Source organism: Chlorocebus sabaeus, chromosome 25 (genome assembly GCF_047675955.1).
Source record: "Chlorocebus sabaeus isolate Y175 chromosome 25, mChlSab1.0.hap1, whole genome shotgun sequence".
In the NCBI taxonomy this organism is placed as follows: Eukaryota; Metazoa; Chordata; class Mammalia; order Primates; family Cercopithecidae; genus Chlorocebus; species Chlorocebus sabaeus.
Window position 1 is genome coordinate 60,162,092 of NC_132928.1, and position 576,716 is coordinate 60,738,807.

At 38.4% G+C, this 576,716-nt stretch overlaps 5 protein-coding genes, 1 long non-coding RNA gene and 2 pseudogenes across 16 annotated transcripts; 3 read left to right on the forward strand and 5 right to left on the reverse strand.

Annotated features, from left to right (window-relative positions):
• The first annotated feature begins 23,743 nt into the window (after positions 1-23,743).
• SLC19A2 (solute carrier family 19 member 2) lies at positions 23,744-41,902 on the forward strand. 3 transcript variants are annotated; one of them, XM_007989580.3, is made up of 6 exons: positions 23,744-24,182; positions 28,136-28,738; positions 35,603-35,825; positions 36,959-37,151; positions 37,552-37,693; positions 39,838-41,902. In XM_007989580.3, exons 1-6 carry the CDS (start codon positions 23,982-23,984, stop codon positions 39,964-39,966), a joined length of 1,491 nt encoding a protein of 496 aa, XP_007987771.1. In that variant the 5' UTR covers positions 23,744-23,981; the 3' UTR covers positions 39,967-41,902. The 3 variants fall into 3 exon arrangements, with proteins under 3 accessions (XP_007987771.1, XP_037841910.1, XP_037841911.1); XM_037985982.2 differs by having other exon boundaries at positions 28,136-28,156; XM_037985983.2 differs by lacking the exon at positions 28,136-28,738.
• A 37,355-nt stretch (positions 41,903-79,257) lies between these two features.
• On the forward strand, positions 79,258-113,483 carry CCDC181 (coiled-coil domain containing 181). 5 transcript variants are annotated; one of them, XM_007989587.3, is made up of 6 exons: positions 79,258-79,440; positions 81,786-81,905; positions 84,481-85,431; positions 87,637-87,783; positions 110,595-110,749; positions 113,148-113,483. In XM_007989587.3, exons 2-6 carry the CDS (start codon positions 81,789-81,791, stop codon positions 113,305-113,307), a joined length of 1,530 nt encoding a protein of 509 aa, XP_007987778.2. In that variant the 5' UTR covers positions 79,258-79,440; positions 81,786-81,788; the 3' UTR covers positions 113,308-113,483. The 5 variants fall into 5 exon arrangements, with proteins under 5 accessions (XP_007987778.2, XP_072867911.1, XP_007987776.2 ...); XM_073011810.1 differs by having other exon boundaries at positions 110,598-110,749; XM_007989585.3 differs by lacking the exon at positions 79,258-79,440 and adding an exon at positions 80,557-81,006.
• On the reverse strand, positions 95,323-96,560 carry LOC103230622 (ornithine decarboxylase antizyme 1 pseudogene; annotated as a pseudogene).
• A 6,442-nt stretch (positions 113,484-119,925) lies between the features above and the next one.
• Positions 119,926-140,719, reverse strand: BLZF1 (basic leucine zipper nuclear factor 1). Of its 2 annotated transcripts, none has more exons than XM_037985991.2 (7): positions 140,326-140,719; positions 139,112-139,189; positions 131,232-131,671; positions 129,673-129,872; positions 127,585-127,713; positions 125,916-126,135; positions 119,926-121,222 (listed from the first exon to the last, which is right to left on the reverse strand). In XM_037985991.2, the coding sequence occupies exons 2-7, from the start codon at positions 139,137-139,139 to the stop codon at positions 121,037-121,039; spliced, it is 1,203 nt and encodes a 400-aa protein (XP_037841919.1). In that variant the 5' UTR covers positions 139,140-139,189; positions 140,326-140,719; the 3' UTR covers positions 119,926-121,036. The 2 variants fall into 2 exon arrangements, with proteins under 2 accessions (XP_037841919.1, XP_007987792.1); XM_007989601.3 differs by having other exon boundaries at positions 140,330-140,437.
• A 152-nt stretch (positions 140,720-140,871) lies between these two features.
• Positions 140,872-355,444, forward strand: NME7 (NME/NM23 family member 7). Of its 4 annotated transcripts, XM_073011811.1 has the most exons (13): positions 140,872-140,980; positions 176,386-176,493; positions 177,591-177,757; positions 189,786-189,896; positions 196,554-196,604; positions 201,003-201,210; positions 212,362-212,467; positions 240,638-240,702; positions 243,118-243,186; positions 247,788-247,889; positions 318,118-318,225; positions 349,272-349,369; positions 355,156-355,444. In XM_073011811.1, exons 1-12 carry the CDS (start codon positions 140,978-140,980, stop codon positions 349,329-349,331), a joined length of 1,158 nt encoding a protein of 385 aa, XP_072867912.1. In that variant the 5' UTR covers positions 140,872-140,977; the 3' UTR covers positions 349,332-349,369; positions 355,156-355,444. The 4 variants fall into 4 exon arrangements, with proteins under 4 accessions (XP_072867912.1, XP_007987787.3, XP_007987783.3 ...); XM_007989596.3 differs by lacking the exon at positions 349,272-349,369; XM_007989592.3 differs by lacking the exons at positions 349,272-349,369; positions 355,156-355,444 and adding an exon at positions 336,055-336,379.
• On the reverse strand, positions 355,253-382,022 carry ATP1B1 (ATPase Na+/K+ transporting subunit beta 1). The gene is made up of 6 exons (XM_007989591.3): positions 381,427-382,022; positions 376,864-376,992; positions 363,141-363,296; positions 360,224-360,408; positions 357,949-358,029; positions 355,253-356,697 (listed from the first exon to the last, which is right to left on the reverse strand). The coding sequence occupies exons 1-6, from the start codon at positions 381,521-381,523 to the stop codon at positions 356,434-356,436; spliced, it is 912 nt and encodes a 303-aa protein (XP_007987782.1). The 5' UTR covers positions 381,524-382,022; the 3' UTR covers positions 355,253-356,433.
• A 1,419-nt stretch (positions 382,023-383,441) lies between these two features.
• On the reverse strand, positions 383,442-384,258 carry LOC140710289 (uncharacterized). The gene is made up of 2 exons (XR_012091297.1): positions 383,858-384,258; positions 383,442-383,636 (listed from the first exon to the last, which is right to left on the reverse strand). It is a non-coding gene; the product is annotated as an uncharacterized lncRNA (long non-coding RNA).
• Positions 384,259-565,163: 180,905 nt separating this feature from the next.
• LOC119619780 (large ribosomal subunit protein eL29 pseudogene) lies at positions 565,164-565,706 on the reverse strand (annotated as a pseudogene).
• Positions 565,707-576,716: the final 11,010 nt, after the last annotated feature.

A 576,716-nucleotide genomic window follows, 5' to 3' on the forward strand; every position in this document is an offset into this window, starting at 1 on the left:
CTTGTTTACAGATACGACAAGTAAAAATGTTTAAAAAGCTTTTCTTTTATGAATAGTCTGGGAGAAATAGTGATAAAGTCTATAATTCTATGATTAGAATAGTATTGGCATATAGTAAGCATTGTATCAGTATTTATTAGCATTATAATGAAAATATGATATACTATGAATATAATGGTATTAATTACTAATATTAATTTCTACTATTCTCTAACACTTTTTAATACTGCTCATTACTTTTATAGAAATTGTGGTAAAATACACATAAAAGTTACTCTTTAAGCGTACAATTCAGCGGCATTAAGTACAATCTCATTGTTGTGCAGCCATCACCACCATCTACTTCTCATTATGTCTTTTTTTTTTTTTTTTTTTTTTTTTTTTTGAGACGGACTCCCACTCTATTGCCCAGGCTGGAGTGCGGTGGTGCGATCTCGGCTCACTGCAAGCTCCGGCTCCCAGGTTGATGCCATTCTCCTGCCACAGCCTCCCGAGTAGCTGGGACTACAGGTGCCCGCCACCACGCCCGGCTAATTTTTTTTTTTTTTTTTTGTATTTTTAGTGGAGACGGGGTTTCACTGTGTTAGCCAGAATGGTCTCGATCTCCTGACCTCGTGAACCACCTGCCTTGGCTTCCCTAAGTGCTGGGATTACAGGTGTGAGCCACCACTCCCGGCCTGCTCATTACTTTTTATTGCAGCTCTATTTTCTACCCATACTTGATGCTCTTCCCAGTAGGTGGCATGTCTGGTTCAACTGTACTTAGCCAGAGTTCTGAAGACATTCACATAGAGGTCAAGCTTTAATTATTCAGGTTAAACAAAAAATTGAACAGCTTGCATGGACTTTTTTCAGTGGGTTTAACTGACCTAATTATGTTTTTCTCAGGGGTCGGGACTATTGACATTAGTTTACATCCTGAACCCACAGGCCTAGTATAGGATTCAGAAATTATCAAACTATCCACAGACATACTGGAAGATTTAAATAAAATCAAGTAAAAATTTTCTTTAAAAAAAAAATCAATTAGTTGCCAATGAAGGAGTTTAAATGGGAGAGGTAAATAAATTGTGCTAGAAAATAAACTAGAAAGAACAGTCAGCAGGCTAGGTTATAGGAGACATTGTGAAAACTGTACTTTTCTGCAACACACAAAGTAGGTCATTAAAAATTATTGGCTGGTGATGATAGTGTGGTTTGATATTTGCCAGCATTATGAAGAATCTTCTCTGTACTCCTAGCAGCTATAATTTTAAATAAAAAGTTATCATATTTCTTCAGGTGGCAAAATAATTGTGAAACACAATGTTCTTAGCAGAAAATAAAACCCAAATGACTAAATACAACATATTTTTATATATGTATGAATGAATATATTTCTCTCTCATCTTGTTCCCCCAGGACTTAAAGTTGCTTAAAAAAAAATATAAACTACTACTAGATGACATATGTTAGAAGTAGGGAAGAAAGCAAAACGAGAGGTAGAAACATAAACAGGAAGCAGAAGAAAACTAACAAGAAAATGCGTATCATAAAGCTATTGACCTTGCTATGGGTGAACTTGGGTTTAAATGAAGTTTTTGAACAGCTAATGCACAATAAAACCTTATCAGTTATACAATATAGTGTCCCCAAAAAATGTTGAAAAGGAGCACACTTTTATTGAGACTGAAGTTAAAAATAAATTTCTCCCGAAGGTCCACAAAAAGAGGTCACTATGTAATGTGCAGAATGCCTTCAACAAGAGCACATTATATAGGCTGCTTTCTGTGTAGAGGGTGCTGAGGACTTCCCACCAAAGCACAGTTCAGTAAAAACAAGTCTTCAGGGGCCACCGCTGTGTGGTCCATGTGCAGGGGCTCTATGCTGGTCTGGCTTCAGCCAAAGGTAGATTTTACAGTCTCTAAAAATCATTTTCCTTCAGGCAAAGGCTCATATCATAAATACTGTTTCTCTAAGGTATCATTTTGTTAGCTACTCTGTGACAATGAACTCAAGATTGTGTACTCTGCAAGGTGTAACAACTGCATTTTTACAAAATTGTTATGTTCTTGCACCAGATTCTATCATAAGCAAATGGCAATAGAAGCCAAATGTTTCAGAACAATTAATGGAAAAAAATGTAAATAGAGAAAATTATTTTTATTAATCTAATTTCTTTCCTGCTATTTTGGAAAAAAGCACCTTTCTGTTTTGGGGGTAGAACAACTTAATCCAGTTCACAGAATAGATGACGAAGATATCAACATTCAAACATATGTATAATCTAATTCTTATTTATACTTCATTTAACATAAATTAACTATTTCTAACAATCATCTTTCTTAAAAATGAACATAGCATGCTTGGAGTTTTTCAAGTCAATTAAACAAATATTTCTTGTTAATCATTTATAGAAAAGGAAGCTTTAGTTACTGCAAAGAATAGTCCCTGGCAGAGCCCTCAAAGATCTAACAACTTATTTAGACATTTTCAGTTATTAAAGCTTGGTTTGAGTAATTACCTATTATTTTCTTCATAATTACTAGCTTCTTAATATTTTCTGGTTTGTTGTCATATTAACACAAAGTACAATGGACTCTAAAAAAAGTTTCTCTCAGATTTGAAATAATTTGGACTATAACCTAGATTTTGAAACACAAATATGAGCTCCCTATACAATATATTTGCTTTAAGAAGGTCCCATTTATCAAGATCAAAGCTTTGCAAATAAAACCAGGTTTATATTTAACTACCTTCCCCCATCCTCCTCCTCAAGGCACTCATTTCCCTAATACTCTTCTCATTTAGCTTTTTCAACACTCACAAAAAACCAAAACCTTTTCTCCTCCTTTTTTATACTAAGATAACTTCTTTTTTATTTTATTATACTTTAAGTTCTGGGATACATGTGCAGGTTTGTTACAAAGGTATAAATGTGCCATAGTGGTTTGCTGTGCCTACCAACCCGTCATCAAGGTTTTAGGCCCCATATGCATTAGGTATTTGTCCTAATGCTCACCCTCCCCTTGCCCCCCCAACCTCTGACAGGCCTTGGTGTGTGATGTTCCCCTCCCTGTGTCCATGTGTTCTCATTATTCAACTCCCACTTACAAATGAGAACATGTAGTGCTTGGTCTTCTGTTCCTGTGTTAGTTTGCTGAGAATTATGGCTTCCAGCTTCATCCATGTCCCTGCAAAGGACATGAACTCATTATTTTTTATGGCTGCATAGTAGTCTATGGTGTATATGTGCCACATTTTCTTTATCCAGTCTATCATTGATGGGCCTTTGGGTTGGTTCCAAGTCTTTGCTATTGTAAACAGTGATGCAATAAACATACATGTGCATGTGTCTTTATAGTAGAATGATTTGTATTTCTTTGGGTATATACCCAGTAATGGGATTGCTGAGTCCAATGGTATTTCTTGTTCTATATCCTTGAGGAATCACCACACTGTTTTCCACAATGGTGGAACTAATTTATACCCCTACCCACAGTGTAAAAGCGTTCCTATTTCTCCATGGCCTTGCCAGCATCTATTGTTTCCTGACTTTTTAATAATCGCCATTCTAACTGGTATGAGATGGTATCTCATTGTGGTTTTGATTTGCATTTCTGTAATAACCAGTGATGATGAGCTTTTTTTCCATATGTTTGTTGGCTGTATAAATGTCTTCTTTTGAGAAGTATCTGTTCATATCTTTCACCCATGTTTTGATGGAGTTGTTTTATTCTTGTAAATTTAAGTTCCTTGTAGATTCTGGATATTAGACCTTTGTGAGATGGATAGGTTGCAAAAATTTTCTCCCATTCTGTAGGTTGCCTGTTTACCCTGATAATTTCTTTTGCTGTGCAGAAGCTGTTTAATTTAATTAGATCCCATTTGTTAATTTTGCCTTTTGTTGCAGTTGCTTTTGTTGTTTTAGTCATTAAGTCTTTGCTCATGCCTTTTTCCTGAATAGTATTGCCTAGGTTTTCTTCTAGGATTTTTATGGTTTTGGGTTTAACATTTAAGCACTTAATCCATCTTGAGTTAATTTTTGTATAAGATGCAAGGAAGGGTTCCAGTTTCAGTTTTCTGCATATGGCTAGCCAGTTTTCCCAGTGCCATTTATTAAATAGGGAATCCTTTCCCCATTTCTTGTTTTTGGCAGGTTTGTCGAAGATCAGATGGTTGTAGATGTGTGGTGTTATTCTTAGGTCACTATTCTGTTCCATTAGTCTATATATCTGTTTTGGTATCGGTAGCATGCTGTTTTGGTTACTGTAGGCTTGTGGTATAGTTTGGAGTCAGGTAGCATGATGCCTCCAGTTTTGTTCTTTTTGCTTAGGATTGTCTTGGCTATACAGGCTTTTTGTTCCATATGAAATTTAAAGTAGCTTTTTCTAATTCTGAGAAGAAAGTCAATGGTAGCTTGATAGGAATAGCATTGAATCTATACATTACCTTGGGTAGTATGGCCATTTTCATGATATTGAATCTTCCTATCCATGAACATGGAATGTTTTTCCATTTGTTTGTGTCCTTTCTTATTTCCTTGAGCAGTGGTTTGTAGTCCTCCTTGAAGAGGTCCTTTTACGTCCCTTCTAAGTTGTATTCCGAGGTATTTTATTCTCTTCGTAGCAATTGTGAATGGGAGTTCACTCATGATTTGGCTCTCTGTTTGTCTATTAATGTTGTATAGGAATGCTTGTGATTTTTGCACATTGATTTTGTAACCTGAGACTTTCCTGAAGTTGCTTATAAGCTTAAGGAGATTTTGGGCTGAGACTATGGGGTTTTCTAAATATTCAATCATGTCATCTGCAAACAGAGACAATTTGACTTCCTCTCTTCCTATTTAAATGCCCTTTATTTTTTTCTCTTGCTTGATCGGCCTGGCCAGAACTTCCAATACTATGTTGAATAGGAGTGGTGAGAGAGGTCATCCTTGTCTTGTGCCAGATTTCAAAAAGAATGCTTCTAGCTTTTGCCCATTCAGTATGATATTGGCTATGGATTTATCATAAGTGGCTCTTATTATTTTGAGATATGTTCCATCAATACCTAGTTTATTGAGAGTTTTTAACATGAAGCGTTCTTGAATTTTATTGAAGGCCTTTTCTGTGTCTATTGAGGTAATCATGTGGTTTTTGTCATTGGTTCTGTTCGTGTGATGGATTACATTTATCGATTTGTGCATGTTGAACCCAGCCTTCCATTCCAGAGATGAAGTCAACTTGATTGTGGTAGATAAGCTTTTTGATGTGCTGCTGGACTCGGTTTGCCAGCATTTTATTGAGGATTTTGGATACTGGCCTGAAATTTTCTTTTTCTGTTGTGTCTCTGCCAGGTTTTGGTATCAGGTTGATGCTGGCCTCATAAATTGAGTTAGGGAGGAGTTCCTCTTTTTTTATTGTTTGGAATAGTTTCAGAAGGAATGGTACTAGCTCCTCTTTGTATCTCTAGTAGAATTCTGCTGTAAATCTGTCTGGTCCTGGGCTTTTTTTTCGTTGGTAGGCTATTAATTACTGCCTCAATTTCAGAACTTGTTATTGGCCTACTCAGGGATTCGACTTCTTCCTGGTTTCGTTTTGGGAGGATGTATGTGTCCAGGAATTTATCCATTTCTTCTAGATTTTCTGCTTTATTTGCATACTGGTGTTTGTAGTATAAGAAAACTTCTTTTGAAGTAATCATTTTCATGAACTATTTTGCTATAACACATCTTGTCATCCTGTTTAGCTCCCTTTAACACACGGGCCTACTTAAATGTAATGCCATACTTTTTAAACACCCTTTCTAATGATGTTCTGCGGTTCCTTACAATCTAAATTTTCATGGATGTGGAGGGATGTTAAATTAGATTACAGACTTTTCCTAGAATATGTGCTTAGAATACAAGGCATCCCAACTGATTTCTTAAATCCTTATGCTCCTTCTTTGTTTTCTTTCTCTGACCTTTGATCTGTCTCAGTTTTTGAACTATTAAGGAGCTAATAGTTAATTAATAATTAAACAGTAGCAGCTTTAGTTCTTCCTCTCTTCTTTTTTTTTTTTTCATTTTTTTCTTTCCTTTTCCAGAGGAAATTATCTTTTTTAAATCATGGCCTTGTTATTCTTTTTCTTGGTATCTAAGCCTACATTCAATTAAAATTTTGCCTTATAGTAATGACAAATATCTTTATGATTATTATAATTTAAGTTCTAGGGTACATGTGCACAACATGCAGGTTTGATACATATGTACACATGTGCCATGTTGGTTTGCTGCACCCGTCAACTCATCAATTACATTAGGTATTTCTCGTAATGTTATCCCTCCCCCAACCCCCACCCCCTAACAGGCCCTGGTGTGTGATGTTCCCCACCCTGTGTCCAAGTTATCTCATTGTTCAATTTCCACCTATGAGTGAGAATTTGCAATGTTGGTTTTTCTGTCCTTGTGATAGTTTGCTGAGAATGATGGTTTCCATCATCATCCATGTCCCTGCAAAGGAAATGAACTTATCCTTTTTTATGGCACTATAGTATTCCATGGTGTATATGTGCCACATTGTCTTAATCCAGTCTATCATTGATGGCCATCTGGGTTAGTTCCAAGTCTTTGCTATTGTGAATAGTATCACAGTAAACATATGTGTGCAATGTGTCTTTATAGTAGCATGATTTATATTCCTTTGGGTATACACCCAGTAATGGGATCACTGGGTCAAATGGTAATTCTAGTTCTAGATCTTTGAGGAATCGCCACACTGTTTTCCACAATGGTTGAACTAATTTATACTCCCACCAACAGTGTAAAAGACTTCCTATTTCTCCACATCCTCTCTAGCATCTGTTATTTCCTGACTTTTTAATGATTGTCATTCTAACTGGCATGAGATGGTATCTCATCATGGTTTTGATTTGCATTTCTCTGATCACCAATGATGATGAGCATTTTTTCATGTGTCTGTTGGCTGCACAAATGTCTTCTTTTGAGAAGTGTCTGCTCATGTCCTTTGCTCACTTTTTGATGGAGTTTTTTTCTTGTAAATTTGAGTTCTTTGTAGATTCTGGATATTAGCCCTTTGTCAGATAGGTAGATTGAAAAAATTTTCTCCCATTCTGTAGGTTGCCTGGTCACTCTGATGGTAGTTTCTTTTGCTGTGCAGAAGCTCTTTAGTTTAATTAGATCCCCTTTGTCAATTTTGACTTTTGTTGCCATTGCTTTTGGTGTTTTAGTCATGAAGTCCTTGCCCATGCCTATGTCCTGAATGGTATTGCCTAGGTTTTCTTCTAGGGTTTTTATGGTTTTATGTCTAATGTTTAAGTCTTTAATACATCTTGAATTAATTTTTGTATAAGGTGTAAGGAAGGGATCCAGTTTCAGCTTTCTACATATGACTAGTCAGTTGTCCCAGCACTATTTATTAAATAGGGAATCCTTTCCCCATTTCTTGTTTTTGTCAGGTTTGTCAAAGATCAGATGGTTGTAGATGTGTGGTATTATTTCCAAGGGCTCTGTTCTGTTCCATTGGTCTATATCTCTGTTTTGGTACCAGTACCATGCTGTTTTGGTTACTGCAGCCTTGTAGTATAGTTTGAAGTCAGGTAGCGTGATGCCTCCAGCTTTGTTCTTTTTGCTTAGGATTGTCTTTGCAATGCAGGCTGTTTTTTGGTTCCATATGAACTTTAAAGTAGTTTTTTCCAATTCTGTGAAGAAAGTCATTGGTAGCTTGATGGGGATGGCATTGAATCTATAAATTACTTTGGCCAGTATGGCCATTTTCACGATATTGATTTTTCGTATCCACAAGCATGGAATATTCTTCCATTTGTTTGTGCCTTATTTCCTTGAGCAGTGGTTTGTAGTTCCACTTGAAGAGGTCCTTCACATCCCTTGTAAGTTGGATTCCTAGATATGTTATTCTCTTTGAAGCTATTGTGAATGAGCGTTCACTCATGATTTGGCTCTCTGTCTGTTATTGGTGTATAGGAATGATTGCGATTTTTGCACATTGATTTTGTATCCTGAAACTTTGCTGAAGTTGCTTATCAGCTTAAGGAGATTTTGGGCTGAGACAATGGGGTTTTCTAAACATACACTCATGTCATCTGCAAACAGGGACAATTGACTGCCTCTTTTCCTAACTGAATACCCTTTCTTTCTTTCTCTTGTCTGATTGCCCTGGCAAGAACTTCAAACATTATGTTGAATAGGAGTGGTGAAAGAGGGCATCCCTGTTTTGTGCTAGTTTTCAAAGGGAATGCTTCCAGTTTTTGCCCATTCATTATGATATTGGCTGTGACTTTGTCATAAGTAGCTCTTATTATTTTGAGATACGTTCCATCAATACCGAATTTATTGAGAGTTTTTAGCATGAAGGGCTGTTGAATTTTGTCGAAGGCCTTTTCTGCCTCTATTGATATAATCATGTGGTTCTGGTCATTGGTTCTGTTTATGTGATGGATTACATTTATTGATTTGCGAATGTTGAACCAGCTTGCATCCCAGGGATGAAGCCAACTTGATTATGGTGGATAAGCTTTTTGATGTGCTGCTGGATTCGGTTTGCCAATATTTTATTGAGGATTTTTGCATCAATGTTCATCAGGGATATTGGTCTAAAATTCTCTTTTTTATGTGTGTCTCTGCCAGGCTTTGGAATCAGGATGATGTTGGCCTCATAAAATGAGTTAGGGAGGATTCCATCTTTTTCTATTGATTGGAATAGTTTCAGAAGAAATGGTATCGGCTTCTCCTTGTACCTCTAGTGAATTCAGCTGTGAATCTGTCTGGTCCTGGACATTTTTTGGTTGGTAGGCTATTAATTATTGCCTCAATTTCAGAGCCTGTTATTGATCTATTCAGAGATTCAACCTCTTCCTGGTTTAGTCTTGGGAGGGTGTAAGTGTCCAGGAATTTATCCATTTCTTCTAGGTTTTCTAGTTTATTTGCATAGAGGTGTTTATAGTATTTTCTGATGGTAGTTTGTATTTCTGTGGGATCAGTGGTGATATCCCCTTTATCATTTTTTTTATTGCATCTATTTGACTCTTCTCTCTTTTCCTCTTTATTAGTCTTGCTAGCGGCCTATCAATTTTGTTGATCTTTTCAAAAAACCAGCTCCTGGATTCATTGATTTTTTGGAGGGTTTTTTGTGTCTCTATCTCCTTCAGTTCTGCTCTGATCTTAGTTATTTCTTGCCTTCTGCTAGCTTTTGAATTTGTTTGCTCTTCTTCTCTAGTTCTTTTAATTGTGATGTTAGGGTGTCGATTTTAGATCTTTCCTGCTTTCTCTTGTGGGCATTTAGTGCTATAAAGTTCCCTCTACACACTGCTTTAAATGTGTCCTGGAGATTCTGGTATGTTGTGTCTTTGTTCTCATTGGTTTCAAAGAACATCTTTATTTCTGTCTTCATTTCACTATTTACCCAGTAGTCATTCAGGAGCAAGTTGTTCAATTTCCATGTAGTTGTGTGGTTTTGAGTGAGTTTCTTAATCCTGAGTTCTAATTTGATTGTGTTGTGGTCTGAGAGACAGTCTGTTGTGATTTGTGTTCTTTACATTTGCTGAGGAGTGTTTTACTTCCAATTATGCAGTCAATTTTAGAATAAGTGTGATGTGGTGCTGAGAGGAATGCATATTCTGTTGATTTTGGTTGAAGAGTTCTGTAGATGTCTATTAGGTCTGCTTGTTGCAGAGCTGAGTTCAGGTCCTGGATATCCTTGTCAGCCTTCTGAGTCATGACAAATACCTTTACAGTCAATTCATTTATTGATTGCCTATTAAGTGTTTGGTACTGTTCTAGGTACTGAAGAAAAGAAAACAGAGAAATTCCTACTTGAATAGAGTTTATTCACAAGTTGAAAGAAAGAGACAATAAACCATAAGAAAAATAATATATTAGATAATAGTCCTATGGCAAAAATAAATCAATAGTGGGAGCTGAGTGTTTGTAGTGGGGAGGAAATCAACATTGAAAAGGATGGTAAGGAGAGGCCCTAGTTTGATGTTTGAGGAAAGAGCAGAGGAAGTGAGGAGGTAAACACCACAGACATATAGGAAAAAAAAAAAAAAAAAACTTGGAAGGCAGAAAGAACTGTGAGTACATGTTTTGTAGTGAAAACATGCAGGGAGTGGCTGGCAAGGAGAACCAGGTGGCTGAAGCCAAATGAGCAAGAGGGAGAGCAGAAGTTGAGACTAAAAAGTAAAATGGGTGGGGAAATGTAGAGAGGGATGGAGTGTGGGGGATAGAGTGGCTGTTTAGGTCTAGTAGCCTTTTGCTCATTTGCTGAATGAGATGGGAAGCTGCTGGACAGTATTGAGCAGAGAAGAATATCATCTGACTTGTGCTTTAAAAGAATCTTTCTGACAGCTATAACAAGAAGAGACTATAGGGGATCAAGGATGTTAGCAGGAAGTCCAATTTAGCTGCAATTACAGATATTCATATAAATGGTGATAGCAATAAAAATGGTGAGAGTAGTGGAATTCCAGCCATATTTTGAAGGCAAAGTCAATAGGATTTGCTAACGAATTAAGCAGTATACAATGTAATAGTTGTTTCCCAAAGACTATGGGTAAGAACACTACCCGCTGAAACACTGGCAGTGCTTTTTAAAAGCCCAGTGTTGGGCCAGGCATGGTGGCTCATGCCTGTAATCCTAGCACTTTGGGAGGTCGAGGTGGTGGATGACCTGAAGTCAGGAGTTCGAGACCAGCCTGGCCAACATCGTGAAACTCCATCGGTACTAAAAATACAAAAATTAGCCAGGCATGGTGGCAGGTGTCTGTAATCCCAGCTACCCAGGAGGCTGAGGCAGGACAATCACTTGAACCCTGGGGGCGGAGTTTGCAGTGAGCAGAGATTGCACCACTTCACTCCAGCCTCGGCGACAGAGCAAAACTCTGTCTGGAAAAAAAAAAAAGAAAAAAAGAAAACAAAAAAAGCCTAGTGTTGTCAAAATGATCCTTTCTTTTCTATCCATTGTTGGCAGATTAACTTTGCATTCCATTCCACTGTATGTGAAGAGCCAATTTCTGTGAACACAACGTGAACTTTGTCATCTAATATGATTAGGCTTTGTGTACTCACCCAAATCTCATCTTGAATTATATTCCCCTGCTGTTGAGAGAAAGGCCTGGTGGGAGGTGATTGAATCATATGGGTGGTTTTCCCCAGTGCTATTCTCATGATAGTGAGAGAGTTCTCACAAGATCTGATGGTTTTATAAATGGCAGTTTCCCCTGCGATTCTCTCTCTCTCACCTGCTGCCATGTGAGATGTGTCTGCTTCCCCTTCTGCCATGATTGTAAGTTTCCTGAGGCCTCCCCAGCCATGTGCAACTGTGGGTCAATAAAATATCTTTCCTTTAAAAATTACCCAGTCTTCAGTAGTATCTTTATAGCAGTGTGAAAACTGACTAATACATCATCCTTCAGAATACGTCTTCCATGGAATTTTAAGTCCAACTAGCAAGAAACTCCCTGTGCATCTCAGCTTGTGTGAACTCCCACCCCAACCACTCTCAGATTTCATGGAGATATCCAGCTCTCTCAATCCCTTCATTACAAAATACCTCTGGGGCCCCTCATGGCTTCTCTTCCTTCTCTAAGCAGCATACACCCATGGCTCATCAACAATACTTACCAACCCTGTGGAAAACTCTTGTCTCTGGCCTTCAACTCCTCATTCTTACCCCCTGAGAAGCCCCCAACCTTGAATTAGTCCAGCACTTACACTCTCCATGCTACACCCAGGATGTAACAGACAGACCTAGCTGGGCAATTTCTATACACACTCCTTGTCAGTCGCTCCCCAAATATGCTATTTAAACTTTCATATTCTAAGGTAGAACCTGTCTCATCCTTGTTTACTTTTTTCAGCAAGTACCTTGCCTATTACCACATAGGAAAAATAGATAACATTAGGGAATGTTTTCAATGTCATCCCCTACCCCCTTCTAGTGCCTATTTATCTACATTTTCACCCACCTTACCTAGGGAGCCTGAGGCTGTTACAGGAAAGGGGTCCCAATACTGACCCCAAGAAAGGATTCTTGGATCTTGCACAACAAAGAATTCAGGGTGAGTCCTCAGTGCAAAGTGAAAGCAAGTTTATTAAGAAAGCAAAATGGTGAAAGACATTTCTGCTATAGACAGGGCAGGACATGAGGTGGAACGCACTCACCTTAGGTACAATGCTTGTATATATGGGGAGATGTGTTCTGCTACAAGGGTTTGTGATAAAGGATGAATTTTCTTAATTACTATATTTTGCAAGAATTGATAGTACTGTCTTTAAAGCAAAATTAGGAATGCCTTTGTTCTCCAGATACCGGGATACCTGGACACTCCTAAATCCGGTTGTGTTTAGTAAACATTATTAATTTGTTCCCTTAACTGTAAATATCTAAAAGTTAGGATTACCTCACTTTTTTAGATGCAGCCCAGCAAGTCTCAGCCTCATTTTCCTAACCCTTACTCAAAATGGAGTCGCTCTGGTTCGACCACCTCTGACAGGGTGAATTTTCCTTTCTTAGTCAGGTCATTCCTTACATTTCAGTTTCAGACCCCAGCACCTCCACACCTCAGAGACTTGTTTCATGTGTTTGATTACATATGTTTGTCAACACTTATCAAATATATACTTAATATATACTTAAAATGGGTGATATTGGACAAAAATTATACCTCAATAAAGTTGCTTAAAGAAAATTTTTTAAACTCTGGATCTCTTCTTTTTCCTGTGCTCATGAATATGCTCTAGTCTCTAACAAAATAAACAAAAGCTAAATTTGAAAATGTAACTGGCATTTTCTGCCTGCACAAGTATTTAAAGAGCTCCTACTTTGTGCAAGGATTTTTCCTAAGTACTTGGAAGCTGACCCAGTATGGTACTTAGATAATAATAGATCTCCTTTTTTTTAAAGATTAATTTTGTGCTAGGTACTACGCAGAACATTTATCATATATAATCTTATTTAATCCTCCCAACTACCCTAAGAAGTAGATATTATTATCTCCATTTTACATGAGAAAACTGAGCCTTAGAAGGGAATGGTACCTTGTCCTAGATTGCCAAAAGTTATAATGGTGGCTAGGTCCTTAACCTAGGTTAGCCTCATATACCCCACCATTAAGCTCTTTATGTGCTAAGTCAGGTGATGAGGTTTTAGATAGGGTGAGAGTGGAGAGGTAAGAGATCAGAATACTCAGATGCTCACAAGTTTCATTAATTTCTCTTTCTTATATAAAATCCCTGTGCTCACTGATGGGGACATATCAAAGTATCCTTTGAAGAATAAAGAACTGAGACTCAGAGTTCTTGGTGGACCTCCTAGACACAAGGTCTTGAATCTGTAGATCTTCTCTTGTATTTCAAACTAGGAAGAGCTTCTGCTATGGAATGCCAATGGAAAGTTAAAGAAGAGGTTAGAAATTAAAATGATATTAGTTATAAGCAAAAGCATGAATGTAGATGTCTCCTGAAAGGACATCCATACTGTAATACAGAGATAGGTCTTTTTCACCCTGTGGTTCATGACAGACTCTAAAGATGGTTTCACCTAAAGATCTCTACAGCACAACAGAAGAACTTGGCCAACTATAAGCATGGAATGCTTCATTTATAGCTAAATGGAATGTTATAATACCTGTAAATTTGCAAAAAAAGCATTAGTGAAAGTTGAAAGTATAATCCATGAAGACTCAGAAATGTGTCCACCAAACACTTACTGGACAACTCTTATATTTAAAACACCACAGGAGACACCGGGAAAGATAAAGACCACAATTAATTTCTAACCACAAAAATCCCTACAGTTAGTGGGAGAGGAAGTCATGTATACAAAAACCAGAAATTGTTTACCAGGCAGGATGTGACAAGCATGCACACACACGGCTTAAATAGTTATGTTCTGTAATACCTGAATGCCTCACCAAGAACTGAAGATGTCTTCTCACTGTTAGCAAATATTCCAGCCAAGAACCCTCATCTTCAAAATCAGAATTCAGAAGGAGACAAAGGCTGAACAGCATAATAGGAATTTGCAGTTATGAGAACCTGGAGAGGGGGTCCTGAATCAGTACTGTATTCAGACTGAGACTTAGAAAGAATATTTCTTTACTAATCTCTTCTATCTGGGAGAATTTTACATAAAAGTTTTTGAACCTTTAATTATCCATTGAAGAGTATTTTAAAATATCTCACCAAATCACATAGAGAACACATAACTGAAAGGAGATAAAATAAATGTGTGATTGTGTGTTTAAATGCATTTACACATCATTAAGAGGGAAGAAGGCAGGAGAGTGACATATCAGAAACATTCATAGATGTGGCCTGTCTTTGTGGCTTTGAGAATTTCAAAGCACTTAATATCTGTGCTTTGAGTCCATTATGTTGCCATAAATGAATATTTGAAGAGAGAAATCAACACACCCTTATTTCAGATCATTCAACATTTCTTAATTTATGACTCATTTACAAGTGATTATAAATGCTGCTTTGGAGATTACCATAAGAGGTGACATGCTTTTACAAATCAAGACTCATCACACTTTCCCAAAAAAGTTCTGATACATTCTCTAAGAAAGATAAAATATATCAGAAAAGAAATTATTTTACCACCTGTCTTGGCTAAATAGTTCAGCCCCTTCTGGTCTCACACGAACCCCAGTCTTAATGGGAGTCTGTCTGATGTAAGGAAACAAGGAGGCCGCTTTGAGTCACAGACAGGGCTTCCAGAACTGCCACCTCATAGGTAACTGTGACTGTCTGCTCCCAGTGTGCCTCTGGCAATCTCCGGAAGCCCCCTGGGAACTCCCAAAGGACACACCCTGAATGCTGGGCCACATTCATTCTCATTCTCAGAGAAAAATCCAGTCGCAGAGCTTAGCCAATCACTACAATGCTGGCAAGTTTGCAGTCTCCTGCCTAAGACCTCAGCTAAACACATCTCTCAAATCCAACTAGTGCCTCAAACCCTTTCCCCTCTTCCATCCTTTTTTTTTTTTTTTTTTTTTTTTTTTGAGAGGAAGTCTCACTTGTTACCAGACTGGAGTGCAGTGGCGAGATCTTGGCTCACTGCAACCTCTGTCTTCCAGGTTCAAGCCATTCTCCTGTCTCAGCCTCCTGAGTAGCTGGGACTACAGGCACGTGCCACCATGCCCAGCTAATTTTTGTATTTTTAGTAGGGACAGGGTTTCACCATGTTGGCCATGATGGTCTTGATCTCTTGACCTTGTGATCTCCCTGCCTCAGCCTCCCAAAGTGCTGGGATTACAGGTGTGAGCCACCTCGCCCAGCCCCCTCTTCCATCTTAATGGGAGTCCAGTTTCTGCAAGTTTGGGAAAAGCAGTTGTGTCTATAGGAGCAGGAGTACAAACAGGATTTGAGACCTGGGTCCAGGCACTGCTAGGTGTCAAAACTCTGTAATCACCTTCACATTCAAGGTCATTGATGTTGAGAGAGAATACATTCCTTTTCCAGTACTCAAACTGTTCCTATTACTTAGGTACAGTCTCCCAGCTGAATCAACAGAGTCAGTGAGTTTTATAGCTGGAAGGCTTATGGAGATCATCAACTCCTAACACCCATATTAGAGGAACCTCAGAAGCAACACGCAGCCACTTACCCAAAGTCATATAGCCTATTTATAGAAAAACTTGAGTGAGAATTTAGGGTTCTCAATTCCTAATCCAGTGCCATTTTTGGATCACAACAAAATTTCCCCTAGGTTGGCTCCTAGAGTCTGTATGAGGGAGGTCCACAGAACTCATGGCATCCAGGTGGATAATGTGTTAAAATCTTTTTTTTTACGAATATCTATTTCATTTTCTTATTGAATTCCACATATTATCAGTGTTTGTGATATGGCCTTATGACAGAACTGTTACATATTAGCTTGTTTTTGAAGCTTCAGCCACCCAAGTAGTTTATGGGAAAATACCCAAGTATTTTCCTAAGGGAAATTTGGGAACTTATAGACCAGTAAAAGATCGTTTTTGCCTTGAGCACCTCTTGAAATAAATGCCACATTTAGTATCATTGTAGCCTCCTGAAGATGAGATTAACCAGGGCTCAAACGTGCATCCTTGAATCCGCAGAGTGGCTGTATTGCTATTCTTCTTTCATTCACTCTACTCATTTTCACCAAATTTGTGTTAGGAAGGATATGATAAGATACCTGCTTTTAAGGATTTTATAGACTGGTGAGGGAAAAAAGTTACAGTAAAATGTGATAGCCATAGTAGAGGTATATACATAGTTCCAAGGGAAAAGAAAATAGAGCAATTGCACAAGAGGTGTCAGAGAAGTGTGCAGAGAGGAACTGATACTTAACTTCATTCATTCAACAAATATGTGTCAAGTATGAATATGTTGCCAAGCACTGTTCCAGAGCAGTAAATAAAAACAAGTCATTGCTTTCATTGAGCTCTTACTGTAGTGTTCATTCTCAGAAACAGGCAAAATAAATAAATACATAATATAGCAAGTGGGGATGAGTGCTAAGATGAAGAAAGCAACGTAGAAGAATAGAAGGTGGTCAGGATGGGAATGTGTGCTATTTTAAGTAGAATAAGATAATAATTAGGCAGAAACCTGAAAGTAGTGAGGGAGGGCATTATACTAATATCTAGGAAGAGACTGTTCTAGGCAGACAGAATAGCAAGGGCCAAGGTCCTGATGTGCTTAGTACATACAAGAAACAATGGAGAAGCAAGTGTGACTAGCCCAGAGTGGGAAAGTGGAGAGTCACAGGAGATGAGATTAGAGATATACTGAGATGGAGTGAGTATATCAGGTAGGGTCTTACAGACCACAGTAAAAACTTAGGATTTAATTCAAAATTTGATGGGAAGCCATTGGAGGGATCTGAGCAGAAGAGTGGCATAATCCAATTTAGGCTTTAGGGAGATCAATCTGCCTGCTGGGCAAATAGACTAGTAGGGGAAGGCTGTGGTCAGAGAAATGGGTTAGGAGCTAGGGTAGCAGCTCAGAAGACAAATAATGATGGCCTGAACTAGGGTGGTAGGGTTGAAGGAGATAAGACATCTGAATGACAATTTGAGAAACTGGTGAGCATTAATGGAGATTAGTAGAAAATGAGACTGAAGCAGTTAGCAGAAGTCAGAAATATGAAGTTTCTACTTTATTTATTAAGCACCAGAGATTCTTAAACAATCGGAGATCAGGGCAAGGGTAATATCAGGTTTGAGGAAGATTCTTCTTACTGTGGTATGAAGATTGGCCTGGGCTAGGGTGAGACTAGAGGCAAGAAACTGCAATAAAATAAATGCAAGTCTGAGGATGAAGACAGTGGTTTAATAATAACTGAATTATGGTTAATAACCAGTTTGTTCTCCCAGAGTGCACTAACTTTTCACACAGGATGATATTTTTGAGATCAATAGGTGATGACAGCTTTCCACTTCGCACGTCAAAGGATGGCAGAAGACAGAGTCAGGAGGGAGGAATGGTGCCACAGAGTGCTTATGGGACAGGCCCAGAGCACTTTCCCAAAGGGTATGTGGTACCATGCAAGGGTGGCAATGCCTCCCCTGCACGGCACCACATTCCCAGCCCACACAGGCTGAGCAGGCTGATGAGTAGGCAGCCTTTTAGATGGGCTGGCTGCTCCATGACACAGCTCAGCTGTGGGGCGATGTCTTGATGACTACATTCAAAATTCTGGGTCAAGCATTTAAGAAACAAAGAAGAGAGTCACTTGTGAGCTGAACTGGCATTTTACTGGATGGCACAGCAAGTCATTTAGTCTGTGATCATTGTGAGAACAGAACTTGGTTCTGTTTGTGAAATAAGTCATCAGTTTAGGAGCATTTCAGGGGCATAGCCAGGAGTGGTTCTTGGGTGACTGATTCACCACTGATTCACCATATGAGCTCTCTGAGGTTGGGGACTGTCTTATCTTTGCTATGGTACCAAAGCAAGGCCTTGAACAACAGGCTCTCAATATACTCACGTTGAGGAAATAAATGTGACCTAGAAGGACTAAGATCCTTTGTCCCTCAGTGTTCCCACCTATACATTGAGGAAAAAATGTGTATTTGTACCTACCATACTTACAGGAATGAAGTAAGAATCCAAGTTCTAGTAAATATCTTTGAAAGGCCTTTCAATACACCGTTTTCCAGGAGAACTGCTTTGTGGTACCAGTATATTGAAAGCAAAGAAACATTAACTAGGCAAGCGCTTAAGAGGTTACATGGCATGGAGGAATAGTATTGAACTGTAAGTTTGCATGACCAAAGAATATTTAGAATTTGCTGCTAACTCTCTAGGTTATTCTGGCAAACTGATCTACATTTCTTGATCTCAACTTCAATGTTTTATTCCAAAATTAATAGTTTATGGTTACAATTATTTTTATTGAATTCCATCATTTCTAGAACAAAGTTCAAATTGGGCCAACCAGAATGTTTCCAATTTTAGCATATCATATGTGCCTTAACTCCTCTGTAACTTAGTGTCTTCGTCGGAAAAGTAATGCAATGGGCAGACTGATCTTAATGCTTCTTTTTGCTCCAAAATTCTACATGTCACACAACAGGTGTGAATCAATGCTCCTTTCTAGCTTGCACTAGTCCATAGATTAAAAACGTCTGACTTGTACATCCAATTGGAGTTGTGTTAAAGTTACAGATTAGCTTCAGGAAAAGGACATTTTTATGATGCTTTTTTTCTCATCCAAAGACACAGTATGTCTGACTATTTTTTCAGACCTTGTTTTAATGTCTACAATAAAATTTTACCATCTAGCAAAGATACTACAAAAGTCATTAAAAAGTATATTTGAAAAATAAATGTTTCTGAGTAGGAAAAATAAATGATTAAAAAATATAAAAAGCTTTTTAAAAGAAATTAATGAAAGGGATAATCCACCAAAAGAAAAAATGGTCAAATAATGTGGACAGGCTGTTTGCAGAAGGGTAAATCCAAGTAGCTGACAAACATATGGAGAAAAAATGCTCAAACTCATTCATAAAGATTTTCAAATTGAAGATACAATAAGGTATTTATTTATTTATTTATTTATTTTTGAGACGGAGTCCAGTCTAAGGCTGGAGTGCAGTGGCGTCAATCTCTGCTCACTGCAACCTCCGCCTCCCGGGTTCAAGTGATTCTCCTGCCTCAGGCTCCCGAGTAGATGGGACTACAAGCGTGCGCCACCACACCCAGCTAATTTTTGTATTTTTAGTAGAGACAGCATTTCACCACGTTGGCCAGGATGGTCTTGATCTCTTGACCTCGTGATCTGCCCACTTAGGCCTCCCAAAGTGCTGGGATTACAGGCGTGAGCCACCGTGCCAGCTACAATGTGGTATCTTTATACCATGGTTTCTTACCTTTCTCACTACTGGCATTCTGGGATGGACAACTCTTTGTTGTGGGTGATGCCTCGAGTATATTGCAGGATATTTAACAGAATCCCTGGTTCTGCCCATAGAAGCTAGTAGCACCACCTGCCCCTCCCCCCACCCCATTACGACAATCAAAAAAGTCTCCAAACATTGCCAAATATCCCTTGTGGGACAAAATCATTCCAGATTGAGAACCACTGATTTATACCTAGTAGATAGGCGAAAATTATAAAGTTTGATTATAACTGTAATCAAGGATGCAGTGCAGAAAGAATGTTTTCATATATTGCTAGTAAAAATGTAAGTTATTAATGCAAAACAATTGAGCAATATCTATTAAAATTAAAAACACATATACTCTTTAAACCAGAAATACTACTCCTGGGAATAAATCCTTTTAAACTGAAATTTAAAATACACAAACATATATTGTACAAGGATGTTAACTGCAGCATTGTTGGCAGTGGCCAAAAACTAGAAACAGAATGAATAACCATAAGTAAGGGCTGAATAGCACACCCATGCAATAGGATATTATGTAGGCATTAGAAAGAATTAGAGGTATACCTTAACACACGGAATGTTCTTCATGAGTTATTCCTTAGTGAGAAAACCAAGAGCCAGAAGAGTGTATGACACAGTTGTATAATACTGTGTAATCTTACTTTTTGCAAAACACACCCCTCCATGCTTTTTATATTAATATAAAAAAAGTCCCTCAATATTCTATTTACCCCTACTGAATGGAAGAAAATACATTTGCAAATCAGATCTGACAAAGGTCTAGTACCTAGAATTTATAAAGAACTCTTCTAATTCAACAACCAAAAGGCAAACAACTGAATTAACGAGGGGCAAAGGACTTGAATAGGCATTTCTCCAAAGAAGTTATACGATTGGCCAACAAACACATGAGAAGATGCTCAACATCAGTCATTAGAGAAGCACAAATCAAAACCACAGTGAGATACCACTTCATACCCACCAGGATGGCTACTATAAAAAGGAAAATAAGTGTTGGCAAGGATGTGGAGAAATTGGAACCTTTATACATTACTTATGAGAATGTGAAATCATGCAGCCTGTGGAAAACAGTTTGGCAGTTTCTCAAATAAACACAGGATTACCAAATGACCCAACAATTCTACTCCTAGGTATATACCCCAAAGAAATAAAAATAAATATTCAAATACAACATTTGCATACAAATGTTCATAGCAGCACTATCACAATAGACAAAAGTAAAAACAATCCAAATGTTATCAATTGATGGATAAACAAAATGTTGTATATACACATATTACTCAGCCATAAAAAGGAATGAAGTACTGATACATGCTACAATGTGGATGAATCTTTAAAACATTAAGTGAAATAAGCTAGACATAAAAGGTTGCAAATTGTATGTAACCTCCAGAACAGACAAATCCATAGTCAGAAAGCATATTAGTGTCTGCCAGGGACTAAGGGGAGGAGAGAACAGGGAGTGACTGCTTAATGGGTACCAGTCACCTGTAGGGTGGTGAAAATATCTTGGAATTAGACAGAAGTGATGGTTTCACAATATTATGAATGTAGTAATGCCACTAAGTTGTACACTTAAATATAATTAATGGTTAATTTTACGTTATGTGAATATTGCCTCGATTTAAAAAATATATTCTATTTACCTTTGTGTTAGATGCCTATTGATGCACAACAAATGAACAAAAATTTAGCAGCTTTAAAATATTACCACATCAGCTTAGCTCACAGTTCTGTAGATCCAGGTGGGCCGGAGTGGATTCTCTGCTTACGGTTTCGCAGGCCAAAATTAAGACGCTGATCCACCTAGGCTCTTCTCTGGCGAGAGAATCCCACTTCCAAGCTCATTTAGGTTTTTAGCAGAATTCAGTTCCTTATGATTCTGGGACTGATATCCTGATTCCCTTTTGGCTGTCAGCCAGGACCCAGTCTCAGTTGCTACAGGATGCCCACATTTCTTGGCATGTAGCCCCCTCCAACAGCAGCACATCAAATTCTCATCCTTCAAATCTCTCTGACTTCCTCTTCTGCTATTAGCAGAAGGCAAAGCTCTGCTTTTAAAGGGCTCATGTGATTACATTGGGCCCACCTGGAAAATCTCACATTTGTCATAAAATGTAACATCAAATTCATAGGTTCCACCTAACACTCAAATGGGTAGGGGTTATACAAGGGCAAGCGTCACTGGGGGTCATTCTTAGAATTCTGCTTATTGCCATGACCTCTTAGACAAAAATAAGAAGAAAACATCTACCCAATTCAAGGACAGTTACTGTTTATACCCAACCTCATTGCCTATATGATTTATACCAAGGAAAAGTTATAGAAGCAGTGATTTACAGATTAACGTGGTTCAGGTCCCCAAGCCTCAGGGAAGGGATGGAAAGCTGTTTTTGTTGTTGTTGTTTTTTTTTCTGAGACGAGTCTAACGAGTCTCACGAGTCTCGCTCTCTGCTCACTGCAACCTCTGCCTCCTGGGTCAAGCGGTTCTCCCGTCTCTGCCTCCCAAGTAGCTGGGACTACAGGTGTGTATGCCACCATGCCCGGCTAATGTTTTCATTTTTAGTAGAGACGTATTTTCACCATGTTGACCAGGCTGGTCTGAGACTCCTGACCTCAAGTGATCCGCCCGCCTCGGCCTCCCAAGGTGCTGGGATTACAGGAGTGAGCCACCCTGACCACGCAGAAAGCTGTTTTTAATAAGAAGGTTTTTCTTTCCGAGGCCTCTCTGGCTTGCTTTCTCTTTCTTTCTTCTCTTCTACAAAAGCATTGAATGTAAATACAAAGCAATTGTCAAGAGGACCACCTGTTTTCTCTCTGTAATCCTGATAAGGGTTGGAGTTTAGGGAACTAGATAATTGAATAATATCGATTAGAAGTCCTCAAACATTTTGGTCTTAGGACCCTTGTTACTGAGGTGCCCCAAAACTCTGTTGGGTTTTGTGGGTTATATCTATTGATAATTGCCATATTGTAATAAATTAAAAATGGAAAGTCTGACAAACACAAGAATATACAAGCACATATTCTCTCATCCTATAAAGTGATGATGTCATCACACATTATATAGCCTCTGGAGTGGAAAACGAAATAAAGTCTTAGCATGGTTATGAAAATAGTTTTGAACTCATGGAACCTCTGAAAGGGTCCCAAGGACCCCCAGGGCTTCCTCGACCACACTTTAAGACTCACTGAGAGATGTAAATACTACCAATTGTATTTCTTCACAGATTAATCAACTCACATATTTGGGTTCATTCATTTGTGCAGTCTTAGAAACAAATCTTTCCCTTTACTAGTATCTTATTCCATCTGGTAGACTCACTTCTGTTGCTGATGCTTGAAAAAAGTGTCATTTGCTATCACAGAAGGAATATTGTGCTAGATAGATCGTAACATATCGAAAAGCAAGATAGTTCCAAAATGTTTCCATGAGCTTCTGGCAGGATCTATCATTCTACAAATACTGCACAAGAAAAATTGCTTTAAATGCTGCATCTTTGCAGAAGGATTAGGATAGAGCCAGGCTGTGAGTCAGGCAGAAAACGGCACACAGAGGGGGATGAAAGCAAGCACTGGAGAGTCTTGCCATGCTTTGCCGTTGAAAACTATGCCAAGACTTCTTTTTTGTTTTTAAATGAAGAAATCCATCATGTTTCGTGATTACTGTAATGACTCAGGATTTTCCACCTTCCTTTTAACTATAAACCTTAGCGTGGTTAGGTGTTTGTTTTCCTTGTATCATGCTTGCAAAAAATGATGAAATAAAGTTAAAACCCTTTAATTGGGACTCCATTACGGTTCCGCTATTCACTGACCAGCTTGTTCATTATTCTCACAATATTATCCACTTTCTTCATTTCAGTCTCTCGCTTAGATCCTGGGCTTCTGATGTCTTTCCATGGCGGATGAATACAATTTAAAACACGAAAGCTGCTGGAGGAATGATTCAACCTTCCCCCTTCCCAACGTGAAATCTTTGCCTGTGCTCTGTCACTACGTCTCTCAGGAGCAGAACCTGAATGGACATTCGAGGGACGGTGAATAAGAATGACAAACGGTGGTTGGGGAGAACAGAGCCTTTCTTCCATCTGGGGATTAGGCCCACAGGACGCATTCCCGACAGATGAGCAGAGCCGACCGCGGGTGTGACACGAACCCTAGCTGGCCGCCTGACTAGCGCTCGGCCGCAAGCCGCCCCTTTCAGATTGGAGTTCCACATGTCCTCCGCGCCTGAGCCCGGGGACGTCAGAGGCCTGGCTTGCTGCCGCCGCCGCCAGTTCAAGTCGTGTGACCCACAACCAATGGCAGAGAAGCCAAGTATTCCTGGCGTCCGCTGTGATTGGTTCCCAGCCTGGAGGCGGTGGCGGAGGGTGGGCCTTAGGCCGGGTCTCCCTTAGGCCGGCCGCTCAGACCGCGACCGTGGAGGCGTCCGCGGGGTGAGGCTGGGAGTCCGGTAGCCGGAGGCGGCGGCGAGTCCAGAACGGCCGGACCTAACAGGGAGAAGGCGTCACTTGCGGTTACAAGTGCCCGCGCTGGGGCAGTGCCTGACCCTCATTCCAGTTGGCGGAGGAGGAGAAGGAAGGGGCCGGGCCGGGTCCCCTCCCCTCGCGCCCCGGATGGATGTGCCCGGCCCGGTATCTCGGCGCGCCACGGCGGCGGCCGCTGTGCTCTTGCGCACCGCTCGGGTCCCTCGTGAGTGCTGGTTCTTGCCCACCGCGCTGCTCTGCGCCTATGGCTTCTTCGCCAGCCTCAGGCCGTCCGAGCCCTTCCTGACCCCGTACCTTCTGGGGCCGGACAAGAACCTGACCGAGAGAGAGGTACGCGCGGAGGACGCGGGGCGCGCGCAGGAAGGGCGGGCGACCAGCCTGCGGGTGGGCGGCGGAGGCAGAGAGGACTGAGAAAAGCGCTCGAGCCATTCTGGGCAGAGATTTCTGATTTTTCCCAGTTGGAGGTCGACTTCGTGCTCTGCGTTGTGTACATGATTTTCTGTTTTCTTCGCCTATGTAGGGCGAGTCTCCTGCGAGGGTCTCAGAACACGCGTCTAGAGGCCCGTGCCTTGTGCGTCAGGCAGTATGCTGATAGTGTTGTTATGTGGCTTAGCGTGACTGCCCTGACTGGTCCAGCAGTTCCTGCTGGGGGTGAGGGGGCAATATTTTGACAAAGAAGTGAAAACAGCAAGGTGTACTTTGGACATAGCTTAGTAAATACTCATTGACTGAAAGTAGGCAACCACTGCTTTTCTGAAAGGATCTTCCCTCTACCTGCTTCACCTGCTTCCTGTCCATCCCTTACTTTGTTTACATTTGGCAGGATGGATGTGCTTATCCAAGTAAGGACAGGACAGAAGTACAGAACGTCTTAATTTGTCTTGATTTTTAGTTGGGTGAGGTTGTGTCCAAGGATATCCTGCCCCTCTCTCCCTTAAGCCCAACCTCCAGGGATAAAGGCAGATGGTATAACATAATTGACTCTTAATTATGGTTTTCCTTGTATTTGTGAATTGTTGCTTCACAGATGTTAGTTTTGCTTCTCAGATACAAGGTGGTGTCTTTGAAGGCTTCTGTGATGTTCGGGGTAATTGAGAGCACGTAGTCCATCATCAAGAGTTTTTTGCTGATTGATTTTTCCTAGGTAAGGGCTTACAATTAAAGTACTTCAGAAGCGCATAGTGTATTTTAGAAATGTACTGACCTGTTAAAGTGCATGGTCAAAACCAGCACTTGATTTTTGCAGAAAAAAGACAATAAATAAACTGAAAAAGAAATTAAACCCAAAGTACTTCCACAAAACCGAAATAAAGCCGATTCGATGCCCTCTTCCTGGGCCGTTTCTTAGTCTTGTGGATCACTGCATAAGCGACCGTAGCAGTTATTCATAACCTATTTGAATTTTAATACTGATTTAAAGCAATAATAAAGTCAAAACAGCCAACTTTTGTGAACAGAATGATTTTACAAGAAAATTACTGCACTGATATGAGAAAGTATGATTCTGGAGACCCAAAACAACCACTGAATCTGAGGTGTAGCCACTGAGGCAGAATTGATACTGCTGTGAACAGCTGACCATTAAAGTTTCATGTGAACTGCCATGTGATCTGCACAGTTTGTGCACCTTTCCTGATAGTGAAACACAGGGAGAGAAACATGTTCCAAGTGTTGATATTTGAAAGCTGATCTGTTTTGTCATGTGCCCTGGGTAGAAGGTTGCTGTGTGATGTGCTACCAAGATCATGTGCTCTGTCCTATCAGAAAGCTTTTCAAGGTGAGTGAAGTATGTTCAGGGGGCACAGAAATAAAGCATAGTGGCCAGGCGTGGTAACTGTTTGCTGATTGTGTAACAAAAACATAAGCATACTTCTCTTATTGCTAATTAGATGAGGAAAAGGGATTTGGAGAGAAATCTAGTAGTCTGGGGAAGGGGTGTATTCTCAGAGGACCACCAGATCATGGCTGATTCTCCTCTCCTTTACCTTGTGGCAAGCCCTACGTTTTTTGTATAACTAATAATTGAAATAATAGAACAGCTTATTCATTACTTACTGAGTGCTTGCTTTTTGCAACGGACAGTTAAAAAATATTACATGATTTTTAAGCAAAGCTAATGCTAAGTCATATTCAGCGACATTTGTATTAAAGTTTGGGTTTGCTCCTAGAAGACTGCAGAGGGACAAGTTGGTTTGAACAGAGCTATTGTTAACTAAATTTTAAAACAAAAGGAGAGGAGAAAAAGACAGATTTCTTCTCTCTACTCTCAAAGATTTTTTTTTTTAGATTTCAGGAAAAGCATTCACTTTAAAATAGATACCAGTTTATAAGTTTTAAGCAGGCTAAAATTTGACTGTATGTTAATAGTTGAAGGCCAAACTTTCAGTAAAACAGATCTTTATCTGTGGGTAGATATTGCCCCAGATATCCTTGTCAGCTTGTCCTCTAGTCTTCAGACTTTGTGAATAAATCAGGTGGAGTAAGTAATTTACATGTTGTGTCTCATTTAATTTTTGCAACAAACAACTCTCCTTTACTGATAATGGAGGTTAAGGCTAAGGGGAGCTAAAAGAATCTTGTCTACACTCACACAGCAAGTGATGGAACTGAAATTCCTGCTGGGGCCTTTCTGGTTTAAAGTTTATTTTAAAGATCACTTCTACTACATCCCAAGTTTAAAATATGCATTAAAAAGAAAACAGCAAAAACTTCTATTTTTTTTCTATTTACAAACAAGCAAAAAGAAGGACGTAAAAGTTGCCTATAATCCTGCCATCTGGAGAGAGTTAATTTTCTCAAGATTGTAGGACAGATTGACCATCTTTATTTGTTCCTCTGCCCCAAAAGAAACAAAACTTAGAGTCAGAGAAGCTTAATGAAACACTAGGATAAAGGCTATCTATCTTGTGTCTAGAAGTAAGAAATGACAGTAATTCAGTTTTCAAAGCATTTATTGAATCTAGTATCTTCCAAACAGTATGCTGGCTTTTAGACAGGTCATACAGGTGAATGTAGGGGTCTATCCTTAAAAAGCCTATAAGACAATTGTTCTCAACTCTGGCTCATTTAAAAATCTGAGAAGTTTTTAGAAAATATCTATGGCTGGGCATTTTTTTTTTTTTTTTTTTAGAAGAGACAGAGTCTTGCTCTGTCACACAGGCTGGAGTGTAGTGGTGTGATCATAAGTCACTGCAGCCCCAAACTCCTGGGCTCAAGCACTTCTCCCACCTCAGCCTCCTCAGTAGCAGCCATAGGCCTATGCCACCATGCTTGGCTAACAAATTTTTAAAAGCTTCTTAGGAGATGCAGCCATGGTGAAGAGCCAGTATTATGAATTAATTGGGGAAAGAGATGCATATAGATCAGTATCAAGAGAGTTTGAGGTTAGGTGAGATGGCTCACATGTCCGTAATCCCAGCACTTTGGGAGGCTGAGGCTGGTGGATTGCTTTGAGCCCAGGAGTTTGAGACCAGCCCGGGTAATGTGGTGAAGCCCTATCTCTACCAAAAGAAAAAAAAAAAAAATTAGCTGGATGTGGTAGTACAGGCCCGTAGTCCCAGCTACTGGGGAGGCTGAGGTGGGAGGATCACCTGAGCCTCACCTGAGGCGGAGGTTGCAGTGAACCATGATTCTGCCACTGCACTCCAGCCTAAGTGACAGAGGGAGACCCTGTCTCCAAAAAAAAAAAAAAGAGTTTGAATGTTGTAATACAAGTACTGTTGGCTTCCGCAAAGTCTTTCTGAATAAGGAAGTCTTTGAACTAGACCTTGATTAATGGGAAGAATTTATTAGGAAAAAAGATGATGCTATTGGGGGTAGGAAAGGATATTTCGGGCTGGGCGTGGTGGCTCACGCCTATAATCCCAGTGCTTTGGGAGGCTCCTCATTTGAGGTCAGGAGTTTGAGACCAGCCTGGCCAACATGGTGAAACCCCACCTCTACTAAAAATACAAAAATTAGCCAGGTGTGATGGCAGGTGCCTGTAATCTCAGCTATTTGGGAGGCTGAGGCAGGAGAATCACTTGAACCTGGGAGGCGGAGGTTACAGTGAGCCAAGATCGTACCATTGCACTCCAACCTGGGTGCGGAGCGAGACTCCATCTCAAACAAAAAAAAGAGAAGAGATATTTTCAAACAATTACCTGAACTGTTGTTGTCAAAGTTTCTTTGATAAGGACGAGATCTTTGAGGTATTTGTAGGTTGTTTTGTAAGAATAAATTCCTTTTGAGTATTGCAGGTCCTTTGATCACTAATAGTTTTTTTTTTTTTGTCTTTCTACCAGGTCTTCAATGAAATTTATCCAGTATGGACTTACTCTTACCTGGTGCTACTGTTTCCTGTGTTCCTTGCTACTGACTACCTCCGTTATAAACCTGTTGTTCTACTGCAGGGGCTTAGCCTTATTGTTACATGGTTTATGCTGCTCTATGCCCAGGGACTGTTGGCCATTCAATTTCTAGAATTTTTTTATGGCATAGCCACAGCCACTGAAATTGCCTATTACTCTTATATCTACAGTGTGGTAGACCTGGGCATGTACCAGAAAGTCACAAGTTACTGTCGAAGTGCCACTTTGGTGGGCTTTACAGTGGGCTCTGTCCTAGGGCAAATCCTTGTCTCAGTGGCAGGCTGGTCGCTGTTCAGCCTGAATGTCATCTCTCTTACCTGTGTTTCAGTGGCTTTTGCTGTGGCCTGGTTTTTACCTATGCCACAGAAGAGCCTCTTCTTTCACCACATTCCTTCTACCTGCCAGAGAGTGAATGGTATCAAGGTACAAAATGGTGGCATTGTTACTGACACCCCAGCTTCTAACCACCTTCCTGGCTGGGAGGACATTGAGTCAAAAATCCCTCTAAATATGGAGGAGCCTCCCATGGAGGAACCGGTAAGCTCAGCCTTAAATATCTTGTAATTGCTACTATGGAGGCTAGACCAGTGGTGAAAAAACCAGCAGACTCCCTCTTGATAGATCTTGTATTCATTTGGATTCATGTTTTATCCTGAGTTGATTCGTTGCTTTATTCGTTCATTCCATTCATTCAAGCTGTGGTTTATTTATATTAGAGGTGACACATGTATTTTTCTCTGGAGTGCATGACCTCCAAAGTCAGATTGATACAGCATTATATTGTTCATGTCAGAGATGTCTTGGATTGCAAGGGCTGAGTCTTCATCTTTTGAGTGTTTGGCACATAAATAAAGCACTCAGAAAATTTTTGCTAAATGGGTAAATGAAATGATTCTAATAAATGATTAAATATCTACTTCTAGTTTCTGAATTGAAGCCCAAATTATTATTATTATTATTATTTATTTATTTATTTATTTTTGAGATGAAGTCTTGCTCTGTTGCTGAGGCTGGAGAACAGTGGTGCGATCTCGATTCACTGCGACCTCTGCCTCCAGAGTTCAAGCAGTTCTGCCTCAGCCTCTCCCTAGTAGCTGGGATTACAGGCACTTGCCACCACGCCCAGCTAATTTTTGTATTTTAGTAGAGATGGGGTTTCACCATGTTGGCCAGGCTGGTCTCGAACTCCTGACCTCAAGCAGTCCACCCGCCTCAGCCTCCCAAAGTGCTGGGATTACAGGCATGAGCCACTGCACCCAGCCGTGAAGCCCACGGTATTTAAGGGTAAGAAGTTATTTTCCTCTTCTGTGCTAGAAGGTATATCTGTTATTTATTGTTCAAATGACAATTTGCTGAAGTAAAATAGTAATGAATAATGCAGGCAAAGAGATCACAAGAGGACAGTTTGAGGTGATAATGGAATAAATATTAAACGTGTGTTATGAAGCTATCTCTTGGAAAGGAGAGGTATGGCATTAAAATAATTTATCCATCTGTTCTGTCTAGCCAGGAAGATGAATTCCTTTCCCTAGACACCCACCCCCCTTTTTTTTTTAATATACAAATTTTTTTTTGTTTCTATTAGGTTATAAGCTGTGAGCTGTGAGGAGCAAAGTTAATTCCAGCCACACTGTAGTCTTAGTTTTCCTGGGACATGTTTGGAAATAAGCCTATTAACATTCCAGCTTTGTAGGTGGCCTCTGTTGGACTGAGCTCCATAAGCTTTGTAGGCTGGCTGATAATAAAGAACCATTATGAATAAAGTCTTTCATTCTGTACTGAGAGTTAACTGAATTGTTTCAATGTGGTATCTAATGTCCTCATTGAAAATTACTCTTTTCTCTATCCCCATTCTTGAGCTCTCAAATTACTACTTGAAATTTAGGTTATCAGCCCAAAGAGCCTGGGTAGACTTCTAGAGCCTGGGCAACCCTCATCATGAAACTCACCTTGATTGCCAAGGCACCTGTGAGCAGTTTTTGTCAGAATGATCAAGGATTAAGTGGCAACGAAATGCTGATTTTTTCATAATTTGTTAGGTGATGTTGGAGAGTCAACAGAGGGTTGATGGGAGAGGGAAGGAGATATAATCATTTCATAGATGTCATGAAGTGGAAAAAAATAAAGACCCTTCTTTATCTGTTTTGAATGTGTTACAGTGGCTGTAGCTAAAATTAACATATATATAATGTGCATATAAATGTATATTTTAGATATTAACATATTGACCATAGTTCTAAAGATATTTATAGTGAGTTTCAAACTTTTTTGAATATAATTAAGAAACATAGAAAACACATTTTACATAGAAAACCTGTACATACATAGGTATGTATATATTTTATATATAACAGAAACAAGTTTTACAACAATACTTTATTCTGATACATTCTTTTACTTTTTAAAAATTCAGTTCACTGTTCTCTAAATCAATTTTATTGCCAATTTATGGGTGGTGACCTATAGTTTAAAAAACTCTGTTCTAGATCAACTTGAAATACTTGTTTATAGATACACAGTGTGTCAGTATTTTATATACCGAAGAATTGTAGAATTTTAGAGTTAGAAATTATTCTAATCACAAGTCAGAAAAATCAGAGCATTTTAAGAAGAGATTAGATTTCATCAAGACTGTCCTTTTAGAGATAAGGATTAGGATCAGAGATTAGCAACTTGCGCGGAATTGCACAAATATACTCTTGGGCATAATTTTAAAGTGTATATGAGATCCAGTTCTTTCTAAACCTTTCTCCATGAAGTCTTTTAACTAGGGTAACAATGTCAGAACCATCATGTCAGTTACACTGTTTTCAAAATTAGGATTCAGGTTAGTTCCCTGATATCCTAGGCTGTGCTACTGATACCATAGCAGATGGGCAGTGCTGCTTGGTATTGGCACCGATTGGCCCTGAAATGCTGCTGTTTTTCTTTGGCAAGCTTGAAGGAAATTCAGAATATGGATATTAGGGATCACAGAGGTATTTTAAGTTGACAAGACCTATAATTAAACCATAAATTATAATCGTGGTAATTATTGAAGAGTAGGTAGATAGGTGGTTTTATCTTGATTTTTATAGAAAGAGAAAATGAAGTAGGAGGAGTCTAAGTGATAGCTCACTTTACAAGTTACCTTAGAGTATTTGTGAGTTCTTTTTAAAGACGGCCTATGGCATTGGGGCAAAGGGTGCTGATCTCGCAGAAAGAAGAACCAAAGCTGGTGACTTTCTTTCACAAGCAGAGCTGGATTCATTATGTAGTTGGCTGATAAGTGAACCTGATTTATTTTGAGTTCTTCATCTATTAGAAATGACACAAATTAAACCACTTCTTTAGCATAGGTTCTGACATGTAATTAATACCTAGTAAATGATTCTCTTAATATAGCCATGCTTTTATTTGTAGTTTGATATCTTTTACTATTAGTAAGTGTTCTTTCTGTGTCTGCATGTCTAAGGTCTATAGGAACAATGACAACAGTGAAATTAATGCTTCCACTTTGGTATTAAATAACGTCATTTCTAGCAGCAGGGTGTAGTGAGTTTTGAAGAAAGTGAAGTCCAAACCCTAGTTCTAGTACTGGGGCAAGTTACTTAATTCTGTGAGATTTAGTTTCCTTATGTACATATCTATCTTATAGGGTTATTTTGAGTATTTAAAGCTTTCAAATGAGTTTACATAGTTGGTTTCCAATAAATGGTAATTGCTGTTACTATTATCATTATCATTAGACATGAATAATCTGGAACAGCTTTGTACTTTTATGGTAGATAGTCATGTATTTGTGAGGTTGTAAATAGAGTAATATTTGCTTTTCTCTTTGAATTAATCTTACCCAGTCATCTTCATTATCATCATCATTATCGCACCTCCCATTTATTTTGACTTGGGTATCAGATACTATGCTAAGAACTTTAGGGTCAGTATATTATTTGATTCTTATTAAAACTCGATGATGTAGATATTTGCTCATTTTAGAGAAGAAGAAACTAAATTTAGTTAACTGACTTGCTCTAAGGCACATAGGAAGTGGCACTTCAAAAATTTCAAACTCAGGCCGGGCATGGTAGCTCACACCTGTAATCCCCGTACTTTGGGTGGGCAAGGCAGGCAGATCACTTGAGGTCAGGAGTGCGAGACCAACCTTGCCAAGGTAGTGAAACACCATGTCTGCTAAAAAAAAAACAAGTAACTGGGCATGGTGGCGCATGCCTGTAATCCCAGCTACTTGGGAGGCTGAGGCAGGAGAGTTGCTTTAACCCGGGAGGCGGAGGTTGCAGTGAGCTGAGATGGTGCCACTGCACTCCAGCTTGGGCAACAGAGACTCTGTCTCAAAAAAAAATTAAAAAAAAAAAAATTTCCACCCGCATCTGGTTGACTCCAAAAACCACCACTTCAGTAGAGATTTCCATTCCCTGACAGAGGGAAGTAATTGTTAAAGATTTTTAAATGTATAAAACAGCGTCAAAACCTTATATTCAAACGAAATCTGAAACTAGATCCCCATTGTGATAAGTAAATAAAAATTGAGCCTTTCTGATTGAAACAGGAATGCAGGTCTGATAATTTTACCCACCTTGAGCCTGTTATTCATCCCACATGAAACTCTCAAAGCTCCATGGAACACAGTGAAGCCACTTATTAAATTAGAACTTGCATGATTAACTATGAGCAGCTCAGAGTTTTGATGTAATAGAAATAAACCTTTGTAGATGTAATTTAACAAGAAACATAAAAGGTAATATGTCAAATGCTCTTTTAGAAAGTGCGATTCATATAAGCTTAACATTTGAAGCCTAGAAAACGGCATAGAAGGAAGCCTGCAGATTATAGCAAGAGGTGCCGATTTTATAAACAGGACCTGCCATCTTTTCTTTTTGGCATGGCCAGATAATAGATGGAGTAGTTATTAACTTCTGTGTGCGGAATTCATTATTACATAATAGATCTAAAGTTCTCAAATGTGTTATACTGGCATTATTTTATGTATGCCATGACTTTTTAAACTATGCAATAAAAATAACATTAACTGAGCACCTCTATAATAAATACATGCATTATCTAATTTAGCTCTGTATAATCTTATGTGGATAGATGTTATTGTTATCATTTTCGTTTTCCAGATGAGAAAACTAAGGGTTTCTTATCAGTTTATGGTAGGATTTCTAATAGAAACTTGTGAATCCTTTCAATAGTTCCATTCTTCCAGGAATATACTTTCTTATAATCCTTCCAGCATCCTTGAAAGTTTTAGATATCACAGTTGCTTTCCAGGTTATATTGGTTAAGCAACTGAAGCTAAATAGTAAAATTCTGATATAGTTCAATAAAACTGGTGGATCTTGAATAAAGACTTCAGAAAATATGCTTGGTACCATTCACTCACTCTCAGCAAATTCACATTAGATATGATTAACAGTTATCTGGTGATTTGTTTAAATTCACAAGGTTTGCGCTCATATACAGTGCCAAGAAATCAATCTTGTAACAGCAGTATTTTGTACTTCTAGGTGGTTATCATATGCAAATTCATCAAGTAGAATTTTCAAGTGTCAGTAATTCTTTCTCTGAGTTATCTTAGTTAACCTCAGTACTCCTCCCTGAATTTTGGAAAAGGGCTGTAGTAATGGTGCTTGAAGGATATCCCCCTCTGGGCTAAACAGCACAAAGAAGGAAGCACCACACTGGGGTTGCTTTGCAACGGCATGAGAAGGTAAAAGAATGATGAAACTCGGATTCTCAGTCCAGTGAGGTTTTCTAGCCTCTGAGGGAGAAAATGGCCTTTATTTACCTAATGCTGATGGTCACTGTTACTGTATATAAGAGGAGAAAATATCTATACTAATTTTATAAGAATGATATATGTGGTGTGTGTGTATATATATATGGGGTGTGTGTGTGTGTGTGTGTGTATGTTTTTTTTTTTTTTTTTTTTGAGACAGAGTCTCTCTCTGTTGCCCAGGCTGGAGTGCAGTGGCATGATCACGGCTCACTGCAGCCTTGATCTAGGTTCAAGTGATCCTCCCACCTCAGTCTCCTGAGTAGCAGGGACTATATGTGTACACCACCACACCCAGCTAATTAAATTTTGTGTGTGTGTGTATGTGTATGTGTGGATGGAGACGGGATCTTACTATGTTGCCCAGCTTGATCTTGAACTTCTTGGTTCAAGCAGTTCTCCTGCCACAGCCTCCTGAAGTGTGGAGATTCCAGGCGTGAGCCACTGTGCCTGGCATCTACTTACTTTTTTAAATTAAACATTACAGAAAGCTATATAAAAAAAAATAAAAATCACCTGACCTACTACCACCCAAAGATTAGTGAACTCTCAAACATCTCTTTTCATATATGCATATGTATGTACACATATGTATACATTTTATAGTAAATGAAATTGTGATCTACATGTAGTCTTGTAAGTTGCTGTTGTTTTACTCAGTGGTATATCATACTCATCTTTCCATGGCGCTCATTTTGCCTTTACATGTTAGCCACGAAAGTAAAATTTTCCATGTTCTGTTTTTTTGGGGTTTTTTTTTGGTAGAGATAGGATCTCACTTTCTTGCCCAGGCTGATCTCAAACTCCTGGGCTCAAGCAATTCTGTCTTGACCTCCCAAAGTGCTGAGATTATAGATGTGAGCCACTGCACCCGGCCTTCCCATGTTCTGAGCAAGGCCCAGGGATCACAGTAACATTTGGTAGATTAGTCCTTTCATACAGATGAAATCAGAGATATCTCACAGAGTGTCTGACATCTCATATTCACTTCTTGCGATGGTGCATAGCTCAGTAATGTCTTGCTTCACTCAATTATAAGCCCAGTAACTTATTACTTTATTTTAATACTATTTCTCATTGTTTAAATATTAAGTAATATAAAAAGTTTAAGGAAGAAAATTTAAACCACTAAGAACCCACCACTTAGAAAGAACTGCTAATATTTTGGTCTACTTCTTTCCAATATTTCTATCTTAACTGTTGCGTCAATCTGTCAATTACAAGGGTAGGAGGCCTTAACTGAATAGTGATTTATTAGGGTTGCTAGTCTGTTGCTTATTATTATTCTTGTTATGTTGTTTGCCAGTCTATGGGAGATGTAGATTATAGACTCCTATTGGCTGAAGCCTGCGATCTCTTTTCATCATCTTCATTTTGTGAACAATACATCTTTTGCTGGGTTGATTACATACAGCTGTGTTAATGCTATAGTGCATTTAAAGCAAAAATCCTATGAGAACATATTTTTCACCAGAGGGGATAAATGTGATTGTTACAAGTTTATGAAGTAAGCAGTTGGTTTTCACAAGGAAAAAAGTCTGTTAGGTAAATAATTGGGCCTGTAAATTGCTTTCTATATAATTGCCTTCATCAGAGTTTGAGCATTGTTCCCTTTTGCTATGTAGGAACCCAAGCCAGACCGTCTCCTTGTGTTGAAAGTACTATGGAATGATTTCCTGATGTGCTACTCCTCTCGCCCTCTTCTCTGCTGGTCTGTGTGGTGGGCCCTCTCTACCTGTGGCTATTTTCAAGTTGTGAACTACACACAGGGCCTGTGGGAGAAAGTGATGCCTTCTCGCTATGCTGCTATCTATAATGGTGGTGTGGAGGCTGTTTCAACCTTACTGGGTAAGCAATGCAGGATAATAGAGGGTGGTGGTGGGGAAGGGATTCCTCTGGTAGGTAAGCCAGCCGTAATCAGATTTGCTCCCCCCTCCCAAATTTGAAATAGCCTCAAAAAATGATTTACTTATTTTGAGCTCGATTTTATAATGAGGAAGACAACTTAGAAGTACTCAAGTGGAGCAGGACTATGACTAACAAACTGGAATTTTAAAATAAACTTTGGGGAAACCTAATATAATAATTTTCAAGATTGTTTATCCAAGTTTCCATTATCTCTGTACTTACTGGGTAGTTTTGTCACTTGATGTGAAATTTTGAATAGCAATATACAGTAGTTTATAACAATAGTGTCTAATATTTGTTGAATGTTACTATGTGCTAGGTCCTGTTCTAAGGACATTATATACATTAACTCAATCCTCACAAAATTCCTGAGATAGGTAGAATTTATCCCCATTTTGCAATGGAAACTTGGGACTGGTAGGTTAATAACTTGCTCAAGGTCATATAGATGCTAAGTAGCAAAGTCAAGATTTGAACTCAGGCAGGATGGCTTCAGAGCCTGTGTATTTGACCATCTTACTCTTTTGTTTGTAATTTGTTGACCTACCTCCTGAGGTTGTTGGATGGTGTTATATGATTTCTGTAAACACTTATTATCTGTCTTGGCACTCAGAAAACACTTCATAGATTTTAGCTATCCTTATCATCGTCACTGTTTTACCAAAAGGCAGAGAAGCCCTTTTGCCATGTTCTAGACCGCCCCTCGGTGTGAAGGGGAGATGACTCATCCTGCCATGATGCCAAATTAGAGGCCGTGGTTCTTTTTGACTCTTGCCTCTGCTTCAGCTGCAGCATTTTTTTTTGCTTAGCAAAGTCCCTCTGTCTTTGTCCTGCATTTTCATCTCATTGCCCCCGCTCCTAATTCAGTCTGTCATCTCAGTGGCTCCATTTTATTGATTCCATCAAGTTCAGAAATCTCTGTGTGAGTTTCAAGGCCCTCCATATTCTTGAGCTATCCTATTTGTAAGTTTGCAGATTTGAAAATTTAATAATCTAAGCTGTGTTTTTAATGTATTTCATAGCATTTGCTTAGCAAAATAACTGGATTTTTTGTTGTTGTTGTTATTTTGTAGGTGCTGTTGCTGTGTTTGCAGTTGGTTATATAAAAATATCCTGGTCAACTTGGGGAGAAATGACGTTATCTCTCTTTTCTCTCCTGATTGCTGCTGCAGTGTATATCATGGACACTGTGGGTAACATTTGGGTGTGCTATGCATCCTATGTTGTCTTCAGAATCATCTACATGTTACTCATCACCATAGCAACGTATGTATTTTGGCTCATAGAAGCCTTAGGAAAAATTGTAACAGGATAAACTTTTTGGTTTCTTTACAAACCAAAATATTAAAGTTTCTAGTTAAATTAGGCAAATGGGAGGAAACATTGTATTTTATGTGCATTATCAGTTTTTCTTCTGAGGAAACATTTAGGCAAGTTTTTTTTATTCCCTTGTCTGTATGTTCCTACTGTTTTCAGATGTTTGCATGAGATTTATATCATTTAGTTGCAAAATGTTTTCATTTGTTTGGAAAGGCAATTGACAGTGGAAAGAAGGACTCTTCACATTTCAAGTAAAAATGTTTACTTTTATTTAGAATAACTATTATAAGTACTCAGGAAGTAATTCTTATCTATTCACTCTTCTTTTATTTTTAATTTTTTTAAGTTTTCAAATTGCTGCAAACCTCAGCATGGAACGCTATGCCCTAGTATTTGGTGTAAATACCTTCATTGCCCTGGCACTACAGACGCTGCTCACTCTAATTGTGGTAGATGCCAGTGGCCTTGGATTAGAAATTACCACTCAGGTAAGATCTCTCCTTTGGCATCGAAGGTAGTATGTGTGACTTGATCAGGGTGACAGAAGTATATGTATGCTTAATGAAAACAAATTCAAACAATAGGGAACAGATGTAAAGTAAAAGTGTACCCTCCTTCCTTCATTCAACACCTTCTCCCCTATCCTTAGTTCCTTTCTCCCTGGAGGGTGTTGGGATTGTCGTCTTTTTTATGAGGTCTTAGAACATTCCTGAGTGTAACTCATCAGCCCAGTGGGTCTGTTTCAGCTGAGAGGTAATACTGATTCCTTACAGGCCAAGACCTTCTGCTTCCTCATCCATTATTTCCCTCTATACTTAAATCTATGCTTGGAATACTGTGTCCCATGTTTGAGATTCCCTGTTTCATCTCACAGCTCTTTAAGTCTCCTCCGTTTATTTAAAACACCCCTTACCCAAATACCAAGGTAGTGCCTTGCTGTTGATGAACAGCATTATGATTTGTAACACATGACCTATTGAGAAACTTGCACCAACACCCAAAAACAATGTGAATACTTTTTACATTCAGGAATTGTATAGTTGTATATGCCTTCATGCATTGTGAGTTTTAAGTACATATTGTTTTGTACTTTGGCAAAATGGGCAACTGAATCAAGAAGTACTTACTGCCACCCCGATCCCAACCCAAATGATTTCTTCCCAACATATTAGCTGTAATTAACTTTGTTTTTACTAAAGCAATCTAAGAGAGAAATAGTAATAATAGACAATGTGCATTGAGTGCCCTCTGTGTGTCAAATGCTTTGTATAGGATTTGCAGGGTTGCTGTATTAGACATGAAGAAGATGAGTTTGAGAGATGTTAAGTGACTTGTCCAATACTATCAATAATAGTGTTCCAGAGCTTGGCGTTAAACCAACATCTAACCCCAAAACTTATTTCAGGATGGAAAGTAGGAGAGAAACTTAAGTGCCTGCCATCCTCCCTGTATAAGGGAGAGTTCCCAGGACGATTACAGTTGAGGGAAACATGGCTCTCATTGGAAGTGGAAATTTGTCAGCAGATTCTTATAGAAATGGTAGATTTAAACATGTGGAATAATAGGATTTTGTGGGTGGTGCTGAAACCCATTTAACTGCCATGATTGATTAATGGCTTCCTGCAGAAGTATAGCCAACATCGAAAGAAATTGGCTCAGTGATTTAAGGCCATACTCTCATTGTACCTTTGAACCAGTTCGTAAGTATTTAGTATGTTATTATAAGATGATGATGATGATGATGTTAATAAACCATATAGTCACATTAAAATTTGGCTTAGGGCATCATCCTCCGCAAACTAACACAGGAAACAGAAAACCAAACACTGCATGTTCTCTCTCATAAGTCAGTGTTGAACAATGAGAACACATGGACACAGGGAGGGGAACAACAGACATCAGGGCCTGTCGGAGGGTAGGGGGCAAGGAGAGGGAGAGCATTAGGACAAATACCTAATGTATGTGGGGCTTAAAATCTAGATGATGGGTTGATAGGTGCAGCAAACCAGCATGACACACGTATACCTATATAACAAATTTGCACGTTCTGCACATGCACCCCAGAACTTAAAAAAAAAAAATTGTCTTAGGGAAGAATTTTTATATTAAGTAATCCTATAATGGAATCTAGTTGACCTTCTACTGCCCTCTTCTGGGGAAAAATAGAGTTCTTGATCTTCAGAATTTGGCCTGTTTGTACCCACCTATCAGCTTGAAGGTAGAGACCAGGACTGAATTATAACAATAACAGCAACAACAATAGAAATAATACTAACAGCATTAGCATTGTGCTAATGAGCATTTGTGATCTCACTGATTTGTCCCAACAATGCTGTAAAGTGACAACTATTATGAATTCCAGTTTGTAAGTGAAGAAGTCAGGGCTCAGAGATGAAGTATCTCAATCAAGTTCACGCAGCTTGTAAGGGATGAAGTCAGGATTCACACTTAGGCAGTCAGGCTTTATTTAGTACCACCATGCTGGTGATGCTGCTTTGTAACTTTAGGGTCTGGCACATGGTGTAAGTATGCAATATTTTTTTAGGCTTTATGGACAAATTCTGAATATACTTTATTTTAGAGTAATCATCTTGTAATTGATAATTCAATAAACTACTTTTCCCCCTTCTAGTTTTTGATCTATGCCGGTTATTTTGCACTCATCGCTGTGGTTTTCCTGGCCAGTGGTGCAGTCAGTATTATGAAGAAATGTAGAAAGCTGGAAGATCCAGAATCAAGTTCTCAAGTAACCACTTCATAATACACTGCTGAAGGGCTTCTTCTTACAGCAAGAACTCCGCACAGCAACTGCCTGGATGTATTTGATTTTTTAAAGTATAGACATATATTTATGAATGTGCATTTCTTGGCTTCAAAGCAGCCACTTGAGTAATACCTTGTATTCCGGGAATCACATGATACTATTCAGAGGAGCTAGAAGTAAAGTTTATTTCATGGATTATTTATGAGAGCTAATTTAAGGATGACTTCTGATTCAAAAGTGAACTTGATTTTAAAAACCAGTCAAGAGCAATCAAGCAGCACATGGTGTTGTATACTTTATTAGCAAGTGAGTTTGGTGTTTTATAGGTCGCATATGTCTGTATCTACTTAGCCAGGTGCTTGGCCTGGTGGGAGCAGGGCTTCACAGAGGCCACAAAATGTTACAAGTCATGATGGATGGAAATATGTTCTAACAGCATCTGCCTCTATTCAATTTAATTCTTATTTCTGTGTTACTCATGTGCATTGGTCTTTCTACATAGTTATTTTATCACTGGCAATATTTGTTCCAATTTAGTGTTCTGTATTTTAAGGTGTATATATCATTTCTAATTTTAAGTTATTTTAAAAAAATTCATCGTATGAATGTTCTTGGTTCCCATCGTGACAATTATGTATTTGTGTAAAATTTGTTTAGAAGTACATTTTTGCATTATTCATATGCTTCCCAGAGAAGCTCATTTACTTAGAAAATAAGGCAAGTTTTGAAGCCTGCCTAAATGAAGAGATTTAAGAAAGCTTAAGGTAGGTTTGCTTGTCTTTAAATCTTCAATATGAAGGACTATTAATTCCAAGATCAAAAGTTCATATACGGGCTACAGATATAACTAGCCCATTTGTATTTGCATTCCCTTTTATTTCCAAAATAAAATGAGAAATCTTTTTTGAATAATTTCATCCCTATATATAGTTTTTATATTAATTTGTTTTTCTTATCCAAGTAAAGATGTCAGTAGGAATTGCATTAGTCCAAGGCCTTTTTCATAAACTGAGCCTCTTTTAAATTATTTCAATGGGACAGGAACTAGGATAGATGTGATTCCTGCATTTTTTTTTTTTACCTTAAATCTGTCTTTGTTTCTAAAGGTAGATCATCTTGAATATTTGCTTAAAATTGGTAGTGATTTCATTACCAAGTTACTTGAAAAAAATGTTCTGTATACATTTAATTCTGAAATCAGTCTACCAAGGGGCTGCTAGTATATGTCAGACATGAAAACTATTTTAAAGCTGACTTTGTTGCCTTATCTTGAAAAGAATCTAGATAGGTGCTTTTAACTGGGATATTAACTTTTTTTAGAATGACACAGCTGAACAGTGTTAATTTGGTGTGTCAAGATTGCAAAATTGACATACTTATTTGGTTTAAGCAGGAATCCTAGAAGCAGATGGATGAGGATAAGAATAGGTCATTTTCTATTCACTGTCCTTTACAATTAAGAGAAAGGAAAAGAACACTAGCTAAGGAAGGGAAAGGGAAGTGGTATCGTAAAAGTAGCAACCTTCATTTTATATTTTGTTTTTTGTTTTTGCTTTGTTTTGTTTGTGCTAATTTGGGAATTGTGTACTCCAAAACAAGTAGAAAAGTGCTGTTTGAGGGATTTTATTAAATCTTTTTTTAATGGAATGTGGTACAAATTGTTCACGTTACCAAAGCAATATTTCCCTGGAATTTAATTCCAAGTTTGTGGCATACAACCTGAGCCTTTTCTTATATGAGACAAGAATATGTTCACATCTTGGTATGTGGCCATATTTGTAGAATGCTGAACCCAGTGTGCAAGTTGTACTGTATGCAGTTTTGCAAATAAGTGAAAATAATTTGTTGTACTTTTTATTCAATTCTGTATAGATTATAAAATTATTTTTATTAAATAAATATTTTACAGTATATATTCTCTTTTTAATCAAAATTATTTTAAATTTATCTTCTATTTCAATAGGAGCTTTAGATTATATCTTTAAATATTTTAATAATTTATCCTAGGACAAATTTCATATTAAGTCTTCCCCTCGTCTAACTTGCCTAGTTAACCTTTTGTTATCTTGTTAATTATTCCATTCCTTTGTGATTTTTACCTTTGACTCTTCCGCCTTATTTCAGATGTTTTCCCCCTTTTCTTTTGGCACCACATTGCACTGTTTATTTTTTTGGTCTTCATGTTGGCACCACTCTTACCTCTTTTTAAAGCATTCTTCCTTAAAAAAAAAAAAAAAGACACTCTCTTTGATGTTAACTGAATTTTTAAAATAAAGGAAATTAAAGCAAGAGCAGAAAGTACCACCTTGTTCTGAAACTTTATAGCCTCTTTGTTCCACCTCAGACTATTCTAATACCCAGGGAGGAATCTTCTTGCCATGAGTTGAGAATCATTTGTCCATTATATCCCAGAAACCAAATCAGTATTTTCTTACAGTATCCAAACGAGTACCATTTTTTAATATACCATTTCAAAACCTACTTAAGGCATTGATTTCACTGCTTATCACCAAAGTCCTGGAAAATTTTCATGCAAAATTTTTTTTAAATATAGTTTTATAGCCCTATAGTTTCATTGCCTGTGTCTTACTACCTTTCAGATTGGAAGCCTTCAGAGCAAGGACCATGTCTTATTTTTGTCTTTTGTTGCAAAACAGATTCTTGTGTTATGTGAACATTGAATTATATAAATGGTATGTGATGGACTCATCATAGCCACCTGCCAATACAGTAGTTAAATGCTCATCTTTTAAAATTTTTATTTTAAAGAGTCAGAGTTCCCAGGCTGAAGTGCAGTGGCACAACCACAGTTCACTGCAGCCCTGAACTCCTGGGCTCAAGCAGTCTTCCTGCCTCAGCCTCCCAAGTAGCTGGAAATCACAGGCAGGTACCAACACAGCCAGTGAATTGTTATTTTGTAGAGATGGGGTCTCACTATGTTGCCCAGGCTGGTCTTGAACTCCAGACCTTAAGCGATCCTCCCACCTTCGCCTCCCAAATTATTGGAATTACAGGCATGAGCCACCTTGTCCAGCCTTATTCTTAACTGTATTTTTAAATGCAGCCTACAAAATTGGAGTTGTCATATTTAAAAAGCACATCAAACAGCACTGTGGCTCATGCCTGTAATCCCAGCACTTTGGGAGGCCAAGGCGGGTGGGTCACCTGAGGCCAGGAGCTGGAGACCAGCCTGGCCAACAAGGCGAAACCCCATCTCTAGAAAAAATGCAATAATTAGCCCAGCTACTGGGAGGCTGAGGTTGCAGTGTGCTGATACCACACCGCTGCAGTCCTGCGTGGGATAGAGAGACGGTCTCAACAACAACAACAAAACATCAGTGTAAAATATTAAGATTAAAATGCCTGCTGATCTCTAGTCCACTGGATGCCTTATTCAAGGTACTGTTGTACTTAAATGATAGAAATGGTTTATCTATTTGTTTTACCTATTATGTCATATTCCCCATAATTAATACCTTATCTTTAACATACTTTAAGGAAGGGCATTTATTAATGCCAAACCGCAGGATGAAGGAAATCCTCAGTGAATATCAGGTATTGGGAAGGGCGTTGGCTGCTGTCTGTGATGTTTTAAACGTTGTCAGTAAACGGTACCGCTACAAACCACCCACTGAAATAGTTTGTTATCCAATTGTCTTCCTTTAAGTGAATAAAAGGGGGTAACAACCCTTTGATTCTTGAAAAACACCTTGTAGGAATACTAATTCCTCTACTTTTTTCATTAAGACTTACAGAAGGGAGTTCAAAATGTTAGGCTTGCCGCTCAAAGCTGTGATACGTTAGCAAAGTCAGTCTATTGAGCCTCAGTTTTCTCATCTGTAAATGGTATGATACCTCACAGAATTGTGAAGAAGTGAGCAAACATAAGTGAAAGCACCTGTCACACTGCAGGCACTTAGTAGGCGTTTGAGAAATGAGTTTCCTTCCCCTTGCTCTCCATTTACAATTAATTTGTAGCTACCAATTTCAACATTGCACTCTCAAACTTTTCTTTGAATGTTTCAATCAAAATGAAAATGATCAGAAGCTTTCTAAATCCTCCCCTTATTTTTAGTTCGTATTTTGGAAAGCACTTATGGGGATACAGAGATGGAAAAGTCGTGATTCTTTCCCTCAAGGACCCTAAAATGTATAATTGGAAAAGATAAGTAGAAAGGATAACAGGTACACAACTGCAATACAAGATATGTCAGGTATCATAACAAAAGGCTTAGGTCTGGAAAAGAGAATGAGGACACTGGGAAAATCAGGAGCGGCTTCCTGAAGAAGATGGCATTTAAGTTGGCCATGCAGGATGGGTAGGATTTTAACAGAAATGTGGAAAGGGGAACTGTGTAGTGGAGAAAGGGCCATAAGTGAAGATATGAATGCCAGAAAGTGCAGGAGATGGGTACAGTCAGCAAGGAATATGTGTAGAAGAGTAGGTTGGGAAGACAGCGTGAGTCATTTTATAATGATTATTAATTGGAGATGGGGATAGGAAGTCATGACTAAGCTTATTTTTAAGAAATTTAATCTGGCAGAGGTGAATATGATGAATTGTATGGGAAGATACTACCCGAAATTGATAACTGAATTGCCATTGCAATTGGCTGGGTGTAGGTAAGGAAGCCCTTTTATGATTTACGGCAGTGGAAATAACGAAAACACGACTAATTTGAGGCTGCTAAATTAACATTCTACAATGTGTGTTTACGTTTCAAAAAGTAGCTTAGAAAGTTTAAATAACCTGACAAGATTAGACATCTGTGAAGCGGATAAACCGGGATTCTGATTCCCACCCTACCCGGCAAATTAATGGTCACTTTGGACCCAGTTCCACTATCAAGTTTGTAAGACATTAAACGCAGTGGGGAAGGGTTGGGGGAGTAGGCCTTGCTCAGAAAGCAGAGCTCAGAAAAGAATGCCGGCCGGGCGCGGTGGCTCAAGCCTGTAATCCCAGCACTTTGGGAGACCGAGACGGGCGGATCACGGTCAGGAGATCCAGACCATCCTGGTTAACACGGTGAAACCCGTCTCTACTAAAAAATACGAAAAAACTAGGCGGGCGAGGTGGCGGGCGCCTGTAGCCCCAGCTACTCGGGAGGCTGAGGCATGAGAATGGCGTAAACCCGGGAGGCGGAGCTTGCAGTGAGCTGAGATCCGGCCACTGCACTCCAGCCTGGGAGACAGAGCGAGACTCCGTCTCAAAAAAAAAAAAAAAAAAAAAAAAAAAAGAATGCCAGGCAGGGCAAGAGCAGCCGTCAGATGGGTGTGCTGAGTATGTCCCACAATGGGTGGGTAAGTGGCAAAGGAGTGAGGTGTCTTGGGGTCCAATTTGTGCGCGTGGAGTGAGACAGAAAACCCGGAGTCCAATTTTCCGGCCAACGAGTCCCTCCTTCTGGGCGGGCGGCTACAGACCAGAAGCAGGTTGCCAGCCCGCGGCAAGCCAGGCGTACCTACCCCTTCTCCGCGGCCCCCTCTCTGCGCCTGCGCGTTACCGGCTGGCCGCCCCTAGGTGATTCTGCGTCTCACTCCCCTTGGATGGTGTTTCCACCCAGGTGTTTCCCGGGAAGAGGCTCTCAAGACTAGCCATGCAGGAGGAGGAGTTGAACTCTGGATAGCCTGTTTATAAAGGCCTAACTGTGCTGATGTTGACCGTTTTCTGAAACTCCTCCTCCAAAACCCACGCCAAACCGCAGGATGAGGGAACTCCTCAGTGAATATCAGGTATTGGGAAAGGCGTTGGCTGCTGTCTGTGACGTTTTAAACGTCTTCAGTAAACGGCACTGACCTCTACAAATCACCCACTGAAATAGTTTGTTATCGAATTGTCTTCCTTTAAAATAAGTGAATAAAAGGCGGTAACATCCCTTTCCAAACGAAAATCTTACCCTCCGGAAAAGTCTTTCAGAGGAATCACAGGCCCAAGTGCTGTCCCAAATGCTGAAATGTTAACAAAAAATTTGCTCATCTGTTTGATACAGTTCTATCTGCTCCTGCCTTCCCCCGCCTCTTCCTTTTTTTCCCCCCTAATTTCAAACTGCGTAACTTGACCATTATTCCCCAAAGGATGCCAAAAACCATGGAAGACTTCTGATGTTCTGGGAGGGCTGACAAAGATGGACCTTAAATTCTAGGTCAGTACTAATCTCTAGGATCAAGCACTTGGAGAAAACAGCTACCTGGAAATTCTTGCTTGTGTCTTACGCTTGACTAAGTAAAAGGCCATATCCCAGAGAATAGCCATAGTGGGAAATTATCCAAGTAACCAACAATAGGCCTGAAGGTCTGTTTTTATGTCCAACCCTTGTAATTAACTCCCAGTTACAGTTTTTTCTTTTTTATTCTGTGCTCCTCACCCTGCTATTTTCTCTGCATTTTGGGCTGCTTTCCTTAGGCATAAATGCTATACCTAAATATGCTTACCCATAAGTCATGTCTCTATATACATTTTAATAACAAGACATGGTTATGTCTAATGATGACAGGATTCCAGCATTGAGCCAGGGATTCTGGACCGCGGCTAAGGTGCTCCCAGATGGGTAGAAATTCCTAGCTTCTATCAGAAGCAATATGTTAAAAATCATCTCGAGAAATCATTTCCTCTTAAGCCTCTGCATTGGTAGAGTTATCCACAGTGTGGAATAGGAAAGCACAGAGACGGGGACACCTTAATTTTGAATAACTAGCCTCTTAGGAACTGACCTAAAATCCTATTTCATAATGCAAATAAAATTTTGCTAATTGATTTTGTGTTTGGCAAATATTCCGGTTCCATGATTATTTATTTTATTATTTCATAGTTTTAAAAGCATTATGTGCTTATGGTAGGAAATTTGGAGAAATAAAAAAGCATAATGAATAATTATTGCCCTTTTTATTTTATTTTTTACTCACTGCTATGCAAACGAGGATGAATAATTATTTTAATATTTGCCAACTCCAATCCCATACGCATGATTTTTATCCTCTTACAACCCACAAGAGACCACAGTAGAATGTAAGAAGTTAATAGGACATTTGGTGGACTATTACTCTCAGATCAAATAAATATGTAAAATATTTACTATTAGAAATTAATTATTAAAAATGGAAGACTATTAAAAAATCACCAAAGACATAAATAAGCAACCACAAGTAAGAGTCAACAGAACAACAAACAGATTAAGAGTCTAATGATTTCAGATATTGGAATTATAAGAGATTTACAGTATAAAACAAATCTGTATAAAATTTAGATATAAAAGATGAAATCACAGAAATGAGCAAGTACCAAGAGAGTAACAATATGACAAGACTGACTTGAAAAAGAACCTAAAGAGGTATTTTAGAATTTAAAAATAGAAATGTTGGGAAGCTTCCAAATTGGTGAACACATCTCTGTGCCAGTAGAATGCCTACCCCAACTCCATGGGGACAGAAGCTCCTGCACTCAGGACCCTTCTAGATTTCCTGCTGTGTGCCTTTTTATCAAATTGTTAATTTATATCTTTCATAAGAAACTAGTAAACATTTTAAAAATAGAAATGTTGAAGTTAAAATTCCATGGATAAGATCTCATAAATTGCTGGTGGGAATGTAAATTGGTACAATCCCTTTGAATAACATTTTGGCATTATCCTTTAAAGTCAAATATATGCATTTCCCATGACCCAGTAATTTACCTCCTGCTTATATACATAGATTGGTGCAAAAGTAATTGTGATTTTGGCCATTACTTTTAAATGGCAAAAAAAAAAAAAAAAAAAACCCACAAAAAACAAAACAAAACAATTACTTTTGCCCCAACCTTTGGTTGGAGCAGCACTTTTCAATATGGTAGTCACTAGACAATTGTGACTAGTGAGTACTTAAAATATGACTATGCAGGAATGAAAATGAATAAACCAGAACTACAAGCAATAATTTTAGTCAGTCTTAAATAAAACACAAGGACACAAAAGAATCTATCAATACAATTTGTTCAAACTATTGTTTAAATTCTTATATATAGGTGGCAAAAATATAAAACAATTATCATAAAAGTCTAGCAAATGTTTATTTCTAGAAAGATGAAGAAAGGTATACTTAAGAAGGAGCACACAGATTTCTATGGTACTTGTGTTGTTGACTTGGAATATGGTACGTGTATATTTGCTATATAATTATATATTTATGTTCTTTTTTGTATATTTATTAAATTTAACACTAAAACATTTTAAAAAGCTCAGTGGCTAGGTTAAACAGCAGATTAAATACAGTTAAAGATAAAATTATTGAAGTGGAAAGAAAAACTGAAGAAACTGCCTAGTACAGTAATTCCTCAATGTCATGGATAGGTTCTTAGAAACTGCATCTTTAAGTGAAATGATGTACTGTATGCTATAGGAACTTTTGTTTGTATCAATTAGCCTATGGTAAAATTGGTTTAATTATACAGTACATCATGTTTCTTAAAGTTGCAGTTTCCAAGAACCTGTTAATGATGTTAAGTGAGGACTTACTGCATGCAGCAATGAGACAGGAGATTAAAAAATGTAAGAAGAGGTTAAGATATATGGTGAACAGAATGAGAAGGTCTTATAGCCTCAGAAGGAATGAATAGATAGAATCGAGGAGAAGCAATATTCTACTTTAATAATGAGAATTTAGCAAAACTGATGAAAAGCTTGAATCCACAGATACAGGAATCACAGTGTATCCCAAGCAGGATATCTAAAAACTACTAGATACATAATAGTTAAATTACAATTAACTTAGGACAAGGAGAAGATCATAAAAGCAGCCAGAGAGAAAAGACATCATGTACAAAAGAATCAGTTAGCTAACAGCCATTTCTTAAGAGCAACAGTGGAAGCTAGAAGGCAACAGTAATGAAATTACTGAAGGAAAATAACTTCCTACCTAAAATTGTGTACCCAGAAGAGTGATCTGTTAAAAACTGGAATAAAAACATTCACAGATTTAAAAAATGGAAAAAGTCCATGCCAGCAATGGATTATCTCAGGAGAAAGGAACAAGATCCTAATAGGAAGGTCTCACATACAAGAAGTGAGGATGATTAAAAAAGATAAGCATTTAGATAAATCTAAGTGTCTGAGTCCAGTTTCTTTTGTTTATAACAGAATACCTAAAACTGGGTAATTTATAAAGAAAAGGGATTTATTTCTTACCATTCTGGAGGCTGGGAAGTCCAAGGTTGAGGGGCTGCATGTGGTGAAAGCCTTCTTTCCAGTGAGGACTCTACAGAGTTAAGAGTTCAGAGTTCCAAGGCAGTACAGGGTATCACATGGCAAGAGGACTAAGCATGATAATGTGCTAGCTTAGATCTCTCTTTTATTATAAAGCCACCATATCCCTTCCCATGATAACTCATTAATATGTTAATGGATACATTTTTTCATGAGTGCAGGCCCCATCTCTCAATACTGCCACATTGAGGATTAAGTTTCAACATGAGTTTTGGAGAGACCATTGAAACTACAGCACTAAACAGTCATTAGCTTTATTAATAATGATTATCTATTTTGTGGTTTATATTTTAAAATACTATATATGAAGAGTGTATAAATTGGGCTTATCTGAGGTACTTAGATACAGCAACCCTGCAACCTGGCTTTGTGAAAGGTCACACAGTGCATCTATGCTCCCCACCACAAACCACTGCCAGGAAACTCAAGATGATGATCACTTTAGCTAAGGGAGAGTTAAGGAGGAGCTCTTGAATACTTTGGCAAGGTTCCTAACCACTTCCTACAAAAACTGAAACTAAACCAGAAAGGGAGGAAGAAAGGATAAATCTTCAGCCAAAAAATTGCAAAGGAAAATGGGGAGCAAAAGGCAAATAGGCTGAAATGACCATCTAAGAAACTAAAGCCAACCTTCCTGCAGAAAGTAGAGAAACTAAAACTGAGGAAGGTCTAGTCTCTAATTAAGGAGAGAAAAAAATGAAATCTGATTAATATAGTTACCAAGTCTTATGGTTCCTGTATCTTCTTTATTATAATCTGGATAAATATTTTTATTACCTATGTTGTAAAAAAAAGATTTTAAAAATAGTTCTAAAAACACATATTTTAGAAGAAAGTTGTGTGTGCGCATGCAAGTGTGCGTGTGTGCGCATGCACACCTGCTGTATGTACTTTCTTTAAAAAAAGAAACGATGTGCTTGTAATTTTTCTGTACAATCTAAAATGTGAAGATGTCAATATAAGAGAGGATTTGACTGTCTTGGGTGTTAACTGTATTGGCCGCTAGGGAGGGCAGTTTTTGTATCTTATGAATTTAACAAAATGGCCATTAGGAGTCACAATTATCCACTAATATATCTTAATATTTTAAATTACTTAATGCCTATCTCCATGTTCTTGCTTTAAAAAAATAGAATTGCTCCTAAAGAAAACTGCTGTCTAATTTTGGCTCTCCACATATCAGAATTGTTAAAGTTTTGTTAAAGTTTGGAAATTTTGAAGTATAGCATTATGATACTAAATTATTAATTAGTGGGGCTTTAAACCTAACAGTTTATCAATATTTGAAGTTACTAGTGCCTGATATATTTTCTTGAGGAAACTTTGCCTCTAGCTTTAAGTTGGAAAGTCACTAGAATTACTGTTTAGAAAAGAATGGAATAATACTTTAGAAAACTTACATTAGGACTTGTTTACAAATTATCCATAATGGCTATGTACTGATTGAATAAAATCTCAATTATGAAAGAAAAAAATTAAATGAAAACATACAAGCCTGAAATAACCCAGATATTTTCAAAATGAATAGAAAAATTTTGGTATGTTGTGATAATGGAATATTATACAGTGGCAAAAAACAAATGAATATAATTGCATACAGTAACATTTATACATTTTAGAGAATAATTAAACTGTTGAGAAAAAACAAGTAGCTGTCTATCTATGTTGTAGTCTACCATTTCAAAAATAAAGCTCAAAATCAAGTATGTAAATCAAACAACATATTGGTTAAGAATAACACAACTGATAAAACTTTTTCTTTAAAGGCACGTAATAATATCCTTAAAATTTGTGATAGTGGTTATCTTTTTTGGTAAGACAGGGAGATGGAATAGGTAGATCATGAACATTGGTAATGTTTTTAATTTGATAGGTAAGCTTTATTATTTTATACTTTTAAATTTATATGCCAATATATTCTTTTGTATGTATCACATATAACATTTTTAAAAAAGAAAAAGCAGTGTGAACTTCCTGTGAATTTTGATTAGTATTTCTATTATACTCCTGCTTTCCCTGCCTAGAATTTAGGCATTCATGGTTGAGACCCTGAAGAAAACATTTTCTGCTGAGCAGAAGCAATTTAATAATTGCCTCCCTTCATTGTAAGTTTTTTATTTCTTCCTTATGTCTGATTAGTCCCCCAATATAAGCTTCAATTAATTAAGCAGGTCTGCAAAATATATGAATAAAACACCACACTATTAAGATATTATGTCTTTTGTAAAATCTTTTTCGAGTTGGCAAATAGTTTTGTGTTGAATTATCTATACAGAACTTTATATTATTTAAAGAGGGAAAATGAGTGGGAGTATTTTTATTCCATAGTGTAATAAGGCAAGGAATATCCATTCCACTCATGTTGCCTCTATATATATTCCAATAGTGTTGAAATATAGATTTCATTTTTTCTTATTAAAAACATGAAGTGTTTAAAAATACATCTAAAAAAAGGAGGCTGTGCATTTGTCTGACTGCTGCAAAAATAGCCTTGTTTTATAATGAGTACATTCTAAAAATGGGAAAAAGTCAGTTCTTCATTTAAAATTGTTTCAAGAATACATCTATTAGGTCCTGAAGAAGGAGGGGACATCAAAAGCAACAAGTTTATTAAGACTGTTGAGAATCCACATGTGTCATACAGATGGCAGAATCTGCTGTCCCTTTGAAAAGAAGCCCACCACAAGTAAGGTAGAGATAATTTCAAAATTCGTTTAACTGGGATTTGTCAGCTATGCAAGTGTCTTAATAGTCTTGAAACTACTGTGGCAATTGTGATCCCAGGAACACATTTTCTCTTTGATGCCCACTGGTAGCAGGAGGCATTCACTTTATGCTCTTTTAAATGCCTGTTGTTAATGCCCCCTCAAAAAAAATTATGTGTAGATGTGTAGAGAATGAAAAGTGAGAAGTGTGGAGAATCATTGAGGAAGGATGAGACCTAAGAGCAAAAACAAAAAGAAAAGTGAGCTTGGGGGCAATATTTCCAAGATTAGAGGCTCTGATCCACTTTTGTAGTCAGGGAGCTCCTTGCTGTATTATGAAGCAGAATAAACCAAAAAATATGGCCTCCCCATTAGAGTGGCAGATTCTGTGTCATTCACATTCTTCTAGGAGAGGCTGAATGACCATGTATTTGTATATTGGACTAGGAAAGGGTTGTATGAAAATCTAGCAGCTTGTAAAAAATCATTTAGGGGGTCTTGGGAAATAAAGAGAAGTTTCACATACATTCCTATTTAGTGTGCATCAAAATGTGGTTACATTGTAGTGTCCATACAATACTATATTTTTCAGACATGATGACTTGCTGATGTTTCAGATTAATATTAACCAAATTATGGCTGTCTTGACATTTCAGAAAAATCTAAAGAATTCCAGTGGAAATACAATGTCTTTTTGAATTCTGTTTTACCCTGTGTAACAGGTTTTGTTCTTCGATATAGTAGGTATCTACTATAAAAGAGTGCATATTTTGCTGACTCATCTTCCTATGTCATAGCATTTTTTTGTCATTTCACTTCTTTCTCAAGTCTGTTTTGCTTCACATTGATTATGTATTTCTTCAAAGAATGAAAAAAACAAGTAGACTACAGCCAAAAATAACTACATTAGTTCATAAATTAATGACTAGAAATGTATAATTCTTGGTACTTTTCATAGTGTTTTAGACTTGAATGGGTCATTTTATTTTGTCATTCCAGTTCTTCAGAATTTAAGAGAAAAAGGAAAATAATTTTTAATTCAACTTAATATTACTTTTGTTTTACTTGAAAATAATGTTCAAAATTAAAACAAAACATAAATGCAAATTAAATATATTACTAATTTAACTCTCATTTAGTCAGAATCCAGAAGTGTCTGTAGCCAACCGAAGAGGGAATGTTTGATGGAAAGAAGTTAGAATGGAAGGAGAAAATGGCTTATTTTAGTTAAAATGTTTTACTTTTGGAAATTGTTTAAAAAATCTTATTTTCACATATACATAAATACATTGTTAGGAGCCCTCCCAGGGCCATAGAAGTGGCCTGCACAGGTGAGAAGCCCTGAAACTTAAACTTCACTAGTTCCATGATAAATGCTCCTCTACCTGAATTCCTGTGCCATTTTACCTCCTGCCCCATTTCTTCTTTTCCCTTTGGAGTAAAACTCCTTGAAAAGAAATGTCAGTACTGCTATGTCTACTTTCTCTTCTCCTATTCAGTTTAGAATTCCCATCATTCCACTTAAACTACTGTCAAAACAGTGATGCCTAATCCTGTTTGTATTTCACCTGTCAACAGCAGGTTTGATATAGCTGAGCATTTTTTATTGAAACATGTTCTTCCCGTGGCTTCTGGAACATGCTTCTTTCTGGTTCTTTTTCTTTACCTCACTGGTTACTCCTGGATCTCCTTTGCTGTTTCTTCCTCTTCTTCCTGACAGCTAAACTTAAGTGTAACCTAAGGTATAATCCTGTAGCTAAGTTCTCCAATCTCTCTCTCTTTTTTTCCTTAACTACATTTCCTCTCTGTCTTCACCCTGCCCCATGGCTTTATGAACCATGTCTACACTGATCACTTTCAAATTTATATATATCTAGTCCTTTATTATCTGAATTCCAAACTTACATATTCAACTGCCTATTTCCGTATTTACTTGATTGCTTAATTAATCATAACATAGTCAAAAAACAACTTATCCAGTTCTGGTCGCACACCCTGGTTCTCTTGGATCTCAGTAAACTGCCGTTCTTTCATTTGCACAAGCTAAAAGCTATAAGTCATCTTTGACTCCTCTGTCTTTCAACCCTATTGGCACATTATCTTGACAAAATTTCTCTACAATTTTCATGTCATTTTTTTTTTTTTAAATTGCGTCAGCTTGGGTATTGTGTAATTCTTTGTGACATCATTTATTTATACTTGTTACCTGGGTATTGTTTAGCCTGGAACCAGGGAGAAGGGTAGAGTCTGAAACAGCACTGATTTGTTCTGCTCTGCATTTTCCTGCTTCCTCAAAACAAAAAAAAAAAAGGGTGTGGCAATCATTATAACACTTTGCTGTTACTTTATCAAAACATATTTGGTTTACTGCCATGTTAGACCAGATAAATACAGGCATAAAAGTAGTTGTGATTTTACATGTTCAGCCTTTAGGATTTCTATTTATGTGCCACTCCCTATCAACCCCATTTACAAATTGTGCTACTGTAGTTATCTTTGTGGCTTACAATGGTCCTAAAAGCAAATTTTATGCTAATTATTATCATTAAAAATAATTTTTTTTGGGCAAACATCTGGTTTTAAAGTGGCAGTACAGAAGCAAGCTGGTTTCACTCTCCCCACAGAAAACCAAAAATTTGCAGAGCTGTGATTTTCCCCAGCAACAGTCCAGACCTCAAATATGAGGATGAGACAGATCCTAGGGCCATAAAGAAAAAAAACCTTCTTTGGAAAAAAACTCCAAGCAGGTGGTAAGAGAATTGGACTTCCACATCTGCAATGTTCCCCCACCCATTCTGCCCAGCAACAATTGTATGAAAAGGAAATGCTCATTGGAGCATTTTGGATTTCAGATTTTTGGATTAGGAATATTTATGTGGTATGTATTCTGCAAACACTTAAAAACCTGAGAAAAATAGAAAATTCAAAATACTTTGGGTCCCTAGCATTTTGGATAAGAGATATTCAATCTGAAAATGAAAAGTTCTTAACAGCTATTTGTCATTCAGGAAATGCAAATTAATGCCAATGAGATAACAGTATACATTCACTAGAATGGTTATAACAAAAAAAGCAGAAAATACCAAGTATTAACAGAGCTGTAGAGAAGCTGGAATTCTCATACATTGCTGGTGGGAACATAACACGGTAGAGCTACTTTTGAAAACAGATTGTTAGCTTCTTAAAAATTATGCACAAACCAACAATTCTGTGCATAGAAATCTAACCAATATAAATAAACACATAGGTTGACACAAAGACTTGTATGCATATTTTTATAGCAATAATATTTATAATAGTCAAAGGTAGAAACAACCCAAATGTCTATGAACTACTGAGTAGATAAATAAAATGTGTTATATCCATACAATGAATTCTATTCTGTGATAAAAAGGAATGAAATACTGATACATACCATAACATGGAGGAACCTCAAAAACATTATGGCAAATGTAAAAGACTACATTGTTAGAAGGCAGGATTGTGGTTGCCAGGGGCTGAAGGGATGGGAAAATGGGAAATTTGTGTTTAGTGTGCATAGCTTCAGTTGGGAGACATGAAAAAGTTCTGCAGATAGAGAGGGAAAGTAACCATTATAAAAATAGGCCTAGAACATTCTCATGACAAAGGCCTACTCTCCAGGGAAAAATACATTACCATGGCCTTATCCTATGTAGGGGAAGGACAGTTTCTTCAACTCTAGCTCTCTCTCGAGCCTTTCTGTTTCACCTACTGGGATTGAGGGACAACCTAAAAAACACTTGTAAAAGTCACAGCCCAGGGACACAGGCCAACTGAAAAACTGAAATTTAATCATAAGACTCTAGAATGAATGATTCTCTTCCTTCATACTTCACTCCCATAACAATCAGACTCTATTATAACAGTGAATTATAGCTGAAGGAGCTGAAAAACACAGACTCTCTTGAAGAGGAGTCCTTAGGAAGTGTGATGGTCAATATTGAGTGTCAACTTGATTGGATCGAAGGATGTAAAGTATTGATCCTGGGTGTGTCTGTGAGGGTGCAGCCAAAGGAGATTAATATTGGAATCAGTGGACCTGGAGAGGCAGACCCACGCTCAATCTGGGTGGGCACAATCTAATCAGCTGCCATCACAGCTAGAATAAAAGCAGGCAGAAGAATGTGGAAAGACCAGACTGGATGAGTCTTCTGGCCACCATCTTTCTCCCATGCTGGATGCTTCCTGCCCTCGAACATCAGACTCCAAGTTCTTCAGCTTTTGGATTCTTGGACCTACACCAGTGGTTTGCCAGGGGCTCTTGGGCCTTCGGCCACAGACTGAAGACTGCTGTTGGCTTCCCTACTTTTGAGGTTTGGGGACTTGAACTGGCTTCCTTGCTCCTCAGTTTGCAGATGGCCTATTGTGGGACTTCACCTTGTGATTGTGTGAGCCAATACTCTTTAATAAACTAACTTTCATATATACATTTATCCTATTAGTCCTGTCCCTCTAGAGAACCCTGACGAATACAAGGAAGTCCAAATACTATAGGAAGGAAAACAGGGACACTAGAGAAATTGGAAACTTATGGCATGTGCAAATTCAGCAAACATCAAATACAACCCACCTCCTAGCCATATTAAAACAAAACCTCACACTTAAGGCCTATTTACCTCAGTTCCTATTATCTGATCGTGTCTAGCTTTCAACAAAAATTTACAAGATATTCTAAAAGACAAGCAGAAAGTCTGAAGAGATAAAGCAAGCATAAGAATCAGACTCAGATATGACACAGACATTGGAATGATCAAACCAGGAAGTTGTGGTTAATATTTAAGGGTTCTAATGGAAAAAAATAGACAACATGCATGAACAGAAGGGTAATGTAAGCAGAGAAATGGAAACTCTAAGAAAGAAAGGGAAATGCTAAAAATAAAAAACACTATATTAAAAGTGAAGAATGCCTTTGATGGGATCATCAGTACACATGGCATAACAGAAGAAAAAATCCACTAAGCTAGAAGATAGGTAAGCAGAAAACTCCCTAACTGAAATAAAAGATAAGTGAATTTTAAAAAAGAACAGAACACCCAAGAACTGTGGGACAATTTCAAAAGGTATAATATATACATTGTTGAAATACCAAAAGAGAAGAAGGAGTGAATGGGACAGAAGAAATATTTGAACTACAATGGCACAATAACATTTCAGAATTAATTATAGACAGCAAACCACAGATCCAGAAAGCTCAGAGAACACCAAACAGGATAATTACGAAAAATCTACACCAGGGCATATCATATTCAAATTTCAAAAAACCAAAGGCAAAAATATATTGAAAGCAGCCAGATGGGAGATTAAGGACAAGAATTGCAGCAGATTTATTGTCAGAAACCATACAAAAAAGAATACAATAGAGTGAGATATTTAAAGTATTGTTAAAAAAACCCACAAAACCCTGTAACCTATAATTCTACATCCAGTGAAATTATCCCTCACAAGTGAAGAAAAATTACTTTCTCAGAAAAACAAAAACTGAAGGAATTCATTGCAAGCAGATCCACCCTATAAGAAATATTAAAAGAAATTCTTCAGAGAGAAGGAAAATGACATAGGTCAGAAACTTAGTTTTATATTTAAAAGAGGAATGTTAAAGAAGGAATAAATGAAGATAAAATCTTTTATTTTTCTTATTCTTATCTAAACACTAAACTTTAAACTGTTTAAAGTAATAATAGAAACAATATCTAGCATATGGATAAGTGGAGTGAATGACAATGATGTCATAAGGGTCAGAAAGAAAGAATTGGGAAAACTGTTCTTAGGTACCTTGCACTACATGTGAAACAATATACTGTTATTTGAAGTTAGTTTTAAGTTTGTTAAATATGTATATTGCAAACTCTAGAGCAAGTAACTTTTTTCAAAAAGAGGTATAACTGCTATCTCTAAGAGAGGAGATAAAATGCATAGTATAAAATGTTCAAAAACAAGACAAGGCAGAAAGATGAAAAAAGTAACAATGTATGCAATAAATACAAAACAGTTGCAAACACAGTAGATATTAATCTAACTGCATCAATAGTCACCTTAAATGTAAATGATCTAAAAACATCAACTAAAGGACAGAGATTATCAGAGTAAATAAAAAAAACCAAAAGCCAACTATATGTCATTTACAAAACCCCACTTTAAATATGAAGACATATATAGATTAAAGGGATGGAAAAAGATATACCATGCTAACACTTATTAAAAGAAAGATGAAGTAGCTGTATTGATTTCAGACAATGCAAAATTCAGAACAAGGAAAATGATCAAGATAAAGAGAGGCATTATGTAATAAGGAAATCAATTCTCCAAGAAGATATAAGAATCCTTAGCATGCATCTAACAACAAAGGGTTAAATTACATGAGAAAAATAGGCAAGTCTACTGTAATAGTTGCAAACCTTTCAGTAAGTAATTCATAGGTCAAACAGGCAGAAAGTCAGTAAGGATATAGTTGACCTGAATAATACTATAAATTTGATCTAGATGAACTTGATGTAATTGAAATGTATAGAATACTTCAACAATGGCAGAATACACATTCTTTTCAAGCTTTAATGGATATGTATCAAAATAGATTACATTTGAGCTGCAAAATACAACTTTACAGGCCAGGCACAGTGGCTCATTCCTACATTGTAATCCCAGCACTTTGGGAGGCCGAGGTGGGTGGATCACCTGAGGTCAGGAGTTTGAGATGAATCTGGCCATCATAGTGAAACCTCGTCTCTACTAAAAATTCAGAAATTATCTGGGTGTGATGGCGGGTACCTGTAATCCCAGCTACTCGGGAGGCTAAGAAAAGAGAATTGCCTGAACCTGGGAGGTGGAGGTTGCAGTGAGCCAAGATTGCATCACTGCACTCCAGCCTGGGTGACAGAGCAAGACTCTGTCTCAAAAACAAACAAGCAAACAAAAAAAGACGAAAAACAACTTTTAAGAGTATAGAGATTACACAAGTTATATTCATAGACTATACAGAAATTAAACTAGAAATAAGTAACAGAAAGATTCCTGGAAAGTCTCCAAATATTTGGAGATTAAGCAATATACTTCTAAATAATCTGTATCAAAGAAAAAGTCTCAAGATAGATTAGAAAATATTCAAAATAAATGAAAATGCAACTTATCAAAATTTGTGGGATGCAACAAAAGCAATATTTAGAGGGAAATTTATAACATTAATTACATGTGGTCATTTCTCAGTATCCATGGGGATTGGTTCCAGGACCTCCTGCAGAGACCAAAATCTGCAGATGTTCAAGTTCCTGATATAAAATGGTGTCATATTTGCATATAACCTACATACATTCTTCTGTATACTTTAAATCATCTCTAGATTACTTATGTCTAATACACTGTAAATGCTATGTAAATAGTTGTTGCAGAGTATTGGTTTTTAATTTGTATTATTTTTATTGGTTTTACTTTTTCAAACATTTTCGATCTGCATTTGGCTGAATCTGCAGATGCACAACCCATAGGTATGGAGGGATGACTGTTTATTAGCAAAGAAGAAATACTCAAAGCCAGTAATTTAAGCTGTCATTTTAGGAAACTAAATGAAGAAGGGCAATTTAAACCTAAAGTAAGCAGAAGAAAAGAAACATAAAAATTAGAGGAGAAATCAATGAAATTGATAACAGGAAAATAATAGAGGAAATCAATGACACTAAACAGCTGGTTCTTTGAAAAGATCAATAAAATCAATAAACTTCAAGCCAAACCAACCAAAGACAAAAGAAAGAAAACACAAATTGCCAGTATCAGAAATGAAAGAGGAATCATCACTGTTGATCCCACAAATGTTGTAAGATAATAAAGAAGTAATATGAACAGCTCTATGCACATGGATTTGATAACTTAGATAAAATGCACTGCCGCCTTGAAAAAAAATCTGAATAGACCTATATCTGTTAAAGAAATTAAACTAATTAATAATTAATTAAACTAATTAACAGCCTTCCAAGAAAGACATCACTAAGCCCAGATTGTTTCACTGGTGAAATGTACCAAATATTTAAGCAAGAAATGGTACCAATTCTCCACAATCTCTTCTAGAAAATAGAAGCAAAGGGAACACTTCCTGACTCATTCTATAAGGACATCATTATCCTAATGCCAAAAACAGACATTATAAGAAAGAAAAACTACAGACTCAGATCTTTCATGAACATTGATGCAAAAATCCTCAACAAAATTAGTGAATCAAATCCACCAATGTATAAAAAGGATTATATGGCACTACAAAATGAGATTTATTCCAGGTAGGCAAAGTAGTTCAACATTTAAAAATCAATAAATGTAATCAATGACATCAACAGGCTAAAGAAGAAAACATAATGTGATCATTTTAATAGATGTAGAAAAAGCATTTGACAAAACCCAACACTCATTCATGACAAAATCTCTCAGCAAATGAGGAATAAAGGGGAATTTCCTCAAACTTTCTAAAGCGCATCTACAAAAACACTACACCTAAAATCATAGTGAATGATGAGAAATTGGGCATTTTGTTCCCGTTAAGATCAGGAACAAGATAAAAATATCGACTCTCATCTGAATGATAGGAAGCAGCCAGCAATGAAAATATCTGCAGAAGATCATTCCAGGCAGGAGGAAATATCAAACATGGGAAAGACCTTGTTATACTTGAGGAACACACGTGGCTAGGATGATTAGTGCATAATGAATGAACAGGAAAGTGGTAGGAGGTGAGATCACAGGGTGAGAAGGGGCCTGATTATGTAGGACCTTCGAAGTAAGGTAAGGAGTTTGTATTTTATTCTAACAGCATGGGAAAGTCATGGAGGGATATAATCTGATTTACATTTTTGAGAGTATTGTGGTTGCTGACACGAACCTCTCAATTGTGGGAATCTGTAATCTTGGGAGATAGTCTCTCTTGGCATCTAGATCCGGAAGACAATATGTGCTCATTATTTGCAATGCTGAAGGTACTCTTGCGTATCTAAGTTTTGTAATTAGCTTAAGAAATGTGCCAAGGCCACAGCAGAAAAATATGTAGCCACCACTGTCACTACAAGGCATGAGGCATTCAATAGGCAAAGGTGAAGATAAAATATTTGGAAGAATTCAAATTAAAAAAAATTTCCAATTTTTTTTTTTTTGCTATGAAGATCAAATAGTTTAATACACATGAAAACAATAAACCATTGGTACAATGCAAATATTAAGACTATTACAATAAAAATAAACAGAGTGAGATAATGGGATTACTATATACTTAAGACCTAAACTTTGTACAACTGTACCCGAATGGGAAGCAGGTCCTCATTTTGAGTCCCACTTTTTCTTTTTTTCTTTTTTCTTTTTTTAATTATACTTTAAGTTCTAGGGTACATGTGCACAATGTGCAGTTTTGTTACATTTGTATACATGTGCCTTGTTGGTGTGCTGCACCTAACTCATCCTTTACATTAGGTATATCTCCCAATGCTATCCCTCCCCACTACCCCCATCCCACAACAGGCTCCGGTGTGTGATGTTCCCCTTCCTGTGTCCAAGTGTTCTCATTGTTCAGTTCCCCCCTGTGAGTGAGAACATGCGGTGTTTGGTTTTCTGTACGATAGTTTGCTGAGAATGATGGTTTCCAGCTGCATCCATGTCCCTACAAAAGACATGAACTCATCCTTTTTTATGGATGAGTAAATACTGCATAGTATGCCATGGTGTATATGTGCCACATTTTCTTAATCCAGTCTGTCATCGATGGACATTTGGGTTGGTTCCAAGTCTTTGCTATTGTGAATAGTGCTGCAATAAACATATGTGTGCATGTGTCTTTATAGCAGCATGATTTGGGTATATACCCAGTAATGGGATGGCTGGGTCAAATGGTATGTCTAGTTCTAGATCCTTGAGGAATCACCACACTGTCTTCCACAATGGTTGAACTAGTTTACAGTCCTACCAACAGTGTAAAAGTGTTCCTATTTCTCCACATCCTCTCCAGCACCTGTTGTTTCCTGACTTTTTAATGATCGCCATTCTAACTGGCGTGAGATTGTATCTCATTGTGGTTTTGATTTACATTTCTCTGATGGCCAGTGATGATGAGCATTTTTTCATGTGGCTGTTGGCTGCATAAATGTCTTCTTTTGAGAAGTGTCTGTTCATATCCTTTGCCCACTTTTTGATGGGGTTGTTTGGTTTTTTCCTTGTAAATTTGTTTGAGTTCTTTGTAGGTTCTGGATGTTAGCCCTTTGTCAGATGAGAAGATTGCAAAAATTTTCTCCCATTCTGCAGGTTGCCTGTTCACTCTGATGGTAGTTTCTTTTGCTGTGCAGAAGCTCTTTAGTTTAATTAGATCCTATTTATCAATTTTGGCTTTTGTTGCCATTCCTTTTGATGTTTTAGTCATGAAGTCCTTGCCCATGCCTATGTCCTGAATGGTATTGCCTAGGTTTTCTTCTAGGGTTTTTATGGTTTTAGGTCTAACATTTAAGTCTCAAATCCATCTTGAATTAATTTTTGTATAAGGTGTAAGGAAGGGATCCAGTTTCAGCTTTCTACTTATGGCTAGCCAGTTTTCCCAGCACCATTTATTAAATAGGGAATCCTTCCCCCATTTCTTGTTTTTCTCAGGTTTGTCAAACATCAGGTGGTTGTAGATGTGTCGTATTATTTCCAAGGGCTCTGTTCTGTTCCATTGGTCTGTATCTCTGTTTTGGTACCAGTACCATGCTGTTTTGGTTACTGCAGCCTTGTAGTATAGTTTGAAGTCAGGTAGCATGATGCCTCCAGCTTTGTTCTTTTTGCTTAGGATTGTCTTGGCAATGCAGGCTGTTTTTTATTTCCATATGAACTTTAAAGTAGTTTTTTTCCAATTCTGTGAAGAAAGTCATTGGTAGCTTAATGGGGATGGCATTGAATCTGTATTACCTTGGGCAGTATGGCCATTTTCACGATACTGATTCTTCCTATCCATGAGCATGGAATGTTCTTCCATTTGTTTGTGTCTTTTGTTTGATTGAGCAGTGGTTTGTAGTTCTCCTTGAAGAGGTCCTTTACCTCCCTTGTAAGTTGGATTCCTAGGTATTTTATTCTCTTTGAAGCAATTGTGAATGGGAGTTCATTCATGATTTGGCTCTCTGTTTGTCTGTTATTGGTGTATAAGAATGCTTGTGAATTTTATGCATTGATTTTGTATCCTGAGACGTTGCTGAAGTTGCTTATCAGCTTAAGGAGATTTTGGGCTGAGATGATGGGGTTTTCTAAATATACAATCATATCATCTGCAAACAGGGACAATTTGACTTCCTCTTCTCCTAATTGAATACCCTTTATTTCTTTCTCTTGCCTGATTGCCCTGGCCAGAACTTCCAACACTATGTTGAATAGGAGTGGTGAGAGAGGGCATCCCTATCTTGTGCCAGTTTTCAGTGGGAATGCTTCCAGTTTTTGCCCATTCAGTATGATATTGGCTGTGGGTTTGTCATAAATAGCTCTTATTATTTTTAGATATGTTCCATCAATACCAAATTTATTGAGAGTTGTTAGCATGAAGGGCTGTTGAAAAATTCCGATTATTAAAAGCATGTGGTTTTTGAAGTGTAGTTTGTCAAACTATTGTCAAGAAAATGTGACAATGCAGAATCATCTTTACTGAGATTTATAGTTATGCTTTAAAAAAATTTAAGGTCATTGTAGGAAACAACCATTAGGAACCTGTCTGGACGATGCTGTAAAAATGCTATTGAAGGCCCTGTCACTTACATCACTCACTACCCCTAATAAAAATACCACCTGAGAAATTACTTTAAAAATTAATGCTTGGATAACAAATTTTCCTGAGAAACACCCGTAATTTCTTCTTCTTTACACAAGAGCTAGGTATTGTAGTACTTTATTTTCTTTTTAAAACTGGCTGCTTAAAATTTGAAGCTCTACAGCATCATAGGTGTCCAATAAAAAAGCACTGTGCTGATTTAAAGGTTCAGGAGAGGAAGTTTTCCCAATGAAGGGTGCTGGCACTTTTGCTGGATCTGTTTACTGACCTGGCTTTTTGCCATAAAGGTATCTTCAGAAACTGAGCAAACTTAGGGTTAGCATATTGACTTCCTCTTCGTCTGTATTTACTACTCATTATATCAGTGTTACTGCAAGCAGCCTCAAATCTGTTTGAGAATAAGTTGAGTATAAATTTAACCACAGGCAAATTTTATAACTAATTGTCTATTACTGTTAATAAACCAAAATGTACTTTTAGTCTTTTTGTGAAGTGATATTAACAGTAAAGAATATAAGTCAATATGAATATGAGAGACTTAAAAGCACTTTTATAACAACAGAGCAAATTGAAGATCTTTTTCCTTGTGTATGGGAGTCAGTTATTCTTTGCTCTAGCATAGCACATGAGCAGAAGATGATTATCACTAATGATCAATACTATTTGTATACCTTAAATGGAGCCTTGGTGTTTAGCTTCCTTATTTCATAAGTTTTGCTTTTGATGTTAAATAATTTTGTCTGGATGAAGTACAGCTTCTGCTATTAATCTGCACGGAGAAAAGCTAAAACTATAGGATATCATAGCAAATGGCACTTAGATTCAATGATATGGGTAGATATTTTCAAGGAGTAATTATTAGCCAATGAGGCACCACTTATAAACAGAGGGTTTTCTTATCGATAATTTAAAAAGTGAATTGTTTGTTGACTTCTCAAAAGTTAAATTCTGATTCATTTAGTTTCTTTTCCATAATTTATTCCTATTAAATCCTTCTTCAGTTAAGGTCAATCACAGGACTTCTAATCACACACTGAGAAAGCAAAAGCATCACTGCAGGAAATCCCTTCAAACTTTTGCCTTACGGCAGATGGACATATGCTCAAAGGTGTTGAACACATGAAATAAGTGCTGTAAAAATCTACTAAACAAATAAAATAATTACATTGCAAATGCTTTTTTCCTTAGAGCACTTGTTTTAAGAAATGTATTTCTGGAATATAAGCTAGAAGTGGCTTTGTCCTGCTGCTCAGGGTTAAAGGGAAACTGAAGGTCTCCAGCCTTTGGTATGACACATGAGAGTGAATAACAAAAAGAAGGCCTTGAGTTTTTTGATAGTTAGGCATATTTTCATTATAATGATATCCAGATATGTGATATATCTGATATATAATACGCATATAGACACATATATGTCTCTATATATTTGTATATAGGTAGATTTTATTATATGTCAAATCTGTATATAACTATAATGAAAGTCTCAATTGTTACCTCAATAACCTTTAACCTGACTACAATATTTAAAAGTTCAATCTCACTACCAGAACACATCCTGACACTTCTGATTCTATTTTGCTTTAAGTTTTGTATATTGTTTGTCATCTTTTAACATAGGAGTTATTTATTTATTATGTTTATTATTTATTGTCCTCTTTCTCCATTGAAGAGAAATAATTTCTGATTCCTTAATGAAAATATTTCTCACATTATCAGTTTTTTAATTTACAAAATATCTCAATGTCAATATATTCATTTCAAATATATGTGCGTTAAACATTACAATTATAAAGTCTTTGTGTTCTATAAATGAATGTGCATTAACAATAGCATACACAGGTGTAAAATTCAGAAAAGTAACCTACTTAAAACATCTCATCTCTTTTCTTTCCCTTCCTTTCAAATTATCACATTCTACTTTGTGGACTAGAAATTCTGAGATCTGAGCTTAGTAGAATAAAGTAAATCAAAGGACTGTGAGTGATTTTCACAAACATTGCTCAAACTTAACTCACAAAACTTTTTAATGGCTTCATATTATTGTTTTCAAGACATTTGTAGTTTTTTTTTTTTTTTTTTTTTGCAACTGGGTTCTAGGTGGTTGAAGTAATGGACTTCTAAGGAATATATTACTTTGCTGATATATTCTAAATGTATAAAAACAGCGTTTTACACATATTTGCTGAATAACTATTTTTAAGTGATGTAAAATTTCATGACTCTATGTAGAATCTGAACTTTTTTATAAGGTGTATTACTTTGAACAATTTTATAGGAGATGTGCATGGTCACATGTTCTCAATTCTTGGCATTCAACTTGCTTAAATTTTCTTCTTGGTTACCTACATTAAATAAATACTGGCTTTTCTACGTGAAAGCATTTATTCAAAACATAGAGAGTTGCTCAACTTTATACTGTTCTCTTCCTCATATTGTGTACTTATTTATTTCTCTATATAGTATAGTAAATGGTGACAGATAATGGGGAAGTATTATCTATTTTTGGGATCATATTTCAGACTATGCACATTTAAAATTTATACATGTAACTAGTATTAAACAGTGGAGAGGCAAGACACATGGCACTGTTTACATATATTGATCTTATATTCATAAAATCTCATAGTCCTTGATAAGTCATAAATTCTAAATACATTTTCAGTGCCTATAGTTATCTATTGATATCTAGTATCATCAGAGTTTAAAAAGCATAAAGCCCATCAAAGGGAAAGTCCCTGAATAACAACCAGCTTCCTTTGCTTCACGTACCTACTTCTTGCTAAATCACCCTGTTCTTACATGTTCTTAATTTTCTTCCCTTGTAGAGTTATTGACAGCCAGAGGGTACTCACTTTAGAGGGGAGAAGGAAGAAGACATTAAATGGAATGTGTAGGGAGAGGGAGAGGGTACCTAGAACTGCTGTATTCTATAAAATTGCAAAGTATGTCATTAACATCCCCTCATCATTCCTTCCTCACCTACATGCAAGTTCTGTGTTTTCATGGTGCCTCCGATTTTCCTAATTTACTATCCCCTTTCCAGCTTCCCACCTATCCCTCTAAGAACCACCTCCATCACTCAATAAAATCCCCACATTCACCATCCTTTAAGTCCATGCGACCTGATTCTTCCTGGATGCAGGACAAGGAGCCAGGTACCAAGAGGGCAGGGTGTAAAAGGCTGTCACCCTTACTCCACTGAGCTGGTGTAACACTTAGCTGTCTGCAGATGGCAACTGCTAAAAGAGCATTAATTGTAACACACTCCTAGATGCTACTGTGGGTCCTGAGACCAAACACGCTTGCCCTGGCTCCTGCACCTGCCTGTCTGCATGCTCCCTATCCTGTAAGGTATTTGAGCACAGTGGTGGAGCAAACGAGCTGCACCCCTGTTGCAAGTTCCACGAGGGAGGGGGTCAGGGAACTCTCCCGTTTCATAATATGCATGGATTTAATTGCAATAGAGAAATAGTCCTGGGGAGATGTCTCATAACAGTAGCCCTATTGCAGGGTGTCTGTCTGTAGCCCCACTGTGGGGTGTCTGGGTTGGTGAGTATCCTAGGAGCTGCAAACACTTTCTTCCTTCTCACAACTGGCCTTGTAACTCCATGGTGGGGTGTCTGTCCATAGCCCCATTGCAGGGTGTCTGTAGCTCTACCATGATGTCTGTCTCATTCAGCTCCTTTGGGGGTCTTGTTTTGGATGTAGCCTCATTGTGGGGTGCCTGTCTCAGTTCAGCTCCTAGGGGGGTCTCAGTTGCCTCTCCCTAACTAGTAGGAAGAGTCTTGGTTCAGGAGACTTCTCAATCAGGAAGATTTCAGGGAGATTTATCAGATGGAGAGTAGGAGGATAGTTTGGAAGGGATACTCTCGGAGTTGTTGGTTAGGGATCAGATTTGGAATCCTGTCTGTCTCATCTTTGTGTGTTTTTGTGTATTTGAAGGTGACCTCTGAAGAAATTGCTTGCGGAAGTCTAGAGACTTAACTCAGAAATCTTCCTTATTTGTCTGGTCACATTTGGTGAGCCCTAAAGAAAGCTCGACAGGCCTGTCTCGGGGTGACTATTCGCTCTTCACCTTGACCAGAGACCCCATTGTGAATTACCATCTGGAGGTGATCCCTTCCCATCTGGAGTGGATCAAAGACAACAGGGACCAACAGGAGAAAGTTTGTGCTTTGTCAGGTTGATATTGGGTGCTGAACAAGGTGACTAGTGTCTGTTTTGTTATATGTATTTTGCTGGGATGAAAAATGTTAATTTGGTTCCCCATGCAGGCCGTTGGGCAGCATCTTGCAAAATTGAGACTCTTTTGCCTATGGCTTCATAAAACAGAAAAGGATGATTTTCTTTTGTTAAGTGGCTTGACCCTCACAGCTATAGCATAGCAAGCAGGTCATCAAAAACTGTTCCATTCTTATGGAAGATGCAGAGAAAGGGAACCTGAAAACCTAGTATGCTGGCAGAAAGGGTAAGAAATTCTTACCACACAAATTTCTGGTCTGTGTGAGTCTGTTTGTGTGTGTGTTTGTAAATGGTAAGTGTAACTGGTTGTCTCCTCTGCAAGGGTTTGATTAATAGATTTTTTTTAAAGGATTCATGAGGCTAGTCTTAGGCTGTAGCAAATCTGGTACATTTTGTGCTAAAAATTTGTCTTTCTATAATGGAGAGAGGGATATCACAGGATAGAACATGGGTTTAGGACACCTGTAAGCCTGCTTTTCAAGCCAGCCTGGCAGGATGGTGAGGTACAAACTTTGCTGCAGGTCTGTGAAAGCAATACCAGATGAAATTTCTTTATTTAATTTTGTGTCCTTAAGAGCTTAACCTTGTGACCATGTGGAAATACTTTCTTTTGGTCTCCAGAGGACAGGAATTTTGGGGTTCATGTCATAGTTAGCCCTAAACATTATCTTGCAAATGTTTACACTTAAAACTGCGCATTGCACTACTTACCCTAGTACTCAGCATTTACCTGTTCCCTTAAATGCGGTACTAAAACTATAGATGACAATACTAATGCCTTTGCCATGCAAGCCTTGGAACCACAGCCAGTTCTGCATGAGTATGCTCAGACAGTTGCAAAGTGGTTCCACTCCTCTCACCTTGGGTCAACACCTACCCCCACTATGGCCCTGATCAGCAGGAAGAAGTTAGAATGGTCTTTGCGCCTTTTCCATCTTCATTATCCAACACGTTAAGATTAAGGTTTTATAAAACCCAAAGGGAGGGATTGAAACTGCCATTGCAAAATTGTAACTGAGACAGTGAAAGAGATGTGACCTAACCAACTCTACCTTGTTTCTAACCTCCAAGCTGTCCTTGTTCATTCCCGGGCATAGGCTGAACTAACTTTGGGAGGAACTTAGTGTATAGTTTAGAGTTTATCCCTTTCCCAAAACAAATTTCCTTCTTGCCTGGGCACTGGACTGCCTTTGTAGGACTAACATTAGCCACAGGATTAGAAATTATGGTTTAGGAATCATGCAGCTAGAGGCTACAATATTTAAGGATACACCGCTCCTAAGATCAGTGCCTGAGACATTTTGCAGACCCTGCACTTGATGGATCAGTTGGCACCACCCAGATCAATAAACTGGCTCATCTGATCTTGTGGCCCCCACCTAGGAACTCAGTGCAAGGAGACACCTTCAACTCCCTATGATTTCATCTCTGACCTAACCAATCAGCATTCCTGGCTCACTGGTTTACCCCCACCCACAAAATTGTCCTTAAAAACACTGACCCCTGAATGTCTGAGGAGACTGATTTGAGTAATAATAAAACTCAGGTCTCCCTCCTGTCAAAAAAAAGTCAGCTCTGATGTCAACACTTTGTAGAAACCATTTTATTGTCACTCTCCTCCTAATTAATTCCTCCACTTTTCAAGCTAAATCTGTACCTTGTGTGTCACACTGTGCTCCCTTTGTTTAAGCCTATTTCCTTTTTCAGTCTGTGAGCTCTTTCATGTAGAGGTTATGAATTATTCACCTGCCAGTGGGTCCAGAAGTTAAGGAGCTCAACAGGCAAAATTGGATGAAATTATTGAAAACGAATAGTGCTCTGCCTTATTAAAGAGGTAATAGTGAAATCAACCTTTTTTAGTAGCTCAAGATTGTCACTATAGATTGTGAATTACAGATGGTGAGTGATTGTACAATATTGCAATTTAATGTTTGTCTCTGCTTGCCATTAGAAGAGACAAAAAAAATTTGTTTTAGTCTAGGTCATCTTTGCTTTTCATTCTTTTTATTTTTTGTTTTATGCATGTCAGTCTGTCAACCTTTGAGAATCACTTGAACCCAGAAGGCAGAGGTTTCAGTGAGCCAGGACTGTGCCACAGCACTCCAGCTTGGGTGACAGAGCCAGACTGCTGAAAAAGAAAAGCAAGATGGGGTATGGCATAAGATGAAATCTATTCCTCACTGTTCATGGCAGCCTCTGAAATACCACAAACATACTGTGAAAACTAATACAACCCTGATCTGTGAACAAAAGTTTCCACTGAAACTTATACTATTCTTGGGATAGTTAAGCGTATTTCTGCTAAGCTTTGAGTTCTTTAAAAGGAATTTTTTTTCCTGGTGTCAGAGTCCCTACTTTTGACAACACAACTGTTTTCCTTTTTTGAAATTATCACGTCCTAATTTCTGGGCTGGGAATTCAGAGACCTGAGCTTATGAAACTAAAGTAAGTGAAAGGACTGCGAAAGACTGTCCTAAAAATGGCTCAAGCTTAGTTCACAACTGTATTAGCTTCGTATTATTGCTTTCACATCTTTTACACTTGTTTTCGTTTACAGCTTGGTTGTAGGTGGTTGAGATAACTGGAACTCTGACTTCCATTTAAGTGGGGATGTTATTATGATTTTTACACTATCCATTTCACCTTTAATGCTCAGTTATATCACACAAGGGTTCTATAATTGTAACATTTAACATTTATTTGAAATTGATACATTAATAACTAAACCTTTCATAAGTTAAAAAATGTTTGATAATGTAGCAACCATTTTTCTTATAGAATTCCACACATAATTTTATAAATTTTCTTATTTTCATTTTGGAATATCAATAAAGATATTCTAGAACCTATTTTCATCCTTTTGGAAAACTATGTAATGTAATAGTCACTGTTAAGCACTTTGTATGCATCAGGCACTGGGCTAAGTACATGGAATGGATTACCTCACTATTCTTCACAAAAATAAGGCAAATATTATGATCTATATGTTACTGATGGGGAAATTGACCAGAAATTAAAATCTTCTACAGGCTAAACATGGGAGATATGAGCCATATATCAATCAGTCTTGGGAAACCCATTTTTCTTACATGTTCGACTCCACAGTTATGGTTTGCCCACCATTCCATTAATACTTCTTGTAACATCTTTATTGTTGACATATAATTCATATACTAATACCATACAATTCAACTTTTAGTGGTCACCCACCCATTTCCCCTCAACAACTCCTTTGTTTCAGCCCTAGGCAACCACTAGTTCATGTTCAATCGCTATAGAGTTACCTATTCTGGATATTTCATATTAATGGAATTATACAATATGTGGTCTTTTGTGTCTGGCTTCTTTCATAACATAATATTTACGTTTTCAAGGTTCATCAATGTTGTAGCATCTATCAGTACTTCATTCCTTTTTTTGTCTAAAACTTTTTATTGGGGGAAAAAAATACCTATCATAAAACTTGTTATCTTAACCATTTTTAAGTGTACATTACCATGATATTAAACACATTCACATTGCTATGCAAACATCATTACCATCCATCTCCAGAACTCTTTAGTATTTAAAACTGACACTTACACCCATTATACAATAACCTCTCATTTCCCCTGCGTTAACAGATGCTGGAAAACACGATTCTACTTTCTGTCTCTATGATTTTGACTGTTCTGGGCACCTCATATAAGTGGAATAATACAATATTGTCTTTTTATGACTTTTTCTTGCCTAATTGCTCTGGGTAGGACTTCCAGTATTATGTTGAATGGCAGTAGTGAAAGCAGGCATCCTTGCTTTTGTACCTGATTTTAGATGAAAAGCTTTCAGTCCTTCAGTGTTGAATTTGATGTTTGCTGTGAGTTTTTCATATATGGCTTTTATTATTACTTTACCTAGCATAAGTTCTTTCAAAGGTTAATCCCATTGTAGCATATGTCAGAATTTCCTTCCTTTTAAAGTCCGAATAATATTCCATCGTGCATATATACCACATTTGCTTATCCATTCATCTGTCAATGGTCATTTGGGTTGCTTCAACATTTTAGCTATTGTGAATATGAGTTTACATATATTTCTTCAAGATTCTGCTTGTGATTATTTTGGATATATACTCGAACTAGGATTGCTGGATCATATGGTAATTCAATTTTTAATTTTTTCAGGAATTGTCATACTGTTTTCCATAGCAGTTGTACCATTTTACATTCCCACTAACAGTGCATAAGGGTTTCAATTTCTCCACATCCTTGCCAATATTTATTTTGTCTTAATAGTAGTCTTTCTAGTGAGGGTGGTATCTCATAGTGGTTTTGATTTTCATGTCTCTAATAATTAGTGATATTTAGCATCTTTTCATGTGCTTCTTGGCAATTCATGTATGTTTGGAGAAATGTCTAATCAAGTTCTTTGCCCATTTCTTGAATTGGATTGTTTGTTTTTATAATTGTTGTTGAGTTTAGATGTTCTTTGTTATGCATATTAATACCTTGGAAACCTGTGGATATTAGACATATCATTTGCAAATATTTTCTCCCATTTCATAGGTTGCGTTTTCATTCTGCTAATAATGTCTTTTGAATAAAAGTATTTAAAATGCAATAGTACTTAATATTTGTGCAGTCCAATTTGTTTACTTTTGCATGTGCTTTTGGTATCATATCTAAGAAATTAGTGTCAAATCCAATGTGGCAAAGCTTTTGCTTTGTTTCCTTATAAGAGTTCATAGTTTTAGTTCTTAAATTTATGTCTTTGATCCACTTTATTTTTGAATATGGTGTGAGGTAAGTGTCCAACCTCATTCTTTTGCATGTGGATATCCAGTTTTCCCAGAACTATTTGTTGAAAGATGATATCCTTTCCCCACTGAGTTTCATAAAACCCTTGTGAAAAATCATGTGACCATATATGTGAAAATTTACTTCTGACCTCTAAATTTGATTCCATTGGTTTATAAAGCTGTCTTTATGCAGTACCACATTATTTCAATTATTTTAGCTTTATAGTAAGTTTTGAAATCAGGAAGTATTAGTGCTCCAACTTTGTTCTTTTTCAAGACTATTTTGGCTTTTGGGGTTCCTTGAAATTACATACAAATTTTAGGATGGATTTCTTTATTTCTGCTTTTCTGAGATTTTGATAGGTATTGCATTGTATCTGCATATCTACTATGGGTAATACTGACATCTTAATAATATTGTCCTCCAGTCCATGAACATGGGATAGCTTTCCATTTATTTGTTTTATGGTTTGCATTGTATGCATCTTTCATCTATTTAGTTAATTCCTAAGTATTTTATTTTTTGCTACTATTGTAAATTGAATTGTTTTCCTTTTAGATTGTTCATCATTAGTGTATAGAAATACAAATGACTTTATGTACTGACTTTGTCTCTTGCAATTTTTGCTGAATGTATTCTAATCGTTTTAAAAATGATATCTTTAGGGTTTTCTATGTATAAGACCTGTCATTTGCAAACAGAGATAATTTCACTTCTTCCTTTCTAATCTGGCTGCCTTTTATTTCTTTTTCTTGCCTAATTTCTCTGGCTTGTACTTCCAGTACTATATTTAATAGCAGTAGTGAAAGCCAGCATCCTCACTTTATACCTGATCTTGGATGAAAAGCTTTCAGTCTTTCAGAATTGAGCATGATGTTTGGTGTGGGTTTTTCATATATGGCTTTTATTAAGTTGAGGCAGTCTCCTTCTATTCCAAGTTTTTTTTTTTTTAATCATGAAAGAGTGCTGAATTTGATGCTTTTTCTGCATCAATTAAAATGATCATTCAGTTTTTCTCCTTCCTTCTGTTAATGTGGCATATTGCATTGATTTTTGTAAGTTAAACCATCCTTATATTCTAGGAATAAATCCTTTTTGGCCATGGTGCAGTATCTTTATAATATACTGCTGAAATTGGGTATTCTGTAGAGGATTTTTGCAAATCCCTTGTGTGTGATGAGTTGCTTCTTTCTTGTCTTTTGACAGTTTGATGGATAATATGCTTCATTGGAGGTTTGTTTGAATTAATCCTACTTGGAGTTCATTGAGCTTCTGTGATGGTCATATTCATATCCTTTATTAAACTTGGGAAGTTTTCAGCCATTGTTTCTTCAAATTGTCACACTACTTCTTTCTCTTTTCTCAAGGACTCCCACAATGCATACTGTGGTCCATTTGATGGTGTTCTACAGGTCCCCTAGGCTCTGTTCACTTTTAACTTTTTAATTTTTTGTTTCTCAGATACAACAATTTCAATTGTCTTATCTTTAAGTTCACTTATTCTTTCTTCTGCCTGCCCAAATCTGCTTTTGAATCCCAATAGTAAGATTTTCATTTCAGTTGTATTTTTCAGCTCTAGAATTTCTTTGTTCTTTTTTAGTTTTCTATTTATTGATATTTCCATTTTGTTTGTATATTATTTTCTTCACTTTCTCCACATCTTTCTTTAGTTATTTGAGCATCTTCACGATTTAAGGTCTTCTCAGGTTTTTTTTTTCTGAGTTTACGCCTTTCTCTGGGTGTTCAATTTAACTTTATACTTTTCTCTGTAAATGTAGTTGCTTTTTAATGTCTTAGTCTTTAATGTTTGTCTTCCAAAAGGAAGAAAACAAGGAAAATTTCCTGGAAGTTGCTTCAGCTGGAGGAGTAAAAGCTTACAATAGTGGGGGAAGATGCAACAACAATGGCTGCTACCTCTGTGTTTGCATCTCCTTGATCAGAAGTAGCAATCAATTATCAGAATATAGACCCTCATCAATAGGAGGACAGGGTCCTTACTGCTCACTGATTCTCATAAGCTATGTGCAAGCTGCTCCTGCAAGTAATGCAGACTGCCTGCTAGGGAGCTGGGGTTTTGGGTTGGGTAGATGATACTGAACTAAGAGCTGAAATTCACCAAAATAAACTTCAGTTTTCTGTCCAAGCCTTCCTTTGAACGTTGTAAGCCTTTAATAGACTCCACAGTTCCAACATAGTTACAAGAGATAGGTTTTGACAGTGCAATTGTTTTTCTAGATGGGAAGATAGAATCCTGGTGCTTCCTATTCCACCATCTTTTTAGAATCCTCCAGCAGTACTTCATTTACTTTTATTGCAGAATAATATTCCATTGTATAGGTATATAACATTTATCCATCCATCATTTGATGGACATTTGAGTCACTTCCACTTTTGGCTACCAATCATGCTCCTATATCCCAATCAGGCAAGAGAAAGAAATAAAGGGCATCCACACTGGTAAAGATGAAATCAATCAAGCTGTTGCTGTTTGCTAGTGATATAATCGTATAGTAGAAAACCATCCAAAAAGATTCTAGAACTGATAAATGAATTCAGTAAAGTTTCAGGATATAAAATCAATGTACACAAATCAGTAGTGAGGCAGGAGAATAGGGTCTGGAGGCAGGGAATCTAAGGCCATTTCACACTGACTTCCTAGAATGCAATTGAAAGGAAAACCCTAACTTGCCATGCCTAAGTAAAAAAAGGACCAGACGCCACTCTCTTTGCAAATCCCCATTTCTGCAGATGGGAAATTGAAAGTACCCCTGACTGGTTGCAAAAAGCATAGGAGTGTAACGTTTGCATAGGATTGTAACTTTGCAACTTCACTTCAGCCTCTGATTGGTTGCTTTCCACAACCAATCAGACTGATTGCGGGCCACCACTTCATTTACATGGGGTGAACACCAAGTGGTCAATGGGAAACCTCTAGGGGGTTTTTGAACCTGAGAAGATTCTGTATCTGGGGCTCTTGAGCCACTGCGCATGTCCGCTCCCACACTGTGGAGTGTACTTTCATTTTCAATAAAAATCTCTGCTTTTGTTGCTTCATTCTTTCCTTGCTTTATTTGTGCATTTTGCCCAATTCTTTGTTCAAAATGCCAAGAACATGGACATCTTCCACTGGTAACAGTAGCACTGCTATACACCAAGAGCGACCAAGAAGAGAATCAAATCAAGAACTCAACCCCACTTACAATAGCTGCAAAAAATAAAATACTTAGGAATTTACCTAACCAAGGAGGTGAAAGATCTCTACAAGGAAAACTAAAAAACACTAATGAAAGAAATCACAGATGACACAAACAAATTCCATGCTCATGGATGGGTAGAATCACTATTGTGAAAATGACTGTACTGCCAAAAGCAATCTACAAACTCAATGCAATTCCCACCAAAATGCCATTATTCTTCACAGAACTAGAAAAAACAACCCGAAAATTCATATAAAACCAAAAAGGAGCCTGCAGAGTCAAAGGAAAACCAAGAAGAATAAACCTGGGCATTACATTACCTGACTTCAAACTATACTACAAGGCTATAGTCACTAAAACATCATGGTACTGGCATAAAAATAGGCACATAGACTAATGAAACAGAATAGAGCCCAGAAATGAAGCCAACTGATCTTCAACAAAGCACACAAAAATATAAAGTGAGGAAAGGACACCCTATTCAACAAATGGTGCTGGGATAATTGGCAAGCCACATGTAAAAAAATCAAACTGGATCCTCATCTCTCACCATATACAAAAATCAACTCAAGATGGATCAAAGACTTAAATATAAGACCTGAAACCATAAAAATTATAGAAGATAACATTGGAAAAACCCTTCTAGACATTGGCTTTGGCAAAGACTTCATTACCAAAAATCTGAAAGCAAATGCAGCAAAAACAAAGGTAGGTAGATGAGACTTAATTAAACTAAAAAGCTTGTGCATAGCAAAATAAATAATTAGCAGAGTAAACAGACAACCCACAGAGTGGGAGAAAATCTTCACAAACTGCATCTGACTAAGGACTAATATCTAGTTTTCAAGGAACTCAAACAAATCAGCAAGGAATAAACAAATAATCTCATCAAAAAGTGGGCTAAGGACATGAATAGACAATTCTTAAAAGATATTCAAATGGCCAATTAAGATATGAAAAAATGCTCAACATCACTAATGATCAGGGAAATGCAAATCAAAATCTCAATACTATACCACCTTACTCCTACGAGAATGGTCATAAGCAAAAAACAAAAACAAAAACAAAAACAGATGTTGGCATGGATGTGGTGAACAGGGAACACTTTTATACTGGTAGTGGGAATGTAAACTAGTACAATCACTATGGAAAACAGTGTGGAGATTCTTTTTTGTTGTTGTTGTTGTTGAGACGGAGTCTCGCTCTGTCTCCCAGGCTGGAGTGCGGTGGCCGGATCTCAGCTCACTGCAAGCTTCGCCTCCCGGGTTTACGCCATTCTCCTGCCTCAGCCTCCCGAGTAGCTGGGACTACAGGCGCCTGCCACCTCGCCTGGCTTTTTTTTTTTTTTTTTTTTTTTTGTATTTTTTAGTAGAGATGGTGTTTCACCGGGTTAGCCAGGATGGTCTCGATCTGCTGACCTCGTGATCCGCCCGTCTCGGCCTCCCAAAGTGCTGGGATTACAGGCTTAAGCCACCGCGCCCGGCTGGAGATTCTTTAAAGAACTAAAAGTGGATCTACCATTTGATGCAGCAATCCCACTACTGGGTATCTACCCAGAGGAAAAGAAGTCATTATGTGAAAAAGACACTTGCACACACGTTTATTGCAGTACAATTCGCAATTGCAAAAATAAAGAACCAAACCAAATGTCCATCAATCAACAAGTGGATAAAGAAAATGTGGTACACATACATACCCTGGAATACTACTCAGTCATACAAAGGAATGAAATTATGGCATTGTAGCTACCTGGATGGAAATGGAGGTTAATTCATCACTGTTCTAAGTGAAATAACTCAGGAACGGAAAACCAAACATCGTATGTTCTCACTTATAAGTGGGAGCTAAGCTATGAGGATGCAAAGGCATAAGGATGATACAGTGGACTTTGGGGACTTGGGAGAAAGGGTGGGAGCAGGGTGCGGGATAAAAAAACTACATATTGGTTAGGAGGCTGAGGTGGGCGGACTGCCTGAGCTCAGTTGTTGGAGACCAGCTTGGGCAACATGGTGAAACCGCGTCTCTACTAAAAGTACAAAAAGTTAGCCAGGCGTGGTGGTGTGCCTGTAGTTCCAGCTACTCTGGGGGCTAAGGCACGAGAATCGCTTGGACCCGGGAGATGGAGGTTGAAGTGAGCCAAGATTGTGCCACTTCACTCCAGTGGCGAGACTCTGTCTCAAAACAAAACAAAACAAAAAAAGACTACATATTGGGTACAGTGTACACTGCTCAGGTGATGGGTGCACCAAAATCTCAGAAATCACCACTAAAGGACTTATTCATGTAACCAAACACCACCTGTTCCCCCCAAACCTACTGAAACTTAAAAAAAAAAATGCCGCCAGTACCCATTATTTGAAAAATACAAATTTAGGGGGATGGCCAGAGGAAAAAGCTATTAACCCAGGAGTTCTGAAACTCAGGGTCTACTTCCAGCTTTGGAAAGTAACTCTACAACTCTACATCCGTTAAAGGAGATTTGACTAAAATTCCTTCAACCTTTAACAGTGAATAACCTTTTTTGGGGGTTCTTTTTTCAAGTGCTGAAGCAGTAGAAACATTAGGTCATTACAACTACACCACATCTAGGAAGTGCACTCAATGTTACAGTTCATTTTAACCTTCCATTTTAAAAAACCTTAAGTCTATAACTTGAAGAATATCTAAAAATTTAATTTTACATTGCCTCTCTTGGAGAAAAGGTGCTCTCCATCATATCAAGTGATAGAAATCCTAATAATAAACAATTTAAAAATAATCTGAACACACTGCATTGTACTGAGGAAATATTTTTACTTCTCCCAGTTCTTATTTGTTTCTGGCTGGGAATGGATAGTTGTTAAAATCTTCTCAATTTTCACCACAATCTAAAATTCATCTTGCTTTGCCTTTATACATAAAGATAAGCGGAATTTGAGAAAATTCTAGTTGACCATTTTGACGTGCGTCAAAGTTGGAACAAAAATCCTATTGTCTTTGGCAACTCTCTTGGGTACAGTTTTGGTTTTGATTCGGAAAAAAAGCTGAGGGTCAAAAATATGGTAACTAATTAGCAATTTGCTTATCTACTAATGAAAACTAAAAACTACTTTTTTTACGTGAACTGCGAAGCACATAACATATAGAAATATAGTTTTAGAAGTTGTCCTAAGGAATTCTAAATCTGACGAGAGATAGCTACAAGAGGGAAATTTCACAACCAACACAGCGGCACTTCGCGAGTCTCTAATAACGTTAGTGATGCGTGGATTCCTTGGTCGTCCCCTTAGAAACCTCAGCTTGACCGGACTTTCGCAAGCACCGGGATGGGTGCCGGGAGGGGTAGGTGTTCTGGGGATATCGCGTGCGCCTGCGCGGGTTTTTGTCGCTCTCGTAGAGAGGCCCGGATGGAGGACGCAGAGGCACGCTGTTGCCATGGCAGTGTGGTCCTGGCTGCAGCGGAGGCGGGTGACGGGGTCTCCTTTGCCTCAATGTGAAGAGCTTAGAAAGAGGAGGAGAGGAGAACTCCCCTGGCCATCTCTGTGACCCCAGCCGCCGCGTTTTACACAGGCAGGAGGGATATAGAGGGAGAGAAGGGAAGGACGATGCGGAGATATTAATGGTGGGATAGAGGGTAAAGGTATAAACGTCTGGTAGAGCTGGGAGGGAAGGTAGGTCGTGAGGGAAGCTTTCTGGTGGCGTCTTATCCTCTGGAGTCCGAGGTCCACCAAGTCTGGCATTGGTGGGGAAGTCTGGTAACATCTTGCTTCTCTACGTATGAAGGAAACTCTCACAGGGTAGCTTAGACTAAGTTTTTGTCATATTCTTTCCCCTCTCAAAGTTCTTGAACGTGGAAAGTAATTATTTTGTCCCTGGGAGAAAAAGTCACTACCGAAATTGTAGCTTCCATTAAGAGGCGATGATACTCATTTCGTTGGTGGTACCTTGGGATCCTGAATACAGATTAAAATTATCATAAAATATTTGTCATTATACTTTGTGACAGGTTATGATTTTTAAAAAACTTACAGGATCACAGTCTTGGCAGGATACACAGGAATAATGGGCCAGATGGTTTCATGATGTTATGGATTAGTTTTTGCTTAAGTACTTATTTTATATTAAAAGGCATTCTCTTTGACATGCTTTCAGTTCTTAGATTTTTAAGCAAGCATATGTTTAAAACGCTGTAAGACGGGACTCCATTATTTAGATTAAACTATTTTTGAATATCCTGAATTCTGGAAGAAAGTTATCAAAATTATGTATACATATGGACTTGGTTTAAGACTCCTACTGAAAGATCAGCAGTTCACCTATCCACATGGGATTTACCAGACAGGGAGGAAGGAACTGATTTCCGTCTCTTTCTACGGTTCCCTATTAAGAGGGTAGAGTTGGTTTAAGCCACTTACCTAGATTTTTACTGATGATAAATGTTGAAATTTAAATGTGTGAAACTCACAAGCATAAAGTAGGAAGTGTTAAGTGATTTTGTTTGTGTAAGATGTATTTTTGTTCTAGCTTGTTGACTGTGTACCATATGGCTAGTACCCTGGAGATGAAGATTAGAAGAATTGAAGGGGTTGAATATCCTGTGACGCATTTGAAAAAGGCTTAAGGGATTTGATAACCAGAGTTTGTAATTTATGTTCTTTGTTTACTTGAGAACCAGTCATGAGGGTTTTTTTTTTCTTCTAAAGTTACAGGAAAAGAATCGCACTTCAGATTTGATGCGACTTAATTTACTTCTCAGAGTTACCTTAACTATGACCTTTTTTTTCCTTTGAATTATGGCATAATAGTATGACTTAAAGATCCCTAACCTGTTAAGTTTTTAATTACTGTGTTTTTAATTTATTATACAGATCTTATGTTTTCATTTTAAAATTTAGTTTTCTTGTGGGTGGGATTCTCTGTAAACAATAAAACATATCTACTACAGTCTTCAGGCAACCATTTATTTATGAGTTCAGAACTATGTTTATCATAAAATAAGGGAAAGCACTGAAGAGTTCCAAAGATATATATTTATGTAACTCAAACATCTTAAAATAATAAATTTCAAGATCCCTGCTCTGAAAGGAAAACTAATTATTCCAAGGCATTGTGACTGTGAAAAGTGCTATTTTTACTGTAAGTATTTTGGATTACAGTGAGTTTTAGTTTATTCTGTGTCATTCATAGTGCCCTTGCTTTTAATTGGTGGGTAGTTAGACTTAACAGCTTAAGCAATTTAGCTTGTCTTGCAGTTAGGAAGTGAAACTCACTCTGAAGTGTTGATTTGGTTTCTCCAGATCACTTCAAAATTTGTGTTCAACCTGATTTAGAAATTATTGAAGGGCTTACTTTTGAGTCCTTTAGCAAATCTGCTTTGTATTTTTAGTTTAAAATAAATAAATATCTGGAAGGAATTATAGTTCAATGAATAGTTTAGAAAAAAATAATAATTATACAGTTGAACAGTAACAGTTATTTTTCAATAATAATTAAGTTGAATAATTAACCATTATTATTCAGTAATAACTTAGTCTGGCCAAAGGTTTGGGGAGAACAAAGCGAAGCTAATGACTAAAACAGCTTGTGGATTATTTATTAATTCAGCATACCTAAAGTGTACTGAAAATTAACTTTATCTTGAGAGGGAAAAGGAACCAACATCAATAATTATTTGGGGAATTGGGGGAAGGTGGGAGAGTTTTTAGGAATGTTTACCTATGGAAATGTCTTGCCATTGCAATCTCTCTTTTATGGTGTATTCAAGTGCATGTTCATTTTGAACATTCCATTTTGTGTTTCTCTGTGTTACTTAGCTTACCTATAGCATTAATCTCCATATGCCATTCCTCCTCTAGAGGGGGCATAACATATACCTTATCTTTTGAAATCTCATAGCATATTTCCTTCACAAACAGAAAATGAATGAAATTAAAGATACGGATTCAAAAAAAAGTGAAGACTACGAAGATGACTTTGAAAAGGACTTGGAGTGGTTAATTAATGAAAATGAAAAAAGTGATGCCAGCATAATAGAGGTATATGTTGCCAACAGCATTCATAATAATTATATTACAAAGTGCTTTGCAGTTCTTTAAGGTTTTCACATTATTATCTCATCTAAACATCACAAAATTTCTTTGATCTACATTCGGTAAATTACTATTATCCTCATCTTAAAGATAAGAAAAATGAGGCATAGGTTGCTTAAATGTTGTATCCTAGGGCATAGGCAGATGATTTATTGTTTCATTTTCTAATTCAGCAAGTATTAGTGAGAGAACAGTTATTACACTAGCATTTAATAAAACTAAAATGACCATTATAATATTATAATTTAAATAATATAAATAAATAATAAAATCATGATTTATTGCATTGAAAGTAAAAAATACAGTTAATTCCTACTTTTTGTGAACTTGGGTAAAAGCATGGGGTTATGCTATTAAAATAAATGAAAAATAAAGCAAATCCTCTAAACACATGACCTTTTAGCTAATATTTAAAACTTTAAGACTGAATTAGGTCTTCTTGGCAGTGAATATAGAGAAAAAAGTAAAGGGTCAAAGTCTGAGTCGCAGGAATACTTCTAGGAAAAGTGGATCCATTAAGCATGGTCATATACTATTTATCAGAGATGTAAAAAGGAACTCCAGGAAAATTAACAAGTTCCTGCATCAAGATAGGTTATTTCTTTCTCTTTACATATGTATAATGTGTATATGTATTTCTATGAAACATATATATGTATATATGCATATGTATGTGTTTATATATATGTGTAAATGTAAGTTAGTATCAATAAGTAGGAAAAGGAATAGCACTGGGATATAAATAGGTGACTTCAGAGGGATAATGATCAGAGTTATTATAGCAGAAGCCAGTTTTAAAGGTGTTAAGGAAAAGACTGAGGAAATGCAGATTACAGATTTATATTACAGATTTCTTATATTTCTTATATTACAGATTTCTTAGTTCCATTTTGCTTTGAATATAATAGAAAAGACAAATGGGATACACAATATTTGAAGATGGAAACGGAGTCAAAAGTAAAGATTTTTCTAAGATGGCTTTTAAATGGGAGTTTTATGCATCCTAACAGAAAAATAAGCAGAATGAGTAGAGGCAGATACCCAGAATGGTAAGGTTGAACCAGTTTCTCAAGACTGGAAGGGTGTGAGATCCAAAGCACAGTGTGATAGAATTAGAGAGGTAATAGGAATGATTTATTGTTTCATTTTCTAATTCAGCAAGTATTAATGATCACCTATCATATATCAGAGGCTGTTCTAAGTGCTAGGGATATATATAGCTGGGATAAAATAAAAGTGCTGTTATGAATCTTACACATTCCAGTGGATGATTGTAATAACCTCTTCTTTTGAAGCTTTTGAGAAAATGGTATGACTGAGCTAGAGACATGTAAGAGGGTCGGGGAAGATTTATTTGTAAAAAGTGGGTTTTCAAAGAAAAGAAATAAAAGCCAAAGGAGAGTTTAGAAACAGAGACTATAAGAATGAACCAGAGATCTGCCATCCTCATGATACTGGAAAAATAAAAAAATGAACTAGAGAAGGCTAAAATGAACAATTGTGATACAGAGATCTTAGTTAAATCACAGTTAATTGGCAGTCATTTTAATGAGCTAGGTTTATTTGCTTGTTGGACATCTGACTATCAGACAAGATGACCTTCACTGCCGCACAGGATGACCTATGAGCAAGGGAAGGAGGAAAGTGATTTTAAGGGGTTGAAGAGAGCAGCATGTAGTAACTCCCATAGGACTGCTTTAGGAGGGAGAGAACTTTGACAAAGAGAAAAAAATGTATATATAATATTTATATTATATACCTTTATATATTATATCTATTATATATTTATGTATATTTATATTATATACATTTATATACTATATATTTATATATACATAAGCTTTTAGTTAGATATAGCAGAAGTGGAGTGGAGTTTTTTGCTGCACTGATACTGGTTTATGGTTCATGTGGAATTAATTATTTTTAATGTAATGCCAAGTTATCTGATGGTGGTTAGCATGGATTACTGGAATTTCTGAGTATAGTTGAAGAAGGAAAATCTGATCTAAAGGTAAAAATTGACCTGGGATGTAGATAGGTCCTGCAGATTATAGTGACAATAATAGTCTGAAAAGATTAAAAGAACCTCAAGTGATTAGGACTTGACCAAATAATTTGTCCTTGAAATGGTCTGGGGAGAAAGATGTTTGATTGAAGAATGCAAATATTACAGGGAGGAAACATTTTTGAAAATTGTTTTTCTGAAAATATAAAGAGAGGAAAATTTTATAGGGAAAGGAATGCTAATATTGTTATTTGTAGTTAGATACATTAGCATAAAAACGTTTAAAAATCAACATCAAATTCAAATTTAAAGTTGAATTTTTCCTGCATTGCTGTCACATGTATTTCCCATGAATACTCATAAGTATGAATTAGAATGTTATGAGCAAATTATGAGCAATAAACACTTAAATTTTCCCATTCATAAAATAAATTACATTAACAGGAAAATCCCATTTTGTATGTCTACTGATAAATGAAGAATCTCAATTTTGACTGAAAAATATCTTGTTTTTAGATGGCTTGTGAGAAGGAAGAGAATATTAACCAAGACTTAAAAGAGAATGAAACAGTAATAGAGCACAGCAAACAGCATTCTGATCCTGACGAATCTCTGCAGGATGAGGTCTCACCAAGAAGAAATGACATAATTTCTGTACCAGGTATTCAACCTTTGGATCCCATATCAGATTCAGATAGCGAAAACTCTTTCCAGGAATCCAAACTAGAAAGCCAGAAAGATTTGGAGGAGGAAGAGGATGAGGAAGTAAGGAAATATATTATGGAGAAAATTGTACAAGCTAACAAGCTTCTACAGAATCAAGAACCCGTGAATGATAAAAGGGAGCGAAAACTTAAGTTCAAGGACAAATTAGTTGATTTGGAAGTTCCTCCACTAGAAGACACTAATACTCCGAAAAATTATTTTGAAAACGAAAGGAATATGTTTGGGAAACTGTCACAGTTATGTATTTCCAATGATTTTGGACAAGAAAATGTGCTCCTGTCACTTACTAATGCAAGTTGTGAAGAAAACAAGGATAGGACAATACTGGTAGAAAGAGATAGAAAATTTGAACTTCTGAATTTACAAGACATTGTGAGTCAGGGGTTTTTGCCTCCCATTAATAATGCAAATAGTACAGAAAATGACCCTCAGCACTTGTTACTCAGATCTTCCAACTCCTCTGTCAGTGGCACCAAGAAAGAAGATTCTGCAGCAAAGATTCATGCTGTCACTCACTCATCAACAGGAGAGCCACTGGTTTATATCCCTCAGCCACCACTCAACCGCAAGACTTGTCCAAGCTCTGCTGCCAACTCAGATCGAAGTAAAGGAAATGGGAAATATAATCACAGGACACAGTCTGCACATATCTCACCAGTGACTTCAACATACTGTCTTTCCCCTCGACAGAAAGAACTACAAAAACAACTAGAACAAAAGAGAGAAAAGCTGAAAAGAGAGGTGAGAACCTAAGTGGGCATTATATTAAAAGTAGAGCATGTTTTACTGTTTTATAAATGCAGTGGGAATTAAAACAGTTGTTCAAACCATTGGACACTTCTTTTGATTTCTTTATTTATCTATTGTTAGATTGATTAAGTATTAAGAATGTGTATTTATGGAGTGAACACGGTGATTACTTTGGTGCTTGTAAGGATCACAAAGAATAGTAGACTGATCTGTGTTAGTGGAGAACTCAGTGATGACTTCATCTGATCCTTTCATTTTAAAGGTGAGACTCATGAGATGTTAAGTGACTGCTGAAAGTAATCTTGATATGATAGGTAAAAATAAAATGTCAGATGGAAAAATGAAGGCACAAAGTGTAGAGGTTTAGGAGGCAACAGGAAGACTTGAACTGTAATTCTTTTACTTGCATGTGTTTCATATTATGTTCTATGCCTACAGTTCTTTTACTTCCAGGATTTTAGTTTCAGATTAAGAATATAGCCTAACATTCTTAATGAAAGGTCTCCAAAATGCCTTATAGAAATTAATTTTTTTTGTTTTTCATATTTGTTCTTATGTGAAACTCTATGTATCTTATAATTGAGAATTCCAGGACTTAAACTGGTGAGTTTTCTCGGAATTACTTATATCAGTGCTCCATTCTTTGTTTTACTGGAAACCTAATGGTATTAAGCTGAGCCATACAAAATGTCTAATTCTAAATACAAAGTTCAGCAGATAATATACTAGAAGTGACCTTGCAGATCATTTTGCAGATACGAAAATCTTGGAAAGTTTAAGTAACTTTACCAAGGTATATCTGTATTTGTTAGTAGCAAACTGGAATACAAATTTCCAGTTCTCTGTTACCCTTGAGAAATGGTGTGTTACCTACTTTATATGGGAAATTATCAGGGAAATCTCTGGCATTTAAATCAGGAATTGGCATAAGCAAAAAAAAAAAAAAAAAGTGAAAAATGACTTCGTAAGAACGTGTAACCTCTAGCACACTCAGATAAGAACCTAAAAGGGTGCATGCTTATAGAGCTTCGCTCACTTGGTCACTAATAGCTTTAATAGTCAAACTAAGTTTACTTGATTCAGGTATAAAACAACACTTAAAAGTATAAGAATTTGGTGACAATACAAAATAATTTTTTGAGAATGACATCAATATGTTTGCTGTACACAAATGTGTAGGTATGTGTGTATATTTTTACAAAAGTTATACCGGTGATTTTGTATAGTTGTCACTGCCTTTTTATTAATGAACTGATGTTAGTCTTTAACTAGTGAAGGATGGATAATTCTGTTTTCATTTTGATTCTCTTTTCTGAATGTCATACTCTTTGTTCTGAAATACATTTTGTTGTGTCGATATCCTATAACTAAGTTGGCTCAAGACATGGTCTTCAAGTACTAAGACTTTTAACATGTTTTAGTTGGTTTCAGGGGAAGGCTTTGCTTTTTTATGCCCACATTTTCTGGGTTGGGTTGCTATACTCTGTCTTTCTAACCTAAGTGCATCATTTCAGTGTTCTCTTTGGCAACTCCGTTAACGATCAGTGCTTTGGCTGTTAGCTTCTGTGTAATATACCTGAATGTTCCCCTTGGAAAGATAATCATCTTTTGTCATACTGTATTCATGCAAAGCATCCAAATTCCTTTGTGTGAAATGGAAATGTGTAAATAATGTAAAATTTAATCTTTAATAAATTCATTTATATTTTCTATAATATAGGCTACTTTAGGGCTCAGAAAATAGTATATAGATATTCTCAAATATATTTTACACTGTTTGGTAGAATTTTTCCTTTCCTCTCTTCTTTCTGTTCAATCAAAAGGAATTAGAAAGTCTTGCTATATTGTCAAAATGTAAGGAAAACACTTAGAATTCCATTATTTGAAGACAATTTAACTATAAACTTGTTAAATTAGCCCAGCTAATGTTTGTATTTTGGGTAGAAATGGGGTTTCACCATGTGGGCCAGGCCGGTCTCAAACTCCTGACCTCAAGTGATCTGCCTGCCTCGGCCCTCCAAAGTGCTGGGATTACAGGCAGGAGCCACTGCTCTGGCCTAGAAGGACCAATTTTCTGATGGAAAATTTTAGGATCAGGGAATCCTAATTTCAGATCTCAAAATATATCTCTCTACTCTGATAATTCATACAATTTTATTAATCTTTTAGTAATGTCTTTTCATATTCTTTTACTAGGAAGAGCAACGAAAAATAGAAGAAGAGAAAGAAAAAAAGAGAGAGAATGACATAGTATTTAAAGCATGGTTGCAAAAGAAAAGAGAGCAGGTCTTAGAAATGAGGAGAATTCAGCGAGCAAAGGAAATTGAAGACATGAACAGTAGAGTAAGTAAAACTTCTCTGAAAAATAAGTTTATATAGATATGAAAGCTGAACTTATTTACAGAAGGGAGTCTGTATATCAGACTAACAGTCTATGGAAGAAGTAGAAAAGTTGTTCAAGAACTACCCTTGCAAAAGATGCAACATGCAGATAACTACAATTAGGTTCTAAGAGGCCTTGTGAAAATGAAATGATTCTTATTTCGTTCAGACTTTGATGGAACAGAAAACAGAAAACTATCAATTCATTTTTTCAAGGTGTAACTTTGGTATTCAAACAGGACAAAGATACACCCCCCCCCCCACAAAACCCTACAGACTGATCTCACTTAAGACTAGACATATAGAAATCTTACGTAAATCTTTAGCAAATTAAAGACACCAAATTATTTAAAAGAATTAAAAAAACAGAAAATCCAAGAGAAAATTTAAAAATCATCCATATCCTTACTAAAAAAAGATATATATGTAAAGTAAAAGTTGAAAATTCAACCCTAAGCTCTTCCAGGCTCATCTCCAGTGATAACTACTTTTAACAGCATGGTGCAAATCATTTTAGATCTTACTTATATTTATATATTTACATGACAAAAGTTTTATTCAGTTTTTTTCACTTCATCATGGAACTCTTTCTAGGCCATTATGTTTAAATCTCTGTTTTTCAAATAGCTGCATGGTATTACAGTGTTAATTTATTAAGCCATTCTTCATTTGTAGATATTTAGGTTGGTTCTGATGTTGCACTAGTTAACAGTGCTGTAGTGAAGAGGTACATTCTATGGGAACATCAGTAATCTGTAGGAGAAGTTCTTCAGAGGGGAATTTATAATTTTTGAAGGTTTAGAGTGAAATGTTTGGTTAAAGATGCAAAAATAACCTCCCAAAAGATAATATGAATGTATAGTTCCTCCAACAGTGTGTGAGAGTGAATGCTACACCTGTTTCTCCAACAGTATGTGAGAGTGAATGACTAACACAGTATGTGGGTTATCATCTTATTTTTTCTTCAAATTAATAATATACATGCTTGTGTATGAGTATGTGTGAGAAATAATAAGAGATAGATATAGGTCTCTACCCCTAGTTTTTGGCACACAGCTCCTAAAACCTTTTTAATTTCTTGAGTGATAGGGGTTCTACATGTATTTCTGGTTCTAATAACTGAGCTTTTATTCTGGCTTCTGACAAAGAGCTGCTAATTCCTTGGAACCTCTTAGGTGATAGGACTCTCTTTGTTCTAATAAAATGACTCTTGGTGGGCTCCTGGATAGGGACTGGCTGCCAGAAAGACTAAGCCATGATTAGAAACTTGGAACTTTCGGTTCTAACTCCTTTCTTGTAGGAAGGGGGAAGGGGCTAGAGATTGAGTTAATAATCTCAATGACTGTGTGATGAAGCCTTTATAAAAATCCCAAAGCTGCAGGGTTCAGAGAGCTTCTAGGGCATGGGAAATGTGGTGTTGGGAGGGTGGCCTGCCCGCAAGAGGGCATGGAAGCTTCACACCCCTTCCCAAATACTTTGCCTTGTGTAGCTCTTCATCTGTGTCTTTTATTATATTCTTTATTAATCAACTTGTGTGAGTTGCTCTAGCAAATTAAACCTGAGGAGAGGGTCATGTTCCCACCACTCCCCACCCTGGCAACATATAGCTGGTCAGACAGAAGAACTGGTCACAATCTAGGCTTTTGATTGATATCTGAAGTGGAGGCAATCTTGAGGGATTGAGCCCTTAACACATGGGATTTGATGCTAACTCCAGGGATACATTATCAGGATTGGATTAAACTGTAGGATACCCAGCTGGTGTTAAACTTGTCAGTGTGGGAAGTGGGAACCCTCCCACATTTTGATAACCAGAGGTGAAGTATTCTGTGTTGAGTGTGAATAAGAAGGAAAAACAATTGGTTTTTCTATTTATATAGCATATGTATTCTTCTGTGAATTTCCTGTTTATAATCTTTTTCCTTTTTTAGTTTGGTTTTTATTATCGAAGTGGTATATGAGAGATTTTGATCCTTTGTCTATTGATATGTTATATATTTTCCTAGTCTGAAAATATATTTTTTGTTACAGTGTTTATTATGTCATTTGTGGAAGTTTTTAGCTTTTTAAAATCTTGGGATGGGCAGTACTTTCACAAGCAAGGCAGAAAAGACATAAACTAAAAGAGAAAATATGGAGAAATTTGACTGATACTATATAGTAAAATAATATACTGAGTAAGATTTATTTTAGGAAGGAAATTAAGGATCCATAATAACAGATCTAGTAATATCATTCGTCACATCAGTAAGTAGACAAAAGAATATTATCTTGAAAGATACAGCAAAGGTATACTTTCTTTTTAAAAATTCCTAATAAAATGCAGATTATAAACACTATAATGGGGAAATACTCTAGGCATACCTGTTATAGTCAGAAACATGTAAGGTTCTATATTAAATAACTGTATTCTGATGTTTCAATCCAATTCATTAAGAAAAGGAAAGGACATAAAAATAATAGGAGTGATGCGGCCAAGATGGCTGACTAGATACAGCAGGGCTCAGAGGCTCCCATCCCAAAAAAACATAATAAGCGTGTGAATCCTTCACTGGCAACCAAGGTATCCAGGTTCTCTCATCAAACTTGACTAGAAGGCTGGCGTGACCCATGGACAGAAGGAAGAATAGTGTAGTGCGTGGCCCACCTCAGAGCTACACGGGAAAGGAGAACCCCCTCCCCACAGCAAGGGACGCAGTGAATGAGCACTGCTACCCAGAAGGGGAAACTGCTTTTTCCACAGAACTGTGCAACCCATGGATCATAAGATCCCACTAGAAAATCCAGGCCACTGGGGCCTAGTGTCCCAACCCTAGAACACGCAGATTCTTACAGCTTCTCAGCTGGAATCTGCTTAAGCCTACTGCACTCCTCGTGGGAGGGGTGACCAGTTTAAATTGTTGAGTTTCAGGTAGGCATGAAATATCCTACCTGAAGATACTGAAGATTAGTTGGAGAAATTTATCTAGTTTTCAGGAGAAATGTTGAGACTGGAGATAGGAAATTAGCGATTTCAGAGTAGTTTGTGGATGGAGTAGTTTGTGCAATAAGGATATGGCCATAGAAATAGGTGGCAAGTGTTTTGGAGAAAGACATAGATGAGAGAATCAAAGGTCTGTGGGGGTGGATATTCAATGGCTCTTCTATGTAGTTATAAATATACCTTGGGACTGAGATGGAGAGGAATATTGAGTCAGGAGTGATCAGAGTTGGTTAGATAACTATCTTTAATAGAGCCAAATGATACAAATATCAAAGGAGAATGGGTTTTCTCAGGAAAATGGAGAAATACAATTCTGAAGACATATGGGGAAATGAAGAGAATATTAATTTATTTGTCTAACCACTGAAGTACTTGAAGTATGGCAGAAAATGCAGCTTCTGTTTCAGAGAAGATGTGGCTTGGGGGAGAATCAGAATTTGCATAAGAGGAAATTTAGGGCCAGATCCCTTTCAGTGACTTGGGAGAATGGATGTTATTTGGGAGTTTTTATATCATTGACTAGGAATTACAGAGAACTAACAGGGGTTATGAAGGACAGGAGGAATTTGGGATTGGGTAAAGAAGCAGCACAGCATATTGCTGTAGTGATTAAAGGTATAGAAGACAAGAGGAGTTTATGTTTCAGTCAGTGACCATGGAAAACACAGCTATGGCCGTATTGCTGATAGCTTCTTGGACGATGATGGGCCCTCAGGCCTCATGGCATTCCATGTATTGATTTTTTTAAAGGGAGTATTTGCAAAAATAAGTGTACAGTATGTTCTGTTGTGCAATATTTGTACATAATTGTGCTATATTTGTACATAAATAGTAATCTTGGATTGTATTCTCAGAAAACATGAGTCACATTGAACATAATTTATTTCAAAATATTTATGTAGAAGACATGGTTATATATTTCCCTTTGAATATTTATTTTGTATATGTAGTATTTTTTGCTGCATTTCAAGTCTGTCTCAAAAATAGATTTTAATGAGAAATAGTATCACAAGCTAATAGTATTCCGAAGTACTTTTATGAACTTTGTCTCTACTGAAGCTGAAATATAGCACAATTTGGTAGCTGATTAATTTGGCTTATTAATACATTGCTATAATAAGTGCATTATGTTGATTATTTCTGTGGGACATCCTGTATAATGTGAGTCATAGTTTCCAGAAAATATCTTTAGCATTTATAGATTGTGGAATGACCTTTTTTACATTAGATGAATAAAAGATCTTAGGTGATGTAATTTTTATTGCCATTTTTAGGAAAAATAGCTAAAAATGACTTTCCATCATTGTTTTGAAATTTGCTTCTCTTGATCAGTGCTATATATGTAGATACACACATGAAAATGTATGTATGTATATAGTCTATCTATGTTAACTGTCCATAGATACTTATATACCTTGTGTATTCTGCATTGGATGTAATGTTGTATTAATGTCAATATAGTCTAGTTGGTTGATAGTGTTGTTAAGATCTTCTGCATGCTTATTGTTTTCCCCCATTTTTCTTATGAATTACTGAAAAAATAGTGTTAATAATTTCATCTATCATTTTGTCCCTTGCCTATTTCTCCTTTGGTTCTGTTGAGTTTTGCTTCATGTATTTTCAATGTTGTGGGTATACATTTAGGACTTCATGTCTTCCTGATAATGACCTTTTCCCTTTATGAAATGTCCCTCATATCCTGAAGTCTGTTTTGTCTGAGGTTAATGTAGCCACACCAGTGTTCTTATGCTTACCATTTGCATGGTATAACTTTATTCATATTTTACGTTCAATGTAACCATGGCTTTATATTTAAAGTGGTTTGTGCAGACGTCATATATTTGAATCTTCCAGTCCAGCAGTCCACTCCTTTTACTTAGTATTCACTTGTATTTAATTATTTTTTTAAATTATACTTTAAGTTCTGGGATACATATGCAGAAAGTGCAGGTTTGTTACACAGGTATACACGTGCCATGGTGATTTGCTGTACCCATCAACCTGTCATCTACATTAGGTATTTCTCCTAATGCTGTGCCCTCGCTAACCGCCCACCCCCTGACAGGCCCCAGTGTGTGATGTTCCCCTGCCTGTGTCCATGTGTTCTCATTGTTCAACTTCCACTTATGAGTGATAACATGCAGTGTTTGGTTTTCTGTTCCTGTGTTAGTTTGTTAAGAATGATGGTTTCCAGCTTCATCCATGTCCCTGCAAAGGACATGAACTCATCCTTTTTTATAGCTGCATACTATTACATGACATATAACTGCCACATTTTCTTTCTCCAGTCTATCATTTATGGGCATTTGGGTTGGTTCCAAGTCTTTGTTATTGTGAATAGTGCCTCAGTAAACATACATGTGCATGTGTCTTTATAGTAGAATAATTTATAATTCTTTCGGTATATACCCAGTAATGGGATCGCTGGGTCAAATGGTATTTCTGGTTCTAGAGCCTTGAGGAATTGCCACACTGTCTTCCACAATGGTTGAACTAATTTACACTCCCACCAACAGTGTAAAAGAATTCCTATTTCTCCACATCCTCTCCAGCATCTATTGTTTCCTGACTTTTTAATGATCAGCATTCTAACTGGTGTGAGATGGTATCTCGTTGTGGTTTTGATTTTCATTTCTCTAATACTAGTGATGATGAGCTTTTTTTCATATGTCTATTGTCTGCATAAATGTCTTTTTAGAGAAGTGTCTGTTCATATCCTTTGCCCACTTTTTGATGGGGTTGTTTTTTTCTTGTAAATTTAAGTTCCTTGTAGATTCTGGATATTAGCCCTTTGTCCAGTGGATAGATTGCAAAAATTTTCTCCCATTCTGTAGGTTGCCTGTTCACTCTGATGATAGTTTCTCTTGCTGTGCAGAAGCTCTTTAGTTTAATTAGACCCCATTTGTCAATTTTGGCTTTTGTTGCCATTGCTTTTGGTGTTTTAGTCACGAAGTCTTTGCCCATGCCTGTGTCCTGAATGGTATTGCCTAGGTTTTCTTCTAGGGTTTTTATGGTTTTAGGTCTTATGTTTAAGTCTTTAATCTATCTTGAGTTAATTTTTGTATAAGGTGTAAGGAAGGGGTACAGTTTCAGTTTTCTGCATATGGCTAGCCAGTTTTCCCAACACCATTTATTAAATAGGGAATCCTTTCCCCATTGCTTGTTTTTGTCACGTTTGTCAAAGATAAGGTGGTTGTAGATGTGTGGCATTATTTCTGAGTCCTCTGTTCTGTTCCATTGGTCTATATATCTGTTTTGTTACCAGTACCATGCTATTTGGGTTACTGTATCCTTGTAGTATAGTTTGAAGTCAGGTACCATGATGCCTCCAGCTTTGTTCTTTTTGCTTTGTATTGTCTTGGCTATGTAGGCTCTTTTTTTTTGTTCCATATGAACTTTAAAGAAGTTTTTTCTATTTCTGTGAAGAAAGTCAATGGTAACTTGATGGGGATAGCATTGAATCGGTAAATTACTTTGGGCAGTATGGCTATTTTCATAATACTGATTCTTACTGTCCATGAGCATGTAATGTTTTTCCATTTGTTTGTGTCCTCTCTTATTTCCTTGAGCAGTGGTTTGTAGTTCTCCTTGAAGAGGTCCTTCACATCCCTTGTAAGTTGTATTCCGAGGTATTTTATTCTCTTTGTAGCAATTGTGAATGGGAATTCACTCATGATTTGGCTCTGTTGTACTATTGCTGTATAGTAATGCTTGTGATTTTTGCACGTTGATTTTGTATCCTGAGACTTTGCTGAAGTTGCTTATCAGGTTAAGGAGATTTTGGGCTGAAACGATGGGGTTTTCCAAACATACAATAATGTCATCTGCAAACGGAGACAATTTGACTTCCTGTCTTCCTATTTGAATACCCTGTATTTCTTTCTCTTGCCTGATGGACCTGGCCAGAACTTCCAATACTATGTTGAATAGGAGTGGTGAGAGAGGGCATCCTTGTCTTGTGCCAGTTTTCAAAGGGAATGCTTCCAGCTTTTGCCCATTCAGTATGATATTGGCTATGGATTTGTCATAAATAGCTCTTATTATTTTGAGATATGTCCCATCAATATTTAGTTTATTGAGAGGTTGTAGCATGAAGGGCTGTTGAATTTTATTGAAGGCCTTTTCTGCATCTATTGAGATAATCGTGTAGTTTTCATCATTGTTTCTGTTTATATGATGGATTATGTTTATTGATTTGTATATATTGAACCAGCCTTGCATCCCAGGGATGAAGCTGACTTGATCTTGAACTTTTTCATGTGCTGCTGGATTCAGTTTGCTGGTATTTTATTGTGGATTTTCACATCGATGTTCATCGGGGATATTGGCTTGAAATTTTCTTTTCTTGTTGTGTCTCTGCCAGGCTTTAGTATCAGGATGATGCTGGCCTCATAAAATAAGTTAGGTAGGAATCTCTCTTTTTCTATTACTTAGAATAGTTTCAGAAGTAATGATATCAGCTCCTCTTTGTACTGCTGATAGAATTCAGCTGTGAATCTGTCTGGTCCTCAGCTTTTTTTGGTTGGTAGGCTATTACTGCCTCAATTCAGAACTTGTTATTGGTCTACACAGGGATTTGACTTATTTATGGTTTGGTCTTGGGAGGGTGTATGTGTCTAGGAATTTATCCATTTCTTTTAGATTTTGTAGTTTATTTGCAAAGAGGTGTTTTTAGTATTATATAGTTCATTATATGATGGTAGTTTGCATTTCTGTGTGATCAGTGGTGATGTACACCCTTTATCATTTTTTTTAATTGTGTCTTTGATTCTTCTCTCTTTTCTTCTCTATTAGTCTGGAGAGCAGTCTATCTATTTTGTTTATCTTCAAAAACACAGCTCCTGGATTAATTGATTTTTTTTTTTTAATTTGGAGTGAGCATTTATTTGCACAACTACAACATGCGGACAAACCCAGGTGAGATGAGTGAGTCTACGTTTCCACCTACCAGGCTGACAAGGGGTGGCCCCAGAGGCCGGATGCCCAGTCCCCAGGCGGCCCTACTGCTCCTCCTCTCCGGAAGACTCTCTCTCGAACGTGCAGGCCGTGAAGCAAGCGTCCCGAGTCTTGGGGACAAGGGGATGCCCTGGTCTCACAGTCTCAAAGCTCAAAAAGTCAGAGCAAGGCAGCTCTGTCCTCGTGGTTTCTTGTGGAAGCAAATGAAGAAAGACATGGTTGGCTCGCAGCTGCTCCTCAGCGAATTCCAGGGGAACTACAAAGCTGTCCTTGCTCCCCTCAGGCAGCCGCCGCCCGGGATCTCGATGTAGAGGCTGACTCCACTCAGCACTGTTCAACAGTTAATGCGTTTGGCGTCTGTGAGCCTGGACTGGAGGTTGAGAATCCTCATCTTGTCGTTGGAGGTTACTTCCTCTGTTACATTCAGCCAATCATCGGAGTAGAATAAGTTAGCTGAAAGATTGTGATCCCTCTGACTATTCCCTCCCCACCTGGGATCTTCAGGGGTGGGTGAGGGGCATCAGGAGCACCACCAAGGCCCCGGAGCCCGGTTACTACAGCAGCGGAGGGAGAGCCTGGAACTCTCAGTGCTGCTGCCCACGGGGCTGTGCAGGCTTAGAAGCGGCATGGTGCGACTGGCGTGGATGGTGGCACTGGGTTTATCCCCTTCCTTCTCTCTGGCGAAGCAGTGGCTATTAAGGGTCTGCTGCGGGAGGATTTCACCATCCCGCCAGTGGGGTCTGAAACCAGGAAAACCTCCCCTGCGCCTCTCCCTCCCGCCGCCGCCGCTACTCGCCATTCGTGATTAATTGATTTTTTTTGAAGGGTTCTTCATGTCTCTATCTCCTTCAGTTCTGCTCTGATCTTAGTTATTTCTTGCCTTCTGCTAGCGTTTGAATGTGTTTGCTCTTGCTTCTCTAGTTCTTTTAATTGTGATGTTAAAATGTTGATTTTAGATATTTCCCGCTTTCTCCTGTGGGCATTTAGTGCTATAAATTTCCCTTTAAACATTGCTTTAACTGTGTCCCAGAGATCTGGTACATTGTGTCTTTGTTCTCATTGGTTTCAAAGAACTTATTTATTTCTGCCTTAATTTTGTTATTTATCCAGGTGAAGGTTGTTTTATTCAGGAGAAGGTTGTTCAGTTTCCATGTAGCTGTGCAGTTTTGAGTGAGTTTCTTAATCCTGAGTTCTAATTGGATTGCACTGTGGTGTGACAGACTGTTATGATTTGCATTCTTTTGCATTTCCTGAGGAGTGCTTTACTTCCAACTAGGTGGTCAGTTTTGGAATAAGTGCGATGTGGTGCTGAGAAGAATGTATATTCTGTTGATTTGGGGTGGAGAGTTTTGTAGCTGTCTATTAGGTCTGCTTGGTACAGTGCTGAGTTCAAGTCCTGAATATCCTTGTTAATTTTCTGTCTTGTTGAACTAATATTGACAGCAGGGTGTTAAAGTCTCCCACTACTATTGTGTGGGAGTCTAAGTCTCTTTGTAGGTCTCTAAGGGCTTGCTTCATGAATCTGGGTGCTCATGTATCAGTTACATATATATTTAGGATAGTTAGCCCTTCTTGTTGCATTGATCCCTTTACCATTATGTAATGCCCTTCTTTGTCTTTTTTGATCTTTTCTGGCTTAAAGTCTGTTTTATCAGAGACTAGTATTGCAACCCTTGCTTTTTTTTTTTTTCCCTTTCCATTTGCTTGGTAAATATTCCTCCATCCCTTTATTTTGAGCCTATGTGTGTCTTTACACGTGAGTGGGTCTCCTGAATACAGCACACCTATGGGTCTTAACTCTTATCCGATTTGCCAGTTGTGTCTTTTAATTGGGGCATTTACCCTATTTACAGTAAAGGTTAATATTGTTATGTGTGAATTTGATCCTATCATTATGATGCTAGCTGGTTATTTTGCCTGTTAGTTGATGCAGTTTCTTCATAGTGTCAGTGGTATTTACAATTGGCATGTTTTTGCAGTGGCTGGTACCAGTTTTTCCTTTCCATATTTAGTCCTTCCTTCAGGAGCTCTTTTAAGGCAGGCCTGGTGGTGACAAAATCTCTCAGCATTTGCTTGTCTGTAAAGAATTTTATTTCTCCTTTACTTATTAAGCTTAGTTTGGCTGGATATGAAATTCTGGGTTGAAAATTCTTTTCTTTAAGAATGTTGAATATTGGCCCCCACTCTCTTCTGACTTGTAGGGTTTCTGCAGAGAGATCTGCTGTTAGTCTGATGAGCTTCCCTTTGTGGGTAACCCGACCTTTCTCTCTGGCTGCCCTTAACATTTTTTTTCTTCATTTCAAACTTGGTGAATATGACGATTATGTGTCTTGGTGTTGCTCTTCTCCAGGAGTATCTTTGTAGTGTTCTCTGTATTTCCTGAATTTGAATATTGGCCTACCTTGCTAGGTTTGGGAATTTCTCCTGGGTAATATCCTGAAGAGGGTTTTCCAACTTGGTTCCATTCTCTCTGTCACTTTCAGGTACACCAATCATGTAGGTTTGGTCTTTTCACATAGTTCCATATTTCTTGGAGGCCAAGTTTGTTCCTTTTCATTCTTTTTTCTCTAATCTTGTCTTCACATTTTATTTCATTATGTTGATCTTCAGTCTCTGATATCCTTTCTTCCACTTCATTGATTTGGCTATTGATAGTTGTGTATGTTTCACGAAGTTCTTGTGCTGTGTTTTTCAGCTCCATCAGGTCATTTATGTTCTTCTCTAAACTGGTTATTCTAGTTAGCAATTCATCCAACCTTTTTTCAACATTCTTAGCTTCCTTGCATTGTGTTAGAACATGCTCCTTTAGTCCAGAGGAGGTTGTTATTACCCACCTTCTGAAGCCTACTTCTGTCAATTCGTCAGACTCATTCTCTGTCCAGTTTTGTTCCCTTGCTGGCGAGGAGTTGTAATCCTTTGGAGGAGAAGAGGCATTCTGGTTTTTGGAGTTTTCAGCCTTTTTGCGAGGGGCTTTCCTCGTCTTTATGGATTTATCTTTCTTTGGTATTTGATGTTGGTGATCTTTGGATGGGGTTTTCATGTGTATATCCTTTTTGTTGATGTTGATGCTATTCCTTTCTGTTTGTTAATTTTCCTTCTAACAGTCAGGCCCCTCTGCTTCAGGTCTGCTGGAGTTTGCTGGAGGTCCACTCCAGACCTTGTTTGCTTGGGTGTCACTAGCAGAGGCTGCAAAACAGTAAAGATTGCTTCCTGTTCCTTCCTCCAGAAGCTTTGTCCCAGAGGGGCACCCACCAGAGCTCTCCTATGTGAAGTATCTCTCGACCCCTGCTGGGAGGTGTCTCCCAGTCAGGAGGCACAGGGGTTAGGGACCCACCTGAGGAGGCAGTCTGTCCCTTAGCAGAGCTCAAGCACTGTGCTGGGAAATCTGCTGCTCTCTTCAGAATTGGCAGGCAGGGACATTTAAGTCTGCTGAAGCTGTGCCTGTAGCCACCCTTTCCCCCAGGTGCTCTGTCCCAGGGTGATGGGACTTCTATCTATAAGCCCCTGACTGGGGCTGCTGCCTTTCTTTCATATATGCCCTGCCCAGAGAGGAGTAATCTAGAGAGGCAGTCTGGCTTTGCCAAACTGTGGTGGGCTCTGCCCAGTTCTAACTTCCTGGCTGTGAGTGGAAAACTGCCTACTCAAGCCCTCAGTAATGGTGGATGCCCCTCCCCACACCAAGCTCAAGCATGCCAGGTCGACTTCAGACTGCTGTGCTGGCAGTGAGAATTTCAAGCCAGTGGATCTTAGCTTGCTGGGCTTTGTTGGGATGAGATCCACTGAGCTAGACCACTTGGCTCCCTGGCTTTAGCCCCATTTCCAGGGGAGTGAATGGTTCTCTCTCACTGGCAGTCCAGTATGAAGAATAACTCCTGCAGCTAGCTCGGTGTCTTCCCAAATGGCTGCCCAGTTTTGTGCTTGAAACCCAGGGCCCTGGTGGTATAGGCATTCAAGGGAATCTCCTGGTCTCCTGGTTGTGAAGACCCTGGGAAAAGCGTGGTATTTGGGCCATATTGCACTGTTCCTTATGGCACAGTCCCTCACGGTTTCCCTTGGCTAGGGGAGGGAGTTCCCTGACCCTTAGTACTTCCCAGGTAAGGTGATGCTTCACCCTGCCTTGGCTCACTCTCTGTGGGCTGCACCCACTGTCTAACCAGTCCCAGTGAGATGAGCAGAGTACCTCAGTTAGAAACACAGGAATCACCTGCCTTCTGTGTTGATCTCGCTGGGAGCTGCAGACTGGAGCTGTTCCCATTTGGCTGTCTTGCCAGCCACCCGTGTATTTAATTATAATTATTGATCTGATAGTTTTAAAATCTGTCATTTTGATATTTGTTATCTATTTGTTCAATTACTCTTCCTTTTCTGCTTTCTAATCAAGTGTTTAAAAAACAGTCCTTTTTATTTTCTTATATACTTTTTAGGAATGCCTCTGCATGCTTTTTTAAAAGCATTGCTCTGATTATAATATTTATACTGAATGTGTGGAATATCACCTTTGAAGAATTTTTTTTTCCTTTTGCTGGATATAGAATTTGAGGCTGATAGGTATTTTTCCCCTGCAGCATTTTAAAGATGATGTTCAATTGTTTTACAACATCCATTGTTTCTATTCAGAGGTTGGCTATCATTCTTATTGTTCTTGTGTATATAATAAGTTTTTTTCCTCTTGCTTCTTTAAAATTTTCCTGGCTTTGGTTTTTAGAAGTTTGTGACACGTGTGATTTTCTTTGAATTTACCTCACCTGGGTTTTGCTGAGCTTCTTGGATCTTTATGTTCATGTTTTGTACCAGATTTGGGAAATTCTCAGCCACTCTTTCTTCAAAGGTCTTTATTCTTTATTTTTCTTCTCCTACTTTATCTTTTTCTCTTCTCCTTCTGAAAATCAAATTTTACATATGTTCTAACACGTGCTGTTATATCATGTTACTAAACTTCTGTTTACTGAAAATTTTTTTCCTTTGTTCAGTTTAAATCATTTCTGTTGATCCATCTTGAGGCATCAGTACTTCTGCAGTGTTCATTCCACTGTCAAGCCCATTCAGGGAATTTAGGTTGTGTGTGTGTGTTTTTTTTTTTTTTTTTTTTTTTTTCAAATTTTTTTGTGGTGGGTGTGTTTGATTTCTTTTTTTAAATTATACTTTTAAGTTCTAGGGTACATGTGCACAACGTGCAGGTTTGTTACATATGTATACATGTGCCATGTTGGTGTGCTGCACCTGTTAACTCATCCTTTACATTAGATATATCTCCTAATGCTATGTCTCCACCCCATGACAGGCCCTGGTGTGTGATGTTCCCCAACCTGTGTCCAAGTGTTTTCATTGTTTGGTTCCCACCTATGAGTGAGAACATGCAGTGTTTGGTTTTCTGTCCTTGTGATAGTTTGCTCAGAATGATGGTTTCCAGCTTCATCCATGTCCCTACAAAGGACATGAACTCATCCTTTTTTATGGCTGCATAGTATTCCATGGTATATGGAATATATACATATGTGCCACATTTTCTTAATCCAGTCTCTCACTGATGGACATTTGGGTTGGTTCCAAGTCTTTGCTATTGTGAATAGTGCCACAATAAACATATGTGTGCATGTGTCTTTATGGCAACATGATTTATAATCCTTTCGGTATATACCCAGTAATGGGATGGCTAGGTCACATGGTATTTCTAGTTCTAGATCCTTGAGGAATCGCCACACTGTCTTCCACAATGTTTGAACTAGTTTATAGTCCCACCAACAATGTAAAAGCATTCCTATTTCTCCACATCCTCTCCAGCACCTGTTGTTTCTTGACTTTTTAATGATCAACATTCTAACTGGTGTGAGATGGTATCTCATTGTGGTTTTATTTGCATTTCTCTGATGGCCAGTGATGATGAGCATTTTTTCATGTGTCTGTTGGCTGCATAAATGTCTTCTTTTGAGAAGTGTCTATTCATATCCTTTGCCCACTTTTTGATGGGGTTGTTTGATTTTTTGTTGTAAATTTGTTTAAACTCTGTAGATTCTGGATATTAGCCTTTGTCAGATGAGTAGATTGTAAAAATTTCCTTCCTTGCTGTAGGTTGCCTGTCCACTCTGATGGTAGTTTCTTTTGCTGTGCAGAAGCTCTTTAGTTCAATTAGATCCCATTTGTCGATTTTGGCTTTTGTTGCCATTGCTTTTGGTGTTTTAGTCATGAAGTCCTTGCCCATGCCTACGTCCTGAATGGTATTGCCTAGGTTTTCTTCTAGGGTTTTTATGGTTTTAGGTCTAACATTTAAGTCTCGAATCCATCTTGAATTAATTTTTGTATAAGGTGTAAGGAAGGGATCCAGTTTCAGCTTTCTACTTATGGCTAGCCAGTTTTCCCAGCACCATTTATTAAATAGGGACTCCTTCCCCCATTTCTTGTTTTTCTCAGGTTTGTCAAACATCAGGTGGTTGTAGATGTGTGGTATTATTTCTGAGGGCTCTGTTCTGTTCCATTGGTCTATATCTCTGTTTTGGTACCAGTACCATGCTGTTTTGGTTACTGTATCCTTCCAGTATAGTTTGAAGTCAGGTAGTGTGATGCCTCCAGCATTGTTCTTTTTGCTTAGGATTGTCTTGGCAATGCAGGCTCTTTTTTGCTTCTATATGAACTTTAAAGCAGTTTTTTCCAATTCTGTGAAGAAAGTCATTAGTAGCTTGATGGGGATGGCATTGAATGTATAAATTACCTTGGGCAGTATGGCCATTTTCATGATATTGATTCTTCCTATCCATGAGCATGGAATGTTCTTCCATTTGTTTGTGTCCTCTTTTATTTCGTTGGGCAGTGGTTTGTAGTTCTCCTTGAAGAGGTCCTTCACATCCCTTGTAAGTTGGATTCCTAGGTATTTTATTATCTTGGAAGAAATTGTGAATGAGAGTTCACTCACGATTTGGCTGTTTGTCTGTTATTGTTGTATAGGAATGCTTGTGATTTTTGCACATTGATTTTGTATCCTGAGACTTTGCTGAAGTTGCTTATCAGTTTAAGGAGATTTTGGGCTGAGACAATGGGGTTTTCTAAATATACAATCATGTCATCTGCAAACAGGGACAATTTGACTTCCTCTTCTCCTAATTGAATACCCTTTATTTCTTTCACCTGCCTGATTGCCCTGGCCAGAACTTCCAACACTATGTTGAATAGGAGTGGTGAGAGAGGGCATCCCTGTCTTGTGCCAGTTTTCAGTGGGAATGCTTCCAGTTATGCCCATTCAGTATGATATTGGCTGTGGGTTTGTCATAAATAGCTCTTATTATTTTGAGATACGTCCCATCAATACCTAGTTTATGGAGAGTTTTTAGCATGACGGGCTGTTGAATTTTGTCAAAGGCCTTTTCTGCATCTGTTGAGATAATCTTGTAGTTTTTATCTTTGGTTCTGTTTATATGATGGATTACGTTTATTGATTTGTGTATGTTGAACCAACCTTGCCTTCCAGGGATGAAGCCAACTTGATCATGGTGGATAAGCTTTTTGATGTGCTGCTGGATCCGGTTTGCCAGTATTTTATTGAGGATTTTTACATCGATGTTCATCAGTGATATTGGTCTAAAATTCTCTTTTTTTGTTGTGTCTTTGCCAGGCTTTGGTATCAGGATGATGCTGGCCTCATCAAATGAGTTAGCGAGGATTCCTCTTTTTCTAATAATTTGAATAGTTTCAGAAGGAATGGTATCAGCTCCTCTTTGTACCTCTGGTAGAATTCAGCTGTGAATCCATCTCATCCTGCACTTTTTTTGGTTGGTAGGCTATTAATTATTGCCTCAATTTCAGAGCCTGTTATTGGTCTATTCAGGGATTCAACTTCTTCCTGGTTTAGTCTTGGGAGGGTGTAAGTGTCCAGGAATTTATCTATTTCTTCTAGATTTTCTAGTTTATTTGTGTAGAGGTTTTTGTAGTATTCTCTGATGGTAGTTTGTATTTCTGTGGGATCAGTGGTGATATCCCCTTTATCGTTTTTTCTTGTGTCTATTTGATTCTTCTCTCTTTTCTTCTTTGTTAGTCTTGCTAGTGGTCTATCGATTTTGTTGATCTTTTCAAAAAACCAGCTTCTGGATTCATTAATTTTTTGAAGGGCTTCTTTTATCTCTAACTCCTTCAGTTCTGCTCAGATCTTAATTATGCCTTCTGCTAGCTTTTGAATGTGTTTGCTCTTGCTTCTCTAGTTCTTTTAATTGTGATGTTTAAATGTTGATTTTGATATTTCCTGCTTTCTCCTGTGGGCGTTTAGTGCTGTAAATTTCCCTTTAAACACTGCTTTAGCTGTGTCCCAGAGATCTAGTACACTGTGTCTTTGTTCTCATTGGTTTCAAAGAACTTATTTATTTTTCCCTTAATTTTATTATTTACCCATTCAGGAGAAGATTGTTCAGTTTCCATGTAGTTGAGCTGTTTTGAGTGAGTTTCTTAATCCTAAGTTCTAGTTTGATTGCACTGTAGCCTGAGAGACAGTTTGTTGTGATTTCTGTTCTTTTACATTTGCTGAGAAGTGCTTTACTTCCAACTGTGTGGTCAATTTTGGAATAAGTGCTATGTGGTGCTGAGAAGAATGTATATTCTGTTGATTTGTGGTGCAGTGTTCTGTAGATATCTATTAGGTCCACTTGGTGCTGGACTGAGTTCAATTCCTGGATATCCTTGTTCACTTTCTGTCTCATTGATCTGTCTAATGTTGACAGTGGGGTGTTAAAGTCTCTCATTATTATTGTTTGGGAGTCTAAGTCTCTTTGTAGGTGTCTAAAGTATTGCTTTATGAATCTGGGTTGCAAGGGCCTTTGAAAACAGTATGCTGAGAATAGATAGGGCTCAGGGACAGTATCTCCAATTGAACTTTTAATGAACTCCCGTAGGCGCCAAGAAGGCGGGCAGATAAGGAAGAGCATAGAGACAAGGAACTGAGTAGAAGGTTACATCTGGGAAAAGAAAGTTTGTTTTGCATTGCGTTCTTTCTGCTGACGTGGGGTTTATGGAGTATAAATAAAGTGAGGTGGAGGCTCTGAGTGCGGCCGCCATGTTGTCTGTTTTTCTTTGTCTTTTGTGTCTGTTCGTTCTGCACCACCCCCGGCATGGACCCCAATACTGGGTGCTTGTGTATTGGGTGCATATATATTTAGGATAGTTAGCTCTTGTTGCATTGATCCCTTTACCATTATGTAATGCCCTTCTTTGTCTTTTTTGATTTTTGGTTTAAAGTCTGTTTTATCAGAGACTAGTGTTGCAACCCCTGCTTTTTTTTTGTTTTATTTTCCATTTGCTTGGCAGATCTTCCTCCATGCCTTTATTTTGAGCCTATGTGTGTGTCTGCACATGAGATGGGTTTCCTGAATACAGTACACTGGTGGGTCTTGATTCTTTATCCGATTGCCAGTCTGTGTCTTTTAATTGGAGCATTCAGTCCATTTACATTTAAGGTTAATATTGTTATGTGTGAATTTGATCCTGTCATTATGATGTTAGCTGGTCATTTTGCCTGTTAGTTGATGCAGTTTCTTCCTAGCATTCATGGTCTTTACAATTGGCATGTTTTTGCAGTGGCTGGCACCAGTTGTTCCTTTCCATGTTTAGTGCTTCCTTCAGGAGCTCTTGTAAGGCAGGCCTGGTAGTGACAAAATCTCTCAGTATTTGTTTTTCTGTAAAGGATTTCATTTCTTCTTCACTTATGAAGCTTAGTTTGGCTGGATATGAAATTCTGGGTTGAAAATTCTTTTCTTTAAGAATGTTGAATATTAGCCTCCACTCTCTTCTGGCTTGTAGTGTTTCTCCCGAGAGATCTGCTATTAGTCTGATTGGCTTCCCTTTGTCGGTAACCCGCCCTTTCTCTCTGGCTGCCCTTAACATTTTCTCCTTCATTTCAACTTTGGTGAATCTGACAATTATGTGTCTTGGAGTTGCTCTTCTCGAGGAATATCTTTATGGTATTCTCTGTATTTCCTGAATTTGAATGTTGGCCTGCCTTGCTAGGTTGGGGAAGTTCTCCTGAATAATATCCTGAAGAGTGTTTTCCAACTTGGTTCCATTCTCCCATCACTTTCAGGTATACCAATTAGACGTAGATTTTGTCTTTTCACATAGTCCCATATTTCTTGGAGGCTTTGTTTGTTTCATTTTACTCTTTTTCTCTAAACTTCTCTTCTCACTTCATTTCATTCATTTGATCTTCAATCACTGATACCCTATCTACCACTGGATGAAATTGGCTACTGAAGCTTGTGCATGCGTCACATAGTTCTTGTGCCATGGTTTTCAGCTCCATCAGGTCATTTAAGGTCTTCTTTAACTGTTTATGCTAGTTAGCCATTCTTCTAATCTTTTTTCAGGGTTTTTAGCTTCTTTGCGATGGTTTCGAACATCCTTCTTTAGCTCGCAGAAGTTTGTTTTTACTGATCGTCTGAAGCCTCTTCTCTCAACTCGTCAAAGTCATTCTCCATCCAACTTTGTTCTGTTGCTGGGGAGGAGCCGTGTTCCTTTGGAGGAGAAGAGGCACTCTGATTTTTCGAATTTTCAGCTTTTCTGCTCTGGTTTCTCCCCATCTTTGTGGTTTTATCTACCTTTGGTCTTTGATGATGGTGACATACAGATGGGGTTTTGGTGTGGATGTTCTTTCAGTTTTTTAGTTTTCCTTCTAACAGGACCCTCACCTGCAGGTCTAGTGGAGTTTGCTGGAGGTTCACTCCAGACGCTGTTTGCTTGGGTATCACCAGCGGAGGCTGCAGAACAGCAAATATTGCAGAATGGCAAATGTTGCTGCCTGATCCTTCCTTTGGAAGCTTCATCTCAGAGGGGCATCCAGCTGTATGACATGTCAGTTGGCCCCTACTGGGAGCTGTCTCCAACTTAGGCTACTCGGGGGTCAGCGACCCACTTGAGGAGACAGTCTGTCCATTCTCAGATCTCAAACTCCGTGCTAGGAAAACCACTACTCTCTTCAAAGCTGTCAGACTGGGACATTTAAGTCTGCAGAAGTTTCTGCTGCCTTTTGTTCAGCTATGCCCTGCCCCCAGAGGTGGAGTCTACAGAGGCAGGCAGGCCTCCTTGAGCTGTGGTGGGCTCCTCCCAGTTCGAGCTTCCTGGCTCCTTTGTTTACCTATTCAAGCCTCAGCAATTGCAGACATCCCTCCCCTAGCCTCGCTGCGGCCTTGCAGTTTGATCTCACACTACTGTGTTAGCAGTGAGCGAGGCTTCGTGGGTGTGGGACCCTCCGAGCCAGGTGTGGGATATAATCTCCTGGTGTGCCGTTTGCTAAGACCATTGGAAAAGTGCAGTATTAGGGTGGGAGTGTCCCGATTTTCCAGGTATCGTCTGTCATAGCTTCCCTTGGCTAGGAAAGGGAATTCCCCGACCCCTTGCACTTCTTGGCTGAGGCATTGCCCTGCCCTGCTTTGTGGGCTGCACCCACTATCTGTTAAGCCCCAGTGAGATGAACCCAGTACCTTAGTTAGAAACGCAGAAATCACCCGGTTTCTGCATCACTTATGCTGGGGGCTGTAGACTGGAGCTGTTCCTATTCGGCCATCTTGGATCCTCCTATCAGTTTATTTTTTTAAGTTTCCGTTTCTTTACTGAGATTCTCTGTTTATTCATTATATTCACCTTTTCATTTCTTACATATTAGACCTGTTTTATATTCATCTTTCCATTTCTTAAATATTAGACCTGTTTGTATCTAAATGCCAATATCCATGTCATGTTAAGATTGATCTGTTACTATTGAAGGCCTCTTTCTCTGGATTATGGGTCACGTTTTCTTGTTTCTTTAGATATCCAGTGATTTTTTAAAGTTGGTCAATAGACTGTGGATCTTTACCCAATATAAAAGTTGTAAGGAAATCTAGAATACACTGTTTTCCTTTAAAGGGTATTGAATTTTTTTCTGGTAGGCAGTTAAATTAGTAAGGAATCCTCTTGATCCTGTCAGACTTTGTTTTATGCTTTGTTAGGATGGGTTTAGTTTGTTTTTGTCCTTAGTCCTAGAGCATGGTCCTTACTCTAGCATGTGATCCATACTTCCAAAGCATGGCCTTTTTAGGGTTGTAAGTGGTTGACCAAGGTAAGCAATGAAGTATTCCCACTATAATTGGATTGGAACTCCAATGTCTCCAAAACTATGCAACCTTTGTAATCTTTTTCATTAACAGCAGCCACTGTCTGTTAGACCTTACAGAGCCTCTCTCTACACATGTGCACCCCAGGCCTTGCCAAGGCCCAAGGGAAACCCCTACATAGACTTTTGGACCATCCCTCCACATGACTGCTTCCTTTCTAGTACCCTGCCCTGGAAATTCAGCTGTCTCAGCAGCCCCAGACTCCTATATCTGTTTCATAAGCCCAATGGGACTAATGACTGCTTGATGCTATTGCTCCTCCTTCCTATACTATTGTCTGGAAAGTGTCACCAAGTTCAGAGCCAGGGTGAACATGGGGGTTACAGCATGTTTTTTCTTACTTTCAGTAATCAAGCTGCTGCATACATTTTGTCTAGCTTTATGGCTAATTAGGGCAGAAGGGTAAATCTGATACCAATTACTCCATCATGGATGGATGCAAAAGTCTCCAATTCAGTCATTTATCCTTTTATTATAATCAGATAATTTAATCCATCACTAATTATTTGTATAATTCATATTTTATCTTTATAATTTTTTATTTTCCTCTAATTTTTTATTTTGGTTCCCTCCACTTTTGAGAGTTATTTGCTATGATCTTATGCAGTGACATCTTTGCGTACCAATGCAGCCTATCATTTTGATGATAGTTCTGCTGTAATTTACCTTAAATTTTAAAAATATATTTTCTTGAATTTTTATTACACTAATAAACCTGGAACAATTTTAAAAATAATCATTTAAAGCATGACATAAAACTATCCATTCAATTTTTGAGCAAACTATGTTGGTTCTATCTTCAGTGCGTATACAGAGTCCCACTACCCTAATCTAAACCACTATTTTCTTCTGTTGCTGGATTGTTACAAAAGCCTAAAAACCCAGCCTCCTTCTACCTTGCCTCTCCCTCATTCAGTCTGTTTTCCACATAGCAGCCAGAATGATATTTCTAAAGTGGTGAATAAACTGTGTCACTTATGCTCAGAAACCCCCAATGGCTTCTCATCTCAAAATGAAATCCAAAGTTCCATGGCCAGCAAGGTTATATGTTACCTGATCCCTGCTACTTCCCTGACTTCATCTTCCACTCTTCAGCTACTTTGCTACAGCTTCACTTTGACTTCTTTGCTATTTATTGATCATGCCAAACACAATCCCTTCTTAGCTCCTTTGCTCTTATTGTTACCACTGCTTTTCTCCAGATATCCCATAACTTTCTCCCTCACTTCTATTTAAATACCATCCTTTCTCCTCACTACTGCCTTTATTACTCTCCTTCCCATATTTTCTTTTGAATCAGATCAGTCAGTCAATCAGTCTGTCACTTATTTTTATCCTGTCTGTGCAACACATTGTCCAATAGAACTTTCTGGAATGATGGAAATTTTCTGTATTTGCACTGTCCATTAGAGTAGCTGCTAGCTATGTATGTCTGTTAAGCACTTGAAATGTAGCTAGTATTACTGGGAAACTGAATTTTAAATTTTATTTAAATAGCCACTTATGACTTGTGGTTACTGTATTGTACAGTACAGAATGTGTGAGAGAGGGAATCTTAATTTTATTAATGCAACCCAGTACTTCAGTGCCTATTATGTAGTAAATAGTATGAATATCTGTTGAAAGAACAAAAGAATGGGGATACCTCTGTATCCTGTTGCTCCCTGAATCCTTGACTCTTTAAAAATATTTTAACTTTAAAATTGTATTTAATTGACACATAATTTTACTTATTTATGGAGTACAGTGTGATGTTTTGATACATGTACACATTGTATAATTAGCATATTACCTCAAACACTTGTCATTTCTTTACGATGAGAACATTCAAAAATCTTCTCATTATTTTGAAATATACATTATTGTTAACTGTAGTCACTCTACTCTGTAATAGAACACCAGAACTTATTCCTCCTGTTACTTTGTATCTGGACTCTTTTGATCTATAACTTCTGATTGAACACTTTTCTGTCATTTCTAGCAATTCCCAGACTTCCAGGTGTTTGGCAATGATTCTTTAGATCCAGGGGTCCTCTCCACAAAGTTCAGTTGTGTATCAAAGATCCTGAATAATCTTCTAAATTAGACTAGAGCATATTTGGCAAATAAGGGAAAAATGCAAGATGCAGGAAACAGATGAGGGAAATGCAAGATATAAGCTCGATCACAAAGCTTATATTTGGGGGAAGTATTAAATGAATGTATCTTTTCCTTTTGCATTCTAGCCAGGAATCCACATGAGGTCACACTTTTCCCAAGGGCAAAGAGTACCAAATCTGTCCTCTTTTTCTTCTTTATTCCTCCAAATAAGAGCTCTTTCAACTTTTGAAAATTCCCTGAAGATAATATTCATCATGAACTTTGAGGGAGCACGAAATAAGCCAGTACTACTAGCTTTTTCTTATGTTAAAATTATCATGGCTGTTATCTTTATCAGAAAATTCCTATGACTGAAAATCCTTATGGCTACCCTTTACAGTAGGAACTACAGTTTTGAAAAATGGGCTTAGCAGTTAAGTAACTTCTGAAAGATATTCTTAAAACTTAAGCGTGATGTATTTGGTTTGGATACTAGGAATGCAGGTAATGAGGCTGGCATTATTATGAAAAATTGAAGAGTAGGAAATGTATTCTTGTAGGATCCTATAAGCAGGGCTTGAAAACGTAGTTCTTGTTTATCTAAACTAAGTAAAGCTTATTTTTCTAATCAGCAGGAAAACAGAGATCCACAACAAGCTTTTCGATTATGGCTTAAAAAAAAGCACGAAGAGCAGATGAAAGAAAGAAAGACAGAAGAACTAAGAAAGCAAGAGGAATGCTTATTCTTCCTTAAAGGAACAGAAGGCCGGGAAAGGGCCTTTAAACAGTAAGTTAAAGGCAGGGCATTTCCCTCCTCCTCCTTCCTCATGGTCATTTTAAAAGTTATGTGATAAATTCAGATTGAAAAAAAAAACCCTCAAAATGTTTTCTCTTATAGCACGTACCTATTCAGTTTTAAATTCATGCCTTTAAAAATGTATAATTATTTAACTCCATTATATATATTACATATATGGAGTATTTTATATATATGCATACCAATTTTTCTTCAAGATACTTTTCAATACTTAAATTATTTCTTATGGCACCAGTGTGATAGCCTTTGATACCTTATCATTTATTGTTTGTTTATTTCTGTGAGAAATGGGTCAAAGATTGGTTACGCTTCTCTTACGTAGCCCTCAGAAAAACTGAATTTATCAATAAATGCAACCAATAAATGCACTGTATTTACCAATAAATGCAACCAATAAAAGTTGCATTTACCAGTAAAAGAAAGGTGGACTAAGGAGGAAAATCTGTATAGACCAAAGGAGATTTGGGTACATATTTTGGTAATTTAAGGCAAACCTGATTTTTTTTAGTTATTTGGGTAAGACACTGCATTGCCTAATTCTGACAATACAGATGTGTGGCTTCATATTTTTGCTAGCAAGCGTGGGGAGAGTTGGGGGACAAAATGTGAATATTGAGTCCAATTGTTTGAAGTTCATTTCCTTCTTTTGTCTCTTTTGCTCTTTCCTTCTTCTCTTCCTTCCTTTTTCTTTTTCTTTTTTTTTTTTTTTCTGTCACCCAGGCTGGAGTGCAGTGGCACAATCTCAGCTCAGTGCAACCTCACCCTCTCAGTTTCAAGTGGTTCTCCCACCTCAGCCTCCTGAGTAGCTGGGACCACAGGTGTGGACCACCACACCTGGCTAATTTTTGTATTTTTTTTAGTAGAGATGGGGTCTTACCATGTTGCTCAGGCTGGTCTCAAACTCCAGACCTCAAGTGATCCGCCCACCTTGGTCTCCCAAAGTGCTGGGATTACAGGCGTGAGCCACCATGCCCAGCCTCCTTTTTCTTTTTCTAACATACCCTTTTATTATAACAGAAACAGTAAATGTGCATTGTAAAAATGGAGCAGTTTCAAGTTACTTTTTCATCACCCAGAAATTGTGACTGTTAGTACCAGTGTGCATACTGTCTTAAGTATTTCTCTGTACATATATTTTCAATATCAAAATACTGAGATCATACTGTATATGTTATTCTGCAATCTGCTTTCCATTGACAATATTACCTAATATCCAACCCATATCCATTTATTCCCCAACTGACCCATAAATGAGTTACAGTTTATTTGCTTAAACTAGTAGCCAATTCAGAACCACATATCATCAGATTATGATATTTAGTTTCTTTTTTTTCTAATACACTTATTGTTTAGATTTCTGAAAAAAAAAACCCAGGTATATGTATGTGCATATATATACACACACATATATATACACACACACATACACACACAAACATACCACATATACACTTATATACCAGGTATATGTGTATATGCAGTTATTTTTGCTATTATTTAAACAAGGTTTAAGACTTGAATTTGTTAGAATGTGGACTTTTCCTACTTTTGATGTTTTCATGTTTGGCTTATTTTTCACTTTAAGAACTATTTTGTGGGCCGGGCGCGGTGGCTCAACCCTGTAATCCCAGCACTTTGGGAGGCCGAGACGGGCGGATCACGAGGTCAGGAGATCGAGACCATTCTGGCTAACACGGTGAAACCCCGTCTCTACTAAAAAATACAAAAAAACTAGCCGGGCGAGGTGGCGGGCGCCTGTAGTCCCAGCTACTCGGGAGGCTGAGGCAAGAGAATGGCGTAAACCCGGGAGGTGGAGCTTGCAGTGAGCTGAGATCCGGCCACCTCCAGCCTGGGCGACAGAGTGAGACTCCGTCTCAAAAAAAAAAAAAAAAAAAAAAAAAAAGAACTATTTTGTGGACTTAAAAGCTCTATAATTTACCTATAAGAAGAGTAAGGCAGCATTTCTGCATGACAGTATTCTTAACCTAGCTAAGTAATGTTTTAGAATACAGCTAGTTACAAAGTGTAAGTTATTTGGAATCTACCAAATAGTAAGAAATCCTATTTCTAAAAAAAGAATAGGACCTACCGCACACATAAAATAGTGTTTGTTATTAAAAAACCAATTAAGTTGGCAGTTCATCGTAAGACAGATAATTTCAAACATTTGACCCCAAATCTAACTATCCTTTCTTGTATGAGCCTTGGGTGTAATCTACATTTTTCAATTAATAGTTAAAAATTTGTGTTGTGACAGTATTTCATTGTAAAGAAATGTCTATTTATTTTGTCTATAGTAGTAACTTTATAGCATGAAGAGTGTATTCAGGTTGATACTCACCAAATCTGATCATGCCTCTTTCTACAGATGGCTAAGAAGGAAACGGATAGAAAAAATAGCAGAGCAACAAGCTGTCAGAGAGAGAACTAGACAGCTCCGACTAGAAGCTAAGCGTTCTAAACAGTTACAGCACCACCTATATATGTCAGAAGCCAAACCTTTTCGTTTTACTGATCATTATAACTGAAAGTTTCTATTAAATATTTCAGTGGGCAGCTGTTATCAAAATTTTGGATATGATTTCTTATGGTCTGTGTACTTTGGTTGTACTCTAAATTATGGAAATGGTATTTATCTTTTATTGACAGTGAATTTTTTTTAATACTAGAACAAAATAAATTTTTTTTTCTCACAGTGTTATAATGTGTTGTGCCGTCTCAGTCTGTGCAACCAATTAAACAAATGAACAAATGAATTCTATGTCCTTCTACTTCTAAATTATTAATGTTTCTAGCTGAAAACACAAGAAAGGTACAGATTTCTATTCATGCTTCCTATTATTGTTAAAAAAATTACAATGGAACATTTCTTAAGTTTGAAGGAGTGACTCCTTAAACAAGCCTGGTTCACGGCCTTAAAGTCCTATTTATGTCAACTTTGGATTTGAATAATCATGGCAAGCTAAGCAATAGGGTAGGCCTAATTCTACCTGTTAGTACCTTAAAAAACACACCCTATATGCGAGAGCTAAACATTGTGTACTCATGGATATAAAGATGTTCCCAGTAGACAAAGGGGACTGCTAGGGGGTGAAGGAAGAGAGCAAGGGTTGAAAAACTTAACTATTGGGTACTGTGCTCTCTACATGGGTGATGGGACCAGTCACACCCAGACCCTCAGCAACATGCACCATTCCCATGTAACTAACACACGAATGTATCCCCGAATCTGAAATAAAACTTGAAATGATGAAATAGCAATTATGTGTAATACTCTTTTAGGTATGTTACAAAATTAGCCAACTTTTATTGAGAGCTTAAAACATTTTAAAATGTATTATAAATGCTTTATATAATGTAATCATATATGACAACCCTATTAGTGTCATTCTGCAGAGGAGGAAACTAAAGTATACAGACATGAACATTTTGTTCACATAGACTGATCTGTATGGTTGCAAAATCCTTTCTCTTAGTTATATTATAAAGATTACACTCCTTGGTAGAATATGTGAGATATTTAAGAGTATACAAGAATCCAGTGTGCAGAGGAATAGTACTTCTGATACATGTAAGAGTGTGTAAGGGGTAGAGGACAAAGGTAAGCATACAAGTGTGATGGAGAATGGACAGTCACTGTAAGCATTCTGGCAAAGCTTTAAAAGACAAAGTTCTGGCTGGGCGCGGTGGCTCATGCCTGTAATCCCAACACTTTGGGAGGCTGAGGTGGGAGGATCACTTGAGGCCAGGAGTTTGAGACCGGCCTGGCCAACATGGCGAAAGCCTATCTCTACTAAAAATACAAAAATTAGCTGGACGTGGTGCCATGCACCTGTAGTCCCAGCTACTCAGGAGGCTGAGGCACGAGAATTGCTTGAACCCCAGAAGTGGAGGTTGCAATGAGCCAAGTCGTACCACTACTGCACTCCAGGTGACAGAGTGAGACCCTATCTCAAAAAAAAGAGACAAAGTTTGTTTGTTTGTTTTTCTGAAACAGAGCCTCGCAGTCACCCTGGTTGGAGTGCCGTGGCACATCTCGGCTCATTGCAACCTCCACCTCCTTGGTTCAAGCAATTCTCCTGCCTCAGCCTGCTGAGTAGCTGGGATTACAGGCGCCCGCCACCATGCCCAGCAATTTTTTGTATTTTCAGTAGAGATGAGGTTTCTCTGTGTTGGTCAAGCTGGTCTCAAACTCCAGACCTCAGCTGATCCACCTGCTTCAGCCTCCCAAAGTGCTGGGATTACAGGCGTGAGTTATGAGTTACTGCACCCAGCCAGTTTGATTCATTTTTACTTAATTTTTATATATGGTGTGAGGTAGAGTAAGAAAAAACAAACTGTTTTTCCTTCTATACTCTCAATACTCAGTACATCACTTCTGACACCAGATGTTTAGGTTGTTTTCCCCAAGACCAAACAATTTCCCCATTCTCTGCAGACACCAACTAGGTATTCTACAATTCAATTCTGACACTAGCCAGAGTTAATGCAGACCTTACACCCAGGCTCAGTCCCATGAAACTGCCCCCTACTTTGGACATCAATTGCAAATAACAGGTCCCCCAGTTACAGTTTCCACAGTAATTTGCTAGAATGGCCCACAGAACTCAGAGAAACACGTTTATCTCTTTTTAAAAGGATACAACTCAGGAATAGCCAGATTGAAGAGATTCATGGGGCAAAGTATGGAGGAAGGGTGGTGGAGCTTCTGTGCTCTCAGTACCTGCACATGTTCAACAACCTAGAAAGCTGTCTTAAACCTTTTGGGTTTTTATGGAGTGAGGGGCTTCATTATGAAGGCATGAATGATTAAATCATTGGCTACTGGTCATCAACTTAACCTTCAGGACTTCGCCCTCCCCTGGAGGTCTACTCTCTAATTACTAGGTTGGTTCCTCCTGGCAACTACCCCCCATTCAGGTCCCCCAGACATTAGTCATTTCATTAGCATACAAAGACACTCACAGCTTGGGGACTTGGGATGTTCCAAGGGTTTTTGGAGCTATGTGTCAGGAAGCTGGTACAAGACCAAAATATGTATTTCTTCTTCTATCACAGTATCACAGAGGTTCAACTTTTTTTTTGTATGTGTACATTCAGTTATTGCAGCATCATTTGTTGAAAGTCAGTTGGCCGCAGATATATGGGTTTATTTCTGAAGTCTCAATTCTATTCTATTGATCTGTATGTTAGTATCATCTGTACTTGTGCCAACAGCCCACTGTTCAGATCACTGCAGCTTTAGAGTAAGTTCTGAAACCGGGAAGTGTCAGTCCTCCAACTTTGACCTTTTCTGCATTGTTTTGGCTATTCATGGCGTTTACAATTTCATATGAGTTTGAAGGTCAGCTTTTCCATTTTTGCAAAAAGGCCTTTGGAATTTTGGTAGGGCTTTCAGTGAATCTGTAGACTGCTTTGGGTAGTACTGCCATCTTAATAATATAGTCTTTCAATACATGAACACAGGATTGTGGCAGGCCAGGTCTCACTCATGCAGGCCTCCATAACAACTGTTTCACTACTGACTGAAGGGTTAAGTTAAATATTAAAAGCCAGTCCCCTTATACAAAGGCTGGGATGACATAAAAGCCCATCAAGAGTTTTGCCTAGGCCTTTCCTGGGCCTTAAAGCATGACAAAATAATAAAGGAATTCTTCACAAGGCCCATTTAGGATTAAATAAGTTTTATTGTGGGTCTGAAGAAACTTCCCAGGCCTCCACATACAAGTTTATTGGGGGTCTGAAGGAACTCCCCAAACCTCCGTGATTTAGCAGGAGACAAGGGTAATCCCCCCAGCACCTGGACCCATTTAGATGAAGTAAATTTACTGAGGCTCCAGAGGAAGGTCTTCAGGACTCAGATCTTAGTTATAGATTAAAAGAAGTTAATCACTTACATCCTTAGATGAATGCACACTTACACATGGACATATAGCTTAGAAGGTATATAAGCTCTGGAAAACTTTGTAATTTTGAGTTGGTCTGGCAATAATTTCCAGGCCTGTAACCGGTTGCAGAAATGAAAACTCTCTTCCTCCCCAGTTCATTTGCATCTCGTTATGGGCCACGAGAAACAGCAGCCCGACGACCCTCAGTTTGGTCTGGGAACAAAATTTGGTGGGCCAGCCAGGAGAGACCAGAATGGAGCTGCATTTAGTGGCCAGTGGCTTGCAATGAGACGGTCTTCAGGGGGATCTCAGCAGCTGCAGGTGAGATTTTCCCAGGGACCCTCTTGAAGGCTGTCCTGTGCTCAAAAGTGCACATCTCTTACACTACTGGGTTAGAATGGAGATCAGGAGCGGAGGAACTCAAAGGGTGAGTTAACCAGATGGTATGCCGCTGGGAGTCTACTGATTTCCTATCTAGGCTTGTTAAGCCATTTGTCCGGCACTGGCAAGGGAAGCAATAAGGCTTGGTTATACACCCACTTTGCATTTTTATTGAGATCAGGTTTTGAATCTGTTTTGCCCAAGTGCACTTCCCCTTATGTTGTCCAAAATTTGTCTCCACTTGTTTGTGTATCTGTCTCACTCCTTTTGATACCATGTAAACTTAAAAATGGGAGGTATTGGGTCCATTTCTGCTGAGAGGCCTCTGGGAAGGAAAATATAATTTTTAGGAGCTCAATGGTCAGCTTAATTAAAAGCTAACATCCAAGATATGTAAATGTATGTGTGCACGTGTGCATGCTTGTATTTAAAAGGCCTTCATGTTTTTGTTTATTTCTCTCTTAGGACCTTGTCTTTTTGAGCAAAAGTTTTTTTCTTCTCGGTTGACTGAATTCTGTTTTCTTCATTAATAGCTATTGCAACAGAAGCTACTCTGAGTTTTTAAAGAAAAAGTGTAATTTAGACACTTAGAAATCTCATGTGGAAAAAAAAAATTTTTTTAAGTGCACTGTAAAAGCATCACATGATCTAGCCTCAGAATAATTCTACCTTTTTGAAAACCTCTTTCCTTTATAAATTACTCAGGTTATTTCTTTTTGCAGCATGAGAATGGGCTAATACATGTCTTTCTAGGAATTTGTCTGTAAACTAGTTTACCTAGTTTATTGGTGTACAGTTTTTCTTTATGTAAGGTTACTAATAATGTCCCCACTTTCATTTCTGCTTTTAGTTTTATGTGTTTTATTTTTCTTAGTATATGGCTACAGATTTGTCAATATGGTCTTTCTTTTTAAAGAACTTTTGACTTCTTTCATTATCTCTCTGTTTTTCTATTCTCTATTTTATTTGTCTGCACTCTAATCTTAATTTCCTTCCTTCTGCTCACATTGGGTTTAGTTTGTCCTTTTTTTTTATTTCCTTAAGGTGTTATGTTAGATTGCTCATTTGAGATCTTTTTTATTTTTTAAATTTAGCTCACTAACTCTTATCTTTATTGTTATTGACACCGTTAAACCAACAGTTGCAGAAGTGTGGCACTAGTTTGTGGTTACAAGAGTGTATGTAATTTTTTTAAAATTGTAACATGTGTAAAATTTACCATTTTAAATATTTTTTAAATGTACAATGCAGTAGCATTAAGTGGACTGACATTGTTGTACAATTATCATCACTGTTTATCTCCAGAACTTTTTTGTCATCCCAATCTGTAATTCTATACCACCAAATAAAAACTTCCCATTCTACACTCTCTCCAGGCCCTGACAACCACTATTCTGCTTTCTGTCTCTACAAATTTGTCTCTTTTAGGAATTCATCTAAATGGAATCATTTGATATTTGACTTTTTGTGTCTGACTTATTTTACTTAGTGTAATATTATAAAGGTTCATCTACACAGTAGCATCAAATTTCATTCCTTTTTAAGGCTGAATAGTATTTCTTCACATGTATATACCAGATTTTGTTTATCTAGTCATCCATCAATGGACACTGGGTTATATCCACCTTTTGGCTATTGTGAGTAATGCAGCTGTGAACACTGTTGTACAAATATCTATCCCAGTTTCTGCTTTCTTTTGGGAATCTACCTAGAAGCAGAATTGCTAGGCCGTATGGCAACTGTATGTTTAATATTTTGAGGACCTGCCACACTGTTTTCAACATTTTACATTCCCACACACAGTGCATAAGGGTTCCAATTTCTCCACATATTTGACAACATTTATAATTTGCTCTTTTGATAATTGCCATCCTAATGGATGTGAAGTGGTATTAATTTGCATTTCCTTAATGAGTAGTTATGTTGAGCATCTTCTGATGTGCTTATTGGCCATCTGTATGTCCTCTTTGGAGAAATGTCTATTCAGGTCCTTTGCTAATTTTTTTTGTTTTGTTTTGTTTTTGAGATGAAGTTTCTCTCGTTGCCCAGGCTGGAGAGCAATGCATGATCTCAGCTCACTGCAGCCTCCACCTCCCGGGTTCAAGCAATTTGCCTGCCTCACTCTCTCAAGTAGCTGGGAATACAGGCATCCACCACCATGCACGGCTAATTTTTTGTATTTTTTTTTTTTTTTTTGAGACAGAGTTTCACTCTGTTGCCCAGGCTGAAGTGCAGTGGCGGCGTGATCTCGGCTCATTGCAACCTCCGCCTCCCAGGTTCAAAAAATTCTCTGCCTCAGCCTCCCAAGTAGCTGGGATTGCAGGCGCCCACCACCATGCCAACTAATTTTTTGTATTTTTAGTAGAGATGGGGTTTCACCATGTTGGCTAGGCTTGTCTTGAACTCCTGGCCTCAGGTGATCCGTCCACCTCAGCCTCCCAAAGTGCTGGGATTACAGGCATGAGCCGCCATGCCCGCCCCTTTGCTAATTTTTATTGGGTTGTTTTTTGGTAGTTGAGTTGTAGGAGTGCTTTATATATTCTGGACACTAGATGGTTATCAGATATATGATTTGCAAACATCTTCTCCCATTCTCTGTGTTGCCTTTTCACTGCCTCTTTTGATGCACAAAAATTGGAAATTTTGATGAAATTCAATTTATCTATTTTTTCTTTTGTTGCCTGTGCTTCTGTTGTCATATTCAAAAAAATCATTGCCAAATACAATGTCATGAAGCTTTCCCCTTATGTTTTCTTCTGAGACTTTTATAGTAAGTAAACCTAAAAGAAAAGGCTGAAGAATCAATTGGAAGTAGTTAAGCTAGACAAAGACCTAAACCAAAGCACTAATTCTGGGGGAAAAAAGGAATAGTCACAATAAAGAAGGTAGATAAATTTATTGCCACTTGAAAACTAAATATAACTCAGATGAGTCAGACAAAAAAAAAATCATAGACATTACAATTACTATTATTTGACCAGGTTCGTCTTTTGATGATTTCTCTGACAGGCACTTCTGCAACAAATTTGTATAATTTGATATAAATATTATGTGATTATTCTTAAAGGCCAAGCAATGGGCATTTATGATGGCTAATCATAAATACACAATAATATATATTACATAATATATATTAATTGATAGATTGCATTTTTTTCTTTGAGCTTATACACTGTTTAAGTCTACCTTTTATAAATATCAAGTTGGATATTCTTGTCTGTTGCATTTGCTAAATAAGAGTCAATAGTTATCTGTTTCTTTTATATATGTCAGATTGTGTCCATTCCGAATACAGAATCCCCTGCATAAAATTAGCATGTTTTGCTGAAGTACCTGTTAATTTGGCTCTAAAATTTTTTTTATTATATAGCATTTATTTTTAAAAGATTAATCCCTTCATCCATTTCTGCAAGGCTCTTTTGTAGCTCAAAAAATTACCATAAAGGGAAAGAAAGTCCTCCAGCTTCCTACTACAATTACTTTAGGGTTGGGGTCAGAAAACTTTTTCTGTAAAGGATCTGCTGCATCTATTCAACTCTGCAGTTGTAATGCAAAAGCAACTTAGACAATAGCAAATGAATGGGTGTGGCCATATTTGACCCATGGTTGTAGTTTGCCTACCTTTGCTTTAGTGCATCTAAATAAACACTGTTCATATAAAATATCCAGCAAGATAAACAGTAATTTAGTGCTTAAAAGAGAGTTGCAGAATCTTTTTCTTTTAGAGTCTTTTAGGAAAAGTATCATGTATTGCTTGGAAAGTATTCTCTATTTTAAATATATCTATACAGTTTCTTTCTTTACTTACCCTGAGGTATTTATTAAGAAAGGGTAATCTGGAGTCTAGTACATAAAACATCTTTGGGTGTATACATTTTGTAAATAGGAAGTGATATTACTTCTAGCATTGTAAGAACCCCAGTTCCCAAATAATAATGACTCTTGAGTAATAAGCAAGTACCTTAGCATGCCTCCAACATATTGACTGTTAAAGGGCAATCAGTTCTCCCTGGCAGTGATTGCAGCAATTGAAAGTTATGTTTTCATATCTAGTATAGGGATGAAATCGTCCAATATTTTTCTTTGTAGCAAGTAAGGTGGTTGGTGAAGACTCAAAAAATGGATTATCTGGTGAACTCTCTGTACAGGTAACTGGATCTAAAATTCTTAGAACCTAAGAAAAATAAGATATAATGTCAGAAGTATGCAATATAGATAGTAAAAGCCTATGATTTAATTGATGTATACCTACCTATAAGTTTCTGCTTCATTAATATGTAACTTATAAAAACTGAATGACGAATCTGATTGAAAAGACAACTTCCTTTCTTAAGCTGTAAATTTAATATTGATGTCTAATTACTAGATTAGGTTACATATATTTTTAAATGATGACATTAATGTTTCACAGATATTGGTAGGAAAGCAGGAAAACAGAGAAGAAAATGAGGTTATATCATTAAGTGATGTCAGTTTTTTTATATGTCAATAGTATCATTAAGTGATGTCAATTTTTTTTTCCTTAACCAAAATGGACTTACTACTTCCCCTCTTCAATCTTTCATTCAACTGCTCAGAATCAAGATTTCTATATTTTTCAGGCTAAAATACAGAAACCTTTCTGTTCATATTAGTGTGTCAGTCTCCTGCTCCTGAATTCCCTTAGCATTTTGTCTCTCTCTCTCTCTCTAAAGACCTGTAATGTAATAATATCTTTAGTATTTGAGAACTTATTTTCTCTTCTAAATTTATAAACAATGTTAAAGTAAGCCCTTCATCTTTGCTTATCCTCTAGCACCAAACCAAATTCCATAAAAATAGAAGGATCCATTCTTCTATAGAAATGATATTTCAAAATCCTTGATAACTTTTCATTTATAGTATCAATGGCTTTTCATTTCTCTTTTTCTAATTCATATGCAGTATTTTATGATTACAGCCATGTTTTTGTTTCCTGGATTCCACAACACAATGCTCTCCTAATTCTTCTTCTCCTCTGATTTTTCCTAATCTGTCTCCTTTACTGAGACCCAAAACAGGAACTCTTGAGCTGAAAAAAGTTCTCCAGTTAAGGGCAGGGATAACGTGCCTGGCTCACAGCTCTCGATTCACATGTTCATATTTTCCTAATCATCACCACATGATGTGTTTGGGTTATGGTACAAAGGTAGCAAGCACTGCAATTGGAAAGAATTGTGAAATGAATCGGGAAAAGTGCTTTCTCTCTTTCTTATATAAGGCTTGTTCAAAGCAGCTTTCTGGAATGGCTGGTGATGCCTGTTTCCCTAGCGGTCATGTGGTCCTGCATTTTTTTTTTTTCCCTTCTAAGTTACCACTAAACTCAAAGAGCCATCACTACTCTGAGAATGTCCTGGCATTATTTAAGAGCCATCAACTTACTTTAGCACCTCTATTTTTCAACTAGACTGCTTTTTCAATTTAGTTTTTGAGATCCTTCTATTTTTATGGAATTTGGTTTGGTGCTAGAGGATAAGCAAAGATGAAGGGCTTACCTTAACGTTGTTTATAAATTTAGAAGAGAAAATAAGTTCTCAAATACTATAAAGATGTTATTACATTGCAGGTCTTTAGAGAGAGAGAGTGAAACAAAATGCTAAGGGAATTCAGGAGCAGGAGACTGACACACTAATATGAACAGAAAGGTTTCTGTATTTTAGCCTGTAAGTGATGGGGAAGGATTTTATGCAGGGTGCCTTTCAGAGAGATCATTCTATATACAGTATGGGGGATGGAGGAAGCAGTATGCATAAGCAGACATAAGAAGAACAGAAAAAGGGAGGTTATTGTAATAATCTAGCTAAGAAATGATGGTACCTTGAAGCAATGGGACTGAAAAGTTTAAGAGACACTAAGGAAGAAGGGCTGTCAGTTTTGTTAAATAGGAAAATGTGATGGATAAAAGACTGGGAGAAGAAGGGGATCTAAATCAAGCCCTGAGGATACCTAACATGGTATAGTGAAATAAAATGGATGGATAAAAGAGAAAAGCCTGTACGGTATAAGGTTATATAAACCTAGGAAAGAGTATTTCAAGAAAGAGGGAGTGGTCAACTACACCAAATGCTACTGGCAGCAACTAAGTCGGCAGTGACACAATTTCCCAACAAAGAGAATACAAAAGGAGAAACAAAGTTTTGGATAAAAATGATTAATTTTAGGTACTGACTCATTCAGTAAGTAGCTGAGCACTTACTATGTGCAAAGGATCATGCTAGACCTTGAGGAAACATAAAAACACAAAGTCCCCAGCCCTTTAGGAGTTTACAGTTTGGGAGAGGGATGGAAAATCAAACTATTATAATTTAATACGGTAAACGGCAATTATAGATATAAGTACAAACAAAGTACAATGGAAGGCTGGAGAAGGAACACTTCAGATTGCCAGCAAGATTCAGAGAAGGCAGGTTCTTAAAGGTGGTATAGAGGTTGGGCAACAAAAGAGGTGCGGAGAAGGCAGTCTAGACAAGAAAAAGTATGTACAGAGGCATGAGATACAACGGCCTATGTGCATCATGAAAAGTGGTTAAACCCTGCTGGAATGTGAAATGCAGTGGGTAGTGACACTTGGGAAATGATTCTTGAGAAGGGGAGATGGAAAAAAGATTATAAAAAGCCTTCTATACAGTATGAATGAATTCTGATTCAATAATGAGGGAGACTGGGAGCTGTTTGATGACTGAAATGGCCTTCTGAAATAACTCTCTGGCAGTAGTGGGAGGGCAGGAGCAGCTAAGAAGCAGGGCAGGGTATCAGTGAGGGGGTAACTGCAGTGGGCTAGGCTGGAAGTCAGCTGTTTGAACTTGAGAGGGGATAAATTAGAAAAAAACTGGTAAGATCTGTAAAATCAACAGGACTAGGGGAATGAAGGAAATAGTAAAAATGATAGCTACCATTTATTGAGAAATTACAGTATGTTGGAAACTGCTACAGGCTTTATATGTGTTTTTTATGGAAATCTGAAAACAGCACTATAGAGTAGGTATAATTCATCGAGACAAGGAGTACAGGAAAAGGAGGAGATTTTTAGGGGAGGGGGGGTGTACAAATGCAAAAGCAAGGATTAAAGAGGTTCTATTTTTAGTCATCTGTGAAACAAGTAGATGGAAATCCTGGCTGGATATAAATCTCTCAGACTCAGAAAAAAGTCTGAGATGGAAGAGTCACAAGCATAAAGCTATGGTAACAGAATAACACCAAGAGAATACAGAAAGTATGTTATGTTAAGAAAGCTCAAGAGGGGTCATAGGAAGAGGATGCCCCTCCCCTTCAAAAACTAGAAACAATGGTCACAAAAGTAGTGAATCATTGCAAGAGTACGGTATTCAGGAAATGAAGGGATTTTGAAAAGGGGAAAACAGATTCCTATGAGACATCAACATCTAAAGGAGGAAAAATGTCTATGAAGAAGAGTTCAGAGAGGGCCAAGAAAGAGTGATGTTACAAAGGTCAAGGGAGTTTCAAGGAAGGAATGCTCGATACAGTATAATATGATAGTAAATGTTCATGACCTTTTTAAGAGTACTTACTGAGAATAGTGGGGCAGGAAGTCTACAGATTTAAGTGATGGTAGTAATTGAGGAATGGATGGTGTGTAAGTACAAACATGTATGGACAACTTGTCCAAGATTCTTGGATGTGAAGGGAAGATGATAAAGCCATATCCAGAGATCTTACAATAGAGGGAAGATTTTTTGTTTTTAGATGAATGATGCTTGGACATGTTCTTAAGCCAAAAGGAAAGAACCAACACAGAGAAAGAATAACTGTTGAGGGGGAAGCCAGAGCCTAGAGGGGAGGTATGCTTAGAAGAGGAAGGACACCTTTTCCTCTCAGAGAAATGTATGCTGCCATACAGATAGGCTTCTAGATATCAAATGAGACCTTCAGGCAGTTTTCTGCCTCTGTTCCCTTTTTCTTCTGTGGATTAGGAAGGAAAGTCATCTGCTGAATGTGAGGTAGTATTTGACAGGTACTGAAACAAAAAGGCAAACAGCTGAACTGACACAGGACTGGGGTTTTCAGCATACTCGGAGAGGAAGATAAGGCAGTAAGGCACGAATAGAGTCTAGGCAAGCTAGAGCCGGACGAGAATCTAGAAGAGTGAGCTGATGAGATACAGAAAAAAACACAGGGAGCGAGGGAATAAAAACAATTATGTGATCAAAGATGTGTTCACATCCAGGGAGTCAGAATGAAGAATCAGAGTTGGAAAGAAAAAAAGTTGAGATCACAGATCACAGAGAGAGAGAGAGAGATGTTGAGTTGAAGATTTTAACAGTGCAAAAGTTACGGCGACTGGCAGTGACCCAGGATGGGGACATGGGAGCTGTAATGAAGGTGAACTTGGTTGTTGTCACAGAAATGTGAGATGAGTATTTGACAAGCCAGCTGCATGGACCTTGAATTCATCCAGGACTATACTATCTGTTCTGTAGTACTTGATACATTTCCATCTATATGTGGGAATTAAGTAATTGCTTAGATCAGAAGTAAACTAATCTATTAATATACTGATTTAATCTACTACATTAAAAATTCTACACAGTGGTTTTTGTATCAAAATGAACTCAAGAAAAGGATTATCAGTGACTCAATAGCTAAAACATAGGACCTCTTTCAAAACAATTACTTTTTTTGTCCTTAAAAATAGAATATTAGTGTTAGAAAATATTAAAGTTCAGAAGAGGAAATAATTTCCTCCAAGACAACACACTCAATAGCATGAGTGGTTTAGATCCCACATTTCCTAATTCCTAATGCCAAACACTTTCCATGATAATATGTCACCTTTCAGTAAGAGGACAGTCTTAGAAGTTCCACAGATCACAAAAGAGAAAATATTTTACCGTTTCAGCCATTTTCTCAGCTGGAGTGCTGCAGAATTCAACTGTTGATGGAATCTTTTTTTGATTGTTAATGCCAACATTTCCCAGAAGATGAGAATTGACTGCTTTTGCCAACTTGTGATTTGTTAATGCTAGCTCTGCTGTGCTGTGGGGTTGTACACTAGGGGAGTAAGTTTGCTCTCTTCCCCATTGCAAAGAGACTAAGAGCTCCTCCAATAATCTGCATAGAACACACATGAACACTGGACATTAGTAAGAGAGCAAAATGTAAAAATTAATAATAGTAAATAAGTAATAAAAGTATTTCTGAAATTATATAACATCTTTCCCTGATCCCTTTCTCTCTCAGAGTTCCATAAATTTGGATGTCTTAGTCCAGTAAGTTAGACTACAGAAAGCATATGTTAATCTACTAGGTTGTTGCCTGAAAATCATTTAACAAATAGTACTTCTTTTCGTTCTCACCTTTTAGTATAGGAACTACTTACATAATTTGTGAAACTATGGAGATATTCACACAGTTTTTCTTTTTTGGTGAGTTACATTAATTGATTCTTGAATGCTAAATCAATCTACAATTCCTGGGATTCACTTTACTTGGTCATAATGTATAAAACTTTTTATGTATTGTTGGATTTGATTCACTAAAATTCTGTTAAGGATTTTTGCATTTATGTCAATTAGAGATATTAGTTGGTGGTTTTTGGCTAATGGTTCTGGTATCAAGATAATGCTGGCCTCATGAAATGAGCTGGAAATTGTTTCCTTCTCTTCTATTTTCTAGAATAATTTTTGTAAATTTGGTTTTATGTCTTCCTTAGATGTTTACTAGCATTCATCAGTGAATCCATCTAGACCTGGAATTTCCTTTACTGGAAAATATTTAATTTTTAACTATAAATTATATTTGTTTTAACAGGTTAGGGCTATTCAGGTTAGCTATTTGTTCTTGAGTAACCTTTGGTAGTTTGTTTTTCATGGAGTTTGTCCATTTCATCTAAATTACTGAATTTATTGACATGGATTTGTTCATAACATTTCTGTATTATCTTTTTTATGTGTATAGAGTCTTGTACCCCCCCTTCATTCCTGATACTGGTAATGTATATCTTCTCTTTTTTTCCCGATTAAACTGGCTAGAGGTTTCTTGTGTGTTCTTTCTTCTAGTGTCCCCTATAATTTGCTCTTTGACACTTACTGATTCTATCTGTAATAAATCAACTACATAAAAATGCAAAAGGCTTTTAAGGAAGACCATCAATTTTGATAGTTCTGGAGTATATGGACATGAAAACAAACTCTAATACTGCAGGAAGTCTTCAAAAATATCTCCTTCCACAGGAGAGACAGGTATACTCCTTGGCTTCTACCAAAAACTGTATGACTACAACTATAACCAGCAATTGCTTTTAAATCCAGAGAATCCTTCTAATACAGACATAACTAATTATTTCCCCAATTAAGAATGTGAAAAGCATGCCTTCTATTTTTTTAGTCCTCCTCCCTCCCAGAGCATCTATTTTAAAATGCTACCAAAAGTATATGCTCAGTAAGTTATCAAATGTAGACACACCAAAAACAAAAACAAACAAACAAACACACACAAAAGTACAATAACGTAATTTGCAGGAGAAAGCAGAAGAGTTCAGAATGTAAACAAGTGCCATACTTCTGGGTAGCTATCATTTCTTGACGAAACTGTTCCCGTTCACTTAGGAGATCTTGTATAGCCCCGTGTGCATCACGGTTTTGACGCTGTAAAACTGCTCTTGAGTTGGTTAACTCATCTGCCATTACCCTGAAAAAGATTAAAATCTTACATATAAATTTGCTGACAATAATACAGTGTAAAAAATTGAATATACTACTTTGTGACTGTCACTTTCAGAAGCTAACAAAGATTTAACATAGTATAGTTACTTCACAGTTTTTAAATTTTGACGAAGAACACTAAAAATGTTTAAGAGCTTAGAGTTCATTAAAAGGATTCAGTTAAAATATTCATTGAGACAATGACAAAGGCAAAAGTTATTCAACTTTCCTATATAATGACTTTTAGAGTACATCTCAATCTTACTCTAGATTGACCAAAATTTGAAAGAAAAAATTATTAAATGTTTTTAAACACAGAAAAACTTAAAGAGGCAAACAAAACAAAATTATCTTCTTACACTCAATTACCTCTTTGCCCTCAGAAAAATATTGATATAAAAAGACTTATATGAAGTCTTTCCTCATGCCCAGCATCCCTATCCTTCTTTTATATGCAGCCAACAAGGTTTTTTTACACTTCTCAAAAAAAATAATTTATGTATGTTTCAACATATACATATGTGTTAAAAATAAATTTATCCATTTTATTTACAAAAAGAGATACTGAATACACACTTTTCTAAATCTTAGTTTTTCATTTAATAATTTATCTTAGAGACTTTTCCATATTAGCACATATAGAGCTATCTCATTCCCTTTTTTCAAAAATTAGCTTCATGTTTTCTACTGATTGGATACACAAAATTTTATTTAACCAATTTTCTATTGATGCAATTGAAGCAAATGTTCAAGTATGGTTAATCAGCTGAAAAATTTAAAATTAAAATTTAAGTCTGAGACTGCAGTTACTACCAAATTCCTCAAAATGAAAACAATTTTGACATTAGAAGATTATATCAATTAAAATACCAATAAAATCGTATTTAATTTTTATTTAAAAATTTAATGAAATGTTACTATTGGTGTTGATCAGGATGTTAAAAAGTTGCATATTGCAGTAATTTGTATAATATATGCATGATTTGCCTCTTAAAAAATGTTCAATAAGAATCAACTCAATTAACTTTCATTCTAAGTGAATAAATAGTTCATTTTTCCAAATAGCATAATGAACTAGCACAATTAGGAGATAAATGAAACACTGTTAAGAGAGTGAACAACTACTAAAAAGTGTCAGAGATATTAAGACATGAAAAAAACATTTTCCTAAAAATGTATTCATCACAATCAATGGTTCTTCAAATACACCCTGTAAACCTATGGCTGTTTTGTGAGAAATCTCCAGATGATTCAATTTAAATCAACAGTTATTAAACATACTCTGTAAAGTATTTTGCTAAGTACCAGAAATACACAGATGGATAACATCCAGATCTTGTTATCTGGTAACTGTAAATTGAGGCAGGGAGGGGATAAACAGACAAAGAATCATACTATATAGCAGAGTTTCCCAACCACCAGTGTGTTGAGAGGCCTGGATGAGGACCCCGGCGTTTTCGCCGCCATATGAGAGTAGCCTCATCCAGTATGTCATAAAAATGTTATAATTTTCTATTTGTGCATGGAGAGAAAAAGGTTGAGAAGCTTTATTATATAGTTAAAAGAACTATGAGAAGAGAGCATTTAGAATGAATAATATTATCTTAGGGAGTTCAAATATTTGAATGGAGAAAAATAATTTAGTTTGGCTTTTTGTGATTTTAATGTTTACTAGACGTCTGAATTTACAGTTTTGTTTCAGTCTTAAACACTGTATTTTTACTATAAAATAAACTAGAACTCGGGAATAAGGGATGATCCTTATATCACTTCTCCATTTAGGAAGACTGTGTGACTATCCAGAGGAGAGTCCACATCTTAAATGAAGTACTTTGATGACCTTAGTCAGAAATTTTCACATTACCATCTACTTTCTTGTGTTATAGATCAAAAACCTGATGGAGCAAAACCTAGGAAATGAAATACTATTTGCTGTAGAAAATACCTGCTTGCAAGGAATTTACTTCGCCATACATCACACTGTATTGACATACGTTCTAACTGTTCAGAAAGCTGAGCTGTGTTTCGACCTAGGGCTTCATTTTCTAAAATAAGCTGATTTTTCTCACGGGCTAGACGTTCAAAGTGATACTGAAGATCATCCCCAACAGAAGCCACCAGTAACTTTTTTAACTCACGATTTACCTAGAAGAGAACATAATCAATACAACAAGCTCGAAGTAGTATCACTAACTTTAATGTAACAAAATTAACAAAAAGAGACTGTGTTTCTGTGTAATTTTGGACCTCCGTGACTTAAAGCCTCTATCAAAAAGTAAAATTAAATATTTAAGTTCTGTACGATATACAAACCATATCTCTCTACTACTCTCTATACATCTATATCCACAGTCCATGTGGTAATAAACTGAGCTTCTTGTAATAAGAGTAAAAATCATTATGAAAATAACAAATAGTTCCAGTCAACACTTAAAGGAAAAAAAATTAAAACAAAACCAATACATTCTGATAAAAAACATGACTTAGAATGTCTTATGTTTTTTATTCAATATGTATAAGTTAGTCTATTGCATCCTAAGAAATTACTTTTAAAAAATAAAGCAAAGGAAGTAATCCAGTATATTTCTAAGTATGTTCTTTACATCATTATTGAAAACAGCAAAAAATTAAAACAGATATCCAATAATGGGTATTGGTATATGGTATAGCTATTGAAGAACACTGTTGCTATTAATAATGACATTGTAATAGAATATGTTGTGATATGGCAGAACATTAATAACTGAAGAAAGTGGGTTATAACACTAAGTGAACTCAATGTATATGGTTATGCAGGTATAGCTGGATGAAATGATTCAGGTGGCACTATTTTCATTGTGTTTTTCTGTATTTTCTAAAATTTTTACAACATACATTTGTACTACATTTTGTAATGAGAAACTAGTTATTTAAAAATTATTTGGATAAAAACCACTAACCATGGTCTCACTTATGAAGAAGACTTGTATCTAGCCAAAAGACGTATGGTCTAATAGAGAAACAAGGGAAGGGGCAAGGCAATTTTTACTAAGATGCAAAGATTAAAGCAACACACTTAAGCAATATAGATTTTTTTCATCTACAATGAAGACACAGTAAGTTATACCACCATTCTCTTTATTCCAAGTATCCTGTATACACAGGCAAAAATACTTGAAATTTATGGATCCTTAAAACAAGGACTGCTGGTCAATTACTACGCCTGACTTGGTCAATATTTGGTCTGGCAGTTTATAATTGTAACCTACTTTTATAACTTATTGGTGGTCTTGTCCAAAGCACCTCACACCTCCATCTTCAATGAGGTTTAGAGTATAAGTTCCCAATATAAAGTATCTCTAGAGAACTGAGAGAGAATGAGAAATTTAAGAGGAAGCGTTTTAGAGAAATGACAAGCTAGGATAAATGACATTCCCATAAAGAAATGTAGTTTTCTAACATGCAGATTTAAAAGGTCCAGACGTAAAGAGTAGCACTCATTATATCAATTAAGGCTGTTCTTACCTCTGTCTGTACACGGAGCTGGTTTGAAAGACCTTCTTTGTCCTGTAGTAACCTTCTTTCAGAATTCTTGAGCTTTTCTAATACATTCTTTACTTCTGAGAGTTCCTTATTAGGTTCTATAACTCCCTCTGACTGACCAAGGAATTCTCCTTTATGATGTCCCAGAGACTTAACCTTTGTGTTTTTGTTGGGGATATCATGAGTTATAGCAGCTTTGGGAACTAATATTCTTACAGCTTCAACTTCCATTGCTTTTTCAGTGAGCATTTTCCCTAGCTGAAGAACTCCTGGGCTCTCTGATGGAACTGCTTTCTTCCATGGACTCTGAAGACTATGATGCTTTCTAGATTGGACTCCAGAGGTAGCTTCAACAGATTTAGGTGGCTCCTCAGTTTCCATTCCATCTCCTGCTCCTCGGATTGGGGATGAAGTAAGGGTGACTAACAAAAAGGAAACAAAACAGAAACTTACCAAGAAGAAATGCCAAGAAAATGCTAAGAAATTTTCTAAGCAAGAAATTGCTAAGAAAATGCTAAACCCTATATTCAAAATTACTCGCACTAAAAAGAATGCAAAAAAAAATCAGAGAAAAAGTAATTTTCAAAACAATCATGTATCAGAAAAAGGTACATGTTTAAACTTTCCTTCAGTAGACCAGAGATTTGGAATCAGAGTATTTGGTTCTGACTTTTACTTCCTAGTATAACCCCAGGTAAATAATTTAATCTTCCATGAATCTCTATTTCCTAATTTGCAAACTGGAGATGACAACAACTTTGCTATAGAATTTTGGTAAGAAAAAATGTAATAAGATCAAATGCTTGGCATACTGTAGACACTCAATAATGTTAGTTAAAAATAAATGTTAGCTATATATATGCACATTTGAAACCATCTACATCATAAGAGATTCATCTGTTTTTGTGAACTCTTGTAGTAAGAGGAAGCAACATATATGTTACACTGAAAAATGTATTAAGAAAAGATTCAATCCTATTCTTAGGCCTAACAGTTTATGCCCTGCTTACAGAAGTGAAACTACACTGAATTGTCAGATTAAACATCCTTATACCTCACTTTCACCGTATCATACCCAAATTATTTTATTGTTCTCTCATTCCATCTAGTGGCTTTCAATTTGAGTGCACTGTATTCCCAATAAAGTGCCTTGCATGTAGTATTCATATATATATGTTTTTTTTTATATATATGTTATAAATAAATGAATGATAACAAGGGGAGGGACAAAAGAGGAGCACAAAGATCAGTGACAATGATTAGAATGATGAACTTTGACTGGTCACGGGCAGCAAACATGGTGCTGGGTACCTAATGTTGGCTAGACATTCTATCAGGTAAGACCACTATGCTTAAGAAATTTACTACCTAATTTAGGGGACAGGACATACCTATAAAAAGATAAAATGTATTACAGGATAATATATAAGTGTGCAATAAGTGGTATAAAAATATTTCAATAGAAATTTTATGTCTATAGAAACATTAAGGACAATCATGAACTACTGGTCTTCAGTGAATTCATCACTGTCCAACCAAACCATATATATATATATGTAATAAGATCAAATGCGTGGCATACTGTAGACTCTCTCTCTCTCTATGTGTGTGTATATATGTTTGTGTGTGTATATATATATGTATGTGTGTAATACAATCTCCTAAAACAAAGACTTAAAACAGAATTCCTTTTACACTTGTAATAAATTTTGTAAGCTTAACATATTTTTTATTTTATGGCTAGAATATAAGTTAATATAGCATTTACTTTCTTACTATTTTACTGTGGAATATTTAGACTCTTTCAAATTTGTCACCATAATAGATAAGACTTTATTGAACACTTTTATGCCTACATATTTTTCTTAACTTCTGAATTATTTTTTCAAATAAATTCCCAAGCATAAAATCAATGGGTTTGTTGAAGATCTGTATGGCCGAAATGCCTTCCAAAATCACTCTACCAGTGTAATATGTGGATCTATGCCTAATGTCCTTACTATTTATTTATTTGCATGCTCAATGCCTATATAGTACTTAAAAATAAATAAGAATACATGTAAACTGTTTAGAATGGTATTTGACACAGTAAGCACTCATTAAATGTTAGGTCCTATTGCTTTTATTATTATTTATATAAATTCCTAATAAACTTTGGATGTTGATATGGAGAGAAATAAATTTATTTAATGCCATAAAATATAATTCTGACTTTCATTCTCTTATGTAAATCCTAAAGTTATATTGCTAGACTATAGGACTATTTATTCAATTAACAGATTTACTTTTTTCAAATTTTTCCCATGTAGAGATGTTCTGGGAATCTTGAGTTATGTTAATTAGACAGGAGGTGGAAACATATCTGAGGTATAGTTAATATGTTCTATTTTACAAAACATTTTACATTAGAATAAAATAGTGTCATTTCTATATGAAATGTAAGCTAAGTTTAAACACCCCTTGGGCCTTGGGACTGACTCTACTTTTAAAAAGGTAAACAAAGGAGTACTTCAGAAAGTGAAATAAACGCCTAACATGCTGGGTTTGGTAAATTAGTTAAAACAAAGCATGGTAGCACTGACAAAGAGAATTTCCACTGAATCATTTAAAAACAGCTCACTGCAGCCTTGACTTCCTGGGCTCAGGTGATTCTCCCACCTCAGCCTCCCAAGTAGCTGGGACTACAGGCATGTGCCACCATGACCAAGTAATTTTTATTTTTTTTGTAGGGACGGGGTTTTATCATGTTGTCCAGAATGGTCTTGAACTCCTAGGTTCAAGCAATTCTCTGGCCTCAGCCTCCTAAAGTGCTTGGATTACAGGTGTGAGCCATCACACCTAGCCACCTGTATTCTTAAAATCTGATTTTAAGTTTGTCTAAACTTAACTAACTTGTCTAATTTTGTCAATAAGACATTCTGGCATTTAAGAAGTAACATAGAATCATGTATTAACTATAAATTAATAAAAGCCATCAACAATAAAAATACACACTAGAGCCATTGTTCAGGCCCACTGAGGCTGAGGAAATAAAAAACAGGTGTGATACTTCCATTATGGTCAAATACGATTTCTAGGCAAGCTGTAACATTTTTGGGCTGGAATTTTAAGTAACAGAGATACAAGAACAAAATATAAAATGATTAATGTTAAATTTAAAAGGCAAAGAATCATTAATACGTATTTAACAGAAATCTCTTTTTGAACAAAATACCTTGTTAGGAAATCAAGAAGTTCAATCAACTTGTTTCTATTCCAATTTACTCTTAACTTTATTTAAACTGTTCTACTTACTCAAGCATTTATGAATATCAAAGTTGTATTATATATTACATGACAGTTCCCTCTCAGTAATAACTATGATTCTAGCTAATGTGCATAGGTAAGCAGGCAAAAGAGCCAAGGCTTTACATTTTCTCACCTGGTAACTTTCATAATTCTAGTTTTCCTTGTGACATATGTAGAAACCTTTATTACATATGCAGTAGGCACAATCCAGGACACATTTATGAATAATTACCTTATCTCAAGTGGGAAGACAAGGACCTATGGTAACAGCTCCATAGTTATGAGTAATGCTTAAGTCAAGAAAAACACCAATCATTATTCTTCCCCACTATTCAAAGGGAACCAACAAAACAATCCTTAAATTATTCATCATCAAATGTGGCACATATACACCATGGAATACTATGCAGCCATAAAAAAGGATGAGTTTGTGTCCTTTGTAGGGACATGGATGCAGCTGGAAACCATCATTCTTAGCAAACTATCACAAGAACAGAAAACCAAACACCGCATGTTCTCACTCATAGGTGGGAACTGAACAATGAGATCACTTGGACTCGGGAAGGGGAACATCACACACCGGGGCCTATCATGGGGAGGGGGGAGGGGGGAGGGATTGCATTGGGAGTTATACCTGATGTAAATGATGAGTTGATGGGTGCAGCACACCAACATGGCACAAGTATACGTATGTAACAAACCTGCACGTTATGCACATGTACCCTACAACTTAAAGTATAATAATAATAAAAAAATTAAAAAAAAATTATTCATCATCATTACTTCCACCTGTGATCAATTATCAATGAACTAAAACATGTCTAAGGTTTGCTCATTCGTATTGCCTACCAGGATTGGTGAAATGTACGGAAAGAACAAAGAAGGTCACTAGTTTAACATTCTGGAATGGGAGCTGGCAAACTTTTTCTGTAAAGGACCAGAGAGTAAATATTTTAGGCATTGTGAACCAAAAGGTAAAATTGAGGATACCATGTAAGTATTTAATAAGAGAAAAAAATTTATCGATGAAATTCAAACTATAACAACAATAATTGAATAACAGTTTTTTGATAACATAGGTCTAACAATGGGAAGAACAGAATTTTTTAAATTCAGGATACTGTTTGGCTTAAATAGTGTTAATGTCCACCATTATCAAACTGATTGCAAATATTCTCAGGAGGCTGAGGGCCACAATTTGCCAACCCTTGCTCTAGAATATTGAGGCAAAAAAAATTTCATAGTCTGTCATTGAACAAGTATTTCTCTTTTATTCATAAAACTTCAATCTATGATGAGAGGTACCTAAGTCAGCAGAATGGGGTAGTGAAAAGAACTCTAATTCACTAGAGTCTGAGTTAAAATAACTTAAGTCCCTACTGCCATGTATTGTGTGACCTTAGACAAAGCACTTAACCTCATCCTTCTCCCATCCCTTGGTGCTTTCAGAGTAATGCAAATATGGTAGTATATATTTCAAAAATAATTTGTTTCTCTTGTAGACTAGACTGTTGGGAGCTCTTCAGGGTATGGACTGCCTCCTAATCTTTGTATCATGAGCTAATAAAATGGTGCTTATCACAGAGAAAATGAATAAATGCTTACTGAAGTTTATTAATCTGTTAATAGACTACCTAGAGTGTTTCATTTTTAACATCCAAAAACTAACCCATTTAAAAACTGCTTTATTTTTTTTCCTCTACCCTAAAACATTAATTCCTAACTTGGTTATAGTCTGAAAGACTTTCCAGAACACACACAAATTCAGTTATAAAACAGTTAAAACAAATTAGGGATTCTCATGTGGTAATTTTAAATCAAGAGTCTTTTTAAATGTCACCCATATCACCTAATAAGTTTAGTTAACTATTATTAAATTAGTAAAATAAGTTACATACAATGGACTTAAGAGTTACATTAAGATTTACTGAACTGGAAACTAAGCATTCTTCTTACCAAAGGCTCTATGGATAGAGTTCCCTGGTCAAATAAGTGTGGGCAATGCTGCATACTGCATCTCTACGGAGTTTCAGTGTACATTAGTATTAAAGTTATACTATAGACTCTTAAGAGGTCCTATAGCCTCTCTTTTAATACAGCATTTCTTGAATTTATCTGCTCATGGAATATCTTTTTTACCTAATACCTACAGAACTAGTGTTAGACTATTTTATGGAATCAAAAATATTTACTACAGAACTAGTGTTCTACTATTTTATGGAAATATTTAAATACTACAGAACTAGTGTTAGACTATTTTATGGAATCAAAAATATTTAAATATCTCAGACCTTCCTATTTGGTCTACTATTACTAAACTATTTGACTTCAATAGCTTTATTTTTAATTTTAATCCCACATCCAAGAAAAGCTTTGGATTTTAATTTAAGTTTCTAGTTATTACTATTTACTGTATGTTTCCTTTTCGGAAACAGCCCTAGCAGCCATGATACATCCCTCTTATGATGACAGTACTGCTCAAATGTCTTCTGAGAGGAAGTTCTGTTGCTATTACCAAACTAACTGTACTTATCTCCTGAGGCAGTTACAGGAAGTACAGACAACTGACAAATGTCAACCAAGTACACCTTTTCACAGGCCATGCAATACGAGTAACTTTTGTTCACTAACATCAGATGACAGATTAAACAGAAATAGGGCTAATAGAATTATTTTCCTTACTGGATAATTAAGATCACATAAAATCGTGTTTGTTAAAGTACCTTATAACTCTAATCCTCATTAAAAACAAGTAATAATAAATATTAAAAAGTAATTTAATTTCACTGAGGACTTGCCAGTACTTTTAATGACTAATCATAATATTGTATTTAGTTTTTGCTTTCTGACAAGCACCATGTTGGTTGCTTTCACATTAATTATTTAACTGCTCTTATTTCCCATTAATCCACCGTTTATTACTTTCATTACAGTCTCTGACTTGCTTATCTAATGGTATAAAAGCCTTCTGGTGACTTATGAAATGCTATTGCACAGCTGAATTAAATTCAATTACATATTTAGGGGCATGATCTTTCTTCCTTGTTTCCAAAACTTATTTCAACCTGCTTTTAGAGATGGTGTGCTGCTGGAGGTCAGCTTGCTGAAAAACTGGCATCTAGAAAACAGTTTTCCATCTTTCACTGATGGTTCTAGCATGCAGAATTCACCCCATCCAAAAAATAAGCTGGGTCAGGAGAAGTTCACTATGGGACATGTTAAAATTGTTGCCTATAGCTATGTGAGGATGGCCAGTAAGCAGTAGTCTATAAGGGTATGAATCATAAGGAAAGAGATCAGGGATATAGATAGATTTGGAAGTCATTTATATAGATAATTACTGAAGTCACGATAGTAGAAAAGAAACAGTGGTCAAAAAGCACTGATACTTAAAAGACAAATAAGAAGGAGAGGAGGCTGAAAAAGAAACAGAGGAGATACAGCTTCAGCAGTGCTGTCCAACAGAATTTTCTTCAGTGATGGAAATAACCACCAGCCGTATTTGCCTATTGACTACTTGAAGTTTGGCAAGTGTCACTGAGAAACTGAATTTTTAATTTTTAGAAAATATTAATTTAAAATCAAATAGCCACATATAATTACTGCATTGGACAGTGAAAGGCTACAGAGTAGGCTGAAAATAAAAGTGACATCATGGAAGTCATCAAAAGAAAGTATCTCAAAATGCAGGGAATGGTCAACAGTATTAAATATTAGAGAGGACAAACCAGCTAGGACTAAAAAGTGACTACTGTATTTAGTAATTCAGGGGTTGAATTGTGTCCCCTAAATCTTTATATGTTGAAGTACTAACCCCCACTACCTCAGAATGAGATTTCATTTGGAAACAGGATCACTGCAGATGTAATTAGTTAAGATGAAATCATACAGGAGTAGGCTGGGTTCCTTTTTCAATACGACTGCTGTCTTTATAAAAAGGGTAAATTTAGACACAGAAACATGCACACAGGGAGAACGCCACGTGAATATGAAGGCAGAGATAAGGGTGGTACGTCTATAAGACAAGGAGCACCAAAGACTGCCAGCGAGCCACTGGAAGCTAGGAGAGGGTCTCTAATGCCTTCTGAAGGAGCATAGCCTTGTTGACATTTTCATCTTGGATTTCCAGCCTCCAGAACTGAGACAATATATTTTGTTGTTCAAGCCACACAGTTTATGGTACTTTGTTACAGCAACCCCAGCAAACTAATACAACATGAAAGAGATCTTTGATATATCCTAGTTGCTTTGTCTATCTACTTAAATCTTTAAAAATGTATATTCTTATTTAAATCTTAATCTTCTAGCATATAGGGAATATAGCTGTTAAAAACTTTGTATTAACATTAAATGTTTAAGAGCAGCCACCTAATAAATTCTAATTAATGATGTTAAATTTCACTTGTACATCTGAAGTACTGAAATATAAACACTGCACTACAAAATAAACACAAAGGGATCTGAAATAACACAATTCCCAAGGGGGTCCATGAGATCTAGTTATCTGGCTCAAACATTCCTTCACATCATCATAAATGTCATGTTTTAAAAACAATTATAAAAAAGCCACTTACCTTTGGTTTCTAAATTTTTAGTAGTCATTTTTTCCCCTTAACCACTGAAAATGGACGCCAACACTTCTACTGAACAACCTAGAAATGTATGCATATGAAATAATTTAAACAATATCACATAAACACATTCATTGAGCACCTCTAATTTAAAAGTTATGATATTTTAATTGCTTCTGTATTTAGTACGCATGCATTTAGAAAGGGAAATGTCTCTTATATCCCATTCTCCCAGAAGGCATTGTTACATCTACTAAAAGTTTCAAAAAAAAAAAAAAAAAAAAAATAGGGGTGGTTTACTTCTAAATGTTCCGTTTCACCATCCTCACCAATACACTCTAAATTGTCAGAAGTGTGTCCTGAATTTTAGCCAAGCAATGGCAGTGAAGTTACTGTGGTGGTTTTGTGTCATCCGTATGACAAGAGGAATTTTAAAGTAATTACTTTCTTAGGAGACATACTGACACAATTCGTATGCACACACAGACACACGCACACACATATCAAAAAGGAGCTTCTGTTTAGATGTGTAACAAACGACAAAAAATATTACTCAAGATAACATAATTCATACTTTTTTGGTAATAAAAAGTTAAAATAGTGTAGCTTCAAAAGTAAAAAGAGAAACATATATTGAGCACATGCTTTCAGAAATGTACACACTGCCTACAGTACAGACTCAGATTTACTAGAGGACATATAAAAAGATGATGCTACTGCAATGATATAAATATGACAAACTGTACACTAGATGACAACTGGTTTCACTACAAAAAAAGATCGCTCTCAGTACTAGATACAACTCAGTTCAATTAGTGAACCCGACGACTAACTTTCTTAACAGTCACAAACTTTTCTACACTACAGTCTATTGCTCCGAAAAGAGGTATCCAAAAAACCCTTCCTAAGAGTAACGATCCCTGAAACTGCCCTTGATAGTTGCTCTGCGAAACGTACAGGCACAGCGAATGCCTGCTGGCAAATGCCAAATGAAGGTGAGGGGCTGAAGAAGTAAGTAGGGGGAGTGAGCAGGTATGAGAGCGATAGGCCGGGAAGCGACAAGTCTGTCAACCTTTGCTGTCCCGGGAAGTCGAAACCGAAGTTCCATCCCTGTCTGAAAAAGCCTTCCCGGAACAACAATCGTTCCCTAAATCCAAAGCTACTGGCCAGCAAACTCCAGCCAGACCTCCGTCCCTTTCCAACATCCTTAGTTATACCTGCTTGTCCTCGGATTTAACTGTAGGATTCTTATTCTCCGTATTTCAGGGGGCTTCACTTCATAGGCTCTTCGGATCCGTATCACCAGGTTAACTTCTCACAGACCTCTTCCATTCAGAAGCCGACCCGCCCAGGCCCTCCACATATCCAGGAGCTCTCTCACGCCTAACCACTTCCGATTACTCAGGGTTTCGCTTCCGGAATATGTTTCCAAAAGAGAAGGGTAAATACATTCTGCAGTGCGTTTAAACTCAAGTAACACAGAACACACACTGTAAGGCCTCCGTAAGTGGAAAGCGGACAGATGTCTACTTTAAAATAAAATACCGTACGGCAACTTTTGGAGCCCAAGCCTCAGATTCACTTAAACTTCCGGGCCAGCTGTTAAACAAACGGAAGTAAAACTGCCGGAAACAGAAAAACGGCGTCTCGTAGCCCCAGGCGACAGCGTGGAGGGGCGGGCCTGTCGATTGGGTGAACGCAGCTGAGATTACTCCCAGCCACTAAGGACGAAGAGGTGGGGCGGTGGCGTCCCACGCACCGTGCGACAGTGGGCGGTGCTCTGTTGCCTGAGTAACCGGATGATGGTGTTGGTGGTGGTGTCTTCCTGTCTCAACGATACCTATTTTCTAGTGCTGAGATCCTGAGACAATGGTGAGTGCCAGGGGATGTCAGAAGAACGGCTGTGGGGTCCTAGCTACTTAGCGTTCCAAGTCTTCAGGCGGATGGGCACTTAAAGTTGTCCTGTCCTCCCGACCTTCTCCCCATTATCTCTTTCCGCCTTCCCATGGGCTGTTACTGCAGTTTACTCGCTCTCCGTATTTCTTACAGCACCCTGAATTCCACTGATGCTACTAAGTCTCTAGAGTAATGAAACAGAAAATTCAGGGTAAGGCATCGAGTCTAATAACCTGTTTTGAACAACATTATGTGTTTTCATTGTTCATCGTGGCATTTTTCATGCTCACAGATTCACATTAACGCGCTTTGTTAAGAGTATGGGGTGGTGTGTATGTGACTGTCTCAACACTGATCTGAATCTCCCTAGATCTTGGAGTCCTTTTGCTTTTCTGAGTGGCAGAGCACTGCCCCACGCCCCCACGAGGGCCATTAACAGATGTATGTTGGATCAGCTCTTGTCTGTCCAGTTGCTTACCTTCTAGGTCTGTGCTTGCTTTTCTTTTCTTTCTTCTTCTTTTTTTCTTTCTTTTTTTTTTTAAACAGAAATTTCTCCTGGGATTGCTTGGAGAGCTTCTGCAATTCACTGTTTGGACTTCACCCCTGGAAATTCTGAATGAAAGGAATGGGGCTCGGTATTTGCATTTTAAATAAACCTGTAGGTGATTTTAATTCACCCACATGTCTGAGAGTACCAGGGTTCTAGTTAATTCACTTAACTATCGTATCTTTTAAGCACTTATGGATAACGGACTGGAAGATAGAAAGATCTTTAGATAGTTATAGCTACGAATTTAGAAACAGAGCCCCCACCCATCACCCCTTGTTTCTTCATACTACTCAGCAATCCTTTTGGTTACCCCAGTTTTCCCCTGCCCCATTTTCTGTAAATACATTTTCAAGCCTTCCATTTATAAACCCTGTCTTTTGCCCTCCTCATTTCTCCTTTCTAAACATGATGGAGTATAATAGGCCATTTCTTCAATCTCATGCCCCCAACCTACACACTGATCTATATTTTTGCCAAGCCTTTAGTCTTGTATTTCTAGTGTAGAGAAAGGGATATTAAAGGATAATCCATCCATCTTTGCTCTTGATCTCATTTGCTTCCATCTGTTACATTTCGCTTCCAGTTGTCTTTTTTCTTTCCTGTGCTTTCAGCCTCTTCCTCTCCAGTTCCTTCTACTCAGTGCTCAAGTCACACATCTTATGAAAATTAAATAAAGCAAAACCATGTCATCCATCCTGTGTTTATCCGGTTATTTCCCAGTCCTCCTATCTATCAGTAAACTTATTGAAAGGATATTATTTTTACTTATATCAAACAGACAAAAGTCTTTTGTCTGGCTTCTTTAATGCCTTCAAGAAAGTTGTTCTTGCTTAAGTTTCTAAAGACCTTTTAAATGCCAAATACAGTAATTACTTCTCAAAATATATATTGCTTAGTCTGTTTGTGACAACTGAGGTTCATAGTCCTTAATTCCTTTTACTGGCTGTGCCTGGTTTTTGAATGTCGTTCTTTGGAATTCACTCCTTAATTACTTTCATTTCTTAGTCTAGACATTTTCCTTGGGTGATTTTGTCCACTCACACGGATTCTACTAACACCTTTGATTTTGCTTCTAAATTTCAATTTTCCTCTCAGATCTACTAATGCCTAACTCAGTTGCTTCCCGGACACATCTGTCTCAAAGGTCCCTCAAACTTAATATGACCAAAACTGAACTTGCTCTTTCCTCCTGGTTTCTCCTATTTTCACCAAGTTAAATACTGCTACTACTATATTATAGTATATATTATAACTATATTATAATATATACTATATTATAAACTAGAAATCAGAGTTATCCTACATTCCTCCCTTTCCTATTTCTCTCATATTCAGTTGGTCACTAGATCGAATTTTAGTTTGTCATCTCCTCATTTCTTGATTATTTTAATAGTGACTTTTACAGTCTGGTCTGGAAATTCTCCAATCCATTATTTTCTCTGCCACAAGAAGGAATTTTTAAAAGCCCAGCCTGTTGATTTACTCACCTCCTTAAAACTCTAGAATCCCCATTTCCTACAGTAAAATGTCTAGAGTGGCACACAAATTCCTCCATGAACAAGCACTTTTCTGTCTAGCTTTTGCCTTTCCCTTTCCATACCTTTTTTTATAAAAAAATTATCTTGCCTTTTAGCTACTTGCTTTTCATTGAACATACCAAGCAACTTCAGACTGGTAGTATGCCTCCTCTTTCTACTTTGCACTTGCAATTCCTTCTACACAGAATACCTGCACCCTCTTATTGCTTGCCAAACTCTTATTTATTCTCCTGTTACAGGCCGACGTGTTCTTCTTGCCCGCTTCGCAGAAAGGCCAAACGTTGAGAATGCAGGAGTTGCAGCAGAGAAAGAGTTTAATGGAGGCAAGGCAGCTGAGTGGCAGGATAGGAGATATTTCTAAAATCCACCTCTCTGACAGCTTGGAGGTTGTGGTTTTTAAGGATAATTTTGTGGGCAGGTGGGTAGGGAGTGGGTGCTATTGATTGGTTGGGGATGAATTTATAGGTGTTTCCAAACTGTCTTCTGTGCTGAGTCAGTTGTCTAGGTGAGAGTCATAGGACTAGTAGAGTCAGTTTCTTGGTATGAGTCATGTATCTGGGTGGCATCAGGAGGTTTGCCAGAATGCAGAAGCCTGAAAAATATATCAAGACCAATCTTAGGTTTTATAATAGTGATGTTATCTAAAGGAGCAATTGGTGAAGTTACAAATCTTGTGACCTCTGGCTACATGACTTCTGAATAGTAAGAAATTGTAGAAAAGCAAGGACTAGTAGCTGGTTATTGCTTACCTATGCCTATATCTTAGCAGATTTTAGATCCCTCTCAGAATCCTAACTTTGCGGCCTTCTATTAGTCTTACAAAGGCAGTTTTAGTCCCTAGAGGGGGTCAGTTTTGGAAGGGACTATTACCATCCTTGCTTCAAAGTTAAACTATACATTTCTCCCATAGTTAGCTTGCCTGTGCCCAGGTATGAGCAAGGGCAGTTAGCTTTGTGAGGTTAGAAGCAATATGGAGTCAGTTAGGTTAGATTTCTCTCACTGTTACAATTTTTGCAAAGGTGGATTCACTTCCAGACCCAGTGTAGGTGTCTCTGCTGTGATGCCTTCCTTCCCTGCTCAGAGAGGGTTGAGTCGAGTCAGGTGCAGTGGCACATGTGTATAGTCCCAGCTATTGAAGAGGCTGAGGCCAGAGGATTGCTTGAGGCCAAGAGTTCAAGGCCAGCCTGAGCAACATAGTGAGACCTTGTCTCTAAAAAAGTATAAATAAATACAAATTTAAAATCTATGCAGATAATCAGAGCTTTCCCCTCCACACTGTGAAATCAAGAAAAAAAGAAAACGGTTGATTGTTCATTCTTTTTTGTCACCATTTTATGTAGTATATGTCTCTCCTATTGTACTTGCCTCATTCAGTTGAAATTATTTGTTTATAGATTTGTCACTGTTACTAAAATGTGAACTGTTAGAGGAGTTGATGTTTATTTTGTTCACAGTATTACCTAGATTATATTAGGCACTCAAATGTTTGCGGAATGAATACAAAATAAGAAAGAATGTGGTAAGTGGTCTGAGAGAATACAAAATAATTGGGGGCAAATTGTACAATTGAGTCCCTGCTTCTCAATCAGAGTCAGAAAAGTTGTCATAAAGAAAATGGAATAGAATTTCAGGGAGGTTGGAAAGTAACATTTGCTAAATACTGTTTTTTTGTTTTTTGTTTTTTTTTTTGTTTTGCCTGTCTTACATTATTGTTACCAGACTTCCCAGGAATGCTAAGGGCAATGAATGAACTCCTGTTCCCACTCCTCCTGCCAGGATTGCAGACTGGGGCTCTTTCAAATTAGGTGGTCTATGAAGGCCTCTCTGTGGAAAGAACTTTTATATTGAGACCTGAATAATATAATACAAAGTACAATGATCTGGAGGAAGTGTTCCAGGCCACGCTAACAACAAGATCAAATACCCTGAGGCAGAAAAGAGATTGGTATATTTTAGAAACTTACGGTTCAATGTAATAAAATAATAGAAACTGGGTGGTGGGATGGTGCAGGGGTGGCTGCAGTAGGGAAAGTATGGTACAAAATACCATGAAATGTGGTGAGGGAGGTAGGCAAAGGCCAGACCACATGTATACATACAGCAGTGTTTCTCAAACTGTACCTGGTAACTCATTACTCAAATTTGTGGTATGTAGCCAGCATTAAAAAGAGGACATAAAATACCAACTTAACGTATTCACTACATGTTGTAAGGGTAATTTTCATGAACTTTTGTTTAATTGTATAGGCATTGGATGTGTACTGGATTCTGATGTAAAATGTATTTCTTACTGTGAGTCCTGATCCACAAAGTTCAAAACACAGTGTACTTTGAAGAATATATACTTTATTTGTTTTGTTTTGTTTTATTTATTTATTTATGTATTTATTTTTGAGACAGGACATTGCCCTGTCACCCAGGCAGGAATGCAGTGGTGAGATCATGGCTCAGTGCAGCCTCAACCTCCCAAGTTCAAGCGATCCTCTAGCCTCAGCCTTCTGAGTAGCTAGGATAATAGTTGTGTGCCATGATGCCCAGCTAATTTTTATTTTTTTTGTAGAGACAGGGTCTCACTATGTTGCCCAGCTTGGATTTGGACTCCTGGGATCAAGTGATCCTCCCACCTTGGCCTCCCAAAGTGCTGGAATTATGTTTATGTTGAGATTTCAACTATTTTGCCTTTTAAACTATATATTAGCTACCACGTTCGGCTAATATATAGTTTAAAAGGCAAAATAGTTGAAATCTCAAGGCCTGCAGATATTCTTATTCCTCTTTTGACCTAGTGAAAATGTTCTTGTTGTGTGGCAGATACAGCTTTGAATTAATGACAGCCTAAAATTGGCTAGAGTGAAATTTTCAAGTTTCTTTCTGCATCCAGATAACTCTCCTACATATTTGCTGTCAATTGTTTATGAGAAAGAACAGGCCTAAGAAGCAGATGTCCCTTTTCTGTATTCACTCTAGCCACTGTTGTATGTATTGTAGCAAAGGATTATGGCCTCTCAATAAGCAGCTGAAGATGGAGGTTGTTTGCTCTGTTGGTGAGGCTTCCTGACCACTGCAGTTTATCTAATCAGCTTCTGTCTTCATCTAGTTTGTTACAATTGTAGCTTCCAAATTCTAGAACCACCTTTATATTGTGAAGCAGAGATAGGGAAGTGTAGTTTAGCATGTTTCTCGTACATCTTGTTTAAGATGAAACGTATACTGGACTCATCAATTTCTTTACTTTTATGTATTATAAAGAGGACAGAGAAGGTAATTCTAAGATACATTTGACTAACAGAGATGTTCATGTTTTATATCTTCTAAAATATAGCATTTATTGGAATATCATTACTCCAGATGAACTGTCAGTATAAGGAAGGACTTTAAAGATTATTAGCTATGTTCCATAAGAACTAATCTAAAGCTTTGAAGTAAGATGTCTCAAAGTTGTTTGTTTGTTTATTTATTTTTGAGACAGAGTCTCACACTGTCTCAATGGCTGGAGTGCAGTGGCTTGATCTCGGGTCACTGCAGCCTCTACCTCCTGGGTTCAAGTGATTCTCCTGCCTCCGCCTTGTGAGTAGCTTGGATTACAGGCATGTGCCACCATGCCTGGCTAATTTTTGTGTTTTTAGTGGAGACGGGGTTCACCATGTTGGCCAGGCTGGTCTCGAACTCCTGACGTTGAGTGATCCACCTGCCTCGGCCTCCCCAAGTGCTGAGATTATAGGAATGAGTCAAAGTTGGTTTGAACAGAGCTTTCAAAGACAGTTTCATGATTACTGAAGAACAAACTTTTATTCCAGGAAATGAAATGCTTTTCAGTTTCCAACTTTATAATGTTTCTCCTAATACCTTTTCTGGTTTTATTTTCAGCACCTGCTTTTTTTAAAAAAAAAATTTTTTTTTTTTAAGACAGAGTTTTGCTCTGTCGACCTGGCTATGGAGTGCAGTGGCGCGATTTCAGCTTACTGCAACCTCTGCCTCCTGGGTTCAAACGATTCTTGTGCCCCAGCCTCCCGAGTAGCTGGGACTACTGGCACACACCACCATGCCTGGCTAACTTTTGTATTTTTAGTAGAGACAGGGTTTTGCAATTTTGGCCAGGCTAGTCTCAAACTCCTGACCTCAGGTCATTCGCCCGCCTCGGCCTCCCAAAGTTCTGGGATTATAGGTGTGAAGCACGGCACCCAGCCAGCATCTGCTTTTTATTTATCCAGAATTTCTTTTGTTAGTTGAATTGTTGATTTGAAGGAATTGCAGTTCCAAAGATCCACAGGATTTTATTTACAAAAAATGAATCAGAAAGTATAAGGCATAAATTGCAGATACAAAACTCTTAAAAGTTTATTTTCCTATATATTGTATTAAAATGCACTTGAGAGCCTGGTATATTCTTGTTTAGTAGGAAACAGTGGTATTTGGAGAACTGAATAGTAAGTGGTTAATATAATGCCATAATTTTTTTTACATGTAGCTTTTTATTTATTTTTGCTTTCCTTTTTCTGCCTTTTTATTCCCAATTCTTTCTCATTCACCAGTTATTCTTCTATTCAAGAAAGTATTTATTGAGTACTTTCCATATGCTGGTAAACCGGTGGCTATACATTGATTAATAAGATAGCACACCGTGGCCCCTACCTCATGGAATTTATGGAGCAAAACCAATATTGGAAAACAAATTGCAACTGTAAGTTGGGTTACAAAAGAAAAATGACAAGGTGAGGTGGAAATTAGTAATAAAACAGAGTGATCTGAAGGAGCCTGGGGTGGTGAGGGAAAGCCTCCTTGATGACAAAACTCTTTAATCCTTTTTTTCCTTAGTTTAGGAGAAAAACAATTTACATGAATAAATAGATAATGATCACCTCATATGATGATAAGTACTATGAGGAAAATTAAACTAAGTAATGCAATATTGGTTGGTTCCAAGAGCGAGTAGCCTTGAGTAGGACAATCAGGGAAGGTCCTCGTGAGGATGTGACTTTTAAGCTGAGATCTCAGTGATAAAAAGGAGCTTGCCAGGTGGAAACCTAGGAGAAGAGCATTCCAGGCAGAGTCAATAGTGAGCACAGAGGTGCATTAAAGGAATAGGAGGGAGCTCGTGTGGCTGGGGCCTGGGGAATGAGAGGACAGCTGGATGAGAAGAGATCTGAGAGGCAGGAAGGAGCCAGGAATGCTGAGACTTATGGAACTTGGGAAGGATTTTGGATTTTATTCTAAATGCAGTGGGATTATACATCTTATATATTTTACCTATTCCATTGAAATATTTTATTTTCCTTGGATTTGCCTTAAACTTTTGCCATATTAATTTGGTCTCTTGCTGCTTATTTTTATCTTATCTGTAAAATTTATGATCTTATAAACTTTGGGAAATATTTTTCTGACCTGCTCTTGTCTTCGAACTTCAGAGACTCCTAATTTCATCCCTTATAGTTGCCATTTCATAATGTATTTTCCCATTTCTGGACTTTTTTTTGTTTCTATAATATCCACTCTAAGGTGTGGCGAGCAGAGCTACACATTCCAGGTGGGTATGCATTCTAGTTTCAACATGGGAATTATGTTTGCTGCTGTAATCTTCACCTGCTATCTTTCTTGATGGTGCTGTAGCAAATATCTCCAGCATTCCCAATGAACTTTGTATTCACTTTTTTTTTCAAAAACTGCCTAAATTTCTTCACTTCCAAAGTTGTCAATATTTTAAAACTTTCTGTTAATTAGATGTGAGAAACTGTAGCTATTAAAATATACTGCTTAATTCACATTTATTTTCTGATACTAGACACTTGACCTTAATAAGTTGCTATTGTTCTCTCTCCTGACTCATCTTATGTGCTGTGCCTTCATATTTCTATACTCTTTAAAATGTATCTTCATATGCACACATAATGGCTCTAGAGCTCTCTGATAGATGTAAATTTAACTTTTATCCTTTGTTTTCTGTAGTTTCAATATTTACATGATAAATATATATGCTATATATGTTTTATATATATTTATAAAGGTATTTAACTTATTCTGTTGTAGAAATATAGGAAAACTACTTAGTGATTTTTAGAAATTAGAAAATATAGAAGTAAAAGTCATAAAATTAAATTTTTCTATAATAACACTGCCTGTATACAATCGCTATTAATATTTTTGTATACTATCCTGGTCACATATACTTATATACACATACACACACACATACACACACACACACACACACAGATACATATATATATCCTTTAAAGTATGATTCTATTATATTCATTGTTTAGAAATCTGGTTTTTCCTGCTTAATATATCTTGTGCATTTTTCCAGATCAGTTTTAAGAACTACAGTCAGCCCTCGATATCCATGGGTTCTGCATCCAGATTCAACCAATTGATGATTGAAAATATTTGAAAAGAAAACTAACAATACAATGATAAAAGATACAAACAAAAACAAGGCAGTATAACAACTATTTACATAGCATTTGCGTTGTATTAGGTGTTGTAAGTAATTTAGAGATGCATTAAAATATAATGGAAGATGTGCATAGGTTATTTGCAAATCCTATGCCATTTTATGTAAGGGACTTTAGCCTCTAAGGATTCTGGTATCTGCAGGAGTCCTGGAACCAATCCCCTGCAAATACTGAGGGACAGCTCTACGTCTTATTCTTTCATTTACTCTGTTTTAAAAAATCCATTTATTAATTTGTTCTGTTAACACAATAACATATTTTTGCAAACACATTTTTATAGACATCCATAATTATTCCCTTACAATAAATTAAAAAGGGAATAACTGGGTGTGTGAGGTCATGTGCATTTTCAAGACTTTCAATATACATTGCCAGACTACTCCCAAAATAGTTTTGCCAATGAATACTCTGCTAGCAGTGTACCATGGTGCCTGTTTCTTCTAAACTCTAAACTGGTATTTCTATACATTACACACATATGTCTAACAATAGATTTGAACTTTTAATAAAACTGTCACCTGCTTTGCTCAGAATATTGAGAGACATATAAATTACTGTATGTTCTATAGATGATAGGCACTGTTAATACTTACCTACAATATTTCTTTGTAATTATTGTTTTATATCTCTTATAAATTGTTAAAATTCAAGATTTATCATCTGACTGTAGTGAAGAATATTAAGTTAGCCTTTTTAAAACTATTATTTGTAGACAGATTTTGCAGTCCTCTCTTGTGTACTTATTTTCAAGATGTAGCTTGTTGAAGTACAAATGAACTGATGTAGAACAAGAAATCTAAAATTTCAATCTTTATTCTAGTCCTGGCTTAAGCACTTATGAGCTGTGTGTTATGTAATCTTTCTGGATAGTTATTTTCTTATCCATAAAATCAAAATAATACTTTGTTTAGATTACCTTAAAGCATTTTTTTGTGAAGATCAACTAAGTTGATATGAAAGTAATTTATAAACTGTAATATACATATGAAATGTCTTATTTTCATATTAACCAGATTGCTGCCTAATGAGAAGATAGTTGAGGAAAATGGAAGAGATTAAAATGTCAACCTTCAAAAATAAATATTTGAGGTTAATGGTGTTATGCAATTTTGTGGCTATTAAAAAATTTACTTTTATATATTAAATTCTCTCTTCCTAAATTTGTTTTTAGATTCATTTTCCTAATGGGAACAAGAAAAAGCTGGTAAAAAGGAGGGAAGCATGGGAAATGGCAGAGATGGGTCTTGAGACCAGTTTCAATAATGGTCATATACTTTTGTGGGTAGGGGCAGCTAAACATATGTGATATGTATTTAGCAGGTATTAGATGTGAGATCCCTGAATATCTACTCAACTTAAATAGATTAACTGGGAACGTTTACTTTTATTGCTGGTCATGTGAGATTTTATTATTCAGTAATTTGACTGTGAAAGTACAATGAGACCATTCAGACCCCGTCTCTTTCTTGCCACTTAGACTCAGAAATTTGGCTCTGGAAAAACTGAAAACCCCTTCGTCTAGTGGCAAGTAGTTTTATCATTTATGTTAAACCATATTGCTTTTTAGGTAACTTATTGAATTCTACTGCATGTACTGAAATCTCTGAAAGGTGAATATCTGTCTATCTTTGATATCTGAATGTTTTTCATAATTAAAAATTTTCAAGTTTTTATCCAAAGAAAGAATGGCTTCTCTAATAATATGATCACTTTTTTTTCTAGCTTTTCCAAATGACATTAGTATTGACCTTATGATTTTTATCTTGTCTCCCAATGCCTTTAACACCTAGGTTGTAGCATGCATTATTAGAACACTTTTAGAATCAAACTTGAAGTAATAAGCATTTATATTCAGATACAGAGCAGAGACTCTTGAACTCATCTTTCTGCCCACTTTTGGCTTCTTGCACCATGATATATACCTGAGATACAAAGACGAACAAGACTAGATTTCTTTCTTAAAAAGCTCACAGCTTTGAAGGAAGAGAAAAAAGAGAAGAAGAGAAATGCATGATACACTGTAACACTGTAATACTAACTCAGGGAAATTCAATTTCCTCATTTGTAAAATGAGAAAAATAATAATAATGATGATACTAGTTCCCTTATAGGGATGTTATTATAATTAAATGATAAATTGTTTAGCCCAATGCTTTATACACTGTAAGCATCCGGTAAATGTTAGCTGTTATTACTATTGCTACTGCTGTTGTTATTTCCAAGTGTTAAGATAGAGACCTACTGAATGTGGGGACACAGAAGAGAGACTAATACTGAAGGAATGCTAATTAAAAGAAAGATTAGTTGACTTCACAACTTTTTCTCTGCTATGTTTCATTGACTGAGCTTCAGGTTCTCTTTAACGTGAATATGTATAAATCCAAAATTAAACTTATGCATATTAATGCCATCATTGATTCCCTAAACTGATTGGAAGGCATTTGGAAATGAAGTAAGAAACTCCGTCATTGTGGTTCATTGTTCAGGGTTCAGCCTAGTGTCCTGTACAATTAAATGCTTAACAGATGCTTCCCCCTATCCTATTTGCTTTTAAACATTTTTGTTCATTGACCCAGATGCCCCTTTGGGTGAGCGTTGAGTGGACACAAGATACACAGAGTTAGTGACTATTCAGAAGTATTTGAGGTAGTTTTTATTCATATAATTTTTAAGCAATTCTTTTTGGTTTAGGCTTTTGAGATACACATTTTCAAAGTTTACATCTTTTTTTTTTTCCCCCCAGTTTTACATGCACTTCAACCGCACTTGCTATTCCATTTGCCTGAAATGCTCCTCCACTTTTTTTCAGACCTATGTTCAAATGACGCTTCATCAGAGAGTACTTCCTTGTCCACTTTTCTAAAATAACACCTCCAGTTGCTCTCTGTCCCCCTACCGGCTTTACCTTCTTCTTTTTTCACTTTAACACCTGACAAAAGCTTTGCAAATCTGTTATTTTAATGATAGTGCCTGACACTTAGAAAATGTTTTCTATTTTTTAAGGCATTTAAGATTCTTAACTAATTGACAGTGTCCTTGGAAGTAGGTATTTTATTTACAGAGAAGAGATATCAATATCAGGGAGTAGAAAGGCACAAACATCCAAGGAAGAAAGACAATCCTCTGAAAAGATAGTTGAAAAGAAAGGAAGGTAACTTTCCACTGAATTTCACTGCTAGTTACTTGGTAGAGACCAGGAGTGGACAACCAGTTTTGATCAAGGGCTGTTCACCTCTAGAGAAAAGTCTAGAATTCTGGGTCAAAAACAGTGGACTCTTATTCTGAGAGAGAGCTCTAGCTTCATTCATTCAACAATTATTTTTAAGTTTCTCTTGAGTGCCAGGCACTGTTCTGAGCAATCAGTGACAAAGTCCCACCCTTATGGAGCTAACATTTCTGGGGAGACGCAGAATAAACAAATACGTAGTATAATGTATGGTTTTGATAAGTGTTATGGAAAAACAATCAAACAAGACAGAGAGTGAAGAAGTTGGTATTTAGTTGGCTGGTCAGAGAAGCCTCCTTACATATGAGTGGAGACCTGAATGAAGTGATGATGTGGAGAGCCCTGGGAATCCTAGCCCTAGAGCTGTCTAGGCAGAGGAAATAGTACATCCAAAGACCCTGAAGTGGGAGCCTGCTTGGTTTATTTAGTAACCAGCAAGAAGGCCAGTGTAACTGGAGCAGAGAAGGTGAGGGAGAGGGTAGCAGAGGCAGGTGAGGCAGATGAGATAAAGAGGTAGCCTGAGGCCAGATCATAAAAGGCTTATGTGGCATGAAATCAGTCTTTTTTAAACAAAATTAAACAAATTTTTTGTGGGTACATAGCAGGTATGTGTGTGTGTGTGTATAATATATATATATTACATATACACATCCATAGTATGCTAGGTGTATGTATGTGTGTATATAAGGTATATTTAATATACCCACTATATTTAATATTTATAAATATATAAGTATATATTTAATACTTTAATATATAAGTATGTACATGAGATATTTTGGTACAGGCATGCAATGCATAATAAACATATTTTGGAAAATTGGGTATCCATTTCCTCAAGTATTTATCCTTTGTGTTAAAAAACAATCAAGTTATACTCTTCTAGTTATTTTAAATTGTATAGTTAAATTATTATTGACCTATTATGCTCTTGAATACTAGGTCTTACTCACTCTTTCTATTTGTTTTGGTACCCATTAACCATCCTCACTCACCTCCTCACGACACCCTACTACCTTTCCCAGCCTTCTACTTTCTATCTCCATGAGTTCAATGGTTTTGATTTTCACATCTCACAAGTAAGTGAGAACATGCAATGCTTGTGTTTCTGTGCCTGGCTTATTTCACTTAACATAATGACCTTTAATTCCATTATGTTGTTGCAAATGACAGAATCACATTTTTTTTTATGACTGACAAAATTCATATTTTTTAAAATGGTATTTGTACCATATTTTCCTTATCCAGTCTTTTGATGGACACTTTAGTTGCTTCCAAATTTTGGCTGTTGTCAATAGTGCTGCAGTAAACACAGGAGTGCAGATATCTCTTTGATGTACTAATTTCTTTTGGGTATAGACCCGGTAGTGGGATTGTCGGATTGTAAGGTAGCTGTATTTTTAGTTTTCTGAAGAAGCTCTAAACTGTTCTCCATAGTGGTTGTACTAATTTACGTTCCCAACAATAATGTATGAGTGTTCCCTTTTCTCCACATCCTTGCCAGCATTTGTTACTGCCTGTCCTTTGGATAAAACTTTTTTTAAATTGGGGTGAGATGATACCTCATTGTAGTTTTGATTTGCATTTTTCTCATGATCAATGATATTGAGCAACTTTTCATATCCCTGTTTGCCACTGGTTATCTTCTTTTGAGAAATGTCTGTTGAGATCTTTTGCCCATTTTTTAGTCAGATTATTAGATTTTTTCCTGTGGAGTTGTTTGAGCTCTTTGTGTATTCTGATTATTACATCTTGTTAGATGGGTAGTTTGCAAATATTTTCTCCCAGTTTGTTGAGTTGTCTCTTCACTTTGTTGATTGTTTCCTTTGCTATGCAGAAGCTTTTTAACTTGATGTGCCCCAATTTATCCATTATTGCTTTGGTTGCCTGTGCCTGTGTGGTGGTGTTCAAGAAATTTTTGCCCATACCAATATCTTAGGGATTTTGCTTAGTATTTTCTTGTAGTAGTTTCATAGTTTGAGATCTTAAATTTAAGTCTTTAATCCAAATCCATTTTGATTTTATTTTTGTATATGGCCAGAGAAAGGGATCTAGTTCCATTCTTCTGCATATAAATACCTAGTTTTCCCAGTACCATTTATTGAAGAGGCTGTCTTCTCCAATATATGTTCTTGGAACCTTTGTTGAAAATGAGTTCATTGTAGGTGTATGGATCTTAGATGTTAGAAAGCAGTGGAAGAGAATTCACTGAATGTCACTCATATTCCAGAAGAGTGGCTGTTCGAATCTGATAATTTCATCAATAAGTTTAAAAGCTTTAAACTTATTTGGGGCTGATTGGGCAAAGGATACCCCCCCCCCGCCCTTAGAATAGGTCCTCTTTCATGCAAGGAATTAGAGAGAAATGAAATTGTTGACCTGGCACAAGCTATCCTTTCATTAAAATGTTTCCTAAAGTCCTGATGACTGGAGGGGATATATTAAAAACAATAGGAGGCTGCTCTGCCTATGGAGTAGGCATTCTTTTACGCCTTTACTTTCTTAATAAACTTGCTTTCACTTTTCTTTAAAAAAAGAAACTGATTAACTTATAAGTCAGAATGGGAAAGCTCTTTTTCTTAACAGTTAATAGCTATCACTTATTGAATGCCTACTGTATATTAAATTCTTTTCACATAAGGAAAACCTCAGTTTTTAAAAATACTCAAGATTATACTGCTAGAAAGCAGTAGGGCCCAGATTTGAGCCAGTTAAGCCTAGAACCTCATATTCTTTCTAGCCTACTACTTAGGGTCATGATGTTTAAATTTTTTTTTTTTTTTTTGGTAACTGTTTTTTTGCTTTTATGTAGCTATAGAAAGAAATTTAACTTCCTTTTCAAAAACTCAATTTCTAGTGGATATAGGTGATATACATTTTTTTTCAGGGTTTCAGAATTCATATTTTGATACTTGACTAGGGCTCTGCAAAATTACTATGGTTTAATGAATAACTACAGGGCTAAAATTGAGGGTATATGTAAAACGGCTTTGTGAAATGGCTTTTTGGGCAGGATATGTTGAATCCACATTGAAGACTAGGTGGCACTCTTCCATCATTAGACACTTCCAGGAAAAGCTATCCTTTACGGATTTTATTAGTTGCTTATTAATTTTAATCATATTGAAGTGGCATTCGAATGCTATTTATCTAGAAATCACAGATGGATACAGTGTCACAGATTATTTCTCATAAAGTCAAAGACACACATTTTTCTTACCTAAATTAGAAAACTTTAGCATAAATGATGAAACTAATGATCTTCTTTGGGATTAAGCTTGAAAATGTGGGGGTTTTTCTGGGTTTTTTTGGCCTTTGTTTTTGGAATCTGTTACTTTACCAAAATATCCTTTGACATTTTAAAAAACTTAAGCAGGAAACTACAAAATAAAAATAATGTTTGAATTACATGAGATAATATAGGCAAGTGCATTCCAAAGAAAACACTGTCTTAGTATCTTCTTCAGCTAGACTGTCTGATGAGCACTACTTCTAACACTTGTGGATGTATCAAGACTTCGACCACTTTTATAAAGGTACCTTCGTGGTTACAACCACTTAAATCTGTATCACCTTACCGTAAACACAGTATTTTCTTCATTGACTAATATTCAAAAAGACTCATTCTTTTTCTCATGAGGAAAATGCTATCAGAATCAGCAGCCAACTGTAGCTAATGCAGAATAGTAGTAATTTGCAATGCATGTAAATCTATGTTTATATTTAGCATCTGCAGCATTTGGTATATGACATACAGGAAAAGATGGAACCATTTTGGTTTGCATATTTTGCATAGAGCTACTTTTCTCTATCTCTGCAACCAGGGCTGCTACATACTACATATAGGACATTATACAATTATGAGTGAGTTGCTGATATTCTTATTGATTATGTATTTTTCTAATAGGTGTCAGTAAAATATTCTGAGGAAGGTACAACTTTTTCTGTTTGCACAGGAGTACTAGATGGACTAAAGAATAGTCTTTTCAGATTTCTTAGCAATGATACTGCTCGTCTATGCCATTGGCTTTTATTCTTGAAAGAAAAAAGAATATGGGAGGAGGGAGCACAGGAGAGAGAAGGTGATATAAAAGTACTATTCCAGGATGCATCTAATTTACTACAAATGTCAGAGTGGGTTTAGGGCCTCTACAATGGATAGATGCCACAGGATGCCATCCCACTGTATCTTCTCCTCATACTCTACCTTCAAATCATACTGGCTTTGTTGTTTGTTAAACTTGCAAAGGTCCATCTTCCTCCCAAAACTTTAAACTTTTTGTCTACCTGGAATGTTTTTTTACCCCGAGTTTCTGCATGACTGGCTTTTCCTCATCCTGTTTTGACATCTCAGATCAAGTGTAGTTGTTATTCTAGTTGAAGGGGTACTCCCTAGCTCACTACCCCTAATAGTTGGCATGTTTACTTATTTATCCTATTGTTTTTGTAACACTATTTATTTACTTACATTTTTAGAAATGGGGTCTCGCTGTGTCGCCCAGGCTGGAGTGCAGTGGTATAGTCATAACTCCAACTCCTGGGCTCAAGCGATCTTCCTGCCTCAGCCTCCTGAGTAGCTGCAATCATAGGCATGAGCTATGATGCCTGGCTGTAACATATATTATTACAAGAATTATATATATATTTTTATATATATATTTTTACTTTTACATTCTATAAGGAGAGACAGAAAATTAGTAAGTAAGCTGCATGTCAACAGGGCCTTGTCTGTCTTCTGTCTTGAATATCCCCACTGTCTATTGCAGTGCCTGGCAAAGAGAAACCATTCAATATTTGTTGAATGAATGAAGGCATGAATAAACTCAACTTTTAAGGCATAACTAACATTTCAATTGATGATAGCTAGAAGAGTTCTGCTTTTTAAATTTATTCATTCAACAAATACTTAATAGATAACTGATAAATGCAATGCATATACCTAGTCCCTTGGGATGCATCCATAAATAAAACTGACAAAAATCTCTGCCCTAAAAGGGCTTGCATTCTATTAGAGCAGATATGCAATAAGCAATAAACATATGAAGTATAGTATACATTATACTTGAAGGTAAATAAGTGCTAGGGGAAAAAATGAACAGGGTAATGAATGTTGGGGGTACTGATAGTGGTGTTGAATATCATTTAAAGGGAGGTGGCCAGAGTTAGTCTTGTGGAGAAGATGATGATACCTGAGCAAAGTCTTGAGGGTGAGAAAGGATAAGCCATGTAAATATTGGGGAAAAAGTATTCCAGGAAATAAAACAGTGGACAGACTTTTTTAGGTGGGAGCATGCTATGTGTTCAAGAAACAGTGTGGCTAAGGTAAAGTAAGCAAGAGAGAGAGTTGTGGGAGATGAAGTCAGATGGATCACTGGAGGCTAGATCCTGGATGGCTTTGTGTGCTATTGAAAGTGGGTTGACGTTATTCTCATAGGCTGAGTTGCCAAATTTTAAGCAGAGGAATGAGGTGATACAATTTATATTTTTACAGAATCCTCTCTGGCTATATTTTTTTAAGAGTAGATGTAGGGGGGCAAAGATGGAAGTAGAGAGATTAGTTATGAGGATATAATCTACGTGAGGGAGTATGGTGGCTTGGAGTAGGGGGTTCGCAGTGGAGGTAGTAAAGTGGCTAGAATGTGTATATGTTTTGCAGGTAGATCTAATAGGATTTCCTGATGAATTGGATCTATGGTCTGAGAGAAAATGAGTCAAGGATAGAGTTAAAAGATGACCCTAGGATTTTGTTCTGAGCAATGGTAAGGATAGCGTTGCTGTTAACTAAGATGCGGAAGATTGGTGAAGAAGCAAATTTGTGTTAGGGGGCTGGGAGCAGGATTTCAACTTGGGGCCTGTTAAACTAGAGCTGTCTAATATCTAAGATAAAAGGCAGTTGGATAGACATATGCACCTAAAATTTAGAGGGAATGGTCTGGCCTGAGCACTGTCAATATATAGATTATATTTAAAGCCGTAAGACTAGACAAGATGATAACAGAGTGAGTGTAGCTAAAGATCAAGGGTCCAAAGACCAAGTTGTAGAGTATTCTGACACTCGAACATCAAGAAACCAAGGAGAAAGGACTGAACTGGAATAGAAGAGAGGTTTCAAATCAGCAACTTAAGGTTCTACCTTAAAACAAAAAACAAAAAAACAACAACAAAAAAGGTAAAGTGTGATGGTTCACTCATGTAATCCCGGCACTTAGGGAGGCAAAGGGGGAGAATTACTTGAGGCCAGAAGTTTGAGACTAGCCTAGACAATATAGTGAGACTGCCCCCCCATCTCTACTAGAAAATAAAAAGGGAACAGAAAAAGAAAAATAGGAACAAATTAAACCTAAAGGAAATAGAAAAGAAAGGAAATAAGTATTGGAGTAGAAAACAGTAAAATAGAAAATGGAGGAAATCAATGAAACTAAAAATCAGTTATTGGAAACAATTAGCATAGGCAAAACTTTGGTTAGATTGACCAAGAAAAAAGACTGAAGATACAAATTATCAAAATTGGGAATGAAAGAGGAGACATCGCTCCTATCCCTGCAGAAATTAAAAGGATTATAAGGAAATACTAGGAACAACTTTATCCCATTAAATTAGATAACTTAGAGGAAATGGGCAAAATCATTGAAAGACATAACTGCTAAAACTCAAGAAGAAATAGAGAATCTGAATAGAGCTATACTAAATAAAGCAATTGAATTCGTAACTAAAAATCATTCTACAAAGCTCATACCCAGATAACTACTCTCATGAATTCTATTCAACATTTAAACAATAAATAATAGCAATCTCACAAACTTTACTGGAAAACAGAGGAGGAAGTACAATTCACTCAGTGAAGCCAGTATTGTCCTATACCAAAGCCAGATGAAGACATTGCAAGAAAAGAAAACTACAGACCAACATCATGAATAGAGGCAAAAAAATCTTCAATAAAGTATCAGCAATATTAGCAACACGTAGAATGGTTTATATACCATGATCCAGTGGGATTTATGCCAAAAAGATTTAACATCTGAAAATCAATGAATATAACACAGAAAAAAAATAATGAAAGAAAGGATAAAACACATATAATCATAGACACAGAAAAACACTTTACAAAATTCAGTACCATTCATAATAAAAAATTATCAACAAATTAGAAGTGAACCTTAACCTAAGGGGGTTTATGAAAAAGCAACATATTTAAATGGTAAGTGTGAATGCTTTCTTCCTGAGATTGGGAACAAGGCTAGGATGTCTGCTCTCACAATTTTATACAACACTGGAATGGAAGTTCTAGTTGGTATAGTAAGTCAAGAAATAAATGAAAGACATCTAGACTGGAGAGGATAAAACTGCCTTTATTCACAGAGGATGTGACCCTGTGTATAGAAAATCCTAAGGATTCCACAAAGAAATTACTACAACTAATGTGTTCATCAAGGTTGCAGAATACAAGAGCAATTGATTTCACAAAAATTAATTATATTTCCATATACTATAATGAACACTCTGAAAAAGAGATTAAAAAATTAACTCCACTTCAGTGACAACAAAAGAATACTCAGGAATAACTGAAAGAATTGTACACTGAAAACTACAAAACATTACTGAGTAAAATTAAAGACCTAAATAAATGGAAACATTCAACCTTCATGGATTGGAAGACTTAATATGGTTAAGGTGGCAATTCTCTCTAAATCCCAGTGGGCATTTTTGCAGAAATTGACAAGCTGATCCTAAATTTGATATGGAAATGTGAAGGGCCCAGATTAGCCAAGATGTTTTGAACAAGGATAACAAAACTGGAAAACTTAAACTTTCTGGTTTCAAAACTTCCTATAAAGCAACAGTAATCAAGACAATGTGGGCCAGGTGCAGTGGCTCATGCGTGTAATCCCAGTACTTTGGGAGGCCAAGGCAGGAGGATCACTTGAGGTTAGGAGTTCGAGATCAGCCTGGCCAACACGGTGAAACCCTGTCTGTTATAAAAGTACAAAAAAATTAACCAGGCATGGTGGCATGTGCCTGTAGTCCCAGCTACTCGGGAAACTGAGGCAGGAGAAAATTGGCCAAACCAAAGGGGCCACAGGCCCTATGCAAGTCCAAAACCTGGCAGGGCACTTGTTAAAATTTTTTTTAGAACTCGTTAAATCTGAAAGCTCCAGAATGATCTCCTTTGATTCCATGTCTCACATCCAGGGCATGCTGATGGAAGAGGTGAGCTCCCAGGACATTGGCAGCTCCTTCTCTGTGGATCTGTAGGGAACAGCTGACATGGCTGCTTTCAAAGGCTGGCATCAAGTGCCCCTGGCTTTTTCAGGCACATGGTGCAAGCTGTCAGTGGATCTCCTATTCTGGGGTCTGGAGGACATTGACACTCTTTTGTGTGGGGGCCCTGACCCCACATTTTCTCTCTGCATTGCCCTAGTAGAGGCTCTTCATGAGGGCTCTGCCCTAGCAGCAGACTTTTGCCTGGACATCTAGGTATTTTCATACATCCTCTGAAATCTAGGTGGAGGCTCCCAAAGCTCTGCTCTTGTCTTCTGCACATACCTGCAAGCCCAACACCATGTGTCAGCTGCCAAGGCTTGGGGCTTGCACCCTTTAAAGCAATGCCCCAAGCTGTATCTTGGCCCCTTTTAGCCTCAGATGGAGCTGGAGTGGCTGAGACTCAAGGTGTCATGCCCCAGGGCCACACAGAGCAGTGGGGTCCCAGGCCCAGCCCACTAAACCATTTTTCTCTCCTAGGCTTCCAGGTCTGTGATAAGAGGGGCTGCCACGAAGATCTCTGACATGCCCTGGAGACATTTTCCCCATTGTCTTGGCTATTAACATTCTGTTTCTCATTTTTCATGCAAATTTATTCAGCCAGCTTGAATTCCCTCCTGGAAAATGGGTTTTTCTTTTCTACCACTTGGCCAGGCTCCAAGTTTTCCAAACCTTTTTCTCTGCTTCTTTTTTAAACATAAGTTCCAATTTCAAACCATCTCTTTGTGAACACATCTGACTGAAAGCTTTCAGAAAATGCCAGGTCACCTCTTGAATTCTTTTCTGTTTAGAAATTTCTTCTGCCAGATACCCTAAATCATCTCTCGAGTTCAAAGTTCCACAGATCTCTAGGGCAGAGGCAAAATGTTGCCAGTCTCTTTGCTAAAGCATAACATGAGTGACCTTTACTCCAGTTCCCACTAAGTTCTGCATCTTCATCTGAGACCATCTCAGCCTGGACATCATTGTCCATATCACTGTCAGCATTTTGGTCAAAATCCTTCAACACTCTAGGAAGCTCACAACTTTCCCACATCTTCTTTTCTTCTGAGCCTTCCAAACTTTTCCAACCCCTGCCTGTTATCTAGTTCCAAAGATGCTTCCATATATTGTCAGGTTACCTTTATATCAGTACCCCACTCTGCCGGTACCAATTCTCTGAATTAGTCCATTTTCACACTGCTATAAAGAATACCTGAAACTGGGTAATTTATGAAGAAAAGAGGTTTAACTGACTCACAGTTCTGCATGGCTGTGGAGGCCTCAGGAAAGTTGACAATCATGGCAGTGGGCAAAGGGGAAGCAGACACCTTCTTCACAAGGCGGCAGGAGAGAGAGAATGTGCAGGGGAAACTGCCACTTTTAAAACCATCAGCTCTCATGAGAACTCGCTATCACAAGAACAGCATGAGAGAAACTGCCCTGTAATCCAATCACCTTCCACCAGGTCCCTCTCTTGACACATGAGGATTATAATTCAAGATGAGATTTGACTGGGGACCCAGAACCAAACCATGTCAATACTGAAATGGGATAACTGAACAGTTCGCTAAAGGGACTAGTTACAAAGGTATGGGCAGAGTAACAGAAACTAACAAGGGATGGTTCAAGAAGCAGAAGTCGGGGTTAGTGACAACAGGGAGCCTTTACTACTTCTTGACCTATCAGGGAAAACGGAGAGAACTACCAGAGAGCAGCTGTAATGGAAAGGCTGTCTGACACGAGCTGTGGTCTTCATTGCAGAGGAGAAACTTAAGCAATGTGATCTGGCAAGGAGGAGAAAGTAGAATAAATATCTTGGCCACTCGTTCTCCTTTGATTTGTAGCCACTGGCTTCTACTGGCCAAACCTATGTAAAAGTCCAAGGGCAAGGGGGTCCTTTGATGAAGTTCATGGAGCCCAGCTGACCAGGCTTAGAATAGGATGGAGAAGAGCAGAGTGAAGGTCTAGAGGGACAAATGGAAAATGTCTAGCACATCCATTTTCAGGCAGAGTGGTACAATAGCTATGAGATAAAGGAATAACAAGACTTGGCTCATTGTGTTTGTGACCTTGACAACAGTTGCTTTTTTGGAAAAACTCAAAGTTAGCATTTATATTGTTATTTTCTGTGTGATCAGATGATTTCTAGCTCAATAATAAAGTCAATTTTCTAACTGAACATTAAGTGAATAGTTTATAATTGCTAAATATTTTCATGCCACTATAATTAGCCCCAGAATTAATTTATTGATTAAGAGCTATCTCTCTTTTTGGAATATTGAGGTTCAGTTAGTTGTTGGCCAGTGATCTCTGATGGGTAACTCATGTCCCGGAGTTACTTAATACTTTGCCAAGTATATTCTTTTAAGATGATAGTCAGAGAAGCCCATAGTTATCCAGAAAAGTAAGAAAAGATGTCCTCTTTGAGAATCGTTCTGCAAATGTAAGTAAATGGACTTACAAACAAATATTAGAGTTTTGGGGGGAGTTTTTTGAATATGGAAGAGTGGATTTTTGCCATTTTGTCAAGATGTATTGCTGTGCACATTTATTTACTCCTTTAGATCTTTATTTTGGTAAATGTTTTATTTGAGTATTTTAAGGTCCCAGAACTAGGAGAGCCAGCTTGAAGTTTCAATAGAAATAAGTGATATAGCTTCTGTCTTTGAGAATTTCATAATTTAATCAGAGAGATGATTGTGTTGTGTAATACAAAATTAGACAACAACCCAGTGTTCTGCTGTGGGAACATCAGTCTGCCGTGAAGAAACAAGGGTCCTTGTTCAACTAAGCCACTTAACAAGTCAACGTAATTTTTGCCAAGTCACTTAACTTATCTGAGCTTCTGTTTCCTCATTGTTAATGTTCCTTTGATCTCTGAAATTCTGTGAAAATCAAATTCCAATTACAGAAATATCCATTGGCTGGGGTTGGTCTGGGAAGACTTCATAATAACCGTGTTTCCTTTGAGATGTCTAAAGGAAAGTTCAGCCTTGCTTTTCAGAGAGATTTCCCTTGATAGATGGTGTATGGCATTTTTCCCCCCCCCCCACCGGGCAGTGATCTGCAGAAGTCAGCAAAAATTTTCAAGATCATAGGGCCCGAGGTGAAGTTTAAAAAGCTGTTTCTCCCCTGAAACTGGATGTGTACCTTTTTAAACGATTCCATCTTGTTTGACCAGCTTCCTGCTTTATACTCAAACTGTGGAAATGGTTCTTTTCTGGCATTTTTCACTAACAAAATTTAGCAGGAATTAAGGTGAAAGTACATCTTAAACATCACAGTTGGGGAAATACAGGCGTTTGTGTTCTGTTCACTGCATCATTGACTTTTTTCTGTAAAGACAAAAACTAATGCATTCTATTTCTGAGATATTGTCTTGAAGTGACATTAAAAAACACAATCTTGGAAATATGTGAAATTCTGTTGAAAATATTTTTTCAAGAGAAAACATTTGTATTTAAACTGTAATTTTTTAAAAGCAAAAAGTGATTGCAATGGTTATACTTAGTGTTTAAAGAATTTAAGTGAAATAGGATAGCTAACTAAATTTAATAATTCACCTAACGTTTCCTTCTGTTATAATTTGTTTTCCTTTATTAATGAGAAATGCTAAGTTAGAGTTGACAAATTAGATTCTTAACACATGAAGACTCTTTTTACTTGAGCTTGCCTTCTGTCTGTCTTTATGAGATAGATTTATGAAGAAGCAATAGGTCTCTGTGAACAACCTGGACAGGCTCAAAACTGGTTATGGTCACACTAAAGTCAGGTTAATATCTGACACTATTCAATGTAAGAAAATTTCTTGGTCTTTGAAGGAAGTCTTGGAGGAAGACTATGTGATAAAGGATAGGTACAAAACAAGTTAATGCTTAAAATCCAGCCTCTGGCAATGGGATAATATAAACCTTTTCCTTGTGTTTTTATTTCTATTGTACTTATCACTGTGACATCTAAGTACAGCAATGTGAATTACTATGCTTGTTTGCCTACTATGTAGGTAATACATTTTTAATTGTCTGCTATGTTCTCAGAATGTTCAAGGCAAAGTGAAAAGTTCCTTGTTTAGAAGCCACTTTTCACTCACCCTTACTGGAAGCAGCTGGCTTGGGAGGGCAAGTTCTTAGATGGTGTTGATTTCCTTCTATATATATATATTTTTTTCTTCTAAAAAAATCAGGATACATGTGCAGAACGTGTTTGTTACATAGGTACATGTGTGCCGTGGTGATTTGCTGCATCTATTGACTCATCCTTTTAGTTCCCTCCCCTCATCCCCCACCCCCCAACAGGCCCTGGTATGTGTTGTTCCCCTCTGTATGTCTACGTGTTCTCATTGTTCAACTCCCACTTATGAGTGAGAACGTGTAGTATTTGGTTTTCTGTTCCTGTGCTGGTTTGCTGAAGATGATGGCTTCCAGCTTCATCCATGTCCCTGCAAAGGGCATGATCTGACACCTTGTTATGGCTGCATAGTATTCCATGGTGTATATGTACCACATTTTCTTTATCCAGTCTGTCATTGATGGGCATTTGGGTTGGTTCCATGTCTTTGCTATTGTAAATAGTGCTGCAGTAAACATACATGTGCATGTGTCTTTATAGTAGAATGATTTATATTCCTTTGGGTACGTATCCAGTAGTGGAATTGCCGGGTCAAATGCTATTTCTGCTTCTAGATCCTTGAGGAATCACCAGTGCATATCGCCAGTCATCTTCCGCAGTGGCTGAACTAATTTACATTCCCACCAACAATGTAAAAGCGTTCCTGTTTCTCCACAGCCTTGCCAGCCCCTTGTTTCCTGACCTTTTAATCATCATTCTAACTGGTATGAGATGGTATCTCATTGTGGTTTTGATTTGCATTTCTCTGATGATCAGTGATGTTGAGCTTTTTTTCATATGTTTGTTGGCCACATAAATGTCTTCTTTTGATAAGTGTCTGTTCATATCCTTTGCCCACTTTTGGATGGGGTTGTTTATTTTTTCCTTATAAATATGTTTAAGTTCCTTGTAAATTCTGGATATTAGACCTTTTCAGATGGGTAGATTGCAAAAATGTTCTCCCATTCTGTAGGTTTCCTGTTCACTGTGATGATAGTTTCTTTTGCTATGCAGAAACTCTTTAGTTTAATTAGATCCTATTTGTCAGTTTTTGCTTTTGTTGCAATTGCATTTGGCCTTTTTGTCATGAAATCTTTGCCCATGCCTGTGTCCTGAATGGTATTGCCTAGGTTTTCTTCTAGGGTTTTTATGGTATTGGATTTTACATTTAAGTCTTTAATCCATCTTGACTTAATTTTTGTATAAGGTGTAAGTAAGGGGTCCAGTTTCATTTTTCTGTGTATGGCTAGTCAGTTTTCCCAGCACCATTTACTGAATAGGAGATCCTTTCCCCATTGCTTGTTTTTGTCAGGGTTGTCAAAGATGAGATGGTTGTAGATGTGTGATGTTATTTGTGAGGTCTCTATTCTGCCATTGGTCTATGTGTCTGTTTTGCTACCTGTAACATGCTGTTTTGGTTACTGATGCTGTTGATTTCTATTATAATGTCATTCAAGGTGAAATGTGGGTTCATGGAGACTCAGACTAAACTTTAGAAGCCTGTTGAACTGTAAACTTTATCATCTGCATAATTTACTCCAGAATGTCTTTTAAGTCAAACAGAAGCAGATACTTGACTTGAAATAGAGACTAGTTACTGACCCTTCAGCATGCAAATCATGAAAATAAGACTTCTAGTTAGTTTAAGACATTTCTTCATCATGCATTATGTAATCCATTTAGTATGATTTAAAGAAGGGAACACTTTTGTATGAACAAAAATATTTTGCTGCCTATTGTGAAGTAATTTTTCCTAAAATACAGCATTACAAAATGCAATGTACATTTTTTTCAGTGCATTGTTAGAATTACAAGTCTGATAAGTATGGCTTGATTTTTATTGTTATGATTGTATTGGTTTTTAAAACCTGATTTGTCTTAATAGGGGGTTAAATTGAAAGAATATAGTTGCTGTTTCTAGAAATCAAGCTAACAGTGCAGCTTATATAGGCTGCTTAGTCCAGTGTCTCTCAGAAGGGAGTTTCGATCCCTTCTTGCCACGGTGAAGGAGAGTGGCTAAGAGCAGGAGATCTGGAGTCAAGCTGCCTGGGTTCACCTCTGTTTATAAGCTGTGTGATCTCGGCAAATTTCTTTTTTTTTTTAAATTAAATTTTTATGGTTACATAGTAGGTATATATATTTATGGGGTTCATGAGATAATTTTGATACAGGCCATGCAATGTGAAATAAGCACATTATGGTGAATGTACTGTGTCCCATCAAGCATTTATCCTTTTGATACATTTATCCTTTGATATCCTTTTGTTACAAACAATGCAGTTACACTCTTTATTTTAAAATGTGCAATTAAGTTATTATTGGCTACAGTCACCCTACTGTGCTATCAGTAGGTCTTGGTCATTCTTTTTATTTTTATATTTTTGTATTTATTTTATATTTTTGTACCTGTTATTCACCCCTACCTTCCCTACAGCCTCCCACTACTATTCCCAGCTTCTGGTAACCATCTTTCTACTCTCTATGTCCTTGAGTTCAATTTTTTTCCATTTTTTTAGAACCCACAGATAAGTGAGAACATGCGATGTTTGTCTTTCTGTGCCTAGCTTATTTCACTTAACATAATGATCTCCAGTTCCATCTCTGTTGTTGCAAATGACTGGATCTCATTCTTTTTTATGGCTTAATGGTACTTCATTATGTATATGTGCCACATTTTCTTTATCCATTCATCTGTTGATGGATATTTAGGTTGCTTTCAGATCTTAGCTATTGTAAACAATGCTGCAACAGACATAGGAATGCAGATATCTCTTCAATATCCTGATTCCCTTTTATTTGGGTATATACCCTGCAGTGGGATTGCTGGATCATATGGTAGCCCAATTTTTAGTTTTGTGAGAAACTCCAAACTGTGTTCTCCATAATGATTTTGCTAATTTACATTCCTAACAACAGTGTACAAGGGTCCCCTGGTCTCCACATCCTCACCAGCATTTTTTATTGCCTGTCTTTTGGATAAGAGCCATTTTAACTGGGATAAGATGATATCTCATTGTAGTTTTGATTACATTTCTCTGATGATTAGTGATGTTGAACACCTTTTCATATGCCTATTTTCCATTTGTATGTCTTCTTTTAAGAAATATCTATTCAGATCTTTTGCCCATTTTGTAGTCAGATTATTAGATTTCCTCCTGTTGAGTTGTTTGAGCTCCTTAGGTGTTCTGGTTATTAATCCCTTGTCAGATGGGTAGTTTGCAAATATTTTCTCCCACTCTGTGGGTTGTCTCTTCACTTTGTTGATTGTTTTATTTGCTGTGCAGAAGGTTTTTAACTTGATGTGATCCCGTTTGTCCCTTTTTGCTTTGGTTGCCTATATTTGTGGGGCATTGCTCAAGAAATTTTTGCCCATAGATTTTCTCCCATGTTTTCTTGTAGTAATTTCATAGTTTGAGGTCTTAGATTTAACACTTTAATCCATTTTTATTTTATTTTTGTATATGGCTGGAGATAGGGGGGTCTAGTTTCCTTCTTCTGCATATAGATATCCAGTTTTCCCAGCACCATTTATTAAAGAGGCTGTCTTTTCCCTAGTGTATCTTGTTTGCACTTTTGTTGAAAATGGGTTCACTGTAGGTGTGTGGATTTTTTCTGGGTTCTCTATTCTGTTCCATTGGTCTATGTGTCTGTTTTTATGTCAGCACCATGATGTTTGGATTACTATAGCTCTGTAGTATAATTTGAAGTCAGTTAATGTGATTTTTTTAGTTTTGTTATTTTTGCTTAGGATGGTTTTGGCTATTCTGAGTTTTTTGTGGTTCCAAACAAATTCTAGAATTGTTTTTCCTATTTCTATTCTTTGAAGAACGACATTGGTATTTTGATAGGGATTGCCTTGAATCTGTAGATTGCTTTAGGTAGTGTGGACATTTTAACAATATTAATTCTTCCAATTCCATGAACATGGAATAGCTTCCCATTTTTTTGGTGTCTTTTTCAGATTATTTCATCAGTGTTCTATAGTTTTCACTGTAGAGATCTTCACTTCATTTCTTTTGTTAATTCGGTATTTTATTTTATTTGTGGCTATTGTAAATGGGATAACTATTTAAAATTTCTTTTTCGGATTGTTCATTGTTGGCATATAGAAGTACCACTGACATTTGTATGATTTTGTATCTTGCAACTTTACTGAATTTATCAGTTCTAAGAGTCTTTTAGTGGAGTCTTTAGGTTTTTCAAAATATAAAATTATATCATCTGTAAACAAGGATAATTTGACTTCTTCCTCTCCAATTTGGATGCCCTTTATATCTTTCTCTTGTCTGATTGTTCTAGCTAGGACTTCCATTATTATGTTGAATAACAGTAGTGATAATGGGCACCCTCGTCATGTTTCAGATCTCAGAGGAAAGGCTTTTAGTTTTTCCCCATTCAGTATGATACTAGTTGTGGGTCTGTTATATGTGTCAAATATGCTTTTATTATGTTGAGGTATGTTCCTTCGGTATTCCGTTTTTTGAGAGTTTTCATCATGAAGGTATGTTGAGTTTTATCAAATGCTTTTACAACATCAATGGAAATGATCGTATGGTTTTTATCTTTCATTCTTTTGATATGTCATATCACATTGATTTGCTTATGTTGAACCATCCTTGCATCCCAGGGATAAATCCCACTTGGTCATAATGAATGATCTTTCTAATGTATTGCTGAATTCAGTTTGCTAGTATTTTGTTGACGAGTTTTGCATCAATATTTATCAGAGATATTGACCTGTATTTTTATTTGTTTATTTATATATTTGTTTATTTATATGTGTCATTGTCTGGTTTTGGTATCAGGGTAATACTGTCCTCATAGAATGAGTTTGGAAGTAGTCCTTCCTCCTCTATTTTTTGGACTTTTCTTTACTGGGAGACTTTATTATGGCTTTGATATCATTACTTCTTATTGGCCTCTTTAGGTTTTGAATTTCTACCTGGTTCAATCTTGGTAGATTATATGTGTCTAGTTATTTTTCTGTTTTTTTTCTAGAGTTTTCAGTTTATTGGCATATATTTGCTTGTAGTAGCCATAAAGATTTTTTGAATTTCTCCAGTATCATTTGTAATGGATTTTATTTATTTATTTAGAGACAGAGTCTTGCTCTGTCACCAGACTGGAGTGCAGTGGCACGATCTCAGCTCACTGCAATCTCCTCCTCCCTGGTTCAAGCAATTCTCCTGCCTCAGACTCTAAAGTAGCTGAGACTACAGGCACCCGCCACCACGCCCGGCTAATTTTTGTATTTTTAGTAGAGACAGGGTTTCACTATGTTGACCAGGCTAGTCTCGAACTCTTGACCTCATGATTCTTCTGCCTCGACCTCCCAAAGTGCTGGGATTACAGGCGTGAGCCACTGCACCCAGCCATTTTGACTTCTTAATAATAGCCATTCTGACTGGTTTGAGATGGTACTGCATCCTGGTTTTGATTTGCCTTTCTCTATATGCCACAGTTACAGTGTTATAATGTCCTGTGTTTTTCTGTGTACTTACTATTACCAGTGAGTTTTGTATCTTCAGGTGATTATTTGTTGCTCATTAGTGTCTTTTTCTTTCCGATTGAACTACTCCCTTTAACATTTCTCATGGAGCAGGTCTGGTGTTGATGAAGTTTCTCAACTTCTGTTTGTCTGGGAAAGTCTTTATTTCTCCTTCATGTTTGAAGGATGTTTTCACTAAATATACTACTATAGGATAAAAGTCTTTTTTTCCTTCACCACTTTAAATATGTAACGCCACTCTCTCCCAGCCTGTAAGGTTCCTATTGAAAAGTCTGTTCCTAGATGTATTGGAGCTCCATTGTTTATTTGCTTCTTTACTCTTGCTGCTTTTAGAATTCTTTCTTTATCCCTGACCTTTGCAGGTAGATTATTAAATGCCTTGAGGTGGTCTTCTTTGGATTAAATCTGTTTGATGTTTTCTATAACCGTCTTGTATTTGGATATTGGTATCTTTCTGTAGGTGTGGGAAGGTCTCTGTTACCAGCCCTACTTTCTACCAGTAGAAAGTAGAACAAACTTTCTACCCCTATCTCTTTCTCTACTTCTTCTATAAGGCTAATAACTCTTAGATTTGCCCTTTTCAGACTATTTCCTAGATCCTGTAAGTGTGCTTCATTGTTTTTTATTCTTTTTTTGTCTCCTCTGTATATTTTCAAATAGCCTGTCTTCAAGTTCACTAATTCTTTGTTCTGCTTGATCAATTCTGTTATTAAAAGACTCTGATGCCTTCTTCAGTATGCTTTTTGCATTTTTCAGCTCCAGAATTTCTGCTCAATTCTTTTTAATTATTTCAATCTCATTGTTAAGTTTATCTGATGGAATTCTGAATTTCTTCTCTGCTCTGTGTTATCTTGAATTTCTTGGGTTTCCTTAGCAGAGGTTTTTTTTTTTGTTTTTTTTTTCAGGAAATACAAATTTTCATGAAATTTTAAAATTCAAACCACAGCATGACATTAAGAAAACACAAATATTGCTTACCTAGAAGAAAAAGTATTTTGAACTTTTTCATAAAATAGGAACAAAGAAGTTGAAGCTTGGAGCGGTATAGTGAGAACTAAGGAATATGTGGGAGAGAAGGTAGAGTGAAAATAAAGTAGATTAGTTTTTTGTTGTTGTTGTTAGCACTAAACTGGTTTGCTTCAGGCCCCTAGCCAGGGTTGATTTTGAAACATATAGCAGAGCTATTTTGAATACTCTGAAAGGTCAAACATGTCTGTTTCTTCAGGATTGGTCCCTTGTGCCTTATTTGGTTTATTTGGTAAGTTCATATTTTCCTGGATGATCTTGATACTTGTGGATGTTCATCTGTGTCTGGGCATTGAAAATTTAGGTATTTACTGTAGTCTTTGCAATTTTGGCATGTTTGTACCCATCCTTCTTAGGAAGGCTTTCCATGTATTTGAAAAGACTTGAGTATTGTGATCTAAGCTGTATCTGCTTTAAGGGGCACCCTAAGTCCACTATAAAACTAATGATGAATGTGTAACAGATAGTGTTATAAAATTTAAAAAGAAAATTGTTACTAAAATTTTCATTGACAAAAACAGATCTGTAACTGTTTGAACTCCCCAAAAGGTAAGAATTGTACTTTGGCTCTGATTTATTAATATTATATATCCTTTACAAAATTTTACTTAGTATTATATGTTCAGTAGTTTTTATTTTCATTTATAAATATTATTTTGGTCATTTTTCTGTCCATCATAAATCCCTTTTTCCTTCATACTGATTTTTTCTACAAAGACCTTTAAAAAACTATTTACCTAGGATTAGTTGCAGCTGAGGCTGCACCATCACAAATCCAAAGATGCTCTTCTTGTATGTCAGAAAAAGATCAGTGAGGGAGATGAGTGTGTGCAATGCAGCTCTAAAGTCACAGGTGGACCTATAAACCACCATCATTGCTTTGGGAGACATAGGCAACAGAAATCTTAAGTGCTTCATGTAAACTAAGTCATTTAATCCCCATAACTACCTTATGAGGAAAGTACTGTTTCCATTTTTCAGATGGGGAAAATGAGGCTTACAGAGATTAAGTCTTGCCCATGTCTTTTGGACTCTCTCAAATATTCCTCCATAATTTCCCCCCAAAAAACCCTTTATAGTTTCCTGGATCTTCCCTTTAAGCCACACATTTCAGGGCCATGTCACTTGCTGTAGGCTGCCAGCAAATGGTAGCAGCAGTAGCACCAGCAGCAGCAGACTTACCAGATTGGCGTGCTCATTGCACTCAGCATACTAGCAGTACCAGGCCCAGTTGGTATTTGTTGATTGATGGTCAAAGTATCATCAGGAATGGAATGGCTTTCTGATCAGTATTATTGAAATATGTGAGGCCAAGGTACAGTTTTGCTTGGTAACATAAGCTTAAACTCACTCTTCAACTGAGAGATTGGATTTTTTAAAGTATATCTATATGGAAAAGATTGTTAATTTCATATGATCCATTGTAAAGCTGGACCTTCCTTTAAACAGTAGCAGAGAGAGGTGGTGGTGTGATTTATTTCACTAAGGACTTGCTTAGTCTTCAAATACAATTTCACTTGCAATTCCAATATTGGTGAAAATTTCCATAAAATCACCTATTTTATGGTATAAAACATATGAATTTTACATTATACTCAATAACATACATATATACACACATATGCATGTTACAATGTAAAAATTGTTTACATTACTTACCGTTGAGTTCTCTCTGTATAGACAGAGACCTTAAGACTTTAAGATACTAAGGCTTTTGGGTACAATAATACCACATTGTCCAGTTCAAGTCACTTCAAGACTTCTGGGTATAATAATACACATCTTCCTTTAAGACTTTAAGATTTCTGGAACAAAGTGTGATTATGTGTGAGGGATCAACTCTTTTATTATGTATAACTTATATTTAAAATGTTCAAAAGAGGAAAAATGATTTGGCTTCTTTAAGAAAGTCTGTTTTTGATGCAGTGTAATCTTTAAATGCTCCCTATAAATTACTTTTGATAGAAGCTGGAATCTTCAAGGAAGAAGGAACTAATGATTGTCTATGTAATCATTAGGTTGTGACATTCTCATCAGAGCATCTGTGGCAAACAGCTGAAGGTCTATGTGCTACTAAAGTGTTTCTGCCTCTTGAGTTGGCCCTGGAAGGTTAGTGATATGGAAATATCTGAGTCATAGAAAGTGTAGTTTCCAGTTTTGGCTCAGTTGTTAAACAGCTCTGTGACCTTATTCTAGTCATTTACATTCTCTGGAGCTCAGTTTCTTTATCCATAAAGTGAAGAGTTAAAAACAAAATGATAGATAGCTTTAATATCATTTGAGGAAAAAAAGCAAAAGGAAACCGAGTTCCTCTTTTTTTCTAGATTTGGCTCAACAAAGCTGAAAAGTAAATTTTCTTTAAATTTTAAAGGTGGCTTTGGTCTGGATGGTGTGTGTAAGTGTGCATGTGTGTCAGGCAGGTAGTTGAAAGACCAACCTGTGATGTTTTATCCCAAGTCCTGATGTACCACTGTTATATCTCTAGATATATCTTTTGACTCTAGGAAGTAAACACAGTTTTTACTGTAAAGGTAAACCAGAAAGTTAAGTTTAAATCAAGTTTGAATATGATTTGTACTTGGAGTAATAAACCTTTTCTCACAAAGGAAACAGCACTGACTTGGGAGTTCGTTTCCAAAAACTCTACTGAACAAGCACAGGTTTGAGCTCACTTTTGTACCTGTTTCTCTGCCCCTTGGTGGGCTCCCTCTACCAGCTTCTTAGGCTTCTCAGTCACTTGCCTACTTGACTTGAGACTCAGCACATGTCTTACGAGTAAAAACAACACAGTGAATGTTGGTTTCATTTCAGTGGGCTTCCTGTCTTTCTGGATCTTGGATCCTCATATCCTGGCTGCCTTAAAAGCTCTCCAAATCTTTGATATCCTACTTTTCTAGTTGTTCTTGGAAGTAGCATTGGTTTGCTGTGAGCTACTTTGTCATAGCCAGAAGCAATAGTTCTTCCGTTTATTTTCTTTGTATTAAAACTGTTTTCTGGATAGAGTATAGTGCAAAATTCTGCTGCCCAATTCAGATTTAAAGAGTGTGGCTGGCAGGTTTGGTGGATAGGCTACGTGGATAAATGGAAGTACCAGGTTTCATTGATTTTTCATTTGCTTTAGTTAGATGTGTTATTTCTTCTATTTTATATTTATTTCAGTGAAGGCAACATTTCAATTATGTATTTAAGTAAATATTTTATTATGGATAGTAAAAATTTCAATAATTTACTAATATTTAAATTTTTATTTGTAAGTGAGTGCAATACTAGAATGCACAGTGAAACCTAAACTCAAAAAAGCTGTATTGTTATATAGTCAATATGAAAAATATGTATGATGAAAGGCTTTTGCAAATGTCATAGTATGTCTCTTATTTTACATTTATTTTCTCTTGAGTAATCAGCATCGTTTAAATATGTCTTTGGATAATTGTGGGAAAAATAAAAGTGTCTTAAAAACTACTCATCTACATTATAGTTTATGGATATATTATAAACATAATAAGACATACAACTTCTACCATTATAATTTATAAGTCAATTATTAACATAAAAAGAATACCCAAATTTACCCTAACCAGAGCATCAGATGGCAAATCCAGAATTAGCAGTAAAACTCCTAGATTCGCTTCTTCCCTATGCTTTTATTTGCTTATTATAATGAAGGACCTTTGGGGCGAGGGTATTTTTACTAACATATATAATGGGAAATCCTGCTCGATAGTCAAGGGAAAAGAACCCATCTTTGACTTATTTTTTTTTCATTTTTTGCTCTCTGTGGTAGCCCTAAGAATGTACTTCACAGACCTCCAACTACAGGCAACCTAAATGACCAAGGGTCCCAGCTGCTGTTCTCTGAAATCCACTGCTGCTTTTGTGCTGAGCACTTGTTTCCCAAAGGCTGCTCCCAGCCAGTGATTGAGAGGAACAGGGATACTAAAGCTGGCCCCTCCGTGTCCTTGGGAGTCACCTGGCTCTAGCACTTCCTGATGGGCTTACTGAACCTTCCTTAGAGGGTGTAGCAGTCTGGGGTGATTCTACTTAACCTTGCTTGCATCTCTCCACCACTCTGTGTCAAACTTGCATTGTTTTTGTCAGCTTTTCTAGTCTTCCTTGGCTCCCTCCTCATTTTATATTACAGGAATTTTCCTTAATGAAATTCTTGCATGTTCAATCTTATCTTCACATTTATTTTCAGAGGTCCTAGACTAACACATTCTCTATTTCTATAAAAAGATACTATCATATGTAATTACTAAGGACAAAAGATGTTTACTATAATTTTAATGGTAATATTCTGATACTACTAGATTCTCAAATTTAGGGAAGCCAAAACTTCATATAATTGAGAGCTATCCTCAGAAATTTATGCTTATATTAATTTATTGATAGTCTCTATGTAAACTTGCTTTCAGAAGGACTGAATTGCTACCACAGTAAAATCAGGAGCTCATGTTCTCAGAAAATGTTAATTTACTCAGGATAATTAGATGGCTATAAAGTAATAAGCAATCCATAAGTCATCTCTGAGATATGAGAAATTAAAAGGAAATATTTCTGAGGGTGTGTTGATAACTGATATTTTGTTGAAAAGCAGAAAAATTCAATACAATAGGTAGGAGTAAGTTTGTTTTTTGCAAATTGGTAATTCTTGCTTTCATTTTGTGTGACTTACAGGAGAGTGCTTGTTCTTTATATGTTAGTGTTAAAATTCTTCTGTCTTTCTTTGCAGAGTCATAGTGAAAGATTCGTTTTCATTGCAGAGTGGTATGATCCAAATGCTTCACTTCTTCGACGTTATGAGCTTTTATTTTACCCAGGGGATGGATCTGTTGAAATGGTAAATAAGTCTTTCTTTGCTTGAATGTCGGCAAAGGGGGTGAACATGGGAACCATTGCCTTTTATATAATTGCTTTTTAAAAACACATTTATATGTATATGTGTGTGTGTATATATATATATGGAAATTCTTTTTGAAAATATTCATTATAATTTCAATATAAGAAGTTGTGCCTTTACTTTTAATGTCAAAGATAGGAAATTTTTTTTTTGTTGTTAGAAGACTGAAGTGGGGGTCGGACACGGTGACTCATGCCTGTAATCCCAGCACTTTGGGAGGTCGAGGTGAGCGGATTACTTGAGGTCAGGAGTTTGAGACTAGCCTGACCAACATGGTGAAAACCTGTCTTTACTAAAAATACAAAAAATTAGCCGGGCATGGTGGTACATGCCTGTGATCCCACCTACTCGGGAGGCTGAGGCAGGAGAATGGCTTGAACTCAGGAGGTGGAGGTTGCAGTGAGCTGAGATCACGCCACTGCACTCCAGCCTGGGGGACAGAATGAGCCTCTGTCTCAAAAAAAAAAAAAACAAAAAAAGAAAAAAAAAAAGACTGAAATGGGATTATTCATGTTTTGGATAAGAAATAACCAATAAGTGATTATAGATAAGGATTATTATGGTCATAAATATGTCCTCATTATTGAAAGCTGTTATTGCTACAAAAAGTCAAATTGAGGGGATCAAGCTAAGAGGCTTCTGTTTATTTCTTTGTGTTTCTTCATTGGCAACACAATTTTAACAAGTGGATCTTTTTGGTATTGGGATTTTGTGTATACAAAAAAGCAGAAATTTGGGTGTATGACTCTTTCTTTAGCATTTTGTAAGGACTACTGAAATGATTTGGTAATAAACAAGTCTTTCTATTCAGGGTTTTAAGAGTATTAAATTTGTAATAAAAAGCTTTTATGTTATTACCAGATTGGATTCAGAAATATGGAAGTAATTAAAAATTATTATTTATATTTGTAACAAAAAAGAAACAGAATATAACTTACCTTTGATAAGACAGAATTAAGAATTATTTCTACCTTATGATAAGATTAACTTTCCTTATTCGTAAATTTTGTTTGTTATATTCTTGTGTCTGGTTCTAGCATGATGTAAAGAATCATCGCACCTTTTTAAAGCGGACCAAATATGATAGCCTGCACTTGGAAGATTTATTTATAGGCAACAAAGTGAATGTCTTTTCTCGACAATTGGTATTAATTGACTATGGGGATCAATATACAGCTCGCCAGCTGGGCAGTAGGAAAGAAAAGTAAGAAAACAATTATATAATCTTTTTACATTCTCTAACTTTGGGTTCAAAGTCAATCTGAATCAAGACTGGGAGTATTTAACCATATGAGGATGGATAGGACCTGGAAAATGGTGTCTTCATTCTGTCATTTTCTTTTTTTCAATTAAAAAAAATTGATAATATCGTAGTTGTACATGTCTCATCTGACTTAATTCATATTATGTCTCCTATGGCACTTAGCACATCTCAGAGATACAGTCATCTGTAAAAGGGGCTAAGAAAAAAACGGAAGCGAGAAAGAACAACTTGTAGATACAGCTGAAAATTAGACTTATAGAAAACAAGGACTTCTGAAGTTTTCCTTCTGAATATTGATTTTCAGTATTATCAAGATGACTTTTTAACTTTCAATCTCTACATTTATGAATTTCAACTTTCTGAGATTAGAATTAATTATATTTGAAATGAAAATTTAAGTCCTTTGTCATCTCTCTTGGCTCTAATTTCTGTAGCTTATATTTTGTATGGTTTGGGGACTTTTTTTTTTTTACTGTAGAGTGATTGGTGCTATAATTAAAATAGGGATTATTTGTAGAAGTTAAGGCTATATGTATAAAAGGTTCCAAAAATGATTTAATTCAATAGGAAAAACAAATCAGTCACACTATTTTTTGAGATCTGCTACTCAAATGACTAGTTGATTGCCTAACATCTGAGTCACTCTCATAGTAATGAGATATCTCTTTCTGTGACTTCCATAGTCTTTCTGTATAAGCACTTTATGGTTCTTGAGGTGATTGGATTCTCAGTGTGGGTGTTAGTACACAAAGGGTGATGGATCAGAGGGGTGGTGAATGCCTCGTAACAAAGGAAGACCAAACACTTTCTTTGAAATAGGATAAAAATTTCAGGTATTAGATAAATAAACAGGAATCTTTTAATGTTGTGGGATCTTATGTAAAAGTCTATGGAATTAAGGAAATGCCAACCATAATTCCTTGATTTAAAACTAATAAATATGTGTAGCATTCATTTATGGAGCACATACTATATGCCAGACACTCTAATATGCACTTTACATACACCTCAGTTCAAGACTGCTTTATTTTATTTAATTATTTTTTTAGGCAGGGTCTGACTCTGTCATCACCCAGGCTGAAGTGAAGTGGCATGATCATAGCCCACTGCACCCTTGACTTCCCATGCTCAAGTGATCCTCCCATCTCAGCCTCCCAGGTAGCTGGAACTACAACCATGCACCACTATGCCTGGCTAATTTTTTGGTATTTTGCAGGAGATGGGGTTTGGCCATCTTGCCCAGGCTGGAAGACTACTTTAAATTTTTATTTAAACTAGCAAAATAAGTGAGTTAGAGAGTCAGAGTTAACAGTCTGACCTAAGAAAAATAAAATACCAGCCATAAAAATGATAATTTTTATATTTTAACTATGATTTGACTGAAGTGAATGTTGTTAAATCTATTTTATAGAATGGGTAAGTAACTAGTCCACAGTAACACAGCTAGAAAGTAAAGGGAAACCAGAAAACCATGCTTTGTTTTTCTCTAAAATTCATTCTCTTTCTACTAAACCTCTAATTAATATGCTGGCAAATACTGTTGAATGGGACTGATTTTAAAACAGGATGAACAGAAAAATTCTATTTTAATGTAAAAACAAATTTGAAGCATTTGGGCTTTATATAGTTACTGAAAATATATGTAGTATATATTTTACTGGCTCAAATTGATTCACCATTTTCTTTTCTTATTCTTTCTTAATTGCATATGGGTTAGTAAATCCAGCAACCATTTGGGTAATTTAAATAAACTTCCTCCAAACCGAAGAGTTTCAAAAATGTATTGTTTTATTTAAATGGCCAAAAGTAAGCATATGGAAATATATGGGTATGTGTATCAGCGTTCCACAGAAACACCTTCTGTGTAACAACTGATTTAGTCTAGTTCTCAGTTTTGTATAGTGTTGAAAAAAATTTATGAACTAATTACATTTTCAACTCTTTTCTTTCTATAGTAAAGCCTGTAGTGAGGAGGATGAGTGAAATTGATCCCCATAGAGCCTATCAGCTAACTGGGGAGCAGTTATCCAGATAATTTAATATAATTCAGCTTAACTCATGAACTAGCTTCAGCTTTCCGATTCCCTTTGACTGTAGAAATCTGACATTTGATTCTCATTTCTATCCTCTCTTTATAAAGATCCTCTAATCAAATGGATAAAGGTTACAAGTTGTCAATGAGTCAGTCTTTGATATTAATTTTAGCTAGTAATCAATTGATACTTTATGATTCTGTTGTTTAGATGTAGAGAGACAATACAATTTGTGTCTTTCTAAAAATTTATTACCTCAAACTAGAAATAATTAAATAGTTCTCATATGATGAGTCAGTGTGTATATGTATGCATGTGTATGAATGACAGAGGAATTTTATATGAATAGACAGCTATTCCCCATGTGATAAGTGAGGTATTAAATGTTTACTTTGATAGCTTTTATCTTTAGTAAGAAGTTTATAAAAATCAATGAAAAATAATGCTAGTATCCTATTTAAAACTCCATTAATTTTAAGTACTGAGCCACATAGTTACATTCAGGAATCCTCATTCCTTTTGAGTGTCAGCCAGAAAACAAGTCACCTAATCAAATTAAAGGGAGAAAGCATCACTAGGTTGGGTGAACAACATTATAGTAGATGTTAAATACATGAAGTTCTTGAGCCCATCTATTAACTTTCAGTGAAAGGAAGACCCTGCTGTTTTTCAGAAGAAAAATTATGAAGTCAACTTGATCCCAAGGTTTAAGCCCAAGTTATTTGAGGCTCCATCACAGCAAGAACTCAGTCACAGTATGCATTTTCCTGTCCTCTTGGAGATGGACTGAAATGGTATGTGGATAAAAAGCCATAAACTAGGTGAGACCTGTGCTTGGAAGGGGCTTAAGAATACTTCTCCCTGGAGGTAGGGAGATTGACCTAAATAACCTTTTGACCTAAATCAGCTTTTGAGTTTTCAAATACAGCCCCAAAATTCCAAGCATTTGCTTAATTGATAATTTTTCAAAAGCTACTAAAATAATACTTTATATATTTTCTAAACTTATGTAGTTTAACAATTCTTATGGATAAACATACATTCTCTAATATTAGAATTTGACTCATATGAACTATACATTTTTTCTATGTGAAGATTTGTCAGTATCATCAGATACATGTTTGAAGAAATTTCATTGGAAGGAAATGTCATAAAATCTTGGCTATATCAAGTTTGAAACAACTTCCGGGTTCAGGTATTATATAGTTTAACAGGATTACAGTATTGGGATATCATAATTAATGTATAAATGAATTAAAAGACATTTTAACTTTAATTAAAATTAAATTAAATTAAAAATTTTAATTAAATAATTTAATTTTAATAAATGCTAAAAATGTACCTCTTCTGTTCTTCCATCCCAACTGGAATAAATAAATTAAGTTTATAATACTTTAAAAAGTATTATTCTGTCTTCCCCTGGTTGTTATGGCACTTTACCACCCCCACCCCTACCACTGCTTCCATCTCTGTCTCTCTGGCTATTTTTTTCTCAGAGCCATTCCTTCTCAGAGGCAAAAAAGACTCCTGGTATTCCCCCAGGGTTCTGTTCATGGCCCCTTTTTTCTCATTCTATATACCCTCCCAGGGGATTCTATGTACTCCATGACTTCAACAATGTGTTGCTTTCCAAATTTATGCCATCACCCCAGCTGTAAAACCATATGTTTAATCTTTTTCCTGAACTTTTCCATGTAGATTTTTCACAGGAACTTAAAAATCCAAAATTGAATTAATTAACAAATTCAAAATTAAATTAATTCTCTTTCATTGAAAAACCTACTTATGTATGCACTAACACAACATTCACCTAATCACATACATAGAAAATTGGTAGCTGTCCTTGAGTTCCATATGTATTTTATCCCTAAATCCACATGGGGACCTAATCTTACCAATTTACTTGTCTCCTTCATACATCTCTCTTATTTCTCTTCTCTTTTTTATCTTTTACATTCCTCCTTAAAACAGCTGCTTGTCATCTCTTGAGCTCAGTTAGTCTCCATTTTTCCTTCCAGATTACTAACTGATGAAGAACTAACACAGGACACAGATGTAGATCAAAATATTAAGTATTAATTTTATTTAGGCTGTCTTGTGAAAGCTGTGTTTGAGAATGGTTGAGGTTTTCTTTCTAATCCTATTTCCTCTTCCCTTACACTGATCTGGAACTTAGAAGCCCGTCTGAGGAAAAGGTGGATCTACTGAACAAACTGAGGGCACACTTGCTCAGGGTTCTCATCCTGCCTCCCAGCCCATGGAGCACAGGAGAGAGAACACTGGAGAGAAACAGGCTTCCACTGCAGGTGCTGGACTCTGACTCTGACATGCTTAACGTGTGAAAGCAGGAGAACAATACGCTATCCCTTACTTGTACACTATCCCCTACTTGAGGACCTGCAGGTCTGAGAAAAAAGAGATAGGGCCACATATAACCAGAAACCCTTAAATATGTCCAGACGTGGAGGAGGAAATGGAAGAAGTAGAGAGAGCACTTTCTCATGGGAACAGGGATGGAAGTTACTTTACTCATGAAGAGCAAGGGTACACATTCCTAGTTGTTTTCTGGGTTTTATACCTTTAAGCCAACTGGCTGCTATGCTCTAGTAGACTATGGCTACTTCTCGGAGAAGAGACCAGATGAATATTAGTTTAGTCTTGCTGTCACCTTTGGGAAACCATTCCCTCAATACCAATTACTGTTACTTTGTATATTGTCCTAGGACCAGTGGTGAGCAGTTGAGTTTTGGCTGCTGAAAGGCACCCAAAGAGAAACACCTTAGTTCAGTAACAAAGGCCTTGCTAAAAACTCATCCCCAATCTTTTTCTCATCTTTACTTACCTATAGTATCATTGTCCAAGATGGCATGCTATTGATTATACGACAGACCCAACAACAGCACAACTGCCTCCCAAATAATACAATGAAAAATACCTTCTCATTATTAAATTCCCAGGGAGAAATTGGTATTTTTTTCTGTAAAATAAGATAAAATTCTGCCTTTCCATTCTACAATTCTCAGTCATATGGTCCTTGGTCAGTTAACAGATTAGAGTTCAATTTTCTTTTCAGCTCCAGCTTGAGCCATCTTTCCTTAGAAAGAGTTTGACTGATAGTGTATTTGGGTTAATGAATATCTTTTTGCCATCTCTTTTAGACTTGCCCTGTTATGCTTAAGATATGTCTTATATCTCTTGTAAATAGCATATAGTTTTTTTTTTAAATTTAATCTGGAACCCTTATATTTTCATTGGTATAGTTAGTACATGTACATTTAAATATGCTGTGATTATTGATATTTTTGTATATATTTCTAGTTTATTGTTTTGCTCTTTTTCTATTTTTTCTTCTTGCCTTTTCTTTGGATTAGTTGAAGAAATTTTTCTTCCTCTCTTCAGTTTTTTTTTTATTTTTTTTTTATTTTATGGTTTTCTATTGAAGCTATAACAAATTACCACCAAGTTAGTCACTTAAACAATACAAATTTATGATATTACGGTTCTGTCAGAAGTCCAATCAGATCTCATCAGGTAAAGATCAGGTGTTGATAAGGCTGCATTTCTCTTGAGGCTCTAGGAAAGGATCCGTTTCCTTGCGTATTCCAACATCTTGAAGTCATCCACTTTCCTTGGTTTGGGGCCACCTTTCTCCATCTTCAAAGCCACCAATAGCATGCTGAGTCCTCCCCACACTGACATCTCTCTGGTTCTCTAAAGCTAGTAAAGATTCTCTGATTTTAGGGACTCATGTGATGAGATTGGGTCCTTGGGAATTAATCCAGAATAATCTCTACTATCTCAAGGCCTGTAATCTTAATCACCTCTGCAAAGTCCTTTTTGCCAGGTGAGATAACATATTTATAGGTTCTGGAGATTATGATGTGGATATCTTTGAGAGGTAGTATTATTCTGCCTACTATATTCTCTGTTGCTTTAGAGGTTATGTGATTTTTATATTTATTCTCTATTGGTTAGGCTTGAAATTTTTGCATGTATTTAACTTAAAGTTCTATAATAACATGGCTCTCTCCCAAGTCATACAACAAGTTTAGGACACTTTAGCTCTAATCTCTCTTAAACCTTACATAGTTTCGTTATTATTGTTGTTGTCTTTGGACATTCAGTTTTTTTTGCCTGCATGTTAGACATTCTTTTATTTATTTATTTATTTTGATAGAAACAATATTTGCTTGGATTTATCTAAACATTTGTTCACCAATTCTTCTTGCATATCAACCTGTCCTTTTAGAATAACTTCTCTTCTTGTTATCCTTCATTTCTTCCTTGTAAGCTACCTGTTTCTTTTTAATTTGCGCATGTTTTTTATTTTACCCTCTTTCTTTAATGGTACTATTGCTAGACACACAATTCTAAGTTGGTGGTTACTGACCAATTTTCTTTATTCCACTTTTCTGCTATTAGTAGTTTCAGAATTATGTACTCTATCAATTTTTAACATTTTTAATATATGTAATTAAGGGTATAAATTTCTTTCCAAATACTGCTTATAATTATATCCTATTATTTTTGATATGTATTTTTTATTCAGTTAGAAATATTTTTTTTACTTTCTATGTGTTGTCTTCTTTGGTTTATTATTTATTTAGAATTATGTTTATTTCCAAACATATGGAGATTTGTTTATTCTCTTTTTGTATTGGAATCTAGCTGAATTGCATGTGTCTAGAGGACATATTCTTCATGATTTTTGCCTTTCATACTGGTTGAGATTTGCCTCTGGCTTAGAATAGTAAATTATTAATTAGCTATGTGTGTTAGAAAAGAATGTTTAGGCCGGGTGTGGTGGCTCACGCTTGTAATCCCAGCACTTTGGAAGGCTGAGGCAGGTGGATCACTTGAGGTCAGGAGTTGGAGACCAGCTTGGCCAACACGGCCAAGACAAGAGAAACCTTGTCTCTACTAAAAAATTACAAAAGTTAGCCAGGTGTGGTGGCATGCTTCTGTAGTCCCAACTGCTTGGGAGGCTGAGGTGGGAGAATTGCTTGAACCCGGGAGGCAGAGGTTGCAGTGAGCTGAGATGGCACCACTGCACTCCAGCCTGGGCAATACAGCAAGACTCCATCTCTAAAAAAAAGAAAAAAGAAAGAAAGAAAGAAAGAAAAGAATGTTTAGTCTGCAGTTGTTTTGTATAGTTTTATATATTCATCCATTAGGTAAAGTCTGTGAATTGTGATGTTCAAATCTTTCACATATTTACTAATTTTGGGGCAGCTTATTGTATCAATTGCCAAGGTTTTGTTAAACTTTTCTAATGTAATTATCATTTGTCTATTTCTTCTTGTAGTTATGTAGTCTTTATATTATAATTTTAAGGGTATGTTACTAGGTGATTTAAATTGTTATATCTTCTTGGTAAATTGAACCTTTTATTTCTATGAAGAGACCATCTTCATCTCTAGAAATGCGTTTCACCTTAAAGTCTACTTTCTCTGATATTAATATAGCTGCACTGGCTTTCTTTTAGTTAACATTCGCATGGTATGCCTTTTCCATTCTTTTTACTTTAGATTTTCAGTATTCTATTCTAAGTGTGCCTTTCATTAGTTGTTTTTTTTGTTGTTGTTGTTTGTTTGCTTTTTATATCTTCTTTTTCCTTTGAGTTCTGGGATACGTGTGCAGAATGTGCAGGTTTATTACATAGGTATACATGTGCCATGGTGGTTTGCTCCACCTTTCAACCCGTCATCTAGGCTTTAAAATCCAATCAGATTATCTTAAATTTTTTTTTTTATAAATGCAATTTTATAACCTGCATCTACTACAGAGTACTTATTTGTAATGTAACTACTAATATACTTGGCTTTAACTCTGACATCTTATCCTGAGCTTTCTTCTCCTGCCTGTTTTATTATCTTACTTTTGATTGATTGGATTGCTTGAGGATTTTTTCATCTGTTTTTATTTCTGCATACAGTTAGTGTTTACATTATAAACTACAACATATGTACTTAACTTGGTAAAACTTAAATCTAATATTTTCACCTTCATTCTTGAAAATCTAAGAATCTCAGAAGACTTTAGCTCAATTTTTGCTGGGATTTTTGCTGAATTGTATGCTGTTTTTGTTGTGTATTTTTTTGTTTTTGTTTTTGTTTTTCCATGAACCTAATGATTTACTATTATTGTTTTATGTGATCAGTATTCATTTAGGTTTCTTCACTTTTTGCTTTTTATCCTTTCTTTTATCTGAAACATTCTGTTTGTAATGATTTTACCTTTGCTTAAATTACATTTTAAAAAAGTAATTTCCTTTTGAGTATGTTTATTAATAGAAAACTGTTTCAGTTTGCACTCATCTGAAAATGTCTTTATTTCACTTACATTCATGAAACTATTTTCTTATCTCTGTTGTATCTTTTTGTTTTTCTGTGCTTCATTCTGAATTTGCTTTCTTCTGTCAAACCCTTTATCTAGTTCTCATTTTTATTATTGTATTTTCATCACAAGATATTCTAATATTTTCTTTTTCAGATCTACTTATTCAGTTTTGTAGCTTATGGTTTTCTATTGCCTGATAATATTTTGTAACTTGTCTTTTAGTCCTTTAACCATAGTTTGCACAGATATTTTAAAGTTTTTATCTGATTATCCTAGTATCTGAAGTATTTGTGAGTCTCTCTTCTATTGTTTCTCCTGGTTTTCCCTCATGTTGGCCTTGTCCCTGTATGTGTGTATGTGTGTATGTGTGTGTGGTTATCTTTCTGTATGATTGCCATGTGTGTATGTGTGGGTGTATTGCATATACGTATATATTATATGTGTCATATGCATTTTCATATGAATTATTTGAGGTACAGGATGACGTTACTTTCCTACTAGGAGGGAATTAATTGTCTTTGCTTCTGTCTTTTTCCCAGAGGCATTAGCAGTTGGTATGACTGGTAATTCAAAAATTGTAAGTTTTGAGACTGCTTAGATGATGTGAACTTGTATTGCCATTCAAGACTTGGTTGTTTTTGATTCACCCTAAGGGGGATGGTGTAGCCTTTGGGCCCAGATTGGTTTAGGAAGGATCATCTCTTGGGTTCTGTTACCCTTTCCCAATGATGTATTACAAATCAAAGTTCAGATTTTCCAGATAGGCAATGCTGTCAAGTCAAAAACAACTTTTATTCTTACCTTTCATTCTTACTTTTTTTTTTTTCACTTTTGTCCCAGTAATTATTTGTGATCTAGTCAATTTATCTTTAATTTTTAAAAGATTTTTAAAAATATCAACTTTTTTAGTTTTTGGTAGAAGAATTGTTCTGAATGATTTTGCTATTGTTGCCAAGCAAAAGTTTTGACTCACTGAATTTTCCTCCAAATTACAGGTGCCTCATTTGAGACAATCTTCCTTTATCCATGGGGCAGATACACACGTTATGCTTGTAAGGGAAGCATGAGAAAAACCAAAAATTTAGCCTTGATGTTTAGAATAGGTTTTTATATACTTAAGACAAATATGAATACCTTTTAAAATAGTTATATACATTAGCATAGATGAAAGTTTGCATATTTATTCTTTTTGGTCAATGGCATTTGAAGAGTCCGTAGCACTGTGCTATCTAAGACGTTATTACATAGCAATAGCACTATATACTACCTGGGACATTTATTGTATACCAGTCAGTCATCTGTCTCAGAAATATGTTTGCTGCAATTTTTGCTCAGAACCTGATGAAGACATTTATTGCATAGCTCTGTGAGAATTGTTTTTTTTCTGGAAATCCATATTCTGGGTTCGTGAAGGCTGGCCAAACTGTTTTTTCACAAGAAGTAGTTACTGTGTATTGCTAAGAAGTTTTAATCTTAAATAGTGGTTTTTATAATTTTTTGTTTTCTTTTGAGAGTATCTCATGCTGCATCTTACAGTGCTTGCCTCAGCGCAGGCAAGAGGATTACTAAGTGGTAGATTGTTACACTGATGGCTCTCAATGAGTCATACCTCGTGGTTTTCTCTCATAATGACACTGAGCTTGACCACGTGACTTGCGTTGGCCAAAGAGATGTCAGCAAACATGACTCAAGGGGACACTTGACAATTGCTTGTACATTGGTTGCTGTGTGGTGGTATTTGAAGAGCCCTGGTCTAGCTTCCTTAAGGACCACAGGAGAGAAAAGCCTAGTTGTCTCAGCTGAGCACAGCCCCCAGCTGGTCCACTAGCTGAATATAGCTGTGTGAATGATTCTTGGTAATGATTCTGCACAGCCTACCTACAGAACCTTGAGAAATTGTTGTTTTACGCCACTACATATTTGGATGGTTTGTTATGCAGTTACAGATAACAGAGATACTACTGATATATCTTTGTTGCCCTATTGTTTCTTCATGTGCTATCGTTATTTTGAAATTAACACATATGATGCCTGACATTTCTCTTATTTTCCCTCCAAAATACAATTTACCATTACTTACTAAAAAATTAAGCAGCAAAGACATGACAGAGGAATTTCCTTAGAGTCATTTATCACATAATCAATCTTTTGTCTCTCGTAGGCATTTAAGAGAAAATCAAATTACATTTTAAGCTGTTTGTCAATTTTAGACTTTTCACATTGCTTCTTGTTTATAGACATTGATGACTACTGCCATGTTTTATATTTTCTTTAACAGCCATGGTCAGTGAAATGTTCTTCCAGAGTTGAGCATAAACAGTTTATAGGTTAGTTTGGTTTAAAATATTTAAATAATATGAATTAAAAAGTGAAGAGTTTTAAGTGTGTTTTCAATGAAGCTAGACAATATAAAGTAATATAACTGACTCATCTGCTTTAAAACAAAAGCATTATCTGGTATAATTTGTAATAAACACACTGAGATGAACAATTTCTTTTGTTATTACAGTTTTAAACCTCAGCCATAAGCTATATCCAATTTAAGTAAGGATATTTGAGCTAACTTTGTCTTATTGGTGAAAAAAATCCAATAATGAAAAGACCAACCATTCTCCTTTTATGGATTCCTTGAATTAATGCCAGTGTTATAAGAGCAATTGGAAATGCAGAGGGGAAAGTGGCAGCAATTCTTTATCACAAAAGCAGAATTACTCCAGCTAATATCATTTTTATATTGCATTTGCAAATAATATTCTTGAGAATTTGGTGATGATGCCCCTTTTTAATAATATTAATAGTAACATTATTTGTGACATGGAAGGACAGACCTAGGAGTCTGGTGAGCGGGGGGGTGTTTTGTCCTGAGAATGCTGCTGACCAGTTGTGTAACCTCTGGCATGTTACCTTGGTAGGCCTAGTTTCCTCATCAGTAAAATGAGGACCCTCAGGTGATCTTCATCTCCAAATTGCTCTTAATTCTGAATCTTCAGAGGGGAAGAGTGCATTGTTCTGATGTATCCTCTTAGAGAAGAACATGATTTTAAAAGTTAGCATGTTGTTACCTATTCATATACATTGTTGTATAAGAAGACATTTGATTCTTCATGCAATCACCCATGTTATGAATAAAGAATCAATAGAAGAATTTATAATTATTTCCGAATCAGTGGTGAACTGACTATATAGTGTACATATGTTGAAGTCTAAGAGATCAGAAACAAAGCTCATAATATATTTAATGCAATGTTTTAGAGATTAGTCCTTTGTACAAAATGTATTCTAAGAACTGGAGATTCTAAATGCCTGTGTTTTCTCATTTGGATACATTAAAAATAACAATTTTAGTGCTTTTTTTCCTAAACTTCCCCCTTCCTCCAAGTTTAGTATCTAATTTTGATGTTCATGGGAAAAATACTATGCTTACTTTGTATAAGTTTTTAAGGGATATCTTTAATACACTTTTCTATATAATTAATTTCAAATTTTGATGATCTAGGATGATTGTTGAGAAAACTACTGCTGCTTGGGAATTATAAATAAAAACTGTTGATCTAGTTTTATTTTTATTTGCAACCTTATTTTTTGTTTCCTTATAGAACGCTAGCCCTAATTAAACCAGATGCAATATCAAAGGCTGGAGAAATAATTGAAATTATAAACAAAGCTGGATTTACTATAACCAAACTCAAAATGATGATGCTCTCAAGGTAATTTTTTGATCATTTTCAGTTATGTAATGTCTGATTACTTTTTAAAAAATCATTTTCTATCTTTCTTGTCATTGTTTAAAATTTAAAAACCTCCTATTGAATGACCAAGAATAGAATAGTAACCTTACCAAAATGGGAACTGGCAGGAGTTCATCTAGAATGTTACTGATAAAGCTGGCCCCCAAAAGATGGGATCTTTTCCTGTTCAGTGTCATGAAGCCTATACACAAAACCGAAAGTGGGTATCAAGTAGTGCAGGCTTTATTCAGTGTCCATGGAATTGAGAAACAGGAGCATGGCTCACAAATCAACTTCTCAACTAGAGAAGGGTGACGGGGGGTTAAAATAAAAGGATTTCTCTAATAAAGGACATAAAAAGCAAGAGGAGCAGCATGCATTTCTTTTCTGGAAATTGGTGGTGAAATTCCATCGGTTTCACAATTGATGGTGAATCGGAGTGCTGCTTTCCTTTTTGTCTTTTTATGGCCTCTTCCGGTCATTGTCATGGTCATTTTCAGCTGTCATGGTGCTGGTGGGCGTGTCATATAGTATGAAAATGAGATTATAATGAAGCCCGAGGTCTTTTTGATGTCATTCGTTTGCCTATCTCAGTTCTAACCATTCTCAGCTGGTCTGGTTGTAAAGGGAACTTTTTATTGCAGAAGTCCTGTTTCTTAAAGATAAGCAAAGTTAGGACAGGGTAGAAATTCAGCTGTCATGTAGTCATTACACCAGGTAACAAAAAGGAAAAGAAGAAAGAAAGAACAATAAGACAACAAGTAATCAGATGCATAAATAACCACTGAAGTCTCAGTAATTAGGAGTTGTCAAATTATGCATGCCTCATTTAATTATTATTGTCTTTCAAAACCCCATCTGCTTTTATAACACCAATGCTTGATAATTATAATCTTTTCTTAATATATAAGGATAACACACTGTATAAAATTAATAGACGAAATTAATGTCTGATTATTTTTATTTGACAAGAGGATGTTATTGTTGAGATTTCCAAAGATGATGCATTTGGAAATGTTTACATTTAGCTCTTCTTATTATAAATAATAGATAAATATACCTATTTATTTTTTACCTAGATAGGTAAATATACCTATCTAAAAAGCAATCCAACCCATTTAACCAGATATTTTCTAAGTTATTTAGTGAAAATAAGACTTATACATTCTATTTATCCCTTTCTATGATGAAGTAAGTAACTCTAACCCCGTGAGAGTGGCAAGGAGAGTGTTACCAATGTACAAACAAAGGATAGGGAAAACCTTCTCTTCAATTTTTTTAGAGATCCTTTAGAAAAAAATCTAATGATTGTTCCATGATATTGGACACCTGTTTTAAAAAAATTTCTTATCAAGTAGACAAAGCAAAGACTGAAACATTCTGGAAGATGAAGAAGGGAGATGAGTATAGGGCAGAGGCCTTTGTTTCCTGGGATCGCACTCTGGTTGGCTGAGTGTAACACAGAGTGTCTCTAGGGACAGGAATGTAGCAGTTAGGCAGGTCTGGCTCCAATAGTGTTCTTATGTTTCTCCACTAGTTTTTGTTTATTTTTGATCAGCTATCTTCTTAATGCTTCAATAAATCATTTATTTCTGGATTCATTCCATGGGTCAGTTGCATTTTTGTTTCTGTGAGAGTGGGGACAGTGGGGAGCAGTAGACATTCAAGTCAGCTTCAATACATCTGATTCCAAGAAACTTGAACACAATACCCTCCATTTTACCCTGACAATGACATGTTTAATTGGAATATTTTCCTTTTGTATGATCTCCTAGTTTACATATTTTCTAGAGAGAGAGGAGGCTTACATTTCAGAGCACAGTATTTAGACCAGATTGCTTGTAACTGTGCTACTTACTAGGTGTGTGACTGAACAATTTACCACTGTGTTTATTTCTTCGTTTGCAAAATGGGATTTATAATAGTACCTGTCTCATAAACTTGTGGTGAGGGTTACATGAGTTTAACGTCTCTATACTTTCAGTGTCTGATGACTTGGTATCCAACTTCCTGTGGTAAAGATGCTGCTTGTTTATCATAATGGCCCTATAGCACATGAAGAAAGATGCTAAAACCAGTGAACACTTCAAGAGCACCATAGGGTGTACATTTGCTAGTTTCTTTGAAACCTTAAATCTTGTTAATTCCACCCATGCCTTATGAAACACTTCATTCTTTGGAGTACCACAGATGCAAGCGCTTCTAATTACTTGTTAACACACCTATTCATTTGTAGTTATACACTTCCTTTTCTCATAGTCTTCTGAACACAAATCTCTTACTAAATCATTTTCACTGGGCCCTCTGGAAATCAAGTTTCATTGTGAACAAATATCCCATAGTGTCTTAACTGAGTGTATCCTTGCCCACACATTTTTAGTTTAGTTGAAATCTGACCCTTTTCCAGGGACATCCCTTTCCTTTTAGCCCTGTAGGCTGCTCACTCAGGAATGTTTCTTGTGTCACAGGGTCATGATATAGCGTGTTTTAGCTCTCTCCTAAAAATCTGTACTCTTCTTCATCCTTGGAAATTCATGTTATTTAGTTGTTTTACCACCCACTGAGCCTCATTTCCATTCTACAGTTCACAAACTCCACATTTGTTAAAGATTTGGACACTTTGTTTGTTTAAAGTTATAGTCTCCTTCTATTCCAGTGTCTCCTGACAGTTGGGATGACTTCAGCATCTCTGTGAGTGATCATACAGGGCTCTGTTCTATTTGCTTTCCCATCTCCGTGACTGTCACTATGATTTCAATTAGGTATTCCTCCAGAAACGTGGTCTCACTTTGTTGCCCAGACTAGTCTCAAACTGGCCTCAAGTGAGTCTCCCGCCTTGTACTCCCAAAGTGCTAGAATTACAGGCATGAGCCACTGCATCCAGCTTGTTGTATGTTCTTTTCTTTACAATTTTACTTGAGTAGTCCCATCCATGTCCAAATGATCACCTGCCACTTACTTATAGATGAATTCCAAATACATCTTCAGCCTTGACTTCTCTCTACAACTGTCAATCTGAAAGTGATCCTAGATTCATCTTGCTGTTCCCCTATTCCTCAAACCTACCTGATTTATAAATATTTTTACTTCTACTTTCTGTATATCCCTGGGAGCAATACTCTCCTTATAATTCCTATTGCAGCCCCTTAGTTTAGACATTTTATAGACTCACATTCAGGCTTTCAAAGTATCAAAATAGGCTACTGACTGATTTGTCTACTTCTTGACTTATTACCTTCTATTCCTTGATGGCTCATTTCCCACCTAAAGATTGCTCCATGCCATTTTCTTATTGCCACTACAATGAACCTTATAGAATGAAAATTTGAACATGTTACCACTCCCTTCCTTAAATCCATCAGTGGTTTCCCATATGCAGGAAGAAATGGACAAGCAGACAAGCTCTTTGATGGAGTATACAAGACTCTTAGTCATCTGGACTCACCTACTGTAATAGCTCTAAGAGGATACTTAGGTTTCAGTTCCCTGAATATGTTGTGCTTTATCCCATCTCAGTTCTTTTGTACATAATATTGTACTGTCTTGAATGCTCTGCCTTGTCTTCTGTCTAGTCCATTCCTATTCATCATTCAGAACCAACTCAAGTGTCTCATGGAAACTAATTCCCAAGAAAACTTAACTGCTTATATAATCATTCATATCAGTTCATGTATTTTTATTAGTATGCTGAGCTTGGGATTTCATCCAATTTATAAGCTAGGAAGTTACCTGTAACTCTTCCATGGATGTTAGCAGATGACATGAGACTTCTGGGTCAGAGACAAAAGACTATTATGGTAGAGCAAGCAGCATGAGCATCGTGTTTATATTGGTTCTCCTTGCCTCCATATCCTGTAGGAATAAAATGACCTAAGCCCAGGTGTATACTGTGTTTGTAGAGGGTGGCATCACAACTGAGGAGGAGTGAGCTTGGGTTACCAGCTGTTCCATTAGCAAGCAATAGACAAGCCTACTCTTTATACTGAAGAGAGGCTTTACCTTATCCCTCAAGGTTGCTTGTTGCAAACATAATCCTGAGAAATGACACTGATAAAGATCAGTCAGGTCCTTGCATTCTTGGCATACCCAATAAGACAAGTTAGAAGAGAGAAACTCATCTGGAGGAATTTCTCACAATGTATGCATCTTTTCTAAAATTGTTTGTTCAAATGTCAGTTCCCCCATGATGCAATATCCAGAAGATAGCTGCTGAGTTCTGTATGACTTTGTATTTCTAGTTCTTGAATCAGTGCCGCAACGAAGGTAGGCATTAAGTAACTATTTCTTGAAAGGGTTAATGGATAGATCCTTGTGAAAGAACGATTAGTTTCTTTATAAAAACACAACAAAACATAACAAAACAATAACAAAAAACTTCTCTAGATAGTGATTCACTTGTTAATACCTATCTCCTTCTAAACCTTTTAAGCAAAGAATTAGGTAAAAATGATGGGAAAACATTTATGAACTCTCATCCTGGTTTCAGTTTTAGATTTTGAATGGAGATAACTATGGAATCAGGGACATGTTGGATGAAAACAATGAAGCATTTTTAGTAATGGATTGAGGTTTTTCTTTTCAAGGATGTTCAAGATTATGGTTGTTTTTTCCTTTCTTGTAGTTCAGTTTTTTTGTGTTTGAGAAGTTTAGAATAGGTTGTTTTAGTATTCTTCTGCTAACTCTTCTAATTTATTCTCCATGTGAGTTTTTCAGTCATTCAGTTTTACCGCATTTTAGACTGTGATGCAATATATACATATCTCTTTTTTGTGAGTTTTTCTATTTACCCTCTGGAATGTTGTTCTGCAGTTAGTAGTAGCAAGAGCATAAGCAGTCAGAAATTTGCAGAGAGCTTTGGGTTCAAATCTTCTTGTCTTGTCCTTACTAGCTTTGTGAACTGGACAAGTTATGTAACCATGCTGAACTTTATTCTTTTCAAATGTAAAATGAAGGTGATCACACCTATTTCAATATATTTTTGTAAGGAATAAAGAGAATAATTTAATCATGGCTATAATTAACTCTAGAAAAATTAGATTTTTTTCTCCTTTCCATGTCTCAGGATGAATTTTATTCTCTATATTGGCATTACGTATTTCATAATCTCTTCATAGCCAAATGAATGTTTAAGTACATTTGGTTAGAATGAGAGTATGTGTGATATAACTTGTTATATAAATTCATTTTGTAATATGCTGATAAAATCTTAAAAGCATTGTATATCAAATTAATTCTCAAGCCTGAAAGGTTGATTCTTTGCTAGGGAACACTTTCCAGTTTTGTTTTGTTTTTTTTTTTTTTTTTTTGAGACGGAGTCTCGCTCTGTCGCCCAGGCTGGAGTGCAGTGGCCAGATCTCAGCTCACTGCAAGCTCCGCCTCCCGGGTTTACACCATTCTCCTGCCTCAGCCTCCCGAGTAGCTGGGACTACAGGCGCCCGCCACCTTGCCTGGCTAGTTTTTTTGTATTTTTTAGTAGAGATGGGGTTTCACCGTTTTAGCCAGGATGGTCTACTTTCCAGTTTTAAAAGTAGTTAATGTTTACGTATATTTGTCACATACTGTGAACCCAGTTCGAAGCCTTTAAGAAAACTACACAGTTTTAGGAGAGTCACTCAGTTTGCTTTAAAAAAAAACTTTTTTAGAGTTTTTAGCTAATCAGTTTAAAGTGCATTCTTTTATTGCCTGTGTAGATATTCCTTAGTGGTAATATAAGTGTAAAAAGTAAATCCCTGTTACAATTAATAAACTCTGAATTCTAAATGTTTCCATATTCTCCCCTTTTTTGGTGATGTCAAAGCATTAGTAACCAATAAAATAAAAACAAATTAAGATACGGAATTTCTCAGGCAGCTTTTAAAACCACGACTGTATAGTCTTTCCTTTGGAGAGACCTAGCTAAGAAAAAAAGCTGTAAACATTAAGTTAAAATTCTAGCCTAACCTCTTAAGTGTAAAGCCTGTGGGAAAAAAAGTGACAAATTTTTAATTAGAAGATGGCTTTGCATTTTTTGGCCGCAACTTATTTGTACTTTAAAAAACAAATATTCTCATTGGTCAAATATTAACCTTTGTTTCTAGAATGTTCAGGATGCTGTGAAAAAAGATAGATAAGGCCAGGTGTGGTGGCTCACGCCTGTAATCCCAGCACTTTGAGAGGCCGAGGTGGGTGGATCACCTGAGGTCAGGCGTTTGAGACCAGCCTGGCCAGTGTAGTGAAACCGCATCTCTGGTAAAAGTGCAAAAATTAGCCAGGCATTGTGGCACACACCTGTAATTCCAGTGACTTGGGAGGCTGAAACAGGAGAACTGCTTGAACCCAGGAGGTGGAGGTTGCCACTGCATTCTGGCCTGGGTGACTCAATCTGAAAAAAAAAAAAAGGAAGAAGATAGATGATATGTAACATAAGTAGAAAAGTAAATATTGCCTCCTACATTAATTTTTATTTACATCGCTATTACTCATACTTATAAAATATTTTAAAAGGGAGGCTTTGACAGAATATTTGGTGAAAAATTATTAATTAAAATATAAATTAGTATAGATTGAGAGGATTTTATCTTTATTTTATTAATGTAAGCTAAAGTAATGTGTTTTCTTTTATAGTTCTTAACTATTGTCATTTTGATTATTTTATAGGAAAGAAGCATTGGATTTTCACGTAGATCACCAATCAAGGCCCTTTTTCAAGTAGGTCCTTAATTTGGGGATTAGTGGCATATAAAGGAGGATATCCTAGAAAACTATGGATTTACATTTTTAAAATTTATTACATGAGAATAATCTGTCAGAAGGGCCATAGCAACATCTTGCAACTGCACAGAATTCTAAGAATTGCATTCTCTGTCTTTTTATTAAGAATTCCTATATTTTATCATTAAAAATCTTAAACTTTAGTTAGTTGCAAATAGGATGATTTGTTTACGTTACAAGAAGGATAACTTTAAAAATTTTTGGCTGATTAAAAATGGAGTGATAATTATATTTGATGTTCAATATTTTTGTTATGCTTTTGTGTTTGTGGGGCTTTTAATTTTTTTAATTTGTATTTTTTATGTCAACTTTTACTTTAGATTCAGGGGGTACATGTGTGGGTTTGTTACCTGGGAATATTGTGCGATGCTAAGGTTTGGGGTACAATTGATCCCATTACCCAGGTACTGAGCATAATACCCAATACTTAGTTTTTCAATTCTTGCTCCCTTCCCTTTCTCCCACTCTAATAGTCCCCAGTGTCTGTCATTGCCATCAGTAGATATTATTGTCCATGAGTAGCCATTATTTAGTTCCCACTTATAAGTAAGAACATGTGGTATTTGGTTTTCTGTTCTGTGTTAATTTGCTTAGGATAATGGCCTCCATCTCCATTCATGTTGCTGCAGAGGCCATGATTTCATTCTTTTTTATTGCAGCATGGTATTCCATGGTGTATATGTACCACATTTTTTTTATCCAGTTCACCACTGACAGGCGCCTAGGTTGATTCCATGTCTTTGGTATTGTGTATAGTGCTGCAGTGAACAGGCAAGTGCATGTATCTTTTTGGTAGAAATATTTATTTTCTTTTGGATATATACCAGTAATGGGATTTCAGGGTCAAATGGTAGTTCTGTTTCAAGTCCTCTGAAAAAACTTCAAACTATTTTCTACAGTGGTTGAGGTACTAATTTGCATTCCCATCGACAGTATGTAAGTGTTCCCTTTCTCTACAGACTTGCCAGCATCTGTTGTTTTTTGACTTTTTTTAAAAAAGGATTCAGCTTCTATTTTAGATACAGGGGGTACATATGCAGATTTGTTACATGGGAATATTGTATGATGCTGAGGTTTGCAGTATGGATCCCATCATCCAGATAGAGAGTATAATACCCACCAGGTAGTTTTTCACACCACCTGCATTCTCTCCTCTAGTAGTCCACAGTGTCTATTATCCCCATATTTGTGTCCATGTGTGTTTAATGTTTAGCTCCTACTTGTAAGTGAGAACATGCAGTATTTGGTTTTCTGTTTCTGGATTCATTTGCTTAGGATTATGGCCTCCAACTGTGTCCATATTGTTGCCAAGAACATGATTTTATTTTTTTTATGGCTGTGTAGAGTTCTGTGTTATATATATATATACCACATTTTCTTTATCCAGTCTACCACTGATGGGCACTTGAGTTATTTCCATGTATTTGCTATTGTGAATAGCACAGCAATGAGTGTATGAGTGCATGTGTCTTTTCGGTAGAATTTCTTTTCCTTCGCGTATATACCCAGTAATGGAATTGCTAGGTCAAATGGTAGCTCTGTTTTAAGTTGTTTGAGAAATATCCACACTGCTTTCCACAGTGGCTGGAGTAATTAACATTGCCATAACAGTGTATAAGCATTCTCTTTTCTCTGTAGTCTTGCCAGCATGTTTCTTTTTTGACTTTTTAATAATAGCCATTCTGACTGGTATGAGATGGTATCTCATTGTGGTTTTGATTTGCATTTCTCTGATGATTAGTGATATTGAGCATTTTTTCATATGCTTATCAGCTGCTTGTATGTTCTTTTGAGAAGTGTGTATTCATGTCTTTTGCTCATTTTTTTAGTGGGGTTGTTTCATGCTTGTTTGATTGTTTAAGGTCCTTACAGATTCTGCATATTAGTCCTTTGTTGAATGCATAGTTTGCGAATATTTTCTCCCATTCTGTAGGTTGTCTTTTTACTCTGTTGCTGGTGCAGAAGCTTTCTGTGCAGAAGCTCTTTAGTCCCACTTGTCAATTTTTGTTTTTGTTGCCATTACTTTTGAGGACTTAGTCATAAATTCTTTCCCAAGGCCAATGTCCAGAATGGTGTTTCCTAGATTTTCTTCTAGGATTCTTACAGTTTGAGGTCTTACTTTCAAATCTTTAATCCATCTTGAGTGAAGTTTTGTATATGGTTAAAATTAGGGGGCCAGTTTCATTCTTCTGCTTATGGCTAGACGGGTATCCCAGCACCATTTATTGAATAGAAAATCCTTTCCCCATTGCTTATTTTTGTTGACTTTGTCAAAGTTCAGATGGCTGTAGTTGTGTGACTGTATTTCTGGGTTCTCTGTTATGTTCCAGTGATCTATGTGTCTATTTTTGTACCAGTACCATGCTGTTTTGGTTACTGTAGCCTGTTGTACTTTTCAATTATTTTGGTAGTCTTGTATACATAAAGCAATGTTCATGGAACCCTTCTATTTTAACTAAATAGTTTGATATATATTTTGTTCTTTGACATATAACAAATAATATATGTTACACTGAATCTATATATTCTAAATATTTGACATGTAATTAAATTTAAGTGAATATTTTGCATACTCATGTTACTGTTGACAGACAAAGAGTGTTTACACTTCTAATGAGAAAGAATGTTGTATCAGCCAAATGAAATGGCCACAGTAGACATGTTATTTGATATCCTGCACTGAGTAGTGGGTTTTTAAAAAAATTTTATATAAGAAAATTATTATGCTATAGATTATTTCAAATCAAGCATTATAAAATATTCCTGTCTTGTTAGAATAGTCATATACAATTTTCTACAAAATTGGTGGAAATTATCTTTTGGTATAAACTTTGTATATGTTTATAGAATTGAATTACAACTCCTAGTCTAATGATTTATATGTGATTTACATGCAGTAAATTTTATTATAAGAATGGATTAACTAGTTGCCTGTTAATGAGAATGATGTAACAATAGACTAGGTGAAGTAATTGCATGAAACAGTATCTATGATCAGGCACATCATTCCCTGTATTGTTAGATGCCATATTCATAGGCTTATTTGATTGTGTGTTTTGAGAATTCTGTATTAATAGGGCATTAGATTGTAAGTGTCTCGAAGGGGTGATTTTTTTTATGGCACAGAGACTGATATGTTGTAGGTAATTATTAAATGCTTACTGAATGACTAAACATGGTTTGCTCCCTTGAGTTGGGTTTTTTTAATCTAATGGTTGGTCTTGGGGGTTTTGTTTGTTTTGGCATCAAAGGTTTGGCAGAAAGTGTATAAGGAGGTATTATAGACCTCTTAGGGTAGAAGATAAGAATACTTTTTTGTACATATGATTTCTTAGAAATATTCTTCAAAACGAATGGGAGTGTTTTAAAAAGGAAGTACTGAGGGGAGGTGACATATAACATGGTACAGGGTGGAAGGCAGTGTGTCAAAAATAGTCGTAAGTTAGTGGGCACAAAACAGCCTGTCACACCATGCTCCTTTCTCCAGAAGGGTCTCTTCTCTCTACTTCGGATGAGAGAAAAACACGGGCTTACTCTAAAAAGTACTATGTCCCTGCTTAATACAGTCAGAAGGAGGATGTCACTTATTTCATAGTTAAACTTGTCATTGCATCCTGTACACATGTAAAAGTAGAAAATAAAATGAGGTATTGTTTTTTATACCTTGGGGGACTGTGACTCAGTGCTGGATTTTTAATCAAGAACCTATGCATAAGCTTTAATAATTTAATACAGAAATAACCCAGAGTAGTTTTTACACTAATAAAAGGATATTTCTTGAAGCCTGCTGGTTTTTTCTTTTTTTTTTTTTAAATCACCAAACCAACTCAGTGTTTATTGGTTGAGAGAGTTCTTTGTCAGTCTTTGAATTCTAATAGTTTTACACAAAAAATAAATAAATTCTTTCTAAAAATATGTTACAAGGCATCCATCTCTGTCATCAATTTGTATATTGTGAAATTGTACTTGACTGCAGTGGTAAACACATGTAAATAAAAAGGAAAATCCTCTGTACCTGTTAGAGCACTGGGAAAAGCATAGGTCAACACTATGCATTTTAAGTCATGAAAGAGTCTTAATTTAACAGAACAGTGATTTTTCTGCTAACAGTAATTTGACATTACTAGTGATTTGAAGTGAATTGAGCCACTGCAAGACAGTCAATTTATGAACAATTTCTCCTGCCCATGTAAAATTAACTATTCTCAATGGTTCTAAGATTATTAATATTCATGTCTATGTTGAAATAATCCAATTTAAATATATCCTGTTGTTAAGACAGATAACTAGGTCGACAGAAAAAAGAAGCAAACTAATCTTCTATCTGTTTTACAGTGAGCTGATCCAGTTTATTACGAGTGGTCCTGTTATTGCCATGGAGATTTTAAGAGATGATGCTATATGTGAATGGAAAACACTGCTGGGACCTGCAAACTCTGGGGTGGCACGCACAGATGCTTCTGGAAGCATTAGAGCCCTCTTTGGAACAGATGGCATAAGAAATGCAGCGCATGGCCCTGATTCTTTTGCTTCTGCGGCCAGAGTAAGGAGTTTTAAAAATATTTTAATTCTCTTCTAATTCTTTTAAATGTTTTATATGAAAGTAAAGCATTTCTGTCACTGGTGACTGAGGGTGGATTTATGCCACTGATCTAGTAGTAGAGAAAATCTTTGACATTTTGCCTAGTATCAAATAGTGTTTCAGTATATCTCCTTTGTGAACTGGTAACCTGATCATGATCAATGTGTTTTCTCCAATAAAACACTTCTCATCCTGTTTCTTGTTCCAAAGACTTAAATTACTGAGGCTCCTAAATGTTTGAATTATTGAATTCATGTAAGAATACCAGTTTACGGCTAGCAGATATTAAAAGGAAGATATAATTGGAGATATTATAAAGAAGATATAATTGGAGATATTACATTTTGATCCAGACCTAACACTGTACTTTCAAGCTTAACATCTTATTATTTTCCTATATGTACCTAGTGTTTATGAAAGTTTCTCTACTCCTTATTTTTAAATCCATATAAATAAAGCATTATATTGGATTTATGCTGAGGTTGAATTAATGAAGTGTAAGTTTATTTTTAGCATTGTGAGAAGTGTCTCACTTAAAGTAGTTTTTAATCTGGTCGTGTTTGCAATGTAACAATATTAGACAGTTTTAGAATTGATTTCCTTCTTTTTCTTACCATTTCATCAGCAAGTCCCTGCAGCTCTTTCAAAATAAACCCTGAATCTGATCATTGTGGTCTAAATCAGTAATGTATTTTGCCAGAACTGCTACGATAGCCTCCAAATTATTTTTTCCTCTTTTCTTACACTCAATTTATGAAAATTTTACTTTGCCCAAGTACAATTAACTATGCCCAGTGATCTTTTAAAGACAAATCAGATTAACATTCACCTGCTGAAAACCCTTCAGTGAATTTCTGTCTCTTGTAGAATAAAATCTACAGTCTTTATTGTAGCCTCCAATGCTCTATCTAGTCTGGCCCCTATCTATCTCTAACTGTATCTTTGATCAATCTCTATTTTAATCACTGTGTTCCAGGCATACTAACCATCTCACTATTCCTTAAATAGCATATTTCTGTCTAGAATAGTCAACTAACAGCAAAGAGGACAGTGTGGTTGGATAGGAATGAAAGAGGGAGGAAGAGGGTGATGAGGTTACAGAGGTACTTAGGGGAACGATTATATGGTCTTATAGGCCGTAGTAGTACTTTTAGATTTCTCTCTGAAAAAATAGAGCCATTTTAGGGTTTTGAGCAAAGGACTGATATGTTCCACTTGCCATTTAAAAGGATCATTCTGGCTGTTGCATTAAGAATGACTATAGAGGCCAGGAGTGGTGGCTCACGCCTGTAATCCCAGCACTTTGGGAGGCTGAGGCGGGCAGATTACTTGAGGTCAGGAGTTCAAGACCAGCCTGGCCAACATGGTAAAGCCCTGTTTCTACTAAAAATACAAAAATTAGCTAGGTGTGGTGGTGCCCACCTATAATCCCAGCTACTCCAGAGGCTGAGGCAGGAGAATTACTTGAACCAGGGAGGTGGAGGTTGCAGTGAACTGAGATCACGCCACTGTGCTCTAGCCTGGGTGACAGAGTCAGACTCCATCTTGAAAAAAGAAAAAAAGAATGACTATAGAGGGCAAAAACGGCAACAGGGAGCCTAATCAGGAGTTTGTTGGAATAACCCAGCGAGATGATTGCTTGGACCCGGGTGGTAATAATGAAAGAAGTATACAAATATATTTTAAAATATCTATTAATGGTTGAAGGTGAAAGAAACAAGATTTTCTGCTAGACTGAATGTAGAGTATGAGAAAAAGATACCAAGGATTACTCCAAAGTTCTTAGCCTGATTAACAGAAGGATAGAATTTACATAAACTAAAATGAGGCAAACTGTGGCTAGAGTCAGAATGAATAGACAAATCAGGAGTTACGTTTTGGACATTTGTAAACTTAACCTGTTTGTTAGTTATCCAATTAGACTGATGAATGAAAAAAATTAGTATACAGCTTAGAGTTATCAGCACATCAATGGTATTTAATGCTGGGAGACTGGTTGAGATTACCAAGGAGAAGGTGTAGATAGAGAAGGAAAGAGCACCAAAGATGAAGCTGCCTCTTGATAAAAGATCAAGGAAAAGAAGGCAGCAAAGGAGGTTGAGGAGGTGTCACCAGAGAGGTAAGAGGAAAAACTGAGATAATTATGCCCTAGAGGCCAAGTGAATCAAATATTGTACAATGAGAGAATGACCAGTGGTGTCAAATATGGCATATATATCAAGTAAGAAGAGGACTGAGAATGGATTGTTAAATTTTGCAATGTGGATATCATTGGTGAACTTTGTAAGGTCAATGTTGATGGGGAGGTAGAGGCAAAACCCTGTGTGGAGTAGACTTAAAAGAAAATTGTGGGACAGGAATTGGAGTTAGTGAATATAGACAACTTTTTCTTTTGAGGAGTTTTCCTGCAAAGAGATGAGGTGGTAGCTGTCAAGAAAAGCAGGATCAATTTTTTTTTAAGATGAAAGGTTTTAGGTAAAACATTGATGATGTAGGAAAAAGAGGGAGACTTGTTGGAGCAATTTCATTAATTAGGCAAAAGGGAATGGAAATTAGAACCCAGGTGGAGAGATTGGCAGGCGTGCATCTCAGGTACTCGTCTGTAGCAACAGATGGGAAGGGAGAATATGTGAACACAGATGCTGATTCTTAACTAGGAAGCAAGATCAAAACAGCTAAAAGTGAGGATGAGGGATAAGGTATTGATCGGTCTGAAGGGAGAGAAGAATATGTGAAATGGTCATCTGGAAAAGGAATAGATCAGGGAAATGTAGTGTGTGATTGCTATGCTGAATTAATGGCCCATCTCGTATTCATGGCCATGAATTAGGAGTGTGGTTCTCCAGCCGGTTCAACTGCATGGCTGAAGGTAAGGAGTAGGTGGAGAGTTGGCTTTAACCATGGCTGTGGTTTTGTGAAACAAATGTGATGAAAGTGTTAAGGAAGTTAAAGATACCTGCAAGAAAGCAATTATAGTCTTTGACCACATCTTAGTAGTAGACATTTACTATAAATGTGGTATTGTTTGTATAGTTAAATTACCAATCCTATTTTAAAGCATTATAAAAATAATCAACATAACTAATTAATGAAGGAAATAATTGAGGCTGAACTGAAAGTCACTACCGTGTTTACTGATATTTCCTGCCTATTTCACCCTATTACCACCTTATGGCATCCATTTCTTTTTTGTTTCTACTAGATCATTTAATAAATTTGAGCACAAATATACTTGTCAGATTTTAGTTATATCTTGTAGTGGAGCAACTTTTGCTAAGTTAGCTGCTGTCTTAGTCCATTTTGTGTTGCTATGAAGGAATACCTGAGGCTGGGTCGTTTATATAGGAAAAAGGTTTATTTGGCTCATAGTCCCAATGGCCAGGAAGTTCAAGATTGGGTATCTGCATCTCGTGAGGCTCTCAGGCAGCTTCCACTCATGATGGAAGGTAAAAGGGAGCCTGCATTTGCACAGATCACATGGTAAGAGAAGAAGCAAGCCACAGGCAGAGGCGTCAGGTTATTTTCAACAACTAGCTTTCAGTGGAACTAATAGAGGGAAAACTTGCTCACCTCGGAGGGAGGGCATTATTCTATTCACGGAATTTACCCCTACTATCCAAACCTCCCATTAGACCCCACCTCCAACATTGGGGATGAAATTTCAACATGAGATTTGGAAGGAACAAACATCCAATCCAAAGCAGCTACCATTGCCATTTAACCTAAAGAAATGTCTTAAACATATTTGTTTATATTTTGTGCATTTAATTTTTTTAACCTCTTTCTGCTGTTAGTCCCTGAAATATCCATAATATTATTTGTATGAACCCTTTAGGATATATATATATATATATATATATATATTTACCCTTGTCTTGGGAAGAGTGAGTGTTGTTGACATTATGTTAGGTAGCTCTAGGAATTAAGGAAAAATATTGTAGCTGGAAAATAGAGCTTATGTGAAGAAGCAAAGACCATAGGTCTTAAAAAATTGAAAAACATCACAGCCCCAAACTTATGCAGCCCCAAACAGCTTCTTCTTTACCTTGACTTCCTATTAGTTATTGTCTAATTTTTGATTCCATCTTTCCAGATTTTACCAAAACATAGACTGTTTTCATTCCTCAGCTATCTTTGACTAGTCATTTGTGAGCAATTGTTAAAATTTGGCATTATTTTTATCAGTCCTGAAAATATTGTCTTTGGAGACCATGATTTGTGTCTTACTAATTGGTTTTTCTTCCTTCACTTGTCCTTTCAGACGTTGGTATTTTGCAGGCTTCTCTTCTTGGTTTACTCCTTTTCTTGCTCTAATTTTCAGTTTCCTAGTCTGTAAAATAAGATCATGATTGAACCTGCATTGTAGTGGTCTTTGAGGATTAAATGAAATTATTTCAGTGCTTAGTATAGTACCTAGAACATACTATTTAATGAATGGATGTTATCTTTTATTATTAATATTTTACTTTCATGGTGCTCCCCAAACCTGTATCTGTAATTTGTACTGGATCTAATATTAATATACAAAAGTCAATAGTAATCTTGATATACTTGAAATAACCAGTGAGAAAATGTAATTTTAGAAGAGATTTCCATTCACATGGTCAAAAAAAAGTCTATGACACCTAGAAATTGAACAAAAGATGTGGGGGATCTTTATGGAGAAAATTATAAATATTTATTGTAGACAATAACAAAAGATATAAATAAATGAAGATATATGCCATGTTTATGAATGGGAAGAGTCAGTATCCAGAAGATAGCAGTTCTCTCCAAGTTGATCTATAAATTGTGTAATTTCATTCAAAATCTTAGAACAGATTTTCATGATATTTAACAAACTTATGAAACAGCCAAGGGCCCAGAACAGTTAAGACAGTTTTGAAGAGGGAGGAAAAGATGTGGTGATAATAGGGTGAGACTTATTTTAAGGGATATCAAGCCTTTTCATAAATCTTTAGTAGGAAAAACTGTGGTATTAGCATGGGAGTAGGCAAGTATATCAGTGCAACAGTCTAGAGTGCTCAAGAGATGACCCACATATAATGAGAAGTTGGTACCATTATAAATCAGTGGACAAGGGATAGATTGATTCGTCAATAAATTGTGTGTGATAATTTTATATGGAAAAATGTAAATTAACCTAAGTTTCCATCTAGGATTGTCCTTAGAGTTTCAGACTTACATAGAAATAATACATTTAAAACAGAACTGATTACAATTTTTTTTTTTGAGACAGTTTCACTCTGCTGTCCAAGCTGGAATACAGTGGTTGATGTGATAATAGCTCTCTATAACTTTGAACTCATGGGCTCAAGCCATCCACTTGCCTCAGCCTCCCAAGTAGCTAGGACTGCAGGCATGTACCACCACGTCCAGCTAATTTTTTAATTTTTTGTAAAGATAGGGTCTTGTTGTGTTGCCCAGTCTGGTCTCAAACTTGTGGCCTCAAGTGGTCCTCCTTCTTGACCTCCCAAAATGCTGGGATTACAGGCATAAGCCACCATGCTCAGCCTGTGCTGATTATAATTTACCGAAGTATTCCTTGTGTATTCAGTACATCTCTAGGTAGGAAATTTGGGAGCCAGTATTCTTTATTCTGCCCTCTTTATCCCCCTAATAGAATCCGCAAAAGATCTTGTAGGTTTTTCTAACATTTCTAAATATTTTCTTGAATTATTCCCCTTCTCTATTCCTACCATCACTCTTCTAGTTCTGACCTGGGCTGCTGCAAGAGTCCTGGAATATACTTTTCTACCTCAAATGTATCTTCCACGTAGGTTTCAGAATGAGTTATCTAAAAATATTAATCCATCCATCTCATGACTACTAAAGATATTTTAAAGTACTCCATTATTCCCAGAATCAAATTCAAGCTCCTTGACATAGTTTCCAAAGCATTTCAGTGATCTGTCTCCCAGCCCTCCTCCAGCCTTATATCCTGCCTCACCTTCTATTTACTGTGGGATTCTTGCTCTGTTGCTTTTACTCATTCTACCCCTCTGCATTGAAATTCCAATTCTCCCTTTGCCCAGGTAATTTTTATTTGTCTTTTAACACTCAGCTCAGAGTTCTTTATATTATACATACAAATTCTTTATCCAGATATATGATTTGCAAGTATTTTCTCATAGTATGTGGTTTGCATTTTCATTCTCTTTAACAATATCTTTGTATGAGCAATTTTTACTTCTGATGAAGTCCAGTATCAGTTGTTCTTTAATGTATTATGCTTTAGGTGTTAAGTCTAAGGAACTGTTCCCACACCTAAGGTCACAAATATTTCATTCTTTATTTGATTCTAGAAGTTTTATAGTTTTAGTTTTTATACTTAATTCTATGATCCATTTTGAGTTAATTTTTATGTATGGTACAAGGTATGATCACAATTTGTTATTCTTTACATAGATATACTTCCAGCATTATGCTAAAAATACTTTATTTCTTTAATTAATTACCTTTGCACCTTTGTTGAAAATGTATTGAATATATATATATATTGCTGGGTCAATTTCAGCAATTCGTTCCGTTCTATTCATCTACAAGCATACCTCAGAGATAATGTGGATTTGGTTCAGACCACCACAATGGAGTGCATATGGCTATATAGGGAGTCCCATGAATTTTTTGGTTTCCTGGTATATAAATGTTATGTTTATACTGTAGGCTACTAAGTGCAATAGCATTATGTCTAAAAAAAAAACTATGAACATATCAATTAAAAATACTTCATTGCTAAAAAATGCATGCTAACAATCATCTGAGCCTTCAGCAAGTCATAATCTTTTTGCTGATCTTACTTTGATGTTGATGTCTGCTGATTGATCAAGGTTGTGGTTGCCGAAGGTTGAGGTGGCTGTGTCTATTTCTTTTTATTATTATTATTATACTTTAAGTTCTGGGATATATGTGCAGAACGCGCAGGTTTGTTACGTAGGTATACACTTGTCATGGTGGTTTGCTGCACCCATCAACCCATCATCTACATTAGGTATTTCTCCCAATGCTATCCCTCCCTTAGCCCCCACCCCACAACATGCCCTGGTGTGTAACGTTTCCCTCCTTGTGTTCTCATTGTTCAACTCCCACTTATGAGTGAGAACATACAGTGTTTGGTTTTGTGTTCCTGTGTTAGTTTGCTGAGAATGATGGTTTCCAGCTTCATCCGTGTCTATGCAAAGGACATGAACTCATCCATTTTTATGGCTGCATAGTATTCCATGGTATATATGTGCCACATTTTCTTAATTCAGTCTATCATTGATGGGCATTTGGCTTGGTTCCATCCAAGTCTTTGCTATTGTCAATAGTGCTGAAATAAACGTATGTGTGTATGTGTCTTTATAATAGAATGGTTTACAATCCTTTGGGTGTATATCCAGAAATGGAATTGCTGGGTCAAATGCTATTTCTGGTTCTAGATCTTTGAGGAATTACCACACTGTCTTCCACAAAGGTTGAACTAATTTACACTCCCACCAAAAGTGTAAAAGCATTTCTATTTCTTCACATCCTCTCCAGCATCTGTTGTTTCCTGACTTTTTAATGATCGTCATTCTAACTGGGGTGAGATGGTATCTCATTGTGGTTTTGATTTGCATTTCTCTAATGACCAGTGATGAGCTTTTTTCCTCATATGTTTGTTGGCTGCATAAATGTCTTCTTTTGAGAAGTATCTGTTCATATACTTTGCCCACTTTTTGATGGGGCTGTTTGTTTTTTTCATGTAGATTTGTTTCAGTTACTTGTAGATTCTGGATAGTAGCCCTTTGTCAGATGAATAGATAGCAAAACTTTTCTCCCATTCTATAGGTTGCCTGTTCACTCTGATGATAATTTCTCTTTTGCTATGCAGAAACTTTTTAGTTTAATTGGATCCCATTTGTCAATTTTGGCTTTTGTTGCCATTGCTTTTGTTGTTTTAGTCAAGAGGTTTTTGCCTATGCCTATATCCTGAATGGTATTGCTGAGGTTTTCTTCTAGAGTTTTTATGGTTTTAGGTCTTATGTTTACGTCTTTATCCATCTTAAGTTGATTTTTGGGTAAGATGAAAGGAAGGGGTCCAGTTTCTGTTTTCTGCATATGGCTAGCCAGTTTCCCCAACACCATTTATTAAATAGGGAATCCTTTCCCCATTGCTTGTTTTTGTCAGGTTTGTTAAAGATCAGATGGTTGGAGATGTGTGTCGTTACTTCTGAGGCCTCTGTTCTGTTCCATTGATCTATACTGTTTTAATTTGGAACATTTACAGAAATGATATCCATTTTAAATTACTGTTACAAGTAAAAAGTTTTGGAGAAACTTTGAACTGACCACCATTTAGCCATACTTTTATTATCATAATAAAATTATTAGTACAGATTAATTACAAATGTTTTAGTGAAATTACCAGGAAATCCTATCAGGGTGAAACTTTATGAAGAAGTACAACTCTATATTTTATAATTTGCTTAAAAAATTAAAAAATTATATACCTAAAGCTTTCAAATTGAGTCTGAATTTTTAGTTTTTTGTAAAGCTATAAATATTTATTCTTTCCTACTAGGGAATTTAGGAAAATGTAAAGGCACAAGGATAATGGCAAGAATCTTTGGAAGAACAGATTTTATACAAAATATTTTAGCCCCTCAAATCCCAAAGGAACACAGATATTATTTTTGTGACTTTATTTGTTGTATAAAGACTTTGAATTAATTGCCATAACAATGACTTAGTAAAAGCGCTCTTATTCATGTTTCACTAAGAAGATGTATTTATGTAAAATCTTTATGCTTTATAAATAAATATTTATTTAGCATAGGTAAATATGGTACTTGAAAATCTGGGTACTTGGAAAGCTGGCATTTTTATTTTTAGAAATTGAGTGAGAAAAGGAATTAAAGGAAAGTTAAGACAAAAATAATTGGTCAGCTAATTGTTAAATAATTTGTTAAACTAGAGATAGAACAATTTAGCACTGCTTTTCACTTTGGAAAGACAGATAAGAAAAAGTACAGGGTTTTTGGAACTACAGTCACTTGGATTTGAATCCTGGCTTTAACTTGTAAGGGCTTGTTACTTAAGCTTTCTGAGTCTTATTTTTCTCATTTATACACTGGATACATTTATATTGTTTAGCACATGCAGAATTTATTAGCTGCTGAATTTCAGTCATTCCCAAACATTCATTGAGAAACTGCTAGTGAACAAGTAATGAAGATGAACTAAGCCCTGGCACTCTCCAACACATAGAGGTCAGCTAGATAGGAGAAAACCATCGAAGGAGACTGAGAAGGAGTAGCCAGTGAGGTAGGAAGAAAGGCAAGTAATGAAAACATTCCATAGTGTAGGATGTGACAAACTGTGTCAAATACTGTTTGGTAAGGTAAGGTGAGGGCTGAGAGTAATTAACCAGTGGACTTAGCAACATGGAGGCAGTAAGGGATTTTAATGAGCAGCTTTGGTGGAATGAAAACCTAATTGGTTATGGGTTTAAAAGAGACTGTAGGAGAGGAAGCAAAAATGGAAAAGAAAGACATTTCTTTTGAGTTTTGTTGTGAAGGGAACAGACCAATGGGAACTCTCAAAAGGGCATGTCCTTTTCAGTTTGCTACTCTGTCATGTTCTCTTGTCACACCACTTCTTCATTCCTTCATTGATCATCTGCCAGGTCCCTGTAGGTATTTGAATTTTCATCTGTACTATAAAGGTTCTCTCGGACCATGCAATCAAAGCATCTGGTATAGGACTAAAAGGGGTAGTTGCTGTTGTTATTCATTAAAAATAATAATACATAATGGCAGCAATATGATAGAAAGGCACTTGATATCTTAGGAATAGAACACTTTTTATTCTAATGTCTTACCACTGGAAATGCTCAAGTATATACACTACTATTTGAATAATTTCTCATTGTCCTTGTGTTTAAAAAAATGCTCATCAATGTGGCATATTAACACATTCTATAATCTTTTCATTTTAAATTTAATGAAAAATAAATACAGTTAACCCATAAACAACACAGGTTTGAACTGCACGGGTCTACTTATATGTGAATATTTTTCAATGGAAGAATTGAAAATACAGTATTTGCAGGATGTGAAACTCGCATCTACGTAGATTTGACTTTTCCTATAAGCAGGTTCCACAGGGCTGACTGCGGACTTGAGCATGCATAGATTTGAGTACACACAGGGATTTGAGTACCAATCCCTTATATATACCAAGGGCTATTTGCATTGAGCCAGGCATTGTTTTAGGTGCTATGGGTCCTACAGAGCTATGCAACTTAGTTCCCGTTTTTTCAAATTTATAATTTGATGGAAGGCAAGTAACCAAATAACCATAACTTTGGGGGAGTAAAGGTTGCTGACAGGAGGCATCAGGAAATGCCTCCTAGTGGTAAGTGGTATTTGAGGTGGCTCTTTACACATTGGTAAGGTTCTTTGGAACTTGGGTCAGAGGGTTTTATAGGGAATAGTAGAAATAATAGCAGTGAAAGCTTAAGGGCAGAAAAGCATCTAAGTAATTAAAAGAACTGATTAGTGTGACCATCTTTATGGCTAGTTCAAATTGTTGGGTTGTCATTTTAGTGAACCACATCCACCATGAATAACACAGCCTAAATCTGTTTATAAAACATGGATCATTTGATTTTATTTTATACTAGGCCTATAGTTAGTTTTAAGTAGCTGTAGTTCTCAGATTCCTGATATTAATCTCTCTTCCTATAAAATTTCCTAGTTTTAAGTTTTATTTTACATATTTTAATGAAAAATTTAAAATTAAATTTGTGTTTAATTAACTAATGCTTTGGGGAGAATAAGAACTTTATAATGGTATTTCCAATATTCAAAATTTATTAAGTCTTTGTCCACTATATTCCTGGAACAAAATGACGCATATTCTCGTTGCTTTGATTGATAATTCTTTATATGCTCTTCCAGTTATAAGTCTTGAAACAGGGTTAATCTAATCAGTGTGTCTTTGTAAAACTCATTTTTAGAAAATCTGAAACAAAAAATTTGTATGAAACTCTAAAAGTGATTGCATGATCTTCCTCCCCCACAGAAATATCTTGTAAATTCCACCTAAGAGATCACATTTGTCAAAATCATTTCTCTCTGTTTTTAGGAAATGGAGTTGTTTTTTCCTTCAAGTGGAGGTTGTGGGCCGGCAAACACTGCTAAATTTACCAATTGTACCTGTTGCATTGTTAAACCCCATGCTGTCAGTGAAGGTAAGTGCTATGCTGAGTACACTATATTCAATACATTTTTTTAATAGGAGAGCAATGTTTATTTTCTTGATGTACTTTAGGTATAGAAATTTAAGTATACTTTTAGTATTTCCATTTTTTTTCTTTGAAGGCACTTGAATAAAGGTGACAAAATATAAGGGAAAATCTGTCTAAATCTCTATTTGTCTTTTTATTTGTGCATTTTTAGGAGGTGTTCTTTGAGTTGCTGATCATGCTCAGGCTCAGTCATACTGTTGCAGGTCTTGGTTAATTGACTTTTAGTCTGCCTCCTCTCTTTCCAGTCACAAACTGTGATTCACTTAATTTACCTAATTAGCACTCCTTTTTTTTTTTTTTTGAGACAGAGTCTCGTTCTGTTGTCCAAGCTGGAGTGCAGTGGCATGATATTGAGTTACTGCAACCTAAGCCTCCCGAGTCGCTGGGACTACAGGCATACACCACCATAACCATTTAATTTTTGTATTTTTAGTAGAGACAGGGTTTCACCATATTGGTAAGGCTGTTCTTGAACTCCTGACCTCAGATGATTCACACACCTCGGCTCCCAAAATGCTGGGATTACAGGCATGAGCCACTGTGCCCAGCCAATAGCACTCCTGTTGTATAAATTAAAACAACATCTGCTATACCTCCATTATACTCTTCCTGAGAAAGCTAGAGAAATTTCCTTCAGTTCTTTGTATCTGAAACAGTTCTTTGACATATGTATGTAAATACATGTTTGCATATATACATATATAGAGAGAGATAGTTTGCAAGTTCTTTTCTTATTTTTGTCTCAATTTCTTTATTTGATTTATTTTAGTCTGGTGTATATATATTTTTGTTAAGTATCTCAAATCTTTTTGGAAGTAAGATGGTATATGGTTAAAAAGATCACCCTTAAAAAACTAAAATATACTAAATAATGTACAGAAGTGAATGGATTTAAAAATTTTATGTCTTCTAAGTATCAAAGTAATCCATGTATGTAGTAGAAAAATTGGAAAATAAAAAACCATTAAAAGCGGAGTAAAAAATTACTGAATTCCCATCACCTGAAGATAGTCATAGTTAATATTTTGATGCATTTCCTCCAAATCCTTTTTTTCTGCATTTGTATGTGCATGTGTGTACACTGATACACATGAATGTAATGGTTGAGATGTAGGTCTATGGGCTGTTGTTTAAATATAATTTTTGTGAGCATTTCTGGCTGCTGTTGAGTCCTCATTAATATTTTAATAGATTATTTAATATTTAACAGCAATTGTATAAATGTAGTATGGTATTTGGATACTTAGGTTGTTTTCAGTGTTTTCGTACTAAAATTAAAACTTTGAAGAATATCTTTATACATAAATATTTGATGATATCTCTAATCTTTTCCTCTGGCCAGCTTCCTAGAAATAGAATTACTTGTTGGAAGGATATGAGCCTTAGAGATCTTGCTGCATAATTAATACTTCTTTAATTATTTAGGAAGTATTTTAGTATATTGTAAGTCCTTAGGACCATGATTATAAGGAACTAACATGCAGCATGGGTAACACATACTTACGGAGAACTAAGAACTTGTTTTATGAATCTGGGTGCACCTGTATTGGGTGCATATAGATTTAGGATAGTTGAAACCTAAATTTTTAGGATTTAAGAATTGTTGAGGGGGATGGAGCAAGATGGCTGAATAGGAACAGCTCCAGTCTCCAGCTCCCAGCGCGAGCGACACAGAAGACGGGTGATTTCTGCATTTTCAACTGAGGTACCGGGATCATCTCACTACGGAGTGCCGGACAATCGGTGCTGGTCAGCTGCTGCAGCCCGACCAGCAAGAGCTGAAGCAGGGTGAGGCATTGCCTCACCTGGGAAGCACAAGGGGGAAGGGAATCCCTTTTCCTAGGCAGGAGAACTGAGACACACAACACGTGGAAAATCGGGTAACTCCTACCCCAATACTGCACTTCACCAAGGGTCTTAGCAAACGGCACACCAGGATATTATATCCCACACCTGGCCAGGAGGGTCCCATGCCTGTGGAGCCTCCCTCATTGCTAGCACAGCAGTCTGCTACCTAAGGGCAAGGCAGCAGCGAGGCTGGGGGAGGGGCGCCCGCCATTGCTGAGGCTTAAGTAGGTAAACAAAGCCGCTGGGAAGCTCGAATTGGGTGGAGCCCACAGCAGCTCAAGGAGGCCTGCCTGTCTCTGTAGACTCCACCTCTGGGGACAGAGCACAGCTAAACAAACAAAAAAAAGCGGCAGAAACCTCTGCAGACGCAAACGACCCTGTCTGACAGCTTTGAAGAGAGCAGTGGATCTCCCAACACGGAAGTTGAGATCTGAGAATGGACAGACTGCCTGCTCAAGTGGTTCCCTGACCCCTGAGTAGCCTAACTGGGAGACATCCCCCACTAGGGGCGGACCGACACCCCACAGCTCACAGGGCGGGGTACACCCCTGAGATGAAGCTTCCAAAGCAGGAATCAGACAGCTAGACTCGCTGTTCAGCAATATTCTATCTTCTGCAGCTTCTGCTGCTGATACCCAGGCAAACAGGGTCTGGAGTAGACCTCAAGCAATCTCCAACAGACCTACAGCTGAGGGTCCTGGCTGTTAGAAGGAAAACTAACAAACAGGAAGGACACCCACACCAAAACCCCATCAGTACGTCGCCATCATCAAAGACCAAAGGCAGATAAAACGACAAAGATGGGGAAAAAGCAGGGCAGAAAAGCTGGAAATTAAAAAAATACAAGAGACCCTGAAGGAAGCACTAAACATGGAAAGGAACAACCGGTACCAGCCATTACAAAAACATGCCAAAATGTAAAGACCACTGATGCTAGGAAGAAACTGCATCAACTAACGAGGAAAATAACCAGTTAATATCATAATGACAGGATCAAGTTCACACATAACAATATTAACCTAAAATGTAAATGGACTAAATGGTCCAATTAAAAGACACAGACTGGCAAATTGGATAAAGAGTCAAGACCCATCAGTTTGCTGTATTCAGGAGACCCACCTCACATGCAGAGACACACATGGGCTCAAAATAAAGGGATGGAGGAAGATCTACCAAGCAAATGGAGAACAAAACAAAAGCAGGGGTTGCAATCCTAATCTCTGAACAAAGATCAAAAGAGACAAAGAAGGCCATTACATAATGGTAAAGGGATCAATTCAACAGGAAGAGCTAACTATCCTAAATATATATGCACCCAATACAGGAGGACCAAGATTCATAAAGCAAGTCCTTAGAGACTTACAAAGAGACTTAGACTCCCATACAATAATAATGGGAGACTTCAACACCCCACTGTCAATATTAGACAGATCAACGAGACAGAAAGTTAACAAGGATATCCAGGAATTGAACTCATCTCTGCACCAAGTGGATCTAATAGACATCTACAGAACTCTCCACCCCAAATCAACAGAATATACATTCTTCTCAGCACCACATCACACTTATTCCAAAATTGACCACATAATTGGAAGTAATGCACTCCTCAGCAAATGTACAGGATCAGAAATTATAACAAACTGTCTCTCAGACCACAGTGCAATCAAACTAGAACTCAGGACTAAGAAACTCAATCAAAACCGCTCAACTACATGGAAACTGAACAACCTGCTCCTGAATGACTACTGGGTACATAACAAAATGAAGGCAGAAATAAAGATGTTCTTTGAAACCAATGAGAACAAAGATACAACATACCAGAATCTCTGGGACACATTTAAAGGAGTGTGTAGAGGGAAATTTATAGCACTAAATGCCCACAAGAGAAAGCTGGAAAGATCTAAAATTGACACTCTAACATCACAATTAAAAGAACTAGAGAAGCAAGAGCAAACACATTCAAAAGCTAGCAGAAGGCAAGAAATAACTAAGATCAGAGCAGAACTGAAGGAGATAGAGACACAAAAAACCCTCCAAAAAATCAATGAATCCAGGAACTTGTTTTTTGAAAAGATCAACAAAATTGATAGGCCGATAGCAAGACTAATAAAGAAGAAAAGAGAGAAGAATCAAATAGACGTGGTAAAAAAAGATAAAGGGGATATCACCGCCAACCCCACAGAAATACAAACTACCATCAGAGAATACTATAAACACCTCTACGCAAATAAACTAGAAAATCTAGAAGAAATGGATAATTTCCTGGACACTTACACTCTCCCAAGACCAAACCAGGAAGAAGTTGAATCCCCGAATAGACCAATAGCAGGCTCTGAAATTGAGGCAATAATTAATAGCCTACCAACCAAAAAAAGTCCAGGACCAGATGGATTCACAGCCGAATTCTACCAGAGGTACGAGGAGGAGCTGGTACCATTCCTTCTGAAACTATTCCAATCAATAGAAAAAGAGGGAATCCTCCCTAACTCATTTTATGAAACCAACATCATCCTGATACCAAAGCCTGGCAGAGACACAACAAAAAAAGAGAATTTTAGACCAATGTCCCTGATGAACATCGATGCAAAAATCCTCAATAAAATACTGGCAAACCAAATCCATCAGCACATCAAAAAACTTATCCACCATGATCAAGCGGGCTTCATCCCTGGGATGCAAGGCTGGTTCAACATATGTAAATCAATAAACGTAATCCAGCATATAAACAGAAGCAAAGAGAAAAACCACATGATTATCTCAATAGATGCAGAAAAGGCCTTTGACAAAATTCAACAGCCCTTCATGCTAAAAACTCTCAATAAATTTAGTATTAATGGAACATATCTGAAAATAATAAGAGCTATTTATGAGAAACCCACAGCCAGTATCATACTGAATGCACAAAACCTGGAAGCATTCCCTTTGAAAACTGGCACAAGACAGGGATGCCCTCTCTCACCACTCCTATTCACCATAGTGTTGGAAGTTCTGGCTAGGGCAATCAGGCAAGAGAAAGAAATCAAGGGTATTCAGTTAGGAAAAGAAGAAGTCAAATTGTCCCTCTTTGCAGATGACATGATTGTATATTTAGAAAACCCCATCATCTCAGCCCAAAATCTCCTTCAACTGATAAGCAACTTCAGCAAAGTCTCAGGATACAAAATTAATGTGCAAAAATCACAAGCATTCTTATACACCAGTAACAGACAAACAGAGAGCCAAATCATGAATGAACTTCCATTCACAATTGCTTCAAAGAGAATAAAATACCTAAGAATCCAACTTACAAGGGATGTAAAGGATCTCTTCAAGGAGAACTACAAACCACTGCTCAGTGAAACAAAAGAGGACATGAACAAATGGAAGAACATACTATGCTCATGGATAGGAAGAATCAATATAGTGAAAATGGCCATACTGCCCAAGGTAATTTATAGATTCAATGCCTTCCCCATCAAGCTACCAATGAGTTTCTTCACAGAATTGGAAAAAACAGCTTTAAAGTTCATATGGAACCAAAAAAGAGCCTTCATTGCCAAAACAATCCTAAGTCAAAAGAGCAAAGCTGGAGGCATCACGCTACCTGACTTCAAACTATACTACAAGGCTATAGTAACCAAAACAGCATGGTACTGGTACCAAAACAGAGATATAGACCAGTGGAACAGAACAGAGTCCTCAGAAATAATACCACACGTCTACAGCCATCTGATCTTTGACAAACCTGAGAAAAACAAGAAATGGGGAAAGGATTCTCTATTTAATAAATGGTGCTGGGAAAATTGGCTAGCCATAGGTAGAAAGCTGAAACTGGATCCTTTCCTTACTTCCTATACGAAAATTAATTCAAGATGGATTAGAGACTTAAATGTTAGACCTAATACCATAAAAACCCTAGAAGAAAACCTAGGTAATACCATTCAGGACATAGGGATGGGCAAGAACTTCATGTCTAAAACACCAAAAGCAATGGCAACAAAAGCCAAAATTGACAAATGGGATCTAATTAAACTAAAGAGCTTCTGCACAGCAAAAGAAACTACCATCAGAGTGAACAGGCAACTTGCAGAATGGGAGAAAATTTTTGCAATCTACTCATCTGACAAAGGGCTAATATCCAGAACCTACAAAGAACTCAAACAAATTTACAAGAAAAAAACATATAACTCCATCAGAAAGTGGGCAAAGGATATGAACAGACATTTCTCAAAAGAAGACATGCATACAGCCAACAGACACATGAAAAAATGCTCATCATCACTGGCCATCAGAGAAATGTAAATCAAAACCACAATGAGATACCATCTCACACCAGTTAGAATGACGATCATTAAAAAGTCAGGAAACAACAGGTGATGGAGAGGATGTGGAGAAATAGGAACACTTTTACACTGTCTGTGGGATTGTAAACTAGTTCAACCATTATGGAAAACAGTATGGCGATTCCTCAAGGATCTAGAACTAGAAGTTCCATGTGACCCAACCATCCCATTACTGGGTATATCCCCAAAGGATTATAAATCATGCTGCTATAAAGACACATGCACACGTATATTCATTGTGGCACTATTCACAATAGCAAAGACTTGGAATCAACCCAAATGTCCATCAGTGACAGACTGGATTAAGAAAATGTGGCACATATATACCATAGAATACTATGCAGCCATAAAAAAGGATGAGTTTATGTCCTTTGTAGGGACATGGATGCAGCTGGAAACCATCATTCTCAGCAAGCTATCGCAAGAACAGAAAACCAAACACCGCATGTTCTCACTCATAGGTCGGAACTGAACAATGAGATCACTTGGACTCGGGAAGGGGAACGTCACACACCGGGGCCTATTATGGGGAGGGGGAAGAGAGGAGGGATTGCATTGGGAGTTATACCTGATGTAAATGATGAGTTGATGGTTGATGGGTGCAGCACACCAACATGGCACAAGTATACATATGTAACAAACCTGCACGTTATGCACATGTGCCCTAGAATTTAAAGTATAATTAAAAAAAAAAAAAAAAAAGTTTTGTTGAATTGGACCCTTTACCATTATGTAATGCCATTCTCTGGCTTTTAAAAATCTATTTGGCTTAAAGATTGTTTGGTCTGAAATTAGGCTTGCAACTCCTGCTTTTTTCTGTTTTCCGTTTCCTGGGTAGATTTGTCTCTATTTCTGTTTTGAGCCTATGGGTGCCATTGTATGTGAGATGGGTCACCTGAAGACAGCATACCATGTATCTTGCATCTTTATCCAGCCTGCTACTCCATGCCTTTTAATCGGGGCATGTAGCCCATTTATGTTCAAAGTTAGTATTGATATGTGTGAATTTGATCCTGTCATTGTGTTGTTAGCTGGTAATTATGTAGACTTCTTTGTGTGGTTGCTTCATAGCATCACTTTTCTGTGTACTTAAGTGTGTTTTGTAGTGGCTGGTAATGGTCTTCCCTTTCCATATCTAGTGCTCCTCTCAGGAGGTCTTATAAGGCAGGTCTAGTGTTAATGAATTCCCTCAGCATTTTCTTGTCTGAAAGGATCTTATTTTTCCTTTGCTTTTGAAGCTTAGTTTGACTGGATATGAAATTTTTGGTTGGAATTCCTTTTCTTAAAGAATGTTGAATATAGGCCCTCAATCTCTTCTGGCTTGTAGGGTTTCTGCTGATTGGTCCAGTTATTTTGATGGTCTTCCCTTTTCAAGTGTCCTGTCCTTTCTCTCTAGCTGTTTTTAACATTTTTTTCTTTCGTTTTGAACTTGGAAAATCTGATGATTATGTGTCTTGGGGGTGATCTTGAAGTATCTTGTGGTGGTTCTCTGCATTTCCTGAATTTGAGTGTTGGCCTCTCTAGCTAGGTTGAGGAAATTCTCATGGATGATATCCTGAAATATGTTTTTCAACTTGTTTTCTTTCTTACATTTCTTTCGGGTATGCCAGAGAGTCATAGATTTGGTCTTTTACATAATTCCGTATTTCTCAGAGGTTTTGTTCATTCCTTTTTGTTCTGTTTTCTTCCTGTCTGACTGTATTATTTCAGAAGGCCAGTCTTTAATTTCTGAGATTATTTTCTCCACTTGATCTATTCTGCTGTTAATATCTGCGGTTGCATTATGCAATTCTTGTAGTGTGTTTTTCAACTCTGTCAGATTGGTTGCATTATTTGCTATATGAGCTATTTTGACTTTCATCTCCTGTATTGTTTTATTGTGATTCTTAGCTTCCTTGGATTGGGTTTCAACATTTTTCTGAATCTTGATGATCTTCATTCCTATCCACATTCTGAATTCTATTTCTGTCATTTCAGCCATCTCAGCCCAGTTAAGAACTTTTAACTGGAAGAACTAGTGTGGTTGTTTAGAAAAAGAAGGCACTCCAGCTTTTTCCATTGTAAGAGTTCTTGTACTGGTTCTTTCTGATTTGTGTGGGCTGATATTCCTTCAGTTTTTGAAGTTGCTGTCTTCTGGATGGATTGTTTTGCTTTTGTTTTTTATTTGATGCCCTTAGGGGTTTGATTGTGGTATAGGGTGGGTTTGGTTTTCTGGCTTCAATTCTAGTCTGCTCCTGGGTCTTGCAGGAGGCCTCTCTGATTACTGCCTTTGTGTCTGCATTTCTTTTGTTGGTTGTTATGGTCCAAGGGGCTCCCTCAGACTAGGGCTGCAGTTGAGTGACAAGCCCTATCATAGCCAAGGTGCCCTAATCTACTATCTGTGTGCTTCCTGGGGGGACATGGGAGTTTCCTCTGCAAAACATCTGAGTGGCTCTCTGCCTCAATCTGGAAGTATGTTGGGGCATTATGGGGAGGCCAGGTTGATTCTCTCGTTGTCAGTCTTGCATGCGTCCCTGTGGTAAGTGTGAGTCCCCCTGGGGGCTGTCACTCACTCACCCTTTCCCATGTTGAAGAGGTTCTCCTGGCTCTGCACTGAGCCCAGACATACTGGTGCCCAGCTTTGCCCCTTTCTGTTCTGTGTTCCCCTGCTGCCTTGATGTATCTCATCATGGTTTCTCAGATGATCAGCGTGCAGAACCCATGTTCACCAGCACTTTTGTTTTCTCCCCATGGGAGTGGCACACATGAACTACTTCCAGTCTACCATCTTATCCCTGCCCCCAGATATCCAGTCTAAAACTTAGTTTCTTTAAAACAATGATTTGTCTCATCATTAAGACACAGAGGCTAAAAAGAACAAGGGAAAAATTGATGTATTATTTTTCATAATTCTGTGGGTTATCAATTGATGATTCTTCTGTGCTATGCCTTAAGTCATTCATGTGGCTTCATTCATCTGGAAACTGTACAGGAGCTGGAGGGTACAAGACTGAATCTCATTCTCAAAAGACTCTTTCCATGTGGCCTCTCATCATTCAGTGGTATAGCCTGAGCTTCTTTACTGAATGGTTTCTGGCTTCTCAGAGTAACATTCCAAGATAATCCTAAATGAATAAGTGCTCATCGTGTCTCTGTTTGCATCACAGCTAAAGAAAGTCACATGACCAGGTCCAGAGTCAGTATAGGAGGAGACTCTACAAGCGCATGAATACCAGAAATTATGGTTCACTGGGCCACCATTGTATCGTTCTGCCTCAAGTGGTATAAGGCATCTTAAGTCCTTCACATGGTTGGAATGTGAGACTAGAACCTGAACCAGTAGTATTGTGACACTAAGATGCTAGATAGTGCTTCTCAAAATTTAGTGTGCAACAGAACCACTTGGGCAGACTGTTTAAAATTCTTATTCATGGACCCTAATTTTAGAATCTTTTTTCAGTATATCTGGAGAAGAGCCTAAGAATATGCATTTTTAAAAGAATCCCTGGGTCTACCTGATAAACACCCAGTACAAGAGCCACTTATGAGAAATTGTGGGCAGGGAACATCTTGCATTTCCTCTGGTAATCTGCCATCATCAGAGTCAAGCCTTATAAAAGTTGATACGTGATTGAAGATTCCTAGTTTGTTCACTATGGCAGGTCAATAGCAACCAAGGAGGTGGTTAGGAAAGAGTCACCTTTTGATTTTCAGTTGTTCTTATAACTCAGGTCCCTGTGCTGGATTTTAGGTTGGTGAGAATTTTTTGGAGTAACGGAAAATGTTGAGTAATTGGGACACTCTGCTTTACACAAGTAACTTCTCTAATGCACGTTTACTTCTTTACAGCAGTTGTTTAATGAAAATAACAGTAAATCTTGATCTGTTGCTAGAAAGTGCTTAGAATGATCTCTCTCTAGTGAGACTGGAATGAAACCCAGTTTCATGGAAAGAAATAGCACTGGCAAAAATGTAACATGGGGTTTTCTCAAAAGTCATAGCACAGTTTTAAGCTTTAATAACTTCAGAACTATAAATACCACAAACAATAAATATAACTTATAAGCTTAATTATTTAAATTTCTTTATACCTTTTCAGTTTATTTTGAATAATATTTAATTTCAGTGTTTTGTTTCAGTAAACATTTGTAAAAGAAATTTAGATAATTCCTATTTTTCACTATTTTTTTTTTCTATTTTAAGATTTAGAGTCACCATTCAGGGAATGATGTTATTGAGGCAACCTGACACACATGCCTTTGGAATATTCATTTGTTGACCCAGTAGGTTCTATGTATGCACAGAGACTTCTATGAGGAACAGCATTAATGTAAGCTTTATGTAAAATTTTGATGACAGTGCCACTCCTCTTGCCTATTTTTCATTCACTTGTCTGTTAGAGGACCATGTCATTTTAGAACTCATGATAAATAATGCTGAGCATAGCTACACATGATCTAGACCTGAGGAAAACATATCTTAAAGAGTTTGTAGCAAAGATAGAATGTGCCCACTCTTTTGCTTTGGAGGATCTTCTGGTACTGGTTTTCTGTGTCTCCTCCTAACCCTTTCCTCTGAAGATTAAGCATCTGTGTAATTGCACAATGACAAAAGGAAGAGAAGAGTTTCTTCCTCCCATGCTGTGGTTCTGCTCTTCAGGCTTTTTTTTTTTCTCTTCTACCCAGGAGCTGGGCCAGTCTTTATGAATCTGTGATCTGGGATTCAGGACACATGATGTTACTTTATCAGGATATGTTTTAAAACATGAAAACCCAAAGTAGCACGATCTCATTTTATAAGACTTTAAAAGATGATTCAAGTTACATGGCAGATTATAAATGCTGAAATTCTGACAACATAATTATAATTGATTCTTAGGAGGAAGAAAGAGGGAAAATTTCTAAAGAAAAGGTGGTATCTTTCAGAAAGGTCTGTGAAAAGCTTGGGTTTCCAAATAATAAGTTAAAACATGGGAGAAGTTGACATGAAAAATGTTGAAGGGACATGGTCAGTGTAATTGATTTTTGAATGGATTAATAAATGGTACCCTTCTTTGCTTTTCTATATATTCACACATCTTACTTACTCTAGAGAACCTATGGTTCAAAGTTCTAACTTATTTTAGCTATTAGTTCTTTTCTAACCTATCACCAACTTAACATCTACTACGTCTCTTTTGACACTTAGTATACGTACTGTGACTTCTATGTGTGCAAAATAGGAAGTAAGTTACTCATCCCAGTTATTTCACCAGAGCAGTTTCATGGTGGTTACTGAAGAACAGCCTTGTTATCAAAGGGAGGGATAATCTTAGGATAATGTTAAGGATTTCAATTTAAGCGGATTGGAAAGAACTAAAATGACTCTAGTGTGCTTAAAAATTACTCTTGAAATTGTGGTTACAGGTTGTGCCACAGACTTTCTTCTCTGTTTTTAAAAGTTATTCTTCAGAATATCCTGAATTTGAGGTCATAAAATCTTTAAGCCAAATCTTATTTAAGTATTGGGCTCAATCAGAATATGAAGTTTCGTATATGAAATGAAAGTTTCTTAAACGAAACAAGGTTTGGCTTTGCATCATAGATTTTTATTTAATCTGTTAATGTGATTCAAAACATGTGCCTCAAATTATTTGATACAGAGGTGGGAAATGCTAAGTTTTACTCAGGAATTCATCTTAGTAGAAAAATTTAGAAATACAGACAAATGTCTATTTTAAAATCATTTACTCCTACCATCCAGAGATTCTAACTGTTTACAATGTTGCATTTTCTTCCTTCCCTGTCAAACAGAAGGAAACACAACAAAATGAATGAATTTCATGGTAATGAACTTGAGCAAAACAAGAGAGACATGAAGCATATATTCTGTATTACTCTAATCACATGAAGTTCAAATATAGGCAAAAATCAACCATATATTTCAAGAATTCATATGTAGGTGGTAAACTGTAAAGAAAAGGTTATTCTAAACTCAGGTAGTTGTCTCCCCTAAGAGGAGAAAGGGTCATGATTGGGAGGCATATATAGAGGGCTTTAGGGGTGGGCTTTTGATGTGGGTGATGATAACCGCAGATGTTCATTTTAAAATTATTTGATCTGAGCATATCTGTTATATGTTTTACCATAAAAATATAGTTTATATTTTACAATGTAAAATGTATTCAATATTTTATAATTTAAAATATAAAAATTTTCAAACTATATCACCTTTTCCATGGCCAAAGGAGCAGTTATTGTGATGCTTTGTTATCCTCAGAGACCTTACTCACAGTAATGGTTCTGAAACGTTAGTGTGCATCAGGATCACTTGGATTAAATATAGATTCCTGGGCCCTAACTCCAAAGTATCTGATTTGGAATATCTGGTTTACAGCCCAAGAATTTGCATTTGTAACAAGTTCCCAGGTCATACTAAAGATATTTATGCATGGACTACACTTTGAGAACCACTAGATAGCAAAGCTATACCTATCTATAGAACCATGCTGGGAAATAGCAGAAGAAAATGGAAGCCCATATTCGGTGTATATAGTATATGCTTACAACAGAAAAGGAGCAAGAATTATATGCTTTGTGACCCATGTTCTGGCATTAGTCTATTTTTAAGCCTGTCTATGAATGGCAATATAAGCCTTGCCAGTGTTGAGGGAATCAGAGCCATTTAAAACAAAAGAAACAGTGTTCTTGTAATAAGATACCTAAATTTGTGAATTTCCTTAACTGTGACTTTGGAAAGTTAGAATAAGTAAAAATCAATGTCACCGTTTATTAAAAAAATGTTGTGCAAAGACTATCTTTAAAAATGAGAAGATGTGTGTGTGTGTGTGTGTGTGTGTGTGTGTGTATTATTATTATTCTTATTATTTGAGACAAGGTCTTACTCTGTCATCCAGGCTGAGTGCAGTGACCTGATCATAGCTCACTGCAACCTCAACTTCAACCTCCTGCAGTCAAGTGATCCTTCCACCTCAGCCTCCCAAGCAGAGCAGCTGGCACTGCAGACAGGTGCCACAACACCTAGCTGATTTCTTATTTTTTGTAGAGATGGGGTCTCACTATGTTTCCCAGGCTGGCCGCAAACTCCTGGACTCAAAGAGTCCTCCTGACTTGGCCCCTCAAAGTGTTGGAATTACAAGTATGAGCCACTGTGCCAGACCTATATGTCTTTTTAAAATAGAAACAAACAATAGAACTAATTATAGGTAAGGAACAACATTTATTTACTTTGTGTTGTTCATGTTAAAGTTAATGGATCCCTGGTTTTGAATTATCATTTCAGTCTTCTTTCATTGTGTTTGCTTAAAAAACTAAGAGATTTCCTCAGCAGAAACCTTTTAAGCCAGAAGGGATTGGAGTTCTATCTTTAGCCTTCTTAAAGAGAATAACCATCAGTCAAGAATTTTGTATCGAGAACAAAACTAAGTTTCATAAATGAAGGAGAATTAAAGTCATTTTCAGACAAACAAATGCTGAGAGAATTTGTTACTACTAGAGCAGCCCTATTGAAAATGTTAAAAGGAGTTCTAAATCTTAAAACAAAAAGGCCATTATAAACCAGAAAAGAACCTCTTGAAAGCATAAAACTCATGGGGCCTATAAAACAATAACAATAAAGAAAACAAAGTATCTGGGTAACAAGTAACAGTATAACTGGAACAGTGCCTCACATCTGAGTATTAACATTGAATATAAATTGCTTAAATGCTCCACTTAAATCATACAGATTGGCGGAATGGATTTTAAAAATCACAAACCAAATATATACTGTCTTCAAGAGACTCACCTAATATGTAAAGATTCATATAAACTCAAGGTATAGGAGTGGAAAAAGATATTCCATACAAATGGAAACCAAAATTGAGCAGGATTAGGTAGTCCTATATCAGATAAAGCAGATTTTAAAGCAACAACAGTAAAAAAAGACAAAGAAGGTCATTATATGATGATAAAAGGATCAATCCAACAAGAAGATATTATAATCCTAAATTTATATACACTTAACACTGGAGCTCCCACATTCATAAAACAATTACTATTAGACCTAAGACATGAGATAGACATGACATAATAGTAATATGAGACCGCAACAGTCCACTGACAGTGCTAGACAGATCATCAAGACAGAAAGTCAACAAAGAAATAATGGACTTAAATTGCACTCTAGGACAAATGGACCTGACAAATATTTGCCGAACATTCTACCCAATAACTGCAGATTATACATTCTTTTAATCAGCACGTAGAACGTTCTCCACAATAGACCATATGATAGGCCACAAAACAAGTGTCCATAAATTTTTAAAAATTTTTAAAAATTATATCAAGTATCTTCTCAGACCACAGTGGAATAAAACTACAAATCAACTCCAAAAGTAACCCTCAAAACTATACAAATACATGGAGATTAAACAATCTGCTCCTGGATGATTTTTGAGTTAACAATGAAATCAAGATGGAATTTTAAAAATTCTTTGAAATGAATGAGAATATTGACATAAGTTATCAAAATCTCTGGAATATAGTAAAAGCAGTACTAAAAGGAAAATTTATGGTGCTAAATACCCACATTAAAAATTCTGCAAGATGATAAGTTGATAGCCTAACGTCATACCTCAAGGAACTAGAGAAAGAACAAACTAAACCCAAGGCTAGCAGAAGAAAAGAAACAACAAAGATCAGAGTAGATCTAAATGAATTTGAAACAACAGCAACAAAAATACCAAAGACCAGTGACACAAAAAGTTGGTTTTTCAGAAAGATAAACAAAGTTGATAGACCATTAGCTAGATTAACTAGGAGAGGTTAAAGAAGTTCAATTAGAAATGAAACTGGAGACATTACAACCAACCCCACAGAAATACAAAAGATCATCTGAGACCACTGTGAACACCTCTATGCCCACAAACTAAAAAATCTAGAGGAAATGGATAAATTCCAGGAAACATAAACACTCCTAGGTTAAGTCAGGAAGAAATAGAAACCCTGAACAGACCAAGAACAAGCAGTGAGACAGAATCACTAATCAAAACAATTGCCAAGAAAAAAAAAAAAAGGCTCAGGGCTGGATGGATTCACAACTGAATCCTACCAGATATTCAGAGAAGAACTGGGACCAATCCTACTGAAACTATTCCAAAAGATTAAGAAGGAGGGATCCTCCCTAACTCATTCTATGAAGCCAGTATCACTCTGATACCACAACCAGGAAAGGACATAAGAAAAAAAGAAGACTACAGACCAATATCCCTAATGAACATAGATGCAAAAATCCTGAACAAAATACTAGCTAATTCAAGCAGCACATCAAAAAGATAATATACCATGACCAAGTTTCATTTCAGGGATGCAGGGATGGTTTAAAATATGCAAGTCAATAAATAGGATACATCTGATAACAGGAATTAAAAAGAAAAACTATATGATCATCTGAATAGATGAAGAAAAAGCATTTTATAAAATCCAGCATCCCTGTATAAAAAATCTCAACAAACAGGTATAAAAGGGACTTTACCTAAAACTAATAAAAGCTATATATGACAGACCCATAGCTAACATCATAATAAATGGGGAGAAGTTGAAAGTATTCCCCTTGAGAACTGGAACAAGACAAGGATGCCACTTTCACCACTTCTATTCAGCATAGTGCTGGAAGTCCTAACCAAAGCAATCAGGCAAGAATAAGAAACAAAGGGCATCCAAATTGAAAAAGAGGACATTAAGCTATTGCTGTTCATGAGTGATATGATTATATTCCTAGAAAACCCTAAGTACTCCTCCAAAAGACTCCTGGATTTGATAAATGAATTCCGTAGTCTCAGGTCACAAAATCAATATACACAAATCAGTAGCAGTGTTATACACCAACAATGACCACGCTGAGAATCAAATCAAAAACTCAATCCTTTTCACAACAGCTGGAAAAAAATAAATGACCTAGGAATATATTTAACCAAGGAAGTAAAAGACCTCTACAAGGAGAACTAGAAAACACTGCTGATAGAAATCACAGATGACACAAACAAATGGAAACACATCCCATGCTCATGGATTGGAAGAATCAGTATCATGAAAATGACCATACTACCCAAAGCAATCCACTGATTCAGTGCAATTCCTATCAAAATACCAACATCATTTTTCACAGAATTAGAAAAAACAATTCTAAAATTCATATGAAAGCAGAAAAAGAACCTGAATAGCCAAAGCAATCCTATGCAAAAAACAAATAAACAAACAAAAAACAGATGTGGAGGCATCACATTACCAGATGTTAAATTACGCCACAAGGCTGTAGTTACAAAAACATCATAGTGCTGGTATAAAAGTAGGCACATAGACCAGTGGAACAGAATAGAGAACCCAGAAATAAAGCCAAATACTTAAAACCAACTGATCTTCGACAAAACATAGAGAGACGTGTTGAAGAAAGGACACCTTATTTAATAAATAATGCTGGGAAAACTGGATAACCACATGTGGAAGAATGAAACTGGATGCTTATCCCTTACCTTATACAGAAATCATCTCAAGATGGTTCAAAAATGTAAATCTAAGACATGAAACTATAAAAATTCTAGAAGATAACCTAGGAAAAACTATTCTGGACTTTGGCTTAGGCAAATAATTCATGAATAGGACCCCAAAAGCAAATGCAACTAAAATAAAAATAAATAAATGGGACCTAATTAAATAAAAGAAACTTCTGTACATTAAAAGAAATAACCATCAGAATAAATAAACAATCCACAGAGTGGGAGAAAATATTTGCAAACTATGCATCTAACAAAGGACTAATATCTAGACTCTACAATGAACTCAAGCACATCAACAAGAAAAAAAATCCCATCAAAACGTGGGCAAATAACATGAATAGACATTTCTCAAAAGAGGATATAAAAATGGTAAAGAAGCATATGAAAAATGCTAAACATCACTGATCATCAGGAATATGCAAATTAAAAGTACAATGAGATACTGCCTTATTCCTGTAAAAATAGCCATCATTAAAAAGTCAAAAAATAATAGATGTGGTGAAAAGGGAACACCTATACACTGCTGGTAGGAGTGTAAATTAGTACAAACTCTATGAAAATATGGAGATTTCTTAAAGAACTAAAAGTAGATCTATCATTTGATTCAGCAATCCCACTACTCAGTATTTACCCGAAGGAAAATAAGTAATTATATTAAAGACACTTGCATGCATGTGTTTATTGCAACACAATTCACAGTTACAAACATATGCAACCAGCCTAAGTGTCCATCAACCAATGAGTGGATAAAGAAAATGTGATGTATATACACCATGGAATACTACTCAGCCATAAAAATAATGAAATAATGTTTTTTGCAGTAACTTGGATGGAGCTGGAAGCCATTATTCTAAGTTAAGTACTCAGGAATGGAAAAACTAAAAAACATATGTTCTCACTTACAAGTGATAACCAAGATATGGGTATGCAAAGGCATACAGAATTATATGATAGACTTTGGAGACTCAGAAGAGGGAGGGTTGGGGTGGTGGTGAGGGATAAAAAACTACCTGTTGGGTACAATGTACATTACTTGGATGACAGGTGCACTAAAATCTCAGACTTCACCACTATATAACTCATCCATGTGACCAAAATCACTTGTACCCCAAAAACTATTGAAATAAAAAAATTTTAAAAACTGAGATTTTCATATAATGAGAATAGCCCCTACATAATAATGTTCATGAAAATTTCCTAGAAACATGGAGTTGGCTTCTAATGGGACATGTGCTTACTCCAACCACATAGGGACTGGCCTCTTAAGATTAGGAAGCAGCTCACTGTACCTAAAGCTGGCAGTACCCTATGCTGTAGAAACTTAGTTGTACTTTGTGATTGTGTGGTTAACTTGTTTTCTGTATTAACCTGGCTTTGACTTTAGACTTCATATGATCTATTTACCCAATCTTTTTTTTTTTTTTGAGACGGAGTCTCGCTCTGTGATCCAGGCTGGAGTGCAGTGGCGCGAATCTCGGCTCACTGCAAGCTCCGCCTCCTGGGTTCACGCCATTCTCCTGCCTCAGTCTCCTGAGTAGCTGGGACTACAGGCGCCCGCCACCGTGCCCGGCTAATTTTTTGTATTTTTAGTAGAAAGGGGGTTTCACCGTTGTCTCGATCTCCTGACCTCGTCCTCTGCCTGCCTCGGCCTCCCAAAGTGCTGGGATTACAGGCGTGAGCCACTGCACCTGGCCTATTTACCCAATCTTACACAGTTTTCGGTTTTCAGCCTATCTACTCAGTACCCTATTTTATTTTGTTTTTCTTAGACTGTCCTTGTTTTAAACCTGTGATCTTATTTCAACCAAGGTATAGCTGTTCTTAGCTTCCTTTGCATGCTTCACCTGTCTTTGTCTTCACAGCGGGGAGGAACCCTTGACTACCTTTTTCTGGAAATCTTCATTCCCGTAGGTCTTCTCTGCTGTCCCTATGATGGTATGGAGGCTGTTTTTACTATTTTCTATTCACTTAATTGCATCTTGATGAATTTCAGTATACAAAGTCACCATATTGTGGGTATATCTACAAAGCTGTTGTTATACTGGACCAGATGCAGTGGCTCACACCTGTAATCCCAGCACTTTGGGAGACTGAGGTGGCAAGATCACTTCAGGCCAGGAGTTTGATACCAGTCTGGGCAACATAGTGAGACCCTGTCTACACAAATAATTTTTAATAATTAGCTGGGCATGGTGGCACATGCCTGTAGTCCTAGCTGCTTGGGAGGGTGAGGTAGGAGAATAACTTAAGCCCAGGAGTTGAAGTCCAGCTTCAGTAACATAGCAGGACCCCACCTTTTAAAAAAAAAATACAAATAAAATAAATAAAGTTATTCTGTTGGTTACTCTTTTTACTACCTTGTAAGGAATGTACAGCTTGTTCTTGTTAGGAAACTGGCTTTAAGGAAAAATGTGAATTTCAGATTTGGGTATATGGTGTTAGTGGAGGATCAGAAATCTATTGGATGAATTAAATCTGTCTTTTAAAAGCCTACTTTCTACTAATGTGGGTTTTATGATCAACTGATGGATTAAATTTGAGATCCATTAAGACCTAAGTGCCTTACTGGTTCTCAATTTAACAATTCTGTGAAATCCAAACTCTTATTTATTTTGATTTGTTTTTACTTTTTTGAGACACGGTCTCACTCTATCACCCAGGCTGGATTGCAGTTGTGTCATCTCAGCTCACTGCAATCTTGGCCTCCTGAGCCCTAGTGATCCTCCCACCTCAGCCTCCTGAGTATCTGGGACTGCAGGCACCCACCATCATGCCCAGCTAATTTTTTTCTTTCATATTCTTTGTAGACATGAGGTTTTACCATGTTGCCCAGGATGCTCTGGAATCCAGACTCTCGTCTGCAATTGGTTTAATATAATTCTACAATATTTTTCCTTATTGCAAGGCAGAAAACCGTAGACATTGGTAGCTTAAACCATCTGAGTGTTTCCATTAAACATTACAGGAAGATTATCAGTGAAGTGGTATTGCCTAGTAACATATTACTCTCTAGGAGACAGAAAGCTTTTCCACCTGGTTTTTATGCCTAAGGTTATTTGTTATGCATGTTTGCCAAGATTAGTATTAAATTCCTTCTGTTGAATTTAGTAACACTTGTGATTTCTTTTATACATTAGCATTGAACATTAAACTCTCATAATCTCTAGTTTTTTTATTTGGCTTTACACTAATCATATTTTAAAGATACACTAGGTCTATTTTTTAATTAAAATGGCTTTGAGTTTTATTTTACTAGATTTAAATTTTAAAGGAAATCATATCCTTCCAATTTGATTTAAATTGGTTATGGTTATTAATATTAAACGTGTCTATTTTAGGCATCGGTTTTATTAGTTCATGTACTCTTGGCTACATCACAATTAAAATTTTTCTTTCAGTTTCTTTCCAAAATAAATTGCAAGATTTCCTTGTTGACATTTTTTCATTTTTAAAAATCCTTTCGTTTTATTTCCCACCACTCCTATTTGTTATAAGGATTGTGAAGCAAAGCATACAGGTAACAGTGAATTGTCTTGTGTAACAGCCTGGCTGCTTCTTTAAATTTCAGTTTTGTAAGTTGTTTTGCTCACCAAAGTGTCCTTTTAATCGATTGTCATGCTCGTGCATAGGGTTTTGTTGTCATCTGTATCTTGCTGTTACATCCAGTAAGTTTAACATTCATGGTAACGATATTTTTCAAGTGTTTCCACAGTGTAAGGGGCTCATTGGCTGCAAGATTGCTGTGAGGTATACTATAGATAATAGATACTATGATTTTCTGTTTATTTGTTTTATTTTTGTTGTTGTTCTGAGATAGAATCTTGTTCTGTCACCCAGGCTGGAGGACAGTGGCATAATCTTGGCTCACTGTAAGCTCTGTCTCCTGGGTTCAAGCAATTCTTGTGCCTCAGCCTCCCAAGTAGCTGGGATTACAGGCATGCGGCACCACGTCTGGCTAATTTTTGTATTTTTAGTAGAGATAGGGTTTCTCAGTGTTGGCCACGCTGATCTTGAACTCCGAACCTCAAGTGATCCACCCACCTTGTCCTCCAAAGTGCTGGGATTACAGGCATAGCCACCGCACTCAGCTAGTAGATATTGTGGTATCAAGGGAAAATATTGATGCCAGGAAAGACTTTAACGTCAGAATAAGTTATATTCACAAGAAATATTTTTGATATAGATACATGTGGCAAAATAAAACTATTAGATTTTAACTATGAAAACGAATTTTGTTAGAATTTTGAAGAATACTATGCGTCTACTTTTTAACTCAATTTTGTTTTGTTTTGTTTTGTTTTGAAACGGAATCTCACTCTGTGACCCAGGCTGGAGTGCAGTGGTGCAATCTCGGCTCAATGAAAGCTCCGCCTCCCGGGTTCACGCCATCCTCCTGCCTCAGCCTCCCGAGTAGCTGGGGCTACAGGCGCCCGCCAACACTCTCAGCTAATTTTTTGTATTTTGTTTAGTAGAGACGGGGTTTCACCATGTTAGCCAGGATGGTCTCAATCTCCTGATCTCATCATCCTCCCACCTTGGCCTCCCAAAGTGCTGGAATTACAGGCATGAGCCACCGCACCCGACCAACAACTTAAGTTTTAATGATGTTCTCTCTATAAAGCAGTTTCCTACAACTATTAAATAATAAAGTGATCTTTTTTCCTCGTTTTTCTGTCAAATTGATAAGCATCAGAATAGTAAGAAGGAAAGAAATCTTAGTCTGAATAATCAGTAAGTTAAATTAAGTGATTATCCTCTGAATAATTAAGAATTTACTAGATATACATTCTATATCTCTGTTAAAGATTTTATAGTATATATTCAGAAGATCAAAAAAGATGTTTCATAGCTATATATATACACTTTTGTATATTTTTGCATATACATAAATTGTTTAGTTATTTAATTGAGATATATATATGCCAACTAAATATTTTGATTATTTATTTTATTATAGCATAATCTTAGGCCCTGGGGCAAGCAAAACTGGGTTTAAAATTCAGTTATATCACTTACTAGCTATTAAGGGATATTGTTTAATCCTTGAGTATAGATACTCAACGTCTATAAAATGAAGATTATAATATGACTTTACTCATAGGCATTGCCTTAGTTCATTTGAGCTGCTACAATATAAATACTGTAGACTGGATGTCTTTAAACAACAGACATGTATTTCCCACAGTTCTCCATAGTGGGAAGTCCAAGATCAGGTCCCACAGGTTCAGTTTCAGGTCAGGGCCCATGGTTCTCTTCATAGATGGCACCTTCTTACCGTGTCTTTACATGGTGGAAGGGGCAAGAGAACTCTCTGGAGCTTCTTTTATAAGGGCAGTAATCCCATTCACAAGGGCTTTGTTCTTGCTATCTAATCACCTCTTCCCCACAAAGGCCCTACCTTCATCACATTGGGAGTTAGGATCTTAATTTCAGAGGGTCACAAACATTCAGTCCATAGCAGCGTTGTGAGGATTACGTGTAATAATATGTGACTAGCTTACACAATGTATAGATGAGAAAAGACTAGCTGTTTCCCCAAATGTGTGTTATCCTTTCATTGTGTAGACTTCCTTCTGGGAAGTAACTCTTTTTTTCTTAGAGACTTTATTTCCTAACTTTACCGAGTTTGTTGAAAAGTTCTCTCTCTTGAATTGCTTTTGCACCTTTGTAAAAAATCAGTTGGACATATTTGTGTGGTTCCATTTTGGGTTTTTTTTGTTCTGTTCCATTGATCTCTATCACTGACAATACTACACCATCTTTTGGTTATTGTAGTTACATAATAAATCATGAAATTGAGTAGACTGGTTACCCCACATTTTTCTTTTTTGAAATTGTTTTAGTTATTCTAGTTCCTTTATCTTACCATGTAATTTTAGAATAATTTTATCTATTACTACAAAAAACGTGCTGGCATTTTGATAACAATTTTGTTAAACTTATTTATCAATTTAGGGAGAATTGACATCTTTATTGTGTCAAGTATTCCATGAATACTGTTTGCTCTTCATTTATTTAGCTCTTTCATCGAGCATTTTGTAGTTTTCATATGCAAGTTCTATACATTTTGCTTAGATTCACACCCAATTTTATTTCCTTTTTGAGTGATTATAAATGCTATTCTATTTTTAGTTTTAGTGTTAAAGTATTTATTGCTAGTGTGTAGAAATACAACTGATCTAGTATGTTTATCTTGTATCTTTCAACCTTGCTGAAATAAATAATTAGTTCTAGAATTTTTTTAGGCTATTTGGAATTTTCTATATAGACAGTCATATCATATGCAAATAGAAACAGTTATATTTCTGCCTTTCTTGTCTGTATACTTTTTATCTCCTTTTCTTGTCTTGTTGCACTGACTTGAATTTTCCAACACCATATTGAATCAGAGCAATGAGAATGGACATTCTTGCCTTGTTTACTGTCTTGCATTGAAAGCATTCAGTCTTTCACTATTATGTTAGTTGTAGGTTTCTGCAGATGCAGTTTGTGAAGATGGGGAAGTTGTCCTCTATTCTTATTTTTTTCTTACCATTTTATTTATGAGTGTTGTATTTTTTCAAAAGTTTTTTCTGTATCAATATATGCAGTTATATATATATCTATAGATAGATATGTGATCAACATATATTGACATGTTCATGTGATTTTTCTTCCTTAGCCTGTTAATATATTGGTTGATAGTTTGAATAGTGTACCAGGCTTGCATACCTGAAATTAACCTCTCTTGGTCATGATGTATAATTCTTTGTATATATTGCTAAATTTATAAAATTTAAAATGTATTGGAAATTATAAAATTTCTAAAATTTTAACATTTTGGAAATAATTTCTATGTTTAGCCAGATACAGTGGTATGTGCCTGTAATCCCAGATATTTGGGAGGCTGAGGCAGGAATATTGTTTGAACCTAAGAGTTCAAGGCCAGCCTGGTCAACATAGTAAGACCCTTTCTCAAATTAAGTAAATAAATTATTGTTTTAAAATTTTTAAAAAATAATATTTATATTTATATTCGTAAGGGCTATTGGAGTGTAGTTTTATTTTTTTGTACTGTCTTCATATGATTGTAATATCAGGATAATACTAGTTTTATAAAGTGAATTGGGAATTATCCTATGTGTACAATTTTGAGTTGCACTAATATTGTACTTTGAATTTTTTTCTATGCAATTAAATAACACTTGAAAATCTGATTTTTAATGTCTGAATAATAAGTTAGTTGTAGGAACTTACTCTTCTTTATCTAACTTTTTCCTGTTTTTTATTATTTAGAACTTAAAATTTTTTTATTACTAATGATTCTGCGGTGAGCATCTTCCTATATATCGTGTGAACTTGTCCTATTTATTCTTAGAATTTGTAATAGATATAGTTTATAGACTTCATATTGATTAAAACATAGCATTTAATATTTAGATTAGATTAAATTTCATATTTAGATTAGGGTTAATATGTAATCATGTATTTGTTATTATCATAAATGAGACCCTTTTATGGATCTACAAGACCAAAACTGATTTCATACTTAATTGCCTTTTTTAATGTGTTGTCATTTGCACTGATGGTGCAAAAGCAATGGTGAGTAAAACTGCTACTGCCTTAGAATCAAGGCAGTGGCACCAAACTGTCCTAGTAGTTACTGTATTTTGACCATCGTGCATCTGCAGGAAAAAAAAAAAAGAAGCCATACTTAGTTAAGAATATCTTAGATGCAGTAAAAATAAATTTATTACTTTTTGATCCTCAAATATAGGTCTTTTTAATACTCTGTGTGAAGTAAATGAAGTACACATAATGCTCCATATAATGGTTTTAAGGAAGAGCATTTGTGAGTAATCCTGTTCACAATTGTTTGCGCTGTCAGCTCAATTAGATGCTTTTTCTTTTATGGAATACCATTTTTACTTGAAAGAATGACTGACAGACAAATTGTGCTTATTCAGACTTGTGTATTTGGCAGGCATTGTCTTTCAAATTAAGTAAGCCTATCATATCAAAGAAAACAACTGACAACAGCTATTGCCAAAGATAAAATCCAAGTGAAGACAAACTACAAAGGAAAACTAAACTTCACCACTTTCAGTTTGACAACTTCTGAATACATTGTATAACGGAATAGAAAGACTCTTCGATGAAATTGATGATGATATTAACAAATTTTTAATTGATTTTTGATGTATAATGAAATGAATCAGCATTCGGAAAATCTGCATAACTCAGTGAGCTGGTATTTGCCAAATGATTAACGTGTGATGTTGAAAATCATGTCTGAGTCGTATCATAGTTTCATTCAAAGTACATACAAGATAGACCAGTGGATTTTAATGTAACAGGGTAAAGAAAAAGTTTATTGATAAAGGTTTTAGATTATATATTGCAACAAACTTTTAAAAAACTATCACTTATCAAGTAAAGGAGAATATACACAGTTATCGTAAAAAGGTTATTAAAGTATTCCACCATTTTCCAACTAAATATACTCCAACCAAAACAACATATGGCAACAGATTGAAAGCTGAAGTAGATGTGAGAGTCCAGCTGCCTTTTATTAAGTGAGACATTAAAGAGATTTTTTTAAATGTAAAACAATATCTGTCTTTTTGCTAATTAAAAAAATATACTATAATCTCTTCCTGGCCTTTTGGCTTAGATCAAATGAAAATAAAAACTATCATATTTTTCCTCACAAAATGTTATTTATGTTAACATTTAAAGGATTTTTGTTATATTTAAATTAAATATTTTAAAAGTTTTTAAAAATTCATATTGTAGTAAATATGGATAGAGATAACCTATATAAAGGTTAAGAAACTACCAGTTGTCAGGTGGGCACGGTGGCTCACGCCTTGTAATCCCAGCACTTTGGGAGGCCGAGGCGGGTGGATCACGAGGTCAGGAGATCCAGACCCTCCTGCCTAACACAGTGAAACCCCGTCTCTACTAAAAATACAAAAAAATTGACTGGGCGTGGTGGTGGGCGCCTGTAGTCCCAGCTACTCAGGAGGCTGAGGCAGGAGAACAGTGTGAACCCGGGAGGCAGAGCTTGCAGTGAGCCGAGATTGCGCCACTGCACTCCAGTCTGGGCGACTGAGCAAGACTCTGTCTCAAAAAAAAACCAAAAAAACAAAAAAAAACAAAACAAAACAGAAACTACCACTTGTCAAGTAAAGAAGAATAAACACACTTTAACTTATGTTATAGTAAATACTGATAGTGGTAACCTATATAAAGGTCTTCAGTACTATCTAAAAGCTAAAGAGTCTATATGACCAAAACGTTTGAGAACTTCTGGCCTACGGGATACAATCCAAACCTCTGTATAATCCTTCTGTCATGGCTTCTGCCACCTCTCCTCACATCTCTTCTGTCTCATTTCCTTTCCACTCTATTATTCAGTAAGATGAAGATACTTTTATTCCAGAAGAACTATGGTGTTTACATCTCTGGACCTTTGCTTAATGCTCCTTTTGCCTGGAATATGTATTTTTCTCCAAGTCTTTTTATAAAGTACTGTCTCCAAATGCCTCTTGGCATCATTTCAGTTCTAACCTCTCTGTACCTGTTATTCTATCTTTATAATTCTATCTATTGGTATGCTATATAATATGTTTTGGGTTTCTATGTCCAAAATAATTCAGTATCTTTCTCCTTATTAATTTGGTTTCATCATTACTTGTTTTCTTCTTAAAGGTGCTGTCATTCTTCCATTCACTTGGATTCAAAATCTTGAAATCATCTTTTACCCTTCTTTCATCTTCATACTCTGTATCTAGTTTGATCGTATTGCTTCTTGTTTGAAAATATCTTATATTCATTACCTCCTTCTTTCTCTACTGCTACCATCCACGCTTTGAAGTTCAAAATAAGAGAGAAAATATTTAAATATATCTTGGCCTGTTTTTTTCCAACCAGCATTCTGAATGATTTCAAAAGCTTTTGCTATTCTTTCCACTACTTATTCTTCTCTTCAGACCAGCTTGCTCATCACTATTGCATTAGTGACCTTCCTAAAATACTACTTTTATTTTGTATTTTCTCATTCAACATTTTTAGTAACTCTTCATTTCTTTTGGCAGTGTTTCTTTTTGAAGGAAAGCTTTTCTTGTGGACTCTCAGTGTTGACATAAATTATTTTAACTTTAGTAATACAACTTAAATATGTCCAAATTAAAACTAAATACAAATTTTTGCACATAAAACTACATAACTAAAATAATTTGCAAATTCATAGCAAGCAAAACTATAAAACAAAATTTAACTTGATAGCATTAATGTGACAGAGGATGTTATTTGCCATAAAAACAAGCTTAACGTGAATATAGTACAGACTCGGAGTTAGGCATGAGCCTGTTCTACTGCGATGACTCAATTAATCCACCACTTTTCTGTCTTCAAGCTTCTGAGAAACCTTTGTTTCTATAGCATGCTATGATATCATTTGACCTTCATTTGGTACAGATGTATCATTTGAGAAACAGATCCTTCTCTATCTTTTTCTCACCCCTCAGCCTACTACAATTAAAATAGCACTACATGGCTATGGTAGGATAGTAAATACAAGTGCACATTCAGACACTAATAGTACATGGTGATTTAGGGTCACTCGGTAAGATCCAGATGATCCAGAATATGGTGTGTGTGTGTGTATGTGTGTGTGCCTTTGTGCACGTATGTATAAGAGACAGAGTTTTAGTTGACTTGAAAAAAAGAAACTTAGACTTTTATAGGAAACAAATGGAATCTCAAAGTCAGCCCCATTCCCCCAGAGACTATAGACTCCAATATAAAAATCACTCATCTGTAGGATAAAGACTATATTCCTCATGTTGGTATTTAAGGCCTTTATCGATTTGAATTGAATCTCTTTTCCTTTTTAATTTGTTTTTCTTTTCTCTCTTCTTACTGTCGTTTAAATATGCTCACACTTTCCCAGATTTGTGCCTTATCTCCTGTCCCTGTATAAGCTCATCTGTCCACAGCCTTTAAGGACCATTCATGCTTTTCATTTCCCCTTGAAGCTTCTTCCTATTTCTTCAGTTACAATTTGATTTTACTCCTTCTTTGAACTCTTGTTTGAATTCCTTCTGTATCTTGTACTTTGGCATTTCATTTCTTTGTATTAAATAATGCTGTTTATAATTGTTTGATTTTTATGTTCTCTACATCACTAGACTTCAGGGGCTTTAAAGGCAAAATATTATCTTAAAAGTTTTTTGCATAATCCTCAGAACCATTGTTGATATTGTTGAAGCATTTACTAAGGAAATCAAATGATTAAATTTAATGCTCAGTATTTGGGATTTAATTTAGTTTCTCTTGCAAAGTGTGTGTTTTTTAAAATATAGAGTATAAACAAAAAGTACTTTTCTAAGAAACTAAAATGTCTTAAAATTTTGTATTTTTGCACTCATTGTCCTTCATTTTCAGGACTGTTGGGAAAGATCCTGATGGCTATCCGAGATGCAGGTTTTGAAATCTCAGCTATGCAGATGGTAGGTACTTTACAATGAACCATAATATTCATGAGGATTTTTTTCAAAAATAATCATAAAATGCTTTACTTTGAATGTTCCCTGTGTACTCATGAACCACATTAAAAATAAAAGATATACTTACTGAACTCAGTAACCTTCCTATAGTCAAAAAATGGTTTTTGAAATGAATTTTCCCATATACTATTTTACTGAGAGAATTAATATTCAATGATACACCTAATTTAAGCTTATAAGGTAAGTTTATACAGTTCTGGAAACTAAAGTTTCAAAATAAATAGGGACCAAAAACTGTATTTTGTTCTTATAAACAAAATGTAGAATCAAAGTGAGAAACTGTGATGAGTTTTCTGTCTTCTGTATTCTTAACTAAACAGATAATGAAGGAAGAGACTCAGTTTTCAGATTTTTTTCCCTAACCAGTGACTTTTGCTGGTTTTTGAACTTTCTCTCAAGACATTCTTTGGAGTTAGTGTATTCCAGCACCTCTATTGGCACTTGTACCACTGGACCTTCAGAGCCCACGCTTATTCAAAATTGTGCTGCTCATACTTTCCTAAGAAACCTTTCAGCGAGAAACAACAGCCACTTTGGTAGAGGTCATACCTTTGTGCTGTACTCATTGGTACATTTGACTAGAAATTGGGTAACAGATTATTATATGAATCAGACAAACAATTTGGTTTTTACAGTGTTTGAAACCCAGCAAGTTTATGCTTTTTTGATAGTGAAATACCAAAATAGCCATTTTGAAGCTGAGAATTTTCTTACCAGTATCATTTGTATTTTCTTTTTCTGAAAAGAAACAGTTTTCTACAAAGTCTTAAGATTACCCAAAATCAAGGACCAGGACACAAACTGAAGTTCTATTTTGTGCCAATAAGCCAAAAAAAAAGGAAATAGTTTACAAAGTCATTGAGCAAAACTTGAAGACTAATGAGAAAATTGATATTTCAAGAATCTTATCTAGAATTATAAAGTAATTGTCAGCCAAAACTTTCTAAAAGTATTAGCTTGGTGATATATTAACAAGATTGTAGGATGACATGTGAGCCTATTTTAAAAAAATATAGAAATGTTAGTCTTAAACACGGACCTAATTCTAGATCTGCAGCTTAGCATAGTGATTGGTGATTGGGAAGAGTTTGTACTCAGTGAAAAAAATAATTTTAAAAATGGTTAACTGAGCCTATAGGGAAGGCATGGTAGTGTAGTAGCAAGCACAATCATTGACTTTTGGAGTCAGAAAGATCTATTTCTGAATCTTAGTCAGCTGCTTTCTAGGCACGTGGCCTTGGCCAAATGTCAGGCCTTCTTATTCTCAGTTTTCTCATCTAGGCAATGAAAGCATTATTATTTGCCTAAATGGGTTATTCTGCAGATTAAATAAAATAATCATTTCTGGCTCAAAATACTAAGTATTTACTAAATGATATCTTCTGTTAGTATTTTGTTGCATTTAACAAAACATATGTGAATGTAGGATAAAACACTGAAATCCGACAGAATTTCCTCCCTATAGTCGTAATGTTGCCCATAAAAATAAATCCTCACAGCTTAAATTATTGTCCGTATAGGCAGAAATTTCTCAGTAGGTCTTCAATCCTGGCAACAATAAACAAGCAAAATAGAGGGAAAATAAAATTGGGAATTCTGAGGCTATTTTTTAAAAAAATAAGGTCTTAGTTTTTGAGAACCTTAGAATTTAACGAAATTTTATTCCTAACTAAATTTAAATTCAGCCTTGATAAGAATAAGTCCTTCTAGACTTACTTTGTAAGCATATTCTTACTCATAATTATTTTTGAAGAGTAGCAGGAAGTCCACATGACTTGTATAAGTGCTTTATCACGAACCAGACTAACTAGGGATTTTTCCGAATGCTTGGGAGGAAAATAGTATTGTTCTCTGTCTCCTCTAAAAGTCTGAACTATTTTTCTTTAGTAATATTTCTTTCTTGTGCCACTAATCTATCCATAGTGCAATTAATATTGCATATAAATCTTCTTTTGTATCAAGAATGAGATTTTATTCAGAGAGAAGGTGTAGTGTAGTAAGTAAAAGTATGATCAATGGGGTTAGACTGCTTGAGATAGGATGCCAGTTCGAGGAGGTTATATGACCCCTCTGAATCTTAATAGTCTCATCTGTAAGGTGGAGCTATTAATACTACCTATGCAGTAAGGTGATTGTGAGGGCTAAATGAGATGATGCACGTACAGAACCTAGAATGATGCTGTTATCCATTGTTATTCTTGATGAGCTGATCTTTAATAACACTTTTTCTTCAAAGAGTAATCTATGTAAAGTATACATTTTAGAGTAAAGAAGATATTACAAGTGCTAAGTGCGGCTCCTTTATTTTTCTTTTGTTGGTTGGTTTATGGTTTTGTTTTGTTTTATTTTTTAATATAGTTCAATATGGATCGGATTAATGTTGAAGAATTCTATGAAGTTTATAAAGGAGTAGTGACCGAATATCATGTAAGTATAAAAGTAAATGTAAAACATTTGTACTGTTAAGTAAAAAGTATAGGATTCAGTGTTTTGAGCTAAGCTCCTATCTAGGTCCCAAGTGGCCAGACTAAAAATCAATACAGAGTCATTCATACTAAAATTGTCAACAACCTAAGTTCTTATCTGACCTTCTGAGAAATCAGGAGAGAGCAAGCCAAATTTCCCAAACAGGCTAATTTCATTTAATATAATAATGAAGTTTTCTCTGCCTTTCATCCATATGACAAAAAGCAACCTGAGGTAACCTGATGTTAACCAGTCAGTTATTTCCACATTACTTTCTTCAAACTATATACCTTTCATATCTCCCAAAATTCATTGCAACCAGCCTGCAGCTTCCTAAACTCAATTCTCTTCTTTTTTCTTCCTGCTCTGTGGAGTCAGACACTATGTTCATATCCTAAATCCTGTAATTATGTGACCATCGACAATTTATTTACCTTCTTTAAACCTTGATTAACCCCTTTATAAAATGGGAAAATACTATTACCCGCCTTATGAGATTGTTGTGAGAATTAAATGAAATAAATTATGTAAAACAGTCTCATATATTAAAAGTACTCAGTAAATATTACCTGCTATTATTGTTGTTTTTATTATTATTTAGTCTGCATAATTCTTTAGTAGTAGATTCCATGTTGATCATTTACACCTATATTTTCTGCTTTAACATGTACAGTCATAAAAAGGTGATAATTCCTATCTCATACTGTTACTGTTATCCACTTGTATATATTGAGTATCTGCTATATGCCAAATAATCAGTGATGAACAAAAAACATACTGCCTGCATTTATGGAACTTATGCTCTGGGGAGGATAGACATTAAATCTAATGATCCTACACATAGTTACCTAAGGGCAACAGTCAAAAGGCTGTAAAGGAAACAAAAAGGTTATTTTTTTGTTTAAAAAATGTGTGACTTGGCCGGGCGCGGTGGCTCAAGCCTGTAATCTCAGCACTTTGGGAGGCCGAGACGGGCGGATCACGAGGTCAGGAGATCGAGACCATCCTAGTTAACACGGTGAAACCCCGTCTCTACTAAAAAATACAAAAAACTAGCCGGGCGAGGTGGCGGGCGTCTGTAGTCCCAGCTACTCGGGAGGCTGAGGCAGGAGAATGGCGTAAACCCGGGAGGCGGAGCTTGCAGTGAGCTGAGATCCGGCCACTGCACTCCAGCCTGGGCGACACAGCGAGACTCTGTCTCAAAAAAAAAAAAAAAAAAAAAAAAATGTGTGACTTAATTAAAAACTAGGGTGACTTAAAAATTCTGAGTCAATTTTTGAAGGAACATGTTATACTTTTGACGAAGTTCTTTGTTTAACGTGTTTTTTTCTTTCCATTTTATACATTTTGATCAGCCTTGTATGTCTGTTTTCAATGGTATCTGTAATCAACACTGAAAGAGAATGAATGAGAGAGAGAGACATAAAAAGAAAAAAGGAAGGAGGGAGAGAGAGAGAAAAAGAAGAAAGAAAGAAACAAAGGAAAGAAAGGAGGGAGAGGGAAAAAAGGAAACAAGGAAGGGAGGGAGAAAAGCAGACAAAATTTACTTTTCTGTTTTTGGAAAACTTGTTCATGCCTTCTGCTCCTCCTGAAAATTTGGCTCTTGACATTTATGTGTAGGCAGTACTTCAATATCATGAGGCAGAAAATTAGACTCAATATAATTATCCATAAAAAATCAATTACATATGACCTTTGTGAAATAACAAAATGACTTTGGGGGATACACTCAGGAACTCTAATGAGTAGAGTTATGAGTACCATATAAATTATGAAATCCTTTTCCTCTTCTTTTTGCTTCTGTAGTTTATATGAGGTAAGATGACTGCTTTTGGATCACTATTCAAATATATTCTGTAATAAATTATTTTACTTTGGTGTTGTGTATCATAAACCCTCCAAAGTCGTGAAAATGGCTTACATGACCCTACATGGTCTGGCCTCATCTCTTACTGCTTTCCCGTAGTCTCACTCAGCTCCTAGCCTCTAAGCTGATCTTCATATATCCCTACTGTACTTCTGCCTCAAAGTTTTTATATCTATTTTCACTTCTGCCTGAAGTATTCTTTGCTATTCAAGAGGGTGAAAAAAAAATATTTTTTGAGTGTTCTAGACACTGTGAGAGGCATTTTTCTTTGATCATGCTTTTCATTATACCATTTTATATAGAGAGCTAAGAATCTTAAAACAGTATACTTCTATTTTTCCCGTTATTCTGTGTGCTGTTGTTCTTATACATTTTACATCTATATATGCTATAAACCCAACAATACACTCCTAATGTTTTTGCTTTGAACAATTATCTTTGAAAGCAACTAAAAATAGAAAAAATAGCCAGGTGTGGTGGTAGGCACCTGTAGTCCCAGCTACTTTTGAGGCTGAGGCACAAGAATAGCCTGAACCTGGGAGGCTGAGGTTGTGGTGAGCCAAGATTGCGCTGCTGTGCTCCAGCTGGGCAACAGAGCAAAACTCGGTCTCAAAAAAAAAAAAAAAAAAAAAAAAAAAGAAAAGAAAAAGAAAAAGAAACCAACTAAAAAGAGCATTTTATGTTTATACTTGACATGTTTACTGTTGCTTTGTATAGATTTATATTTTTGTCTGGTATTTTTTCCTTCTGCCTAAAGAACTTCCTTTAATATTTCTTACGATGAAATGCTTCTGATGGTGAATTGTCTCAGCCCTTTTTTGCCTTAAAACGTCTTCCTTTTTTCTTCGTTTTTGAAAAATATTTTCTCACCGGGGTATAGAATACAGATTTACATTTTTTGGTCGTCATTGTTGTCATCCTTATCTTTTTCCCACTGTTATATAATATCCTTCTCCCCCGCCCCCCGCCCGACCCCCTGGCTGCTTAAAAGGCTTTTTGTTTTTGTTTTTAGCTAATTTTATTGTGATGCATCCTAGTGTACTTCTCTTTGCATTTATTATCCTTGGGTTCTGTTGGATCTATAGGTTTATAGGTTTCAGCAAATTTGGAAAGTTTTTAGCACTTATTTTTAAAAATATATTTTATGTTTATCACCTTTTCTTCTCTTCTGATATTCTAATTACACATAGACAGCTTGACATGGTTGCACAGCAGGGTTTTTTTCTTCTTCTTCATTTTTCTTTCTCTCTATGCTTATTTTTGAATAGTTTCTATTGAATGTCTTCAAATTTATTGCTCTTCTGAAATGTCTTATCCTGTTCACCCCATTCAGTGTATTTTTAAATTTAGATGTCTTAGATTATATCTCTAGAAGTTCTATTTGGATCTTTTAAATATTTTTTATTTTCTCCTCATCATGTTCATATTTCCTTGTATAATTTGAGAATGTGGAACTTATAATAACTGTTTTAATATCCTTATGTTATTATGTCATTTAATTGCTGGGTCTATTTATTGAGTTTTCTTCTGGTAATTGTTAGTATTTCCCTACATATTTGCCTGCCTGGTATTTTTTTATTGGATGCTGCATATTGTAAAATTTACAGTGTTACATGGTAGATTTGTAAAGAGTGTTCAATTTTGGCCTGGCACTTAGTTAAACACTTGGAATCAATTTGAAACTTTTGAGTCTTGCTTTTTATCTTTGTAAGATGGGTATAGGGCATCTTATAATCTAGGGCTAATTTAGGTCAACTACTATGGTGCAGTACCCTTCTGAGGACTCTCCCTGATGCTCCATGTATCATATAAAAAGGCCTTTCACTCTGACTGGTAGAAACATAAACTCCTCTCAGCCTTGTGCTGTCTCTGAGTTGTTTGGTCTACTTTGTGGCAATTCTTTCCCCAGCCTCAAGTAGTTTCCTCTACACATGTGACAGATTAGTAGCCAAAGACTCATGGGAACTCCTCTGCAGATCCTGTAGCTTATTCTCTGCATACTCCCCTCACCTCTCCAGTATTCTTCCCTGAAAATAAGAGCTACATTGGCCTCCCCGAAGTCCAATCTTTGTCTTTTCAACTCAGAGAACGCTGGGCTCTGTTATGTTTCCTCTGCCTGGTCTACTGGTCTGGAAACTGCCTCTAGACAGTAAGACAGAGCAATTCTACAGCTCACCTCATCTGTTTCCATACTTTCAGGGGTCATAGACCTGTGCTGCCCATCACCCACTGTATGAAAACTATTGTTTCATATATTTTGTCTAGTTTCTAGATGTTTAATATGGTAGAATAAATCTGGTCCTATTATTTTCTTGTTGCTAGAATGCGTTATGATTCTTAAAAGGTTTTTTAGGATAAAACATTTGAAATATATTTAGTAATGTGAATTCAACAACATTGTATTCAAGAAGGCCTTTGCAAGGAAGATATACTAGAAGATCATTCCAAATAATGAAAGTATTGGATAATAAAACATTACATTAAAATGTGATAGGAATGGAGAAGAGAGAGCATATATAAAAAATATTCTTTAAGGAAAAATGGACAGAATTTGGGAACTGCTTGATGTGTGGGATATAAGTGGGGAAGAAGTCACAGATGACTTTAAGGACATTAGTGGAACAGTGTCACAATTAAAACAGGAGAATTAAAAATTGTTAAACTTCTTTTCATTCTTTTATATTAAATTTCATAGGACATGGTGACAGAAATGTATTCTGGCCCTTGTGTAGCAATGGAGATTCAACAGAATAATGCTACAAAGACATTTAGAGAATTTTGTGGACCTGCTGATCCTGTAAGTTATTGTTTAAAATATTAGCCTACTTTGTTTGTTATCTATTCACTATTTTAATAGGTTTATAATTTTTCCTTTCTTCCTTTAAGTAAATAATATAAAAGTGAATATAATATACAAAGTTTTAATTCAAAATGGCACTTTACAAAATTCATTTTTACATAACATTCAGAGAAAGATTATTTTTTGTTAACTTAGTGACAATATAGAATAGGCAGAAGCATTTACTATGGCATTTTCTTTTTTTCTTTCTTCTTACTAAATTGTCCAGGTAAATATGCTTTGCAAGCTTCGTAATAGAAAGTATCTAAGGTATTATATATCCTTTGACATAGAGGGGCCATAAAGAAAGCTCTTATAATACAGTGGCAGCATACCAATACGTAAGTAAATATGGTCAATGGGACTTATATGAAATTTGGTGTTCACTAGTATACCTTTCAATTTGCTTTGGGTTTTCTTCCTAAAGCAAACTACTTTTTCTTGGACATTTGACTGTGTGTGTGTGTGTGTGTGTGTGTGTGTGTGTGTGTGTATAGGTGTGGGGAGGGTGACAAGTAGAAGTAGCATTAGAACACTGTGATAAAGCTCTATGCAAATATTAGAAACTGGATAGGATTGTGGGAAGCATTACTGATTTAAACACTAACCGTAATTTAAATGTACTGTTTCCTATATTTTACTATTATTTATAAGTAGTTTATTGAAGATGGGCAGCCAATTCAATTTAATTTTATTCAGGACATTATTTATTTATTTTTAATTTATTTTTTTTTTTTTTCAGACAGAGTCTCATTCCGTTGCCCAGGCTGGAGTGCAGTGGTGCAATCTCGGCTCACTGCAACCTCCACCTCCCAGGCTCTAGTGGTTCTCCTGCCTCAGCCTTCTGAGTAGCTGGGACTACAGGTGTGTGCCACCACACCTGGCTAAGTTTTTGTATTTTTAGTAGAGACGGGGTTTCATCCTGTTGGCCAGGCTGGTCTTGAACTCCTGACCTCAGGTGATCAGCCCATCTCAGCCTCCCAAAGTGTTGAGATTACTGGCATGAGTTGCCGTGCCCGGCCATTTATTGAACACCCTTAGATGTAAGACAATAAATCCACAACATCTATCAAAAAATCATCTTGTGTGAAAGTGCTACTAGATTAAGCCCAGTAGGGGAGAACAATACTCCTGTTTTCAATGTTCTAAAAGTGTGTGTATATATATTCACTCAGTAAATGTTCTTTGAATAAATACCTAGAAAAAAATGGGAATCAGCATTCTTTTTTCTTTTTGGGACTCTTCTTTCTATGATCATGAACCTGCTCACTCCCCAGCTCCTCCCCAATGACCCCATCCTTTATCATTCCTTGCTCTGTAAGTGATCTAAAAATCTAAAAGGTCTTTTAGAACACTTACAGTGCCACATACAAATAAGGATATTGTTATTTTAGTAAAATTCAAATGTTGGATTGTGTAGCAATGAAGCAGTTAATATGACCTGAAAGTAGTTAAGAAAACTTAAAGGAAGAGAGATATAAACAGTTGTTTGAAAGACAAATTAGGGCACAAAGAGAATGGGAAAAGATCTAAAGCATGTATAAAAACACCAGTGAAGGAATTTGCAAACTTACTATGGTGTACAGCAAGAATATTTTCTTGACTTCGGTGGGAAATACATAGCTGGAAGCACAAAGAAATACATTTTCTTAGATAGAGGAAATATGGTAGAGAATTCTGGTAAAGATGGGTATGATTTTAGCCTTAGAAGGCAGGATAAAAATTATAATTCTATTTAATTTGAATCCCATATCATAGGAAATTGGAATTCCTTGTATGCAGCTTAATTTTGACTATACTGAATTGTTACTTTGATGCAACTAGATCAAACTAAATTGGAAGAGATTAGAGACAGAGGCTCTAGAAATAGAAAGAGACGGACCTGATGACATCAATAGAGAAAGTTGGGAGGACCTCCTTTATATCTTTTTGGGGAGAAGGAATAGATACTTAAATAATACCTGTGGTTGTGATAGAGTAATGATTACAGGGTGACTCTGTTGCAGAGGACATTGAGAGAAATTGGTAATGATGCTGTTTATTGAAAATTAATTATAAGAAATTAGGAAGGGATTGATTTTTGGCTAGATGAGTAAAGGTAACTCAGTTTTTGCCATTTTTGACATTTTAAATTTCTGATTTCTGTTTGATGGGCAAGAGGGTTTTTTGTACTTTTTTTTAAGGTAAGTAAAACTGTGAGTGATCAGCTTGATCTAACAAACAGGAGTAAATTAAAGAGACAAAAACTGAAACAAAAAAGGAAAGAAATAAGATGATTCATTCTTTTGTTCTCTCATTTATTCAATAAATATTTATTGAGCCCATGTCAGTATTTGTGAATACAAAGATAGAAACCCAGGCTGGGCATGGTGGCACACACCTGTAATCCCAGCATTTTGGGAGGGTAAGGCAGGAGGGTTGCTTGAGGCCAGGAGTTGGAGACCAGCCTGGGCAATATAGTGAGACCCTATTGCCATAAAATTGCATATATATGTGTGTGTATGTGTGTGTGTGTATACACACATAATTATATATATATATTTTTTTTTCTATATTTTTGTTGTATATATTATGTAATAAAGTTGTATATAATATAAGCCTCAAAGATCTTAGCCTGTGAGTAAGCAACTGTAAGTGGCTAATTTCCATGCAATATGGCAATTGCATTGTTAGATATTTGCAGGTACTGTGGGAACCCAGAATTATAGCACTTAGCCTGGGAATGTGTGAAACAATAGTTTGAATGTGTCCCCCAAAAGTTCATGTGTTGGAAACTTAATGCCCATATGTATATGTTGATGGTATTTGGAAGTGGGGCCTTTGAGAGGTAATAGGATTAGATAAGGTCATCATGGTGAGGCTCCCATGGTGAGACTAGTGGCTTTATGAGAAGAGGAAGAGAGACCCGAGCTGACATGCACACTCTTGCCCTATCGCCATGTGATATCATTCATCATGTTATGACACAGTAAGGCCTTCACCAAATGCTAGTGCCATGCTCTCAGGCCTTCCAGCCTCCAGAACTTACAGTTATTTCTTACAGAAATAACTTTTAAAAAATATTTTCAAATGCTCTCACTCAGCAGAAATACATTTATTTTCTCCATAAATTGCTAGTCTCAGATATTGTAGCAAAAGAAAATGGACTAAGATATGTGACAAAGGTCAGGGGAACCATGGCTTCTGAGCTGAATTGTAAGGAATTAGAACTTAGCTTAGTGATGAAGGTGGGAAATGATATGGTTAAAGTTTTGAATGCCTAAAACAGCAACACTTTGGGGCTACAGCAAGCTCTTTATTACTGCTGGAACTAATGTTCAGTGCAAGGAATAATAAAGGATGGGGTCATTGGGGAGGAGCTGGGGAGTGAGCAGGTTCATGATCATACAAAGAAGAGTCCTGAAAAGAAAAAAAAATGCTGATTCCCATTTTTTTTCTAGGTTTTTATTCAAGGAACATTTACTGAGTGAATAGTATGTGCAAGGCTCACTCCTAGGTCCTGTTGCTGGGGCATAATAAAGCTGACTAGAACACGTTATATTTCCTTAAGGACCTCGTAACCTCATGGTAGCTCAATCTTGAAACTGTTTCAGGGCCCTGAATCTTGTCTCATTAAGCATGGATGGCATTACTCTATTATGTTTTTTTGGTTCATTTTAGTTATTTATAAGTTCCTCATAGCATTATAGAAAGTTGCACCACAGGGATTTTAAAATTTGGGACTGATTTTACATGTAAAATGTTAACAGTGGTTGTCCTTAGGAGGTGGAAATATGATAATATTTCAGTTCTACTTTCCTATATTTTGCAAAATTTCTTTGAAGTCTTATATGACTTTTATAATAAGAAAAATGCTTTTTATCTTGAAACTTGAAAGTTAATGAACTTTTGAATGAGGAGGCATATACTTATAAGAACTAATTCTCTTGTGTCTCAGACTCCTGAGTTACATTCTGTTTCCAAGTGGAGATCCAGGATGTCAGGCAGGACTATATGCCTTTGATGGGTGTTTTCAAATCAGAAGAAATACTTTAGTAGTTACATTCAAACTATGTTTTGAGGACGAAAAAATGTCTCTTTCCCTTTGGTCTCAGAATTTCAAAATCCATTTGATTCCTTTTCTCCATTCTTGTCTTTCCCCCTTTTCTCTCCACCTCACCAACAAATGGATATTGAATGCTTACTCCATGCCGGTAACTGCTAGGTGCTACTAGGTTTATGTTAATGATCAAGCCAGTACAGGTTTGTTTTTTGAAGAATGTATGATCTAGCTCTAGGAAGAGATAGAATCAATAATTAAATAGTAATCTTACCTTAAACAGCAGATGTTCCAGTCTATTCATGTATTATATTATCTTAAAATAATTTAGAAATTCATTTCTTCATTGCCTAGTCATTCCCATATCTAAAGAAAGACCCTTGGTGACAAGATGTGCAAATATAATTAGTGCTTGGAAGATGGCCAGGTACCTAATGGCCATACAATAAACGTTTGATGAATTCATGAATAAACTGGCTATATTGTATATATACCTAACATCTGGTACTAACTTATTATTTAAATATTTTTTCTATCAAAATGGGTCCTGCTTCTAACAAATTATTTTCTAAGATATAGAGCTATTTTATAAATTGATTCAAAGGAAAGTTCAGCCTAACAGTGACCATTAAATCAGTTTGTAACTATATATGTTGCAGATTGACATCATTTCATCATTGATGTCTGTGCTTTTGGCATGTTCTCCCCCTTCCTGATCTTATAATAGCTGGAAGGAACACTCATTATGTGTTAACAAAATTTCTTTCAGTCCCTCTAGAGGTGGTGGCCAAAGAGGAGAGTGGTGCACAAGACAATTCATTAGGGAGGAGGGAGATGTTAGACTTGTAATTTCTATTTACTATCTACAAAGTAAAATGAGATTAAGTTTTAATAAAATATCATGTGTGGACTGATAAGACTGCATTTCTATAATTTATTTAAAATATCTGCTTAAAGCCCTGCAGTGGCTCCCTATTACCTTCCATAGAAAGGCTTTCAAAGTCCTCCATGAAACAGCCATTCCGACTTCTAGCCTCATTTCTTGCTGCATTTTGTGCCTTTCCTCTGTCCTCTGCATTTGCACTTTACCCTCCACTAATATCAAACTGGGCCGGGCTGGGTGGTAATCCCAGCACTTTGGAAGGCTGAGGCAGGTGATTCACTTGAGGTCAGGAGTTCGAGATTAGCCTGGCCAACATGGCGAAACCCCATCTCTGCTAAAAATATAAAAATTAGCCAGGCATGGTGGCGGGTGCCTGTAATCCTAGCTACTCAGGAGGCAAAAGCAGGAGAATCGCTTGAACCCGGGAAGTGGAGGTTGCAGTGAGCTGAGATTGCACCACTGCACTCCAGCTTGGATGAGAAAGTTATTCTGTCTGTCTAAAAAAATATATATTATACATATGTATATCAAACTGTTTATTCTTTCTTAATAAACCAGTGTCTTTCTTCACTCTTTCCTCTGTTTCTGTATCCTCTTATTATCTTATTGACAGAGATACTTCCCCTCTCTCTCAGCTATTGAAACTTTGCCCAAGCATCTGGGAATTCAATATTGGCCCCACCACCCTCAGATAGAATGGCTACTTCCTCTTTTGTGGCCTCATTTTACCCTATATATACTATGTTTATATCACCTGTTAAATTTTACTGTATTTATTTACTATCTGTCTACTCCCTAAAATTGTGGCCTAAGATAATGTTTTATTCATCTTAGTATTTTTTATTAGTATTTTTTTATTTTTTTATTAATGTTTTATTCATACTTAGCATGTAGCATAGTACCTAGAATGTGGAAAGCACTTGATAAATAGTTTATGGTGGAACAAATGAATGGAAGAATATGTCTAGAGTCATGTACTGGACAAATGAATGGACTTTTGGAAACAGAATGTGGTCCTATTAAAAAACAAAAAAAGAGTCCAGGATTTCCCCCAGACTTTTGAATTTGCCTTGTTTTCACCACTCATATTGTAGTATGGCATGCTATGTAAAATATTACAGTTCTGTTAAATATATGTGTATAAATGTGTATATGTATATATTCATATGTCTGTATTCATATATACAGATATATGAATATCCAAAATCTATTAAACAGGAAATCTAAGAAGAGGAGAGCATCCACACCTGAGAACAGCTTAGCGTAAGATGAGGATGGTTCAGACTTGGGAAGAGAACCTGGTATGGGGTTTTAGAGCCGAGGTGGGGTAAGCATGGTTTCCCTGTAGAATGAATGGCCTGGCATAGGGTGCCTGATCTTATGCACAGAGAGGAATGCCTGTGATCCTGGGGAGCAGCCTGGCATGGGGAGTCAGAACCTGAGTGAGGTGAAGAGAGCATTCACATGTGGAGGCAGCCCAGTGCCAGATGGGCATTGATACAGAAGGGAGATCTGGCCTGGTGTGTCAGAGCCTGATTGGCATGACCAAGGCATCCAGGTGAGAGGCATCGTCTGGGTGCCTGCGTGAGATGAGAAGAGCATCTTCATGGGGAATAGGTGATGACAGATGTGGAAGATTGGTTATATGTGGTAGAATTGATCAAATAACTAAATAAATTAAAGACAATAGGAGCCAGATTTCTCTCAGAGGAGAGATATACAAATACAGAAAATGAGAAAACTGCAATGAACTTTGTGTTCGAATTGGAATTGGAGATATGATATGAAGTCATGGCTTTCAGTATACACAGATTAAATGTAGAAATAAAAGATATAAATGTGTGTATGTGTACACACTCAGAAAAATACATCTATATATATGTATGCATGTGTTCCCATACACATATTCCATAGCAAAGAACATACCTAGTTTCCAGATCTTGACCTCTAAATAGCATTCTTCACTCTAGAAAATGAAGATCCTCAGAGAAATGAAATGGCAAATTCTAGAACTGGGGGAAGGAAAATATAATATGATCTTGGAAAATCTTATTATGCCAAAGTAATGGTGACATGTCAATAGGACACAGAAGCCAACTTGAAGGGGTTCCACTACTTGAATCGAAACCAATTTTAGCATCAAAGTAAATAATGATAGCAACACATTATAATCTATTCACTGTTACTAAAATAGGAAATTGAGAATTTAGACAAATAGTAATTAATTAATTAACTGAAATTTTGTTTAAAATAGGATATACATAGTTTCAAAATCCCTTCCCACAAAAGATTTACTAATTACAATAAAACCCCTTAATATTATAGTTAATAATGTTAACATAGGCTGGCAGACAGTAAGAAATATTAAAAAAATAGTGATCAAAATGAATATTATAGATTGGAGGAAAATCAAATCATGTACCACAAGATAGGATGAAATAAAAAGAATATAACATTATTTCTGTTATATTCCTGCCAAATATTTATAACTGAATTCAATTATACAGAAATATGACATGCCCATGGCCTCTAATCTTTAGAAATGTGAAGGTCACAAAGTTGAAGAAAGACTGAGGAACTGTTCGGGACTGAAAAACACTGAAGAGACATGATAACTAAATGCAGCATGTGATTCCAAGTCAGGATTCCTTGGCTGTAAAGGACATTATTGAGATAATTAGTGAGACCTCACCGGGGTCTAAGTATGAAGACTGTATCGTAGTTATATAGGGGGCTGTACTTATTGGTAAGCAATATAAACTAAAATATTTGGAGATAATGGAGCATCAGGTTAGCAACTTATTTTTGAATGATTCATAGTGAAAACAATTTATCTGTAGTCTATTAGTAACTTTTCTATTAATTTACAATTATTTCCAAATAAAACTTAAAATGTAAAGCTTTTACAACTTAAAAATAAGTAAATAAACAAAATGTCATTGTCTGTGAAGTCAAGACGAGCTCCACTGAAAATGTGAAAGAAATAGATTATATTGCTTGGCTCCTTCCTCTCCTTGCCATAGTCCTGCGATCTCAGCCCTGGGTTCCTCTACTTTCTTAACAGAACGAAGTCTCTAAGCAGGTCTGGTCAATTTGGTCACACTGAGACACAAATTACTATTCAGAATCAATATATTACCATTCCCTTGGGGTTTTCCTTTTCCTTTACTTTTTAAACAGATTATTTTTATTTTAAAAGAAAATTTCAGTTTGAAATTTTAGGTTCCAGGAAGCTAAGAAAAGAGAAGCTGACTTACAGGACTTCATAGTTGCCATTCAATCCCTCATGTATTCATAAATGTTTGAGTGCCTAACTGTGTGCCAGGCAGTATTCTAGGCACCAAGGATATACCAGTGAACAAAACAAATGGGAAAGTGAGAGAGACAGAGAGATAAAAATCTCCTTACAGGGCGCCAAGCTTACATTCTAGTTGGAGACAGATAATAAACAACTAAAAAATAGAATATATAGTATTTCATATGATGAAAAATGAAGAAAGGAAGCGACCTGAGTTAAGGAAGTGTAGATAGGATTTGATTATAAGTTGGAGTCATCAGAGAAGGTCTCGCTAAGAAAGTGATATTTAAGAAAAGATTTAGCCAAGCACAGTGGCTCATGCTTGTAATCCCAGCACTTTGGAAGGCTGAGGCGGGAGTATTGTTTGAGGTCAGGAGTTCAAGACTAGCCTGGTCAATATAGCAAGACCCTATCTCTATTTAAAAATAATAATAATAAAAAACAAACAACAACAACAAACCAGACTGGGCAACAAAGTAAAACCTCATCTCTACAAAAAATACAAAAGTTGCCAGGCATGGTGGCACATGCCTGTAATAGGTCAAGGCTGCAGTGAGCCATGATCACAGCACTGAACTCCAGCCTGACTGACAGAGTGAGACCCTGTCTCAAAAAAATTTTGTGTGTATGCGCATGTGTGTTCAAGTTTGTATGTATATAAATATATGTAAATATATTTATATATTCTACTGGCACATATACTACCTGGTACACAGTATATATGTATACAAATATATTTCCATATATTTGTATACCTATAAAGACTTGAATACATATAAATATATGTAAACATATATACATATATTTATATACATATAAAGCACATGTAAAAGCCAGCCATGCCAATTTCTCACTGAAGAGCATCCTAGGCAGAAGGAACAGCCAGTGCACATGCCTTGGGAGAGGAGCTTGCTTGAGGTAATCTAGGAACACCATGTAATGAGTAAGGTAGAAGATAAGGTCAGAGAGATGAGGGACAGAGCAGACCTCATAGGCTCTCATAATGGCTTTAGTTTTTACTCTAACTGAGGCTATAAGTTATTGAAGAGTTTGGAGAGTAGAGTGACGTAATTTGACTTTAAAAAGAATCATTGTGACTAGTGTATTGAGAATAGTCTAAAGACAAGAGTGGAAGTTATAATCCAGGTACAAGATGATGGTTAGTTGGACCAGGATGGTGGTAGTAGACATGGTGAGAAATAGTCGGGTGTTACTTACCATGTGTTTACCTTTTTTACTTTTTATCTCAAGTGGATGAGTAGATGAAGGTTAAATTGATGAAACAGAAAAAGGGAAATGGAAGAATCCTTAGTTCTACGGGGTAGAAATGGAATAAAACAGAATTCTCTCTACTCTGTTATGATTTTATCTCACTCTATTGATGAGAAAATGGAAGGTGAATTCATATTCCTGCCTGTCAATTTAGTACATAACAATACTTAGAGAAGGCGTTTATACCTAACCAGAGATAACAGGCATATCCACAGATTAACATGTGCCAAGCATTTCTATTACTAGTTTATAGTAAAAGAAACGTTTTTCTTAGATAATCAACTTAATTTATTTTATAAGCATTTTGGTAACTTTAGCAAATGTAAAAATAATTAAAAATACACTTTCAGGAAAGTATTAAGTGGTTTAAATGCACTTTAACATAAGAAAATTGAAAGTAATCCAAGTACAGTGAGTATATATAAAAATGCTATGTGTTAGTAATTTATTTTATTTGAAGTGATTTGCATGCAATAACTGGTAATACCTATTAAGTGTTTCAGTGATTAAAAAATAATCCTGGAGAAAATAATCATGTGTTTAATGAAGAAACATTTGTCTAACAGAGAAAAGGAAAGAAAACCCTCATCACAATGTCATATATTAGTTGGAGTGACCAACACCATTCCCAATTTGGCCAGGACTGTCACAGGTTTCACACTGAAAGACCAGCATCCTAAGAAATCCCCCAATCCCAGGGAAAGTGGGGTGGTTGATCACTCTAAATAATTTACCTTTTAATTGTATACCTCTTAAAATTGAACTGTAATGAAGTTTATTTATATTCACTTAGAATTTTTAAGTAGGTGTTGTATTAAATTATAAAAGCTTAGAAGTACAGTTAAACTACTTCCACCCACATCCACAAAAGGTCAATTAGATTTATTTTTTAATTAACTTTTCATTTGCTTTATAAGTTATCCTTTCATTGGAATTATTTACAGGTAGGGGTATTAAGTACAGTCCCATTTTTCAAAACAAGCTATGGGGTTGAAAGCTAAAGTATAGAGGTTGGGGAAAACATGCGTAACTGAAATGTAAGTCCAGATTTAAACTCGGGATTTGTGAAAATCTTTCATGAAGGAGGTAAACCAAAATGATAAGAAAATGAGGAAAAGCTGTCTCGGAAGGTCTCCTTTGCCTTCCTTCCATCGAGTTTCTGTAGCTTCTTCATCATGTAAGGTATATTGGAACACATTTCAGATTAGGAGATTTAGAGTAAATATTTATTTATTTATTTCAACTGTCATTATCTATGCATATTCAGGCATTTATTAAAGACTTGCTATGAACCTGATATCATGTTTATTTATTGGGGATTCAAAGATGAGTTGAGACCTTTAAGAAGCTCTCAGTATATTGGGAGAATCAGACAAATAAATTGCAATAATGTATTGTAGGCTGGATACAGTGACACATACCTATAGTCCCAGCTACTTCAGATGCTGAGGTGTAAGGATCACGTGAGCTCAGGAGCTCGAGACTAGGCTGTACAACACAGTGAGATCCTATCTCAAATCATAATAATTATAATAAGATATGATAAAGGTTATCTTAGTGAGAAGTACAGGATGCTCAGGAAATACAGCCATCCTCTGGTATCTTGGGGGCTTGGTTCCAGGAGCCCCTCACACACCAAAATCTGAGCATACTTAAATCCCTTATGTAAAATGGTATAGTATTTGCATGTGGCCTATTCACATCTAGATTACTATTACTACCTAACACAATGCCTACACATCACTTAACTTGTGTGGATTCAGTGTAGTACTTAGCACATGGCAAATTCAAGTTTGCTTTTTGGAACTCTGTACAATTTTTTATTGTTCTAAATATTTTTGATCCACGGTTGGTTGACTTTGCAGATGCAGATCTCATGGTTATGGAGGCTGACTGTACTCCAAAAGAACCCAACCCCGTCTGTCTTGGGTGGAGAGGAGATGGGGCAAGGCCTAGGGAATAGGCTATTCAGAAAAGGCTTCCCTGAGGAAATGATGCCTGGAGCTATAATTTAAAGGAGTTAAATTTGGCTTGGCGAAGAAGCAAAATTCCAAAGAAATGAAGAGCTCCTACTAATGGGAAATTACAGCTCCTCCCATCCGTCTTCAAGTTTCCCTAAGGAAAGACTGGATCTTTGGCAAGAAGCTTCACCCTTATAGGAGAAAAAGTTGTATTTAAGGTCCAGGGCACTTAAGAATGGAGTTGCTTTCAAAAGAGATATCTCACATTATCTGAAATCTTAGTCTCTTATTTTTGTTAGTAGAATTAATGATAAATGCTATTATCCCATTAGATTACTTCTAATGGGAAAGGGTGTTCTCTGCAAAGGATTTTTCCTCTTTCCCAGGGCTACTGTATATGAAGACTTTTGGCAGGCTGCATTGATTGGCATTGGGGTATAGTTTAAAAAAAAAAAAAAAAAAATTCAAAATTGGAAAAAATTTTAAAATGCCTTAACAGGAAATACTAGTGTTTTTTCTTTGCTTTGCTTTATTTTCATTGTTGTTGTTGTTATTTTGAGACAGGGTTTTGCTCTATCACCCAGGCTGGAGTGCAGTGGCAGCCTGGATCTCCCCATTTCAAGCAATCCTCCCACCTCAGCATCCCGAGTAGCTGGGACTATAGGCATATGCTACATGCCTGGCTAATTTTTAAAATATTGTGTAGAGAGGAGGTACCACCATGTTGCCCAGGCTGGTCTCAAACTCCTGAGTTCAAGTGATCCTCAGTATCCGGAGTGCTGGGATTACAAGTATGAATCACTACACCTGGTCTAGTAGTTCTTTTCAAGCAGGAAAAGCTTTGTATAGAGAAATGTAGGCATAAGTCATTTAGGGTACAGAGGGAAGTAGGTGAGGCTCTAGGGCAATAAGTTGTGTTAGGATAAGAAACTAAAAGTGTAGCTAAACTGTTCTACATAAGAAATAAAAGGGAAAAGAGCAGTTAAGCCATGAGCAGAGGCTGGAGCCTGGGGAAAGAGAATTTAGCATCTGGGTGGGTGAAGGGATTTTCAGAACATAATTTCTAAAATTTAAGTCTAATATATTTGTGTTTCTGGGGCATAAATCCTCTATATCCCAAAACTTTAGGAAATTTAGTACATATTAAAGCTTTGGGTGGTGGTGGTGTGGGTAGAAAACGAAAGTATAAACCTGTAACATTTACCACTATTGCTGGTGCCTAGAAGAAGGAGTGGCATCATATTGAAAAGCATAGTGCAGCTTATAGTGCTGCTTTAAGCTGTGGTAGATGAGGAAGTAAACAGTGAAGCTGCAACCAGCACAAAAAGGCTACACCATGCAATTGATTCAAATGTACATGACAGTTTTGTTTTCCTAAATATATCAAAGGGGAGAAGGCAATGGGGTAAATACTTTTCCTTTCTTTGACTTTTTTCTTACGTGACTTTTTATCCTACTGTGTTAAGTTCTGAGACTGTAGGAATACAATGGAAGGGGCTGCAAATAGAATAGATTTTACAATTTGGATAGTTTTCAGTCAGCACTGTCCAATACAAATGTAATACAAGATACATATATAATGTAATACATTTGAAATTTTCTAGTAGTCATTTTCTAGTAGCCACATTAAAGAGAAACAGATAGTATTAATTTTAACAATATAGTTAATTTAATATATCCAAAATATTTTAAGGATATAATCAATACAAAAATTATTAATGGAATATTTTATAATCTTTTTCCTTTTTTTGCATTAAATCTTTGAAATCTGTCATGCAGTTTACACTTAAAGTGCATTCCAATTCTAACTAGCCAAATATCAAATGCTTAATAGCCACATGTAGCTACCATATTGGACAGTGAAAGTCGAGACCGTTTCAACAGACATTGCTTAGGAATATAGAAGTCTTCTCCATTGTTTGTTATTATTGGAGTGCTGTACTTGGGTTTGTTGTCAGAATAAACAATAAAGTATATTATTGCTTAGTTTTGATTTATTGCATATATTTCTTTCTGGTTTATAATTATTTTCAAATTTATTGACAAAATTGACAAATATAACTATAAAAATTTAAGGTGTACAAATGATGATTTAATATGCATATATTGTGAAAGGATTATCACAGTCAAGTCATTTGGTACATCCATCACCTCACATAGTTACACTTTTGTGTATGTGGAGAGGACATTGAAGAGCCACTCTCTATAAAAACAAAAACAAAAAAAACTGTTATTTTTTTGCTTTTATATCACAACAATCAACACCAAAGACCTCTGTGACTTTTGGTCACCAAGAAGCGTGTGGGGATTTCTCCCTACCAACAAGCAATCAATTCTGTAGCGGATTCTTCAACAGACACTAGCTAGGTGCCCTCTAATTCAATTCAATTCAATTCAATTCTTGTATCTACCTGGAGATAGTGTCAGATCCCATAGGTTGAGGGTTCAGTCCCACAAGACTGCCTCCACTTCCTGTGCTAATTGCAATTCCCAGATTGTTTTACTTGTGCTTCTACTGACTTGCTATAAATAAATTGGAGTTTCCACAACCTCCACTTTGAGTTTGATTAATTTGCTAGAGCAACTCACAGAACTAAGGGAAACACTTAGGTTTACTGCTTTATTATAAAGGATATTACAAAGGATACAGATAGAAAGATGCAAAGGAAATGTATAAGAAGAGACACGGAGCTTCCATGCTCTCTCTGGGTGCACCACCTGTCATGCGCGTCCCTGTGAAGAGGCCACCAAACAGGCTTTGTGTGAGCAGTAAAGCTTTTTAATCACCTGGATGCAGGCGGGCTGAGCCCCAAAAGAGAGTCAGCGAAGGGAGATAAGGGTGGGGGCCGTTTTATAGGATTTGGGTAGATAAAGGAAAATTACAGTCAAAGGGGTTTTGTTCTCTGGCAGGCAGGAGTGGGGGTCGCAAGGTGCTCAGTAGGGGAGCTTTTTGAACCAGGATGAGCCAGGAAAAGGACTTTCATAAGGTAATGTCATCACTTAAGGCAAGGACCAGCCATTTTCACTTCTTTTGTGGTGGAATGTCATCAGTTAAGGCGGGGCAGGGCATTTTCACTTCCTTTGTGATTCTTCAGTTACTGCAGGCCATTTGGCATGTGTGTGCAAGTCACAGGGGATGCAATGGCTTGGCTTGGGCTCAGAGGCCTGACACCACCCTTTAGGGACTTTCACGTGTTCAGCTATCTGGAAACTCTCTGAACCCTGTCTTTGTGACGGTCTCATTACATAGTCATGGTTGGTTAAATTATTGGCCACTGGTGATTGACTTTAACCTTCAGCTTCTCTTCCCCCCCAAAAGTTAGGAAGTAGAGCTGAAAGTGCCTTCGGATCATACATTGATCTTTCTGGTGAACAGCTCTCATTCTGAAACTACCTAGGTGGTGTCAGCTATCAGTCAACTCATTAGCATACAAAAAGGCACTTATCACTTTGAAGATTCCAAAGATTCTAGGAGTTGTACGCCAGGACTAAGACCAAATGTATTTGGACAAAGATCAAATGTATATTTCACAATATCACAACTCTTTTAGCAAATTTCAGGTACAGCATGTATGCTTTACTTTAGATTCCCAGAACTTAGAACTTAATTATCTTATACCTGAAAGTTTATACCCTTTACTATCATCTCCCCATTTCCTCCATCTGCCAAGCCCTGGCAACTACTATTCTACTCTCAGTTTCTGTGAATTTGACTTGTTAGATTGCACACATAGGTGAGATCATTTAGTACTTGTCTTTCTCTGACTTATTTCACTTAGCATAATGCCCTCCCTGTTCATATTGTCACAAATGACAGGATTTCCTTCTTTCTATGAGTTAATAATATTCTCTTGTATATGTATACCACATTTTCTTTAACCATTCATTGCTTATCCATTCATCTGCCTTAGCCTATCTTTAAAACTAACTGTTTTCTTGATTCCCAAGTGGGCCTTGCAAAATTTCTAAAGCTCAAATAATATGCTAAGCTAGTATTTAGCAACCTTGAAAAAATGAATCAGTCACTTTTTTTTTTGTTTTATTTTGACATTAGCACCTGTCACTTCTCTTTACAACAAAATAAACAATAATAGAAGCAGAAGGCAAAGAAACTCTAGGCAGACAGGGGTGAGTCCCTGGTGAAGCCCCACCTTCAAGCCAAAAAGTCTGAAACCCATGGCCCAAAGTGAGAACTTCTATCCCTGTTTGCCTGGTCTTTCCTGATTGGTTCTTTCTGAATAATGTCTTTTTACTAATTGCATGTCGCCTTTTTCAAAACTACCTATGGCTTACCCTGCCCCCTATCCTGTGCCTATAAAGACCCCAGACTCAACCAGTAGAGGGGAGAAGCAGCTGATGTCTAGAAGAGGTGAGTTGACCTCAGAGATGATGGCTGGATGTCAGAAAGAGGCAACTTGACTTCAAGGAGAGAGGGAGAGAGGCAACCTGACTTCAGGTGAGAGACCTGCCCTTCCCTTCCCCTCCAGCTGTCCTCTCCACTGAGAGCCACTTTCATTACTCAATGAAATTCTCTGCATTCACTGTCCTTCAATTTATTTATGTGACCTCATTCTTCTTGGGCACCAGACAAGAATTTGGGGCATACCAAGTGTGAATACCCAAAAAGGCTGTCACACTGGCCCTTTGCCCTCACTAGCGGAGGGCAGCTACCCCACACAAGGCAAAGGACCCACTGAGCTGGTAACACACTGCTCTCCACAGGTGGTGGAGCTAAGAGAGCATTGTAACACACCCTCTGGGGTCTTGGCGTCACAAGCACCCCCACTTGGATGCTGCCACAGGGCCTGCATGGAGTTTGCTTCTGCTGGTGCCAAAGTGGCTGACTGGTTCCTGCATTTGCTCACCTATGCATGCCCTCCCATAAGGCGTTGCGCATGGCAGGCTGAGTAAATGGGGCACCCCTGTCATGGGTCCCATGAAGGGATCAAGAAAATGTCCTGCATTATCAATACCTTTGTTTCTTGGCATGGTCCTGGAGAAAGTTACAAAGCCTTTTTCTTTTCTCCTTCCTCTCTTTTTAAATAAAATTATTCTAAGAAGCAAATTATAGCAGATGTTTAGTGTCTTCTAGTCAGAAAATCTTTGATGTTCTTATGAGAATTTAACTTGGACCTATTATCATTTTTTGAAACAGCAAAAATTCAAACAAAAGCCTTCATGGTTTTGAAATCAATAAAGGAACCCAGGGGACTCAGAAGAGCCACACGGGTTCTGTAGTCATGTTTCAAACAAGACTGTTCCCTTCTTCTTCAGCAGTCTCAGAGAGCAGGTTAGGAAAGGAAAGACCTGTCTTTTCAAAGGGGCTAACAGTGGAGATCAATATTGAGACTTTTTTCTAGGATGTCTACTCATATAATTTTAATGCATGATATAAGCTCCCTTTTCAAACCACTTGCTTCTAACATGTCTTCCTAAGTTTTACCTTGAAGAGCCCTTGCTAATTGAAATATTTATATTTGGTTTGTCCCCTAAACTACAAAGCCTGAAGAGGACTAAAGTTTTTCTTTCTCAAAATTCACTTTTGAAATTCTCAGATCAGTAAAATTAACTGTATAGATCTTCAAAAGATATGCTTGTACATACTAGAAAGCTTACTGCTGTGGACATCTGTGTGCTCATTACCACCAATCAATATGTATTACAAAGAGAATGAATGTATAGCACTGGCTAATCTGGAGCATCTATTAACTGGAAATTAGCTCAACAAGCTTACACTCTGTATGTGTGTGTATGTGTATATATATAATTTTTTTTCCCCTAAGATTATTGTTTTTATGAGACAGCTCAACTGCTGTCTGATCAGGATGGGTCTCTTTTGGCCAGAGCTAAACACTGACCCAAATCTCTTTGGACAATCAACCAGCTAAAGACCAGGAAAATTCCTTCAGTTCTTGTTCTCTTACTTCCTTTAGCATTTGGCATGTTTAAAGATTAGTTGGTTATAATTCTGTACTTGAGAAGACAAAAAAGAGAAAAAATTAATGGGGAGTGATGCACAGGAAAGATGCCTATTTCATATATGTTTCATATGTTCATATATGTTCAGCCTTATTGATAGGGAAATGCATATTAAAGGAGAATAATACAACTTTTCAAACCGGTGAGGTTGGTAAAATTTTAAAAAATAGACGAAATCCAGCATTGGCAACCATGTGGTGGAAGAAGTACTCTAGGTTGTAGTACTATGGGTGAGATTTTTTTTAGTCCTGTACAGTTAATTCTCATTACTTATAGTAGTTATGTTCTGTAAAGTTACCATGAACACTGACCTGGTGAATACTGAACTGTAGTTCCTAGGAGAAATACAGGGTTAGGTTCCTGTGAGCCTGTGGTCACAACATATATATTAATGATCAATATATAACCTTATTTTGTGTGTGTTTCTGTTTAAGGACACCGTACTTAATACATATTGTTGATCTAGTAACATTGAACTCATGGCCAGCATCACTGTAACTCCTACCTGAGTGATGCCTACATTACATATATATTTTCTTCATAAGGCACGTCACAGCATTGTGATACTTAGGACTCTTGACAGCTCTTCGGCACTATGCTCGAGGACTGTTTTAAATAGTAAAATCACCAACAGAAAATACAAAAATGCAAAAAATGTAACACCAAGTACACTGCAAAAAGGATACCTGTAGCCAAGTATAGTGGCTCACACCGATAATCCCAGCAACTTGGGAGGATGAGGTGGGAGGATCACTTGAGGCCAGGAGTTTGAGACCAACTTGTGCAACATAGTGAGACCCTGTCTCCAAAAATATTTAAAATGAAAACAAAGACAAAAAAACCTTAGCTGGGCATGGTGGCCTGTGCTGTAGTCCTAACTACTCAGTACTCAAGAGGCTCAGATGGAAGAATCACTTGAGCCCAAGACTTAAAGGCTGCAGTGAGCCATGTTGGTGCCACTACACTCCAGCTAGGGCAACAAAGCAAGACACTGACTTAAAAAAAAAAAAAAAAAAAAAAGACATTTGTTTTAAAGTGTGAAGTGTGAGAGTTAAAATAAGAAGGCAGAGAGTGTCACCTTGTTCATCCTCATTTGGGAACTTGTACTCATTTGAGTGACTCAAATTTTTGCTTCTCTGCACATGTCTACCAATGGACACACATGTGCTATTAATATTGATTTTGGGGTTACAAATAAATTTCAGTGAGTAGGTAAATTCACAAACATGGAATTCACAAACAGTGGGGATTGACTATATTTTCAATGTTTTTTAACAATGAATTTAAATTATTTTAAAAAGGTATTTAAAAGCAATTTATTAAATAATTTAAGTAAATTTATTAAATAACAAATTAAGTAAATAGCAATTAATTTTTAAAATATTTTCATTTAATAAAATATTCTGGCTAAAGAAAAGAATTTCTCTTGAAGAGGAGATGACTGAAAGGGGTTTAATACAATTAGTATGAATTACGTACTGGAAAATACTTAGATTTCAGAATAACTGTGTGTCTTGGACTTCTTTTGCTTTGGTGTTAAATAATGTTCAATCCCCGAATTTGTTGAAAATAATTACTCTCTTTATGAATATAAAAAGAAGAAACATTACAACCTAATAAGAGAGTAACAAATAGCAGTTGACATTAAACTACTGAATAAAACAATATTGTATCATATTTTTCTATGAAAATTAAAATTTTATTCAAATATAATAGTATTGAATCAACAGCAATCTTTTCCTGAAAAAGCAGAAGATGTAATTCAAATTTACAAGTCAGAGGTTTGGAATTTTACATATCCTTTTCTTGTAATGTGTGGATTTTTAACTAAGTTTTTTAAATGAAGATTTTTCTCTCTTTTGGTTGTTTCTGCCATTAAGTATCATAACTGGGATTCAAATCTTGACATTGTTGCTCTCAACTTCATGCCTTTAACCATTATATCATATTGTTTTATTACATGTTCATGACCCTATCACAATATTGCCAGGACATAAAACATGCAAATCTAATGACTTTTGAAAATTAAATAGAAAAGTATTCTCTGTTAAGTTTTAAAAGTAGAGATTGCATAATATTTTTTCTAGGTGATTTAGCTGTAAGCTGATCCAAAAGCAACAAGATAGATAACAGTTTTTGCCTTATATTACCTATATCATGATTTACTTATATTATGGATAGAAAGTCAAAACCCAGGAAAACATTAACTGATTGGATTAAAGGCAAAAGGAACTTTATACTATCGCAACCTCCTTGGTGTGACATACTGTATATATAGGAACAAAATAATGTTTTCCCCTAAAACCATTGAAACAGCATTAACAAATACATGTAAGTAGTGCTATGGTAAATTATTTTACAAAAATGTTTATTATGTTTCCAGATTTATTTTAAACATTACTTCATCATATAGTTCACCAAATATGGTAATTGTATCCTCTCATACAGTCTTCCAAGCAAAACATTATGCTTTGATAAACTGGAATTTTAAAAAGAAAGGGAAAACATGAGATGATCTGGAGCTGAAACTGGAGCTTGCAAAAGGAAAATTAAAAAATAAAAAGAACTTATGATCTATATGAGGGATTCAGTAGACTAGGGTAGGAATAAGATAGTCCTGTGACCTGGAGTAGACCTAAAAGTCTTACTTAGTGTGGTCTGCAAACAAAGGGGAAGGAAGTCCCAATGAGGCCAGGAGAACGAAGCAGAAACAGGAGAGAATGATTGGGGCAGGGTAGCTGATAATTTTCAGTTTGTGATTCTCTAGAGGTATTATATTGCCCCTGATTACAGAACCTCCTCCCCATCTCCTGCTTTCTTTTTCCCCTATTTTACTTGTGATTATGACATAACTGGCAAATTTGTAGTAACTGTCATTTTGTAGTAACATATTGTTCTTGTTTTGGCACATTGCATTTACAGTGTACTCCTTTATACTGATGGAGGGTGAGGGTGTGTGTGTGTGTGTGTGTGTGTATTTAAATATTAAGAATGATCTGTTCTAGAATATCTGAAACTACCACAGAAGGACTATCTAAACAACCAACTTAGAACATAGTTTTTAGATGAATACCAATGTTCCGAACCCCACGGGGCAGCAACACATCTGATACAGAATTATTTTGTCGCAGTAGTGTTTACTATTACCTCACTTAGGAACCAAGCATTGAGATACTCTTTAGGTTCTAGTTTGGCAGATGCATTTATGGAATGGAGACTTCAGTCTCAAACAAAAATTAGAATAATATCAACAATACTTTCATATATTCAGGCATATCTTCTAGTGTAGTGGAGAATGTAGAAAAGTCTTAGGAATAAAACTCTCAGAGATTCCTTATGGTATACAGACTTGGGTAAACTAGAAATAAATTTCACTTTAAGGGATTTTTGCCCTTTTACCTCCATTTTTGTTAGATTGGGGTTTACTCTGTTTCACTTTACTAAAATTATTAAATACCCTGTGCGTGTTGGGTATTCAGGACTGAGCATGATAGACACTGGCTCTGCCCACATGGAATTTATAGTCTACTGAGGAATATTGTTATTAAACAAATGATTACATAGTTGTATATATTACAACTATGCTAAGTCTTTTAGAAGAATCTGATAATTGTGCAAGAAAATATATTAATAGCAGGAGGCTGTAGCTTAGTTGAAGTAGAGGAATTCCTGAAAGATTTTCATTTATTCTGAAACCTGTAGAGGCCCTAAATCTGGGGAGAACATAGCATATTCTAGGAATTCAAGGAAGTCTAGTTTGGCTCTAGCCTACAATGCAAAGAGGAAAGTAGCCTACAAGGTAACAAAAGAGATTGTTTAGGCCAGAGTATGAAGGCCACATTAACCAGCTTATATTTACTCTAAGTGCAACAGGAAACTCCATGGAAAATTTGAGAGAGGATTAATGACATCTAATTTGTATTTTTAAAAAGCCCTCTGGCTATGGTGTGGAAAATTTGTTGGAAGAAAATAAAGGAAATCGGATTAGAAATAAGGGTACCTTGGGCTTGGATGGTAACCATGGAAGATTTTGAAACATATTTTGGAAGGAGAACTGGAAGAACTTGGTAATTTGGACATGGCCCAAGGAAGTAGATAGTTTATTTACTATAGATGAAGAAATTCTTGATAGAAATGTCTGTTTTATTTTGGAATATATACAGAAACAGTAATTAAAACACCAAAGCCTTTATTCATTGTTTAAATGTTTTTTTCTGGAACTTTTCCAGAGATTTAAATATTACATACATATAAATAGCTTTTACTCTCAAAAGCAGGAGGTAGAAATAGCAAAAATGCATATACAATCTTGAATTTAAACTATTTTAACTTTGGCATCTATCAGGTTTTAGTAAATTTGCAGTGCCCTGGTCTTTGATGAAAAAGGTCTTGAGTATGTCTGGTTTTTTTCTTAAAGTAGTGGTGTGGCAATAATTAGGTCTTATGCTTCTCCTTCAGTGTTAATTTCAGTTTTGTAGATTTTTTAAAAACTCAAGTTTTGTAAAAACAAAAAATGCTATATTTCACTCTGCTATAACCAGCAGATGTTGCTTTCTTATTAGTTCTGCTGTGGAGATTCACATGTGGGTGGAATTAATTGACGAAAATCTAAAAACAGGTGGACTGTGGAAACATATTCTTTATAAAGTTATAGGATCTAAATCCAACCAATATATATTTTTCCAAACCTGTAAATATATGGATCTTTGTATTACTTTATTATCACCCATAAATTTGATCTAAGTAATTAAAGGTAACATTTAGAGACTATTTGGGATTATTTCCAGTTTTGGCCTTTAAGCCTTCCTACTAATTAACATAATTTACTGATACGAATTGTGACACTTGCTGAGATGTTACACTTAACACTACACAGAATGCAAATAAAATGGCTGTTTGAATTATTAACACCATAATTTCTACTTTCAGAGCTACAGAAAGGATTAGAATAGAAATATACCTTCCTTTTCTTCAGTAAAGTTTTACTATTATTTTGGTTTAAATATAACTGTGTATGTAGATTTCCACTGGGGAGTTAACTGATAACAGCCATTTTTTCTTTGTTATCCTTTTCACTGTTAAACTTACTTCAAAGGGCTTCTAAAAGTTCCTGTCATGTTACAGAGATAATATACACGGTAAAGTTGGCCTGAAGCATTTTTGTCTTTGATTTATTCATTTATTCAGTCAGCCAACCCACCAACCATCAACCAACCAAACATTTACAAACTTTCAAAGTACATGAAGTATTAATAGTTCTTAGTACTAGCAGTGAAAACATAAACAAGATACCTTTGCTGAGCCAGAGAAATTTATGTCCTAGCTGAAGAAAAGAATTGTATAGTCAATAATTGCAATAAAGTCTTATAATGATAGACATATATATTAAATGGAAAAAGTTTGATCAAATAAGATTGAGAAATACTGGGTTAAATGAAGGTAAGCAGATTTGTGTACTACAGGACTCTAGAACATTTCAAATGCTGACATGCATTGTGAATCTCCAAAAGAGGGCATCTGGTATGAAGTATTTTCCAATTTTGTTGCCAAAAGTTACAGAGGACAACCAGGATAAGGAGAAATTCCTGACCATAATTCCTGCTAAGCTGCTTTCAGGGACCTTGAAGAGAACATAAAGAACTTTGAAACATAGCTTTTACTTTTTAGGGAAGAGAAAAAGATAAACAAGACTACATAAATCTAGCCTTCATTATTTTGTTTTCTTTATTTCCAGCCTATTCGCTCCACCACTCTCCCTTCCCCACCGCATCAGATTTTGCACTGATTTGGAGGCTTCTATGCTTTCCTGCTTTTGAATTTCTCATCAATGTTAGAAAGTAACATTGTCCTGTTATTAAAACTTATTCATCCTGATATACCAAAATTCATAAATACTTTCATTTTTCAGACTATTTTCTAATTATAGGGTGAAAAAGATTGTCTTTAGTTAAGGAATTTGGAAAAATCATTTTGTTTTGTTTTTCTTTATTGTCTGTTTTTTTCCTTCTGCTGCTGTGATAGTGAAGGTGTAGTTAATTTCGATCCTCTTCCCCCTGGGTATACCCTGAGACAAATCCTAGAGCAGGGTTCTTATCCTGATGTCTATAGACCCCTATGGCTTTTGGGAATAGAATTCAGGGGTGCTGTAGTTTTGTTTGCTTGACTCCCCCAAATCTCATATTGAAATATGATTCTCAGCAGTGGAGGTAGGGCCTAGTGGGAGGCGTTTGGGTTCTGGGGGCAGATCCCTCATGAATGGCTTGGTGCCGTCCCCAGGGTAATGAGTGAGTTCTCACTGTGTTAGTTTCCTGGAGAGCTGGTTGTTAAAAAGAGCCTGGCATCTTTCCCTTTTTCCTCTTGCTTCTGCCCTTACCCTGTGATCTCTGCATGCTGTCCACCATGAGTGAAAGCAGCCTGAGGCCCTCATCAGAAGCAGATGCTGGTACCATGCTTCTGGTATAGCCTGCAGAGCCATGAGCCAAATAAACCTCTTTTCTTTATAAATTACCTATTCTCACATATTTCTTTATAGCAATGCAAACGGACTAAGACCAGGGCTCTGTGAACTTGGATGAGAAAAAAAGAATCATGTATTTATTTTCATAATATCTAACTGAATATTAGAATTCCATAAATATAAACAACAAATCACTGTTATAGCTATGTAAGTTAATATAGTAGTTAACTTAGCAACCACCAGAAATTGCAAACATTTTCACATTGCATTATAGTTGTATATATCTTAAAACATCATTTACAGTCATTGCTACTTTAAAATTGTAGGAGTTATTAAATGAGCTGCTACATTTTAATAAATATGCACATTATATTATATCACAAAATATAAAATATTTTGATAATTTTATTTTAGAATAATTTCCTGCAATCTTATGTATTTTATGCATTTAAAAACATTGCTTTGAGAAGGGTTCATAGGCTGCATTAGGCTGCCAAAATAAGTTCTTAACTTTGTCTTTGCATAAGACAAAATTATGAACCCTAGCCCTAAAGGAAGATATACACAGGTCAAATAAGGATCCCTGGAGTTGAAGACTAAGCATTAACCCAAGACAGCTTCTTCCTTTTTATTCCTTGTCATAGTATTAATCCTCCCTACCCTCTGTATTCCAGGCCTCTGAGGTATTAGTCCTTGTAAGACCTGTAGCCATCCATTCTTTTTCAGTCTCTCAACATCAGCTCCAGCTTCCATATAGATATTTGAATTAATTAATCAAATATTTTCTGGGGACTTACTACATACTAAATACTATTCTAGATACAGTAGAGATACAGCAGCAAAAGAACAAACAAACCTATCTTCACAGAGGACGTTCTAGTGGGGGGAAACAGATCAGGAGCAGAATAAGTAAGTAAAATATATAGTATGATGCTAAGTGTATGGGGTAAATAAAGCAGGGAAGGGAAATAGGTTTTCCAGAAAAAGGAGGGATTTGTAATTTTTAAGTAGAATGGACAGAGAAGGCTGCACTGAAAAGTTAACATTGGATACAGACTTGAAGGAGGTGAGGGTGAGAGTCTCCTAGCAATCGAGGCTGGAGGAACAGCAAGTGCCAAAGCTGGAGTATGCTTAGTATATTGGAAGAAGTCAGGAGACCAGTGTGGCCAGAGTGGAGTGAATGTGTGAGGTGAGGGCAAAGAGATGCAGGATGGGAAAGAAGATCACGCAGAGCGTGGAAAGCTACTGAAAAGACCTTAGCTTTTACTCTGAGTGAGAAGGGGACTATTGCAGAGTTTGAGCAGAGGACCAACATATTCTAACATGTTTTAATACAATTTTGCTGGCTTCCATGTGGTGAATAGACAAAGTGGGGCCAGAGCAGAAGCAGGGAGAATGAATAATGAATGGCAGTACTTGACAGGTAGTGCTTTGCAGTGGGCTCTAGAGCCAGGCCGCCTGAGATTCTTCATCTGTAAAATATAATCTGTTTCTTCACCAATAAAATGGAAGAAGAGTAAGCCTGATGTGAGGATTATATCAGCTAATATGGGCAAACTTCTTAGAATATTCCATAAAATCTGTTTCTTCACCAATAAAATGGAAGAAGAGTAAGCCTGATGTGAGGATTATATCAGCTAATATGGGCAAACTTCTTAGAATATTCCATAAATATGGATTTTTCTTACTTTTCTCAGAGCCTAGGATACATGCTGTGAGGGTACCACACAGCGATTTGACACATAATGGGCAAGATGGGAAGACTTGAATGAGTTTTGGGGAACCTTGTTCCTATGTCTTGATTTTAGGAGAGTGATTGAGGAAAGGAAGCACCAGATGTTGCCTTGAGATCTGGAACCTTATTCTTTTCATACATATACGTGATGATGGTGCTAAAGCTAAAATTACATAAGATCATGGGAAAACAATTGACACTGACTCTGATTATAGAAAGTAGTGAATTAGTAAATGAAAAAACTATAAATGTGTTTATAATAGTAAGTATTGTTTTTTAAGTAAACTACAACATTACATTGTTAGTTTATCCTAAAGAACAATAACATAAGCTTACTATTTTGCTAGTCTATTAGTGTGACAATAGTAAATATGTATTTATATGTTTCCTGTTTTGGTCTTATAGAATAATCTTATAGTTGATCAAAAAATTAGATGGAAAACTGTTTTCAGTATGAGATATTGGGCCATCCTTATTTTATGACCTTCAAAAAAGAAAAGAAACTTCCAATGGAATTACACCATCTGTAAAGATAGTCTTGCCCAAGGAACACAAATATCAAATTTGAGAGCTTTGATAGAGTTCAAAATTGAATAAAATCGAGTCAATAATTATTTATTGAAATGTAATGGTAGTCAAGGCATTACTAGATTTTGCTTGCAAACTGTTGTAAGAAAAGATAAGTTTACAGACAATGGCAAAGTAAATCTGAGAGTAAGATAAATGCTTTAAGAGAGGTACAGGTTGTGAATAAGATTTTCAAAGAAAGTGCTTATATCTCTGGAGTAAGTGCATAAAGTTTCAGAGAGAGTGTGACATCTGAAAGGTGAACCCTATAGAATATATAGAATTTCTATAATCTGAAATGAGAGTCTGTACTTTTAAAATGAGAGTTTAAGTCACATGAGCATAGAGATTGCAAGGTTGAGTAATTTAGTTTGATGCATTGGATATAGTAGACAATAAGGCTAGAGAGATATTAGCATCATAATGAGTCCAAGACTGGGAATTTTGTTATTTAATAAATGTGAAAAACCATTGAAGTTTACTGACAAAGTAGCACTGTCATATGATCAAAGTAAGAGTTATGGGACAATATCTAGTATGGATTCAGTGAAAGTTTACGAGGAGAGGCAGCCAGTACTGAGGCATTTGACAGATAAAAATAAAATCCCAAGCTCCCTACTGACTTAACAGATCCCTCCTTGGACAAGGGGACCCCAGAGAAACCTTAAAAACTAAGTTCCCTGGCCTGGCGTGGTGACTCACTCCTGCATTCCCAGCACTTTGGGATGCTAAGATGGGAGGATTGCTTGAAGCCAGGAGTTCAAGACAAAACTGGACAACATTGTGAGATCTTGTCTCTACAAAAAATAAATATTTAACCAGGCATGGTTGTACTCACCTGTAGTCCCAGCTACTTGGGAGACTGAGGCAGGAAGATCACTTGAGTCCTGGAGGTCAAGGCTGCACTGAGCTTTGATCAAACCACTGCACTCCAGCCTGGGTGACAGAGCAAGACCCTGTCTCAAAAACAAAACACAAAAATAAACGGATTCCCAGCCATGAAGGGATGAGGGATCAGACACATCTCATTATACCCACTCCTTCGCTAACCATCATTAGCCTTCCCTAAGGGTTAAAGAGAAACTAGCCCTTTTGAAAAACTTGCTCCACTGCTGATATTAACCATATCAACCATTACTGTTCTCCCTTTTGTGGTTTTGACAGGGCAACCCACCAGTATTCCTTCCTGATTAGAGACCAGCAACCACAGAGTGGTTCTGGCCATTCTACGGAGACTGTGCACAGAGGGCTTTTATGTCCTCTGCTTTACCTTTTGATTTATGAGGCATAATTGTAATCCATGTAAATGTTAAATCTTCACCCTAGAGTGAACATGGTGTTGCAGTCTCGCCAGTGCATCACAAAGTAGCAGTCTCTCATTGTGAGATATCACCCAGAATTCTTTGTCTCACAACCAAGAGAATTAAGGAGCATGGACACCAAGAGTGAGGTTGGAGTGAAAGTTTAATAAGCAAAAGAAGAAAGCTCTTCTACACAGAGAGAGGGCCCAGAAGAGGGTTACCATTTTTACAGTTGAATGCAAAGACTTTTATAAGAAAACAGTGAGGGCTGGGTGTCTCATTTGCATAAGGCATGAATTTCTGGTAGCTCCAACCCATCCTCCTAATGTGCATGCAGGCTTTAGCTTGAGTTGCTCCATATTTCTTTGTTCCCCTTATTGCACATGTGTCAGGGGATGGAATTTTCCATTGCAGGCCTGACTGGACAAGTCACTTGTGTAGCCTTTCTTATCTGTGGGGTGTGGGCATGTCTTAGGCAAGCCACCCTGTGCAGTTCCCTTATCTGTGCCTCCATGCTTTTCTTTTGTTTGAAAGGATTCAACTGAGGATTGAAAAGATTCACCCTGCCTACCCGCCTGACCAGCTTCTTCCTTTCTCTTCTCTCAGTGGGACACATGTTTCGTACACATTGGCCTACTGTGCATACCCATGCCTTTCCTTCATGAATATTCATAGCTACTTCTATAACCCATTGAATATTTATACTTAGCCAAACTGCTCAGCATAAATTTCTGTTCCCTTTACCCCTCCTTCCAATTGCCTTCCAATATCTGGCTTCTGGCCAGATATTATGCTTCCTCGCCTGTTGGAATGGCCACCCTTCAGGCTACAACCCTTAATGAGAAATAAGCTCTCCTTTTCAAAGTTATGAACCTAATCATTCTTCATTGGATACATTATAGCAGTTTAAGAAGCCATGCTTTAGAGAGATTGCAAAGGAGAACAATTTTATAGGCCTTACTTAACTTCTGTAGGCGTATGTCATCGTCTCTTAAACCTCACTGAGTCACTGTGTTAGGCCGTTCTTACATTGCTATAAAGAAATACGTGAGACTGGGTAATTTATAAACAAGAGATTTAATTGGCTCATGGTTTTCTAGGGAGGCCTCAGGAAGCTTACTGTTATGTCAGAAGGCAAAGCAAGAGCAGGTATGTCACATGGCAAAAGCAGGGGCAAGCAAAGGACTTGGGGGCGGGGGCGGTGCCACACACTGTTAAACAACCAGATGGCCTTTTTATTCAGAGTGAGAGCTCACTTATCACCAAGGAGATGGCCCGAGCCATTCATGAGGGATCTGTCCCCATGATTCAAACACCTCCTACCAGACCCCACCTCCAGCATTGGAGATTACAATTCAACATGAGATTTGGGCAGGGACAAATATCCAAACTATCAGTTACTATGTGCAGCAAATGAAATATATACGTAAAACACATGGCGTAATGTGGCAAACACAGTAATGCTGAAGAAATATTAGCCATCTGGTAATGATGGTGATGATTATGCCGTTGTCACTGATGATGCTACCAGACTCCCCAGATTGTCTTACCACCTCCATTTTCTTTTGCAAACACCATTTCCCTACCTGCCTTTTAAGTTGTGGTGTTTCTTGAAATTCTGTTTTCAACCTGAACTTTGATATTTTTCTGCATGTCTTCCTTTGGTAATTCTATCCACTTTTATGACCTTAACCATCACCAGTAGGCTGATAGCTCTCAAATCTTGTTTCCAGTCTAAGAACACCTCCTGAGCACCAGATCCATGTGTCTAACTGGCTATTAGTATCTCTACAAGAACAATCCTACAGGCAAGCAGATCCCATTCTCCTTCCTTGCGAACTTGCTTCTGTCCTTCTTTTTTTGTCTCCATGAATTCATCACCAGCCACAGTCAGCTAAGCCAGAAACCTTGAAGTGTGTCTTTACTTTTGCCTTTCCCCAATCCATCATAGTCAATCAAGTCCTTCAAGATACCTTCTCACCATCTCAAAATATTCCTTTCTGTCCATTTCCAGTTCCCCTACCTTAATTGAGATTTTCATCACTTCCTGTTTTATACCATAACTTCCTAGCTAATCTCCATACCTTCAGAATTACTTCACTACAATTCTGTAACCACACTGCTGCCTGATTAATCTTTTTAAAATGTAAATCTAGTTATATTATGCCCCTGCTCAACGCTGTTCTGTGACTTCCAATGTCTACTGAGTAGTTAAAACTCCTCTGCGAAGCAGACAACACTTTACATGGTCTTGCCCTTTTCTGTCTATGTAGCAGAATTTACTGAATCTTTGTTTTATTTATTTATTTAATGAGACAGTCTCGCTCTCTCACCCAGGCTGGAGTGCAGTGATATTATCATAGCTTGCTACAGCCTCTACCTCCTTGAGCCTCTACCTCCTTGAGTCACTCAAGTGATCCTCCTGCTTCAGCCTGCCAAGTAGCTGGGACTACAAGCGTGTGCTACCACGCCTGGCAAATGTTTTAAATTTTTATAGAGATAGGGTCTCCCTGTGTTGCCCAGGCTGGTCTCAACCTCCTAAGTTCAAGGGAGCCTTCCAAAGTTCTGGGTTTACAGATGTGAGCCATGGCACCCAGGCTTGAATCTTTGTTTATAATGTTGGTTTTATTATCATTCAGGGATGCTAAGGCCAATGCATAAGATGATTGCCGTTGAAAAGATAGTTAAAATCCCCAAGAGGAGTATGCAGGGCCACACAGGGAAACATAAGAGTGGGTCAGAAAACAGAAGAATAGGGGAAATATGGGCAAGAGCTTCTATTGGGATTTCCTTGGGAAAGAATAGGTGAGGAAGGGCGAACACGTTTAGGATTGGCTAGTTCGAATAATTTCAGTGGACTGTGGAGTGTAGAGGGCTGTTCTAAGTTGTCTGACCCTCCCTGAGGAATTTAGAGCAGGGGAATACTGATCCAGATTGTAAGAGCCTGATAGGGGAGGTTGAGGTGGATGGGGTCTGACCTGGTTGGTTTGCATATGAAAGGCAATCTCACAGGGGAGCCCTTTATTATCTCTAGAAGATGACTGGCCTTGGGAGGGACAGTCTCCTCAGGGTCAATAAGGCCCCAGATGTTAAAACATCAGAATAAAAAGATGTGCTTAACACAGTGTCTTACCCTCACTGGCTATGCTCCAAGCAATTCAAATGAGTTGAATTTCTAACCACTCAATGCCAAATTCCCCTACCTTCTTCCTGGAGGGCAGATATCTTCCTGGAAATAATTGCTTATCTCATAATTTAATGATATTCTTGGTAAAGCCCTCCCTGATGCTTCCAACAGAATAATAACTCCCTGCCATGTTTATTGAGTATTGCTTATCACGTTATATAGTAATTCTTATTTTACACCTTTTCCCCCACCCCCACAAGTCCAGACTGTAAGCCCCTTGGGGAATGGGACTGTCATACTCATTTTTTACTTTCTAGAGTCTGTAGTCTAGCAGTGTGCTTGGTGTGTAGTTGACTTTCAGTATATATTTGTTAATTGAAATGAAAAATAACTAATGAATAAGTGAATGAATTAATGATGAATTAATAAGTTCTCTATCAATCATACCTGTGGAAAACTCATAACTGAATATCCTTTATTTCCTAAAACCTGAAGAGTTAGGCCAAAGTCTTTCAGTTTTATCACTTGTACTAAGTTGTCATCATACTAAATGATTTATGCTTCTCCTTCCAACTCTAAACTTCTGAATTTTGGCTGAGTAAAGCTTAGTACTTTTGGTGAATTATACCTTTTTCTTTTACCTTTATATGGCTTAGAGGCATAATGTGCAGTTTTGAAAGTTGCAGCTCTGGGAAATGTGGTACATGATTTTGATTCTCATAGACAATAGGAACCAAGAAATATAGCAAAGTGGTTAAGACCCTGGGTTCCGTTGGGCATGGTGAAATACACCTTTAGTCTCAGCTACTTGGGAGGCTGAGGTGGGAGGATCACTTGAGCCGAGGAGTTTGAGACCAGCTTGGGCGATATAGTGAGGCTCCATCTCAATTTGAAAAACAAAATAATAATAATAATAAAGACCCTGGGTTCTGTTATCTAAGTTCAAATCCTACCTCCACCACTCAGTAGCTTTGCTCTTGGCAAGTGTGGTATCCTTTGAAAACCTTAATTTCTTTATTTGTAAAATTGTAATAATAATGATATCTACCTCATGGAATTATTATTGTAAAGAGTAAGTGAGATAATTTATGTAAAGTTTCTAGAACATAGTGAATATTTAATATGTGTTAACTAACATTATTGTCACTCTTGTAATTGAGGTTATTATAATTATAATTATTTAATGATACTCCGCACTCTTACAGTATGATACTGGCCAAGGTTTCAAGGTTCAGTGGCATTATTTTTGATAAATGAAAAATAGACATAATATGATGTAGACACATGTAGCTTTAAGTACTTTTAAGTATTATTATTAGTAACATTTTATGAAATCGAAATATAAGTCAATGAAAGAACACCTTTTTTTTTTAATAATTACCTAGGTGGCCTGTCTGATAAATTAATTCTTTCAGAGAAGTCTTTTTAAAAAGGGAAATAAGAAAATCTTTGTGTAAAAATTGAGCAAGATCTATACATGTGATTTTTAACAGCTTTAATGAGGTATAATTCATGTACCAATATGATTCTCCTGTTTAAAAATGTATAGCTCAGTGGTTTCCATCACAATTTTAGAATATTTTCGTCACTTCAAAAACAAGCCCCAAACCTTTTGGCTATCATTTGCCTACTTCTCACCTCACCCTCAGCTCTAGGCAATCACTAATCTACTTCCTATCTCTGCAGATTTTCCTATTCTGGACATTTCATATGAATGAAATCATATAATATGTGGTCTTTCATGACTGGCCTTTTTCATGTAGCATAATATTTTTAAGGTTCATCCACATTGTATCATGCATTCAGTACTTTATTCCTTTTTATGGCTAAATCTTAATCCATTGCATGGATATACCAAATTTTGTTTATTCTTTTATCAAATAATAGATGTTTCGGTTGTTTCCATCTTTTGGCTATTATGACTAATGTTGCTAAACACTGTGTACAAGTTTTTGTGGGAATATATGTTTTCAATTCTCTTGAGTATATTCTTAGTAGTAATATTGCTGGGTTATATGGTAACTCTGCGTTTAATCATTTGGAAGATTAGCAGAGTGTTTTCCAAAATGGCTGCACCATTTTTCATTACCACTAGCAGTATTTGAGGGTTCTCATTTCTCCGTATTCTCACCAGTATATGTTAGTACAACTTTTTAATTCTAGCCATCTCAGTGGGTATGAAGTGATGTCTCATTGTGGTTTTAATTTGCATTTCCCTATTGACTAGTGATATCGAGTATCTTTTTATGTGCTTATTGGCTGTTAGTATATCTTCCATGGAGAAATATCTATTCAGTTCTTTGCCTATTTTTAAATTAGGTCATTTTTATTATTGACTTGTAAGAGTTATGTATTATAAATAAAAGTCCCTTATCAGAGATATAATTTGCAAATATTTTCTCTCATTCTGTGGGCTTTTACTTTTCTTGTTGGTGTCCTTTGAAGCAGGAAGTTTTTTTTAACTTAGAATAAATATAATGTATCTATTGTTTGCTTTTGTTGCTTATACTTTTTGTGTCATATCTGAGAATCCTTTGCCAAATCCAGGATCATAAAGGTTTTACTCCTATGTTGTCTTCTAAGAATTTTTAAATTGTAGGTCTTACTTTTATGCCTTCTATTCATTTTGAGTGAATTTATGTATATGGTTTGAGGTAAGGATTGAACTTCATTTTTTTGCACATTGCTATCCAGCTGTTGAAACGTTATTTGTTGAAAAGATTATTATTTTCCCCATTGGTTGGCCTTGGCAACTTTGTTGAAAATAAGTTGAAAGCAGATATGTATGTTTATTTCTGGATTCTCAGTTCTATTCCATTACTCCATATGTCTATATTTGTGCCATGTGTACATTTGATTTTTAGGTATTTTCTTGTTTTGTCTTATTTTTCTCCTAGAGAATGTTGACATCTAAGAATACACACATACACACACACAGTAGTTTTTAATTAATACACAGTTTTTAGTCATTATTATAGAACTAACTAGACATCAGAAATGATTCATCTAGAATTACACACTTAAATATGAATATGAATAGAAATTTCAGGTATCGCATGAACCTGAAATTTTTCTAAATAAAATCTAAAAGCATAGTGTCTATTTTGACAAGTAGTATATTTTTCCAAAAATCTTTTTCAATTTATAAAGCAGTTAAATATAGAACGTTTCATTTTGGTCCTAAGGCTAATTTGGTGAAATATAGGTACTCTTATTTACTTTTATTATTGTAACTCCATTTTATCTATGAAAAAACAAAAGTGTGAACACATAAAGTGATCTGTCCAGGTCACTCACTCAGCTTAAGACAAATCTGCACGAATTTCCTAACCCCGTTGTGTACTCTGGCTGCCTCTATACTGTTAGGTTAGGAATCAGCATCTTATTATATCAAATATTTTCTCTAATTATAACAAGTTTATCAAAAGCTCTTATATACGAGAGGACTGCATCCTGGGATCTTGAATCTCCAGTTTTCATACCATTCTAGCAAATAACTTGCTGTGTAGCGATATGCTGAGTCATCAGTAGAGAATGACAGAGCCTCATGTTATGTGAGCAGCTTGGTAGGATGCACTCACTAGCTAAGTGATTTGCTCCCACTCACCAGCCTCTGCAGTGTTACAAATTAGTGCACATCACATACCTTTAGAATTTCTCTTAAGTAGTTGAAGTTGCAAATATTAAATCTCTAAATTTCAAGCCTTTATTAATTGTGAAAGTATCCTAATGATTTTCTACACTGTAGTTCTTTTCGAAAAATAATTCTTTCTTACTTTTATTTATTCAACCATGTATCATCTAGTGCTTTTTATGTGTCAGACAATGCCAAACATGGGGATACTGCGGTAATGGCACACACAAAAATCCCTTTTCTCACAAAGTTTTTGTTCTAATAGGAAGACAGACAACAAATGAGTAAAATAAGTACTGTGAGAATAAGGAAGCAATATGAGAGATGGGGAGTGCTTTGAGAAGGAAGCCTATCTGAAGACTGATAACCTTGAACATGGCCTTAATGAGTGCTGCTGCTACATGGTCAAAAGAAATGGTTGTGCTTTCAACAAATACTGTTCTGTGATAGGCAAAAGAGAAGTTAAGAATAGCATGGAGAATAGAATATAGTTGTGAGAACATTTCAAGATAAGATTCTTCCAGCAAATTTAGCTTTCTTATGCCTTTAGATAACAGTAACAACAATGAAACACCATCTATATATCATCCACAATTTATTTGCAGAAATCCAAATTGGTACTTAGTTACCTCAGTTATTTGTGCTTAGTAGTATTTGTACTTGAATGTCTCATTCTCAAAGAGATCAAAGCCTATCTTTTCCCACCCACATTTATAGTTGTAACAGCCTAACACTCAATTACTTATCCTACTGTATTTGGTTTTACCTTCTTCTGTAACAAGTAAGCATTAGCTTCTAAACATACTATACCATTTACTATTGAATACATTTATCTTTTATTTCCTTTCACTAGCATGTAAACTCTTGGAAGGACAGGATTTTTGGTTTTTCACTGATATATTCAGAAAAGTGTCTGGTACATAGTAATAACTCAGTATATATTTTTGAAAGAATGAATGTTAGTAAAAGATGAATTAAATTTCCATTTTGTATTGTTTAAATACACATCTCATGAACTATTTGTTATGACTGCTATATCCAGTTAATGACCCAGAAACCTGATAACGATTTGCTCTAATCCTCAATTCCCTTCAAGGTAAATTTTCTGATGTTCATCTTATAGTTGGAGAAATGAGGCTCAAAGAACCTAATTTTAAAACCTTTTTAAAAAAGTATCTTTTGACCAGACATAGTGGCTCATGCCTGTAATCCCAGTATTTTTGAAGGCTGAGATGGGAGGATCACTTGAGGCCAGGAATTCAAAAACAGCTGGGAAAAATAGATATAAAAATAAACAAGTAAGTAAATACATAAATAAGCCAGGTGTGGTGGCAAATGCCTGTAGTCCCAGCAACTCAGGAACCTGAGATGGGAGGATCCCTTGAGCTCAGGAGTTCGAGGCTGCAATGAGCTATGATTGTGCCACTGCACTGAAGCCTGGGTGACAGAGCGAGATTCTTGTCTCTAAGAATTTTAAAAGTATCTTTTTATTGTTTCCAAAAAACATATTCTTATTAAAAAGTAAAGCCAGGCTCTTAACTCTGTTCTACTTGGTTCCATCTTGAATTGTTTGTGTTTTAAAATGTCAAGACTGTATTTCCAAATAATAATTACATATAATGCAGGAAAGATGTTTTGAATGCCCTTAAAGCATTTAAGAATATAATTGTCCTGCTGAGTTAATCTCTGGTCTGTCCTCCATGATTTCTGTCTGTGATAATAGTACTAATATGTATGTTGTAGATGAGAGTGGTAACATTCTAAACATCAACCTCAAAAGATTAGTTATATGATATTCCAGTTAACTTCAGTAACCAATCATGAAACTGTCACCCATGGAATTTTAACTCTTTGAGGATATTTGCCTAAGTATCCTTTTGGATTAGGTACTTTTCGTGACTCTGCCCCTACCATTTTGAATTTAGTTTTGACTTTGCCTGCTTCTCTGGCCTTAGCATCTTCTATTATGGGTAAGAATAGTCAAAAGATAAAATTTCAACAAATTTGGTTTAAAGATCTTAATTGACTTTTATTTGTGATACTAGAATTGGGCAACATCTCATTCTGTAAAATAGAATGAGTGCTCCAATAAACTGAGCAGTTGGTTTTATAGTCACAAAAGGACTGAGGAAAGCAGAAACAGAAAACAAAAAGTAGGTTGGTTATTTCAAAATTAATTTCCTTGTAAAGATTAAAGCAGGGAGGATTTTCTCATCATGCCAGCTAAAACTTGAAGATTTTGCTATTATCTTTCACTCTCCTGATCTCTTAGAAGGTCAGATAAACTTAGTTTTGGCTTGGTAACATGGAACTTTACCATCTGTGACTCCATTTTGGTTTGGTCTGTTGGGCCTCTTGCCGGAAGGAGTTCAGTCCAGACCAGTGGCCTCCTATAAATATTACTTAAACAGAACTATGTCCCCCTTTCTACTTCCAAACCCACCTTCTTGTCCCTTGCCTTGCATTCCATGTGTGCCACCTTATCCCCCACAGGGATTGAGAAATTTTGATAGCTATCTTCTTTCATAGTGTACCTTTTCTTTTTTAATCTCTATGTTTTTATTTCATTTTGGAATTCAACTGTTTTTTGTTTCCCCATTCCTTAACTCATTTACATTTCCCTACTCCTTGTATCAGCCATTTTTGCCTCACTATTTTTCAATATGCTTATCTGAATGATTCTCATGAAAAGTTTGCCTTTCAGTTACTTCATTTTTTCTTTTTTTCTTTTTAAAATATTCCTCCCTAGTGATTCTTTTTTTAACTGCTCTTTGGCTGCATTCACTATTTTTCTTTTTTTAACAAATGATACTGTTTTCTTTAAGATCTCAGCTTAACATTTTACCTCTTTTATTTCTTTCCACTCTCTTTTTATTCATAGAATAAATACGTTCGTTGTTCTGAATATCTTAAAAAATAACCCTATTCCAATCAGGCATGCCCCTATCACAGTCAGAAGGAGGGGCTCCAGTTTCCCTAAAAAGTGCACATTAGGAATGGGGCATAGCCACCAGCTGGAACTGCTAGCATTTCAAAATCTCAGGAGGCTGCAGCAACATGTGCCAGGCCTTATCTCCGTAATGCACATGTGCTGCATGTCAGTTTCAAATGTCAACCCTCAGCAGCATTACTTAAAGACAGTAGGCTTTGTGTTGTGATGGAAGGAAAATATTTTTAAACCTTCTTGAGACCCCGGGAAACTACCGCTTTTGGACACGAAAGAGCCTGTCACCTTACAAATTCATCAATAAGTAAAAGCCACTGACACCAGTGCCATGTTTCAGTTCAGGATCAGTTAAGTTGGCATGAATAGTACTGAGCCATGGCGTTCTCAGGATGTTGTTACTAAGGTGTTTTATTTATATCCCAGTGAAACAATCCTACCACTTGCAGGGACAAAAAGAGAGACTTTGGGAGCCCTTAAATGTAATCAGCAGACATGTGCCACCCTTTCGCCTTTGTATGTTGATTTTTGTTTAGTGACAATATAGCAAAACAATAACCGTTAACTCCATATAGTAAGTATATACAAGCATGACCTTTATTATCATTTTTATTTGTGGAGATGGGGTCTCGCTGTATTGCCTGAGCTGGTCTCGAACTCCTGGCCTTAAGTCATCCTCCCGCCTCAGCCTCCCAAAATGCTGAGATTACAGGTATGAACTACTGCACCTGGCCAAGCATGATCTTTTTAAAAGCACTTAATTGAAATATAGTGAAAATATTCACTCACAGTGTATATATTTCAGGAATTGACTATTCATGTTATAAAAGAATTCTATATTTTCCAAAAGAATTCCTTTCAGGAATGCTTCAAAAAGGAGTTTTCCTGCTTTCTAAATAAATCCTAAATTTAGTATATTTATTGTAAAAAATGAAATACACACAGTTTGGGAAAGACAGCCTGGCCTTATTCACAGAGGTGGCATATTTGTACATCATGCATGCTGTTTTCAAGTTACCGTAACTAAGTTGTTCAGACCAAATAGGTTTTCTCAGCACAGTAACCATACCCAGAGCTCTAGGTATATAAAATTTGCAGAACTGTTACAGAGTAAACTTATGCAAAGGAGGGTTGAGTATACCATACTCCCTTTTTTCTTATTTTCCAAGTAAAGTACTCCTTGGTATTTGAGGGAGATTGGTTCCAAGACCCCTCAGCTACCGAAATCTGAGATGTTCAAGTCTCTGATATAAAATAGTGTAGTATTTGCGTATGATCTATGCACATCTTCCTTTATCATCTCTAGTTTAGCTATACCTAATACAATGTAAATACTATGTAAATTTTATTATGCTACATTGTTCAGGGAATAATAAAAAAAGTTTGTACATGTTCAGTACAGGTGCAATTTTTTTTCAAAATATTTTTTGATCCCAGATTGTTTGAGTTCACAGATACAGAATCTGCGGATACAGAGGGCCAACTACACTGTCTTTCCTTTAAGATGTCTCCAGCTGCCCCAATCTTGAGTGACCTTTGCCTTCCTTCAAACTCCTATGCTGTTAATTGTCTACACCTCTCACCTGGCAGTTGGCATATGCTCCTTGTATAGTTTATCTTTGATGTATATTTCTTACTTCCTACTCTAGGAACTAACTAGAGGAGTCTCCTTACACCTTTTTGGTATCTCCAATACTTGAAAAATGCTCTTAAAACAGTGCTTCTTAAATGTCCATGTAATGTACATAGAAAACACCTGGGGATCTTGTTGAGTTGAAAATTGCGATTCAGCTGGTCTGGGGTGGGGCCTGAGATTCTACATATATGACAGACTCCCATGTGATGTGATGCAACTGGGCCACAGACCACACTCTGAGTGACCAGCATCTGGCAAACCTTCAACAAATGCTTATTGATGATGCCATTTTTTTTTTTTTTCAGGAAAAGGATAAGAAATTTAAATTTGTTAAATGCTACATTTTTAGGCAATATGCAAATAGCACTAAGAAATGAACTGATATATTGATTGAAAAAATAAGCTGAATGATTGAAGATGTTAGATGTCTTTTTTTCTGATTTCTCTATCTGATCAATAGGAATGGACTTTAGTTTATCCATTTTAATTAATAGCAGACTGGATGAGATTATATGTGAATAACTACTTCTGTCTTCACTAGATTCAGGCTAAAAAGCAAAAGTATAAGACATTTCTAGTCATGTAAATAATGCAATCTTTTTCTAACTTTTCTCTTATTTGGGACACCTAGCTTTGAGGAGCAGATGGTTTTCCCAGTAAACTCTCAGATTCTGTAGGTATCACATTTCAGGGTCAAGAATTACACATATACCCCGTATAAGCCCTGTAAAGACTTTTTTTCTCTTGTTTGATGGGACTCAAAAATGGAACAATAATAGTTTTCAACAAGCAATGAGTCTGAGTCCTCAGGCTGTAATGGCAACCAACAAGCCCACGCTCCTTACTGCAGAGGAAGAGTACATTGTTGATTCCCTTTATATCCCCAAATAGAAAATGCATTAAGGGTAATCTTGGGAAATTATGCTTACTTCAAACTTTGATTGCCAGCACTAAAGTGTCTAAATAGCACTTCATCATTTTTCTGGTTGTTTTCTTAGAAACAGTTCACTTGCTTCCTTCCCGTGATAAGTGCCATATTTCTTTTAGTATGAGTCAACCTGGCCTATACTTTTTTTATATTGCCTCTCTCCCCAGACCCCCAAATCTCCAATTTCTCACAAGTGACTTTAGGCAAACTAAAGAAGACATCTCTATTCCACGAGTATTGAAATAAAACATTTTTAAATATAAGTTATAAAAATAACACTTTCGTTGTCTTCTTCCTAATTACTAAAGCAGTCCATGTTTATTACCCCATTCCACCTCCAAAAAAAACTAAGAAAAATTATGGAAAAGAATCAAGATGTAATAGACTAAAAATTTTAAAACTACTCTTGTTTGCCTACTTCTCAGAACTAAACACTGTAAAATAAACATTTTGTCCTGACCTCAAACAATTGTCTTTTATATATAATTATAAAAATAAAATTAAGATTATATAATAATTACTACTTTATAACATCCATTTTAAATTGAAAAATATATTGTGGTCTTCTCTAATATCATTAAATATATTTCCATAACATGGTTAACAGCTGCATAGTGTTCCAGCGTATGGATTAACTAATCATTCCCCTACTGTTGATTTTTTCTAATTTTTATATAAGAGGATATTGCAGAGAACAGACTTATACATAAATGTTTGTACAAGTTTTTCCTTGGAATTAATTTCTATAGGTAAAATTGCTAGGTCAGGGGATAAAAGATGTTCATTTATAATTTGTTTTGTCTTGCCCTTCCTAAAATGACAGAAGTAGTTTAATAGAACTTTGACTTACGTTATTTCATAGTTTCTTTTGAAAATTATTTTCTCTGAATAGCAAAACTTTTGTTGGCTCCTGACATACATTAATATACAAAAGAGCTACTTAATATTTGGAACACGAATTAGCCTGAGGAGCTCATAAACAGTGGGCTTTGTAATGAACAGCATTTATCAACTTGACTTACCAGATTATACTGCCATAGTTCTGTTTTGGTCATGTGACATTTGAGACATTAGTTGTACAAACAGTACATAAAGCAACTCACATGAATTTTAATTGAGAGTGAATATTTGCCAAAACACTGATTTTTCTTTTTAAGTTTTTTTTCTTATGCAGAGAATTTTATTTGTTAAGCATACTATACTCAGAGTCAGGCCAATCAAAAATAACATAAGAAAAGGAAAACTGGTTAACTCTTTCTATCTATATTAGTCTAAGGAGTACTAGGGCTAACAAATCTTGATAGTATGGTAATTTGTTGTATTTCAAAACTTGCTCTTTATCCTGTTGTAAAAGCAGAATTCAACAGAAGAATGATTATATTTTTAAAATAAATGAATTACATGAGCCCATAGCACTGATTTTAAAGTAAGACTTGCATTGATATAGTTTATTGAATAAAGCAAAAATTTTTACAAGTGTTTTATAAGGTTAAATAGCAAATTGAAATAGTGCAAAAATAGTGATTTTGTGATTATTAAACATTCATTGTTTAAGAGTGCCTGTAGCAAAAAGTATCTGTAGTTACGTAACACTATAATAGTTAATATACCTGTTAATATGTATAAGTTAACTCTCTATTTTTGTAAAAGTTTACAACGTTGTCATTGTTGTATTCATTTATTTATTTTAAACTTCCTTTTTTAGTAAAATGTAAGGCCGTTTATAAAAATTATTCAATATAATAGGATAAAGGGAATGAGGAAATTAGGACAGAGAGCAAATGAGGCTCTAAACAATAATATGCATACCATGAAATCCTGTACTTTTGTTATGGGTAGCCACATTATTACTCAGCTTTTAGACTTCCACCCAGTCCAGTTATATGACTGACAGTGTTCATGACATAAGCAAATGAGTTGCTCACAAAAAGCCGAACTTTTCCTGATACCTAATAGAAAATTCCCTCATGGATCTCAAATGAAGACACTGTGTGATCCAGCATTCACTGTCCTCAGTAACTACCAGTTTCTTAGAATATTCCTTTTAAGATGCTTATGGTATCACCTCAGTGTGTAACAATTATATCAGAAGTCAAAATGATCTCGTCCCCCAGCTGGTGCAATATAAGAATAGAGTTTTAAAGGAAAAGATGTGTTTGTTGTGTTCCTTTAAGCAGTCCTCTATGCCTGTTCTTTAACTCAAGGTTTTGATTAATACTGAATGACAATAGATTCAGAGTTAAACTTTCTGAAAAATAGCTGGAATGTGGTTATTGTATGCAAGTGCAGAGCTTCACCTCTTAGCCAAGCCAGAAGTGCTCCTTGTGGAGATAGAGAATAGCATGGACATTCAGTTGAATGGATGGATACACGTAATGAGGGAGTACCCACAGGCAGGACCTGAATTCATTCCCAATAATTTGCTGCATAGACGTGACTGAATAATCAAGTTTCCACAGCTCTGTAGTGTAGATCATGATTGTACAGCTTTAGCCTGAAATTTATAAAATAAACAAGCAGGTGTGATCAGATGCGTGCCCCATGCCATAAAATAAAACACCCACACATTCAAGCAAAGCAAAACAAAAACCATCAGTAAAATACTCATAGACATTTGTCTGTGAAGCTTGTTATTTTCCGATGTACTCTCCAAGATGAACTTCATACAAAATATACCTTAAGGGCACCAGAGAGAAAGGTCGAATTACCCACAAAGGGAAGCATATCATACTAACAGCGGATGTCTCTGCAGAAGCCCTGCAAGCCAGAAGAGAGTGGGGACCAATATTCAACATTCTTAAAGAAAAGAATTTTCAACCCAGAATTTCATATCCAGTCAAACTAAGCTTCATAAGCAAAGGAGAAATAAAATCCTTTTCAGACAAGCAAATGCTGAGAGATTTTGTCACCACCAGGCCTGCCTTACAAGAGCTCCTGAAGAAAGCACGAAATATGGAAAGGAAAAACCAGTACCAGCCACTGCAAAAACATACCAAATTGTAAAGACCATTGACACTATGAAAAAGCTGCATCAACTAACAGGTAAAAAACCCAGCTATATAATGACAGGACCAAATTCACGCAAAACCATATTAACCTTAAATGTAAATGGGCTAAATGCCCCAGTTAAAAGATACAGACTGGCAAATTGGATAAAGAGTCAAGACTCATCAGTGTGCTGTATTCAGGAGACCCATCTCACATGCAAAGACACACATAGGCTCAAAATAAAGGGATGGGGAAATATTTACCAAGCAAATGGAAAGAAAAAAAAAAAGCAGGGGTTGCAATCCTAGTCTCTGATGAAACAGACTTGAAACCAACAGAGATAAAAAAAAGACAAAGAAGGGCATTATGTAATGGTAAAGGGATCAATGCAACAAGAAGAGGTAACTATCCTAAATATGTATGCATCCAATACAGGAGCACCAAGATTCATAAAGCAGGTTCTTATAGACCTACAAAGAGACTTAGACTCCCACACAAGAATAGTGGGAGACTTTAACACCCTACTATCAATATTAGACAGATCAACATGACAGAAAATTAACAAGGATATTCAGACTTGAACTCAGCTCTGGACCAAGCAGACCTAATAGACATCTACAGAACTCTCCACCCGAAGTATATACATTCTTCTCAGCACCACATCACACTTATTCTAAAATTGACCACATAATTAGAAGTAAAACACTCCTCAGCAAATGCAAAAGAACAGAAGTCATAACAAATGGTCTCTCAGACCACAGTGCCATCAAATTAGAACTCAGGATTAAGAAACTCACTCAAAACTGCACAACTACATGGAAACTGAACAACCTGCTCCTGAATGACTACTGGGTAAATAACAAAATTAAGGCAGAAATAAAAAAGATAAATAAGTTCTTTGAAACCAATGAGAACAAAGACATAGCATACCAGAATCTCTTGGACACAGCTAAAGCAGTGTTTAGAGGGGAGTTTATAGCACTAAATGCCCACATCAGAAAGCTGAAAAGATCTAAAATTGACACTCTAACATCACAATTAAAAAAACTTGAGAAGCAAGAGCAAGCAAATTCAAAAGCTAGCAGAAGGCAAGAAATAACTAAGATCAGAGCAGAACTGAAGGAGATAGAGACACGAAAAACCCTTCAAAAAAAAAATTAATGAATCCAGGAGCTGCTTTTTGGAAAGATTAACAAAATAGACCGCTAGCCAGACTAATAAAGAAAAAAAGAGAGAAGAATCAAATAGACACAATAAAAAATGACAAAGGGGATATCACTTACTAATCCCACAGAAATACAAACTACCATCAGAGAATACTGTAAACATCTTTATGCAAATAAACTAGAAAATCTAGAGGAAATGGATAAATTCCTGGACATATACAACCTCCCAAGACTAAACCAGGAAGAAGTTGAATTCCTGAGTAGACCAATAACAAGTTCTGAAATTGAGGTTTTTGAATGAATCTTAAGTATGAAATGTATTGTACATAGTCAAACCCCTCAGAGCAATAGAGTATTCAGATTCTTAGCCTGTGTGTTCCTATGAAGCTTGTCCAGATGAGTTGCAAAATGGTGTCTAGAGCCTGCAATCCTGTCTGTGTTGCTACTTTGTTGTTTGTGTGATTCTCAGGTTTCAATTCTCAACCTAATGAAGTACCATTTAAAAGCAACAATTAGAGAAGCAGCCACATCTCTTCCTTTTTGCAGTATAAATACTCTAATTTTATTACAATTCCCCACTGTAAATTCTGGTTGGTCGTCCTGTATTTCCTAGAGTTCGTCTTTACCCATTTTGCAATTCAGTCTGTTTGGTGCATTTCTACTTATATATTTTTAAAAATACATGTACTTCATAAATACTGGTATATAGTTTTTGAATACTCAGAAAATTGAAAGGCCTAGAGAAAATTCAGTCCAATGCAAACATCATATATTAAGTGCTTCCTTGTGTCAGAGGTACTGAATGCTGTAAGGGATACTAAGATGAGTAAGACACAATCTCTAATTCTAATGTATTTATCAACTCTAGGAAAAGACATTCACAGTTAAGTTTTTGCATGCTAAATAAATATTAATTGAACAATTCGACACCTGTTATGTACTTGGCACTGTTCTAGGCCTCTGGATATAGCAGGGAACAATACAGTTCTGATCTGTGCCCTTACAGAGGGACAGACAACATAAAATTTTAGTTACAATATAAATCACTGTGCTAAATACCCTTTGTAGCACAGAGATTTGTTAACTCTAGCTATGGATTGAGAAATGCTTCATGGAAGTGACAGTTTTTCTAGAGGCTTAGCATTTCATTGACCAGAAAAGAAGAGGAAAAACAAGCTAAAGGAAAGAACAGCATAGACAAATAATGACAAGATGTAAAAGTATTAATAAGTTTCACCCCATTCTGTTTGACAGGGATTTTGAGTATCACAGAGAAAATACACAGGACTCAATGGAAATTTTGTAAAGAGGTTTACTGTTACGACAAATATGTATGTTCTCCTTTTTATCCTGGGTCAATGTACAAATTTTTGGTTTTCTTTCATCTGCCTTTTTCACTTCTAAATATTTTCTAAAGCATAAATCATGTAGAAGTGTATGAAGGAATGATGAGGCTGAAAGAATAGTTCAAGGCAAGATGAAAAAGTTCCTTGAATTGTCATGTCTTATTTTGGACTTATTAATTGTTGGACTTGTTTTATAAACAGTGGAGGGCCATCAGAAGTGTTTGAGTCAGGAAGAAATTGTATCATGCTGACTCTCATTGCATTTAGCTGAACTAAAGTAGTAGCTATGAAGAATGGAAAGAAGTTCACAGAACCAAGAGCATCCTGTGAAACGTTGCATGGGTACCCTAGAGTTTCCTCTTTCGCATTCCCCATATAGCACTTTGTATGCATCTCTAGTAGAGCTCTTGTTACACTGTGAATGCTTTTAGAGTGGTGTGTTGGAGTCAACTTGCACCAGCTTGCAAGATCCAGTTGTTAGTATCACCTCCCAATTCTATGTTCTGCTGTGGTAGGAATATTTACACCATGAAAATGAGTAAACAATACAAATCAGTTTTTTATTGTTGTTTGTTTTTTGAAAACTTTTTAACAGTTACTAACATATCACAGACTGTTTATTAACATGTCTGACTTCTTATAAGACTGTGACTATTTAGAATAAAAATGCCATCTTATTTTCATTTCCCTATTTCTAGCCCAGTACCTCACAAATTATAGGTATCAATAAATACTTATTGAATACATAGAGGGACAGATTAACAAATGAGATCAACACATTAAGTAGTGACCAGTTGGTTTTGGGAATGGATGAAATGGTTGGAAATAGCCCTATATTATGTAGCCTGAACATTTGGTAATAGTGATACAACTAGAAACTGAAGAAGAAAAACTGAGTTGAGAGGGAGAGGCAGAGGGAGGGATCATAGAGGAAGATAATTGTTTTGATTTGGGACATGCTGTGCTTGAGGTGCTATCAAAAGACCAGGATTAGAGATGCCCAGCATTCATTGCAGTTACTATCAAATGACAGTTTTGAAATTACTTTTCCTGTGATTTTCTAAATACTCAAATATACAGACTATTTGAGGTTCAAAGTTACTTATTTTTTAAAAAAATATGCTTCATTTCAATAGTATAAGGGAAAATTGCATTTTTATAATACATTCTGAACACTGCGTTTGCAGGGAAAAGCAGAGATCAGATAGCCTATAAGAGAATGACTACGGAAATGGAATAATTTTTTTTTTTTAAACAATGTAAGTGTGTTTCAGGATCATAGTCACAGTTTACAATTCTATTAGGCAGAGAAAAATGAATTTTGGGGGACGATAAAGTTAAAGTTACCTTTTAGAATATAACTCCTAATAAAAAGTTTTTCTTTTCAAAAAAGCTATTATAATTAGACCATGAGGAGAAAAAAATATCTTTTTACAATAAAGTATTAAGGAAATAAAACAATATACTTTCATAAGGCAATAACTTTACATTATCTAAGAAATGGCATATTCTGATTTATTAAATATTCTCATTAATAGGATAATACAGTATAATCTGTACACATAGGGCTTTTCTTTTTTTTTTATTTACTTTTTTTTTTTTTTTGAGATGGAGTCTCACTCTGTTGTTCAAGTTGGAGCACAGTGGCACTCTCTCAGCTCACTGCAAGCTCCGCCTCCCCAGTTCATGCCGTTCTCCTGTCTTAGCCTCCCGAGTAGCTGGGACTACAGGCACCTGCCACCACGCCCGGCTAATTCTTTTGTATTCTCAGTAGAGATGGGGTTTCACCATGTTACCCAGGATGGTCTTGATCTCCTGACCTCATGATCTGCCCACCTTGGCCTCCCAAAGTGCTGGGGTTATAAGTGTGAGCCACCGCGCCTGGCCAGGGCTTTTCTTAGGAAATATAGAACTAAGATAATATACTTGTATAACCAAGAAAATATGCTTGACTTGCAACTATAGTGAACAGAGTTTATACTTTTCTTTATAAATGGGAGTCTTGCCTCAAGATCATATATAAAGATGTGAGTTATTGCTTATAGAGGTGTATATATTTAAAAAATATAATAGTAATAGACAAGTCTAACAATAGGATGAAACATTATTTATTATATGTGATCGCTCATGTTTAGAGTGAATTGGTCTTTTCTGTGCTATGGATATTCACTAGAAGATTAAGTAGTTCTTTGGGGAATTCTGATATAGTCTTAATATCTCAACTGGAAAAGTCATTTATGAGCATACACTTATAAACTTAATGCTATTCTGGTGGATTAGTCCAATTCCACATATTTGTCACATGGCATTTTATATCTGTGACGAAACAGTAATATTATCCTCAATCAAAGTCACAGAGCAAGTTACTTTCAGAGCTATGGATTAGAGCTTAGAGTTCTCATTTCCATTCTCAGACAGGTGTGTCCTAGTTTGAGAAAATCTGATATACAAAACCACCAACTCACAAAATAGATAAATTAAATGGTGATTACTTAGATTTCAAAAGGATGTTCTTTGGGGTTCCTTAAAATAGGCACTTCTGAAGGATCTAATACAGCCCAAGGGGCCCAGACTATTGGTAACCAAGAGGCCTAGTTTCACCATATCATTAACAAACTTAACAGGGTGTATAAATTTGGGCATGTTAGTCATTCCATTCATCCATTCACTTGTCTGCTAAATCCTTAATATTTTATTCAATGAATCTTTCATGAGGATTCTGTGTGTTGGATATAAAAAAGGTTGTAGTCCTTGTTTTTAAGGAGTTAAGACAGAAGGGTAAACAAACAGTACATTTTTAATGATAGAGGTAATGCAGCCTGTTAGCAGACCACTAAAACCTAAACAAGATGCAAAGGGGAACTGTGATAGTCAGGGTAGACTTGGAAAGTAAGGAAAGAAATGTCATGCTAAAGAAATAGTATCTGTGTGACTTGGTAACAAATTAGATGTGGGGCCCAAAAGGGAGAGAGGGGAGTCTTGGGATGACTCCCAAGCTGTTGGCCTAGGTAACTTGGTATAACAATGGTGCTGTTTACGAAGAAGGGGAATTTAGGAAGAGGGAGAGATTTGGGAGGAAGACAATAAGGTTACTTTTGGGCAAGCTGAGTATAAGAGCCCTGCGGGGGCCAGACACATTATAGCTTATGCCTGTAATCCCAGCACTTTGGGAGGCCAAGATGGAGATCTCTTGAGGCCAGGACTTCAAGACTAGCCTGGTTAATACAGCAAGACTTTATCTCTACAAAGAAGTTTTTTGTTTGTTTGTTTGTTTGTTTGGTTTTAATTAGCTAGTTGTGGTGGCATGCACCTGTAGTCCGAGCTACTCTGGAAGCTGAGGCAGGAAGATCACTTGAGCCCAGGAGTTCAAGGCTGCAAGTGAGCATTAGGCAGTTGTATAGTCCAGCCTGAAACTCAGGAAAGAGAACTGGGCAATAGTTAAAGAGTCGTCTAAAGAGACATGATAGTAGTGAATGAAACTGCCCAGGGAGAGCCAGAAGATAAGAGGAGAATGTGGAGTGGACCCTAGGCAGTAGGAAGGTGGAAATAAAGGAGCCTGACAGGAACAGTCAGGAGGAGATCCTGGATTGTGGTATAATATGGGCTGAGTAAATGGAGAGCTTCAGGAGTAACAGAATGGTCCAGAATAATAAATGCTGAAGACAAGTCACAAATGGAAAGAATCTATGGGCGATTAGAAGAGTGTCAGTGTCATTTGCCAAAGCGGTTTAGATAGTGTTGTGAGGCAGAAGGCTGAAGAGTAAATGAAAGTGGAGCTTATTGAGACTTCTAAAAAGGAGGGGAAGAGGTGGGACAGTAATTAAAATTGTCTGTTAAGTGATAGGAGAGACATGAGCATTTTAATAGGATGCATAAAATAAACTATCAAAAAGAGAAAGGTTGAAAACACAGGCAAAAGGTAATTATAATGAAGGAAGTTTCCTGACCTAGAGTTGCAAAGAGATGGGAGGGTTCATTATTAAAAGAAGAAGAAATGGCACTTTCTTTGGCACTGAATGGAAAGAGGGAAGGGAAGGATAACGTACGTGTGTGTGTGTGTGTGTGCGTGTGTGTGTGTGTATGGATCCATGTATATGTGTCTGTGCATGTGTGTGTGTGTGTGTGTGTGTGTGTAGGAATTTGAGGGAGCTGAATCTCTTGATATCAGTCTTAATTTTTTTTTCTGTGAAGCAGGAAACAAAATTGCTGAGAGAAAACGTGTAATTGAGGATGGAGCCTAGGGGATAATGGTGAACATAGGCAATGCCAGTTGTGGAGGATAAGTGGGCAACAGACATGATAAATTATAGATAGGTAGGTAGATAGATAGGATTATAGCCTAGGATGGCAGCATGAGAAGCATGGTTAGATTGACTGCCCTCAAGCTTATGTTCAAGGTTTCCATTCACATAAGAGAGGTTAATATTGCAGATATTATTAGTCTTGACTCAGCCCTTGACATAGAATGTTGCTGAGAAGTTAAACCTGGGTTCTGGGAGAGAGGTACTATTCTCTAGGTCTCTACTGTCCAATATGATGGCCATTAGCCACATGTAGCTCTCCAGCACCTGAAACATGGCTGGTTCTAATTGAGATGTATTATACACAAAATATACACCCAGGACTTGAAAATTTAGCATAAATTAAGCATGTAAAATAGCTCACTAATAATTTTTATTAATTACCTACTGAAATAGTGTTTTGAATATATAGGGTTAAATAAATTATTTTATTAAAATTAATTTTACTTCTTACTAATGTGTCCATTAGACAATTTTAAATTACACAGGTGGCTCACGTTACATTTCTTTTGGACAACACTGCTATTTGTAATTATAGGAGAAGATTAGATGGTTTCAAAAAATGCTCACCTTGGTCTGGAATCTTAGCTGCTTACGGCAGCTTTACAGGGAATCATAGAAACCATGGGGCAGTTTAGGAAATTAACCTTTAAAGAGAGTTTGCCCCAAGTGGCTGGATCTTTGGGTATACTCTTTCTTTAGTTCTGGATAGGAGGTCTGAAACTGTCTGTAGAACCAAGTTATCCATATCTGTAAAAGACAAAAACTGTCTGTCTTGTCAGCAATTATGCTGACAAGGGGATTTGTGAGAGTCCTGTGAAATAGTACATGCTTTTAAAAACACAAGTACTATGTAAGTGCCTCATTGTTAGCTTTGAGTTTATTTACAATATTATGAAGACAATGATTGTATCTACTAAATGCCTCCAGTTTGGCCAGACACCATTAGACATTTTATGGGCATTACCTTAATTAATTCAGCCTGATAACACTGAAGCTAGGCCTTTAAAGGCACCAAAATCTTTCTACTAACTGCTGAGACTAACGTTGCTACTCTAGGACAAATAAACCTAAGTTTTATAAAATCCCTGTGTTATTTTATAAATTGGATATACCTATACTAAGATCAATTTGTTAGACCCACTGTTTCTTTCTTTGACTGACATGCCTTTTTTTTCCCAACTTTTATTTTAAGTTCGGGGTACATGTTCATGTTACCATAGGTAAATGTGTTCAGTGGTGGTTTGCTGCACAGATCATCCCACCACCCAGGTATTAAATCCAGTATCCACTAGCTATTCTTCCTGATCTTCTCCCTCCTCCCACCCCTGGTCCTCTGACAGGCCCCAGTGTGTGTTGCTCCCCTCCATGTGTCCATATGTTTTCATCATTTAGCTCTCACTTATAAATGAGAACATACAGGTATTTGGTTTTCTGTTCCTGCATTAGTTTGCTAAGGATAATGGCCTCCAGCTCCATCCCTGTTTCTGCAAAGGACATGATCTTGTTTCTTTTTATGGCTGCATAGTATTCCATGGTGTATATGCACCACATTTTCTTTATCCAGTCCATCATTGATGGGCATTTAAGTTGATTCCATGTCTTTGCTATTGTGAATAGTGATGCAATGAACTTACACATGCATGTGTCTTTATAACAGAACAATTTATATTCCTTTGAGTATACACCCAGTAATGGGATTGCTGGGTCAAACGGTATTTCTGCCTCTAGATCTTTGAGGAATCACCACACTGTCTTGCACAATGGTTGAACTAATTTACATTCCCACCAACAGTGTAGAAGCATTCCTGTTTCTCTGCAATCTCACCAGCATCTGTTGTTTTTTGACTTTTTAATAATAGCCATTCTGACTGGTGTGAGATAGTATCACACTGTGGTTTTGATTTGCATTTCTCTAATGATCAGTGATGCTGAGCTTTATTTCTTTATTTTTTTATTTTTATTTTTATTTTTTGAGATAGAGTCTCGCTCTGTCCCCCAGGCTGGAGTGCAGTGGCGCGATCTTGGCTCACTGCAAGCTCTGCCTCCTGGGTTCACGCCATTCTCCTGTCTCAGCCTCCCAAGTAGATGGGACTACAGGCGTCCGCCACAGCGCCCAGCTAATTTTTTGTATTTTTAGTAGAGACGGGGTTTCACCGTGGTCTCGATCTCCTGACGTTGTGATCCGCCCGCCTCGGCCTCCCAAAATGCTGGGATTACAGGCGTGAGCCACCGTGCCTGGCTATTTCTTTTTATTAATTTATTTTTTTTATTATACTTTAAGTTCTAGGGTACATGTGCATAACATGCAGGTTTGTTACATATGTATACTTGTGCCATGTTGGTGTGCTGCACCCATCAACTCGTCAGCACCCATCAACTCATCATTTATATCAGGTATAACTCCCAATGCAATCCCTCTTCCCTCCCCCCTCCCCATAATAGGCCCAGGTGTGTGATGTTCCCCTTCCCGAGTCCAAGTGATCTCATTGTTCAATTCCCACTTATGAGTGAGAACATGCGGTGTTTGGTTTTCTGTTCTTTCCATAGTTTGCTGAGAATGATGGTTTCCAGCTGCATCCATGTCCCTACAAAGGACACAAACTCATCCTTTTTTATGGCTGCATAATATTCTATGGTGTATATGTGCCACATTTTCTTAATCCAGTCTGTCACTGATGGACATTTGGGTTGATTCCAAGTCTTTGCTATTCTGAATAGTGCCGCAATGAACATATCTGTGCATGTGTCTTTATAGCAGCATGATTTACAATCCTTTGGGGATATACCCAGTAATGGGATGGCTGGGTCATATGGTACTTCTAGTTCTAGATCCTTGAGGAATCGCCATACTGTTTTCCATAATGGTTGAACTAGTTTACAATCCCACTGACAGTGTAAAAGTGTTCCTATTTCTCCACATCCTCTCCATCACCTGTTGTTTCCTGACTTTTGAATGATTGCCATTCTAACTGGTGTGAGATGGTATCTCATTGTGGTTTTGATTTGCATTTCTCTGATGGCCAGTGATGACGAGCATTTTTTCATGTGTCTGTTGGCTGTATGCATGTCTTCTTTTGAGAAATGTCTGTTCATATCCTTTGCCCACTTTTTGATGAGGTTGTTTTTTTCTTGTAAATTTGTTTGAGTTCTTTGTAGGTTCTGGATATTAGCCCTTTGTCAGATGAGTAGATTGCAAAAATTTTCTCCCATTCTGTAGGTTGCCTGTTCACTCTGATGGTAGTTTCTTTTGCTGTGCAGAAGCTCCTTAGTTTCATTAGATCCCATTTGTCAATTTTGGCTTTTGTTGCCATTGCTTTTGGTGTTTTAGACATGAAGTCCTTGCCCATCCCTATGTCCTGAATGGTATTACCTAGGTTTTCTTCTAGGGTTTTTATGGTATTAGGTCTAACATTTAAGTCTCGAATCCATCTTGAATTAATTTTTGTGTAAGGAGTAAGGAAAGGATCCAGTTTCAGCTTTCTACTTATGGCTAGCCAATTTTCCCAGCACCATTTATTAAATAGGGAATCATTTCCCCATTTCTTGTTTTTCTCAGGTTTGTCAAAGATCAGATGATTGTAGATGTGTGGTATTATTTCTGAGGACTCTGTTCCATTGGTCTATATCTCTGTTTTGGTACCAGTACCATGCTGTTTTTGTTACTGTAGCCTTGTAGTATAGTTTGAAGTCGGGTAGCGTGATGCCTCCAGCTTTGTTCTTTCGGCTTAGGATTGTCTTGGCAATGTGGGCTCTCTTTTGGTTCCATATGAACTTTAAAGCTGTTTTTTCCAGTTCTGTGAAGAAACTCATTGGTAGCTTGATGGGGATGGCACTGAATCTATAAATTACTTTGGGCAGTATGGCCATTTTCACGATATTGATTCTTCCTATCCATGAGCATGGTATGTTCTTCCATTTGTTTGTGTCCTCTTTTATTTCATTGAGCAGTAGTTTGTAGTTCTCCTTGAAGAGGTCCTTTACATCCCTTGTAAGTTGGATTCCTAGGTATTTTATTCTCTTTGAAGCAATTGTGAATGGGAGTTCACTCATGATTTGACTCTCTGTCTGTCTGTTATTGGTGTAGAGGAATGCTTGTGATTTTTGCACACTGATTTTGTATCCTGAGACTTTGCTGAAGTTGCTTATCAGCTTAAGGAGATTTTGGGCTGAGACAATGGGGTTTTCTAAATATACAATCATGTCATCTGCAAAGAGGGACAATTTGACTTCTTCTTTTCCTAACTGAATACCCTTGATTTCTTTCTCTTGCCTGATTGCCCTAGCCAGAACTTCCAACACTATGGTGAATAGGAGTGGTGAGAGAGGGCATCCCTATCTTGTGCCAGTTTTCAAAGGGAATGCTTCCAGTTTTTGCCCATTCAGTATGATATTGGCTGTGGGTTTCTCATAAATAGCTCTTATTATTTTGAGATATGTCCCATTAATACCGAATTTATTGAGAGTTTTTAGCATGAAGGGCTGTTGAATTTTGTCAAAGGCCTTTTCTGCATCTATTGAGATAATCATGTGGTTTTTCTCTTTGGTTCTGTTTATATGCTGGATTACGTTTGTTGATTTGCATATGTTGAACCAGCCCTGCATCCCAGGGATGAAGCCCGCTTGATCACGGTGGATAAGTTTTTTGATGTGCTGATGGATTCGGTTTGCCAGTATTTTATTGAGGATTTTTGCATCGATGTTCATCAGGGATATTGGTCTAAAATTCTCTTTTTTTGTTGTGTCTCTGCCAGGCTTTGGTATCAGGATGATGTTGGCCTCATAAAATGAGTTAGGGAGGATTCCCTCTTTTTCTATTGATTGGAATAGTTTCAGAAGGAATGGTACCAGCTCCTCCTTGTACCTCTGGTAGAATTCGGCTGTGAATCCATCTGGTTCTGGACTTTTTTTGGTTGGTAGGCTATTAATTATTGCCTCAATTTCAGAGCCTGCTATTGGTCTATTCGGGGATTCAACTTCTTCCTGGTTTAGCCTTGGGAGAGTGTAAGTGTCCAGGAAATTATCCATTTCTTCTAGATTTTCTAGTTTATTTGCGTAGAGGTGTTTATAGTATTCTCTGATGGTAGTTTGTATTTCTGTGGGGTCGGTGGTGATATCCCCTTTATCATTTTTTACCGCGTCTATTTGATTCTTCTCTCTTTTCTTCTTTATTAGTCTTGCTAGCAGTCTATCAATTTTGTTGATCTTTTCAAAAAACCAACTCCTGGATTCATTGATTTTTTGGAGGGTTTTTTGTGTCTCTATGTCCTTCAGTTCTGCTCTGATCTTAGTTATTTCTTGCCTTCTGCTAGTTTTTGAATGTGTTTACTCTTGCTTCTCTAGTTCTTTTAATTGTGATGTTAGAGTGTCAATTTTAGATCTTTCCAGCTTTCTCTTGTGGGCATTTAGTGCTATGAATTTCCCTCTACACACTGCTTTAAATGCGTCCCAGAGATTCTGGTATGTTGTATCTTTGTTCTCATTGGTTTCAAAGAACATCTTTATTTCTGCCTTCATTTCGTTATGTACCCAGTAGTCATTCAGGAGCAGGTTGTTCGGTTTCCATGTAGTTGAGTGGTTTTGATTGAGTTTCTTAGTCCTGAGTTCTAGTTTGATTGCACTGTGGTCTGAGAGACAGTTTGTTATAATTTCCGTTCTTTTACATTTGCTGAAGAGTGCTTTACTTCCAATTATGTGGTCAATTTTGGAATAAGTGCAATGTGTTGCTGAGAAGAATGTATATTCTGTGGATTTGGGGTGGAGAGTTCTGTAGATGTCTATTAGGTGCACTTGGTGCAGAGATGAGTTCAATTCCTGGATATCCTTGTTAACTTTCTGTCTCGTTGATCTGTCTAATGTTGACAGTGGGGTGTTGAAGTCTCCCATTATTATTGTATGGGAGTCTAAGTCTCTTTGTAAGTCTCTAAGGACTTGCTTTATGAATCTTGGTGCTCCTGTATTGGGTGCATATATATTTAGGATAGTTAGCTCTTCCTGTTGAATTGATCGCTTTACCATTATGTAATGGCTTTCTTTGTCTCTTTTGATCTTTGATGTTTTAAAGTCTGTTTTATCAGAGACTAGGATTGTAACCCCCGCTTTTTTTTGTTCTCCATTTGCTTGGTAGATCTTCCTCCATCCCTTTATTTTGAGCCTATATGTGTCTCTGCATGTGAGATGGATCTCCTGAATACAGCAAACTGATGGGTCTTGACTCTTTATCCAGTTTGCCAGTCTGTGTCTTTTAATTGGACCATTTAGTCCATTTATATTTAAGGTTAATATTGTTATGTGTGAACTTGATCCTGTCATTATGATATTAACTGGTTATTTTGCTCGTTAGTTGATGCAGTTTCTTCCTAGCATCGATGGGCTTTATATTTTGGCATGTTTTTGCAATGGCTGGTGCCGGTCGTTCCTTTCCACGTTTAGTGCTTCCTTCAGGGTCTCTTGTAAGGCAGGCCTGGTGGTGACAAAATCTCTAAGCATTTGCTTATCTGTAAAGGATTTTATTTCTCCTTCACTTATGAAACTTAGTTTGGCTGGATATGAAATTCTGGGTTGAAAATTCTTTTCTTTAAGAATGTTGAATATTGGCCCCCACTCTCTTCTGGCTTATAGAGTTTCTGCCGAGAGATCTGCTGTTAGTCTGATGAGCTTCCCTTTGTGGGTAACCCTACCTTTCTCTCTGGCTGCCCTTAACAGTTTTTCCTTCATTTCAACTTTGGTGAATCTAACAATTATGTGTCTTGGAGTTGCTCTTCTTGAGGAGTATCTTTGTGGCATTCTCTGTATTTCCTGAATTTGTATGTTGGCCTGCCTTCCTAGGTTGGGGAAGTTCTTCTGGATAATATCCTGCAGAGTGTTTTCCAACTTGGTTCCATTTTCCCCCTCACCTTCAGGCACCCCAATCGGACGTAGATTTGGTCTTTTCACATAATGCCATACTTCTTGAAGGCTTATGTTCATTTCTTTTTCCTCTTTTTTCTTTAGACTTCTCTTCTTGCTTCATTTCATTCATTTGATCCTCAATCACTGATACTCTTTCTTCCAGTTGATCGAGTCAGTTACTGAAGCTTGTGCATTTTTCACGTATTTCTCATGTCATGGTTTTTATCTCTGTCAGTTTGTTTATGGCCTTCTCTGCATTGATTATTCTAGTTATCCATTCTTCCATTCTTTTTTCAAGATTTTTAGTTTCTTTGTGCTGGGTACGTAATTCCTCCTTTAGTTCTGAGAAGTTTGATGGACTGAAGCCTTCTTTTCTCAACTCGTCAAAGTCATTCTCCGTCAAGCTTTGATTCATTGCTGGCGATGAGTTGTGTTCCTTTGGAGGGGGAGATGCGCTCTTATTTTTTGAATTTCCAGCTTTTCTGCCCTGCTTTTTCCCCATCTTTGTGGTTTTATATGCCTCTGGTCTTTGATGATGGTGACGTACTGATGGGGTTTTGGTGTAGGCATCCTTCCTGTTTGTTAGTTTTCCTTCTAACAGTCAGGACCCTCAGCTGTAGGTCTATTGGAGATTGCTAGAGGTCCACTCCAGACCCTGTTTGCCTGGGTATCAGCAGCAGAGGCTGCAGAAGATAAAATATTGCTGAACAGCGAGTGTACCTGTCTGATTCTTGCTTTGGAAGCTTCGTCTCAGGGGTGTACCCCACGTTGTGAGCTGTGGGGTGTCGGTCTGCCCCTAGTGGGGGATGTCTCCCAGTTAGGCTACTCAGGGGTCAGGGACCCACTTGACCAGGCAGTCTGTGGGTTCTGAGATCTCAGCCTCCGTGTTGGGAGATCCACTGCTCTCTTCAAAGCTGTCAGACAGGGTCGTTTGCATCTGCAGAGGTTTCTTCTCCTTTTTTTGTTGTTGTTTAGCTGTGCCCTGTCCCCAGAGGTGGAGTCTACAGAAACAGGCAGGCCTCCTTGAGCTGCTGTGGGCTCCACCCAGTTGGAGCTTCCCAGTGGCTTTGTTTACCTACTTAAGCCTCAGCAATGGCGGGTGCCCCTCCCCCAGCCTCGCTGCTACCTTGCCGTTAGATTGCAGACTGCTGTGCTAGCAATGAGGGAGGCTCCTGGGCATGGGACCCTCCTGGCCAGGTGTGGGATATAATCTCCTGATGTACCCTTTGCTAAGACCCTTGGTAAAGCGCAGTATTGGGGTGGGAGTTACCCGATTTTCCAGGTGTTGTGTGTCTCAGTTCCCCTGGCTAGGAAAAGGGATTCTCTCCCCACTTGCACTTCCCAGGTGAGGTGATGCCTCACCCTGCTTCGGCTCTCGCTGGTTGGGCTGCAGCAGCTGACCAGCACCGATTGTACGGCACTCCCTAGTGAGATGAACCCGGTACCTCAGTTGAAAATACAGAAATCACCCATCTTCTGTGTCGCTCCCATTGGGAGCTGGAGACTGGAGCTGTTCCTATTTGGCCATCTTGCTCCGCCCCCCTGAGCTTTATTTCATCTATTTATTGGCCACATATATTAGATCCACTATTTCTAATGGTACTTTTGTAACTTCACTGCTATACAAGAGGTTTTAGGCCAGGCGCGGTGGCTCATACCTGTAATCCCAGCACTTTGGGAGGCGGATGTAGGCAGATTATCTGAAGTCAGGAGTTCGAGACCAGTTTGGCAACATGGTGAAACCCCATCTCTACTAAAAATACAAAAATTAGCTGGGCGTGGTGGCACATGCCTGTAATCCCAGCTACTCAGGAGACTGGGTGGCAAGCCACCCAGGTGCCAAGGCAAGAGACCAAGGGCACGAGCTGTTCCAGTATAATAAAATATATAAAATAAGAATCATTATACTAGATATAGATAATAGATATGATTATATATGAATATCAATCATTAGTTTGTAACAATTCCTCTTTATTCCAATATTATAATAATCCTTGCTCTACAATTATAACCTAGGAAAAACCAGGCCATACAGAGATAGGAGCTGAAGGGACATAGTGAGAAGTGATCAGAAGACAAATGTGAGCCTTCTGTTATGCCCAGGAAGGGCCACCAGAGGGCTCCTTCGTCTAGCGGTAACGCCAGCATCTGGGAAGACGCCCGTTGCCAAGTGGACCATGGTCTAGCCGTAGCGTCAGTGTCAAGGAAAAACACTTGCTACTTAGCAGACTGGGAAAGGGAGTCTCCCTTTCCCCGGAGGAGTTTGGAGAAGACTCTACTCCTCCACCTCTTGTGGAGGGCCTGACATCAGTGAGGCCCGCCCCCAGTTATCCTGAGGCCCGCCCCCAGTTATCCTGCCCCCAGTTATCACCGTCCCCCTGTGATGCTATGCTTCAGTGGTCATGCTTCTAGTCCACTTTCATGTTCCATCCTGTACACCTGGCTCTGCCTTTTAGATAGCAGTAGCAAATTAGTGAAAGTACTAAAGGCCTCTGGTATGCAGAAATAATGGCGTAAGCTGTCTCTGTCTCTCTCCTCTCTTTCTCTCTGCCTCAGGTGCCAGGCAGGGAAGGACCCCCTGTCCAGTGGACACGTGACCCACGTGACCTTACCTATCATTGGAGATGACTCACACTCCTTACCCTGACCCTTTGTCTTGTATTCAATAAATATCAGTGCAGCCTGGCATTCGGGGCCACTACCGGTCTCCGCGTCTTGGTGGTAGTGGTCCCCCGGGCCCAGCCGTCTTTTCTTTTATCTCTTTGTCTTGTATCTTTATTTCTACAATCTCTTGTCTCCACACACGGGGAGAAAAACCCACTGGACCTGTGGGGCTGGACCCTACAGGAGACTGAGGCAGGAGAATTGCTTGAACCCATGAGGTGGAGCTTGCAGTGAGCTGAGATTGTGCCACTGCACTCCAGCCTGGGTGACAGAGCAAGACTCTGTCTCAAAAAAAAAAAAAAAAAAAAAAAAGAGGTTTCAGCTGAAGTCTTTGGAGGGAGCAACTTCAATAGAGCGGTAAAGGTGAAACCAGATGGCAAAAAGGTACTTACTAAGTGGGAACAGGGAAAACAGCTTTCTGTAGAGAAAGAAAGGGAGCCTCAGAATATCACTGAGTTCAGCCCAAGAAACAGAAACCAGCCTAGGGACTTTATTTAAAGGAGTTCGATTCAAGGAAATAGCTGTTTACGAACTTAGTTTCTTAAGAGTTGCAGGGCCTTAAGTCAGCTCCAGTTGCCACTGATTTCAAGAGTACCTTCCCATACCTAGAATCCTGAGGTTGCTGCTGCTTCCACTGCTACTACCATAGCAGTGACTTAGGCATTGAGTCTGCAACAACTCAAACGCTTGTGTCTCCTACCTTGTCTGCCTGTAGCAACATCAGCAGGAAGATAGCTTCTGCTTTGTCCTGTCTTCCAAATCTCATGTAGAACTTCCACATTGCAAGAACTCTAGCCAGAAATGTGTCTGGGGAATGTAGTTTTTAGATTTCTAATTTCCATCTAGAAGGAGGATAGAATAAAGAGTTGAGAGAGTCACTCTGTAGAATCTATCACATCTGATTTCTGTTGCTTATTGTAAGCTATTTGTAAGGCAGTTATTAAGAAAGAGAGGAGAGGCCGGGTGCAGTGGCTCACACCTGTAATCCCAGCACTTTGGGAGGCCGAGGTGGGCAGATCATGAGGTCAGGAGATCAAGGCCAGGATTCACAAGGTCAGGAGATCAAGACTATCCTGGCTAACATGGTAAAACCCTGTCTCTACTAAAAATACAAAAATTAGCTGGGCATGGTGGCGAGCACCTATAGTCCCAGCTACTCAGGAGGCTGAGGCAGGAGAATGGCAGGAACCCGGGAGGTGGAGCTTGCAGTGAGCCAAGATCATGCCACTGCACTCCAGCCTGGGCGACAGAGCAAGACTCCGTCTCAAAAAAAAAAAAAAAAAAAAAAAAAAAAAGAGAGAGGAGAATTGCTAAGCCAAGGGAAATAGTGTGTGTTTTCATGCTTGAGGTAGGAAAGAGCTTGGTGCCTTCGAAAAGTTGGAAGGGGTTGATGTGACTAGTTTGAAAAGTTGGAAGGGGTTGATGTGACTAGTTCATTTCAGGTGAGGTTGGAGAGGTAAGCAGGAGCCAGAGCATACTGGACTATAGGTCATGTTGAGAATTTTTTTTTTAAAAGAGATAGGTTCTTGCTGTGCTGGCCAGGTTGATCTTGAACACGTGGCCTCAAACGATCCTTCCACCTCAGCCTCCCACAGTGCTGGGGTTATAGGGATGAGCCACCATGCCCAGCCCAAGAATTTCGCATTTTCTCTTAAGGAAAGTATCAGAGATTCTTCGGCAGGAAAGTGGTATGATTCAACTTAAGTTTTTTTAAAGCTTATTCTAACTGCTTTTTGGACAATATGTTTACTAGGAGTAGTGGTATCTAGGAAACCAGATAGACCAGCAAGTATAAAATCTAAAAACTCAATATTCTAGGCAGGGGAATATGGTGCCAGAGTGGATGTAGAAGCCAACTGATACAGGCTATGTATTAGTAGTTGTATTGACAGGACTTGGCAAGAATTGGGTGTTAGAAGTTCCCAGAGTGGGTCCCAGCTATTTCGTTATTTTATTCTTTTGGGGAAGTTTCTGAGCGTTGAATTGTAGGATTCTTTAAAATAGTAAAGCAAGACTGGGTAGTAATTATTTTATAGGGATGAAGTAGATTGTGGAACGATTCTTTTGCGGGGAGATATTAAGAATGCCTCTCTTGCCTTCAGGTCCATGGTGTTTAAAAAAAAAAAAAAGAATGCCTCTTAAATTTTTTAGTAGTAACGTGAGTATACATCAAAGGTTAAATCTCTTAAAATGTATTTAGAAAAACAAAAAGAAATAGGAAAATATTTACCAAAAACCCTAACCCTCTATGCTAATGTTTATGTTCTTAGATTTTACTTATATACTTGAATCTTTGTAGTTTTTCTAAAATACTAAGCAATTTATATAAAAGTGAGTTAAGAGATTTTTCTCTTTTTTTTTTTTAGTTGAACTCATCCTTCTGCAGAATGCCCAATTCTTTTAAAAAGAGGAGAACCAAGAGATCATAATTTTACCTTTAAAAGTAACACCTGTGTCAAATAAGACTTGATTTTGACTTCAGCCAGTTCCTATTGTTGGCTGAAACAGCAAACAGATCAGTAAGAGGCAACAGTTATGATGCCATGTGGTCTATTGAAACCTAATGAGAAAGACAGGATTGAATTATCTAAATATTTCACCTGAAATAACATTTCATTGTGACTCTCTTCATGTTCTATAAATTTACATTAGAGCTATTTTTTATCTAATGAAAAGTGAGATGTGAAACCTGTCAGAGTTCCCAAGCCAGATGTTTTAATGATTCCTCATATACAATTTATGTATTTGCCAGTGCCAATAAGTGTATTTACCATGAACCCGCAGGTGGCTCATTCAATGAGATTAGTATTATATAAATAAGTCGTTGAGATTAATTTTGCAGGTACTCTTTCTAAAGCCTATGCATAGGTTCTAGAAGGAGCCTTAGACTTAGCAGAAAGTAGCCTCTGGGTCTCTCCCCTGGCTTCCGTTTCGACTTCCAATTCCTTCCCCATGTTTCATTATCTCGTTTTAGTTTGAATTCGTCTGACATTGCTTATCTCTCAAGAATATAAAACTGCGTAACTATATTAGGTAGTACAAAGTTGCATACTACTGGGAAAAGCTGCTTGATGGGTCAGTTTTGGTAAGATATTTTTGAAGTGCCAGAGGAGTCAAGGAAAGCACTTAGCATGTACTGTTTAGTATTACAGGACTTGTTGCAGAAGAATACCAGTAATGGATAGAAATGAGAATATTTGCTGTTTTAGTTATGGTGGTCCCCTCACTGGCATTTGATATTAAGTTTTATTACCCTTATTGCCTGTGAAAGGAGGACAATGATTATAAGATTGTTTCACAGCTGTTTTACAGTTACTAGGACTCAAGCTGTACTAGCTCCTCTTTTAATATTTATCCACATATTTATATCACTGCTCACATAGTTATCCTGTAGTCTAAAGAATATTTTTTTTCCTTGTACTTAGATTTTCCTGGAATTAGACTAGTGACCTTGTGATAAACCACCATTTGCTACTAATTACAGTCATGCACTGCATAACGACATTTCCATCAACACCTGACTTCATATAGGATGCTGATCCCATAAGATTATAATGGAGCTGAAAAGTTCCTATTGTGACATAGTCACACAATGCATTACTTATGTGTTTGTGGTGATGTTGGCATAAATAAAGCTACTGTACTGCCACTTGTATTAAAGTATACTACATAAATTATGTTTAGTACATAATACTTGGTAATGACAATAAATGACTATGTTACTGGTTTACATATTTACTATACTTTTTATCATTGCTTTAGAGTACACTTTTTCTACCTATTAAAAAAAAAGTTAACTGTAAAAGAGCCTGAGGCAGGTCCTTCAGGAGGTATTCCAGAACAAGGCATTTTATCAGAGGAAATGACAGCTCTATGTGTGTTATTGTTGCTAAAGACCTTCTAATGGAACAAGATATGAAGGTGGAAGACAGTGATATTGATGACTCTGACCCTGTGTAAGCCTAGGCTAATGCGTATGTTTGTGTTTTCATTTTTAACAAAAAGGTTTCAAAAGAAAAAAACTTAAAAAATAGAAAAAGCTTTTAGAATAATGATGTTAAGAAAGAAAAGATTTTTGTACAGCTGTACAATGTGTTTGTCTTTTAAGCTGTGTTATTGCAAAAGAGTCAAAAAGTTAAAAAAGTACTTAGAATTTTATAAAGTGAAATAGTTACAGTAAGCTAAGGTTAATTTACTTTTGAAGAAATAAAAATACTTTTATAAATTTAGTGTAGCCCAAGTGTACAGTGTTTTATAAAGTCTGCAGTAGTGTACAGTAATGTCCTAGGCGCTCACACTCACTCACTGACTCACCTAGAACAACTGCCAGTCCTACAAGCTCCATTCATGGTAAACGCCCTCTACAGGTCCACATCATTTTTTACCATATTTTTACTGTACTTTTTCTGTTTAGATATGTGTAGATACACAAATATTTATCATTGTGTTACAGTTGCCTACAATATTCCGTATAGCAACATGCTATACAAGTTTGTAGCCTAGTAGCAAATTCTATAGCCTAGATGTGTAGTAGGCTATATCATCTAGGCTTATGTAAGTACACTCTATGATGTTCACACAATGAGGAAATCACTTCATGATGCATTTCTTAGAATATATCCCTGTTGTTAAGCAATGCATGACTGTATCTGAATATATTCTATAGTTGATCTTTTTTCTGTAATTAGTAAATTTCATAAATCTTCTTCTAGTTTAATTTGTTTCTTAAAGGGAAAGGCATTTTCGTTCTTAGATATCTCTTCTGTATTGTTTAGAACTGAAACTGAGTGGCTTTATTATGGAAGTAAGTTATTCTTTGTCCAGACATATTTTATCAATCTGATAGACCTACTGTTCAATAAACACTGACGTTCTTTATGATAACACAGCCATAGAATAATTAACTAAATATTATCTTCTTTATTTTCAGTATTTTGTCAATCACTATTCTATATTTGATGCATTTTTTTTGATGTCTTAGATTTAGAGGTCATTCTATAAGTCAGAATTCTTCCTCCCACAGCAGGATTAACTGAGCAGAATTTTTAGTACTTAGGATGAACGGTAACATAGCCAAGAATTTGACTTGATGGTACTCAGCATGCAAGGTTTTAGGGGAGGATGAATATGCCTGGAATTTTGTGGAATTTGAAAGACTGCTGACCCTCCAGGTACAAATAAGTATTGCTCTTTAATGAGTCTGATTTTCTCAGCATAACCTGTTATTTATAAATACTGCAATAACTTTTTAAGAATTATTTATGGTATTAGATGAAATTATATGTTGGTACTTCGTGTTGCTTTTATGATCTGATAATTGTTTCTGCTCCTTGAAGGGAGGGGGACTATGAGTGGTAGTATGGTCTTCACTGGAGTTTAAGCAGCAAGAGGAATGTAAATCTGTTAGAAAAATTAGGGGCAATCCATCAGGAAATGGAGGGGGGAAATGCTGTTATTATTTCACTCTCACTTTTGGTATTTTTTATTATTTTTGTAGTTTTTAGTACTTCAGTATTTTTTACTTTATAAGCATATGTGATATTTTATACTAACCAAAACTAAAATTAATTTATCAATACCTTTTAAAGAGGATCTAAAATGAAAGCCTAGATTTTAAGAACAGCTATGAAGAAAATGCCTGTTGTTTTATATCTTTAGGTTTCATTATCATTTACCTAAATAAAACATTTTATATCAGTAAAAATACTTCATGTTTTCTGAGGTTTATTAATGGATAATAATAGGTCATAATTAGATTATGATCTAATCTAAACGTATACCTTTATTCTAAAACTATGATGATTACAACTCTTAAGAGATGCTATATATTTATTTAAAGATAATATAATACTTGGTTAGATTATCTTTGATATTTACCAAAATATACCTTTTTGTCTCTTTAAGAATTGTCTTAATCTCCTTAAGACAGATTTATTTTATCCTTGTCTTACAAATAAGACCATCACAGAGAGGTTAAATAATGTGGTGTGGTCACACAACTGTTAAGTGGCAGAGGCAAAATTCAAATCCAGAGAGCTTTTTTCCACAGCCCCCGCTCTTATTTGCTACTCCATCCTGACACTCTGAACAGAAGTACTGTCATTTTATGTCAGTCAGCAAATATTTACCAAACATTTACTGTGTGTTCATTAGTAAGATACGGAATATAAGGGAAGTTTTATATTGTGTTCAGGGATTGAAATCTAATGGGATCTTACTAAAATAGGCTCACAAAACAGCTATATAAATTGCAAGTCAAGAAGGCCTATATTGGAAGTGGAAACTACTGTAGGAACATTGAAGAAGAAAGGATTACTCTGATTGGGAAGGCTTAATTTGCTTTTATAGAGGAAACAGTGTTTTCACTGGGATGTGTAAGCTTTCAGGGCAGGTGTGAGTGAGGTAGATTTAGGCAAGAGTGGGGAGGACCTTGAATGCCACATTAAGGAGTTTAGACATTTGGCCATAGGCAATTATGAGCCTTCAAAGATTTTTTGAGCAAGTAAATAACATGATCATATTGGCATTTAGGTACAAGATTATAGCAGCATGAAAAATGAATTAAAGATGGTTTGTTGTGTTGGAGAAATAGAGAATGTCAGTCAGTAAGATGAAGCGTCATGAAGATGGCAGAAGACCATATGTGCCCACCATCCCCTTGCTTCCCGTGTCCTTACAGGAATTTACAGGAGATACTGTTTCACTATGTGTTATTTTAAAGAGTAAATCTCCAGTGATGCTGGAAAACAAGGAAGAGTACCCAACCCCCCACCCACACACATATATATGTTTTTGTGGGTTTGGTTTTTTTTGTTTTTGTTTTTGTTTTTATTTAGTTTTGTTACAGGCTATAAACTTCAAAAGACACAAAGCAGATAGGATTGGATTGTTGAGGAAAACCAACACTCTAAAACATGCAGGAGAGAACTGCTCCAGAAGGGGTAGGGGTACTGGGTAGGCTGCACATCAGACATATGGATGCAAGGCTGAGGAAGGGCATGGGGCCATAAGCAGGGTGGCTAGTTGGAGGGCTGCTTGAAGAGCAGCAGAGTAAATCAGCGCCTTCACATTTGCTTGCTTCTGTTGAGCAGAAGGCAGATGATACTTTTAGCCACAGCCTCAGGCACTGAATGTGGGGCTTGAGTTAAAGAGGCAGAGCAATGGGAAGGCAGCTAATGACACTCAGAAAAAATGGTAGCACCCCCTTCTGAAAGGAAGGCAACCAGAATACCTTACCTAGCAGCATGTCCCTGGCATCTATGCCAACCAAATAGAGAACTCAAAAAAAAAAAAAAAAAAAAAAAAAAAAAAAAAAAAAAACACAGCCAGGAATTACCAACCATATAAAGTTTACAAATATCATAAAGAAGACACAAAACTCAACCAACAGAACCTAAACCTAAACAAAGCAAATTAATAGAGCTAACAAAAACAGACTATAAAATAGAAGAGTCGGTTTCCTCAGAAAGACTTAAGAGAATATTGGATCCATGGAAAAAAATATATAGATATTGGAAATTGAAAACCTATTTGTTAAAGTTTTTAAAATACACTGTAAATCAATAAAATAGCACAGTGGGCCCAGTTTACAAGCAAATTAGTGAGGCAGCAGATCAAATGGAGTTATTCTCCAAGAGTATAACACAAAAAGATAATTACATGGAAACTGTAAAAGAGAAAGGAGAGTTAAGAAATTTCAACATCTTTCTTATAGAAATAAAGGCAAGAAGAGATAAAATGGGGGAGAAAATAATAAATATTAGAAGCTGACTGAAGATGTGTATCTTAGATTAAATTGGACCATGGAGTATGGAACAGAATGACTGATAAATGACAAAGGCCTAGACAAAGAGATAGTGCAAAACCTTTCAGAAAGAAAAACAAAAATAGTTACCTAAACGGAATGGTAATCAGATTGCAGTAGTCTAAAGTGCCATATATATATGTGTGTGTGTGTGTACAAATGTGCATAGTGGTTCTGTGGAGAGCCACTCAGATGTCCCTCTGCCCTTTAGAACTGAAATGCTCATTCCTGCCGGGAGTGGCAGGAGCTGACAGTAATCTACAAAATCTCTCTCCAGGAATTGCCCTCTGCTGAAGAAAGTCACTTTGCCCAAGGTCATGTCCCCTTCTCTGGAATGACCCATATCTAGTAATTTAACAGTTTGGGAGATAAAGGCCCAACCCCTTTGTCTCCATTGAGGACAACTCTGAAGGGCCATTGCAGCTCCAGAGCTCTGGGTAGGATTGTCTGAGGCCATCCTCTTTTCCTCACTTCCCCACAAGTGTAGATCCTAAGGCCACAACCAGCAAACTTTTTGCAAATATATCGCCACTTCAGAGTTGGTTTCCCAGGGAATGCAACCTGTGACAATGTTTTTAAACACAGTGGGATACTCACTAACATTATGTGTTGGGATACAAAATTCCTTCAGAGACAGATGGAAGAGACCATATTTTCTGACCATAATACAATATGATTAGATATTAACAACCACCCCAGGAACCACCAACCAATCCCATTTATATTCACACACACACACACGAATCTCTCTGTTTTGCTGCTGTTGTTGAGATGGAATCTCGCTCTTTCACCCAGGCTAGAGTGCAGTGGCACAATCTTGGCTCACTGCATCCTCCGCCCGCCAGGTTCAAGCCATTCTTCTGCCTCAGCCCCCCAAGTAGCTGAGACTACAGGTGCGCGCCACCATGCCCAGCTAATTTTTGTATTTTTAGTAGAAACAGGGTTTCACCATGTTGATCAGGCTGGTCTCTAACTCCTGACCTCAGGTGATCTGCCCATCTTGGCCTCCCAAAGTGCTGGGATTATAGGCATGAGCCACCGCACTAGGCCAACACACATGAACCTCTTCAGATTTCAAGTGCTGTGCATGTAGCAGACACTTACATGAAAGTAATATTTTAATGAATGTAGTGCAAGTTAAATAAAATTTTCTTTTTTTGAGACAGAGTCCTGCTCTGTCACCCAGGCTGGAGTGCAGTGGCATCATCTTGGCTCACTGTAGCCTCGACCTCACAAGCTCAAGCCATCCTCCCACTCAGCTTCCCAAGTAGCTGGGACTACAGGGGTGCGCCACTACACCCGGCTAATTTTTGTATTTTTTGTCGCGACGGGATCTCTCTGTGTTGCCGAAGGCTGCTCTCAGACGCCTCCCAAGGTGCCAATTATAGGCATGAGCCTGGCCATCAAACAAAATTTTAGAGAGAATAGGTTCTAATAAAATAGTTTACTGAAACTGAGTAATTTAAAAGTGTTTTATTCTCTGACCGGAAATAAGAAAAAGAACATGAGTACTCACCTTTCACAATTTCATAAATTACATCTTATGTCACAAAATGACAGCTTCCCACTATATAAACAGAGTAAGTCTTCTGTTTGTTTTTTGAGATGGAGTCTGATGTGTTGCCCAAGCTGGAGTGCAATGCATAGTCTCGGCTCACTGCAACCTCCATCTCCCAAGTTCAGGTAATTCTCCTGCCTGAGCCTCCTGAGTATCTGAGATTACAGGCACGCACCACCACGCCCAACTAATTTTTGTAGAGACAGGGTTTCACCATGTTAGCCAGGCTAGTCTCGAACTCCTGACCACAAATGATTCACTCACCTCTGCCCCTAAAAGTGTTGGGGCCGGGCGCGGTGGCTCACGCCTGTAATCCCAGCACTTTGGGAGGCCGAGGCGGGCGGATCACAAGGTCAGGAGATCGAGACCATGGTGAAACCCCGTCTCTACTAAAAATAGAAAAAAAAAAAAATTAGCCGGGCGCAGTGGCGGGCGCCTGTGGTCCCAGCTGCTCGGGAGGCTGAGGCAGGAGAATGGCGTGAACCCGGGAGGCGGAGCTTGCAGTGAGCCGAGATTGCGCCACTGCACTCCAGCCTGGGCGACAAAGCGAGACTCCGTCTCAAAAAAAAAAAAAAAAAAAAAAAAAAAAAAAAAAAAAAAAGTGTTGGGATTACAGGTGTGGGCCACCATGCTCAGCTGAGTAGGTTTTTAATATTGGATACTTACTTGCTAGAAAAATTATGGAGAACAGAATGAAAGTAATAAATATGAAATATAAAGATATCCTTATGTTCTGCTTTATCAAAATGTTTTTCCTAAACATAATACATTTATAGCTGACATTTGTTGGAAACCTGACAAATAAAACTTAAGTAATTAAATAAATGCATGCCTTTAAAACATCGTTAAGTGATGCAACCACAAATGTGAATGCTGCCCTGAATCTTTGCACCCTAAACTATACCTGTCATGATTCTTTCTGATTTCCACCTTCATAGAGATGATCCACTTACTAACTTGGCCTCTCAATATGTTGCTCTTCTTTCTTCTAACATTCTTGCCCTCAAACTAACCTTAGCCATGGTTATGCCTTAAAACTGATCATTATCAATCACTGTAGCTCTATCTCCTCCCACCCACCATAATCTCAATCTCAAGTATCTTTTAACTTTCCAGCTCTCTTCCTCTAACATACTGATCTCAATAATTATCCCGTACCACTAGGAGCTCAAATTCATTGATCCACCTTTTCATTGTCGATTACCTCTTTATCCCCTAGGTCCTCTCTTCCTGTCTTACTCAGTTTAAATTTTTTTGTACATCATTATCATTCCCTTGCCTCTCTCTAACCCTCATTAAATTCAGGGCTATTTGTGACCATATTTTTCCCCCTAAAGAGTACTACTAAGTTGATACAGCTAACATTTTTAAAAAATATTTTGAAATTGATAGCATCAAATTGGTTCATTTTAAATCAAAGTTATTAAGATCTCTACTGTCTTTATAAAATACAAGTCTTTCACGGTAATGAACTAGCTTCACATTTTGTGTGATTCCCAAAATCTACTGATAAAAAGAAATGCAATTATTATTTTTCCCTGATGTAGATGAAAGCAGACTTTACATTGGGCCACAGAAAAACCCTTATAAGCACTGTCTATATGTAACATGTATTTCATAAATAAGTTAATGTTTCATATAGCTAGTGTTTTTCTTATTTATACCATATGACTAACTTTAATCTATATGTGAATGTATGTTTAATAGGAAATTGCCCGGCATTTACGCCCTGGAACTCTCAGAGCAATCTTTGGTAAAACTAAGATCCAGAACGCTGTTCACTGTACTGATCTGCCAGAGGATGGCCTATTAGAGGTAAGATAACGAAGGTAAACATCCTATTTATATTTCAAGCTCGTAAATTATCTCAGAAGTTCTAATGTGTAAGAAAACTTTTTGTTTTATTATTTAACTTTAAGTTCTAGGTTACATGTGCAGAAAGTGCAGTTTTGTTACATAGGTATACACGTGCCCTTGTGGTTTGCTGCACTCATCAACCCATCACCTACATTAGGTATATCTCCTAATGTTATCCCTCCCCCAGCCCCCACCCACTGACAGGTCCTGGTGTGTAATGTTCCCCTTGGATGACTCTGTTCCTTGGCCACCTGATGATTTTGGACTGCAGCTTTCAAAGACCAATTTGTAGTATGCTGTATAGCCTTCAAAGAATGTAGGTATTTTTTCTGGTTGGCATACATTATGATTTTAAAATAATTAAATGGTGTGAAATTTGTTTTTACATCAGATGGCTATACCATCACCATAAATTGCTAGTCATGAAAATACATACAGTTGACCCTTGAACAACGTTTGAACTGTACTGGTCCACTTATATATTCATTTGTTCAGTAAATATATTAGAAAGTTTTTTGGAGATTTGTGGCAATTTGAAAAAACTCTAGGGTGAACTTTGTAGCCTAGAAATACCAAAAATAAAAGAAAAAAATATGTATATTATGAATGCGTAACATATAGGTAGATACTAGCCTATTTACGTGTTAATCGACTTTTTGTTAATAGTGAAGCCCCCGGTCAACAGCATTAGTAGTTAAGCTCTTGGGGAATCAAAAGTTATATGCAGATTTTTCCACTGTGCAGGGGATAGGTACCCCCTACCTCTGCACTGTTCAAGGGTCAACTGTTTTCCAATGAAATTAAGAAGTCCAGCCAGGCTCAGTGGCATTCACCTGGAGTCCCATCTACTTGGGAGGCTTAAGTGGGAGGATTGCTTGAGGCCAGGAGTTCAAGGCCATGGTGTGCTATGATTGCATTTGTGAATAGCCCTTGCACTCCACCCTGGACATCATAGTGAGACTTTGCCTCTAAAAGGGCAGGGGAGGAGTCTAATATACAGTGTGATAGTGTTACCCATGGCAAATTCATAGGGGTCTGCAGCAACCTCAGTACTTGCCTCTTCAGAAGAAAGAATCCAACTGAGGAAGCATAAGGCAGAAGGAGAGACTGAGGCAAGTTTTAGAGCAGCAGTGAAAGTTTACTTAAAAGCTTTACAGCAGGAACAAAAGAAAGGAAAGTACACTTGGAAGAGGGCCAAGCAGGTGACTTGAAAGACAAGTGTATGGCTTGACTTTTTGACTTGGGGTTTTTATATGGTGGCATACCTCCAGGGTCTTGCATTACTTCTGACCACTCGCCCAACTCCTGAGATCTTGAAGCCACTCGTCACCAGTTTTAGTTGTTTTCGATCTACTAGGAGACCACCTTTCCCTGGTGCCAGCTGTGACCAATTATTACTTCAGAGAGCTAGTTAACAACCACCTGACCATCATCTGATGGTCTCCCGATACTCCTGGTGTGAGGTATGGGAGCCCTTTCCTGCCCTGCTCATACCCGACTAGCTACTGACTGTAACAGTAGCACTAAAAGTGATAGCTAACATTTTGGTCACCTTTATTAACCAGATTCTACCATGACACATGTGTTGTATAAATGATTTCTTTTCATTGCCATAGCAATTCCAATAGGCTGGTATTTGTTATATCTGTTTTTTTTAGGAAACTGAAATTGAGACTCAGAGAGGTTAAGTAACATCCCCAAGCCAGACAACTAATATGAGACAGAGCCATATTTATCTCTCATATTTTAAATTAACATAAAATATGAAACGATGAAAGAATTCGGAGAAAATATAAGTGAAAATAGGTCTGGTTTAGGGTTAAGAAAGTCATTTCTAGACCAAAATCCAAGAAGGAAACTGTAAATACAAATTTTATTTTTTTAACTTCTTATAGATTTTAAAATTTTTGTGTCAAAATAAGCTAAATGAAATTTAAAAAGAAATAAATGCAAGTAATTATACTATAAATGACAGAAAAATGGCTGATATCCTTAATACACATTTATTTTAATGAGTATTATGTTTTATGTGAACAAATCTATTAGTCTTAAAAAAAAATTATGTCCTGGAAGTTGTACATAGAAAAGCCTTCCCCAAATATTTTGTTTTCATTTTCATACACTGAAATGTTCAGTCCACCTGGAATTTATTAGACATATAGTGTGAGGTATAGATTTAGCCTGCTATCACAATATTGTTTATTAATAATAAACATTTTATTTAAATGGCTAAATCCATGGCTAAATGGGTTAAATCCTTCCATCCTTTCATTGTTCTTTCTCATTTATTGAATACTTATATACGTCCTTGCCTGTTTCTGAACTTCCTGTTTTATTCCATTGATCTGTGCCAGCAAAATACTGTTTTTATTATTATAGCTTATTTATACTTTACAAAAGTGTTCTTGGTTAGTCCCTAAAATGTATTCCTCCAAATGAACTTTATTTTATCTATTTATTTATTTATTTTTTGAGAGGGAGTCTCGCTCTATCGCCCAGGCTGTAGTGCAGTGGTGCGATTTTGACTCACTGCAACCTCCACCTCCTGAGTTCAAGCATTTCTCCAGCCTCAGCCTCCTGCATAGCTGGGGTGACAGGTGCGTGCACCATGCCCAGCTAATTTTTTGTACTTCTAGTAGAGATGAGGTTTTTTTTGTGCTTCTAGTAGAGATGAGGTTTCGCCTGAGGTCTCCTGACCTCAGGCAATCCACCCACCTCCCAAAGTGCTGGGATTACAGGCATGAGCCACCACGCCCAGCCAACCTCCAAATGAACTTTAAATGATTTTTTACCAAGGTCTTTACTCCACCCCTACAAAATGCAAATGGGATCTTGACTGATGTTACAATATGTTTATAAATTATATGGAAATGTCATATCTGTAATAGTGAGGTTCTCCAACTTCATATATGGTATGCCTCTCCTTTTATGCAAGCAGTAGAGTCACTTTTTTTCATATGGTTCTTAGTCATAGTCTTAAATTTATCCCCATGTTTCTTTGTTGTTGTTATAGGAAGTGACTTCATTAGCTCCATTAACATTTTCTGATGTAGTCCAAGATATTTGTAAAATCTTATCTATTGTGCATCTTTGTATGAAATTTAGACATACTTGTGAAATGTAAAAATATAACAAGCTTTATTTTTTAATAACCAAAAAGATAATGTTTATTTAAAATTTTCACTTATTTTATAAATAAGTATTTCCTCACCTTCTGATAGCTTGGACCTGTCAACTAGGTTTGAACAGAGACTTTTACTCAATAAGACTGAAATATTATTAACTATGAAATTTATACCCATTAAAAATATTATCCAAGGGGTACTGAGGGAAAAAAAAGAAAAAGGAAAAAGCATTATCTAAGGTATGCCTATGATTTTGCTCATATCGTTTGAAATAGATTATTACTGCCTGTAGTTTGTAAAGCCATTTACTAAATGATTGAATTTTTTCTGATCTAACTACACTGGAGATTTCATTGCATACTAATGACTGTGTGGTTTAGATAATTAATCAAAAATCAGAAGTTAGAGCTTCAGTAGCTTCCTCTCATATGGCTGATTATTTTACTTGATGTGAGCCTGAATAAGCCACATTTTCTTTCCATGCCTGACTTCTTTTATCAATAAAGTGAAATAAAGAGTGCTGATATAGTCAAGGATGCCCTTATCAATTAACTACTTTCAGATTATTATTTGGCTTCAGATGATAAAATACTATGAAAATACGTAAAAGCCAAATGAGGTATCTGGCTATAGGTCTTCAAAGTGAAAATCCGAGTGACACAAAGACAAGTTGTCTGATCAGTGAGCACTTTGTTCCTAAGATCAGCTCTTCATTAGGGGGATATCCTGTAGATGCAGAGTGACCATAAAATTTATTGCCCAATTAAACACACTTCGAAAGGCAGCTCTAATCAGAAAAGATGTTAGGACAAGAGGCATAAACCAGAACTGTCACATGCAAACTGGAATATATTGTTATCCTATTTATATGGCCAGAAGAGAAAGAGGGGAACATGCTACTTCTCTCAGAAAGTATGGCTTCAGTTTATATTTTGTCATTATCCATTATTTTATTTATTTATTTATTTATTTATTTATTTATTTATTGTTATAGCAAACAGTTATAGAACATGTTTTACTTGCTGGATTGTGATAGGATCAAACAACTCATTTCTGCTGTACTCCTAGAATTCATAGTAAGTTTGAGAGGTCAAAGATCTTAGCATGAATACCAAAATTTGTTTTCTTTGAATATTGCTAACTGTGACCCAGTCAATTTTGTGATTATAGGAATAAATTATGGTATTTATAATATGAGACATTCTAGAATGTTCTTTCACTGTTAATGTTCTCTTATACTCTGCTGGTTGTAACTATAAAGATCTTAAATGTATGTGTTAAAAACAGCATTGATGGAAAAATGTTCAGCTGAGTAATCAAATACTAGTTTTCTATTAATGGCAAAGAATTTTTGAAGTAATAATGCCCACTACTGGCAATGCTATAGTAAAGTATACCCTGATGAAGCTGGTGACAACTATGGGCATAACATATTGAAAGCCTTGGAGTATTTCTATAACTTTTGTCCCAGAATTCTACTTCTTAGAATCTAAGCAAAGGAAGAGAGTGGCAGCAGGATTACAAAATGGAAGGTTACCTGCACAGATGTTCATGGAAGGAGTACTTGTGATCATTAACAATGGAAATCATATGCATATTTACAGATACATTCCACCTTCCCTCCTCTAAGAAACCTTCTATGGCACCCATAGTCTGCATCAGTCCGTATGTGTGTTTTCACAGCACTTTGCTTTCCTATACTATAGTGGTGTAGCCAAGACTCAAAATAGCTCTGTACACCTGGGCAAGTTACCCATCTCACTGTACATAGGTTTCCTCACTCTGTAAAATGAAGATAACAGTACCTGCCCTATCAAATAGCATTGTGCCTAGCAAATAGTGATTGCTCAACAAGTGATAGTAGTTATTATTGTTATACTATTACAGCACAGTGTCTATTTGCTCGTGTGAGACTGTGAATACACATAGGGAAGAGATTTTCTCTTGCCTGGCATATAAAAGCTCTTCAATAAGTGATTTTTGAAAGAAAGGAAGGAAGAGTTGAGTTAAATAAATTATATTTTTTTCACTCAGTGAAAAAGTACGTCACCTTTTTTCTCTGGTGATGATGAAGACTCTGTAACAGTGTTTCTTAGCCTTGGTTGCACGTCAGAATCACCTAGCCAGTTTTTTAAATACTGATGTCCAGACTCACCCCCAGAGATACTTATTTATTTATTTATTTATTTATTTATTTATTTATTTTGAAACAGAGTCTCACTCTGTCGCACAGGCTGATGTGTAGTGGTATAATCTCGACTCACTGCACCCTCTGCTTCCCGGGTTCAAGCTATTCTCCTGCCTCAGCCTCCCAAGTAGCTGAGACTACAGGTGCAAACCACCATGCCCGGCTAATTTTTTGTATTTTTAGTAGAGGCAGCGTTTTGACATGTTAGCCATGATGGTCTTGATCTCCTGACCTTGTGATCCACCCGCCTTGGCTTCCCAAAGTGCTGGGATTACAGGCATGAGCTACTGTGCCTGGCCAAGATTCTAATTTTTTAAAACAATTTTAAACTTTTAGAAATGTTGCGGGTACAATACAATAAACTTTTTTACGAATATTTGAGAGTACGTCATCAACATAATGTGCATACTTCTGAATCCTTCAGTGTGTATTTTTAACATAAAAGGGCATTTTCTTTTTTTACATAATCACATTACAAGCATCCAAATAAGGAAATCAACATTCATTTATTACTACCATCTAATCCTTAGACTCCATTCAGATTTCATCAGTTGTCTCAATAAGGTTCTTTGTTAGCAGAAGAATCCAGGTCAGGACCATGCATTGCATTTAGTTTTCTCCTTAGTCTCTTTCAATCTAGATCAGTTTCTGAAATTCTCCTTGACTTTCATAACCTTAACACCTTTAAAGATAACAAGTAGAGATTCTAATTTAATTGATCCATTTATCCCTTGGCTCATCAGAAATTTTTCTAGATGGCTTCCACCTACAGTTCTAACAAGATACTGGCAAATTTATTTTGCTGTATGGCATACATTACTCATACAAGAAGTCATTTGTTGGCTCTTGTCTATGAAAATGAATGATGCCTTTGTGATGTTATGACTCAACCTCGTGTACGCCTCCCCTCTTCTCCACTTCAGTGTCAGTTGTCATCTCACTCATGTCACCAGTGATACTTCTGAGAGTCAGTTTTACTTTCTCCTTGCTTCCTTCATCTTTCCCCAGGATTCATTGAAAAACATGTCTTTGGGAATCATTGTATGTGGGGAAAAAATATCTACTTTTTTGCCTTTCACTTTACCTCCAAACCTGTGGTCTTTTCCAAGGACCTTCTTTTTCTGATTTTCTCTTACGGGAACAACCAAAACTTTGCATGTACTAAAATTGAGAACCTCAATGTTGCTAAATGGGTATATGGTAGAAAATTCAAGTATGTTCACATTTTAATTCAGTATACCAAAATGATAGGTCAATCATTCATTTAGGTACTTTTATTATTATTATTATTTTGAGACAAGGTCTCACCCTGTTTTCTGGGCTGGATTGCAATGTCGTGATCATGGCTTACTGCAGCTTTCACCTCCTGGGCTCAAGCAATCTTCCTGCCTCAGTTTCCCGAGAGGTTGGGACTATAGACTGTGTGACCATGCCCAGATAATTTTTTTTTTTTTTTTAGTAAAAATGGTGTCTCATCATGTTGCCCAGGCTGGTCTTGAACTCCTGGGCTTGAGCAATCCTCCAGCCTCAGCCTCCCAACGTTCTGGGATTACAGATGAGAGTCACCATGCCTGGCCTGTATTTATATTTTTTAAACATTAAAGCACTTCACTGAGGACACAGCCGTAAATAGAATACATGAGACTGTTATCCTCACAGAGCTTACCTTTCAGGAGACAGTTATGTATAGCAAATATTTTATAGAATGATGAAAACATGGGTCTTTCCTGTTTTTTTTTGTCTAAATGTTCTATAACTTGGTGATATCATGTTTGTGATTATAAAATTTTAAGAAGCATATAAAATATTTAATTGTATGTATAAGTGTAATTGCCCAACAGGTTGTTCCTGCCCCCTGCACAGAGAAAATCAGTTCACCAAGACTGTGTTATTGAAGTTACCATTTTAATTGACAAGAGGCCACCCACATAAGAGATGGAATTATTACTCAAATCAGTCTCCCCAAAGGATCAAAGGTTAAGGTTTTTATGGACAGTTTGGTAGGCAAGGGCTAGGAAGTGGGTACTGCTGACTGACTGGGGATGAAACCATAGAGATGTAGAAAACGGTCCTCTTGTGCTGAGTCTACCTCTGGGTGGGGCCACAGGATCAGGTGAGTCATAAGTCAGGGTCCACGTGAGGTCCATCGGCTGCCAGAATGCACATCTAAAAAACATCTCAAAAGACCAGTCTTAGGTTTTATGATAGTGATGTTACCTACGGGATCAGTTGGGGAAATCACAAATCTTGTGACCTCTGGACCACATGACCCCTGAGCAGTAAAGCACTATAGAACTTACGTCTACATTTCAGCAGCATTCAGGCCGCTCCCATAATCTTAATCTTGCGGCTTTTCATTAGTTTTACAAAGGCAGTTTTCAGTTCCTGAGCCAGGAAGGGGTTAGTTCTTGCTTTCAGGTTAAACTATAGACTAAGTTCCTCTCATGGTGAGCTTGGCTGACACCCAGGAAAGAGTGAAGACAGCCAGCCTGTGAGGCCAGAAGCAAGACGGAGTCAGCTATGCTAGACTCCTCTCACTGTCATAATCTTTGCAAAGTCAGTTTCATAAGTGGTTGATCTAAACAAATCTGAATTTGGATACATAATTTTTTCTGCATGTATTCTTATTCTGGTATACTCTGGGGGAAAAAATAGTGAATCCAGGATTAATCAGAAATAAACATAGGTGTAGGCTGACTAAGATGATTGGACAGGGCCAAGTTTGTTGGCCATGATTAACGCAGGCCTCTGCACATACTGACACTCATAATTTATCTTTAGTTTTAGTTTCTATCTTGAAAGAAGAAGAGTTGTGATTTTTACTAGTACATTGTCAAAGAGGGAACAACTTGTCCAAATACAAAAGCAAACAACTTTCTCTTAGAGATCTAAAAATAGTGCAGTAAGACTGGGGCTTTGCCCAGGAGGTAGAAAATGGCAAGAGATAAAGCTGGAAAAGTCAGCAGGGGCCTTGTAAAGTCATATTAAGACAACTGAACTTCATCTTGAGGCCATTAGGGATCCAAATAAATGCTTTACTCAGGGGAATAGCACAATCATATCTGTGTTATAGAGGTCACTCTGGCTGCAGTGTAGAGAACAGATCAAAGGGCCCTGGGGTCGGGCAGGGGAAACAAGTGGGTGGAGTCTAGAGGGATAGAGACTAGGTAGAAGTCTATTAAGGTAATTCAGGAGAAAATTGTGGTTTCCTGAATTACTATGGCAGAAGGGATCGCCAGAAGCAGTGAACTTCAAAAGACATTTAGTGGGGTAGAACAGACAGCCTCAGAGACTAACTGGATGTGAAGGGTAGCCTGTGGGAATGAATCCAGATTAATGCCTATCCGCAAGCAAACATGATAGTACCACCTTTATCTGTGATCTAAAAATGTCTGAAAACCAAAGTTTTTTCATAAGTGTAATGGTAAAGCCTAACCTGATCTTATATCAAGTTGTGTATTAAACAGTTTTGTTTCAGTAGCTTGACAAAACATTTAATGTATATCATTTTTATTTAACCTATTTAGTGTGAGTTTTCACAGTGCCATAAAAATGCTAATGTATTTGATGATGAGTGACTTCCCAGACCCCGTGGAGTATTATATAATATATACTCTGTATTCTAGATTATTATTGTAAATTCCAAAACATCTGGCACCAGGAGTCTTGAATAAGAGATAGTAGACAAAGTTTGAAGTGGTCTTGGAGAAAGTGCTGATGACAGAATATACATTTATGGGTTGCATTTACAATTCAGTTGACTTAGGAGATCACATGTATTATGGTGTTATTATTTTCTGGTGAACAGTTTGGCCCAGGGATAAACTGGATAAATGAGGAAAGATAATTGAGGATGTTAGCAACTGTAGTTAAAGTTATAAACAAGGAAAGATGTGATGGCAGGAGGTGCTTGAAGAAAGGGAGAAAGTAGATGGGCCAAGGGACCGAATGCTTTTCTGAGGTACCTACAGAGACCCCAGGAATAACAGGGAAAGAGCTGTGTCATGGTACACTTCAGAAGTGGAGCTTTCCATGGTAATGGATGATATGGTTCAGGGTGTGGAAGGAGGTAGCCAGTGTGGAGTGGAGATCAGTATCAGTTACTAGAGATGTGTAAGTCTAGGAACTGAGAGAAGCTTTCATGTTGATTGGCATTGAAATCACCTCGGATCATGGTTAGGAGGCAGGGTGGAGAGGAAAATGGTGACTCAAAGTCTGAAGTCTTTCACAAACGAGGGAAGTTTGTGAACCAAAGGTGTGACAGCCACAAGGAGAAAAAGTCTAGCCAGATGGCATAACTCTCAAAAAGTCAGGAGTTCATATATAAGGGGAGGAGGTCTTAAAGTAGCACTGGGACAGAGGATAGAACTGTTCCTACCCTCCTGGCCAGAGATGCTTCCCCTGAGGACTCTAAGGAATTGATGCCCTTAGGGGATATCCAAGTTTCACTTAAGGCTAAGAGGCCTATGAAGAGATTCAAGTTTCAAGGGAGTTTACAATGGCACTGAAGTTCTGCAGAAAGCAGTAGGAATAGTTAGAGATTGGGGAAGGGAGGAAGAATCTTAGAGCCATGTGAGAACAGCAGGATGGGAGAAAAGAGGTGACTATAATGGCCTCCATTTTGGTGGGTTGGGGTGTGACAATAATAAATTTTCTGGTCACTAGTAAATAGAGACCCTAAAATAATCTTTAAAAATGAGAACTTTTATTTTTCCACCCCATAATTTGAGATCTGAAGGTAGGCATGTGGGACTGGTATGGCAGCTGCATAATACCATCAGTCACCCAGTCTCCTTCTCCTTGGTACTGTCATCATCTTCAGTATGTGCTTTTTGCCTTGTTGCCACAGAATGGTTGTCAGAACTTGAGTTATCACTTCTTTTTTCCAGGCATAAAGAAAGAAGAGTGAGGGCAAAAGGGGAAGAATGCCAGCTGAGCTAATACTTCCTCCCTCGCCCACCTTTAAGCTTTTCCAAAAACCAGAGCCCTCACCCAACAGCTTCTGGTTATGATTTCTTTTGTTGTTGGTATTTAGTACTGTGGCCACCCCTTTTTAGAAAGGAAATGAGTAAATGTAGTTCTGTTAGTTGGGAACATTGCTCCCACTAGCAAAAATCAAGATACTGTTAGAAGGAAGAAAGGGAGAATGAATGCTGGATAGGTAAAAAGCAGTATATTTTCCAGGTGGTCAACAAGAGGTATTTAGCTAGTAGACAGGCTTCCAATAGAACTGGCCCCCGCTGATCCCTAGTGCAGTGGTTCTTACGTGTCCTCCCTGCTCCAGAACAGCTGCATCACCTGAGAACTTAGGGGAAATGAAATTCTCGGGGTCCACTGTAGGCCAGCTGACTTAGAAACTCTGGGGATTCAACCCAGGAGTCGGTGCTTTAACAAGCCCTCCAGGTGCTTCTGATGCCCATGAAATTTGAGAACTACCATCCTAGTGCAGCAGTTCCCAATTGATGGCTTGCATTAAAATCACCTATGGAGTTTTTTTAAAACTATGTAAGCCTAGAGCCCTATTATAGAAGATTCTGGTTAAGGAGGTCTGGTATGAGCTTCTTGTATCTATAGAGTAGAGCCCCCTTATTCATGGTTTCACTTTCCCCAGTTTCGGTTACCCGTGGTAAACCATGGTCTAAAAATATAAAATGGAAAATTCCAGAAATAAACAATTTATAAATTTTAAATTGCATGGTACCTTAAAGAGCAGGTTGGAAAAATTAAAAAATAAAAAGTTTTAAATTGTATGCTGTTCTGAGTAATATGATGAAATACTATAGTATATTTTTATAATTATGCCATTTTATTGTTAATCTCTTACAGTGCCTAATTTATAAATTAAACTTTATCTCATATATATGGAAAAACATAGTGTAGATAGAGTTCGGTACTATCCACAGTTTCAGGCATCCACTGGGGGAACTGGAACATATTCTCCACTTATAAGGGGACACTACTGTATTTTATGTTGCAGGTGATTGTGATATTCTGATATGGATGATAGTTAAGCTAGCATTCAGAAACCAGTGTCCCAGTGAGTAGGGGCACACCAGATATTTTTTTAACTTATAAAAGAACCTATCAACATAGTAAACAGACAACCTGCAGAATGGGAGAAAATTTGGGCAAACTCTGCATCTGACAAAGGTCTAATACCCAGCTTTTATAAGAAACTTAAATTTACCAAAATAAAATAAAATAATAAAAAATTTTAAAAAGTCCTCCATTAAAAAGTGGGCAAAGGACATGAACAGATACTTCTCAAAAGAAGCATCTTACACCAGACTTTTCAGATGTCAGCTTTGGTTCTGCTTTTGAGGAAAGCCGAGACCCTGTGAGCAGGCCAGCAAAGGGATTGTTTTGTTTTCAGGACCTGACAGTTGGAAGCAGCAGCAGCCTCTTAACTTTGAAGGGATCTATAGCCTCTCTAGATGGATTTAACTGTAGCCAAGGGTTGTTACACTTCCAAGGGAGTTCCAGTCTCTGAATGGGGGAATCTTTGGCTTCTCTGGAAGCAGCCAACCATGACCTGATTGATTACCCAGATTTTTGGGGGGGAAGTCTCAATGTTGAGGCTGCCGTTTGCCCTCCCAGGGAGGAGGAGAGGCCTGAGATATGTGGCATGCATGCGTTGCATGGATGCTGAAGGTAACAAGGGCAGAGGCCCTGGGTTTCTTGCAGCTTAAAAGAGTTATATGCAGGTTGATCAAATCTGCACTCACTATTTAGCATGGTCATGTGGCTCAGAGGTGTACAGGGGAACCAGTCTTGTCGTTCTCCCTGTGGGTTGTGTAAGTGCCTTGAGAGCCTGGGCTTATCAGGGACTTTTATATCTCCAGCTGCTAACATATTGCAGGCTTTTAGTCTGTTGAGTAAACGCATGTGGGAATATATCGTGAATGGGGACAGTACCTCCATACTCCCTCTCTTTTTATATGCCTGAAATGTCTCAATGACCTGATGAGAGTGAGCCCCACTTTCAAGTACCACATCTCTCCGTTCCTTCCACCTGCCAGTTGCCGGAAAAGTCCACTACAGCATCCCAAAAATGTGAACAATTATTATGTATCAATTAAAAAGGCCACTTCCACCAGCATCTTCTTTCATTGCTGTTTATTCAAGTAAAACCTGAAATATGTGCATGTGGAAAGCGAATGGTTTGCATGGATTCTTTCTTCCTTCTCAAACCTGATATTTCAGAAGTCTCTACATTCATCATAAAAACGTCATGAAAATATGAGACCTTAAGCTATCAAATTGTAATTCTTTATGACTCAGTTAGTATTTCATCAGCATTGGTTGTTTTCTCAGATAAAAGAATCTTGGATAAGGAGCAATTTCACATTCCCTCCTATATCCCATCATATTGGGGGCATATGTTCAGTGCTAGATTCACAGGGAGTTACAGGTTCACAGGTCTTTCTGTTTCTCAAGTACAGTGCCAGCTCCACCTTTCTTCAGACAGGCTGCCTTCTGAATCTGAAAAGTAACAAGCTTAATGACTTAAGGACTATATTTAATATGATTTATCGCACTTTATATAGGCACTTATAAAATCATTTGCTGAAGACTCTAGGATTATTTTAGATTAATTTATTTTGGATAAATTGGTTAATTAATAACTATGGAAAATACATATAAAATAAATAGACACAATCATTGGACTAAAAGTGACCTTATAGGGGGCATTTAAGAATCTCCAGGCATTTTGTCTCAGTACTTTTTGCATCTTCTCTACCTATTCCCTGGGAAATGGTTCTCAAACAATAGCACAATTCCCTGGATGGCTTGTTAATTTTTTATTTTTTAAATTTTTTTGAGACAGAGTCTCACTCTGTCATCCAGGCTGGAATGCAGTGGCATGATCACAGCTCACTACCACCTCGACCTCCCAGGCTCGGGTGGTCCCTCCTCAGCTTCCCTAGCAGCTAGGACCACAGGCATGTACCATCATGCCCCCCTAATTTTTTTTTTTTTTTTTTTTGGAGAGACAGGGTCCCCTGTGTTGCCCAGGCTGCTCTAGAACTCCTGGGCTCAAGCAGTCCTCCCACCGTGGTCTCTCAAACTGTTGGAAATTACAGGTGTTAGCCACCATGCCTGGCTGGGCTTTTTAAAAATACCAATTGCTGGGCCCTACTCCAGAGTGTCTAGTTCAGTAGACCTGAGACAGGGCCTGAGAATTTGCATTCTAACAAGTTCCCAGTTAGTGCTGATGCTATTGGTTTAGAGTACCACACTTGGAGAGCCACTGTTCTAAGCCCAAAAAACACAGTGTACTCTCCATTAAGTCAAGTTGTTCTCTTGATTAATTTTTGTCAAGCTGTTGTCAGATTTGGGATTTCACAGACCTAGAACATTTCAAAAAAAAAAAAAAAAACTAAACAGTAACAAAACCCACTTTGGGGATAGACATAATGATAAAGTTTTTAAAACTGAACAAATGAAGACATTAGAAAAATTTGTTTCCCATCATCATCGTTTTGTTTTAAAAGGACATTTAATCACCAACAGCATTTTATCATAGAATAATGGACTGTCTCTTCAACTGAATACATTCAGCTTTACCTAAAGTTCACTTTATTGCTATGGCATGCCAAAGGCATGATGGTTGAAGCAGTCAGCTTCAGGCACAGGCAGAGCAGCATTGCATGTTCTGTAGATCATTTTAAAACAGTAATAGAATCCACTAACAGTTTGTCTGCTTTTCATTATCACCATAAACAGGCAGTTCCAAACAATGTCAGTGAGAAAATACTGTCCCTTCCCCGGGCTGGGCTACTCCTGCCAACCCTTGCTTCATCACTGCTTTGTTGCCCTCATTTTTCCCATTTTGCCAGAAAGCAGTGAAATGTCATCCTAGACCCTCACCATCTCGTGGTTGGGAGCAACTGGGCTAAGTTGCACCTGCTTATGGAGTCTTTGATAATTTTATTCAAACTTGATATGGAAAACATATATCACATTTCATAGGTCAAAGAGGAATGTAAACCAGTTGAGTCCCGCGAATGGTGATTTTATCTATGTTAAAGAAAATTGGGCCAGGTACTGTGGTAATCCCAGCACTTTGGGAGGCTGAGGCAGAAGGATTGCTTCAACCAAGGAGTTTGAGACCAGCCAGGGCAACACAGCATGACCCTGTCTCTCTCTTTTAAAAGTTTTTTTTAATTATACACATTTTAAAAACATATTTAAAAAGTAAAGAAAAAATCCTTTATACTCATTTGGAGAAATAGAGTATTCTTTAACACTTATATATAAGCACAAATTTTTAAAAAAATGTTTATTTAACTAGGACTAATGGACAAAGGTAGAAAATTCTGATTTTTTTTTTGAGACCGAGTCCTGCTCTGTCACCCAGACTGGAGTGCACTGGCTCAATCTCAGCTTACTGCAACCTCTACTTCCCAGGTTCAAGCAATTCTTCTGCCTCAGCCTCCTGAGTAGCTGGGACTGCAGGTGCACACCACCATGCCCAGCTAATTTTTGTATTTTTAGAGAGATGGGGTTTCACCGTATTGGCCAGGTTGGTCTCAAACTACTGACCTCGTGATCTGCCCACCTTGGCCTCCCAAAGTGCTGGGATTACAGGCATGAGCCACTGTGCTGGGCCTCTGATTTTCAAACTCAAAGTAAAAAGCCAGATTTTTTTTTTAATAATATTGAGTTCTTTAACATAACATGAGGAATTAAAAATTAATTTTGTCTCTTTATGGTTTAATTTTAAGTTAACTACTACATGTTATTTTATCTAAATTTCATTCATTCATTGATAAGAATGTGCAGTCATTTCACCAGGTGCTGTTTTGAAGATACACGTTTCTGCCCAGCACAGTGGCTCACACCTGTAATCCCAACACTTTGGGAGGCTGAGGTGAGAGAATCACTTGAGCCCAGGAGTTTGAGAGTGGTACTGCCAAACTCTCTAGAGTTTGAGACTAGTGAGCCCAGTCTCTAAAGAAATACAAAAATTAGCCAGGGGTGGTGGCATGTACCTGTGGTCTCAGCTACTCCAGAGGCTGAGGCAGGAAGATTGCTTGAGCCTGGGAGGTCACAGTTGCCATGAGCTATGATCATGCCACTCTACTCCAGCTGAGTGACAGAGTGAGATTCTGTCTCAAAAAATAAAAAGTGATTATCCCTATTTGGCTGGGCGCAATAGCTCACACCTGTAATTCCAACACTTTCAGAGACCAAGGCAAGAAGATCACTTGAGCCCAGGAGTTCAAGACCAGTCTGGGCAACAGAGGGACATGTCTCTACAAAAGACAAAAAAAAAAAAAGTTAGCTGAGCATGGAGGCAGGTGCTTAAAGTCTCAGCTAGTCAGGAGGCTGAGGTGGGAGGATCTCTTGAGACTGGGAGATTCGAGGTTGCAGTGAACCATGATCACATCACTGCACTGCAACCTGGGTGACAGAATGAAACTTTGTCTCAAAAAAAAAAGAAACAAAAGAAGAATTGAGAGTTTAGATGGAAAAGACAAAAACACATGTAAAATTAAATTGTAATATAAAATTAAACACCAGCATAAGAGAATGTTGCCAGATAGTGTATGATGAAGTGTTAGAAACAGTAAGTATGAGAGTTTAATGGAGAGCAGTGTGACTGTGGCTGAAGGGTGCCAGGGAAATTTCATGAAATAAATATCATGAATTTACTGAAATGGCATTTGAAGAATAGGGCAGATTTTTATACACAGAAAAAGAAAATGGCAGGCTAGTTTTAGGAGACATTGAGTTCCTCTAGTTAAAGTGGAGGCTTCCTTTGGTAGAGTATGGAGATAAATTTGGAAATGTAAATCAGAGCCAGATTGTGTAGACTTTGGAAAGCTTTCTCATGGCAATAATGAACATTATGACAATGGTGATAAAGATAATAACTTTAATTTACTAAGCAATATATACCAGGCACTATGCTAAATTGTTTACCTGCATTACCTAAAAACTCTATTGAATAGTTTCTATTATCTCCATTTTATTTGTTAAGAGAGTGAAATGACTTGGCCAGGATCACACCACCAATGAGTGGCAGAGAGCTGAAATTTGAACCCAAGTTTGTCTAAGTCCAAAACCAATGTTTCTATACAGCAAACCAGGTCAAGGATGGCAAAAGTGTTTCAATTCAAGTGCCAATTTTTGATTTATTGATAAAACCACAACCAAATAGAAAAAAAATCACCATGATGGGTTACTGATGTTTGCTATAAATGTGGGATGAGAGTTTCTTGGTATGTATGACACACAGTGGCTACTTAGGCTCTAGAAAACTGGAAGCCATCAAAGGTTTTTTTTTTTTTTTTTTTTTTTGAGACTGAGTCTCGCTCTGTCGCTCAGGCCGTCAAAGGTTTTTGAACAGGGCAGTGACTTGATACAGTAAAGTTTCCAAAACTTTAACCAAGCAGCAGAGTTTAAGATGAGTAGATAATAGAAGTAATGGAAGCGGCGTATACTCTGATCATCCAGTAACAAGTCTTAAGGACCTGGTGGTCTAAAATGAGACCATTCAGAAAATTTCTTCTCCTTCAAGTGATCTATTCCTACTATCAAGGTATAATTCTTTGAATAGTATCTGTCTCCTCCCCTGACCTCTATGCTCCATGAGAATACTGACCTTGTGTATTTTGTTCATTCCTCAGTTCTCCATTGGGTAGGCATTCAATATATTTTTCTTAAATCCAGTAATAATAAAAGCAATGATTATCATAGAAAGCACTCACTTTGTGCCCAGACTGGGTTAAGTACTTTCAGTACAGCAAATGCATGTGGAATCAGACTACCTGGGTTTGAATTCTAGCTCTGCCGCTTACTAGCTGTTCAAGCAAGCAGGTTAAACTCTTGTGCCTGAATTACCTCATCTTTATGGTGGGAATAATAATAGTACTTACCTCAGAGAGCAGCAGCAAGAAATAAATTAGGTGATGTAGCTAAATCAATAAAAACGGGAAGTATTCAATTAAATATTGGTTATTATTATCTTTTTAATTTATTATTATCTTTACCATTCTATACTTGTCTATTAGAAAATAAATATAGTAGAGTCAAAGGAAAGGCTTTAAATTCTATGGCAATCCTGTTTTGTGTCAGACCTGTTAGGCTCTTTTATAAATGATATGCCAGCTAAGTTAAAACTCTAATTTCACTGTCAGAAGCTACTTAATTATCTTTTTACCAAATACAAAACCCACACAAATCTGAATTTTCTTTTCTTTTCAACTGATTATGGACTTTAACAAATCTGGTTTCAAATAATGTATTTTTAAAGATAAATTAAAAATTTATCATGGGAGGGCTCCCATGAGGATGCAAGGCAGGCTGAGGAGGCAGGCTTCAGATCGTCATGTAGAGGCAGTGAGCCCAAGGGAGGAGGCAGATAGACAGAGGACACAGGCAGAGGGAGGGGGTCTGCAGAGGGAAGGAGATACTGACTGAGGTCTGGAATGACCATCTTTACCAGAGGCCCTCTGCCTCCCACAGGGTGTCCAGACACCGGTGCACACATTCCTACCCAAGGGCTTGAACTGGCACAGCCCTGAAGAAGTTGGCACCCACTCTGGCAGTCAGTGGGTCTGGCCTAGTGGAAGGATCATCACAGGCTTCAGGGGCCTGGACCATCGGCGGGGACTAGCAGAGGTCATCTCTTCCAGCCTCCTGCCCTCAACCGAGTCGAGCTCTGAGCCCTGGGTTACCCAGGGCCACCCTGGATTCATTGGAATTCCTCCACCGCCAGTAGGTCAAGTTCTGTAGAGGTCTGAAGATGGTGGTGAGCAGAGGGGAGTCAGGAGAGGGTGAAGAGGGTCGCAGTTCTACCAAAGCCTTGTCCAGTCATCCTCCATCCCCTCGAGGCCTCTTCCCTGATCTCCCACTCCATCCTGCCACTTCACTGATTTCATCAGCTGCCCCTCAAGCACCCGGGACTCAGGGGTGGTTTTGTCTTCCACGGCCTTGGTGAAGGGCTGGCCAGGATCTGCCGCCGCACCTCATCCTGCACCAACTCTGCCTTCCTGCCTAGAGCAATGGGGGTGGAGATGGCATCAGCCTGGGCCCCCTCTCCTGGAAGCCCTGGGGTGGGACTCATACCCAAGCTCTAATACTGCCATCCAGCAGTCAGCCAGCGTTGGTCTAAGGGCCAATCCCTTGCTGCCTGTTTTTGTGCGGCCCATGAGCTAAGAATGGCTTTCACATGTTTCAATCGTTGAAAAACATCAAAAGTAGAAAAATATTTTGTGACACATGAAAAGTATGTGATATGCAAATTTCAATATCCATAAATAAAGTTTTACAGGAACATAGAGGGGAAAAGGCTTTTATTCTTTTAGTGTAGCGTTTTATGTATGAAGAGCAAATTATATTGCCTTGCAAGAAATTCAAAGGTCAGTACCCAGGTGCTAGCGTCTGCACCATGCCTATCTGAACTTGCTCCTCTTTTTTTTTTTTTCCTTTTCCACCTCTCTTCTCATCATATGAACCCTCTTGTCTGTCACCTGGCAATACAATTAAACTCATGAGTGATTCCCTTTTGTAGCTGAAGTTTGAGAGGCAAAAGCCAACTGGTTAATAGAAAGGAAGTGAGAATGCATGTTTTTTCTAGACAACCAAAATATCCCTTTGCCTACTGTTTATTCAAAACAAATAAAATCAAAATGTTGTTCCATCACCACTAAGCAATGCTTGTCTCTATTTTGTAGGCATTTACTGTGATGATCTTCAGTAACGTTAATATATTAAAAGATCATAATATAATAATATGTGATCTTTTATCATAATGGAGAAATTAAGGGGTTAGGTTAGCAAGGGCCCTTGAAATCCAGAGAGATACTAGCAACTATTTGTCCATTAATTGCAACATATTCATAATACACCTTACCTTTTTTATAACAAGTATCCAGATAGACTAGCTTGCCCTTAGACTCTTAAATATATTTTTCTCAGCTGTCTTATAGAGCACAAAAATATTTGTTATGGGCTTAATATGCACACACACACACATTCACACATACAGAGTAAATTAGAGACAATATATATACAAATTGTAAACTGGAGACAGAGTCTCGCTCTGTCACCCAGGCTAGAGTACAATGGTGCAATCACAGCTCAATGCAGCCTCGAATTCCTGTACTCAGGCAGCCCTCCTCTGTCAGCCTCCCAAGTAGCTGGGACTACAGGCATGCACCACCATACCCAGCTAATAAAATAAGTATTTTATAATTGAATGAAAGTGATTAAGAATCATGAAGGGACCCAAAGTCATAAACTAGAAAAATGTTAAAAGACTGGCTCATATCCGAACTGTATAGTCCGAATTCAATAGGTCAGTATCACAGTAGTCTCCCCTTATCTGCAGTTTTGCTTTCCATTGGTCCCAGTTACTCTCAATCAACTGTAGTTCAAAAATATTTAATGGAATATTCCGGAAGTAAGCAACTCGTAAGTTTTAAATTGCACACCATTCTGAGTAGCATGATGCAATCTCATGCTCTTCTACTTTGTCCCTTCTTCATCACAAGAAGGATGAATACAGTACTTAAGATGTTTTAAGAGAAAGACCACATTCACAACATAACTTTAATTATTGCATATTGTTATAACTGTTCTATTTTATTACTGTTTTTGATCCCTTAACTGTGCATAATTTATAAATTCAACTTTATCATAGTTATGTTTGTATAAGAAAAACCAGTATATGTAGGGTTTGGTACTATATGTGGTTTCAGGTATCTGCTGGGGGTTTGGGATGTATCCCCTAGGGATAAGGGGGAACTACTGTAATAACCAAATATAATCCTCTAGCAGTAGAGAGAAATGTATAACTAAAATATTAACCTCTCTTAGTTAAATATTATTATTTTTGAGACAGAGTCTTGCTCTGTCACCCAGGCTGGAGTGCAGTGGCAGGATCTCGACTCACTGCAACCTCCACCTCCTAGGTTCAAGCAGTTCTCCTGCCTTGGCCTCCCGAGTAGCTGGGACTACAGGTGTGCACCACCACACCCAGCTATTGTTTGTGTTTTTAGTAGAGACAGGGTTTCACCATGTTAGCCAGCTGGTCTCAAACTCCTGACCTCAGGTGGTCCACCCACCTCAGCCTCCCAAAGTAGGATTACAGGAATCAGCCACTGCACCCAGCCAGTTAAATATTACTTAAAACTAACAAATAGATATGCTCACTAGTGCTCTTATTTCTGGTAATCTTGAAGCTGAAAGAACTCCCAGAAGAGCATTGGTATAGAATATATTGTGTGTATGGGCATCTTGTGAAAGAGAAAACAGAAAAGATGCCAAGGACAGTACATATATGGGTACATGGCTTTGATCCACATATCAAGTAAGGGAGACAAAGTGCCCTTTTTAACCTGTGACTTGTGTCTCTTCACCTAATACAGCTGGTATTGTGTTCACATTACGAACCACCAACACTGTCCAGTCCCTTCATTTTCCTGGCAATGGAAGACTGAGGAGAAAGATGAAACCAGTCCACTCATTGTGCTTTGCTCTCTGCAGTTTGACCCTGAACTCTTGACTTTGGTCTGCTCCCTGCCTCATTTTTCAGTCAGTGACTAAGCAGTTTTTGAGTTAATAAGTAACTCTCAGGTAACTGATTAAAAATTCCAGGAGGTGACTTAGAAAGGAGTCTAAAACATTGTTGCCCTAATTGAATTCTTCCTGTTTTTCATTCATAAAATATTACAGCTACTCCCACTTTGGCTTTAGGGTTAAAATTGTTAAACCTACTACTGTTCTTTGTCCTTTAGATAGTTACGGGCATTCCTGTTTTCACAAGAGGAAACAGAAGACTAGTCTAACAGGAAAATATTAGGTTCAGTGTTTTCAACAGCCACATGTATAGAGAAGGTTTTGCAGGTTATGGAAAGTTTTTAAAGAAACTAGACCGGGCGCAGTGGTTCACACCTGTAATCCCAGCACTTGGAAAGGCCAAGGCAGGTGGATCACTTGAGGTCAGGAGTTTGAAACCAATCTGGCCAACATGGCAAAATCTTGACTCTACAAAAAATACAAAAATTAGCCAGGTGTGGTGGTGTGCACCCGTAGTCCCAGTTACTCAGGAGGCTGAGGTAGGAGAATCACTTAAACCCAGGAGGCAGAGGTTGCAGTGAGCAGAGATCAAAACACTGTACTCCAGCCTGGGCAACAGAGCAAGACTTTGTCTCAAAAAAATAATAAAAGAAACTTGAAAGAAATTTTGTCTTCAATATCAAATACCTCCACTACCATGTAGATGCTAATATTGTGTAAACAATTTTCTGTGAGATATTTGTGAACGATGTTATAACAACCGCTGTATCCTTCTCACCTTTAATCTGAACACTAATTTAGCCACGAAGATAACAATAAGATAACATCTTGAAAGTATCTTATCCACAGCAAAGTAACACTTTCTTTCTTAAGCATAGATGAAATCCAAACTGCTATAGTCGTTACTTTTCAATCTCATATTGGTCAAATGCTTACTTGATATAGTTAGGAATTTGATACAGTCATGCTCTTGATGAAGTTTAAAAGATAGCTCTGCTATGAAATTTATTTGCATTAACTCTTTCTTATCATTTGCTTATTGATTTTTTATTTTTATGTATATGGTAGGAATATTAACTAGCTTATAGGGAGTCCTGACCATGTGCCAAGCATTGATCTAAGTGTTTTATATGCATTAATTGATGACTCCATTTACAGATGAGTAACTGAAACATAGAAGAGTTAACCGACTTCCCCAGAGCCACACAGCTAGAACATAGCAGAACACAGACTTGAACCCAGGCAATCTGGGTCTAGAAGTTACACTCTCTAACCTCACTGCCTTTCCGTATGATCTTAAATGTAAAAGTATTATTTCTCTAGAGTTCACGATAGGATGGGGGGTAAGAGTAGAAAAACTAAGCATGAGGGAAGATATAACAGGAAATTGAGTCAGAATATTTGGACTCCCTCAAAAGTAATTAGAATGATTAGATATTTACTATGTTTTATCCTTATTAACTAATATGTTTATTCACAAACTTGTCCAACTCACTTTTAGGTTAAAAATATAAAGTTATTTATTCCTTAAAAAATTCTTAATTATCAGGCTGCTGCATTGTCAGCAGCAGGAGGCCTTTGAGTACTTGAGGGGGATGAGGGAAGGTCGCGTGCCCCCATCTCACTGTGATTTCACTGTGCTTACCCAAGAGAGGGGCATAGTCAGTACTTGTTGAATGACCAAGTACATAATTCTCATCTCCCATTTTAATGATAATGTGTCATGTGAGGAACAAAATCACAAGCACTTTCTCCTCTTTGTCCCCAGTGTCCTTATACATACTTCATACTTCTGTTAACCTATTTGGTGTATTGTAAAATAATTATTTGTTTCTGTGTAGTTCTCCTCTTAGTGTGAACTCCTTGAGGGCAGGGGCCATGTCTTACCTTTGTATCCCAAGAACCTAGCCTCTGTTTATCAGTAACTTAGTTGATTATTGAAAAATGACTGTGGAAGGAAGGGAAGGAGTGAGGCAGACAGGCAGACCTAGAACTGATATCCTTGTGTATTTATTTTACATTTATTACAAGGTCATGGGGTTTAATCATTTGAGACTTTTGAAATATATTTGAAGATGATATTTCTTGGATTTGATATGACTACTGTGATTTAACCCCTGGGAAGAGGTCACTGGGATTCAAAGAGTGTGTATGTTACAGTCTGTCCCTTAGGTACACCACCCGATTTTATTGCAAAATTATGTCATACTCCAAAGGGCTTTGGCTGTACTCTTGGTGAGTTTATCTGTAATTATTGATAAATACATTCATTTTTGCTGAATTTATACAGAATGCCTGTGCAAATCACCCAAATCACTGTAGCATCTAAATTTCCATCTCATGGTATAGCTGTGGACTAGGAAGTCTGCCTTGGAAATTAGAGTTTATTCTTTGAAAAACCACAAATGTATTTATTATTTGAAACAGATGTGTAGTATGGGACCTTTTCCCCCTCCAATAATATTAAATGCTGTATTCTCACTTGTAAGTGGGAGCCAAACAATGATTACACATGGACATACATAGGGAAATAATAGACACTGGGGACTCCAGAAGTGGGGTGAGTGAGAAGAGGATGAAGATTGAAAACCTGCCTATTGAGTACAATCTTCACTATTATGGTTACAGGTATGCTAGAAGCCCAAACCTCACCATCACACAATATATCCATGTAACAGACCTACACATGTACCCTCTGAATCAATAAAAGTAATATGAAATGCTGTATCTCTCCACTTCTTTCTTCTTCAGGCCCATTATACTCTCATGTTATACCACATGTAGCGCACATCTCTTGTGGTATGCACTGTGCACTCACAGTTGTGCTGGATGCTGTTTTTTCCTAGGGGTTATAAAAGTCTGATTTCCCTCCATAATTCTATTTCTTTTTTTAAATTCAGGTCGACATACATTGTGAATTCCATCTTTGTTCTAAGCACACTCTTATTTACTGCTTTTACTGACCCCGTCACCTTACAGAATAATCTACTCTTATCAATGAGTGATATCTCCCATTCTGTCATTACTGCTATGGTCTGAGCAAGAGTAGGGGCTGGAATGAGGCTACATGTGGATTCTTGGTGGGTAGTTTTAAAAACTGTGCTTCCATGGAAGTTTCTGATAATGCTTCTGTCCCTACCTCCACCCCGCCCCCCACTGTGCTGCTATAACTGGCCTTATGACAACAAATGAATCTGGCATAAGAGAGAAGAGCGCCAGAGTAAGTGAAACAGAATTGTGTGAATTAGCCGTCTCGTTGGATTCTACCCAATGACACTGTGAAAGTCCATTATGCATTAGGCTTATATTCCATTGTGTAATGAATGGTAATTCTTCTAATGATAAATACTGGTCCTTTTTGGTACCAACCTTAGAGTTAGAAATAGCTTAATCTGTTGAGTAAATGAATAAAAACCGCAAGTTTAAAACAGCAAAAATAATTTCTTTGCTTGGAATATCAGTGTACATGTCTTTCCGTGCAAAGTTCTCCACTTTTCTCATTACCCATTAACTTGTTGGTTACTCTACAATCACCATCTGAGAGCTAAGATCTGTTGCTTACTATTCACAAGGCAGAGAGAATTATAAAACATTATACAATAGCAGCACACAGGACAGCTTTGAATCTTTCCATAAAGTCATGATAATGGTATATTTTCTGAGTATTGCCTTCAGATTGTTTTAATAAAGAATTCATTGTTCTAGTGTTTACACGATGATTTTCTGTAACAGAAACCAATACTGACATTGATACCTTAGGCTAACGCAATTTTTAGTCAATTTACTGGGGTAAAATTAACTTTATTGTATAATATATTCTCTTTTAATGGCCTTCGTGGATAATTACACATTGCAAGTATTCAGTTGTATTTACTGGTATTCCAGTTTGTCTTCTCATTTGTGGGATATTATGTATCCATTCTCTTAGCTCTTTACCTTGGTTTTTTGTTTTTGTCTTTGTTTCCCGAGATGGAGTCTCACTATGTTGCCCAGGCTAGAATGCAGTAGCTATTCACAGGGGCAATCAGTACTACAGCCTGGAACACGTGGGCTCAAGCAATCCTCCTGCGTCAGCCTCCAGTAATTGGGATGGCAGGTGCATGCCACAGTGCCTGGCTTCTTCTACCATTGGTAATTTTGGTCCTTCTCAGGTGCCATTCACTGTTCTAGGCACTGTGGCTAAGTAAGACACACTCCTCATTCTCAAAGAATTTAACATTTTCCAGGAAAAATTGTTATCAAAATAGGTCATTTTGACATCAGAAAGTAAAACCTAGGAGATTGATCTTTACTGGGTTTCATGAAAGCCCCTATCAGGAAGTAAATGCTAGGAGGTTGATCCTTATTGGGTTTCAGCACAAGAATCAGATGAGCCTCTGTTAGATATGAAGTCAGCTCCAAGTATTGGAGGATAGGTTAAAAAACAATACATAGAATAGTATTCCAGGCTGAAGAAATAGTGTGTATGTTGTATAATATATTCTCTTGTAATGGCCTTTGTGGATAATTACACATTGCAAGTATTCAGTTGTATTTACTGGTATTCCAGTTTGTCTTCTCATTTGAGGGATATTATGTATCCATTCTCTTAGCTCTTTACTTTGGTTTTTTGTTTTTGTCTTTGTTTCCCGAGATGGAGTCTCACTATGTTGCCCAGGCTAGAGTGCAGTAGCTATTCACAGGAGCAATCCCTAATTCCATGTAGGGAAACTGCATGAAATTTGATATAGCAGAGGTTAAAAAGACATTAGATAATTGCAGATGAGCATGGAAAGGTAGCTAAGGCTTAAGTCATATGATTATTTTATGCCAGATTTAGGAGTTTCAAATTTATTCATAGGGTTAGTCCATGGACTGATTCGCTGAAATTGTTTGCAAAACGTTGTGGATATATTCATTTTGCAGGGGAGTGGGTGGGAAGTTGTCCATAGCTTATTAGATCTCAAAGTTGTCCATAATAAAAAAAAATTGTTAAGAACATTTGCAGTGAAAAGCTTAAGTAAATACCCATACTGTTCACTAATTAGAGTGAAGTAAGGCATTACCATACCCATGTTTCATATTACAAGAAATGTGATGTACAGAACTGTCAGTGCAATGAATGGAAGTTGTCAGGAAGACTTCTGTAACCAAAACTAAACCATAAATTCATTCATTGAACATTTCACTGAACTTTTCCTATACACCAGAAACTGGTAAGCACTGAGGAGACAGTGATGAACAAGAACTCCTATTCAGACACACATTCCATTCAGGGCTCACAGTCTAATGAGGAAGACAGACATTAATCAGATAATCACAAAAAGAAATGGACACATACAAACTCTGATTTTTGCTGTGTAGTAAAAGATAGGATGAGTTGTATTTGGGAACCTGGTGTAGATGGGGGAGTAAGAAAGGTTTTCTTTAGCAAATGGCGTTTGAACTGAGTCCTGAAACGAGTGTCAGCTGGGGAAGAAGGTAAATGACTCCAGGCCGAGAAAATAGCGCTTGCTGAAGCCCTTATGCAGGAATTGGTTGGTGTGTTTTAGGGAAGGAAAGAAGAAATATAAAATGCAAAAAAAAAAAAAAAGCCTGAGATGACACTAGAGAAATAGAGATTGGGCCATGCAGGGCTTTGTGGGCTATTTTAAGAATATGGATCTTTATCCTCAAAACATCAGGAGGCAACCCTTGAGGGGAATGGGCATTAACGTAATCAGGTTTATAGTTTTTAAGAGATCTCTCCCGTTACCATGTGGAAAATGGACTGAAGGGGGTCAGGTTGGGATAGATTCATTAAATAATAGTGTAACGACTGAAAATACATTGATGCCATGTACTTTAATTTATGGGTTGTTATAAATTCATAAAATGTTTCTAGGCGTTAGTTTCTCCATGTGGAAAATTATGAGGCCGAACTTGTGATTTTCAAAGCTTGGACTCCCCCACCAATGAGCTGAATAATTGATCCTCTGAGACCTGGAGGCAGCAGCTCCAATCCTTAACTGCTTCCTGTGCCGGCTCCAGGATGCCATGCGAGAATAAGCATTTTCCAGGTGCACCATGAGGTGACAAAGATTGAGCGGCCCTCCTCTAAACCCCTTTCCTGCACTAACATTCCATGATTCTAGGTTTTGAGGAAATGAAATTCTAATCTGACACCTTGGTTTTACCGTTGAGGAAAGCGTTGCCCAAAGAAGGAAAGTGGCTCACCTAAAATTGCATGGCTTGGTGTACACCGCATTACTCTCCTAACTAGTAATCCTAGGCTTTTCTACTTTGCCGTACTGTCTCTCCATCCTTTGTAAGCAGTATAATTAATTATTGTAATTATCAAATTGCAGGTGCTTCTTTTTCCTTCCTCTATTTATGAACAGAAGTACAGTGTATTCTTTTTTGATTACCAGTTAAGAATTTATTGCTGCAAGTCATCAAGCATCGTTTTACTAAAACTTGAAAACTAGAAATGGAGAAATTAATTCCTAGCAAAACAACACATCTTATCTTATTCTGGCTTAGCTGAAAATATTGCAAGACCAGCATTTCTATTTCAAAATCAGTCCAAAGTCTATGAGCATACAGAAGTGATGAATAGAAAGATAAGTTAGCTGAGCTCTTAATGACTTTTACTTGATTTGAACTTGAGTTCAAAGGTAAATCAAAAGTTTAAAGTTGAACTTGAATCTTACTATGCCATATGGGCTTTCCTTAGCCTTCTCGACAATCTGAAGTATAAGGGAGGTCCAGGAGTATGGTGATTCTGGGCACAGACTCTGGAGTCAGGTGGTCTGAGTTCAAATCCCCAGCTTCTCCTCCTACCAACTTCGTGACTTAGGAAAAATTACCTTTCTCAGACTCATTTTATCCACTTGCAGAGTAGAAATAACGACATTTCAGAGGAAACATTAAATGAAGCAATATATGAAGTAAGTCTTAAATTACTCTTAAGTCTTAAATTACCTCAGCATTTGCTCTCACAATTTCTTTCCAATTTTGAGTGACAAAGTCCATCCCAGCTATTCCCTTCATTATCTCATGAATTCTGATTATGTATTCTCTCAGCTTTTATCCAATCTAAGAGCTTTTTTACTTTTCTCATCTGTCCTTATTAAAAAAAAAAAAGGCATTCCATCTTCTAAATAATTTTTGTTTCTATTTTCTAACTCTATTATTTTTCTCTTGGAGCTTTTCTAACTGAAATGTATATGAAGTATAGCAATAGGAACTCCCAAGAAATAAAATATTCTGTGGTTTGTTTTTCTTGTAAAGAGTACTGTAATTCCTTGGGTTTAATTGACAACATCCTTTATGAGGACATTCAGCATCTCAGCATTGATGGCCTCCCAGACAGCAGTCTTGGCCCAAGTATTCAGGGAATGACCAGGACATACTCCAAGATCCCTTTTCTGAATCATTGTTTATTGTTTATAAAACTCATCTTGTAAGCCTGCTTTGATTTATTTCCTTATCAATACCCAAGATAATCCTGTTGAAGTTTACTCTGCTTTTCTGCCCATATTCCCCACTTCATCTTTTGAGGCCTACCCATCTCCTTGGCACATTATCCATGTTAAGTGCCTCCAAAGTACTGTGGATACTAGTAAATGCCAAATTAAGTGGGGGATTTTATTCTTTCCCCAGATCACGTATAATTATATCAGATGGGCTTCGTTTGGGCTCTGATATCTGAGGCACCTACTTTGACTAACTATTTAGGGCAGTGGTTTTCTTTTCTTTCTTTCTTTTTTTTTTTTTTGTCATCCAGAAACTTTATTGTAAATCATTTGTCAACAAGATCTGCATTTCTAATTTCAGTTTGTCATTCCTCTGAGGCACAGAGAAAGGAAAAGATGAGATTAGGGTTAATGTTTATTGAGCACTATGCATAAAGGATCTTATTTAGTCCTTATAGACAATACCAGAGCAGTGGTTTTCAACCCCAGTGGACATCAGAAGTGTCTGTGGAGCTCTTTGAAAATGTGGACGTCTAGGACCTATGGCTATCCAAGACCTAATTAATCAGACTCTCCACGGTAGGGGTGTAAGCATCTACTTTTTGGTTTTTTAAAGATCCATAGGGTGATTGTGATGTACCACCAAGTTGAAAATCACCAATCTTGAGAACTGGTCATTATATCTACAATTTCTTTTATTTGAAACCTTTTTTTTTTTTTTTTTTAAAGGATAGAATGTTCCCCATCAAAATCTCTTCTTCTCTAGGAGTCACAAAAATGAATTTCTAAGAGGAAGCGTCAAGGTCACCTGAGTTTTTCCTTTCTGCTTGCTTGGCGTTCATCACTGAGAAAACCCATCCCTTAAGCTTTACTGTAGCTGATTTGTAGCAGAGCCCAGCCTGAGCTAGTAGTTTCAGAGTGGGAACATGGGGCCATGTTCTTTTTTCAAAAGGATGATTTGTATAATGTGCTACAACTTTATAAATCCACCCAGAAACTTACATGCCCACTCAATCCAATGAAGTAGGTTTTATTATCTTCAGTTTTTTGATTAGGAAACAGGCTCAGTGAGTCTAAACGATTTGTCTAAGAGCACCAGGAAATAGTGGCTAGAATCAAACTCAATTCTTCCAAGTTCAAATCTAGTACTCTTTCTGTTCTTTCTACTGATTAATATTTTTATCATTCCATTTTGAAATAATTTCAGACTTATAGAAAAGTTTCAAAAAAATACTTTCCACAAGCCCTTTACCTATATTTGCCAAATGTTAATATTTTACCGTGTTAATCATCCTTTCTTCTGTCCTTCTGTACATATGAATTTAACTATTTATAATTAATATTTAACAGTATATTATAGATATAATTCCCCTTTATCTCTCAATACTTCAGTGTATATTTCCTAAAAACACTGCTATTATCTGCAGTCACCACAGAAAGTGATTATGAATCAAGAAGTTAACATTAATACAATACTATTATCAATGTACAGACCTTCATTTTTTACCCACAAATGTCTTCTGTGGCAAAAGAAAAAAAATTGTTTCTGGTTCAGGATCCAATCAGGGATCACATATTGCATTTGATTCTCACATCTGTTTACGATCTTAGTCTTCAAAGTTTTCTTAGTCTGCCTCTGCTGTTCATGACTTGAATAATTATGTATGCTATCATCTGATGAGCAGGAATTGACAGTTCTGGCTGTCAACACTTGATGGAGTTATTCAAAAATACTTGGGTTCAGTGACATACAGCAGGATGGGCCATAACATTAGGAGAATATTTGGAAAACAATAATAATGATATTTATTATGCAATATTTATGGCGGACACTATTTTAAATGTCTTCCATGTAACTCCTCATTTAAACTTCACAACCAACCTACATAGTAGGTATTGTTACATTATAGATGTGGAATCTGAGGAACAAAGATGTTAAGTAACTTGCTCAAGGTTGTCTGGCCAGGAGACGGCAGGGCTAGAAGTCAAATTCCAACAGCCAGGCTGCATCCCTAGTGTGAGCTCTGAACCAGCACAGGCTGAACCAGAGACATTTAACAGAGTTCTATGTGTTTAGGCAAGTTATTAGCTCAAAAAACTTGAGTCTCATGAACTGAAAATGGGACTAATAATACCAGCTTCATAAAGGTGATCGTAAGGATTACACACAATAATCTGTTAAAGCATTTGGTATGGAGCAAGAACTTCATTTTTTAAGAGTAAAATTTAAAATATAAATATGGAAAAATTGACCGATAAGCATATCTGAAGAAGATACTGTGTGACTAAGTTCACACTGAGATGAGAAAATTCTCAGAGAATACCTTTTTAATCATTGTGGTAGGGAGGAGAAGGGAACAGAAGCAACAAACATCTGTTCATATTTTGAGACACTGGAGAGATACCGGTTACAACCAAAACCTTCTTCAAGGCAAAAGAGGCTAGATAATGATGAGTCATGAAACACAATTTTACGATGAATTTATGGAAAGTTATAGCCTTTAGTTATATTGGCAAAGAAGGTAAATATTTTCCATAAAGAGAAAAGTCAGCACCACTCTACTCTGGGCTGAGGTATAATTACCTTCCAGCTTTTAAAAGGCAATTGTTCTCCTTAGTGGGTGGCAGTCAGAGGAATCAAGAGGTTTTTATCTTTTTAGTTTTCAATTTCATATATACATATCTATATATATTTTAGAGACTGGGTTTTGCTCTGTCTCCCAGGCTGGAGTGCACTGGCATGATCTTAGCTCACTACATCCTCGACTTCCCAGGCTCAAGTGATCCCCTCACCTCAGCCTCCCAAGCAGCTGGGACTACAGGTATGCACCACCACACCCAGCTAATTTTTTTTGTTGTTAATTTTTTTGTAGAGACAGTCTTTCTATGTTGCCCAGGTTAGTTTTGAACTCCTGGGCTCAAGTGATCCTCCTGCCTTGGCCTCCCAAAATGCTGGCATTATAGGTGTGAGACACTGCACCTGGCCTTGAGGTTTTTAAAAGAGAACTCTGAGGACATTGGGTTTCCAGAATTAGAAAAATGTATAGTCATTTTAATGTGACATTTTCATTTAGTCTTATTTATTTATTTATTTATTTATGTATTTATTTATGAGAAGGAGTCCTACTCTGTCACCCAGGCTGGAGTACAGTGGTGCAATCTCAGCTCACTACAACCTCCATCCCCCGGGTTCCAGTAATTCTCCTGCCTCAGCCTCCATAGTAGCTGGGATTACAAGCGTGCAGTACCATGCCCAGCTATTTTTTGTATTTTTAGTAGAAACGAGGTTTTGCCATGTTGGCCAGGCTGGTCTCAAACTCCTGACCTCAGGTAATCCACCCACCTAGGCCTCCCAAAGTGCTGGGATTACAGGCATGAGCCACTGCACCTGGCTCATTTAGTCTTAAAACATTTCAAATATGGCAACTAAACCTATAAAGAAGATAAGCATATCTGAAGAAGATACTGTCATGACTAAGTTCAACTTAATTTTTAAATAGACTATAAATAGATTTGTGGGGGTACATCTGCAGCCTAAGGGCTTTTGGGGCTCTGTAGCTACAACAATAGGCAAGGATGGATTGTTCATCTCCTTTCTATCAAGGTTTGAATGTTTCCTCTGAGTCTTTCCACCCAGAGAACCCTAGACTTCTTTCAGTTACCACGACTTTCCTCACTCTTGTCCACTTCTGAGCTCCATATTTTGGGAGCTGAAAGTGAGTAGTGCCTTGGAGAAGGAAGACAAAATGGGAAAGGGAGCCCAGCAAAGGTTCATTGAAGGCTCACATGTGCATCCCCCGCTGGTAGCTGCCTCTTGCCATCCCCACAGCATAAGCCCCCTCCTCTTCACCCCTGCCCAAGACTGCAGAGCACCATCCCAGGGCCTCTGTTCCATGCCTGCTGAGTCTGCCAGCTCACACTTTCCATAATCTGCCTCACCCCGCACCTTCCCCAACCTGCCCAACTCTCAACCATCAATCTGTTCCTTGCTTATTTTAAAAGCAGCCTTTTCAACTACATTTTTCATTCAGCCATTAGGACAACCATGCTAAAGCAACCCTACAGTAGAGGCCCTTGGCTTTAAGCAGAACTGGTGCAGAATAAAAATGTCGGGCCTCATTTTCAAAATTCATTAAGAATTTCAAGACAGCAACAGCAGAGCATTAAACCAAGCACAAGGCTCTTCTAGGCACGTGGCCCCGTGCACAGACTGCAGGCCTATGAAGCCAGCAGTGGCTGTAAGGAGCCCAAGTGAGTTGAAAGTTGGTCATCTACTAAATACACTGATATGTTTAAAACTCAATATCATATTATTGGAACACTAACAAAATTGCACGTCAGTCAAACTGACTATATTTTATCCAGAAATCTAGTATAATAACACAGCACACATATTTTAATTTGGTGCTGGAATGCCACAACTGTGCGATAGATTCTCTAAGTGTTCAAGCACATCTGTACTCTTATTTAAAACAAAATATAACTCCACAGGCATTTCTGATACTCAACCAACATTAAAAACCATTAGAAAATTAGATGCCTGCATTCCAGCTCTAAAGTGTCTGATACACTAATGAAAGAATAACAAGTTTCACAAAGCTATTGGGAAGGAAATGAGATTTATGTGTGAAATTAGACTATGCACTATAAATTAGTAAATAAATGTAAGCTATTGTTCTTAAATTTCACAGTGATAAAGACAGAACGAGCCTTCAATTTAATCTTATAGGTAGTCAAGTGTCATTACCCATTGGATATGGGTATGTTAAATGAATGGCAGAAGATGGAGGGGAAGTGGTATTGATGAGAATAGTTTAGACCATGTAAGACGTTTAGAAGTACAAAAGTAAAAATTTCATGAGGACCTAGTGTGTTTGGACACTCGCCGCTGACCCCCTACCCCTACCCCACCCCACGAGTTCATAGTCAGTGATATGAGTTCATAGTTATAGTCAGTGACATAGTAGGTGGCTCAGAGGAAATTTACAAATGAAAGAAAAGAAAGGCCTGCTCTAGGCAAAGGTTTCAAAGGTTTATGGTAGGCATGGACTTCTCCATCTATTATCTTTCATTTTCTGCAGTATAACCTGAGTTGTATTATACTATTATACTATTCTCTTGCTGTCTAGAGGCTCCAAAGCAGACTCATCGGAATCTCCCATGGCCTAATCTTTACTTGCTGGTTATTTCAGAACCCCGGCTCCTTATCAAAAGGAAAGGATCTCCTATTCCAGCAGGACTATTCCACACTCCCTGAAGCACTTAAACCAAAAGACAGACCAAGTAATGACTATATCAGGCACCACTGTGGCTGGCTGAGTTTTAAATTAACCTGTGTCACCTCCTACCTGGTCTGTATAGGGTCAACACTAAGGGGGAATATATGTGTCTCCTTGGAAAAGATAGCCCTATAGGTCGCCTATGATTTTATGAAATCCAAGTTTTTTAAAGGCTTTGTGATAAAGCTAGCTACAGACAGTGTGTTACAGCTTTATTACAATATGGGCATTTTCTTAGGGTCTAGGATCCCTTTGTGACTACATGAAAGAGCTGAATTCTGTAGTCAGTAAGAGTCAACACCTTAGTAAGATAATCCCTCAGAAAGGGCTGATGCTGAAAGTCCCTCAGAGAAAATAAAGAATTAAAGCTGGAACCAAGATACCCGCCTTGTTTCACCCCTCTTTGTTTCACATGACTAGGGTATGGGTGCTAATTGGAACCATCAGTTGGAAGAATAACAGGCTTATGTATTTCTTGATCATCTTTCCCAGTGTAGAGCCCAGGGGACTACAGATAACATGTCTGGTTAACATTAGCCCCCTCTTAAAGAAAAAAGGAGAAAGTCATGTTTTCTTAGTTGAATTAGAAACCAAGATCACTTTACTCACTCAATTAAAACTGCTCTTGACTGTTCCTTGGATAGTTTCCCTCTGTATTCACAAGGTCCCTTAGTCCTAGATTTTCAAGGTAATGTCATTTAGTTCTCCTCTGTGAAGCCAAATATACATAGATATCAAAGTGTTACTAATCCTTTAAGAAGCCAGGAGTTTAAGCTATTACTGAGCTTTGAAAGATTCTGATAATGGAACTTTTGTTTCTGATCACTGATAATGTTTTTAATTTGGAGTTGGCGCAGTTCCCTCTGGTATTAGGTGCAGCAGGAGCAGACAGGGCATGCTACGGTTCTAAAGTAGATAGGTTCTGGGTAATGCTGCTTTTGGTTGGGTTTTTTGGTTTTGTTTTTGTTTCTCGAGACGGTCTCACTCTGTTGCCCAGGCTTACTGAAGCCTTGAACCTCCTGGACTGGAGCTGTCCTCCCACCTCAGACCTCCAAGGAGCTGAGATCATAGGCGTGTACCACCATGCCCGGCTAGTTGTTTTGTTTGTTTGTTTTGTAGAGACTGGGACTCCTTATGTTGTCTAGGCTGATCTTGAACTCCTGGGCTTAAGTGATCCTCCAACCTCAGACTCTCAAAAGTGCTAGGATTACAGGCATGAACCACTGTGCCTGGTCTAAAATGCTATACTCTCAAGCAGAGTCCTAAATTTTAGTCAACCATTTCTCACTTCCATGCTTTTTATCATATTTACCACCTGAAATTTTACTATTTTTCTTTAAATCCATTCAGTGCTGTACTTGAACAAATTTATTTTACTGCTATAAATGGAAAACTAGTTGTTTTAAACTATTGTTAATTGAAGGTAATAAAATACAATGAAAACCAGTTTAAAAATTCTAGCTAGGTAACATCTCATGGCAAAGCTTCTGAGGCCCGAGGGGGCTTTATTTGCAAGGGAAATTAACCAGGGTTGAGGACATACTAACTCGGTGTTTCAGTTTTCCTTCTGAGAATATGAAGGGTTGAAAAGAGAATCCTTTTTCTGTCTTCAGTAACTAAATGCTTTTCATTCCAAGCAGCAGTCAGCCTACCTTTGAAAAAATCTCTTTATATTCTGTGTAAGGAATTAAGTCTTTGACAGGACTCATGTGAAAACCCATTTCTTGAATGTAAGAACACCCCAAGGGAGATAGATGGCATTGTCCCTACACCCATGAAATATGTCATCTACTAAGGGTCAGAATAAACTGATTACAAAGAAATAATAAATGTATTGAAGAGTATGAGAAATATGCAAATGCTTAACAGTAGAACATGAGCAGCAGAGGAAAAAAGATGGAGTTTTGTCTGTTTTGCTCACTCTATCCCTAGATGTCAGAAGAGTGCTTGGCATATGGTAGGTATCTGTTGAGCCTAAGAACACAAACCACATACCCCAGTCGCCTAGTGGTGACATAATGTGAAAGATCGGGAGTGGGAAATAGGTTGGCACAATCTGGAGAAATTAAGAGAAGCAAGATTTGGAGAGAATCCTGGAGAAAGTGATAGGCAGACACACACAATGGCTTAGAACAGAAGGTACACAATACATACAAAAACAGGTTAAGTATGTCTCACCAAGGTCATGCCCTTACAGCAGCCTTAAAAATGCAAAATACCCTCTAATTTGAATGAATGCTCCCCTTTCCTCAGATCTAAGGCCCATTCCCCTTATTCACAAGCATCACAAATTTAAATACCACATACACCTTACAAAATGAGCTGACGTTTCTGCAAGACAAACTTCTATTTCCATAAATGTGGGTTACCTTTTGAGAAACCCAGTTTCATGTAGGTATGTTAGTTTGAGGATTTTTCTGTGTTACTTCAACTACTGAAGTCTCCTAAAGACTTCAACTATTCAAGTTAAGCAGTTGTGCCATTTTTCATAGTTCCCTTGCTATTTTTTTGTTAAGTGGAGTCATTGTTCCTCTGGTACTAATTTCGCATCGCACAATTTGTTGCTCTAGAAATAGCAAACAAGAGAAGTAGGTTCGTGTGATTATAAATATGGAGCAATAGGTGGGAACTGAGGCTGCTTCTAGTATTTCTCACCAAAATGGCCATGGCCTCCGGGTCTGTCTTTCTGCAAGAGGGCAGCACCCCTGAAGACACAGTGCCGCCTCAGGGATGTGTCTGAGCTCCTGAGCTGAGCTCCTCTGCCTGCACAGGCTTTGTGAAAGGTTTCCATTTCAGAAATACAATGCCCTGATTTTAGTGTGGGTATTTCCCATGTTGGTTAAGTGATACTAAATCTTCAATTAATTATAGCTAGAAAATGTTTTTTGGAAAGCTGACTTTTATCTTCTTTCACACTAAGGCCAATTTTTAAATACAGTTAAACAAGGACTTAGACCAATCCCTGAACCAAAAAGCAAGGTATGAACCTTAATTTAGTGAACCTCAAACCTAACCTCATTTTTTAAAAACTGAAGTGTTAACAACTTTTTTTTTTTTTTTTTTTAACACATATGTCTAGTGAAGCAATAGCAGGAACCAACATTTCATGTTTTCTAAACTGAGTGAAGTAGCCCTGCAAGGTATTTTTAAAATGGAACTTCAAACTGGAGCTTCATGGATTCTCTGTCTCTGATTAACTTAGTGTCTTTGGGAAGGGGTGTGCCTTGGTGTGCCAGTGTCTGGAGTCCTCACCAACCTCTTGGACTCTGTTAAGTGGAAAAGACCAAAATTTGTCTGAACTGAAGAAATTATGTGTTTGTCTGTTTCAGGTTCAATACTTCTTCAAGATCTTGGATAATTAGTGGTGTGGAAAGTAAAGAAGTCACAGGTTGGGACATTTAGACAAGAGTGAATCACACACATGAGGAATGTGTTCATTCTTTTATTGTCCATTGTTTTAACCTGACTGAATACAAGATCAACAAGAGCACTGTACTCCTGGCAATTATTACATATGTTAGAACATGGATTTTGCACTGTAGACAACATTTAACACCAGTCTATGGGGTACTGCATTGCTTTTTATAAAGTTCAAAATAAAGATTTATTTTCAAACAAGTGACTTTGGTTTATTTCATACATTACACTTTTTCTTGCAGAAAAAAATAAAATTGTACAACTGCATAAATATAAAATTCTTCCACCATGAAAATGGTTAAAACATTCATAAAGACACAGCACCAGCATGTGATGCCTCCAGAAAGGAAAAAAGGAACGTAAAAGAAAATGTATAAAGCAAATTAATTAGCCCTGTCACTAGCCAAAGTGATGGGCAGATCCAGATCTCAGACGCAGCTTTAGAACATACTGGAGGACAAGGGAAGAGATGTCAAGACAGCATTCAATACAAGCACAACACAACCCACCACCTTTTTGTGTTTTTCTGTAGTGTCACTTAAAATTTAAAGGGCAGTTCCCCCATGACAACCCCCCACCCAGCCCACAGGAAAAAAAATAATAATAAAGACCTAACACCACAGGAAAAGACTATGGAGTATGTTAAAAATGCTCATTGATGGGCCATTATCTTTGAAAGAGCCAAAAAAAAAAAAAAAAAAAAGAAAAAGAAAAAAAAGAAAAAAAGTACCATGCCAGTTTTATTCCCGTTGAATATTTACACCTTGGACAGCAAACCTTGCTCACATAAAGTAGAAAACAGATACGATAAAACATGGCTTGAAAAATGACCAGAGTATGCACCTGTAGTACTGTACACTAAATAAAATACACAAGGCAGCAATACTTAGGGGCCAGAAACACTGCTTACTACAAGTCAGTTATGGAATCATAATTTACAGTAAAAATGGGCACGTCCCAAGGCTCAATTTTTCTTTTTCTTTTGTCATTTACAGTAGAATAAATATTTTGTTGCTATTGCTACACTTTAATTTACATTCTAACCTATTAAATGCAGAAAGCTAGTGTAAAGCATATAGATTAAGTGTAGGTCCCATACGTATGACAGTTTGTTCAAGACTAGTAGGTTTTTGTTTTTGTATCTTTTTTTAACTTATTAAATGGCTAGTGGGAAAGATTTGTGCTTGTGATCAGCTCTTAACTTCAATTTTTACATCAAAACGTCCCTGAAAACGGTCTTTCTCACTGTACCCAATGTTCTCACCGTACGCCTTACACTCTATGCGAATTTCAGTGTCCATGGTAAGATTGGTGAACTGTACGGCCAGCAGGGGCTGCAGGTATTTGGGCTGCAGGAGTTTGCCATAGTAGGGATAATACTGCAGAGGAAAACCAGGGCTGTTGCCCAGTCCAAAATACTCCACATTTCCAATTTTTTCTTTATCTTCATCTCTCTGAAATCCAGAATGAAATGCAATTTTAATGGCTCACATCATGCATCACTACGTGTACTCAAAAACAAGAACTCAATCTACACAGTAGTTTGCAAACTACTGAGAGAGGAAAGAGCATCTACTCAGTCTATTCCATTGCAGCCTTGAGAAATGGTCATAAGAGGAGACTATTCTCAATGTGCAAATGGATGGGGAAGCTGAGTCAAAGGCCAAATAAGCATTTCTTCAAGCCAACACAGCTTCCTAGAAACAAGGCCAACACTGAAAGTCAGAAACACCTTGCTGTTGGCCCAGCAGATGATATTTCCAGTGATATTATCTACAGAGTTTACTACTTGCCTCTCATTTTCTTGCTGAGAAATCAATCTCCATTACCTTTCTTAGTGCTAGCACTGTCTGGGGACTCCCTTTCTTTGTTCTGCCTTTCTCTCTAAACTGTCCATTAGTTTTTGGATCTAAAGGAAATATACATTAATTGTTACCTTCGTCTTTCAATTTTTTTTTTTTGTTTTTTTTTTTTTGAGACGAAGTCTCGCTCTGTCCCCAGACTGGAGTGCAATGGCATGATCTCTGCTCACTGCAACCTCCACCTCCCAGGTTCAAGCGATTCTCCTGCCTCAGGCTCCCGGGTAGCTGGGACTACAGGTGGGACTACAGGTGCACGCCGCCACGCCCAGCTAATTTTTGTATGTTTAGTAGAGACAGGGTTTCACAATGTTGGCCAGGCTGGTCTTAAACTCCTGACCTCATTATCTGCCCATCTTGGCCTCCCAAAGAGCTGGGATTACAGGCGTGAGCCACTGCACCCAGCGATATTTCAATATTTTTAAAAGAGAAGCCCAAACCACAAATTTTTATGTGACATTAATTTTTTTTAATGTTGGCCCCAAATTTTTAATACATGCTGTGGGCCAGGAAGAAGTACTTCTGTGGGCTAATTCACCTCTCAGTTCTGTAACCAAATATCCCAATGTATTAAATTCAGATATTTGAGTTTCTTATGCCAATGGAGAAATTGACATCAGTCTTATTCTGATTACATCTTTCTGTTCTTTTAAAAAGTTTTACCGAGTATAGCTACAATTCATCTCTGAATTCATCACTGAATTCATCACTGAAGCTTATACCTGAAAGCAATGTTTCTTATTTCTTCTATTAAAATTTTACCTGTCACTTAAACAGTCTCCTTCATTCTCCCCTCTTCCCCTGCCTGCCCTTCCACCACGCCAGTAACCCTAAATTTGTCTTTACCTTGCCAGTGCACTGAACGGGAAGGACATTTGCGTTATACTTCATTCCTGGGTAAGTCTCCAAGGACTCATTCTTGGGAGGCTAAAAATAAAACCCATTATGATCAGTAGACTGTAAATGATTTCTTAAGTTTCTGAAAAATAAAACTACTCTGTAGTCCAAACAAGTACACACTGGTCACAGTAAGTCCACCAAAATAAAAGACATCAGGACAGCAGAATGAATGACTCCCCTAACCAATTTGAGGTCATGTTTGTAATTTTGTTGAAATGAAAACAAATGCCCCAAGTTTTATAATGACTACAATTAAGCTGTGATGCAACCCAGTACTAAATGGAACTTTTAATAGTAGCCCATTATAAGCTTTGCTTAAAGACATTGAAAACTAAAAGTCAACCCAAAATACAATGCTCATTATTTGCTAAGATTACATTACATGAGAAAGATGATTGACACTTCTGTTTTTATAAAGTGTGGGCTTTCCTCCTGAGTCATGAATAAATAATGTCATTCTTTTCCTTCAAGCATGCCTTCGAGTAGGCTTTCCTTGTTATTTTAATCTCCAGTCAGAGAGACTGCCATTTATGGAGTGTTTCTTTGCAATTTTCTTAGGAAAGTCCAATATGTAAAAAAGGCAGAGGTGTCACTGCCCTAAGAGGAAGCATTGTCTTGAAGGGGTGAATTCCCTGAAGGGACCCAGAGGATAGTCTGAAAATTACTGCTGTCATGAAATATCCAGAGCCGCCTCTTGTACACCCATGGCTCCAATCTATCTCAGAAGGGATGAACATACATTGCCGGAAGACAGTCACTTGCTTACTCAGATCAGCACAGCAAATGGGTCTTGATGTGAGATGTAACACATACATAGTCTAATCAAAGTCAGATAAAATATTAGCTCCACATCAGGAAGGAACTACTATTTTGGTACTACTCTGTTTTGGATGCACGAAAATGATTGTCTAGATTTGACTCTTTTGGACGTTTCTGCCAGCAATGCATTTCTTATTTTTAATGTAGAGAAAATGCTTACTGATAAAAGAAGTTGCCAGAATCTATCCTCAAAAGGTGAGGATAGTGAGATGGTGGGATACTCTGATCTCTGACAGAAATAATTTCAAAATAGTTGGATGTTTGGGTGGAGGTGGCAGTGGCAATGGATAACCAAGTAGAGACCAAAGAAAAAAGAAAAAAAGGACTGAAAAGAAAGAGTAGCTCAATTTATCACTGAACCGAGTAACTCGAAAGACGTGGGAATAAATCAATCACAATAGACTAGACTGCCTCTGTGAGGTCCAAATGTCACTCAATGTCTACGATGGGGAATGTCAAAAGCAAGGTACTCAGAAAGCACGGGATGAGTCTTCTCTTGGCCATGCCACAACAGTTACTTTTGCTGCTAAATAGCTCACTGATCTCGGTGAAGTGTTCTCTAGCAATCTGAATATCAAATACATTTTGGCACAATGGTTCTCACCATTTTTCTTCCATTACATCCTGTCTACGTGGAAAGAAGCTTAAAATTCTGTTGAGAGGTACACTGAAATGACCAGTTTTATAAAAACAGACACCACCGATAAATTTTCCAATCTTATGGAGAATATAATCTCACCAAATGGTGAGCAACAGAAATTTGCCATTTTTTCAGTGATCCAGAGTAATGTTTATCCATTGTAAGTTGCAGTAATACAAAAAGCCAACAGCATGGCTAGCAAAAGTTCAGCCTAGATGTTAAACTTCTACTTTCACAATAAAATTCAGAAAAAAAAAAATATTTTTTCAGGTTATCAATTTTTTTGAAATGTTCTTGTGGCTTCAAGAGGACCAAAAGCAGACTGTACATGCAGGTGGTTTGTAAAAATTTTTTTTTTAATCCATTCTTTATGGAGTAAAAAAATAAAAAAAACTTTTTCTTTTTTCCTCTAACCACTAGACCACCAGGGAAAAAATATCTTTTTCTATTTTTACTTTTAAAGAGTTTATGTTATAGAAACTGTTATCTGGATACTGAGCTGGAGTATTAAGAACAGGACCAAAGACTCACTTCAGAATTCAGCTTTGTGTCTCAGAATTCCTTTAACTTAGAAAATGAGATTAATGCCCTAACTACAAGAATTGCAGGGTGGATACAGAAGGTTTTGGTGTTACTCTACTGGCTGGGTTTCAAAATCAGCACTGAGTATACTTTAAAACTATCTTACATTGTCTTCTTAGATCAATCAAATACTTACTGTGAATGACTCATCTAAATTCTATCATTTAAAATATTACTTGCCTTAGGTTTGAAGCCTAGAACTCGGTTGAGCTTTATAATAATGCATGGTTTGCCCTCTTTGTAGCCATAAGTTTCGTCATTTAATCCAGAGCAATTTCCCAGCCACTCAAGCTTGAATCTGCAGACCTTTCGCTCTCCTCGTTCATGATTAAATTCTCCTCGTTCTTTGGGTTCACTGGGCACATCTAAAAATAAAAACACAACTTTTATATTGTACCAGCAATTCCCTTAGCAGTTCTGAGAAACAAAAAGGAACTTTCTTCCTTGTCATAGTTACCTATTCTGAGAGTGTGCTATTCTGCATTTAATGCGTGATCTGAATGAAGCAAGATCTCCAGGAAAACCATCTCTCATCTCTTCACTCACATTAAAAGATATTTTACCAAAAGGAATAGCTGGCATATGGCCCCACACCAAAGCTTCATAGTACTTGATCAGCACATGATATTTAGTCTCTGGCAATATTTCCCTTCTTTTAAATAATGGATTACTCAGCTATTTAGAAGACTGAAAGGAGACGGATCACACTGCATGAGTAGCATCATTCACACTGTCAACACCGGCTTAGTTCAGTAACAGGGATATTATAATGAGAATACAAAAGGACTGTCAATAATTTTCAGAAGTAGGTATTTTTTGGTCAGAATTTTTAAGAAGGAATAGGAAAGAACTGGCATTTTCCTTTTCAACCACCACTTCAGGTTTTTTTTGAGACAGGATCTCACCCCATGGCCTAGGTTGGAGTGCGGCAGCATGATCATGGCCCACTGCATCCTCAACCTCCTGGGCTCTGAAGATCCTCCCACTTCAGCATCCTGAGTAGCTGGGTGTGCGCCACCCTGTGGCTAGTTTTTTAAATTTTGCAGAGACTGGGGTCTTGCTACATTGCCCAGACTTTTTTGATTTGAGATTTTGCCTTTTAAAGCTATGCATTAAGCATTTGCTGGACTGATAACTTTTATTCTGGTGTTTTAAATTCATTCCTCATATAAAAGCCAAAAAAAGACCAAGTGAATATAGAATTCAAAGTTAATGCATAGCATGCTGGAGGAAAATAATGCAAATACCATAATTTATGTATAGTTTCTAAGTTCACAAATTAACTATTTTCCTTTCAAATGATGAAGAGTCTGAATTTAGACTATCTCCTATGAACAGATTCACCCTGACTATCCCTCAGGCCTTTTAATTACTGCAAAGTAAGATGAAAACCTCATTTAAATTCTAATGAGGAAAATTCACACTGAAAATGTTCTTTTGAATTACTGAATATTTCCAAAACTACTTAAAATGGCAATTCGCCCCATACTCTGACTAAGCCACAGCCTGCCTTATAAAGAACTGGAGTTGGAGGCCGGGCGCGGTGGCTCACACCTGTAATCCCAGCACTTTGGGAGGCTGAGGCGGGAGGATCACAAGGTCAGGAGATCGAGACCATCCTTGCTAACAAGGTGAAACCCCGTCTCTACTAAAAATACAAAAAATTAACTGTAGTGGTGGGTGCCTGTAGTCCCAGCTACTCAGGAGGCTGAGGCAGGAGAATGGTGTGAAGCCAGGAGGCGGAGCTTGCAGTGAGCCAAGATCGCGCCACTGCACTCGCCTGGGCGACAGAGCAAGACTCTGTCTCACCAAAAAAAAAAAAAAAGAACTGGAGTTGGCAAATGCTTGAATTGAATCAGAAGGGCTGATACTACCTAGTAAAACTCAGAGAGATTTTTATGTTTGTTTGGTTTTTTAAACTTAACTTTTTTGAGACAGGGTCTCGCACTGGTGCCCAGGCTGGAGTGTTGTGGCATGATCATGGCTTACTGCAGCCTCGACCTCCCAGGCTCAAGTGATCCTCCCACTTCAGCCTCCCAAGTAGCTGGGACCACAGGCACACACCACCACACCCAGCTAACTTGTCTTATTTTTTGTAGAGATGGGGTCACACTGTGTTGCCCAGGTTGGTCTCGAACTCCTAGGCTCAAGCAATCCTCCCTCCTCAGCCTCCCACAGTGCAGGGATTACAGACATGAGCCACTGCACCCAATGAGAGTTCTTTTTTTTTTCTGTGGAAAGAACGAGAACATGGACTGGAAAATTCACAGTCCAGGTAGTAAGAGGGAGAACATGTATTCATGTCAATGACTTAATGAAACTAACAGCCTCTCTTTACCCTTCGTAAGTCATTTCCTTATCCAAAAAGGTCAGCTGCCTAACACATATTTCATTATCTATCCCAACCAGGATCAATAAAAGTATACCCTGACCGAGATCAAGACCATGGTGAAACCCCGTCTCTACTAAAAATAGAAAAATTAGCTGGGCGCGGTGGCGGGCGCCTGTAGTCCCAACTACTCGGGAGGCTGAGGCAGGAGAATGGCGTGAACCCAGGAGACGGAGCTTGTAGTGAGCTGAGATCCGGCCACTGCACTCCAGCCTGGGCGACAGAGCGAGACTCCGTCTCAAAAAAAAAAAAAAAAAAAAAAAAAAAAGTATACCCTGACCATACATCCTCCTTCATGAATGCCAGTGCAGTGACAGCTAATCACACCAAAAGGTGTTTCTGATGGGAGAAAGCCCTATGCACTCTTCTATAGGGAGAACTTTTGGGGGGCAGATAAGGAAATAAGTAGTTGTACTTTTCAATGGATGTAAGAGAAAGAAAACTAGAATTGCTGTCGTGGGTCTGAATAGCAAAAATAGTGCCTAGGAGTGTTTTAAAGACACCTTTCCAAAGCAGAAAATAGTCACACTTGAGGCTATACTGTTTTTCACTGTGTCTGTTTTTTAAAAAAGTGTCTAAGTATGGCCAGAGTTCAATCTTTCATTATTTCAGGATTATCTCTTGATCATTAAACAAAAAACAGAAGTGGGAAATAAGAATTAAAGAGAAAGAAAACTAGCCACAAACATCTACAATGAGTCTACTTACCACCACAGTCTTCAAAAATCATGTCATCCCTCTGGGCTGAATCTTTGTACTTTTCCAGGAACCTAACTATGTTCAGCACATATGCCTCATAGCTCTTGGGATCATTAGGACGAAAAGAAATTTCAGTCTTCTGGATCTGAGGAATCTGTGTTAATCCTAGACCAGGCAGAGAGAAAATCATTAGTAGGAAGGCAGCAACCAAGATAATTCAAAAGTAGACTTTCCACATACAAAACATACTTTGCTAACTCCACCTGCCTAAAAAGAAAGGGTCTTGCCTCCCTTGTGAAATCACTCCTCCGGCATTTAGATTAGGTAACCCCAAGTACCAATGACAACTATGCTTTAATAGCACAGATCAGTTCATTTCCCTAGCAACACTTCATGGTAGGCATCACCTCCATTTTATGAATGAAAACACTGCTTGCACTGAAAGGGTAAGTACCTGGCCCAAGGTTGCACCGAAAGTGGCAGAACCAGAATTCCAACCCAGGTGTGCTGTACTCCAAAGCCCATTATGTTTCTAGTACCCCAACATGCACAGTTGTTTAAAATACCCTGGAAGGTAGTATTGTGTGCAGGTGGCTTTACCCTCCCTACTTGCATGTAAGCATTGGGCACAGAGGACTTCTTTTATAATCCTTATTGTCAGTAAATGTATAATCATTCCAAATTCTCGTCAGTAAATGTATAATCATTCCAAATTCTCTAGACTCAGGCCTACCTAACAGAGATATTTCTTTGGATCTTTTAATCTAAATGGGAAGACTTTGGGACATACGTACAGTAACCACAAACGCTTTCCAATCCAAAAGTCTGAGCATGTCAGTGCTAGTCAGATAAAATTCGAAGTCCAGGTGCCTTGGGTTTGCACTCTTTAAAAGTCTGTTACATTCTTTAATATCCAAAAGCCTCTGCCTTCATGACACTTCTTAGAAGGGTATGTGAACCACACTACACAGCACTACTCGGGAGCAATGGTTGGAAAAGTCCATCACAACTACATTTTATTGTAGGACTGCCAAATAAAAGATGTCTGGTTACATTTGAATTTTAGATAAGCAAAGAACGTTTTTTGTAAATATAAGTATGTCCCAAATGCTACGTGGGACACTCTTATATTAAAATACTATTGTTTATCTGAAGTCAGACATGGTGGCTCACGCCTACAATCCCAGCACTTTGGGAGGCCAAGATGGGTGGATCACCTGAGGTCCAGAGTTTGAGACCAGCCTGGCCAACATCGTGAAACCCCGTCTCTATTAAAAATACAAAAATTAGCCAGGTGTGGTGACACACACCTGTAATTCCAGCTACTCAGGAGACTGAGGCAGGGGAATCACTTGAACCCAGGAAGTGGAGGTTGCAGTGAGCCAAGATCGTGCCACTGCACTCCAGCCTGGGTGACAGAGCGAGACTCTATCTCAAAAAAAAAAAGAAAAAACAAACACACACACACACACACACACACATATCTATAGAGATACATATAGATATATATGGAGAGAGATATAGACACATAGTTTATCTGAAATTCAAACTTGAGTGGTCACCCTCTATTTTTATTTATTAAATCTGGCAACCTGATTCTAATCCTCACTCCCAGATCTCCCCTCTCTGTGTGGGGCCCATAAGGGGGCACATCACCACAATCCTTGATAAGTGACTGCCCTGGCTTCCCACCCCCACTTCCCAGCAGGTCAGGAAAGCGCCTATGTCACTATCATTTAGGGGCTTGTCAAACATGCAGTCTCACAGACTCCCCTCCAGGCCTACAAAATCCTGATCTCTAAGAAAGAGATCTGAGAATCTGTTTAATAAGTACGAAAAGATCTTTAAACACCCTTGGCTTAGAACTGCTTCTCTAGGGAATTAGAATCTGAGAGTGGCAACAGTGACTCAGATATGAAGACGACGACGTTAACTAATGTGGAAGTGATAACTAGAGTGCAGCACCATTTGTAGGGCTTGAGAAGCAGGCATCGGTAAGGCTAGACTAAATGCTGTTATTCTTTCTAGTGACTGAAGATGCTTTAAAAGTGGTTACATAATGAGATGGGTTCAGGGGGTTGTAGAGATATGCTTTTTCACACATGTAGTCCCCTAGAGGAATGGAAGGGATAGAGAGGAAGACAAGTATCACTGGAGCAAGGCACAGGGGTGCCCAGAGCAAAGGACTTTAGGACATTAACAGTCATCTTCAGGCCAGGTGCCGTGGCTCATGCCTGTAATCACAGCGCTTTGGGAGGCCAAGATGGAAGGATCGCTTGAGCCCTGGAGTTCAAGACCAGTCCAGGCAAGCTAGCAAGACCCTATTGCAATTTAAAAAAAAAAAAAAAAAAAAAAAATTCATCCTGAAAAGAATGATGTGGAACCTGAAGATTTTGGGGGAACAAAAATTTCAACAGTGATAGAAATGAATCAAAGGGGAAGTAGAATTTGCTCATAAGAATCTTCAGTTTAAAATAAACACATTACAATTTAAAATTTTGTAAAAATGCCTACAAGCTATAGATAATTTTTAGTATTTCAAAGCAATTTAAATATACCCTGAACGATCTTTCTCTATGTTAAAATTGGCGTTGTGATCATTTATGGTACAAAACAGCAGTTCTGTAAAGAGAAGAGATACTTGCAAAAATAAAGGTGAGCAGAAGCTTCCACAGATAGCCAATGCTTGAGACAGCAATGGTAAACAGTTCCCCAGTGAAATGGGGAAGTCGGGTAGGGAGGGTCATTCCTGGTTTGAGTTGTAAATAAGACACTTAAGGTGACTTGCCCGGACCTGGAGGAAGTACACCAGCAGACCCAAAGCCAGAGGCTCAACAAAATTCAGAATGGGAGAATCCCAGAGGCAGGAGGGAATGGAGCCTTGAGGGATGGTCATGCTGAGGGGCCACCGGAAGAGCCAGCACAAAGGTAGCCAGAGAGGCAAATGCCTGTGCATCGCTCAAGTAGGAGGTCTGCGGGAACCTCCTCCAGGTACTCTGTGCGATGTTTGGGGGTCAGGGACAGAAACGGACTTATGTGCACCAGGTTAAATAGTGTTTCCAGGTTTGCGAAAGACAAGGCAGGAAGGTGATGGATGGCTAGATGAGTGAAGGAGAGCAAATGTCAGAAACCAAGGAGGGATCTCATCTGACCTTCAGGAAAGGTGTGGGGAAGAACCACAGCCAGGGGACCGAAGGGACACTGGTGTGATAAACAACAATTATGCAAGCTGTGGTCCATCAGCGAGGGGCGGATGCAGCAAAAGCCAAAATATAAACAAGCCTGATGCTGAGATTTGGAGAGTCTCACCCAACAAGCTAAAGGGAGGAGTGACCTTAGAAGGTCATGTTGAGAGTACACACGGTAAAACCTGGATTGCAAAGCGAGTGTCACACACATCCTTGCTCTCCCTGGCCTGGCTTCCGTGGGCCTCCCCAGTGGTTTGCCTCTCACTTTCCGGCTGCCTGCATTCTCTCTTCCAGTGGCTGCCCAAGGTTCCATTACTTTGATACGAGTACGAGGAATGGTAGCACCACTTCTCAGATTCTCCCACACACAAAAAAGGAGAGTAAGAACAGGAGGAGGTATTATGCTGAGCGCTTTTCATTCCTTCATGATGTCAAGTCCGTGGTCTCCACTATTAAAAGTGACCAGGGGGACATGTGTCAGACTCAAAACATCAGCAACTCTCACTCAGTCCTCTGGGCTCTTTACTAACAAAATGATACAGCTAGCGCATTCCCCAAGAGCCTCGGGGCTACGACCAAAACTAAGTTCATGTTTACCCATAGACCTGTGACAAATCTTTCTTGTGAGTGCCTCTGTTGTTAATCATCTAGGATATAGCTGGGAATGGTGGCTCATGCCTGTAATCCCAGAACTTTGGGAGGATGAGTTGGGTGGATCACTTGAGGCCAGGAGTTCGAGACCAGCCTGGTCAACATGGTGAAACCCCATCTCTACTAAAAACACAAAATTAGCCAGGCATAGTAGCACATGCCTGTAATCCCAGCTACTTCGGAGGCTGAAGCACGAGAATCGCTTGAGCCCAGGAGGCAGAGGTTGCAGTGAGCTGAGATAGCACTACTGCACTCCAGCCTGGGCAACACACTGAGACTCTGTCTCAAAAAAAAAAAAAAAAAGGAAGAAAAGAAAAAGAAAAAAAAAAATCTAAGATCACATTTGTGGAAATAATAGGTATTACTGTTACATGAAGTGGTAACACTGGCCCAGAAGGGAGTTATATACACAGTTGGCCTCATGTCTCTCTAGACAGGGCAAATAAGAAATAATGAAAACCAAGTAATGGAATCACATCCCTTTCAACCTGAAAGCCCAAATTTTTCAGTAAGCATAGCTCATGATCTAAGCCAAGTTTATAATTACTATGTGAGGGAAACATAGATGCAGGCTGCTCGAAGAATCTTGACTTTGCTCTTACAGAAGCATCAGAAACTAGTGAAACCAAGTACGCAAGGGGTGAAACAGACAGCTAAGCATTGGGTCTTAGAACCCTGTGACTTGCCCAGCTGGATTAGACCTTAGGCCAAAGCCTCTGCCCTGTCCTTTCCATTTTAAGTAACAGAGAACCTTGGTAGAGGGAGCTGAGGAATGACAGATAAACCCTAGAAAGCTCAGTCATGTCTTACTTTCTTTTGTGAGCTAATGTTTGCCTCTAGAGTCTGAGGGGTCTTAGATGATGGTAACTAACAAGCCTTAATGACCATCCTTTTAAGACACGGAGCTTTTGATCCCAAAGTCACTTCCAGTAAAAAAGCAGATGGTCTCGGGTTAAGTCAAGCAATCAGCTCACACATACTTACTACATACATAAACAAACATCCAGGAGGCCACACCACAGTCAAGTGGCCACTGTCTCCTTAGTAGCTCTTCTGCTCTCTTTCCTCACATTTCTGCAAGGTCTCTCTCTCACTCCATCACCCACTATCTCTGCCTCCTCTCTTTTCTTTATCCAAAGCCTGATGGCCTGAAAACTTGTGGAAATCACCAGAGATCAGCCCCCGGGTCTGTTCTGTTCTGGAGAGGAATTAGGACAGTTTTTGATGACGTCTTCTCTAAACATTAGAAAAATGCCTCTTCTCAAGTTATTTCTCTAAAGCAACTAGATACGCACAAGAGAAAGATGAAAGACCTTTGAAAGGATGTCCAAATTCTTTAAATCATTTACTTCAGAATTATCAGACTGTTAAGAAGAGATAGAAAGCAATGGGATTGGATTTGGTAACTTCTTTATTACAGACTGTTCCCAACTTACAACGTTTGCCTTAGGATTTTTCGACTTCCCAGTGGGTTTAACACGGTTGGTAAATGCATTTTTGACTCACAGTATTTTAGACTTACAATGGGTTATTAGAACACAGCCCCATCCTAAATGGAAGAACATCTGTATTTTGAGGCCACACCCAAATTCTCCAATCATGACATTCTCCAAGGGTTGCACAAATCCCACCTTGCTGACTGGAGTTCTCATGAGTCATATTTTCACACTAGACCACTTCTCCCGACATGCCCCTTTCTACTGTCCACTTCTTAAAGTTGTTAGTTATGACTCTGGACAAGGATGAGCTCTGTTTGCAGTGGTAACTCCCAGAGGGCCAAAGACAGCAGAACACCCAATCGTTGGCACGTAATTTCAAGTTATATTCCAGGAAACAAATCTAACTGTTTCCCTCTCCAGTCTTCTAAACTTGAATTTACATTAACCACTCCGAGCTCTAGAGACAGCTTCGTTCTGATAGGATCATTTGCCTTAAGCTATATATCATTACTTAATAAAGCCACTTGAGGCAGAAATCATAATCTGGGTATGTAAATTTTTAATATTTGGTTTTCAAGTATTTCAACTTCACATAAGATTTAGATTTAAAAAAAAACTTTCGGTTTCCCACTTGCTTTTTTTTTTTTTTTTTTTTTTTTTTTTTTTTTTTTTTTTTGAGACGGAGTCTCGCTTTGTCGCCCAGGCTGGAGTGCAGTGGCCGGATCTCAGCTCACTGCAAGCTCCGCCTGCCGGGTTTACGCCATTCTCCTGCCGCAGCCTCCCGAGTAGCTGGGACTACAGGCGCCCGCCACCTCACCCTGCTAGTTTTTTGTATTTTTTAGTAGAGATGGGGTTTCACCATATTAGCCAGGATGGTCTCGATCTTCTGACCTCGTGATCCGCCCGTCTCAGCCTCCTTTTCAAAGACACATTTACCTGTCCTTGGTCCCCATCTCTTGAGAAATAAGGAAGATTCTCTATGTTTAGTTTTAGTAAGTGTTGATAGCACAAGGGGGAAAAGGCTTGAGGGAAAGCACTTTGTTTCTAATTAGGTTTATAAAGTAGCAAGTTCATCATTTCTCAATCTACATGCAAGTTTAGAGTTTAAAGTATTTAAACTAGAAAGTAGCCATTTCAACCTTGTAAGTTATTCAAATGCACAGCTGCTTGCACCTGTCATTTAATACATCTGATGAATCACTAGATCAAATCTCTAAATAGAAATCATTTCCCATGGAAATCTCCAGAAGGTACCCATATGGCTAAGGGCACAGGAAGCAAAGAAATGCTTTTAAATGTAGCCACGCACACAAAATACACGTATCATGTGTCTCCTATACATTCCGAGTTGAAAAGTAATTTCCAATTTAAAAAAAGATACAGAGTGGTATGAATTCATACATACTCATACATGTATATGTACACATATGTATGCATATGCACATACATGAGATAGAAATTTCTCTGTAGGACCTAAGATATTTCTGGATTTTGTTTTACATCTGTGGGTCAATATCAACTTCCCTAGCAAAGTAAGGGGAGAGGCACGGGATAAAAAGGCACCTTTGCGCTTTCTGGAAACCAGAACGCCTTTGACTCACCTTCTGCCTCCGGCTCTGCCTTAGACTCCGGCTCTGAGATTAGCAAGGAATAAATCTCCCTGCCTGCAGGCAGCGTCACATTCACACCCTCCTGACACTCAGAATCTGCTCCCTTTACAAAGTCTTAGAAAACTGAATCCCTGCATTGTTTCTACAGCCAAACTGGATGTTTACTGACACTCGGGGTAAAGAAATAATTCCTCCTGTCTAAGCTAAATGCCATAAACTCTGCTTGAGGCTCTTCTCTGATCGGTCCTCTTTTTCCTGTGGCTGTATATTCACTTTCAAGAAAGCAGAGTTATTTAGTTCAGATGATCTATCTTTAAACACGCATATCCCACAGGGGGCAAATCCTTGGTATTTTGTATAGCTCATAATTGTGCTTATTCTCAATACAATAAAGGAAAGGTGCCACTTTTATAAAAGAATAAACAAACAGATAAATCCTAGTATTTTACATTAATTATGCTCAAGGCCAAACTGAAGAACAAGTACATATAGTATATTTGACTTATCTAGATATAAAACATAACATTTGTTAAGTAATATCCTGAAATAAGACACTGCATTCCACATGACATTTGGTAAGATCTGCTCATGCATGTATGTGGGAAAAAGCTACCGGAGGGTATATCCCTGTTCCCTTCATCTCCTCAGCTTCTCACTAGTCTTGGCTGCATCCGAGAGAACAGCTGGTCATCAGATTACTAGCATGAGAGCACTGACGAACAGTTAAGAGCAACCAGTCCAATAACCCCATCAGATTTTATGACAGAAGTGGACCTGTCAGGCTACTGCTCTTTCCACACCACTTTCTATGACCGTTGGGTGAACGCAGCAAAAAATCCTTAAATGAAGCTTCACAAATCCAGCTTTCCCCGCACCCCCCGCCCACCATCGCTCCCACAGATTTGTTACCCGGTCCTATTTATCAGGTCTCTGTTCTGCTTACTCATCGTACAATGGGCATACAAAGTAAAATCTGTTTTTCTGCAGCTCCAAGAACATTTTAAAGTAAATCATTAGATTTCCTATCTACCCAAGAGATGACTTGCCAGTTGTACCCCTGTCTTTAGAAATAAATCACTACCTGGGTAGTTGAGTTGTTGAAGCCAAACAGTTCCCCCCACAAACCCTTTACCAAATCATAAGGCTGGGCAGTAGCTTTTGGAAATCTAATTGCCACCAATGCTAATTCATCCAGAGCCTCAAATTCTGGGACCGGGTAGACAGGATCCATTTGAGGGTGGGAAGAGAGGAGGAGAGGGAAAGTGAGAGACAGCTGGGTGTATACAGATACATCGTGTCAGCTGAGAGATTACAAAGCAGTGTACTCTAACTGGAAACACCTCACTGGCACTGTGCACTAACAATCCCTCCAAAGTATAAAGCCACCAAATGTTTCCCATTTCCCCTTTGAAATGTGAGGGAGAGACAGCAATACAAGTATGAGGTAGTTTGGGGGGAAAAAAATTAGGTATTCTGAGACTGACATAATGACTTCTCAGGAATTGTACTTAATCAAGCTGAGATTGAATGATAATGGCTTGAACCCTAATGGGTTTTTCGTTTGTTTGTTTGTTTGTTTGAGATGGAGTCTTGCTCTAGTTGCCCAGGCTGGAGTGCAGGGGCACAATCTTGGCTCACTGCAACCTCCACCTTCCGAGTTCAAGTGATTCTCCTGCCTCAGCCTCCCAAGTAGCTGGGATTAGAGGCGCCCGCCATCACGCTCAGCTAAGTTTTGTATTTTAGTAGAGCCGGGTTTCATCATGTTGACCAGGCTGGTCTCAAAATCCCGACCTCAGGTGATCCGCCCGCCTCGGCCTCCCACATTGCTGGGAATACAGGCAAGAGCCCCTATGCCAGGCCCCTAATAAGTTTTAAGATTAGATATTTCCTCTTCACAATCAAGATGAAACTGAAACTGCTGGTGGTGCCAGTGTGGTCAGCTGGTCTGCATCCACCCCACTTCTGCCCAATTCTGGTTACCAACAACTCAAGAATATAAGCCTTTGAAAATGTGTCTGCTAGCACCGAGTCATCTATACTTCAGAGCTAAACAAACAGCAACCCAGAACCTGAAAAGAGAGAGCAGCAGCATACATTCATACCTGCCTACCAGGAAGCAAGCCAGCTGGGAATCTCCCGGACACACCGATTGACACACAGTGACCTTCATTTCATTCCACTGTTGCTAAGTGAGCCTGGGGTGGGGGAAGGGCAGCGGCGGATGTGAAGAAGAGACTTTTCCATTATACCACTGCACAGGCAGCAAGGCAAGCAGGGTCAAATCAGGGACAGGGCTTGGTGAGCCTGAGTGTATGTGTATATCCATGAGCGTGCATGTGTGTGTGCACACATGCATGTCCGTGGGTATACATGTGGGTGTGCATGCCTGTGCCTGCTCGGCCCTCTCCAGCACAGCTAATTGCTGCGTCTCTCCCCAGATCCAACTGCATCAACAGATGAGAAGCAATGCTGCAGAGCGGCACTGCAGGACTGCCTAAGAGGGTCTCCTCTGGAGAAAACCTTGGCAGGCGCTAACCCAACAAGTATGGGTTTGTTAAAGGGAGAGATTGAACAACAAATACAATGCCATTTAAATTCAGTTTAAAATTTTTAAAAACATGTTTCCCAAATGTCTCTTAAACATTTTCACGGAAAGCTAAGGTTTTATTGACTCCATGAAAATCTAAGTGTGCAAAGCATCCCTGTCATATCTGGAAGTTCAGTGTCCAAAAAGAAGAAACTGCTGCTTCTAGTAGAAAGACAGGGCTATAAAAACCCTGGACCAGCCGCGGTGGCTCACGCCTATAATCCCAGCACTTTGGGAAGCCGAGGCGGGTGGATCACAAGGTCAGGAGTTCCAGACCAACCTGGCCAATATGGTGAAACCCCATCTCTACTAAAAATACAAAAATTAGCCGGGCATGGTGGCACACACCTGTAGTCCCAGCCTCGGGAGGCTGAGGCAGGAGAATCACTTGAACCCAGGGGGCGGAGGTTGCAATGAGCCAAGATCATGCCACTGCACTCCAGCCTGGGTGATAGAACAAGACTCCCTCTCGAAAAAAAAGAAAAAAACAGAAGTTGCTCTCAACAGCTAGCCTACATTTATTATCATTGGTTTTGCCACCATAAAGTACTATTTGCTTTATATATGTCTATCATCTCATTTAGTTCTCACAGAATGAGAGAACTGCCTTTTTTTTTTTTTTTTTTTTTTTGAGATGGAGTCTTCGCTCTGTGAACCAGGCTGGAGTGCTGTGGCAATCTCGGCTCACTGCAAGCTCCGCCTCCCGGGTCCACGCCATTCTCCTGCCTCAGCCTTCCGAGTAGCTGGGACTACAGGCGCCCGCCACCAGGCCCAGCTAATTTTTTGTATTTTTTAGTAGAGATGGGGTTTCACCATTGTTAGCCAGAATGGTCTCGATCTCCTGACCTCAAGATCCGCCCGCCTCATAAGTGCTGGGATTACAGGCGTGAGTCACCGCGCCTGCCCCCCTCCGCCACACTTAATAGGAGACTTAAAAAAATTTTTTGTTTGTGTGCGGACATGGGGTCTTGCTATGTTGCTCAGGCTAGTCTTGAACCCCTGCCTTCAAAGGATTCTCCTGTCTCAGTCTCCCAAAGTGCTGGGATTACAGGCATGAGCTACCACACCAGCTGCAACAAGACTTTGTAAGGAAAATCATGTGCATTAAATGGCCACCATTGTTCAGGGCCAAGAAGCTGTACACGTTCACCATTTTTTCTTATATCTCACTTCCATTCTTCAGTTTAGTCTCTCTGAGATTTCATGTTTGGCCTCTCAGTTTATCCAATATTATCACCATACAGACCCAAATACACTCACTGCACAATTGCCACTGCTTGATATGGCCACATTTACACGTTATTGAGAAGAGATCCAATTACAAGGAATTCCAGTGTACAAATGGCAGTCAATACCCAGTCAGGCTGGATTTGCATTCATGCCTCAAATTCAGCAGATAATATTATTAATAAGTCCTTATATCTTTAAATCATGTGCCAACTTTCACACCCACTAGGTGTATCTAACTCAAATTTACAATTTTCCCTCTTTAACATGAAAATGGAGGCTTTAAAGATACTAATGTGATGTCAAAAAATTGTCAGGGTATTCTTAAACACATCTGTTTAGTCTGCCTACATAAGGAGTTATTTCCTATGCAAAATATAAACTTCTAACATGTACTTTGAAAAATGCCAAGGAGGGTCCAGTTAGCATCCCTCAGGCAACATAGGGCCATAAGGGGTGACCCAAGGGCTGCACTTTGCAGCAGCTGGCACTCTGCTGGCCTGGCCTGATCCAGGTTACCATCGTTTTCATATGAATGCCATGTCCCTTGGTAAAGGCCCCGAAAAACTCCACAGGGTAAGGCAGGTGAAGAGGAGGGGCCTGGCCTAGACTCTCCTGAAAGGTGATGGGGGAAGGGATGAGGAAAAGAAGAGACAGAAATTACCAGGCCAAAGAACAAGGAAGATGGAGGACTGAGGACTTTTCCTGTGACTCAGACCACAGGACAGGAATGCATTTTTCCAAGATGAGCCACCAGCATTCCTTTGGAGAAGTCAGGGTTTGTCAGGTCAGTCCAACTGCTGCAAGCACACTAAATATAGGTACTAAGAACATGTCTTTTAGGAAGGGGATGGAAGGAAGGGGAGCAAGGCGCAGTGAGAGGGTGTTGGAAAAGACCGAGCACTTCTGCCCGTTGATTTACAGGCAAGGTCATTTCCAAGTCCTTACTTACAAGGTCAGGCACTTTGGCTATTTCTTTTCCAAAGTGAAATTTTCCTTTCTGCAAAGGGCACAAAGAGAATTTTTAGTTTTATTAAAGGCTGACTCTTCAAAGTTCACATACTCAGTGACCATTTTTTTTTTTTTTAATCTAGGAAATTGAAGAAAATATTTAACTTTGTAGTCATATTTGGCTTTGAGTATAAGAATTATAAAATAGCAGCAAGCCAGGTGTGGTGGCTCATGCTCACACCTCCCAGCACTTTGGGAGGCCAAAGTGGGTAGATCACCTGAGGTAAGGAGTTCGAGACCAGCCTGGCCAACATGATGAAACCTTGTTTCTACTAAAAATACAAAAATTAGCCAGGCATGGTGGTACATGCCTGTAATCCCAGCTATTTGAGACAGGAGAATCACTTGAACCTGAGAGGCGGAGACTGTAGTGAGCCGAGATTGTGCCACTGCACTCCAGCCTGGGTGACAGATCAAAACTGTCTCAAAAAAAAAAAAAAAATTATAAAATCACATCATGACAGAAGAATAACTTTTAAACAGCAAAACAAAGAACAAAAACAAAATACCTGCACCAATTAAAATTACAACTAATGGTACCACAAAAGTTCTAGTAGAAGAGGACATGAAAAGACACAATGCTTCCCTATCACCGAACCCAACGTAAAACATGCTTCAGCTTCTCTGCGTACTCCAGAATTCTTGCTTCAACCTTTCCACAGACCCACCTCTTGTGGAAAACAGCTGCTGGAAACTGGATTATTAAGCAGATTTAAGTCATGTTACTTACTTATGTGATTTTTTTTTTCCACTTCCCCAATCCCTCAGATCTAAATTTATCTGGAAATATTTTGAGTTTTTCTTGCAGTGGAGAACTAGTTGACTTAGGGCTACACAACAAAGCTTGCCACCTCTGTATTCTGAAGATCTTCCTCTGTGAATCCTTCCCACATTCAAGTCGGTGGGCATGAAAAGTCTGTGGCAGGCAGTGGCCCTTGATCTAGGCTGCTCAGGGCCATGTAGATCATCTGAAGATTGTCACCTAAATACAGCTGTTACTAAACCTTTGCCAAGGGAAAGCAGAGAACGGACAAGTCATTGCCACCCCTCAGCAGCAGCCTCAAGGTCATTCATAAGTGAGAACCCAGAAGTTACGCAACACTTTCTCTCTAGGTTCTCCAGACAAGGATTTTTACAACAGCCAGATGGCAAATTCACGTTTGTGGCTATTCCACTGCCTTGTTCTACCAGCATCAGGCGTGATGGCAGTGGGCCTTTCACGGCATTTCGTGACTGGTGTGGACACACATAGCTCTACACTGATGGCACTCAAGTCACAGCAGGGACTCGTGCGGCAGTTTCTATTTTCTTATAATCTTCTTGTTCACCCAAGTTTTTAAGAGGTAAAGGAGACAGTTAATTAAACTATAAAGTGGGACCAGAAAGCCGGCAAATGAGACGCTTATTAAATCAATGGGTATAAATATTGAGAAGTGAGAGTGACTTTATTCAAGGTCAAACTGCAAACTAACAGCAGGTGGGACAACAGACCCCTAAAGTCACGGCTCCTCTCCCTGTGAGGAGCTGCCCATTCCACAGCTTCTTATCATCTCTAAAAACAAGTCGACCTTTTAAAACAGGAGCCCAAGTGACTTTTTTTAAAGGAATTATCTGAGTCATAGCCCCCCTCAAGAAGTAAAAAAATGTCTGTTAGACTCGAAAAGGTCTGGAAAGGATTCCACTAACCAAACCCTAGAATATGACAAATGAGAAGACCAGGGCCGCCATCAGAACTCAATCTGTTCACAGTCACATAGCTGGTGGGTAGCAGGCTGGGCCAAGAACCAGGACTCTTCACCCTCACTCTAGAAGTGGGCAAATAAGATGTCTGCAACCCGTGGGAGCTCTGCCTGCAATGCGGGTAGGACATCTGGCTGCAGCCGAGAGAAGTTTCTCTTTTTCCTTTCCATGGTTCATTTAAAACTACATTATAGAGTAATTTTCCAAATCATTTTTTCTCAATAGAAAACGTGACACCCATGCTATCTCTGAAGGAAATGAAGCTATTCATGTTTTTACCTGGTGGGGCCACTCGGTCCTGATATGTGGGCTTAAGTTCACTGATGGTGAGCAGCATCACTTGGATGGTTCCGATGAAGATGCCAGCCAGGCAGCCATAAAATATTACGTAGAATAGAAGGATCTTAACTGCAAGAAGAACAGAAACAAAAAGCTGTGATGCAGTCATATGCTCAGAATGAAAGTTTAATCTTCCCACGGATGAATAAACTTCCTTCTTGGTTCCCCCCACCCCGCTTCGTTTCTTCCCTGTCCAACGTCAAGAGAGTGCACCTCACTCCCACTGACAGAGGGTAAAAATCGAGAGGCTGAGCAGCCCTCCACTTACAGCGTGTATGGGAGGTGGTTAAAGGTAGGAGGAATGTTCAGCTAGAACTAGGATCCTTATATTTTTTAATCCCTAAATTTTGAAAGAAATTTATCCATATTTTTTATTCTCAAGATTATAAAAAAAATCATGAAGATCACCAATAAAATCTAGAGCTATGTGTGGATGCTTATGCAATGAATTTAAAATATGACAATATACTCCCCTAGAGACCTATGTTTTCTTTGCTTGTATATCCCTTGACATTTAAATACTACAATCCAAGCTCTGCTGCTTCTCCAAATGCTCAGATGCCTGAGGGTTATTTTGCTCTGGCAGAGCAATGAATGCTGAGAAACCCAATGATGATATCCTCCTGTTTTTTTACTATCGCTCTCCCCTTTGGTTTGTATTTTCAACAAAGCACACACTGTCTTTCCCCTCGGAGGACAAGACAAGGGGGAAAAAAGAAAATTCTATAGCGAAAATGACCAGCACATTTTAATCCCATCTTCTGGAAATGGAACCAGAACAATGACTGACTTGCTGGGCTGCATTTTCTTTTTCCCGTAGTTAACAAGATAACAGGATGGAGGCTGAAATAGCTGCAAAACCAAAAAAAAAAAAAAGACTCAACACATAGATGGGAATGAGGGTGGCTATCAGTTACTGGTTTACAAGGATTATCTCCCTGATTAGCCGCATAGTAACAGGCTGTACTAGGCATTGCCTGGCAGCCCTGTGCCAGCCAAACAACTCAATGTGAATGCAAAACAGGGAACAAGTGAACTGTAAGGTTATCGAGTCAGAAGCATGACTGCACAAAGGAGCCTTAGGTTACTGCTAAAAAGGTCCAGATCTCATGCATTAAATGCCAGGGTACCTGGGGGGAAAGTCACTGAAAAAGAGTATTAGTATATATGTGGTAGGAGAGGGCCAGGGAGGGAGTGGGTACACAACAGCAGGAATTAGCCTTGTTGCCCTGTCCATACATTTAAAAGCCCAACTTTCCAATCAGGCACTAAAGAGTTAAGGGAAATCAGGCTACAGAGCTGTTAAAACAAGCAAAACACACAAAACCACCCCAAAATGCTTAATCATTGTCCTTTTTTCCTCTATCAAAAGCAAAGAACAAGGAAAAAGGCAAAGACAGAAGCAAAGATAAGGAAGAAAGAAAAAGTTGTGTAATCCAGAACTACAGCGCCCAACTCAATCACTCCCTCCCCGCAGGACAAGGGTTAAGTGCTGCATTCTGTATCCAAGCAGCAGTAGGCAAATGGCAAACTCTGTGACGTCAAGAGATCTGGAAAATTTTTCCAGTGAATGCTCCTAAGAGGTGCAAGAGTTGGTGTAACAGTCAGCAAGACAGCTGTCGTAGCCTTGATTCTAGTTTCCTCTTGTTGCCCCCCACCCCCACCTCATCTTGGTGCTCTTAGCTTACCTACATGTGCCCCTTTGAACAACTGAAACATCTCTATACTCATTGCCTGGACTCCAGATACCTAATTCTAACAACATAAGAGGGTACACAATTGAGGCTACAGTTTAAAATACAAATAAGAGCAAATGAAAAAACAAGTTATTTTGCACGTACACTGATTAAGCTCAGAAACAGACAGCCTTTCCATTCTGCCCACATGATATCCTAAGAAAAGTGAGGAATTTTCCCTTTTTGCTCTGAGATGTTACTTGATAAAATCTCCCTAGTTACTGCCATGAGGTCACTGGGAGAGTGGAGCACTCAGGACTAGAAGGGCCTATGCAGTGGCTCACCCAGACACAGGCCACCAGGGGCTCCCCCCCACCAGCCAAAAAAAGGCTAGATAAGTCACACCAACTAGCTGGGGTGGCACTGTGAGGGGACTGGGGAGGCTTCAGAGGCATCTCCCTTTCAAGCAATTTTTCTTCCTTTAAAAAAAAGTAATACAGAGGGTTTTCTTTGGAAAAACAAACAAACAGTGTGTACCCTTCAAAAGGTCACAGGCAGGCATCCAGGCCTAGCTGCAAATATAAAAACCTACCAACATCTGTATTAACCTAATAAAAAGGTGGAAGGCACAAAGTGATTTGCATGCTGTGATTTCTCCAGCAGGTGACAGGCGAGTCTCCTGCGTCCATCTTGGTGAAAATCTACCTAGAAGCAAAACCGAGCCAAGGGCATCCTGCCCTCGCCCCAAGGGCATCCATGTTGGGCCCAGCGCTGAAAAGGGGGCATTTTCTCCATAGGAGACGGTAATTGCTGCCACCTTCTCTACCTAAGAGAGGCTCTGACAGTTCTTACACTGCCAGAATGGGGCAGACATATTAGCACAAAACAAAAAGGGGATTTTTAGCACAGCACCTGTACCGTGGAACACAGAAGGGAAGAGGGGGCAAGTACAGCAGTCCTGGGGTCTACGTTCATAAATCAGCATACTGATAGCTGGCTGGATAGGTTACCAAGACACAAAAATTGACACACACGGTCTCTCTTTCTCTCTCTCATGGAGGTGCTGCCCATTAAATGTCGGCTTAAAGACTGAGTCAGTCCATACTGCCTTGCCCTCTAAAGCAAATATTATTCTAAGCAGCATGAAATTGGAATGAGGAACGATACATATTTTACTAAGGAGAAAAAGACAAGAAGGCAAATTTCACAATGTGCCTAGAGTCAACGCAGCCTCTGCCCCTGTGGCGCAGCAGGGCCAGACCACCAGAGAAGGAAGCCCCAGCCAACCTTGGCAGAAGGGTGCCTATACCGCAGTGCACCTCCCAGGCCTCCCTCAAGTTACAAGGAGTTGCCAGGGAGCTGTTCATTCTACACACACCTCACAGTTCTTCAGGTTTTCCTTTCCACATGAAAACACAGGAAACTACCTTTATGCCTGAGACACCATGAATAATCTCAATGAAGCACAGTCTCCCCGAAATAAAATATAAAACAAAAGCTAAAAGCCATTAAAGAACTCCATTTTCCATGGCTCAGGGATACCTATGCTTCCCCGTTAACACCTTGGAAAGAGGCTTCACCTTGACTAACCTTGAAGTGTGATGCATTATTAACCCTTTACTTGTCAATCAAGAGAGACTCACAAACTGCATTTTTTTTCTTTACAAAAATTCATATATTCCAGCGTCTTCCATTTCAAAATGTCAGCTAAGCACTATTTCCCTGACTCATTCTCCTGCCGATTCCCACAGATCCTCCCAACCAGGAACACCAATCGGCCTCTGTTCAGAACTCCCCGAATGACTGCAGTGGTGGTGCCAGTGGTGTTGGTGGTGCTAGTGGTGTTGGTGGTGATGGTCATGATGATGATGATGTTGGAGGAGGAGGGGGCAGTGATGCAGCAAGGGGAGTTCCCTCCCTCCTTCCCTCACGCAGTCACGACTCTTATAGATTCGCCTACAACTCTGCCCTTCAAAATGACCTTAAAAAAAAAAAAAGTCACCCTTCCGGAGAGGTTGAAAACAAGGAATCTAATTTTCGATGGAAAAAAAAAGTCTATCCAACCAAGCAACAGGCTGCACAAAATATTTTAAGATGAGCTGCTCTGCCTTTATATTCCCTTCACCATAATCAACCCAACCTACTGACTGATCCACAACTGTCTGTGAAAACAACCAGATTTTGCCAGGATTCGGGCCGAGGCTTAGAATCGGAGTCCTGAAATGGAGCTTACTGAACCATTTCTGGGCGGTGATGACTCCAGGGGAGGTCGTGAAGGGAAACCCTTAGCCATCGCTGTGAAATACTGCAGTGTGTGGATGGATTCCTCTCCATCCTTCTCTTTCCTCTCTCTTTTGAGGTACGTATTTAGACTAGAAAAAAGATGCTGTCACACACAACCTTGCCCGCATTAGATCCCATTACCTCACGAGGTTCTCTCACGACCCCAGATCTCATTTTTTTTTAAGGACTCAGGACACGGGAGAGACAGATGTAGTCTCGCAGAGCCTGACCATTCCCAGGAGGAAAGGAGTCAACGGATGCACGGTAGGAAAGACTGCAAATTACCAAGCCAAGATCGCTACGATACGCATAACCTTCTGCCTGTCATGTTCCAACCCCGACCCTGCGCCCCATTCTGAGGACTCCGCATTCCGCACAGGACTGCAAGCCCACGCCGGCTGGACCCAGCAGCGCCCACCATCCTCGCCCCTGCCGCCCCGGCCAGCGGCGCGGGTGCGGAACTGGCCGCGGAGCTTGCGCAGGGAAAGCGCAAGCCCGGGAAAGACCAGACGCGGCGGCCGGGAGCTGCGGACCCCTTACTTACACCAACTGCCACCGGTCCTGCCCAAAAACTCCTTCTTCTCTGAGTTCCAGATGAATTTCTTCCAACTGCCCTCCTCCTTGGCTTTCCCGCGGGCCATGGCGATGGCGGGTCAGCAGCTGCCGCCGTCCGGAGGGTGGGTGGCTGCTGCGCGCGCCCTGGCGTCCTCTGCGCCGCTGGGCTTCTCCGGCCTGGCTCTCCGCAGGCAGGACGCGCCGCTGCCGATGCGGCTCTCGGAGTGCGAGACGCGCGGCGGAGGAGCCGAGCAGGAGCAGGAGGAGGGGGAGGCGGCGGCGGCGGGGCGGGGGCGGAGGGAGGGACGGCGCAGGCTGCGCGGCTCAGAGCCCCGCACCTATTGGTGGGCGCGCAGCCGCTCGCGGGCTTTCTTTGGTCCGCCGAGCGCTCCTCTAGCCCTTGGGGGCTCGGGGGCTCCGCGAACCCGCAGCTGCCGCTCCCGCTGCCACTGGGGACGTGTGCGGGGCCCCCGCCTCCCGTGACCTCTGCAGAGACAGGCCGGGGTAGGAGAGTCAGAGGGAAGGACGGACAAGCGGACTGCGGGCAGGAACCACCACGCCCGCCACGAGCCGACGAATTGGCTGACGGAGCCGGCCCTACCTTTACTATATACCGCGCCTCGGTGGCCGCGCGCCCCGCCCACTAGCGGCCCTGGTGGCCAATCCCGGCGTGGGGGGCGGGGACTCGGCCCGAGGGGGCGGGCTCGGGGCCGTCACAAAGGAGCCGCCGGGGTAGAGGCGCCGACTGGAGCGCGGGGCGCGGGGCGCGGAGGAGGTGGGGGCGACGGTGAGGGACGCGCAGGCAGCGCCTCGCAGCCCCCTCCCAGCTCCCGGCTGGGCACGAACCTCCTTTTCTGTATTGGGGTGTTCAGCACCTGGGTCGCCCGGAGCCCCGAGGACCCCGGCCCGGCAGTCATGGCCCAGCCCCCACGCCTGCCCGCCCGCGCTTTCGGCCTCCCTGGCCTGTGGGTACACCCCTCCTGGGCCCTGGCGGGCTGGGGGAAGGTCACTCCGGGACGCCAGACCGGCTAGGACTCTGCCCAGCTCCGCCCCGCCTCCAGCTCCTGCACCTGCCGCCCCCTCGCACTCCCCGCCACTGCGGTTGCAGTTCCGGCCCTTCCCTCTCCTTGCAGGCCAGCCCAGCAGGCAGCCCCGGTTCCTGACTGCCCGGCTGTGCCCCTTGTGGGCGGCCTGAACCACCCCGAGCAGGACAATTGCCAAACCCACCCAGGGCGGTATCCCGGAGCTAGGGCTCGGGAGGAGTAGCCCGCAGTGAGTTGTCCCGTGGCAACCGGTTGCGACTCATGCCAGTCTAGACCCCAGGCAACAATATCTGCACGTGACCCAGCCACCGAGGACTTTCTTTGGTGCCAGGTCGGCGGCGGGTATTCTCGTTGGCATGCTTGTATGCCCCCGTGGGGGTATCGATCCCTTTGTTCTGCTGTAAAATTCTTGGAGCCAAAGGACTTTTGGGAAAACCTAGCGCTTAGGGCAAGATGTTGCAGACCTGGGGCATAGAGTACCCCTTCCCGCCCTTTATCCGCTTGTTGCTGGAAAGCCAAACTCTTGGTTTCATCCCCCTGTTATGAGCCCCCGAGCAGCTTTATACATCCCTCCGAGGGCAGTGACACAGCAGAAAACGCCGGGCTGCTTCTGCTTCCCCTGCAGAGAAGCCCCATCCCCAGGGGCCATCATGGCCCATCTTGATATCCCAGCCCCATATCAGAGAATTCCCCAGTACCAGGATGCTTGTCCTTGTCCTGGCCACCCTTCTGTCGCCAAGGTCAACCTCGCTGGCATAAAGATAAGCCCGAACTGATTAAGAATGAGCATTTTTCTAATCTTCCAGGCTCGCCTGCAGGACCTGTGCAAACCTGAACATTCCTGAAATTCGGGGGGGGAAGCGACCACCTATCCACCAAGCCCCAGTGGGGGAAGCTGCAGGGCTCTGTCAAGGGCAACAGAGAGTGAGAACAGCTTATTGAGAGAGGAAGCCACCTCTTGTTTAGCCCCTGTCATGTTTGTTGGAAAAACCCCAGCTTAGTAGTATGAGAGCTGCAGGAAGAGGCTGCACCTGCGGATATGAAGCCCCTGGTCCCCTTCAGGCAGAAGTTACCTTATCAAGGAGTTTCCAGAAGGACAGGTTGCTGGAAAGGGTATGTGTTGTTGAGTGCCCACTACTGTAAGAGGAAGGAAAACCTGTGAGCAGAATCAGCAAAAAGAGATGAGTGGGGGAAGGGTAGAATGGGAAGGGATGAGGCGGTTCGGGGAGGCCGTTCTGCCCTTACTTGTGCCCATTCCGTTCCTGTACCTCACCCTTGATTCCCAACCCCCCTTCCAGAAGAAGCATATGGTAAGACAAAATATGTAAAGAGAGTCCCCAGTGACAGATTTTCTTTTTTCCTAAAAAAGTGTCCTACCTTAGCTCTTCAGAGGTGTAGCAAACACCTGGTAGACTGATGGCTTGGTCTCTAGTCTTTGATTTACTGTCTTCCTCTGAGGAATATCTTCCCCTCTCAAATTTTAGGTCCCTAGCTCTACTCATCCCCCCTTCCCTGCATGGAAACTCTTCACAGGTTCTGATAAAGTCCTGAGGGTCACATCTGCCTAGCCAATGCAACAACTCATCCTAAGCCAGCCTCCTCCAGGCTTCCTGAAAACCTCCGGGTTTCCACCCAGACCTGGGATTGCTGCTGGAGAACATGATCTCAGTCCTATAGGAACCAGATTTATCTCAGTAGCTCATCTCAGACTCCACTTGCCCAGCCACTCTAGACCATCTGGAATTGTACCACCCATCTAACCACTTCACCACACAGAACAAGCTGGTAAAGACCTACATTCACATTCCCAGCTTCAGAACACCCATGCTAGCTGGGTGACCTTGGGCAAGTCACTTGTTCTCTTCAGGGCTGTTCCCTCAGTCGCAAAATTGAAGTGATACATTATTGCGAGGATAAAAGGAGAGATACGGGAAAGTGTTAAGCACAGTGCCTGGTGCATAGCAAGAGCTACTAAGTAGCTAGCTTAATTATAATCAGCTGTTTCCATTTGACCTTGGCTAACCTTAGGGCTGTTGCTATGACTTTGTCACCTTCCCACTATGATACCCACCCCCTACCAGGATTCTGAGTTCCCATCAGGCCCTAGAAGGTCACCCTGATGCATTCCCCACCCTCTCTGCCACCTTTCCCCTTGATTTCCAGTGCACTTCCTGCTCTGTGACCTCCTCCAACTCAAGTAATGAATAACTCAAGCACGTTGTGTCCCTTTGGGCTGTGCTGAGCTGGGCTTTTGTTCCAAGGCCCCTTCTGTGAAGGGTGCTGTAGCAGCAGGTTGAAAGCGGAACATGTGTGGTTCTCCAAAGGGAGGGGTACCCCGGCAGGTGGAGTGTGTGGCTGGGCGTGGAAGAGGGTGTGGACCATGGGGAACTAAGACAACTTTTCAGTCAATGCCTATGGAAATCCAGTGCTTCTCTGCAGAAAGGAGAAAGAAAGTATTCAGTTCAGTTTGAAGGCTCAGGAGGAAGAGAACAATTTCTAATCCCTTTTTTCAGTGCAGTCTGGGGAAGAGGGATGGTTCTGGAGTCCTGTGATTGGTTCTGCCCAAGGTTAGTGCTCTGTGTGTGGGTGGATGAGGGGAGGCAGAGAGCAGGAATGGCAGGAGAGTGGTGAGAGACCTCCGTCCCAGTGAGGATGACAAGTTCTAACTCAGGAAATGACTAGATGCTGTTGCGATTGAAGAAAAATCCACACTGGAGGCAGACAGGCTGGCAGGTAAAAGCAGGACAGGGCAGTCCTGTTTGTAGCAAGGTGGCCAGTCAGAAGCTGGGCTGGGAGAAGAGGCAGGACACATCAACCCCTAGCAGTAAGATCCTTCTGTTCAAGATCAGAGAAGCTAAAGTGAGGGTTCCTGCAAAAGAGAGGGTACAACTTGGCAGGCTGCAAGAGGTCGAACCAGATTTGAAAAACAGACCTTCCCCTCTTTGCCCCTCCCCAAATATTGGCTCTCTGAATCTCTCTGCCAAACACAGTGCAGACTCTCTGCAGAGGGCTCCGCAGGGCTGAGCTGCCAATCCCACCTTCACACACGTGCTCACTCACAGTGGGGTTCTGTTCGGCCAGCCCTAGAGTATTTTAAGTACAGCGTGGAGGGGATGAGGGTATGTGTTGCATGGTGACTCATCCTGGCAGCAGAAACTATGTTCAGTGCAGAGAAAAATGGCTCAATGGCAGGCTCTGTTTGCAGTGGAATGCACAGCTCTGCAATGGAAGACAAAGAGGGCTGGGAGAGGGCGAGCACTGGGAAATGCTGTGGGACTTGCCACCTTGGCCAGGACATGCGTAGATGCCTGGGTTGCACCTAACATGGGGCTGGGCTGAGTGCCTTACCCATCCATCATAGAAGGATGATGGATTTTTCTGGGGCTTCATTCTGTGCTCCACAATGGTCCCAGTCTGTTTGACAGAAAACCAAATCATTCTCCAAAATGGTTCTGGTTTCTAACAATAATTTAGCACTGCTTCAGTTTAGACCCTATCCCTTTGCTTCTTTCATTTGAAGGCATTCCATTCTGGCACTTTGCTATTTTACTGGCTCTGGAACCAAATCCTTGTTTTGTGTGAGGATGTAGTATGGAAATATCAAAAAAGCACTTTTTTTTTTTTTTGCTGGGGATGTTGGTAAGCGGACCATTCCTGTCATCGGTGGGAGTGGTAGGTTACCCGCTCATCACCTTGGTTCCCAGGCCTTGACTAGCAGACTCCCAGAAGTTGTTTTCTGCTATGCTGTTTCCTGTTTCCTAAGAGGAAGTCCAGAAAGCATCCCTGATATAGTGAGAATACTGAGATTTCTCTCCACCTGCCATATCCTTTGCCAAATTATTAAATGTGGATAGTTGAGGTAACCAAGGCAGTCACAGAAAAGAAGACACACAGAGAATGATTTTTGTTTGGTTTGTTCTAGCAGGACCACAGAGGTGTCTGGTCTTTGCAATAATCTAAACTTACTTGCATGATTGGTAGGTGGTAGGCCTGAAGGCCCATGGATGATTGGTGCTAAACCATTGTGAGAGCTTTCAGACTTAGCTTGCCTTCTTTTTTGTACTCCCCCAGTGGGGGGTAAATTGGTTGAATTTGGTTTTTTCCTTGGAAATTTGGCACCAACCAGCACCTCCTGTAAGCTTTAAAAAATGAAGTTCCTTTCCAGAATTTTCCATCTGCTTAAAAGGTGATGAGCAGACACCTTTCTCAGAGGCTAATCTCAGTAAGAGGAAGTCCCACGACATCATTCCCCTGGCAGAGGCATGGTCTCAACAGCCCCAGAGACAAATGTAGATGAGAGAGGATCTGAGGTATTTCATGACTCCTCTCTTGCTGGACCACTTGGAGTCTTCTAGAGATAAAGAGGAATGTCTGTTTTATGGTCTGCTTGATCTTCAGCTTCTTTCAGCAGCTTTTGTTGAGAGCCTAGAGGTAGTATGTAGTCATTGTAGATAAACTCATTCTGTATTAACACTGAAGATAATATCAGATATCCTCTAGTACAAACTCCCCTCTCCTGGGACAAGGTAGCTGGTCAGTTGGTCTCTCGTTGAACACCTCCAGAGACTGTATACTCCCTATCTTGCAGCTCTCTTTCTGTTATTGGGAAACTCTGGGCTAAATCCTAGCTCCTTATAACTTCTGTCAATCCCTAGTTCTTGCCTTTAGAGGAACAAAATGCAACCCTGGTGTATCTTCCACGTGGCAGCTCTACATATATTAGAAACATCCTTTGTCTCCTTAATTTTTACTTTTCTGAGTAAAAAATCTCCTATTTCTTCAGTACTTGTGTGAGAAACTTTCCAACCCTCTCATTGTACTTGTTGCCTTCATCTGCATGATTTCTCATTTGCTCTTGTCCTCTTTAAAGCAGGTACACTGGTTCTGAGGAGATCAGAGTTCAGTGGAGTTAAAGTTTGTGTATGATCTGGACATTATCATCTTGCCAACTACTGTTATCACAAAGCTATGCCTTTATGGCTTTTTTGAGCCAACGCCTCTCTAACACTGATGCCAGATAAGTGTTTTAGAAAAATCTCTTGCACTTGCAAAAAACAGAGATACCCCCTCCCTCAAAATCTAACACAAGTGAAACAGATACCTATGAAGCAGTAAGAGCAGGGGCCATCCATCCTTGATCTCCAGGGCAAGGTACTGTAAACGCTGTCCTCACAAGGACTGTCCTGGGATGGTGCTGGGCCAGGGTCCAGAAAGCTTGGTTCTGGCCATTCTAACATTTACCCACTGAAATGATTCAACTGAACTCTAAATGCTGCTGCTTCCTTCTAACCAACCCCGACTTTCTCTGCTTCTTCAGCTCTCCCAGTGCCCAACTTTGTCTTCCATGCAGGTCAATCGGCAGAGGTTTTTATGGTCCTGCCTTTCTCATGATCCTGCAACTGCAGTTCCCATGGCCAAATGGCAAAGCTTACCTTGCTTCTAGTCTGGATTCCAGGCAAAGGGAGTCGGACTGGCACAGTTCACATTTTCCAGCCAGGTCACATGTTGCTGGGAAACCTAAGCCTGGACTGCCTTGGTGTAGGGTCCTCCCTGCAATGTGGTCAAGATACAGAGGAGGGAGTCAAGTAGGATTAAATGGCTGCTTAGCTGTTGCCTGGTGCAAGGCAGACAGGCACTTTCAGATAAGCAGGCTGACAGGTAGGCAAACAAACACGCAGAATAAAGAACCTTTTATACGCCATAAAATATACCAACTTTTCTTCTTTCTGGGGCGCTGTACCTTTTCACATCTTTCTAGAAATATTGTGTTTAGTTTGTGGGATCAAAACAAAGGGAAGAAATGAAAAAAGACCCTTTTGCATTTATTTTACTTTTGGAAGGACTGGGAAGCAGGAAAATGTAAAATAATTTGCATAAACTAGCTTACAACTTAATGTATACTCATTTCTGTACTGAGTAATGAGGAGATTTTATGATCTGAAGGAGCAAATCCTTTGGCAAACTGACTGTTTGCAGTATCTGTATTCTGGCTAGCTAACAGCATGTTTTTTGATGAATAAATGATAACATTCAGTCTTTCATATCTATCATGCACATGACATTGCACCCAATCATCCCAGCAGAAGGCACACTCCTTTTACTAAGATGTTACTTAAATGCATCCTGCGTACCTGATGGGCCTCCTGTCCAGCTACATAGCATAACACTTCCCACTGGGGAACTTAACTTCTTGGTCCTAAAAGTCATTACTATACTTTTCCTTACAGTGGTACCACCAAGGACACTGCCCATATAAATAAGTGGAATAATGAAAAGACCAGTATGATTGAGCCCTGGCTTCTCTAAGAGTTCTTGTTCCATTTAAACCTTCTGTCATCATCTTAGAAGCCACACCGATAACTGCATTTATCAGACACCCACTGGAAGCCAGACACTACGCCAGGCATTTGATGTGGATTACCTTCCCTCCTCCCCTGTTTTCTGCTTTATATTACCTTTCTTACAACCTAATGAGGTAGGTGCTACTAGTATCATCTTCATTTTACAAATGAAGCAGCCAAGTCTTTTATAGACTAAAGCTAGCAAGAAGGGAGGCCACCTTCAAATCCAGGCAGTCTAGCTCCAGAGACCAGGCTCAGATCCACTAGATATAACTGCCACTTCAGGAGGAACATGTGTACCCATAGAAAGTGCAAGCATAGCTTATGGCACCAAGTGGGTGCTGTCATGTAAAGGCTGGTTTATTTTTTATGTAAAAAATCTCTCCAAGATCATGTAAATCTTCATGGAGGTCACAATTTAAAGAAGCATTTTTTGGATTCATGCACTCATCCATCAATCATTCATCAATTGCCTACTGTGTGTATGGTATTATATTAGAAACTGCGGGAATAACAAAGGACATGACATCTGAGATATGGTCTGGACATTTTAGCAGCAAACATTCTGGTTGGGGAGCAAAGTACGGAGAAATGAGTGGACAACAATGCAAGGTGCTAAATGATTGTGTTTCACAACGAATACCACAAACAGGAGATACAATGGGAATTTAGAGAAGAGATACCCTTTGTGCAAGGGGGGAATCCCGTACAGAAATATTGACGGTGTCTGAGATAATGCCAGACAGGAAGGAACATTTGTTTGCTAATTCATTGAATGTTGATGCTGGTCACTGGAGAGTCAAGACGGTCAAGCAGTTTATTCTCTCATGTGGGGACAGCCTGAGATTTGCCCAGGGTCCTAGGAGAGCACACAGGACTTATCTCCTCCTGAGAGTTGGGATGACTTCCGAAAGATGGGGATATTTGGACAAGGAAGAGTTAGCCTGTGTGAAGAAGTGAGAGGAAAGGCATGGGCAGAGGGGAAGCACGTGCAGATGCACAGAAACACAGGATACATTTCATTAGGATAGAATGAGGGAAGTCCTTTGATTGGGACACAGAGAGTTTGTTTTTGCTGTTGTTTTGTTGTTTTTGAGACAGGCTGTTTATTGCATAGGCTGGAGTATAGTAGTGTGATCATGGCTCACGACAGCCTCAACCTCCTGGGCTCAAGTGATTCTCCCAGCTCAGCCCCTACAGTAGCTGGGACCACAGGCACACACCACCACACCTGGCCAATTTTTTTATTTTTTGTGGAGATGAGGTCTCACTATTTTCCCCAGGCTGGTCTCAAATTCCTGGGCTCAAGTGATCCTCACACCTCAGCCTCCCAAAGTGGCAGGATTGTAGGTGTGCACCACTGCACCAGGCCTAGTTTTTTTTTTAACAGGGAAAAGATAAGACTTATAAGTGCAAGGTCAAGACTGCCCTTTGTTTTTTCCTTCCTTCCTTTTCTTTTTTAAATTTTTACCTGGGAGCATAGATCAAGTTGCCCTGAGTATACACTCTCTGGACTGACCTTTCTTTTTTCTTTCTTTCTTTCTTTTTTTAATTATACTTAAGTTCCGGGATACATATGCAGAACATGTAGGTTTGTTACATAGGTATACGTGTGCCATGGTGGTTTGCTGCACCCATCAACCCATCATCTTCATTAGGCATTTTTCCTAATTCTATCCCTCCCCTTGCCCCCCACCCTGGACAGACCCCAGTGTGTGTGATGTTCCCCTCCCTGTGTCCATGTGTTCTCATTGTTCAACTCCTACTTATGAGTAAGAACACGCGGTGTTTGGTTTTCTGTTCCTGTGTTAGTTTGCTGAAAATGATGGTTTCCAGCTTCATCCTTGTCCCTGCAAAGGACATAAACTCATTTTTTTTATGGCTGCATAGTATTCCATGGTGTATATGAGCCAAATTTTCTTTATTCATAGACGGGCCTTTCTAAAAGAAGAACTGGAGTGAAGCAGATCCAAGTTCATCAGAGAACTGTGACTTCATGCCCATCACTCCCCCATTCATAAGGGGTAGGAAGGAAAGATACAAGTTCCTCTAGCGTAGGAAATCAGGTTCCCTCCTCACTATTTCTCCACTGCTGCCCTCCTGGGTTGAAGTGGGTGATGCTCGGCTCTGTGCCGCGATGGCCAGTGGGAAAAGTCAAGCGTAACTGTAAAACAACATTGTCCTAAAAGACAGCAATCTTCCTCCCTTTGCTTCTCCCATGACTTCTGCATAATATTTGCTTAAGGAAACTTGGACGTGCTCAGTAAATGGCTTTTCACCCACAGGACAATATTTCAAATGAAATTAGAATCAGACTCAAGGAAACAAGGCAGTGGTCTCATAGGATATTTGAAACATATCAAGACTCCCATTTTCTTAGCTTTCATACACATCTAGATGTGAAACGGAAGTGTTGTTACTTGGAGGTAACAACAGTGTTGTTCTCACCTCCAAAACACAGGGCTTCCCTCTGCCTGCCATGCCCTTCCCCTCAGTTCTCACAAGGGCCTACTCTTCCTACCCCTTATGGGAAAAAAAGTACAGTTACTTGGAAATGATTATTCTTGCCTCCAGGACACAGAATACAGGTATTGTTCTCAGCACCAAACACAGCTTCTTTTTCTGCCATGGGTGGAAGAAAAGATGCTTCTATCACTTCCTCCAATTTGAAACTGAGCACTTTACTCCTCAATGTCACCTTGTACAATTTTTTGTTGTTGCTGTTCTGTGAACTTCCCAGCACTATAATTTAACTGTGAGTTAATTAAATATCTTTTGGGAGTGTACTTGCAAAGCTAAACTTTATGTATGTTATCGACCTATAGAAAAATGTGTTGCAAATTCCAAACAGGTAATATATGGATTTTTAAAACATAACCTGTTGGTGAGATGCAAACTCTTCATCCTAATAATAATTTCCCTTCATTGGCAGATTGGCACAGGGGTTGGATAAAACTGAGCATGCCAAATCTTAGAAATGATCAGATTTGTATGAGAATTTAGAGGCGATTTTTCATATGAGAAAGTGGAAACTCAGAATGGATAAATGGCTAGTGAACTTGGGGCAGGGCTGGTCTCTGACTGAGGCCCCATTCTTCCAGTCCACGTTCATTTTCCGTCTCGTGATTCTGCTTGGGTTAAACTGAAGAAGCAGCCACACATGAAGATGGAGAATATCATTGCCTACATTTGAGGGACTCTAAGAAAAAACTTCACTGTGATCCTCCATCAAAAAAGAAAAAGAAAAAAAAAAATCCCCATGATAGCTTTATTAGTTAGGGTTAGGTTTGACTGTAACAGAAACCCAAAATAACAGCAACTTCAACATCATGGGATTCTATTTCCCTCTGACTTACAAGTCCAGAGGTAGGTAGCCCAGGACTGGGATGATGGTTTTATTCTAGTAAGTCCTCAGGGAGTCAGGCCCCTTCCAGCTCATCTTTTTATATTCCTTCTACGTGGTCCTTGCATTCATGGACACCAGTCATCACATCCAGGGTGGAGGAGGGGAAAAGCAGAAGTGCCAACCACCCTTCATGGAAATATCCGTCCTAGATGTCCTACATTTCTGCTCCTATCTCATTGGTCAGAACTTGGCCTCAGGACAACACTCAGCCATATGGGATGCTTGGAAATATAGTCTTTACTCAGGGTGCTTGTCCCCTGTTAAAAATTAGAGGTTCTGTCACTGCCTCCACTATAGTGATGCAGAGCAACTTGACACATATTGATGTGCTCTTTTGTGTTAGTGTTTTCAAAGCCTTTTTCAAAAATGAATCCTGGGAGGGGGGCCATTGTCTCATATTTTATTCTCCAATGAGAAGATCAAATCTATTTCTTTTGTGGTAAGAAAGACAAGTCATTCGAAGAGCAAACCATTAGAAGAGTTCAGGCCACTGGGGTTAGGAGACATGGCTGTGGAAATGACAGGGGCATAGAGCTGGAGAAAATCTTAAAAAGAGTGCACAGAAACAGATGCATACAGTGCCATGGCACAGTCTGTGACCTTGCCCAGTTGGCAAGGGCTGGCTCTGCTAATATTCTGCCCACCCACCTCCCTTCTCTACTTCCTGTTGCAATCATGGCTGCAATCTCTGCCAGCCTCTTTGGGGGCTTATGGGATTTAGACAGCTATTGTCCATTCTTAGGACAAGTTGCAGCTGGGTGGGGTGTGGTTACTCGGCCCCAGCATGCCAGCTGGGTGCCAGTTTCAGCATGTTAACTGACAGTAGGGCTTAGTGCAGTTCCCATTTAGCTGTAAATTAATAGCTACTTTCAGCACATCACTAGTCCTTCAATTTCACTAGCCTTCCAGAAGGATGGAATATCACAGTGACACTTGAAAGCTTGTATTAGAGTTGACCAGCATTGGACTACACATTATTGAGGACACTAGGTTGCTTCTCTGACTCTGTAAACTCCGGATGGCCACAAGACCTTTGCACGTGCTATTTCCTGTGTCTGGAATGTTTATCTTTCTCCTCTTGGCAAGATAACACCTCTGGAGTCTTTAGGGGAGACTTCCTTGACTTCTAAGAAAAAAAATGCCTTAGCCAGAGGTTTTCCTGTCATTGTATAACTCTTCCTTGTGCCATTTGTCACAGATAATAATTTTACATTCGTGTGATTGTTTGCTGAGACTTTAGTTTTATGAGCACTAGCTTTTGCCACCTTGGTATCCCCCGTGTCTAGCAGGCTACATAGTATGCACTCAGTGAATTTAGGTGAATCCATGAAGTTGCTGCACCTGCACATTTGTCTCCAACCCTAATATGCAATTATAGAGTTTCTCAGTATATTGATGTGAACTGTCTATATCAGATTTAACTGCTTAGCTCCATTAACATGCAGATTCCTGGACTTTATCCCAACCCTATTGAATCAAGGTATCTGAGGAGGGATCTGGGATCCTCATGTGAACAAGCTTCCCAGGTAATTTGCACACACCACAGTATTTGGGAAGCCCATTGCAGTTGGGAAGACAGTACAGTATAGATATTATTAAGAGGCCCGTGCTGCGCACAGGAATGAGGCTTCAGGATAAGACTGTTGTATTCAAGAGCTACCTCAGCCTGTTTACATTTAGAGAGAAGAAACTTATAAAACAACTTTGCTCTTTGAGATTTGAAAATGTCAAGGAAAATTTGGAAACAGCTGTTAATTGAGCTTAGGGAGTCCAGATTATGTAGAAATGAAACAATGTGTGTTCACGGTAGCACCTGTGCACAGACAATTTTAAAGAAATAAACCAAGACTTGATTGTCACCAGTAACTCACTATCTGCCCTCCCCCCAACCAACCTCCTATCTTAGGTAGAGTAGTGACAGGAAATCCTTGTTGAGGGGCTTCTGAAGCAAAACCTAAGTCCTCCACGGAAGCTTGAGTCTGATTTCCAGCCTCCAAATTTAATCACACATATGGTCACCTATTAAAGGTTATCCAAATCTGTGAGCTGATGAACTTTAATCCTTGTTTTCTTTAAAATTAAAATAATTGGAGTATACTTGTCCTGAAGTTGAAAATCCACATGGCCAACCACACTGAGTGAGGCCTAAACATGCAATTTAACAACAAATGGTGTGAAAGCTCTTTAAAACAAGAGTTATACTGAACATTTTGGTCTTTCTTTCTGCCCACCCCAGTTGCTTTCTAAACTCAACACCAAAGGCCTCTTCTTCCTCTTCTAAGATTCTTTCCTTCTCTCTCTCATCTTGAGGGCAGCTTCCTGTCTTTCTTTAAGGATCATAGATTTACCTTCCAAGAAATTTTTCCTTTCTCCCATTGCCCCGGGGTTTACTCCTCTTTTTAGTATTTTAACAAGGTTTTGAATAATCATTGTCATTTCTCTTTTAAAAATAAATCATTATGCTATCTTGCCAAATATCCAACTCTTATATATTAATAGCTCCACTAAAAAGAAAACAGAATGAGTTGATGTATGAATTAGGGTTATGAATAAAGATTAAAAATTCGAACCATGAAGTATTCAAAACATAAGCAAATATCCCTAAGAAGGACTCAAGCATGATACCTGGAGAACAACTAAGAAGACAGTCTATATTCAAACTGTGAACTCCTTAAGAAAAGAGATGAAGTATTATTTTACCTGTGAATTATCCACAGTTCCCAGCACAGTGCCTGGACCATAAGAGTTTCAAGAAATATATGTTGAATAAATCATTGAAGGAGGAATCTCCAGTTTTAACCACGGACTTGCTAGTTTAATGTAAGGTTGATATTCAAAGTAAACTTCTTCTGAACCCCAAAAGTTTATTGCAACCTAGCAGTGACTTACCTGGCCAGATGGTTTAGAAAGTGGGTTGTTGGCAAGAGTTATAAACTGTTCCCTTCTTGAAATCTATGATCCTCCCATCACAGCACTTGAGACCTTTCACTTCAAGGTCCTCAACTTTTCAGGGATGTTTCTGGGTTATGGTAGTAAAAAAAAAAAGAAATTTTTTGCTGACAAAATGTAGGGAATTTTATTTAAGAGCCCCTTTGTAGAGTCAGGCAGATATATTTCATTGTGGTGCTATGGAAAGTGCATGGGTTTCCAAGACACAGCCATCTGAGGCTGTGAAAGTTACCTAACTAGATGAGGCTCCACATTCTCATCTGGGAAACAGAAATAATGCCATCTATATTTTATTGTCATTGTGGGAACAGGAACTTGAGAGAATTAAAGCCTTAAGACCTAATAGAAATCAATACATGATAGCTTTTCCCTTTTGAATTTAAGCTGAATAGTGTCTGATATTTTTGTCTGTTTCATCACGGCTGGCTTCCAGTGCCTGACAGAGAATAAGTACTTACAATATTTGTTAAATAAATTACATTTTTGTTTACTTACCAAGTCACAGACTGGAGATGCATCCTTGTATTTTGAATATTCTAAAATAGTAGAATGTCTGGCGTTTCTATTAGCATGTGGCTTTAAGATGTTGTATACTATGCCAGTGGCAGCTGTGTGTGTTCCCTACATCGCATGGGGCAGTAGTACATGCAATGTATAAGTGGGTCTTACAGTGTGGTCCCCAGACCAGCAGCATCAGCATGACCTGGGAACTTAGCAGAAATGTAAATTCTCCGGTCCCATTCTAGAACTACTGAGTGAAAAATTCTAGGTGTGGGGGTCGGTTGATTCTGATGTACGCCAGAGTTTGAGAACCAGAAGTACAGGTGTATATAAAACTCCCCAGTGCTGTAATTAGGCATGATCTGAGCACTGGATGCTGGAGAATTGATGACTTGCACTGAGAAGACATAATCACTGGGGATTTTAGAATATGATGCTTCCAGAGCTAATTTACTCCTGGTAGAGGATTTTCAGGAACCTGACAGATTCTGAGTTCAAGTGCTACTTCGTTGAACTGGCCTCGTGATATAATCTATAGACATGTGCCAGAAGCATTACCTTAACTGCTGTTTTTACTACGGTGGCCCTTCCACCCAGTTATAGCAGAGTGGACTGGGGTGGGCACTGACTCAAGGGAAGCTCTATCTATAAGCTAGCCCTCAATTCTTGTGTTAGGCAAGACGTGAGCCAAGCTGCTGTAATAGTGACCCCAAAATACAGTGAATCAAATAAAATAGCAGTTATTTCTTTCTTTTGTAACAGCCTGGTGGTGAATAATCCAGGCTGGAATGGTGGCTCTGCTGTCTGGGTATTGAGAGAGCCTGCTCTCCTGTCTTGTTACTCTCGCATCCCCAGTGGTGGTGTCCTCCTTTGCTTGACTGAGCCTGAGTCAACACTGCATCTGCATTCTGTCTTACTGCAAGGAGAAAATCCAGGACAAGTGGCTTTGTCTTTAAGAAGATGATGCCAAATTTGTACATCTCACTTCCATTTATACCTCATTACTCATATAGTCATACCTCGCTGCAAGGCAGGCTGGGGACTGTAGTGTGCAACTGGCAGCCGTATGCCCACATAAAGCACACAGGTTCTGTTACTAAGAAGAAGAAAAGAAGAATGAACACTGGAAGACCACTAGCAGCTTCTGCCAGAGTTCTGAACATCTTCTCAGTTCCTCTTCTCATGGGGCCTACGGTACCACGCAGCCCTATCCTTGGATTCCTGTGAGATTTCTGTATCCCGACATTAAAACCCTCTTTTCTAGAATTAGCCTGAATGGGAACCTGTTCTTTGTAACGAAACGCTGTGGATTAGAACAGTGTACCTCAAATCCCTCCTGTCTTAGTAAAGGTTGAAATAAACAGAATTTTGATGGGTGGTAGGCTCAGAGCAAACACAAAGTGAGAAGGATTGTGCAGTCCTGACTATAAGGATGGCCATAAGATGAGGTTGACTGAGAATTCCCCCACACAGCAGTTCTGAGCTGTCTTGAACACTCTGTAACCTCCATGAGAGCCCCAAGCCCAGGCCAGACAAAGCCATGGAGTGTATTAACTTGTCTTTGGCAGCTTTCATCCTGTTTCTGCATTTTCAGCCAGTGAGATCTCTGTCATCAGAACTCCCACGTCCCATGTTCATTCCCTCAAAATTCTGTGTTCTGTTGGGTGCACAGGCACTAGGGACTCCTTGGGGATCAGTGCCTTATTTAATGTGAAACTAGTAATGGGGAATTTTAGGTCCATTTAGTTTATTAGGGGCTTTTGGTGTCCTGCAAATAGCACCCAGGCAGGGTCCTTTGGTCATGTTGCAGCAGCAGCTCTCTGTCCACATTCCAGTATAATAGACTGTGAGAGAAATAACATCTCTCTTCTTCCTTTAGGTTCAATCTATCATTTACAATTGCCAATGGGTTTACTGTATAACAATGCAGAAATACTTAGAGAAGTTCGGGGTTCTATTTCCTGGAAAAACAAAAACCAAAACAGGTAGAACTCTTAGGTCTCTTCTTTCTCCACCTTGTTTACCTCTCCTCCTCTTTTTAAGTTGACCATTTGACTCTGCTTTACAAATGCCTGGATCAGATAAAATGCCAGGATTGCTCACGGTACATTCAGTGAGGGATTATAATAAACTAAGGGGAATCAGAAGAAACCCACAATGATGGGATTTAGCACATTCAAAGTTGAAAATAAAGTCAACGTTTATCCTTAATCGGCTCAACACCTGTCTTGATCTTATTCATCCTGGGTTTCTTGACTCTGTCTCTGGTTAGTTTACTCTTCCATGGGCTGTATCTTGGTACGCCACAATTTTCAGTGAAATACATTACAGCCCCATGACATTCTGTTTACAGTAGGTCTTATAGAAGGAAGGTAAGAAGTTTGGGGGAGGGAGTGAGCACATTACCAGGTGAATGTTCACTGTGTGCCAGTCACTACTAGATGCTTTTAATCCTCAAAACAAAACAAAACACAACTGGAGAGGAATTAATACTGCAGTTTATTAGAAAATGGAAGATTATGCAATTTGCCCAAGTTACTAATACCTAATAAGTGGTACACTCAAAATCCAATCAAGGTTGCCTGACTTCTAACGCCTGTGCCCCAAAATTGGTGTCAACACATTTATGTAGAGTCTTTTACTAATGCCATTAATTGTTATACCTCGGAAAAAAGGGGAGGCATATAGCTTATTTAAAGCACATTTTTTATTAGTGGACCAAGGATAGAGGGGGGGATGGAGAACCACTGTGAATAAATTCAGTAATTTATTCAGGGGACATGTTTTGCCACAGCTTTATTGTTTGACTCCAGGAGAACCCATTGTCTACTCTGTGACTTAGTTTTAGTATCAGATCAAAAAAAAAAAAATGTTCTAAGTGTTTGAAGGGCTTAGTAGAAATCTAGATTTTTATATGGTCTTTTGCCTAGATTTCCTTTTTATCCTAGGATTTTTATATAAATTATTTATATAAAATAATAATATAAATATATATTTATATTAATACATTATTATATAATAATATAAATAATACTTATTTATATGCTTATTTATGCAATCAGTTATAAACACCCCATACAGAGAAATTTCATTTTAATTAGCCCCTTGCTTGGGTTAATGCTCAGGTGTCACCTTCTTGAAATTCTTAATAAATTTTTGAGCAAGTGCCCTGCATTTTAATTTTGCACTGGACTCTGCAAATTATGTAGTAGGTCCTGACTCCCTGTGTGTGTTTGAGCATTTTCTCTCTCCCTTCACATCCTCCAATCCCCCTTTCCAAAGGCAGAGACATCACATACCCTCATCTTAGTGGGACCTGAAACATCTGCCAGGCCTTTAGAATAAACTAATAAGTGAAGTATTCAAAATAAATGGACATTCATACATATTGGCAAACTAATGGAATGGAATGATCATGCGTTAATCGTTGATGGTGCCAGCCACTGAGCTATGGGTTTATATACTAATTTTGTTTAACTGCCACCTCAAACTTGTGATAGAGTGCTATTATTCTGGTTTTACAAATGGGAGAATGGAGGCTTAGGAAGGTCAGTAAGTGGCAGAGCTCACACACTGAGTTCTGATGTGTTTGAGTCCAAAGCCCATTCCCATTTCACTACATTCCTAACTGAGGCCTGGAAAACTTACCGCTGAGATCACAGCATTGCCTGAGAGGAATGAAGATTTTTCCTATGGTTTTCACACCTTCACTTTTTGCACTGGATTTTTCAGTTGTCTGGTTAACAACTAGGTTACATCATTCTGTATCGGGCTTTCAGTTATAGAGCAACTTTCCCAGGACCACCCATAAAACTAGAAGTGAAGTGATATCGTTGTTCTCACTATGATGGTAGGGTGAAGGAAGCAGACTGGCCATGCCAGAACTGATGTGCTCTGAGATCCCGAGGCCCAAGCCAACATTTAATGGCATATTTCTCTCAGCGACACTTTTACCTGTGTAATAGAAAACAACAGCTGTTTCTAACTCAGTTATTCATTTCTTCTTCCACAAGCCTCTGTGCAGCCTCCGCTATGTGAGGAGGAACTGTGCTAGGCCCTGTGGAGACAATAATGAAAAAGACATAGCCCCTGCTTTTCACATGGTCATAAACTGGCAGAAGGGTGCAAATTCATAACTCTTTTTACTCCAACATTTTGCCAGCTCTGGTTGTAAAGTTGAGGAGTTAGGAGTTGGAGTAAATTTAGGAAATGGGTAGACTATTATTTCTGCAGCTCGTCAGAATTCTCCCTTACCTGAGCCTTGTTACAGATCAGGGCCCTGGGTTGGGTGGCGTACCTATGCCTGTCGTTATTTGCATCCATGGTTTAACAGCTGGCTCTGGCCAATCTTATACGAGTCCTCTACCTTGGCAAACAGAAACACAGTTTTTGAAAATTCACATGAAGAAGAGTTGAATAGCAAAGAAGTTCAGCCTTGAGGCTCCACCTATTACCTGGCTGTTGAGCTTTGTAAAACCATTGATTGTTTAACAGCCAGCAGGGCAAGAAGGCCAGAATTATGCTCAGCAAATGCAGAAACAGAGCACAGTTGTCTGTGTGTGTTTCCATGGTAACAGTGATAACAGCTTATATTTATAGACCCTCTATCTCCAAGGAGCTCAAGGCACTTTACAAACACATCATCTCTCTTCTATAGGAAACAGAGACAAGGAGAGAGAGGGGGAGAGAAAGAGAGGTAGAGAGAGAGAGAAAGAAAGGAAGAGAGAGGGAGGAGGAAGGGAGAGAAGAAAGCAGGGAGGGAGAGAGAACAGGAGAAGAGTGGGGAGGGACAGAAGGACTTGGTGTGCTATTATGCACATTTCACAGATGGCACAGAGTGGGGAAGTCAGTGACCCAAGGTGGCAAGGTAAACCAGTGACAGATGGTAGATTGGATGGACCTAGTGGCTCATATAACTCCTGGAACTTTTGCTGCTGGCCTTGAGCAGATGTCAGGGCTGAGCTGCTGTCTCCCAGTCATCTTGCTCTGTTCAGTGTCATCTAGGTGATCAGATAACTCTGGGGACCTCAAAGGCAGTTTGGCTCAGTATTGTTGGTGGGAAACACAGGAATAATTCTTCCACGGGGAGTTGGGGATAATGTCCAAAGTCCTTATAGCCAGATAGCCGCCAGGCAGTCCCAGTCTGTGTTCCCAGGGATGACAGGCTCAGCTGTGCTGCACACTCATACAGAGGCTCTGCACACGTTGATGGAAACGATTTTCTTCAAATAGAGCCCGTTTCATAGTTTCTGAAGGACCTTTGGAGGAGACGCCTTTCTGAGACAACCATTAGACATGTGATGTGACTTGGAGTTATTTGAGGGCTGTAGCCTATGAAATTGAAAATGAGTTTTGCAAATCTCAGATCTACTATTTTCTGTATACAATTCTTATATGAATAGAGCCACGTCCTCTGGTGGAGGCCTGAACTCTGGGAGTGGGTTAGGATGACTCTCAAGCTCCTGAGTCCTGGAGCAGCCTGGCCCCATTCTTCTTTAGCCAGGGTTGACCTGGCTCCCCACTTCTTACCCTTACAAGCCTTCTGTTTCCCCCCTCACTGCCACTGCACTCCACATTTAGCCTTTGGAAAATAGCAACTATTTTCTCTTCTAAAAAAGAGTCATTATCTGCAGAGCATTCAGTCAATCCAGCCAGCAGTCCCTATGGCAACACTGAGATAAGATCCTTCCTCCCACAGGTCTTCAGTGGTCTTGATAAACAAATCCCACCAGTTCCTGCAGCCCATGACCTCAGGCTCAAGCCAAAAATGAGCTTCTTTCTTGCTTTTGCCTGTTTAGGCTTCAAGGATACTGGACTAAAGGGCTGATAGTTTGAGTAGCTGAGTCCCAGCAAAGTTTAAATGCTTAACAAATAGGCTTCTGACCCCCAAAGCAAAAATAAATTAAGCAAAGAACCTCCTGAAGGAGGAGGAGCAGTTGTTGGAGGGCCTTCTGGTTTCTGCACCGTCTTAGGTAGTTGACCTACATCCAGCAGCTCCTGCAGGCTCACCCACCCAGGGGGAATGAGTGGGCTCTTTCTCTGACCCTCCTAGAGTGGGCTGCACTCAGACTGAAGTTCTTTCTCTTCCTCTAAGATGCCAAGCTCCCTCTTACCTCCTGACCTTGAGCTCCAAGTGGGAAGGAGCCCTGTGTGGTTGACCACTCTCCCTCCAACCCCTGGTTTTGTGCCTGGCACATACTCAGAATCTGTAAAGGAATGAACTCCTTTTGGCTGTCCCCTCCCTTAATCCTCATACCTTTTTCTTGGGCTTCCCAGTCCTCCTCCTTAAGGTCCCTCTTAGACACTCTGAAATTCTACCTCTCGCACTTCTTCCCATATAGTATTTTATCTTTCCCTCATTACAGCACTTATCACACACTATGGCAATTGCTTATTTCTATAGGAGTTTCTAGATGTCACTGAAAGTGGCTTTGGGAGGTTTGTTGGAAACAGCATTTAAAGGTTTACTTCTGAATTAAAAATTAATATTCTGATAATTAAAGTTAGAATTAAAAACATAGTTTATTTGGGTTCAACTTTTAGATGTAATTATTTTATTTTATATTTTTTCCCAACTTTTATTTTAAGTTCAGGGGTACATGTACAGGTTTGTTGCTATTTTATTTTTTAGTCTAGCAGAGTTTAGCAATCACTTCTAAAGGGCCAATGAATAAAGTTAATTACTTTCAAATATTTTAAGCTATGATTATTAGTTATAATCTCCATCTCTTTCTTTCCCTATACACATTTGTCTCTGTTAACAAACTAAAGTTTTTGGAGTACTTTAATACTCACATACATTTAAGCTCTTAAATGTATAAATATAGGGTACTAAGGTTCTCTTGTATGTTCCAGTAAACTTAAGAACTCAAAACCATAAAATTTCACATCAATTACTCAATTATATTTTAAATTGTCCTTACAAGGCTGTCATTCTAATAGGTCTGATTCTATTAAAAATTGCAAATACACAAAATAGCAACTATACACAATTTTCTTCTTAACACAAAATTATCGATACTATGGTTTGGGTCTCTCAACTCTTTCCATACTTAATTCTCAATCTTCCTGGTGTTAGGAAACACATAACCTACCTAAGGGAAGACATTTGCCATCATAGGTAAATGAAGTTAGTTTTGCCCAGAAGGTGGTCTTCTTGGCGACTGTGATGGGACTTAGCCTTATTTAAGGCTTATAGAGTCATAGACTTTCACACTAAAGAAGTTGGTCTCCCAAGGCCTTTGTCACTCCATCTGATTCTTTGTTTACTCAGAGGAAGCCTGTAGTTCCCATTCTTATTGATCACTTCACTGGATTTTGTATTTCCTTGTCCCTTAAGATTTGTCAATATATCTATAAGTAACTCTAACTTAAACTTGATGGAATCGTAAGATTTGTATACATTATCTTCCTGTTAATAATAAATACATTTGACCTTGATGGGGTTTCCTATTCTTTTATATTCTTAGAATCATACACGTCTTAGGGCTATTACACTTGGTACTCTGTTGGGTTTTGTCTGACTCATTATGACTCTTGAGGTCATTCTGCTTGGTGCTCCAAGGTCTCCTCCATTAGACTGTGAGCTTCCTGAGGGCAGGGCAAAGATGATTTGTTTGGAGTCGTAAGCCCAGAATTCAGCATCTTTCTTGGCAAAGGACAGACATTATTGTCACTTGACCTTCCAGTTAAAGATAACCAGGAGCACACCTGTCATTGAACAACTTGGCCTTATTACTCCTTGCAATGAGGCAGAACGCACACCATGCACAACCATGGGGTGTCTCAGTAAAAAGGGGCCAGAAGGACTTAGTAAAGGATTGGGCTTGTGTTAGGTTATTTTGAGTAGGGTTTAAAGAATCAGTCTCTGCTCTGGATTGGATGCTATCAGAAAGCAGGAATAATTGAGTATGAGGAATGAAGACTATAAGGAGTGAAGACTAGAATGAGGCTAAAGCTATGATTGTCAAAGAAGTAGCGGTAACTCATATTATCAGACTAGGGGAATGTTGAGTCATTTTTGAGATTTCAATAATGTTCACATTTTTGTCTGTTTATATAAGATCAGAGGAGTGTTCTTGTTTTTGTCTTGCTCCATTATGGTCACAGAGTTTCCTCTGTTGTGTGAAGTTGTTTCTGTTTAACAGAACACCAAAACCTCTCTGAGTACTGAGCCAGCTGGTAGCAACACCAGGGCCTAGCAGTGATACCAGGGCAACTCCCAGATGTTAGGGGCTGCTTTCTTTTTCTCACTATACGTATTTGAAAACAAATAAATGAAGGGATGTCTCATTTAACTCTTACTGCAATTCTGTAAGGGAGATGTATTTCCATGTTATAAAGAAACTGAAGCTCAGAGAGGTTCAGTAATCTTCTCAAAGTTGCAGAGCTATTTAGTTGACGAGCTGGGATTTTAATATGGATCCATTGGACTCCAAAGCCCAGGCCACCACATGAATGAAAAACCACTCTGGCACAAAACAGTTCTGAAAACTGGTCTGCTGCCTCATTCCTAATGAATGTGTATTAGGATTAGAAGCCACTATTGCTTCCATAAAGAATGAATCTTGTAATTCAAGTTGTTCCTGGAACTGAGGGTTCTGATCTGTAGAGGAAAGTAGATTGACTGAGGAGTCCATAAAGAAGTCTGAGGAGAATGTGAGGGTGGTAGATGCTGGTACACACACAACCTGTGAGCTTCTCAAACCTAAAGACAGTGGGCAAAGTAGTAATCTTGATTGGGTTGACAACTGAAAGCCAGCTTCCTGCCTGGCATTAAACCTACAGACCCATGTCCAAATGTGGTAGGTTTCCCCGGAACATAAAAGAAACCACCCACCACAAATGCCACCAATAGACATAATAAGATAATTGAAACATGTGGAATAACGTAAATTTCCAGTTATTTCAGAACTGTATGATATACTTCATTGTAGAAATGGCCCTGCAGACTCTTGAGCAGAGTTCATAAAAGTTTCATTTGTAACTGCTTGCCTATAAGGGGCCCATAGTCTCAAAAGGCACTGGGGCTGGCAGGACAGTTTTGATTTGAATTTCTTGCAATGTTAACTGGCTTTCAATCTTATTGAAGATCATTAACAAGGTCTTTACTGTGGCATGCAAGATTCTACACCTTAACCCTGGCTGCACATTCTTAATTATTTGGTGAAGTTTTTTTTTTTTTTTTTTCATAGCAATGGGGTCTCACTGTGTTGACCAGGCTGGTCGTGAACTCCTGGGCTCAAGTGATCCTTCCATGTCAGCCTCCCAAGTAGCTGGGACTACAGGTGCATCCCATGGCACTTGGGCTCTCATTTCAGGAGATTTTTAAATATTTTGATGCCAAGGTCCCACCCTGGATGGACTGAATCAGAATCTCTGGGAGTGAGGTTTGTATAGGGATCTTTTTCATTACAGTATAATGGACATACAAGAAATTGCACATATTTAAAGTATACAATTTGGTGAGTTTGATATACGTAAACCACCCATGAAATCATTACCACAATAAAGATAGTAAACATATCCATCACACCCAAAACTTTCCAGAGTTTTGTGTCCCTTTGTAATCCTTTCCTCTGGCCTCACACACCCCAGCAACCAGGGACCTGCTCTCTGTCACTATAGGTTATTTTGCATTTTCTAGAGTTTTACATTAATGTAATCATGAGTATGTACTCATTTTAAAAATCTGCCTTTTTTTTTTTTTTTACTTGACATAATTATTTTGAGATCCATCTGTGTTGTTGCATATATCATGGGTATTTTCTTTTAAAATTACTTTTTTTTTTTCCTTTTTTACTGCAGCCAGGTTGAGAGCAACCAGCCAAACCCTACACTCAGGGGTGCTGGGGAATTCCAGATGCTCCTCAGCATCTCATTCACAAAGGCTCTGAGCAGCTCTAAGACAGGGCTCGTGTAAAGGCTGGCTCAGAGGAGCCCTTAGCACAGCTCTGGCTGGCCCAGGCTTATTCCCCCACTGCACCCCCTTCAGATTCACTGGGCCTAGGAAGTAGTTTGTATATGGCCTTAGCGCCTAGTACCTCTTTTCCCTCTCTCCCAGCTGCCTGTCTCCAACATTCACCTTTCAGTGTCGCAATACTCTGCGCCTTGGAGTCTAGGGAGCAGGCTGGAGGGCCCAGCCAGCAAACATTTCCCTTCCTTGCATGGGCTTTTGCTTATCCATAGGTCAGATATTTCCACCCCAGTTGGTGGAGTCAGCAAGGCTGGCACAGACCAGGCTCTCAGCCCCCTGCTGTTTACTTGCCAAAAATATTTCTGCAACTGGAATCAAATTTGGAACATGTTTTACATTTCGATTTTCTTAAGAGAATATTTTAATTTCCCGATCAAAGTATGATGTGCTGTTCTTCTGGCTAACAGCTCCCGATGTTTTGGGAAATGGAGATCCCAGCTGATTAATCTTCCTCGATTTCATCCCAGTTCCTTAATTTGGACACTGTTAAAACTAGTAAAGACTCCAAACATAAAAACACCTAAAGTGTACAGACATATTTAAAATGTTGACTCGGGGAACTTGTTACTTTTGTAAAACCTTTGACTGGAAGGGAAAAAGTCCTTTAGAGGAGCCGTGTCTCAGAGCTGCTCAGAGCTGTTGTGAGTGAGAGCATCTGGAATTCCCCAGCACCCCTGAGTGTAGACGTTGGCTGGTTGCTGTCAACCTGGCTGCAGAAAAGAAGAAAGAAAGAAGGAAGGAAGGAAGGAAGGAAGGAAGGAAGGAAGGAAGGAAGGAAGGAAGGAAGGAAGGAAGGAAGGAAGGAGAGAGAGAGAGAGAGAAAGAAAGAAAGAAAGAAAGAAAGAAAGAAAGAAAGAAAGAGAAAGAAAGAGAAAGAAAGAAGAAAGAAAAGAAAGAAAGACAAAAAAAGTAAGTTTAAAAAAATATATCCATGATATATGCAACAACATGGATGGATCTCAAAATAACTATGTCAAGTTTTTTAAAAAGGCAGTTAAAAAAAAAAAGAAAAAACAGTAAAAAGCCCAGAGCTTGATTGTTTGTGTCATTTACTCTCCAACAAGTCTGTCCTCCTGTTCCATTTTCACCAGCTATGCAGAGTCACTTTGAAAAGTATAACTTTTGAAGAATGACTCCAACCTTTATAAAGCAAGAAGGAAAATATCTACATCTATGCCTATCTAAAACATTTTTTCAAGACTTTTTGATAAAGAAATGTTAGATGGTTTTTAGAGTGACATTTTAATTCTAAAACCTGCCTAGGAAGTGAACTATTTTAACAGAATCTTATCTGATATTGGATAGATATATCTTCTGTCTCAAAAAGCTGATGTTGTGTTTGTTAGTAATAACAATGACTTTCCTTTGGGAATGCTTATTAAACCTACAGGATAAAGAAGGTGTTGGTTCCTCCTTGGCCTTTAAATTAAATCGCAGCATATCTTTAACCAAACAACAACAACAACAACAACAAAAATAAAATAAAATAAAAGTAAAGAAAAAAACCACCACTGTTCCTTAGAAAGGCTATTAGGATGAAGAAGTAAATTGCTGGGGAGAAATTGAAAAATAAGTAAGATTTACAGGATGATTTATTGTTGGTGGACATTGGCCTCTTTATAGACTTGCGTTTTAAGTTTTATATAAATGTGTTGAGGGCAAAGTGCAGAATCTAAGTGTGCAGTGGGATCCTGGCATGATGCAACATGAACTGTTCCGAGAGTCAAGAGATCTGAATTCTAGTATAGCCTTTGTCGTTACATTTCAAGCTTAAGCAAAACATGAAAACAAAAATATCTGGATCTCAGTTTTTGTAAAATGAGAATTACTAGCCGTTAATCTAGTATGTTCCAGATAGCTTAAATATTCTAGATTTTGTAGGTACAAATGCATTCAGTCAGTCATTTAATACAGGAATCTCACAGAAAAATAACTCTATTATTAGTGCATGCTGCCATTAGGTGTGGGTGATACTTTATCCATAGGTCATGTGCTCCAAAATGGTAGGCTGGGAGGCTGAGGTGGGAGGATTGCTTGAGCCCAGGAGTTTGAGACCATCTGGGGCAACATAGCAAACCTTGTCTCTACAAAAAATAAAAAAACCTTGCTGAGCATGGTGGCATGTATTTGTGGTCCCAGCTACTCAGGAAGCTGAAGTAGAAGGATCACTTGGGCCCAGGAGTTTGAGTCTACAGTGAACTATGATTGCACCACTGTACTCCAGCTGGGCTGCAGAGTCACCCTGTGCCAAAAAAAACACAAACAAACAAGCAAACCAAACCCCCCAAACCAACCAAGCAACCAACTAACCAACCAACCAAACAAACAAAAAAACCCCAAAGTGATAGGCTTATGCCTGTACTTATGCCATACCTGTGGTGTATCTGAAATACGTGCTATATTTCCACTTTCACCCCCTTTAAAACAATATTTGTTTAAACATTAAGCTTAGCCATTATCACACACTTACTAATCACAGTCATGACCTGCTCATGATCTCATTATTATTATTACTTTTGAGACAGTGTCTCACTATGTTGCCCAGGCTGGTCTCCAACTCCTGGGTTCAAGTGATCCTTCCACCTTAGACCCCCAAGTAGCTGGAGTTACAGGCACCCAACTATGATCTAATTTTATCCACTGTCTACATGTGCTTCTCGGTCTAGCAGCTCAGACTGGGCTCTTGGTAATAGTAATGTGGTGCATATCTGTGCCCCTAAGATTATGAAACAAAACCTTGTCCAACCAGAAAACAGTAATTCCCCTGTTTCTCCAAAGGCTGGACATGCTTTGTATTAATGGAAAGAGTCAAGGTACTAATAGCTTAACTAGATGTTCACTTGAAGTGTAAATATTGCAGCAAGATTTTTTGTTAAGAAAATTTTAGACAGTTTTTTTAGTGGCTTTTCTTTTTTTACTTTTAAAACCGGCCTAGGAAGTGAACTATTTTAACAATATCCTATTTGAAAACATTCATTTATTTTCATCATTGTACGTTACATGCTAAATAAAATGAAAACACAGTAGTTCACAAAGTTTTTCCAAACAGTGAAAAGGACTTTCAGGAGAGAAGACCTTATCAACAAACAGTTCAGTTGGGGACCTAAAATTTAATCCTATGCCCTTCAATAGCAAAATCATAACTATGACATGTAGCAGCTGGAGACCAAGAAGGACGTTAGGAAACGTTCAGAGGACAGACTGTCTGGCATAAAAGCCTCCATTAGCACCAAAACCAGCCTTAGGCATACAGATCTACTGTATTGATTTTGGCAATGTGCCTACCTTGTCAGGCCAATAAAATTAGCTGAAGTTGAAAATTGAATTAATAGCACAACCTAATTCCCTCTGTCTCTCCTTTCACGGGATTGCAATTTGGTCTGGCTGAATGTGGCAAGACCTCTCTCTCTATGCCCAAGCTCTTCCTCCTCTCCTGGTTGGGACTTGGGCAGCCCCAGCTCCAGGAAGAGGCAGGCTGCCTGAGAAAATCACTCTTGTTGGCTTCACACATCCACAGGCACTTATTGTCTGTTTAAGAAAAATTAAGCTTCTATCTACTCTGCAAAGTGTATTCAATATCATTCTATCTACAGACAGATGTGTGCCTAGTTAATCCAGTTGTGCAGAAAAAACAAAAAGATTAATTTGGATCTAGCTAAACAGTGGCAACAACAAGGGAAACATTTCAGCACTTGCTTGGGTGACTCATGGGACTTTCCTTTATGCTTGCATAACTTGGAGATCACAGAACAGGTGTGCCCAGGGGAACCACGGGTGGAGAGAGGGTAGGGTGGCAAGAATCTCTATCTGTCCCATATCAATTAGAAGTTAGGATTAAATATATATATTTTTTAAAGAATGCCTTCTAGCACTCCACCTGAGGGCAAAGGGAAGGGAAGGATGTGGACTTCTTAGAACCATGGGCTGTTTGATCTGGAGAAGCCCTTAATTGTTTTCTTTTTTTTTTTTTTTTTTTTTTTTTTTTTTTTTTTTTTTTTTTTTTGAGACGGAGTCTCGCTCTGTCACCCAGGCTGGAGTGCAGTGGCCCGCTCTCTGCTCACTGCAAGCTCCGCCTCCCGGGTGCGCGCAATTCTCCTGCCTCAGCCTCCCGAGCAGCTGGGACTACAGGCGCCCGCCACCTCGCCCGGCTTATTTTTTTGTATTTTTTAGTAGAGACGGGGTTTCACCATGTTAGCCAGGATGGTCTCGATCTCCTGACCTCGTGATCCGCCCGTCTCGGCCTCCCAAAGTGCTGGGATTACAGGCTTGAGCCACCGCGCCCGGCCCCCTTAATTGTTTTCAACTGGAACCTGCTCATGTTACAGGTAAGAAGGCACAGTTCCTGAAAGGATAGCTGTCTGCCCAAGGACACATGGCTGATTAAGTAACAAAGCCAACCTCATGACCTGGGTTTCCTGACTTCATATCCAGTGGTCTTTTTATTATACACTGTCTCCTTTATTTACTAGAGGCTATGACACTTTGGAAGACAATGGATTCTAATCAATGCCTCGCTGCTGATTTTCCGTATGACTTTGGGCAAGTCACCCTCTCTGTGCTTTAGTTTGAGTCTCTTCAGATGGGGCCAGAATGGGCCAAAGTGACCACTGTCTAGAGCTCAAACTCCCTGTAGTACACTCTAGATGTTATTGTTTCCTGGAGGGATGCTCTCAGTGGTTAACTTTACCCAGAGGTGCCATCTTTCTTTGCTTTTCTCTTGGACATGGAGATTGCTTTGTTTCTTCATCAGAGTTTGCTAGAGACGGCTTTATACAAGTGTCAGTAGTTATAGAAATTAATCTGTTAAAAGACAAAATTACAACAAATTAAAAACCTCAATTGGCTTTACTGCCATTCTAGAATTGGGCAAGACTTTTTTTCCATAAAATAGAATGTATTCTCATGAGTCCAGCAGAGGAGGCTGGTTTTAGAGAGAGAAAGGGCTGAAGAAAGCAGAAACAAAGAACTAAAAGTAGACTGGTCATTTCAGAGTTTCGTTATAGGGCAGAGACAAGAAGACAGAACAATAGAAAGATAACTGATTAGTTAACATAAGGTTACTTCAGGCTCCCTTTTTGGGTAAGGATTAAAGTACAGGTAACTTTATTATCATGCCAATTGAAGATTGAAACTGGCCAGTTTGGGAAATCGGTGTTAACTCTTCTGATTTCTTGGAAGGCAGTAATAACTTTCAGATTTACCATGTGGAATTTTAGAATGGGTGACTCCGTTTTGATATTTCGTTTGGTCTGTTGGGGCCTAGTGCAGGAGCTTAGTCCAAAGCAATGGTCTTCTCTAATTTTTATTTAACAATTCAAATTCTTTAAAAATGTGAATTCTTCCCTTTCAGTCTATTCCCAAAATTGTGGAGGTGACTGTATCCTGCAAATGGGGAAAGTAAAACACAACAAAAACCAAGGTCTTTCTTACTATAATTGAGATTAATGATTTGATCAGGATATCACAAAAAATAATTATTTCGTTGTTTTCTGGTTTAAGGAAATCTAAAAGTTGAAATTCTGTGAACTTCCAAGAAGAAACTCAAGGCACTAGTTATTCCCATTCTCAAATGATTCTTTGCTTTCTTGAAGATTTTTTCATTAGCATGATGGAAAAATGCAATTCAATTTACATACATCTGTTGTACGAAATTTTCAGAACTCATTAGGGTCATGTAGTCTATGATCCTATTTATTCCATATTTATCACACGTGAACCACAGTTCTGGTGATCTCTGTCTTCTTCCATTATTAAGTCATTTTAAGTATTATTTTGAAGATTAAAAATAACATATATATGTTTTGTAAAAGGCGCATATAATTATTGTGAAAGAGTAAAAAATTACTCCCCAATTCTGCCACCCAGAGATGACTACATTTACCACCTTGCTACATATCCTCACAGAACTATATATAAGAACACTATTATATAATACTAAAAGTACTACACAACATATAATAATGCTAACATATTATTTTCTGCATATTTTCTTCAACCTGCTTTTTTCTATTAATATGTTATAAGTAGTTTCATGTTGATGAATATTAACTTATAATATTTTAAGAGCTATAATTTATGCAGACATTCATACACAATTATTTCACTAACGCAATTGGTAGATATTAAGTTGCTTTCAGTTTTTATCTATTAAAAACAACACTACAATTCAATGTACATCTTTAAAACTAAATCTGTTTGCATGTCCTTGATTATTTTCTTATGGTAAATTTCTGAAGTGGAATTGCTTGGCCAGAAGCAATGCTTGATAGCCATCATCAAACTTCCCTGAAGAAAAGTTGTACCCCGAATCTGTGAGTGATTATCTTTTTCCACATTCCAATAGCCATGTGCATTATCTTTTCACTTTTGAGATGCAATTGACAAATTATAAAATTCACTCATTGCAAGCAAACAATTCTATAATTTCTAATAAATGCATACAGTTGCGTAACCATCGTCACAATTCAGTATTAAAGCATGCTCATCTTCCCAATTTCCCTCAGCTTTATCTCTTAAAGCTTGTCTTACTGAGATATAATTGAATACAGTAAAATGGTCAAATTTTAAGTGGGTTTTGACAAATGCATGTCCATGGGGCATTTCAGTCATCCTTGAAAGTTTCCTTGGCTCTTCCCAATCAACCCCTCTCACTCTCCACTCCAGAAACAGCCACTGATTATTTCTATCACTGTAGATTCTAGAATTGCATATAAATGGAACCATATACTATATGCTTTCATTCAATATAATCTTTTTGAGACTTATCCAAGTTATTCCAGATATCAGGAATTTGTTACCTTTTTATTGCTATTACTCTATTGTATGAATATATAACAGTTTGTTCATCCTGTTGCTGAATATCTGGATTATTTCCAATTTTAGCTATGATGAGTAAAGCTGCTATGAACATTCTCGAACACACACACACACACACACACACACACACACATATATATATGATAAATAGCTAGGACTGGAATTGCTGGGTCACAGGGTAGATGTCCATTTTAACTTTTTTTTTTTTTTTTGAGATGGAGTCTCACTCTGTCACCCAGGCTGGAGTACAGTGACAAGATCTTGGCTCACTGCAATGTCCGCCTCCCAGATTCAAGCGATTCTCCTGCCTCAGCTTCCTAAGTAGCTGGGATTATAGGCATGCACCACCACGCCTGGCTAATTTTTTTGTACATTTTTTTTTTTGATAGAGGCAGGGTTTCATCATGTTGGCCAGACCTATAATCCCAGCACTTTGGGAGGCTGAGGCAGGTGGATCATTTGAAATCAGGAGTTCGAGACCAGCCTGCCTAACATGGTGAAACCTTATCTCTACTAAAAATACAAAAATTAACCAGGTGTGGTGCCAGGCACCTGTAATCCCAGCTACTTGGGAAGCTGAGGCAGGAGAATCACTTGAACCTGGGAGGTGGAGGTTGCAGTGAGCTGAGATCATGCCACTGCACTCCAGCCTGGGCAACAGAGTGAGACTCCATCTAAAAAATAAAAATAAAACAAAGTAAAATAAAATAAAGTGGTTATACCAATTTCCACACTGGTCAGAGTCCCATTTATGGTACATCCCCTCCAATATACATATTGTAAATCTTTTGCATTTCAGACATTCTAGTGGGTGTGTAGTGAGATTTCATTGTGTGAGGTTTTTTTTGTTTGTTTGTTTTTGAGACAGAGTCTTGCTCTGTCGCCCAGGCTGGAGTGCAGTGGTGTAATCTCAGCTCACTGCAACCTCTGCCTCCCGGGTTGAAGAAAATCTCAGCCTCCCAATAACTGGGATTACAGGTGTGCGCCACCATACCCAGCTCATTTTTTGTATTTTTAGTAGAGGCGGGGTTTCACCATGTTGACCATTCTGGTCTCAAACTCCTGGCCTCAAGTGATTTGCCTGCCTTGGCCTCCCAAAGTGCTGGGATTACAGGTGTGAGTCACCATGCCCGGCCTTCACTGTGGTTTTACATTATCTTCAAAATGGTATTACATTTTTGATTACTTGATTACCAGTGAGGTTGACTAATTTTACACATTTATTGATGATCAGATTTATCTCATTCTCCTCATAAATGGAAATGTCCAAAAAAAGTCACACATGAAATATTTAAAAAGTCAGAAAACACTAGATCTCTTTTAGAATTAATGTTTAATTTCCAAACCAGTTTTAGATTTCAGGACATGGACCTGTCCTGGTTTTCAGTGTTATCTATGGAAATTATGCTTTCTTCCAAATTTATTGTGCATTCATTAGGCAAAGAACATAAGTTTATCCCTCTTTTAAATTTTTAGTTGTTATTATTTAAAAAATGAGGCTTTGGTAAAGAGACTCACTTAAGTTATAGAACTAGTTATATAACCAGTACATTGTACACAATAGATGCTTTAAAATTTTTTATTGCCTAAAGGGATAAACGAATGAACGAGAAATTCAAAGTCTGGGATTCTTTCTGTTGCAACTTCTGTTCTTTTCACTAGTGTTTGGTTTTCTTCCTGTTCTTTCCTTGCTAAGGTTTCAGTAACAAGGTATTCATGTGGATATCAGGACACTGACTCTTTGTGGTTTGAGTGTCTTTAGATAGAGTACCTGTGGTTGACAGAATCTGGAGGAAGTCAGAATCTTAATTGCCTTCTTTGTCCTCCTCTTCTATGTATTATTATTTATATTTTGCCATTGGTGCCTGTGTGCTTGTGTGTTTGTGTGTGCGTGTGTGTTTGTGTGTGCGTGTGTGTTTGTGTGTGTGTGTGTTTGTTGTAAGTTGCCCTCAAGCCCTTCTGGAAAGGATCACAGAACAAACAAAACACAATGCACAAGAAATAAAAGGGCTAGCCCTGGCCTTAGAGCAGGAACAATCTGGCCGTGGAGACAGATCCACCCACAGGAAAGCTAAGAGCTCCAGTAGATGCAGGGGTAATCCCAGCCCTGAGTGATCCAGGCCAGCCAGGGCTTTTGGGAAAGGAATATTGGGAGCTGGACCTTAGGAACAACTAGGATTTAAATAACAAATATCGCAGAAAATGAAGACAATGTAGATGTGCAAAAGGAAGAAAATTTACCAGGGTATGTAGGAATGAAATAGGTGAAAGAGTAGAGGAAAAAACAAACAGGTGAGCAAATGTTTGTGGTAGGAGAGAAGTGCACAGTGATCAGGAGACAATAAAGCTGGAGTGGAGTGGAGGATGCACATCACAGAGAGAAGCAGAGCCCAGGCAGAGAAGGGGAGTGGGGGGCATATGGTAAAGTAAAATACTTAAATGCCAGGCTGTGGAAATGGAGCTTTCCACATGGACAATTAAGGACCCCTGGGAATTCTTGAGTAGGGGAGCAATAACATGAAAACCAGTGTGTTAGCACAATTAATTTGGTAATATTTGGCCAGCTGTCTGGAATCTGGGAGAGACTGAGGAGACTGATTCTGTGTTAACTTGGTAGAAAACTTTTCTGTTCTATACCCATTGCTCTGCCTTTCTCTGACAAAATTCTATGACAAAATAATTATATCACCTTCCTAAGATGTTAATCAAGTTTTTCAGGCTGGACGTAGTGTCTCGTGCTTGTAATCCCAGCTCTTTGGGAGACTTAGGTGGGTGGATCACTTGAGGTCAGAAGTTTAAGAACAGCCTGGGCAACATAGGGAAACCCCGTCTCTACTAAAAATACAAAAGGAAAAAAAAGTTGGCTGGGTGTAGCGGCATGCGCCTATAGTCCCAGCTACTCAGGAAGCTGAGGTGGGAGAATCCCTTGAACCCCGGAGGCAAAGGTTGCAGTGAGCTGAGATTGCGCCATCGCACTCCCTCCTGGGTGAGAGAATGAGATTCTGTCTCCTCCGCAAAAAAAAAACAAAAAAAAAAACCAAAAACCAAAAACCAAAAAAGATATTAATCAAGTGTAATCAAGTTTTTCAATATTTTCTTCATATTGCTTGTATTTCATTGAGCACGGTTTTCTCCACAGTTTTGTCTTCTTTAAGAAAATATATTATACAAAAGTCAAACTTAATAGGGCAAACTAAGCTGTTGTTATTTTCCATTTGAAAGTATATTTTACTTTATAAATATCTTTTTTTTTTTTTTTTTTTTTTTTTGAGACGGAGTCTTGCCTTGTCGCCCAGGCTGGAGTGCAGCAGCCGGATCTCAGCTCACAGCAAGCTCCGCCTCCTGGGTTTACGCCATTCTCTTGCCTCAGCCTCCCGAGTAGCTGGGACTACAGGGGCCCGCCACCTCGCCCAGCTAGTTTTTTGTATTTTTTTTTAGTAGAGACGGGGTTTCACCGTGTTAGCCAGGATGGTCTCAATCTCCTGACCTCGTGATCCACCCCCCTCGGCCTCCCAAAGTGCTGGGATTACAGGCTTGAGCCACCGCGCCCGGCCTACTTTATAAATATCTTAAGTAAGGAGCCCACCTGAGAGTAGCACTGGACCCATTGTAATTTACCATTTCTTTTTTTTTCTTTTCCTTTTTTTTTTTTTTTTTTTTTTTTTTTAGATGGAGTCTCTCTCGGTGCCAGGCTGGAGTGCGGTAGTGCAATCTCAGCTCACTGCAACCTTTGCCTCCTGGGTTCAAGGGATTCTCCTGCCTCAGCCTCCTGAGTAGCTGGGACTACAGGTGTACGCCACCACTCACAGCTAAGTTTTGTATTCTTAGCAGAGACAGGATTTCACCATGTTAGCCAGGATGTTCTCGATCTCTTGACCTTGTGATCCGGCCACCTCAGCCTCCCAAAGTGCTGGGATTACAGGTGTGAGTCACAGCACCCGGCCATAATTTACCATTTCTATAGGGGGCTATTACACATTTACAGAGCACTTGCATGGACATTATCTCAGGTGATTCCAGAGCTTAATGTTACAGATGAAGAAAACTGATATTTTAATTAGTGTATAGGCTGGGCATAGGCTATAATCCCAGCACTTAGGGAGGCCAAGGCAGGCAGATGGCTTGATGCTGGGAGTTCAAAGACCAGCCTACACACTCCATCTCTACTCAAAAATACAAAAAAAAAAAAAAAAAAAAGAAAAAAAAAGAAAGAAAAGAAAATTAGTTGGGTCTGGAGGCACACACCTGTGTTCCCGGCTACTCATGAGGCTGAGGTGGGAGAATCTCTTGAACCCGGGAGGTGGAGGCTTCAGTGAGCCAAGGTTGAGCCACTGTACTCCAGCCTGGGTGACACAGTAAGACTCCATCTCAAAGAAAAAAAAAAAAAAAGAAAGTGAATAAGGTTGTCTAAGGACATAAAACTAGAAAGAGGTGACACAAGGACATCGTTTAAAGTAAAGAGTTAAGTTTATAAAAATCAAACAGAAAATGTTTCTGGAATTATAAAGGTATCTAATAGAAAAACAGGGGTTTAATTATTAAATATTTAAATCCAGATAATCTCTCAGGCATACAGCTTTTGTGGGATGTGAGCTTCCCTAGAGCATTCTTTGAAGCCTAATCTTTTTTCCTGCCTTTTGGTTGATAATTGCTAAAATATCACCACCACCATCACCACCACCACTGCCATCACCACCACTGTCACCAACAGCAGTACCACCACCATCCCCTTTTTACCCCAGGCTTATTTCAAATCCCACCACTAATACAATACACCAGCATTTATCGAGTGCTTACTGTGTAAAAGGCACTATAGTAAGCACCTTTCCGCATCACTTCGTTTATTTCCTACAAAGACCCTGTAACAAAGGCATTAGTATGTTTATCACTTCCATTTTACAAAATGAAAAGGAAGGCTTAGCAAGGGAGATTATGAACCTTGCCCAAGTTCACACAGCCAAGACATAGAGGAGCCAGGAATCAAATCCAGCTTTGTCTTCCTGAAGAGTCCCAGCTTTTAACCACTGAGAAGTAAGCCTAAGATGTTTCTCTGGTTTCATTTCCTGGGAGGGTCCTGGACACTCTGTCAAGAAGCAGGGAGGATCTTGCTGTTCTTGAGTATCTTCATCTCTGGTGAGTGACAGGCTTGAGCATCTCAGCCAGCAACCAGTCCTCAGGGGAGAGCTGGTATTTCACTCAGCCTATTTCTTTTGTTTTTTGTCCTCTTCCTTTTGCCAATATAAGTTAGTGCCAATAAAAGATCACTGGCTTGTGAAGAAGATGCCAAAAAAACTGTATAGGAAAATATCCTCAATAATAATACTCTGTGCTTGGCACATAGTATCTGAAAATCTTCAAAGACAGTGCAGCCTACAGGTCCCTGAGTCACACACACATCCCAAAAGACATTTCATGTGCCAGGGAAACAAGGTGAAACAGAGATGGCCATTCTCAAAGTCTTCCCAAGGCAATAACATGAGGCTGACCAGGAAGTAATCATTCCTGACCTTACCTGAGTAATAGGCAAAGAGATACAGAAGGAAAAGGTTAGTCCCTGGAGAGTCTGGAAAGTCTTTTGTTCTACCGAGCTTTGCCAAAGCCTGAAACTATGAGAGGTGGTGGAAAAGTAATTAAATGCACAGGTTCTAGACTCAAACTTATTGGATGAAGCTCAAATAACCAAATAATTCCATGCCTCAAATTTCTCATTTGTAAGATGAGCATGATGCACTTGAGTGACTGCTTCGTAGAATTATTGTAAGGATTGTGAGATAGTTCTAGAGAGATGCTTAGTAAAGTAGTACCTTAGTTCCCAGTCTATGGTAAATATATGAGTAAAACTCCAGTGGGAGCCAATCTCTTTTAGCATAAGGTGTTGGTTACTAAGGCGGAAATCACAGCAATAAGAGAGAGGCATCCTGCCTTGGGAAGAAAACGTATTAATGAGCACCTTCTCTATGGTGGTGGGTGTTTTGGTTGGATTGAGTTACGTATTATTGTTACCATTTTATAAAGTGTGAAAATTCAAGTACTTTGCTCAAGTTAGGCAGGAAAACCATGATTATAATTCAGTTCTTTCTGAAGTGTAAGGATTTCCACTCTATTATGTCTCAGGTATGCATTTTTAGACATAAGGTGTTAGATGTTTTATGAGCTAACTCCTCAGCATGACTTAGCTCTGCTTTACTGGCATAAGAAATTTAACTCGGCCGGGCGCGGTGGTTCACGCCTGTAATCCCAGCACTTTGGGAGGCCGAGGCGGGCGGATCACAAGGTCAGGAGATCGAGACCATGGTGAAACCCCGTCTCTACTAAAAATAGAAAAAAAAATTAGCCGGGCGCAGTGGCGGGCGCCTGTAGTCCCAGCTACTCGGGAGGCTGAGGCAGGAGAATGGCGTAAACCCGGGAGGCGGAGCTTGCAGTGAGCCGAGATTGCGCCACCGCACTCCAGCCTGGGCGACAGAGCGAGACTCCGTCTCAAAAAAAAAAAAAAAAAAAAAAAGAAATTTAACTCTACAAAAGTGGAAAACTCAAATGCCCATGGGGTTCAGGGAGGGGATTCTGAGTGGATGTAAGAGAAATAGCAGGGCAAGCTGCATGATAGATAGCAAAGAAACCTGAGCCTAGCTGATAGACAATAGGGAATGGTGAGGACTGGGATGACCTGGCACATGGGATAACTGGCACAGGCTTGAAGTACAACTGCTGCTCCTCTCCAGCACATTTTAGCCATGTTTGGAAGTGGGTCAGATCTTGCAGTTTTTTCAGAGAAGGTAGAGATCTAGATTTTTATGTGAAACCACATTAAACTTTTTTAAATCAAACTTTTTATTTTGAGAAGATTGTAGAGTCACATGCAGTTGTAAGAAGTAATACAGACAGGTGCCTTATACCCTTACCCAGTTTCCCCCAATAGTAAGTTCGACATTGTGATTTACAATAAGAAATATGTATTTGGTCTTTCTCCTCCTTTCCTGGCACACAGCTCCTAAAATGCTTGGACTCTCCAAAGTGATGTGTCTTGTTGTATGCTAATAAGACAGCTGATGGCTAGGGGCTCTTGATATCATTAGGATGGGAGCTGGGTGACAAAGGAACTAACCCTGTGATTAGAGGATTGGAACTTTTAGCCCCATCATCCCAACCTCTTAGGAAAGGAAAGGAGCTGGAGGTTGAGTTTTTCACCAACTGAGAAGGATTTAATTAATCATGTCTTCATATTGAACTTCCATAACACCAAAAAGGACAGAGGTCACAAAATTCCTAGTTTGCTGAATATGTGGGGATGCCAGAAGGGTGGCATGCCCAGAGAGGGCTTAGAAGCTCCACGCTCCTTGCCCCATATCCTGCTCTATACATCTCTTCCATCTGGCTGTTCCTCAATTGAATCCTTTTATAATCACTGGGTAAATGTAAGTAAAGTATCTCCCTGAGTTTTGCGGGCCATTTTAGCAAATGATGGAATCTGCAGGGAGGTTGTGGGAACCTCTGATTTATAATCAGTCAGTCAGAAGCACAGATAAACAACCTTGGACTAGCAATTGGCATCTGAAATGTGGGCAGTCCTGTAGGACCTAGTCCTTAACTTGTGGAATCTGATGTTATGTCCAGGTAGATTGTGGTCAGAATTGAATTGAATCATAGGACTGAAGAATTGCTTGGCGTGTGGAGAAAACCTACCCCCCACATCTTGATAACCAGAAGGGATCAGTGTTGAGAGTATAGTAGGAGAAAACTGTTTTTGTTTGTTTGTTTCTTGAAACAGGGTCTTACTCCACTGCTCAGACTGGAGTGCGGTGGCATGATCATGGCTCACTGCAGTCTTGATCTCCTGGGCTCAGATGATTCTCCCACCTCAGTCTCCTGAGTAGCTGGGACTATAGGCATGTGCCACCATGCCTGGTTAATTTTTGTTTTTTGAATTTTTTGTAGAAACAGGGTTTGTCGTGTTACTCAGGCTGGTCTCAAACTCCTGGGCTCAAGCAATCAGTCTACCTCAGCCTCCCAAAGTGCTGGGATTACATGTGTGAGCTATTTCTAATTGAATTATTTTGAGCTTTGAGAGTTTTAAAAATGTATTCTAGGTGTTCATCTTTGGTCAGATGTGTGATTTGTAAATTTTTTCTACCACTCTGTAACTTGTCTTTTTATTCCCTTAACAGAGTTTATGGGAAAGCAAATTTAAAAAAATTGTGATGAAGTCAGTTTATTAACTTTTCCTTTTTCTTGGCTTTTGTTATCAAGTCTAAAACTTTTCATCAAGTCTTAATTTCTGAAGATTTTCTATGTTTTCAATAGTTTTATAGTTTTACATTTTACGTTTAAGTTCAAGATCCATTTGAGCAAATTTTTATGTAAGGTAGGCAGAGTGTCATTTTTTTTTTCCTTACAGATGTTTATTTACTTCAGAATCACTGGTTGAAAGTCTTTACTCCACTGAATTGCTTTAGGACATTTATCAAAATATACTGGGCATCTTTGAGTGGGTCTCCTTCTGTGTTCTCCATTCTGTTTCATTAATATGTGAGTCTATCCCTTTGCCAATTCCATTTATTTAGGTCTTCTTTGATATCTTTTATCAGCATTGTGTAGCTTTCCAAATACAATTCCTATAAATGTTTTCTTAGACTTTTATCTATTTCATTTTTTGTGCAATTATAAATGATACTATACTTATAATTTTAGAGTCCACATGCTTATTGCTAGTGTCTAGAAATACAATTGGTTTTTGCATGTTTATTTTGAATCCTGAGACCTTGCCAAACTCACTTGCAGTTCTGACATATTTGTTTTTAGACCTCTTGGGATTTTCTATGACAATCATGTCCTTGACTCCCATCCAAGTACTAACCAGGCACAACCCTGTTTAGCTTCTGAGATCAGACATTCAGGGTGGTACAGCCATAGACAATCATGTCCTCTTCTAAAAGATATAGTTTTATTTATTTGTTTATTTCTGATTTGCATGTCTTTTATTTCCTTTTCTTGCCTTATTACGATGGCGAGAATGTTTAGTACCATGGTGAATAAGTGTTGTGAGAGTGAACTTCCTGACTTGTTCTTCATCTTAGGGGGAAAGTACTCAGTCTCTAACCATTAGGTACAACGTTAGCTATAGTTTTTTTGTAGATGCTCATTATCAAGTTGAGGAAGTTACCCTCTATTGCTGTTTTCTTTTGAGGTTTTATCATGAATAAGTGTTGAACTCTGTCAAATAAATTTTTTGCATTGATTGATATGATTATGTGATTTTTTTTCTTTTTAGCCTGTTAGTATGGTAGATTTCATTGATTAATATTCAAATAATAAACTAGGCAGGCTTGCATCTCTGGAAAAACTTCACTTGGTCATAGTTTATAATTCTTTTTCATATATTGCTGATTCTATTTGCTAATATTTTGTTAGGGATTTTGGCATCTATACTTCTGAGGGATATTTGTCTATAACTTTCTTTCTTTTGTACTGTCTTTGTCTGGTTTATGTACCTAGTTTGTCTAGGCAAACTAGGTACATAAAATAAATTGGAAAATGTTCCCTCCTCTTCTATTTTCTGGAAGAGATTGTATAGATTGGTTTTTAGTTCTTCTTTAAATGTTTCATACAATTCTCCAGTGATATCATATATGCTTGGAAATTTTTTTCTTTTTAAAAAAGCTACTAATTCAATTTTAAGATCTATAGGGCTGTCCAATCCCTAAAATTCTACAGATAAGAAACAGGCTGATAGAATTATGCAGCTGCAAACAAGCACTGCCTTTCATGGAAAAGAAAGGATGACTCCAAGGGTGGTACTGTGAGCTCAGAGGATAGAGCTTTGTGCCACAGAGGCCTTGAAACCTAAAAATTTGTCTAGCTGCATTTCCTAAAAGTTCCAGCAATAACAAGTCCCAAATAACTTTTGGGACTTGTGACTCCTTTCTTTCATTTTTCCTTTTGAATGGAAATGTCTACAATTGGTGTATTACAGCAGTCCCATCATCCCATTATTGTATTTTGAAAACAGATATTTTGTTTTGTTTTGTTTTTTAGAGATGGGATCTCACTGTGTCACCTAGGCTGGGGTGGAGATCTTATCTCACTGTAACCTCAGACTCTTGAGCTCAAGTGATCCTTCTGCCATGGCCTCCCAAAGTGTTGAGATTACAGGTATGAGCCACTGCACCTGGCCCTGTTTTTGTTTTCAGTTTTATAGATCCTAGATGCAGAGGAATCTTACTCCAAGCTGATCATACTCAGAGTCCTACCCATATATATTTAAATGACATAGAAGAAGAGATTTGGGGCCTCTAAGCTGATGAGATTTAGATGAGAATTTGAACTCTGAGTTGATGCTGTAATGGATTGAGACTTTTGGGGACTTTGGGGTGTGGCAAATGTATTTTACTTGTGGAACAGACATGAATCTCTGGGAGCAGACTACTGTAGGTAGAATAATGGCCTCTCAAAGATGTCTACATCCCTACCCTGGAACATATGAATATATGACCTTTCATGGAAAAAAGGACTTTATACGTGTGATTAAATTAAGACTCTTGAGATGGAAAGATTATCCTGGTGAGCCAAATATAATTACAAAGGTCCTTATAAGTGAGTGTGAGGGGCAGAACAGTCTTTGTCAGACTGATACAATGTGAGAAAACATGACAGGTCATTACTGCCTTTGAAGATGGAAGGAACCCACAAGCCAACAAAGGCAAGCAGATTCAGGAAACTAGAAAAGACAAGGAAACAGATTCTTCACTAGAGTTTCTATGAGATAACACAGTCCTGACTCATCTTGATTTTAGCCCAGCAAAACTCATTTCAGAATTCTGACCTCCAGAGCTATAAGATAATAAATTGGTGTTGTTTTAACTGACTGTATTTGTGGTAATTAGTCACGGCGGCAATAAGAACTAATAGAAGTCCATACATTGAGCTTTTACATTTTGATTTAAAAGCTAATACCTTTTAGTTCTGCGCTGCACAAAGTGGCTCACACCTGTAATCCAAGCACTTTGAGAGGCTGAGATATGGGAAATGGCTTGAGGCCAGGAGTTCGAAACCAGCCTGGTCAACACAGTGAGATCCCCATCTCTGCAAAAGAAAAAAAATAAAACAATTAGCCAGTCATGGTGGCACATACCTGTAATCCCAGCTACTCTAGAGGCTGAGGCAGAGGATCTTTTGAGCCCAGGAGATCAAGGCTTCAGTAAGCTGTGATCACACCTCTGCACTCCAGCCTGGGCAACAAAGTGAGACCCTGCCTCAAAACAAAACAAAACAATCCTTTAGTTTTAAATTTTCCACTTTGTTCTTTTTTTTTTTTTTTTTTTTTTAAATCTTCCATTTTCCTGCTGACATTTTACATTTATTTCCTGAGGCAATTTTTCTATTTGTTTCAAACATGTTTATAACTGCTTGTTGAAGTGTTTTCATCATGGGCTGCCTTAAAATCTCTGTTAGATAAATTTAATATCTCTGTTATCTCAGTATTGTCACCTATCATATGACTTATTTCATTAGTTTGAGAGCAGCTTCCTGGTTCTTGGGATGATGACTAACTTTTTATTGAAACCTCTACATTTTACATTTATGTTATTAGGCTCTAAATCTTCTGTAAATCTACTCTTTTAGCTGGTGTCCTCTGACACCATTCCTGCAGGGTAAGAGGGGCCTGCCACCTTACAACTATCAGGTTGGGGTAGAAGTCCAGGCTTACCACTTGACCTTCGTTGACAGGTGGTGAGGGTTCAAAAAACTCCTTATTACTACTGGTGGGATGGGGACTCCAGTGGTGGGGGCGTCTTCATTACTGCTGGCTAGGAGTGAAAGTTCTTATACCCTGTGAGGCCTCCTCTCACACCTTCCCATTGGAGAATGAGAGATGTGCCTCGTTACTGCTACATAGTGGTGAAACTCCAGGCTCCCCATGTTGAGGAAGGTTAGAGTTGCCTACCGGTCATAGTAGATGAAAGTCCTACCTCATTCCTTGTCTTTCACTGACACCACCCCGGTCAGGTAGTTGGGGTGACTTGTGATATAGCCTCCTGATTGTGGAAGTTTAAGTTCCATAGTGGGCTTTGCTGTTGTGAGTGAAGTGGAACCACATTTCCCCCCACCACTCCTCTAGTGTTTGGTTGGAATAGCGCAGTTATTGTCTGAAAGTTTTCTGTTTTGCTAGGTTGCTTTTTCCCTGTTTTTCTGGCTAGGGATGGCACACTTTTCTTGGCACTATTTTTGTCTGCTCCAGTTGGTGTTTCTGGGTTGTGGGCTTCTTCTGTTCTAAGTCTGGGATGTATGAGTCAAAAAGAAAACCCATGGAACTCACTAATTTGCTGTTTCTCAGGTCCTAAGTCTCTATCTAATCTAGCTTCTTCTCTTTACATTTTGGAGCCATTTGTATTTTATAAATAATGCCCAGGATTTTTAGTTGCCCTCAGTGAGAGGAATAGGGAAAGAGTATGTCCATTCCATCTTCCTGGAGGTGAAAATCTCTCTTCATTTTTTAATACTGACAACTAGTGAAAAGAAAATCAACACATTTTGGAAAGGGGCATCAAAGAAAAGAGATCTATAGACCCCATTTGGCCTAAGGATGACTTTTTGTGATTTCTATGCTAACAGGAGGTCATTGAAGGAATAAGAATCTTTACTTGTGTGTGGTGATGTGTTCAGGAGGTATGGTGGGAAAAAGGGAGGGATAATAGAGAGATAATGTTGGAGCTTGGGGATCTATGCAGCATGGCTTAGAAGTTAGACATGTTTAAAACAGACCATAGCTTGTCGCTTGAGGGAGCACTCCTGGCTTCTGGGAAAACTTTAGTGCTTGAAATCCTGTGTTCAAGTGTGTTGGAGTACTGTGAAACTCAAAAAAAATTTGCTTAAATGAAAACTTCTTTTCTGATTATAAAATTAATATAGTTTCCTGTTGGAAAATTAGGAAAACACAGGCAAAGAGAAAGAAGGAAATAATACTTAAACCCTTTTTTCAGAGACTACCGTTAATATTTTAGTGTGTTCCTTCTATTCATTTTTTAAGTCTGTCTATCATGTATGTGAATGACACTGGTTTTTCCTTTTGCATATGGTTAACCACTTTTTTTCACTTTAATTATATCATGAATGTATTCCCTTGGCAATGAATATTTCAGAGAGAGCATGACATTTGATAGCTTCATTGTATTCCATTATGTGAAATTTAGGAACAGTTCTACTGTTATATGGTTTGTTGTTTATGACTTCTCAGTATTATAAATAGTGCTGTGATGAGAACGTAAGAAATGTTTGGCCACATGTCTCATCAATTTTTAGAACTGGGATTACTTGAGCAAAAGGCATTTAAGGCTTTTGATTTATATAATTGGATTATTCTCCAGAAAGATTACTAATTTACATTCCCATCAGTGGTATGTAAATAACACTACTACACTGTAAATAACCTGCTACACTGCAGTCTTGCAGGTATTGAGTGTTATCATTTAAAAACATCTTCACAAATTTGAAGCCTAGTAGGTATCATATTATCTTATTTATATTTATTTTACCAGTAATTGCCACTAAAAATTAAATAGCATTTCTCTTTTTTGTCTTTTTAATTTTTTTCTGATAACTGCTTTTTGTTATTTGTACATTTTTTTTCCTATTGTGCTTTTCTTCTTGTTTGTTAGATGTGTTACAAGGATGTTTCTCAAGTTTGTCATTGCCTTTTAATTTTGTATGTGATGATTACTTTTGACATAGAGCAGTTTACAATTTCAAATATATTATTCTTTCCTTGGCTTCCTAATGAACTTTTTTGCTTAGAAGGTCCTTCACTACCAGTCCAATTTTCTCTGTCACTGCATATCAAGTGACCTCAAAACTTAATAGCTTAAAACAACCATTTTATTGTATTTTATAATTTTTCATAGGTCACGGATTTGGGCAGGGTTCAGTTGGTAGGTTTTCTGCATTATGCATGGTGTTGACAGAAGTCATTCAATGTTAATTAGCTGGTGGATGGGCTGGTTTGGAGAGTCCAAGATGGTGTAGTTCATGTGTCTGGAGCCTTGGTGAGAATGGCTGGAAGGCTAGGCTCAGCAGAGATGTCCAATAAAGTGCTTGCATGCGGCTCATCCAGTGATCTTGGGGTGGTTAGAACCTTTACATGGTAGCCCACAGCTGCAAAAGCAAGTGTTCTAGGAAACAAAGAGGAAGCTGTAAGCCCTTTTATGACAAAGCCTTGGACATCAGCTACTCTGTTGGTGACAGCAATCTCAAGCCTACTCACATTCAAGTGCGTGTCATGGGAAGTATAGCATGGAATCTGTGGCCATATTTTAAAATTGCCACAGCACCCCAAGATAGGTTAAATGTACACTTATATTCTCTTCTAGCTTGTTTCTGCCTCTCTCCCTCCTCCTGCCCCTCCTCTTCTTTTTCCTCCTCCTCCTGTTCCTTTTCTTCCTTTATAGAAATATTAAATCCTTAACCCATATGGAGATAATTTTATACAGATTTATAATGAGGTTCAAATTTGAATTTTTTCCCTAGTAAATGGTTTCACTGTAATTTTTTGTTGTTGTTGGATAATCATTTCTTTACTGATAGCAGCTAATTTTTATAGACACTAGGGACTGTGTGAATGTTCTGTTAATGGAGAAAACAGTACCCTTCATGCTTTATGCTTCATTTTCTAGCACTTGTCTCCCTAGTCCAGCTTTCGGTCTAAGAAGCAACCAAGCACACTGCTGATGCTAGGCTGGTCAGGGTGTGTCTGTGTGGCTTGATTTCTCTGGGTAGCTTGCTTTCCAGATGGACTTTCTTGGCTAGAAGAGCTCTGAGACATGGGCCCTGATTTTTGACCTCATTTAGAGGGGCTCCTACTTTTCAATCTACTCAAAATAGCAGGCTCTAGAACTTTTGAGAGTTCTGTCCCTTGGACTATTGCCCTGGGATGTGTCTGAGGTAGTTTTGTTGTTATGATTCTAAGTGTGTTAGTTCCTGGGGGAGATTATTTCTGAGATGAAGTAACTTGACTGTTTCTAGTGGGGAGAGCATTAACTCATTTCATTAACATACTAAGCTGAAAGAGGACAGAAACTTCCGTACCACAGGAAGGTTTCCCTACAACCTCTCCCTCTATCTCAAGATCTTATCTAACCCTTGCTCCACTCAACATTCCTCCACTCCAGAAGGACCTTCTGACCTGGCCCAGCTTCCTCACCCACATCTCGACTTCCTCGTTTCTACTTCTATTATCACCAAGAAGTGCAGAGCTCAGCCCTGTGTCAGAGCTCTTGAAATGTGAAATCCTGCTTGGTTGTTCGTTTTATTAATAACTACCATCCCTATTGCTGTTGTTGCTGCTGCTATTCACTTGCCTATATACCCTATAATCTGCTAACTTTACTATAGTATCTTATTTAACTCCACCCAACAGTTTGTTGAGATAGCTACTAGTATTCCCATTTTTTAAAATGAGTGGATGGTGGATTAGAGATGTTGAAAAATGTGTTCAAGCTGTGTAGTTAGTAAATAAATGATGAAGTAGGACTTTTAAGTTTGGTAGTCTGCTAATTTTTAGACACTGTGTTTCTTCCTCCCTTCTCTCATAGTAATCCCCAGTTCCTAACTATAGGTGGGTATTTCCACTTCTCCTCCCTGGAAAAGGGCCACACACTGCTGATATTGTGGGTCACGGGGAGGGACATCTACTTGAGGACATACAATCCCTGTGTGGCAGGGACCCACATTTGAAACTCAGTCCTCCTGAAGGTTTACTTACCTGATCCCTCTGCTTCCAGCCAGCTCTTGTTGATGGGCAGGAGCCTCATTCTCTTAAGACAACACACAGTGGAGACGTGCTTTAGGTAATTGGCCTGCCCTGTGAAAACTCCTGGCTGTTTTTTCAGGTGAGTTTTCTTGTAACTTAACTGCAGCTCCGTGACTTACTGCTTCTTTTCCAGGCTCTTCTAGGGAAAATTTGCGCCTGTGGCCTGAGTCCAGAACACACCCTAGTCTTCTCTGGAGAGAAGCAGAGTCAGGGAAGGAAGAGATTGTGTAATGTGGACAATGTTCAGTGCTCATCGCTGAGGAATCTGAGTGTCAGTTTGCATTCATCATGGGTAGAGGGCTCCGCAGCTGGCGGAAGGCCAGCTGCAGTGTAAAGGTAGGACTTAATGGTGAAGACTTCCTGGGGTGGAGGAAGTAGAGAGATCAAAGGATGCTCCCTGAGGTTATGCCCCTTTGCTCCCTGTGTTCATTTTCTGGAGCTGCCATAACAAAATACACAGCCCGGTTGGCTTAAACAACAGGAATTATCTTACAGTACTGCAGGCTGGAAGTCCAAAATCAAGGTGTCTTCAGGTTTGATTTCTCCTGAGGCGTCTCTTCTTGACTTGCAGATCATTGCCTTCTCGCTATGTCCTCAGATGGTCTCTCCTTTGTGTGCCCCTGGTATCTCTTTTTGTGTCCAAATTTCTTCTTATAAGTACAATAGTCAAAATGGATTAGGGCCCACCCTAATGACCTCATTTTAACTCGATCACCTTTTAAAGGACCCTAGCTCCAAATACAGCCACATTCTGAGGTCCCAGTAGTTAGATCATCAACATGTGACTCTTAGGGGGAACATAATTCAGCCCAAATGACTCCCTTTTGGCCATTCTGAGAATACTAAGCAGTGGAGACCTGAGGTTTTAGCACCTCTGGTCCTGCCAGACCTCAGAGAACATGAATGGGAGAGAGAATGGCCAAACTAAGGTTAAGTAAATGAATAATGAGTCACAAATGTACAAACAATTTGATCATCAAATTTTGTGTTTAATATAAATCTTGGCAAGGGAAACTTATTGGCATGTCTTCAGGGTCAAAGAGTTCTCCTACCTGTTTGTCTATTTCTTTCACGAGGACTTAGATGTTTTCATGTAAAAAAAAAAAAAAAAAAAAGAAAGAAAGGAAAAAACTAAGTCTTTATAAAACCTTAGCAGAGTCTCCAGGGAAGTTGTGAATTGTGTGTTTTGGTCCATTAAAAAAAAAAAAAAAAAAAAAAAAAAAAAAAAAAAAAAAGTTGTATTCTCCAGAGGAAGGCATTGATTGGTCAATTTTGTAACAGAGACTGAAATTGAGGCCAAATATTACGATGTCACTCTTGATTTTTATCTGGGTTAGGATGTGTACAAACCTTGTGACCTAGCATTACAAGAAGATTTTGTTTGCTTTGCGTTAGTGAGTCTACTTGAACATTTTCTATACTAGAAGATTTTGGTAGTGCTTTGCTTCTATTGCAGCCTATATGGGTAATGATTGCAAAATCATCTTGAGCTTATGCTTTTGAAAAGGCTTTATCTCTGAAACCAGATTGTAGCTCTGAGTAAGAAGGGTCCTTGTCTTACATTGGCTTGATTCTCCTAAGCATAAAATTGAGTAATTTTACTCATTACCTACTACTTAGAGGTCAACGTGTCCAACCTTCTCTGTTGCAGACACTGTTGGTTGCCCACCAGGGAGTTATTTCCCCCTTTCTACCTTGCTATCAAAACCCTGATTTTAGTAACCCTCCTCTGAGGGGTCATGTTCTTTCTAAGAATTTAGTCTCTACCCAATCATAGATGGTAAGGTGAATCTTCATTGGTTTAGGCAAATTAATGGTGGCCTTTCTTTGTCTGGTGATTGTTTAACCAGGGATAGATTATGCTGATTCTTGACAAGGAAAGATAAGGGGACATCTGGTGGAGGGACACAAGATTGGGACATTCTCTTTTTCTGCCTCTGAAAATTGTTGATAGCATATGAAACCTGACCCACAGCAGATCTTGAGATTGTGGAGGAAAACTGCAGAATAACTGAGCTAGATCTATACTGTATCATGTCAGTGAATTAATCTACCTTGAAATTGCTGTATCTCCACACTTCATTTTATGCACAATAATAAATGTCCTTATTGTTTAAGCTACTCTTGGTCAGATCTTCTATCATTTGCTACCCAAATTATCTTACACAGACTTTGGAAAGTTGATGTTGCCCAGGAAGCTGAGTGTCTTGGTCCATTTTGTGTTGCTGTAAAGGAATATCAGAAACTAGGTAGTTTATAAAGGAAAAAGGTTTATTTGGATCACAATTCTGATGGCTATAGAGCTCAAGATTGGGCATTTGCATCTAGTGAGGGCCCCAGGGGGCTTCCACTCATGGTGGAAAGTGAAAGGGTACCAGCATATGCAGAAATCACATGATGAGAGAGGAAGCAAAAGAAAGGTTGATGCTGCCAGGCTCTTTTTAACAACCAGCTCTCATGGGAACTAATAGAGTGAGAACTCACTCACCTCCTAGGGAGGGCATTGCTCTATACATGAGGGATCCATCCCCATGACCAAAACACCTTCCATTAGGTTCCACTTTTAATATCGATGTTCAAATTTTAATATGACGTTTGGAAGCAACAAACATCCAAACCATAGCACCAAGTTTAAAAACTTCTTTTCTCACATATGAAAAGAGAAAGAAGGCAACCATGTTTGACAAGCACTTCTGGATGGTCTGTCTCCTGAAGAATCTTCTCTGCTAATGTTCTTCAAAGACCTGCTACTGATGGGAAAACTATTTCCTAAGATTGAGCTGTTTCAAAAAGAGAATATATTCAATAGGTAACAAAGAAAGATGTCTTCCAATGAATCCAGGGGACAGGATTCATTGTTGATGATTTTCTGTATACCAAGAAGAGATTCAAGTCAGATAGGCATTAGTTGATTGCAGCAATTTTTGCACAAACATGATTTCAAAGTGTGACACTCATCTTGCCAACTTGAGATTGAGGTAAGGATCAAGCTGTCAGGTCTCTGAGCCCAAGTTAAGGCATCATATCTCCTGTGACCTGCATGTATACATCCAGATGGCCTGAAGCAACTGAAGATCCACAAAAGAAGTGGAAGTAACCTTAACTGATGACATTCCACCATTGTAATTTATTTCTGCCAACCCTAACTGATCAATGTACTTTATAATCTCCCCCACCCTTAAGAAGGTTCTTTCTAATTCTCCCCACTCTTGAGAATGTACTTTGTGAGATCCACCCCCCGCCAGCAAAACATTGCTCCTAACTCCACTGCCTATCCCAAAACCTGTAAGAACTAATGATAATCCCACCACCCTTTCCTGACTCTCTTTTCGGACTCAGCCCGCCTGCACCCAGGTGAAATAAACAGCCTTGTTGCTCACACAAAACCTGTTTGGTGGTCTCTTCACACGGATGCATGTGACACTAGCCAGGGATGGAGAGTGTGTAATACTGAGAGTAGGGTGGGAAATGAGCACTGTTCAGGTGTAGGGGCATGCTGGCAAGCACATATCTGACACTAGGGAGCAATGAGAGCTGCCTGTGTTGGGATTTCAAACATTAATAAATTCATTAATGGGACTGACAGTCATTGAGTGCATAGAGTATGTCAGGCAAAGTGCTTGAGAAAGAAGGAAACATGGTCTTTGCCCACAAGGAACATATAGTCTACTGTACAGTCCAGCTTTTAGGCAATCCCTCCCCAACCCCACCACTGTATGTCAATCCCAATTTGGTGCCTTGATGCTTTAGACATCTCCTCCCATTGCCAAGTTGTAGTATTAATGGAGAAAAAAATGCATGTATGCCAGCTCCTCTTATACATATTCTGTATGATAGAATCCTTGTTATCAAGATTCAGGAATGTAGTCAGTTTAAGGCTGTGAAGAGTTACTAAGCACCTACTATGAGCCAGATGGTGTAGGGCATACAAAGGTGAATGAGCTATCCTGTACTTCTAGGAAAAAACAGCTCAGTTGGAGTTAAATGATTTGCTAAAATCATTTAAAAGTTAGAGAAAGCAACTAGGCGAAAAGCAGCATATGAATGGAGCAGACAATAAATGTCAAGGGAGTTTAATCCAATTCAACATATATATGTTGAGCCCTTCAGTATGTCAAGTGTGAATCAGGCCCCTAAGACATAGGAATGGATGAGTTCAATTCTTTCCCTTCTAGGAGCTCACTGTGAAAAAATGATACAATACTACTAGTTGTAATCAGCTAACATTTATTGAGGACTAATTATTATTAAACACATCTATATGCTTTCTATATAATAGCTCATTTAGTAATTAATCCTGAGGGGTAGATGCTAATATTATCCCTATTTTACAGATAAGGAGACTGAAGCATCTAGAGTTGAAGTAATTTCTATAAGATCACAGGTTAGTATGACAGGTAAGAGGTTAATGAAGAATGTATTCATCAATCTTACCTGTAATAAGTCTAGATATGGAAGAGCTAGGATCTTTAGCCAGAAGATCTGTGATAACAATGAATTGCTAGCCTACTATGGGACAGTGATATGGATTAGGGAGTGAGTTAAGTTGTGTGAATATTCCCTCAGCACTGCTAGAAACCCCAGAGCCCAGTGATATCACTGCCAGACAATTGTGCAGTGCCTAAAACCACTGAGAATAGGAATCTGAGTCTTAGGCCAGCCTGGGCAACATGCTTAGAACCCTATTTCAGAGAAAAAAAAAGTAGCCGGGTATGGTGGTGAGCAACTGTAGTCCCAGCTACTTGGGAGGCTGAGGTGGGCGGATGACTTGAGCCCAGGAGTTTGAGACTGCAGTGAGTTCTAATGACATCACCAAACTCCAGCTTGGGTGACCAAGCAGACCCAGTCTCAAATAGAAAGGTAAGGTAAGGTAAGGTAAGGTAAGGTAAGGTAAGGTAAGGTAAGGTAAGGTAAGATAAGGTAAGGGGAGGGGAGGGGAGGGGAGGGGAGGGGAGAGGAGGGGAAGGGAAAAAAAAGAAAGAAGAAAGAGAAAGAAAAGAAAGAAAGGAGGGAGGGAGGGTGGGAAGGAAGGAAGGAAGAGAAAATAGGAGTCTTAGAGGGAAAGTAAATTGTGGTAGGGTGGCAGCTTTCTTCTGTCCACATGTGCTGAGCTGAGGTTTATTTGGGACATTTGGTAGTGGAACATCTTGTGTTAGAATTCCATGGAAAGTTAGTGAACACTACCATGTTAGAATTCCATGGAAAGTCAAAATCAGACTAGGGGACAATCTCCCCAATCATGCTCTCTAAATAAGGTCATCATCAGCAACACCCAGCGAATGCCACAGGGGGCTGCTTGGTACCCTACTTTGGGCTCAGATAGACTAAGGAGTATGGGGAAGGCAGTTCCTGGTCTGTAGCATCTTCTCCTCCTGAGGGACCCAGGAACTCTCTTCTGCTAGGCAAGTCCCAAGTAATCTTTTCAAAATGATAAAACCCATGTAAGTCTTACCCTGGGATGGCATATGACCTACATTTGATAGGGGTTCTAATCTTTCACCTACAAAGCTATGGACAGCTCCAAAATGAGTAGTTCCTTTAGATTGTAAGGATAGATTTCTACTCCCTGGAACTGAATTCTTGAATTCACCATGACCTCCAACCTACATTCTACACATTTTTCTTCATTCTCGGTACATTTCATACCTTATCCTGTAGGTAGGAGCCAACTACCCAACTACCCTCGCACCACCCCCACCAAACTAATTTATCTCTATTCCCTGGAAGACTCCTCTGAATAGAAGACAATGCTCCTCAGTCTCCAGGAAGAATCTGAAGTGGGTAAATAGGAAAGAAAGTCAGAGAGCAAAAGATAACTCTCTCTTAAAGCATTTGTTCATTCATTCATTCAAAATATATTTATTAACTACTACTCAGGAGGCTGAGGCACGAGAACTGCTTAAACCCGGGATGTGGAGGTTGCAGTGAGCTGAGATTGTGCCACTGGACTCCAGCCTGGACGATGGAGTGAGATGCTGTCTCAAAAAAACACAAAATCTTTATTGAGGTCCTACTTGGTGCTATGCTCTGTGATAGACACTAGAGACGCCATCATGAACAAGATAAACATCTCTACTCTCAGGAGTTTATAGTCTGAAAAAGACAGAGAAGGTGACAAAATATTCAATTATAAATTTGAATAAGTGCTTCAAAGGATAAAAACTGGATAATAAGAGGCAAACTGTGGAGGGGCAAACCTACTGTACTTTTGTGGTCAAGGAAGGAGGTCACATTCAAACAAGACCTGAGGATCAAGGAATCGGTTGTGAAAAATCTTTCTAGGAGGGGTATACACTGTACTTTGAGACACTGTGGTAAGAAGAGACTTCAGTGTTCAAAGAATTAAAAGACAGATCATGTGGCTGAAATATTGAGGGGAAGGAGAGTATTAGAAAATGAGATTGAGGCTGAGTGTGGTGGCTCACACCTGTAATCCCAGCACTTTGGGAAGCTGAGGCAGGAAGATCCCTTGAGTCCAGGAGTTCGAGACCAGCTTGAATATCATATTGAGACCCCATTTCTACAAAAAATACAAAAATTAGCTGGCCGTGGTAGCACATGCCTGTAGTCTCAGCTACTTGGGAGGCTGAGATGAGGTGGGAGGACTGCTTGAACTTGGGAAGTTGAGGCTGCAGTGAGCTATGATCTTGCCGCTGCATGCCAGTCTGGGTGACAGAATGAGACCCTGTAACAAAAACGACAACAACAACAACAACAAAAAGATCGAATAGAAAATGAGATTGGAGAGGTTGGAGAGGTTGGCAGGGGCTGTGGAAAGGATTTGGACTTTGGATTTTATTCCAAATGTGGTGGGAAGTCAACCTCGCAATGGCAGCTCCCCCACCCTGCTACCATTTACTAAAAACTACGTAATATCATTTCTAGAGTGCAGGAAAGAATGCCTGCATGGGGAGTGATAAGGGAGGAATATTTGGTTTCCTATGATATCACCAGGCTTTCGAAAGAAGTGCGCCTGACTATAAACAATGCTATGTCAAGTATGTGATTTACAATATCAGGATTAGCACTATTAATATAATAAATTGTCCTTCAAAAGAGAACTTGATGAACCAATGTTTTAAAAGGAAGTTCTGATTGAAAGAGTACACCAGCACAATCACTTGAAATGCATATAACCCCGCTTTGGATTTCTAATTGGCATATCACATGCGCAATTCAATCTGATCAAGGGATGGGGATTGGAAAGATAACTTAGGAGTCATTAATGAGGGTTGACCAAGCAAAGAGGTGAGCACAGACATGGATGGGGTGCCTATTATGTGACAAGACACTGTCACAGACACAGGCCTTACAGCTTTTAGGAGCCCACATAACCATTACATTAAACAGGTTGATTACCTCAAGAGCTCTCTAGATCAGCCCTCTTAAATAACTTCATCCTTCCTGGGGTTCAAGCCTTGGGTCAGAGTGTTGAGTTGAGTTTCTAACCACTCAGCTATTGGCATGTTAAAAATATCACCCAGAAGAGGCTGTTTTCTTTGGTTTATATTAGGAGTTACTGTTATTTGATGGTGTCCCTTCCAAAATTCACTTTGAAATTTAATTCCCAATACAATAATATTAAGAGGTATTGCCTTTGGGAAGTAATTAAGTCACAAGGGCTCTGCCCTCATGAATGCAATTAGTACCTTTAAGAGAGGGCCTCCCCACTGGAGGATGTAGCAACAAGGCACCATCTTGGGAGCAGAGAGCAGCCCTCACCAGTCGCTAATGCTACTGTGTCTTGATCCTGGACTTCTCAGTTTCCAGAACTGAGAAAAATAAATTTCTATTGTTTATACATTACCCACCCTGTAGTAGTTTGTTATAGCTGCTCAAATGAACCAAGACAGAATCCTCCTTTATCCTTAGTGGGCCTGCTCGTCATCCCAGGCATTGTGACATCTCTCCTTCAGGCCTCTTCCTCCAGTGCAACTTATCCAAAGGGTTCAGACCTTGAGATGGCTCATTCCTTCTCAGTTATGAAGGAGAAAACTCAGAAGATATTTATCAACAAAGAGTTGAAGGCAGCTTGTTGTGATCCAAGGCAGATGATGATTTAGAGCGGTAAGACCTCTAAACTTGGGTTTCTTCACTTACTGGTTGCATGACACTGAACAAGTTAATCACTGTAAATGAAAATTTTCTTATCAATACAACTAATTTAGTGTCTATATCCTAAGCTGTTGAAGAGAATCAAATGAAATCAAATACACAAAAGATCTGGGTAAGCTACCAAGTATTACATAGATGCAAACCAGTCCTGTTAGGCATACTGCTAAGGTAAGTGACAGATGTTAAGAGTGCCTGGCTCAATTCAACTCCCACCGCTCCCTCTCTGTGGAGTCACAGGATCTAAGGATCCATGGTTTCTCATTTTATCCATTTGATGCTGTGAGCATGGGTCTAGGGTTTATATCTTTTCAAGGGTCTGTTAAAATATTTGCAACATGTGAGACACGGCGAAAATGTAAACACAAAATGTACAGAAAACTGCAATATAAAAACAGAAGTGAATGTTTAAGTTAATATCTATGAAACATTTATTTTCAATTAGAAAAGAAATTGAATACCACTTAACTCTTACTGTGTTGTATATCCATTATTTTAAATGTGTGATATGTGTGTATCTTCATATGCTTGATATAATAAAAAGTAGGACTTCTGAAAGGAAGTTTTTAGAGCCTGTGAGATATTTGGGCACCTTTGTTGAGATCTATGGAGAATGTGAAGCAAGAACAAAGGCCTTTTCTTTTTTTGTAGTTAAACTCACATTTGTCTGTTAGGATCTAGTATCATATTTACTTTTAAGTGGATCATTAAATGCTCTTTTCACTTCTTTCCTTCCTTTGGTGTCTTTCAACTTATCCACTTCAGCTAAAGAAGATGAACTAGCTCCTTCTATTCAACTCCAGCGTTAGATATGCCCACTTTCTGTAGGTTTGGGGAATGTTTATACTTCAGGAAGGTCATCCCAATTCCCTTCCCCACATGCACCTCTCCACCTCGCTTCCTGTTCTTGTGGTCTGCTATACGGGACTCTGGTTATTTGAAGGTATTTATAGAATTGTAAGAAGGCTTTTTGGCCAGGTGGGCCCGAGTTGGAGCTAAGAGACTGTGAAAACAGATGAATGCCACACGGGGCTCCCTTCTTGCCTCTGCCACTCTGATGCCTGACCGTGGGCAAGCCCTTTCCTGTCTGCTCTTCCACAAGCTTCTCTGTGTAATGAGATGCATAGCATTCAGGAGAGTGGATGAGCACCAGGACCCAGCTTTCATGTTCTGTTCTTCTGATTATACTTCCCAGTGACCCTGGCATACAAGTGTGTGCCCAGCCACTCAGTGGGGAGGCATATCCATAACCTGCTCAGTGGAAGAGGTCAGGCTTCAGCAGAACTCAGTCCGCTGCTTTCTTCCAAGCTGACGAAACTTTTCCAAATTTGGAAAGCAACTTAATGGATTTGGCTAATGAAGTGCTGCATAAACCAGATGATTGAAAACAAAAGCATAACAAAGCTCTTTCATCTCAGGAACAGAAAGCCACTTGACATTTGTTTTTCCCCCATTAATCACCCTGCTTTCCCACAGGTTTCTTTGTGATGGTGGGTGGGGGATGATGGGGGTGTTGAGGTCACACTCTGGTGGCTACATAGCTGCCGACAGCCATTCACTACACTCTGCCTTACTAACTGAACCCTGATTTGGCTCAGGTATCAGTGGCCATACTCTTCAGGGAGAAGCACCTCTAGGAGGTGGAAGAATCTGGATTAGATAAGCCAATTACAGAAATTCTATTCCTCCTGCCCGTGATTTTGTGCTGTGACTCCGTCCAGTGAGATAGGAGGGGAAATCTGCTAAGGTGGCAGAACCTACTGGAAAAGTTCTTCTCGTTTTTTAAAAAGGATTCAAGGTAGGAGTGCTCCCTCTCTTCCTGCCCCCCTTATCATTGTGTGTGTATATGATGCTTGACTGTCTGGATACTACAGGAACAAATATCAACAAACTGAGAATGGCAGAGAGAGAAAATGGAAAGAATCTTGGTCCCTGATGACATTTTTTGAGCTTCTCATTTAAGCAACCTTGGAGCTTCTTTACTTTGGAAGGTCTTATTGTGAGAGAGAATAATTTGTCCTTGTTGCTCAGGGCCACTTCTAGTTGGATTTGCTGCTATACGAGCATGCTAACAGCTGAGCGAAGCTGCCTCTTTCGCTCCCATCTGCCTCTCCCTTCTTAGAGAGCATTTGGGAGAGGTTATCATAAAGGCAAGGGCACCATCAGAGTGCATGTCTCTTACCAGAACTTTCCAAACCAATCTACAATGTAGGGCAGAGGAGAGGGAAAGTAAATCCCCCGTAGAATTGGTTGGGGTGGCGTGGGGCAGGGGGCAAAGCCTAAAGTTGCCAGCCAAAAAGCTGAAATTTATTTGACTTCCTATGTTCTTAAACTTTGAAATTCATGTGAAATTTTCATTCCAGTTTTTAAAATGTCTTGTTCTTAATGTAAAACTCCTCTTTTATCTACTTAACAGTTTAATTATTTGGTGCTTCCTGCCATGTACATTTTCAATTTAAAGTGAGGCTACGCCAATCCCTGGCAAGGCTTGTGCCTCACATGATACCAACCAGCCAAGCACCTGCTTCCAGAAGCAATCTGTGGACAGAGCTTGCAAAGGTCCATGAGATCACTATTGCAAACCGGGGAGAGGTCAAGGCAAGAGGAAGTATCTTGGGTGGATTGGAGCAATTTTCCCCTCCCACAAATCCTCTGGCTGGAAAGTCCAGGCAGGGAGTGATGACAGAAGCCAGTCACAGACCACATTCCTGCCACAGGTAAGGTCTGTATGGGTGAGTGTCCAGCCTGCGCATGTGGCCCTTGAAGGATGGCTGAGAGGCCAAGTGACTTGCTGCAGGCTGTCGTTCAGTGCCAGAGAGGGCGTCTCACTTCCATTATGCATCACAAACTCTGGCTGCTGTAGTTTCAGTTAGGTGTAAAAGGAAAATTACCGACATTATTTCAGAGGTTTCTCCTGTGCTGCCCCTACCCACCTATGCTGTTTTTTTTTTTTTTTTTTTTTTTTTTTTGGTGAAATCTGAATTCTCCTTTTGTTAAGGCTCCCTGGACTATAAGCTCAGGGAAGCCAGGGACGTGGCCTATCCTGTTTCTTGCAGAATCCCCAGTGCCTAGAACTATGTGTGCAGATAGTATGTACCTCACAAATATTTTTTGAATGATGGACTTTGAATATATTGAATTAGGGATACTTTGAAGGCTATCCTATAATAGGAAAGAAGAAAGTACTTTGAGAGCAACTATAGTCTAAAACAAGTTCAGACAAGAGGGATGGAAAGGAACAAATGAGGAGAGGGCCCTGGACACCCAGGAGTGGATCTCAGAAGGCATCCAAGGAATGAGATGCTGGAGGAGGCTGGGGTGGGGACCTAAGTGTGGCCAACTGCAAGAGCCATTGCTCTAGTTCTCAGGAGCCCCGAGTGAGACCACAGCTCATCTCTCCCTGTGCCAGAACCTCCATGGGCCTGGGTCCAGGGTCTGGGCCACATGATGCTCTTGTGGGCCCTCGAGAAAACTGTGCTTCGTCCCCCTAGTGCCCCACCCAAGGCCTTACCAGAAGGACTGAATCTGATGACAAGATTTTCCTCAGTCCCTGTTCAACAATCTCTTCCTGTTTAATCATCCAGTAAAGTTTCAGGACACCTGTCAACTCAAAGTGGGGTGGTTTCTACATCCTGAAGGAGAGGCTGTGGGAAATCCCCTGAATTATTCCTGGTGGGAGGAGAAGTAGGAGGCGGTGCTAAACTGCACCAGCTTGAGATAGCTAAGCTGGCAGAGTGGTGGTGGAAGAGACCCTTGTTAGACTGTTCAAGGCCTTCTCTGCTAAGCACGTGGGGAGAGTCCAGTAAGTGGCCGAGTGGGGCCAGGCATCCCAGCCTCCCTGCTACCTGGCTGTCTGGCAGTCTTTTACTTCTTGTGCTCTCTTCCCATCAACAACAACCTGGCATGTCTCTTTCCAGACTCAAGAACTTCTGAATTCTTGGGTTTTATTCCACCTGCTCCTTCAGATACCCTGCCTCTCAAATTGGTGTTTCCAAGGGAGGGAAAAATTAAGCCAAAGGTTTCCCAGCTGCTTGTCTCCGCTGAAATGATCTCAGTAGTGTGCACAGAGGTTGGGCACATGGGCTCTGGAGTCAGCTCACCTGTGTTCCACTCCTTGTTATGTCTTTACTAAACTGTCTAATGCTGGACAACGCACTAACATTGGTAGACTCTAGAATCCTCCTCCAAAAAAGAGGGTTAATAATGAACCCCTGGGATTGTTCTGAGGATTAAAATAGATAATGTATGTAAGGCATTTAACACTGGGCTTGCCGCTGAGCAAGTGATCAATAAATGTCAATGATCATTATTTTTGTCTCCCCTTTTTATGCTTCCTTTTTACCTTTTGCCTACATTGCTAAGTGCTTTCACCTTGTTTCATGGTGCGTGTGTTTGTGGAGAGTTAAGATAGGAATGACAGGGCACACAGGTATTTTTTTGTCTTAGTTTTCAACTCATCTGATACATAAAAATTTTGCTGCTACTTATTGGGGACTGGGCGTTACCCACACTATAGTGTTTTTAAAGGATGTCCACAAATTTTTGGCACTCTTTCAAAAAAAGGAGGGGTCTAATTCTGCTCCCCTAGAATACAGTCTGGTGGTAGTGACTTGCTTCTAACAAATAGAAGGCAATGGAAGTGATGCTATTGTGTGACTTTCCAGCCAGGCCAGAAAAGATGATATGGTTTCATCTGTTTCTCTCTCAAGTGAGACAAATGCCTTTGGAGCCCTGAGCTACCTCCTAAGAAATCCAGAGACCTTGAAGGAACATGTGGAAGGACCATGTGGTGGGTCCCAAAGGGATAGAGGGAGGTGTCTGGGGACCCACAGCTGTTCCAGCCCCTGCTCCAGCTGTTTGTTTTCCCAGCCCGGGAACAAGACCTGTGAATGAAGAAGCCTTGAAATTGACCCCAGCTCTAGCCACTGACCAGTCTGCCTCAGTCTCATGGGAGACCTCGAGTCAGACTAGTTCAGCGTGGCTGCTCGCAAATTCCTGGCCCACAAAACCCACAAGAGCTAATAAACAACATTGCTTTTGCAAGGCACTAAGTTTTGAGTTGATCTGTTATGCATTGCTAGATAACAAATAAATGCATGATATCAACTAATAACTCTGTGTGACAGGTATTGTTATCTCAGTTTCACAAATGAAGAAACTAAGGTTTAGAGAACTTGAAAAGCATATGTACAATACCACTAGGAAGACACAGAGCTGGGACACAAACTTGTGTCCACGAGACTCCAGAGTTCATACAGGATGCTCTGCGCTAGGAGGCTGCCTCACTGGATGCTGGAGGAGATTGAAAAAAATAGGTAAAATTGTGTTTTTCTGTATCTGCCCTACTAGCCTCTCACGATTCTAAGATTAAACACACGATCATACTGTGTTTGGAAGATCACCACCTGTTCAAAACACTCTAGGCTCATAGTTAACTGGCAGAACTAGCCCCTGACGTGAATTTACTGAAAGACTCTGTGTCCTGCGTCTCCTTAGGAACAGTGTTGGGTTTCAAAGTAAGCGTCAGGGCAGGGCTGCTAGTCATAGGGGGTGCTCAGCAGGTCCAGAGGGCCCAGGTTGCCCTGGGGAAGCCTGGAGAAGGCTGTGAAGTTCCAAGCTTAAGGCAGGCAGGGAAGGGCCATATGGTGTGTGGTGAAAAATGGCGGAGGAAAACAGAACAAACAAGGCTCAGGAGTGGGAGCACAGCTGAGAAGGAAATGAGAAGAGCACGATGTAACGAAAGCTCTGAAGAGCAATGAGGGAAATCTTCACAGACTGGACGGCTGAATGCTCCCCAGAGACACAGAAGGGTTCTGCTGCTGCTGCCAAGGGGAAGCAATTGGTTTGATATTAGACCCTAGGGGATTTACATGCCAAGGTCCACTTTAGAATTTCTATCCTAACCTCTGAACTCATGTGCTTCTAAAATGTATATTTAAATGTTTCTGAGAAGACAGGGTCCATTCATTCAGGTTAATGTCTATCAAGCACCTATTATGTGCTGGGTGACCAGTGACAATGGGACATATAGAATATAAATTAAACATATTTGCTGCCCAAGAGGAACAGGGTCTGGAGGGAAATCATAATTTTTGGAGACCTATTGTGTGCCAGGTCCTATCTGGGGTGATTTACTTAAATTATCTCATTTAATCTTGACACCGATTCTATAAAATAGGCATTACCTTTATAAGAAGCTGAGCTTAGAGAAACTAAATAACATGCTTAGAGTTATATACAGCACGCGTTGTGTGTTTTAACCCAGGTTAATCTAATTCTAAGGCCCATAATTGTTCCACTGTCGACCCTGCCTCTATGGGTTCATATTTCTGGGTGCAGATTTCATGGAACTGTGTACAGAGGGCTTTGAGTCAGCAGAGAGGAAGTGGTTAGTCCTGCCTTGGAGGAGGTGCAGGAGGGAACGTGGTTTCACAGAAGTTATTAGATCAGGGCAGTGTAGGGAGAGGAGGAGTTCGGTAGTTAGAGAAGGACATTGTAGACAGAGGGACTTGCAAGTCAGAGGGAGCAGTGTGCCGGGGATGGAATGGAGGAAGACATAGTTGGAAAGACAGGCCAGGGCTAGGCTGTGAGACTGTTTCTTTTTAAAGGAATATGGGCAAAGGGAAGCACTGAGGTTTTTAAGCAGGAAAGTGACTTGATCAGATGTGCCTTTTAGAAAGGTCATCCTGGTAGCTCTGGGCAGTTTCGTTAGGAACAGAAAGAGCCTGGCCGTTTTCACTTAGATGTTGCACTGACCCCTGAATCTCAAAAATCTCACAATGAAATGCATGATCTGTCTTCTTCCTGCTTGCAAACTCTCATCTCTTCCTGGGTACCCAACTTGATAAGCACCTCACCATCCACCCAACCGACCAGGCCAGGGGCCTTGGCTTGTACAGAGGTGGGTGTGCATGGATGCTGACAGAGCTTAAGCGTCAGGGCCCCTCACTCACATGAGCACTCTCCAGGCCCTGCACTGAATTTTGTGTTTGCAGCTTCGTAGTCAAGAGTTGTGCTAATCTCTTAGCTGTGCCATTTTTTCTCTTAAACTCTTTCTAATTTGACTTTCAGCCACTATCTGCCACCTGGATCCCTGTGTTAGCTTTTGCTCAGGTTAGCCTGCTTCTCTATTCTCAAAGTAATTCTTCTAAAACATAGGTCAGATCATGTTATTCCTATGCTTAAAACCCTGTCATGGTTTTCACTGAGAGTAAAAGTCAAAGCTCTTAACATGCGCACCAGGGCTGTGCATCATCTGACTGCTGTTTCCTCTTTGAGTTTTTGCCCATCACTCTTCCTTACACTTGTGCTGCTCTAGCCACACTGGCCTGGAACCACTCCTCAATACTCAGGCCCACTCCCGTTGTAGGACCTTGGCTCTAACCTTTCCCTCTTTCAGGAGGCCCCTCCCACAGATATTCTCTCACCTCCCACAATTCTGTGCTCAAGTCTTGCCTTCTTAATGAGATCCATTCTGACTACTATTCTTTTGTCTTTCCGACTTGTAATTTAGGTTTAGGGGGTACATGTGCATGTTTGTTACATGGGTAAATGGTACATCACAGGGGTTTTGTGTACAGATAATTTTGCCAACCAGGCAATCAGCATAGTACCTGATAGGTAGTTTTTCAATTCTCACCCTCCTCCTACCCTCTGCCCACAAGTAGGCCCCAGGGTTTATTGTTTCCTTCTTTGTGTCCATATGTACTCAATGTTTAGCTCCCATTTATAAATGAGAACATGTGGTATTTGGTTTTCTGTTCTTGTGTTAATTTGCTTAGGGTAATGGCCTCTAGCTGCATCCATGTTGCTGCCAAGGACATGATTTCATTCTTTTTTATGGCTGTATAGTATTCCATGGTGTATACGTACCACTTTTTTTTTTTTTTTTTTTTTAATCTAGTCCCTCATTGATGGGCACCTAGGTTGATTCCATTTCTTTGCTATTGTGAATAGTGCTGCAGTTACATGTGCTTGTTTGACCACTATTTTTAATACTGCAACCTGCCCCTTCCCCTCTCCCCTGCAGCCCTGGTTTACAGTATTTCCAGAGATAGAAATCATACACTTTTATGTAACCTATGTATTAGCCAATGCTCTATATCTATATATACTGACTTCCCAATTATTCATAACAATATTAACTCTTCAGAGAATTTTAAAACTCAGAAATCCTTTTTATGTCTATTCTCTCATAGGAATTTTTGCCTTCCTGTTATACATAATAAAACTAAGCTCAGAGTTAAGTGAATTGTCTATTAATAACTACCAAATTTTGGCACCTACTCTGTGCCAGGCACTATAAATATATCATGGACAATGCTTACAATAGACCCATGAAATGAATATTGTTGTCTGTGTCTTACAGTTGAGAAAGCTTAGTGTTTGATGCTTATGTGATGGTCTAAGGTCCCATTGCCTGTCACATCAAGGCCTGCTTGATTCCAGAGCCTGTTCTCTTTCCATGGTTGCTCCTGTTCATTTCATTTCTTCATGCCGCCTCCCAGATGTGGGCTCAATAAGGGGAGATACCTTGACTTAGATTTCTTCTTATGCATTTTAGAGCTAATTTTTAAAATTTTCCATTTTAAATTTTTTTTTTTTTTTTTTTTTTTTTTTTTTTTTTTTGAGACGGAGTCTTTGCTCTGTCGCCCAGGCTGGAGTGCAGTGGCACGAACTCGGCTCACTACAAGCTCCGCCTCCCGGGTTTACGCCATTCTCCTGCCTCAGCCTCCCGAGTAGCTGGGACTACAGGCGCCCGCCACCTCGCCCGGCTAGTTTTTTGTATTTTTTAGTAGAGACGGGATTTCACCGGGTTAGCCAGGATGGTCTCGATCTCCTGACCTTGTGATCCGCCCGTCTCGGCCTCCCAAAGTGCTGCCATTTTAAATTTTTATTGATGCCTAATAGATGAACATGGTTTCAGGGTACATGTGATAATTTAATACATTCATGTAATTTGTAAAGATCAAATCAGTGTACTTGGAATATGTATCACCTTATCTGTTTGCCTTTTCTTTATGCTAGAATCATTCAAATTCTTCTCTTCTTGCTATTTTCAAATATATAATAGCTTATTGTAAACTATAGTCACTCACGGATTTATTTAACACTAGGTCTTATTTCTTCTGTCAAACTGTATATATTTATACCTACTAATCAACTTCTTTTCATCCCCACTCCACTCTTTCCTGCCTCTGCAACCACCAATCTACTCTCTATCTTCATGAGATCCAGTTTTTAGCTCACACATGTGACTGAGAACATGGGATGTTTTGTCTTTCTGTGCTTGGCTTATTTCACTTAACATGATGACCTCCATATCCATCCATGTTGCTGCAACAACATGACAGGATATTTTTTTATGGCTGAATAACATTCCATTGCTTATATATGCCACATTTTATTTATCCATTCTTCCATTGATGGGCATTTACATTGATTCCATATTTTGACTCTTGTGAATAGTGTTGCAATAAACATGAGAGTGCAGGGGTCATTTTGATATATCGATTTCCTTTCTTTTGGATATATACTGAGTAGTGAAATTGTTGGATCACATGGTAATTCTATTTTCAGTTTTTTGAGGAACCTCCATACTTCTTCATAGTGGCTGTACTAATTTACATTTCCACCAACAGTGTAGGAAGTTTCCCCTTTCTCTGCATCCTCACCAGCATCTGTTATTGCCTGTCTTTTGATAAAAGCCATTTTTGCTGGGGTGAGATGACATCTCATTGTAGTTTTGATTTGCATTTCTCTGATGATTAGTGATGTTGATCCTTTCTTCATATACCTGTTGGCCATTCATATGTCTTCTTTTGAGAAATGTCTATTCAGACTTTTTGCCCATTTTTAAATTGGACTCTTTTATTTGCTATTGAGTTGTTTGAGCTTCTTATATATTCTGATTATTAAACTCTTGTCAGTTGGGTAGTTTGTAAATGTTTTCACCCATTCTGTGAGTTGTCTCTTCACTTTGCTAATTGTTTCCTTTGCTGTGCAGAAACATTTTAGCTTGATGTAATCCCATTTGTCTATTTTTGCTTTGGTTGCTTGTGCTTTTGAGGTCTTCCACAAAAACTCTTTGCCCAGATCAATGTCCTGAAATGTTTTCCCAATGTTTTCTTCTAGTAGTTTTATAATTTCAGGTCGTGGGTTTAAGTCTAATCTATTTTGATTTGATATTTGTTTAAGGTGAGAGATAGGGGGCCTAGTTTCATTTTTCTGCATACAGTTATCTAGTTTTCCCAGAACCATTTATTGAAAAGACTGTCTTTTCCTCAGAGTGTGTTCTTGATACTTTTGTTGAAACGGAGTTGGCTGTAAATGTGTAGACTTATGTCTGGGTTCTCTATTCTGTTCCACTGGTCTGTCTGTTTTTATGCCAGTACCACCTTGATTTGGTTACTACAGCTTTATAGTATATTTTGAAGTCAAGTAGTGTGATGCCTCCAGCTTTATTCTTTTTGCTCAGAATTGCTTTGGCTATTTGGGGTCTTCTGTGGTGGTTTCATATAAATGTTAAGATTTCTTTTTCTATTTCTATAAAGAATGTCATTGATATTTTGACAGAGATTGCATTGAGTCTGTAAATTTCTTTGAGTAGTATTGTCATTTTAACAGTATTAATTTTTCTAATGCATGGACACAGAAAGATATTCCATTTTTTTGTGTCCTCTTCAATTTGTTTCATTAGTGTTTTATAGTTTGTCTTCTATAGTGCTTTCATTTCTTTGGTTAAATTGATTCCTGGGTATTTTATATTCTTTAAGCTATTATAAATGGGATTGTTTTCTTGATTTCTTTTTCAGACCATTTAATATTGGTGTATATACATGCCACTGATTTTTGTATGTTGATTTTTCATTGTGCAACTTTACTGAATTTCTTTATTCTAACAAGTTTTTTTTTTTTTTTTTTTTTTGGTGGAATCTTTAGGTTTTTTAAGTATAAGGTCATCTCATCTGTAAATGAGGCTAATTTGTTTTCTTACTTTCCAATTTGGTTGCCCTTTATTTCCTTCTCTTGCCTGTTTGCCACATTTATTATTTTGAGGTTTGTTCCTTCTATATCCAGTTTGATGAGGGTCTTTATCATGAAAGAATGTTACATTTTATCAAATGCTTTTTTAGCATCTATGGAAATAGTCATATAGTTTTTGTTCTTGGTTCTGTTAGTGTGATATATTATGTTTATTTGTTTGTATATGTTGATCCATTCTTGCATCCCTGGGAAGAATCCCACTTGATTGTGGTGAATGATTTTTTTAATGTGTTGTTCAATTTGGTTTGCTAGTATTTAGTTGAAAAGTTTTACATCTATATTCATCAGCAATATTGACCTATAGTTTTTCTTTTTTTTGTTGCGTCCTTGTCTGGTTTTTGTATTAGTATAATGCTGACCTCATAGAATGATATCAGAAGTATTCTTTCCTCTTCAGCCTTTTTGAAGAGTTTGAGTAGAATTGATATTAGTTCTCCTTTACATGTTTGGCAGAATTCAGCAGTAAAGCTATCAGTTCCTGGGTTTTTCTTTGATAGGAAACTTTTCCCTATAGCTTTCATATCATTAATTATTATTCAGTTGTTGTGGTTTTCTATTTATTCCTATTTTAATCTTGGTAGGTTGTATGTGTCCAGGAATTCATCTATTTCTTCTATGTTTGTTAATTTGTTGGTACAGCATTGTTCATAATAGTCTGTAATGATGCTTTGTATTTCTGTGATCTCAGTTGTTATGTCTCCTTTTTCATTTCTGATGTTTTTTATTTGAGCCTTCTTTTTGTGTGTGTGTGTAGCCAAAGGTTTGTCCATTGTGCTTTTCTTTTCAAAAAACCATTTTTTTGTTTGTTGATTTTCTCTATATTTTTTTCATCCCAATTTCATTTATTTCTGATGTGATCTTGATCACTTCTTTCCTTCTACTAATTTTGGATTTGGATTGTTCGTGCTTTTCTAGTTCCTTGAGGTTGTTTATTTGTGGTCTTTGTACCTTTTTGATAAAAGCATTTATTCCCATAAACTCCTCTCTCAGTACTTTTACTGTATCCCATAGATTTTGTTATGTTATATTTCTGTTTTCATTTAAGAATTAAAAAAAAAAAAATCTTCTTAATTCCTTCATTGACCCATTGGTCATTCAGGAGCATGTTGGTAAATTACCATGTGTTTATGAAGTTTCTGAGGTTCTTCTTGTTACTAATTTTTTGTTTTATTCCATTGTGGTGAGAAAAGATACTTGCTACTTTTCAAAAAATTTGTTCAGACTTGTTTTGTGGCCTAAGATATGGTCTATGCTGGAGAATGTTCCATGTGCTAATGAAAAGAATGTGTATTCTTCAATAGTTGAGTGAAATGATCTATAAATGTCAGTTAGGCTAATTAGGTCTAGTGTGTAGTTTAAATCGAGTGTTTGTTGATCTTCTGTCTGGATGATATGGCCATTACTGAGAGTGGGCTGTTAAAGTCCCCTACTATTGTGGTCTTGCAATCTATTTCTCCTTTTAAATTTATTAATGCTTGCTTTACATACTTGGGAGTTCTGGTGCTAGGTGCATACATATTTATAATTGTTTTATCCACTTGCTGAATTGATTCCTTTATTGTTATACAATGACCTTCTTTGACTCTTTTTATAGTTTTTGATTTGTACTATATTTTATCTGATATAAGTATTCTTACTCCTGCTTTTCTTTTTTTCTTTGGTTTCTAATTGCATAGAATATTTTCCACCCCTTCACTTTTAGTCTTTGTGTGCCTTTATGAGTGAAATGGGTCTCTTGTAGGGCAGCATATAGTTAGGTTTTCTTTCTTTATCTGTTCAGCCATTCTATGCCTTTTAGTTGGAGAATTGAGTCCATTTACATTCAGTGTCATTATTGACAAGTATTGACTTGCTACTGCCAATTTGTTTCTTGATTTCTGATTGTTTTGTAAGTCCTCTCTTCCTTTCTTACTGTCTTCCTTTGTGGTTAAGTGATTTTCTCTGGTAGCATGTTTTAATTCATTGCTTTCTATTTTTAGTGAATCTATTATAGGTTTTTGCATTGTGATTACCATGGGGTTTACATAAACATGTTATAGATATAACAAGTTATTTTAAAGATATGTCAACTTATTAGATCACAAATACAATAGAAACAAACAAAGGCAAGACAAGCATAAAAATTCTACACTTTAACCCCATCCTCCCATATTTTGACTTTTGGTTGTCTCAATTTACATATTTTAATATTACCTATTTGTTAACGAGTTGTTGTAGCTATTATTGTTCTGATAGATTTGTCTTTTGGGCTTAATACTAGAGTTATGAGTGGATTGTACACCATAATTACAGTAATAGAGTATTATGGGTTTGTCCATGTACTTAATTTTACCTGTGGGTTTTATACCTTGAAAAGTGAAGAGCTCCTTTTAGCATTTCTTTTACTATGGGTCTGGTGGTAGTGAATTCTCTTAGCTTTTATTTGTCCGGGAAAGACTTTCTCTCTCTTTCATATTTGAAGGAGAACTTTGCTGAGTACAGTATTATTGTAAAGCAGTTATTTTATTTCAGCATTTTGAAAATGTTTTTTCACTCCCTACTAGCCTGTATGGTTTCTATTGAGAAGTCTCTTGTTGGAAAAATGGGAGCTCCTTGTATGTAATTTGCTGCTTTTAGAATCCTCTTTGTCTTTGACCTTTGGGAGTTTAATTATTACATGCCTTGAGGTAGTCCTCTTTGGTTTGAATCTGTATTCTGTGACCTTCTTGTGCCTGGATATTTGTATCTTTCTAAAGTTTGGGGGAAGTTTTTTGTTATTCTTTTTTTGAATAAATGTTCTAGTCTTTGCTTTTGCTTAGTTCCTCCTTGAACACCAATAATTCTTAGATTTGGTTTTTTGAGGAGATTTTCTATATCTTATAGGTAGTCTTCATTCTTTTTTCTCCTCTGATTGTGTGTTTTCAAATAGGTGGTCTTTAAGTTTACTGATTTTTTCCTCTGCTAGGTCTGCTGTTCTGTTGAGAGCCTCTAATGAGTTCTTTAGTTCAATAAATATATTTCTCAGTTTCAAGATTTCTGTTTGACTTTTTATTATTTCAATCTCTTTGTTAAATTTCTCTGATAAACTTCTGAATTGCTTTTCTCTGTTTTCTTGGAGATCACTGAATTTCCTTAGACCTACTACTTTGAATTCTTGGTCAGAGAGCTCAAAGATTGCTATCTCATTAGGGTCAGTCATTGAATTTTTGTTTTTCCTTTAGAGGATGTCATGGTTCCCTGTTTGTTGTTGTTCCTTATGGGTATACATCTTTGTGTTTGCATTGAAAGGTTCAGTTACTTATTCCAGTTGTTTCTGTCTGGCCTGTATTGGTTTTTATCACGTATTTTGCTTAGCAAATCTTTACCATTAGGTCGGATTTCAGCTCTAGGTGATGTCTTAACCCCAAGTTTATCTTGGCTTAAGTAAATAATTTGAGCACTATTCTTCCTGAATTGGGACAATCCAAAAGGTGATATCCCAGCATTGTGGAAAGACTGACTAGGGGTTAGTGTCCAGGGGACCAATAAAGTGAATCTTCTACAGCACTGTGCTGCTGAACAGTCATCTGATTTGGCTTTTCCTTTGGCTGAGTTACAGAGTAGAGTTTCCAGGGCTGGAGATGATAGTCCCACCTTCCCCCATTATCTTTGCCTCTGATTGAACTCAGGGATATTTATTCCTTCAGGCACTAGTGATGCTTCCCAGGTGTTAAGGCAAGTACAGGTCTCCTGCCAGGGAACCCAAGATGGTGAGGAGGCTAGTTATTCAACTTGATCTCACTTTTTACAGTGTAGAAACAGTGGGTTGGTAGAGAATTTTCTGTGTGCTTGATACTGAGTAGAATGGGAGGAATGACGTCGTGAATGTGGAAGTCTGATTCTCTTACTGCCTGCTTGGAGTTTTTTCACTTCTCTGTGGCCCTGGGAACTGTCTCATATTCATATTTGAGTTCTGGGATATTTCTGGTGATACTCTTAGTGCTGTATATTTGTTTTTGGTTTTCTGTGGGAATGACTGAAGCCAGTTTGCTTCTTTGCTGCCATTTTTGGAAGCAGAGGTCAGTGCTAATATTCACTTAGAAAATTCTTTACTGGCCGGGCGCGGTGGCTCAAGCCTGTAATCCCAGCACTTTGGGAGGCCGAGACGGGCGGATCACGAGGTCAGGAGATCAAGACCATTCTGGCTAACCCGATGAAACCCCGTCTCTACTAAAAAATACAGAAATCTAGCCGGGCGTGGTGGCGGCGCCTGTAGTCCCAGCTACTCGGGAGGCTGAGGCAGGAGAATGGCGTAAACCCGGGAGGCGGAGCTTGCAGTGAGCTGAGATCCGGCCACTGCACTCCAGCCTGGGCGACAGAGCGAGACTCCGTCTCAAAAAAAAAAAAAAAAAAAGAAAATTCTTTACTAATAAATGTGACATAATTTATTCATTAGTTGCAAATGTGTATTTTGTGTTTTTGTCAGTATCAGTTAATTTTGGGAGGAAAAGCTCCTTTGGAACCTGAAATGTTCAAATGAATCCAGATACTGCTATTTAAGGTGTAGAATCTTGCCTGTAGTTTACTAGCTAGTTCTCAAGCTGTGATTTTAAATATTTTTCTATTAAGCCATGGATTTTTTTCAAATAATAATATACACAGAATCCCAACATAGATCAGATAAAGCAGAGATGCGGTGGTTCTTCCTGAGGAGTACCCACAGGTCTATGGCCACAGTTTGCTTTTTGAAAAATTAGTTACCTCACCAAAAACATATGTAAAGAAGTAAAAATAAAGAAAAATCATTGGCTTTGACAAACAGGTTAAACTATCTGTTAAAATAGCTCTGGATTCTTAGTTTCTACTTTCCACTATTTATGCCCACATAATTATGTGAGCCCAGGTCCTTGAAAAACCAGATCTCTAAGAAACAAAAAAAGAAATTGAACTTGATATGCTATACCGCATCTCTTTAATTCATTTCAGCATTCCTAATTTGTCAGTCTCAGTGAAACAACATAGTGTCCATTAGCCAAAGTCAGAGGTAGGGAAATTTGAGACTTTAAAGTAAACCTCACTCCCATTAGGCCAGTTTTTGTTTTCGTGGGGAATGCAGCTCTCTTCACTGCCAACCTGGGTACTTCCACATAAAAGGACTGGGAGGCTCTGCCTTAGGTCACTCTAGAGCCAGGGGTTCAGGTTCAGAATCCACAACCAGTGGTCTTTCCACTGCCCAGCATCATTTTCTGGTCGATGTTCGATGACTGCTCCATCATAGAGGGCCTTCCTTTTCTCCTCAGCCTGGCCAGAATAGTTTGATTTTTCATTTCAGACTCAAATCTAGTTCAATTTTCTCTCAGAAGCCACCCTTGGTTGCCTCTTTGCCTATGATTGTTTTGTTCTTTGACGTTAAAACTGACACTTGAATACTTTTTCCTGTTTATGTACCTCATTCTTTATGGGCTATACAGTATCTCAGCATAATTTGTCTGGTTACATGCTAGATTTTTATGTTCGTACTGCATTTTGATGTTGAAAACAATGTAGTAGTGAATATCATGATACTTTTCTCTTGGCACACTTGTCTCAATAGATGGGTTAATTCCTACTACTAAAGCTGCTGGGTCAAAAGGCACATACATTACGTGTTTTTGATAGCTATTACTAATTATGTGAGAGTGACTTTCTGCACACCCTCACAAACATTGGGTATCATAAATATTCATGTAGAATTTATTTGGTTTACACATGTTAGGTTAAGTATATAGTTAGTGACGCCCTTAATAAATGTATGTGTACCTGCTATAAATGGAATTCTTGTGTCCCCCTTAAAATTCATATGCTAAAATTTAATCTCCAATGTGATGGTATTCAGAGGTAGGGCCTTTGTGAGGTGATTAGATGATGAGGGTAGAGCCCTCACCCTCATGGGATTCGTGCTCTTATAAAACAGATCCCAGCTAGATCCCTTGCCCCTTCTCCCATGTGAGGACACAACGAGAAGGTGCCATCTATGAACAAAGAAGCAAGCCCTCACCAGACACAGAAACTTGAACATCCCAGGCTCCAGAACTGTGAGAAATAAATTGATGTTGTTTAGAAGCCACCCAGTCTATGGTATTCTATTACAGCAGCCCAAACTGACTAAGACAGCCCCCTTTACTTTCTTCTCTAGAGAAAGGACTTTCTAGGTGGGGTGACATTGAACAAGAGTCATCTGTCTGAGTCTCAGTTTCCTTATTTGAAAAATGGGGTTAAGAATACCTCCTCATCAAGTTGTTGTAAGGATTAAATAACACAATGTAAATAAAGAACCTAGCCCAATGTTTGGTAATGCCCAATAAATGGCAGGAATCTTCTCTTTGTGTTCCCTGCAGTGCTTGGTACATACGGCATCCAATAAAAACAAAGTGAGGAAAATTAGTTTATGACTGGCCTACCTAACATCTGCTGAATATTGACCACATCTGGCCACCACTCTAAGTTTTTAAGAATTGACTCATTTAATGCTTGCCACCACACAGTGGTGGGTGCTATTATTATCACTATTTTATAAAAACGTAAAGTTACAAGTTAGTTAGCAGTTGATCCAGGAATCTAGAACTTGGGATCATAAATACTCCACCTTTTGGAAATGAGTAGGTGCACAGCAGGTTGTCTGCCTCTTGTCTGTCTTGGGCTGACAGGCTTCCTCTAGAGCAACCATCTTGAGAAGCCTAGTCAGCTTCCTCAGGCCAGCCTTTACCATTCCTACCCTGGGCGTGATATTACGTTTACAAGCAACACCTGTTGTGGTTCAACAAAAACACTATAATTAAAGAGAACAGCCAGAGGAAAATAAATAGCTTGTTTACTTCAACAAAGTTGAAAAAAAATTACAACTACTTATTTTATTTGTCTGAAGATTGATTTGATATCTATTGGGTGCTGTAGAAAGCCCCTCACATTAAAATAAAGCCCTATATGGATCTCCGACAGCCAACATTTTACATAAGGCCTTTATCAGTGTGCCTTGAATAAGTTATGGGCTTGTATGTTTTCAAGTGAGTATTTAAAATGTATTTTTAATTTAATTTTATTATTTTTTTGAGACAGGGTCTTGCTGTCACCCAGGCTGGAGTACAGTGCACGATCTTGGCTCGCTGCAACCTCCACCTCCTGGGTTCAAGCAATTCTCCCACCTAAGCTTGCCAAGTAGCTGGGACTATAGGTGCCCACCACCACACCCAGCTAAGTTTTATATTTTTAGTAGAGACAGGTTTTTACCATGTTGTCCAGGATGGTCTTGAACTCCCAGGCCCGAGAGATCTGCCCACTTTGGCCTCCCAAAGTACTGGAATTATAGGCATGAGCTACTATGGCTGGCCTAAAATAGAATTTTAAAATAAGTATAACTATTCATTTTGGGGATTTACTTTTTATAATTTCTATGCAGATGCCAGCAGGGGAGGACTGTAGTAAGAGTTGTGCACTTTAATTTTAAAATACAGAATATCCTCCAAAGCCCAAAGCCCAAGGATATAGGTAATTTTATTTTAAATACAAATGCCTAACTTTTAATAAAGTAGGGGTGATAGATGGTGCTGATCTTATTCTCAATTTACAAATAAACATTGAGGCTGCGAGCATCAGGCAACAGGTTTGAACTTTTGTTGTGCTGTTAGGGCAAATGGAGGTAGGTCTGTGGAGGTGCATCCTTGGGCTTTCAAAAGGGGCCCTACTCTGTGCATTTAAGAAAGATCAGATATAATCACACAACAGAAAAAAAATCTGGAAGGATATACAGCACAGTGTTAGTTCTATGTGGTGGGATTAGAAAATTTTATATTTTAAAAGTACCTTTCTGAGCTGCCTGAATTTTGTTTTAATTGAGAATTTTTTCCTTTTATAATTGGCAAATTTAAGAGAAATTAATGAGGAAATACAAAGGCTGGGCATGGTGGCTCACACCAGTAATCCCAGCACTTTGGGAGGCTGAGGCAGGTGGCTCAATTGAGCTCACAAGTTCAAGACCAGCTTGGGCAACATGGCAAAACCCAGTCTCTCCAAAAAAAAAATATATATATATATATATATATATTTCCATATATATGTATATATATATATATATTTCCATATATATGTATTTCCACATATATATTTCCATATATATATTTTTCCATATATTTATTTTTCCATATATGTATATATATTTCCATATATATGTGTGTGTGTGTGTGTGTGTGTGTGTGTGTGTGTGTGTATTAGCCAGGCACAGTGTTGTGTTCCTGTTGTCCCAGCTACTTGGGAGCTTGAGGTGGGAGGAGCCAGGGAGGTCCAGGCTACAGCATGCTGAGATGGTGCCACTGCACTGGGTGATATAGCCAGAGGAGGTCCAGGCTACAGTACGCTGAGATGGTGCCACTGCACTGGGTGATACAGCCAGACCAAGAAAGAGAGAAAGAGAGAAAGAGAGGAAGGAAGGAAGGAAGGAAGGAAGGAAGGAAGGAGAGAAAGGAAAAGAAGAGAAGAAAAGAGAGAAAAAAAGAAAGAAAAGAAAGAAAGAAAAGAAAAGAAGAAATAACAAAAAAATGATGGAAAGCAAAGAAAGGAGGCTGTGCCTTCCTGGGCTGGAGGTAAACGAATCTTGGCTGGATTCCATCCCTCCTGGCACTCCTTCCAGATCTCTTCTCAGATTAGCCTGCAGACTTGTGTTCTTCCTCTTACTCCACTAAGATGTGGCATCTTGTGCTTCAGCTTCATTCTGTGAACTCACAGAAGCCCTGGAGTTTCACTCCAGGGGAGTTTCAGCCTGGAGCCCTCTGCTATCTGCCCTTTCTCCTGTACTCAGCATGATACCTCAAATGAATTCCAGACCTTGAGTTACAGCAAAGGAGGGCTTTAGAATCAGATGGCCACATGAACAATGTTTAACCAGTCTTAATTTTGGTTTCCTTATCTCTAGAGTGTAGAAAATCATACTACCCATTTTTTTTGTTTGTTGTAGGTGTCACAGAAAAAATATGTAGAGCATTTACGAAAGTCCTCGGCCTTTGCTCATTCAACAATAGACATTAATTGTATATCTATTTATTTGCCAAGCATTCCTCTGGGCACCGACGATACACAGCATAAACATATTTTTAAAGAGAACTATGTATTTTTCAACTTCTTATTTTAGTATAGAACATCCTTTACTTATGACCTGTTTCATGTGTCCGTGTGAAAAGACCACCTAACAGGCTTTGTGTGAGCAACACGGCTGTTTATTTCACCTGGGTGCAGGCAGGCTGAGTCCGAAAAGAGAGTCAGCAAAGGGTGGTGGATTATCATTAGTTCTTATAGGTTGTGGGATAGGCGGTAGAGGTGGGAGCAATGTTTTGCAGGCAGGGGGTGGATCTCACAAAGTACATTCTCAAGGGAGGGGAGAATTAACAAAGAATCTTCTTAAGGGTGGGGGAGATTATAAAGTACATTGATCAGTTAGGGTGAGGCAGAAACAAATTACAATGGTGGAATGTTATCAGTTAAGGCTATTTTCACTTCTTTTGTGGATCTTCAGTTGCTTCAGGCCATCTGGTCACAAGGGATATGATGGCTTAGCTTGGACTCAGAGGCCTGACATTCCTGTCTTCTTATATTAATGAGAAAAAAAACCCCAAAATAGTGGTAAAGTGTTGGGGTAGCAAAAATTTTGGGCCGTGGTATGGAGAGATAATGGGCGATGTTTCTCAGGGCTGCTTCGAGCAGGATTAGGGGCGGCGTGGGAACCTACAGTGGGAGAGATTCAACTGAAGAAAGATTTTGGGGTCAGGGGTGATATTGTGGGGTTGCTAGAAGGAGCATTTGTCGTATAGAATTATTGGTGATGGCCTGGATGCAGTTTTGTATGAATTGAGAAACTAAATGAAAGACACAAGGCTGAATAAGAGGAGAAAAACAGGTGTTAAAGGACTAAGAATTGGGAGTACCCGGGACATCCAATTACAGAGTGTCAAAGAGGGTTCAGTGTAATTATTTGCTTGGTTGGCGAGTTTTTGGGCTTATCCTTGAGTTTTTTTACATTGTCACATACCAGGCCAGATTGATGTAGGTAAAAACAATATTTTTCATTTAAAAATATACAGAGTCTCCCCTTTTTTTTTTTTCTTTTCTTTTTTTTTTTTTTTTTTTTAGCAGTGAGTAAGTCAGGGCCTGGTTGAATTTGGAGGAAAGAGAAATGCAAAGTCAGCAATTGTTTGTTGAAGAAGGATTAGAAAGGCTAGGAGACAGTGAGATTGATAGTGTGGTGGAGATAGCTGGGGAGAGGTAGAGGGTGGCATAAGAATGGGAACGACAGTAAGAGTAAAGTATAAAAGTAAAGAATAGGACTTCATCAGGGTGAAAATATTGGAGTGTACTTTGTCACTGAAGATCTTTGTTTGGGTGAGGGAGAAGGGACAAGATGGAGGAAGGTGAACAAGATGGAGCAGTCCCTGTTGTTTCCGGGTTCTTCATCACAGATTTTCCCGCGCCCGGGAAAAGAACCAAATCAACTGAGCATGCGCAGAGTGACGTCAAGCCGAGGACACCGAAATTCAAGAAGCCACTCCTACACACATGCCCCAAACTCCTCCCCTTCCAGCTCCCAGGCATAAAAGTCTGCCGCTGGTAAGCGTGGGTGTGACTTCTTCAGCCCCCGCATTTGTGGACTGGAGAACTTCACCCGAGAGCGCCCGCACGACTTCCCTGGCCCTTTCCCGAGGACCAGAGAACCTCACCTGAGAGTGTGCGCATATTTGCAATAAAAGACTGCCACTTTCTTATGTACTTTGGCCTCATGTTTAATTATTTAGCTCTCCTAAATTAAATTAAACAAAACAATCTTCTGTCTACTTAAAGAGAGACTTAAGGGTGGCAGTTTGAGATAAAACCAGGTGCCACTGAACACCAAGAGCCTGAGAAACTGAGGTGGGAAAGCCAAACTGAGCAATTATGTCTGACAGAAGGGAAGAAATGACCATGGTGGCCTTCTCAGACCCTGTGGGAAAGGCCTCTATCCAGTGAAAGTGTCTACCCAGATGACGAAGTATTTTAGTTTCCTGACTCGAGGCATGTGAGTAAAGTTAATTTGCCGTTCTTGGGCAGGGGCAAATCCCTGAGCTTGATGTGTAGGGAAGGGAGGGGGCCTGAGAAATTCCTAAGGAGTAGTAGAATAGCAGATGGAACACTGAGAAGTGATTTCCTTGAGGACAGATTTCCACAATGGAAAGGAAATGAGAGGTTCTAAAAGGCGGGCTAGCGGCTTAGTAACCTACATGGAAGAGGTTATGAAATGACGACAGAATAGAATGGGCCTGTGAGACTGGAAGGAGGTATTTTCTTTGGTACAAGAACCATTTGCCTTGTGTGGGAAGAGATAGGTGGAAGTTTCAGTGGGGGAGTAGGTGGGAGTGGCCGGATGAGAAGGAGAAAAACTGCCATGAGGGATAGAAGTTGGAACACTAATTGCTTTTTTAGCTACCTTATCAGCATAAGCATTGCCCTGAGCAGTGGGATCTGATGCCTTTTGATGGCCCTTGCAGTGTATGACTCCAGCTTCCTTTGGAAGTAAAGCAGCCTGGAGAAGAGTTTTTATTAAAGAGGCATTAAATCCTCCTTGTGTAGTGAGGAAAGCTTTCAGTCCATAAAACAGCATGGTGGTGCAGGATATGGGGCCAGTATAAATATTGATGCATAGTCCTTCTACAAGAGTGGGGGCCCAAATTAAGGCAAGGAGTCCGGCTTGCTGAGAGGTAGTGGAGTGGGATAGAGCAGTAGCCTCAATGATAGATGTGGAAGATACTGTAGCATAGCCTGCCTTTGCTGGTGTGTGGCGATTAGGCCTGGTGGAACTGCCGTCAGTAAACCAAGTGTGATCAGGGTGAGGAACAGGAAAGAAGGAAATACGGGGAAATGGAGTGAATGTCAGGTGGATCAGAGAGATACAGTCATGGGGATCAGGTGTGGTATCCGGAATAACGTGGGAGGCCGGATTGAAGTCTGGGCCGGGAACAATGGTAATTGTGGGAGACTCAACAAAGAGTGAGTATAGCTGAAGGAGCCGGGGAGCAGAAAGTATATGCATCAGGTGTGAGGATGAAAACAGATTTTGGAAATTATGAGAGCTGTAGAGAGTGAGTTGAGCATAGTTTGTGATTTTGAGGGCCTCTAAAATTATTAGGGCGGCAGCCACTGCTGCACGGAGACATGATGGCCAGGCTAAAACAGTAAGGTCAAGTTGTTTGAACAAAAAGGCTACAGGGCGCAGTCCCAGTCCTTGTGTAAGAATTCCGACTGCACAGCCCTGCACTTCGGCTGTGTGTAATGAAAAGGGTTGGGATGAGTCAGGGAGAGAGAGAGCTAGGGTGGGGGCAGTCTCTAAAGCTGTCTTCAAGGAACGGAAAGAGGAGTAGGGAAAGGATTTAGGATCTATAGGGTCAGCTAGGTTTCCTTTGGTGAGTTTATATAACAGTTTTGTTAGGATGGCAAAACCAGGTATCCAAAGGCGAAAGTATCCAACTATGCCTAGGAAGGAAAGGAGTTGTTGTTTTGTAGAAGGTGTTGGGGTTTGAGAGATCAGTTGGACATGATTGGCAGGGAGAGCACATGTGTTTTCATGAAGAATTATGCCAAGATAGGTAACAGATGAGGAAGAAATTTGGGCTTGACTGAAGTAATGGGGGCTGTCTGTGAAGCCTTGCGGCAGTACAGCCCAGGTAATTTGCTGAGCCTGATGGGTGTCAGGGTCAGTCCAGGTAAAAGCAAAGAGACTGGGATGAGGGGTGCAGGGGAATAGTGAAAAAAGCATCTTTAAGGTCAAGAACGGAAGAGTGAGTTGTGGAGGAAGGTATTGAGGACAAAAGAGTGTACGGGTTGGGCACTGCAGGGTGGATAGGCCAAACCATTTGGTTGATAACGCGCAGATCCTGCGCCTTGTCTGGTTTTTGGACACGTAAAATGGGGGAATTGTAAGGAGAGTTTATAGGTTTTAGAAGCCCATGCTGCAGGCTTTAATCCTTTTAAAGTGTGCTGTGGGATGGGATATTGGCATTGAGCGGGGTAAGGGTGATTAGGTTTTAATGGGATGGTAAGGGATGCATCATTTGTCATCAAGGAGGGAGTAGAGGTATCCCATACTTGTGGGTTAAGGTGGGGGGATACGAGAGGAGGATGCAAAGGAGGCTTTGAACGGGGGAAAAGGGTGGCAATGAGGCGTGACTGTAGCCCAGGAAAAGTCAGGGAAGCAGATAATTTGGTTAAAATGTCTCGACCTAATAAGGGAGCTGGGCAAGTGGGGATAACTAAAAAGGAGTGCATAAAAGAATGTTGTCCAAGTTAGCACCAGAGTTGGGGAGTTTTAAGAGGTTTAGAAGCCTGGCCGTCAATACCCACAACTGTTATGGAGGCAAAGGAAAAAGGCCTTTGAAAAGGAGGTAATGTGGAGTGAGTAGCCTCTGTATTAATTAAGAAGGGGACGGACTTACCTTCCACTGTAAGAGTTACCCAAAGTGTCTGTGATGGTCCAGGAGGCTTCTGAGGGGATTGGGCAGTGTCAGTCTTCAGTTGCTAAGCCGAGAAGATCTGGGAAGGAGTCAGTCAGAGCCTTGGGCCAGTTGGACAGTCCAATTTCCAGTGGGGTCCTGCAAAGATGGGACACGGCTTAGGAGGAATCCCGGGCTGCGAGCATTCCTTGGCCCAGTGTCCAGATTTCCAGAACTTGAAGCAAGATCCTAGGGGAGGAAGTCCTGAAGGAACAAACGCCTGACTGCTGTGGCTTAGGCGTTTTGAAGTTTTCGTGTGCTGGAGATAATGGCTGGGGTTTCTCTCAGCGGAGGCAAGTAATTGCAACTCTTTATTATTGTACACCTTGAAGGCGAGGTTGATTAAGTCCTGTTGTGGGGTTTGAGGGCCGGAATCTAATTTTTGGAGCTTTTTCTAATGCCAGGAGGGGATTAGGTAATAAAATGCATAGCGAATAAGATGGCCTTCTGGCCCCTCTGTGTATAGGGTAGTAAAGTGTCTAAGGGTTACTGCCAAACAGGCCATGAACTGGGCTGGGTTTTCGTCTTTACCTTGGGTAGTTTTTTAAAGTTTGTTGTATTAACAGCTTTGTAAGCTGCCTTTTAAAGCCCTTCAACTAGGCAGGAAACCATGTAATCTCACCTAGCTATACCTGGAGAATCTGCCTGATAGTTCCATTGGGGATCTCCTCAGGGAACTGCTCTAATGCCTTTCTGGAGGTCTGGCTCATGAAACTGGTGGTTATCAGCGTGAGATTGGGCGAGAGAAAAAACTCTTTCCCGTTCATCTGGGGAGAGGGTAGAAGTTAGGATGCCATTTAAGTCACTCCAGGTTAAATTGTAGGACAGAGTTAGATGTCAGAATTCCTGTATATATTTAGTGGGGTCTGATGAGAAAGAGCCTAAATGCTGGCTGATTTGGGAAAAGTCTGATAGAGAAAAAGGCACATGTACCCTGACTGTGCCTTCAGCTCCAGCCACCTCTCTAAGGGGAAATTGCTGGGCAGGTGGGGGAGGGCTAGTCATGGAAAGAAACTGTAAACCAGACCAGGTTTAAGGAGGAGAGGTGATAGATGGATTATAGGGTAGGGGAGTAGAAGCTGAGGAAGAATTGGGACCTGGCTTGGCCTGGTGAGGAGCAGCCTGGGGAGAAGGGGAGAGGTCAGATGAGTCCATAGAAAAGAAGGGCTTGGGGTGGAGACTGAAGAAACAGACAGGAGAGAAAGAAGATTTGGGATGAGTCTCACTGGGAGCAGAGACTAGGGAGAGACCAATGTGTAAAAGAATGCCTGGACGTCAGGCACTTCAGACCATTTGCCCATTTTTTGACAAAAATTATCTAGATCTTGTAGGATAGACAAATCGAAAGTGCCATTCTCCGGCCACTTGGAACTACTGTTGAGTTAGTACTGGGGCAAAGCAGTATTGCAGAAGAAAATAAGACACTTAGATTTTAGGTCAGGCAAGAGTTGAAGAAGTTTTAAGTTCTTGAGAACACAGGCTAAGGGAGAAGGAGGAATGGAGGGTAGAAGGTTGCCCATAGTGAAGGGGGCAAGTTTAAAGAGAAGGGTAGAGACACAGAGAAGGGGGTGTGGAGCAACCCTGGGCTGCAACGTGGGTGAGCAGCCAAAGGAGGCGTCCCCCGAAATTGACTTGCCATCAAGGGAACGTGGGTGAATGAGGCAGGCATCCCTACGGAGATCAGACACCAGTGGAATGTGGGTGAATAATCAGAGAGGTGTCCCCGCAATGATTAAACACCAAGGGAAGGCTGCCTTCCCAAGTCCGTGACCGGCGCCGGAGTTTTGGGTCCATGGATAAAATGTGTCTCCTTTGTCTTTACCAGAAAATGAAAGGAATAAAAATTAAGAGAAGGTAAAGATTGAAGGGTGGCACCAAGATTGAAAGGAGAAAGAGGTTGAGGGATAGTGAGAGAGGTTGGAGAAGACAGTAAAAAGAGGCCACTTACCCGATTTAAAATCAGTGAGATGTTCCTTGGGCTGGTTGGTCTGAGGACCCAAGGTTGTAGGTAGATCTCTTCATGGAGTGAGGATGAGGACAGTGGGCTGGTCTCCCGAAGGAGTCTTGCTGTCCTGGGTTTCGGAACCAAATGTTTCACGTGTCCGTGTGAGGAGACCACCAAACAGGCTTCGTGTGAGCAACATGGTTGTTTATTTCACCTGGGTGCAGGTGGACTGAGTCCGAAAAGAGGGTCAGCAAAGGGTGGTGGATTATCATTAGTTCCTACAGGTTTTGGGATAGGCGGTAGAGGTGGGAGCAATGTTTTGCGGGCAGGGCGTGGATCTCAAAAAGTACATTCTCAAGGGAGGGGAGAATTACAAAGAAACTTCTTAAGGGTGGGGGAGATCACAAAGTACATTGATCAGTCAGGGTGGGGCAGAAACAAATTACAATGGTGGAATGTCATCAGTTAAGGCTATTTTCACTTCTTTTGTGGATTTCCAGTTGCTTCAGACCATCTGGTCACAAGGGATATGATGGCTTAGCTTGGGCTCAGAGGCCTGACACTTTCAACTTATAATTTTCTCAGATGACAAAGCTATGCCCCAAAGCTAAAGCATATTAACTCTGCCCCCACCACCAGGTGGTATTAGCAGTCACCTTAGGTCTTTTTAGAGTTGTCCTCATTCATAATCTAACATAAGTTTGTTGGGTTTTGCTTTTTTTGAAAAACAAAGTAAGACAAAAAGAATAAGCTATAAAAAGGTCATATTTAATGCATTTTGATATTACAGGCATTTCAGTTTATTGAAAAGATACTCTCATTGTCTAGATATCAGGATCCTAACTAAAAGAGATTTATGAAAATGTCTATAATTGTGTAAGACCTAGCTTGTTATAAATTTTATATGTAGACATAAGAAAGACAAAATAAGAACATATTTTTAAGAGAATTGAAATAAAAAAGAGTTAAAACTAATGCCATCAATATCTATAGTTCTCTGGGGCAATTTCAGTTTTTGTCACTAGCTAATTGTGTTGACAATTATTGAACACTTTGTGTCAGGCACTGTTCTAAATGTATGGACTAATTTTATTTTCACAACAGAGAGGTATTATTGTCCCCTTCCCCATCTTAAAAATGAGAAAACAGGAACAGAGATTACATAGGTCACAGGTGATAAGTGGCAGAGCTGGGATTTGAACCTAGGAAATTGGGCTCCAGAGGCTGCACATCAGAGTGCTATACTGTCTGTAATGCTGGTTCTTTATTTAGCTTCACTTTAGACTTTTGAAAAAATGGACTATTACAGCTTTTTGAAATCTAACCTACTCAGTAGTGGAGAAGCTCCTGAGTAGACACCACTGTTGAAATGCCAGAGATAGAAGTTGCTTGGCCAGAATCACCCATGGAACACCCAGGATTCTGTTTATTAAGATCTCCTGATACTCAGAGAATATGGGGAAGAAAGGAGATCTTGGTGGGGAATCTGTAATTTCATTTTAAAAGTTTTTGTCAAATATTGGCTAATGTTTAAGTTGAATTTTTAAAATGACATTAGACTAAAAAATCAAAGGCCACTTAAGATACTTGAAAAATGACAAGAAGTTACTGAAATAGCAATCTGGGAAGGAAGGAGAAGTCAGGAATAAGAAATAAGACATAAATTTAGTTACCACAAGTAATGTCTTTCTCACTGGTGGGACAATCAGGGAGAGGTGCTGCCTGCCCAGACTCCACATTCTTTGCATTTTCTCTGTAGCTTGAAGCACGAGGAAGAGCTTTTTCTAATCCTGATAGTCCAGAAATTGACGAGCATTATAATTCTAACAAGGGTAAGCAGCTAATAGCTAATGCAACTGGCTGGCTGGTCAAAGGCTGTGTAAAGCTCAAGGCAAAGTCAACTCTAATCTTGATGTTTCATGAGGGTTGCAGAACTTCTGACTCTAGGATTGGACTCAAAATCAATGTACAACTTAGGCCTGAGAGAAGATCAGGTTCACTGAATTGTGATTAAACTTAGTGTAGGTCATCACAGAAGCCATTTGACCTAGATGATTGTGTTTCCTTATTCTCCAGATTTTATCTTTATGTTTATATTTTGGGAATAACTTAACTAACTTGTTGCCTTATATTGTTATATAAACAGTTATGTTTTTTTAAATATTGAAATTTTAATTTATTAATCGACAAATTAAAATGGTATCCAGATATTTTGGGGGTACTACATGATGTTTTGATATATGTACGCATTGTGAAATGGTTCAATCAAGTTATTTAACATATCTATCACCTCACATACTTATTTTTTTGTGTTGAAAACACTTAAAATCTACTCTATTAGCAATTTTCACATACATACTATATTGTTTTTAACTATAGTCACCATGGTGTACAGTAGATCTCTTGAACTTATTTCTTCTATCTAACTGAAATTCTGCATCCTTTGGCCAACATTTCCCCAATTCCACAGCCCCCTGCCTCTGGTAAAATGGTGATTTTACCCTCTGCTCCTTTGAGTTCAATTTTTTTAGGTTCTACATATAGGTGAGATCATGTAGCATTTGTCTTTCTGTACCTGGCTTATTTCACTTAACATAAATAATACTGAAACTTTCATTTAAAATGTTGAATTCAGTATTAATCACCAGACTTAAGAATAATATAAGTGTAATCATATAACTAAGAGAGGATGACTTGCTTAAGGAAATTACACTTAGCTATAATTAAGCACTTGCCCTACAAATCCTTATTCTAATGATTCTAAATTATTTCTCTTTCTTTTTTCTTTAATGTAAGCCATCGATTTTAGAAACTTGGGGACATTGTTGGTGATAAATCCATCATGGCTCAAATTAATTTCATTACAAACTAAGAGTTATAATGGTGGTGACCTTGTTGCCCGTGAAAATGATCTCCTGGTCTCCTCTTTCCCTTGTGTCTCTGTGGAAGAGATGTCCCTTTTCCAGTCCCTGGGTACAGACCCTCTCTCTTCCCATGTTTGCTGGATGCTGCCTCATGATTTATCCTGTCTTTCCCAGATTGACTTTCTCTCCTTTTCTAGTGGTTCTACTACCCTGGTTTCAGGAAGGCTCATCTCTATCCTACTACGAGTGACTTGAGAGAACGGGCTGTGCGCTATTTATTTTTGCACCTCCAAGCCTACCTAGCACACTGTAGGAGGTGAATATACAATTATTTTTATAATTAATATGTGATTATAAGGATAACTTTGGTTTGTTTTTCCTCTTAATCTGACTTGGTGAATGGAAACAAGTTAACCTCAGCCAGAGTTCGGCTATGCATTCACTGAGTGCTCAAGTCCCTTTATTGTGGTAGCTGTGACTGGGTTTTAGCTCCTGTGTTACCAGAGGGGATGATTGTACAGGGAAGAGGTGGGAAGAGATGAGTAGAATGCTTTTTTTGGTCATTTTTGTGCCTAACTTCTCTCCCAGAGACAGAAGCAGAAAGAGAAGTACTGTAGTATCTCTGTGTTAACACACAAAACCCCATCATCTCTTATCCGTCAGGAATCTCTCTACCAGTTCAGCTTTCTAGGTCCTTCATTAACACTCACTGTCCCACAGTCCTCCCTGCAATATGGTTTTCCTTAGAGGGGAGTCCTGACAATAGTCCATGCAACCCTTTGCAGTCTACAACTCGCTTCTGAGAAGACCTCAGAGGTACAAAATCTCAGCATGTAGCAGGCTTTGTTTCCTAGACAGTCAGTATCTCTTCCACAACAAGCCATTTTAGGTTAACCAGAAAGCAGATTTTCTTTTTTTCTTTCTTTCTTTTTCTTTTTCTTTCTTTGTTTTATTTTTAGATGAAGTCTTGCTCTGTCACCTAGGCTGGAGTGCAGTGGCACGATCTCAGCTCACTGTAACATCTGACTCCCAGGTTCAAGCGATTCTCTTGCTTCAGCCTCCCAAGCAGCTGGGGTTACAGACCTGCGCCCCCACGCCTGGCTAATTTTTGTAATTTTAGTAGAGATGGAGTTTCACCGTGTTGGCCAGGCTGGTCTCGAACTCCTGACCTCAAGTGATCCACCTGCCTCAGCCTCCCAAAGTACTGGGATTATAGGTATGAGCCACTGCCCCTAGACAGAAAACAGATTTTCTAAAAGTGTTATTTAAGGTATTGTACATCAAATCACACATATGTCATGAGCTGCAAAAGTGATCACCTCTGACCAAGAGAAGTGAGAAGAGAAAAGCTCAAACATGAGCCCTGAGTCTGGAAAGCCAGAATGGGAATTGTGTTTGGTTCACTGGAGAGAAGGAAAAAGAAAATAATCTTATCTCTCTCCAACAGTCCTGTCTCTCCTCAAGGCCATGCAAGTACAGATAATTCTTTTTTTTTAAGCCAGTAGAACTACAGAGCCCTACGAACTCTTTTGGCTCCATAGAGGTTTGGCTGACGCCATCCCCCCAGTCTACTCCCCCAGCCCCATGTTTTTAATCATGAGTGACCAGTGGGCCGGAGGTGCGGTGTTGCTGAGATTTGCAGAATATGGTGACATGCCAGTGATAATCGAAGGAAAGGACCATGTGTAGCTGAGAAAAACTGACATCTGAGAAATATTCTGCTCTGGTGACTCCCTAAATTGGTGGTTGATGGCAGTTATTCATAGCAGCACTGATTTCTTTTCCTGCCCTCTCTCATCTCCGGCCAAACAGTTTTAAAACATCAAAGAAATGAAGGAAAAATGCCAGAGAGCATCAACTTGAATCTCTCCACTTTAGCATGCCTAAATTTATTTCGTTTTATGTTTTTGTATGTTCTAATATTTTAATCTGTACAACAGATTAGTTAACAATATAAAAGGGAGCAGAATTATTTAAATTTTCCAATTCAGCCAAGGTGAAGGAGATATTTTCATGCGGGTAGGGAAGTTCTGGCAATGTGGTGATGGTGTTTGTGACCTTGGCAAAGCGACCTCATCTCCCTGTGTCTTGTCTGGAATGGCTGAGCTCTGCTTTGGCCTGCAGAAAGGAATGGCCCCAACATATCTGTGGGAGTGTTGATACTAATAGTTAACTGGATACGCTCTACTTTTTCTTTGTAGTGGTTAGTGTTTCCCCAAACTTTTGTTTCTTTAAAAAAATTCAGACCTACAGAAAACTTACAAGAATAGCACAATGATGCTCATTTACCCTTTATCTAGATTACTAATTGTTAACATTTTACCACATTTGCTTTTTCTCTTTCTCTCTATGCACTTGGATGTTCACACAAATATTTTTTTGGTAAGCCATTTAAGAATTCATTTCACAGAGAATTCAATTACTGTTACCCTAAATATCTTAACACATGTCTTCTAAGAACAAGGACATTCTCCAACATAACAACAATACAAGTATCACATTCAGGAAATCTAACATTGAAAACATAATATTATCTGATGTATAGGCCAACTTCAGATGTCTCCAATTGTCCCAACAGTAATATTTTTAAAAATATTTTTTCTTTTTCAATCCAGGATAGAATCAAGAATCACTCATTCCATTAGCTATTCTATTTGTTTAGTTTTTACAAATCCAGAATAAGGCATGGCGCGGTAGCTCACACCTGTCATCCCAGTACTTTGGGAGGCCAAGGCGTGCGGATCACGAGGTCAACAGATCGAGATCATCTTGGCCAACATGGTGAAATCTCGTCTCTACTAAAAATACAAACATTAGCCGGGCATGATGGCAGGAGCCTATAGTCCCAGCTACTTGGGAACCTGAGGCAGGAGAATCACTTGAACCCTGGAGGCAGAGGTTGCAGTGAGCTGAGATGGCACCACTGTACTCCAGCCTGACAACAGAGTGAGACTCTGTCTCAAATAAATAAATAAATAAATAAATAAATAAATAAATCCGGAATAGTCCTGAGCCCCCCTTTAAAAAAATTTTTCTCATCTCCTTAACTTTTTTTTTTTTTTTTTTTTCATCTTTTGCAGTGGAGTCTCACTCTGTTGCCCAGGCTGGAGTGCAGTGGCCTGATCTTCGCTCACTGCAACCTCCACTTCCTGGGTTCAAGAGATTCTCCTGCCTCAGCCTCCTGAGTAGATGGGGCTACAGGTGCACGCCATCATGACCAGCTAATTTTTGTAGTTTTAGTAGAGACAGGGTTTCACCATGTGGGCCAGGCTGGTCTCGAACTCCTGACTTCAGGTGATCCACCTGCCTCAGCCTCCTGAAGTGCTGGGATTACAGGCATGAGCCATCACGCCCAGCCTCACCTTGACATTTTTGAAGAGTTTAACCACATTGTTTTGTAAAATGTCCCTCAATTTGGATTGATCTAATTGTTTCCTCATTCTTGGATTCTGATTAAACATTTGGGGCAGGAATATTGCATATCTGATACTGTGTTCCTCTCCGTGCATCACCACAGGAGGCACAAGACAGTACAGAGTTCCAACACTGATGTTCACTTTGATCACATAGTGAGGTTGGTTCCACCAAATTTCTCCATTTGCAGATACCTTTTGTTCCCTCCTTTTTAAAGTTAATAAGCAACTTGTGGAGTAGTTTTTGTTGTTGTTTTCTTGTTTTGTTTTTTTTTGAGATGGAGTCTTGCTCTGTTGCCCAGGCTGGAGTGCAATGGCACTATCTCGGCTCACTGCAACCTCCGCCTCCCGGGTTCAAGCGATTCTCCTGCCTCAACTTTCTGAGTAGCTGGGATTACAGGCATGCACCACCACATCCAGTGAATTTTTGTATTTTTAGTAGAGACGGGGTTTCACCATGTTAACTAGGCTGGTTGGGCACCTGTAATCCCAGCACTTTGAGAAGCTGAGGTGGGCAGATCACTTGAGGTCAGGAGTTGGAGTAGTATTTTAAGATTTTTCACTGCTGGTGGTTTCTTGTATCTTCATTTTTGCTATTGCAGCAAATATTTTATTTCATTAAAGATTTCATTCATAACAATTATTTTTTAAAAAATCTGACAATTCCATAATTTGCAATTCTTGGGTGTCTAAATCTGTTGTCACTAGTGGTTTGACTTCTTGTGTGCTTGGTCATTTTCACTGGTTCATTACTTGAGCTTAAAGAGATGTGAGTCCTATAGGTCTGACTTGGTAACCCTTCCTCCAGAGAGGGTTTGACTTTGACTTGTGCCAGAGGAGGCACCACTTGCAACCCTCCTTGTAGCTTTTGACTTTGAATGAAAATGCCAGGTTCAGCTTCCCTGCCTCAGTGTTCCTCCAGGATTCACTCCGTTTTTGCTAGAGAGAGGCAATTGGGAGCTTGCCTTCCTCTCTATTTAACAATAGGCCTTATAGGAATCTTAAGGTCACTGTTCCATGACAGCCTTACAGGGAGCCCAAGATGGAGAAAGACTTAGCTCAGAGAGATTTGCCGCTGTCGCTCTTTGTCTAATGGAATAAATGATAAGTTAATATGCCAATAGTTCACAAAGTTTTTAAAAGAATCATATTAGCTTGCACAGAAGGGAACAGAAGCACTACAAATGAAAGTCTGAGACCTTTGGACTCCCCGTTTATTACTATAGACAGGGAGCTGGTTGAGAAAAACCACTCAGCTGCAACAGGTGTTCCAGTTGATTACCCCAGCTGAAGACCCAGCCAACAGCCAGTATTGACCACCAGACGTGTGAGTGAGTGAGTTTTTGGAAGATTCCAATCTCCTGTTATCAAGTCACCCCCAGGCTTCAAGTCTTCCCAGCTGACAGCTCAGATTGTACCACAGCGATAAGCTGTCCTTTTCTGAATTCCTGACCCACAGAATATGTGGGTATAGTTAAAAAAAAAAAAAAAAAAAAAAAATTGGTTTGTTTTTGTCTTAAGTGTTGAGTAGTTTGTATGACAGCAGTAGGGACTGGAACATTGAATATAGTTTGCATCTCACTGGGAACATATAAATGTTTTTTTTTCTGCAGTTATTCTTGTTATTTCCATTGCCTCCAAATAGAAGGCATTTTTGAAGGTACATGTGGGAGATCCTCCTCCTCCTCCTTCCCTCCCTCTCTCTCTCTCTTTTCTTTCTTTTCCTTCCTTCCTTCTTTCCTTCGGTTTCCTTCAGTTTCCTTTCCTTTCCTTCTTTCTCTTTTCCTTCCTTCCCTCTCTCTCTCCCCCCTTCCCTCCTCTTCTCTTCTCTTTTCCTTTCCTTTCCTTTCCTTTCTCTTCCTCCCTCCCTCCCTCCCTCCCTCCCTCTCTCTCTGTCTCCCTCTCTTTCTCTCTTTCTCTTTCTCTCTTTCTCTTCTCTCTCTCTCTCTCTCTCTCTCTCTCTCTCTCTCTCTCTCTCTCTCTCTCTCTCTTTCTGTCTGTCTTTCTTTCTCTTTCTTTTTTTGAGACAGGGTCTTACTCTGTCACCCAGGCTGGAGTGCAGTGGTGCAATCTTGGCTTACTGCAGCCTCAACCTCCCAGGCTCAGGTGATCCTCACATCTCAGCCTCCCAAGTAGTTGGGATCACAGGTGCATGTCACCATACTGAATTTTTGTACTTTTTGGTAGAAATGGGATTTTTCCATATTGCCCAGGCTGGACTTGAACTTCCTGAGCTCAAGCAATCTGCCTGCCTTGGCCTCCCAAAGTACTGGGGTTACAGGTGTGAGCCACCATGCCCAGCCAAAATCTTTCATTTTTACTAAACTAGAAGTGAGGAATTAGGTGTTGCAGGAATGAGGCCGAATGCCAGATATTGCCTGAAGAAAAAAAGTTCTTGAAAATGTAACACTCCTGGTAGAATGAATCTACTCCACAGCCAGACTCACAGTATATATCAAACACTGTGCTAAGCATCAGGGTATGGTACAAATGGGAGGGAAGAGACTAAGAATATACAACATTCATATTTCAGCTTTTCCTCCTGTGGCCTGCAGGCATATTTTCCCCTTCAAGTTCTCGGGAAAGAATATGTTTCTCCTACGTGTTTACTATAGTCCCCCACTGGACAGAGTTTTCATATTAAGCCACTTGATGAACTATTAGCTAACTAATGGATTGGGCTAATAGCTAACTCATGCCTATGGATCAGGCATCTGCTCCATTCTAATCTATGATAGAGGTGATTGAAGCTCTTTCGGGCTCAATTGTATCCTCTCAAAATTTATATGCTGGAGCCCTAATTCCCAGTACTTCAGAATGTTACTGTATCTGGAGATATGGCCTTGAAAAATGTGATAAGGTTAAAGTGAGGTTGTGAGCATGGGTCCTAATCCATTCTGCCTGGTGTCCTTATAAGAATAGAAAATTTGAATGCACAAAGAGATAGCAAGGCACACACAGGAAAGACAGTGTGAAACACAGCAAGGCAATGGCCATCTGCAAACCAAGCACAGAGACCTCAGGAGAAACCAGACCTGCTGACACCTTGATCTTGGACTTCCAGCCTCCAGAGCTGTGAGAAATACATTTCTATTGTTTAAGCCATGTAGTATGTGGCATTTTGTTATGGCAACCCCAGCGAACAAATACAGGAATGCAGTGTGGCTGCTTATTTGGTCTAATTCTCTTTAAAAGGGGGCTCTGGATGAAGCAGACACACAGCTTGTTCTATACCCAGATGTTTCCTTCAAACTATATAATCCATTTGTAGGAAAAAGACTAACAGATATAAAAACTAATATGTGAAAATCAGGTATAAATTAAGCACCATGATATAGGATACAGAAAATTATGTGACACAGTGTTTATGCTATAAGAATTTGGAGGAGGGGGAGCTCAATGTGAATTATAGCAATGAGGGTGAACCTTATGGAAGTGATGGGATGCATCATCAACCTTTTTTGCTGAGTGGGATTTAAAGAGGTGTGAGGAAGGTGAAAGGGCACTTTGGATACGGGTGACTGGTATGAGCAAAGCAAAGAGGTAGCACTGAGGGTGACACATGAACAGCTGAAGGGTCGGTGTATAAGTGGCAGACCAAATGTGTTGGGAACTAGTGGGAGAAAGGATTGGGTATGCAGAGTAGATGGAGATTATAGGTGACCTTGGAAATCAGGCCAAGAACTCCTCATGGCTTTTAGGATTGATCTTGGGCAAAAGTTATCCCTTCAAGTATCCCAGGATTCAACAGCAACAATAATATTTATTTATTTATGTATTTATTTTGAGAGAGTCTCAGTCTGTGGCCCAGGCTGGAGTGCAGTGGCATAGTCTTGGCTCACTGCAATCTCTGCCTCCTGGATTCAAGCGATTCTCTTGCCTCAGCCTCCTGAGTAGCTGGGATTACGGGTGCACCTCCCCCCCCCCCACACTCAGCTAATTTTTTATTTTTTTCGAGATATTTTTAGTAGAGATTTGGTTTCGCCATGAACTCAATCTCAAGTGGTCTGCCTGCCTCAGCCTCCTAAAGTGCTGGGATTACAGGTGTGAGCTACCATGCCCGGTCATTTTTTTGCTTTTTTTTTTTAAGTTACAAGGTGACATGGGTATAATAATTCATTGATAAAACTGTAGTATGAGAGAGAAAATATTAATATTACTGTTAAAGGGGTTTCTATTTATAAGAAGGAAAATCAAACCTGTGTTGGGGGGGGAAGAATTATTCATTCATTCAATAAATTTTTGCTGAATGCTTACTAAGAGCTGCATATGGGACATAGAGAAGAGGGAGATATTATTGGCTCTTGGAACTTTTGATGGACAGGGAGTTTTAGGTGGGTTGAACATCAAGGAGGGTATTCCAGAAGACTGAAGGTCTAATGGCAAAGGTACAGAGGGAAGAATAAATGAAGTGGAAGATTTATTCATGGGGCAGCTGGAAGTGATGCTGCAGAAGAGAAATGAGCTATTATAGGATTAATATTGGGCTTTACAAATAAGGCAGAGGAGTTAATCTAGTAAGTCCCCTTTTCCCCTTTCTCAAGGCAGAAATGTGAGCATCATAATTTAGAAGGTATCTACCAGAAGATGATGGAATCAAAGTTTTGGCATTCATGGAAAGGAATGAGATCATGTCCTTTGCAGGAACATGGATGGAGCTGGAGGCCATTATCCTTAGCAAACTAACACAGGAACAGAAAACCAAATGCTGCATGTTCTTATAAGTGGGAGCCAAATGATGAAAACACATGGACACATAAGGGGGAAAAAATGACACTTTTGGAGGGCCTTTTGGAGGGCGAAGGGTAGGAGGAGGGAGAGGATCAAGAGAAATACCTAATGGGTACTAGGCTTAATACCTGGGTGATGAAAAAGCTCTACAACAAACCCCTACGACACAAGTTTCCCTATGCAACACACTGGCACTTGCACTCTTTTTATTTTAAAATAAAAGTTTAAAAAAACCTTGGCATTCTAAGAGTTAACTTATTTATATCAAACACACTACACTCCGCAACCCATTAAGATAACCAAGCTATAAAACACACTTGGTCATCGTCTCTTAAAAAATACTTTAAAACACAAAATAGTCATCTTTGTAAGGAGCTAGAAATACTGGAGGAAAGTTGTAAAATGCTATACATACAATTAAGCATGTTGGCATTAACTTAAATTTAAAGGAGGTCATAACAAAATCAGTTCTTAAATTTTTTTATGTGTTTATTAATTTTTTTTAGAGGCAAGGTTTCACTCTGTCACCCAGACTGGAGTGCAGTGGCGCAATCATAGCTCACTGAAGCCTTGAACTCCTGGACTCGAGATCCTTCTGCTTCAGCCTCCTGAGTAGATGGGACTTCAGGTATGTGCCACGATGCCTGGCTAATTTAATTTTTTTTTTTTTTGGTAGAGATGGGGTCTCACTATGTTGCCCAAGTTAGTCTGGAACTCCTGACTTCAAGTGATCCTCTTGTCTTGGCCTCCCAACATGCTGGGATTACATGAGTCAGCATGCCTAGCCTTAATATTTCTTTTTTCTTTCTTTCTTTCTTTCTTTTTTTTTTTAAAGGCACTTGTATTGTCTAACACCTATGGCTGGAGAATAAACATTTGGTCAAGTTTTGGCCTCAGAATATAAGTGTCTATCTAGTTAGATCAAGATGGGCATCACATTTTGGGAGACTGGTGGGTTTCTTCTAGATGAAAAGGTCCTTGGAGACCCTCTATTCTAACTTTCCACAACCCAGGGGAGAGACCTGTCCATCAGAAAGCACCTGCCATCCTCCCAGATTCAGGCAGTTCCCTGGAGAGCAGAATCGAGCCACTCTTGGAGCCCAGTTGTTGCTTGCATGGTCCAAGACAGTTGAGTTCCAAAGTTGAGCATTTAAAATATCAAATTCTGAGGAGAATTTCCTCAGTTTCATGTGCCACAAAGTGCCCTCCTGAGAATGGACATCAGTATTTCCCAACACCTCCATCAGACGCTCCTGGGCTGGTTATTTTTAAAAGGTACAGATTTATAGGACCCCACCCATACCTAAAGAATCAGAACCCTGGAACAGGGACTAGAAATCTGCATTTTCATAAGCATCTTATGTGATTTTTATTTACACTCAAGTTTGATGACCACTAGCCTAGGACAAGTGCAGATTTTTGCAGTTGCCTTTGACAGTCAGTCCTCTCCCTAACACTCTGCTGGGTCTCCCAGCTCACTCTCCTGTGGCCTCACTTTCTTTCCCTGGCTCTTCATCTTTTGACTGCCTGAGCATTTTTCCTCTTCCTCTTCTCTCCCCTTCTCTTTGCTGCTCTTTTGTGCTTTCATTATTTGTCTCTCTTTTCTTCTTTCTCTGTTTTTTATTTCCTCTTTCCCTTGCTCTCTGCCCCACCCAGCCCATTACAAAGTGGTGCTGGGATATGGAGGAGGAGCCAAAGGCAATGAGTTGAGCCCAGTTGCTCAGAGAGCTGAGTTCTGATCAGAGAATGCAGTTCAAAACACACCTGGGGAGCTCAGAGACACTGAAGCTGGACTGGAAGGACATGGAGAGCTCAGCTCAGGGGATGGACAGGGTGGTCAGGAGAGGGAAGGGTGCAGATTTATGACACGGGAAATTCCCTGAGGAAGTAGATCAAGGATCCCAAGGCACTGGCAGAGCAGGGCAGGGAGTCCCATGAGCACCTGTCCCCTGCCTTCCCTGTGACCTGGGTGTGGGTGAGCTAACGAGCTACTGGGAAGCAGGTGTGCACTGTTGCATAGACACTTCCCCACACCTTCTCCTGAGCACTTACTCTAAGAAACAATGTGTGTCCTTCATCTGGCAGACTTGAGACTTTTTAAGAAAACAGTTAATATATCTTACAGGTGAAGAACCTTAATCCTACAGGAATGGAGGCTTTCCCCAGATGTCCCTCACACAGAGATACAGAAGTCAGAATTCCCAGTGGGAATGTATCTTGGGCAAGATTGAGGAACAGTCAAAGCTTTGTCCAGTATAACCTAACAAACTGGTATATCAGCACTTATACTTGGTGTGCGAGCATATGCATGTGTGCACTTACACTCTGGCACAGAGCAAGCACTCAGTGCATTTTGGGTATTATTTATTCTTATTAGGAAATTGTCTTGTATTTGCCATATTGCCTGTATTTATCACGGTTTCCCTTTAAGGGTAGGTTATAGACTTGGCCTTTTGAATGTCTTACAACGAGGTCTTTGTGGTAGAACACCTGGAAGGATGATTGCAGGCAATTTCTCCCTCCCCTAGAGAGCACAGATGCCACCCTGTTGGGTGCGGGCCAGGTTCTTAGGAGGCCCAGGAAGTGCTGTTGCTTCTAAATGCTCTGTTTGGCGATTCCCTGCACCTGTTGCAGGAGGTGTGGCACATTTCATAAGCTCCAGGGGGCAGGATGGCACCTGGGGGGGGGGCTGCTGCAGGGTTCTCACCTGGGAGCTCTCCTTTCTCTGGTACTCCCACCCCCGAACAGTGCTGTCTGTGAGAAGGTGCATCAGTGGATGGGCATTGTGGCACCTGAGGCCTGAACTTCGGGTGACTCTCCTTTCTTGTTGGTTTGAAGAAGGCAGAAACCAACTCCATTTCCTTATTTCCTTTCTTTGAATTCCCAGTATTCCCCCCACTCCAGATGGCTGTATTCTTTAAGGCTGGGACTACCCTGGGAGTAGGGGCTGCCCTGTTGTCCCTGCCCTACCTTCCAGGGCAGGGAATTTTACTAGGCATTTCTTGCAGATGCTGTCTCTGAATTTGAATCTGAGTTTCCAGACCCTTTGCAAGCTGCCTTTCAGAATCAGAGGGTATGTGGCCTTAGCAAACCTTGAGACCCATCCTCTCCTTCTACCTTCCTCCACCACCACTCAGCATCACTCACCACCCCTTGTGCTTCCGTCCTTACTTGCTTTTCTTCCTGCTCTCTTCTCTGCTTGAAATATTCTTGTTCCTTTTCTTTTCTGTTCATCTTACAGTCATGGCCCAGCTCAGAATAAATTTTGGAAGCTTTCCCTGCCTCCCCCTGCTCGCTGCCCTCTCCATCCCAGCAGAAAGAACCTGCCTGTCCTCTGTGATCTGCCCAGTGCACACACCCCTGTGACGGCGCTTCTCCTATTGCCTCATTAGATGTTTACACCTGTGCCTCCCCCGCGTAGGACAGGGGTGGGGTTGAATGAGAGCTCCACAGATCTTTTAATGGTATCCCCAAGGCCAACTTCAGGGCTTCAACACAGTGAGCTCTCAGGAATGGCTGCATTTTACTCTGACGGTGTTTCCAGAATCCCAATCCTCCCTCTCACTGACCCTGAAGATAAGAACTGGAAAGGGGAGATTTGGGCAAATGAATCTGCCCTGTCATCTGCGTATAGAACTCGTCTTAAATCTCTACTGCCAGTTGGATCCTGAGGTGTCAGAAACTATCCCGGGATGAAGGGGCTTCTAGTGACCGTTGCATTCTGGACCCAGCTTCGTTGTGTTTGTAATCTCATTCACTCACTCACTCGTTCTTCCATGCCTCCCGTGATCCCCTTCCTAAAGTAAGGTCCCTCTGTTGATGTCGATGAAAGAACCCTGTTTATTTTCTTCGACTGAGAGTCTAATACACTGTGCCTTGGGCAAGGTTGAGAATCAGCCAAAGCTTGTCTTGTCTGTCCAATATAATCTAATAAACGGGTGTGTAAGCATTTGTACTTTGTGTACATGTGTGGGTGTGGACCTGATATTCTGGCACAGAGTGAGCCCTCTCAACTATTAATCTACAGTTATGTCTCTACTACTAATCATGATCTATAATGACTCAATAATCTATAATAATAAATGTCTATAATTATAATTATCTACAATTATTTCTCTACTTGGTATTGTCTGTCTCACCCCTATTAGGATACAGACTCCTTGAGGCAAGAGATTCATACTCTCAGCCCTTTTTGCTCTTGTACCTTCAGCACCAAGTACAGTGCCTGGTCCAATATTTGTGGAATGAATAAATGAATGACCAGACATTCATTGCACTATGTCTCTGTGTGTCAGACTTGGGGTTAGGGACAGGAGATACACAAGAAATAAGACATAGCTTTATTTTTCAATAGCCTCATTTGCAAGGAGGCAGGTTACAGTTATAGTGCACAGTGATAACTAAGGATATAGCAGAACACAGGGGTTACGAGAAGATGGAGGACCAGTTCAGACTAAGGAGGAGGTAGATGTCAGGGAATTTTGATATTTGGGTTGAGTCCTGAAAGGGAGGAAAAGTTGGGCAGGCAAATGAGGTTGGCAAGGACATTCTAGGGAGATGAGGCCATGTGTTCAAAAGCCCAGAGAGAATGGAAGATGAAAGGATGTGTGGCAGTAGCTGGAGTCTGGTGTGCAAGGGAGCCCTGGGAGGAGCTGGCCTCTTGGCAGGGCAGTTGGCTGTCCCTGCATGATTGAGTGCGGGGGCTTTACTTCCTCTGCTTCTGGGCCAGCATGCAGACTTCAAGGTGGAGAGCAGCCTGCCACGAGAAAGTAAAATGTTGCATCCCTTGATGACCCCAGTTCCTGGCTCCACATGTTTCTTTCTGTTTGCTTTATTCTGGGGAGGCAGAGGAGAGACAGGGTTTGGGGTGATCCTGCCCAGTGACCTCTGGGTTGAGAAGTGTAGAAATCACTGGGCTCTCTCTGTAGGGGAAACGCTCTGAGAAAGACATTTAGAGAAGGGCCATGGCTGCTGTTTTGAGAACTGTGCTATTGGCAGCCGGAGTAGGAGAAAGGGAGAAGAAGGACACAGGAACTTTGGGAAGCACCCTTTCAAGACTCTGTGGCTCCCTTAGCTAGTGCCTTCTGAGGTTTGAGATGCCAGGGAGTCAGGGTGATAGCCAGCCTGGCTTGTCCTCTTCCTCCTTCTCTTCCTTTCTTCCTTTAATTAATGTTTACAGAGTGTCTGTTGCTTGCAGGGCACTGTTCCGGTCACTGAATATGTGACATTGAGCAAAGCAGTCAAAGTCCATTGTTTTTTGGGAGAGGGGATCAGGGATGGCCTCACTGAAACAGGGACATTTGAGCAGAAAGCTGAATGAATCAAGGGAGATCTGTGGGTCTCTGGGCAAAGTGTACAGCTGTGAAATGAAGGTGTTGCGCTCTAAGCAGGTATCTTGTTTAGCAGGGAGAAGACAGCTAAAAGTAATCTCCCATTCCACAATGACAGAGAAATCTAATAGAGTGGGGATAAGATTTAGAGAAAATAATTGAGCACTTTTCCCTTTTTGCAGTTCCTTGCCACCCCTGAACTTACCCTCTATTCATTTAGTAAACTGATTGTATCAGGTGAGATTTCAACAGTTGAGAGAGACTGAATCAGTTGAGGTATCCAACTATTGATAGTAATGAGTTACATACCTGGCTTTTGTATTCCAACATAGATTGCTTTATTCTTATAATTTTCCTGTAAAGTAGGTATAATTACGTCCATTTCTGAGGTGAGGAATCAGGGCTTAGATATTCTTAAACTTGAAGTAGAAACAGTTATTTTAAGAGCTGAGGTTTTGATTTGCAAGAGTCAAATCCCTTTTAATAATCTGTTTGAAACCAGCAGATTGTTAGAAAAATGCTGAGCCACCAAAAACCCTGCTCCCTCAGAGACTAGTTCAGGGTGGCTGGGTAGGGAGAGAGGAGAGTTAGTTAGATGGGAACAGGAGACCCCAGAGCCAAGTTCAGTGGCTGTGGAAGGGGGCTCTGAGTCTGGCCTTCCACTCTGGGATGAAACGATGTGAGGGGCTAGGAATCTGAGAACCAAGGCCACCTTTTGCTGTAGGAGGTGGCTACGATGCCTCTAGAGGTAGAGCAGAGGGAGAGAGGGCTGCATGGGTCTTGGTAGCTGGGCTGACACAGCCCTTCTGAGTCTCCCTCCTCCTGTCTGGATAGTGCATCAGGAAGAAGGGCCCAAATAATCTCCTGGGTGGTTAAGAGGGGCTCAAAGTTAACCAAGTGATGGCCTGTATACCTTGTAACCCAGATGGGGCAGAAACAGAGAGACCCAGATGCACCAGGGGCTGAAAACCAAGTCTCAGATTTTCCAGCAAATCTGCTGGTGGGGACAGGTGTCCATGAAGGAATGAGGGTAGCATGGATGACTGCCAACAAGCAGAGGCCCCATGTGTCCCAGGCCATCATGCCATGCAGACCCCTAGAATGTAGATGCCACCTAAGGTAAGGAAGATGGGGGAGCGGAATATGGGAATGACCACGTTTAAATTTGAAATGACCAGTGTTTTTTACCTCGAGGGATTTGATCAACTTTCTGCCAATAGGCAGAATTGGTGCATAAAACAGAAGTTGAGTTACAGAAGAGGAAAGAAAGGTGTTATCATTATTATTTTGCACATTTGGATCATGTAGCTTGCAAATTGAGTATTTTTAGCAGCCACACTAATGTTAATTAGGTAGCAAGCAGATATGCAAAGAGTTATCTGGGAGATTTTCCAGTTAAAAAGCACAATTATCAGTTGTGTCTTATGAACCCAGAAAAGGTGGTAAACTCTCATCAGAAGAAAGACATGTGAGAAATTCCTTAACTTAAAAGCCTGTGGTTCAAAGAAGAGCTGGGAAGTCAGTCTCTTCTTTGCGTTTCTAGAAATATTGCAGTTAGCATGGCACCTCATCTTACTCAAAGAGGCCCAGTCTAGAGCCTTTGAAATTCTTGGCACAGGCCCCTGTGTGGTGCTCTCTGGGAATGTTGACATTCTCAGGGGAATGTCTACGCCAGGGGTTTTGGAATAAGGCACGAGGGAAGTTTCTGGGCTAGAATGGAGTGTGGTCTGAGAGGTCAGGTAGGATGTAAAAAGAGAAGCGAATGTAGAATTAGATTTTGGTTTTCCTGTTTGCTGTAGGAGGTGGCTACCATGCCATACAGAGGCTGTGTGTCCTCTGTAAAGTTACTTTACCTTTCTAAGCTTCTGGTCAATCTTCTTGAACATGGACATTATACCTATTTTTATAGAGATACTATAAAAATAAAATGAGGTAATATATTCATTTGCCAGGGCTACCATAACAAAATACTTTCAGCATTTTGGGTGGCTTCAGCAACAGAAATTTATATTCTCATAGTTCTGGGGGCTGGGAGCCCAAGATACAAGGTGTTGGCAGGTGTGATGTCTTCTGAGGCCTCTCTCCTCAGCTTGCAGACATCCACCTTCTCACTGTGTCCTCACATGGCTGCTCCTCAGACTGTGTGTTGTCTGTGTCCTAACCTTATAAGGACACCAGTCATATTGGATTAGGGCACCACCCATATGGCTGCATTTTACTTAATTACTTCTTTAAAGGCACCATCTCCAAATACGGTCACATTCCCAGTTACTGGGCATCAGAGAGTCCACGTACACAGATGGAGGAATCACAGTTCAGCCCACGGCAGCTAGTGTATGAAAGGGCTCAGCACACAGGAGGTGCTTAGTCAATGTTAGCTCCCCTCACCATTTCTTCAGGCTGTAGTAAGAGATTCAAACTATTAATGACATTTACTCTAAAGCGATATTCCCCTCTGAGGCTGCCTGTGGGCAAAGGGCTTGGAGGCAAAACAATGAACACAGGAGATTAATAGAGCCAGAATATTTAATTCTGCTACCATTTTTGAGAAATTTGAACTTGTATCAAACTCATAATTTCTCTGATTCAGTTCTGATGATAATAACTAGCTAACAGGGTGAGTGTCAAATTTATAACAAAGTAATAGATCCGAAAGTGCCTAGCACGTTGCTTGACTTCTGTTAAATGCTTCATAAATATTTCTTTAGTTGGGCACGGAGGCCTTCAGTAAAGTACACAGTGTTAGATATATATGAGATATTAGGTTCCCTTGCTCCCCTGGCCTCTAAGTTTGTGAAGTGGAAATACCCACAGGTTATAAAAGACCCAATTTGCTGGCACCTTTCATACTGTCTTCCAGGTGACTAGCTCCCTAGGATGTGCAGGGGTGGGCAGCTCCACCTTAGGTGCCACCTGAAGAGAAAGCTCCAGGTAGCTGTTGTTCTTTAAGGCCCTAAGGGAGAAACTGGAGTGGCTATTGCTGCTGTTTTTACCTCTGTTGTGCTGGAAATCAGTGAGAGAGCTGTGTGGAGCCTGGGAGGTGCCTCTCACGCTTCCCAGCTCCTAAAAAGACACACAGAACCCTCCATTTCCCTAATTAATGCCTCTGGGAACCAAATGTGCTTTAGAAGCTTCTATGCATAATTGCGCCTCCTGAAGGCAGGGCGAGGTACTGTTTCCTCTTCAGATCACAGGTTTCTGCCATCATGTCTGACAAATGGTTAGTGCACAAGCAGTGTTTGATCAATGGGTGCCGGATTTCCCTGTTCTTGGCTGAACTGCCTTTGAAAGTAGTAGGAGTCAGTCTCTCAGGCATTAATATTTCCCAGAACCTTCTCCATCTCCATGGAGATAATGTCTTGGAGAAGGCTTCTCTCAGCTGCCAGAACCCCACAAGAATGGGGAGGGCTCCATGGAAGAGAGGAATTCCAGTCTGTGTGCTTCAGCAAGACACTGTAAGGTAAGAGTTGACCTGTATGGCTCGGTCTTATTTTTTATGGAGCCAGCTATTGCTTTTCATTTTTGTTTTCTTTGTCCCTTGAGGCATTACCTCTCCAAATGCTCTGGTTTATTGAAGCCCAGAATGTGAGTCAAATGACGGCGTTAGGTCCATAGGGATTGCCTTCATGCTGTTGATGAGACACTTGTGTGGGGAATGAATCTCCAATTCACTTATCCTGCTTCAAAAGACTGGCATGGAAATTCAGTAGACAAAGACACTTAAAGGATATGATTGAAAAATCCAATTTGTTGAAGTTTTCTCCTACAGTGAAAAGAGATGTGTGTAGGCTCCCAGGACTGCCTGAGAATGCCCAGTGATGTCAAATGTAGAATGATTTCATTGAATTATTCCCCTGCAAAGGAAAATTTTGGTTTGTGCAGTATCCTGATATAGTACCTAAATTTTTTTTTTTTTCCCAGAAAATCTTGTTTGGTTACAATGATTCCTTTTTAGTGGCTAATATTGACTTTCTTGAGTAGAGAGGTGATTTTTGATTATGGTATTTGCTAGCAAAGAGGAAGCCATGGTTCTCCAGAAAGTTAATTTAATTGTGGTGATATTACTTGCTAATATAATGTTCCTGGGAAAGTAAATGCTGCCCAATATTATTTCCTGGCATATGTGGTATAGAATCTTGCTGTGGATTGGTGGTCCTGCTTCTACTTTGGATATGGGTGTTCTTACCCTGAAAAGGAAAGGTCCTAATAATTAGATAATGGTTGCCACGTATGAGGGCACATTATGGCTCCTTGCAGGTGACGAAGGATAATATTAATGGCAACCTTGATTTGGATATATTTGTTCCCCACCTCATTCCCCTATGAAGTAAGTTGTGTCTGTATTCAAATTACACAGATGAGGAAGCAGGCTTAGGGAGGGTTAATAGCATGCCTAAATTTCCACAGCTAGTATATGACCAAACTGAGATTCAAACCCAGGTCTAATTTGACTTTAAAGCTTTTTGTCTTAATGGCTACTCTCTCCTGCCTCTCAGTTTGGGGGTTACCTTATAGAACATCCCAACAGTAGTTCTCAAAGTGTGGTCCTTGAACCAGCATTGTTAGTATCACCTGGAAACTTGCTGAAATGCAAATTCTCAGGAAATTTCAAACTATTGAATTAGAATTGCTAGGGTTTCAAGCTTGAACGTCAATGTTTCAAACAGGTGGTTGTATAACCTCTGCATTGAGACCTCCAGAGACAGGGCTTTTACTCTCCTGTAGGGCAGTCATACTCTCTGCTCTACTAGTTTAACTCCACCAATTGTTAGGAAGGTTTTCTTTATATTGGGGTACAGTTTGCTGCTGCTTAGTGTTCACTCATTGGTTCTAGTCCTTTTCTTTGTCCCATCGACATGATAGCTGAACACAGCTATTTAAACTCACACGATCAAGAACAGAAAATTGCTAAGCGTTAAGAGCTTGTCTGATGGAAGGTGTAGTTTGAATGCCAGCTGCCTTTTTTGGTATGTTTACCAGAGTTGCTTTATTCTTTGCCCCACAAGTAAGATAGAAGTGGAACATTTTCAAAAAGGAGAAAAAAGAAAGACTGAAGTGTCAGAGTTCCAGGGTCTGCTGTTTCTTTAGGGAGTAGTCCTTCTAGCAATTCTGGGCCTAGAATATATTCTATTTCCTGCAAAGTCACAGGTTGGATATCAAATCCCTCCTGATGAACAAAGTGGATCACTGAAACTTGAGTGAGTTTCGGCAGAAGGGCAAGCCTGGGCTGGTTAAATTACCATAGGTCACAGTGCTCAGGAGAGGTCAGCAGACGAGGAATCAGAAGAGATAAGTGGGTTATTGAATCTGTGTCCATAGGGCAGCAGCAGAATTCTTGTACTTCTCTTTTAACCTGGGTGTTCCAGAAAACAGAACCTGAGGCAAAGGGCTTCTGTACTGCTACTATATCAATTGCCATCCTGAAGAAAAAAGAGTGTTGGAAAAAGAGCGTGAGCCAGGGAAGAGGGGAAACCAACACAAGTGGATGCATTATTGAGTTGGCTTCTACTAAGGACGATTGCTTGCTTGTTCTGTTGGACTGGATCTGCAGAGTCAGATGACTGTATTGTAGGACAGTTGTTATCAGGGGAGAAAGTAACTTTATTTACTGGCTACCATTTCAAATCTGTCAAAGGTTCATCCTACAGAGAATTAACTTCCCCCAAATCTGGATCATGCGTATGTGGGCTCCATCTTGGGTCCTACGACATTCCCATGCCTTGTTGTCAACAAGATGGATGCAAGAGGCACTTGGTTACAGTCACACAATGAAGCACTGTCAGATTTCACCTGTATGAAATTGGTCAGAACTCAGGCAGAACTGGTAATGGTAGCTGGACCAAGATTTGAGAGAGGCTGAGAGGATCTGAAATGGCCCATAAGAGGTTTCTGATACAATACGCCTCAGGTAATTCTGAACAAAAAGTTCCTTTATATACATTACAAAATTGATATCTAAACTTTTTCTTCATTAGTCTAAATGATGGCAGAAGATATAGTTCCTAGCCTGTCATAAATGTTGACATTCTAAAACAAGATTGGGCTCTGCTTCCAGGTATGATGAACTAAAACCCTGCTGAATGACCACCCCACACTTCTTCTATACATGCAGAAAACCACTGTAAAACCTGGCCACAAGGAGCATACAGACTCTGGTGTTCAGATGTGCTTGGAGAGGGAAGACTATAGAACAAATATGTTCTATAAGACAGGAGCAAATAAGTTCCTGTCTCAGGGCTTTTGACTGGTACTAAGTCCAGTGCCCATGTACCAGCAGCACATATGACAAACTTGGAATCTTTCATGCCTGAGGAGTAAAAAAGTGAAGTCAGGAAACCACAAACACTAAAGATAGTGAAAAAATTCTGAAAGGAAAAGAACCAGAGAGGGGATCCCCAAACACTATCTACCCACATCTCTGACTGACTCCTGAACTAAACATCTATTTTAGATTTTAGTTAAAAGTCTATTTTAAATTGAACGACCATTCTCTATAGTATTACTATACAATTGGCTAAAACAATATAAATGTATTATATACTTTGATCAATATCAACAGAGTAAAATTTTATTGCAAATGCGTATCTTAATGAGCTAGATGAGATTATCGTTTAAATGTATTTATATATTCTTGGATGAATATTATAATGTAAGCTAATGTTTTTATTTTTTAATAGGTGTAAATACTGGGAAACTTCATTTATATAAATAAGCAGGTGGAACTGAAAGGGAATTATATCAGTGGCAGCTAGCGGTTATTACTCATCAAAACAATTTGTAAAGATTTCTCAGCTAACATCTTCAATTTTGTAGGGAGCAAATAATTTGAAATCACCTGATTTGTGATTTTTTTTACTATAGGTCATTAGAGCTACTCACTTTCTTGTCACAGAAACAATATTTTAAATTGTCCCTTTTGGTGCCCTGGAGGGTTTTTTTTTTTTTTAAACACCCTCAGGTGATGCATTGAAGTAAGTTTTAGAATTAGTAGGAGGTGAATTTTTACTTCATTAACTTGGACAAGGTGATTATTAGTAAAGAAAAAGCTAGCATGAGCAGCCATGTTATCATCCAAAGCAACTTAGGGAAGAGTTTGGACAGGAGTTGAATATCTAGAAATTGATTTTGTAAACTACTCACTAGTATGTACTTCCTGGAAACTCCTTATATATGTGAATGCATTCTCCAGTTTGAAGACCACTGACTTGGAGAATAAGGGAGCCTGAAACTATCTATAGGAGCAAGAGACCGCAAAGAAAGTTTAGGTTTGAGAATCTGTCTTTACCTAGAAGGGTAGGGAAAAAAAATCCCAGGCTAACCCCAGCCAATAGCTTAGTGTAAAACTGGGAAACCTTTAGCTGGTATGGATTACCACAGTACGTAAAGTGCAACTGACAAAAAGTCTTGGATTTCTCGAGGAGATGGAGAAGAAAGTTCTCTTAGTAGTATGATGCAATGAATAATTGTAGAAAAATACCAAGAAACAAAGATGCAGGAGAGTAGCAGATGGATTAAAAAAAGGCAGTATCAGCAGCACTTGCAATAAGTGGTAGAAAGCCATGTTCATTAGATGCTGGATTTGAGTTGGAGTTGGAAGAAAGCTGTGAAAGCGTCCTCCTTCTAGACATATTAATAACACCAAAGGAAACCATCAGTTCAGTGAGGTTCAACCTAGGACTTAAATACCAGACATCCAGAATTGAAGTAGTGATGGCACAAAATTGAGTGTACTAAGTGATCAATAATAGTGACGGGTTATAATATAGTACAGAAAATAGGGTCCAGTCTTATGCTAACACCTTCTTTCTACATCATCTCCTTGCTGTGTCATGTGACCCTTTAATCACCTTGAACTATCTCTTTTGACTGTACTCCTGATTGTCATATAATACCTCAGACAGAGCCCAATAGTTCAGATCTTGTCTCTGAACATGCATATTGGAACTCTGTTTTTCAGTTCAGGAAAAGGGGTAGAGAATTATAACCATTGCCATTTATTTAGCATCTACTATGTGTAAGGCACTGATCAAAGTGCAATATCGGTCAACAGTGTGATGTGGGTTACTAAAGTAAAGAAGAAGAGAACTTACTTTATGGGGCAGTATTAAGTTCCTGGAGGACTACAGTCAATTTTGGTCATCACACTTTAACATGTAGTAGAATGAGTAGGATAAATCCTCAACCAAGATATAAGCATCAGGAATTTTTTAGCCACAAGTGACAAAAACCTGACCTAAGCAGGCTACACATGTTTTATAAAAAGGTATCATTGGCTCGAGAAATTGAAGTTTCTGGGGTAACTATTGCTGCAGGTATGTCCTGATTCAGAACCCAAATGATATCATCAGGATACATTTCTCCACTCTGTTTCTACTTCTGTGAGTCTTATCCTCATGTTCAAGTTTCACACAGGTTCTCCGACAGTTTTCCCAAATTTCATATCCTCACACCATCAAGCACAGTAAAGGACAGTCTGTGTCCCATTATTTACAGCAAAAGTGGCAGTGTTCACTCATATTGGATTGGTGTAGGTCATGTGTTTCTCCTCCTCCCTCTGAACCATCATTAGAGCCATGGGAAATAAGATTTACTGATTGACTTAAGCCATTTGGGGTTCATTCCTGGAGCTGAGAGTGGGTTTCATGTAAACTAAACTGTAGGTATTTCTCAAAGGAAAATATGGGTATGCTGGGGTAAAAACCAACACTTGTCCAATTCATCATGTGGATAAATTTCAAAACATATGTGGTGGTCACCTTCACAGAAATTTAAAGTTGAAACCGATCTCAAATCATGTAGTCTAGTCTTCTTAATGGAGAGCCTAGTAAAAAGTCAAGGGGAAAATAATAGATTAAAATATTTCCATGATGTTGTATGGGAAAGGAAGTAAACAAACTGCTCTGGCCCACGAAGACTAACCTAGGGTCTAAGCTAGGAAGTTGGAGGCAGACAGAACCTAAGGAAAAAAAGGTTTTGATGACCATGAAAGTCTAATCCTGGAATAGAATTCTTTGAACAATAGTATATTTTCTGTTTTTGGAGTTGTTCAAATGAGGCTAAACATAAACATTTAGGGATATAGTAGAAGAAAATCATGAGTTGCATGGGGATTAGAGCCAATGACTGCTAAGCTTCATTCCAGTTCTGGCATCCTATAAGAGAACACTATGTGAATGATCATAGCAGCATTATTCCCAATGGCCAAAAAGTGGAAATAAATCAAATGTCCACTATTGAATGAACTGCTAAATAAAATGTAGTATATTCATACAATAGAATATTATTCAGAAATACTGATACATGCTACAACATGAATGAACCTTGAAAACATTACACTAAGTGAAAGAAGCCAACCATAAAAGACTACATGTTGTATGATTCCAGTCTATGAAATGTCCACCATAGGCATAATCAATAGAGGCAGAAAGTAGAGTAGTGGTTGCCTAGGCCTGAGGCTTGGGGATGACTGCTAATGGGTATGGAGTGTCTTTTTGGGATGATGAAAATGTTCTAAATTGATTGTGGTGATGATTGCATAATTCCATGACTATACTAAACACTATTGAATCTGTACACTTTAAATGGGTGAATGGCATTGTATGTGAACTGTATATCAATAAAGTTGTTATTTAATAAGACGAACACTATGAAATAAATTTTAAGGAGAGAGCAGAGCTTGGATATAGGGTTGTACTGTTTTGACAGAGGACTGAAAGGAGAAAAAGCCCAGAAGTAACATCTATTACCTAGGGAGAAGGGCTAATTAAAATACAATTCTGTTCAGCTCTGTGGGGAGGTCAGGGCAGAGAGCCAGCAGCGAGAGGACAGTAGGCATTTGGTGTGGGTGAGGATGCTATAAGCATGTCCTGAAATGGACAAAGAAGACTTGTCTGGGAACACTGGGGAAAGTCTAAGGCAGACTTCCTCTGCTTCAAGATCTGCCTGTGCCCAGCTCTGCACATGGGCGTGTCTTTCTAGATAGACCCTTTAGTCCCTCTACTCCCACACTCATATCCAAGCAGCTAAAGGCATAATTTTCCTCCCAGCTCTTTTATCCCTTATTAAAATGTTTTCTTTTCTGGTGCCTGAATCATTTGACATAATGTTTTTCTCCTCTCTTTGTTTTGTGCTTACCAGTGTACTTTCTCTCTCCTTGGCATAGGCTATTTCTTGTTTATTTTTAAATTATTATTAATAAGTTAACTTTGACTTTATATTTCATTTATTCTTCCCTTGGGTCCTTTATGACCTTATGATAAGGTTTCTTATGTATAAGTGCGAAGATTCTCTAATACACTTAAAATGAGGGAAACCAGTGTTTCAAATACTCACATAAAAAGTCCTATACAATAAAAATAAGGACAAAGCGACCTGACATTTATTTGAACAATTTATACGACAAAGAACTTGAGTGCCTCCTTGAAAGACTTTTTTCTCTCTCTGTATTCTCACTGATTCTTTATGACAGTAGGGGTACAGGTTTATGTCTTATCCAGGGTTTATTCAATGTATCCTCTAAGTTTTCACCCAACTAAACCTAACATTAGGTTTCTCATTCATTAATCTACTCAATTATTCATTTATTTATCCACTCATGCAGCACATGTTTATTAAGTATTTACTATGTACCAGGCACCTTGCTAGGTGCTGGGAATATAACAATGAATATAAGAGCATGTCCCTTGCTTTCCTGACACATACAATCTAACAAGAGAGACAGATGTTAAGCAAATACTTACACAAATTTGACAAATTTATATGATTAAACTTATGATGTGTTATAAGAGGAGAAGTGTTAAGTTATTGTGATAATATATAGTGGTGCCTTTTCTTTCTTGCCTTTCTTTCTACACTTATTTGCTAAAGGAGTTTCTGAAGAATATTGGCTACAAAGAGAAATACGGAAAAGAAAAGAGTCATTCATTCAACATTTCAACAAATATACACTGTTTTAAGTTTGGAGAATCTTCATAAATTCTAATTGTGCGAACATACCTACAGTGAGAGGAATTTCAATTACTCAATATTTGAAAAGACATTATAATTTAAGTCATTCAAGTAAATGGTTTAGTTAACGAAAGTAGAGGTGGCCCTAATTTAATGACTAGAACATTCACTTGTGACAAGCAACACTAAAAAAAGTTTTTGGCAACTTTTGATTTAAACATAAAGTAAGTAAGGAAAAACGTGGAGAGTATGTGTGTATGGCTTGGTGATTTTTTACAAACTGAACACACCTGTATAACCAGAACCCAAGTCAAGGGGCAGGATATTCCTAGACCTCCAGAGGCTCCACCCATGCCCCCTTTCAGTCACTGAATTCAGAGTACAAGAGGATTCATATTTTTGAGCACTTGCTGTGTGCTAGGCCAATGCAAAGTCTTTTATAGATGCTGTGGTGTGTTAAGAGTGGCTTTTCCCCCTCATATGTATATAAATTATTCCCTGGGAATATAGTTGACATTAGTCATTTAATTAGCAAATTCTTCAGATAGCTAGAAAGGGTCCTTTGGCTCAGCATAGATAGAACTTTTGCAGTTTCGCATTCCTAGAGAATTTCCACAAGTGCTGGAAATTTCTATGATGCCAGGGGCCATGGAGCAATGAACAGAAACGGGGAAATGGCAGTTTCCCTGGATGGCTGTGTGCCAGGCCCTCAAGTGCGGGGTGCCAGGACTTCCTCTCTCCTTGCCCTGCATCTCCTCCTTCCCCCAGGGGAAACCCCTCAGCCTGTGTGCCCCTCCCCAGTCCTCTCACCTCAGAATCCTCCTCAAGGATAAGGAGGATTGAGTTGTTAATTTCTCTGAATAGCAAAGATCACTGTAGGGTGAGCACTTCTTGGACTACTGTAATCACTCAAGGGTCTTGAATAATTTCCATAGTGTTTGAGGCACTATTCCTTTGAGTTCTGGGTGCTTGTGGCAGAGGACTGCAATGGGGTTTTAGATAGAGTCTGGCTGGGAAGAAAAAAATCTGAAGGACCCTGGTAGATAGGAACAGAAAAAGCCACCCATTGACCAAAGGAGGTTTGACCTTTATGGCCAGAAACAATACAGGTCTTAGGAATTTGGTGAGAGCTCAGAATTTCTGACCAAGGCTTCTGTAAAACCATGCAATCTTGCTGCTTCTGAGTCGTGATTTTCCTCCACTATCTATTCTCTGGTGTTACCTGCCATGATCATGCCAAGTCTTCTTTCTTCAAACCCCAGCCCCAACTTACTATTTCTTCCACTGTGGGGAGACAACTTCACCCCCTCCTTTGCTGCAACTTTTATAGTCACCAAACAAGGCCTTATTTCTTCTAGATTTCTTACTCCATCCCTGAACACACAGTCTTTTCATATGTTCTTTCATGCGTGTCCCAAAGCTACTCTCTATTCTTCCTCTCTGGTATTGTGCTTTCTCAGTAACTTAATCTCGGTCTATTCTTTTGTTCAAAATGTTTATTATAAGAGCTTTCAAACGTATGCAGAAGTAGAGAGAACAGCATAATAATCCTCCCAAATTATCATTTTTCTACACTTACTTTATCACATTTTTTATTTCTTCTTCTTCTTCTGCTTTCTTCTTCCTTCTTTCTTCTTCTTCCTTCTCCTTCTTTCTTCTTTTTGTATTAGGACAGGTTGAGTATCCCTTGCCCAAAATGCTTGAGACCAAAAATGTTTCTGATTTTGGATTTTTTTCAATTTTGGAATATTTGCATATACAGAATGAGATATCTTGTCTAAACACAAAATTCATTTGTTTCATATTTACCTTACACATATAGCCTGAGTTCCCATTTTCCTATTCATGAGCATGGACTATTTTTCCACCTGTTTGTGTCCTCTCTGATTTCGTTAAGTGGTGGTTTGTAGTTCTCCTTAAAGAGGTCCTTCACTTCCCTTGTTAGCTGTACTCCTAGGTATTTTATTCTCTTTACAGCAGTTGTAAATGGGAATTCATTCATGATTTGGCTCTCTGCTTGTCTTTTGTTGGTGTATAGGAATGCTTGTGATTTCTGCACATTGATTTTGTATCCTGAGACTTTGTTGAAGTTGCTTATCAGCTTAAGAAGCTTTTGGGCTGAGTCACTGGGGTTTTCTAGATACAGGATCATGTCCTCTGCAAACAAAGACAATTTGACTTCCTCTTTTCCAATTTGAATACACTTTATTTCTTTCTCTTGCCTGATTGCCCTGGACAGAACTTCTAATACTATGTTGAATAAGAGTGGTGAGACAGGGCTTCCTTGTCTTGTGCCAGCTTTCGAGGGGACTGCTTCCAACTTTTGCCCATTTAATACGATATTGGCTGTGGGTTTGTCATAAATGACTCTTACTATTTCAAGGTATGCTCTTTCAATACCTAATTTATTGAGAATTTTTAACCTGAAGGGATATTGAATTATATCAAAGACTTTTCTGTGTCTACTGAGATAATCATGTGGTTTTTGTCTTTAGTTTTGTTTATGTGATAAATTACATTTATTGATTTGCATATGTTGAACCAGCCTTGCATTCCAGGGATGAAACCAACTTGATTATGGTGGATAAGCTTTTTGATGTCCTGCTAGATTTGGTTTACCAGTATTTCATTGAGGATTTTTGCATCAATGTTCATCAGGGATGTTGGCCTAAAGTTTTATTTTTTTGTTGTATTTCTGCCAGGTTTTGTTATCAGGATGATGCTGGCCTCATAAAATGAGTTTGGGAGGAATTCCTTTTTTTCAATTGTTTGAAACAGTTTCAGAAGAAGTGTCACCAGCTCCTCTATGTACCTCTGGTGGAATTCAGCTGTAAATCCATCTGGTCCTGGGCTTTTGTTTTTTTTTTTTTAATTTTTGGTTGGTGGGCTATTTATTACTACCTTAATTTCAGAACTTGTTATTGATCTATTCAGGGATTTAACTTCTTCCTTGTTCGGTCTTAGGACAGTGTATGTGTCCAGGAATTTATTCATTTCTTCTATATTTTCTATTTTATTTGCATAGATGTGGTTATTGTATTTTCTGACGGTTGTTTCTATTTCTGTGGGGTCAGTGGTAGTATTCGCTTTATCATTTCTGATTGTGTTTATTTGAATCTTCTCTCTTTTCTTTATTAGTCTAGCTAGCAGTCTATTTATTTTACTGATTTTTTTTTTTTCCCCCAAAAAACAAGCTCATGGATTCGTTGAGATTTTGAAGGGTTTTTCATGTCTCTGTCTCTTTCAGTTCTGCTCTGAGCTTGGTTATTTCTTGTCTACTAGCTCTGGGGTTTGTTTACTCTTGGTTTTCTAGTTCTTTTACTTGTGAAGTTAGGATGTCGATTTCAGATCTTTCTAACTTTTTTATGTGGACATTTAGTGCTATAACTTTCTTTCTTAACACTGCTTTTGCTGCATCCCAGAGACTGGTACATTGTCTCTTTGTTCTCATTAGTTTCAAAGAACTTCCTGATTTCTGCCTTAATTTAATTATTTATCCAGAAGTCATTTAGGAGCAGGTTGTTCAATTTCCATGTAGTTGTGTGGTTTTGAGTGAGTTTCTTAATCTTGAGTTCTAATTTGTTTGCATTGTGATCTGAGAGACTGTTACGATTTCAGTTCTTTTACATTTGCTGAGGAGTGTTTTACTTCCAATTATGTGATCAATTTTAGAGTAAGTGCCACGTGACACCAAGAAAAATGTATATTCTGTTGTTTTGGGGTGGAGAGTTCTGTAGATATCTATCAGGTCCACTTTACCCAGAGCTAAGTTCAAGTCCTGAATCTGTCTCGATGATCTGTCTAATATTGACAGTGGGGTAATAAAGTTTGCTACTATTATTGTGTGGGGGTCTATGTCTGTTTGTAGGTCTTTAAGAACTTGTTTTATGAATCTGGGTGCATATATATTTAGGATAATACTATCCTAAATATTATTACTGTATTGTATTGGGTGCATATATATTTAGGATAGTTAGCTCTTCTTGTTTAATTGAACCATTGTGCCATTATGTAATGCCCTTCTTTGTCTTTTTTGACCTTTGTTGGTTTATAGGTCTATTTTGTCAGAAACTAGGATTGTAACCCCTGCTTTTCTCTGATTTCCATTTGCTTGGTAAATTTTCCTCCATCCCTTTATTTTGAGCCTATGTGTGTCTTTGCATGTGAGATGCATTACTTGAATACAACACACCGATTGTTCTTTATGCAGTTTGCCATTCTGTGTCTTTTAATTGGGGCAATTAGCCCATTTACATTTAGGGTTAATATTGTTATGTGTAAACTTGATATTGTCATCATGATGCTGGCTGGTTAATTTTGCAAGCTGTAATGTAGTTGCTTCATAGTATCATTGGTCTATGTACTTCAGTGTTTTTGTAGTGGTTGGTAATGGTTTTTCCTTTCCATATTTAGTGCTTCCTTCAGGAGCTCTTGGAAATCAGGCCTGGTGGTAATGAAATCCCTGAGCATTTGCTTGTCTGAAAAAAAAATTATTTCTCCTTCACTTATGAAGTTTTGTTTGGCCAGATATGAAATTCTGGATTGGAAATTCTTTTCTTTAAGAAGGTTGAATATTGACCCCCAGTGTCTTCTGGCTTGTAGGGTTTCCAATGAAACATTTGCTTTTCATCTGATGGGCTTCCCTTTGTAGGTGACCTGGCCTTTCTCTTTGGCTGCCTTAACATTTTTTCCATCATTTCAACCTTGGAAAATATGATGATGTGTCTCAGCGTTGATCTGCTTGTGGAGTATCTTATTGGGGTTCTCTGGATATCTTGGATTTGAATGTTGGCCTATCTTGCTAGGTTGGGGAAGTTATCCAGGATAATATCCTGAAGTGTGTTTTCCAACTTGGTTCCATTCTCCCCATCTCTTTTGGGTACTCCAATCAGTTATAGGTTTGGTCTTTTTACATAGTCCCACAGTTCTCAGGGGTTTTGTTCATTCCTTTTCATTCTTTTTTCTCTAATCTTGTTTGCCTTGATTCAGCAAGATTGTCTTCAAGCTCTGATATTCTTTCTTCTGCTTGTTCAATTCAGCTATTGATACTTGCATTTGAAGTTCTGGTGCTGTGTTTTTCAGCTCCATCAAGTCATGTATATTTCTCTCTAAACTGGTTATTCTAGTTAACAGGCACTGTAATCATTGATAATGGTTCTTCGCTTCTTTGCATTGGGTTAGAACATAATTCTTTAGCTCAGCGAAGTTTGTTATTACCCACTTTTTGAAGCCTACTTCTGTCAGTTCATCCATCTCAGCTTCAGCCCAGTTCTCTTCCCTTGCTGGAGAGGTGTTGTGATCAAATGGAGGAGAAGCAGCATTCTGGCTTTTGGAATTTTCAGCATTTTTGCATTGGTTTTTCCTCATCTTCCTGGATTTATCTACCTTTGATCTTTGAGACTGTTGACCTGTGGATGGGTTTTCTTTGGGTCCTTTTTTGTTGATGTTGTTGCTTTCTGTTTGTTTTTCTTCTGACAGGCCTCTCTTCTGCAGGTCTGCTGCAGTTTGGTGGGGATCCATTCCAGACCCTCTTTGCCTGGCTATCACCAGTGGAGGCTGCAGAACAGCTGAGATTGCTGCCTGCTCCTTCCTCTGGAAGCTTCATCCCAGAGGGGCACTGACCTGATGCCATCTGGAACTCTCCTGTATGAGGTGTCTGGCAACTCCTAGTGGGAGGTGTCACACAGTCAGGAGACACAGGATCAGGGACCCACTTAAGGAAGCAGTCTAGCTGCCCCTTAGTAGAGCAAGTGCACTGTGCTGGGGGAAATCCCCTTTGTTCAGATTTCCCAGACTCTTCAGAGCCAGCAGGCAGGAAAGATTAAGTCCGTTGAACCTGAGACCACAGCTGTGCCTCCTCCCAGGTGCTCTGTCCCAGGGAGAAGAGAGTTCTGTCTATAAACCCTTGGCTGGAGTTGCTGAAATTTCTGCAGGGAGGCCCTGCTTGGTGAGGAGGGATAGATCTAGGTCCCACCAAAAGAAGCAGTCTAGCCACAATCTGCCACAGCCACTGTGCTAAGCTGTGGGGAATTCTGCCCAGTTCAGACCACCTAGTCTCCCTAGCACTGACAGGAAAACTGCCGACTAGAGCTGAAGTAATGGTGGTCACCCATCTCCCTGGGAACACTATCGTCTTAGGCAGACTCCAAGCTGCTGTGCTGGCCAGTGGGGATTTCAAGCCAGTGGGTCTTAGCTTGTGGGGTTCTGTGGGTGTGGGACCTACTGAATGAGGCTGCTTGGTTTCCTGGCTTCAGCCGCCTTCCCATGGGAGTGGATGGATCTCCTGCCTCATTGGAGTTCTGAGAGCCCCCAGAGTATGCAAAAACCCCTGAAGCTTAGTGCCTGCCTGAGTGGCTGCTGACCCGAGTGGCTGCCATGGTTTTGCACAGCTTTGTTCTTGGGACCCCAGGCCCTGTGATGTGGGCTCATGAAGGAATCTTCTCATCTGCAGTTGCAAAAATCTGTGGGAAAAGTGTAGTTCCTCAGGTGGGTAGCACAATCCCTCATCCTATTTCTTTTTCTACAACACTAAGGGAAACTTTTGTGTTTTACTTTATTTATTGCTTTTTCTCCTACTACCAACAAATGTCTGTGATGATTTTACAAAATACTGTCATTTTTATTCTTGGTTTCAGAAATTTCGGTGCTTCATTAATCACCTTCACATGATGGCTCTTACATCTGTATCTGTTGTTCTGAGCAATTCCTCTGAGCCCCAAGCTCATGTCTCCTTTATTCCTACTTGGCAATTTGATCTCTAGATGATTCATGAACACCTGAAAACTCAATCAGTCCTAGTTACATTTGTCATTTTCCCCTTAACTGAGTTACTTCTCCCAATTTTTCATCTTCCATAGTGATATCCTGGTGAGTATCTCTGTCTGAAAATGATTTTTCACTTCATCTTTCTTTGTGCTGCCATTTCTAAGCAACTGACAGCCTACCTTAGCTTGGTTTGCAATGTCTGTCCCAATCACTTCTTCTTTTATATCTTTCACAACTCATTTTCTCCAGTTTTCTCTTCCTAGTGAAGACCTTGTTAATCTCATGTCCTGACCATTCGATTTAAAATTGAGCCACCACCATATTCCCTATCCCTTTCCCTGCTTAATTTTTCTCTAAGCACTTTGCACAGTCTGCCATGCTATGTACTTTTTTGTGTCTACTTATTGTCTCCCTTGACTGGAATGTAAACCCCATGAGGGGAGGGCTTTTTGTTCCTGAAACATAGGAGGTGTTCTGTAAATATTCATTGATGAATAAATCAATAAAAGTATGTAATATGCACCACAAAATCAGACTCAATTTATGTAATTTTTACCATGTAAACTTATTACAATCCTAATCTGATTTTCTGAACTAAACTGTAAGTTTCTTAACAACAGGATCAATATCTCACCCTTTTTCTTGCCCCACACTCACTTACCCCCAACCCCACTCAAATACACATCTGTGTTCTCAGCATGGGCAGCACAGGGCAAAGGCTTCCACAACTATTCTTTGGTGGTTAACTTGACAGATGGGACATAAGTTGCTTTTCCAGGTCTACAGCATGGTAAAGAGGGAACCTGGAGTGAAAGCAGGAGCCATAGGAGGGAAAGAAAGAGGATGAGGGAAGTCTCATCAGTAGGAGTGAACTGGAGAAGGCCCTGAAGATCAGGGCATGTGCTGGGAGATGGTACAATGCAGAATCTACAGAATAGCAGCTGTGTTTTGAAAATGAACTTCCCATTTGTACAGGCCCACAGGCTTGGCTAGTCTCTAGAGATTGCACCCTTCTCACACAGCAGACAATACAAGCATGTTAAAAGGAACTCAGAGGAGGTTGGATTGGAGTGCGTTCTACATGTATGTAGGAATGTTAATTAGGATGTCAAGGAAGGTTACCACTCAGTCGTGGAGGATTTTGAATACTTATTTGAAGACATCGTCCCCTGCATTTATTAAGCAAAATGAGGTAACTTTGTAGGCTTATGAACAAAAGGGATAAATGATGATAGAAGTGCTTTGAGGTTCTTGAAAGGAGAGGGTGGTGGAAGAGGGACAGATAGGGAAACCTATTAGGAGACAAGTACTTAAGAGGACATGAACTTGAACTAATGTAGTCAACAAGGGAAAGAAATGGGGATTGGAATATTTTCAAGTGAGGGTTCTTGGGTGCTATCCACAGGGTATGGAAAACAGAATAGAAAAATGAAAGAATTTGAATTTTTGAATCTTCATAGTAATAGCAAATATTGCCTTTCAGGCAGTAGTCTGAGTACATTACACATCAGTTGGCAGATTAAACATCTCCGCTAGGATGATCAATAGGTGTTTCAAGATTAACACTTATAAAGCTGAGTTCCTGATATTTCTCCTCAAATCTGCCTATTTCTGTCTTTTCCATCTCAGATAATGGGAAATCCTTCCAGCCATTTCTGAGACCACAATTTATCCTTGACTCCTTTTTTTTTTTTTTTTTTTTCTGATACCTCACTGCCAATTTGTCAGTAATGCTTGTTGACTGTAACTTCAAAATATATCCAGAATTCTGCAATTTCTCATCATGGCCACTGTCATCACATGGTCTAATTACCATCCTGTCTCACTAGGATGGTCTCAATGGCCCTCAACTGTTCTCTGTGCTTCTACTCAGGCCTCCCTTCAGTCTCTTCTCTCACTACGGTAGCCAGAGTGATCTACTAAAGCCTAGAATGATTATGTTAAAATTTGTTTCAAAAACTGTCCTGATGAAGTTGGAGTCCTTGGTGCGTGCCCAGGGCTCTTCATAACCTGCACCCTGGCTTACTCCCGTCTAGCCATCCTGGAATCCTTGTTCCCCTTGGTTGCCTCCTCAGAGCCTTTGCACTTGTGCCTTCTTCCTGGAACACTTTTTCTCTGGAGATCTGCAAGATTTGTTTGGGGTCTTTGCTAAAATGTCACATTATGAGTAAGACTACTCTATTTAAAATTGCAACCTGTCCCTCTCGCCTTCACATCCTTTTTCTCCCATTACACTGCACTGTTTTCCCGCCCGCGCACCCTTCCATGCATTCATTACTTTGGGCCCCTACTGAGAACACGCCATACAAAGGGAAGCGGGGAGGGCAAACTCAAAAGGAAAGGTAGAGAGACTACATTTTCCCTCCAGCTGGATCCACAAATATAGCATTTCCCCACACTATCCTTCATCTTTAACTAGCCTGCTTTCTTATCTTAGTACCTGAGAGTGGACAAGAAGGGAGGATGATGAAAAGTTTTAACACAGAAGAACGTTTGGAGGGGGTTTGAATTACAGGCTTTTTCAAGCTGTGGCCTTCGAATGCTCTTCGAACTCTGGATACTTCTCACACTCTACCTAGAAACCATTTCTACATTTGCTCCTGTAATAAGACATATTTACCTTATGCCTTTGAAACTTTTGCTCAGCTCTAGGAAAGGCAGCAGTGAAAAATCTTAGTGTCAGATCAAAAAAGGTTGGGCACGGCCTCCTAGCTCTCGGGAGCAATGCTGCTGAAAACAGTCAAATGGTGTGATACTTTGCCTTCAAATGAGTGCACAAAGGGTCCTGCTCCTGGTCGCTGACGTACTGCTTGCTGCCAAGGCCAGGGAAGATTATAGACTGTCCATCCTAGGGCCAGGCCCAGAGAAGGCTGATGAATTTGCCTTGGTCGGGGCTGCCTTGATGTCTGTGCACAGATGTCTGTCCTGGTGGCCACCAAATCTGCCGACATGGAAAGATCTCTTTGGAGCCTTGTTAATTATACTGATTTCGAGATGTTCTGAATCTGAATCTTTGGGAGAGGCGGGTCCAGAAATCTTTATTTGTAACAAGCTCCCAGGTGAGTCTTCTACAGCCCATTGGTGACTGTTGCATGGACCAGTGTTTGGGAGCCACTGTTCTTCCTCACTCTCTAACCGTTACCCTCATCTGTTTCTGATAGCTGATTGATTGTGAACTAAATCCAAATCAAAAATAACTTTGTTCTACATGAGATAGAGGTGGTGTTTTCTCCTAGTTCCCAAAACCTCATCTTATCTGTAAGCTCCATCACTCAGTCACATACTGTGTATTTACCTAGGAAGTGCCCACAGTCATCAATTATCCTCCTAACGTGGTCCCTAGACATGGCATCTCTCTCCACAAGAGTGAGATTAAGTGGTATGCATGGGGTGAGGGGGCATCTCTGGGAGGCACCAACTGATAGGGAGCCTTAAACACAGCTGGATACGGAACAAGACTAGGAGGGTTGTATTTACCAGCATTTAATCAGAGAGAGTGTAAAGTGTAATTTGAAGGGTTACTTTGAAATGTGGCTTGGGGAAGGGGTGACTCTTGAGAATCATGCTTCAATAACAACAGATGGTCTTCTTGGGATGGGGCGAATTTGGTTAGTGGCAGGGTTTAGAGAAGAAAATTATTGTTTGGGATCTTCTGGTTTGAGGCTTGGGTTCCATAAATCCATCTCTGCCTTTCCCCTCATAGGAGTCATCATCTTTTCTGAACAGACATTGAACAAATATGATCTACCAGAAGGCAGACTCCAATGGGGAGTCAGACAGTATAGATTTTTGAATGGCTCTCACTGCTCTGTAGTAGCTTCTGTAATCTTTCCCAGAAGAATGAATCCCAGCCCAAGCATTTTCTACCATTGTGGTGTGGTTTACAGATTGACTCCTTATGTCTGCCTCTCCTACAGGTTGAGAACTTCTTGAGGGCAATGCTCCTGTTTCATGTACCAATTTGTTAATTCATTCTACACATTATTTGGTGGGTATCTACTATAGTTAAGTCGCTTTGATTTGACAAAGTAAAACCATAGAATAGGAAAGAGATAAGAGGGCAATAGCAACAGTGAACATTAGTCAACACTAATATTAAACTTATTTATCTTTAAGGTACTTTGCAAGTTTAATTTATTTGACCATCACTATAATCCTATGATGTAGTCACTATTATGACATTCTTTTACAGATGAGAAATTGAGACACAGAGAGCTTAAGAGAGCAGTCAGAGTCCCAGGGAGAGGCAGGAAGCTGTCACGTTCCAACTAAAGTCAACCCAAAGTGGAGGGTCTGGCCCTTAAGTGGAGGCTGGCCATTAAGTGGAGGCCGGCTTTGAGTGGAGGGAAGAGAAATATCTTTAGAAATCAATTGATGAAGACACTCAAAATCAGAAATTATAGCAATTACAGAAACAGAGTCTAAAATTTTTAATTTTCAATAAATTGCAATATGATACTAAAAAGTTCAACCGCCCTCAGTTGCTATTTCCATAAAGTCCTCAGTGTAAGTACTCTTCAGATGTAATTATAAATAGCTTTCTGGGTCTGTTGGGCTCCAACTGAGAATTACAGTCAAGATTTTATCCAGAGTGGGCAAATCAGGAAACAGATCCACTTAGAGTATGCTGTTTTAAAGAAGGATTCTTACTCTGTGTGTGTGTGCGGTATTGCACCCAAGGCTGGGGGCCAGGGACAGTGGGGGAGGGAACATAAAAGAGAAGTTCCCAAGAAAAGTGAGAGTTCTGTGTGTTTTGCTTACTGTTATATCATTAATTCTTGAAGACTTGGGGGTGGCCGGCAAGATGACTGAATAGGAACAGCTCTGGTCTGCAGCTCCCAGCGAGATCAACGCAGATAGACTGCTAGCCAGACTAATAAAGAAGAAAAGAGAGAAGAATCAAATAGACACAATAAAAAATGGTAAAGGTGATATCGCCACTGATCCCACAGAAATACAAACTACCATCAGAGAATAATATAAATACCTCTACACAAATAAACTAGAAAATCTAGAAGAAATGGATAAATTCCTGGACACATACACCATCCCAAAACTAAACCAGGAAGAAATCAAAACCCTGAATAGACCAATAACAAGTTCTGAAATTGAGGCAGTAATTAATAGCCTACCAACAAGAAAAAGCCCAGGACCAGATAGATTCACAGTGGAATTCTACCAGAGGTACAAAGAGGAGCTGGTACCATTCCTTCTGAAACTATTCCAAACAACAGAAAAAGAGGACTCCTCCCTAACTCATTTTATGAAACCAGCATCATCCTGATACCACAACTTGGTAGAGACACAACAAAAAAAGAAAAGAAAAGTTCAGGCCAATTTTCCTGATGAACATCAATGTGAAAATCCTCAATAAAATACTGGGAAACCGAATCCAGCAGCACATCAAAAAGCTTATCCAACTCAATCAAATTGACTTCATCCCTGGGATGCAAGGCTGGTTCAACATATGCAGATCAGTAAACGTAATCCAAATCCTTCAAGCAAAAAACTCTCAATAAATTGGGTATTAATGGAACATATCTCAAAATAATAAAAGCTATTAATGACAAACCCACAGACAATATCATACTGAATGGGCAAAAGCTGGAGGCCTTCTCTTTGAAAACCAGCATAGGATAAGGATGCCCTCTCTCACCATTTCTATTTAACATAGTATTGGAAGTTCTGGCCAGAATAATCAGGCAAGAGCAAGAAATAAAAGGTATTCAAATAGGAAGAGAGGAAGTCAAATTGTCTCTGTTTGCAGATGACATGATTGTATGTTTAGAAAACCCCATTGTCTTAGCCCAAAATCTCTTTAAGCCGATAAGCAACTTCAGCAGTCTCAGTATATAAAATCAATGTGCAAATATCAAAAGCATTCCTATATATCAATAATAGACAGTCAAATCATGCATGAACTCCCATTCACAATTGCTACAAAGAGAATAAAATACCTAGGAATACAACTTACAAGGGAGGTGAAGGAACTCTTCAAGGAGAACTACAAACCACTGCTCAAGGAAATCAGAGAGGACACAAACAGATGGAAAAACATTCCATGGTCATGAATAAGAAGAACCAATAGTGTGAAAATGGCCATACTGCCCAAAGTAATTTATAGATTCAATGCTATCCCCATCAAGCTACCATTGACTTTCTTCACAGAATTAGAAAAAACTGCTTTAAATGTCATGGAACAAAAAGAAAGCCCATATAGCCAAGAGAATCCTAAACCAAAAGAACAAAGCTGGAGGCATCACACTACCTGACTTCAAACTATACTACAAGGCTACAGTAACTAAAACAGCATGGTAGTGGTACCAAAACAGATATATAGACCAATGGAACAGAATAGAGGGCTCAGAAATAACGCCACACACCTACAACCATCTGATCTTTGACAAACCTGACAAAAACAAGCAATAGGGAAAGGATTCCCTATTTAATAAATGGTGTTGGGAAAACTGGCTAGCCATATGCAGAAAACTGAAACTGGACCCCTTCCTTACACCTTATAAAAAAATTAACTCAAGATGGATTAAATATTTAAACATAAGACCTAAAACCATAAAAATCACACAAGAAAACCTAGGGAATACCATTCAGGACATAGGCATGGGCAAAGACTTCATGACTAAAATGCCAAAAACAATGGCAACAAAAGCCAAAATTGACAAATGGGATCTAATTAAGCTAAAGAGCTTCTGCACAACAAAAGAAACTAAGAGTGCACAGGCAACCTACAGAATGGAAGAAAAGTTTTGCAATCTGTTCATCTGACAAAGGGCTAATATCCAGAATCTATAAGGAAGTTAAACAAATTTACAAGAAAATTTACAAGAAAAATTTACAAGAAAAAAAACAACCTCATCAAAAAGTGAGTGAAGGATATGAACAGACACTTCTCAAAAGAAACATTTATGTGTCCCTCAAACATATGAAAAAAAGTTCATCATCACTGATCATTAAAGAAATGCAAATCAAAACCACAATGAGATATCATCTCATGCCAGTTAGAATGGCAATCATTAAAAAGTCAGGAAACAACAGATACTGGAGAGGATGTGGAGAAATAGGAACACTTTTACACTGTTGGTGGGAGTGTAATTAGTTCAACCATTGTGGAAGACAGTGTGGCAATTCCTCAAAGATCTAGAAATACGAATACCATTTGACCCAGCAATCCCATTATTGGGTATATACCCAAAGGATTATAAATCATTCTACTATAAGGACACATGCACACACATGTTTATTGCAGCACTGTTCACAATAGCAAAGATGTGGAACCAACCCAAATGCCCATCAATGATAGACTGGATAAAGAAAATGTGGCACATATGCACCGTGCAATGCTATGCAGCCATAAAAATGGATGAGTTCATGTTCTTTGCAGGGACATGGATGAAGCTGGAAACCACCATTCTCAGCAAACTAACACAGGAACAGGAAAACCAAACACTGCATGTTCTCACTCATATATGGGAGTTGAACAATAAGAACACATGGACACAGGGAGGGGAACATCACACATTAGGGCCTGTTGGGGTTGGGGGCAAGGGGAAGGATAGCATTAGGAGAAATATCTAATGTAGATGATGGGTTGATGGGTGCAGCAAACCACTATGGCACGTGTATACCTATGTAACAAACCTGCATATTCTGCACATGTATCCCAGAACTTAAAGTATAATAATAATAAAAAAATCTTAAACAGTGATTGGTGCATTTTATGTTCTCAATGATTATTTGTGGGACAAATAAATAGTAACAGGGGAGAAGTACAGATAAAGTTTTGTAGAAAAATGCACAGAATAAGTACTCAATAATTATATGTGAGGTTGGATAGAAAAGAAAGGGTTCAGTTAGAGTCATCAGTAAGGAGCAAATAGGGTAAAAACCAAATAAGAAAAACAAAAAAATCATTGAACAAATTCAAAGAGAGACAGTGAAAGCTAGGCCTGCCTGACCTTCCGGGTATTTTCCTGTGATAGCGTGGGGAATATTCTAAGTGCTGGTTCTAGCATAGAGTCCCTGTTCAGATGTCCCCTCCCTACTTCTATCTTCTCCCCTAATCTGCTATATGGTGATTCACATGAAAAAAGCTACAGGTTTCTGCTCTCAAGTCTTATCAAGGAGAGCTGGGGTAATGCTAGAGAAGAATGAAGACTCAGTCCTGAAAGAACTTGGAACAGGGGCTGCTGAAGGAGACAAGAGGTGAGAGTGTTCCCAGGAGTCCTGGGCTCCCTTTGGCAGGGCCCCATGTGAGAAACCCTCCTCTTTACTATCTACCGTGTCATATCTCTTCACACTGCCATTGCATATTTTTGCTGCTTGGGTCTCGTTTTGCTGCTTGACCTAGTTTGCCAGTGATGAGTGTGTATTTGTCACACTGGCATTTTCTATATGTGTAGGAGGGCATGTCTGCACATGAAATAAGACCTTTCTTGTCTCTTCTGGTGCCTTGCTTGGGAAACCCCTCCGTCTAGAATGGCTTCCTGGCAAAGACTTGTTTTTCTAGAAAGCCTGCCTTGGTGTTAACTTTAAAGTCCTCACCAGCCTACTCAGGTAGAAATAATCACGCTGTCTACTTTGCTATCTGCTTTTCATATACAATTACATCTATTACATGAGTGGATGAGTCAGTGAGTCAGGACATCTTATCGTACCCTTCTTGGCAGCTCCAAAACTTTGCACAGCACCTGGCCTAAAAACTACAGTATCACAGTACACAGTAGAGGTTCAATAAGTATCAATGGTATGGAACGTCACTTTCCATTTTCTCCTCTCCTCCTTGATATGATCATAAAATATTAGAGTTTGTGGGAACTTCAGAGATTATCTGCTCCATTATACTAGTCAATGTAGAAATTCTGTCGAGCAGGTTTTATTGTATATTGAACATCTCCAGTGGTGGGATGCTCACAACCTCATAATCCAGCATGGTCCATTTTGAACCACTCAATCTTCAGTGAAAAATTCTTCCATAATAAGCTGAATATTATCTCCCTATAACTTTCACTTATTGGTCCTATTTCTCTCTGCCCCACACACACTTGGAATTATCCAAAATAAGTCTGATTGTCCTCCATGTGGCCATCCTGAAGTACTTGAAAACAACTGTCATGTCCCATTTAATATTCTTTTTTCTCAAATTGGGCCATTCCATGCTAAATTAGACTTCCACAGTTTCTCATATAACAGGCTTTCTAGGCCATTCCTCTACTTGGTATTTCTCCTTTGACTTCCAGTTAGTCAGGGTGGCCTCTACAATGTACTACTCAGGACAGGTACTATAGTATCAACAAGGTTAAAGTCTAGGTATATTCCCTGTTCCTTCTTTTGAGTCTTCTGAGTTCCAGGGCAGTGCTAGGCCCTAAGCATTCAGAGATGGCAGTTCTATGGAGGAAAAGGGCTCCTGGAGGAAAAGATGCTTCACCCCAAAACTCTGACACTGTTCGTCTAGCACATACTGCTATGGCCGGGACAAGGTGCTTTCTCAAGCTGCAACTTGGATGAAGGGGAGTTTCCTTTTGTTGATCTTTTTTCTCCAGCTTTATTGAGGTAAATTGCCAAAAAAAGTTGTATATTTTTAAGGAGTACAATGTGATGATTTGATATACATATACATTGCAAAATGATGACCACAATCAGGTTAATTAACACATCCATTCATCTGTTGACAGATAATTAGGTTGTTTCCATGTCTCGGCTATTGCAAATAATGCTGCAATGAACATGGAATGCAGATGTATCTTTGAGATACTGACTTTGTTTCCTTGTATATACCCAGAAGTGAGATTGTTGGATCATATGATAGTTCTATTTCAAAGATTTTGAGGAACCTTAATCCTGTTTTTTCATAATTGCTGTACCAATTTACGTTCCCACTAATGGTGTACAAGAGTTCCCTTTTCTCCACCTCCTATCAACACTTGTTATCTCTTGTTATTTTGATAAAAGCCACTCTAACAGGTGTGAAGTGATATCTCATTGAAGTTTTGATTTGCATTTCTCTCTGAAGACTGGTGATGTTGAACATATTTTCATATAGCTGTTGGCCATTTCTAGGTCTTCTTTAGTGAAATTTCTATTCAGTTTCTTTGCCTAGTTTTTAACTGGAATATTTGTGTTTGTTTTTGTTTTGTTTTTGCTGAGTTGCATGAGTTCATATATTTTGGATATTAACCTCTTATCAGACATATGGTTTGTAAATATTTTCTCCTAATCTTGAGGTTACCTTTCATTTTGGTGATTATTTCCTTTGCTGTGTTAAACTTTCTAGCTTGATACAGTCCCACTTGTTTATTTTTGCATTTGGGGCTTGTGATTTCAGTGTCATATCTAAAAAAGTAATTGTCAAGACTAATGTCAAGGAGCTTTTTCCTTATGTTTTCTTCTAGGTGTTTTATGGTTTCAGGTGTTATATTTAAGTCTTTAATTGATTTTGAGTTAATTTTAGTGTGTGGTGTAAGATAGGGTTCCAATTTTACTCATTTACATGTGGATGTCCTGTTTTCCAAACATCACTTATTGAAGAGACTGTCTTTTCCTCCTTGTGTATTCTTAGCACATTTGTCAAATATTACTTGACCATATATGTGAGGATTTATTTCTGGGCTATTTTGTTTCATTGATCTATATGTCTGTTTTTATGCCCTTATCATGCTGTTTTGAGTACTACAGCTTTGTAATGTATTTTTAAATAAGTGTATACCTTCAGTTTTTTTTCCTCAAGATTACTTCAGCTTTCCAGGATCTTTTGTGAATCTATACAAATTTTAGAATTTTAAAAAATTTTTGTTAAAAATGTTATTGGTGGTGAGGTGCGGTGGCTCACGCCTGTAATCCCAGCACTTTGGGAGACTGAGGCAGGTGGATCACTTGAGACCAGGAGTTCAAGACCAGCCTGGCCAACATGGTGAAACCCTGTCTGTACTAAAAATACAAAAATTAGCCAGGTGTGGTAGTGCACACCTGTAGTCCCAGTTACTTGGAAAGTTCAGGCAGGAGAATTGCTTGAACCCGGGAGGCAGAGGTTGCAGTGAGCTGAGATTGCACCACTGTCCTCCAGCTTGGGTGACAGAGTGAGACCCTGTCTCTGAAAAAGAAAAAAAAAAGGTTACTGGAATTTTGATAGGAATTGCATCAAATCTGCAGATCACTTTGGATATTTTAACAATATTAATTCTTCCATAGTACATCTTTCCATTTATTTGTGTCTTCAATTTCTTTCATCAGTGTCTTATATTAATAGTTTTTAGTGTACAGGTCTTTTACCTCTTTGGTTAAATTTATTCCTAAGTAGTTTATTGTTTTTTTTGCTATTTTAAATGGGATTGTTTTCTTAATTTTCCTGTGTTTTAAAATGAGATCATTATTTACTTTTCTATATTTTGAAATGGTATTCTTTATTATTTTTCAGATAGTTTGTCTTTAGTGTATAGAAACACAACTGATTTTTGTATGTCGATTTTGTATCATGCAACTATATTGAATTTATTTATTAGTTCTAACAATTTTTTGATGGGGTCTTTTGAGTTTTTTATCTATAAGATTGTGTCATCTGCAAACAGACAATCTTACATTTTCCTTTAGAATTTTGAGGCCTTTTATTTCCTTCTCTTGTCTAATTGCTTTGGCTAGGACTTCTAGTACTATTAAATAGAAGTGGTGAAAGTAGGTGCTCTTGTCCCCTAAGCTTAGAAGAAAAGCTTTTGTTTGCTAAGTATGATGCTGGCTGTGGGCTTATGATATATGACCTTTATTCTGTTGAAGTACATTCCTTCTAAACCTACTTTATTGAGAATATTCATAATGAAAGTATGTTGAATTTTGTCAAATTATTTTTCTGCATCTGTTGGGATAATCATATGATTTTTATCCTTCATTCTGTCAATGTGGTGTTTGTTGGTCTCTCTTAACTGAGGTGAACTGGAACGAATGAGGCTGCCCAGAGTCGGAGAGCAGATGAATGGGGAAGTGGTCAATGGTAGCATCTGGGGCTCAACCGTCACTAGCAGAGATTGAGGAAAACTGTGTGTGAGGGGATGGGACTGGGTGTAAAAGCCAGGAGATTCCCTAGATGATGGGAGAGGTTGGCCCAGCATTGTGTTCATTTTTGAGACTTGATGGAAGTGCTGTGGCAGGGGAATCTCAAATAACTCCAGTTGCATGCACCACTGGCCGTAGTCTACATTGTTATCTTTAAGTGTCCCCTTGCAAGGATGGGAGAGGCATGAAAACAGTCTAGAGCAGGTACCAGGTGTCAAGCACTTAGGGGTGAGTGGGAAAAGAGTTAGGCTTCAGTATCTTTCCCCACAATATTTACAGAAGATGCACAAATACTCTAAAAGTTGCACAATCCAGACAAGGCCTGACTCAATTAAGAGATGCTTTTGGAAAGGTTTTCCCTACTTCCAACCTCCAGGTGGGGTCCATCTGTTAAGCAACTGGAGAAATCCAAAGAGGGTAACATTTACACTCCTCTGGGGTCCCTCTTACAAAGGTCAGGGAATAACATCCGGAATTTATTTTCAGGAATATTCAGGGACTGACAAGACTCAGGTTATTCTCAGCTTAGAGAGATCCATAATGAAGAACTTGTAAAAAATAAAATAGGGTGATGGAAACAAAATGCAAACATAAAAACAAGAAGCAGATGAAAGGGAGCTAACTGTGGTGAATGGAGGTCGTTTGATGAACACAGAACCCAGAACCCAGAATCAGTTACAATGGCTAGTGCTGGTTGTTTGCCCAGAGAAAAGCAGGCCAGGAGGTGGCGGACACAAGCAGAAGAAGGCAGTGGGAAAATCTGAGCTGGGACTCAAATGGAGGCTGTGATGGCAGGGATTTTGGTCTCTCAGTGTGTGTGTCACTTGAAGGCAGAGACTTTAATTATGGGGCCCTGTGTGTGACTCTGAGCAAGCCTGCACCTTCAGGGAGAGGTAGGGTATTGGGAATTGTGGGTTGTGTTGCTGGGGAGGCAGCAGGAGACCTAGCTCTAGCTTTTCTTCAGACATTGGACAGATGGAGTAGGGATAAACTGGCCATTATACCAAGCTCCTCACAGGTAGAGTCAGTGCAGCATGAAGTGACATCAGTGATACCTTTTCTGTGTGTCTTCTAATATGAGTTCTGTGGTGGCATTGTGATGGAAGGTCAAAGCTAGTGCAGACTCCTTGGTAACAGGTGTGCTCAGAGCAATGCCAGATCCTGCCTACACACCTTAGCCTGTGTTGATGCCTCTTCTGTGTTTCTGATTCTGATGAGTAGAAAGTGCTCTGCTGCTTCTCTAACTCCTTACGAATTAGATGAGTTTGTTCTTTTCCCACAAAAAAAAAAAAAAAAAGTAAGAGAAGGGGTGGAAAGAAACCATGAGTGTTATTCCAGGGCTGGAATTCTTAATTTTTTGGTGCCATGGACCACACTGGCAATTTGGTGAAGTCAATGGATCCCTTTCTCAAAATTACATTTGTAAGTTCAGTCAATAAGGCACATAGAATTGCAAAGGAAGCTAAGTGTACTGAAATTCAAAATTTTTTGTGGTTTAGTAAAATACATCCTTCTTAATTAGCCCATTAAATTAATTAGCTCATTATTCTCTATTGGCAGATTCAATAATTACTATAATTTTGAAATTGTGGGTAGCACAACACATATTTCAATATATGTAATGTGATATAAAAATATCTATGGTTTCTATTGATGGCAGAGTTACAGGTACTGCTAAATCGATGTGGTTGGTTACCTACATTAGAGTTGGAGAAATCCTAACTTCAAGTAAAGGTTAGTGATAGGTTTGGCTCTGTGTCCCTACCCAAATCTAACACTGAATTGTAATCCCCAATGTTGGGGGAGGGACCTGGTGGGAGGTAGTTGGATTATGGGGGCAGATTTCCCCCTTGCTGTACTTATGATAGTGAGTTCTCACGAGATCTGATTGTTTGAGTGTGTAGCACCTCCCCCTTTACTCTCTCTCTCTTCCTCCTGCACTTGCCATGTAGGATGTACCTCCTTCTTCTTTGTCTTCTACTATGATTGTAAGTTTCCAGAGACCTCCCCAGCCATGCTTCCTGTAGAGCCTACAGAATTAAACCTAAGTCAATTAAACCTCTTATCTTATAAATTACCAAGTCTCAGGTAGTTCTTTATAGCATTGTGAGAATAGACTAATACAGTTAGTAAAAATAAAGGTATAAATTTTCCTATTAAAGTTCAAAGACACCTGCTCCTGCCATTTTTATCCCCAGACTCAATGCCCAATGGACTTCAGATGAAGAATCCTTTCTCTAAGAGAAGTCTCTTCATCAAAACATGAGGTCAGGAAAGTAAAATTTCTCCCTAAATATTAAAAATATTAGAGCCTCATGCAAATTAATGAACAAAAATCCTCAAGAAATGGAGGGGCCAAGGACATGATGAACAAAAAAAAAATGATAAAAATTTGTATAAAAAGTCAACTTCAGAACAAAGTAGCAGAATTTTTTCTTTTTTGGTCTATTAGGATGCAACATGCACCCACACAAACAAATTCTGCAAGTGGCACTGATGTCACTATTCTCACTGCTGCTTAAATTAAAATTTGTACAGTTATTTTGGAAAACAGATCTTAAATTATTCACATTTTGAATCATTAACTTCTTAAACCGACTTAGATGATAGTCATTTAATGGCTACACTTTAAAATTGTTTTCTTATATAACCTGGACTTTCAAAACCTTAAAGGACCCACTGGATTATACATAACAACAGCTCCCTCCATCACTAACAAATCAAATGTTTTCCAGTCTCAAAAGCATAAAAATAATGAAATCTACCACATTCCATCATATATGTTTGAACCTCATAGGGACTAATATATGCTGACCTCTCCTTTGAGTCTACTGGACTGTCACAGTATTATGGAGGAGTGGCGAGCTACCTAGGGAGAGCACATATTTATTTTGGCGTGTGTTTTGGACATGACATTTAGGGGCCTGTATTATCAATTTTTGCCTAGAAGCTTTCCTGTAATCACATTTTTACTATTGTCTTTGTTTTTCCTTTGGCTATTCTACCAGTTTATACTTCCTACAAGTCTTTTGTTTTGAATTTCGTATCATTGCCCTATTCCTTTAATACATATTTTTTTGAGTTCATATTTTGTGCCAAATATTGTGCTGGATATTAGAGATTCAGTGGTTAATCAAAAGATTTCACGCTTGTCCTTCAGGAGCTTACAATCTATTGCAAGGGTTATTAAACTATAGCCCATGGGCCAAATTTAGTCTGCCATCTGTTTTTGCATGATAAGAATGGTTTTTAAATTTTAAAACATAATAAAAAATTGAAAAAAAATTTTTATGACACATGCAAAGTATATGAAACTCAAATTTTAGTGTCCATTAATAAAGTTTTATTGGAACACAGCCACACTAGTTTGTTTATGTATTGTCTACAGTTGATTTTATGCTGCGGTGGCAGAGTCAAGTAGTTGCAACAGAAACTGTATGGCACAAACCTAAAATATTTACTATCTGGCTCTTTACAGAAAAAGTTTGTAGACTCCTGATCTAGTGGAGTAGACAGAAAAGAGGCAAGCAGGTAAATAATAAAATAATCACAGATTGTGGTAAGTGATACAAAGGGGGAAAAGGAGGAGGAGATGAAGAATGCTAGGAGCATGAGTGTGGATAGAGTCTGTAAGAGAACATCTTTAGCTGGAAACGATGCTTATCCTTACACTGAGGTTAAAAGAGTGAGAAAGATCCAGATATGCCAAGAGCAAGGGAAATGCTGCTATGTTCAGAGCTGGGGCAATTTTGTTCCAGACATTAGAGACAAGGATGGGTGGTAGCAAAGGTGCTGGTGTGGGAAAGATCTTGGTGTCTTGGAAGAACTGAGAATCCATCCTACCTGGACAGGAGTAAGAAGGAAGACTGACACATAAATACATGAGGAACCACCAAAGGGTTTCAAGCAAAGGAATGACATGGCCTGATTTGCATTTATCAAAGGTTACTTCATCTGTCCTGTGGAGAACAGATTGCAAGAAAAAAAAAAAGAATGTTAGAAAACTATTGCCTTACCTCTCCCTGAAGGTCCCTTTCACACCTTGCTCCCACTGACATGTACTACGATGGGCTCCAATAAAACTGTCAAAATTTATTGGGCTTCAGAGGGGCTTCAGAATTCACAATATTTTGTTATTATACTTTCAAAAATCAGTTATTTGATGAAGTTTAGATGTGTAGAATAGCAACTGATAACATTTTCAAAAAAGCATGTGTTAGATGTCAGATTTCATTCTAATAAGAACTCAATGAAGAACATTTTCTTGCTAAAAATACAGAGTTTTCAAATATGGTGCAAAGAATATAAAAAGTGTTATTAGAAAAGATAACTGGTGATAGCTGCTCCTGCCTCCCACCTTAGCAGTATAACTTTTCTCTGGAGGGGCAGCCCTGTGTCTTGCAAAATGACCTTATAGACCATATTGGGGGAGGAAGATGAGGTCCAGAGGTCAACACTGATAGCTAAACATCTATGCATAAGAAGTTAACAGAAATCTGTGGAGAAGATAAGATAAGAGGTTGAGAAACCTGACTGTGGAGACCAGTAAGAAATTTCTGGAGGAGGATTAGCCTGAGGACTTAAGTACCCTCATGTCTACTTTTTCTTTTTTATTTTCTGCAAAACTGCCATATTAAAACCTTCCATTTTTCAAACCTTCAATGAAAGTCTTATACAAGCATACACTTGGATTGGCAGTTTTCTGGAAGTAATTAGGATGCTGTCTCACAAAGTTATAAAATAGTACAGAAAAGTGATTAATACATGTATGGGTGGCCAGGTGCTCTATAAAATGAAGTAGTTTGGCAGAGGTAGAAATTCAGAGCCAGGTAAACTAGGAAAAATTTCTCTAAGAAATTTAAGAATCCTAAGGAAGACCAAGTTTCTCAACACATGTAGTAGGGATTTTGAGGCAATTTCATTTGACAGTTTAAGAATAATGTGAATCCAGCTTACATGTGGATTACATAGAATTTTGCTCTGTTCTCATATTAATACCACGATTTACAGAAGGTCAAGTAATGTCATGTCCATTTGAAAGACCAGGAAGAATAGCCAGAGAAAGGTTAAGTGACATCCAAGGGCATGGACATTGATGCGGATAGAACCATTGTTCCTCTGGCTGCTGGGCCCTTGATGAAACCTGTACTTCTATCCATTTGGTGGATGAGATCCAAGGTAAAAACAAAAATCAGAAAAGAACACAAGTAAATGTTTATGGAAAAACACAATCCAGCATTTACAGGAAGCAGTGGCTTCCTCATGTGTCCTGCCCTTTCTGAATTTTGGGTTTTCCTGAAGTTCCTTTTTTAGAGAAACTCACGCTTAGCCAATTTTTGCTGAACCACTTCCCCACCAATCTGTTTCTGATCTCAGACAGCGACTTAGAAAGTGCAAAGTATTCATGGTTCCATAGTGCCTTCCTGTCCCCCAGTACCCATTGAAAAAGCATATCAAAAGAGAAATCAAACAAATTTTGTTTCAAGATCTCAGTTGAATTGGCCAACACTTCATTTCATAAAATGGAGTAAGTATCCCAGTGAGTTGAACAGAGGGGGTTGGTTTTATAGACAGAAAGGGTTGAAGAAAGCAGAAACAAAGATTTAGAAGCAGATTGGTCATTTCCTAGTAAGGCAGGAACAGGGAGACAGAACAATAGAAAGATAACTGATTGGTTAATAGCAGGTTATTCTGTTTACTTTTTGTTGAAAGGATTAAAACAGTTAATTCATTATCATGACCATTTGGAAAATGGGCTGTTATCTTTCCCTCCTGATTTCTCAGAAGCTCAGAGAACAACTTAGTTTCAGTTTGGTGACATGAAACTTTAGCATGGGTGACTCCATTCTGATTTTTAATATGGTGTGTTGGGGCCTAGTACAGGAGCTTAACCCAAAATGGAGACAGAGTCTAGCTCTGTCGCCAGACTGGAGTACAGTGGCGCAATCTCGGCTCACTGCAAACTCCACCTCCCAGGTTCAAGTGATTCTCCTGCCTCAGCCTACTGAGTAGCTGAGATTACAGGCATGCACCGCTACACCCAGCTAATTTTTGTGTTTTTAGTAGAGACGGGGTTTCACCATGTTGGCCAGGATAGTCTCGATCTCCTGACCTTGTAATCTGCCCACCTTGGCCTCCCAAAGTGCTGGGATTACAGGTGTGAGCCACTGCACCTGGCCAACAGTGGCTTCTTATCATTTTTGTTTAGCAATCACCTTGGCCCGAAACAGTGGCTTTTTATAATTTTTGTTTAACAGTCATAATCAACAAGAGTTGAACCACTGCATTTCCTCTCTACAATGGTTTAAAGTTCCCTGTTCTATCACAAGATTCTGTAAAAGCTCTTCTCTCCTTCCCTCATGTCTTGGCTAAAACCCTGATATACCTGGTAGGGCTGGGCACAGGCCAGATAGAAGGTGCAAAGCCCTCCTTCCATGGAAATGAGAGTCAATGCATAGATGAGAAATTAGCCTGTGATTCTTTTTTTTCTTTGAGATGATCTTACTGTGTTACCCAGGCTGGAGTGCAGTGGCATGATCAGAGCTGACTATAATCTTGAACTTCTAGGTTCAAATGATCCTCCTGCTTCAGCCTCCCAAGTAGCTAGGACTATAGATACATGCCACCATACGTGGCTATCTTAAAATTTTTTGGAGAGGTGGAGTCTCACTATGTTGCCCAGCCTGGTCTTGAACTCTTGAGCACGAGCAGTTCTCCTGCTTTAGCCTGTCAAAGTACTGAGATTACAGGCATGAGCCACTGTGCCCGACCAGCCTGGGTTTTGTGATCCTGCTTTTCTCCATTTTGCTAGACTCAAAATAATTTTATTCTTTCTTTTCAAACTGCAAGAATAAATGAGATAATCATCTACAAAGCATCTCGAGTTTTTTGAAGAAAAGTATCATCAGAATATAAAAGTGAATGTGCTAGACGGCTATCAAAGCTCAAAGCAAAGAAAGTCACAGACTGGAAAGAAATTCATGAAATAGAACTTAACACTTCAAAGTCAAAATCTTGTACAAATGACTAAGTGGCATTTTTTTGAGGTCAAGACAACCTGTAGCGCCTACAAGTCCCACTAAGCAATAACAATAGCCAATCCTTGCATAGTGATTAATAGTTTGTAAAACATTTTTATATGCATGGCCTTATTTCTCATACATGAGACACTGCATGTGAAGCAGAAATATCGTGAGACAATAGCTATTCTTACCATCATTTGAAAGGAAGAGACTGTAAGACTCAGCAAGGGTAAATTTTACTCAAAGTCCCTTAGCTATTAAGTGGTAGAATCAGGATCTGAATCCAGATCTCTTGATGCCAAAGTCCATGCCATTGACACCACTTCTTCAGGAAGCTAAATATCTCCCTCCTCTCCAATTTCCTGTTTTGTTACCTCTTCAGAGAGAAATTCACATTTTGGATCACAGAACCAGCCTCGAGTCACCCACCAGAGCAGTAGCTAGCTATTTCTAAGGAGATTTAAGTCTAGTTCCCTAGATGCAAATTATTTCATCTCAGAGTTTCAAAGTGAAGTATACATTTTAAGTCACCAAATAAAGTAAGTTTAAATTTTAAATCACCAAGAAAATCCTTTAAAAAAGAGTTTCTTTCAGGCAACTACCCATCAGATATATTGTCATTAGCAGTTTCTTAAATGCCCTTCTTGTAATGGGCATTAGCACTTTATATAAGTTCTCTCAGTCACTCTTTCTGGATTGATTTTTTGAGCACCTAAAATGTTTTAAACATGCTTCATAGAATTGCTGCAGATACAACAGTGAACAAAACAAACTCAACTCTTAATGGAGAGCAATATGCAAAATAAATAAGTAATATGTCAGTTGGTGATAAGAGCAGTGGACAAACATAAAGTACTCAAGAGGGCTATGAAGTACCAGGGTTGGGAGGTGTAGAAGTGGCAGTGTGATATTGCTCTAAATAATATAGGTGATGAGGGTAGGTCTCTGACTTAAGCAGCTCACCCAAGGACATGGGAGAGCAAACCATGTGGTTATCTAAGGACAGAGCTTCCCAAGGAGAGAGAAGAGAGTGCACATGTCCTTGGGAGACAGTTCTGGGTATATTTGAGGAATATCTAACAGGACAGTGTGACTGGAGCAGGAGGAGCACAAGGAGAGAGAGGTAGAAGATAAGATAGGGAGGAGGTGGGGTGAGAGAGCCAGAAGGCTTGGAGGCTGTTGTAAGAACATGGATTTCCAATGAGTCTTCACAATAAATCGGTCTAATTACTCCTATTTTATAGTCAAAAAGATGAGCAAAGAGAAATTTCACAGTTATTCAAGGCTACTGTGGAGTGGTCAGGGATTTAAATCCATAATTTTTATTCCAGACTTTGTTTCCTGTTCTCTCTCTATCCTGAGGATCCTTCTGCTTCCATGGTCCTGATTCAAAACCTTAGACAAATAGCTATGTCCACAACATTCACATATCTGGATGTACATTTTTACAGGGTAAACAATAAAAAATAATACAGAACAGTGTAATGAAAGGTAAATTATAATCTATGATAGGCCATCTAATGAGTTGGGATTTATAATCCAGACAATCTAAAGCTTGGCTGTGACAGGAAGAAGAAAGATGAGAGAAAGCTATGGTGAGCCTGGAAATGCTGAGCACGAGGGCATATTGAACAACCAGAGATCAAAGAGGCCAGTGGAAATTCAGCCAACATGAAAACCCAGGTCAATCTCCTGAGCATGAGACAGAGAAGTTCCAGTTCTGTTATTCGGAAAATCTTCTAAAATGCACACAGTAAAATTGCTGTCCTGTGCTTTGCATCAAGTCCCTTTGACAACAGCTACAGAAGCTGGAAAGATTCAAGCTTCTCTTTCCTATGTTGCTTCAAAATTCTGGTACAGTCACACGATGGTCAGACTGAGTTGGTCAGTCACATGATGCCATCCCATGACCCTGTGATCATATTTTCTGATGAGCCCTAGGGCCTCCACTCAGACTCAGGAGCTTATTCCACTTGGTGTCTACTTGCTCATATCTTGGCTATTGTGCAGTGTGGGACCATCCAGACCAAGTGCATCAGATATCTGCTTCCCCAGGTATGATGCCCCATAGGTCCAAGCCAAGTTACCTGTTGTATTCATTTTCACACAGCTGTAAAGATACTACCTGAGACTGGGTAATTTGTAAAGGAAAGAGGTTTAATGGACTCACAGTTCCACGTGGCTGAGGCAGCCTCAGGAAATTTACAGAAGGGGAATCAGGCACCTTCTTCACAAGGCGGCAGGAGAGAGAAGAGTAAGGAGTGAAGCAGGAAGAGTCCCTTATAAAACCATTATAGCATGGGGGAAACCACTCCCATGGTCTAATAACCTCCCATTGGGTTCTTCCCTCAACTTGTGGGGATTAGAGGGATTACAACTGAAGATGAGATTTGGGTGGGGACACAGAGCCAAATCATATCGCTCCGTTTCCTGTGGAAATGAATGGGAAGTATAGCCTATTGACCATACAGGCAGGCTGAGTGTTTGAAAAACAGGGGCTCACTCTCTTTAAAGGAGCAACTTGATAAAATCCTACTGCAGCATCAGCTCTCAGCTCTCAGCAATGACAGTGTTTGAAGAAACTGCAAGGCAACTCCGGATTCCATCACAGCAGAATATTTACTGGAGGTTCTGTGTTATCCTCCTCCAGCTATCCACTTGGCTTCCTGAGAGCTATCCTTTATACATGGAAACCAACCAGGAGTCTGAGTCCATGTCCCCAGAGAAATCCCTTGATTAGCCCAGGTGTGGGGGCTATGTAGGGCTGATGAGAAAAGTTAATTGAGAGTCGGAGGTCTGAACAAAGAAGGATGTTGTCTTGGTAGGCAAGACAGGGTGCTGGCCAACACACAGAGGCTTACTTGTGAAAAGATCAACTGGACTTGCAGCTTCTGCTGTAGTATAACTTTAGAAATGCCAGGAAAAAGACACAATCTTTTCAAACACCTTCTCCATTCTGATTGTTGCTGCCTACACTTTCTTTCACTTATAAGTAGAAGAGCAAATATAATTTGAAAAAAAAAAATCACAACAAAAAACCTGGGCACAGCAACAACTCAGCTGAAATACACTTTATGGGGGAATTAACCAATCCACCCTTGGGAGAGTAGGTTGTCATGAGAATAGGGAAATGTAGGGGTATTTTTTTTTGATTGCTGACGTAACAAATGACCAAAAACTTATGGTTTAAAACAGCACACATCAATTGTCTCACAGTTCTGTAAATCAAAAGTCTTGGTGATTAGGCTGAGTCCTGCCCAGGGTTTCACCATACCAAAATTGAGATGTCAGCAGAGCTGCTTTCCTTACTGAAGGCTATGTAGGAGAATCCAATTCCAGGCTCACTCTGATTGCTGGCAGAATCCAAGTTTTTGCAGTTGTAGGACTGAGGTCTCTGTTTCCTTGCTGTCTGTTGGCTGAGTCATTCTCAGTATCGAGGCCACCTGCCTTGTCTGGATTGTGGCTCCTTTCATCCATCCTCAAAGTCAGCAATGCTGATTGCATCCCCACATTCCACATCTCCCTGCCCTCTCCTCTGCCTCATTTCTCCCGCTGCTTCTTTCACCACTTCTCTCCAGCTCCAGGTGGAAAAGTTTCTCTGCTTTCAAGGGCTCACGTAATTAGACTGGGCCCACCAGATAATCCAGGCTCATCTTCCTGTCATAAGATCTGTAACCTTCATTATACCTGCAAAGTCCCTTTTGCCACACAGTTTAACACATTTATAAAACCCAGGGATTGGTGTGGACATCTTTGGGAAGGGGGGCATTATTTGGCCTACCACAGAGACAAAGGGGAGGAGGTAAGGCTTTTTGTACACATGACTTCATATAATCCTTACAATTACAATGAAAAGCCAGGAGCTTGGAGAGGTTGAGAAACTTAACCCAGATAATATGGATAAAATTTGGCAGTGTTGGGCCAGGTGTGGTGGCTCACGCCTGTAATCTCAACATTTTGGGAGGCCAAGACAGGTGGATCGCTTGAGCCCAGGAGTTTGAGACCAGCCTGGGTTTCATGGTGAAACCTCTCTACAAAAAGTACAAAAATTAGCTGGGTATGGTGGTACATGCCTGTAGTCCCAGCTACTTGGGAGACTGAGATAGAAGGATCTGTTGAGCCTGGGAGGTTGAGGCTGCAGGGAGCTAAGATTGTATCACCGCACTCCAGCCTGGGTGACGGAGCAAGATCCTGTCTCAAAAAACAAAAACAAACCAACAACAAAAAAACTTGGCAGTGTTGGAATGTGAATACAACTGTATCAACTCATAAATAAAGAGAATATTAGATCTAGAAGAGGCATTATAAACTATCCAGAGAGAAATTCTCACTCTAGGTCCATAGATCCAACGTCCGTGGTTCCATCAGGGAGTAGGAGAGCCAGAAGAAAATTGAAAACAAGGATGGGTATATATAAAAGCATATCTTTTTTTTTTTCTTTTGAAGAGAGTCCATGATTTTCAAAAGAACCTCAGAGGGCTACTGCAAAAACAAACAAACAAATGAAAAACCGTATGAAGCCCCAGTTTCATTGATTGGGTTTCTGTAAACATCACCAATAACTGATTTTATTGTTGCTGTGAAAGACAGATACCTAGGCTTGAACTCAGGAGATGATCTCTGCAGATCTCCTTTACATCCATTAACAATTTCCACTTCTATCCTCTCTTAATTCCATTTATCAACAGCAATATAATCCTGTAGGAAAGAAGTTATTTAAAGGCTGACATAAAGCCAACTAGATATTAGCACACCACCTAGGACTTCTCCATCATTGTCACTCATAAGTCGTCATGAACATGGAGATGATCTGATATAGGAAAGAGGCATAAAAAAAGGGAAAGACTGAAGTTTTGAAGTTAAAGTGTAGAATTTCTCTTTCAAAGGCCGATAATTTTAACCTTTATCTCAACCAAGCCTTTTTAGCTAATTTCACTTGCAGTTCCTTTGGTTTTCCGTGCCAGCCTTCTTCACTTCTTTCATTGTTTACCTTTTTCTGGATTTTGATACCCTCGAGGTCACACCTACTTTGTGCCAGGCACTGCACTTAAATTCATAACACTAAATAGATGTACTTTTTGAACTATAGAGCTTACAAGCTCATGTTTTATCATCATCATCATCATCATCATTAATAAACAGGTTGACTTAAATTGCCCACCAGACATTTTGGCCACAAAATTTGTTCAACATTATGTTGTAACTAATTTAACTAAAGAGCAAAATCAATTAATTATTAATATAATTTACTGACCAATGAAACAGGAACAAAGGGCTATTTTCTGTAATTGTCCAATTATAGAAAGAGAGTGGAAAATATTAAAATGTTAAAGTCCTTATAACCAAATTTCAAGATAATCTTATATACTAAGGGAACAAAAAAAAGATTTTCTTTGATTTTTCTTTTGATTGAGGCAGAATTAAATAGACATAGACATTGGATGAAAATACCTTCTAGGATACATATGAAAGTAAGAAAAGTGAAAGCAAATGAAAATTTCCATTCAAATAAAATTATCAATCACTGGCTTTACATAGTAGAAACAAATAAGACCATATGACTTTGGATATGTAACTTAAAAACTCTAACTTCAATTGTCTCATCTGTAAGGTCATGACAATAGTATCTTCCTTACTATATTTATACAGAGTAAATTGAAAAAATTAAATTAATTATTATTTGTAAGTAATTACTGTTTAAGAATGCATGTCATAGTAAAAAGTGTCTTGAAGACAGTAGCAGGTTTTCAATATTACTATTATTAGATTGTATTGTACTTGTGTTTAAAACATCAGTGAAAAAGGTAGCTATGAAGGATCCAAGATGTATCATTGTTCTTGGAAAGAGGAAAAAAAGGACTCAAGATACCTTCAGAAAACTGTAAACACAGGAGAAACCATATTTAAGGTGACTTCTTTTGACAATCTTCTTCTTTTTTTTTTTTTTTGATAGGGTTTTGTTCTTTCTCCCAGGCTGGAGTCACAAACTCCTGGGCTCAAGTAGCTAGGACTCCCACCTCAGCCTCCCAAGTAGCTGGGACTATAGGCATGTACCACTGTGCCTGGCTAATTTAAAAATATATTTTTGCAGAGACACGGTGTCGCTATGTTGCCCAGCCTGGTCTCAGACTCCTGGGCTCAAGCAATTTTCCTGCCTCAGCCTCCCAAAGTGCTGGCATTACAGGCATGGGCCACTGCACTCACCCTTTGGTGACCTCTTAGTGGAGTCTTTATCTTTTAGGAATTTATTTAATCATCTGACTCCATACTTGTACCTACTGCAATGATAAGGCCCTGGTGTCGACATAGAAAATAAGTCACCGACTTAAGGAAGATGCAAAGGAACATGGTTGTGGTTTGCCTTCAGCTGTATTTTTTGTGGCCTTTAGAGAATATTGAAGCATGGAGGCCAGGTGCAGTGACTCACACCTGTGATCCTAGCACTTTGGAAGGCTGAGGCAGGAGGATTCCCTGAGGCTGGGAGTTGAAGAGCAGCCTGGGCAACATAGTGAGACCGTGACTCAATATAAAAAGAAAAAAAATTAAAATAAAGAAAAAGCATGGAGCCTAAGGGTCCTCAGAGGACAGACCTGTAGGACAGCCTGAGAAGGACCTTATCTTGCTGTTATCACAGAGCATGAAAAAGGTGAGCGTCTCTACTTCACATGTACTTATGGCATTTTCCCAAGGAATAACCTCTCTGTGGACTAACTTTGCAAAGGTCTGTCTGGTTTGTAACTGTATCCCATCTTAACACAGTGCTTTATATAGAGTAGATCTCAGTAAATGTTTTTTGAATGTATGAACATATGACTCAGCTTTTCTGCAATTTGGTTCAAATATATAGCAACAATACAAAAACAGCTAGCTAAGCTGTGCAGTGCTTTATTTGTCAATATGGTGACATGGCTGTGTAGATCAAGGTATCTACTATCACGGGCTTCTATCAATGTGTATGTCAGCCTCTTTACACAGAGAAAATAGCTCATTCCTCAACGAAACCCTTTTCTATGGCCACAGTTTTTCCAAGTGAAGAGCCCTTAGAGGGGATGAAGGGAAGGACAAACAGATGAAGAGAGAGGCAGACAGACACAACGTAATAAGCCATCATTACTACTGTACAAATGATCGAGATATCCTGTGTCAAAAGGAAGAGTCTAGGCCTTGTGTTCTTTTTCACATTAATTTCTTTCATCTTGTGTTTTAATACACCTTTAGAAATCCCTCTGAAGATAGCCCTGGGTTCTGCAACTTGCCATTTTGTACATTGAGGCAATTAATTTGGGCTTCACTTTCCTCATATGTAGGATGAAAATAATCAGGTATGACAGGAAAAGGGAAGTAGCCAGGCACACGTGTTTTGTAATGAAGCCCCAGCCTGATCCTGTGGGGGAGCTTCGAGTATAAGTAATCCTGTGGCCAATTATTATTGCTGGGAAGGGATGGGGAGAATGTAAATTACTAGGCCCGAGTAGCTTGGAGTCAATTCACTGGAAAGAGTTGTAAGTCCCCTATTTAAACACGTAAGCACACATTTGCTGGAGAGGAATACACAGAACTCATAAGTGGGGTGTAAACGAACCTGAACAGAATCCCAACAGTGTCAGCCTGTGTTGAAGGTTAGATAATACCTGCACATAAAGCCCTTAGGATGGTACCTGGCACACTGTAAGCACTTACTGGACGTTTGCTACTATAATTAATATTTTTATTATCTTCTCTCCAGTAGTAGAGGCATTGTTCCCCATGGCTTCATTCCAAGCACAGGTTATAAACCCAAAAGCTGTCGGGTAATGTAAATTGGAGAAACTGCTAGGAGGAAGACTGGGAGGATGTGGGATAGGGTGAATAGGAGCACACCTGCACCACTGAAAATGAGATATTTAAAATCAAGTGTTTATAAAACACAACACACTCAAAGTCAAGTCAAACAAAGCCAAAGCAAAAACCCATCTGGCTGGTGGACTGTCAATTCGCCAAGGCTTGCTCTTAACCTTTCTCAGGATCCCTACCCTGCAAGGCATTCCAGTCCTAGCAGGACAGGACTGGGTTTGGTTGTGCACTTACCCAGTGCTCTTTGCCAGGCTTTCTGGGAAGCCAGGAGACCTTGGAATGCTTTTTAATTAAGTAGCCTGTCCTCTCCACCCTGGCTGCACCAACTTCTGATGAACTCCTTTCTCCTAGTGGAGGCTCTGAACTTCATGATTGTATAGATGCTTAGTCTGCCTGCTTAGTGTGTTCCCTAATCTGAAAGAGGGTCTGTGATATAAGGAAGGGCACTGTACAATGGAGAGTGGGCATTTGTTTTTCGTTCATTCAGGGAGTAGTTATTGAGCACCACCAAGTTCTATGCTGGGGGCTACAGATCTTAATGTGAAACAGACTCTGTGTGTGTGTGTGTGTGTGTGTGTGTGTGTGTGTGTGTTAGAGAGACAGGGATAACTTTTTCAGATTAAAAAATTGTTCAGAAGATCTCCTCACCTTCCTTCTAGGGAATACAAAGCATCAGGATAAAAAAAAATTGCTTATCTATCTATCTATCTATCTATCTATCTATCTATCTATCTATCTCTATCTATATCATCTATCTATCTGTCTATGTCTATCTATCTGTCTCTTTATCTCTCTGTCACCTCCATCTTAGGTCACTTGACTCACCCCTTTCCTAGCACCTCTTAACATTCCTTTCCTTCTCATAGTGACTCTGGCTTTTTTAAAATGACTATTCAACCTTATACCTGCTGTGTGTATAGCTCTACCCTTAGTCATTGAAGGTGGGCGTTTGTGTGCAAGAGAAAAATAAAAGGCAGTCCTGGGGAAACAGAACATGCTTTCAGTGAGCTATCAGAGTTGTAGGACGATGTACAAAACAATGTTGACTTATAAAGATGAGACTACAGGTGCTAGAAGGGGAAGGAAGAGAAATAACTTAGTGAAGTGAGGGAAAATTCTCTGGTCATAACCTGGCATGACTTTTGCCCAATTTGTACATTATATTTCCTTTATTATTTTTGTTTCATTCTATATTAATATCCTTTCTATGATTAAAATTTAATGTGTTCCTCATAGAAAATTTGAAAGGAAAGAAAAGGAATTAAAAACTCTCCACAGTTCTATACCCAGATGTAGCCACAACTGATATTTGGTGTTTTTTTCGTTCTAGACATACACATTTTCACTTTCCTCAGACCATTCTCTTTTGAAACTTGCTTTTTTTCCCCATTTAATATGTTATCCTGAACTTTCCCCCATAGAATTAGGTACTCTTATACATGTTTCTTAATGGCTGTGTAATATTTTATCACATAGTTGTGCTATAATTTATTTAAACAAACTCTCATTTTCTCCCCAAGATCTGTCTTCAAGTCCCATATTCCAACTAAAGCCAAATTTTAAAGCTACCTTCAGGGCCCCAGAAGACAGCAAGAAGGCAATAGATGATTTGTTCTGTTCCTCCCCAAGACTTCAAAGAACTACAAGAAGGTTAACTGCTCTGTTGCGTTTCCACAGTGACTGGAGTGACAACTCAGCTCAAGGCTACTGCAAAGATAGAACTGAGACTGAGGTAGGGTGCTTGGGAGGCAGGATGGGCTGGGAATGAAAGGATTTCCAATGACCAGATAGAGAGCAGCATTAAACCCTTCTCTTAAAGGCTTCTTTCAGCAAGCAAAAGAAATCAGCTGAACTCCCAGGATTGTTTTGAAAGCCAAGGCAAACGGCACATTTGAGAACTGAATTTGGCTCCATTTGTGCAAGAGAAGGTGGGTGGCTTCAGCTGCCTAGGAAACAGGCTTTGAATATGCGCTTCCCGGAATTCTTTATGCTTCTCTCCTGAAAAGGTTCCTAGTGTTCCTGATAAAGGATTCTTATTATTTGGCATTTGCAGGCAGCCTAGTTTTGGCAACATTTGGCTCAATTCTTTATGTTAGTGAGCTCTTGTAAAGCCCTGTATCTCCTCAAAGCGAGGCCAAGGCCAACATCCTTCCTTCTCCCTGCCTCTGTCTCCTTCCCCCTCTGGGCCTCGCTCCCACCTACCACCCTTGTGCGTACTTTTATTTCCAACGTGAAAGCTGAAACTCTGGCACAGTTAGGTGAAGCTACACATGGAGCATCTGCTACAGTGTCTTCAGTGTTTCAGGATGCTGCTTAGAAGAGTAAATAGCATCTGCAGGATGTGGGTGCTATATTGGAAATGAAACAAACATCACCATTATCGGCTGAATTTTGACCATGCTGAAGGCGTGACATAGACTATATGGTCAAAACCTCTAAGACCGTGCACTAAAAGAAACAGAAATAAGCCTTGGCCTATCCTTGTCCAGGTTGGTGGTGTGGGAAACAAAGGCGACAGAAGGTCTAGAAAGAGTAGCTTTGGTCTTCGTTCATTTGCCTATTCATTCAGTGGATCTTATTTGCCTAATTAATTAATTAGCAGGTCACCTATGAGACCTGCCCCTCTCAGCAAAAACTAGCTGAGCACTTCACCAGACTGGGGAAGTTGAACTTCTGTAGAAAGGTTGGAACTATGTAACTTGCTGAGAAAGATGAGAAGGGGAGATAGAGTTGTGAGCCTAAGTGGATATTTATTCCAGGATAGGATTCTCACTGTAATCCTATTGGTTCAGCATGCTGGTAGTGGAAGGGGAGCCAAGGTAAGCAGTAATAGGAGCCCTGCCTAGGGAGACTTCTGTTTGGGGATTCTGTCACTATTTCATCACACACACACCACACACACACATACACACGGAGTTTCTGCATTCAAGAATCTTGAAATCTGTGGATACGAATCACAGATAGTTGAAAAAAATTTACAGTATGATACAAAATAACTAGACTTACCATGCTAAATGAAAGTGTTTCTTTCCTCAAGAATTTTTTTGATCTTTGGAATAAAAGAATATTGTTTTGAAATCTTTTGTGCAGCAAGTGGCCATAACCTAATTTACCCTTTCTTTGTATACATCTTTTATACATATTGAATTTCATTTGAAACAAATTTTCTACTATAAAAACCATTGAAAATTCATGATCTAGAGTGTCGACTCTGGAAGAAGTGGGGGAAAAGACTTGAAAGACAAGCTGGAGTCTTATATAGAATGACCTTAGAAGCTACGAGTATTGAACCAGATATAGGTATGAAATAGATACAAACACAGTTAGCCATTTACATACCTGTACAAAATATGTCCTTCTAGAGAAGAGGAATATGCAAAGAATTCTAATAGAGTCAAGTGATCAATATATTAATTGAGTCAATTGAGTGGCAAATCTACCTGGGCTGGCATATGGAATATTTTCCCACCTTAATCAGGCAATAAGGTTGAAATTGATTATTAAATAATTAAATAAAGACGTAGACAGAAATTTGGGAGTCTAGTTGCATAAATAACCCCATTTGAGGCAAATGGATTAGATCTCCAAATGGCAGAGTGCATTATAAATAGGACTCAGCAAGGCTTGCAAAGAGGCATTGCTCTGGATATGGGCAGTTCTAGAATTCACTCCTCAGCTGAAATCACTGGTTGATAATTGCTCTTTTTGAGATGAGAGTGTTCTAGTTTGCTTGTGAACCTCAGGTCACTGAGGTCACATTCCTATTTCTTTTGTTAGTTGTGTCTTTTTGCTCTGAGAAAAATTATACAACATATATAGATGAGATACTATATTCCTTTTAATGCATTATCATATGTATTTATATATGTACATATTTATATAATATATTTTGTTACATAAATTTAAGATGTACAATATAATATTTGATGTAAATATCCATGGTGAAATGATTATTATAGGTAAGCAATTTAGCAGATTTTTTTTGTGGTAAGTGCACTTAAAAACCATTCTCTTGGCAAATCTTCAATATATAATACAATATTAATAACTGTAGTGATCCTGCTATACATTAGATCTCTAGACTTATCTTACACAATGACAAATTTGTGCCCTTTGTCCTACGTCTCCCCATTTCTTCATTCTCCCCATCCCTGATAACCACTGTTCTACTCTGTTTCTATGTATTTGACTTTTTTTTTCTCAGATTTCACATGTGAGATCATGCAGTCTTATTCTTTCTGTATCTGGCTTCTTTCATGGAGTATAATGCCAGTTACAATAACATGGATGAAACTGGAGGATAAGATACTATTTTCTACCCGTCAAGACTGGCAAAAATTTCTAAGCTTGACAATACACTGTGTTAGTAGGTTGGGGAAGCAGGCATTTTTATACATTGCTGATAAAAATGTAAAATGGTACAACATTTATGGAGGTGACTTTGTTGATGCATTTACTCTTTGACCCTAGAGTCTACCTTAAAGATATGCCTGTAACATTAAAAAAATGCAAAAGTTTATTACAGCATTATTTATACTGAAAATGTTTTTTGTATGACCTAAATGTACAAGCATAGGAGGTTAGTTGAGTAAACTATGGTGCATTCACATAGTATAGTGCCATATAATTATGAAAACAATGAGAAAGGTCTCTATGAATTGATATGGAGTGATTACCAAAAGATATTGTGAAGTTAAAAATTTATATATAAAGCATATATATGTAAAAGAATATATATATGATATATTTCCCTTTGTATAAGAAAGAATAAATTTTAAAAACATATGCATATATTTATCTTTACAAAAAGAAACACAGGGAAGATAAACCAGAAGACATTGAAGTTAGCTACCTACAGAGGGTGTTGGAAGGGAAATGCAGAGGAAGGGACGTGGAAGAGAGTGGTATTTTCTAAGAACATCTTTCTGTACAGTTTTGTTTTTTAGATGCATGTGTATGTTCTACCTCTTTAAAAATCATATAATTAAATCAACAAGGATGGGAAGAGAAAAGAACCTAATGCTGAAAACCAATGAAAACATTAGAACCCTAAGATATTTTGAATGAATTGCATAACCACACAGAATGAAAAATTGGAGCAAGCTGGCTAACTTAAGAACCTTAAGAACATGATATTTGACTACATACCCTAAGTCTTAGGAGGGGGAGAGCAGCAAACAAACCCTGAACTTTTTTGAGTAGGTTTTCTTTTTGTGATTGTATAAACAAGGAAATTCTGAAACTACTTTAGATGTATTATAGGATTAAGCAAATGAATAAATGCACATATCTTGTTGGGACCCAGGTCTTCATTGTGGTGAATGGACATATATGAAATGGTGTAGGAAATCCCCTGTGGGGATGGATTGCATTTAATGTTATCTCTGCAAACTTGTGATTTCTAAATTGTGTATATTGTGTGTGTAAATGTGTGTGCATGTATATACGTGCACTTGTTCATGTACATATGTTTGCATGTCTATGTGTGTGTATAAACATTCATATATTTCCTAACTTTGTCTCCTAAAAGCACAGACACCCCAATAGCAATGAGCTCAGCTAGCATCTAGATGTGGTTTCTAAATAGCATTTCCCCATGAAAGGAATCAGAGCTTCTTGGAGAAAGGGAAAATTCTAGATCTGGGACAGGGTAGGTAAAGAATAAGTCTGGAATATTTTTTTATGTTAGGAAGTAGGAAAGTTCTTTAAAAAGAAAGAAAAAAAAAGACACAACATCCATCAAAAAGAGGCTCTCATTCACCAAAGTCTCAGACAATTTAAACACCAGAAGAATTAAGAACAGCAATGAGCTCATATTGTTAATCAGTAGATAAACAAACACAAAAATGGGTGAGAAGGGAGGGCTCTTGGCTATAGTAAAGCCAAGTACTGACTAGTAAGTGTGGGGGGAATGTCAGAGTTGAAAGTCCATCATTTTGCAACCATCATAGTGAATACTGCTTCAGGCAACAACCAATGATGGATACTAAATCTAGTAGGGCACTCAGACAGACCAGGCCTGGGAGCAAGGCATGGCACTTCCACACATACTTCACTGACCAAAACTCATTGACATGGCCACACCTAACTTCAAGGGAGGCTGGAAAATGTGGTATTGCTCTATGCCTGGGAGGAAGAAAACACAGATATTGGTGAGCAACAGCGGTTCTTGTCACAAGAACTTTATATATAATATATATTATATATAATGTATAAATAAAATATCACAAATATCTATATATATATATATATTTGGTATTTATGATATTTGTAAGCTTTCAGAAATTTTGGCATACTGGATTATCTAACTGTGGTAACTAGTCTCTAAGGAGAGTCATCCAATCAACCACACTTCCCAATATTTACACTCCTGTTCAGTCCCCTCATTGAATTTGGGCTGGTCTGTATTCATGTTAGCCAACAGAAGGGGGAGAAAGTGGCTCTGTGCCAGTTCTAGGCCTAAACTTTAAGAGGACTGGTAGCTTCTCCTTTTCCTCCATTGGGTCTCTCTCTCTCTCTCTTTTATCTTCAACTTTTATTTTCGATTCGGGGGTACATGTGCAGGTTTGCTGCACAAGGGTATATTGTGTGGTGCTGAGGCTTGGGGTACAATTGAACTTGTCAACCAGGTAGTGAACATAGTACCTGACAGGCAATTTTTCAGCCCTTTCCCCTATCCCTCTCTCCCCCATCTTGTAGTCCCCAGTGTCTACTGTGGAACTCTCACTTTTGAAAGTCATGTGGCATCATGTGAGTAGTCTGGCTGTCCTGCTGGAGAGTCCATGTGGAGATGCCACTTGGAGAAGGGACACTTGGGGCTGGCTGGTGAGAGAGAGGCCCGGCTGTCCCAGCACACTCCAATCAAGCCTCCAGGTGGTGCCTGCCCCAGGTCCTGCACGACTACAACTGAATGAGAACTGCCCAGCCAAGCCCAATCAACCCACAGACTCTAAGAGGAAGTAAGATGGTGGTTATTCTAAGCCACCAAATTCTGGGGCAGTTTGTTTCATAGCAACAGATAGTTGAAACACCAGCAGCTAAGACTTACGATACAAATTTAAACTGAATGATTGATTGAGATGTGTGATTCTTTTAATATGAAAAGTAGAAGAGAAATTGTGTATAGAAACAACATGGTAATGCTAAGATAATATAAGATTCACCATTGTTTTGAGTCTTGTTTATTATATTTATAAAAGCTACCTAAATATTTGGTAAGATTCTATTAGTCAGATAATTAAGTGCTTACAAAGCAAGTAAAATAGATTAAATTGATTGATGCATTTTAATGTTCATGAGTATTTAATCAGCAAATTTCTTTCTTAAAAATGGTGCTGAAGTTTTCTAGATGTATAACTAGAATAACCAAATTTGTAAGTTGAAGTAAAACACTTAAGAAATACTAGATTTCTTAGCCAGGCATGGCAGCATGCACATGTAGTCTTAGCTACTCAGGAGGTTGACATGGAAGGATTGCTTGAGCCCAAGAGTTTGAGGTTGCAGTGAGCTATAATAGCACCACTGCACTTCAGCCTGGGTGACAGAGTGAGATTCTGTCTCTGAAAAAAAAAAAAGAAAAAAATTAAAAGAATTAAAATATTTAAGAAAATAACAAAAGAAGTATTAGATTTTAAAATTATTATTCAGAAAATCAAATATTAAAATCTCCAAAGTAATTACAGATTATCTTGTGTGTGTGCATGTATGTGTGCTAGTGCTACCTAAAAGCATGCTTTCGGGGATATTGTTGAGGACTTTTAAGCCCAGGGACTTGGATCTGATACATTTCCAGAATCTCCAGTTTTCATGCTTTGCCCTCATTGCTTCTTTTTTTTCTCAGTGAGTGCCTATGTGAGTACCTCAGTGAGTATCTCACTTTCTCAGTGAGAATCCACGCAAGGAAATTAAGGAACAGCCTCATCCCCTTGGCTTGAGAAGCAACTATACCTGGGTGAAATGTTTCATAGCTCTTTAGCATGCTTTCAATTATGATTTTTGTTTTGCTCTATTTTATGGTGGAGATGGAGTCTTACTATGTTGCCCAGGGTGGTATTGAACTCCTGGCCTTAAGTGATCCTCTTGCCTCACCTTCCCTAAGTTTTGGGATTACAGGCATGAAGCACTGCACCTGGCCCGAGCATGCTTTCAATCTAGCCTTTTTTTTTTTTTTTTAAATAGAGAACAATATCAGACCCAATAAAGTGATCTTGGCTGGGAGACCCCTGCTGGCTGTCTTACCCCATGATAGGAGATTTAGGACTAGATATCCATAGATAAATTTCTAAAATAGTAACCCTGACCCCAGAAGGGCTCATAATCCTAATGCACACAGAGGGGCAGAGTTCATTCTAGAATGCATTCCTGGACTTTCCTCCTCAGTTTGTTCTAGACCCTTCCACATGGTTGATGGATGGCTAGAACATTGGCTTTTGTCCCTGCTTATAGCACCTGAGACAGTTTCAATACCTGTTTTCAGGGAAGAATTGTATCTCTTACTCATGTGACACCTCTGTGTTCCTAGAACAGTGTTACTCCCACCAGTGATGATGCAGATTAGGGGAAGGCCAAAGGCAGAACTGAGAGAACTCTAGACCCAGAAACTTGACAATGTGTTTGGCAGATAGGTCGTAGGACAAAACAAAACAAAACAAAACAAAAGACAGTCATTTCAGAAACCTGACGTCAGAATTCCAAAATTCCAAGTTAGGGACCGGGTTTTCCATGATGGATTTTGTTTTTAAGGGTATAGAGATAGGGAATGAAGATTTTTGAAATAACATGTAAAGCCTTATTCTGGGGCAGTTGACGAGAAATTATCAGTCTTCATGCATTATATGTTGACTCCTCACTGTGTAGACTCAGTCTCTGAACTAAACAGAAGCCAGGTAGCCAGCATGCACATAAAGCAGGCAGGGAAGCCCGTCGTGGTTTGATTCCTCTGATTGGGTCATTCAGATTCAGAGGCAGTGTGAGAGGGGCCTGGAGTGCCCAGATGACACAGCTCTTACAGACCAATCAGGTTAATTAATGGAAAGGCCTAGCAGAGATTTGGTCAGGCAAGGAGGATGCTGTGATGGTTCTGGCAGTTTAGTAAAGAAGAGCGAGGAACTGCTCAGGATGAAGTCAAGCAGTGCCAAAAAGCCCACTGACTGTTCAGAGTGGTGGGCATGAGAGGGTGGGAGTTAGAGATGTGCAGAGAAAGAGAAAAAAAGGAGGAAGGAGGAGAAACAGGAAAAGGAAAGGGAGGAAGGAAGTATTATGTTAAGCTCTGTCGATATCTAAATTTAGTGTCTATGTTTAGACAGCCAATAATTTATTTCCAGGCCTGTGAAATCACTTATTCTGCCCTACTGTCTATGTGAAATCTCATACACACTTCACAGAAATGGATTAGATCACTGAGGCTGGATTTTAACCCACGCTCCTTGGCACTGGCAGTGCCGGCATTTCTGTGTAGGAAGTACTCAGGGGTAGTAATTTAGTGGGAAGAGCGTGGCAGGCTAGAAGACTTGCATTGAAATCATGCTTGAATAGTGAGCATGCTTTTTAAAAAAGCTTACACTGTGTGCTTATTTGTGAGGGGTTGAAAGGGATCTAAAGTCTTCTCAGTTCTCCCCAAATCCTCCCTGGCACCTCTGCCTAGAATAGGCTGCTGCAATTGCTACATTGTGAGAACACTGTCTGTGTCCCTGGCCGAAGTGGCTGGCGAAACTGTGGCTAAACTGACCACAGACTGGCAGCAAGGCAGCCATACCCAATGAAACTCCCAAGGTCCTTCTAGATGTGTGAATTCCCCTTTTATCAAATCACCTGGATACTTTATCCAAGCCGCCTTAACTTAAAGTCAGTTTTTTTCTTGGTTCTTTAATGATCTTTCCATGCCAGAAATGTGAGAACCTCAGCTTTTTATATGTTTCACTTGTATGATTTTAAAAGGCAGAATGTCTAGGTTGATTTTAAGACAGTGGGCAGTTTTCATTGAAGGTCTCCATCCTTCCAGCATCCTATTCTAAACTAACACCACTTGAAGTGTGGTCCTGGGACCAGCAACATCAACATCACTTGGGAGCTTAGAAATGCAAATTCTTAGGCCCCACTCCAGATGTACTGACTCAGAATCTCCGAGTTTGGGGTCTAGAAGTCTGTGTTTTAACAGGTTTTCCAGGTGATTTTGTTGCCATCCTAAAGTTTAAGAAGCACTGTTCTAAAGTACTTCATTTGTCATTTTGCATTTTTTCCCCTTTTCGTACTGATACTGTTAATTACTGACTAAATTTTTTTTTTTGAATATAAAGGTAAAAATTAAATATTTGCTCAAGCAAGGTAATTTGAGAGTTGCTGCAACATTTTACATGCCCAAAAGATACCTCTAAAACATAATGTTGCCATGGCACTGTCTCTGTTCTTGTCAGTTTCCACATTGTGAATGAATGAATGAAAGAGAATCTTTAATATGCTTTAGACATCAAGACCCAGGAGGAAAGGGGCTTGTGTTACTTAGCATTTTGCTTCAGCTGCTATGCAAAGAGAGAACTAAAGTAATAATGGAAATTGGCTGGGTGTAGTGGCTCATGCCTGTAATCCCAACACTTTGGGAAGCCTAGGATCACCTGAGGTCAGGAGTTCAAGACCAGCCTGGGCAACATGGTAAAACCCTGTCTCTACTAAAAAACAAAAAAATTAGCCAGGTGTGGTGGCACACACCTGTAACCCCAGTTACTTGGAAGGCTGAGGCAGAAGAATAGCTTGAACCTGGTGGGTGTAGGTTGTAGTGAGCTAAGATCACAACACTGCACTTCAGTCTGGGCAGCAGCAGGAGATCATGTCTCAAATAAACAACAACAACAAAAAAGGAAATTGATTAGTCACATTAAAAGTTCATTTCTCTTTCATATAAAAGTCTAGATGACCAGCATTGCAGCTCTGCAATTATCAGGAACCCAGGTCCCTTCAGTCTTGCTGCTCTGCCATCCTCAAACTGCATCTTCTATCTTGTGGTCCAACATGGCTCTTTGTTCCAACTCCCACCATCACATCTGTATTTTAACCAGTAGGAGAAGAGTAAAGGGAAAGGAATCACAAATTGATAATGATGAGACAACATCATTGTCACAGAAGAGCCACGGAAGAGGCATATCCAAGGTACACTGGGTACTGTGTTGATCTTGAGTCTCCTAGGCATTCCTCTTCTTTTTTTTTTTTTCCCAAGACAGGGTCTGGCTCTGTCACCAGGCTGGAGTCCAGTGGTGCGATCTTGGCTCACAGAAACCTCCACCTCCCAGGTTCAAGTAATTATCCATTATCCTGCCTCAGTCTCCCGAGTAGCTGGGACTACAGGTGTGCACCACCACACCCAGCTAATTTTTATATTTTTACTAGAGATGGGGTTTCACCATGTTGGCCAGGATGGTCTCAATCTCTTGACCTCATGATCCACCTGCCTTGGCCTCCTAAAGTGCTGGGATTACAGGCATAAGCCAGCACGCCGGGCCCGTTCCTCCTCTTTTTTTCACTCTTCTTGTTTCGTTTAAGGACTGATCTTGCAGGTTGCATCTCCCAGGTTCCCCTGTCAGTGACCTTACCTGGATTCAGCCAATGGGAAAAAGGGAGTAGCTGAAGCATTTCTTCCTATTTGCTTGTCTCATAAGTGGCTGCAGTGATGACTGCACTTTATGGATCCACTCCGGCTGGCCACGGGTTCTAGTAACATGGACTTCCTTCTTTCCAGTACGTGGGTGGTTGTAGCTTCTTTCCAGCTGTTAATCTCTACGTTGCTTCACCATCCTGTTTGAGTTTAACTCTTCCATCACCTGGAATCAATTCTTTATATTAAAACCCCCCAGTTGTAAGTAGTTAAGGCAGTCAGACCCTGGCTGACACAGGAAGGGGTAGTCTACCTAGAGAGAATTCATAGAGGAAGTCACGTTTGTACTAGATCTTCAAGTTTTGCTGACTGATTTCCATTAATTAATTCCAGTGTGGTCATTCTGGACTCTGGTCTAGAGAAGACATAGGGGAGAAATAGTTTGGAGCTCTGATCACTCAGCTAGGATTAGCAGAACCTAGGACTGTGGGTTACAACTGTTTCTAACGCAGGGTTTCTCACCCTCGACACTATTGACATTTTGGGCCAGAAACGTCTTTGTTGAGGTGCTGTCTTATTCGTTGTAGGATGTTTAGCTGCATCCCTGGCCTCTATTCATTAGACGCCAATAGAATCCCCCCATCTTGCCTAAGTTATGACAACCAGAAATGTCTCTAGACATTGTCAAATGTCCTGGCAGTGGGGGCTGTAAAATGTCCCACGTTGACAACCATTCTTCAAGTTTTGCTGATGGCTCAGCACCCAAGTTCCGCACAGGAGAACCCTTTGATTCTAAAGGTCAGAAAGGCACTACCTTCCAAAAAGAGCAGCTGCTACCCTGCCCTCTCCTTCATCTCTACTTCCCTCAGCCAGCAAGTGCCTCCATTTTTGATAAACACTGTCTACTAGAGAACAATGATCCCATAGTCTGGAAGGGAGTGTCAGGGCCAAGCCATTGTCTTCCTGCCAAGAGCCAGTGATACAGGAAATGGGAAATCATCAACCATTACAATACTGTAATTCTCTTTGTAGTTTTGAGATAAAAGTTGCAGAGCTCTGAAGGATGTTTACTTTTATCCTTCATGATAAACCTTTTTTTCATAAGACAAATTTTCTGCCTCTTACCACCTTAATACACACCTATCCTGGTATATTGAACAAAAAGGAACAAAAATACTTATCTTCTTTGAGAAATAACAACATGCCCACTAATATCACCATTCCATCAAGAGCTGCCTATGACAAGCCAGACATTGTGTATGGATGTCAATGTATCTGCTTAATCTTCACAATAAGCTTACAACGTAAATATGTTTTTCTCAGTTTTATAGCTAAAGAACCTACTTGCCTAAGAAAACAGTGTTGGTGAGGGACATCAAAATTTCCCTTTTCAGTTTAAGATAATGGCCATACCTCACGCTTACATTGTGCTTTATGAGTTTGTAACTATTATTTTACATATATTATCTAAGTTATACTTATAGCTTAAGTACTATGGGAATTCAGAGAAGCTATAAAATGTTTGAGGTAGATAGAGAAAGTTTCCTAAAGAACTGGGGTGATCGGAGGAAGTTTCATAAAGAAAATAAGCTGGTCCCTGAAACTGATGTATATCTGAATACTTATTGCTAGTGGTGTTGGTGGAGGTGGTAGTGAATGGTTCATTTTAGACAGAAAACATGAGCAACGATCCAGAGTTAAGAATAAAGAGAGCAAATACCCCGAGTTAAGAATAAAGGGGTGTGCAGGGGAAGCAAGGGAATAGGCTTTCCCAGCAGGAGCTGATGATTCATGATGGTGGGGAGAGAGAGAGGGTGGGGATGTCTAGGGGATCAATGTATACGGAGCCTAGAGATCCAGACGAGGGAGTTTGGATATTATGAAACAGCCACTGAGAGATGATTGAAGTTTGTAAGCAGTAATGAATATTTTACATCCTACTCAGGTGTCACTTCCTCGGAGAAGCCTTGTCTACCCCCTCCCTTGTGTTCTGCTTTGGGTGTCAGTCTCCCATGGTGCCCTGATACTTTTCTTGATCATGGCCATCTAAGACTGTGAGCTCCTGGAGGACAGAGCTTTGATTTACCATCTTTGTGTCCCCAAGGCTTGGTACATAGTAGGACCTCAGTAAATAGACTAAGTGATGAATAAATGGACCCTGACAGGGAACCACATCCTCCTCTGACTTCTCAGGGCCATTTGAGGATGGATTTCCAGGAGCAGAAGTCACTGGACATGTGAAAACACAGGTTGTGAATGCAGGAAGGTACACAGATGGAATCTCAGTGCTTTCTTAAAGAGGTTCACTTCAGAAGGGCATAGCTGCAGGGTAGATGAACCGAGAAATTTTCAGGTTGTTGAGAACAAGGAAATGTGGGTGAGAATCACCAAGTTCATCAAAATGTATTTGAAAAGCATGACCATCTTCACTCATCTCGAAATTTGGCATGTTTCAGACATTGTGAGACAATTAGTCATTGCTGTTGCTTCAACTAATGTCCGCTGCTTTTCTGTAGGAAATAAAATAGTCTTATTCTTAATCTAAAACACCAAAAAATATTCTTCCAGATGCTTTCCTCTTCCTGCATTTCCCCCCACTCCCCACCCAGTCACATTGGCATGTGGACATGTTCTCACCAAGTGAGTCAGTTAGATAGGAACATTAGTTTATTTGAGCAGATGCCACTTTAAAAAACAACATTGCACCATGGCACAAAGCTTACAGATAATGTCTGTCATGTAGCAGTGGTGCTAATATAAAGAAAAGGGGTAATTTTGGTGAATTCAGAGAAGGTAAGATTACTATAATTATGGGAAACTGCTTCTAAATAATCCCAGAAAAAAAGAAAGGCTGTTTTGTCTCATGTTGAGATAGGGGAAGGAGGAGGGGGGAAGTTTGGCAAGGAGGCAGGCTGTCAGAGGGGAGGAGGTGGAGAAGGCAGTGTTTAGTAGTGTGTTCACGTGGCTGACTTAGCCTGTGTTGAGCAGAACACTTCCCCTAAAAGTACCTGAGATCTTTGAAGGTCACTGGGGGAAAATATCCAAATGTTTGCTCAGGATAAACTACAATTCTCCCTCCTCACAGGTTGCCTAAATCTAATCCATCTTTCAAAGCCCTGCTCAAATCCTTTGCTTTCATGAAACCATACATTTCAATCTAGCTTATAGGACCTTTTGCCTTTTGAATGTAGGCAGAGAGTCATTTGGCAATTAGGGTGAGTTTTATGACTTTAGTGTTGATAAACTATCTTTTATTGTTATTTACTTTTTTGTATGTTCATATACTGATTCCCTAATAAGGTTGACATCTCCTTGAATGGAGGTACGGTTGTGTATATCACCCTGGGGTACCACACAGTGCCTTACATGAAGTAGGCCCTTAATGCATGTTGGGTGATTGATTCGGTATTAATGTGAATGGCTGCCAGCTATGGTGGTCCACTTATGTGAGGGGGGGTCTGATGAATTAAAAAGAGGAAGGAAACTAGCATCCATCAAGCACCGGTGAACCAGGTCCTTCACTGGGATTAGATGATCTTAATTTACTTATTTAAAAGAGAGGTCCCCAACTCCAGGTCTGTGGACTGTTAGGAATGGGGCTGCATAGCAGGAGGTGAGTGGCAGGTGAGTGAGCCACGTTTCATCTGTATTTACAACTGCTCCCCATAGCTCATATTACTGCATGAGCTCCACCTTCTATCAGGTCAAGGGCAGCATTAGATTCTCATAGGAGCATGAACCCTATTGTGAACTCCACATGCAAGGGATCTAGGTTGCATGCTCCTTATGAGAGTCTAATGCCTGATGATTTGTCACTGTCTCCCATCACCCTCAGATGGGACCTCCTAGTTGCAAGAAAACAAGTTCAGGGTTTCCACTGATTCTACATTATGGTGAATTGTATAATCATTGTATTATATATTACAATGTAATAATAATAGAAATAAAGTGCACAATAAATGTACTGTGCTTGTATCATCCCGAAACCATATCCCCTGACCCCATCTGTGGAAAAGTTGTCTTCCACAAAACTGGTCTTCACACCAAGAAGGTTGGGGATCACTGATTTAAAACACCATGGAAGAGACATCCTAATTAAGGATGAGCAAATACAGATGCAGGGAAATTAAAAGTGGGTTTCCCAAGCCCACAAAACTCTTAACTGACAGAAGCTAAAATGTAATCTTAGACTTGTCTGATTCCAAAGTTTCAGATAAATTTTAATGCCCCCAATATCCTCCCTTTTCATTTGGCTGATAACAAAGTGTGGCAGTTTTATCCTAGTAGCTTGAGACTTTGACACCTGTTGAATTAAAAACACTCCTAGGGAGCACCTAGATTCATCAAGTAAGTTCTTAAAGAACTACAAAGAGACTTAGTCTCTGACACAATAATAGTGGGAGACTTTAACAACCCACTGTCAACATTAGACAGATCAATGAGACAGAAAATTAACAAGGATATTCAGGATTTGAATTCAGCTCTGGACCAAGCAGACCTAGTAGACATCTACAGAACTCTCCACCCTAAATCAACAGAATATACATTCTTCTCAGCACCATATTGCACTTACTCTGAAGTTGACCACATATTGGAAATAAAACACTCCTTAGCAAATGCAGAAGAACGGAAATCGTAACAAATAGTCTCGGACCACAGTGCAATCAAATTAGAACTCAGGATTAAGAAACTCACTCAAAAACCATACAACTACTTAGAAACTGATCCACCTGGGGGGCGGAGCAAGATGGCCGAATAGGAACAGCTCCAGTCTCCAACTCCCAGTGCGAGCGACACAGAAGACCGGTGATTTCTGCATTTTCAACTGAGGTACTGGGTTCATCTCACTGGGGAGTGCCAGACGATCGGTGCTGGTCAGCTGCTGCAGCCTGACCAGTGAGAGCTGAAGCAGGGCGAGGCATTGCCTCACCTGGGAAGCGCAAGGGGGAAGGGAATCCCTTTTCCTAGCCAGGGGAACTGAGACACACAACACCTGGAAAATCGGGTAACTCCCACCCCAATACTGTGCTTTAAGCAAACAGGCACACCAGGAGATCATATCCCACACCTGCCCGGGAGGGTCCCACACCCACGGAGCCTCCCTCATTGCTAGCACAGCAGTCTGTGATCTACCGGCAAGGCAGCAGCGAGGCTGGGGGAGAGGCGCCCGCCATTGCTGAGGCTTAAGTAGGTAAACAAAGCTGCTGGGAAGCTCGAACTGGGTGGAGCTCACAGCAGCTCAAGGAAACCTGCCTGTCTCTGTAGACTCCACCTCTGGGGACAGGGCACAGTAAACAATAACAAACGCAGCAGAAAGCTCTGCAGACGCAAACGACTCTGTCTGACAGCTTTGAAGAGAGCAGTGGATCTCCCAACACGGAGGTTGAGATCTGAGAAGGGACAGACTCCCTGCTCAAGTGGGTCCCTGACCCCTGAGTAGCCTAACTGGGAGACATCCCCCACTAGGGGCAGTCTGACACCCCACACCTCACAGGGTGGAGTACACCCCTGAGAGGAAGCTTCCAAAGCAAGAATCAGACAGGTACACTCGCTGTTCAGAAACATTCTATCTTCTGCAGCCTCTGCTGCTGATACCCAGGCAAACAGGGTCTGGAGTGGACCTCAAGCAATCTCCAACAGACCTACAGCTGAGGGTCCTGACTGTTAGAAGGAAAACTATCAAACAGGAAGGACACCTACACCAAAACCCCATCAGTACATCACCATCATCAAAGACCAGAGGCAGATAAAACCACAAAGATGGGGAAAAAGCAGGGCAGAAAAGCTGGAAATTCAAAAAATAAGAGCGCATCTCCCCTGGCAAAGGAGCGCAGCTCATCACCAGCAACGGATCAAAGCTGGACGGAGAATGACTTCGATGAGATGAGAGAAGAAGGCTTCAGTCCATCAAATTTCTCAGAGCTAAAGGAGGAATTACGTACCCAGCGCAAAGAAACTAAAAATCTTGAAAAAAAAGTGGAAGAATTGATGGCTAGAGTAATTAATGCAGAGAAGGTCATGAATGAAATGAAAGAGATGAAAACCATGACACGAGAAATACGTGACAAATGCACAAGCTTCAGTAACCAACTCGATCAACTGGAAGAAAGAATGTCAGCGATGGAGGATCAAATGAATGAAATGAAGCGAGAAGAGAAACCAAAAGAAAAAAGAAGAAAAAGAAATGAACAAAGCCTGCAAGAAGTATGGGATTATGTAAAAAGACCAAATCTACGTCTGATTGGGGTGCCTGAAAGTGAGGGGGAAAATGGAACCAAGTTGGAAAACACTCTTCAGGATATCATCCAGGAGAACTTCCCCAACCTAGTAGGGCAGGCCAACATTCAAATCCAGGAAATACAGAGAACGCCACAAAGATACTCCTCGAGAAGAGCAACTCCAAGACACATAATTGCCAGATTCACCAAAGTTGAAATGAAGGAAAAAATCTTAAGGGCAGCCAGAGAGAAAGGTCGGGTTACCCACAAAGGGAAGCCCATCAGACTAACAGCAGATCTCTCGGCAGAAACTCTTCAAGCCAGAAGAGAGTGGGGGCCAATATTCAACATTCTTAAAGAAAAGAATTTTAAACCCAGAATTTTATATCCAGCCAAACTAAGTTTCATAAGTGAAGGAGAAATAAAATCCTTTACAGATAAGCAAATGCTTAGAGATTTTGTCACCACTAGGCCTGCCTTACAAGAGACCCTGAAGGAAGCACTAAACATGGAAAGGAACAACCGGTACCAGCCATTGCAAAAACATGCCAAAATGTAAAGACCATCAAGGCTAGGAAGAAACTGCATCAACTAACGAGCAAAACAACCAGTTAATATCATAATGGCAGGATCAAGTTCACACATAACAATCTTAACCTTAAATGTAAATGGACTAAATGGTCCAATTAAAAGACACAGACTGGCAAACTGGATAAAGAGTCAAGACCCATCAGTCTGCTGTATTCAGGAGACCCATCTCACACGCAGAGACATACATAGGCTTAAAATAAAGGGATGGAGGAAGATTTACCAAGCAAATGGAGAACAAAAAAAAGCGGGGGTTGCAATACTAGTCTCTGATAAAACAGACTTTAAACCATCAAAGATCAAAAGAGACAAAGAAGGCCATTACATAATGGTAAAGGGATCAATTCAACAGGAAGAGCTAACTATCCTAAATATATATGCACCCAATACAGGAGCACCCAGATTCATAAAGCAAGTCCTTAGAGACTTACAAAGAGACTTAGACTCCCATACAATAATAATGGGGGACTTCAACACTCCACTGTCAACATTAGACAGATCAATGAGACAGAAAGTTAACAAGGATATCCAGGAATTGAACTCATCTCTGCAGCAAGCAGACCTAATAGACATCTATAGAACTCTCCACCCCAAATCAACAGAATATACATTCTTCTCAGCACCACATCGTACTTACTCCAAAATTGACCACGTAATTGGAAGTAAAGCACTCCTCAGCAAATGTACAAGAACAGAAATTATAACAAACTGTCTCTCAAACCACAGTGCAATCAAACTAGAACTCAGGACTAAGAAACTCAATCAAAACCGCTCAACTACATGGAAACTGAACAACCTGCTCCTGAATGACTACTGGGTACATAACGAAATGAAGGCAGAAATAAAGATGTTCTTTGAAACCAATGAGAACAAAGATACAACATACCAGAATCTCTGGGACACATTTAAAGCAGTGTGTAGAGGGAAATTTATAGCACTAAATGCCCACAAGAGAAAGCAGGAAAGATCTAAAATTGACACTCTAACATCGCAATTAAAAGAATTAGAGAAGCAAGAGCAAACACATTCAAAAGCTAGCAGAAGGCAAGAAATAACTAAGATCAGAGTAGAACTGAAGGAGATAGAGACACAAAAAACCCTCCAAAAAGTCAATGAATCCAGGAGTTGGTTTTTTGAAAAGATGAACAAAATTGACAGACCGCTAGCAAGACTAATAAAGAAGAAAAGAGAGAAGAATCAAATTGACGCAATTAAAAATGATAAAGGGGATATCACCACCGACCCCACAGAAATACAAACTACCATCAGAGAATACTATAAACACCTCTACGCAAATAAACTGGAAAATCTAGAAGAAATGGATAATTTCCTGGACACTTACACTCTTCCAAGACTAAACCAGGAAGAAGTTGAATCCCTGAATAGACCAATAGCAGGCTCTGAAATTGAGGCAATAATTAATAGCCTACCAACCAAAAAAAGTCCAGGACCAGATGGATTCACAGCTGAATTCTACCAGAGGTACAAGGAGGAGTTGGTACCATTCCTTCTGAAACTATTCCAATCAATAGGAAAAGAGGGAATCCTCCCTAACTCATTTTATGAGGACAACATCATCCTGATACCAAAGCCTGGCAGAGACACAACAAAAAAAGAGAATTTTAGACCAATATCCCTGATGAACATCGATGCAAAAATCCTCAATAAAATACTGGCAAACCGGATTCAGCAACACATCAAAAAGCTTATCCACCATGATCAAGTGGGCTTCATCCCTGGGATGCAAGGCTGGTTCAACATTCGCAAATCAATAAACATAATCCAGCATATAAACAGAACCAAAGACAAGAACCACATCATTATCTCAATAGATGCAGAAAAGGCTTTTGACAAAATTCAACAGCCCTTCATGCTAAAAACGCTCAATAAATTCGGTATTGATGGAACGTACCTCAAAATAATAAGAGCTATTTATGACAAACCCACAGCCAATATCATACTGAATGGGCAAAAACTGGAAAAATTCCCTTTGAAAACTGGCACAAGACAGGGATGCCCTCTCTCACCACTCCTATTCAACATAGTGTTGGAAGTTCTGGCTAGGGCAATCAGGCAAGAGAAGGAAATCAAGGGGATTCAGTTAGGAAAAGAAGAAGTTAAATTGTCCCTGTTTGCAGATGACATGATTGTATATTTAGAAAACCCCATTGTCTCAGCCCAAAATCTCCTTAAGCTGATAAGCAACTTCAGCAAAGTCTCAGGATACAAAATTAATGTGCAAAAATCACAAGCATTCTTATACACCAGTAACAGACAAACAGAGAGCCAAATCAGGAATGAACTTCCATTCACAATTGCTTCAAAGAGAATAAAATACCTAGGAATCCAACTTACAAGGGATGTAAAGGACCTCTTCAAGGAGAACTACAAACCACTGCTCAGTGAAATCAAAGAGGACACAAACAAATGGAAGAACATACCATGCTCATGGATAGGAAGAATCAATATCGTGAAAATGGCCATACTGCCCAAGGTAATTTATAGATTCAATGCCATCCCCATCAAGCTACCAATGAGCTTCTTCACAGAATTGGAAAAAACTGCTTTAAAGTTCATATGGAACCAAAAAAGAGCCCGCATCTCCAAGACAATCCTAAGTCAAAAGAACAAAGCTGGAGGCATCACGCTACCTGACTTCAAACTATACTACAAGGCTACAGTAACCAAAACAGCATGGTACTGGTACCAAAACAGAGATATAGACCAATGGAACAGAACAGAGTCCTCAGAAATAATACCACACATCTACAGCCATCTGATCTTTGACAAACCTGAGAGAAACAAGAAATGGGGAAAGGATTCCCTATTTAATAAATGGTGCTGGGAAAATTGGCTAGCCATAAGTAGAAAGCTGAAACTGGATCCTTTCCTTACTCCTTATACGAAAATTAATTCAAGATGGATTAGAGACTTAAATGTCAGACCTAATACCATAAAAATTCTAGAGGAAAACCTAGGTAGTACCCTTCAGGACATAGACATGGGCAAAGACTTCATGTCTAAAACACCAAAAGCAACGGCAGCAAAAGCCAAAATTGACGAAGTGGATCTCATTAAACTAAAGAGCTTCTGCACAGCAAAAGAAACTACCATCAGAGTGAACAGGCAACCTACAGAATGGGAGAAAATTTTTGCGATCTACTCATCTGACAAAGGGCTAATATCTAGAACCTACAAAGAACTCAAACAAATTTACAAGAAAAAAACAAACAACCCCATCAAAAAGTGGGCAAAGGATATGAACAGACATTTCTCAAAAGAAGACATTCATACAGCCAACAGCCACATGAAAAAATGCTCATCATCACTGGCCATCAGAGAAATGCAAATCCAAACCACGATGAGATACCATCTCACACCAGTTAGAATGGCGATCATTAAAAAGTCAGGAAACAACAGGTGCTGGAGAGGATGTGGAGAAATAGGAACACTTTTACACTGTTGGTGGGATTGTAAACTAGTTCAACCATTATGGAAAACAGTATGGCGATTCCTCAAGGATCTAGAACTAGATGTACCATATGACCCAGCCATCCCATTACTGGGTATATACCCAAAGGATTATAAATTATGCTGCTATAAAGACACATGCACACGTATGTTTATTGCAGCACTATTCACAATAGCAAAGACTTGGAATCAACCCAAATGTCCATCAATGACAGATTGGATTAAGAAAATGTGGCACATATACACCATGGAATACTATGCAGCCATAAAAAAGGATGAGTTTGTGTCCTTTGTAGGGACATGGATGCAGCTGGAAACCATCATTCTTAGCAAACTATCACAAGAACAGAAAACCAATCACCGCATGTTCTCACTCATAGGTGGGAACTGAACAATGAGATCACTTGGACTCGGGAAGGGGAACATCACACACCGGGGCCTATCATGGGAAGGGGGGAGGGGGGAGGGATTGCATTGGGAGTTATACCTGATGTAAATGACGAGTTGATGGGTGCAGCACACCAACATGGCACAAGTATACATATGTAACAAACCTGCACGTTATGCACATGTACCCTACAACTTAAAGTATAATAATAATAAATAAATAAATAAATAAATAAAGAAACTGATCCACCTGCTACTGGGTAAATGATGAAATTAAGGCAGAAATAAGTTATTTGAAACCATTGAGAACAAAGACACAACATACCAGAATCTCTGGGACACAGCTAAAACAGTATTTAGAAGGAAATTTATACCCACAGAAGAAAGCGGGAAAGATCTAAAATCGACACCCTAACATCACAATTAAAAGAACTGGAGAAACAAGAGCAAACAAATTCAAAGACTAACAGAAGACAAGAAATAACTAAGATCAGCACAGAACTAAAGGAGACAGAGACACACAAAAAAAACTTTAAAAAAATTAGTGAATCCAGGAGCTACTTTTTTGAAAAGATTAGCAAAGTAGATAGACCCCTAGCTAGACTATTAGAGAAGAAAAGGAGAGAAGAAGCAAATAAACACAATAAAAAATGATAAAGGGGTATCACCACTGATCGCACAGAAATACAAGCTACCATCAGAGAATACTATAAACCCCTCTATGCAAATAAACTAGAAAATCTAGAAGAAATGGATAAATTCCTGGACACACAGGCCCTCACAAAACTAAACCTGGAAGAAGTCGAATCCCTGAGTAGACCAATAACAAGTTCTGAAATTGAGGCAGTAATTAAAAGCCTATGAACCAAAAAATGCCCAGGAACAGATGGATTCACAGCCAAATTCTACCAGACATAAAAGGAGCTGGTACCATTCCTTCTGAAACTATTACAAACAATAGAAAAAGAGGGACTCGACCCTAACTCATTTGATGAGTCCAGCATCATCCTGATACCAACACCTGGCAGAGCACAACAAGAAAAGAAAATTTCAGGCCAATATCCCTGATGAACATCGATGTGAAAATCCTCAGTAAAATACTGGTAAACTGAATCCAGCAGCACATCAAAAAGCTTGTCCACCACGATCAAGTTGGCTTCATCCCTGGGATGCAAGTCTGGTTCAACAAATCAATAAATGTAATCCATCATATAAATAGAACCAATGAAGAAAAAAAAAAAACAACCACACACAATTATCTCAATAGATGCAGAAAAGGCCTTTGATAAAATTCAACACTCTTTCATGCTAAAAACTCTCAATAAACTAGGTATTGATGGAATGTATCTCAAAATAATAAGAGCTATTTATGACAAACCCACAGCCAATATCACACTGAATGGGCAAAAGCTAGAAGCATTCCCTTTGAAAACCAGAACAAGACAAGGATGCCCTCTCTCACTACTCATATTCAACATAGTATTGAAAGTTCTGACCAGGGAAATCAGGCAAGGGAAATAAATAAAGGGTATTCAGATGGGAAGAGAGGAAGTCAAACTGTCTCTGTTTGCAGAAGACATGATTTTATATTTAGAAAACCCCACCCTCTGAGCCCTAAATCTCCTTAAGCTGATAAGCAACTTCAGCAGAGTCTCAGGATACAAAATCAATGTGCAAAAATCACAAGCATTCCTATACTATACACCAATATTAGACAAACAGAGAGCCAAATCATGAATGAATTCCCATTCACAATTGCTATAAAGAGAATAAAATACCTAGGAATACAATTTACAAGGGATGTGAAGGATCTCTTCAAGGAGAGCTACAAACCACTGCTCAAAGAAATAAGAGAGGACACAAACAATGGGAAAACATTCCATGCTCACAGACAGGAAAAATCAATATCATGAAAACACTGCCTAAAGTAATTTATAGATTCAATGCTACCCCCATCAAGCTACCATTGACTTCCTTCACAGAATTAGAAAAAACTACTTTAAATTTCACATGGAACCAAAAAAGAACCCATATAGCCAAGACAATCCTAAACAAAAAGAACAAAGCTGGAGGCATCACGCTACCTGACTTCAAACTATACTACAAGGCTACAGTAACCAAAACAGCATGGTAGTGGTACCAAAACAGATATATAGACCAATGGAACAGAACAGAGGCCTCAGAAATAATGCCAAACATCTACAACCATTGTTTTTGACAAACCTGACAAAAACAAGCAATGGGAAAAGGATTCCCTATTTAATAAATGGTGTTGGGAAAACTGGCCAGTCATATGCAGAAAACTGAAAGTGGCCCCCTTCTTTACACCGTATACAAAATGTAACTCAAGATGGATTGAAGACTTAAATGTAGACCATAAAAACCCTAGAAGAAAGCTAGGCAAAACCATTCAGGACATAGGCATGGGCAAAAAATTTGTGACGAAAACAAAAGCAACGGCAACAAAAGCCAAAATTGGCAAACGGGATCTAATTAAGCTAAAGACCTTCTGTACAGCCAAATAAACTATCATCAGGGTGAACAGGCAACATACAGAGTGGGAGAAAATTTTTGCAACCTATCCATCTGACAAAGGGCTAATATCCGGAATCTATAAGGAACTTAAACACATTTGCAAGAAAAAAAAAAAAAAAAACCATCAAAAAGTGGGCAAAGGATATGGACAGACACTTCTCAAAAGAAGACATTTATGCGGCCAACAAACATATGAATAAAAGCTCATCATCACTCATCACTAGAGAAATGCAAATCAAAACCACAATGAGATATCATCTCATGCCAGTTAGAATGGTAATCATTAAAAAGTCAGGAAACAACAGATGCTGGAGAGGACAAGGAGAAATAGGAACACTTTTACACTGTTGGTGAGAGTGTATATTAGTTCAACCATTGTGGAAGACAGTGTGGCAATTCCTCAAGGCTCCAGAACCAGAAATATCATTTGACCCAGCAATCCCATTACTGGGTATATACCCCAAGGATTATAAATCATTCTATTATAAAGGCACAAGCACATGTATGTTTATTGCATCACTATTTACAATAGGAAAGACTTGGAACCAACCCAAATGCCCATCAGTAATAGACTGGATAAAGAAAATATGGCACATAGGCACCATAGAATACTATGCAGCCATAAAAAAGGATGAGTTCATGTCCTTTGCAGGGACATGGATGAAGCTGGAAACCATCATTCTCAGCAAACTAACACAGGATCGGAGAACTAAACACCAGATGTTCTCACTCATAGTTAGGAGTTGAACAATGAGAACACATGGACACAGGTAGGGGAACATCACACACTGGGGCCTGTCCACAGGTAGGGGACTAGGAGAGGGATAGCATTAGGAGAAATACCTAATGCAGATGATGAGTTGATGTGTGCAACAAACCACCATGGCACGTGTATACCTATGTAACAAACCTTCACATTCTGCACATGTATCCCAAAACTTAAAGTAGAATAATAATTTAAAAACACTCCTAAGGTAAAGTGTGGTAGACAGAATAATGGCCCCCTAAAATTCCCAATTGTTAACGCCAGACCCTGTGAATATGATCTGTTACATGACTAAGAGCAGGTAAGGCTGCAGATGAAATTAAGTTTGTTAAATGGCTGCCCTTAAAATAAGGTGACTATCTTGGGTTATCTGGATGTGCCCAATGTAATGGTGAGGGTTCTTAAGTGCTGGAAGAGGGAGGTAGAAGCATCTGAGTGAGGGGGTCAATATAAGGATAACTTGATGTACCATTGCAGGTTATGAAGACAGAGAAAGGGGTCTTGAGCCAATGAAAGCAGGCAGCTTTTAGGAACTGGAAAAGGCAAGAATGCACATTTTCCTCTAGAGGCCCCAGAAAAGAATGAAGTCCTTACCATGCTTTGATTTTAGCCCAGTGAGACCTGTGTCAGTCTTCTGACCTACAGAACTATAAGATAAATTTTTGCTGTTTTCAGCCACTCATTACAACAGCAATAGGAAACAAATATATGAAGCAATAAATAAATTAGTGTCTGCTACAAACTTATAGAGGATTTGAAAATGGGTTTGAAGGGTTTGAGGAAGATACTAGGGGCCCACTGAACTTAGACAACAGAGTACAGTGAAAGAAAAAGAAGAGCCAACACACACACACACACACACACACACACACAGAAGAACAAAGGTAGAGGATGGGGATGGGAACCCCTGGAAGGCAAGTATCATTTTAATCTATTTTGGCATCCCCAACACCACACACACAGGGCCTGGGTTATAGCAGATGCTCCCTTAAAAAGACATTTGATTAAACAGAATGAATAAATGGTGGAGGAAATGGTGAATGAATGAAGGAAGGAGACACCAACTAGAGGAAAGAAGAAAGGGAGAAAAAAAAAGGAGGTAAATATGTATAGACTTGAGTGGTACATAAGGGGAGAATAGGATGGGTGAACAGCCAGACTGAAGGTTCTGAAATGCATTTATGCTCAGGCCAGTCCCTCAGTGAAGTCTGTAATTGCTTCTGGAAACTTAATAAATGATACAAGTTTTACAAGTTTCTCACCCATATCATTGCTGGCTCTTAAGTCTCTCAACCTACAAATGTATTAACCAGAGAGAAACTCAGTCCTTCAATATGGTCGCAAAGGGCAGTGGAGCAGTGTTGGTTAAGAACAATGGTTTTGCAGGCAATGGATTTGAAAAAAAATGTTTTTTCCTGATATCTCAAGTTTTTGTATCAATGAAACTTTATTCAGGACAAGAAGGAATTAGGTGATAACCTCCTTTTCACTTAGATTGTCTTCATTAATGTTATTCTTCTATTGGAAAGCTTTGGATATGATGGGTAAAGTAGGTTTTTTACTGCTAATTATTGAATCCCTCAGTTCCCATAAAATTGGAGCCAAAATCTGCAAGTCTGACAATATCCAAATATAGGTGTGAAGTTACATGCCTTTAAGTTGTCCAGTCAACATTTAAAAAATGACGGAAAGTATTTATGGCTTGAATGTAATATACTAGAAAGACTATTTACAGACCCATTTCCTTGAGCATTAGAAATATTAATTACATGAGAACTGGAGTCTCAAGTTCAGGATACGAATGATATTGAGTACTTTTTCTTTGTTACTGTTTCTTTCTCTTCATTGTTTTATATTCTCATTGTTCTTCTCTTTCTTTTTCATAGACAAAGACATGCGCACACACACACGCACACACACATACCCCATTAACACCTAAATTTTAATCTATCTGCATTAAATAATCCATAGAATGACCACTGTTGGAGGTCATCTAATCCAGTTCTCTTCAACAGATAGTGAGAGGAGATTGTGGCCAAAAGAGATAATAAGTGATAGCAAAATCCCAAATCCTAGGTCTCCTGAGTCCCCTCAGACCTGTGTTTTCTACTGAACCATACCATTTCTAAGTGTAATAAATATGTCAGTGAAAGTTATGAAAACACCCTAACCACTTGTATTGTGTCCTTTCCTCCTCCTCCCCTCTGCTTAGATTCCATTTTTTGTTAATTAATCAGGTCCATCATCATTTTCAACCAATGTGGGTGGGAAATCAGATGTTTTAATGTCTGTCTTGGAGTGATAATGCCAAACTGATGCAAGATGATGACTAGGAAAAATGCTGGTATTAGTAGAATTTTTTAAAAAATGAAAAAATCAAATTATTCATTAGTTGGGAAAATGTTATGTAAATTGTTATAGCCATACTATGAAAATTAGTGCATAAATTAAAACTAACAAATTAGCTTTATATATACTGACATGGAAAAGCATCTCCAGTACATTACATGAGAAAATCAAATCACAGAATATGATGTATAGAGTTATCATATTTTTGTTCAAATATACAGAGAAATATGTGGAAGGATACACATATCCTTCCCAGATTAACCTGCTGGCTAGGTCTCTGCATCTAGCCTAGCTCATGCCAGTCCCTTCTTGGTTTTGGCCAGCTCCCATAGCCCCAGTTTGAGGCTGGCCCCTATGCATGGACACATCTTCTACTTAGAAGATTACCACTGTCTGTCCTGACCTCTTCCTGTGGCTCTGCCTTGCTTGCAACCTGGAATGCTCTGATGTGGTTAGTTTCTGGAATTTAACCAAAGACATTACTGTACCCTTTTTGCTTTCTGTGCCTGGACCTCCAAATGCTTTTCCCATAGTGGCTTTTTATAAGGCCAATCTCTACTCTGCCCAAGATTTTTCCTATTCCATCCTCATAATATTTCTTCCTAACAGTCCTGGACTATCGAGTTTCCCATAAGTTCAAGATGTCCCATCAGACAAAACTTAAATAGGCAGTTTTTTACTCTAGGAAAAGAGGGTAGACCTGAGGTGGGGGTCAAAAAAATGCCCAAAGTACTACAGAGAAGATTTACATACAAGGATGTTAATAACAGCATTTATTTAAAGTAGGAAGAAACTGGGATAGAAACAAAGAGGCTGGGCCCCATGGTTCACGCCTGCAATCAGATGGCGCTGCTGCACTCCAGCCTGGGTGACAGAGTAAGACTCTGTCTCAAAAAAAAAAAAAAAAAAAGAAAACAAACAAACAAACAAAACAAACACAGAAAATCTAAACCAAAACCCAAAGAGCCAACCAAAGAGGAATAGTTAAAATTATGGTACACTTATTCACGTGGACTGTTAGTCACTAAAAACCATATTTTGAGAACATGCTTTTGAAAATTTTTCTTGCGTTTTCTAAAATATATGTATAATCTATGTATCTAGTACATATTTGAGGGTACATGTGATATTCTGATATATTTATATAATATGTAATGATTAAGCCAGGGAACTTGGGATATCCAGTCTCCTTACAACAAAAGCCACATTTTGCAGTCCATGTAGTAATAAAATGGAACTCCTCCATGCCATGGGAGATACTTCTTCTGCTTAGACTCACAAACCATTTGGACATTCTTCTCAGTTTCCACAGTGTCCTTTCCTTGTTTTGTCTCATTTTCTAATGATTGACACATTCCTGCTCAGCAAATCTGCTGTGGTATGTTGGCGATCTTTGAGGGTAACACATGGCATGATGTAGAGAAAAAAAGAGATCACCTAGATCTACACTCAAATTCTAGCTCTACCATTTGGGAAGTATATGAGCTCAGTTCCCTCTTTCTATTAAAAACAAATGGAATAACAATATCTACCTTGCAGGATTATTGTGGGGATTACTGTGAGATAATGTATATGGAAGAGGCTAGCATATAGATGGTAAACAGTGGATATTGGTTTATTTTCTTCCTCCAGATGGGCTGTGGGCTGGTTGGTCTCTAGATGAACTGATGTTTATAGGATGACAATATCTGTGCCATCTGTAGCAATTTAGTACTGATTAGGAACTCAAAATGAAAGACAAAAATGTATGGCACAGATTTGGCTCGAGATTTTTGATATCCCAGATTTGTTCTTTTTAAGATTTTAGAAAATAAGTCACTTTTGTTCAAATGTATATAAAATTTTTAATAAATAAAAACACAAAATATTTAATTTAGGTGGTGGTTGGGAAGAAAAATGCCTTCTTTTTATGATTAATTTTGCTTTATTTTACACGATTTTTCATTCATATTACTCTTTTGTTTAAATCTCTCCTTTAACACACACACATACACGCATGTTAATCTTAGTGTGCAAAAGCAAAACAAGCTTTCTTATTGAACTGGTACCTCTGTACAATGATCTCACAGCCAAAAGGAGCAATTGTCTTTGATGAAGAAGGGTCTATATATGTGTTTTTCCTACTGTGTTAAGAGATGAATCAGCCAGATCCTGGTTGCTTGGGACTTCAATAGAGGAAATGATCAGATGGCAGGTATTAGGGTAGCTTAGATGTCATTAGTGCCCAGTAGCTGAAAATGGACAACATCCCTATGACAGGGAAGTCAGGTCAACACATTAAAACAGTGGTTCCAGTTATGCTGCTAAACCTATGACCTTGAGCAAATCATATCAGCTCTAGTAGCTTCAGTTTTCCCATTCATAAAATTAGGCATTTGGTGTAAATGATCTCCAGGTTCTCTTCTAGCTCTGAAATTCCATGGTTCCTTGAATATAAAAGTGGTAATGCAACAAGAGTCAGCAATGGAGGCTAGAGGACCTAGCTCAAGAATTTTGACGTATGCACTCAAAGTGAATCTGAAAAGCAAAGAAAAGTATTATCTGGAAACTGACAATGAGTAAATTCAGGGATGAGGGAAAATAGTGGTCCAAAGAGAACAATGTATAATTGGTAAGGGGGATATTTTATCATGATCTGTGTTCTAACTTTTGCTGTCTACACTTGATTCTCCCACAGCTGTTATAGAACAACAAAATCCAATGTGTTGCATTTCTGGGTAAGCCACAGACATGCTGGTAAAAGTAACATGCCATGAAGTGATGAGTATGGGAGCCAAATAGGGTGACTGGAAAGAAGCATAATCAGATCTTAGTTGGGGAAGTTACTGTGAACAGTATCCTTACTGCATTCTACTAACAGAAAAGTCAGGAAAGATAATTTTCCAAACATAGAGCGATTGGTGTAGGTCTTTTTTTTTTTTTTTTTTTTTTTTTTTTTTTGTCTTTTAAAGAGAAAGATAGGAGGCACTGGAGAGACTCATAAACACAAGAATTATGTGACAGCATCATAGTACCCATAGCAATGGCAATTTGGCTAAGTTATTTCTTTTTTGTTCTCGCTCTCATTTTAACCGAGAGAGATGATACCTTCATTAACAGGGATCTTCCAACTTCTTCACACAAGTCATTCAGTTTTCAGTTGGCTCTGATTATTAGGAAGTTATTTCTTCGGTGGCCTGAAAGATGAATCTCTAATGCATCTAATCTCTGCTCCCTACTTTATTTCCATAGCTACAGAGAACTCTGAAGACAGCTGGTGTGTACCTTTGGAATCTTCTTTTCTTAATATGTAACTTTTGTTTCTCCCTAATGGTCTAATATCCAAACTTTTCACTCTCCTTCCATGAGAGGTTGCATTAGCTAAAGCTGGCCTTCTATGGCAGTCCTAGGTCCCCCCAGTTCTGTCTTCATGAGTATATTTGCCTAAGATTCTCTGTTGCAGTTGTGTTTCCTTGTTGGGTTCTTTCATCACATAATCGGGAATTAATTTCTGGAGTGATGCGGGTTTCAGTCTACAGAGGCCCACGTCTCAATCTGCAAGGTAGATACTACAGCAGAGCTTATGAGAGCTAAGCACTATCTCCATCATTTCTAGCTTAAGTATGCTGGTTGGCCACAACTTTCTTCTTGAAAAGTCCAGGGACACTTGCAGCTTTGGTACCATCAAGAAGCTGCTTATAATCCCATAATGCTTATCTTTAACATTTCCACAAATTAATTTGGCTGCACGATTTCAAAAGACAACCACTTCAGATATGTTATGTAGCATTAGACCCTGAAAAAATCAGAATGGTTTCTTTTTTCTTTATTATATTTTAAATTCTAGGGTACATGTATACAACATGCAGGTTTGTTACATATGTATACATGTGCCATGTTGGTGTGATGCACCCATTAAGGTATATCTTAATTTACATTAGGTATATCTCCTAATGCTATCCCTCCCCCCTCCCCCTACCCGACAACAGGCCTCAGTGTGTGATGTTCCCCACCCTGTGTCCAAGTGTTCTCATTGTTCAGTTCCCATGTATGAGTGAGAACATGCGGTGTTTGGTTTTCTCTCCTTGTGATAGTTTGCTCAGAATGATGGTTTCCAGCTTCATCCATATCCCTACAAAGAACATGAACTCATCCTTTTTTATGGCTGCATAGTATTCCATGGTGTGTATGTGCCACATTTTCTTAATCCAGTCTATCATTGATGGACATTTGGGTTTGTTCCAAGTCTTTGCTATTGTGAATAGTGCTACAATAAACATATGTGTGCATGTGTCTTTATAGCAGCATGATTTATAATACTTTGGGTATATACCTAGTAATGGGATGACTGGGTCAAATGGTATTTCTAGTTCTAGATCCTTGAGGAATCGCCACACTGTCTTCCACAATGGTTGAACTAGTTAAACTAAAGAGCTTCTCTGCACAGCAAAAGAAACTACCATCAGAGTGAACAGGCAGCCTACAGAATGTGAGAAAATTTTTACAATCTACCCATCTGACAAAGAGCTAATATCCAGAGTCTACAAAGAACATAAACAAATTTACAAGAAAAAATCAAACAACCCCATCAAAAAGTGGGCAAAGGATATGAACAGACACTTCTCGAAAGAAGACATTTATGCAGCCGACAGACACATGAAAAAACACTCATCATCACTGGCCACCAGAATGCTTTCTTAAAGACAAAATTTGTCAAGATATTGCTCAATATATTGAGCAGCTTAATATAGTAGGAGGAGAGTAGATGTGGAATCATAAGGAACTGAGTTCAAATTGTAACTCTGCCATTTACTATCTGAGTGACCTTGGGCTTTGGGGAAATTAAATTAGATAATGACAACATGTCTGGTACAGTCTACAATACCTCATAGGTGCACAATAATTGCTATTACCCTAATCCTTTTCTTGGGAACAAATCCTACCTTATATTTCCTGGGATTACCTGGCAACCTCAAAGCAGCATGTTTTCTTACCTTCATTTAAAATATAATTTCCTGGCTAAGAAATATGTCCTGTTATCCAGGACACCTGCCTCTTCGCTGATTTCCCTATCAGCATAATTATTGACCCTGAACTCTTCAGAGTGATTTTTCTTCACTGGGCATGCATTCTCAGTCAGGCTGCCTCACTGCACACATCACCTGTGCTCCTGCAATTTATAACCTGTGTCATTCTTGTGACTTTGAATTGACTGTAGTGGAATAAACAGAAGGTTGCTAGGCATGTGGGCGAGGCTGAGTGAGCATTTTTAATGGGGGTTGTGCTGGCGCCACTGAACTCTCCAAGTTCTTGGAAACTGAAGAAAACAAATAAATGCTACTTTTTGATAAAGTTGAAGACCTGGAGGAGAGCCCCCCCAACATCAAAATGGATTTTAGTTTTTATTCAATTTGTTTTGTGTATGTAGTGTCATGCATCTTGTGTTGTGGCATCTTATTGGTGTTTTGTTTAATATGTCTAAATATTCAGTCTTGCTAACATAGATTAAACTAGCCAAAAACGAGGTGGTTGATCTGACATTAGCAAAAGCTGATATCCAGCATGGTCTGAGAATCATAGTATGTAGGAAGAGAACACTCAACTAACCTCTCATGTGATATTGGACTCAATTCCAGCTCTTCTCTATCAGATGGGATAATGGGATATAGCAAGACAGAGAGGCAAGAAACAGGTCCCCTGAGTTCAAATCCTGACTCTGTTGTATGACTTTGAACAAGTACTATAATCTCTCTGTGTCTCAGTTGCCTCATCTGTAAAATGGGATTAATAGTACAACTTGCTTCAAGGGTGGCTGTGAGAATGAAATGTAATAATATATGGAAGACACTTTGAATAGTGCCTGGTGCATGTTCAATTTCATGTCTAAGACTGTCATTCTGGTCAAATCCCTGATTAAAATACCCAAAGCTCAGAAAGAATCATCAGGTTCTATTCCATAATCAAATTACTGTAATTGCAGAACAGTCATTTCTTATTTATATTAATCAATTTAACAAGTAGCATTGGCAATTTAGGATGTTCCAGACACTATTCTAGGTGAACAAAGGCAAATAATTCCAGTCAAGTTCCTGCTTTAAGGACTCAAAATCTGTCTCCTGGTAAATTTCACATGCTGATTTTAGTTTTTCCATGGAAATATGGAATAAATTTGCTCCTTTTTCTGCATGGCAGCAGCTCTTTAATCTGAGAATAATTCAAGCTCTTCTTTAGCTTTGCCTTTTGTGATTAAACAGGTGCAATTCTTTTAACTGCTTAGATATGGCAGATGATTTCTAGCTGCATTCCTGGGCTCTTTCAGGAACCAGGACAGGAAGGCTGAGCTATGTGGGACTTTAACCAGGGCAACACTGGGGCTCTAAGTCCTGTTCCTGGCAGTCCCCCAAGTTCTGTGTGACTTCACTCTTGACCTTCTTCCTCCTGCTCTAGAATTAGCTTTCTCACTTTATACCTTTCATAGGGCTTTAGATCAAGTAATTCTCTGGCACTTTCTGCTCCTGCTTGCTTTTGAATGCCATCCTACTGCTGGGACCCGACTTAGACCAGATCCTAAATCTCCTAATGGGTCCTAATCCAGCCCCTAACCCAGGGAGGTTTTAAATCACTGTATATTTTCATTTGTTATAAATACTTTGTTTTAGTTGTCCTAAATTCCTTGAATTGTGAGCTAGAATTGCTCATAATAAGCAAGGGAACAAAATAAACTGCCAAATGAATCCAAGGAGCCCTTGATTGTAAGACGTATTAATATTTTATGTACCTCCCCCCAACCCCAGGCCTTCTTATTGCTCAGAATTTTTATTTATTCTTGTTGAAGGAACTCTTCTAAACTTAGTTAGCAATAGACTTTTATCTGTGTCACTCTTGTACGTAAATAGTAACCAAGTCCCATCAGGTCTCAAAAGCGTATTCTTTAGCTATTCACCTTTATATATTCACAAAATGCTTCAAGGGTCAACATACTTGGATGGTTCCGTATGGCTCCTGGATTTCTAACTTATCTAGGCCTTTTATAAGCTCAGAGGTCATCCTTCAATGTTCTCTGCAAGCCTAGTAACATCTTTGAGAAACATTTTATCCATGGACAGTGACAGATCCACTTGTAGTCAATAAAGTTTCAACGTTAGGGCTTCTCACTAGCACAGCGCATTTCTTTCTCTGTGTAGATTATGATAATACAGAATGTTGTCACATGGAAAGGTAAAGATATGCAGCCACAAAATATAGGGAAAAGCATGAAAAAGCCATGCCAAGCATCTACTTTATAAAAACATTCGTCTTTTTTTTAATACTTCTCAGCTTCTTAAAATTTGTAGTTTACCATAATTTATTTTGTCTTTCTTAATAAATATTAATTGTTGTACATAATTTTGTATTCTTTTTTCTAGATAGGGATCTACAAATTGCATAAATTTGGAGTTCAGTAACACCTAGATTTGCCCCCTTCTTAGGTAAATAATTTTTAGTTTAAATTTAAATATAATGGCAACTCTAGGACATTAGCAATACACATGACCTCATAGTCATATGCTACTTTTTATAACTCTTGCTTGTAATTTTGATCTGTTTAGCTCCTTTAACACTGATAAAGTTATTTTGAGCAGTGTTGGAGTACATCATGGTTTCGTTAGTATTTTCTGTTTGACAAGGTTCAATTTTGGTTTTTCCTTAATTGAATCACATGTTGTTGGAAGTTGGGAAGCTTCTGTTCAAAGTCAGATGGAAATTTCTGATGAATTGATGATCTGTCCAATGTATGAATTGATCATATCACCCTCTCATTGCTTTAAAATTTCTTTCTTTCTCTATTCCCAGGGATTTGGGCATTTTTTTCTGTCTTTAGTTGATGTATTACAGCCAAACATTTTTTAACATTTTATTTTGAATAACCTGAAGCTGATAGGAAAGTGGCAAAAAGAGTCTGAAGAATTCTTGTATACTCTACAACCAGATACTGCAATTACTAATATTTTACCATATTGTGTTATTGTTCTCTCACTCCCTGCATTTATACATTTTGGTTTTTTCTCAGCCATTCAAAAGAGTTAAAGATATTAAGCCCCATCACACCTTAATGCTTCAGTGTGCATTTTCTAAAAACAAGAACATTCTCCTATATAACCACAGTACAACCATACAAATCAGAAAATTCACATTGATACCATGTTACTCTCTAATCTACTGATCCTAATCAGATTTTGCTGCTTCTCCCAATAATGTCCTTTGAAAGGTCCAGGATCATGTATTATATTTACTTGCCATATCCCTTTAGTCTCTTTTGATCAGATAATTTCTTCAGTTTCTCTTTCTCTTTTAATGACACTGAAATGTTTGAAGAGTCCATAAGAGTTACTCTGTAGAACATCCCTCAGTTCATGTTTGACAGACATTTTCTCCTGAATGGATTTGGGTTTTGTATCTTTTGCAGGGATATCACAGAAATGATGCTGTACTCTTTTTATTGTATTATTTCAAGTAGCATATGATTTCTGGTGATGTTTATTTTTCACCACGTGGCTAACATTATGTCTTCTAGGTTTCTCTATTGGTGAAGTTAATTAATACCTATTAAGTACTTATTAATTACTAAGCATTTAATATATGGGGATATACTTTAAGATTAGGTAAATATCCCATCTCTCATCAAATTTTCAGCCCCTAATTTTTGCTACTATTGAATGCCCATGTACCATTTATATAAATTAAGTTTTCTCATAACATAACCATACTTTTTCTTTTATGACTTTTATGTGGCTGCTTCTTTGCTACAAGAGCAGAATTTAGTATTTTTGACAGAGATCAAGTGTCCTACAAAGCCTAAATTATTTACTTTCTGGCCCTTTACAGAAAAACTTGCTGACTTAGCTCTCATGAGCCTGATAATCTGTATTTTAACAAGTGCCTAGGTAGTTAAACACTTTGCCAAAGTATATTTCTTTCTCTGTACTGCTGAAGTCTGTATTTTATTACTTACATATTTTTTCAATTCATAGTGTCATTTGTCCTTTTGTATCTTTTTTAAAGAAATAAGGCTATGAGGTTTACAAAAGCTGATGATAAAATTTGTGTCTTTCAAATGTCAATTGCATAAATGAGACAGAGAATGGTATAATATGGGTTTTAATAGATAGTCTTTGATATTATGGTGAGTGGAAAAACTTCACAATTTCAAAAAAAAAAAAACCTAATAGTATTCATAATCATGACAACTTTGAGCTTGATTTGCTGTCTCTCTAGTGTTCTAATTTCTTCAAATACTGCTATTAGATTAACCTTCTTAAAGAATAGCTCTGAGTTTCTCATGCCTGGTCAAAAAGCAAACACAAACAGTATATTTCATAATCTCCCCAATTCTAATGCCCATGGCCCATACTTTTTAGCCTGGCATGCAGGAGCCATCAAGGGTTGAACCCAATCTACTCTGAATAAGGAAAGATGAGGAGATAGGAGTGGTCTTAGAAAGATGGTCTTAGAAAGAGAGAAAGAGATTGGAGGGCTTTTCCAAAAACAGCTTCCTCTCCTAGTCATCCCATTTTCAGTGTTTTAGATAGCTCAGACTTTTAGCTCTTTACCATAACTACTTCATGTTCAGGTTTCTCTTCAGATCACACACACACACACACACATACACACACACACACACACACACATCGCATCACATTCCTAGCTGGTAGCTCCTATTGGTATGGTCCCATGACCTGTCCTTTAAAACTGTCTCTACAGTTCCAAATTCTCTCTGCTCCGGTTTAAATTCTATGTGTTTAAGAAAGCTCTTTTTCCTGCCATGGTAATATTTCCCTTCTTTGGCCACAAGTTGTACTTTACCTGTATTTCTCTTAGGAACTTATTTTCTATCTTTAATACAATTCATTATGCACATGATCCATCTGCCCCACTATTATATAAAATGGTCAATGATAAGCTTTCTATTGGATTCCCCTTCATAGTACAGTGTTTCCTCCTTAATAGATCCCCAGTGAGCAGTCAGGGAGTGACTCACAGGTCTGTCAAGGTGCCCGTCCTCACCAGAACACCTGAGTGTGAGTGGTGTAGATTCAGTGTGGAGCTAAGTAGCTAATATCTCTCTTTGCGCCTTTGAGTTCCGTTTGCTGTAAGATCTGAGGCTGATCTGAGGGAGGCTGGGCCAGTTTGCAGCCCCATTTGCTGGTACGCCATCTTTAAGAGCATAGCATTAAGCACTGTGGGAAGTGGGAGTCACTGTCTTTGTTCCAGGTCACCATTCATTCACCCTGGATTCCTTGAGGAGAAGACAGGCTGAGGTCAGCCTAGGTCCTTCTGATTCCTTCTGTTCTCATTAGTTGAACAAGCTCTTTACCTCGGTAAGTGATTGTTTTTACTGGTATCAACTCTCCTTTACTTTGCCTTTTTGCAGATGTAAAGAGATGGAAATAGGAGAAACATACACTGTAGATCAGGGAGAGGGCAACTAAGGCAAAATTACTAAAAGAAAGAGACAAACTTCAGTGTAGACAGACCTAGGTTCCAGTCCCAAATCTGCCACAGTCACTGTGGAATGCTAAGTAATTTACATAACTGCATCTAAGATCCACTTTCCTAATCTGTAGAACTGCAATAATAATAGCTACCTCATGTGGTAGGTGCTAATTTATGTAAAACACCTAGTTCATAGTAGGTGCTCAAAAACTTGCTCTTATTAAATGGTGCTTTGGAGAAACTGGCCAAAAGAAAAGGAAAATTTTTTAAAAAGGGCAGTGTGGACTGTGAATATACTGACGGAAAACATTCCATAGATGATTAACTAAATTACTTTTAAAAATTACTAAATTAAAGTTTTTAATTATGAAACAGTACATTTAAGTGGGAGCGGAAAGTTACCCAATCCAGAGCATGGATGAAGAAGTACTCAGAGAACTAGAGAAACAACTTAATTGGAGAGGCAGTGAGGTAACAAGAAGGGGGATTGACAAATGCATGTGAGGTTGTAGAGGGGATGGCAAAGCATTGAGGGCATTTCCACTTCATGGCTTCAATTTTCTCGATTAAGTAAAAGGCATTCTATTTTCTCCATTAAGAATAAAGAGGCACCAAGGTGAGGAAGATTATTTGATAGGCCACAGAAGTTAAATAATAATTGATACAGGTTAATTCAGTGTTAGGCTATTTACCAAGTGAGAACATTGAAAAGACAGTGAGACAAGGTAGTAAAATTTTGGCAAGAAAATAATTCAAGTGTGGAGATACAGACTCTAAGTTGAACGAGGAAAGATATGAAGACAAGAATGGTCTCTAAAGGGAAAAAGGAACAGGAGGGCTTGTGGATCAGGAGCAGGTGAAGGAGTAACTGAATGAGACAGCAAGAAGGACAGGATCCTGGGATTGAATAGTAGCGTGTGGGAACTGAACATTTCAAGTGCAGAGTTGTAACAAGTGTCTAGGAGGTTCAGGATGCGGCTGTGGGAGTGGGTGACCAAAGTTGGGGTGCTGAAGGTTCCTAGAGATGGCAAAACCAAGAAACTGATCTGGAAGAGTTGACTATGGAAATGCAAAAGTCATTCTGAACAATGGAAGTGCTTTAGCGTGATAAAAAGAAAGTTAACTAAGTATCAAATCTTAAATAAATATTGGGTGTGGCGAACACAAGAGATAGTAGCAGGTGAAACAGTAAAGACTACTCACAAAGGTCAAGAGTCAGTGGGAGTCAGGCAGTGTCTCAGGTCTATAATCTCAGCACTGTGGGAGACCAAAGTGGGGGGAAATCTCTTGAGGCCAGGAGTTCGAGACCAGCCTGGCCAACAAGGCAAAACTCCATCTCTACTAAAAGTACAAAAATTAGCTGGGTATGGTGGCAGGTGACTGTAATCGCAGCTACTTGGGAGGCTGAGGCAGGAGAATTGTTTGAGCCTGTGAGGCAGAGGTTGCAGTGAGCCAAGATGGCACCACTGCACTCCAACTTGGGAGAGAGTTAGACTCCATTAAAAAAAAAAAAAAAGTCAACTGAATTTTTTGTAAATTTTTAATTTTTTAAAACAAAATTATTATTAATTTTTTTTTCCTTAGCAATGAGGACTCATTCTGTCCAGGATGGTCTCAAAGTCTTGGGCTCAAGTGATCCTTTGCCTCAGCCTCTCTAGTAGCTGGGACTACAAGCATCTGTCACTGTGCCCAGCTCAACAGGATTTTTAACAGAACAAAATCTGGGTGTTTTCAGTGACACAATTCCCTACCTGCCTCTGCAAACAATGAAGTCCTTACATTGTTAAATTGACTTTAGGATCTTGGTTACAGCCTGCCATCACTCTGTGTCTGGGCTCTGTTATGAGAATAGAAGTTTCTCCTCATCCCAGATTCTAGTTAGTAAATTGGTAAATTTTCCTTCCTGGCTATTGTCCCTCAATCTATAGCTTGTTGGTTTCTGATTTTTTTTTTTTTTTTTGGTCCTTTACGTCTGATAACATATTTAACTCTATTGTCCACTTGTAGCTCAGGCTTGACTGACTTGTATTTGTGTAATTCTAGTAAACAAAATAGCCCCCAAAAATACTTTTGTGAAAACTATGGTAGATGACAGCCTTCAACAAATCTTCATCTTGCAGTGCCGAGGAAAGGCGCATCAATATTTACTGGAGTCAGAAAACACTCCCCAGCAGGTGCATAATTACTTTTATGAAGGATTCCTGTGACTCATTCCTGCCCTGCCTACACAGGACTGCCTCTCCTCATTAGCTTGTGATATTGTCTGTCTTTGTATGAAGGTCATTTTGAATCTAACAGTCAGGATAATCACATGGAAAAATTACTGGAAGAACCCCCACTCATGTAATTGCTAACATAATAAAGTTTCAAATTAGATATCAAATAGCACTTCAGTGTTTTGTTTCTTAAAATCGTATTATTTGCCTTGTGGGAATCTGTGTGTATATTTTCTTAAGGTGACATGGTCTCACCTTGAATATCTCTTTTTATAAGTGACTGACCTTAAAGATAGAAAGAAATGCTAGGGCTTTGGATAGAACACCTTCATGATGACTCAAATAATGTGTTAATGGTTTTAAGAGCACTCAGGAAACTTATGCCCATTGAGTGCTACAATAATAGACTAACTGATTTATGAGTAGTCTGTACACTCCTAAGAGCTGTACTTCTAGGAGTCTGTAGCCCACAAGAGAATTAACTTCACCCTAACTGTAGAGTCCCATGCATTGATCTGAAGTACTCATTCTTAGTCTCTTACCAGGGAGGCATATAAGTGTTTTGGAGGCAGCATGCAAAAATTTGAAAAAGTATAATCACTATTGAAACTTACGTTTTTAATTGAGGATAAAACATATTATTATTATTATTTTCCTGCCTCAGGTTTATTTGTACACATTTCACAGGAAGACACCAGCCCCATGCTGACAGCAGCGCAGGGTGGGTCACACCAGTCCTTCTGTCTTCATGTTGGCAGACAGAGATCTCTACTCTGAAGTCTTTGTAGGGGCCTGGGCATCTTTGGGAGCCTGAGCTGGAACTGAAGCTGGAGCTGCAGCCTGGGCCTTGGTTTGATCCTTGGCTTTGGCCTTTGGCCCACACAACCTGAGCCCCTTGGCAATGAGGGCCCAAGCATGCTTCCTAAGCTTGGCGTGGGTAATGTAGGCAAGTTGACTGAGCTTGTGGCTGACACCCTTTGGCATCTTGGGCTTAAACTCCTTTGGCTTAATGAGGGCCTTGATAGGCTCACCAAGTGCACTCATGGCCTTGACATTGTTAGCCTGCATCTTCTTTAGGCCCTTCTTGTTGCATTTCTTGGAAAAGTCCATGTTCCTCAGGAACTTGGGGTCTACCCCCTTAAGAGATTCATATTTTTGCGATCAGGGTTTCTTGATGCCGTTTCTGTGCCATTTTCAGGAATGTTTGTATGTGTGTGGTTCTTGGACTTGGCCATGTCTGCACTTTAACACCCAGCTCCCAAAGCACCTGGAACATGAAGGGACCATATTATTTTTATAATGTAAGCTTCTGAGGGAAAAACCCAATGAAATCATTTTGGCTGGCAAGACTACACCAACACAAGACTGCATTATTGAAGTGTCAGTGATTTTCATGGACAACAAGAAGTAAGTGGCAACTTATCCATGATTTCTATTACTGACTACCTATTCCATTTTCCTTTGCATCTAGCCAGACCCACAGTTGGGTGGGGATTTTATCTGGTGAGGAGACCCTAACCTTTATTCCCTTGTGATACTGTCTTTATATGATTATTGTAATTTTCTATTAACATTCAGTGGGTCCACATTGGTGCTGGCAAAAGTTCGGTAGGTAGGGAAAACAAATCTAAATAGATAACAACTCTATGCTAGTGAGGATAAATTTTTTCCCTATCCATGCAGAATGGTATTCAATGTAATCAACTTGCTACCAGCTAGCGGAGTGGTCCTTGTTGTATGAGACCATATTGGGTATTGGGGTTAAACATAGTAATTGGCAAAAACTTCATGACCAAGAACCCAAAAGCAAATGCAACAAAAACAAAGATAAATAGGTAGGACTTAATTAAACTAAGTAACTTCTGCATGGCAAAAGGAACAGTCAGCAGAGTAAACAGACAACCCACAGAGTGGGAGAAAATCTTCATAATGTATACATCTGACAAAGGACTAATATCCAGAATCTACAAGGAACTCAAGCAAATTAGCAAGAAAAAACAAACAATTCCATCAAAAAGTGGGCTAAGGAACAGGAATAGGCAATTCTCAAAAGAAGATGTACTAATGGCCAACAAACATGAAAAAATGCTCAACATCAATAATGATCAGAGAAATGCAAATCAAAACCACAATGCAATACTACCTTACCCTTGCAAGAATGGTCATAATAAAAAAATAAAAAATGATGGATGTTGGCATGGATGTGGTGAAAAGGGAACACTTCTACCCTGCTGGTTGGGGTGTAAACTAGTACAATCACTATAGAAAACAGTGTGAAGATTCCTTAAGGAACTAAAAGTAGAACTACTAATTGAAACAGCAATCCCACTACTGGGTATCTACCTAGAGGAAAATAAGTCATTACACAAAAAAGACACTTGTACACGTATGCTTATAGCAGCACAATTCACAATTGCAAAGATATGGAACCAGCCCAAATGTACATCAATCAATGAGTGGATAAAGAAACTGTGGTTTATATACATACCATGGACTACTACTCAGCCACAAAAATGAATGAATTAATGGCATTCACACCAACCTGGATGGAATTGCATACTATTATTCTAAGTGAAATAACTCAGGAATGGAAAATCAAATTTCGTTATGTTCTCACTCTTAAGTGGGAGCTAAGCAATGAAGATGCAAAGGCATAAGAATGAAACAATGGACTTTGGGGAAGCATGGGAAAGGGTGGGAGGTGGGTGAGGGATAAAAGACTACAAATTGCATTCAGTGTATACTGCTCTGATGATGAATGCACCAAAATCCCACAAATCACCACTAAAGAACTTACTCATGAAACCAAATACCACCAGTTCCTGCAAAACCTATGGAAATTTAAAAGTTAAAAAAAAAAAGACTTGAACCAGGCACAATGGCACACATTAGCCTCTACTATGGTGCTTAGCAACACTGCAAGGTGAAAAAATGTTCATTCCAGCCCAATCTTGTATGTGAGGAAACTTTAAAACTTTAAAGCAAAATTGAATGCTATCTTATGGGCATTGTTATGAGGGAGAAATGAGTACATTGGGTAAATTAATTGTATTATGATGTTTGTGGTCTGCATGCAGGTGCAATTTGATTGTGTGAGGAGACAAAAGAGGGTTCCTCAGGATGACTAATACATCTTTTTAAACATACATTAGAGAGAAGTGCACAGAGTGCGCATATCACATTTGAAATGTTCTATTGTTCTGTCCGCTTTTCATTACTCTGAAATGATTACTGCAAAAATTCCTAAATTGGATGCTTTTCAGAGAGAAGATTAAAGACCGTAAGCAGTCTTCCAGCTGTGCAAAAAAGAGTGTGCTTCTGCAGATGAATGGAGAGCCTTAGCAACTTCACTGTGGGCTCTGCACAGCATGTGGAGAAACCCGAGGCCCATTGGGAAGTGTCAGCCTTGCTCCATCCATGAGCTTGGAGGGACCTCAGTTGGCTTTTTGTAGCATATCTGCCCTGAGCTGATCACCATCCGCTTGGCATTATTTAATTATCTAAAACCTCTTAAATGCATTTCATTAGGGCCTGAGTCTCCATAATGCCAGGACAAGGAGGCAGAGGTCTTCTGAAGAAACCCAGACAGAGACCTTGCACAGTTGCAAAGGAGGAAGAAAAGTCAAATACAGGCGTTACCAAATACTGAGCCGTCTTGCTTCCAAGACTACCTGGGAATTTATAGTTCTTTGATTAAAGGTCAGTACTAATTTGAAACAAAACAACAACAACAACAACAACAAATGGATCATCTTACTTGATTTTGAAGAATATTCTCCATGGAGGAGAATTTTGTTTGAGTATTTACATCACATGAGACATAAATATACTCTGGGACCATTGCCAGAAGTTCATATACATAGCTCTTCTCTAAGACTCTTTGTCATCAATTTTCCTGTTTTGCTTCTTTAAGGAAACTGCTAGTAGATGTAGATGTTTACCTAAGAACATTTCTCCTTTCATCCTGATCACAAATTAAAGCATTTCACATTTGTCCCATTGGAAGAATTTTAGTTTCACTGTCTTTCAGAGCCACCACTGTTGCATTGTAAAAGTGCATTTCTATCTATGTCATGATAAGCCTCCTGTAAATAAGACTCAAAATATGGTCTTAGACAACTTTTTATAAGGCTATGGATGTGGGAGAAGGTAGAATGTCACTATGTGGCTGGAGTAGACATGTTAGGAGTGTGAGCTACTTGCTTGTCCAACCTGGGAACTGCAACAGTCAGATCTTGAATATGTTTACTTCCACTAGATGATGGAGTGCCTGTGGGTATGCTCAACTTAATGATAGGTGGATTAGAAACATCCAGTTCATTATGAATATATCAATTTCTGTGGCCACTTGATCTACTGCAGTCTTGCATTAAGCATCTTATAACCTCTTCCAACCCTAGTAATTTTATGGTTATGCATTCAGTTTCTTGTCTTTTTGTGTTTCTCTTAAAATTCTAATATGCAAACTTTCTTTAACAAAGTGTATAATTAATCACTCTCTCTTCCCTCCATTGGAAAAATACAGGAGGCCTGAAACACTGGAACTCTAATCACCATCATTCTGTCTTAAATGTCAACCTTACATATTTTAGTTTGAACTTGTTTTTGTAATTCTTAAGTTAATAGCTATTGTGATTGTATTATAACATTTGGCAGTTTGCTTGGAATTACTGATTTTTTTTTTTTCAGTCTCTTTGCTCACACTTCCTTCTTTATAGATTGAGATTCTTTCTTACTAAGGCAGATGCTTCCAAGTTCACTAGTAAGGGTCTGTTAATGGTAAACTCATACAATATGGATCTGAAAACATTTAATTCATTATCATTCTTAAATGGTAGTTTAACTGGACATGGAATTCTCTCAGCAAATTGAGAGTTACTTTAGCTCAGCACTGAATATATTGTTTCATTATTTTTTGATTTCTATTGTTACCATTGAATATATTGAGACCAGACCCAGACTATACATTATTTCTTTGTAGATAATGTGCTGCTTCTCTCCAGATGTCTTTAATATTTTCTTTATATCTCTACTGTTCTACCATTTTACTATGTTGTCTAGGTGTGAGCTTATTTTTTTTATCTTACTTAGGACTGTTTGGTTTTGAAATTTCACAATTCTTTTATCAAGGCTAAAAATTTCAGATATTATCTCTTCCAATAACTTATCTCCTTCAGAAAACCTTTTCAGATATGTGTTAAGTCTTCTCATTTTATCCTCCATGTCTCTTTATTTCTCATTCGTATTTTCCATCTATTTACTTGTCAATATAGCATTCTCGGTAATTTTTTAAAGATATGTATTCCAGTTAATTAATTTTCCTTATGCTTTTATCTACATTCCAACTTAACACATCTACTGTTGTAATTTCAATGGATGTAGTTTTCATTTTAGGTATTTCCCCTCCAAAACTTCCTGCTCTATGTTTAGTGCATATATTTAGTGTATATATTTATACACTCTATATTTAGTGTGTATATATACACACACACACATATATATGTGTATATATACACACACATATGTATGTGTATATATACACATATATATATTTAGTTTTTCTTTCTGTAGTCATTTTAAACATTTTTATTTGGTAGCCTCTGTCTTATTGTTCAATTATAAACTGGTGGGGGGTATAATCCTAATATTTTTATGTCTGCTTTCTCTGGCTCATGGTGAAATTCCCCATCTATTTTGTAACTTTGGATTGTAAGCTCCTATTCAATGGGGCTTCAGTTGTGAGAATTTTGTAGATCCTGATTTGAAGGTATGTCTCCTTAGAGAGTTTTTGAGTTTGCTTTTGTCAGGTACTTTTGGAGTATTGTCAGTCTTGACCAAGGCTGAAGTTAATTATGCCTAAAAGATTCCTGGACAAGACCTAGTTACAGAACAAATGATGTTTTTAAAAGCAGAATAATTACCTGTTTTAGAAAGTGAGGAGGGATCAGCTTTACTTCAAAACTCTAGATATCTTTAGTGTGATTCTCCTATTATGATTTCCCTCAGGATACATACAGTATTGCAATCTACTGCAGATGTTGTGATTCCCATAAGGTTTTTTTTTTTTGTTTTTTTTTTTGTTTTTTTTTTTGTCATATAAGGGCAGAGTGATAGACCTATTTATACAATATCCTAGACCAGCCAAAGGGTCGTCTCTTGACCTGTGTCTCATTTAACACTGGGTCGCAGACACAAGTGTAAATGTGGTATATATTGCCTCCAAAATTCAAGGGCTCAACAACTACCAAGTCTAGCCTCTATTTACTAGACCTAGAAGTTTCTTTTAATGTAATAAAATCAAGTTGTTTTGAGAAGTGTCTGTTTATGTCCTTTGCCCGTGTTTTAATGGTTTTTTTTTTCTTGTGAATTTGTTTAAGTTCCCTATAGATTCTGGATATTAGACTTTTGTCAGATGGATAGATTGCAAAATTTTTCTCCCATTCTGTAGGTTGTCTGTTTACTCTGATAATCGTTTCTTTTGCTGTGCAGAAGCTCTTTAGTTTAATTAGATTCCTTTGGTCAATTTTTGCTTTTGCTCTCATTGCTTTTGACATTTTCATCATGAAATATTTGTCCATGCCTATGTCCTGAATGATATTGCCTAGATTTTATTCTAGGATTTTTATAGTTTTGGCTTTTACATTTAAGTCTTTAATACATCTTGAGTTAATTTTTATGTAAGGTATAAGGAAGAGGTCCAGTTTCTACTTTCTTCATATGGCTAACCAGTTCTCCCAGCACCATTTATTAAATAGGAAATCCTTTCCCCATCGCTTTTGTCAGGTTTGTCAAAGATTAGATGTTTGTTGCAGATGTGTGGTCTTATTGCTGAGACCTCTTTTCTGTTCCATTGGTCTATGCATCTGTTTTTGTACCATTACTATGCTGTTTTGGTTACTGTAGCCTTGTAGTATAGTTTGAAGTGGGGTATTCTGATGCCTCCAGCTTTGTTATTTTTGCTTAGGAGTGTCTTGGCTCTGTGGACTCTTTTTTGGTTCCACTTGAATTTTAAAGTAGATTTTTCTAATTCTGTGAAGAATGTCAATGGTAGTTTAATGGGAATAGCATTGAATCTGCTGGGCAATAGGGCAATTTCACAATATTGATTCTTCCTATCCATGAGGATGAAATGTTTTTCCATTTGTTTGTGTCCTCTCTGATTTCCTTGAGCAGTGGTTTGTAGTTCTCCTTGAAGAGGTCCTTCCCTTTCCTTGTTAGCTTTATTCCTAGGTATTTTATTCTCTTTGTAGCAATAGTGAATGGGAGTTCTTTCATGATTTGGCTCTCTGTTTATCTGTTGTTGGTGTATAGAAATGATTGTGATTTCTGCATATTGATTTTGTATCCTGAGACTTTGCTGAAGTTGCTTAGCAGTTTAAGAAGCTTTTGGGCTGAGTCAATGGGGTTTTCTAGATATAGGATCATGTCATCTGCAAACAGAGACAGTTTGACTTCCTCTGTTCCTATTTGAATATCCTTTATTTCTTTCTCTTGCCTTATTTCCCTGGCCAGAACTTCCAAAACTATGTTGAAATGGAGTCGTGAGAAAGGGCATCCTTGTCTTGTGCCTGTTTTCAAGGGGAATGCTTCCAGCTTTTGCCCATTCAGTATGATATTGGCTATGGGCCTGTCATAAATGGCTCTTATTATTTTGAGGTATGCTCCATCAATACCTAGTTTACTGAGAGTTTCTTTTTAACATGAAGGGATGTTGAATTTTATCAAAGGCCTTTTCTTCATCTATTGAGATGATCATGTGATTTTTGTCTTTAGTTCTGTTTATGTGATGAATCACATTTATTGATTTGCATATGTTGGACCAATCTTGCATCCAGGGGATGAAGCCAACTTGACCGTGGTGGATAAGCTTTTTGATGCACTGCTGGATTTGGTTTGCCAGTATTTTATTGAGAACTTTTGCATCAGTGTTCATCAGAGATATTGGTCTGAAGTTTTATTTTTTGTTGTTGTATTTCTGCCAGGTTTTGACATCAAGATGATGCTGGCCTCATAAAATGAGTTAAGAAGGAATCTTTCCTTTTCAGTTATTTGGAATAGCTTCAGAAGAAATGATATCAGCTCCTCTTTGTACGTCTTGTAGAATACAGCTGTAAATCTGTCTATTCCTGGGCTTTTTTTTTGGTTTCAGTATCTGTTATTGGTCTATCCAGGGATTCAACTTCTTCCTGGTTCAATCTTGGAAGAGTATATGTGTCCGGAATTTATGTGTTCATTTCTTCTAGATTTTCTAGTTTATTTGCTTAGAGGTGTTTATTGCGTCCTCTAATGGTTGTTTGTACTTCTGTGGGGTCAGTGGTGATATTCCCTTTATTGTTTTTTATTGTGTCTACTATGTAGCCAACAAACATATGAAAAAAAGCTCAACATCACTGATCATTAGAGAAATGAGCATCAAAACTACATCGAGATACCATCTCACTCCAGTCAGTATGGTGATTATTAAAAAGTCAAGACACAAAAGATGCTGGTGAAGCTGTGGAGAAACAGGAACACTTTTACACTGTTTGTGGGAATGTAAATTAGTTCAACCATTGTAGAAGACAGTATGGCGACTTATCAAAGACCTAGAACCAGAAATACCATTTGACCCAGGAGTCATAAATCATTCTATTATAAAGATACGGGTACATGTATGTTCACTGCAACACTATTTAAAATAGCGAAGACATGGAATCAACCCAAATCCCCATCAATGATAGACTGAATAAAGAAAATGTAGCACATATACACCATGGAATACTATACAACCATAAAAAGGAAATAAATTGTGTCCTTTGCAGGGACATGAATATAGCTAGAAGCCATTATCCTCAGCAAACGAACACAGGAACAGAAAACCAAACACCACATGTTTTCACTTATAAGTGGGAGCTGAACAATGAGAACACATAGACCCAGAAAGGGGAACAACACACACTGGGGTCTGTTGGAGTGGGGAGGGGTAGGTAAAGGTGGGGAGAGTATCAGAATAAATATCTAATGTGTGCAGGGCTTAATGTGTGCAGGTGTTGTGTTGATCTGTGCAGCAAACCACCATGGCACACGTTACCTATGTAATAGACTTGCAAGTCCTGAACATGTATTCCAGAACTTAAAATAAAATAAAATTAAATTAAATTAAAAAGAAAATAAAGTTGTTTGGTCTTAGTAACAGTAATGAAGATCTCTGTAGATAGAGATTTCTAAACTTTCTCAGTCTTAGTGTCCGTAGTGTCTCAGTAATTTTTTTTGGTGCCTCTGGGTCAAATTAAGTAACTAAAAGTTCCATTTATTAAGTAGTTGGGCTAAAACAACTTCATCCATATTTATTTCCTAATAACTTGTTGATTATATAAAAGAAATATGCATAAAATGGACAAAAAATATTTTTGTTTTATTCTTAAATAACTTCAACTACTTACCAATGGGATGTGTACATGAAGAACATAGAACACACAAATTGAAGGAAAAGAGTACATTTTTGTTTTATCTTTAAATAATTTTAATTTCTTACTTGTGGAATATATATACCTGTTAGGCACTACTTAACTTTTTAAATCTGGGAATCACATTAAAAACTACCACCCTCATTTTCTATTCAACATTAATTTTCATGTCAGTATCTGTTTTACCACAGAAGCCACCAAAACCCTGTTTTTCAAAGATATGATGTTACTGAAAGGAATGTAGCATGGTCTAAAATGGAAATTGTAAACTATCTTGAGCTAGTGGTACATGCAGTATATTTTGCTGTGTTTTCCTTGAACATTTACAAAATATTGGGCCACTTCTGTGACTTTGCTGCAGAGCTTTGGGCATCTTAGTTTATGGTTTGCGAACTGTGGCTTTTGAGTGAGATCATTCTAATTACCATACTGACCCAAGCAATCTATTTTGGTAATAATGTACACCTTATATCTGGTGGTGAAGTTCCACCTTGAGTCTTTCAATCCATGTTGAAATCACTGCGCTCATTTCAACCTCAGCATCTCTCACCTACAGAGAACAACTTGGACACTTTATAAAGATGCTGGGATTCCCTTCACCAATGTATTTTTGAAGGCTTTAGTAATGGGAGCATTTTGAGGACCCTTTCAGAGGTCATAGTAGGGTATGAGGGTCAGTGGATGATAAAATTCACTTCAACAGTCTTTCAATGTCTCTGGATAACTTTCTTAATAACATTCCAAGAAATTTATGAAATGTCAACTTTATTTCCTGTGGCCAATGTTGAATGTAGAAGTAAGTCAGTTAGGAAAGAAAACAACTCAAATGCCCATCAATGATAGACTGGATAAAGAAAATGTGGCACATGTACACCATGGAACACTATGCAGCCATCAAAAAGAATGAAGTCATGTCCTTTGTAGGGACATGGATGAAGCTAGAAGCCATCATTCTCAGCAAACTAACACAAGAACAGAAAACCAAACACTGCATGTTCTCACTCATAAGTGGGAGTTGAACAATGAGAACACATGGAGGGGAACATCACACACAGGGGCCTGTTGGGGGGTGGAGGGCAAGGGTAGGGAGAGCATTAGGACAAATACCTAATGTATATGGGTCTTAAAACCTAGATGATGGGTTGATAGGTGCAGTAAACCACTATTGCACGTGTATATCCATGTAACCTGCACATTTTGCACATGTATCCCAGAACTTAAAGTAAAAAATAATAATAATAATAAAGAAAAGAAAACAATAAGATCCAGCAGCTTGAACAAGTGTATTAACTTTAAAAAATGTGTTCATTGTACCTATATTAATAAATTCAGTTGATTAAATTGCAGTGCCTTTCTTAGTTGAACACTCTCAGAATCCAGAAATTAGCACATATATAAACCATGTCTTTCCCAATATAACTTATACAATTTTTGCAATTATTGTAATGTAGATTTTATCTTCTCAGATTTGGGGCACACTGGGAATCCGATTCTAGTTAGGATTCTGGAGAAAGTGAAGGGTGGGGTAACGGGGCATGAAGAGAAATGGATTCCAATTGTAAATTACCTTCTACAGATTAGAGAGTTGCAGGGTCCTCAGAAAAGGCAGGAATAATTATTTGAGACAAGGGAGAAGCTACTTCCATCGAGAGAGGAAACTAAATGGAAGCTGTAGGTTCTTGATTTTCCAAGTCCTCCAAAATCCCCCGTTAGTGCTCCATTCCAATTTTGGGCATTCCATGTGTTCTCGGTCAGTGTCCACATTTTCAGAAAAAGGTCTGGGAAATCTGTGAACTCAATGTATGTAATTCAACAATGTGCATGATAGAACTTAGTGCTTATTATTCATTTATTTTAGCTAAGTAGCTATAAGAGATTAGAGGCAATTTTACAAAATTATATTAATCCCTATAATTAAGTTCATAATTTTAACTAATAATTTAGGGTTATAATATTGTCATTGGACCTCATCCTTCAATTCTTTAGACACTTTTTATTGTTCTATGGCAATGGATACTTGTTTCCCCTCCTTCCAACTGGTTTGTGATCTTCCCAGGTAATTGCAAGTAATAATTTTTAGAATCTTTATTTTAAGCATTTTCAGCCACATAAAAACTAGAGAAAATAGCATAAATAAAATACATATATACATCACTTATGTTTAATGTTTACAATTATATTGCCAAATTTATTTATAGACAAAATGGCTTTTCATTGCAAATATGGAAATATGCATATTTAAAGAAATAATATTTTCTTCCATAAAGACAATACCATGACTATACCTAACACATTGAACACAAATTCCCTGATATCATCACATCATAGGTCACAGTTTCATTAGTCATGCCATCAGTCTGTGCCAAGAGCATCAGTGTTCCCCATCCTTTAACACTAGCTATATTCTCACTGCCTTTGTCAGCAAATAAGCTACATAGTAAATTCCATGTATTGTTTTATCCATTCCTCTTTCATTATCCTTTAGCTCTGTAAATTGCAATAACATCTACTACGATTTTTGTGCTAGTCAAGATTCTATTAGTGAATAAAACAGAAATTAATCTGGTTAACTTAAGTAGAATATAAATTTATAGGAATAATATCCCATACCTCCATTTGAAGGATAATAGACTAGGCGTGGATGGAAACCAAAGGAAGTGAAGCATAGTCAAAGATATGCCATAGGAGTTACCCTTTCTGATCACTGCTGGTTGGCATTGTCACCATGCGTCCTTTGTGACCACATGACTGGGGTCTCAACTCTGTAAATCTGACCCCGAACCTGTGGGTCATTCCTTCAAATATCAGAGGCATGAGCTCACACTCTAGCTGACAGGAAGTAAAGGGTGATAATGTCTATTCTTGGAAGTAAGGT

Bases quoted from the DNA above. Each gene is read 5' to 3' on its own strand.
- CCDC181 (XM_007989587.3), top strand. From the start codon at position 81,789: ATGAATGAAATTAAAGATACGGATTCAAAAAAAAGTGAAGACTACGAA. The intron at 85,432-87,636 runs GTGAGAACCTAA...TTCTTTTACTAG, and splicing joins GAGAAAAGCTGAAAAGAGAG to GAAGAGCAACGAAAAATAGA. The intron at 87,784-110,594 runs GTAAGTAAAACT...TTTTCTAATCAG, and splicing joins TTGAAGACATGAACAGTAGA to CAGGAAAACAGAGATCCACA.
- NME7 (XM_007989592.3), top strand. The intron at 212,468-240,637 runs GTAAGTGCTATG...CTTCATTTTCAG, and splicing joins ACCCCATGCTGTCAGTGAAG to GACTGTTGGGAAAGATCCTG. The intron at 318,226-336,054 runs GTAAGATAACGA...TGCCTCCCACAG, and splicing joins CAGAGGATGGCCTATTAGAG to GGTGTCCAGACACCGGTGCA.
- ATP1B1 (XM_007989591.3), bottom strand. From the start codon at position 381,523: ATGGCCCGCGGGAAAGCCAAGGAGGAGGGCAGTTGGAAGAAATTCATC. The intron at 360,409-363,140 runs GTAAGTAGACTC...TTTTATTTTTAG, and splicing joins GATTTTTGAAGACTGTGGTG to ATGTGCCCAGTGAACCCAAA. The intron at 358,030-360,223 runs GCAAGTAATATT...TTTTATTTTTAG, and splicing joins TTCTAGGCTTCAAACCTAAG to CCTCCCAAGAATGAGTCCTT.
- SLC19A2 (XM_007989580.3), top strand. From the start codon at position 23,982: ATGGATGTGCCCGGCCCGGTATCTCGGCGCGCCACGGCGGCGGCCGCT. The intron at 24,183-28,135 runs GTACGCGCGGAG...TCTTTCTACCAG, and splicing joins AGAACCTGACCGAGAGAGAG to GTCTTCAATGAAATTTATCC. The intron at 37,694-39,837 runs GTAAGATCTCTC...TCCCCCTTCTAG, and splicing joins GATTAGAAATTACCACTCAG to TTTTTGATCTATGCCGGTTA.
- BLZF1 (XM_037985991.2), bottom strand. From the start codon at position 139,139: ATGACTACTAAAAATTTAGAAACCAAAG. The intron at 131,672-139,111 runs GTAAGTGGCTTT...CCTTTTTGTTAG, and splicing joins TAAAAATTTAGAAACCAAAG to TCACCCTTACTTCATCCCCA. The intron at 121,223-125,915 runs GTAAAATATTTT...TATTTTTCTTAG, and splicing joins CTGAGAAAATGGCTGAAACG to GTTCTAAGAATTTTAGATCC.